At 43.9% G+C, this 556,631-nt stretch overlaps 6 protein-coding genes, 4 long non-coding RNA genes and 1 pseudogene across 42 annotated transcripts; 6 read left to right on the top strand and 5 right to left on the bottom strand.

Annotated features, from left to right (window-relative positions):
- Nucleotides 1–3,014: 3,014 nt before the first annotated feature.
- LOC144284610 (uncharacterized) lies at nucleotides 3,015–53,466 on the bottom strand. Of its 5 annotated transcripts, XR_013353078.1 has the most exons (7): nucleotides 53,220–53,466; nucleotides 30,859–30,978; nucleotides 27,606–27,766; nucleotides 21,798–21,926; nucleotides 14,487–14,720; nucleotides 7,256–7,495; nucleotides 3,015–3,755 (listed from the first exon to the last, which is right to left on the bottom strand). It is a non-coding gene; the product is annotated as an uncharacterized LOC144284610 (long non-coding RNA). The 5 variants fall into 5 exon arrangements; XR_013353074.1 differs by lacking the exon at nucleotides 14,487–14,720 and having other exon boundaries at nucleotides 3,024–3,755; nucleotides 53,220–53,464; XR_013353075.1 differs by lacking the exon at nucleotides 14,487–14,720 and having other exon boundaries at nucleotides 3,036–3,752; nucleotides 53,220–53,463.
- LOC144285109 (small ribosomal subunit protein uS8 pseudogene) lies at nucleotides 41,159–45,617 on the top strand (annotated as a pseudogene).
- On the top strand, nucleotides 53,157–166,579 carry KAT6A (lysine acetyltransferase 6A). 7 transcript variants are annotated; one of them, XM_077849341.1, is made up of 19 exons: nucleotides 54,047–54,071; nucleotides 55,639–55,726; nucleotides 55,991–56,906; nucleotides 109,239–109,304; nucleotides 112,211–112,319; nucleotides 115,994–116,109; nucleotides 116,900–116,981; nucleotides 119,422–119,557; nucleotides 120,906–121,222; nucleotides 126,947–127,065; nucleotides 142,766–142,881; nucleotides 148,593–148,734; nucleotides 149,780–149,941; nucleotides 151,017–151,110; nucleotides 152,859–153,090; nucleotides 153,826–154,033; nucleotides 155,227–155,829; nucleotides 158,655–158,967; nucleotides 161,115–166,579. In XM_077849341.1, exons 3-19 carry the CDS (start codon nucleotides 56,307–56,309, stop codon nucleotides 163,847–163,849), a joined length of 6,150 nt encoding a protein of 2,049 aa, XP_077705467.1. In that variant the 5' UTR covers nucleotides 54,047–54,071; nucleotides 55,639–55,726; nucleotides 55,991–56,306; the 3' UTR covers nucleotides 163,850–166,579. The 7 variants fall into 7 exon arrangements, with proteins under 7 accessions (XP_077705470.1, XP_077705466.1, XP_077705471.1 ...); XM_077849342.1 differs by lacking the exon at nucleotides 54,047–54,071 and adding an exon at nucleotides 54,961–54,975; XM_077849344.1 differs by lacking the exons at nucleotides 54,047–54,071; nucleotides 55,639–55,726 and adding an exon at nucleotides 53,157–53,304 and having other exon boundaries at nucleotides 119,422–119,536.
- A 32,333-nt stretch (nucleotides 166,580–198,912) lies between these two features.
- On the top strand, nucleotides 198,913–415,658 carry ANK1 (ankyrin 1). 17 transcript variants are annotated; one of them, XM_077849323.1, is made up of 45 exons: nucleotides 199,074–199,211; nucleotides 215,645–215,869; nucleotides 315,902–316,003; nucleotides 339,569–339,667; nucleotides 344,202–344,300; nucleotides 344,865–344,963; nucleotides 345,856–346,041; nucleotides 347,063–347,161; nucleotides 347,638–347,736; nucleotides 348,016–348,114; nucleotides 351,062–351,259; nucleotides 352,655–352,753; nucleotides 353,174–353,272; nucleotides 353,665–353,763; nucleotides 354,864–355,061; nucleotides 355,590–355,688; nucleotides 356,122–356,220; nucleotides 358,992–359,189; nucleotides 361,479–361,577; nucleotides 363,352–363,450; nucleotides 363,692–363,790; nucleotides 365,131–365,223; nucleotides 365,651–365,723; nucleotides 366,499–366,522; nucleotides 367,407–367,500; nucleotides 368,664–368,742; nucleotides 370,716–370,813; nucleotides 370,916–371,140; nucleotides 372,364–372,518; nucleotides 373,243–373,454; nucleotides 374,177–374,381; nucleotides 374,733–374,829; nucleotides 375,108–375,336; nucleotides 376,311–376,436; nucleotides 376,550–376,669; nucleotides 377,934–378,012; nucleotides 378,315–378,389; nucleotides 380,110–380,241; nucleotides 381,077–381,223; nucleotides 397,636–398,194; nucleotides 401,515–401,812; nucleotides 406,068–406,151; nucleotides 407,123–407,263; nucleotides 407,500–407,632; nucleotides 413,383–415,658. In XM_077849323.1, exons 2-44 carry the CDS (start codon nucleotides 215,786–215,788, stop codon nucleotides 407,596–407,598), a joined length of 5,796 nt encoding a protein of 1,931 aa, XP_077705449.1. In that variant the 5' UTR covers nucleotides 199,074–199,211; nucleotides 215,645–215,785; the 3' UTR covers nucleotides 407,599–407,632; nucleotides 413,383–415,658. The 17 variants fall into 17 exon arrangements, with proteins under 17 accessions (XP_077705459.1, XP_077705460.1, XP_077705457.1 ...); XM_077849333.1 differs by lacking the exon at nucleotides 215,645–215,869 and having other exon boundaries at nucleotides 198,913–199,211; nucleotides 398,122–398,194; XM_077849326.1 differs by lacking the exon at nucleotides 215,645–215,869 and having other exon boundaries at nucleotides 198,914–199,211; nucleotides 407,123–407,188.
- On the top strand, nucleotides 199,564–204,436 carry LOC144284608 (uncharacterized). The gene is made up of 3 exons (XR_013353073.1): nucleotides 199,564–199,862; nucleotides 203,697–203,771; nucleotides 203,984–204,436. It is a non-coding gene; the product is annotated as an uncharacterized LOC144284608 (long non-coding RNA).
- Nucleotides 304,140–307,850, bottom strand: LOC144284607 (uncharacterized). 2 transcript variants are annotated; one of them, XR_013353072.1, is made up of 5 exons: nucleotides 307,604–307,850; nucleotides 307,384–307,506; nucleotides 305,941–306,049; nucleotides 304,549–304,650; nucleotides 304,140–304,404 (listed from the first exon to the last, which is right to left on the bottom strand). It is a non-coding gene; the product is annotated as an uncharacterized LOC144284607 (long non-coding RNA). The 2 variants fall into 2 exon arrangements; XR_013353071.1 differs by having other exon boundaries at nucleotides 307,384–307,848.
- Nucleotides 415,659–416,625: 967 nt separating the features above from the next.
- NKX6-3 (NK6 homeobox 3) lies at nucleotides 416,626–422,230 on the top strand. Its single transcript, XM_077849320.1, has 3 exons — nucleotides 416,626–418,653; nucleotides 420,490–420,659; nucleotides 421,994–422,230. The coding sequence occupies exons 1-3, from the start codon at nucleotides 418,272–418,274 to the stop codon at nucleotides 422,228–422,230; spliced, it is 789 nt and encodes a 262-aa protein (XP_077705446.1). The 5' UTR covers nucleotides 416,626–418,271.
- Nucleotides 422,231–439,689: 17,459 nt separating this feature from the next.
- On the bottom strand, nucleotides 439,690–472,391 carry GPAT4 (glycerol-3-phosphate acyltransferase 4). 2 transcript variants are annotated; one of them, XM_077849318.1, is made up of 13 exons: nucleotides 472,256–472,391; nucleotides 458,974–459,976; nucleotides 450,911–450,980; nucleotides 450,441–450,741; nucleotides 449,589–449,663; nucleotides 448,728–448,817; nucleotides 448,499–448,592; nucleotides 447,791–447,906; nucleotides 446,705–446,760; nucleotides 446,108–446,193; nucleotides 442,753–442,881; nucleotides 442,586–442,665; nucleotides 439,690–440,719 (listed from the first exon to the last, which is right to left on the bottom strand). In XM_077849318.1, the coding sequence occupies exons 2-13, from the start codon at nucleotides 459,136–459,138 to the stop codon at nucleotides 440,611–440,613; spliced, it is 1,371 nt and encodes a 456-aa protein (XP_077705444.1). In that variant the 5' UTR covers nucleotides 459,139–459,976; nucleotides 472,256–472,391; the 3' UTR covers nucleotides 439,690–440,610. The 2 variants fall into 2 exon arrangements, with proteins under 2 accessions (XP_077705444.1, XP_077705445.1); XM_077849319.1 differs by lacking the exon at nucleotides 472,256–472,391 and adding an exon at nucleotides 456,512–456,589 and having other exon boundaries at nucleotides 458,974–459,113.
- Nucleotides 472,392–504,900: 32,509 nt separating this feature from the next.
- GINS4 (GINS complex subunit 4) lies at nucleotides 504,901–517,658 on the bottom strand. 3 transcript variants are annotated; one of them, XM_077849315.1, is made up of 8 exons: nucleotides 517,467–517,657; nucleotides 516,720–516,834; nucleotides 512,792–512,878; nucleotides 511,912–512,025; nucleotides 509,524–509,621; nucleotides 509,269–509,357; nucleotides 506,328–506,421; nucleotides 504,901–506,238 (listed from the first exon to the last, which is right to left on the bottom strand). In XM_077849315.1, the coding sequence occupies exons 1-8, from the start codon at nucleotides 517,649–517,651 to the stop codon at nucleotides 506,142–506,144; spliced, it is 879 nt and encodes a 292-aa protein (XP_077705441.1). In that variant the 5' UTR covers nucleotides 517,652–517,657; the 3' UTR covers nucleotides 504,901–506,141. The 3 variants fall into 3 exon arrangements, with proteins under 3 accessions (XP_077705441.1, XP_077705442.1, XP_077705443.1); XM_077849316.1 differs by having other exon boundaries at nucleotides 506,328–506,418; XM_077849317.1 differs by lacking the exon at nucleotides 512,792–512,878 and having other exon boundaries at nucleotides 517,467–517,658.
- A 63-nt stretch (nucleotides 517,659–517,721) lies between these two features.
- LOC144284602 (uncharacterized) lies at nucleotides 517,722–519,746 on the top strand. Its single transcript, XR_013353070.1, has 2 exons — nucleotides 517,722–518,303; nucleotides 519,470–519,746. It is a non-coding gene; the product is annotated as an uncharacterized LOC144284602 (long non-coding RNA).
- Nucleotides 519,747–532,652: 12,906 nt separating this feature from the next.
- On the bottom strand, nucleotides 532,653–551,152 carry GOLGA7 (golgin A7). Of its 3 annotated transcripts, none has more exons than XM_077849314.1 (6): nucleotides 551,053–551,152; nucleotides 550,652–550,783; nucleotides 544,919–545,071; nucleotides 537,613–537,714; nucleotides 536,547–536,609; nucleotides 532,653–534,061 (listed from the first exon to the last, which is right to left on the bottom strand). In XM_077849314.1, exons 2-5 carry the CDS (start codon nucleotides 550,760–550,762, stop codon nucleotides 536,562–536,564), a joined length of 414 nt encoding a protein of 137 aa, XP_077705440.1. In that variant the 5' UTR covers nucleotides 550,763–550,783; nucleotides 551,053–551,152; the 3' UTR covers nucleotides 532,653–534,061; nucleotides 536,547–536,561. The 3 variants fall into 3 exon arrangements, with proteins under 3 accessions (XP_077705440.1, XP_077705438.1, XP_077705439.1); XM_077849312.1 differs by having other exon boundaries at nucleotides 551,002–551,092; XM_077849313.1 differs by lacking the exon at nucleotides 551,053–551,152 and adding an exon at nucleotides 550,916–551,023.
- Nucleotides 551,153–556,631: the final 5,479 nt, after the last annotated feature.

The raw sequence follows: 556,631 nt of genomic DNA, 5'->3' as shown, positions 1-556,631 counted from the left end.
CCAACGTTCTTTGGCTTGGTTTAGCTTTGTATTGAAACTACTTTACACAACCTGGAATAAATCATCTTGACATCCCCCCCACACACCCCCTTATCGCATCTTTGCTTCAGCTAGGCCCATGTGGGATGTTGCCTATACATCTGCTGTCACCCGTCCTGGGGCTCTGCTCCCATCCTCCCTGCTCTCTGGAATGTTGTTCTCCCCTGGGCATCCAGTTCCTACTTAAAAGTCATTGTCTGAATTAATTGATATTTTATGCTCTGACATCTTTGCCACCCTTATCTTTCCCTGTTAAACCAAACCAGTAAAAATCTGCCCACTTTTAACCACACACAGCTGTGCTAAGGGCTACCATTTGCTAGTGTTTGCTTTATGCCACACACGGTGGGAATATACACAATCTAATTAATGATACAAAACCCCCAAAAGTAAGCATATTTGTTTTATATCTGAGAAAACTGAGGTTCAGAAAAATCAAATGATTTTTCAGAGTCACAAAATGAGTAAATGTTAGAGATAAAACTGAATCCCAGGACTAACCCAGAGCCCACACTGAATTTTTCTATCATTTTAATGTGTTACTACATAAGTGTTATGTGTTAACACATAAGTTAATATCTGTAAAATAAATTTTTGAATGTGGAATATAGTGTTTGATTTGTCTTTATGACTTGTAAAGATTAAAGACATTCTTTGAAGAAAAGTTGCTCAACTCTGACCACCTGTAACTGGATCTGAGGTTTCTCTTCTATGGACGTATGTCTTCTTTGACTTCTGGTTAGAAGCATATCCATTATATTGGGGTGAGGCTGGTCCCAGAGTCTCTGGGTGGACAGGGCTAGGGAATGTATATGTGTATGCATGTGTGCACATGTGCACATATATTCCATATCCACATTCATTTCATTTTCCATCTCTTTCTATATTGAGTTCTCATCATTACCTCTAGTTTATCTGATTTTTCCCCTTCCCATTTTGTAATCCCTTTTTCTGATCATGAGAAAGCTGATTCCCATTTTCCTCAATCTATTTACTTTCAGAATCACCCCCTCTGTGTTCATCTGTCTACTGTGACTAATGCCCCACCACGCACATGTGTTTCTGGCACCATGCATGCCTCAGCCCCAGCCCCAGCTACAGCTGCTATACAGGTACCTACTTTGTGTGGTCCCACTAATTGTTTGGACTGAATTATTCAGAAGGGAAAGAGGAAAAGAAAGCCAGTAAGTGTTTCTGTTTAATTTTTTGAACATCTGGAATAGAGTCGCATGCCCATTTTCGTGTCCTCATCTGCTGATTCTACCATCTGTGTCAATTCTGCATCGGTTTTGATTGATTTATCTCCTTATTATGGGTTATATTTTCCTTCTTCTTTGCATGATTGGTAATTTTTTTCATTGAATATCAGACATCATAAATTTCACCTTATTAGGTGCCAGAAAATTTTGTATTCTTGACTTTGTTCTGGAGTGTAGTTAGGTTTTTGGACACAGTTCGATCCTTTTGGGTCTTTTTTTTTTTTTTTTTTTTTTTTTTTGAGAAGCAGACTTCTCTCTGAGCAGGTTGCCCAATGCGGGGCTCTATTCCAGGACCCTGAGATCATGATGTGAGCCAAATGCAGACGCTTAACTAACTGAGCCACCCAGGTGTCCTCAGGTCTTGCTTTTTTATGATTCATTAGGAGGGTCTGGAGCACTCAGTCTAGAGCTAATTGTTCCCTACAACTGAGGCCAAGCCCTTCTGATGACCCCAGGCCTGTGACTCAGCAGGGTTCTGCTCTGGCTGGTGGAAGCAGAGTCCTGCTCTGGTGTGAGCACAGGGCACTGTTACCATCCATCCCCATGGATGGTTCTTTCCCTGACCTCAGGTAGTTTCCTTGTACATACGTGCTGCTCAGCAGTAGTCAGCTGACTCGGGGGGACCCTCTGCACATCCCTGGCCATCTCTCTGTGTAGCCATCTCCTCTTTGCTATCTCTCAGCACCTCAACCTGACCCTGGGAATCTCCTGGGTTCTTGAAGTTCCTCCTTCCTGTGCCTGGGAACTTTGACAAAGCAGTGACCTAAGGCAAATGCAGTGCTCACCTTGCTTGCTTTGGCTCTCACAGGGATCACTGTCTATTGTCTAATATCCAGGGTCCTGAAAACCACTGTTTCATCTATTTTGTCTGTTTCTGTTGCTGCTCTTGTTTCAGACAGAAAGGTAAATCTGGTCCCTGTTATCCCATGGTGGGTGGAAATGGTAACAGCAGTGAATATTTCAGTTGAGAAACATGGTTTTAATTCTTAAACTCTCAGCCTTCTATATATTTCTCAATTCAGATTCAGTGCCAACAACTGGTAGGTGAAAGTTCCCCTAATGTTTCAGTCATGAGATTAAGAAATGATCCTAAGAGATAAGAAAATAATCTAGGGTCTTGGCTAAAAAGTAGTGGTTAGAAATACCCCTGACTCGAGATGCCTGGGTGGCTCAGTGGTTGAGCGTCTGCCTTTGGCTCAGGACGTGATCCTGGGGTCCTGGAATCAAGTCCCATGCTGGGCTCCTTGTGGGGATCCTGCTTCTCCCTCTGCCTGTGTCTCTGCCTTTCTGGTGTCTCTCATGAATAAATAAATAGAATCCTTTAAAAAACTACTCCTGACTCTGTTTCTGAAAATGAGTTAAGCTGACTTTTAAAAAAATGCTTAGTGATTCTTACTGAATGTCCACAATATACCTATGATTATGTTCAAGCATTTGGGGGAGTACATAGTCCCAACCTTGAAGAACTTGCAGCTTCTCAGGGTGAAAAAACATACACATGTAAAATGAAATCACAGGGCAGTATTGTTCATGTTGGGATGAGTAAGACAATGAGAGATAAGATACTGTGTGCCAGAATTTATCTTCTTCCTAATAATGGACAATTTTAGAGTGTTCTCATACCTTTTTTAAAAAAATCCAGAACAACCATAAAACACTTCCACTCAAATAGATTAACATCTCATTTTATCTGGTTCCTTTGCCAAGAACAAAAAATTTACATGCTGTGGCACATACAGTAGACTGAATCTCTCACTACTTATTTCAGCTTCCTTCCAGGGAGCCTCCTGTTTGCAAAAGAGAAAGGCTCACATGGCATTCCCCAGACTCCCTTGCAACGCGGGGTCCAGTGCGACTTGGGTTCCATCAATCAGACACTTTTGTGCAAGAACTGAATCTGAAACTGAAGTCTTTTAAAAAGCCTTAAGTTCAGTGTTACTGTCTGCATTTTTAAGTATGTGCAACAAAAATTTAGCATTCTTTTTTTTTAAATTTTTATTTATTTATGATAGTCACACAAAGAGAGAGAGAAAGAGAGGCAGAGACATAGGCAGAGGGAGAAGCAGGCTCCATGCACCAGGAGCCCGACGTGGGACTCGATCCCGGGTCTCCAGGATTGCGCCCTGGGCCAAAGGCAGGCGCCAAACCGCTGCGCCACCCAGGGATCCCCTCGCATTCTTTTTGAGCCACCTACCCTGTGTCCAGCCCCACTGTTTGGCCTGGGCACACCTACCAGCCCCATCATCATAACCATGCAATGGCTTACATGTCTTCTGTACAATGATGTTTTTCAGATTTGGGGACTTTGTAGATATGCATATCCCTGATGGCCTGGGCAATTTCCCATGTATTCTTGAAGTGAACATGAAGATTTGAACCTCTTGACTTGCACAATTTTGGGGGCTGGTTTCCGGGTTAAGTGAGCAGTGAAGCATTTTCAGACATCATCTCAGGCTGCTTTCAAGGAAAACCAGAGGGTCACTTCAGCAGAGTCATTCTGAGAATTATCCCCAAAGGTCCAACCTAAAGCCTGCTTTTCTAGCCTCTTGAACAATCTTGCAAGCACCTAATTCCTTGAATTAAATTCCTTTCTTGCTTAATATACCCAGAGCAGTTTCTAATGTGTTATATTGAACTATGGTACACATGCTAGTGCATGAACTAATCCCCATATGATACCGCCATTGAAAAAATGCATAAAATGAAATATTGTGCTAACAAACTATGAGAAGCATTAAGCTCCTGTATATTTGTCTCTCTCCTTTTCTTTTACCAGAGATGTCTGATGACATGTCTATAGAATCATGTGTAATATGCTTGCTTGCAGGATTTTAAGATACAGCAGAGTGAAGATATGCCAAAAGTAAGAAGAGAATAAAAGGGCCTGTCATGATGTATCAGGATGTAAATACCAGAAAGTTATTTTATTTTATTTTATTTTATTTTATTTTATTTTATTTTATTTTATTTTATTTTATTTATTTTATTTTATTTTTAAGATTTATTTTTATTTGAGAGAGAGAGAGAGAGAGAATGAGTGTGTGTGTGAGCAGAGGGTAGGGCAGAGGGAGACAGGGGGAGAGTAATCTCAAGCAGACTCCCTGCTGAGGACAGAGCTCTACTTGGGGGCTCATCTCAGGATCCTGAGATATGACCAGAGCCAAAATCAAGAGTCAGATGAGCAACTGACTGAACCACCCAAGCCCCCAGAAGCAAGTCATTTTAAAATATAAGCAAACAAACAAGAATTCACTGTGGGCTGGACGGGGCATGGAAGGCTTAATAAGGGCAGCATGGTGTGGGGTTGAGAGTATGGACTCTGGTTTAGAGCAGATAGAGCAGGTATTTGGGCTCAAATGCTGGCTCTGTGCCTTTGCAAAAGTTGGTTAACTTCATCCATAAGTTGTCAATGGGTAATAGTCCTTCTGTTACAGGGATACTGTGCAGATTGAAGTAGTAAATACATAAATAGTAGTAAATAATGCTTATGCATAGTAATGTGTTTTTTTTTTTAAATGTATTTATTCATGAGAGACACAGGCAGAGGGAGAAGTAGGTTCCCTGCAGGGAGCCCGACATGGGACTCGATCCTGGGACTCCAGGATCATGCCCTGAGCCAAAGGCAGTTGCTCGACCGCTAAGCCACGCAGGTGCCCTATGCATAGTAATGTTATTTGTTTGTTAAATAAAATACAAGCGAAGGCAGAACGTCAGTTGGATGGGATGAGTACAGAGAAATGACTGAGACAATCGTGAAGTAGGTGCAGGAATGGCAATGCTGGGGGTGCCAGGGTAGCTCTGTTGGTTAAGCATCTGCTTTTGGCTCAGGTCATGATCCCCGGGTCCTGGGATTGAGCCTATAGGGGGCTCCCTGTTCAGTGAGGAGTCTGCTTCTCCTTCTCCCTCTGCTGCTCCCCCTGCTTGTGCTCTCTTGCTCTCTGTCAAATAAATACATAAAATCTTAAAAAAAAAAAAAAAAAAAAAAAAAAGGAATGGTAATGCTAAAGGACAGGAAAGAAATTGGCTCAACTGCTGTGCCAGCTGAGGACCAGGGGCATGAAATGTAGGAAGTAAGGTAAGATCATGGGTGGAGTTTTGAAGCTCTTCCTAAACAGGCTAGGCTTTCACCTGTAAAACTTCAGAACCCTACTGAAAGATGTTTGACAGACAGGTGATGTGGAGAAAGCAATATTTTAAAGAGCATTCTGAGGATGATTTTCTCTGTTGCCATTCTACAGCTTTATGCCAACTTGACACACCCATGAATCACTTGCCAACTGGCCCATAAAAGGACGCTTTAAACACCTACAAGTATTCATGGCAATCATCTTGCCTTTCTCTAAAATTTCTGCCCTGTCCTAGATGGCTTCAGGGGTCCCTACAGTTGGGAAAGGAAGTTTGGAAAGTGATTAATGTTGGTCTTAAAAAATCATAGCTATTCTATAAAGCTCTATTTTAGTTTAAACAGCATTGGTGTCCCTTGACTGAGTTCTTTTCTTTTTTAAATGTCTCATCTATATCCTTATAGATCCTAGATGCTCTCTGGTCACTGTATGCCTTTTAAACATTCATTAGTGTCCTTAGACAATATCTTCCACAGTCACCCCTCTGTGTCACGTCCGTAACAGTAGGCACCCCAAATGATGAACTAACCATGAACTTGTTTCTTTCTTATTGATGGGAAAAATAGTATCTTAGGCTTAATTAAAAATAGGATCATTTTAAATTTCTTTTACTTATCTGAACTAGTCCGTGGCATTTGAAAATGAGGATGCTAGAAATATCTAGAAAATAAACAACAGGGGATAGGAGGGAAAGAAAAGTCAAGGACAATTCTGGGATTTCTGGCTGGGGCGGCCAGATTGACGGCCTCCTCTGAAACAAGGAAAGAGGAGAAGCTACATAATTCACAGGGCTCACGGCAAAGTGAAATTGCAAGGCCCCTAAATGTCGAAATGTCAAAATTTTAATTTATATTTGAAAACCCAGTGAATGAAAGTATGGGCTTAAAGTATGAGCTTATAATACTCTGTATAAAAATTGAACAGTGTAAAAAAATTGAACAGTGTGTGGTGTGTGTGTGTGTGTGTGTGTGTGTGTGTAAACTTGAATACTGGGAACCAATAAAGCCATCAGCAGGTCTGAGACTCAAGGTCATGGTTAACTTCTGAACCAACTACTAGGCTACCCTGTCCTGTGTGGAACCAGATAGACTCCATAAGGGTAACGCTAATAGTGACATTCAGTGTGTTCTTTTCTTTCTTCTTTTTGTGTAATAATTTTAAGGACTTTGCTTCTTGAGTATGTGATTGTCATTATCGTGACAAACAGGAGGTGGGGGATATTGACCCAATACCCTAACCCAAATGTTCCCCATTTCAAGAATGTAAATAGACCTAACTCTCAACTTAGTGTCGAAGTTCAGGGAAACTCTTTTTCCTTTCTTTCACTATCTCATCTTGTCACGGTGAGCTTTATCTCCCCTACACAGGGTGGGTGGCCCTCACAGACTCCTGGGGCCCACCCTTTAAGACTGAGCACTGAGCTGCCAGGTGAGGCCTACTGCCAACCACGGACAAACACTGCTGCAACTCGAGCCAGGCATCTCCCTTCTCCATGAGGCCACAGTCCCAACCCACAGCAGATGGGTGACCCCCACCCCCACCCCCAAGAATATTGTTATTCCCGTGCCAGAGCACACTAGGGGCCTGGATAGGGATGGGCAAGCAACTTGCCTGCCCTGAATGTGCCACAGCACAGCAGCTGACCTGGGGCTGGAACAGCCATACAGCCATTGCTATGCCCTGTCCCGAAATGCCACAGTGAGAATATGCCTGATGCTCTCTGCATCCAGGCCATGGACCCCACTGGTGGGGACAGAAGGTGGCAGCAGTCACAGGAAATGGGGAAGAGAAGCCCTGGGTGCTAAGGGCAAGAGCAGGAGTCTGAGAACCTACCCCAGGATCTCAGGGAGGTAGTGTGAAGAGGATGGAATGTGAGCCAACCCACATGCTCTGCAGTCTCATAGGTCAGAGGCACCTGGGGGGTGCAGTCGGTTAATTATCGGACTCTTGGTTTCGGCTCAGCTTGTGATCTCAGGGTGGTGAGATCGAGTCCAATGTCTGGCTTGTGCTCAATGTGGAGTCTGCTTCAGATTTTCTCTTTCTTTTTCTGATCCTCCTGCTTGTGCTCTCTCTCTAAAATAAATAAATAAATAAATAAATCTTCGAAAAAACCCATACTTTCAAGGATAAAGTTATTAAAAATTTCAGAACAAGTACTGCAGAGCATTAAACTCCAAGCACAGGGCCCTTCTGAGTTTGAGGCCCTGGACTAGTTGTGGGTATGTTGTTATGGACAGAATGTTTTTATCCCTCCCCCCTCAGTCATACACTGAACCTCTAACCCCCAATGTGACCATATTTGGAGATAGGGCATTTAGGAGATCATTAAGGTTAAGTGAAGTCATAAGGGTGGGGCCCGAATCCAGGCCTTATAAGAGGAAAATACTCCCAAGCTGAGGAAAGGTCATGTGAAGACACAGTGAGAAGGCAGCTATCTCCATCTGCCAGCCAGGTAGAGAGCTCACTGGAACCCAACCCTTGGCACCCTGATCTCAGACTTTCAGCCTCCAGAGCTGTGAGAAAATAAATTTCTGTTGTTTAAGCCACCCAGTCTGTGGCATTTGTTATGGCAGTCTGGGCTGACTAATAATATACCTGTGAAGCCAGACCCAGGAGCAGGTTGTTTGAGAAAGAGCGTGAATTCCGTTATGGATCTGTTGAGTTCTAAGGGACCAAAGTGATATTTGACTGGCAGTCTCTCATTTATGGACTTACAGATCCGGCAGCCAAGAGCAAGGCTAGAAATACCAGTTTGGGAGTCATTAATACATAAACAGCAATCAGATCCATGGGAGTGGATGAGATCACCCAAACACAGTGTTTAGGGTGAAAAGAGGGTGAGGTTAAAACCAAGGTGGTTGTGCCAACATTTAAAAGGTGGCCAGAGGTGGGCAGATCACAGAGAAGACAGTGACAGAGAAAGAAAGATGAGAAAGAAGGAAGGAAATCCAAGAGTAGTGTATGGTATTTTGGAAGTGAGTGAAAGAAAGGTTAGAAATTTGTCAGCTTGTCACATTCTATTAAGAATTCAATTAAGAAGAACATTCGAGAGTGTCTAGTGGATCTAGCCACAAGGAGGTCTCTGGGAGCAATTGGATTTTAAATTGACAAGCCACCCAGGTGCCCCAAGAACTTATATTTTTTAAGTCTCTAGATGAGATGACTCTGATGCCCTGACAGGTTCAGAAGCTACCGATGGGAAGCAAAGAGCATGACTTGCATTCACATAGACCTGGGTTCCAATCCCGATTATGTCACATTTTAGTTGTTTGAGCCAGAAAAGATACTTAAATCTCTTTAGGTCTCAGGTATCTCATTCATAAAAAATGGGAGTGGTAGTCCTACTTTGTGGCAGCAAGTGCTATTTAGAAGTATAATAAATGTAAACTATTCTCTTAGGGTATTTCTTGGCTCTGAGGGGCTGGAGGAAGGGTCCATTGCTACAGGTGTACTAAGTAAGGGTCAAAGAGGAATAGCGTTTTGTTTTGTCTTGACTTTTTATAAGATGTCTGAGTTTGAGCATTTCTGTAAGCTGAGAGGCAAGAGAGCGAGGTGGGGGATGCGATGAACCCAGATCTCTGAACTGATGATATCCTCTCCAAATCACAGGTGAAAGGATCAGTTTCTGGAGGGAGAATAAACTCCATGGAAAGAAGTCTGGCATGGGGGTAGGAAATTCAGGGGTTTCACTCTTAATAATCCCAATTTTCTCTATAGAGTAGGAGGCGATACCGTATGCTGAGAGGGGTAGGGTTCTTGAGAAGAGTCACAGGTTTGGAAAGGATATATTGGAAGTTTGAGGAATGGCAGAGCTACATGAAAGATAAATAGGTTTCCAAAATATATAAAGAACTTTTACAGCTCAACACCAAAAAACCACAAATAATCCTATTAAAAGTGGGTAGAGGACCAGAATAGACATTTCTCCAAAGAAGACATACAGATGACCAACACATTCTCAAATGATGTTCAACATCGGTCCGCTTGGGTGGCTCAGTCGGTTAAGCATCTGCCTTCAGCTCAGGTCATGATCCCAGGGTCCCGAGATTAAGTTCCATAGCAGGCTCCCCGCTGAGTGTGGAGTCCCATATGGGACTGCTTCTCCCTCTCCCTGCTTCTCCCTCTGCCTCTTGCCCTGCTCATGCTTTCTCTCTCTCACTCTCTCTCAATAAATAAAATCTTAAAAAAAAAAAGATGCTCAACATCGCTAATCACCAGAGAAATGCAAATTTCCACAATGAGAACCACAATGAGATATCACTTTATACCTGTCAGAGTGGCTGAAATAAAAAAGACGAGAAACGATAACTGCTGGCAAAGATGTGGAGAGAAAGGAGCCCTTGTGGAGTGTTGGTAGGAATGCAAATTGGTGCAGCCACTGGGGAAAACAGTATGGAGGTTCCCAAAAAAATTAAAAAAAGAATTACCATAGAATCCAGTAATTATATTACTGAGTATTTACCCAAAGAAAATAAAAACATGAATTCAAAAACATGTACACCCTATGTTTATTGCAGCATTATTTGCAACAGCTAAATATGGAAACAACCCAGGTATCCATTGATTGATGAATGAATTAAGAAGATGCAGCATACACATTCAATGGAATATTGCTCAGCCATAAAAAAGAATGAAATCTTGCCATTTGCAATAAGATGGATGGACCTATAGAGTATAATGCTAAGTGAAATAAGTCAGAGAAAGACAAATACCATATAGTTTCACTCATATGTGAAATTTAAAAACAAAACAAATGAAAGAATTAAGAAAAAAAAGAAATTAAAAATCTACTTAAAAAAGATTTTATTTATTTATTTGAGAGAGGGAGTGCAAGAGAGAGAGCACAAGTGGACGGGAGGGCGATAGGGAGAAACAGCCCCCCCCCCCATTCATTGGTGGGCGAATGGATGAAATAGGTGAAGGAGATTAAGAATGCATTTATCTTAATGAGCACTGAGAAATGTACCGAACTGTTGAATCATTATATTACACACCTCGAATGAATATAACACTGTACGTTAATTATACTGCATTAATAAAAACAGTTTTTTTAAAGACACATAGAAGGATCAACAAGAAGTGCCAGCCTTAGCTTAGGTTGAAGACCACTGACTTTTTTTTAAAAAGATTTTATTTATTTATTAGAAACAGAGAGAGACAGACAGACAGACAGACAGAAGGAGAAGCAGGGTCCATGCAGGGAGTCTGACGCGGGACTCGATCCCGGGTCTCCAGGATCACACCCTGGGCTGGTGGCAGCGCTAAACTGCTGAGCCACCCGGGCTACCCGAAACCACTGATTTCTTCTTCACTTTCTCTCTGTCCTACACGTGGCTTGTTTTAATTGGCCTCTATAATTGTTTAGAAATAATAGATTATACTAGTGGCATTTGCAGAATAGTTAATGTGTGCCAGCAGTGTACTCAGAATTTTACACTATTATCTCATTTAATCTTCACAAAGACTCTGATGTGGGTACATCTCATCCATGACCCCCCACTTTGTAGATGATGAACGGGATTTAAAGAGGTTTAAGTGCCAGCATACTCAGCTAATTAATTGCAGAGTGGGGTTCTCAACTTCAGGTTGGGCAGATTCTAGAGCTTCTATTCTTAACGGTGGCACACCATGCTTTAATTAGAATTAGGTTCCGGTAGCATATGCAATGGAATGGTGAGGTAGGGGAAGGAACTGGGCAGATCTATCCAGTCTGGAAATCTGTCATTATTAACTGTATTATGCCATCTACCTAAATTTATTATTACTGATATCTTCAGATTTCTTTGTCTGTAAAAAAACAATCAGTTAAAAATCTATTTTTTGCTCTCTACTGGCTTTAAAGATATAAATTAAAATTCATTTCTTACAGTAGTTACCCTTGTAATATTAGCTTGCCTATCTACTTTTTAAAATCTAATGAAAGGGGCACCTAGATGGCTCAGTCAGTGGAGTGTGTGACTCTTGATCTCAGGGTTGTAAGGTTGAGCCCCAAATTAGGAGTAGAGATTTCTTAAATATAAAATCTTAAAAAATAGGTAAATAAAAAATTTAAAAATCTAAAGATAATTAATATCTTTAAACTTCAAATAATATTTTAACTCCAGGGACACTTAGGTGGCTCCTGGTACCCAGGGTTAAGTGTCTGCCTTTCGATCAGGCCATGATCTCAGGGTCCTGGGATTGAGCCCCATGTCAGGCTCCCTGCACAGTGGGGAGTCTGCTTCTCCCTCTCTCTCTGCACCTCTTCCCACTCATGCTCTCTCTCTATTTCAAATAAATAAATAAATAAATAAATAAATAAATAAATAAATAAATAAATAAAATATTAAAAAATATTTTAGGGGCACCTGGGTGGCTCAGCAGCTGAGCATCTGCCTTTGGCTCAAGGCATGATCCTGGGGTCCTGGGATAGTCCCGCATGGGGCTCCCAGCAGGGAGCCTGCTTCTCCCTCTGCCTCTGTCTCTGCCCCTCCCTGTGTGTCTCTTATAAATAAATAAATAAAATCTTAAAAAAATGTTTTAATTCCAATAACCCAGGCTTACATTGTTGTCGTGGGCCAACCACTTTGTTCTATCTTGCTGGCTTTTTTTAAAATCCCACACATTAAACATCATTATCATTGTTTTCTAGCCAACCAGTGTTTATTTATTCATGAGACACACACACACACACACACACACACACACACACACACAGAAGCTGAGACACAGGCAGAGGGAGAAGCAGACTGATCCCGGGACCCCAGGATCATACCCTGGGCTGAAGGCAGCCGCTCAACCGCTGAGCCACCCAGGTGCCCCAACACTGGTTATTTGTTTAGAATTTATCCACGTCTTATATATTCTTTCTAGGATTGTTTTTTGTTTTTTTGTGAGAAATAGTTTTTGGAAATTCCTTTAGTGCAAAATAAATTTTTTACTTATTCTTCTTGGAATTTACTGGAATTCCTGAATTCCAGTATATGACTGGATATGCGGATCACAGTCTTTCATCAGTTTTGAAAAATTCTCAGCCACTATTACTTTCAAATGTTGTCTCTTCCCCTTTATCTCCTTGTAGAACTCTGTTCGGACATGTGGCAATTTCTCATTTTACCAACATGTGCCTTAAGTAGCCTTTCATATCACTTTTGTTCCTAGGCTGCATTCTTTGAAATTCCTCCAGATTTATTCTCCAGGTCAGTCTTTAAATTTTGCCCACATTCTGCTTAACTTTTCAGATTTTTCTCCAATATTTTATTGTGATAATTTTCAAAATACAGGTAAGCTGAATTTTACACTAAACTCCCATATACTCACCACCCATATTCAACAATTAACATTTTACTATACTTGCTTTATCATGTATTTATCCCATCTACCCTGTTTGCATCCATCAATTCAAGTTTTTGTGTGTATCACAGTAAGTTGCAGCATCAGTAAATTTAATCCAAACTCTTAGGTGTTTTTTTTTTTCATTCTTTTATTTTCCATTTCTTAAAGATCCATTTGTTCCTTTTTTATATCTATGTGGTCACTTCTGATGTTCCCTTGTTTATCATTCACCTTTCCAGGTCCTTCTTTTACTTCTCAGACATATTAGACATATTTACTTTATAGGCAGTAAGGCTGTATTTTAACAATTAAAAATACAGAATGCTTAGTTAAGTTTGAATTTCAGGTAAACAACACATTTTTAGTGTAAGTATATCCCAAATATTTCATGAGATATATTTACACTTAAAATTTACTTATTATTTACCTGAAGTTCAAATTTAATTGGGTGCCCCTATGTTTTATCTGGCTATCACCTGATAATTCCCATATCTGATGTCTTTATAGGACTTGCTCATTTGTTTTGCTGAATCTTACCCATGATGGCTTATTTCCTCGTGTGTTTTGTGATTTGGGGTTGTTTTCTCATCTTCAAATTTCCATGTCTGATTTCCTCTAGGCTTCAACTTAGAGTACATTCCTCCCTGCTTCTGCCAGGTGTCTGGGACACTATAGATCTGGTCTACTTTAAGCTAAAATTTTCAGCTGATGGCTTTCTGAACCATGCAAAGAGTGAAAATTTGGGCCAGGAACTCTCAAAGGAAGCTAGTAGCCACAAAATGTCATTGGAGCCTTTTTCTTTCTTTTAAAAAAAACTTCTGTATCAAGAAAATGTGGAAACCATTTTTGCTGTCCTCTGCCTTTTCTAAGTGTATTCTCCTAGCTCAAAGTCTTACTGTTGCTGAGTTATGGCTTTTTCAGGTATGAGGGACTTACCATCCTGCATAGATCCAATGCTTCATTCCAGGTGCCCCCGAGCAGAGGTTTTGAATTATTATCCAGCATCTTCAGTGTTTATTTTTTATTTTATTTTTTTATCTTCAGTGTTTAGTTCCTTCCTCCCATGGACTTCTTGTGCTGGTTTGTTACTGGCATCAAAGGATTCCACCTAAATTCTTCATCCATTTATTTAAATGAGTGATATGAATAGTTTGGTTGGCTTTTTTTTTTTTTTAAGATTTTATTTATTTATTCATGAAAGACACAGGAAGAGAGAGAGAGAGGCAGAGACACAGGCAGAGGGAAAAGCAGGCTCCCTGCAGGGAGCCTGGCATGAGACTAGATCCGAGGTCTCCAGGATCACGCCCTGGGCTGAAGGCGGCTCTAAACCGCTGAGCCACCCGGGCTGCCCTGGATGGCTTTTTTTTTTTTTTTTAATTTTTATTTATTTATGATAGTCACAGAGGGAGAGAGAGAGAGAGAGGCAGAGACATAGGCAGAGGGAGAAGCAGGCTCCATGCACCGGGAGCCCGACGTGGGATTCGATCCTATGTCTCCAGGATCGCGCCCTGGGCCAAAGGCAGGCGCTAAACCACTGAGCCACCCAGGGCTCCCCTGGATGGCTTTTAAGACGTTTTGTAGACTCTCGGGTAAGCCTTATTGCTGGAAACCTGTGTTCTTTAGTCAGCAATTTTTGGATTTTATGACAGTAAAGAGTTGTTTCTCGTGTTAATATGGAGATCTAAGCCAGGCAGACCCTATCTGATTATATAAATGTGTGTAAAACAAAATAAGCAGAATTCCATCTTACTTTAAGAAGGTAGGGCAGCCCCAGTGGCTCAGCGGTTTAGCGCCGCCTTCAGCCCAAGGTGTGATCCTGGAGATCCGAGATCGAGTCGCACTTCAGGCTCCCTGCACGGAGCTTGCTTCTACCTCTGCCGGTGTCTCTGTCTCTGTCTCTGTCTCTGTCTCTCTCTCTCTCTCTCGGCGTCTCTGCCTCTCTTTCTCTGTGTGTGTGTATCTCTCATGAATAAATAAATAAAAGCTTTAAAAAAAATAAGAAGGTAATCTTTTTCTAGGTATGCCACATGATATAAAAGTAAATCAACTAAAGTAGCCACATTAAAACAAAACAAACAATGCAACTGGAATGACCAACTTCACCAGTTCAGTGCACAAATCACATCACTTTCCTTTAATATTCAAAGTAATCCATCTTATTGGAAGGAGAGCTACAGCCCCTGATTGTGATCAGTGATCATTATAGCCAGTATTGTGAACCCACGCTCCATGTTTGGGGTTCCCTAGGTACAGACTCTTTATTTCATATTCACATACTCTGCTTTCATTTCTCAAACTCCTCCACAGGGCCTGGATGGCTGGGTCAGAAGGAGAGTCCAGCCTCCCACCCTGTGACAGTGTTCCTGGTTACCCTGCCACCCTTATAATCTAGCCTGGGTTTTAGTTCAGATTTCCCTTCCCTCATAATAAGTGACTGTCTGGGGATACTTGGTATATTTTCCTGATGGAGGACGTCAGACAGACGTGACTCAATATTCTGACATTGTAGCTTGGGAGAGGAGGAATGAAGGTGTCAATTCTATAATACTCTGGAGGAATCTTGGCCTTTCTGCAAAATTTCTTTTCCCCTTGGCATCATAGCAAGGAATATTGAGATGGTAGCCTTTGTCAATTTATTAATGAATGCCCATGCTGCATACTTATCCTGGGGCAGTAAGTGCTTAATCAACAAAGCGCACACAGGGGTGTTTGGATGGCTCAGTCAGTTAGGAAACCCATTTTTGGTTTCGGCTCAGGTCATGATCTCAGGGTTGTGAGATCCAGCCCGGTGTAGGGCTCTGCACTTAGGGTGGAGTCAGCTTGGCATTTTTTCCCTCTTCCTCTCCCTCCCACCTTACCTCTCCAAAGCACATGTGCTCTCTCTCCCTTTAAAATAAATTAATAAATTAAATCTTAAAAATAAAAGATGCTTGCAGATGATTTGTTTTAGAAAAAAAATTACTCCCAAAATGAGGTGCCTTATGACCTCCAATACTAGACATCAAAGCAGATTGAACCTTTTTTTTTTTTAAGATTTATTTATTTATGATAGAGAGAGAGAGAGGCAGAGACACAGGAGGAGGGAGAAGCAGGCTCCATGCCGGGAGCCCGACATAGGACTCGATCCCGGGACTCCAGGATCGCGGCTTGGGCCAAAGGCAGGCGCCAAACCACCGAGCCACCCAGGGATCCCCCTAGATTGAACCTTTTAATTGCTAGTTATGCCTTAAAAGAATGTACAACTAGGGGCACCTGCCTGGCTCAGTTGGCAGAGCATGTGACTCTTGATCTCAAGGTCATGAGTTTGAGCCCTGCTTAGGGTGTACAGATTAATAAATGAAATAGAGAAAAGAAAACAATAGAGGAAATCAGACCAAAGTTTGGGTTTTTGTTTGTTTGCTTTTTTTTTTTTTTTTTTTTTAGATTTTACTTATTTGACAGAGAGAGAGAGAGCACAAGCAGAGAGAATGACAGGTAGAGGAAGAGAGAGAAGCAGGCTCCCCGCTGAGCAAGGAGTCCAATGCAGGGTTCAATTCCAGGACGCTGTATTGTGACCTGAGACAGCACTTAACCAACTGAGCCACCCAGATGCTCCCCAAAGTTTGGTTCTTAAAACAGATCAACAAAAGTGATTATCTTCTAGCTAGAACAAAGTATAAAAAAGAGAAAACTCAATTTCCTAAAATCAGAAATGATAAAGGGGGCATCACTCCAACTGCACAGTGGAAAAAGAAAATTAAAAGGGAATACTATGAGCAACCGTGTGTATCTAAATTAGATAACTACATGAAATGAACAAACTCCTAGAAAGACAAAACCACCAAAAATGGCTCAAGAAAAAAATAGAAAAATCTGAAGAGATCTATAAGTGGTTAAAGGATTAAATTAGTAATTTAAAAACTTCACACAATGAATAACCCAGGCCCAGATGACTGCATTGGTGAATTTTACCAAACATGTAAAGAATTATATCAATCCTTTACAAACTCATGCCTTTCCCTTTCTGAGACCAGAAATAAGACAAGGATGTCTGCTCTCACCACATTTATTTAACATTGTACTGGAGGTTCTCATCAGAGCAATCAGACAAGAAAGAAATGAAAGGCACCCAGAGTAGAGAAGAGGTAAAAAAAAAAAAAAATGACATGATCTTGCATATAGAAAATCCTAAGGAATTAGAAACTATTAGAACTAATAAGTGAGTTCAACAAGTTTGCAGGATACAAGATCAAAATACAAAGATCAATTGTATTTTTATACAATAGCAATGAACATGGCAAGCATGAAATTAAGAAAACAATTACATTTTACAATAACATCAAAAGAATAAAATATTAGGTATAAATTTAACAAGAGAGGTGTAAGATATATGCTACAAACCACAAAATACTGTTAAAAGAAATTTTTTTCAAGATTTTATTTCTTTATTTGAGAGAGAGAGAGAGAGAGATCCTATTTTAGTTAGAACATGCAAACCAAGGGAAGAACAGAGGGAGAGGGCAGGCAAGCAGCTCCCCCCTTCCATCCCCAGCAGGGGCTCCATCCCAGGACTCAGATCATGACCTGGGCCTGAACCAAGAGTTGGACACTTAACCAACTGGGCCATCCAGGTGCCCCAAAATATTATTGAAAGAAATTTAGTAAAATCTCAGTAAATGAAAAGATGTCCACAGATGGAAAGACTTAATACTGTTAAGGTGGCAATACTTCCCAAATTGCTCTACAGGTCCAACTCAATCCCTATCAAAATTCCAGCTGGCTTCTTTGCAGAAATGGGCAAACTGATACTAAAATTCAGTGGAAATCAAGAACCCCAGGAGGGCCAAAATCATCTTCAAAAAGAAGAACAAAGTTGGAGGACTCATAATTTCCAACATCAAACTTTATTATGAATAAAGTTTATTAATAATGAAGATGTTATAGTACTGGCATGCAGGCAGACATATAGAGCTATTGAATAGAACTGAGAATCCAGAAATAAACTCTTATATTTATGGCCAATTGAGGCTGGATGGAGATGGCAAAATAGTTTAATGGACAAAGAATAGGTTTTTCGACAAATGTTGTTGGGAAAACTGCATATCCACATGCAAAACAATGAAGCTGGACTGCTGTTTCACACTACACACTCAATAACTCAAGTAACTCAAAATGATTGAAGACATAAATGTAAAAACTAAAACTATAAAACTCTTAGGATGAAACGTAGGAATAAATCTTCATAACCTTGGGTTCAGCAGTGGTTTCTTTATTTTATTTTTTTATTTTTTTTAGCAGTGGTTTATTTAAAGACAATATCAAAGGTATCAGCAATAACAGGAAAAAAATGAAAATTTGGATTACATGAGAATAAAGACTTTCATGCTACAAACAATACCATAAGGAAAGTGAAAAGACTACTTGAAAGTTGCTAAAAGAGATCTTAAATGTTCTCACCACACACACACACACACACACACACACACACACACACACAGGATAACCAAATGAGGTAATAGATAACTAAATGGGTTAACTAATCTTAATGTGGTAACTATTCCACAATACAGACAAGTATCATCTAATTGTATACACCTTACATTTACACAGTGTTATATGTGACTTATATCTCAGTAAAGCTGGGGGTGGGAGGAAGAATGTAAAAAGACAACTCACAGAATGGGAGAAAATATTTGCAAATCGTATTATCTGATAATGGACTTGTATCTAGAATACATAAAAAACTCTTATAACTCAATAATGGAAAGACAACCCAATCTTAAAATGGACAAAGGATTCAAATAAACATTTCTCCAAGGAAGATACACAAATGGCCCTTAAGTACATACAGCTAAAGATGCTCAACATCATTACTTACCAGGGAAATCAAAACCACAATAAGATTCTGCTTTACACCCAGTAGGATAGATATAATTTTAAAAATGGAAATAACAAGTTTTGGTAGGGAGATGGAGAAATTACAAGCTTCATAGGTGACTGGTGAGAATGGAAATGGTGTAACCACTTTGAAAAACAGTTTTGCAGTTCCTAAAAAATTTAAACATAGGGTTACTACACAACCTAGGAGTTTCACTCTTGGGTATATATATGCAAGAAAATGAAGCCATGTCCACATAAAAACTTGTAAACACATGTTTTTTTTTTTTTTAAGATTTTATTTATTTGACAGAGAGCAAGCATATGTGGGCAGAGGGGCAGAGGAGCGGAGGGAGAAGCAGGCCCCCCGCTGAGCAGGGAGCCCCGCTGCCTAGCTAGATCCCAGGACCTCGGGATCATGACCCGAGCCAAAGGCAGACGCTTCACTGACTGAGCCACTCAGGCGCCCCTACACATGTGTTCTTAAGAGCATTATTCATGATAGCCAAAAAGTGGAAACAATCCAAATGCCCATCAACTTATGAATGGGTAAATAAAATGTGATATATCTATACAGTGGCATATTATTCAGCCATAAAAAGAAATCCAGTGCTGATACATGCTATAACATGAATGAACCATGAACTTTGAAAATATGATGCTAAGTGAAAGAAGCCAGTCACAAAAGATCACATATTGTATCATTCTCTTCATATGAAATGTCAAGATTAAGCAAAGTATAGAGATATTAAGCAGATTAGTAGCTATTTAGGGCTGATGGTAAAATGGAGGCAGGTAGTAGGGGTGGAAGGGAGATGGGGGATCACAAATAATGGGTAGGAGTTTTTAAAGAGGGAATGAAAATGTTCTAAAATTAGATTGTGGGTAATCGCACAACCCTGTAGATAAAGTAAAACCACTGAATTATACACTTTACTTTTTAAAAAAAAATACTTTATTTATTCGTTCATGAGAGAGAGAGAGAGAGTCAGAGACACAGGCAGAGGGAGAAGCAGGCTCCATGCAGGGAGCCCTTCGTGGGACTCGATCCTGGGTCTCCAGGATCACGCCCTGGGCCGAAGGCAGGTGCTAAACCTCTGAGCCACCCAGGGATCCCTGAATTGTACACTTTAAATGGGTGAATTTCATAGTATGTGAATTATATCTCAACAGTTGTTTTTTAAAAAAATTAACTTCATCACTGAGAGGCAAATAGAAGCCATGTAGCTCCAGAGATGATCTCCTGAGTAGGATCCATCACTTTCATAGTATTCTGGCTAAGGATGAGTAACTGAAATCTAATCCCAAGAAAACAGAATAGAAAGTGTGGACTGTTGCATACAATAATTCATCTGTATTCTTAAAAGTTGTTAGTGCCAGGGCACTTGGGTGGCTCAGTCAGTTAAGCATCTATCTGCCTTCGGCTCAGGTCATGATCCCAGGGTCCTGGGATGGAGCCCCACATTGGGCTCCCTGCAGTGGGGAAGCTGCTTCTCCCTCTCCCTCTGCCTGCTGCTCCACCTGCTTGTGCTCTCTCTCTCTTTCTTTGTCAAATAAATAAATAAAATCTTTAAAAAAAATTGTCAGTGTCATGAAGGACAAATGATGGCTGAGGCATTTATTTGATCAGAAACTCACAAGACCTACACTAAATGATCCTGAACTGGATCCTGGCCTAGAGGAAAAAATGCCCTAAAGAGCATATTCAGGAAAATTAACAAAATTGGAACTAGACTGCAGATTGAAACATTGTATCAAGGTTAAATTTCCTGAACTCCATAAATGCATGATGGTTAGGGAGAAGGACAAAAACCTACAAGTAAGAAGCATGGTACATGCAATCTACTCTCTCACGAAGAGATTAGAAATCAACATAAAAGAATACATATGAAGAAAAGCAAAAGAGTGATGATCACAAAAATCATGAGATTAGTGGGGAAGGAAGGAATATGGCTAGGGAAGGACATGAGGGTGGCCTTGCAGGGAGAGGTCAGGGGAATACTGTTCTATGTTTTAGCCACAGTGACAGAACACATGTATTTATATTATTATAATTTTCCTTGAAAATAAGCTCTTCTGTGTATTTGTTACATTTTACAGTTAGAAAATAATTTAAGAGGAATAAATCTAAATTCCTATACCAACATTTTAAAAGAAATCCAATACCAGAATAGTCTAATCACCCTGATGTTTTCTAGGACTTGCTTCTGTCACTCAGTGTTACGATTTTGATAAATTTTCCCCACTAAATACATCTTATTAAGGTCTGCCTATTAAATTTAATTCTGGATAGTGGGTAATAGACTAATAGTTAAGTTTTCTACATTTCTGAGGTTTTTTTTCTTACAAATTAAAATAAATTTAAAAACTAATGCCCTGGGCATCTAGATGGCTCAGTTGGTTAAACATATGACTCTTGTTTTTGGCTCAGGTAATCTCAGGGTCATGAGATTGAGCCCTGCATCCAGCTCTTCATCCAGCTCCACACTCAGTGGGCAGTCTGCTTGCTTGAGATGCTCTCTCTCCCTCTGTCCGCCCCCCCCCCCCCGACTCACCTCCTTCTCTAAAATAATAAATATATAAATCTTAAAAAAATAAAAATGCATGCCTGATTCTGCCTAAGAAAACATTTCCTAGGTTCATGGGTAATGGTGATTTGTCAGAGAGTGCCAGGCTGACAATTATGATTTTCTGGAGTTTTATACTTTTATGATCTGGAGCTACATCATGCATTCAGTTACCAGCTTTGTGATCCTGGGCCATCTACTTAAACATTTAAAAAAAAAATTTCCCTCTTTAATGTAGGAAATGGAATTTACCCAGTCATTCTGTTCAGATATAATGTTCTTTCAGGGAAGTTACTAATATTGGAAATCACTATGAAAAGAATGCCATATGTCCTAGGTTTAAAGAGCCTTCCAACTTAAAGATGTACCATTTATTTAAAGCTATAAGTTTTTTGAGGAAAAAGGAAAGAAAAGAATGAGGGGATGAAGAAAAAGAAAAGGAAAGAAGGAAAGAAAGAAAAGAAGGAAGGAAGGAAGGAAGGAAGGAAGGAAGGAAGGAAGGAAGGAAGGAAGGAAGGAAGGAAGGAACCAAGGAAGCAAGAAAGACAACCATGCTGAATTAACAAATCTTCCCAAAAGGTACATTATAGCATCAAGAAAATACAGAAATTAACCTCTTTTTGCCAGTATCATTTTACCTTTGTCTGACTGCCTTCCAACATGACAAAGGATTGATGAAACCCTCTTCCTGAGCAGGACTGTTTCCCCGCAGAGATCCTCAGTCTTGGTCCTATGTGACTCTCAAGAGTTGGCAGTTGCTAGTAACTCTATAAAGTGGCAGATACACAGTTATGCAAAGACATAGGAGTAATACAGCAGATTAAACACATGCATCCAATTTTGTTCCCTCCTAAAATTTGACTAGAACTAGAGTAGAAGGATGCTTTTTGAAAAGACGTAACAATGATCAGTGGAAAGGATAGAAAACTGTGGCACCTAGAATGCAGGTAGACTTGATACTGAAGGCCTCAGGAAACTGGATTGACAAGCCTACAGTGGGGGCCATCAGAAGGAGTTCAAATTACATCTAAGAATCCTGAAAAATTGGCTGCACCAGATACCTCTGGAATTTGGGGGTAAGGGCATGGCTGAAATAAGAAAAACTGGTAACAAGTGTTTGTGAAGCAGTGAAATACCTAGATCCTCCTCCCCAACTCTATACCACTGGGCAACTACTGACAAGAGTAATTCAGGTTTATCCTCTAGAGAGAATAAAACAGAAACTCTAGACTGGGAGGTCAGGTACATTTGAGGGTGTAGCAAACATTAAAAAACAGGAGGATTCAAAGATACTATGAGAGAATATCTTTGTTCTCAAGAAATACACACTTAAGTATTAGATCTCTATTCTCAGTTCAGAAAAATAATAATATGTGTGTATGCGGGGAGGGGGGTGGGTACCAAAATGTTAAATGTGGCAAAATACTAATAATTGCAACAATGTATAAAATGTATGTGGAAATCTTTAGTAGTATTTTTGCAACTTTTAGGTAAGTTTGAAATCAAAATAAAAAGTTTTAAATTTTGTTTTTGTTTTTTAAAGAGAGAGAACACAAGGAACATCCAGACCTTTCTGCCTCCACTCACTGGCTATTAAAATGCTGGTAGCCAGAATTTTACCCTACAGAGAGGGGGTTTCAATATCCCACTCCAGGGAGTTTGAGCAGCTCAAGAGGAAAGATAAATGAAGCTCCATAAAGATATACAGAGCCTTCTCTCCCCAACAGTCTACTGGCAATGACTCTATGAAGCTAAAGGTCAATGAGCCCCAACCACATGGTCAGACTTTCCAATCACCTTCTAGTACTCCACACTTCTGTATGAACAGACAGCTAAAGAAGCAAGACAGATAGATACAAAAGCAAACAGGAAAAACAAAGCCCAACTTAGAGAATCAGAGAGCAGGCAAGGAGAAAAAAACCTGGGTGGAGGGTGGGGAGGTAGGGTAGGGAGGACTAACATTAACATCCTCAGAGAGGTAAGACAATGTTCAAAAAACAAGAAGGGTATGCTTTTAAAAGAAACAGTAGGAGAATAAAAAACAGCCCTTAGTGGGGCACCTGGGTAGTCGGTTAAGTGTCTGCCTTTCACTTGGGTCATGTTCTCAGGGTCATGGGATCAAGTCCCACACTGGGATCCCTGCTCAGTGGGGAGTCTGCTTCTCCTTCAGCATCTCCCTCTCCCTCTGTGTGCTCTCTTTCAGATAGATAGATAGATAGATAGATAGATAGATAGATAGATAGATAATATATCTTTTTTAAAAAACAGCCCTTAGAAATTATTTTTTTTATTTTTAAAGATTTTATTTATTTATTCATGAGAGACACACACACACACACAGGCAGAGACATAGGCAGAGAGAGAAGCAGGCTCCATGCAGGGAGCCTGATGTGGGACTCCATCCCAGGTCTCCAGGATCATGCCCTGGGCCAAAGACAGGTGCTCAACTGCTAAGCCACCCAGGCGTCCCAGCCCTTAGAAATTAAAATCATGTTAGTGGAAATGAAAAACTCAATGAAATATTAGAAAAGTAAGTTTTCAAAATTTCCCAAAATGTAGAGAAAAAAGGCAAAATGAGAGAGAAAAAGTGAGAAAATAAGATCTGTCCAGTGGGTCTCAAAACTAAATAATAGAAAATCTAGAAAAAGAGAAAATGTAGAGGCAGAAATCAGAAATTAAAATAATTTGAGATAATTACTCAGAACTGAAGAACAAATTGTTCAGTTGAAAGCCCCACTGAGTGAATTTCAGAAATTTGGAAACCTGAAAATTTCAGTCATCACTAGTAGGTGGGAACAGTTGTCAATGGTGCAGAGTGGGGAGGGGTACAGAGTCTGGCAAAATTGATTAATAAGATTCATACTAAGATATATCACTGTGAAATTTCAGAACAATGGGAACAAAGAATTCTACAAGCTTCTAGAGTAGAAAACTAAGACTCTTTTGTTTTAAAAAGAAAAAGGGTAGAATTTTTAATATGATGTTTTGGTTTGTTTTCTAAAGTTACTTATGTTAGTTCTTTTCTACTCCACTCCCTTCAGTGTGCTTATGTTATTTATTCATAATACGTTTAGATTCTTTTTTTTTATCATCTATATTCCATTTTGGGTTTCCTTTGCAGTCTGGTTGAATTTTTAAAATTTACATTAAGGTGTGTTTTTATTTATTTCTTTCACCATGACAAGTGTACTCTTTAATCCCACCCCCTATTTCCCAGATGCTCCCAACCACCTTCCCTCTGATAACCATCAGTCTGTTCTCTAGAGTTAAGAGTGTTTCTTGGTTTGTCTCTCTTTTTTCTTCCATGTATTTGGTTTTTTTCTTAAATTCCACATATGAGTGTAATCACATGGTATTTATCTTTCTCTGATTGACTTATTTTGCTAGCATAATACTCTCTACTCCATCCATGTTGTTGCAAATGGCAAATTTCATTTTTTATGCCTGAATAATATTCCATTTTACACACACACACACACACACATATCATATCACATCACATCACATCTTCTTTATCCATTAATCAGTCGATGGACACTGGGCTGCTTCCATAGTTTGGCCAATGTAAATAATGCTGCTATATACCTAGAGGTGCATGTATCCCTTTGAATTAGTGTTTCTGTATTTATTATTATTTTTTTTTTGGTAAATACCCAGTACTATGATTCCTGAGTCATAGGGTAGTTCTATTTTAAATTTTTTGAGGAACCTCCATACTGTTTTCCACAGTAGCTGTACCAATTTGCATTCTCACCAACAGTTCAAGTGTTTCCCTTTCTCCACATCCTCACCAACACTTGTTGCTTCTTGTGTTTTTGATTTTAGCCATTCTGACAGATATATCTCATTGTAGTCTGATTTGCATATTCCTGATGATGAGTGATGCTGAGCATCTTTTTATGTGTCTGTTGGCCATCTGGATGTCTTCTTTGGAGATATGCCTGTTTGTGTTTTCTGCCCATTTTTAAATTGGATTATTTGTTTTTTGGGTATTGAGTTATATAAGTTCTTTTTAGATTTTGGATACTCTTTATCAGATATGTCATTTGCAAATATCTTTTCCCATTCCCAAGGTTGCCTTTTAGCTTTGTTGACTGTTTCCTTCTCTCTGCAGAAGCTTTTTATTTTGATGTATCCCAATAGTTCTTTTTGATTTTATTTCCTTTGCCTCAGGAGACATATCTAGAAAAATGTTGTTACAGCCAATGTCAGAGGGATTACTATCTGTGCTCTCTTCAAGGATTTTTATCCTTTCCAGTCCCACATTTAGGTCTTTAATCCATTTTGAGTTTATTTTTGTGTATGGTGAAAGAGGTCCCATTTCATTTTTTACATGTGGCTGTTCAGTTTTCCTAACACCATTTGTTGAAGAATGTCTTTTTTTTTTTTTTTAAGATTTTATTTATTTATTCATGAGAGACAGAGAAAGAGACAGAGACAGAGACACAGGCAGAGGGAGAAGCAGGCTCCATGTAGGGAGCTTGACATGAGACTCAATCTTGGGTCTCCAGGATCAGGCCCTGGGGCGAAGGCAGCGCTAAACTGCTGAGCCACACAGGTTGCCTTGAAGAATGTCTTTTTCTCATTGTATATTCATTTCTTCTTTGTTGAGGAGTAATTGGCCATATAATTGTGGGTTTATTTCTGGGTTTTCTGTCCTAGTCTATTGATCTACATCTCTATTATTATGCTGGTACCATACTATTTTAATTGCTGCCACTTTGACATATAACTTGAAATTTGGAACAAATCTGATACCTCCAGTTTTGTTTTCCTTTTCAAGATTGCTTTGGCTATTCAAGGTCTTTTGTGGTTTCATATATGTTTTAGGATCGTGTGTTCTAGTTCCGTGAAAAATGCTGTTGATATTTTGATAGGGATTGCATTAAATGTGTACATTGCTTTGAGTGACATTGACATTTTAACAATATTTATTCTTCCAACCCATGAGTATGGAACATCTTTCCATTTCTTTGCATTATCTTGAATTTCTTTCATCAGTGTTTTATAGTTTTCAGAGTACAGGTCTTTCACCTCTTTAGTTAAGTTTATTCCTAGATATTTCATTGGTTTTGGTGCAACTGGGATTCTTTTCTTATTTTCTCTTTCTGCTGCTCCATTATTAGCGTATAGGAGTGCAACAGATTTCTGCAGGTTGATTTTGTATCCTGAGACTTTACTGAATTATTTATCAGTTCATTTATTCATTTATCAATTCATCTATCATTTATCAGTTCTACTATATGTATTTTATATATAGTATCATGCCATCTGCATGTAGTGAGTTATATGTTTTTCTTACCAATTTGGATGCCTCATATTTCTTTATGTTGTCTAATTGTTTTGGCTAGGATTTCCAGGACTATGTTGAATAAAAGTGGATATCCTTTGTTCCTGGAAGGGTCTCCTCATGATCTTGGTTTCTCTGGACCCTGCTCTGAAATGAGAAAATTATTCTCCCTTCCATCTACCTCCAGCATTTTTTCAAACTGCTGGTTCTATGCTGTATCTACATGGGCTGTTTGCCATGCTGTCTCTTTAAATGGCAGGGCTCTGTTTCCTAATATCATCCAGGCTCTCCCAGAGCTGAGCTCTCTGACTTTTAAAGTTCCAGGCTTCGGGCACCTGCATTGCTCAGTCTGTTAAGTGTCTGCCTTGGCTCAGGTCATGATCCCAGGGTCCTGGGATCAAGCCCTGCATTGGGCTTCCTGCTCAGAGGGGAGCCTGCTTCTTAGTCTCCCTCTGCCTGCTGCTCCTCCTGCTTGCGCTCTCTCTCAATCTGTGTCGAATAAATAAATAAATAAAATCTTAAAAAAATAATAAAGTTCTAGGCTTTAAGTACCCCTGGTTTTCAGAACTCATGAAATCCAGCCCTTCTCATTTTCAAAGGCAAATATTATGGAGATTTGTCCTTCTGGTTCATGGACTCGCTGGTGTGAAAAAGTCTGTTTTCTACCCCTTCTCCACGCCTCTCCCTCTCTTCTGTTGAGAGTGTCTGTTTAGCTCCTAAACCATGTCTTCACCCTTCCTACCTTCTTTGATGCAGCCTCTTCCCTGAATTTAGTTGTGGAGTCTGTTCTGCCAGTCTTTGGGTCATTTTCTGGGTTATGTAAGATGCTGTGGATGCTATCTAGTTGTATTCATGGGATGAGGCGAGTTTAGAGTCCTCCTCTACCATCTTCCAGCCAACCGCCTGGATTCGGATGGTTTTGATTTCTTCCTAGAAACTGCGAGTGAAAAGACTACAGAGCATCGCCTTCAAGATTCTGAGAGAAAATTACTTTCTTATATTTTATTTTATACCCAGTTCATTTATCAATTATGTATGAAGATAGATTAAAATTATTTTCAGGCTTACAAAATCCCCCCAGATTTGCTTCCTATGCACTCTCTCCTTAAGAAGCTCTCAAGGAAAAAAAAAAAAAAGCTCTCAAGGAAAGGGGCACCTGGGTGGCTCAGTGGTTGAGCGGCTGCCTTCAGCTCAGGATGTGATCCTGGGGTCCTGGGATTGAGTTCCGTGTTGGGCTCCCTGCGTGGAGCCTGCTTCTCCTCTGCCTATGTCTCTGCTTCTCTCTCTCTCTGTCTCTCATGAATAAATACATAAAATCTTAAAAAAAAGAAAAAAAAAGATAAAGAAGAAGCTCTCCAGGAAAAAAGAGGATTTAGCTAAGAACCAGGAAAGATAAGAGAAAAAAGAAGATTCCATACAAGAGACATAAATGGAATCCAGAGAGGTACCATGAAAAGAGGTTCTAGGATAACAGCTACACACTAGATGTGAGGGCAAGCTATCCAGTGTATTCAAAAGAAACATATTGAAAGTTATAATTTCCAATATCCCTGTTGCCATTGTTCCATGTCTTTAACCTGAGGACAGAATAAGTCTGACACCGATTCCTACCCAACCTTGACTTAATGTAACCCTCTGCTAATGAATTGCTGCTGTTGTCTCTGTCCAGCTGCCTGAGTCTGATGAAGACACTTACTTCATTCCACATAAGTGGTCTGCTTTGATCTATTGATGAGCACTAGAGGTGGTTCATAAGCATAGAATCTGAAAATACATAGCAACATATTCTCTCTGACATATTTCTGCCATGCATCCTAACACTGACCCTTTCTTTACACTACTCAGTTTCTACCTGTTACTCCATTTTCCAAAACACTGTGTTGTTTAGTTTAGAAATAGATGGAATATTGTAAAGTAAGGAAATTATAAACACAGAAGAGCAGTTACTTGGAAGTTGGGGAGGAAGACACACAAAAAAAGTTAAAAATGCCAGTAATATTCTATTTATTAACCTGAACATGTTTAGGGGTGTGCATGTGTGAGAGAGAGAGAGAGAGAGAGAGATGTAGATGTTCATTGTAATATTTTTCTGCAAGTTATACACATATTATATTATTTATATATATTTTATATCTGGGTGTTTGCTATATTCACAACAAAAATTTCTTTTAAAAGAGAGCAAAATTACTGGCACTTTGCTCAAAAGTTCTTTTTACTTAATCAAGAATTTATAGAAACTGGCAGATAATTTAAAGCAATTTTTTTTCCACAAGGAATTTTAATGGTCCTTCTAAAATCCATTTTTAAATGCTCAACTAGTTCCATATGGCTGGAGGAAGGATGAATGTAATAGAGTACAGGAGATGAATTTCTAGAGGCAGACAATGCCAAATCATGAAGTGCTGTGTATGCTAAAACAATCCTGGCCTGCAGGGAGGTCTCTAACTAAACTTAGATAAGACTCACATATGTGACTTCTCCATCCCCCCAGCCTTTCTTCATCAGTGTGTTTGGAATAGATCAGGAGGTACTATGGAGCCCCAGTAACACGAAATGAGCACAGGGAAAATGTGCCAGGTTCTTAGAGCAGGTAAGTACTTTTTTTGAAAAAGAGCTCTTGGCTTGCCACTGGGCTTGGGTAGAGTTTGAACACCTGGTCATTAAACACCAAGATACCATGTAACCTAAGCTGCCTTACATGGACCAGGTGTTAGCTGGTCCAATTAGCTATTATACTGTGCCTGCCCAGAGGTACTACATCAAAAAAGGGAATTTGACCAGGTAGGGCAAACCCACATGATTCCAAACCCACTCTTATATCCCAATAAAAACAAATTCACAGGAAAAAAAAAAAGGGGGGGGATTTGTATGTATAATAAGGACCATGTCTGAACAGGTCCTGAAAGACAATTGTTTCAAGAGCAGATGGGTCATATTTGCTGTATGTGTACTTATGCTATATTCTGGCTCCTTGACTGTGGACACTACTGTGTCATCATGGGGAATTCCCTAAATCCAGCTGACTGAGAATGAACTATTTTGAGCCTTGTTTATTGATGGTGCTTGTGGTGTAGCCTCTCTTTCTCTCTCAGTTGTCCTAAAGCACAGCAAAGTAGAAAACTCTTCCCAGTGTGTAGAACATTAAGTAATATATGTCCTTGTCCACACCATCTAGAAGGAGAGATTACCCTGAATTAATAACCTATATCAAAGACTTGTGTCTTAAATGGATGATCAGTGACTTGGGATGACCATGATGCAGAGATTGGTAACTGTTGACAAAGAGCTTTGGGGAAGAGGTTCAAGGATAGACCTCTCAGAATGAGCCAAGAGTATGCAAGCATTTGGGTCTGGGGAAACTTTCAGAAAAACCCTCTACTATGGAGAAGGTTCATAATAATTAGTTTGGTAAGGTGACTCACTTTGTGGATGCCAGGCAACCTCCAATCATCCAGTGCTTGCTCATGAATAAAGTGGTAGTTGTGTCAAGACAGAAGCTATCAAAGCCTAATCAACATGGACTTCTTCTCACCAAAGCCAGACTTGTATAACATGGGCTAATTGCTATTGCTGAGTGGCCAACCTACCAGCAGCAACAGTCCTCAGCTCCCAGTGTGGGGGCTTCCCAGGGGAATCAGTTGTCACAGGGCAGTAGGTTAATTGCATACCATTGGACCTCTTTAGTTATGAAAGTGGCAGGAATACACCCTTGCAAGAATACTTATTCTAAATTTGGATTCATTTTCTCTGTTTGCTATCCTTCTAGCACCCCGTCAATGGACTTATGGAACACTACACTGTCATGGTACTCCCAAATATTACTTCTAAAAGAAAATCAATCTTCACCAAAAGAAGGAAAACAATGGGTTTATTTTCTCAGGATCCATTGATCTCACTATGTATGCTGTCACATAACAGTGGCTGTCTAGCTGCCCCCTAGAATGGTAGAATGGCCTATTGATGACAGGTGGGAACAAAATTGTAATTGCCTATGTGGGACAAAGTAAGAAAACAGCTTTGTAGTCAGAATGGAACTGCATATGCAAATGCATGTAGATATCAGAAAATGCAGCATTTCTAAAGTATTGCAGGTAGTTCAGGAAAGTGGAGAACAGGGAGGGCAAGACAATGGGTTCAGGAGGTAAACTTTATAGGTCTTCTGAGAAGTATGGGCTCTCTTCCATGGGTGATAAGGAGCCAAGGAAGGTTGCCATATGAGAGTGATAAGGACCAGCTCAATTTCCAGTACAATTTACAGTTTACAGGGAAACTCTCATAATCTCTTCCCCTCCACAAGCCTTACCACCATCCCCTCATCCTCTGGAGGATAATTCATTGCACAAGAGCTGGTGGTTTCAGCATGTTTGTAAATTCTTTAATACTCCTCCCTCTGGGATGTAGAGATTCACCTTCCCCTTGAGCACAGGTTGGAGTGAGTGACTGGCTTCTAACAGTACACCATAGAATGGAACAATAATAACTTTATGGTAGAGAAGTCCTCTTAACTAAGTCATTGAGTTTAACATCACCTGAAATACATCACATTAATATCACGTAGCCCCTTATATGATGCAATGAGAAGAGCACATAATCTCTAGGTTTTTCCCAAGAGCTGGATGAAGGGCATGTAGGAGCTTTCTGTAGTATCTTTGCAATCCTTACATAAATAAAAAATTACTTCAAAATAAAACATTTTTAAAAGTTATTGGGAAGTAAGAAGTAAAAAATAAAAAAGGGATAATGCCTTTGCTTCCAAAAGATTCTCACTAAGGAAAACTTTATTTTTTTTAAACTTTAAAGGATATATTTCAAGCAGGGTGAAATGATCATACATGGAAGGTCTGAGATTCAAGGAGGAATGAATGGTAAGCAAAGAAATTTTAAGTATTTGGGTAATTCCAAACAAATAGGGACACCTGGGTGGCTCAGTGGTTAAGCGTCTGCCTTTGGCTCAGGGCATGATCCCGATGTCCACGGACCAGGATGGAGACCCGCATACGGCTCCCCAGAGGGAGCCTGTTTCTCCCTCTGCCTATGCCTCTGCCTCTCTCTGTGTATCTCTCATGAATAAATAAAATCTTAAAAAGAAACCCGCACAAATAGCTGCTATATAAACAATTAATAATGTTTGGAGGGCTTAAAAAATAGACACAATATATCTGAAAACAATATCAAATATATCAAAAGGGGGTATCACAGTATAAATGTTCTAGGATTCTTGTCCATTCAAGAAGATGATAAGGATATTAACTTAGACATTGACAAGTATAGATATTAAAATTTTTGGCATTACCACTAAAAGAAGGATATTTAGCATTCAAATCAGTAAAGTTTTATAAAAATCTAAAAAAAATCCAAAATAAGGCAAGAAGGTTACTACAAATATAGAAAATATAGAATACATAGAAAGCACTAAATAAAATAGTAAAAGTAAACACAAACACAAATAAACAGACTAAATGCTCTAGTTAAAGACAAAATATTTTAAAATATTTTTTAAAGTTAAGATATATGGTGGCTTACAAGAGACATTTATGACATCAGGATACAGAAAGTTGAAGGAAAAGAGTAGGTAAAGATATAGCAGGCAAATAGTAACCAAAAGAAAGCCAGTATCAGACCCAATTAAGCTTTAAGGCGAAAAGTGCTGCCGGCCCTTACATTATCACAGTATGTATCAGGTTTAATTCCCTAGAATGATGTCACAATCTAAATGTGTATGCACCTAATATCATAGGCTCAAAATAACATAGCCTCAAAATACATTTGTATTTTTAAACTTGAGGGAGAATTTTAAGGGAAAATAGACAAACCATCATCATAGATTTTACAACATTATTTTCAATAAATCAAGCAAGAGAAAACACCATAAAGAAACAGATTTAAACAACAAAATTAAGAAGCCTGATCCAATAGTCCTATCCATATTATTGGTTTCCAAAATCACCTTTATCAAGCACAGTGAAATATTTATGAAAGTGATTCACATGTATGAGGTGATAAAAACAATCCTCAAATTTTAAGAGGATTAATAGCATGGGGCACTCAGCTAGCTCAATTGGAAGAGCATGCAACTCTTTTTTTTTCTTTTAAGATTGTATTTATTTGAGAGAGAGGGCATGCATGCAGGAGTGGGGAGAGGGGCAGAAGAAGGAGAAACAGATGCCCTGCTGAGCAGGGAGCCTAATAGGCACCTGGATCCCAGAACCCTGAGACCATGACCTGAGCCAAAGGTAGACACTCAATTTTCAACCAACTGAGCCACCCAGGTGCCCTGAGCATGGAACCCTTGAGCTCAGGGTTGTGGGTGTGAGCCCCGTGTTGGGTGTGGAAATTATTTAAAAATAAAATCTTTATAAAGATTAATATAATTGCGAGTTATGTTCTGTAATTACAGCTTAATTAAGTTAAGAATGGCTAATAAAAAGATAACCAGAAAAATTCCCTGTATTTGAAAAATAACAAACAGGATTTTAAGTAACTCAGAAAAATATTTGGAATTTAAATGATGAAAATACCACGTATCAAAACTTAGAGAAATGTTAAATTTTCTTTTTTTTAAGAAGATTCATCCATTTATTTGAGAGAGAGAAAGAGAGTGTGTGTATGCACACACATGCAGAGGGGAGCGACAGGAGAGGGCAAGAGAGAATCTCAAGCAGACTCCCTGATGAGTGAGGGGCCCTATGTAGGACTTTATCCCACAACCCCAAGATCACGACCTGAACTGAAATCACGAGTCAGCTGCTTTGCTGACTGAGCCCCTAGAAGTGTTAAATTTTTATATTAGAAAAGAAGAAAAGGTGAAAGTAAATGTGCCAAGTATCCACTCAGAGTTAAAAAACAAAAGAATAACTTTAAAGAAAATAGAAAATATTTGTGATAAGGATGAAAATCAAGGAAATCAAAAATAAACAAGAAAAATAGAAAAGATCAACAATCTAGAAGTTGTTTCTTTGAAAAGGTTTATAGTATTAATATACTTCTGCCAATACGATTCAAAGAAACAAAAATGAGAAGGCGAACATAAGTAATATTAAGAATAGTAAAGAAAACAGTTACAGATTCTATACAAATTACATGGATTATAAAAGGATATTATAAACAACACCTTGAAAATGAAAATGAAATGGACAAACTCTTAGAAAAATATATCAAAACTGGTTAAAGATTGGGACTCCTGGGTGGCTCAGCAGTTGAATATCTGCCTTTGGCTCAGGGTGTGATCCAGAATCCCGGGAATGAGTCCTGTATCAGCCTCCCTGAATGGAGCCTGCTTCTTCCTCTGCCTGTGTCTCTGCCTCTCTCTGTCTCTCATGAATAAATAAATAAAATCTTAAAAAAAAAAAACTAGTTAGGGATCCCTGGGTGGCGCAGCGGTTTAGCGCCTGCCTTTGGCCCAGGGCGCGATCCTGGAGACCCGGGATCGAATCCCACGTCAGGCTCCCGGTGCATGGAGCCTGCTTCTCCCTCTGCCTGTGTCTCTGCCTCTCTCTCTCTCTCTCTCTGTGACTGTCATAAATAATAAAAAAAATATATTAAAAAAAACTAGTTAAAGATAGAAAACCATAACAATTTTACAATCATTAAGAAACTGAATCAGTTTCAGAAGGTCTTCTGAAGGTCTTCAGAAACATTTTCCCACAAAGGAAATAATAGATCTGAATGGTTTTATAGGTGAATTTTCCCAAATGTTTAAAAAAAATAATTCTATTTTAGGAAACTATCTAGAGAATAGAAAAATGGCCTCATTTTATGAGGCCAGCATAACTCTGATGCCAAAACAAGCAAAAATAATCAAGACAGAAAAATTATAGAGCAGATTCACTCATGGACATAATCACACAAATCCTAAACGAATTATCAATGCACATATCCTGCTATTTATAAAATAATATGATATATTATGATCAAGTTGGGTTTTTCCCAGGAATGCCAAATTGATTTACCATTAGAAAAACAATCTTTGCTACTCACTACCTTCAGAGATTAAGGGAGAAAATCGACAATCATGTTATTAGTTGCAGGGAAAGAATTTGACAAAATCCAACATTTGGTAATATTAAAAACTCTTAGCAATGTGGAAATAGAAGTTTTTCATACTCATAAAGAACATTCTCAAAAACTACAGTAAATATCATCCTTAATTTGAAAGCATTCCTTTTGTAAGATCAGAAACAACACAAGGGTACCAACTCTCATCCCATAAGTGATTAAAGGTTTGATACATTTCTGTAAATTAATAATAGGAGCTTTTGTTCACTCATATGTATAAAGAACAAAGAAAAACACAAGCTATGCAATAGAGAAATAGGCAAAAGACTACAACAAGAACCTCACAGAAAAGAAAATTCAAGTGGGCCAATAACCATTTAAAAAAAAAAAGGTCTGTCTTATTAGTGATCAGGAAAATGCAAATAAGAATGCTATATAATAATACTAATAAGGGTTAATATCACAGACTATTTTAGTGTAATAATTATAAATGTTTAAATTCTCTCAACAATCCTATGTGATAGTATTTTAGTCATTAGTTGATATGCCCTGCACAAGAAAACTCAGGAAGTCAGACAATATAACTCCTACAACTTTGTTCTTTTCCAAAGCTGTATGACAATTCTACCTCTCTTATTTTGATAAGAATTTTAGAATCTGGGGACACTTGGGTGGTGCAGTTGGTTGAGTGACTCTTCGTTTGGGGTCATGATCTCAGGGTGGTGAGATCCAGCCCCACTCTGTGCCAAGTCTGTTTGAGTTTCTCTCTGCCCCTCCCCCTCATTCTCTCTCTCTCTCCCTGTCTCTCATAACTAAATATTTTTAATTTATTTTTTTTTAAGATTTATTTATTTATTCATTCAGAGAGAGCGAGAGAGAGGCAGAGACACAGGCAGAGGGAGAAGCAAGCTCCATGCAGGAAGCCCGATGTGGGACTCGATCCCGGGTCTCCAGGATCCCTCCCCCGGCTGCAGGCGGGGCTAAACCGCTGCGCCACCGGAGCTGCCCAACTAAATATTAAAAAAAAAAAAAAAAAAAAAGAATTTTAGAATCTGCTTTTAAGTCTCTACAAATGAATCCTGCTGGGATTATGATTGTGACTGCACTGAATCTATAAATTAATTTGGGAATAATTGACATCCTAATAATACTGAGTTTTCCAACCCAAGAACAAGGTATATCTTCCCATTTTCTTAGGTCTTTTAAAATTTCTCTATTGGGGTACCTGGGTGGCACAATAGGTTAAGCATCCAACTTTTGGCTTCCATTCAGGTCATGATTTCAGGATCATGAGATGAGCCTTTTGTTGGGCTCCAACTCAACTGGGTCTGCTTGAGATTCTCTCCCCCTCCCTCAGCCCCTCCTGCTCATGCTCTCTCTGAAATAAATAAATAAATCTTTAAAAATATTATCTCAGTAATATTTTTTAGTATCTAGTGAACATATCCTGCACATCTTTTGTTAGATTTACCACTGAATATTTCATATTTTTTTTGTAGAGTTTAAATTTAAGTGATTTCAGGGCACCTGGGTGGCTCGGTGGTTGAGTGTCTGCCTTTGGCTCAGGTCATGATCCCAGGGTCCTGGGATCCCACATCAGGCTCCCCGCCTGGAGCCTGCTTCTCACTCTGCCTGTGTCTATGACTCTCTGTGTCTTTCATGAAGGAAGGAAAGAAGGAAAGAAGGAAAGGAAGGACGGAAGGAAGGAAGGAAGGAAGGAAGGAAGGAAGGAAGGGAGGGAGGAAGGAATAAATTTAAGTAATCTCTACACCCAATGTAGGACTCAAACTCACAACTCCAAGATCAAAAGTCACAAACTCTTCTGACTGAGCCAGCCAGGCACCACTAAATATTTCATATTTTTGATGCTCTTGTAAAATATATTGTTCTTTAGATTTTCATCTCCAATTGTTTGTGCTGGTATATAGAAATACAGTTTATTTTTTAAAATTGTGGTAAACACACATAAAATTTATCATCTAAGCCATTTTTAAATGTTTAAGTTCTGTGCTGTTAAGTACATTCACAGTGTTGTGCAACTATAATCAGCATTTATCCACACACTCTTCATCTTGCAAGATTGGAACTCTGTACTCATTAAACAGCAGCTCCCATTTCTTCTCCCCCCTTACCCTTGGCACCCACCATTCTTTCTAAGTCTGACTACTCTTGGTTCCTCATCTAAGTGGTATCATACAGTTTTTGTCTTGGTGGCTGGCTTATTTCACTTAGCATAATTTTTCAAGTTTCATCCATGTTGTAGCATGTGTCAGAATTTCCTCCCCTTTTTAAGGGTAAATAATATTTCATTATATGTATACACGACATTTGGTTTATTCATTCATCCATCAGTGAACATTTAGGTTGCTTCTACCTCTTGGCTATTGTAAATATCACTGCTATGAATATAGACATGCAACTATCTCTTCAAGACTCTGTTTTCCATTATTTTGGCTATATCCCCAGAAGTAGGATTGCTAGCTCATGTGGTATTTTTATTTCTAATTTTTTGAGGAACCACCATACTACTTTTTACAGTGATGGCAACATTTTACCTTCCCACCAACAATGCACAAGGATTCCAATTTCTTCACACCCTGATCAACATGTGTTAGAGACATCCTAAGGGGTGTTAAGTTGTTCCTCATGGTTTTGATTTTGCATTTCTCTAATGATTGGTGATGTTGAACACCCTTTTTATATGCTTATTGGTCATTTGTATGTCTTCTTGGGAGAAATGTCAGTTAAAATCCTTTGTCCATTTTTTAACCAGACTGCTCTTGCACTTGATTTTTATATATTGATCTTATAATCTGCAAACTGGACAAACATTAATTATAGTAATTCTGGAAACTACTAGTAATTCTAGTAAATCTGTAGAATTTTCTAGATGGATAACTTGTTATTTACGTATAAAGACAGTTTTATTTCTTTCCTATCTGGATGTCTTTCTATTTCCTAGCCTTATTGACCTAACTAGAATCTAGAGCACAATGTTGAATAGAAGTAATGACAATGGATGACTTTGCTTTGACAATGTCTCAAAGAAAAAGCATTGGTCTTTATTCATTATCATGTTAATTGTAGATTTTTCATAAGTACCCTTTATTGGTGTGAGAAAGTTCCCTCCTATTCTAAATCTGCTGAGCGATTTTTACCAGGAATAGATGTGGGATTTTATCAAATGCTTTTTCTGTATCTATTGAGGTAACCATATGATTTTTCTTATTTAGTCTGCTAATGAGGTGAATTACATTGATTGAATTTCAAATGTTAAACTGGCTTGCACTCTGGGATAAATCCCAATATATTATCTGTTTTATGTACAGTCATCAAATTCAATTCACCAAAAATTTTAAGAGATTTTTTAAATCTATGCACCTGTGTTCGAGAAGGGAATTCCTTTTGTGGTCTTTGGCATTGGAATTAGAGTAATTGGATCTCAGAAAACAAATTTGAAAATATTCTGTTCCCTTCAATTTTCTGGAAGAATTTATGTGGAATTGATTTTATTTTTTAAATGTTTGGTAGAATTTACCAGTGAGGCCAGATATGCCTGATTTGTAGAAGGTTTATTTATTTATTTATTTATTTATTTATTTATTTATTTATTATTTATTTATTTGAGAGACCACACAAGTTGAGGGGGAGGGGCAGTGGGAGAGAGAGAGAGAGAGAGAGAGAAGCAGGCTTCCCATTGAGCAGGGAGCCTGACTTGGGGCCCCGATCTCAAGACTCCTGGGTCATGACCCAAGCTGAAGGCAGATGCTTAACTGACTGAGCAACCCAGACACCCCGTGTGGAAAGTTTTTAAACTATAAATTACATCCCTTAAATAGAGGTAGGGTTATTCAAATGGTCTCTTTCTTCTTGTGTGACCTTTAGTAGATCATGTCTTTCAATCCAAGCTATCAAATGTATTGGCAGTTATTTATAATATTCCTTATTGTTCTTTTAATGTGTGGAGGATGTGTGGTTGTGTCTCCCCTTTCATTTTTTTATGTTGTTAATTCAAGTCTTCTTTCTTTGTCTGGCTAATTAGTTTTCTTAGAATTTAATGGTTTTTAAAATCTTTTGATCAAGCTTTTAGTTTTATTTTTTTCTATTGTTTGTCTGCTTTCCATTTCATCAATTGCAGTTCTTTATTATTTCCTTCCTTCTGCTTACAATGGAGGTTATTTGCTCTTTTTCTAATTTCTTAATGTAGATAGCTTGTTAATTGATTTGAGACATTTCTTCTCTTCTAATAGAACCATTTAATGTTCTAAATTACCTTCTTAGCTGGACTCTACATGTGTTATGTTTCTTTTCATTTTCATTCAACAAAACATTTTCTAATTTCTCTTGTAATTTCTCGTTGGATCCACATGTTCGTTAATTGGCAAATGTTTGCTGATTTTCAAAATAAATTTCTGTATTAATATCTAGTTTAATTTTATTTTTATCAAAAATTATACTTTGTAAAAAAAATTATACTTTGTATATTTTTAATCCTCATTGACTTACTGAAACGTATTTTATGACTCAGAATATAATCAATTATGGGAATACTTTGCACCAGCAGAGAATGTGGATTCTTCTGTTGTTGGGTATGATATTCTATAAATTTCAATTAGTTAACAATGCTTTCTGAGAATTATATATCATTACTCATTTTCTTTTTACGGATTTTTATCAATTACAGATATAGGAATGTTGAAATTTTTAACTATAACTATAGATTTGTCTATTTGTCTTTTCATCTATCAGGTTTTACTTCAGTATTTTGAAGGTCTACTTGTGGTTTCATATACTGTTGACCCTCAACACAGTTTGAATTGCATGAGGTTTTTTTCTTTTAATTTTTTAATTCTTTTAAAAAGAGTTTTAAAATTTATTTATGTGAGACAGAGAGAGAGAGAGAGAGAGGCAAACACAGACAGAGGGAAAAGCAGGCTCCCCCACAGGGAACCCGATGTGGAACTCGATCCTGGGACTTTGGGATCATGCCCTGAGTGAAAAGCAGACACTCAACCACTGAGCCACCCAGTTTTTGTTTTTTTTTTTAAAGATTGTATTTATTTATTCATGAGGGGCAGAGACACAGGCAGAGGGGGAGCAGACAGAGGGAGAAGTAAGCTTCATGCAGGGAGCCCGATGTGGGACTTGATCCCTGGTCTCCAGGATCAGGCCCACGGCTAAAGGTGGCTCTAAATCGCTGAGCCACCCGGGCTGCCCTCTTAGATAAATGTTGGACAATTTTTTGGAGATTTGAGTTTTATGTAACTTAGAAATATAAAAAAAAAATAAGAAAAAGATATGTCATAAGTACATAAAATATATATTGATCTAGTCTATTTTATGATTTACTATCATAAAATATATATAAATTATAATAAGTTAGAATTCATCAAAACTTATGCATACCAAGATTTACAGACCAAACATGGTGCCATTCAGTTGAGAGAAATGTAAACAAACATGAAGATGCCTATTAAATCATAACTGTATAAAATTAGCTGTAGTACATACTGTACTATTGTAGTAATTTTATAGTCACCTCCTGTTGCTATTGTGAGCTCAAGTGTTGCAAGTATCTGCTTAAAAACACCATGGGATGCTAATCATCTCCGTGTGAACAGTTTGTCTTTCTAGTAAATTTTGTATAACAGTAAAAAAGTGATTTCTCATGGTTCTCGCGTATTTTTCAATGTGTTTAGTGCAATATGGTAAACTTTGAATAACACCATGGGACCTATACAAACTGCCACTTAGTAATGCTAGAAGTGCTCCCAAGAAGCAGAGATAAGTCATGACATTACAAGAAAAGGTTGAATTGCTTGATATGTATGGTAGATTGAGGTCTGCAGCTTCAATTGCTCACTATTTCAAGATAAATGAATCCAATGTAAGGACCATTGTACAAAATGAAAAGGGAATTTATGAAGCCATTGCTGCAGCTACTCCAGGAGGCATGAAATGCCTTTTCCTCTTATACTGAAAATGCAGCTTTTATGTGGGTGCAAAATTGCTGTCAGAAAGACAAACATACCAACTCTAATATGATTTGGGAAACAGTGAAGTTATTATATGACAACTCAAAGCAAAAGGAAGGTGAAGAATCTAAAGCTGGAGAATTTAATGCCAGCAAAGGATGGTTTGATATTTCAGAAAGAGGGCTGGCTAAAAACGCTAAACCTCTAAGCCTTGAAGGGCAAAGATAAATACCAGCTGCCAGTTTTCTGGTTGTACAAGAAGGGCTGGACAATGAGGACTTTTTTTCTTGATTGGTTCTATTAATTCTTTGTCCCTAAAGTTAGAAAGTACCCTGCTAGTAGGGGACTGCCTTTAAGGTTCTTTTGCTATTGGACAATGCCCGTGCCTACTAGAACCTCAAAGAATTCAACACCAAAGGCATAGTAGTGGTCTAGTTGCTCCAAAACACAACGTCTCCAATTTGGTCTGTAGATTAGGGAGCATAAAGACCAGTAAGGCTTATTATGCACAGAACTCTATGAAAAGGGTTGTCAATTCTGTGGAAGAGAATCTTGATGGACAGAATATCATGAAAGTCTGGAAGGATTACACCACTGAAGATGCCACTGTTGTAGAAAAAGCCGTGAAAGCCATAACCCTGAAACAAGAAGTTCCTGCTGGAGAAAACAGAGTCCAGATGTTGTGCACGACTTCACAGGATTTACAACAGAACCAATCAAGGAAATCATGAAAGAGATTATGGATATGACCAAAAATGTGGGAGTGCAAGGTGGGGATGGTGAAGTGTTTCAAGATATGGATCTTGGAGAAATCAAAGAGCTAATAGACACCAAACCAGAAGAATTAACAGAAGATGACTTGATAGAGATAAGTGCTTCCAGACCAGTGCCAGACGATAAGGAAGGAGACGTAGGAGAAGCCGGGCCAGAAAATAAATTGACATTAGACAATTTGGCAGAAGTGTTCTGATTATTCAAGACTGCTTTTAACTTCTTTATTTTTATTTTTTTTAAAGATTTTATTTATTCATGAGAGAGAGAGAGAGAGAGGCAGAGACACAGGCAGAGGGGGAAACAGGCTCCATGCAGGTAGCCTGATGTGGGATTCAATCCTAGGACTCCAAGATCACGCCCCGGGCTGAAGGCAGGCGCTAAACCGCTGCGCCACCCAGGGATCCCTGGTTTTAACTTCTTTTATGGCATGGACCCTGCTATGATACAGACACTGAAACTAAAGCAGACAGTGGAAGAAAGGTTGGTATTTTATAGAAACTTTTTATAGATGTAAAGAACAAAATACATCAGAAATTATGATGTATTTCTGGAAGTTACAATAAGCATGCCTTTCTCTCCTGCTTCCTTCCACGCCCTCCATGTCTTCCACCTCTGCAACCCTGAGACAGCAAAACCAAACCCTCCTCCTCTTCCTCAGCGTATTCAACAAAAGATGATGAAGATGAAGGTCTTATGATGATCTGATTTCACTTAATAGTAAATAAATAAATAGTAAATAACCACCATGCCATACAGTTAATAAACTTATCTGTTGTGTATCTTTGTGTAAAAATCTAGTAACTGAACAGCAAGAACTGTATGACACCTTTCTGTGTCATCATCACTTAAGTACTCATTTTGTAAAACATCAGGTGTAGGAGGCCTGGCTGGTTCAGTCAGCAGAGCATGTGACTCTTAATCTCAAGGTCATGAGTTCAATCGGCCATAGTAACTTCTTGCAAGATACATCCACGAAGGCAAAAGAAACAAAAGCAAAAATGAACTATTGGGACTTCATCAAGATAAGAAGCTTTTGCACAGCAAAGGATACAGTCAACAAAACTCAAAGACAACCTACAGAATGGGAGAAGATATTTGCAAATGACATATCAGATAAAGGGCTAGTTTCCAAGATCTATAAAGAACTTATTAAACTCAACACCAAAGAAACAAACAATCCAATCATGAAATGGGCAAAAGACATGAACAGAAATCTCACAGAGGAAGACATAGACATGGCCAACACGCACATGAGAAAATGCTCTGCATCACTTGCCATCAGGGAAATACAAATCAAAACCACAATGAGATACCACCTCACACCAGTGAGAATGGGGAAAATTAACAAGGCAGGAAACAACAAATGTTGGAGAGGATGCGGAGAAAAGGGAACCCTCTTACACTGTTGGGAATGTGAACTGGTGCAGCCACTCTGGAAAACTGTGTGGAGGTTCCTCAAACAGTTAAAAATAGACCTGCCCTACGACCCAGCAATTGCACTGTTGGGGATTTACCCCAAAGATACAAATGCAATGAAACGCCGGGACACCTGCACCCCAATGTTTATAGCAGCAATGGCCACGATAGCCAAACTGTGGAAGGAGCCTCGGTGTCCAACGAAAGATGAATGGATAAAGAAGATGTGGTTTATGTATACAATGGAATATTACTCAGCTATTAGAAATGACAAATACCCACCATTTGCTTCAACGTGGATGGAACTGGAGGGTATCATGCTGAGTGAAGTAAGCCAGTCGGAGAAGGACAAACATTATATGTTCTCATTCATTTGGGGAATATAAATAATAGTGAAAGGGAATATAAGGGAAGGGGGAAGAAATGTGTGGGAAATATCAGAAAGGGAGACAGAACGTAAAGACTCCTAACTCTGGGAAACGAACTAGGGGTGGTGGAAGGGGAGGAGGGCGGGGGGTGGGAGTGAATGGGTGACGGGCACTGGGGGTTATTCTGTATGTTAGTAAATTGAACACCAATAAAAAATAAATTAAAAAAAAAAAAAAAAAAAAAAAGGTCATGAGTTCAAGCCCCAAGGTGGGTGTGGAGTCTACTTAAATAAAAAAACAAAACAATACATCATGTGCAATGCTCATGGAAGTGGATAGCCTATCCCTATGTGGGCATAAAGTGAGTGATATTTAGTATAAAATTAACAATGTGGTGGTTTTCTGTTTTATAACTTTACATCAGTATTCAGTATACCTCTCTTCAGTAATTGAAGAAACTATTAGCCTATCATCACAGATAAGTGGTTTTTAAAAAACTGTTGTAACAATGTTCCCAATAGTGTATTATAAATATGATGGTAATACGATATGCCATAAAAATTGTATAATAATTCATTCATTAATGTATAGTCTAGGGTACTGTGAACCAATTGTATTGATTATAGTAGGCTACCATAAAGCAATCATGTTGTTGCTTCTTTATTATCAATGCATGAATCATTACCCCCTGTAAATAAATATGAATTTGTTTTTACATTATATTTTTATTATTGATGTCTAGTGTTAGTAATATTTATAACATCTACAGTGTTTTTTATAAGACAGTATTGATGTAGGTACTGATATAATCAGATGATGTAAAATTATCACGCCAATAAATATAGTACAGTATTATAAATGTATTTTATCTTTGTGAATTTCTAGTTTTCTTTATTGTAAGAATGCAGTATAAGACACATATACAAAATATGTGTAGTTAAGTATCTGGAGAGTCAAAAGTTATACATGGATTTTTGACTGTGTAGGGGTTGGCACACCTAGCCCTAGTTTACTCAGGAGTCAACTGTACATTTATGATTGTTATATCCTCTTGATGAGCCAACTCTTATCATTCTAAAATATCCTTTTTTATTCCTAAGAATATTCTGTTCTAAAATATACCTTTTTAAATATTAATATAGCAATTCCAGCATTCTTTCTATTAGTGTTTGCATTGTTTTAATTCTAACCTACTTGTGTCTTTTTATTTAAAATTTATTTTTTATTATTTTTTTATTTTTTTAAAATTTATTTCTTATAGATATTATATATTTGTTTTTTTTTTAAAGGTTTTATTTATTCATTCATGAGAAACAGAGAGAGAGGCAGAGAGACATAGGCAGAGGGAGAAGCAGGCTTCCCATAAGGAGCCAAATGTCGGACTTGATCCCAGGACTCCAGGATCACACCCTGAGCCCAAGGCAGACACTTAACCGCTGAGCCACCAGGCATCCCTAGACATACATTTGGTTCATGCTTTTATCCAATCTAATAATCTGTATTTAAAAAAATTTTTTAAAGTAATCTCTGTACCCAACATGGGGCTCAAACTTGTGACTGTGAGATCAAGAGTTGGCTACTTTACTGACTGAGACATCCAGGCCCCAATAATCTGTATCTTTTAATTGGATATTTATACCATTTATATCTAATATAACTAATGTGGTTGAACTTAACACCTATCATTTATATACCGTTCTATTTGTCTCATCTGTTCTTTCCTCCTTTTTGCTTATTTTTCTATCTTCTAGATTGCATAATGTTATGACTTTATTTCCAGTATTGGCCTAGTAGGTATGTCTTAGTTTTATTATTCTTATCATTACTTTTAGAGGTTGCTCTACAGTTTGCAATATGCATCTTTAGCTTACCTCAGTCTACCGTCAAATAGTATGCCACTGCATGTACATTGTAAAACCTTACAACAGTTCCTCCTATTTCCCCAGACAACTGTATCATCCATTTTACTTCTACATAAGTTTTAAACTTTACATACATTGTTATTAATTTGCCTTGAAAATCAGGTGGCTCAGTCAGTTAAGTATCTGCCTTTGGCTCAGGTCCTGATCCCAGCATACTGGGATTGAGCCTTGCATCAGACTCCCTGCTCAGCGGGGAGCCTGCTTCTCCCTCTCCTGCTCCCCCTGCTTGTCCTGTCAAATAAATAAATCTTTAAAAACAAAATCAATCCTCTTTCTGCCATCTCTCTGAGCTGCCGCAATGGTGCGCATGAAGTCCTGGCAGATGTTCTCAAGAGCATCAACAACGCTGAAAAGAGAGGCAAGTGCCAGGTTCTTATCAGGCTATCCATGCTCCAAAGTCATCGTCCGATTTCTCACTGTGATGATGAAGCATGGTTACATTGGTGAATTTGAAATCATTGATGATCACAGAGCTGGGAAAATTGTTGTGGACCTCACAGGCAGGTTAAACAGGTGTGGAGTGATCAGCCCCAGATTTGATGTACAACTGAAAGATCTAGAAAAATGGCAGAATAACCTGCTCCCATCCTGCCAGTTTGGTTTCATTGTACTGACAACCTCAGCTGGTATCATGGACCATGAAGAAGCAAGATGAAAACACACAGGAGGGAAAATCCTGGGATTCTTTTTCTAGGGATGTAATTCATACGTGCAAATAAAATGCTTCAATGGAAAAAAAAATCAATCAAGGCAGCCCAGGTGGCTCAGCAGTTTAGTGCCGCCTTCAGCCCAGGGCGTGATCCTGGAGACCCGGGATCGAGTCCCATGTCAGGCTTCCTGTGTGGATCCTGCTTCTCCCTCTGCCTGTGTTCTGCCTCTCTCTGTCTCTGTGTCTCTCATGAATAAATAAATAAAATCTTAAAAAAATAAAAAAAATCAAGCACATAAAGAGATTTAAATTAATATACATACCTATCCACACATTTCTCATTGCCAGTACATTTAAACTTTTCCGTAAATCTAAATTTCCATCTAATAAAGGATATATCTTTTCTTCTTCTCTCTGAAGAAAATTTCAACATTTCTGCCAGTTTAGGTCAGCTAGTGATAAATTAGTCTTAGCTTTTTTTGGGGGGGGAGGTATGAAAAAGGTCTCTATTTTTCCTCCATTTCTTTTTTTTTTTTTTTTAAGATTTATTTATTTATTCATTCAGAGAGAGTGAAGAGAGAGGCAGAGACACAGGCAGAGGGAGAAGCAGACTCCATGCAGGAAGCCCGATGTGGGACTCGATCCTGGGTCTCCAGGATCACATCCCGGGCTGCAGGCGGCGCTAAACCGCTGCACCACCGGGGCTGCCCTTTTCCTCCATTTCCGAAAGATATTTTTGCTGAATAAAGAATTATAGGTTGATCTTTTTATCTTTCAGAGATCCGAAGGTTTTTTTTTTTCTTTTTCTTTTTGGTTGTATAGTTTTTTTTTTTTTTTAAGATTTAATTTATTTATTCATGAGAGACACAGGGAGAGAGAGGCAGAGACACAGGCAGAGGGAGAAGCAGACTCCTTGCAGGGAGACTCCATCCTGGGTCTCCAGGATCACACCCTGGGCTGAAGGCAGTGCTACACCGCTGAGCCACCTGGGCTGCCCAAGTTGTATAGTTTCTGATGAGAAATCTGGTATAATTCTTTGTTGCTTTATATGTCATGTGTCTTTTTTTTCTTGGCAACCGTTGATTTTTCTCTTTATCATTGGTTTTCAGCAATTTTACTAAAATATGCGTTGGTGTGGCTATGATTTTGTTTATTCTGCTTGGTGGTCATTGAACTCCTTGAACTTGTGGGTTTATAGTTTTTATTCCACTTGGAAATATTGCAGCTATTATTTCTTCAAATCTCTCCCCTAGTCCCTAATATAAGAAAAATTCATTCTGAAGAATAATATTAAGTCCTCCTGAGGACTCTATCTAAGGCCTTAAGTGTTTAAAACTTTTTCTAGGGGTGCCGAGGTGGCTCAGTCAGTTGAGCATCTATCTGACTCTTGGTTTTGTCTGGGGTCGTGGTTTTAGAGTCATGAAATCAACCACAGCATTGAGATCTGCTTAGGATTCTTTCCTTCTCCCTCTGCCCCTCTCCTAAGTACTCTCTCTCTCGAGTAAAGTAAGTAAAATCTTTAAAAAAAAATAAATGTTCTTCTAACTTGGCTTTTGGAAACAGGCACTATTTCCATCCATAGGATTACCCTGGGAATTGTTTTACCTACCCTTTTTGGATGATTCTTTTCTCTGTTAGTTTCTTCTCAAAAATATACAAATCAATATTCATTCACAGAGGGGCATGGGTGGCTCAGTTGGTCGAGCATCTGCCTTTGGCTCAGTTCATGATCCCAGAGTCCTATGATCCAGTCTCACGTTGGGCTCCCTGCTCAGTGGGGAGTCTGCTTCTCCCTCTGCCCCTCCCCCTCCCTGTGCTCAAGCTCTCTCTTTCTCAAATAAATAAAATCTTTAAAAAAATATTCATTCACAGAATCAAAAGGACCCCTCTGTAGATATTGAGTCCTTGTACAAATGCATCTTCATCCTTTCTGGTTCTCTTCTTGCAAATGTTAGCTGTTTTGATTTCCCTTAGTTCTGATATCAGCCTCCTCAACTCAGCAATATTGCTGAGCTCTGAGGTTCCCACTCTCTGTCCTATGGCCTAGAAATCTTCTCAAAGCAGTAGGCTGGAACAATTACATGGTTCAACCTGTTCAATTCTCTTGTTTCAGTGATCACTTTTTAAAAAAGATTTTATTTATTTGAAAGAGAGAGAGAGCATGAGTGGAGTGGGAGAGATGTAGAGGGAGAGGGAGAAACAGACTCCCTGCCGACTGCAGAGCCAAAGCAGGGTTTGATCCCAGGATCCTGAGATCATGACCTGAGCCAAAGTCAGATACTTAACTTACTGAGCCACCCAGGCACTCCAGTGATCACTATTTTATACTGTCTATTGTCCAATGTCTGTAAACCATAGTTTCATACATTTTGGCCAGGTTTTCTAGTTTATGAGAAGACAAACCCAGTCCCCATTACTCAATCATAGTTAGAACCGACATTTCACCTGGAGAGTTTTTTAAAATACAGGGCCAAATTCATTTCTCTCTCAGAAACTCAGATTTAGTAGGTTTCGTGTGGAATCCTGGAATCTTTACTTATTAAAAAGTACTCAAGTGATCCTGATATTCACACAGTGTTGGAAACTATCTTGATATTTTCATAGATAGGTAGCCAAAGGCTTGTTCAGACATTCTTCTAACTGAAAGGAAGGCCAGACCTTTTCATTTTTAAAACTTTTCTTGGTTCTGAGTATGATGGGGTAGTTACAGCCAACCAATGATCTAATTTAAAACAATTATGTAAGCAGATACAACATAAAACATTAATTTGGAAGGATCAGTGAACAACTGAGGCAACCAGTACTTAAGAGGGCACAATATTAAAAAGAATGAGAAACTACACCCGGACGTGCCATGGTATTCTCCAGCACCTTTGTCTCTTTGGAAAATTCTGGGCATAGGACCAGTCTGAGTTTTGGAACAGAGCCAAAAAAAAGTGGCCCTAAGAGGCAAAGACACCAGAAGGGATTTTGGCAGTTAACCAAGGCTGGAGAGACAAAACATAAAGACCAGAGAGGCCAGATTCTCAGTGAGCGGGGAGAGGTGAATGAGCCCAATACTTTGCTAGTTTCCCACAGGTCACTTGCCAAATTCTGAAGATGAATAGGAAAGAAGGGTAAGCTACCAGGCAAAAAAACTGAAAAGTGGAGGGGAGTTTTTTTGCAGTCTCACAATTCTGAGGAAACAAGGATTAGATTTCAGTATCCATGGGAGTCAAGGGTTCCAGGGAACACACAAGATCCTTAGTTGGAACACCTGGAGGGCTGTGCTGTAGGAACAGCAGCAAAAAAAGGGGTAGATTAAGCCTTGCCAAAACCCAATCCCAAGCTAATTCAGTTTCTGATTGATTAAGGTGTTCAGCTCTCATTCTAACTACTTTGTAAAAGACAGAGTGAACCCTCGTTAAATGAAGATAATTTTATCCAGAGCCTCTGTAATTTTTCATACTTTTTTTTTTATTTTTTTTTTATTTATTTATGATAGTCACATAGAGAGAGAGAGAGAGAGGCAGAGACATAGGCAGAGGGAGAAGCAGGCTCCATGCACCGGGAGCCTGACGTGGGATTCGATCCGGGGTCTCCAGGATCGCGCCCTGGGCCAAAGGCAGGCGCCAAACCGCTGCGCCACCCAGGGATCCCTAATTTTTCATACTTAATGTGTGCCATTCTATTAGAAATTGTGAGGCAGGCCAAGAGCCAGTAAAATCCAAACGACCAAAAACAATGGAAAGAATATACAATAGAAATAGACCCACAGAACATCCAGCCATTATAATGATCAGAAAGAGATTTAAAATTGCTAGGATTGATATATCAGGAAAGTATAGGTAAAGGTGAAGAAAATAAATAAAATGAATTTCTCCAAATGCATTGGATTTTTTTAATATTATTTATTTATTTATTCATGAGATACACAGAGAGAGGGAGAGGGAGGCAGAGATATAGGCAGAGGGAGAAGCAGGCTCCACACAGGGAGTCCAACGTGGGGCTCGATCCTGGGATTCCATGATCATACCCTGGGCTAAAGGCAGGTGCTAAACCTCTGAGCAACCCAGGGATCCCCTGGATTTTATTTTTTTAAAAAACCACATGAGGCAATCCTTGTGGATCCCCTCCCTCTTTGGGAGCTTTGTGCTATCACTTTACTATTGCTTAATAAACTTGGCTGCCCACCACAAAAGAATTAAATAAAAATAAATTTAAAAAGATATGAAAATTCTAGAACTTAAAAATAAATGACCAAAATTAAGAACTCAAAAAACAGTTGGAAGAGAAAGTTTAGATAGATTGGTACAAAATATATAGACTCATGCACAAAGAGGCAAAAAAGATGACAGGAAATAGAGGTGGTAATGAGTGAAAAATTCTGACATATGTATAGCTGAAGTCCTCAAAGGAAAAGAGAGATAAGAAGAGATAGTGACCAAGGATTTTCTAAAAGATAAAAGATACCATGCTCCAGGCTGAAGGAACTCCATGAGAGGCACTCATCCCACTCAAGAACCCAAGGGGGATCAGTACAAAGAAAAAGCATAGCTAGACACATCGCAGGGAAACTGTTGAAAACTAAAGAAAAAAATACTAAGAGGAGCTAGGGCAAAAATACATGATTTTTCAAGGGTGACAAAGGAATGATGGAAACTAGGAGATATCTTTAAAATGCTGGAGGGAATAAGTTACTAAACTAGAATGCTAAACTAGAATTCCTATACCTTGCAAAAATATTAAGGATAAAATGAAGTTTTTAGGCAAACAAATGGAGAACTTATTTTATGAACTTAAATTATGCAGAGAACTTGTCACCAGCAGACCTCCTCTTACCAGAGGAACTATATAAATGGAAGGACAAAATTCAAGTTAGAAACACATAATTGCATATTGAGACAAAGTGTAACATAAGGGTAAATATAATGAGTAATGGCTGTACAGAACAATGATTATAAAATCTTGTATGGCTTAAAATATATGCACAATGCAAACCCATGACAAAAATAAACATAAAAGTGGAAAGGGTAAGTGGGAGCAAAGTATTTTAAGGTTTTGCACTCTTGGTGAAGTGGTAAAAGTAATCATTAATATTAGAGTGAAAAAGTCAAAGAGTCATGTTGTAATTTTTAAGGCTTCTAAAAGAATGTGTAATTGATAAGCTAATAGAAGAGGTTAATGGCATATGAAAATATTTTAGTTCAAAAGAAGGCAACAAAGAACAGAATGAGGGATGTGAATAAGTGGGCAAAAAGAAATAAGAAGGCATATATAAATCCAAATATAGCAGTAGTTATATTAAATATAAACGGACTAAAACTTTTCCTGTTGAAACAAGGATACAACAACCTTCCTATGTTAGGCTTAGCTGAACTCTGCATAAAATGTAATTAACAGATACAACTGAAAAGGCAGGGTTTTCTAAACCAAAATGTGGAAGGGATAAGTAACTTTCAGCTTCCAGCCCTCCAGGGCTGCATTCTGACTAAAATCTGAACAAAGAAAAGCTGTCCTTTTCAGTGCTAGGGATTGTTTTTTTTTTTTTTAACATGCAAAGGATGAGGGCTTTAATCTTTGTTGCAAACTTTTTATTTTGAGAAGACCTCTTGAATGTGCCATTAAATTATGCAAATATAAAGCAAAGACTCTCCATGGAAGTTATTTGAAAAGGTAAACTGTGCTTTGTTGTTGCAAATTGTTTTAAATTTTCTCTATTGCGTGCTTAAACTCCAGCTTCTTTTCACAGAAATGGCTATGGTTAGTTTTCTTCCAAATTTTCAAAAAGCAAACACAACTCATCTGTGTATTATTTTTCTTTTGAAGATCACATACTAGTCACACATGAAGAACTCATTTTCTATTAATACAGCTTCATCTGTCCTCTTTGGGAAATAAAAACCTTATTTTATTCTTCTAAGAGAATCCCCCCCCCCCCCAGATGTATTCCCATTACAAATAGCTCCCATTTTACCAAGGAATGCAACTGTCGATTCATCTAGGATGGAAAATATCCTTTCTAACAGATTATTTTATTTCCCCAAATTTCTCACATTTGAGGATGTGGTTTGGAAGTGATGAAGGGTGATTCAGTAAATCTCACCAAAGCACATTTATGCTATCAGTGTCAGTATTAGGATGTAGCGTTGGCTGGACCATCATCTAAAGATATAAATTTTTATTTTATTACTGAATGATGTAGACAGGCTAAAGAGTAGAATGGAGAAGAGCTATAGATAAACAAGGCGGGGCTAGTGTAGGGGGTAAAAATCCTATCTTTTTCTTAGCGGCTGAGAAAGTGTTCATCCTTGAGGAACTTTTTTTTTGGAGTCTATACTGCTTGTACAAGACTATGCTACTGGAGATGCACAGGCATCCCCAAAAAGCATATATTCATAAAATGCATACAAAAGCAACATACCAAGTGCCAAAGGAATAGGGCAAATGGTCAATACTACAAAAGTTCAGAAAGTAAATACCTAACAAAGTTAAGGCAGTGAGTGAAGGGGTGGTCTTTAAAAGGTAAAGCCGGCGTAAAATGAGGAGGCGCTGGGGAGGACAGTCTACCTGGGGGAAGGGCACCAAGGAGTTACAGGTCCAGCAATAGAAAAACAGTTCCACTAAAAATTATTTGGTATTTAATGTCTTTTCGTTTGTCACTTACTGCAGGAAAAAAAGAAAAGTATGACTCAACGTCTGCCTCAAGGAGTTTAAACTAGATGAGAGACGAGACAAAGAACCAAGTCGCCAGTAGAAGACAAGCCATGGGAATTGCCAGTTCCGTGGCTGGGCTACCAATTCGGAAAACAAGCCATTCTGCGTAGGGCACGGGCAGAAGGCCGGCGGTGGGACGAGAGCCGAAGGCTGCAGACTCGGGACGGGCGCCACCCGAGCGGTGTGACCTTGTGCGAGTCACGGGGCCTGGGCCGTGCCGCGGCTCTCGGCGGCCGTCGGTGGGGGCAGGATGCAGTCTCCGCGGAGGGCTCGCCGCCGCCAAGTTTCCGCCCCTTCCCTCCTCACCGCACCTCCTCTTTCCTACCGTAGGGTGAGGTGGGTGGGGGGCTGGTGCGAGCAGAAAGGGGACGACGACCGCAGGCAAGCGCCTGCCGCCCCGGCGCCCCCCTCCCCAGCTGCCGGCATCGGGTTCTGGAGTCACCGTGTTAGTGGGGTGAGGGCGCGGGGAGGGGAGGGAGGACCTGCTAACTGTAAACACCCTCAGGAGCGCAGCTCGCCGGGCCGCCGGATTTCCGTACCACAATGACGCCACCCCGCCCAGGCGCCTGCCCTCAGTTTCCCCAGCTGTGTAATGGGGATACGCCGTCCCCTTTTCCCGCTATCCGCCTGACCTAACCGCGTGAGAAAGGCGAGGAGGAACCCCCAGTTGTCGGCCTCCAGGCCCACCAGGTCCTCCTCCCACTTTGGCTTTGGCCTTTTGTACCGGCCCCACGTGACCCGCCCGGCCGGCTCTTCCCTCCTGTCCCGCCCCGCCCTCCGGCCTTTCCCGGCTCTCGGCGCCGCTCTTCCCGCTCCTCGCCCGCCCCCCCTTCGTGCCAGCCCGTCGCCCTCCCCCTCGCCTCCCTCCCAGGCTGTTCCCGCTCCCTCCCCCAGGCAGCCGTTCCCTCGCGACGCTTCCCCTCCCCCCGCGGCTGTTCCGCCGCCTCGCCTCCCCTCCCCCCGGCCGGAGCTCACTGTCTCCAAGATGGCGGCCGTGTCAGTTTGGGGCATCTCCGCGGTCCGGCCCGGGGCCCAGGGATCCCGGCTCTCTTCCCCCCCGGTAAGTAGCCTAGGACCCGCCGGCGGCCGTCCCCGGCCGTCGAGCCCGAGGCTGAGCCGCTCCGGGGCCCGCTCCGCCGCTTCGCGGGGCCGGCGGGCCGCTGCAGGCCCCGCCGCGGCCTGCGCCGCCTCCCGCTGCTCTGCGCCAGGCCTCGGGCTGGGGCGCCGAGGCCGCCCCCTCGCGCCCGGCCGGCGCCCGGCTCCCCCCGCCCGGGGCCCGCGCGCCGCCCTCCGGCCCGGCGCTCTCGGGCCCAACGCCCCCACCGCTCGCCCGCCCGCCCGCCGCCCGCAGCTCGCGCGGCTGGCCCAGCCCCAGGGAGCCGGCGGTGGGCGGGCGGCGAGCGGCCCAGGCCGCGGAGCCTCGGGCTGGGCAGTGCCGGCGAGCCCGGTCTCCCTCGGGGGCGCGCCCACCGCCCCGGCCCCACCTGCGCCTGGCGGCTCGCCGCCTCAGGCCGGGCGCGGCCCCTTCTGCCCGCGCTCCCGGGCGCTCGCTCTCTGGCGCCGGCCGGGTGCGCGGAGATCCGAGCGGGGCTGAGGCGGCCCGCGGGGGTGACAGGCTGGAGGTGTTGTGGTGCGGAGGAGGCAGCACGTGTGGTGTTGTGTCTGTCGGGCTGTCAGCCCCTGCGCCGGGAGGGGAGGCGGCGGGCTGCCTGTCAGCCTCGGCCGGCGTGGACGCGGGCAGCCGGACCTGTCAGGCTCCCCGCGCGCTCCTCCTCTGGACCGGCCTCTGTGGACCCGAGGATCTTGGAGGAGCCGGCGATGGGAGATGTATTGCTCTTAACTCTTTCACGTGATTTCATTGTTAACTTAGTCCTGGGGTTCTGCTTCAGTCTAATGGGAGCAGTGAAGCTACCCACTGGCAAGCTAAGCTGCAGGCTTGTGCAGTTTCAAGTTTTTAAAGTTTCTCGCTCTTTAAAAAGAGAGCGCGAAGATGCGTCTGGGGGTGGGGAGTGGAGACCGGGGAAGGACTGTCGGAAGCAAGTTGTACTTTCTCTCCAGCCGCTGGTGCGCTCTGAGAGCTAAAGTTCAGGTCTGCAGGCCCTTTACTTTCGAAAGACTTGGAGACCGGCGAAAACCCCGGCCGGAGAGACAATGAAGAGCTGTCATCCATTCTTTCACCTGCGAGCCAATCAATTAGGACGTGCCCAGCTTCTTAAACTCAGATCGTAGCCTCTTCTGTAGTTTAGCGTTAATGTCTGTATAATGAACGTTCTTGGAGTAATAATCCTATGATTCCTGTCCTCTCGAGGCTCTCACCAAAATGAAGCCTAGCTCTCTCAGGGGGGCTTCTTTTTAGTCAGCTAATTTAAAAATAAGTCTTGGCTCAGGTTTGAGTGTTTACTTCAGTCTTTTCTTTCCTATTAAAGATCGGACTGTAGCTTTCCTAATATCTGTTACTTTTCCTTTTAGTGTCAAACTTAAGAATATTTGCTGCGGGAGCCATTTTTCTATCATTGTTTATGTTGTAAATGCTGAGAATAAGAGCAGAAGTTCTAAAAACCAGTTACATTTTTTGGAAGCAAAGGAGTTAATTTGATTCAGAATTAATTCTGGTGATTTTCAAAAAAGATCTGTATCTGCCAGATTTTTTTGTTTGACAGAAGAATATTGACTTTGATCCTGGAGAGGCAATGTAATATGCCTGTGTTTTACTCATTAGTGTTCATTTCAGGTCAGCAATCTTGAACCTATGAGATCTTCTTTTTAGACTTGCCAGCAGGCAGTAACGTACATTTGATATATAGTGTATGCATTTGAACCCTGTGATTCTGGGTAGCTTGGCTATCAACATTTTGACAGTTGTTACTCCCTCCAGTCTATTGAATATTAGTATTTTAGTTTGTATTAATTGTTAGCATTTAGGAGAAGCTATCAGCGTGTAATTCTTAAAATTTGAATGAATTTAGATAATTTTAAAATTCTTTAAGCACTTTTCTCACTTGATGATTTTTTTTTTTTAAGATTTTATTTATTTATTCATGAGAGGCAGAGACATAGGCAGAGAGAGAAGCAGGCTCCATGCAGGGAGCCTGATGTGGGACTCCATCCAGGGTCTTCAGGATCATGCCGTGGGCCAAAGGCAGGCACTACACCACTGAGCCATCCAGGGATCCCCTCACTTGATGATTTTCAGTGTTGTTTTTGTTTCCGTTTAGAATGATTACAGTAATGTACTTAAAATACGAACTTCATCTGTGTAAATTGTGTTTTTGTTTCTTTTAATATGTGAAATAGTTAAAATTTTCTCCCTTTTTTTTTTTGTTGCATTATTGACTATTTTTATGCAGTCCGAATGTCTGGAATTTTGAAAGGTTCACTCTTACTTTCATTGCAGGATTCTTTCTACTAATCCAGATACTTGTTGAAGTGCTGAATAGGTTCTTGGGGAACGATGTCAAGGAAGACTTTCAGTTCATAGACTGGTGAGCAGAGATTGTGGAGTACAGAATAGTCAGCACCCCTCTGCGTAGTTGTAGCATAAGGTCCTTCATAGTATATCTCATCTTGTATCCCAATTATTTTTTTTTCTTTTTTGCCCCAATGGTTTACATACATAACTGTTTTTGGAATATTGATGAAAACTTGTTAAAACTCTACAGGTTCTCAGTAACACTTGATTTGGTTACTTTTAAAGACTAGGATGTGGGATTTGATAGAAAATTGACCTTGTTTTAATTGTTTTTCAGGCATAAGATGCACGTTTTCCTGCTGGGAATGAGATGTTCGTGAGTTCTTACAACTAGATGAAGAGACCCATGTGTGGTGCTATTGAGAAGTTTATTGGGAAGTTCAAAGACATTTCAAATAACAGGTTGTTTTGGTTTCTAAAGTAAAAGTGAGGAGGCACTCTGTTTTGTGAAGGAGAAAAGACTCAGGCCAGAAAACTTGTATGCTATGGTTAACTGGTTCCCAGCCTCCGAGAATGTTGTTTTCCATGGTGTAAAACTTACTCAGCATCAGGATAAGGGATAACGACTCTATGGATATACAGAATCCTTCACCATGGTAAAACTCGCTAACCCGCTATATACTGAGTGGATTTTGGAGGCCATCAAAAAAGTGAAGAAGCAAAAACAGCGTCCTTCAGAAGAAAGGATATGCAATGCAGTGTCTTCATCCCATGGCTTGGATCGTAAAACTGTTTTAGAACAATTGGAGTTGAGTGTTAAAGACGGAACAATTTTAAAAGTCTCCAATAAAGGACTCAATTCCTATAAAGATCCTGATAATCCTGGGCGAATAGCACTTCCTAAACCCCGAAACCATGGAAAATTGGATAATAAACAAAATGTAGATTGGAATAAACTGATCAAGCGGGCAGTTGAGGGCTTGGCGGAGTCCAGTGGCTCAACTTTGAAAAGCATTGAACGTTTTTTGAAAGGTCAGAAGGATGTGTCTGCATTATTTGGAGGCAGTGCTGCCTCTGGCTTTCACCAGCAGTTACGATTGGCTATTAAACGAGCCGTTGGCCATGGCAGACTCCTTAAAGATGGACCTCTTTATCGGCTCAACACTAAAGCAACCAGTGTGGATGGGAAAGAGAGTTGTGAGTCTCTTTCCTCTTTACCTCCAGTGTCACTCCTTCCACATGAAAAGGATAAGGTAAGAGTGACATACCCATCAGTGTTCATAGAACTGATGATATAGTATGCTTCAAAGTCACATTTCTAGGAGATTATTTAGAACTTATATTCAGGTTTTGTGTTTGGGGACTTTTGGAATGATCACCTCTGTTTTTTTATTGTTGAGTTGTTAGAATTCGGTAGCTACCAGTTGTCCTTATATTTTGGAATATTTGATGCCTGAGTTTCTTTCTTTCTTTTCTTTCTTTTTTCTTTCTTTCTTTTTTTTTTTTTATGCCTGAGTTTCAAAGTGTATTGAAATAGGTATTGATATACCTAAAAGAACCTATTCAGAATTTAAAAGTAGCATTCTACTTTAAGGCTGTTGTAAGTTCTTATAATATTTTACTGCTGGAAGTTGATGAACACTGCTAAAAATTGGAAGCTTGGATTTGAAATTAGCAAGTGACTCTAAGAACCTCTGTTTTTAAACCCCTTTTTCTTTTGTTGCACATCATCATTAGGTAGGAGTGAGACTGGTTCTCTTGACCCATAGTAGTAGCTAAGCAAATTTATCAGTACTTATTTCTGTTGTATTCTAACATTCATGTGTTCTTTGCATAGGATGAAGTCCTAAGTGTTATTGTTTATGACAGGTGTAACTACATAGGAATAAAGTATCCTATATTCCTAAAGTTCTGTGCAGTTTGGAGTTTTGATACACAGTGGTGTATCTTACTGTGCTGTTTTATGCCATTATTTTGTGCAGTTGAAAATACACTAAGAAACAGCTAATTTTGGCCCTTGACTAGATATTGGAGGATGGGGAGAATTTTGTTTGTAGTTTTTTACATTGACCTACTGTCTTGAGCTGTAAAATTATTTCGGGTGTTCTGAATTGTAGTTCTGGGGAGAGTTGTAGTACTGATGCACACTTTAGTATACAGTAGTAAAACAATCTTTATTTTGCCTAAGATATAGGTAGAAGCTACTCCCAGGATGAGAAGATTGTGAAGTTAATATTGAATGTATTTAAAAATGTTTGAGAGTCAAGTCTAAATTTATTGCAGTTAATAACCCACCTATAGATTTTTGTCTAAAGAGCAGTTGAAAATTAACAGTATTTTTCTTTGAGGAGGTTTTTAGAGATCTGTTTTAGGGTTCAGTTTTCCCAGTGAGCTTTGAAATAGAAACATCATCTTACTGTTACTACCTTTGAAATGATTCTGATAGAATGATTATCATTTGAGTATTTATTAAAAAGTGTGGTATTAAAAATTCAAGGTAGGCAAGTAACTAAAATGCTTTATTCTGTAGTTCAGTGCTGTAGAACTTACTGTAATAACTGTTTCTTGATCCCATATAGCTGAAGTTAAAAGAAGTATAATGATTGATTCCTGAAATTGTTACAAAATGATCCACAGGTTAACTACATGGAAACAGGAAATAATTTATAGTTTACAATGAATTCAGTGTTATATCTGTGAATTGAGTATTATAAATTCTTGTTAGAACACCAGAGTGCAAAAAAACAAACAAAAACCAGAGTGCTTGCTTTTATTATAGTTTCCCTTGCTTGAATTAGATATTTCAATTTTTAAAAATATTAGCCATACATAAAATGTCAATTGTCCATATTTTTTCCTTTCTTTTTAAAATTTTTATCTAAATTCAGTTGATTAATATATTATCGATTTCAGAGGTAGAGGTCAGTGATTCATTTAAGATTTTATTTATTTATTTCATGAGACACACAGAGAGAAAGAGAGGCAGAGACACAGGCAGAGGGAGAAGCAGGCTCCATGCAGAGGGAGCCTGATGTTGGGACTCCAGGATCCCGGGTCTTCAGGATCAGGCGCTGGGCTGAAGGTGGCACTAAATTGCTGAGCCACCTGGGCTGCCCCATCCGTGTTGTATAATACCCAGTGCTCATTACACCACATGCCCTCCCTAATGTCCATCACCTAGTTAACCTCATCCTCTCCGGTCCCCTCCAGTGACCCTCAGTGTATTTCCTATGATTAAGAGTCTCTTATCTCCCTCTCTGATTTTCATCTTGTTTTATTTTTTCCTCTCTTCCCCTGTGATTTTCTTAAATTCCACATATGAGTGAGATCATATGATAATTATCTTTCTCTGATTGACTTACTTTATTTCACTTAGCATAATATCCTCTAGTTCCATCCATGTCGTTGCAAATGGCAAGATTTCATTTTTTGATGGGTGAGTAGTATATACACATATATATATATACACACACGTATATATACACATACCACATCTTTATCCATTCATCTGTCGATGGATATTTGGGCTCTTTTCATAGTTTGGCTATTGTGGAATTTGTGCATATTTCTGAAAGGTAGCTGATATAGTACACTATGGGACAAATCTGAGTCCTATCTCCTTAGGACTTTACTTTTGAAAGGGATGTTAAGAACCATCTAATTTAACAATTCTTACTTTGCAGCTGAGCTGAGACCTCGACATTAAAAAAAAAGCTTAATCCAGTAGAGATTTGCTGATTTACTTTGGTTAGAAATATCTTTTTGGCTACATAATTGTAATAAATAGTGTTGTTAACCAAAGTAATAAAATTTGGAGTATACATTTAGGAGAATTGAGTTTCATTGAATAGACTTGTATGTATATATACTGGTCTGAATTGAATTGAAAACTAATTTTATGATATCTATGATATTAGAGTTGATGAAATCTGTTATATATTTTTAAAGTCTTATTTTCAGTAGTGAATTTCCTGGGTGACTTCTCCCAAAGATAGGAAGAGCTCACACTCAAGATCATAATACAGTGAGAAATTAATTATTCCTTCTCTGAACAGATTATATGTTTGCTCTTTATATTGCATTTTATCTTTCTTTCCTCTTTGTTGTAATGAACCTAGATATTCTCAAAAAAATTATCTGGAGTATATTTGAGAGTGATGGAGAAAGGAAAAGTGCAGGCCAGAAGTAGTTTCACTTTTACGCCTTGATTAATTCAGCAAATGGTTATTGAGCATCTACTGTAGGCCAGGCACTCTGCTTAGAACTGAAATGGCTTGGAACTGAAATGGCATTATTTCAAGTTCCTCTTTATTTTTTTCTAGATCAACGTTAGCTTTTATTTCTTTGGGATAGCAATCTTTGGAAGGAACTGTAGAACTAAGATTTTCAGCATCTTATGATGCTGAATGGTTTTTGCTACTTTTGTTGGGATCAGCTGCATAGAAATACTGTATTTTTAAGAGTTTTTGTGAATATGTTTGAACTTAAGTGTTTTTACATTGATAAATAGCGAGGAAAATCCATGGGATACTATGATTTAAAAGTTTTATCCAGGGGGTATCCCTGGTGGCTCAGCGGTTTGACACCTGCCTTTGGCCCAGGGCGCAGTCCTGGAGTCCCGAGATCGAGTTCCGCGTCGGGCTCCTGGCATGGAGCCTGCTTCTCCCTCTGCCTGTGCCTCTGCCTCTCTCTCTTTCACTCTCTGTGTCTATCATGAATAAATAAAATCTTTAAAAAAAAAATAAAAGTTTTATCCATGTTGTAAGGGAAATTTCTGAGTAGCTTTAGGGTTGTGGTAGTTTATGGTGAATTTGTTTAACTTCTGTTTACTGTGGGCCAGGCATTACTTTAAAGCTAATCATATATTAATTTATTTAATTCTCAAACATCTCAGTGAAGTAGGTACTGTTATCATACAGGTGAAGAAACTGAGGCATAAAAGAGATTTAGTAATTTCTCCAAGTCACAGAGATATTTAGTGGCAAAGCTAGGATTTGAACTTGGGCACTCTGGCTCTGGTCTTTGTAACAGCTATACCTATTTCCTCTTGGGAGTTGTTACATAAAATGTCACTGCAGTCAAGTACCCAATTGTTAATGTTCTTGGTGTCAACTTCATAGTACATTGTCTAATTATGAAAGGACACATTTCCCCCTACCTCCACCCCTTCACATTTTGTATCCCATTTTTTCTCTATCATTAGACTGGATTTTAAAACTGGCTTTGAACCAGTGATAAGAATGTATCAGGAACCAGAGATTATGAAGAATCTAGTTTTGTATCCCTGAGGTCCATAAAAAAAGTTTTTTGTCTGCATGATATTTTTTTCTTGATAATTTCTGTGCTTATTAATTTTCATTTTATCTTACTGAAGTTTTCTGATTTGCAGTCTGGGACTTGTTACCTGGCTGTTGATAGAGTGCCTTCATATGGGAATTCAAAATGTTGCTTTCCCATGCATGATGGCATATAAAGGAGGGTGATAGTGTGAAACTGGCTTAAGTAACAACTTATCCCTTTGCAAATTTCTTTGCTTTTGAAATACAGATTTTACTTACTGTAAGATAATTTGTTCATTTGCTTCATTTATTCATATTCAGCAAACATTTAGATGCCTATCATAACAATAAATTTAGGATTTAGATCTTGTTGAGGATTAAGGTAGAGAGATGTGAAATAAATATTTTCGGAATTCCTTTTTAGTTTATGAAATATAACTTTTTGTTTTTTATAGTCATTGCTGTTCATAACAATTAAGTGTTGTGAATCCTTGATAAATAATGTTTCTCGGGTGAGGCTGTATTATTTGAGATTGTGATGGTTTCTATCTTTCGACACTGAATCTTGGAAAGAACCTTTCTAGGAATAATTTTCACCTTGATTTCAAATTTCTGGGTTCATTTTTAACACAGAAAAATGCACTCGAAAAAATATATAGCTTATGTTCCATATTACTATACTAGCCCAGAAAACTACTCTTTTGTGACAATCAGCCACATCATTAAAGTTTTATTCTGTTGACTAGTATTGTGGAACAGAATTATAATTTGCTGAAGCATTACAGCTGGAAACGGAAAAGAAAGTACTGTCAACTAATTGTTCAAGTTATCACCCATCTAGATAGCTTGGGGGAGAAAAATCAAGAGATAAATTTATAACCTTCTAAACAAGTTCTACCTCTATACAGTAAACTCTTATTAGAATCCAAATTATCTTTGTTACTGGAATTTGACATTTTAAATTCACAGAATAAGTGGGGCTGTGATAGGAACTTAGATTTTGTTGTAGAGATGTGAATTTGAATGGAAACATGTTTTCAAGTTACTGAGTTAAGAATAATAAAGCTTTGATTAAGCTATTTGAAAACGGCCTTTATAGTAAAATCGATGCTACATCATTTTCTGGTGATTCTAAATGTTATGCACCTGGAGGAGAAGCTGGCTAGAAATAAAAATTTGTTACTAACAAGTCATTGAGGTAGATTAAATATAAATGTGTTTAGGAATTGACTTGTCTCAGCAGACTTGTTCTTATTTAAAAAAACCCAGAAATTTAAAAATAAGTCAGGCAGAGATATATTTGTAATGCACTATTTATTTAAACACAATAAACTGTACAGACAGTTTTTGGTCTTCTGGTTAGCATATGAGCTGTGTGTGTTTTGGTTAATTTTCAGCCTGTGACATAACCTGAAAGAAAATTTGAGCTACTAAAGCAACCTTTGGTTTAGCCATTGCTAATCAGACTTCTTCTTCTTCTTTTTTTTTTTTTTTGCTAATCAAACTTCTATATCCAGGCAGTGTACACCACCTAGACATTTTTCTTGTATTTAACTTTTCCTTGGACCAACTTCTAATAAATTGATGGAATAAAAGGAAGAAACTAATGAAGATGTCAGATACTATAAATTACTTAGGGAATAGGGATCTAGAGGATCTCACCATCTTGACCTTTCTTTGCCTTGTATCAGTAGGCCAAGGGAATGTAAGCAGTTGCTTATAGAAACCTATTAATAGCTAACATTTGTTGAGGGCTAACAGTGCGTCAAGTACTGTTCTGAGTGCTTTAACATGTTTTCTTACTGAAGTCTTAGAGAATTTTACATGGTTAAATTTTATAGGTGTAGTATTTTTATATAATAGCTATTTGATAACACTTAATACAGGCTTTCGTTATGGCTTCTCATAAAACACCAAATAGAAAATGTATGCAAAATGCATTATCTTCTTATCCATGCTCCCTGTTTTTTATTTAGTCCATCCTGAGTCATGGGCCAGTACTTTCTTACATTACGCTTAACCTTTAATACTATGAAAACAGATACTAGGAGTTTTTCTTCTATTTAGAATATTGGAGAAAGTATACTTTCTATATTGATTTGGATCTTAGCTATATAAGAGGACTGAATCTGGTTGCCAGGTTCACTGGTTAAAGTAGAATTAAGTTTTTTCTTTTTAGTGAACTGGGAAGTGTTAAAATTACAATAATGAATACTTTACATGTTCTGATTTAAACATTTTTAAAGAAACAAATGAATGTTACATATAGGAATTATTAGGAGCCTCCTCTGGTAAAGTTGTTTACCAATTGGCTACTCATGGGTGGAGTCCGCTCACAAAGGATCTGCAGCAGATGAATTAGACCTGTAGTGACTTCACCCTTCTGCTTTTCCCAGCTGGAGCAGGATTAGGACTCATTCAGCTGCAGCTGGTTCCCAGGAAAATCTAGGCTGTTTCTTCTGGTGTTTTCCTTTGACAGGAAAGTCATAGTTTGCAACAGATGGCTTTCATCAGCACTGTACATAACTGTAAATTCAAGTCCAAAGAATTACTTTCAACTTCATTAGGGAACAGGTGAAGAAACAGTTGTAGTAGGGCACTATTTGGTTAAGGGTTGAAATTAAGCATGGGGGATTATAGTAGTGTAGCATTTAGATTTGCAGAATGCCATTCTGGGTCAAGAGAGTTTTTAACTGCCAGCAATTAAACAAACAAACAAAAAACCCAAAAAGACCTAAGGAAAAATAAGTTTGGCTGTGGTGTTAAGGTATATTTTATAGTTGGAATATATTATGCTTACAAAGTACAGATAGATTCTTTGAAGAAAAGAATTGACTCTTCTGCATTTCATAGAATATTGAGCAAGTAGTAATCTTGGATAACAAAGTTTCTAATCTTATTTCACAAATAGAGAAATTGAAATTGAGGGCCCAAGAGATTTAAGTGTCTTGTTCCGCAAGTGCCACATAGCAAGTTAATCTGGGAGAAAGTGGTCTGGTCCTTCTCAGCTCTTTGCTTTTTTTCATTAGGCTGGAGTATTGCTTTAAAGTACTAGAGAGCAATGAATATAAAACAATGTATTGCTTAATGGAAACCATAGAATAAACCTTGGTCTAGAGAATTTTGGTGGTTTTTGTAAGCCACAAATATGTAAATAAGCTTATTTCAGTGTTTGAAGATAACTATACATTCTTGAAAGTTGAAACATTTTTTAATTTTTTGGAAGACTGCTTTCTTATGGCCCAAATAGAATACTTAGAAATTTGTCTTATTTTTTAAGCTAAATATTAGAAGAACATCTTGAGCTACCTTAATGCTAAAAGAGAAAGTACTCCTTGAATTTTGAAGGAAAAAAAAAAGGTCTGCTTATAGTTAGGTCTGATTTTTGTGAAGTCTATAACATATACTTCTGAGGGACTTGGGTAATTGGTTAAAACTTTAAAAATTTAGGACTGAGAAAGGTACAAGCCTTTCTATTAAATAATTAAGTAATTCTTATCAAAGGCATTAGGTATGGGGTTATTAGGATATTAGATTATTAGGATATAATATATATATTAGGTTCTGGGTAATTTGTGTAGTAAGAGAAGGCAGCAGACAACAGATTATGTTGGTCTTTTTTGGCCCTTGTGACAGTTCATCTCTGCATTACTTTTTCTTTGCGGTAGAATTTAGCAAATACTACCATTAGTATTTGGTACCATTAGTACCAAATAATTCCATGCTAATGGAATAATGGCAAATAAAGGTTAAGATTGGGGACAGTTATTTATAAAATAATTGGGTAGTTTTAAGATTATTGGTAGATGATATAGAAAGAAAATCTGGCAGCCAAAAAACTTAAAATCTTTGTGTGAAAGAAGACAGCTGATTCCTTTGCCATTTACCTTTTGTGCAGAAGAGTTAGATTCCTTGTGTGTTGGGGGAGTGGGGGTGGGAAGAGGGGTTATCATGCTTATATTATAGGCTGCTTATCCCTCCAGGGAATTGTGAACTGTAGTTGACCTGGAGAGCTGCTGTTAAGTGTTGGTTTTCAATTCTTTCTGCTTAGTAGAGTGCAGGTTTTTCTTTTTTCTTCATTGGCTACAGTGAAGCATTTAACTCCTGAGTTTTCTGGAACCTGTAACAGAACTCTTAGAAACATTATTACATTTTTTAGTGTGTGTTCAAGTGTGATACTATGCTTTAAGATGGTTTTCCAACTTTTCTATTGAAGACATTTTAAAATATCTGACTTAGGATTTAGATCCTCTTTTACCATTTTCCTGCTTTAGTTACTTCATTTCTTTGCCAATTTTTCTTTAAATTCATAACATAAATCTAAAGCCCTGTTCTTTCTAAAGCAGTGTTTCTTGACACTATATCCACTTTAGAACAACCCAAGGAGCCTCAAAAAGTAAATGCCAAACCAGCTAAATTAGACTCTAGAAGTGGGGCCCAGATTTTAAGTTTTTGTTTTGTTTTGAAGTCTCCATGTGCATCTAATGTATAGCCAGGCTTGAGAACTACTGTTCTAACAGAACTGGCTCAGGGAGTCAGGGGACAGAAGCAGCTGCTTTTTTATGTGATCATTGCAGTTCAGACAAATACATGAAATAACATACTTCATTCACATCCACTCCCATGAATATACTTTGCACACAGGACAGTGTACTTACAGAAACCTAAATTTTGTTTCATCCTGCTTCCTGATCATCACTGCCCTAATCTTCCACCTTTCTCTCCTGATGCACCTGCTCTTTTATCTCATCAGGGTCTCATATGGAATATATTTTGGAGAAGGTTCCATGTGTGAGTTTGATGGGTGCCTCCCTCTCACCACTCTAATGCTTTTCTTCTAATTGCTTGGCCTTATGGCTTATCACCTCAGTTACTTGCTTTGCTTCTCTAATTGGCAAACCCAACCTTGATGTTAAGCCAACCATTTTTCTTTCCCTGCCCCTTTATACGATTGTTTATCATTTTGAAGAAAATTGCACAAACCATGTGGTGGGATGCCACTAACAAATTTGTGGCCTTTAAATCAGTTCTGCTTTGGCATGTTTGTGTCTATAGTCTGTTCATTCTGCAGCAGTTCAGTATTCCTTCAGCCCCTTTGCTTTTCTCATTGCCAGCAGATACTCCCATATTCTACTTCACAGAATAGAATCTCTGGCCATATGAGCTCATTCAGTTTATACCCCTTCTACGCTAACCTAAATACGTCTGTACTTATTTTTACCCCCTTTGCCACCTTTTCAGAGGATATGAAAGAAGTGTCTTGTCTCAAGCTCATATCTCCATGTTCTCTCCTGTCTCAGGGGTCTTGCTCTATCAGTAATATTCCCAGTCTTTCCACTCTTTGCCCCTTAACATAGGAAGTCTCTCCCATCAAATTAGAAGAAAAACAAAAAAACTGCTCGAATTCCTTATGTACATCTCTACCCTATATCCTTTCCTTCATTTTGAAACTTCCTGGAAGAAAAAGTCTGTATTCATTCCATATCTATTCCAATATGCCCTTTGGCCCTTAGAGCACCATTTGAAATAGTTCTCCTGTACAGTTTTCAGTCTTCATGTTAATCTGACTTTTCAGCAGCACTTAGACTTGTTGACCATTCTCTCCCCCCTTGACCTTTGGGATAATTCTTTGCTAGGTGTCTTCCCTGTTCTCCGGTCTTTCTGGTAATTCATTTTAAGTTTACTGGCTTTTTATCTTTTGCCTGAATCTTGTATGCTGGATTTCCTAAGGTCCTGTTTTTTTTGTTTTTTGCTTTTTGTTTTTTGTTTTTTGTTTTTTGAAAGAGAGGGGGAGAGGGAGAGGGGAGGGGCAGAGGGATAATCTATTTTTTTTTTTTTAAAGATTATTTGAGAGAGCAAGAGAGCACACTCAGGGGGAAGGGCAGAGGAAGAGGAAGAGGGAGAGGAAGAAAGAGAATCTCAAGTAGACTGCAAGCCGAGCTTGGAGTGTAATGTGGGCCTTGATCCCACCATCCTGAGTTTATAACCTGAGCTGAAACCAAGAGTTGGATGTTCAGCTGACTGAGCCACCCAGGCATCTTGTATGCTGGATTCCCTAAGGTCTTGTTCTTTGCCTACTTTTTGTTTCAACTTTGAGTTATCTCAATACTTAATCTCCGCTATACTAATGACTAAATTCATGATCCAGATCTTTATTTTGAACTCTGATCTTGTATATCCAACAGTATAGTGTCTTCTCAGTCTCTTCAAATTCATGATGACCCAGATGGAATTCACCACCCTCCAACTTGCTCTTTTGATTTCTTACTGTGGTATGTGATGTTGCCATTGACTGATTCCTGAAAGAAACTTTGGTATCCTCTACACTTCACTTGCACTTCTTTTTAGATTCAGTTCTAGTTCATCCCCAATCTTTTCTACTTCTTCAACATCTCTTTTAATAAACTTCTCCATTCCCGCTGCTGCTCTTACTGCATGCAGATCCTCATCATTTCTCTTCTGATTTACCTTGGCAGTTTCCTTGCTGGTGTTCCTCCAATATCATCTCCTTGCAGTCCATATTATCTCCAAGAATGATTTTATTAAGAAGTGATTAAGAACACAGACTCAAGAACCAGACCATCTGGGTTTGCATCCCATATATGCACCACTTGGGTAATTTGCTTAATCTTTCTTAGCCACATTTCTTTCTGTAAAATGGAGATAATACAGTGTCCATCTCAAAATGAAGTTTCGAAGATTCAGTGAGTTGATATTCTATTACTGTTGTCTAACAGTGCTTTGTGTGATGATGGATTGAATGTTCTGTATCTGTGCTCAGTATAGTAGCCACCAGCCATATGTGGCTGTTGAGCTGTTGAAATGTGGCTAGTTGACTGAAGAACTTAATTTAATTGTAATTTAATTGAAATAGTTATAGTGGCTAATGATTACTGGATAGTAGAGAATACATAAAATCCAGTGCTCTATAAATGTTAGCAATTATTACTGTCTTTCTAAAATTAAACTTACCCTTCTGCTTAAAATCCTTCAGGGCCAAATTCTTGACATAGTACATGTAACTCTTAACTCCCTTTGTCCCATCATGTTTCTTCACACTTGTCTGCTGCTACTTTTTCATATGCCCTCTGCGTTCCACTATACTAGTGGTTTTCAGTGTTGCCCTGAGGACCAGAAATAGCAGTAGTGTCACCTGAAAAAATGTTTGAAATGCATATTCTTGGGCCATATTCCAGGTCTACTGAACCACAAACTGGGAGTGGGGGCCAGCAACTTGTATGTTTAATAAGCCTACCAGGTGAGTCTGATGCATGCTAAGCTTTGAGAACCATTGCACATTCCAAACTACTTGTAGCTCCTCAGATCCATCTTTCTCTTGCTTATGTTTTTCTCCTGTCTGGAATGATTATCCTTTCTCTTTTTTTTCACCAATTCATTCTTATTTAACCTTGCAGGCTTAGTTTAGGCATATTCTCTTTGCTTTCTTCATTGTTACTCACTCTGCTTCCAGGCTAACTTAACTTTCTTCATGCCCCTGGTATCTTGTACGTGCCTTCTTCACAGCCCATTTTATTTATTTATTTTTTTTAAAGATTTTATTTATTTATTCATGAGAGACAGACACACACACAGGTGGAGACATAGGCAGAGGGAGAAGCAGACTCCATGCAAGGAGCCCGATGCAGGACTCCATCCCGGGACTCCTGAGCTGAAGGCAGACGTCCAACTGCTGAGCGTCCCTCACAGCCCATTTTACATTGTGTTGTTGCTTTAGCCTCTTACTAGACAGTGAATTTAGGATTTTTGATTTTCATTTTTGAATCTCTGTTTATCTGGCACAATGTGGTATGCTTTGCAAGTATTTCTGGAACATTTTCAGGTGCCAGCACAGTGATTAAATCCTGAGTAAAGGAGGGAGATACAGTCTCTGCATTAACACAGTGATAATGGGGGTAAAACCTAGTGCTGTGGAAATGCAGAGAAGGGGGTGGGGAAAGTTAGGGAAGTCTTCTCAGAGGAAGTCACATGTGAAAGTTTAGTGGAAAGGTGGGGAAGCAAATGGGTGAGGTGGGAAAGAGTGGTTCCTGCAGAGGGAACAGCATGTACAAAGACCTAGTAGTAGCAAAACATTGTAGGCCCATAATAAATGTTTAATTGAATATGAATAAAGAACCAAATCATGTCTAACTTTTATTTTATTGCATATTTTTAAAATATTTATTTATTTACTCATGAGATACAGAAAGAGATACAGGCAGAGGGGAAGCAGGCTCCCTGCAGGGAACCTGACAAGGGACTCCATCCAGGATCCTGGGATCATGCCCTCAGCTGAAGGCACATGCTCAACCTCTGAGCCACCCAGGTGTTCCCATGTCTAACTTTTAGATCCTGCTTTTGGAGTCACTACCCTCCCCAGCAAACATTAATTAGGATTTTATAGGTTTCTGCATTTTGTTAGCAGCTTTTAAAAAAACATTTATTTATTTATTTATTTATTCATTCATTCATTCATTCATTCATTCATTCATTCATTCATTCATTCATTTGAGGGAGAGAAAGCACGAGTTGAGAAGTGGAAGGAGAAGCAGACTCTCTGCTGGGCAGGGAGCCCAGTGCAGGTCTCGGTCCTGGGACTCTGGGATCATGACCTGAGCCGAAGGCGGCTGCTTATAACTGAGCCACCCAGGCACCCCAGCAGCTTTTATTCTTGATATCATGCTTTCTTTGAACTGATGGTAAGGTGTGATAGGGTAAATTCCAAGCCAGCAGGATACATTTGTGTGTGTGTGTGTGTGTGTGTGTGTGTGTGTGTGTGTTCATTTGCTTGCCTTTTAATGGTAGAAGATAGGATTGGTTTTATCTGAATTATTTTGCAGGGCGAGTATACATCGGTGGTAGCAGAGGTAAACACATTCCACTGCGTAAGAATAGGCCGAGATTTTTTTAAAAAGTAACTTCAAACTTAGAGTATTGACAAAGCACATCATTAAGAAGGCTGACAGTTGGCCAGCATGACAACCACAGTTGCTATACAGAGGTACTTTAGTAATCTCACTCTGTATTGGCCCCTTTTTGCCTGTACTGCTGTCCTCCTAAAAGCTTCTTTTGCTATCATTCACCCTCCCTTTTAAGAGGAGGCCTTGGTTAATGTGCTATGTAAGTTCTAGTTTTGAGTTGCACTTGAATACCTACCTGCTTTTGTCCTTTTGCATTTTACGTATATAACTTCCAATAAAAACTTATCTTTATGTTCTTTGAATACTTTACAAGTGGGTTGGCTTTGTCATCTATTAAGTTTGAAAAAATAAAAACATACAGTTTTGTTTCTGATAACTTTAAACAGAACTCTTAAGCAAAGAAAACTAGATAAAGCAGAAGGGAAATAAAATATTTTTCTCTAAAAATTCATATGAGTGGTAATAAGTAGTTTCTGAAGTGTTTAACAGATTATAAAGAGTTTTGCCTTCGCATATAACACTTTTGTTATCGGCAGTAAGGTAGGCAGTCCAGGTGTTACGATTGTTAGATTTTATGTATGCAGAATTAGATGGTTGGTTAAGGGAATAAATGGAATTATAGTCCTGGTCTCTTTGAAGCCCAATACTTCTCCCACGTCAGGCTGCCTCTTGTTCATGAAAATGACAGGCATTGGGACGCCTGGGTGGCTCAGTGGTTGAGCGTCTGCCTTTGGCTCAGGGCATGATCCTGCAGTCCTGGGATCGAGTCCCACATTGGGCTCCCTGCATGGAGCCTGCTTCTCCTCTCTCTGCCTGTGTCTCTGCCTTTCTCTCTGTGTCCCTCATGAATAAATAAATAAAATCTTAAAAAAAAATGACAGGCATTAAAAAAAAGTGTCCTTTACCATTTATTACATACATCTGTTAAACCATTTGTCAGGTCATACATGTTATTAATCTTTGTATCTAGGTCCTGGCACTCTATAAGATGCTTTAGAGAGTGTTTGCTGACTTGAAACTGTCAGGTTTAAACTGGAAGGGGAAACAATAGAAATCAGGTTGATTTAAAAAAAACAAAAAACTAAAAACACAAACTCTCTAAGTAAACTTAGGGGCTAAGCCATTTATCCTCTCACAATTTATAACCTCTGTAGATTAAAAGGAGAGAAAGAGTTTCAGGTGTTTTCAGCAGATGTTTGATACCTCAGCTGAAAAGTACCATTTGCTACTTCCTTCAAGGTAATATTTGTTCTGTTACCCATAAGATATTTTTAAAAGTTTCAGAAATTGTGTTTGCCCTCCTCTTCCTAGGCGGCAGCCAGTGAGTTTAGTTAACACGCTCCAGAGAGATTCTCTGTGTATATAAAGTAATCACTTTTATGTATGCATTTTTCCCACAGTTGATAACATGCCTTCACATACTGTTGTGCACCTTGCCTTGTTTTTTCTCCCCACCTAACAGTATATCTTAAAGTGTGTTCCATGTCATTATTTAAGACTTGATGGTATTCTGTTTTATGGGTATACTATAATTTATATAACCTGTCCCTTGCCAATGGACATTTCTTTTCAGTTTGTTTTGTGATTACAAACAGTATTTAGTAATCTCCTTTGTGCATTATTTTGGACTTCTCAGTTCCTAGAAGTAGAATAATTGAGTCAAAGAATGTATATGCCTTTGTAATTTTGCTATTTCTAAATTTCTCTTCATAGAGATTTACCAGCAGCTTTTTTTTTTTTTTTTTGCCTACACCCTTTGCAACACAGTGTTATCAAACTTTTTGGTATCTGGCAGTCTGATAAATGAAAAATCATTATCCAATTTTGACTCTATTCTTTGACTCTCATTAGAGTTTCTTCTTCTATCCTAGTGCCCAGTGACAATCTCTGATCTGTATTTCTACTACTAGTCTCTCTTAAGTCTGATTACTTAAAAGCATACAATTCTTAGAGGTAATCAGAAATTTGTTGAGTTTTTTTTTTTTTTTAACTGTTCCATCACTTGAGAAATATATTTTTGCTGGGTCTCCCTTGTAAGCCTATAATGACTTCTTTCTTGTAGTGACCTATACTGTTAGATTTCTGTCTTGTAGAATGACCCTCCACCCACGTCCCTAAATATTAGCTTGTTGCTTTTGTACGGATAGTGGGGACACCCTATGTTAATAGATGATTTAATATGTTCTTGCTTGTCTTTTTAAATGCATGTTATGTAGTATTTGTATTTGAAAACTTACATAATTTAAAAAATATGTGCTAGATATCTATTACCCCTTTAAGGAAGGTTGTCTATTTTATAGATGAACTAAAGGTTCCTAGAGGTTAAGTGATTTGGTTAGAGAGCTAAAATATACATGCTAGGATGTAGAGGCTAGAGGAATAATCAAAAGGAACAAAACCACCATGAATTCAGACTTGGGATAAACTGAAATTCTGGTAAATTGGTACAGTAGTTTAAAGTTCTTGGTGAATTATTACAAAACGAATTCTGATTAGTTTGGGGTTTATATAAGAATATTTAAGAGCCACATCTCAGCCTCATCACTTACTTGTTTGATCTTTAAGTTACTTGATCTTCCATGAGTGTCAGTTTCCTTTTTTGTAAGAGGGGTAATAATAGTATCTAAATTACCAAATTCATCAAGTATCAGCCTTTTTGAAGATTATTTCTAGCCTGAGCTGGTCATAGCTGCAATGGTTTTTTGGCCTTTGCTTTTAGAAATAAACAGTAGGAAGATTCCTGCTGATTCCTTCTCCTTCCTCCAATGAAGCAACAGGTCAGTTTATTAACCCACAAAATACTGCCATCATATTTTGAAAAGTATTTGAAGTTTTCATGAACACATAACAATTTTAATAAGATCTAAAAACAGACATCGAGATAGTTTAAAAAGTGTTTTTCATATACTTTATAATCCACTTAAATTAGGATGGACATCCTCTGGTCTTATTCCTCTGGAATAGGCAAAATATTCGAACAGTCCCTGCATTTGGTATTTTTAGTAATGATGTTTCTCGCCCCGCCCTCCATAAAAGAAGAAGAAGAACAACAACAACAACAACACAAAGTATGCCCTTTGTTGAAGTTGTCAAATAGGCCTCCATTTTGTATATTGAAGGTCAGGATTAAGGTAAGGATGAAGTTTTAGGGCTGTTGTTTTTCCCATGCAAAATGTCCTAGCGCATACTGGGAATCAAACTAATGACTTTAATATATATACATACCTCGTTGTATAGTAGTTTCTCAAGTTTTCATCTGGGGATCTTGTTAGAATACAATGTTAGGTGTTTGGTGAGGCCTGAGATTTTGCATTTTGAACAGGCTCCTGAGTATTCCACTGCTGAACATTAAACACTTTGAGTAACATGTTACTGTAGGATTGAATCTTTCTTTTACTCTTGACTGATTGTCTTACATCATACGTTTATTTTCAGACATGCATTGAGCAGATTTCTACAGAATACCTATTCCCAGGTGCTACACCAAGCACTGGGATTATATAAAACAGGGACACTAGATAGATAACTCTGTTCTCAGTCAGGTGAGGGGGCCGAGGAAATAACAAGAAATTAGATGAAGTGGTGGTGCCTAAGCCCAGGGAGCTTTGGGAATCTAAGTACAAAAACTGTTTTTTTAAAACAGGAAAATGATGAAACTGATTTGTCTGATGTATTGACATGTAAGTTCCCAGTATAGTGGAGCTTTGATTGAATTGATTGTCAGACTAAGATAAATGTTGGCAAACATTTTCTGTAAAGTGCCAGAGGGTGAATATATTAGGTTCTACGGGCCATATAGTTTCTGATCTCACTTCTGAACTCTGTGAGGAGCAACTTTAGGCAATATGTAAACGAGTGTGTGTTCCAGTAGAGTTTACTACCTAACAGGTCTGTAGGCCACGTTTTTGCCCACCCCTGCTCTTAGAATGACAGTGTTTTATATTCGGTTTTGAGACATGTTGAAAATAAAGTAAGAAATTATTTAATTAAAAAATTAAAGTGGTTACCTTTAAAATAACACAACTGATTTATTTGCATTCAAATATGCTATCTGGGAACATGAGTTATTTATACAGGCATATCTTGGAGATATTGTGCATTCAGTTGCAGACCATTGCCATAAACCAAATATCGGAATAAAAGGGTCAAATGAGTTTTTTTGTTTCCCAGTATATATTAAAGTTATATTTACAGTATACTGTAGGCTGTAAGTGTACGATTATATTCTGTCTAAAAAAAAATACCTATCTTAATTAAAAGTTTATCAGTAAAAAATGCTGTCACCTGAGCTTGAGTTGTAATCACTGATCACAGGTCATCAAAATAAATATATGATAATAAAGAAAAAGTTTGAGATAGTGTGAGAATTGCCTAAATGTGACACACAGAAATGAAGTGAGCAGATACTGCTGGAAAAATGGCAGCAGTAGACTTACTTAATGTATTGTTGCCATAGATTTTCAATTTGTAAGAAACAGGATCTGTAAAGCACACAAAGCAAAAAGCCCGGTAAAACAAAGTATGCCTGTGTACTGGGGGTGTGGGGGGGGTGGGGGTGGGTTGTATTATACATGTGATTCTCATCATTTGTCATGTAAATCACTGGGAAAAGAAGGGTAAAGAGCTATTGCTTGAGAATTTTAGTTTATTCTCCTAAAGAGCAACACAAATGCCTATTTTTTTTTCCTTTTACTGTATGAGGAAAGGAGCCATGACAGGTAGAGGGGGTTAGGGGATCTCCACATAGCTATGCAGTTAAGCATTTCTGTAAGTTGCTTTTTCTGGTCAGATTGAAAAATATATAATACAGGACCAAAAGAAGACAGACATCCATGGACACTCAAATCAGTTATCATCATTTAGGGTAGTAAGTAGAATTTGGGATCTGGAGTTTGCTATCTGGTTTTACTACTTAATTAATTGTGTGGTCCTAGGCAAAGTATTTAATTCTTTGCCCCTCCATGTCTTCATGGAATCATGATACTGCACACACTTTATTTTTTTAAAAAAGATTTTATTTATTAGAAAGAGAGCGTGAGCACAGAGGAGAGGGAGAAGCAGACTCCCTGCTGAGCAGAGAACACTGATGGGGGCTCCATCCCAGGACTCTGAGATCATGACCTGAGTTGAAGGCAGACGTTTAAGGACTGAGACTGAACCACCAAGGCACCCCCTGCACACACTGTAGGACATGATAAGAAACACTCTATTTGATAGCACCTAGTACAGCACTGATACGTTGTAAATCCTTGGTAAATGTAGACTCAATTAATTTTCTGACCTTAACAGAGATGGGGAGTAAATATAGTCCTGACGTAAAGTAAGTAATTTTGACTTTAAGATTGCTACTAGGAACAATTTTCTATGACATTATTGTAGCTCTTCAGTAAACTAACTTGGATTTTTTTTGGAACTTGGAATTTAAAAAATTGTTAGTGTCTTTGAGCTGCATTAATAGAAGGGAGAAGTGACATTCACTACTGACAAGCTATATGTATATGGGTGTGTGTATGTACATGTGTATGTGTATATATATATATGTGTGTGTGTGTGTGTGTGTAAAGTAAGGGTGCCTGGCTGGCTCGGTTGGTAGAGCATGCAGCTCTTGATCTCAGGGTTGTGGGTATGAGCACCATGTTGTATAGCAATTACTTAAAAAATAAAATCTTCATAAAATAATTGCTGATTAGCAGCTTTAGTCATGCACCTATGTCTGTTTCCCATTGCCTTACTTCAGTTCTTCTTTTGGCTACTGCAGTTGTCTTTAGGCTGGTTTCCCTACATTCATCCAGTTTAATGCTACCTGACTTGTGGTAGATACTGTTGTAAGTGCTGGGGATTTAGCAGTGAACCAAATGGAGAAAAATTGGCTATTCTTATGGAGCTTAGATTATCTAGCAGACTCCAGTCTTGACTTCTGGAGCTCACTTCTATACTTTTGTCTGATTACTCTCTCTAAAATATCATGTCCTCCCTTTGTTTTTTTTTTTTAATTTTTATTTATTTATGATAGTCACAGAGAGAGAGAGAGAGAGAGGCAGAGACACAGGCAGAGGGAGAAGCAGGCTCCATGCACTGGGAGCCTGACGGGGGATTCGATCCCGGGTCTCCAGGATCGCGCCCTGGGCCAAAGGCAGGTGCTAACCCGCTGCGCCACCCAGGGATCCCAAGTGGTTGAGGATCCCAGAATCCTCAAGTGGTTGGATTTCTGTTGTCTCCTGATGACATTCTGGCTCCTTAGCCATTATGCATTGTCATCTGTTGCCACACTTTTTAACCCTCTCCCTTCCAACATACTGCGGTTCTTTGCAGGCACCACACACACTCTTGCCTTTCAGATTTTAAATGTATGTATCTCTGCTTGGAATGTTATTTCTTTAGACATTCCTCCAAACAAAAAAATAGCTGATGGTCATCTTTTAAATCTCTACTACCATTACTGGCTTGGTGAGATGACTTTCTTTATAAATAGAACAAACATATTCTCATGGCAATTAGGCATGCTGATGCTATGACATTTTCCCCTCTGTACTATGATAGTCTATTTATCTGTTCTCGTACTGGCATTAAAGGCAAGGGCTGCTCTTTCTTTCTTTCTTTTCTTTCTTTTCTTTCTTTTCTTTCTCAGTGTCTGTCAAGGGGCCTGGCTCTTAGTTTGAAATATTCAGTGAACAAATGAATGAAATGCCTGAACTTCTGCTATTGCAGCACCATCAAGCTGACTGAAGAATGTTGGGGGTTCATTCAATAAACTTTTGAATTTATAGAGTGTATACATTGTGCCAGATAATGGAGATAAATAGATAACCTGTTCTTAGATGAGTCAACAGTAAGGCTCACAACTTTCTTATTTTCAGAACAGACCCTCCTTTTTATTACACATATTACTAATAAGTAGTCTCCAATAAGTGTCCAAACAGTGCTGATGTTATTTTTTTAACAAAGCAGTTGAAGAGAGGCATAAAAACGTGGCACTCTGTACACCATTCTCCTTGCTCATCATATGAGCAAGGAATATGAATCTTGGTTTGTCAGAAAACCTTATGTGGTCACCTTCTGGTAGTCAAAAAGGTGTCAGCATCCAGAATTGCAGAGTAGGGCCAGTAGCTTGGAAGAAAATTCTGGAGACTACAGGGAAATAGTCTTTAAGAATTACTGCATCACTGATACTCTAGGTGGTTCAAAGATTGACACTCTAAAAACAAGTGAAAAAATGTCAACAAGAAATGAGTACTGATAGCATTTTTTTAATATTTATTTTTAAGATTTTATTTATTAGAGAGAGAGTAAGCACGAGTAGAGGGGAGCAGATGGAGAAGGAGAAGCAGACCTCCCTACTGAGCACAGAGGCCAATGTGGGGCTGATGTGGGGCTTGATCCCAGGGCCCTGAGATCATCACCCAAACCGCAAGGCAGATGCCCAACACCTGAGCCACCCAGGTGCCCTGAGCACTGACAACTTTGAATAGAAAGTGATTTAGAAAACAAAAAACAGAAAAAAAAAAAAAAAAAGAAAGTGATTTAGAAGAGGTGAACTCTGAATTTAAAAAAGATTTGAGGGATCCCTGGGTGGCGCAGTGGTTTAGCGCCTGCCTTTCGCCCAGGGCATGATCCTGGAGACCTGGGATCGAATCCCACATTGGGCTCCCGGTGTATGGAGCCTGCTTCTCCCTCTGCCTATGTCTCTGTGTGTGTGACTATCATAAATAAATAAAGATTAAAAAAAAAGATTAAAAAAGATTTGAGAATACTGAATTAATTTTGCTTACATTTTTCTTTTTTGTATGTACAGATTGATATATGATAAAAATATATCTATAAATAAGAACACTTTCAACAAGTTTATTTTAAAAATTTAATAAAAGAGTTTGGGTAAAAAACTGGGAGAAAATGAAAGTATAGAGGTGGCTGGGTGGCTCAGTCCAGTAAGCAGTTTGTCTTCAGCTCAAGTCATGATCAAGTCTTGGGATCAAGGCCCTGGTCAGGTTCCCTTCTCAGCAGGGAGTCTGCTTCTCCCTCTCCCTTTGTTCCTCTGCCCCTGCTCACATGGTGTCTCTCCTTTGCACTCTCTTTTATAAATAAATGAAATTTTTTAAAAAAGGAAAGAAAAAGTATAAGCAATGCTAATATTTTTTTGCACCTCCCAGAGATCCAGAGTCATTTGGATGGTTTAGTTACATACAATATATATATATATATATATTTTTTTTAATTTTTTATTTATTTATGATAGTCACAGAGAGAGAGAGAGAGAGAGAGAGAGAGAGGCAGAGACACAGGCAGAGGGAGAAGCAGTCTCCATGCACCGGGAGCCCGACGGGGGATTCGATCCCGGGTCTCCAGGATCGCGCCCTGGGCCAAAGGCAGGCGCCAAACCGCTGTGCCACCCAGGGATCCCCCAAAATATATTTTAAACAGCTGTATTTGTTCATTAAGTCATTGTATTTACTGTCTGTACAAATGTGAAGGCTTGTGTATGGAAGTGTTGAATCCCTATATTGTATACCCGAAACTAATGTTACACTGTATGTTAATTAACTGGAGTTTAAATAAAAACTTAAAAAAAAGAAATGTTCACACTAACAAAAAAAATTGTGAAGGCTTGTAAATGTTTTCTTTTCCCCTCCAAAGAGTAAAGCTTTGACTTTTTAATGCTACTCTTGGAGAAATTTTGTCTCCCTACCCCCACCTTTTTAGTAGACCGATTTACTTGTATATCTCCTGTTTCACCAACACTACTCTTTTTTAAAAATAGTATAGTATCATATTGCGGTTCTCTTTGACTCTTATTTTATGGATGTTATACTTTAAAATTGTATTTGTAACCATTAATCTGTTGTGTTATGTTTATAGAAATGTTAAAAGTGTTTTTGTGTATTCATGCTGGTGTTTTCAATTCAGAGGTATGCGCATGTGAAAAGGAGTTAAAATGTACCACGTGTGTGTATATTTGTTAAAAAGAAAAGGTTTAATTAATTTTTGACTAATGGTCCTTGATGTTAATTTAGTTTTTATTGCTCACTTTTATTTTTTAAATATTTTATTTATTTATTCATGAGAGACACACAGAAAGAGAGAGAGATTGAGAGGGAGAGAGAGATAGAGAGGCAGAGACATAGGTAGAGGGAGAAGCAGGCTCCATGCAGGGAGCCTGATGTGGGACTCGATCCCGGGACTCCAGGATCATGCCCTGGGTCAAAGGCAGGTGCTAAGCCGCTGAACCGCCCAGGGATCCCATATTGCTCACTTTTAAAGTATGTATGTATGTATGTATGTATTTAGATTTTATTTATTTATTAATGAGAGACACACACACACAGAGGCAGAGACTTAGGCAGAGAGAGAAGCAGGCTCCACGCAGAGAGCCTGATGTGGGACTTTGTGGAACTCCAGGATCATGCCCTGAACCGAAGGAAGACGTTCAACCTCTGAGCCACTCAGGCATCCCTTAATACTAATTTTAAAAGAGTAAGTAGGAGAGAATTGTTTCCTAAATTGCTTCCTTGGTACACCAGTTCCTGAATATGTGTTCAGAGAACAGAGGAATCCCTGTCACAATAAATTAAGGAAACAGTGCATTTTTATAGTTCACATAAGTGTATTAAAAGAACTGTGGAATCCTAAGCTCTATACCTTTTAACTTTTTGCTAACTGAACTTAATTTGTATAAGAGAAGACCCTTAACCCCTTCCTCTACCTCTTACCACCTTAGGACTTGTTTTGGAAGCACTGCTATTATGTTTTTTTTTGGGACTCTAATAGTCTTTCAGAACTTAGCCTTTTGGTTGTCAATGGCAGTTAAAGTCTTTGTGCTTTTCTGCATTTGCAGTGAAATATCTGTGGGAGTTAACTTCAAGAGGAAAAGAAAGAGCCTGTCTATTTCATTTGGAAAAGCTTATTTTTAGGGTCTGACTGTGTATATCCATGAGCAAACTTCTTTGCTATTTTTTTTTTATTAAAGATTTTATTTATTTTAGAGAGAGTGAGCAAGCAAGTGTGGGGAGGAGCAGAGGGAGAGGGATAAGCAGACCCTGTACTGAGCATGGAGCCCCATGTGGGGCTTGATCTCAACCCTGAGATCATGACCAGAGCTGAAATCAGGAGTCCAGTGCTGAAACGACTGAGCCACTCAGGTGCCCCTTTGCTATTTTTTAATTACTGCTTGAACATCAGACTTGTTGGTTGTTTGGATTATTGAAGTAGGAACATATACATGATGTCCACGTCAGTTGCTCATGGCATTGGAAGGACAGGATGCTTAAAACAAGTATGATTAAATTAAAATGCCATTTGTTTTTTTAAAAGAAAAACTTACAAAACGAAGCAAGATGCCCTTGAGCATTGTTATGCTTACCCTGTTTATTATTTCTCTGTTGAGAAGATGGGATAATATATATTCTAGAAATTACAGTGTGTCTATAAAACTATAGGAAGTTGTGAATTGGCATTGAAAGCTTTCTAGGGACGCCTGGGTGGCTCAGCGGTTGAGCGTCTGCCTTTGGCTCAGGGCGTCATTATGGAGTCCTGGGATTGAGTCCCACACCAGGCTCCCTGCATGGAATCTGCTTCTCCCTCTGCCTATGTCTCTGCCTCTCTCTCTGTGTTTCTCATGAATAAATAAATAAAATATATTTTTTCTTTTTTTAAAAAGAAAGCTTTCTAGATCTAATTTGTAAGCACCTCGAAGATAAAATATTTGTCTTTATATTGGTCACAGGCAAATATTGTTTTATGAGTGACAGTAATCTGTGAATTTAAGGGAAGAAGGGCTTTATATTCACTTACAAAGTGCCTACTGTATGTCTGACATTGTTAATCACTTGTAATTGGCCATTAAATGCTACTGTGGTGTCTGGAAAGTTGTGTAGTTGTCTCCTGAATCATCTGTCCTTGTTTTCCAACTCTGCTTTTCCCCAGTACACAGAGGCTGTGGATTATAGTCCTGCTTACGGAGTACACAGGCTGCCAGCTTGAGAGGATTCTCATTTGCACAGCAAAAATTTATCTGACCTCATTGGACAGATTATTTGTGGGTTTTGATATGCAAGTGATACATCAGTAGGTTTTTATATGTCTTTGTGATGACATTGGTGGAGAACCTCTAACTTTGACTTGGCATTTTCTAGCCTACTGTGTTATATTATATTATGTATCTACATTAATGTCTTCGCTCCTGTAGTGGTTAAACCATTTGAAATAGATTCTGGAGGCATACAGTTGAGGAGTAGTGGAAGAATTATGAACAGTGATTCATCAGCTAATTAAAGAGACCTGAACCTGTAGTCTAACCTAATCCTTAACCAGTAACTAAAAGTGAATTGCTGCACAGACCAAAGTATGTTATTGGATCACACTCCGTTCCAGCTTCTGCTTCAGTTTCTATCTCCCTTTTGTGTGAGGATGCTTATCTTCATGAGAACATCTCTGGATTTCTGTTTTTTTTTTTTTTTTTGGTAATGTATTGATAGATTGTTTTGCTAATCTGTTCTCTGTCCCACTTTATCCTTTTCTTCTTTCTTCCTTTCTTTGCTTCTCTTGTCCTCCCTCCCATCTGTCCTTGTATTATTGCTGTGATTTCTGCCCCACCCAAACAAAAACAAAAGCTGATTGTGCTTTGGATTTGAGGTATATTTGTTATTTACCTTTGTATTTCTTAAAAAGCTGGTATCTTGAGACTTGTCTCTGTGTATGTTTTAAGAAAGAGCATAGCCCCTAAATCTCAAGCCAAAAATCTGATTCTTTTTACTGGTATATTGCCTGGAATTGATTTTTCTATGGGATTTGGCCCTGGATACCTATAGCCTGGGTATAGGTAATTGTGAATAGTTTGTATTAACTGATTACCCAGTAATGGTATATGGGACAGTTTGGTAGGAAAACTAACTATAGCGAAGAGACTATATTAGCATGTTTGACATCTCTTTTTTCCTGCGCGTTACATGCAGTCCAGTAGCAAATCCTTATGGCTCTTCCCTTGGTAATTTACAGCTCCCAGCCACATCTGGCCCCCATCTTTTTGTGAGCTAAGTATGTTTTTTACATTTTTGAATGATTGAAAAAAAAAGAATATTTCATATATGTGAAAATTGAAATTTCAGTGCTCATGTAAAGTTTTATGGGAGCACAGCCACACTATTTATAGCTTCTTTAATGCTTTTAGCAAAGTTGAGTAGTTGCAACAGAGACCTGTGAAGCAAATATTTACTGTGGGACCCTTTGGAGAAAAAGTTGGCCAAACTCTGCTGTAGAGGAAATGCAGAATCCATCCACTACTCATTTCCTTTACTGCTGCTCCCTGGTTCAAACTTCTTGACCAAACTCTTGCTATTGCTTTCTAATTATCTTCTTCCTGTTTGTGTCCCCTACATCTGTACAGCTGGAGGAGTGGTCTTTGTAACAGATAAGCCAGCACTTGTCACTGCTTTGCTCAAAATCATTTAATGGTTTGCTGTCTTGTTCAGAGTAAGTGTGGAAGGTAAAAGATTATTTATAATGGCCTACAAAGCTCTAGATGAAGGATTGGAAAACTTTTTCTGTTGCAACAATGGAACTCTGCTGTTGTGTGAAAGCAGATATAGCAATATGGAAACAAATTGACATGATTGTGTTCCAGTAAAACCTTATTTACAAAAACAGATGGTAGATTAGATTTATCCTATAGGTTGTAGTTCTCTGACTTCTGCTCTAGATAGTATGAAATACTCCCCAAACCCTTTCCTTCCTATGTATATATATTTCCTCGTTTTATTTCCTACTATTCTGTCCCTCCTCTACTATCCATCAGCTACATTGATTTGTAAGAACATCCCCGCCTTAGTGCATTTTGCATTTGCTGTTCCTTCTACTTGGAACACCTTTCTCCCAAACAGTATCTATTGAGTACCTCTTATGTAGCAGGTGCTGTCCTCAACTTTTGGAATATATCTGTGAACAAAATATAAAATCCCACATGATACATAGTTTACATTCCTTTGTGTGTGTATGTAGACAGTAAAAAAAAAAAAAGGTAAACATACAAAATAGAAGATACAGTATTTTATGAGATAAGTGCAATGGAAAAAAATAGAATGTGCTGAGTGAGGTCTAGATAAAATGCTATGTATGCAAAGAGCTGGGTGGGGGTGGGGTGGGTGGGTGTCTCCAAAGGAAGTATTTGCAGGGCGGGTTTAAGCTAGCACATTGTGAGTGTTCAATAAGTATGAAATGAATGAATCTAGGTGAACTGATAATCCATTGACTTATTCTTTACCAGTGTATTTATAGCATGCTTATCACCATATTAATTTATTGTTTCTTAATAAGAAATAGGTTATTGGGCAATAAATTGCGAAGCAAAGGAAGAAGTTCATCATCACTAAGTACTCTTCAAGATGATTTTGTTTCTACTCAGACCAAAAGGATGGTTAAACTGTATTTAGGAAGATAGCCTGGAAGAAAAGTGATGTTGTGAAATGATTGAACAGGAGAGAAGAAAAATAGGCTGTACTTAAATATGCATCTAGTCAGTGACATGGATGTACAGTTTCTGTTGCCAGTAAGGGAGGCTACTCAAATGTTCCTCCCCTCATCTGTCACTCTTCTCTGTTTCCCAATTCAATATATTCTCAAAACAATTGATTTAGAGCAGGAGTCAGCAAACCTGACCCTGTTTGGGCGCCAAATCCTGCCTGAGACCTATTTTTTATATGGACCTTCAGCCAGTTTTATATTTTTAAGGAATTACTAAAAAAATAGTAATATGCTCTAACTGATACAGACCTGATGTGATTTGCAAAACTTAAAACATTTCCTTTTGAACTTCTACAAAAACAGTTTGCCATCCTCTGACTTACAGGAACCTTCTTGATTGTTTCCAGGGTAGAAAGATACTTCTCTATGGTGGTCTTCAGAAATAATAGAACTTTACAATTGGAACATGTGATCCATCTCACTTATTTTATAGGTTTCATTGAGACAAAGCTACATCAACTTTTTGGTGTCATACAGCTTTCTAGGTATAGAGCCTGAGTCTCCAGCTAAGTATTTTTTTATGTAACTTTTTTCACATCAGTGATGAGTGGTATTCCCTCTTCTGTGAGATCTTGGCTAGGCAAACTATCTTCTTTAAGCCTTAATTTTTTTAATCTGTAGGACAGAAATTGATAGTATAGGGTTTTTGTCGTGATTAAATGAACTAACACATATAAGGTACTAGCATACAGTTAAAAATACTTCACAAAAAAATGCTTCACAGATCAGAGTTCTGTTTTGTCGTGGTGTAGTGAATAGATTTCTGATGCTTAGGAGTCACTGGTCATTCCCATACACATAATATATTTTAAGGGATAGGACCAGGAAAGAAACATGTTTCTGTCATCTAGAATTATTATTTTATTTTTTATTTATTATTATTTTTAAAGATTTCATTTATTCATTCATGAGAGACACAGCGACATAGGCAGAGAGAGAAGCAGTCCCCTTTCAGGGAGCCCATTGCAGGGCTCGATTCCTGGACTGGAATCACACCCTGAGCTGAAGGCAGACTCTCAACTGCCGAGCCACCCAGGTGTCCCTTATTTTATTTTTTAAGGTTTTATTTATTTGATGGAGAGAGAGAACAAGCAGGGGGAGTGGCAGAGGGTGAGGGAGAAGCAGGCTCCCCACTGAGCAGGACCCTAAGATCATGACCTGAGCTGAAAGGCAGACGCTTAACCCTTAACCTGCCGAACCACCCAGGAACCCTTGTCACCTAGAATTTTAACTCAGACCTCTTTTGTATCTTGAAAAGTAGTTAAGAGATCTATTACAGTAACGTTGCACCTCATTGATTTTTGGGGGGCTTAAACAGTTTTTAGAACATCATTAAAATGGGACATTTTGTTCCAAGTTGTAAACAATTGATTTACAAACAGACTTTTGAACAAAATTGGATTTCAGATTGAAGATTACTTCCCTAAAGAGGTTAGGCAGGAGAGATTTTTGGTCATTTTTGTTCTGTGCATTTTTAGTGATAAAATTGTGGGGAAGCAGAAAGGGAAAGACCGAGGGAAGAAAATGGAGCCCCTCTGGGAATTCAATCTAGTGTTCCAAGGCAGTCTTATTTCTACGGCATGTTGATAGAAATGCTGGGCAGTTATTGAATGTTCAGAATGTTAGTTATGAATGGATTAGTGCCGTTTCAAAGTTTACCTAGGTCTGTGAGGGGTAAGTATGTTAGGAGATTGGGATGACCATCATAATGTCCACCTGTCTCCCCTTCCACCTGTCTAGATGAAATAGGGTTCGTAAATTAATATCAAAGACAATTTTGAAAGAAAGTCACAAAAGGACTAGCTAGCACCCTTGGTTAAGATAGGAGCAATGGATCATATACCTGTTGCTGTTTAAACGTTTATTGAATAAAAGAGTTATTGTGCATGTGTATATGAGCATTAAAAAAACAGTAAATGACAGTTTACTTCCCTTTATAATGCTACATTTATTTATTTATAAACTTATACACAGTGTGATGCCTTTTTTTTTTTTTTTTTTTTTTTTTTTTAGTTTGTTTATTTGTGCAATCTCTATACTGGGGCTCAAACTCTCGAGCTTGAGATCAAGAGCTGCATGCTCTACTTGACTGAGCCAGCAAGATGCCCCAGTGATGTATTCTTTTTGATGTATAGTATAATGAATTTTGACAAGTTGCATAGGGTTATATAACCACCACAGTTAAGATTATCTCTTCCCACCACTTTGCTTCTTGCTACCCTTTTGCAGTCATATCCAACTTCCCTCTTCCCCTCAAGCTGGCAAACTATTTAGCCGCTGTAGCCCTTATAGTTTTGCATTTTCCAGACTATCCTGTAAATGAAATAACATCTATAGCCTCTGGAGTCTGGTTTCTCTCATTTAGCATAATGCATCTGAGATTCATTTTTGCTGTGCAAATCAGTATTTTGTTCCTTTTTATGACTGAGTAGTATTCCATTGTATAAACAACCAGATTTTGTTTATCTGTTCCTCTGTTGAGGGATATTTGGGTTGATTTCAGTTTTTGGCAATTAGGAATAAGGCTGTAATATGTTAGTTTCTTGTGGTTGCTGTAATAAATTGCCAACCCAGGTGCCTTAAAGTGACAGACATTTATCCTCTCACATTGCTGGAGGCCAGAAGTCTGATTATCAGTATTCCTGGGCTGGAATCAAGAACCCCTCCAGGGGCTCTTCCAGCTTCTGATGGCTCCTGGCATTTCTTGACTTGTACTTCAGTCTTTGCCTTGGTCTTCATATCATGCCTTCTCAATCTCCCTTTGTCTCTTTCTTATGAGGATACTGTGATGGGGTTTAGGACTCACCTGGTAATACAGGATAATCTCTAATCTTAAAATCCTTCATTCAGTCACATCTTCGGAGGCTCTTTTCCAAATAAACATTTACATTTCTAAGGCTTAGGAGCTGATATCTTTGAGGGCTGTTATTCAGCCTACTACAGTAGGTTTTCATCTCACTTGGGTAAACACCCAGGAGGGGGATTGCTGGGTTATATACGGTAAGGATATATTTAATTTTATAAGAAGTTCCAGACTGTTTCCATACTGGTTATACTGTTTTGCATTCTTATCAGCAATGTGTGAGAGTTTCATTTGCTCTGCATCCTTACTAACACCTGGTGTTATTTATTTGAGAGAAAGAGCAGGAGTGGAGGGGAGAGGCAAAGGGAGAAGCACACCCCCTACTGAGCAGGGAGGTTGACTCAGGGGCTTAATCCCAGGACCCTGAGAGCATGACCTGAGCTGAAGGCAGATGCTTAACCATCTGAGCCTCCCAGGCGCCCCCTCCAATTTGATGTGAACAAAACAAATTCTTGATTCCTCTTCATTCTCCCCGCCCCCCATACCAGTAAATCCATCCCTTATCAAAGCCAGAAAACAAGGTGTCCTTTTTGATTCTTCCTTGATAATCCTTAAAGGAATTGCCAGCCCTTTTCCATATCTAGACCATCACCCCTGCTTACTGTATTGTAATCACACTGCTCTTCTCTTAATTTCTTAATATACTGAGCTCTTTCTCTTCTTGAGACCTTCACACATGCTGTTCCTTCTGCAAGAGGAGCAAAGTTTCTCTTGTATTAGGGCTTGGTTTCAGGGTTGCTTTACAAAGGTTCTTTTTCTAAAACAGGTGGCTCCTTGTTCATTTCCATCTCTTTACAAGCTTCTTATTGTTTCAGAGTACCACTTAAAACAACCAAGAGTCATTTTATCCTCCTTCTTACTTGGATTTTGTCTTTTGAACCACTAGACTATATAAAGTGCATTAAACATTAGCTTATTTACCTTTGTATCTATAGTTCTGGTACAGTATGGGGCAAGTGGTAGGCCTGTGAAGATTTTTGAATGAAGGAATCAAGAATGCATTTCTCCAGTTGGTCCAGTTTGGGTTTAGTGGCCTTGTGGGGGTGGGGGTTGGTGGATGGACAAACACAGTAGCCACTGTTAATAGGCTCCAACTGAACCTACATTAAGATGCCACACCTAATGTTTTTTGGAAATAATAATTCTGTTATTAATCATTATACTTGTTAATATTTTTATTTGAATAGAAATAATATAACTCTCTTGTTAAGAGTTATCTGTAAGCATAGGTCTAAACTCAGTTTAAGATTTTTATTGAAAACAATAGCACTCTTTTTTTCTAGCTATGTAATGCAGTGGATTGAGAGACATGCTATGGGCCAACCAGATGTTTTAAAGCATCAATAATGACATTTAATTTTCATGTTGCTCTCTTATGCTTACCCATGGAGGCTTCTGCTACTCTCTTAACCAGTTATGGGAAATTCATGACAGAGGGGTCTGGAGTCAAGAATGTTTGGAGACATAGTAGAGAACAAAAAGCTTATAAACTTGGGTGGAAATGACTGGTTAAGTAGTGAAGGTTAGGATGATTATATAATTTGTCATCTAAACCAGGTTGTTTTTGAAAGGGTGTGTCAGGAACAGGTATAAACCTGGTCTGGTTCCACAAATCTCATTGAGGGGGAGGTGATAATCAATTGTTGCAGGATAGGGCGGTCTGAGTCTGAGGGCTTTTGTATTGGAAGGAGACTTCTCTAAAAGTGTATAGGAGAAAGGCAAGTACACTCTAGGCTTTCATAAATCCTTTTGGGAACTAAATGTAAACAGAGCCAAGAGTAATATAGATCAGTCCTAATTAATAAATATAATTGCCTTATGGATAAGGTTAAAATCCTAGAATCAGAACCTAATTATCTTTTACTTTCCCATTGGAAACTAGTATTGTGTTTAGCTGTCATGTTCACTGAAAGAATATATGAGTTGTCTGATACACAAGCTTCTGGCCTACTGTCAATAAAATGTTATTGAGTGTGTTTTTGCACTAGTGTGGAAAGGTTTTCCCAGGTAAATTCATACTCTCTTGCCATTTTGTCCCATAGGTAGTTGTAGTATATACATTTGAGAATAGGTTGGAAAGATGGGCTTTAAGATTAGTTTCAAACACATTTGAACTCTTACATTAGGGAGATAGAGTTTTATGGTCAAGAACACACCACAGAATTTTGTCCTCCTTTTTTAAATTCCAGTCTTGGATTGTTAATGGGAGCATTGTGATTGAGATTAATAGCTGTGACAGGATGTAACAAGATTGACTCAATAAAGATAAACTTAACACTGCAGAATTGGGTTTATTATTTTTTTGTTAGGTAAATGTGTGCTTTTTAAAAATGAGACTGCTTTTGACAAGGATGCTAATTTCAGATGTTTTGAGAAAACCAGAAAAAAAAAACTTTAAAGATTTTACAAAGAAGGGAAAACACATATGTACACGTTAGTCATCTTAGGGCCACCTCATGTTACCTTTTCTATGAACACACTTGTTATACCTTTCCTGTATTTTTTTTTTTTAACTCTCTTGCTAGGTTATATACACATAGAATAGTGCTATGTATATGGTTGTTTGGAAAGAATCAGTTACTGTGAAGTTTCCTGAGATAATGGCATTATAAATAATATTTTAAAATTTTAGTCTTATGTAAACTAATAATGCTTTTTTATGTTTTAATTTAGAGTCCTTTATAGTCTCCATTTTATTTCATTTAATCAAGTCAGACAGATTTAGTTATTGTTATCTCCACTTTATGGAGGAGGAAAGAGAACCAGTATGGGTACCTGGTATATATGTTCAACAACCAATTAAACTAAACTCTGAGAGCATTATGTTAAAGGTGAGGGGTGATATGTGATTTGAGGCACTTGGTATAAAAAGCAGTCTTGCATGGGATAGTATGCATGCAGAGTCATACACTGTAGAGTTTATATTAAAAGTTATTTTTCAAGGTAAATTATTGTGTAGGTATTGCTTTATTCACTTTTCGTATTGCTTTATTCATAATTTTAAAACCTTAAGACCTTATTAATCAAATTTAAAATGCCTTCCCTTTGTATAGATTTTCTGGAATTGTACCAGTACAGTTGCCATTAGCCACATGTAGCTATTTCAATTAATTATAGTTTAAGAAAAATTAATGGTAGCTGCATTTCAAGTATCTGGTAACTCACGTGTGGCTAGTGGTTACCATATTGGACAGCACATATGTAGAACTTTTTTTTTTTTTTTTTTAGAACCTTTTTATCACCACAGTAAGTTCTCTTAAAATATCACTCTTCTTCTTCTTTTTTTCTTTTTTTTAAAGATTTTATTTATTTATTCGTGGGAGACAGAGAGGCAGAGACACAGGCAGAAGGAGAAGCAGGCTCCATGCAGGAAGCCTGATGTGGGACTCTATCCTGGGACTCATGGGATCACGCCCTGAGCCAAAGGCTGACTGACGATCAGCCGCTTAGCCACCCAGGCGTCCCAAATAGTGTTCTTAAGGACAGTATTAAAGAAAATACCACTTGAAGACAGGTTTTATTTTTATTTATTAGGCTTTAGAATTTTTGTAGTTAAAGATGTTAGCTTTAGATTATATATCCTAATGAGAAGAGCTTTGTGATTTACTCTCTGTGGAGTAAGCTTGTGTTCAAATTCAGCCTAATCTTTTATTAGTCTTTTTGGCTCTATTTAAATCAGTCATACTGGGTTGAGGAGTAATTTGGACCTAAGTAACACAAAATTTGCAAATACATATTTTAGATCGTTAATGCTTAATATCTTTTAACCTTAATGTTTAATATCATTTTCCTTATCAATGGAATGAAGATAATGAGATAATGACTACATGAAATTTCGATTAATTGACTGAGGTTTATGAAGTTAAAAAGTTGAATCCTGATGAACCTCCTAGTCCCAGCAGAACTCTTTGCTCTGTTTTGAAGTTATCTCAACTTTGGCTCTCCTTCTTTAGACTTAGCCCTTAAAGTCAGGACTCTTGAGTTTAGTGCCTCATGGAACAAGTGTGTACTTGTTAGGTAGTTGCTTTGGACCAATCACTGTGTTAACATTGTTTGCTAATTCTTTTATGACTATCCTTAAACTAGATTATGAGCTCCTTGAAAGTAGGAAATCCTGTTTTGTATGTAAAATACTTGTAGTTGTAGAAATTAAGAACAAAAGAGACTTTAGAGGTAAACATGTCATATTTTTAATTTACCAATGAAGAACCATGACAGGTTAAAGTTATTTGCCCATCATTGGATGCCCATCTAGTCCATCTAGGACTAGAAAACCTGGATAACCTTCTATCAAGCCATCTCAATTACTTGATTGTTAAATTTAATTTTAAGGAAGTCCTAAGCAATACTGTTGGTTGAAGACTGTATTTTGTGTTATAAACTATGTCAATGTAGAACAAAGTTATTTATAACTCCTGATTTCAACACATGATATTTCCTGTTTGTTTCTTATGACACATTCTTAGGGGCAGATTGTATGCTATTTTTGGAGATGGAGCATTTTGATATTGAAAAAGCATTTTTCGTTTTTAGACTAGAATAGATTGAGTGGTTTCTCAGGTTAAATAAATGCTCAGGGTCTGTATTTTCATGTATTGGACTTGGTAATAGTAACTTATATAATATGTCATGGGGTTGGAGTGTCCATTTATAGAAACAACTGTTTCTATGAGCTATGAATTTTAATCTCTATTTTTATATTCCATTTACAGTTTCAGTTTCAGTATTACTATTGTGTACATACACACTCACAGAGTACTAAGAATAGCAAACTATCCTGCTACAGACAAGATGTAATATTCTGAGGTACCTGAACTATTTCTTAAAATTCATTTTCGTTCCTTATAGTCATTGGCAAAGTGTCATCGGATATTCATAAGGTAGTTGTTATTCAACAGGATACTTTTGCTTCTCAGGAATATTATTGGTTTGCTTCTGTGGTAGCATATGCTTGTAGTTGGGATGGGCCAGACCAACTCAGGCTTTTTTGCAGAATACTGGTTGTTTCCCCATGGGGTTAGAATACTTTCCTGCCTCCTTCCTTCCCCTAAGAACTGAAATCAATTTCAGAAGGGAGTCTTTGCTTGTGAATCAAGACTTTAATTATAGGCTTTCTTCTTTTGAAAGGCAGTTTCCTTTTTCTGCAGTTCTTCTTTGGGTGGAGTGCTGTGTGTGTGTGTGTGCGCGCGCGCGCGCGCGCGCGTGCGCGTGTGTGTTTGTGTGTGTGTGTGTGTGGGGGGGTGTATGCGCACGCGCACGACCCTGCTTTTAGCATTTGGATCTGTGCAGCACGTTGGCTTTCTAGACATCCTTTGTATAGTAACAGCATGTGCGGAGGGGCTGGCAGCCTGTAAAACAGTTTTTTCTCCTCTTCCCCCTCCTCTCAACCTCCTTCCCTCCCTAGATTTGGTGACATTACATAGATAAATGTGCTGGCTAGGAAAACAGCAGAAGGAATTGAGTGTCTGCCAAAAATTTGCAGCATGAAACCAAACTGGCTGCTTCAGCCTCGCTTTCCTGATCTCTTATTGTGTGTGTGCAGTCTACACTTGTCAGGGCTTTCCTTGTTGAGTGTTACGTCACGATGTTCTCCACCCTCATTATACTGTCTTTTCTTTTGAAAAGCTACTGTCCTCAGGCTTCAAACTTCAGGCTTTATTTATAATACTGTTATGGTGGTAATATTGAAGATGAAATATATTTAAGTCTGAAAGAGAAATTTTAATTTGATGTAATATTGACATAGGATATGTGTATATACATGTGTGCACATGTGTTTCTGGGCAGTTATTAGGCTAGTGTAGAAAAGGTACTGGTAACAACCTGAAATTATTACATTGCTTTTAAAAAAATCTTTCTGTTCTTCAGGAAGAGAGACGTTTTTCTCAAAGGACTTTGAAGACAGCTTAGAGAAGTACTGATTTTTAACTGTTGATCAGGATTGCAAATAGACATTTCTAGAACAGAAGTGATTTTGTTTATTTACTGTATGTTGAGTTAAAGAGGATAATATGCGATCTTTAAATTTGGGATTCTTATTTTCAAGACTGCTGATAAAGTTGAGTATCTAGACTATTAATTATTTAAGAGGAAAAACTTACTTTTTATTCTGTTCTATGATTTGGTGAGACTGCTTAAATCCATGTCTAAAGAAAAAGTTTTAGTTATTAATTAAAGCTTTATATAGCCCTTAAAAAAATAAGATAAGGTCCTACTTCTTTTTTTCTGAATCCTTTAGATGCCTTGTAGTTTAGTGAAGCATAAATCTGAATAGGTTCATTTGGGTGCCTTTAACTACACTATTCTTATTGCATTTGTTCCTTATGTGCTACTCTGTATTGTAATGTATTTTACTTTTTTTTTTTAAAGATCTTATTTATTCATTAGAGACAGAGACAGAGAGACAGAGAGAGACAGGCAAAGACACAGGCAGAGGGAGAAGCAGGCTTCCCACAGGGAGCCTGATGTGGGACTCCAGGATCACGCCCTGTGCCAAAGGCAGATGCTTAACCATTGAGCCACCCAGGCGTCCCTGTAATGTATTTTTAATGCATATATTTTATTTTTACAATTAGGCTATAAGACCCAACAGCAGGAAACCAGTCTTGTTACATCTTGTTTCTCTAGCATCTAACTCATGTCCTTATATCTGAGATAGTATGGGTAATAGTACATGGAAATAATATTAAAAATGAGACTAGAGTGAGGTGATTTCATTAGGTGACTTAGTCATCTAGGGCTTCCAAAACAGAATACCATAGACTAGATGGCTTAAAAAACAAGAATTTTTTTTCTCATAGTTCTGGAGGCTAGAAGTCCAAGATCAGAGTGCTAGCATCCTTGTCTTGCAGATGGCCACCTTCTTGCTGTGTTTCATATGACCTTTTCTCTGGGCATGCAGTCCCTCCCCCCCCCCCCCCCCCAATGTCTCTTCTTCCTCTTGTAATATAACAGGCCTGTAGGATTAGGCCCCCCACTCTTGTGACCTCACTTAACTCATTTATTCCTTAACAGCATTATCTCTGGGGTGCCTGGGTGGCTCAGTCAGTGAAAGCGTATTGCTTTCAGCTCGGTTCATGATCTCAGGGTCCTGGGATTGAGCTCCACATCAGGCTCTCTGCTCAGTGGGGAGTCTGCTTCTCTCTCTCCCTCTCTCCCTGCTTATATGTGAGTGCTCTTTCTCTGTCTCTCTCTGTCAAATAAATAAAATCTAAAAAGAAAAAACAAAAAAAACCCCCTATCTTTGAATATAGGATTAGAATTAAAGATTAGGGCTTCAACATATGAATTTGGGGGCAGGGGAGGATACAGTTCAGTTCATAACACTGAAGATAGAGTTACTGAGCTATCAGATACCATATCAGTCATGTTACAGTAAGGTAAACAGAAACTGAGAGAGTGTAGCCCAATGAATTGATAAAGCAGATGTTGGGAGAAGTGATAAGCTAAATGGGAACATTGAAGTGACAGAGGTAATAACTTCATTAAGCAGCTACTACCTCTAGAGCTGGAGGAAAAAAGAAAGAGATTGGGGTTATTAGAATCTAGAGGCTTTGTGCATGGTGTAAGAGGATGGTCTAGTTTCATTCTTCTGCACGTAGCTGTCCAGTTTTCCCAACACCATTTATTGAAGAGACTGTCCTTTTTCCAGTGGATAGTCTTTCCTGCTTTGTAGAATATTAGTTGACCATAGAGTTGAGGGCCCATTTCTGGGTTCTCTATTCTGTTCCATTGATCTGTGTGTCTGTTTTTGTGCCAGTACCACACTGTCTTGATGATCACAGCTTTTTAGTACAACTTGAAACCCGGCATTGTGATGCCCCCAGCTCCGGTTTTCTTTTTTCAGTATTCTCCTGGCTATTTGGGGTCTTTTCTGATTCCACACAAATCTTAAGATGATTTGTTCCAGCTCTCTGAAGAAAGTCCATGATATTTTGATAGGGATTGCACTGAACGTGTAAATTGCCCCAGGTAGCGTAGACATTTTCACAATATTAATTCTTCCAATCCATGAACACGGAATATTTTTCCATCTCTTTGTGTCTTCCTCAAACTCAAAATGGATAAAATGTGAGACAAGAATTCATCAAAATCCTAGAGGAGAACACAGGCAACACCCTTTTTGAATTTGGCCACAGCAACTTCTTGCAAGATACATCCATGAAGGCAAGGGAAACAAGGGCAAAAATGAACTTGGGACTTAATCAGGATAAGAAGCTTCTGCACAGCAAAATAAACTGTCAACAAAACTAAAAGACAACCTACAGAATGGGAGAAGATATTTGCAAATGACCTATCAGATAAAGGGCTAGTATCCAAGATCTATAAACAGCTTATTAAACTCAACACCCAAGAAAGAAACAGCCTAGTCATGAAATGAGCAAAAGGCATGAACAGAAATTTCACCAAAGAAGGCATACACATGGCCAACAAGTGCATGAGAAAATGCTCTGCATCACTTGCCATCAGGGAAATACAAATCCAAACCACAATGAGATACCACCTCACACCAGTGAGAATGGAGAAAATTAACAAGACAGGAAACAACAAATGTTGGAGAGGATGTGGAGAAAGGGGAACCTTCCTCTTGCATTGCTGGTGGGAATGTGAACTGGTACAGCCACTCTGGAAAACCGTGTGGAGGTTCCTCAAAAGAATTAGAAATAGAGCTACCCTACGACCCAGCAATTGCACTGCTGGGGATTTACCCCAGAGATACAGATGTAGTGAAAAGCTGGACACCTGCACCCCAATGTTTCTAGCAGCAATGTCCACAATAGCCAAACTGTGGAAAGAGCCTCGGTGTCCATGGAAAGATGAATGGATAAAGAAGATGTGGTCTATATATGCGATGGAATATTACTTAGCCATTAGAAACGATGAATGCCCACCATTTACTTTGATGTGGATGGATCTGGAGTATATTATGCTGAGTGAAGTAAGTCAATCGGAGAAGGACAATCATTATATGGTTTCACTAATACGGGGAATATAAAAAATAGTGAAAGGGATTATAGGGGAAAGGAGAGAAAATGAGTGGGAATAATCAGAGAGAGTGACAAAACGTGAGAGACTCCTAACTCTGGGAAGTGAACAAAGGGGTAGTGGAAGGGGAGGTGGGCAGGGGGATGGGGTGACTGGGTGACGGGCACTGAGGGGGGGGTATTGATGGGATGAGTACTGGGTGTTATACTATATGTTGGCAAATTGAATTCCAATAAAAAATATACACTAAATAAAAGAACCTAGAGGCTTAGAGGAGGGGCCCCATGGAACTTGGATTCACACCTTTGAGGGGGTATCACTGCTTGGCTGCTTTTAAACCTTGTAGAGGGGCCCCACAAAGTTTGAGATGCAGGCCTCCAAAAGGATATGTTGCTCTGCTGCTGCTGCTGGTACTCCTGAGGGAGCATGTTGAGGCTGGTTCTGAGAGAAATCAGTCTTCTGTAGGAAGCTGAAGACTGTCAACAATCGCTTTTGCTGGGAGAAAGGACCCTTACTAGGTGACTCTGGCAAGAAGAGCAAAAGGGTCTGGAGGGAGCAATTCCATTCTTTTGTCATTTTTACCTTCTTGTTTCCTCCTAGTGTTCCCTATTGGTGGAGCCTAATGGAAAGGTGGCTGACAGAAGAAATGACATATGCATTCTGAGCCTAGAAACACAAAGCAGAGTAAGGGCGAGCTTGAAATTGAGAGACAGCAGCTTCATAGCTGGCACAGATACTATTGGGAGTACAGACTCTCTGAAATCAAGTTTGGCAATATGTATTAAACATCTTTGAGATGTGCGAATCTTTTAACCCAGCAATTCCAGTTCAAGAAATATATCCTAGGGAAATAATCCAAAAAGTGAGGAAAGATGTATGTTCAGGATGTATGATAAAAAAATTAGAAGTATTAAATGCTTATCAATATGGGATTGGTTAAGTTATCTTACAACATATAGTGAAATGTTATATAGCCATTAGAAAGATGATGCTGATTTGAATTTATTGATGTGGAAATAAATTTAACAAAAAACCAGATTATACAGTAACTTAATGTGGACCTATTTATGTGTTTTGTTTTTTTGAAAAAAAAATGTATATAAGAAAAGCTGAGAACAACCTATATAAAAAGAGAGCACAGTGCCAGGTTGAAGAATACAGGGTCTGGAGTCAGACAGCCTAGGGTTGGTATGTGGGGTCTGCCACTTTTTGGGTAAATTAGTCTTTCTGGGGATCTGTTTTCTCATCTGGAAAATGGTGATAATAGTACATACCCCATAGGGCAGTTGTTAGGTCTAAAAGTGTTAATATTTGTAAAGCATGTATAACTGCTTCAAAAGCTCACTAATGTTAGGAGTATTATAGGGGAGGAAGAGAAAGCTTAGGAGATAAGTTTACTGTCTTTTTTCCCTTTATTTATTTTTTTTAAGTGGCCTCCACACCCAGCATAGAGCCCAATGTATGGCTTAAACTCATGATCCTGAAATCTGGATCTGAGCTGAGAACAAGAGTCAGAACTCAACCTGCTGAGCCACCCAGACATCCTTAGTTACCTAATTTTTAAAGTGAGAATATCATGATTTTATAATTAGGATAAACAGTAAAGCTTTTCTTTTCTTTTCTTTTCTTTTCTTTTCTTTTCTTTTCTTTTCTTTTCTTTTCTTTTCTTTTCTTTTCTTTTCTTTTCTTTTCTTTCTTTTCTTTCTTTCATTCATTCATGAGAGACACAGAGAGAGGCAGAGACACAGGCAGAGGGAAAAGCAGGCTCCATGCAGGGAGCCCGACGTGGGACTTGATCCCGAGTCTCCAGGATCATGCCCTGGGCTGAAGCCGGTGCTAAACTGCTCAGCCACCCGGGCTGCCCAGCAGTAAAGCTTTTCTATTGCAGCTGAAAATGACAAAAAGCTGGCAAAGATTCTTCACTTCTGGAAATTCTAGAACTAACTCCAGGATGCTTTATTAGGTAGATTGGCATTTCCCACTGCAGCCTAGATGAAGATGACAACTGAGGCTTGTCTTTTGACAAGCTCCTATTCCTTGTGGGAAAACTTCATTCTTTCTCAGGTCCCTACAAATGCCCAGGGACATGCATTTTTATGGTGCTTCTGACTAGGTTCCTGATGCCGCCATCTTTTGCCTTGGTTCCTTGGGTAGGTTCCTTCTGTTCTGCTTAGAACCAAACTTACTGCTGTGAATAATGCTGCTCTTTGAAGAAGGCAGGAGAACATCTGGTCAATTATATAGATAGAAGTTTAAATCTTGCCACACCATATTGTTAATAAATAGTACCACTATTTACCAGTAATGGAAACTCAGCATTTTCCATCTGTAAAGTCAGTCAGTCTGTTCCGTCTTGTCTCTCCTCTCCTCTCCCCTCCCCTCCCCTCCAAAAAATGAATTGACCTGTAGGTTATTTACTTGAGTGACTAAGTTGAAACTATTTAGTACATTAGGCTTAGAATACCTGACCTGGAATAATTTCAATCACTTTTACTAGTCATTACAGCTTTTTTTTTTTTTTTTAAGATTATTTATTTATTTATTTATTCATGAGAGAGAGAGAGAGAGAGAGAGGGGCAGAGACACAGGCAGAGGGAGAAGCAGGCTCCATGCCGGGAGCCTGACGTGGGACTTGATTCTGGGACTCCAGGATCACGCCCTGGGCTGAAGGCAGGTGCTAAACCGCTGAACCACCCAGGGATCCCTCATTACAGCTTTTGATAATGATTTTTATCTTTGGTAGAATGATTATACAGTTGACCCTTGAACAACACAGGTTTTGAACTGTGCAGGTCCACTTATATGTGAATTTTCTTTTTGTTTATTTCAGTATGGTGGTATAAGCATATTTCCTCTTCTGATTTTCTTTTTCTTTTTAAGATTTTATTTTTAGGTAATATCTATATCCAACATGGGGCTCAAACTTAAACCCTGAGATCAAGAGTCACATGCTCTACTGACTGAGTCAGCCAGGTGTCCCCCCTTACCATTTTCTTAATAAGATTTTCTTTTCTTTAGCTTATTTTATTGGAAGAAGTATAAATATACAAAGTATGTGTTAATTGTTCATGTTATTGGTGAGGAGTCCAGTCAACAGTAAGCTCTTAGTAATTAAGGTTTTGGGGAATCAAAAGTTACACACAAATTTTTGACTGTGGCAAGAGGTGGGGTTGGAGGGCCAGAGCCCCTAATCCCTGCATTCAAGGGTCAAATGTATAATCTTTTTTGAAGATCTCTTCTAATTCCAAACACCATGATTCTGATAGTAGCAAAACACTGCACATACTATCAGATATGTATCAGTTACTGTTTTTGGTAGGTCTTGAAAAGAATAATGCTATTTGCCAATTTGTTCAAGCAGTTACTTGTTTTAGACCTTAGTTTGGCCAAAATAAATGCCTGCAGTTGCGGTTTCTTAAAAATGCAGTGAACAAGAAGGTCTTGTTGAACATCTTGCTTCTTCTAAACCATCACTTTTATACATTTTTAGCATAAAAAAATATTCCTGTGCTAATACTCCTGAACTCAAGTAGTACTAAAGACTTTTTTATAAGTAGGTAATGTACAGTGTGATTAATATGTCTTAATGCAGTCATGTAGACAACTACCATGTATAGAAAATAAATTAGTCCACACAAAATTTTCATCACCTTGCCTTTTTTGAGATGTTAAAATAAAACAAAATCTTGTCCTGACTTAAAAGGTGGCAGTGATTCCTTAACAAAGATAAGCTTTGAAGGATAGATACACTTTTGAAAGGGGATGTAAGAAATCAGTATTTATCAGATGCCTCTTATGTTTGAGTTACACTCCCATAACTTTATCCTGTTTAATCTTTATGATAACTTGAAAGGTAGATATGTAAATGGTACCATTTTACAGGAAGAGGCTAACTTGGGCAAACTGATGCCATAAATAGCAGAACTCGGTCTGTCTCTCTGAGCTCTGCTGAGCTGATTCCTAGTGGCAGGGATACAGTGGACTTTGAAGGACCAGGTAAAATAATCTGGAGAAAAAGCATAAAGTGAGATCTCTGGACACAAGTGAATGGATTGGGAGTAGAGAAAGGGGAGAAAAGTAGTTTGGTATATATGATGGAAGGAATTGAATACCAGGCTGTAGGAGTTGGCATTTAGGGTATGTTGTTTAAGTTTTGAGCCAGGATACTAGCTCAATTTTAAAAATAGTGTTTTTTGGAGATTAATCTGGATGCAATGTGCAGAAAAAAAAAAAATTAAAGACTACAGGGAGTCCATGTAGAAGATTGCATATGGTGATATGACTCCGAATTAGGGAAAAGCCATAGGTACATAAAACAAGCTAAAATAGAAAGTAAAGGACTGCAAAGGAAATGAGAAGCAGTAATAACTTAGCAGTATCTTATTTGGGTGAATGAAGAGAATGTTATATCACTGACAAAGAGAAAAGTGGTTTCGAAGAACCGATTAATATGGGAAAGAAAGATAACTCTCTACTGTTTCTTAGCATGGAATTTAAGCTCAGCAAACATGCACATTGTAATTTTTGAAGTCACCTCTGATTAGGAAAGAGAAAATTGTCATAGTATCTTGACAAATGGTTGCTTTCTCATTTAAATTTACATTAGTCTATACACATGGTAAAAGTGTAAGCTGAAATTGATCATTACTGATCTAATTATATCATTAACTTATTTCCCCAGTAATCTTCTTGTGTCTAATTGTACAAGTCATTGAATGAACTCATCAAAATCAAAATTCAATTTAGTACCTCTATTAAAATTTTGTAATGGCTACCGGGTTATGTTGGAACTGATTAAAATTATATAAGGTTAAAAAAATTATATAAGGTTACCTTACTGTAGACTATTAATAACAGAAAATAGACTTTTTTCCAGGCCATTCATATTGCTTTATTATTATATGTATTTTGCAAGTGTTTACTTTTGAGGAAAGGATGATCTAAAAAATGTTTAATAAGCCACCATGGAGTGCTTGATAGTATATGGGGTGCTGACAGATTTAAAGAGATTAAATCCTACCCAGGGACAGTGCCTATGAAGATATTGAATCTTGAAGAAGCTTTGAGTAAACCTTTTTTGGAGCTAAGCATGATTTTGCTGTATTTTAATTTCAATAAATGCTTATTTAGTACATACTGCGTGCAAGGCGCACTGAAGAGGTGAATTAAGAGATCCAGGGTGATTGCTTACCTAGCGCTGTCTTTTGGAAAAGATCAAGAAAAACTAAATTCTAAACTGTCAGAAAGGATTTGGGAGAAGCAGGAGTTCATCTCAGGCCATTAATAGTGAAAGCATGAAGAACTGGGTAAAACTGAGCCAGAAGGCTTGCCTGACAAGAAGAGATCACTGTATTAGAATGTTCAGCTTTCTCAACAAAGTACAAGCACTTTCTAACAAAGTATTAGTTTCCTAAAGTGAGTTCTCCATGCCTGTTTCCCTTATAATACCAGAAATAACTAATTGTGCAGATAATCCTCTCAAAAGACTTATTTTTGAATTTTTTGGTGTGTAAGTGGACAATGTGAATAGTATTTAATTGTTTTTAAATTATTGTATGTGGGTTTTGTTTTGTATTTACAGACATTTATAAGTGCTTTGAAAATATCAGTACTGCTGCTTTTTTATTGTATCACATTTTTATGTTCTATTACAGTTCTTATCAAACTAGTTAATATCTACCGGGCTTCTTATGCTTTGAATGGTATTTTGAAAACCTGGTAGCATTTGTTTTCCTTGTGCTTAACCATTGAGCATTATTTTGATTTCTTTCACTATACCATGCCTAAGAATTTTCTCCTTTCTAAGCTGAGACTTACCTCCTCTTTATCCTTTGGGTATTTGTTATGTACAACAGAGCCATTATTTTTGCTTTATTATGCGTAATCTCAGCTGAAAATTATTTGTTACAAGTTCTATGAAATAAATAGCCATTGAAGAAAATGAACTTGTAGTTAAATGTACTACACTTGATTGTAACAGTGTGAGAAGAAAAGGGAAGGATAAATAAAGACCTTGGAACCATTAGAAGAATTCACAGGTAGGCAAAGCTGTAGCTTGAAGGAAAGTAAGGAAATAAGTTAGGTAGATAGATATGAGAGGAGCTTATGGTATTTCATTCAGAGTATGCTGGCTGGATCAGATACATAGCAGTCAGAAAGAGATTTTAGTTTGTAACTGAGCAGTACTTGACAGATTTTAATTCTTAGACATGTCTTACTAGAAAAACACTAATGTATAAGGGTAAACTATTTTTATGTACTTAGATTAAAAGGTGAAACCAGCTTTGATGTGGGTACAGTGAGAATAAAATGATTAACATTTTTAATTCAGTAGCCAGAATTTGTGATTAGTAATTAAAACTTTTTTCATTTGAGAGGGGTTGAAACTGTATTTCTAAATCTAATTACTGCAGTCAAGATTAACATAATAAGGGATTCCACAGGAACAGTTAAAAGATACAGGCTTTTAAGATGAAGACAGATTAGAAATAGTTGCTTCTCACTGTGAGTTTTGACTTACTACTTAAATCATGCGATGTGAGACTAAAACATACCACTTAATTTTTTATATCATTTAATTTTTTAGTCCCAATTTTTATTACAGTACCAATTTACCATTTAAAACATTTTTTTTAGTGTATAATTCAGTGGCATTGAGTATATTCACAGAACTTTGAAACTATCACCACTATCCATTTATAGAACTTTTTCATCATCTCAGAGTCTACTCATTAAGCAGTAACTTCCCCATTCCCTTTCTTCCAGCTTCTGGTAACCTCTATCCTACATTCAGCCTTATGCGTTTAACTAGCTTCTTCATATAAGTGGAATTATATAGTATTTTTGTCTTTTGTGTTATGCTAGATTTTTTAAAAAATGAGTTGCAGTAATTATAGATGAACATAAGTTTTTAACAATGTTTTTATAATTCTTTATTGATATTTTGTATTTAAGGAAGAATGATGTGACCATTATTGCTTAGTTAAGCATCTTTAGGTATTATAGGGAATCTTATATGAATTACGTACTTTCATACTCTTAATATTAACTATGTTAATTTATCTCAATAATTGCCAGTGGCTATTAAACTTGAGAAAATTTGTAGCTTTTAAGAACTCATGTATCTTTATTGCCCGGTAGCTTATGAAATGATCTTTTAGAGGTTCCTGAAGTCATAAGTGTAAGTTTACATGTGCAGTTTTTTCCCTTGAAAATTCTGGTGGTCATAAATTCTAGAACTGATTATTCATTTAGTCTTGAGAGAACTAGAAATAATTACATAGAACAAAATAGATTCTTGACTATTCTTTATGTCAGTGTTTAAGAACAGAGACCAGAAGATAGATTTGAGTTCCTCAGAAAATATTAGAAAATGGAGACAGTGACAAGTGCATAATGGTTTCAAAAAAATTAAAGACAAGTCTTTGGGGAAAAATGAAAATTGGATTTTCAGATTGGAATGTCTCAGGTGGGGCAGCTCCGGTGGCTTAGCTGTTTAGTGCCACCTTCAGCCCTGGTTGTGATCCTCGAGACCCAGGATCGAGTCCCATGTCGGGCTCCCTGCATGGAGCCTGCTTCTCTCTCTGTCTGTGGCTCTGCCTCTCTCTCTCTCTCTCTCTGTGTCTCTCATGAATAAATAAATAAAACCTTAAAAAAGATTTTGGAATGTCTCAGATGATGTAGAAATATTTAAGATATTCTAAATGATTGTGTCTAAAAATTCATTTCTTTCATCGTATAAATTTCATGTAGCAGAGATCATTGGGCAAAATTTTTGCTATTTTTGTTAAGAGCTATTTCCTTTTTTTTTTTTTTTAAGAGCTATTTCCAAAAGCAAAAGTCAAAGTCAAATGCTACTCAGCTTGCCTATTTACTTATCAGAGCATCTACTTTGTATTTGCCTCAATGCTGCCATCTGGTGCTCCTTATGGAGATCTCCGCATGATGCTTAAGGCATCCTAAGGCAACAGATGACACAAGGTGCAGTTTAAGTGACTGCTGCCACAAATCTCCTCCTACTTTGGGAAAATTGAAGTGGGTTGCTGTGGCAAAAATCTTAATTTAGTTATTGAGCCCATGAAATTACTTTGTGAGATTACTTTGTAAACATTAGGGCATTTATATATTATTAAGATGTATATATCTTTCTCAGGCTCCTGCGAACTCATTTTTCTAAGATAGTATTTTTATTATAATTTATAGTTCTACAAGGTAATTTAATTAAGGTATTGAACACTTACTGGGTACATGCTATATATTAGACACTATTCTTACTAGGTCCTAGTCCTGTTCACAGTACCAGGAATACAGTCCTGAACAAACAGATAGAAATCAGAATCTTCTTAGAGTTTATATTTAATGAGGAATAAATAATAAGATACACACACACAATATGTATATTAGTGAAAAGAGTTAAGGGAAAGAAATAAATCAAGGAGGGATATAAATTATTATCGTTGATGAATTGTTTGATGCATGGTCAAGGAAAGCCTTACTGAGAAGGATTAAAGATTGAAAGGATCTAGGGAAGAACATTGCAGGTAAAGAGAAAGTAATTGCAAAGGCCCTGTGATTGGAGCATCTGACTGACTTGTAAAGAAAAAGCAAGCAAGGAAGCTGGAATAGAACGTAAGGGGGAGAAAGCAATAGAAGATGGGTCTGAGAGGTAATTTGTATTTATATCTGGGGGTGCAGATCACATTGGGCCTTGTAGTTCATTTGGCATTTAATCGAGAGTGAAAGCCACTGGATTGGATGGAGGGTTTGGCAGGCTGAGTGATGTGCTCTGATTTACGTTTTAACAGATTCACTCTGGCTGCTGTGTTTAATGAAATGTAAAGTTATTTGCTACAAACTTTTTTCTTGTTTTATTAGCTGTAGGAAAAGATTTATTTATATAGATAGGAAAACAGCAAACTATAAGACTACGCTTGGACAGGTCCAAGAACAGTGACTGTATGTTACGTTGCATATCTCTCCGTAGATCTTTAAAATTGTATTCATAGATTATCAGTTGTTAATTATATCTTTGTGATACAGTAAAATTGAAACCAGAGTTTCACTTGGAAAATGTTATAAATGTCTCTTCACTGTCCTAAAATCACCCCAGTACATTTCAGGTTCAAATCTTACAATAAGCCCAATGTAGTTTTAGCCCTTTCTCACTTATTTTCATGCTCATTAATATTTTGGGAATGAGAATGATCTGGAGCATGACTTTTTATGCTCTTAACAGTATTTAGGCATATTTTTAAATCACACAGTCACTAGTAAGTAGTGCTGTTTGATCAAAGAAAAACTCAGTTTTATATTGTAACCTAGATGATTTATTTAGCCACTTTTGGGGGCTTGTATTCTTAACAGCTAAAGTGACTAATGTTATTTTGTTCTGTTATTATTAGTTTTTGTTCATTTTGTTTGATAGCTGAAAAATTTATCATTTTTGTACTTGGTTATATGATGCCGAAGAGTAAACATCTTCAATGTGAAATGTTTAGATTAAGGAAATTATAGCTGCACTGCCCTGTGTTACTGAAAGCTTTCTATGTAATTTGAGTCTGTTTGGACCAAAGTCTGTATTTGACTTAGCCAATATCTTTTCAGCCTGTCTGGATTTTCATGCTGTAAGTATCAATACTGCATGATGAAGTTATGTACCTGAAACTAATATTACACTGTATGTTAACTAACTGAAATTTCAATAAAACTTTAAAAAATATCAATATTGTTTGAACTTAGGTAAGGTTGTCATTACTGAGAACAGTCAGCAAATTGTTTTATATAGTGAGTAGGCAAGGTCTAACACTGTGGTCATTTGATAAGTATCAGAATAATTGAGTTAGACTATCTACACAGCTCTAAGTAACCAAGCAGCCAGTTTATCTAAATTGCTACCCTCCTCCCCTCACCAAAATCAATGGGCAGATTTAAATGACCTTAGTTATTTTGTTTTGGGAGAGGAAGAAATCTAGTAATGTGAAGCATTGATTTTATATATATATATGTGTGTGTGTGTATAAAACAGCAGTAATGTTACAGGGAATATATAGTAAACTATAGGGACAGTTTTGCTAAGAATTTCTTAGGTAAGATTTTAAATAACACTTTCTGCCACTGGGAACTTTATTTTAGTTCTAGATGGTAAAGACATATTTGAAGGCAGATTGTTAAATAGTTTTAATTTTTGAAGACTGCATTTCCTATGCTGAAGAATAACTATTTTTCAGACTTTGTTTTTTCTTCATCCTGTATGTTTGTTTCCTTAAATGTGATGTAATCTAACTCTGAAAGTAGCAGCAGATTAAACTAGTATTTTGCTATTACTAATGTACATTATTTTTTTCTTTTTACTAATGTACATTATTTGTAGTAACTGAGTTTAAATTATAATCTGTTCCTGCTCTGCCCGTTAGCTTATTATAATGTAGGCTTCTCTATCTCAGCCACGAATGCAGGTTACATAGGATTCTTTATCTGAACACAACTTGTTCCTTTTTTTTTTTTAATTTATTTATTTAAGAGAGAGTGTGCACAGGTGGGGGAGGGGCAGAGGAGGAAAGGGAGAGAGAACCTTTTTAAAAAGATTTATTTATTTGTTTGTTTGTTTATTTATGATAGACATAGAGAGAGAGACAGAGACACAGGAGGAGAGAGAAGCAGGCTCCATGCCCCGGGAGCCTGATATGGGATCCTGGGACTCCAGGACCACACCCAGGCCAAAGGCAGGTGCTAAACCCCTGAGCCACCCAGGGACACCCCCCCCCCCCCCCCCAGAGAGAGAATCTTAAGCAGACTCCCCGCTGAGTACAGAGCCCAGGAACCCAGCGTGGGGCTTTATCTCATGACTCTGAGATCATGACCTGAGCTGAAATTAAGAGTCAGATGCTTAACTGGCTGAGCCATCCAGGTGTTCCTCAACTTAGACCTTTTTAAACCAGACTACTGAGGTAATATAATGTACTTTATGTGTGAAAATGGTATCACTAGTTTAGCACTAGTAGGTCATTACATTGATTTATGTCCATATCCTACTAGTAGACCTACTTTTCCATTTTCTTACCTTATTTTAAAAAGAGGATAGGGTGAGGAGAGACCCAAGAAGAGTTAACACATTCTTTGATCTTCACTGTCTCTAAGATGATTTTTGTTGCTTTATTGAACAAATTCTTCTGACCTGAAGTTCTTCCTATCTACTAATACCATATTTTTGCTTTTTTTTTTTTTTTTAAAGTGTTTTACTTTTTTTCTGTAGTCAGCTAGAGTGTAAACTCTATGAAAGTTGGGGCTTTGGCTGCCTTCTTCACCACTGTTCCCTCAAATGTCTCTGATAGTGCTTACTGAATATTAGAATTGAAGCACATTTGTGATTTGAGGTTTCCTTTATTAGCTAGGACTTTATACATAGGGAAATAAAAAATTCCACCCTGTGGACCCTGGTGTTCAATCCTTTTACTTCCTACTGGACCTTTATTTTCAGTTCATCAGGATTCCCTTGGTACCTTAACTTCAAATACTTTTTGTCAGCCCCCTTCTGCTTATGCTGCCCAGCCTTAACTTTGTGGCCCATCATTTTAGTTGACCCTTCTTGAACAGCTCAGCACTCTGACCACTGTGTAGTCGAAATTCCATATATAACTTTAGGCTCTACAGAACTTAACCTAAATTGCCTATTGTTGGCCTGAAGCTCTACCAAGAACATAACAATCAATCAGTATATATTTTGTATGTTATATGTATTATATACTATATTTTTTAAAGGATTTTATTTATTTATTAATGAGACACACACACACACACACACACACACAGAGGCAGAAACACAGGCAGAGAAAGAAGAAGCAGGCTTCTCATAGGGAGCCCGATGTGGAACTCGATCCCCGGACCCAGGATCACACCCTGAGCTGAAGGCAGGGCAACTGCTCAACCACTGAGCTACCCAGGCATCCCTATACTGTATTCTTATAATAATAAAGTAAGCTAGAGAAACAAAAATCTTAAGAAAATCATAAGGAAGATAAAATACACTTGTAGTAGTATACTGTAAAAAATCTGCTTATTATAAGTGGACCTGGGTAGTTCAAGCCTGTGTTGTTCAAAGGTCAAATCTATTTCTATTTGCATTCTAGTGGACTTCACCCTTTGGCTTATCTCCTCAATCTACAGCTCTCTGATTTTGTCAGTCCAAGGCTTCAGAAGTGTTAAGGAAAGTTGTATAAGCATTTTGATTGGAAATACTACAGATTGAACTTTCTGATCTTAGCTATGTGGTTAGGGCTGATTGACAGTTTTATTTTTCATCCTGAATTGATCCTCTTTCATCTTCCACATAGAGATTTCAAGACTTTTTTTGTAAATGCCCAAACCCATACCCATCTACTTCTGTTTAAGCAGGTAATATTGTCTTCTATTTTAGTGAAGAGATTGAGCCATTCTGTAGGGGCTCCATCAACTTTTCTCCCTTCTATTTTGAGTTTATTCTCTATGTTAATACATATTTTTCTGATTCTTTCTTGTCTGAAAAATATGTGTCCACTTTTCATTTTGATAGGAGGGTGTTTTCGTTATCTTTGTTCTTGGACCCAGCTAATCTTACCTGTCAGTTTTCTCAGTCAGCTTTCACTTTCTCATGCTGTATCTAGCCAATTCCTGCTCCACTTCTGACAGGCGATTTTTATTTCCTATTTTCCAGAAATAATGAGGCTGTCAGAAATGAGCACCCTCAACATCTCCCTTTTCCCACCATCAACCTACAAACAATACGTCTACACCATCTTATATTATAAAGTCCCTTTATCCTTGCTTTAAAATTCTTCCTTTTTTTTCTTTCCAAAACCAGTGTTATCCAGTAGAGCTTTCTGTAATGATGGAATTGTTTTATATTTATATTTGTGCTAATACCATAATCACTAGCCACGTGTGAAGGTTGAGTACTTGAAATGTAGCTAGTGTGATTGAGGAATAACATTTATTTTATTTCAAATTTCAAATAGCCATGTTTTAGTTTCACTGTATTGAACAGTGCAGCTTTAAACCTTACTATATAATATATTCCTATTATTTCTTGTTTCTTGAATGTCTTTGATCATGTGTGTCTTCCACATTGATATAGATTTAACCTTTCTCATCTTAAATACCTAGAGCACATCAAAACCCTTTAACATTTTTTAAAGCTATCTCCTGTCTGCTCTCTGCCCTTCATAGCAGTTTGTTGGTTTCCAGGAGTTTAGTTCTTATCCTATCACTGAAAAAGGTTCACTATTAGTGAGATCTCCAACCATTTATTAGTTTTATAATCCAGTAGATATTTTATTTTCCCAACATTGATTGTTGATTGCTCTCTGCTTCTTGTAATTCTTTTGTCATCACTTCCTGTCGGTTCTGTTTTACCTCAGACTGATGCTTTTTTGTCTCTCTCTCTTTTTTTCCCCTAGGATGCTTCTAAATGTTGATATTCTTCTGTCTGAGATTTTCTTTTTTTTTTTTTTTAATATTTTATTCCTTCCGTCTTAGATTTTATCTCACTTCTCCAGTGTCTTCCCTTTGTTCTCTCTCCTTTACTACAACTTCACTCCTCTTTCTCACTGGGTGCTGTCAGTTATCACCTGCATGTTGCTGTCTTTTATTTTTTATTTTTTTATTTTTTTTAAAGATTTTATTTATTTATTCATGAGAGAGAGAGGTAGAGACACAGGCAGTGGGAGAAGCAGGCTCCGTGCAAGGAGCCTGATGTGGGACTTGATCCCGGAACTCCAGGATCATGCCCTGGGCCAAAGGCAGGTGCTCAACCGCTGAGCCACCCAGGGATCCCATGTTGCTGTCTTTTAAATCTTTCTACCTTATTCTTCTAAGTTTCAAACTCCAGTGTCCAAATCACTGATGGTATTTCTTTCTGAATATTTCAAAGGTAACACTATCCTACTCTATAGATGTTCATTAGTTTAAGTTTAATAATTCTAATAAAACATATAGAAAAGTGCACAGCTTGTAAGAATATGCCTTAAATATTATTAACTTCATGACACCACCATCCAGGTCAAGAAAAAGAACATTACCAGTACCTCAGAAGCCAATTTACTACCTCTTCTTTCCTCTCTAAAGGTAACTGGTGTCTTGACTTACAACAATATAGAACTGTTTTTGAACTTTATATAAATAAAATAATACAGTATGTATTCTTCCATGTCTATTCTCTCATTCAGTATTGTTTGCGATAGTAATCCATGTTGTTGATTGTAATTTGTTTATTTTCATTACTGTTTATTACTCTACTGTATGGATATAGTACAGTTTATTTGTGCACCCATTACTGGTTATTTGGGAATTTTTGTTTGAGTAAATTTTGTTATGAATAATGCTGTTCTGATCATTTTTGTTTATGTTTAATTGTGTGTGTGTGTACTTCATTTAGTGGATATATAGTGAGGAGTGGAAATGCTGGGTCATATAATATGCTTGTGTTTAATTTTAGTAGATACTGCCAAATAGTTTTCAGAGTAGTTTTGTCAGTTTATATTCTTGCCAGCAGTGTAAGGGTTCTGTTGTACTTTCTTTTTTTTTTTTTAATTTTTATTTATTTATGATAGTCACACAGAGAGAGAGAGAGAGAGAGAGAGAGAGAGGCAGAGACACAGGCAGAGGGAGAAGCAGGCTCCATGCACTGGGAGCCCGACGTGGGATTCGATCCCAGGTCTCCAGGATCGCGCCCTGGGCCAAAGGCAAGCGCCAAACTGCTGCGCCACCCAGGGATCCCTCTGTTGTACTTTCTTATCAACACTTAACTATTGCTGGTCTTTAGAATTCTAGCCATTCTTTGATATCTGCTTCCTTGATGGCTAATGAGGTTGAGCATCTTTTCTTATGTTCTTTGGCCATTTATATATTATTCATATGTTTGCTGTTTTGAAGTGCCTGTTGAAGTTTTTTGCCTACTTTCTATTGAATTGTCTGTCTTCTCCATACTGACATGTACGAGTTCTGTATGTATTCTGGATAGAAGCCATTTGTTAGTTAAATATGCTGTTAGTAGCTTCCATTCTGTGACTGGCCTGGTAACTGAGAGCTTACTTCCAGTTTCTACTCCTCAGGGAAGTCTTTCCTGACTTTACTCTCTCTTCTTTATCATACTCCTTTTTTTCCTCCAAATATTTATTTAAGTTTTAATTGGGAAAGGATGTGGCAATCTTTACCACAGCCACAATTATTAAGACAACTTCTAGCTGTTCATCTCTCATTTTATCTCTTGGATGAGCAATACTGTTAACTTGCTTGTGTTGAACATTATTGACGTACCATCCAACTCTCTCAGTACTCCATTTCCTTTCCAGGTTGTTTCCTCTAACAGCCACTTTAATATTGGTGTTCTGACCTTAGGTCTCTTCTTTCTGACTGTTCTCCATGGGAGAACTCATCAACTTTGAGAATCCTAATGCCATTTTGAAGGTATTTGATTTCTAGATTTTAATTTCCAGGCCAACCTTTCTCTTGAACTCCAGATCCCTGTTTCGTAAAGTCCATGGGCATTGCTATATAGATGCTCCATAGGCATTTTAAGCTCAGTAAGTCCCAAGCTAAGCTCATCCCCCTCCTCCCAAGCCTGATTCTTTATTTTCTTTGAATACCCCGTTAAGGGGGCTTCGCTGTCAAATATCTCCAGAAGAACTAGAGTCTGGGAAGCCTTCCTTCCCCTGACGTTCCTTTCTCCTACTTGATTCCCTTCCTCTAGTACTGACAGACACTTTCTCTGTTGTCTCCAGTAGACTAAAAGAATCTTGAGGGCTTTATATCTCTGTCCCGTATAAATGGTTAAGATATGACAGGGAGTGCCTCCAACTAACTACATCTAACATCAAACTCAGCACCTGTTTTTCTCCTGATCTTCTTCTTTTAAAATGACTTAATGTTTCACACCATCTTTTCATTAGGTCAGTCATATTTAACTCATTTCTTTCTATCAACTTCCATAACTAGTTGATTTCCTAATCCCATAGCTTTTTTTTCTGTTCCCTTTTCTAAAAAAAAAAATTTCTTTTCGGGTTCATCTTGTCTTCAACAGACTATTGTGGTCATTGTTTAAATGTTCCACCTATCTTTGGGTTTTCCCCCATTTGTCTTTGATATTGCTACTGGATTTTTTCCCCCTCAAATACAGGTTGGTTCAATAGCCTTCTGTTACTCTTCTCTTCTTGCAGAATAAAGTCCAACGTCTTTATAAAACATTCAGTGGCAATCTTCACAAACTGTTGTACCCAGGCCCCTACACTTATCACAGAAACCATATTCTTTAAGCACTGGCTTTAGCAGACTGCACACCTAAGTTCATCTTGTTTATACTACTTATACTGTCTTTCTCTGCATCCTGTGGGCTGGAGGGCAGGGGCAGTGCTGTATAGGAACATAGAAACCTAGTTTTAAACTCGGTTTTAACAATTATTATCAATTGTCCTTGGACAAACTTCTTAGGATCTCATAGCACATGGTACTAATACTTACTACATGTTATCTTCCTCTTTCAACCTTTTTTCTCCAAACCACAACTGAAATTTATCTTTCTCATTTGTACAGAGCACTTACTGTTTGTCTCTTCTAGCACTTAATGTCTGCTGTCTTAATGTCTGCTTACTTCTGCACATTTTATCACTTCTCCTACATGACATACCTTTTAAGGGTTGATACTGTGATTTCTTATGCTTAATTCAGTTGAAATTTTAAAAATCTTAGGTGAAGGATTTGCTTTGTTTAATCCATACTGTGTCATTTAGTTTCAAGTGACCAGTGTGGTTGTGATCTTTTTTGGACCAAAGCTGTCACTCTAAGGACTAGTTATAACGGTCCAGCCAGAGCAGGTTTTGTAAAAACTCCCTTACTTAGTTGGGGATTTAGGAGAGTGATACAGTTATCTTAAAGTTACATAGAACTCTCATAGGAATTTAAGACTGTAATTTTAATGTCTTTGTATTCATACTAAAAAAAGTACTTGTACCTGAGTGAATTTTTTTTCTTTATAGCCCGTTGCTGAACCAATCCCCATCTGTAGTTTCTGTCTTGGTACAAAGGAACAAAATCGAGAAAAGAAGCCAGAGGAACTCATCTCCTGTGCCGACTGTGGCAACAGTGGTATGTAATCCCTTGGATTCCTTCTGACGTGTGCTGTCAGGCAAGAGGGAGGTGTATTTAACTGAGGTGGTATTCTTGATCCTTATAAAACTAAGACTTTAATTTGATTCTGGTTTAAGGTAATTGAGATGAACTTCTAGATTAGGGAGGGATTTATTTAAATGTATAGTTGAAATGTTTTATTTAGTTCATTTAAACCAGGTCTTAGTTTTGTTTTTTATAAAAATCTTTTCATAGACTTATTTTTTCCTGTTGGTCTTTATACTTGACTATCAAACATCTGTTCAAATCACAGCAATCAGTTTGAAATTATTGCTAGTTTCTTTAATAATCACTACTTATCTTTCTTAATTTATGCATCAGGCTTTATGAATAGAACCAGGATGATAACAGATTTGTTTTTCTTGATAGAAACTTACACATGTCACATTGGGAAATGGAATGTTGACACTGCAATTTAGTGAGCTGTATGAAATCGTGGGCTCTAAAAATGATTTTGCAAAGACTCTCCTAGTTTGTCAATTCCAGAGATATTCTTGGTTTACATTTTCAGAACTTACAAGTTTTTGTAGGATAGCCTTAGTAAATCAACATTATACATTATCTTTGATCATTGGCTTAATTTTCAGTATTTTATATTTGTAGCAATCATGATTTAGTCGAGAAACCAGAAACCACTCTAGATACTTCAAGAGGAAAGAAATTTAATACCAGGACCAGATGTTTGTGAAATTATTAGAAGGGCTGAAGAGGAAAGCTCTACGCTGGGCTTTAAGGACCGATTCTGGAATACTACAGAACTGATTCAACAAGGGAGTCACTTATATCTGCCTCCATTTGGAAGAAGTGGAAGCAGGAGGCTGCTGCAGGATTGTAGCTGGATATTGAAAGGCTGAATTTGGCCATCACCATAATTACCTCTGGATAGCCATTAAGGTGAAGAGTGGATGGGTACTGGCATTCCTATGACGTTATCATTAGAAAACAGTCAGTACCAGGAGAAGAGTGGTCTTTGTTTCATTTTTCTCTTTCAAAAAATCACTCAAACACATCCAGTTAGTAGAACTTAATTCATACTTAGACCCTAGCTGCAAAGGAGTCTAAGAAGTACAGTTTTTAGCTTTTTGTTTTTTATTTAATGTAATTAAATAAAAGAGAAGGCTTCAGAAGAAGGCAGGAAGAGATCTTGAGTGGTAGGTGACCATATCCAGCATAATATCACAAACCAAAATGAACTCTGGATGGATTTTTACAGTTAAATATAAACCATAAAATCACAAAATATTAGGTAAAAATATAGTGACATATCCCACAGTGCAGTGATTTCCAAACTATTTTTATAGTAGAATCCTTAAGAAATCATATGGGAATCTAAAATGGATCTGCTCAGGTGAGGTAGGAATAAAATGGGGGTGGGTGGGGGAGTTGTGTTATAGCCCTGCCTTCTAAGGCACATTATATTTGAGGTGGTCTCTGAGTTCTTTGCAATTTGAAAACAATAGAAGGAACTTATAAAGAACTATTAAAATAAACAACTATTGGTTATCTATTGCCTTAGATATAAACTGCTCCAAATGTAGCAACTAAAAGCAACAGCATTTTAAAATTCATGTTCCTGTTGGTCAGGAATTTGGGAATGGCTTGCCTGGGTGGTTTTGACTTGGGATCTTTCATGTGGATGCAATCAGGATTTTAACTGGTACTCAGTTATCTGTGGGCTCCCATTCCACGATGACTGACTTACTGGGCTGGCAAGTTAATGCTGCCTGTTCACAGAGAGCCTCAGTTCTTTGCCATTTGAACAACTTCTTCAGGCTGCATGTGTACCCACAATGGCTGCTGAATTCTCCTAAGCAGGTATTTGAGAGAGCAAGATGGAATCTGCAATATCTTTTATTACCTGGCCTAGCCTGTCGTTTCAGCACACAAATTGGCCCTATTCATTGTGGGAGGGAGCTACACAGTGTGTCATTTGGTATTCTTGCCAAAAGGCAAGAATATTTGGAGGGCAGCTTGGAGCCTGGCTATTACAGTCGTCAAGGAAGAGAACTGTGGACATAGTCATATGTATGACAGCTGATAATTTCCAAACTAAGAACTAAAATACCCAAAATTTTTAAAAGAATTATTTGGGTAAAATAATTGCATTAAATATGGTAAAGGGCCAAAAGCTATAAAGTGTGAAGAGCATATTTACATTTTGAGCATAAACTCCAAAGGTCAGAGCCTATGAAGAGGTAGTTTATATGAGAGAAAGTTAATTGTTGAACATATTAGGAAAACATTTAATCTAAGTAATGATAAGCATGCACACCAGCATAGCAGTGAAGTGTCATTTTATAACTTTTATAATAATAAAATTTGAAAGATAAGAGCCCAAATGTAGAGCTGATGAAATAGTAAAATATTTGTACATGTCGTAGCACTAGATATTATATCAGAGGGTTCAGAAACATGTTTTTGCAGTGCATATCTACGTCTTAAGCTATAGAAATGTTTCTTTCACTTCACTTACCAATCCCACTTTCAGGAATTTATTTTAAGGAATTAATCTAAAAGAAGGAAAGAATCTGTAAACATAAAGTAATTCATTGTAGTGAATTACAGGTAATAGTTTAAATAGTTAACAATAGGGAAATGGCCAGGTAGGTTATAGGGTATTGAGTGGAATTATTCAGTTTAAAGAATATAAAATAACGTTTACTTGACTAAAAGAATGAAGAAAAGCAAAATAAAACTGTATATACCCTGTAATTAAAACTGTGCAAGGGCTTTTAGCAAGTCTAAAAAGGAAAAGTAGAAGAGGGAATGGCTAATCTAGGAAGATGAGATTATGAATGAGATTTTTACATTTTCTCTCCCATTTTCCTTTAATATTAGTGATGTTTTAATAATAAACTTCATACCATCTCATAAAAGAAGTTTATTTAGGAATAGAAAGGAGAGGAGAGAAAATAATTTAGTCAGCCTTTTCTCTCACCAAAGGAAAATAAACAACTTTTAGGGGAATGGGGCAAATCTTTCCAGAGTAAGGGCAGATTTGGTTTCCTAAAATTTTGAGACTCAAATGGATACTAACTCTTAGAAGAGGAAACTTTTTTTTTCTGTTACTGTTAATTCTGATCACAATGGAGATATTGCTTGGGTTTTAGTTTTTAGCTAAAGTAACTTTAAATGATGGGTTTAATAAAAATATATTTTTAGTTATAAAAGTAACATGTTATTGTTTAAAAAATTGAGACCACAGAAGGGTGTTAAAGTAAAAGGTAAAATCCTTCTTCAAAATGTTTACAGCTTCATCTCTTAGGATATTACATTTGGAAACAGTTTTTGTGTATCCTTCCAGAAATGGCCTAGGCATGTTATGTACATAACATGTACATAAAGCATGTATACATACATTATCTTTAATGCAGGCTTAATAAAGGTTAAGAGTTTGTCAGGTTTTTTTATAATCACATCGGGGGGTGCATGGTGTACTAAGTACTGTTTAGCATCAGTAAAACTGAATTGGAATTCCAAGTCCTGATGAGACACTTCTGGCAAGCTTCCAAGAGCATCTTTTCTTTGATATATTTTGATTTAAGGTAATTGCCTTTTTCTACATCATTCCTTCAATATAATTAAAAAATGATTCTTGATTGTTTCATTTGAGAATTTTCCCCTCTTACTAGGTCATCCATCCTGTTTAAAGTTTTCCCCTGAACTAACGGTTAGAGTGAAGGCCTTACGGTGGCAGTGCATTGAGTGTAAAACGTGCAGCTCTTGTCGAGATCAAGGCAAAAATGCAGTGAGTATCTCTGCCTTACAATGTTAATATTTGTTATAGATGTAGAATGTGCAATTGGTATTTTCCTTTCAGTTACTTCATCCAGCAGAATTGAAACAGGAGTCTCTTTAAATTACACATCCTGGGACGCCTGGGTGGCTCAGCAGTTGGGCGCCTGCCTTCAGCTCTCGTGATCCTGAGATTGAGTCCCACATCGGGCTCCTTGCAAGGAGTCTGCTTCTCCCTCTGCCTCCATCTCTACCTCTCTCTCTCAGTCTGTGTCTCTCATGAATAAATAAATAAATCTTAAAAAAAATTTATACATCCTTAGTTTAGAATTCTTACTCTTTGAGACTTAGATTTTCTAGGTAGTTTCTAAAGCACCTTAATTTTATGTTTGCAGAGAGACTAAGCCACTTTAAAGAAATACTCCTGAAATTTGAGTAGTGTGGAGGCATTCACTTAGGAATGGTCAGTTAGTATATTAACCACAAATCATCCTTTTCTCCTTTCCATTAGAAAAACTAAAGTTAGCTTATGTCTGGTTACTGGGTAAACTTGAAAGTTATGAAACTAGTTCTTTATTAAAGATTGGTTGAAGCAAAACTTTTTGCTAACTCAGACTGTCCATTTACTCAGTTAATACAAATTAAGGAAACTTTTTTTTTTTCAATAAATTAAGGAAACTTTGACTATTATGGCAGCTCATTTCCTTTATGAGATCATTGAAACTTCTTAGGTTTTATGAAGTTGTGATCCTGACATGTTTTTGTTTCATAAGGTTAAGCAGAACTGTCCTTTCTTTTTTTAGGATAACATGCTCTTTTGTGATTCCTGTGACCGAGGTTTTCACATGGAGTGTTGTGACCCACCACTCACCCGGATGCCAAAAGGTGAAAAATACTTTCTGAAATCAGACTGGCAATATAAAGGGCATATTAGTGAAAGCACTTTTTATCTACTTTGTTAAAATGAAAGAATAATTTTCATCTTTCTGTGTAAGTAGGAAGAGAGCTGTCACTTTAAAGGTGGGGGTTAGGAAGCCTAATATTCTTATGTATATGGGCTTATTGTTTTCCTCTATTTTCAATTTAAGTATCCATGTACAGTGAAGTAGTTCCTTTATGAATGAATATTTGCCAGTTCTATAGCTAGAGGATAAAATACTCACATTATGTAATATTTTAAAATATCTCTTTTCTGTAAAGGAAGAAATGCAATTGTATTAGGTCATGTTGATTATATCAGTATTAATTATTTCACTGTTCATCACTTTTGAAAGGCCTAGAGCTATTAGTTTATTCAAAACTAAAAAAAAATGTTTTAGTAAAGTAATTTCCAAACAAATTGTTTTTGTGCCCTAACTCATAAGACTCCAGCTTCATGGTATTCTATTCTTTTGATTCCTTTTCTTTGAAAGGTATTTGGTTGGAATATAACCACCGGTTGAACTTCCATCTTATATGCTTATAGTTTCTTTAAAAAAAAAAATTCAGTTAGCCTCTCCTGCTTTGTCTTATCACAAATTCCATTTTTAATTCTGATTTTGTGACTTAATAGATTTCCTAAGTAAAGTGCGTAGAGGATATTTGGTAATTTCTTCTTGGAAAAACTTTTCCTATGGATGGAAAGGGACTCAGCCTTAGGTATAGTCAAAGTATTCCACTTAGAATCTTATTTGAGTCTGTCTTATGTCATTCTGTTGGTTGTTACCTTTTGAAAAGTCTTCGATTTGTATGTATTAGAAGAATAAATACCCCCTTTCCTACCTCTTCCATTTGAAGTCTCAGGAGTTACAAAAGGCTTTTTGAGAATCATTCAAGAGAAGAAAGATTTTCTTAGGACTACATTCCTGGGTATTTAGTGCCTACAAAAGAAGTTTTGTTGCAGCTTAAAACAGAAATAATTTTGAGTTAAATGTGGATTTACAGGAAAGTGGCAAAAATAGTATAGAGACTTCTTATTGCACCCATTACCTGTTTTCTTCTAATGTTAACATCTTATAAAATCATTGTACAGGGTTCCTGGGTGGCTCAGTTGGTTAAGTGTCCGCCTTCGGCTCAGGTCATGATCCCAAGGTCTTGGGATTGAGCCCTGTGTCAGGGTCCCTGCTCAGCAGGGAATCTGCTTCTCCCTCTCTCTCTACCTGCTGCTCCCCCTGCTTGTGCATGCTTTCTCTCAGTCAAATAAATAAAATCTTAAAAAAAGTAAAACCATTGTACAATTACTGAAATCAGGAAATTAACACTGATATGATACAGTTAACTAATCTGTAGATCTTATTTGAATTTGTGGTCCAGAATCCAGCGCTGGATTCACGTTGCATTTATCATATTTCCCTAGTCTCTTCCAGTCTGTGTTAATTCCTTAGACTGTCTTTCCTGACCTTGACAGTTTTGAAGAAACTGGTCAGCTATTTTGTAAAAAGTCCTTGGATTTGGTTTTGTCTTTTTCTTTATCATGATGAAATTAAGATTATAAAGTGGCAAGAATACCACAGAAGTGAAATTGTACCCTTCTTTAGTGCATTGTAAATGCAATTGTATAATGCTAATATGTCTTGTTACTGGTAATGTTAACTGTGATCACTTGATTACAGTAGAAACTTGACCTTAAAGTTACTTTTTCCTCTTTGTACTAACTTTAGTATCCATCAGTGATTCTTGCTTGCACCAATTTTACTTTGGTGTTTACATAGTGACGGTTTTTTTGCTTCCATCATCACTTCTACGTTTATTAATTGGAATTCTGTAAGGAAGAGCTATCCCTTTTCACATTTATTTGTTCAATTATTTATATTAGTAATGGACTTATGTATGTTTATTTTATTTAGTGAGTTGTAATCCACTGATGTGATTATTTTTTTGCTCAGAATGACCCTGATTTGGGGATTGGGAGCTCTTTCAAGTTAGCTTCTAGGTCCTTTTGACATGCCTTTCTCATCTTTTGAGTACTATAAGATGCTCCAGGTTATCAAGTATTTTCCTTGCTTCAGTCCTGGAATCAGTTATTATTCTATGGAAATCTGGCTTCTTTTCTTATAGAATGGTAATTAGAAACCTCTATCTGGGTGCCAGGGGTAGAGCAGGGGTTTTTAACCAAGGATCAGAGGACTTCAACCATATGTGGGTTTCAGGATATTTGTGCGTCTTTTCCAGTTGTTTGTAGAATTTTGTGTGTATATGTTTTCATGTTTATTTTTCTAAGGGGCTTTCATCAGATTTTTAAATGGGAGACTTTGACCTACAAGAGGTTAAGAATTCCTAGAGTATCTGAACTTTTTCCATGTATCTGTGTCTGTTGTGCCTAATGTAGAATCTTGTCTTTTTATAGGCATGTGGATATGTCAAATATGTCGACCTAGGAAAAAAGGACGAAAACTTCTACAGAAGAAGGCAGCACAGATAAAACGGCGCTATGCTAACCCAATAGGACGTCCGAAAAACAGGTTAAAGAAACAAAACACGGTGTAAGTTGTACTTGTGGCAAGGTGAGGGGAGAAAAGGATAGGGTCTTCTCTCTAGTGTAGGATATACTTATTTGCTTTATGAAAAAAATTCCAGTTGTTAAAATTGGCACTTTTATGTAATAATAATGGCTATGTTTACTGAGCTCTTAATAAAGTGCCAAGTTAGAATAAAGTTCTAAGTGTTTTACAGTGTTTTAATCATTTAATTTTCCCAAAAACCAAATGAAGCAGTATTGTTGTTACTCTTATTTTTCAAAGGAGGAAACTACAACACAGAAAGATTAACTTGCACAGTTTATAGTAAGTGTTGAACTGGGATTAAAATCCACAAGTAGTTTGGCACCTGTTTTGGACTCTTAACCACTGCCTAATATTGTTCCTCTTATGTAAACAAGAAAGAAAAACGTTATTATTAGTATTTCGCAGATTCCTCTCCTGATGTGGTCTCAGTAGTTTATTTATATTAGATGTATAAACTACTGGAAAACTTTTGCTATTGATGTCATACCCAAGTCCCATTTTTGTATCCTGATACAAAATAATATAATGTATTTTTCATCTATTAGCAGAAATCAGGGATATAATAGTCTCTTGTGGACTAGGAAACTGGGCTATGTGTGGAGGATGTGGGGCAAGATTCAGTATCTAATTCTTTTTGTTTTTTAAGTGTCTATAGTAATTCCCTTTTGATTTTGATGATATGTAAGATATGTTTAAGCCAGTAAACCTCTATTCTTAAAAATTTACCCACCCTTTTTATACTTTAAGATTGTCTTGAAGACAATAACTGAAAGGAATGGGTATTAGCAGCTTGAAATACACAGCATCAGTATTGTAGTTCATATTTTAAATCTTAAGCTTTAATTTTCCTGTAAGATGATCTTTTAATTCTTGACTTTCAGAGTAACCCATCCTTGTGTTTAGAGGAAAAAGGGTAACTCTGTGTTGGTGCAGAGATCATAGGACTTTATACCTGGAAGAGTCTTAATTGTCCTCTGGTCCAACTCTCATTTTATAGATGAAGACACTGTTGTATAGACGGAATGTAATTTCTCTAAAATATATAGCTATAAAGTGGCAGAATTCTGAGTTAAAAATACCTTCTGATTCCCGACCTACGATTCTTTTTGCTATAAAATACGACTTTCCAGAAATATTATTTCTAATAACAATATTACTTCTCATTTCTATAATATTTATGGCTTATGGAATATTCTTAATATAGTTTTTAAATAAAACCATAGGTTATTTACTAATGACATGTTCTATATTAAATAGAAACCTTATAAAGATTTATTTTTTAATAGTTACCCTTTTCCCTGTTTGATTTTTTTTTTTTTTTTTAAAGATCAAAAGGTCCCTTCAGCAAAGTTCGAACTGGTCCTGGACGGGGTCGGAAACGTAAAATCACTCTTTCCAGCCAATCAGCATCATCATCAGAAGAAGGATATTTAGAAAGAATAGATGGCTTGGACTTCTGCAGAGATAGCAGTGTCCCCTTGAAGTTTAACAAGAAAACCAAAGGGCTCATTGATGGCCTTACCAAATTCTTCACCCCTTCCCCCGATGGGCGGAAACCTCGAGGGGAAGTGGTAGACTATTCTGAGCAATATAGAATCAGGAAAAAGGGCAACAGAAAATCGAGCACTTCAGATTGGCCCACAGGTAAAAGTTCACTTAAGAAGCAAATGTATTCCCAAAGTGTATTATTTGGAATAACAGTAGTTATCTGGAATAGATTTACATTTGATTACTAAACATTGGTTATGGACAAAAGAACATATTAAAGATACATATTAGATGAAAGTAAGGTGGAAAAAAAAAGTAAGATGATAATTATAGCAGGAATTGAGACGCTGAACATGAAGTTATAAAAATGGGCAAATAGGAACTTGTAGGCAAAAGATGGTGCCTTTTTTTTTGGTAGAACCACAAAGAATCTTCTATAGAAATTTAAGGTATGACTTTAAATCAAGGATATCTTTACATTTCATAAATTACAAAACAAATCATGTGATGAGCATCATGGTGCTTACTTTAGTTACAGAAGGAAATCGGAAGAGTATGGGTGGATAAAATGCTGTTGATCTAAGCATAGAGAAAAGACCAAAATATATGCAGGTGTAAGATCACTGATTTTTCTACTTCAAATCTTGGCAAATTTAGTTGTAATATTTCATGGATTATACTTTAAAAGAGACAAAGAACTACAGCTTCAGACCATTTACTTATGTATCAGGCTAAGCTTCCTAGTTTTCATTTATTTATTTAAAATGTGATTTATTGAAACATTTATTGAAATGTTTCTTTCATTTATTGAAAATAATTCACCCTTTTCTCTTACCCTCTATTTCTCCCCCTTCTGGCAAACCACTCTGTATCTATGAGTTTTCTTTTCTTTTTTCTTTTCTTTTCTTTTCTTTTCTTTTCTTTTTTCTTTTCTTTTCTTTTCTTTTTTTCTTTTCTTTCTTATCTATTTTTAGATTCCACGTATAAAGAAGATATATATAGTATTTGTCTTTGACTTTATTTAGTATAAAAACTTTGAGGTCCATCCATATTGTCAGAAATGGCACAATTTCTTTTTAAATTTTTTTTTGGCTGAGGGATACCTGGGTGGCTCAGCGGTTGAGCATCTGGCTTCAGCTCAGGGCGTGATCCTGCGGTCCCGGGATCAAGTCCCACATTGGCTTCCCTGCATGGAGCCTGCTTCTCACTCTGTCTCTGTCTTTGTCTCTCTCTCTCTCTCTCATGAATAAATAAATAAAATCTTAAAAAAAAATTTTTTTTTTGCTGAATAATATTATACACATACACCACAGTTTTTTTAGTCTATGGTTGCATTAGGTTGTTTACATATCTTGACTATTGTAGATAATGCTGCATTGAACATGGGGTGTATATTTTTTCGAGTGAATATTTTTGTTTTCTTTGGATTCATACACAGAAATGGAATTGAATTGCTGGATTGTGTAGCAGTTCTGTTTAATTTTTTGAGGAGCCTCCATACTGTTCTCCCTAGTGGCTGCATGAGTATACACTCCCACCAACAATGCACAGTGGTCCCCTTTTCTCCATATTCTTACCAACATTTGTAATTTCTAGTCTTTTTGACAATAGCCATTCTGACAGGTGTGAGGTAATATCTCCGTGTGTTTTTGATTCGCATATTTACTGTTAATTAATGATGTAGAGCATATTTTCATGTACTTGTTGCCCATCTTTGTGTCTTTATTGAGCAAATGTTCAGATCTTCCGCCCATCTTTAAGTGGATTGTTTTTGTGTTTTTTTGTTTGTTTGTTTGTTTTGGAGAGATGGAGAGAGAGTACAGTTGAGCAGGAAGGTGGGGTCAGAGGGAGAGAGAGAGAATCTTAAGCAGGCTCCATGCCCAGCACAGAGCCCAATGTAGGGTTTGATCTCATGACCCTGAAATCTTGACCTGAGCAGAAATCAAGAGTCAGACACAACTGACTGAGCCACCTAAGCGCCCCATGGATTGTTTTTTGCTATTGAGTTGAATGAGTTCTTTGTATATTTTGGATTGACCCCTTATTGGATGTATGACTTGTAAATATCTTCTTACATTCAGTAGGTTGTTGATGGTTTCCTTTGCTATGCAAAAGCTTTTGAGTTTGATGTAGTCCCACTTATTTGTTGTTGCTTTTATTTTTGGTATCGCGTTTTAAAATGATTGTTAAAAACTATGTTGAGATTACCATCTATGTTTTCTTCTAGGAGTCTTACAGTTTCAGGTCTGAAATTCAAATCTTTAACCCATTTTGAGTTACTTTTTGTGTGTGGTGTAAGAGAGTTATGTAGTTTCATTCTTTGACATTTGAGTTGTCCAGTTTTCCCAATACTTTTTATTGAAAACCCTCTCTTTTTCTCCATTGTATATTCTTAGCTCCTTTGTTGTAAATTAATTGACCTGAGTTTATCTATAGGTGCTCCATTCTGTTGCATTGAACTCTGTTTTCATGCCAATACCATACTGTTTTTATTACTGTAGCTTTGTAGTATAGTTTGGAATCAGCTTTAATGCTTTGTCCTTTTTCTCAAGATTGCTTTGGCTATTTGGGGTCTTTTGTGGTTGCATATAAATTTTTTAGGATTCTTTTTTCCGTTTTTGTGAAAAACGTCATTAGAGTTTTAATGGGGATTGCATTGAAACTATAGATAGCTTTAGGAACTGTGGACATTTTGACAATATTCTTTCAATCCACAAGCATGGAGTATCTGTCCATTTATTTGTGTCTTTAATTTCTTTCATTAATGCCATATATGTATGTCTGGACACACACATACATATATTTATACATATACAGTGGTATGTCTTCAATGTACAGGTCTTTCACCTGCTTGGTTAAATTTATTCCCAGGTATTTTACTCTTTTTGGTACAATGGTAAATGGGATTGTTTTCTTAATTACGTTTTCTGGTACTTCATTATTAGTGTATAAAAACAATTCAGATTATTGTACTGATTTTGTATCCTTCAACTTTAATGAATTCATTTATTAATTCTAACAGTTTTTTGATAGCATCTTTAGGGTTTTCTCTATATATTATATCATCTGCAAATAGTGACAGTTTTCCTTGTTCTTTTCCAACTTGGATACCTTTTATTTTTTCCTTGCCTAATTGCTCTAAGCTAGAACTTTCAATCCTATGTTGAATAAAAGTAGTAAGGGTAGGTATCCTTGTCTTGTTCCTGATCTTAGAGGAAAAGCTCTCAGCTTTTCACTCTTGAGTATGATGTTAGCTGTAGACTTGTCATATATGACCTTTATTATGTTGAGGTATTTTCTCTCTATACCTGCTTTGTTGAGTGTTTTTATCCTAGATGTTGAATTTTGTCAAATTTTTGTCTGCATCTCCTGAAATGGTTATCTGATTTTTATCCTTTGTTTTGTTATTGTGGTATATTGACTGACTTTTTGGATATTGAACCATCCTTGAATCTCTGGAATAAATCCTACTTGATCAGGGTATATGACCCATTAATTGTATTGTTGAAATTGATTTGCTAATATTTTTTTGAGGATTTTTCATCTGTGTTCATTGGGGATATTGACCTGTAACTTTCTTTTCTTGTGGTATCTTTGGCTTAGGTAATGCTAGCCTCATAAAATGAGCTTGGAAGAGTTCCATCTTCTATTTTTGTAAGAGTTTGAGAAGGATTGGTATTAAGTGTTTTTGAATGTTCCATGGAATTCACCAGTGAAACTTTTTGTCAGGAAGTTTTTGATTATTGATTCAGTCTCCTTATAGAAATTGGTCTGTTCATATTTCCTATTTCATCATGATTCAATCTTGGTAGGTTGTATATTTCTAGAAATTTATGCATTTCTTCTAGACAGCCCAGTTTTTTTTGGGTATAAATTGTTCATAGTAGTCTCCTGTGATTTTTGTATTTCTGTGGTATTAGTTGTAACATTCCTTCTTTAATTCATTTCATACTTGTATATCAGGCTAAGTTCCCTAACTTTCAAAGTAGAAAAATTCTGTAGAGAAAACTTAGTAGTGTACCAGGTAATTCAAGTCAGAGGAAGGAAATTTTGATTAGCTGTCTTGGTAATTAAAGTTTAAACTAGTCTCATTGCTATTTAGTGCCTTGAGTTTACAGACCTAACCCTGTGAAGGAAGTAGAAAAGTCCTGAGGAAAATAGGAGAATGAGAATGGACTCTTTTTGGATCACAAGGGCCAAAAATGTAGTGTCTCATAGACTGCAAAAGAATTTCTTAATTTTGATTTCCTTCCACTGAATGTCCCATTGGTGATTGTATTCACTACGTCTTCTTTCCTGCTTATATAAATGGTTGATGGGTCCAGCACAGGAGAGGAAATTTCATCATTGCCAGGTTCCCCTTTTTATGCTGTATTGGTTGGCTTTTCACCAGTGTGGCAATCAACTAATTACTCTTTAAGTGTTCAAGTACTTTTCGTGTCTTTATCAGCCATGTACACTCTAGCTCCAGTCTGAGTATATTTATCTGAGAAAATATGCAATCCATTTAGGTTGGACTTAGGAGGAAAGAATCTAAAGCAGATCCTAGTGAAAGGCTTTTCTGAATTAACTACTTCACTGGGGATGGATAATTATAAGAATCTCCTGGAAAGTTTTAGAAACAAATTATTAGATGAAATATTGACTATTTTACATTGGTGTGAGTTTTTGCTGTAATTGACTTTTGTAAGTTTCTTTATGAATTGTTGAATTTAAGGAACAGTCTGCACCATCTGATAGAATGCTATTCAGTGCTTACTATAAATCTGTTCCTGCATCCATCTGTGTCATGCACTAGGGGGCATTAAAGTCACATAATATCTTCAGATACATGTTTTTCACTTTGGGAATAGTTCACCAGTGAGTCCTTGTCCTTATTCTTCTTATACTAAGTGAATAGCAGCCTCTATGTCTATTTAATTTGAAAAGAACTGTCACAAATTGGTCTTATCAGTCATACTTACACAAATAGGAAATTAGTCACCAGCAGAGTCATCTTCAAGTGCAGAGGATAGCCATCTACATAATCCCCCAGTAGTCCTTTCATGAATTTCCTTGCTCATGTGAGGAAGATGCATCATTTACTGAATGATTGTTATAATTTCTCATACTTACCCAGGGGATGATCATCTGTGATCCTCAAATTTGTGGAGTTTTGCTTTAAAAAGGTACCCAGAATGTGAGGGGAGTATGGTAGTTATTTTGGAGGTTATCTTAGTTATGCTGAGGTAGAATGTACTGGCCTTATGAAGATCACAGGATCATCAAAAGGAATAAATTTTCTGTGTTTTGGTCCCATGTGATGAAAATCCTGTCCTGATGTAACATAAACTTCATTCAAAGCACCAAAGAATTGAAAACAATATTTGAATGTTTATATATTAACTTCATACTAAAAATTTTATATTCATATCATTTCAAAGTTTCATATTCCTTAGATCTTTTTTCTGCTCTGCTTTTGTATGTAATTATTTTTTAAGTTTTTATTTAATTTCCAGTTATTTAACATACACAGTATAATATTGTATAATATTAGTTTTGGGTGTACAGTGTAGTGTTTCAACACTTCTGTATGTGACCTGGTGCTCATCAAACTTTTGTAATGTTATACTAAAATATAATGTCTTAATGAAGTTGAAATTTAGTTATGTAATAATTTTATGTTTTAGGACAGTTCAGGTTTTCATAATAAAGCGGATACAATATGTACATATTATTTACTCAGTCTTCTTTCTAGGTGTCAGTTTATTGCTATCCTCTTTTCTACTAAAAATAATATTAAGGTCTTCAAATTGAAATAAAAGCTTTTGAATTTTTTCGAGTTCATATATTAAACTAAGGATAATATTAATAACATCTGAGCCCTTTCTTTACGTGCAGACAATCAGGATGGCTGGGATGGCAAACAAGAAAGTGAGGAACGGCTTTTTGGGAGCCAGGAAATCATGACTGAGAAAGATATGGAATTATTTCGTGATATCCAAGAACAAGCACTGCAGGTAACGTTGAATATTCAGATTGGACAAATAATTTGTTCATGGATGAAAAGCAAAGGATTAATTGTACTGGGGTAAAGCAGTAACAGCAATTCATTTATCTCTCTGATCTGCAAATAGGTATGGTTTGTGCATATACATAGTTCTGCTTGTTAAGGTATTCCTTTTAAACCCATTATGACTGCTTTGGTTTTACAGAGAAACGGGTTTCTTTTGGCTACCAATCTTTCTTTTAAGATTTTATTTATTTATTTATTTGGGAGAGGAGAGAGCATGTGAGCATGAGCAGGGACAGGGGCAGAGGGAAAGGGAGAAGCGGACTCCCTGCTGAGCAAGTAGCCCCAATGCTGGGATGTAGGACTCTGTCCCAGGACTCTGGATCATGACCTGAGCCAAAGGCTCAGACTCAACCAACTGAGCCACCCGGGTGCCCCTTGACTACCAGTATTCAGGGAGTTTGGTTTATTTATTTTCTATCTTACGTATGAAGAAGAGTTGGGATTTGACCAAACAAAAAACAAAAACCAAGCTTTTTTCAAGTGGTAAAACAGCCATATTCATTACTGCAAGAAATATTTATTAAATGCTTCTGCCTTAATCCTTTGGGACATGTAGCAAGATATAAATGTATAGACAAAGAACCTACTTATGCTTCAGATGCTAAAGATGCCAAAGTGAATGACAAAATTCCTTTTTTCATGTATAGTCTAGGAGAGACTTGTAAATAAATAATTTTTTTCATGTGAAAAGTTTAATTATAGTGTACATGGTATTTCAGGAGAATAGGGAGCAAGCATCTACCTATGCCTGGGGAAGTCAGAGGAGGATTCATTGAGGGAAAATACTATTTGAGCTGGTCTTAAAGAATATGTAGGAGTTTATCAGGATGACATGGAATGGGGTCCCGTGTAATCAGAAGGAACAGTAATGCAAAGACTTAAAAATGGAGGAAAACATGCTTAATTGTGGGAATAAATTTTCACATAGGATAGAGGACATTAGATATAGATAATGACAAGAGATGAGATTGGAAAAGTGCAAGGGCTAGATCAATAAAGACTCTTCTAGATTATGTTCATTTATCCTGTATTGTTTCTTTCTTGCTACCAACTCAGTGTGTTAGCCAAGTTGAGTTCTATCTCTTATCTTTAAAGGAAGAACTTATAAGGCTGGTGCTGGGGGTTTCCGTTGTATAGGTGAAACTCTTTAGTTTAAGAAACCTATTTGTGAATAGATTGTTTATGTATATAATTATGTGAATATTTTTGAAAAATAAACACAATATAAATAGCAAACATTTGCTGAGCATTCTACCATCTTATGATTTAACAAAGTACTGGCTTTTAGCAGCTAGATCTTGGTTCAGTTTGTGGTTTGTCATTACTGACTTCTACTTTGGGTAATGTTTACCTCTGAAGGCACATTTCTTTTCCTACCAATAAGAAAAACAAAGTATTATACATACCATAGTAGAAACTTAACATGGAGTTCATGGGAAATCAAAGGAGGAAGTAGTTGTTCCTTTTTTGAAGAATTTTTTTTTCTAAGTTGCAGGCATAATGTCCTTTTACTCCTACTTATTTGTGTGTGTATTTCCTAAAAACAAGGATGTTCTTACACATGATCATAGTATGATTACTTGATAAAAGTAATAATAAAGTGCTTGTTCACTTTATCACAATTTGATTCAGATGATTCACTTTCGGCAGAAATACTATCAGGAGGTATGTAGTATTTATGTGTCTGATCACAAGTGATGTTAACTCTGATCACTTCATTAAGGTGGAATTTCTCTGTAAAATTATTTTTCTTCTGTAAGTATCTTATGGCAATACACTTTGAAACCACGTAAATACCAATTTCTCATCAGACTTTTACCCACTGGATTTAGCATCCAGTGGTGATTCTTGCCTGAAACTATTACTTTGTTGGTTGCTGAACAGGTGATTTTCTAATTCCATCATTTCTTTTATGAAGTTTATTAATTGGCATTCTACTGTAAGGAAGAGCCTTTTATCTTCCATTTATTTATTCATTTAGACTTGAAGATTCTTATTTTATAAATTATAGTTTGTTGCTATTGATACTTATTTTGATACTTACCTTGTTCCAGATTTGGGCAGGGAAGCCTCTTCAAACCATCTGCTGTGTCCTTCTGACATGTCTCTGTCATTTTATTTTATTTTATTTATTTTATTTTATTTTATTTTATTTTATTTTATTTTATTTTATTTTATTTTATTTTATTTTATTATTTTATTATTTTTTTAAAGATTTTATTTATTCATGAGAGACACAGAGAGAGAGAGAGAGAGAGAGAGAGAGAGAGGAACAGACACAGGCAGAGGGAGAAGCAGGCTCCATGCAGGGAGCCCGATGTGGGACTCGATCCCGGGACTCCAGGATCAGGCCCTGGGCTGAAGGCGGTGCTAAACGGCTGAGCCACCCGGGCTGCTCCGTCTCTGTCTTTTTTAAAACTTTGTACAATTTATTCAATTCTGGGATACCTGGTGGCTCAGTGGTTGAGCATCTGACTTTGGCTCAGGGCGTGATCCTAGAGTCCTGGGATCAAGTACCGCATCACGCTCCCTGCATGGAGCCTGCTCCTCCCTCTGCCTATGTCTCTGCCTCTCTCTCTCTGTGTCTTATGAATAAATCTTCAAAAAAAATTTATTCAATTCTTTCTTCATTTTCAGAATTGAAGTATAATTGACATATAACATTCTGTTATTCAAATATACAACATAATGATTTAGTATTTGTATATATCATCATCCTTACTTTTACCACAGTGATATGGTTCTAAGCTCTTACTGTCCTAGCTGTAAATTTAGCCATTTCTCTAAGAATCCTTGGTTTCTGTTAGTGGAGAGTGAGAATAAATGGTGGTTTTGTCCTTTTACTTGCTCAGATCCAAAGAGGTATTATTCTTGATTTTCTCTCTCTTTCATACTCCCTATTTATTTAATCCATCAACAAATCCCAATGGTTCCACCTTCAAAGTATATCCAGAATATGACTACTTCTTACCACTTCCACCTTTGCTACCTTAGTCTAAGCCACCATTATCTCTTGATTAGTATCCCTAGACTAATCTCCTTGCTTCTACTTTTATCTCTCACCCCAAACTCTAGTCTGTATTCCTTATATAGGGACCAGCATAAATATGGTCAAACTTAAGTTGGATCCTACCACTCCTCTGCACAGAAAACCTTTAATGTTTTTCAGTCTTGTTTAGAATTTTTAGTATATGTGCTAATGAAGCAAGCACTTGTTTAGAATTTTTAACAACCAAAGTGTTTATTCTCTTTAAGACTCAGTAGCATCTCATGGCTGCCTTTTTCTTTGGCTACTCCCCTTGTTCTGGCCCTTGTTCACTTGACTCCAGCCACAGGCCTCTTCTTTCTCAGACACATCAAGTACCACCCCCCCCCAAGTTGGAGCCTTTGTACTTACTGCTCCCTCTGTCTGGATTGCTTTTCCTCTAGTCTAGATGTCTAGTTGGCAGGAGTTGGAATAATAGCGGTGTGAAGAGAAAGATTGACTAGGAAGAGTTAAAAGGGATGCTGAGTCTTGCTGAAGTTTAGTGGAGACAATATAAATTTGTATCAACAGTAATCTACCTAACTGTGTGTTTCTTCCCGAATTTTATTAAACTCGTTATTGTCCATGGGTATACCTGGCACCAAGGAAATAAACAGCTAGATATTTGAATTCTGATTTGTGCTTATTTTCATTGGCAGTGAACTAAAATTCTTATGACGGTGGTATTTTTCCATGAGGTTCTTTCATTTAATATTCATGTGCCTGGCATGATATGAGAGCTATAGGGTGAACAGAGCACATAGACTCTACCTTTCACAAAGCTTTCAGTTTCATGAGCAAGACAGAGAATCAATTATAAAAATAAATCTTTAATTACAAACTGGTAGGTAATAGGAAAAAAAGAATGCAGCAAGAGATTACAGGGGCTTCCTGATCTAGGTTGCTGGAGGTTAGGATTCCTCTTTTAAGGAAGTAGTAATTTACACAGAGACTTAAAAGATGAGTAGAAGGTCAGCATGTCAAAGTGCTACAGAGAAGAATATTCCAGACATAAATACGGAGATTGCCTCTGTAAATATTTTGAGGCATATAAGAACTTCGTAAATTTGAGAAACTGTAAGAAGACCAGTATAACTTGAGTACAATGAATAAAAGTGTCACACAAGATGAAGCTGGAGAGAGAAGCTGAGGACATAAGTTAGGATTTGGGTTTTTATTGTAATTGTAGTAGGAAACCATTGAATGACTTTTAGCAAGGAGAATCGCAGGATCAGATTTTCATTAAATTTTTTTTTTCTGGTCACTGTATGAAGAATGGATTGAATTAGGCAAGAGTAGAAGCACAGAAACCCCAATTTAGAGGCTTTTTTAATGATCCAACTGGAAGAAGACCGTAACATAGACTTGGGATGTGGCAGTGGAAATAGAAGAGAAGTAGATGGGTTTAGAATATATTCTAGAGATGGAATCAGCAGATTTTGGTGGTAGATTTGATGTGTTGTTTGAAGGAGCAAGAGGACACCAGGGTTGACTCCCAGGTTCTCTGGCTTCATGGAATAGAGAAAGTGGGTTGAAGCCAATTAGAAAAGTTACCACTTTGGTTATATGACATTTTGTTTTGTTTTTGTTTTGGTTTTAAGATTTTATTTATTTGAGAGACAACGGGTGTGCATGCACAGAGGAGTTGGGGGCAGTGGGAGTGGGAAGAGCAGGTTCCCTGCTGAACAGAGAGCCCAGTGTGGGACTCTATCCCAGGACCATGAGATCATGACCGGAACCAAAGGCAGATGCTTAACTAAGTGAGCCACTCAGGCACCCCACATTATATGAGGTTTTGAAAAATAAAAACATTTACAAAGATACTGCATGAAGCAATTTTTGAGAGACTAGGTATGGTTTAGTAGCTCATTCAATATTTGTTTCAAAAATGTTGCAGGAGAATTACAGGGTCTTAGGTGATCTTACAGCTGTACCAATAAAAGATAAATGATACAGGAATTAATTTTGGAATTCTTCCAACCAACAACCTTTCATTTATTACATGCCAACTTGATTCCAGGAACTGTGCTAGGTATTGAGGCTATGAAAAAGTTTTTATTCTCATTGGGCTTACCATCTAGTAGGAAATGTGCCCCAAAAAAGCAAATCCAGTATTTGCTCATAGTGATTTTATTGAGTAATTAAGTTTTGTATGGTGCATTATGGTGAATTATTAAAATGTTTATAAAAAAGGACTATTAATTGGTTTTGATTTTTTTTTTTAATTTCAGGAGAAGTAAGAATGTCATTTACCTAGTACTATATTTTTTCATTAGCTATACAATGAATACATGAAAAAAAAAGCCACTTCTGAAAGGAAAAATAGAAGTATAAGAAATTAGTAGTATAGGCTTTTGTTCTGGAATTTTTTTTCAATGGTAATCTTATGGGCCTGGAAGAAATGGTTTTTCTTAAAACTTCTATCACAAGAAAGAAGCATTTGTATTCAGCTCATCTCATTGGAACATAACAGCCTTTTTGAAAAACATACAATGATTTTTACATAAAATATCACCAAATAGCATGTTATATTTCCATACTAATTTTAATGCATTCTCATTTTGAAGAATTTGATTGTTTCTTTGTATGTTGTATAAAGTTAACAGCATTTTTGAAATCTGTGTGGGCTGTTAAAATAATCTTTTTCTTTGCATAAAGAATTGGAACAGTTTTAGAAATGGAAATAATTAGGTTCAAAAACTCTCCTAATCCTGTGAGGTAAGGATTGTTATGGCCATTTTACGTATGAGGAAACCAATACTTTTAGTTGAGTGACTTTCGTGAAGTTATATAACTAATAATGGCAGAAGTGGAATTTGAACTCAGTCCTGTGTGGCTTCACATCTTGTGCCCTTAATCACAGTAACATCCTGCATTACACTTAAAAAAAAATGTTATTAAAGCATCAAAATCATAAAACATGTACTAAATACAAGTAGGGAAAGAGTACATAAAAGATAAACAGCAAACAGTGACATAAGAGTACTAATGAATGTAAGTCATTGCTGTATTAAATGATACAGATTGTTCCATATGGTCAGAGTATACTAAGATAATAAGAGTTGGTATGATTTGAGATAATGACAAAAGAAGCAGGCTTAAAGGATGATATGGATTTAGGTAAATGGAGAAAATGAGGGCTTACCAGGTAGGGTAAACAACATTAAGTAGAGCCTGGAGGAATAAATGACTACTATAAATGTAAGAGACATTGTAATTATTGGTCCATCAGATCAATAAATACTTAAGGGCCTAATATATATGCAAGTCACATTGTGGAGATGATATAGAAAACAATAGCTGCTCCTAAAGGTGTCATAGGGCAGATTGTCCTTGCTTTGCATAGCACTGTGTTATTGGAAACATGTGCCTATTAGAATCATGTCCATTCTTTATATGCTTCTCTGGTGACTAAGATTTAATCTCAGTTTAGGTTAGTTCATAAGTTTGAGTTAACATGGCACCATTTAAAGCAAGAACTGCTTGTATTTAGTCTGCTAGGTAAAACTGAATCTTTGTTGGACAGTGGTAAGAAATATATTGAATAACTTGTATAGGGCTGAATTTTAGAGAGCTTTAAAAGCTAGTAAGAGCGGAGGCACCTGGGTGTTGGTTGGTTAAGTGTCTGACTCTTGACTCAGGTTGATCTCAGGGTTGTGAGATTGAGCCTCACATTGGGCTCTGAGTGTGAAGCCTGTTTAAGATGCTCTCTCCCTTTCCCAACCACCCCCCTTCTCTCTCTCTGTCTCTCTCTCTCTTAAAAAACAAAACAAAACAAAACAAAAACAGCTGGTAACAGGACGTTAGTCTTGGCATGCCAGGATTTAAAGGTATCCTCGTGACTGCTTTGTTGTTGTTGGAATGATTTCTCTCTGGTACTGGTGAAATTAGAGATGGGGAGTGGGAGGTTGTTTTAGTATCTTACGGCATTTACCCATAATTATAAATCACATATTAAAGGCTAGTTAAATTTGAGTTCATTCATTTGGCAATTTAGCACAGTTTTATTGAGTATTTATTAAGATAGTGGTTAAGAGCATAAGTATTAGAAACAACCTGCAAAGATCCAAATCCTCCCTCTGCTGAGTGACTTTGGTCAAACAAGTTACTTAATAGGTTTGTTGAAAGGATTGAATGAGTTGATATTTGCAAAGTGCTTAGCGTGTCATTTGTATAGTGAGCACTAGATAAATGTGAGTTTCTGCTAGTTATCTTAGTAATAGGTGCTAGAAATACTTAGGTAAATAGAAAATGTGTCCCTGTTCTGTAGTTGAAGAGACATTTGTAAACAAAGCCATGTGGTTAGTAATAGACACCTTTTATTGTGTGCCAGGTACTACACGCCGCATTATATATCAGTTTTTTTCATTTAGTACAACTTTGTTACTTGTTCCTGTTTTACAGGTGAAGAAGTTGAAGCCTTAGAAGGATTGTCTTACTTAGAGTCATATAGTTGTTAGTATCAGAATCTATAGTGAACCCATGCAGTCTGACTCCAGATCCTTAACTCTTAATTTCTAGTTCATGGTATCATGCTACCATAAAGATATACATAAGATGAAATGAGAATGAACAGGAAGGCATCTGTCTAGGGATGTTAGGGGAATCTTCACAGAAGAGATGTTGAGGGAATGAGTAAGAATTTACCGTTGGGCAAGAGGCGGAAGGCATTTCAAAAAGAGGAGTTTGGGTATGAGAAAGCTTATTGAACCCTTGGAGCTATGTGCAACTTGTTTGGCTGGAGTTCAAGTAAGAGATGAGATTGAAATGGAAGTATGGACCAGATCACACAGGTCCTATGGTTCATGTTAGGAAGTTGTACTTTATTTTTTAGTTATAGCAGTTCTTTCAAGTAGTAAAATAACTCTTGAGGAACTACTGAAGACTTTTAAAAAGAGTGATGTGGTTGTATTTGTGTTTAGAAACTCAACTTTGGTGATACAGTGAACAGTAGATTGAAGAAAACCTGAACAGGGACATCAAGTCCAGTGATTAGAGTAGTCAGAATGAAATGTGACTAGGACCCAAATGAAAGAGGAGGAGATACAGTAGGTCAAGATTTTGAGGAAGATTTAGGATAGAATGAGAAAGATATGGTGTTGGGAATTGAGATTGAAATAGAAGGCAGAACCAGATAAGTCTCCCAGTGTCCTTCTTTTTTTTTTTTTTTTTTCCCCCCAGTGTCCTTCTATTTTGAGTAGGTGATGATACTAAACGTGGCAAGAGGAGCTTTTTTGGTAGAAGAGACCTTGCTTACATAAATTGGGAACTTGTGTGAAATCTAAAATGGAAAACTTCTGTAAACTATTGTATATACATGGATATGCAGGTCAGGAGGGTTTGGGGATAGGAGATATGCTGGGTTATCAGCACATAGGTGATAGATGAAACTACATATGTAGTAGCTGAAGTTGTTATCATAGATAACATATAACAATAAATATTACTGAGTACAGGTTACTGTCTGCTGAGTGTTAGAGATACAACAGTGAGCAAAAAAAAATTAGGAGCTTACAGTTGAGTTGAGGTGGGGCTATGTTAAAGTAAATGATACACCATGTGGCAGTGTTAGGGCGAAAAAGCAGGGGAGGGAGAGAGAATTTGGATGGATTTGTGCAGTTTTAAATTGTTGGGGTAGGGACTGTCTGACATTTAAGAGAAACCTGAAGGAGATAAGAGAATGAACCTTGTGAGTATCATCAGGGGGAACAATATTGCAGACAGGGGAGCAGAAATGTAAAGGTCCTGAATTGGGGTTTGTACTTGGCACACAGTCAAGGAAACACAAAGAAGGCCAGTGTGGTTAGAGCTGAGTAAGTGCAAGGTAGAAGAGAAATTAGGTGATGAGAGGACAGAAAGGTTCTGGGAGCTGGGAGATCAGATATGATAGGGTTTTCTAGGTCATCATAAGGCCTATGGCTTTTACTCTGATTGCGATAGCAACCCTTGGAGGATTTTGAGTAGAAGGACTTAAGTTGGAACAGGATTACTCTGGCTTCTGTATAGGTTGAGGGGGAAATACAAAAACCAGGAGAACTTAGGAGGCTATTAGAATTATCCAAGTAAGAGATACAGTGGTTTAGGACATAGTGGTAGTGGTAGAATTGGAATTCTGATTATGTTTCGAAGGTGGTAGACCATTAGGATATGCTGGTGGATTGGCTGTGAAAACAAGGAATTAAGGATGATGCCAGAACACAGTTGGAGGAGGGAGTTGCTTTTTTCTCCAAGATATAGAAGAATATGGGAGGAGCAGGTTTGAGGAAAAATAAAGATCAGGAGTTTGATTTTGAATACATTAACCTTGAGATTCCTATAAAGCAATCAGGAAAGGAAATGTCAAGTAGATAGTGGGTTATATGTGTCTGGAGTTCAAAGCGTAGGTCTGGGTTGAAATTTTAGATCTGGAACTTGTCAGTAAGTTGGTGGTACTAAAAGGAAGGAGACTAGATGAGGTCACCAAAGGAAAGGACAGAACTCTGAGGAGTTCTGTGAAGTACTCCAAGTTTTAGAGATTAGAGAAATGAGGAAAAATGGCCGGTGAAGAGGAAAAAACTTGGAAATACTGGTTTCTTACAAGCTAAGTGAAAAAAAAAATACTTCAAGAAAGAAGGAATGGAAAAATTTGCAGATAGGTCAAGTAAATTGAGGACTGAAAATTGACCATCAGATTTAGTAACATGAAAGTGAACTTGAGAAGCAGTTTCCATAATGAGTGAAGGGGAAGATGAAAATATAATTGGAGCTGGTTCAAGAAGGAATAGAAGAAGAGAAATTGGTTATAGAAGTAATATGGGGCTATTCTTCTGAAGTAGTTTGCAATGAAGAGGAACAGAGTGAATAGTTGGGTGAAGATGTGAGGACAAAAGAAAATATCCTTTTTTTTAAAATATGGGAGAAATAACAGTTGTTTATATGCTGATAGGAATGATCTAGTGGAGAGAAACCTGATGATGGAAAAGAGGGAAGGGAAATTGTCCAGTGTGCAAGTGGAGGCCCTGACTTTAGAGGAAGAGGGAGACAATGTAGCTATATATACTATACTATTAAGGAAGACAGGCTTTGGGCACAGAGGGTAGACATATAGATGTGGCTTTGGAAAGCGGTAGAAGTTCTCTTTTGATTGTTTCTTACTTTTCTAGTATAGTAGGAAGTAAAGGCATTGGTTGAAAATGAAGATGGGCTAAGAGGTGTTGGAGCCTTGAGGAGATAGGAGAAAGTATGAAATAATTTTTAAGGAGAGTGGGAGAGTGAATGGAGTTAGAGAAGCATCAAGGGTCCATTTGAAAGGTTAGTAGTTAAGAATTATAAATGGAGAATAGTCAGTGTGATTCTATGTTTTTCTTCTAACCGTATTCAGGTATTGGATTATGTGGAGACATGAGTTCAACCAGTTAGGATTTTGTTGTTGCATTGGGAGAAAAGTAGGGAAATTAAGGATATGTGCAAAGACGAGGTACAAAAAAGATCTTAGGATCTAAACTGAATGAGAAAGGAGGGCCATATGGAGAGTGAAAAACTGGTAGGATCACTGGATTATAGGTCTTATGGAAAGAAAGGATAATAGGGCTGAAGATAAAATCCTGAGCTTTATCAATATGTAGTGGGAAAGCAAAGAAGATATCTAAGTGTAGATGAACAAAAAAGACATAGGTGAAGAAAAAGACAGGAAGTAGTGTGTAATCACATCTATAATTCTTAGATCCAGAATCCTGAAAACTTAACAAAAAGTTACTGTTAAAGTATAAATAACATAAAATTTACCATCTTAACTATTTTTAAGAATACAGTTCAGTGACATGAAGGATGTGTATACATTGTTGTGCAACCATCACCACCATCCATCTCTAGAATTTTTTTTGTCTTTCCAAACTGAAACCCTGTACCCCTTATACCATAATTTCCCTTTTCTCCTTTCCCTAACCCTTGGCAATCACTAATCTAATTTTGTCTTTGAATTTAGCTGCTATAGGTAGGCCTCAGTGGAATAAAAAAATATTTGCCTTTTTGTGTCTGGCTTTTACTTTATTAGCATAACTTCTTTAAGGTTCATTCAGGTTCATTTAGAATTCCCTTACCAGAATTTTTATTTTTTAAAAATTGTATTTATTTATTCATGAGAGACACAAAGAGAGAGAGGCAGGGACATAGGCAGAGGGAGAAGCAGGCTCCATGCAGGGAGCCCGATGCGGGACTCAATCCCGGGACCCCAGGATCATGTCCTGGACTGAAGGCAGGCGCTAAACTGCTGAGCCACCCAGGCATCCACCCTTACCAGAATTTATATGTATATTTATCATTAGGTATATATGTCTTTACCATGAAAGTTTATCCATTCATCCAATGGACACTTGAGTTGCTTTTACCTTTTGGCTGTTGTGAATAATGCTGCTGTGAATGTGGGTGGACAAATACCTGTCTGAGTCTCTTTTTTCAGTTCTTTTATACATTGCTGGTTCATATGGAAATTGTTTAATTTTTTGAGGAACAGCCAAACTGATTTCCACAGTGCCTATGCACCATTTTATATTTTCACCAGCACTGTTCAAGAATTCCAATTTTTGCACATCCTCTCCAATGCTTGTTATTCTCTGTCCAGTATCCATCCTAGTAGGTGTGAAGTGGTGTATCTCATTGTGATTTGCATTTGCATTTCCCTAATGATTAATGATTTCTTTTCATGTGCTTACCAGCCATCTGTTTTATCTTCTTTGGAGATTGAAAAAAAAAAATATAACTCGTTTTACAGTAAGATCTCACTTACCTAAACAGAATTGTTGGCAAAACATGGTTTGAACTGATATGAGACTATACATATTCGTTACTTATTCCATTTAATATGGATATTCATATGCTTTCCTAAAGAAATATTAGTGTGTCTGATTATGGAGTGTTGCCCAAAATCCTGTCAGGGTTGTTGATTTCAGATATGTAATACTTCACTAACATCAAAAAAATTCAAGATTCTGAAGCACATTCTATTTGAAGGGTTTTGGATAAGAGTCTGTGACTTTGTAGCTTCACTTCCTTGGAAAACTAAGTTCCAGTTCCAAAAAACATGCACACAAACTTTTGGAATTCAGAACATTAATTAATTGAGGACAGTGAGTACTTCATATCTCACCCCTCCCATTTTGTTCTTTTCTGTCTTTATTCTTCACTGTTGATTTTCCTTCCCTGAAGTATTTCCCCTCTTAACTTCTCTGAGCCTTCCCCCCGCCCCCCCCCCCCCCCCCCCACCTATGAGGTGGGCATATTGTTTTCTACTTTGAGGAACCGACTGTGGCATTTAAATGAGATAACAATATAAGGCATAGAGTCTGCCACAGTATTGGCTTCATAAGTGCTGATTCTCTTTATTCTTTAAGTTCATGCTGCCTCTATTTTGGAGTGTATGAACTCATTCTTACATATCTCTTTCATCATGCAACTTCTAATCCCTAATGAACAGAATTATTTTTTATTACACTGTTTCTATAGGAAAATGTTCAAATACCAGAAAGACCTCTCCTTTCCCTACACTACACATTCTCATACTAATAATAAGGGTACATTCCTCCTCTCCACTCCCACTTCAAAATGCCAAATCCCCGTAGGGAATGGAAAGGGAAGATCAAGGTGGAGTTGTCCAGTGGAGGCATGAGGAAAGGAGCAGAACTGTATCCTTATCACTTCTAGATCAGTTGTAGTTTTCATGTTTGTACCAGATCTGGAATTGGAGAGTACTGTCAGAGTTGCTTCTGTATATTGGAAATTGGAATTAGGTGAGTCATTTGTGGATGTGGAGTTTTTGAAGAAGAGTAATAATCTTTTCTCATAAACTGCTAGTAATAACAGTTTTATTATCTAGAATAGGTTATTTAAAGTTATCTTTTGGGTTAGTCCAATTACTAGTGCATTTAGTTCCCCACCCCTTACTTAGATTGAAAGATCCATTCTGACCTGGAATATATGTCATCTTTTCAAGATGTTGGCATATTCAAATGAAAAGGTGGCACAAAGTGGCAGAATTCTAGTTAAAAGTTTAAAAAAATAATTTATTAAAAAATATTTTATGTGTTTATTTGAGAGAGCCTAAGCAAGAGAGAGAGAGAGAGCACGAGCAAGGAGAGGGGCAAAGGGATAGGGAAAAACAGACTCCCTACTGAGCATGGAACCCCAGCGTTGGATTCTGGGCTGGATCTCAGAACTCTGGAATCATGACCTGAGCCAAAGGCAGACAGACACTCAACTGACTGAGCCACCCAGTCCCTGCTGTGTTCTTGATTCTATTAGATAGCTGCTGCTTTAGAAAGCTGCATGTTTACTGAGAGTATTTTGGCTGAAATTTAAAAATAAAACCTAGCAGAATTGACCTTGTCATTCAGATTTGAGTTTGATTTTGGCAAGGACTGGGTTAATGAGTGGTTTGGATGCAGCTGTTGCTTCCTTACTGCAGTGAGTCTTTGTTAAGGTGTAAACCTTAGTAAACGGAAACACACAGGCTCTTGAGGCTTTCATAAGGGAGTTGGAGATGGTGGTGGAGGCCAGAAGTGGATGAGTGCATGTGCCAGCCATTTCACGGTGCAAACAGGTGAGGATAGGTAAAGGCAGTGGGGAAGTCTTCTGTGAGTCTAGTTTTAAACAGACCGTCTTAGTTGCGGTGATGTGTAAACAGTTATACTGGAACTGGATATCCACGTTTACATCGTGCATCCGCCTGGAGGAGCGCCGGGCAGCTGAGGGGAAGGCTCTCAAACAACAGGCAGTGCCTCAGCAGGTGCATATTTTCAACTCCTCTGCTTTCTGTTTGATCGTTGGCTCAGGAAGTTGTTTTCTGATATTTGGTTATTCTGATACCTCCTATACTCGTGTTGTTTTGAGTTGTGAAGATAGGTTAAAAGATGCTACTTTATGAATTAGAATACTTGCTTCTGGAATGTAGTTTAAAGAACATTGTTTTTAAAACCTTTTTACAAATTTTTATTTTGGTTTTGAGACATGAAAAAATATTATTTTAACCCTGTCTTGCGTATGTTTGTTTTTAATGATTTTTGCACTTGGAAGAACCCCCAGTACTCCTTGGTGTCCTAACATAATTGATCCAACTAATAGATGTTTATATTTTGTTTTGAAATGTCTAAGGAAGAGGTTGAGGTTTCACCTAGCTGTATTCCAGCATGAAACCTGAGATAAGTCCCTTGGCCTTTTTATAAAAGATAATGGTTAGAAAGGCCAGAGAGAGTTCTCAAATTAGTTGTTGTGAAGAGGTTTCTTCCTTCCTTAAATGAATTTACTAAAACTGAATAAAAATATCTGATCTTTTTTGTTTTGTTAGAAAGTGTGTAGGGGTTTGTGGGGGTGTGTCTGTCTCTCTATGGGCTCCAACAAGAGACTTTTAATAAATCTGTCTGATTTTTAAAGCATAAAGTTGAAGAATAATGTTAGTTATCCTTTTGTTGAGGAGTTATTAATACTTTGATTAGACTAAATTCTAACTTAAGTCAATTTTAATGTTAAGCCTTCAAAAAAAGAAGAATTTATTTATTTATTTTAGAATGAGCAGAGGAGGCAGGGGGGGGAGGAAGAGGGACAAGCAGATTCTGAGCTAAGCATGGAGCCCTAGGTGAGGCTTAGTCCTACGACTGGAGATCATGACCTGAGCTGAAACCAAGAGTGGACACTTAACTGACTGAGCCACCCAGGCGCCCTAATGTTAAGTCTTAAATGAATATTTATAGTGTCCATGATAAATATTATGTACATAATATATATGTATGTATGTGTCTATGTATGAATCTCTTCCTGTATTGGTTGTAGAGCACATCAAATTGCTCTTGAATTTGAAGTTTTAAAACCTGATCTTTGTAGTCCTCAGCAGTGGCTTATATTTAAATTGCTGGTGTGGAAGTCATAAAGGCTTTACAAATTACTCTTTTTTTAGATAATGTAGTTCAGGTTTTTGCAGAGATGGAGGCATAGAGATTGTTTTCATTATAAACAGAAGATAGATAAAAGGGATAATGATATGTGTATAACAGTTTTTTTTTTTTTTTTGGTTGGTTAAATCTATGAATAACTACTGATGAAGGGAATTTTAGGGGCAGTGTAAAATGAAGACTCTTTTGATACTTTTTTGTCATATTCTTTTAATATTATCTACTTTTCCAAACCAGAAAGTCACTCTATTCTCCCTGCTCACATGTTTAGTGGGTTGTTGCTGTAGTCAGGTGAGGCACTTGTGTAGTGACACTGGCAAGTATTCAGAGTTCCTTCTCCCTCCTTGTTAAAAGTTATTCTTTGTCTTATATCCCCAAATGTCAGCAGCTTCTCTTTAATAACTAAGTCATTAAGGGAGTGAATTTAATTGTGGAAAATATTCGCAGTCTTATTAAATGTGGAAAATACAATGACACCAATTGCATTTGGTTTTCAAAGATTAGCATTTTTGTTGTCCATTTGAATACCCTGTTTACAAAAAATAATACAGCTTATTTCAAAACTTGTTAGCTTATTCCTCGCTTTTTTTGTTCTTCTGTGGAACTCTGAGAAGACAACATCTAATTTCAGCTTTTTCATTATATCAATCTCAGTAGATTTAATTTAGCTAACTTTTGTGATGTATTTTTTGACTGCACAGAAAGTTGGAGTGACTGGTCCCCCTGATCCACAAGTCCGCTGTCCCTCTGTCATTGAGTTTGGGAAGTATGAAATTCACACCTGGTACTCCTCCCCATATCCTCAAGAATATTCAAGGTATGTTTTGAGAGACCCTTTACCTTTTGTTTGTAGTTTCTTAGAACTCCCAACACTAGATCTTGGGGACATTTTAGTCCGCTTATCTTTATACATTTGAGGAAACTGGTGGATTTTAAACATCCATAGTAGCAGCATATTCTGGTAGCCACTTAATCCCAGTTGGCTTTAGATTTTTCTTTTCTGTAACCTGTCCAAAAGCTATTATTTAAAATTGGGAACCTGACACATGGTCAGAACAAGAAGAGGAACATATTTCTTTAAGAGAAATTTGCCTTCATACTTCATGCTACTTAAGTACAAGTAAACTTTCATTGAGTAGACTTTTATCTAAAATTTTATAATTTAATGAACTTAGTGAATGTTTTTGCAGGAATAATTGGACAAATGGTATGTAGTAATACTACATGTAAATAGCTTGGATTTCCAGACATTAAAAGTAACCAGTCACCAGCTTTTTGGGATGAGGCAATATGTTTAGTGAAGCCAGATAGGTTTCATGACTCCGTTCTCCGTTCTGACATTTATAAGCTGTATAACCTTAGAAGTTGCCCAGCTAGCCTATACCTCAGTTTCTTCATCTGCAAAATGGGGTAAAACTAGTACTTACCTCATAGAGTTTGTTGTGATCATTAAAATGAGTTAAAACCTGTAAATCTCACCTTGACCCAAGGGTAGAGAGGAAATTGATGTAGAGATGGATTTAGAGAGCCAGCATCAGCACTTGCTTTTCAAGAGATTGATGAGAGTGGAACCACGAGGCTGTTGCTTATTAAGATATGAAAAGGCTTCTTTAGAAATGTGTTTTTTATTCTGGTAAGATTGTCAGTATCTGATCTCTTCGGTTTGATGGAATTGGTTTTCAATTTATTCTTAATAAACATTGCCTACAGAAAAATAAATAATAAATAGGAATCATAGTAGAAAGCAGCAATGGGATAGGAACTATAAAATTTACCAACTTTCTTAAGTAAAATTTTAGACATTTTTCTGGTACATTGCCTTATCTGTTGTGGAGTATTCCCTGAATTTTCCATCAAAAAATATTCTATAGGATAATAGATTCTTTAGTAATTGTGATTTTTTCTCTATTTGTAATTCTTTTAGTTACATTTATATATATATATAATTTTAAGTGAGTTTAGGCTTGTCCTATTAAACTTGAGTTGGCTAAAATGTTTAGAGATCTTATGTTTTCCAAATAAAAATCCTGTGTCCTTACTTGGTTAATAACTACTTATTATTTTATGCTGAATTATTTCTAAGTTATTTCTTATTACTAAAGGTTTTGAACACTTTTTTAAAAATTCAAAATCCCAAAGCATGCAAGAACAGAACAATTGCAGCAAATAAGAAAGAAGAAAGATCCCAAAAGGAAAATCTTTGGGAAGTGGGATTATGCATTATTTCCCATAATACCCAGATATTTGTGTGCATTGTATATTAAGTAATCTTGCATCCCTGACTTAAGAAACAAATCAAAATGAAACAACAATGAAGTCAGTAATGCTGCTTCATTTGGAGCAGTATGATTAAGTCTTAGACATTGAATTGTATAAACCAGAGTTTTAACCCTAAGTTTCTGTAATAGGCCATATGATGTTCATATCTGGCAGACAGTTTCATAGAGAACCCCCTAAAACATGGCATAGATGGGCTAAAGGCAAGAGTAACTGTGATGGTGGGAAATCCTTTACTCCTGAGCAGTTTAGCATTATTAACCTTTTTGCAAGGAAATCATACTGATATCCTAAAGAATGGGTTCTATGTAATTGAGTAGCTTGGGAAATTTCCTCTTCCTTTTGATCTTGTTCCTGACTTGATTTGATGCATAGATTATATACTACAGCCCCAGTTACAGAAGACCAGCATCCTTAAGGTCTTTGGGTGACCATTAAATGATGAAAAAAATGAATGAAAGGAGAATAAAACTATTAATCATAAATTAATAGTAGCTTTAGTTACCATCATTGAGCTGGTACTAGACTAAACATCTCTGGAATAATTTTGTGTGAGGTAGATAGTAATATCTTCATCTTCCAGACCAGAGCCCAGCAAACATATTCAAGACCACACAGTTTATAAATTGCAGGACCGGATTTAATCTCACTTTTCTCTTAATCACATAGCCATAACTTTTAATCACTGAGCTTGCCCTACTCCATATAGCATCTGTATCTAGATTGATCTCACATGGCTTTTACCATAATCTTTAATTTAAGTAATATTTGATAGAATTTTTTGTTGTATTAAAATTTTACCAAAAATGGACTTATTATAATAAGGCTACACAAATTGCTGCTACCTGGGGCAATGTTTAGAAGCCAAAAGGATACTGTAAGAGTTCCTGGGAAGAATATTTGCATCATCCTTCAAGTAAGAGAAGCAATGTAGCTGCAGCCCAGTTAAGAGTGTCAGCATAGTGGCTGGCTCTAGAATAAACTTTAGGTATGGAAGCTACACCCCATGATGCAGCTAATCAAAGTGACCTTTCACCTATTGGATAGTCAAGGCCTAGATGCTATCAGGAAGACAATGACAAAAAGTAGTACCCAACAGTATCCTTTATGGCTAAGAGTATTCATACTCTTCTATAATCACATCATGTGATTTGATGTTCTTTCTGGTTGATACATTTTTTCAATGAAAGAACTTTAGCCATATATACTGTTACTAAAACATTTTGTTTTCCAGGAGTTTTATCAGATGATTCCCTTTACACTAACAGTGTTATCCCAGTGGGCTTGGTTATAATAAAGTAAGAGCCTTTATTTTAAAATGTTTTCAGCAAGAACTAAATTGGAATCAAGTAGATTATGATGCTTGCTTTTACTTTATTTTTCAGATACTAAAATTTGCTGAAGTTTTTTTTTTAATCAAGAAAATGTCATGCATCTTGCTATTTATTCCAAGGGAATAGCATGAATTTATGATTTACCAGATAAGACTTGGCAGTAATTTTTTTATAGATTTCATTCCTCCTAGGTTTTCTTGAACAACTTGCTTACTGTGAGAGCTTTAAAAATTAGGCCTTCTTTCATAGACCTTAGAAAATAAGTTGTACTTTATTTTCATGTCTCTGTACCAAGACCTAAAAGTTGAATTGGATGCTTTTAAATTTGGCATTTATCTTTAGCATAATCTGGAAAGTGTAGTGTTCTGTCACTCTTCCCTCCCTTCCTTTTTCCCCAGGATTTTATGTTTCTCCAATTCACATTGTAGGGAATATTTAGTTGTAATATTTAGTTTTCAGAGTGAAACTGTATGCACAGATTCTTCTGTATCTTCATGTGGCAACAAGTTAAAATTGCTCATTGAGAATTTAGCACTGGTAAATAAAAGTAAGTGGTAGAGTAGTTGGAAGAAGGAGGATGCCATTAGTTACACAGGGAGAACCTCCTTCTGCCTTCCTTTTAAGAAGAAATTATTCAAAATCCACATATTGAGGAAAATAGTGTGGCAGTTGTGGGTCAGCTCTGAGACTCAGTTTGTATAGCTAGTGCCCACATTAGATGAAGTTTATAGTTGTGGCCATTTTGTTTTGAGACTTTTTTTAGTTCTGGTGGTAAAGAGGAAGAAAACTCTCTGTCTTATTGCCATTCCTTCTCTAAGTTGTGGGGTTTGAGGCAGCATGCAAAGGAAATAAGCATGGTCAGCCAGGAAACCTTTCTTTTCTATGCTCTTGGCTCCAGTTTTTTTACTTCAGTTTGTAATGTCAGTTATTATTTGTTATTCTCACTACTTTATTCTGGAATGACTTTTGTACTAATGATATAATATCAGGTTATATTGGTTTGTCTAATATGAGAGATTTTGGAAACTAGTATTAGGTATTGTAAATACTTAGAAATACTGTACCTCACCAGTTCCCTGGAAGCGTTTAGTGTGCTGTGAACAACAGTTTTAGAAGTAAGCTGTGAGACTGTTTTGGAAGAGTAAATGCACATTGTAAATCTCCAAGGTAGAAGGAAAAAAATCACATACCTTTTCCCACCCTTGTTTGAGTGTGAAACACTAACTGCATACAGGGCTAGTGCTCCATAAGTCTACCTTGACAAAGGCCTTTGTTGAATGTTAGATGTTTTCAGATAAGGTATAATTATGTTTTAAAAGTGGCTTCCAAAGTAGTACTTGAAAAAATAGTGTGGTCTTCACACTTTAGGAAATTAGAGATTTTTCTGTGTTAATCTATTTTTTTCTTTAATTCTGATGTAATAGTTTTAAAGCATAGCTATCCAAACTGGTACAACTAAATTTAATGAGGCTTATTAAAATTTCCTTTAGCTTATTACTTATGTATTACTTATTTATTTGAGAAAAAATGCAGTTATTTGTTTAGATTATAGTTCTTGTCATCATATCTAGTATTTTTGTATATCCAGTTTTTAGTGATGGTATCAGATCTCAGATTAGCAAGGCATGACCAGTTGTGGACACAGTTCAGGATACAGGGAAGTTTTTGTGCTGAGGATAAATGAGGTGTGTATTTTATATTAGAAGAGCCACGTGGTCTTCTGGATGAGACTGCAATAGGTGTAAAAGCCACTGGCTTTTAATTTAGACTCTTACTTCCATTACTTTATGAATTCATCCAGTAACTTTATTGCCTAGCTCCTCATAAAAGGGACATCGTAAAGATGTCCTATTAAATTACTGCTAAAATACTACTATTGTATAAATATAAATTAATAACAACATCTGAAAGAATAATTTGAACTTTTATTTCACTTGTTGACTTTTAAGCTTCAGGGTTTAATGTGATATTTAACCAGAGGGAAAGCCAGAATTTCAGGGGTAGAGGGAAGGAGGTAGTGTAGTATGTCCAAACCTGAAAAGACATATTATTACAGTTTTATACTTAAAAAGATATATAAAATCTGCTTTTATAATACCCATTTTATATCCATATTTCTCAGCACTCTATACCTAGTGCACCTAGCACAGGGCCTGACACACAGTAGTAGCACAGTTGACCCTTGAACAACACCATGGTGAGGGGCACCAACTCCACACAGTCAGAAATCCATGTATAACTTTTGACTTCCCAAAAACTTAACTAATAATCTGCTGTTGACCACAAGCCTTACCAATAGCATAAACAGTCAAGTGACACATACTTTTTATTACATGTACTATATATTATATTCTTAGAATAAAGTAAGCTAGAGAGAAGAAAATATTATTAACAAAATCTTAAAGAAGAGAAAATATATTTACATTACTGTATTTACCAAGAAAAATCCACATATAAGCGGACCCATGCTGTCCAAAGCCATGTTGTTCCAAAAAAAATGGATGAATGATCAAATAAAGGAAGAAAGAATATATAGCTGAGAAAATCTTCTTCACTTATTGGTGTGTTCTGAAGGTAGGCTTTATTTTCTACTTTATTAGAGATTATCAAGGAGGGGAAAATATGCGATTTGCATTGTCTGCCAAGTGGGTAACTTTTTAAAAAGTCTGGGAAGCATTTAGTCTAATAGGAAGAGCACTGAATTGAGTATCTTTACTTTTCACTCTTGCCCTCCTTGTTAACTAGTTAGATGCCGCTAACCAAATTAGTTTTATCTTTAGTTTGTTTTCTCTTTCATTAATGGGGATAACAATACATTCTCTACCTTTTTATTCGAGTAGTAATGAGATTCAAAAAACGATAGTTGTGAAAGTTTGCAGTCTTATAAAAAGCCCTGTCTTTTTTTAATTATTTACAGGCTCCCTAAATTGTATCTTTGTGAATTCTGTCTAAAATATATGAAAAGTAGAACTATTCTCCAGCAGCACATGAAGAAATGTGGTTGGTTCCATCCTCCTGCCAATGAGATTTACAGAAAAAATAATATTTCTGTCTTTGAGGTAAAGTAGATTTATAGTTTTATAGTTATCTTCCTATCATTTCAAATGTAGTGCCATCTGAACTGCATCTAATTGTACTTGGAGTTTTTTTTGAAATGTTATTTTACTCACTATTGAGTCCCAGTAATTCAGCTATATGAGAAGAAGAATTAGGCCAATCCAAATGGTACCAAGATCACACAAGCTTGATCTCAAAATAAATTATTCTGTTTCAGGATTCCATTTGATTATAAAAATGCCAACTGATTGGTTAATTGGTTATGTTTAGATGTGATAAAATTGTATGAAATGGTATTTAAATGAAAAAATTTCTCTTGCTTTACTTAAAGGAATATTTTGTAGAGGTATATTTAATAGCTGTAGTAAACCTTATTTTGTAAAGATATAAAAAAAATTTTTTTTCACTTTGTCATGATGATATGACTTTGTGTCTGGGAATATTGCATTTGCTGAGTTCCAACCTAGGAAACCTGCTTGGTGCCTCTGGCAATAGTTAATACTCCTGAAAATAGCTTTATTTGGGGGTAAATCTAATCGTGGCGGTCAGACTGTGTTGCTTCTAGCTGCTGGCAGAGATCAGACTATAATTATATCTTGTTTTACTTAACATATGTATTTTAGAAGAGGTTGCTTTTAGATCTTTTGTTGGATTACTTTTAAAAATGAATCACATCAGCTTGCCATCTAAGGGATTACTACAGCCAGTCTCGTTTATTTTATCTTTTTTTTTTTTTTTGATATTTTTTTTTATTGGAGTTCGATTTGCGCCAGTCCTGTTTAAAAGCAAAAAGTGCTGTTTTTAAAAGAGTCATCATTTCTTTGTCTAGCTATTCATACTTTGTCGAAGTACAGTATTTTATATGTTTAGTAGTCTTAAAACAGCAGGTGTTCTAATTCTACTGTTGAAAGGATAGCTTCCAGGTTCTGATTACTGACAGCTTCTCTGAGGCTGGACAATGTTACTCACAGGTATTTGTAAGTGATGTGTACTCTTGAACTAAAGAGCCACTTTTCCTGACCATTTTGTTCTATTATTTTCCTCTAGGTTGATGGGAATGTCAGTACCATTTATTGTCAGAACCTGTGTCTCTTGGCAAAGTTGTTTCTTGACCACAAAACGCTCTATTATGACGTGGAGCCATTTCTTTTTTATGTACTAACACAGAATGATGTCAAGGGCTGCCACCTTGTTGGCTACTTTTCTAAAGTAAGTATATTCAGCTTAAAATTTGTTTGAATTCACATGGAAATCTAAAACAATCTTTGTCACTTCCCCTGAGGAGAAACTACACTATCAGCACCTTCTAAGTACTATCTGGCTTTTTGGAAAGGAAAATAGAAGGAACATTCAGAATCATATCAAGTGCTAGAAGGTGCCTAATAACATTCAACAGACTCTACTCTCCTAGGAACATGAGCTGCCATTTATACTCTAGAGGAAAAGGTTTTAAATCACTTCTATTCCCATGGTAATAATAGCCAGAACTTGTGAAATAAACAGTCATTACCTCTGTGAGCTCTTTCTCAGTTTAAATCTTCTCTTCCTAGTTTAAATTTGAAGAATTTAAATAAGAATAAGAAGCCATTTTAATTCAAGGATATTTTTCTCTCCTAATAATCTTCCATTCTCTTGGGGAGAACAAAAGGTGTTTTTTTGTAGTCAAACCACATAAAAGATGTACTTATACTTAAGTTAGCCTATGATAAAATCTAAGTGTATGAAACAGGTAAGTGGAAAGCACCAGCTTTCTGTTAGTTGGCTATTTCAGAAGTTAAATGTAATTTTATAGATACTGCCTGATTTTTAAAGGAACTGTACCCAACATTTTCAGATTATTTTTTGTGAAGTTAGGTACAACCAGTGGAGAGATGGGACTGCCCTGTCTATCACCAGAGCAGGAAATAAGAGAATCTTTGAAATGGTTGATGAATTTTCCCATTTCTGGAGTACCACACTGACTCATCATTTGTAGCTTTGCAGATTGATTGGGACTCAGATTCCTCTGTTCATCTTAGGCAATGACATACTGTTTTGGAGTTGCAGATGGTGTTAGATGGCATAATTTTATTTTATATTTTTATTCTCCTGGGATGGTTGCTTTGTGGGTAATGGCAATGACTTAACATTGTCCTAGCTCCTCCCAGTGGGGTATTTTTTTCTTGATGAGCTTGCTATTCTCAAAGGACCAGGGCTGTGGTTTTGACTGTTAGTCTTTGTTTCTTGATAATTAGCATTACTATTCAGTCTTATCCACATGTTGTTTTACAATTTTCTTTACCAGGAAAAGCACTGCCAACAGAAGTACAACGTTTCCTGTATAATGATTCTTCCCCAATACCAGCGTAAGGGCTATGGCAGGTTTCTCATCGATTTCAGTAAGGATTATATAATACAGTTTTTCATTATCTCTTCTTGTGGACCTTCTGTGATATCTGTATTTTTAGAGATTTACAGATGATTTATTGGTTGCTAGTATCTTTTGTCATACTGCAGTGTGGGACTTTAAAACCTAAAGTCATGAATTTTTTTTTTCTTTTGATTGGACATGAAATATTTTAAAATAGCTTATACTGAATACTCACTTTTGTGTGACCTATTGCAAATACTTTTAATTATAAACTCTGAATTTACAGTGGAACTTAGTTTTATGATAATTCTGACAGTAATAATACTCAATACATTATATAACTACTTAAGTTAGTACAGTAGAGAAATACAGCGCTCGCCTTATTTTTTGTTACCCAATTACCTGAGAAAATGTGTACATCATTTTTTAGTTACGGGCTCTACCTAGTGGTTAAAATATGCAGTGCACCTTTAAAAAAACCCTAAAAGTAAATGGTGTAGGAAATAATTCAATCTGACTTAAAAATTAAAAGCTAACAGCTCTAAAAAAGTCAATGTAGATTTTGAATCTTGTTTTACATGTTGATAGTCTTGCTTAGAAAGTAAATATATGTTTACAATAAATTTTATATTGATTATAGAATAGCAAGTTTTGAGGAATATTTTTATATAGGCAGTCCTAAATATCAGATGATTATATCACTAGTGTTAAGGAGTTAATTCTCAGATGGACCAGTGCAGCTTATTCTAGTTGGCCTTAGACTGTACTCCTGAATATTTTATTGGAAATATGTGCCATTGATGATGATTTTGTACATTTTCTTGGCCTTTATAGATTGGTAGTAGTGCAACTCAGATTGTTTCCTTTAATATCAATATATTGTTCTGAAATAGGACTCATGTTTGGATGTTATGCCATTAAATAGGAAAGTTAAGGGAAAATATTTTATTATACTAATTAGTTATACTTTTGAGATACACAACAGTCTATGATTACAGTTTTTTTTTTCATTTGCTTTTCGTAACGTAATCTATTTTCCCATGTTACACTATTTACAGACTGCTTTTAGTAAAGCGTCCTTTGATAACAAAAAAACTGCATTTCTTCTGCCATCTCCATTGTCAGTGCTTTCTCTTAGTATTTATGCCTTTCTCTTCCTGTTCTTGAGAGTCCTGCTCTAAACAGGAGGACAAATCCCACCATACACTCACGGGGACATCCTCACGCTGACATCCTTGCTTACTAAGAATTAAGGTGAGGTAATTGTTAGGAGAGCTTTGGCTGAAGTGAGAAATTGTCATCTGATTCACTCGCAGAAGAACCACAATCTTAACAGATAGGATTACATAAAAATGAAGGCATTCTTTTGTATTGTTCAACAATTCAGGTATAGCTGTTGCCATCTGGTGGTCCAAATAAAACATGCAAGGGAGGTTCCCCCCATAAAATAAAAAGGATTATTGCCTTAATCTTGTTAATGCAGCCTGTTAATATGAAGTCCTATGATTTTTTAACAATTTGAATGTTTTAACGTGATTTATAGTAAGTATAGATAGAGTAATAATAACCTAATGTTCAGTATGTACAAATTACGTCATCTTGTGGAAATATGTGTTGGAGTAATTTTTCAATTTTGTTCTTTTTCTTGAAGGAATATATCTTTGACATTATTATTGCCTATTTTGCTTAGATTGATTGTGAAGAGGGGATTGCTGTTTTGGTGAATTAGCCTATTTTAGGCTCTCTGACATATTTGTGATTCGGGGGTTTCTTTAGGTTATTTGTTATCAAAGCGTGAAGGCCAAGCAGGGTCTCCAGAGAAACCATTATCCGATCTAGGTCGTCTTTCCTACATGGCTTATTGGAAAAGTGTAATATTGGAGTGCCTTTATCACCAAAATGACAAGCAAATCAGCATTAAGAAGTTAAGCAAGTTGACTGGAATCTGCCCTCAAGACATTACTTCCACACTCCACCACCTAAGAATGCTGGACTTCCGTAGTGACCAGTGAGTATCATACCCCTTGGCACACTCTCAAAAGATAATTATGTGGAAGTGTTTGGATCAGGCAGCCATATTATCAATAAAAAGGCATAAACTAATATAAGTGGTACATTTAGTGATCCTGAGAGACCATTTTTATTTCTGTGATATTTGATACTATTGACCATATTTTCTTTTTAACTGTTTTTTTCTAGTCTTCCTTCTAACTTTTGGACCTATGCTATTGAATCTTTTATTTTCTAATGTTGGGAGCTCCTTCACAATACAGGAAGTAAATAAAAACTCTAGAAATAACGTCTAATAGAATATACCCATGATTTTTTTCCATGTAAGTGATACAAAATAAAATATAGGACAGGGGAAGTTTAATTCCCCCTTATCTAGAGAGTATGGGAAAAGATCACAGAGAAAGGAAGGAGGCATTGGACTAGAAAGCTGGACAATAGAGATAGAGTACGAGAGAGTAGCAGAAGTTCCAGAGATGGGAAGTGTGAGACAGTGAATGGTTCAAATGACTTCATCCATTGCTCTTGTTGACTGTGAAGTATCTGTCCAATTCCGTATTTCTTAGCTATCTCGTATAGTGACATATTTCTATATTTTATCCTCCCAAGCAGGCCATTTTTGAAGCATTTGTCATCATCTCCAGGGTTCTGTGGGGGTTATAGCTCCATATTCATTGTCAGGCACTCCTTGTACACACACCATTGATTGCTGTAAACTTTGCTTTGGTTCCAGATTTGTGATAATCCGCCGGGAAAAACTTATCCAGGATCACATGGCAAAGCTTCAGCTGAATTTGCGACCTGTGGATGTAGATCCAGAATGCTTGCGCTGGACTCCTGTCATTGTCTCCAATTCTGTTGTCTCGGAGGAGGAAGAGGAGGAGGCTGAGGAAGGAGAAAACGAAGAGCCGCAGTGCCAGGAAAGAGAATTAGAGACAAGTGTAAGGGCATGAGTAGTCTCTATTTTTGATGACGGAAGGCTCTATTTTTGACTTGTTCATGAGTATTTGTGAAACATGTTACAATATCTTAAACCAATACAGTCAATTCACATTAGAATTTCATAGTTGATTTCAGTGATGGAGATTTCAGAAAGACTGGGTTTTGTTTACTTATTTGTGTATTTTTAAGCCGTGGATCATTAGGAGACCTTCAAATTTGTTATAATGTGTTACTTAGAACTAAGAATTTCTTACCAGAGTGCTGATAAATGGCTAAATTTTAAGCCGTGTAGTAGTAATTGAGGAATCTGAGTTTAATTCTGACTATTGTTAAAAAATGAAACAACGATCCCTTTTCCTTAAAATAAATTTAAGGAAATAATGTGAACATGTGTATGTTTTCTAGTAGAGCATTAAATAATTCAGTGGTTACCCAAATGTCTTTAGCCATTAAAGGGTTAATGAGGGAATGTTAACATTGTATAGTTTTCAGTATTTTTCTTCACATGATACATACCTTTCTCTGTTCTTTTTTTTAAGTTGTGCTTTCATCCTTTAAAAATCTATGTCCTCCTTTGAAAAACGTAAACAGTTTCACACCCCTGTTTAATGTAATTTAATTTTCAAAATGAAATTAAATATTTAGAATAAAAATAAATCAAAATAATTACATTTTCTTTCATTTTTTTCAAACACCCTCTTTCTCCTCATGCCCATGCCCCAGAGCCCATCTCCTCTCTGTTTATAAACTTTATTGCTGAGAAATTTGGTAAATTTTTATCATTTAATATTTATAAGAACAGTGCTATTCACTTTGTTTATTGAAGGTGGGATTGTATAGTGGCTAAGAGCACTAGCTCTTGGGTCAGACTGCCTGGGTTTATATCCCAGCTTCCATATTTGCTGTTGCATACCGTAGGGCAAGTTACTTGTATTTTTTGTGCCTCAGGTACCTTGTTTGTAAAATGAGGGTATAATAATAATACTTCATACAGTGGTTGTAAGGATTGAATGAATCTTAAAAATTATTTAAAGCAGTGCCTAAACCTGAGAAATATTCATGATAGCTATTAAATAATACTTTTATTTTTTAAAGCTCTGTTTTCTTATCTCTGTTTTTAAGAGGTCAAGTAGGAGGTATAACCAAATAAGACTGAAAAATTAACCAGCATGGTTTTATTTTCTAAAATCAGGTGGGAAAGTCTGCATCTCGAGAAAACAAAGAGCAAGATTCTTATTCTTCAGTAGAAAGTGAAAAGAAACCAGAAGTTACAGCACCAGCCAGTTCGACCCGTCTGAACAAACAAGTCCTTCCCCGTGATAGTCTTCCTGCAAATAATCAGCCATCCCGGAGAGGCCGCTGGGGGAGGAAGAACAGAAAAACCCAGGAACGTTTTAGTGATAAAGAATCTAAACTGCTCTTGGAAGAGACATCAACTCCTCAGGAACAATATGGAGAATGTGAGGAAAAATCCGAAACCTCCCAAGAACAATATACTGAAAGTGAGGAGCAGTTGGCAGCCTCTCAGGAGCAGTCGAGCCAGGATGGGAAGCCAGACATTCCCAAAAGAAGATTGAGTGAGGGGGTTGAGCTCTGGCGAGGACAGCTCAAGAAGAGCCCCGAGGCACTGAAGTGTAGGTTACCTGAAGGCAACGATAGGTTGCCCCGCCGCTATAGTGATGGTGACAGGGCCCTCCTCAGAGGCTTCAGTGAGAGTAGTGAGGAGGAGGAGGAGCCGGAAAGCCCTCGGTCCAGCTCCCCACCCATTCTGACAAAGCCCACATTGAAGAGAAAAGTAAGGCAATTTTCTTTGTTTGTTTGTTTGTTTTTTACTTGTCTGTTCTTTCCCCAGTTGCAGTTTATTGTATACATCTGTCTATGCTTGGATTCCAAAAAAGTAAATATAGAAACTGTTAGTGTGTTTTTTTTTTTTTTTAGACTTTATGCCTCAATATACTGTAGCTTATGATCTTCCCAGTGAACCTGTGAAATGTGGAGATGGCTTCTGTGGTTCACGAAAATGAACACAGACATCATAAGCTTATTGAAGAGCTGACAAACTTTTTCAACTTGGTGTCTTGATGTTGTAATCATGAATTTCAGAGATTTAAAAAATATTTTAAAGTATGCAGAGATTAGAAATGTTTATGTTAGAAAAGGAGGAAAGTATTTGATAGCTGGACGAGCAGTGGTGCCCTACGTTGGGGTGCTCAGAATGATGCCATTCATCTTGGATGGGACTTTTCCCCCTGTGTTCTCATCTTCCGTCTCCATCTCTCCCTTTTTTCTTCCAGTGGTTTGACTTAACCTGGTTTTAAAAATATTTTCTCAACTTTATTTCATCATCTTGCAAAGTTGGAACAATAGCCAGTTTATAAATACGTTGTGATGATGATAATGAGTTTTGGTAAATTGTATACCAGAACCATTGCAGGCTGTGGAGTGAATTTAAAGCATTGCCACAAGCCAGCCAGACTGAGCTCAGCCCCCTGGGTGGAGCCACCCTATAGTAGTGGGGTACCAGCTTTCATCCAAAGCAGTGAAATTGTTCCTTTCCTTAGCAGAACCTTATGGAAAAAACAAGTAGGACTTTATACAAAAAAAATAAGTTTTTAATTTTAGAACACTTTTAGATGTATGCAATTATTGCAAAGGAAGTACAGAGAGTTCTAAATTCCTTACACCCGGTTTCCCCTATTCTTATGTTGGTACAGCACATTTGTCACAAATAGTGAACCAGTGTTTTATTAACTGAAGTCCATACTTTATTTGGATCTCCTCAGTTTTCCCTTATGTCCTTTTTCTGTTCCAGGACCGCATCCAGCACACCACACTACACTTAGTAGCCATGCCTCTTTGGTTCTTCTTGGTCAGGACATTTTTTCAGACTCCTTGTTTTTGACTACCTTGACAGTTTCACGAGTTCTGGCTAGGTTTTTTAGAATGCCCCTCATGATAGTAGAATGGGGTAATATGTTTTTGGGAAGAAGACCACAGAGGTAAAGTGTCATTTTGTCACATCATATAAAGGCTATCTTGTTATATATGTATGTATACACACACCTATACACCAAACACAGAGTATTACTGCCATTATGACTTTTCACTATTGATGTCAGCCTTGATCCCCAGGTTTGAGGTTGTGTTTATCAGGTTTCTCCACTCCATTTTTCCCCCTTTCCCATACTGTACTCTTTGGAAGGTAGTCACTGACAACAGCCCACACTTCAGATATGTGGAGAGTTACACTCTATTCCTTAGGAGCAGAATATCTGTGTTAAATTTTTGGAATTCTACTTCGTTATTTATTCATTCCCACCCATCTGTTTGTTTCTTCAAGCATTTATTTATACCAGCATGGACTCAGATATTACTTGATACATTGAGTTATAACCCAGCAGTACCAACTTGATTTAATGTGTTGCTCAAATTGTTCTAGCTTTGGCCATGAGGAGTCTTTAACTTTAGTTTTAAAACTAAAAGTATCCCTTTAACTTAATATATACCCTCATCATTGTGAGGTTTTTTTGCTTTGTTTTGAGCATTTCCTTACTTTCTAGTACTATAGAGTATTCTCGGTTCATCTTGTATATTTCATGTTCCAATCAGCAGTTTTCCAAAGAGCAGAAACAGATATGATTAACCTAATTTGAAAGCTGTATTGTCAAGTAAAAGGAGTAGTAAATTTAAATTTAGAGAAAAACTGAACACTGGCTAACTCTGCCATTCATTACGTGATCATGAAGACTATAGCTTTGCCATTCCAGGCTTATATTGCTTATTTATAAGATAAAGTTATGCTATTTCCCTATGTAACCAACAGAATTTTATATAACACGCAGTGAGATCATGTACAAAATACTAGAAGTTCTTAAAGAAATTCTCTTGACTGGGAATCAGAGACTATGTTTTCCAGCCATTTCTATACTGACTGGATATGTGACCTTTAACAAGCCCTGTAGCCTTTCTCGCCTATATAGAATGAGGAGATTAGCTTAGATCATCTCTGGTGCATCATCTTTATCATTTTGTTGTATCTATTGTAGGGTTTAAGGTATTCAATCAATCCTAGTACAAGATTGTGCCTAATGTGCCAAATTCCAATAACAGATTTATTACTTTTGAAATGCTTCACTAGCATCAAGAAATACGTATCGGCTCCATATTTTTACATTCTACTATGACTCCTTATGGGTGGTTCATAGCTCATGAAAGTATCATACAGCTTTGCTGATGGTTCTGTTTAGAGCTATGAAACAAACTTTTTTTTTCTCTCTTGAAGTAAAGAGAAGTTAAAGGATCAGCTTCTGTGTCATTTCAGGATTGAAATAGGCATTTTCCTAGGGTGTTAAGTTTAACTGAACTGTTAATGGAATTATAGTATCTGCTCTTTGGGCATGCCTTTTGCAAAGTTGTATTCAATTATCCAACATCTTTCTGTGATGACTTTATGTATAGTATCTTACCATAGTATTTTGAAATAAATAAACTTAAAATCTCTCTTGGCAAACCATTTTATATTGCTAATTCTGTTAGGTTCAAAAACTATAAATTATGTTATTAATAGAAATTATAGTATTCGTTACTGTAAATAAAATACTTTCTTCCTCTTTTAAATAGAAACCAATTCTTCACCGAAGAAGGAGGGTCCGAAAACGCAAACACCACAATAGCAGTGTGGTCACAGAAACTATTTCAGAGACTACAGAGGTGTTAGATGAGCCTTTTGAAGACTCTGACTCCGAGAGGCCGATGCCAAGATTAGAACCCACATTTGAGATTGATGAAGAAGAAGAGGAAGAGGATGAAAATGAACTCTTCTCCAGAGGGTACTTCCATCGTTTGTCCTCACAGGATGTGCTCAGGTGTCGATCCTCTACTAAGAGGAAATCTAAAGATGAAGATGATGATGAAGAGTCAGATGATGCCGATGGTATGTTTTACAAAACTGTTGCTTTATGGAAGTTTTATTGTTTTTGAAGAAACAGGCTGTAAGTGATAGCTCCAAACCCTTCCAGCAAAAGGCTGAAAAAACGACACATGTCCCAAATGAAGGGCGGTCGACTTGGTAACCTCTCAAAATTTGTGTGAAGTATACTCACCCCCTTTTTCTCATTGAGCCCCCTATCTTTTTTTTTTTTTTTAAGTTTTTTTTTTTTCTAGTTTCCCCTTCCATATAGGACCTGTTTTTGCCTCTGTAGAGAATATCTTGCTGTTAGGAAGTTGTTCTTTTTTGTCTAATCCTTTCTTAGCCATTATGTGGATCTTTAGTTAATGGGTGGATTGAACTTTGCATCAGGAAGACATTGAAGTAATAACCCTTTATTAGAAAGTAAACTCTGTGGACTTACCTATTTTGCTAATTCTTGTATGCTGAGTGCTTAAAATAGGTACTTAGTAAATATTGCTATAAATGGATACATACTAAGATGATGGTTCTTAAGATCAGATTTGTGTAAATTGGACTTGCTTCACATCTGTTCAGGAATCCTTCTGAATCATATCTCTAATGTGCCTTTCTCTGCGAGTAGTAAGTTTCTAATAAAAATGCCTCAGGGTAGGTTAAATTTCATGGCATAGCAAAAAATCCAGTGATTTACTTTTAAAATAGTCTTGTCATTTAGCAATAAATTGGGGCTTGTATATGTGCGGGGTCACAGGCTAGTCATTTACATCCTACCCTAAGGTTTCTACCAGTGCATCATGCTGCCTGCATAAGCAGAGTTTGCCTTAATGGGTGGAGTGGGGCAGGGGCTGTCAAACTGAGCATTTTTACTTTGGCAGGTGAATTTGGAAGAATCTATTTGGCCATTTGTGATGGAGATACAGCTTTTATTTATTAACTAATTGAGCTTTTTATCCTTCTTTAAAAAAATAAATTTGCTCAATTTCATATCTAGTAGACACTTGTGTTTTCCCCACTCATATTTTTATATAAGAAGTACTTTTAATATAGTGGTAAGATGAGTGCTTTGCTTTATTGTAAATGATTTTCCACAGTTTTATTGTGTTACACTTTGAGTTTTATAACTAGGAAACTAAAGACTTAATAGTATAAATTTGGCTCTTCAGTAAAATTCTCTCTTGGATCATTGTAGACTAAAATAATATCCCCTATTTAAGTTCTTGTTGACTTGGACAAATATTCTCTGATGCGGCCATTTCCTTTCTTAATTTTCAAGTTATTATTGCTAACTGTGCCTTTTTAGCTCCCTCTTAGAAATCCTATTCTTGCCTTGGGTTCTTTCCTTTAAAAATTAATGGGAAATGTGAATATACTTAATGCCGCATTGTATTGGACACCTAAATGTGGTTAGAAGGGTACATTTTCTGCTATGCACAATTTACTACAATCTTTAAAAATAGAAAAAGGTAATGGAGAGAAAATAATGCTAATATCAAGTTTATTTCTAATAAATCATTGTCATTGGTGCTTTCACTTTTTCTTTAGGTCAGTATTTGTCTAGGACTAAATGCCTTGTGGCTATTCCTGTACAAACACAACATTGAGCAGTTTTTCATGTAGGATTGCTTAGTCATGGCCTGGGGTAATTAATTCATGATATTACCTGAAGTAATGATTGTATGGAAACCAAGAAAACCAGAGAGATGATATAAATTGCAAACAGGAGAGAGAAAAAAAAAAAAAAAGAGACGAGCTGATTTTTTACTTACACAGTAAATACCGCTTGTCTGAAGCAGTTGTAATAACTGCCGAGCATTTGCATCTTTACACCGCTTATCTCCATTTGCTAGAGGAGAAAACTGACATATAGACTAACTTCTTAAAGCCGTGCGATTGGTGATGATAAACCTGATTTTTAACTAGTGGGTGGCAGCAGAGCATTGACTGGGATTCTCATTGTTCAGCCAGGTCACTGTGTGACTTTAGAAGAGCTCATTGATTAGGTTTGTCCTTTCAATTCTTAACTTGAAAGTGAAGGTAATCAGGAGTTTGTGATGATTAGTAAAACCATTTCCGTTGCATGTATGATCTCAGAAAAAGGCACTAGTACAAACACAAAATCTTGTGATTTTTTTTTTTAATGTGATGTTTCTTTTTTTATCCCTCCTGTATAGACACTCCTATCCTAAAGCCAGTATCTCTCTTGAGAAAATGTGATGTGAAAGATTCTCAACTTGAGCCAGATACATCCACGCCTATGAAAAAGAAAAAGGGGTGGCCCAAAGGCAAAAGCCGCAAACCTATCCACTGGAAGAAAAGACCTGGTCGCAAACCAGGATTTAAGTTGAATCGGGAAATCATACCCATTTCTACTCAAGAATGCATTGTTGAGCCCATAGTCCCCATTCCCAAACAAGGACGTAAACCCAAACTTCAAGAGAATGAAGAAACTGTGGAACCAAAAGAAGACTTGCCTTTAACTGAAGAAGGAAAGGAAGAAGAGGAGATGCACGCGGAAGCAGAAGAGGTTGAAGAGGGAGAAGAAGAAGATACAACCAGCAGTGAAGTTAGAGCAGCTTCTCCAGTGGATAGCAACAGTCCTGAGACAGAAACAAAACAGCCTGAGATAGAAGAGGAAGAAGAGAAGCCCCGTGTCTCAGAGGAGCAGAGGCAATCAGAGGAGGAGCAACAAGAACTGGAAGAACAGGAGCAAGAGGAAGAGGATGAAGTGGCTATCGAGACAAACCAGAATGAGGACCATGATGCAGATGATGAAGATGATGGTCATCTGGAACCTACCAAGAAAAAAGAGCTAGAGGAACAACCCATTAGAGAAGACGTCAAGGAGGAGCCCGGTAGTCAGGAGTCTTTTTTAGATACTAATATTCAGAGCAGTAGGGAGAATATAAAGGATAAAGATGAAACAGAACCAGATTCTGAAGAGGAACAGACTTCCCATGAAACATCCATGGTATCAGAGCATATGCCAGGGTCTGAGGATGATCATGAAGAAGATTCAAACTCTAAGGAAGAATTAATTGAGCTGAAAGAGGAAGAAGAGATTCCTCACAGTGAACTGGATCTAGAAACTGTGCAAGCAGTGCAGTCTTTGACTCAAGAAGAAAGTAACGAGCACGAGGGAGCCTACCAGGACTGTGAAGAAACTCTGGCAGCATGTCAGACCCTGCAGAGTTATACCCAGGCTGATGAAGACCCTCAGATGTCAATGGTTGAAGACTGCCATGCTTCGGAACATAATAGTCCCATATCTTCCGTTCAGTCTCATCCCAGCCAGTCGGTCCGTTCAGTCAGTAGTCCCAACGTGCCTGCCCTCGAAAGTGGTTACACCCAGATCAGCCCGGAGCAAGGATCCCTGTCCGCACCCTCTATGCAGAACATGGAGACCAGCCCCATGATGGATGTGCCTTCCGTATCAGACCACTCTCAGCAGGTGGTGGACAGTGGCTTCAGTGACCTGGGCAGCATCGAGAGCACCACAGAAAACTACGAGAACCCCAGCAGTTACGATTCTACAATGGGCGGCAGCATCTGTGGGAATAACTCTTCGCAGAGCAGCTGCTCCTATGGTGGCTTGTCGTCCTCCAGCAGCCTCACCCAGAACAGTTGTGTCGTCACTCAGCAAATGGCAAACATGGGCAACAGCTGCAGCATGATGCAGCAGAACAGCGTCCAGCCTGCGGCAGCCAACTGCAACATCAAGTCACCTCAGAGCTGTGTGGTGGAGAGGCCCCCCAGTAACCAGCAGCAGCCGCCGCCCCCACCCCCACAGCAGCAGCAGCAGCAACAGCAGCAGCAGCAGCAGCAACAGCAACAGCAGCAGCAGCAGCAGCCGCCCCCACCGGCGCCACCGCCGCAACCAGCACCACAGCCTCCACCCCCCCAGCAGCCACAGCAGCCACCGCCGCCCGCCCCACCGCCACCACAGCCCCAGCCCCAGCAGCCACAGCCTCCGCCCCCACCGCAGCAGCAGCCCCCGCTGTCACAGTGCAGTATGAACAACAGTTTCACTCCAGCGCCCATGATCATGGAGATCCCTGAATCGGGAAGCACTGGGAACATAAGTATTTATGAGAGGATTCCAGGGGACTTTGGTGCTGGCAGCTACTCTCAACCATCAGCCACCTTCAGTTTAGCCAAGTTGCAGCAGCTGACAAACACCATTATGGACCCTCATGCCATGCCTTATAGCCATTCTCCTGCTGTGACTTCCTATGCAACCAGTGTTTCTTTGTCTAATACAGGACTGGCTCAGCTAGCTCCATCTCATCCATTAGCTGGAACCCCTCAAGCACAAGCCACCATGACGCCGCCCCCAAACTTGGCATCTACCACCATGAACCTCACGTCACCTCTGCTACAGTGCAACATGTCTGCCACCAACATTGGCATTCCTCACACCCAGAGGTTGCAAGGGCAGATGCCAGTCAAAGGGCACATTTCCATCCGCTCCAAATCCGCGCCACTGCCCTCTGCAGCTGCTCATCAGCAGCAGCTGTATGGCCGCAGCCCACCAGCGGTTGCCATGCAGGCCGGCCCTCGTGCGTTGGCTGTTCAGCGTGGCATGAACATGGGGGTTAATTTGATGCCGACCCCCGCTTATAATGTCAATTCCATGAATATGAACACCTTGAATGCCATGAACAGCTATCGGATGACACAGCCCATGATGAACAGCAGTTACCATAGTAACCCTGCCTACATGAACCAGACAGCACAGTATCCTATGCAGATGCAGATGGGGATGATGGGGAGCCAGGCCTATACCCAGCAGCCTATGCAGCCAAACCCTCATGGAAACATGATGTACACTGGCCCCTCCCATCACAGCTACATGAATGCTGCTGGCGTGCCCAAGCAGTCACTCAATGGACCTTACATGAGAAGATGAGCAAGATGAACTTGCAACTAAAAACTTAAATATATATAAATAAAGGAACCTTTTATACTGACAAACCAGAGAAAAATGGACCTTTTTCCAGTTAAAATATTGCTGTAGATTTAGAGGAATTTTTCTTTGGTTTATTTTATTTTTTAGAAAACCTGGTCTTCTCTTTTTTTTGGGTTCATTTTGTTCTGGGTTTTGGTTTTCTTCACAATCTTGAACATTTTACAATAGAACTCATCTAAAAATGGATTTGGGGATAGGGGAAACATGCACAAAAATCTTTTCATAATTAAAAAGAGCCTTACTTTCTTTACATACCACATGGACAGAATTTGTGTAAAAGCGAATTATCTTTATTTTATTTTAAAATGTGTGTTTCCCCTCACTGTTTGCAGCTCCCAATGTTGTCATTTTAAATGTTATATATACATCTCGGGGGTTAACCAGACCCTTTCCTCCAGACCCAACCTTTCATTTCCTACTTCATTCCAGCAGGAGGCACTTACGGGAGACTCGGATGGGGACATGGAGAACAACCCAAGCTCCTTAAACTTATTATTATTGTTAATATTATTATTATTATTATTATTAATAAAGCGAGGCAGGAAAATGCTTCTCCTTTTAAAATCCCCTCCACTCCCCCCACACACATACACACACACACGCACAAGCATACACACATACACACCACACACACACACCTCTTGAAACTTTTCCCCAAGAATGTTTCTTTATAGTTGGACTACATTGAAATGTTTGTTTTTCTTAAGTCAAGTGTAATATAATTTTTTTTCTGTTTTTATTTTGTTTTTGTTTTACTATTCCCACTCAGCACTCAGAGACACAAAAATACTGTAAGTCTCAGTTAACAGCAGAATCTCAGAGGAAAGCTGTTTGCAATCCTAATCCCGCCTTGGAGGAATAAAGATGGTCAATTAACAATCAAAAAGAGGAAATATACCTCTTGTTTTTTACCACCTGGTGAATTAGCCATAACACATATTCCATACAGCCTCTTGTTTTTAAGTATGTACTTTGAGATGCTAAGGGTCTTGATTCTTGAGCCTTCGACTCTGACTAAACCCAAACAGCAGTCCCCAGTGATTAGCCTCTTACTTAAAGTGTTGATGGATGACTGTACATTTCAGTGATTTGAAAAATACCTGACAAACATTTGACACTGTTTATGTCGGAAGAGATGACAGAAGGGAGATCATGGTGTGAGTTTTATAGCTACTTAAATGATACATACCTCTAGTTTTCATTTGTCTTGAGATCCTGAGTTCATTCCCTGTGAATCAGAGTGCACCAGCCCCTCTCCTGTGAGTGGTTAAAAGAGAAGAGGGATAAACCAACCACCAGCATAGTAGGGCAAATCTGGACAGCAGGGTTTTAGCAGGTTCCTATGTTGCTTCCAACTCCCATTATCTTTTCTCTCGTGCAGCCAGTTCGCCCATTCTCTTCCTATTACTTGCTCCAGGGATAGGTAAAAAATATATATATATATATATTATCTATATATATGTTCCATCATTAGAAGATGGAAACTATTATACCACTTGGTATGTGCAGTCAAATATCCAAAAGGGGGAAGTACTGCTTAAAGAAATACCTGTAAGCATTAAATTCTCTCCTTTATTTGTACATTTTATATAGATAAATTTTTGAAGTACTAATTAGGCATTAAATTTTTTCAGATGCACAGGTTTGTTGTTTTTTTTTATACACTTTAATTGACTTTCTCAATTATAAACGTGTTAGGTAGAAAAAGGCAGAATTCCACATCTTCCCACTATCGATTCTGAGCATGTGCAAGGCTGTGTAGGACCCAGTTTCTCTGTATATACTCTTCCAGTTCCCAGTCATCCTATGTAGAAAGTGCACTGTGCTGCCCTCTCCCTACATCTTCAGCTCTGTCATTGCTTCCTGGTTGGGGTGGGGACGGGGTGGGCCGGGAGGGAGGTATGTTGGGAGGAGGGTGGGTCAAGGCAGAAGGAGAAGCTGTTGAAAGGAGGGCCGTGAATTCAGTTTCAGTTGGTTTGCGGTTGTGTTTGGTTTCATTTGTTTCTTTAAAAAAAAAAAATTCAATCGGGCAGCTCCCTTTTCCACAAGCCTTTTTGTGACTGTAGAACTATTGTAGAGAAAATGTTCTTTTCTATATTATAAAAGAAATTATCCAACACAGTAATATTGGTACCTGTCATTTTTTCACTTCTGTTTAAAAAAAATGTATTTTTAGCAAGATAACTTGGGTAATCTTCTAAAAAAGAAATTTAAAAACTCACTGTTAGTGACTTTGATGCCTTTTAAAAATAAGAGCTTTTTCATTTCATTCCATCTTTAAAATTTTTTATCTTTGTTGTAGAATATTAAAAACTATTTTAAGAAAGATAAAAATTCTCTTTAAAGAGATCTCTAGAGTGTGTGAATAGAGCTCCAGATGCCTCTAAAAGCCGCATGTACAAATGAAGCTAAGTCTATTCCTGTCTGTTTATATTTGCTTTTCCTGTTTTGTAACCTCTTTGTACTTTGTTCATGGTGACTTGTAAGCTACGGGGAAGGGGTGCCTAGATGCCTTTGTATTTCTCCATGTCATGCGCTCCTGGGCCAGTCGGTCTCCCTTCCTCTCCTTGTATGTAATATCACTTTTTTTTCCCCTTTCTAGCAAGTACTTTCAAAAGAACTCTGTACATTTTAACATAAAAAAAATAAATTATGTTGAGCCATTTTGGATGTCTGTCTTGCATGTGCAGTTTTTCTCCCAAATATTTCAAACTCCAGTTCTTTTTCTACACAATAGAGACTTAAAAATATTAGCCTTTTTCACATTCCCCTTTATACACCAAGTATAAGTTCATGGTCTTTACTTTGAAATGCCAGTCTTTGCTCATATATATATTTAAATGCTGACAATATAGATCGTGTTTCCTTTTCCAGTGAAAATGGTACCATAACCACACTTTGGATTTTTGAGAGAAATCCATTTGAAAACTTAAAGGGACTGTAATTCAGTCAACCAAAGAGCAGAAATACAGTAATAAGTAGCTCCTAGAATTGGAACAAAGTTTTCTCATCTCAGCTTACCTGATCACATCACAGAGGAAGATTTGCCAGAAATCAAGGTCTTGAATATTAATGATCTTTTGATCTTTTCCGAGTTGTTGTACTTGCCTCTCTTCATTTAGAATTTTGGAATATGAGGCAGGCTCTAGAAAATTAGATTTAGCTTTGAGAGACTGACAGCTGGGAGTGGGGCAGTGAGCCAGGTACAAGTTTTAGCTGCCACTCTTCTGAGGAGTTCACGAAGTGTCCGCGAGGTACCCATAGCCAGGCATTTGTTCTCCGTCTCACACCATTCAAGGTTTAGGCCCTAGAGTCAGGTCCTCTCTGGGAAAGAGATTACCTGTTTCCCTTGTGTTTGCTTGCTGAAGTAACCATGATTTGGACCCAAGACTGACTTGTACCATGCAATCATTGGTGGACTGTCTGCAAAACAAGCTTCCTGTCTTTGCTACTGTTAAGTGAATTCAACATAATGCAGTTCTGATTTTGCTACAAAGGGAATGTGACCCAAAGAATATATTCTAGACTTTTTAAAGTGTTAATACCCCCCACTTCATTCATTCATTCATTCATCCATTCATTCATTCATTCATGAGAGACAGCGAGAGAGGCAGAGACATAGGCAGAGGGAGAAGCAGGCTCCATGCAGGGAGCCCGATGTGGGACTCGATCCTGGGACCCCAGGATTACGCCCTGGGCTGAAGGCAGACACTCAACCGCTGAGCCACCCAGGCATTCCCCCCACACTATATTTAAATTACATTTAAAATCTTCAAAATCGAAATTGAAAAAATCAAATTGGATAATTCCATGTATAGCCCAACCCATGAATAATCTCAGTTTCTTTACTTTCCGCCTTCTGGCCTTTTCACTCTATCAGAAGGTAGATGGTGGGAGGAAAATGATAATACACACACTGCATGTATGTTGCTGACAGCCTTGGCCTACCAGTGCTAGGATCTATTGCCCTGCACTCAGTAGCTAGGGTGCCAGGACATCTTACACCTCTTGAGCATCTTGCCTCTCTGAGCACCTCAGGTGGTGCCCCGTGTCCTCTGTAGCATGGTGACAACGGTGCGTGTTCCTTGAACGCTGGAGTCTGCCAGGTAGAGCACTCTGGGTCTTCAGGGTTCTCCATGTTTGGGCTGGGGCAGTGTATCGTGGCTTTAGTTCTTCCTCCTGGCTTTCCTTAATGTGCAAGATACAGCTCAACGGTGATGAAAATGGAAAGGCATAGTGGAAAAAAAACCTGGCAGAAGAGAGGAAGAAGTAAGATAATGACAGGTGGTGGGGACGCAAACTGCATTTTCTTGATGTGACTTTCAAGAAAACTAAAAATTGAAGTGACACATTTCTTACAATTAACTCAGAAGACCACATACAGTAACATTTCTTATGTTGGCAAATGTATGGAATTCTTGAGCATGGTCATCCAACTAAAAGCTGACAAGCCCCACAACAAAACTTATTTGTTAATAAATTTCTGTTAAGGGGCAGGATGGATTTGTGACCTAATGCAGCACAAACCCATGGCTTTTCCAAAGTGACAGCAATAAATCAGGTTTAATGAAACTCCTTGCTATATTAATGAGGAGCCTAAATATTGCTATGCCTATTACATAAGGCCTATTAAAAAAGGCGGCAGGTGTAATTTCTGCCTAAAATAAGGAAAACCCTGGGGTATGATGGGCTTTGGTTTTTGAGATCTTTTAAAACACTGAGCAGAGAAAGCCTCCGTGAATTGTTTTCCAGCGATTTCTGTGAATAAACTTCAAGTGTGAGATAATATATTCTTGTCATCAAGAAAAAAATGTTCTAGCATTTAACTCTACTACACAGACATCTCTGAAAGCCACATTTAAGCAACATTCAAAAAAAATTTAAACATTCTATGAGATGACATGTTTATTTTTAAACAACCATTTTTGGGTTTATACATGTACAAACATGAGCAAACAAAGACAAGTGGATGAACTGGCGTCAGCTGGTTGCCGGTACTTAATGCACAGAATTGCGCTCTGGGACAGCTCGCTGGTGTTTCTGTGAGTATGCATTGAAACACTGACATCTGGTTAATGTTGGGGGACACAAGCCATTCATATCACTTCTCAAGTTATTTAAGTTGGCCTTAGAGAACTTTTTGAGCCCCAGAATCTTCTATTTTTGGAAACTTCATATAAAACCTTTCTAATTGGATCCTAAGTTTAGAGAAAAATATACATAAAACTTCTTTGCTAGGTCTAGGGCTCTGCCCCATGTACAAGTTCTAATTTTTTTTTCTTTAAGATTTTATTTATTTATTCATGAGAGACACAGAGAGGCAGAGACACAAGCAGAGGGAGAAGCAGACTCCACGCAGAGAGCCTGATGCAGGACTCGATCCCAGGACCCTGGAACACAACCTGAGCCAAAGGCAGACGCTCAACCACTGAGCCACCTAGGCGTTTCTCTAATTGTTTAATTGATGTATTACTTTTTTTTTAATGTATTACTTTTAATAAAGTTGATTGCCTTAATTTTTAAAAATAAAAGCAGCTGTAGTCAATTATGTCAAAATGATTGAATCTGATCATAGTTTAACAGAAAATGAAAACATTAAGTAGGAGGCAGATATGGAAGTTTTACTAAGCACAAGGACCACTTGTAAAATTGAATAATTACACCGTTTTTAAAAAGTTTGTCTAGCTCCTATTTACAGGAAGTAACTAAAACTGACTAGGACTCCTAACTTGACAGGCCCAAAGGACTCTTGATTGAAAGTTGTAAATGTGAAAACTGAATAACACGGAATATTGCAAGAACAACTTTACAGGGCTAAGGAAGTAATTCTACTAAAAATTACAAAGGAAAACAAAGCAAAACAGACCCAAACCAGCCACTGTATATAGCTTATCTTTGTTGAGTTGCTTAGTTAGGGCTCCCAAGCTATTGGATGGCCTTCATCAATCTGATCCGTCCTCCTTGGTGCAGCAACTTGGTCTTCAGCGGGCTCCTCCCCAAGCTGCCTCCTCTGCCGTTCCAGACAGCCCCCCAAAATGTGAATATGCCCAGAGAAGAAGAGTGACTTGGTTCTCAGCATCTTTTTGTGTCTGTTATATTATGAAAATGGAATATATACATAAGAGTCCATAAGACATGTACAGCTTCATGAATCTGTTTAAAGTGAAGTGAATATCTCTGTACAACTACATCAGTTCAATAAATAGTACAGCAGCCCAGAAATCATTGCAATCCTCTTTTCTGACCAAAGATAATCACCAGACTTACGTGATAGGTAAGTCTGATAGGTACTTCCTTAATTTAAAAAAATATTTTACTACTTAGGTGTGCATTATTATTTTTTAAAGATTTTATTTACTTATTCATGAGAGACACAGAGAGAGGCAGAGATACAGGCAGAAGGAGAAGCAGGCTCCCTGCAGGGAGCCTGACATGGGACTCGATCCCAGGACCTTGGGATCACAACCTGAGCCAAAGGCAGATGCTGAACCACTGAGCCACCCAGGTGCCCCAGGTATGCATTCTTAAACACCATAGTTTCATTTTGCCTGGTTTTGAACTTTATAGAAATGGGATCATGACAACATAGGGAATATAGTCAATAATATTGTAATAATGTTCATATGGTGACATATGGTGACTACACTTACCATGGTAAGCACTGTGTAAGTTATAGAATTGTCCAATCACTATGTGGTATTCTTGAAACTAATATAACATTGTATATCAAACTATATTTCAATAATAAAATGTTTTAAAAGAATGCATTTTCACTCTTAAGTTTACAGTATCTAAAATTTTAATTCAGACCTCATAGCTATCTCCTGAAATTTAAAAATCTATTTTAGGAATAAAATCGGATCATGCATTTTAAAAATGCCTGTAACACAAATGGAATAATTTTCTAGAAGTTCAGTTGGTCTAAAAATATTTGACAATTTTACAAACCTAAAAAATACATGTACTAAATCTTTAAAAAAGTGTAATTCTGCATTTTGCATCTGGTTTGCCTCAACAAATTTGTTTCTGATGTTGCATGTCACTATGATTCCTTCCTCTTCGTGGCTGTGCAATATTCTATCATGGGGCTGTACAAAATGTATTAATACCTTCTAAAGTTGACATAGATTGAGGTATTTCTAGTTGGGATTATCATGACCATATGGCCATATTTAATCCTGTGTCAGTCTCCTGTACACATTTGCAGACATTGTCTTAGTACTGTCCTAGGAGGGGACCTGCTAGATGATAGGATGTAACTTCAGTTGTACTAGATACTGCCCGAGAGTTCTCAAAATAACCACATAATTCTTTTCCTCCCATCAGCAGCTCTATGAGAGCTCCTGTTACACATTTTCTTCAGTATTTGATATTTTCAATTATTTTAGTCTTTGTCAATCCAGTGAATGTGTAGTGGAATCTCTTTGTGGTTATATTTTGCATTTTACTGAATTATTAATTATGTCTCTCATGAAACACCTTTTCATGTGTTTATTGGATCTTTGAAAGTCTGATTTTGTGAAATGTCTGTTCAAGCCATTTCCCTGTATTACTGCTGAGTTCTCTTTTTCTTGCTGACTTCGGGGTGTACGTTATGCATTTTGGATGTGACTTCTGTCCGTTACATGTAGTACACATACCTTCTCTCATTCTGTAACTTGCCCTTTCCCTTTCTTAATGGTGCCTTTTGATGAACAGAGTTCTTAATGTGATTTAGTTCAATAATATTTTTCTTAATGGGTAGTGCTATTTCTGCCTGGATTAAGAAGTCTTTTCCTACCCTTAGATTATAATAGTATTCTCTGTAGAGTAATTTCTAACAGCTCCATTGTTTTTCTTACACGGTTAATTCTTTAATGTATCTGGAATGATGTTCATTTATAGCATGAGTTAGGGGAACAGTTTCATTTTCTTCCCACATAAATACACAATTTCAACACTATTTATCCCTCCACCACTTCTCTACATCATTTGTCTAGATGCATGGATGTATTTTTAGACTAGGTCTGTATATCTATCCTGGACTATTTATGCATCAGTCTGGATATCAACCCTGTATTAATTACTGTAGCTTTATGAGAAGTCTTGCTATTAAATGAAGCAAGTCCTCCTAAGTTACTTTTCTTCTTCAGGAGTGGTTAACCCTCTATTTTTAGAATTAGCCTACTAGATTCCTAAAAAGATTCTATTGACATTTTATTGTGATTGCATTGATCCTCAAAATCAATTTGGCAAAAATCGATAACAGTATTGATAGTCCCATTCATTGAACTTGATTTTGTATAAGAGTACTTTAATTTCTATCAACATTTTTTTATTGATTTCTGCACAGAGGTACTATTCATTTTAGAGAGAGAGAGAGAGAGCAGGGGGAGAGGCAGAGGAAGAGGATCTTCAAGCAGATTCCCCATTGAGTGTGGAGTCCCACTCAGAGCTCAGTCCCACAACTCATGAGATCATGACTTGAGCTGAAACCAAGAGCTGGATGATCAATTGAGCCACCCTGGTGGACCTAAAAATATTAACTTTTAAAACATTTACTTTCTGTTTATTTTTGGTGTACAGGAATATCAGTGACTTTTGTATTTTGACCTTGTATCCTATAACCTTATTAACTCAATAATAATAATTTACCTACAGATTGTTTGTTTGTTTGTTTATTTATTTATTTTTCTGGGATCAAGCCCTGCATTGGGTTGTCTGTTCAGCGGGGAGTCTGTTTCTCCCTCTCTCTCTCCCTTTGTTTGTTTTACATTTTTAAATTTAAATTCAATTTGCCAAAATACAGTATATCACTCAGTGCTCATCCCATCAAGTACCCCCCTCAGTGCCCGTCACTCAGTTACCCCAATCCCTCGCCCACCTCCCCTTCTGCAAACCTTTGTGTCCCAGATTTAGGAGTCTCTCATGGTTTGTCTCCTTCTCTAATTTTCCCCACTCAGTTCCCCTCCTTTCCCTTATAATCGCTTTCTCTATTTCTTATATTCCCTGTATGAGTGAAACCATATGATGATTGTCCTTCTCCGATTGACTTACTTCACTCAGCATAATACTCTCCAGTCCCATCCATGTCGAAGCAAACGGTGGGTATTCGTCCTTTCTGATGGTTGAGTAATACTCCATTGTATACATAGACCACATCTTTATCCACTCATCTTTCGATGGACACCAAAGCTCCTTCCACAGTGTGGCTATTGTGGACATTGCTGCTATAAACATTGGGGTGCAGATGTCCCAGCTTTTCACTGCATCTGTATCTTTGGAGTAAATACCCAGTAGTGCAATTAATGGCTCATAGGGTAGCTCTAGTTTTAACTCTTTGAGGAACCTCCACACAGTTTTCCAGAGTGGCTGCACCAGTTCACATTCCCACAAACAGTGCAAGAGGGTTCCCCCTTCTCCACATCCTCTCCAACATTTGTTGTTTCCTGTCTTGTTAATTTTCCCCATTCTCACTGGTGTGAGGTGGTATCTCATTGTGGTTTTGATTTGTATTTCCCTGATGGCAAGTGATGTGGAGCATTTTCTCATGTGCTTGTTGGCCATGTGTAGGTCTTCTTTGGAGAAATGTCTGTTCATGTCTTCTGCCCATTTCATGACTGGATTTTTTTTTTTAGGTGTTGAGTTTGATAAGTTCTCTATAGATCTTGGATACTAGCCCTTTATCTGATATGTCATTTGCAAATATCTTCTCCCATTCTGTAGGTTGTCTTTTAGTTTTGTTGACTGTTTCCTTTGCTCTGCAGAAGCTTTTTATCCTGATTGAGTCCCAGTAGTTCATTTTTGGTTGTTTCCCTTGCCTTCATAGATGTATCTTGCTAAGATACATTTTTAGCTTGTGGCCAAGTTCGAAAAAGATGTTGCCAGTGTTCTCCTCTAGGATTTTGATGGATTCTTTGGTTTATTTATCTATACTGTCACATGATCTTTTAAAAAATGTGAGTTTTCTTTCCCAATTTTTATACTTTCCCCCCTTTTTCATCGCTAGGTTGAACCTTCAGCACAATGTTGAAGAGAAGTGGTAAAAGCGGGCATACTCTTAAAAGACAAAAGAAGATTCACTTAATCCCTAGTTTTAAAAATAGTTTTATCATGAGTGGGTGCTGAATTTTATCAAATGCTTTTTCTGCAACTATTGAGAATTCTTATGATTTTTTTCTCCTATAATCTGTCAATGTGGCCAAATGTTGATTGCTATTCTAGTGTTAAACCAATATTTGGGAAAATATATGGGTAAATCTAAACAATTATACACACATATATGTATATATTTAAAATATAAGATGACAATTTCATATGAGTTAAAAGAGGATAAAGTGAGTTAAAGTGTTTTAATGTCCTTACATTGTCCTAATATTAGCTATTGATAAATTTAGGATGCATATTTTAATTTCCAGGGGAATCACAAAAGGAATAGAAACAGAGTGTATAACTTCCAAAATAGTATGTGGGAAAATGAGATGATAAAATATTATAATAAATCTCCAAGAAGGGAACAAAGGGGAGAGGAAAATATGACAGGTAGATTAAGTAGAAAACTCACAATAAATAGGCTTAAAACCCAAATGTGTCCACAATTAAGTGATTTCTAAATGGACTAAACATTCCATTAGGAAGACGAAGATTGTTAGGAAAAAAGAATCTAAAAATTTCATCATATGCTGCTTGTAAGTGAAACAGAAAAAACTTAAGAATATCAAAAATTGTTAAATAATAAAAAAAAACAAACAGAAAAAGGCATGTCAGGAAATTACAAACCGAAAGAAAGCTACTATAGCTATATTAATACGAGGCAAAATAGAACTTAAAGAAGAGGGATTAAGTAAGATAAAGAGGGCTACTTAATAGCAACGTTTTAACTGACCAGCAAGATATAAAATTTCTAAATTCATATACTTATTAACAATTCCAAAATATTTAAGCAAAAAGGGCAGAACTATAATAAGAAATTTTAAAAATCTATAGTCACACTGGCACATTTAAAAAAATTAATCAACTTTATTTATTAGAGCCATTTTAGGTTCACAGTAAAATTGAGCAAAACATACAGAAAGCTCCTATACAAGCCATCCCCATATGTGCACATCTTCTCCACAATGGACATCCTCTACCACAGTGGTAGTTTTTACAACTGATGCACCTACACTGACACATCAAAATCACCCACAGTTCCTAGTTCATGTTAGGGTTCACTCTTGGTGTTACACTTTCTATGGGTTTTGACATGTTCCACCTTTGTCATACTATACATAATAGTCTCACTATCCTAAAAATCCTGTGTTGTCCTGTTCATTTTCTCTCTTCTCTAACCTGCTTCAACCACTGATGTTTTTACTGTCTTCATAGTTTTGCCTTTTCCAGAATGTCATATAGTTAGGATCATACAATTTGCAGCCATTTCACAGGGGGTATTTTCACTTAGTAATAAAGATTTAAGTTTCCTCCATGTCTTTCCATGGCTTGAAAAAATTCATATGAACATTGAATAATATCCCATTGTCTGGATGTACCACAGTTTAACCATTCACCTACTGAAGGACATCTCTGTTCCTTTCAAGTTTGGCAACTATGAATAAAGCTATGTAAACATCCATGTATAGGTTTTTGTGTCAACATAAGTTGGGATGGTTTTTTTGAATTTTTATTTAAATTTCTGTTAGCTAACATATGGTGTAAAATTAGTATCTGGTGTACAGTACAGTGATTTGACAAGTTTTTAATTTGTTTGGGTAAATCTAGGCAGTGTGACTGCTGGCTCATATAAAAAGAGAATGTTTAATTTAATTTAGTTTAGTTTTTTTCCCCTGAATTTTTATTTAAATTCTAGTTAGTTAACATGTAGTGTAATACTGGTTTTAGGAGTAGAATTTAGTGATTCATCACTTACATATAACACCCAGTACTCATCACAAGTGCCCTCCTTAATCCCCATCATCCATCCAGCCCATCCTCCACCACTTTCTCCATCAGCCCTCAGTTTGTTTGCTATCATTAAGAGTCTCTTATGGTTTTTTTCCCTCTCTCTTCCCCCCACTTTTCCCCATATCATATGTTCATTTGTTTTGTTTCCTAAATTCCACATACAAGTGAGATCATATGGTATTTGTGTCTGACTGACTTATTTTGCTTAGGATCATACTCTCTAGCTCCATCTACATTACTGCAAATGTCAAGATTTCATTTTAGATGGCTGAGTAATATTCATTGTATATATACACCATATATACACCACCTCTTTATCCATTCATCTGTTGAAGGACATCTGGGCTCTTCCCACAGTTTGGCTATTGTAGACATTGGTGCTATGAACATTGGGGTTCAGGTGTCTCTACCAATCTATATTTTTATTTTTATATCCTTTGAGTAAATACCTAGTAGTGCAATTGCTGGGTTGAAAGGTAGTTCTATTTTTAACTTTTTGAGGAACGTCCACACTGTTTTCCAGAGTGGCTTCACCAGTTTGCATTCCCACCAACAGTGTAAGAGGGTTCCCCTTTCTCCTTGCCAGCATCTGCTTCCTGTCTTGTTAATTTTGGTCTGTCAGGTCTGAGGTGATATCTCATTGTAGTTTTGATTTGTATTGCCCTGAAGATGAGGGATGCTGAACACCTTTTCATGTGTCTGTTGGCCACCTGGATGTCTTCTTTGGGAAATGTCTGTTCATGTGTTCTGCCCATTTCTTAACTGGATTATTTGTTTTTTGGATGTTGAGTTTGAGAAGTTCTTTATAGATTTGGATACTAACCCTTAATATGATGTATCATTTGCAAATATTTTCCCCCATTCTGTTGGCTACCTTTTAGTTTTATTGTTTCCTTTGCGGTGCATAAGCTTTTAATCTTGATAAAGTCCCAATAGTCCATTTTCGCTTTTGTTTCCTTTGCCTTTGAAGACATGTCTAGCAAGAAGTTGCTGCAGCTGAGGTCAAAGAGGTTACTGCCTGTGTTCCCTTCTGGAATTTTGATGATTTCCTGTCTGACATTTAGCTCATTCATCCATTTTGAATTTTTTTTGTGTGTGGTGTAAGAAAGTGGTCCAGTTTCATTCTTCGGCATGTGGCTGTCCAGTTTTCCAAAAGCCAGTTGTTGACAAGACTGTCCTTTTTCCAGTGGATATTCTTTCCTGCTTTGTCAAAGATGAGTTGACCATAGAGTTGAAGGCCCATTTCTGGGTTTTCTCTTCTGTTCCATGGATCTATGTGCCGGTTTTTGTGCCAGTACCATACTGTCTTGATGATCACAGCTTTGTAATAAAGCTTGAAGTCTGAAATCGTGATGCCTCCAGGTTTGGTTTTCTTTTTTCAGGTTGCTTTGGATATTCAGGATCTTTTGTGGTTCCACACAAATTTTCCTGTATCTGTGAAAAACATGGGTGCTATTTTGATAGCAATTGCATTAAGAGAATGTTTAGTTTTGTAAGAAATTGCCTAACTGTAAGAATGTACCATTTTGCCTTCCCACCAGCAATGAATGAGAGTTCCTGTTGCTCCACATCCTCGCCAACATTTATTGTGATCAGTATTTTGAATTCTGGATATTCCAATAGTGTCTTGTATCAATTTGCAATTCCCTAATGACATGTTGAACATCTTTTCATATGCTTATTTGCCATCTATATGTTTCCTTTGGTGAGATGTCTGTTCAAGTCTTTTGCTTGTTTCTTAATTATTGTTCATTTTCTTATTGTTGAGTTTTAAGAGTTCCTTATATATTTTGGATAATAGTCCTTTCTCAGATACATCTTTTGTAAATATTATCTCCCAGTCTGGCTTGTTTTCTTATTCTTTTAATATTATCTTTCACAGAGCAGAATTTTTAATTTTTAACAAAGCCCAGCTTATCAATTATTTCTTTCACAGATTGTACCTTTTATTTTGTATCTAAAAACTCATAGCCATACCCAAGGTCATCTTGGCTTTCTTTTCTGTTATCTTCTGGGAGTCTTTAAGTTTTGCATCTTACATTTAGGTTTATGATCCATTTGGAGTTAATTTTTGGGAAAGGTATAAGATCTGTGCCCTGATTCATCTTTTTGGAATGTGAATCTCCAATTGTTCCAACATCATTTGTTGAAAAGATGATAATTTCTTTATTATATTGCCTTTGCTTCTTTGTCAAAGATCAGTTATTTATAGTTATGTGGTACTATTTCCATTCCATTAATCTATTTCTTTTGCTTATTTGTTTTGGGTTTTGTTTTTGCCAATAGCACACTGTGTTGATTACTTTGTAGTTTTATAGTAAGTCTTGAAACTAGGTAGTGTCGGTCCTCTGAGTTGTTCAATATTAAGTTGGTTTCTCTGGGTTTGTTTTGTTTTTGTTTTTTGCCTCTCCATATAAACTTTAGAATCATTTTGTGGATATTCACAAAATAGCTTGCTGAGATTTTGATTTTGATTGTACTGACTCTATAGACCAATTTGGGAAGAATAGACATGTTGAGTATACTGAGACTTCCTATCTATGAACATGGAATATCTCTTCGTTTATTTAGTTCTTTCATATCTCTCCTCAGAGTTTTATAGTTTTCCTCATACAGATCTTGTACATATTTTGTTGGATTTATACCTAAGTATTTAATTTTGAGGGCTGCTAATGTAAATGGTAGTGTGTTTTTAATGTTAAATTCTACTTGTTCGGGGATCCCTGGGTGGCTCAGCAGTTTGGCGCCTGCCTTTGGCCCAGGGTGTGATCCTGGAGTCCTGGGATTGAGTCCCGCATTGGGCTTCTGGCATGGGGCCTGCTTCTCCCTCCTCCTGTGTCTCTGCTTCTCTCTCTATGTCTATCATAAATAAATAAATAAATAAATAAATAAATAAATAAATAAATAAATCTTTAAAAAAATTCTACTTGTTCATTGCTGGTGTATAGGAAAGCTCAGAGTGGGAGATTTTAAAAGATTCTTTTAAGCAAATGACAGAACTAGTAGGCAGTTCTATCAGTCATAGAATAAAGACAGATCTATCAGTCATGATATAAAATAATTGAACAAGATTAACAAAATTCTCATAATGAACACATATAAAATGTAGCATGCAAAAATAGAATATACATTATCTTTAAAAATGGCACATGCTTGGAAATAAAGCATACTTCAACAAATACCAATGGATTGAAATCACACCAAGTAAGCCTTCTGGCTACTATGTGATTATTCTAGAAATCTGTAAAACTAGAAAACCCCCAGATGTCTAGAAGTTAAGAAATATGCTTTTATATAATTCATGGGCCAGGGAAAAATAAAAATTGGAAAGTATTTTGAGCTGAACTATTTGCAATCCATATGAAATAGTGGATCTAAACAAAGATCAAGGCACATGGAAGGCTCAGTCAGTTGTGTCTGACTCTTGACTGAGACCCAGTTCATGATCTCAGAGTCATGGGATTGAGCCACATGTCAGGCTCTGAGCTCAGCAGGGAGTCTACTTTTCTTCCTTTGGCTCTCCTTCTACCCCTCCACCCATGTGTGTGTGCTTTCTCAAATAAATAAATTGATTAAAAGAAAAAGATCACCAAATGCTGCTAGCTTCACAAAAAAGAGAGACATCAGGACATCATGTGTTATACTTTATGATACTTTATGATATAATATATAGTGCTTCCTTTAGAGTTCATTTTCTTCTAGGGTTAAATGCTCAAATATGTATAGATGAAAGGATATGCTGTCTAGGATTTGTTTCAAAATAATCCAGCACCAGTGTAAATAAAATAATATTAGCAATGAGCTAACAATTGTTGAAACTGGCTAATGAGTACATGGGAGTTCAGAATACTATTCTCTACACATTTGAATACATTTAATTTTTTTCATGATAAAAGTATTTTTAAAAATCACTACATGTGAAGAAGTATTTTGCAAAAAAATTGTGGCCTTAATTAAAATACATATATTTTGGGGCACCTGAGTGGCTCAGTTGGTTGGGCATCTGACACTTGATTTTGGCTCAGGTCATGATCTCAGGGTTGTGGGACTGAGCTCTGCACTTGATAGGGAGTCCGCTTGAGATTCTCTCTGTCACTCCCTCTCCACTGCCCCTCCTCCCTCTCAGGCTTTCTCTCTCTCTCTCTCTCTCAAATAAATAAGTCTTTTTAAAAAATTAAATAAAATACATATATTTGAAAAGAAGGACTGAGAAATGAATGACCACTATGCCACCACCAGATTAATAAACATGAAAAAGATTTTAAAAAGTTTGGTAAGAATGTGAAATACCTGGGATTTATAAACTACTGATGAGAGTATAAATTAGTTCAACTACTTTGGAAACATCTCAGTATTTCCTAGTACAGTTGAATGAATATATATATATATATATATGTATATATATATGTATATATATGTATATCTTATCCTATATATATATAAGATATATGTATATCATATATATATATATATATACATGATATATATATATATCTCCTATCACCCAGCAATTCCACTGAAATTGTAAACCTAGAGAAGTACATGCACATATGCCCTGGGATAATACATGTATCAGAATATTCACAGCTGTAAAATATGTAATAGCCAAAAACGGTCCACATTTCCTTAACAATAAAATGGACAAATAATTTGCTGTATATACATAGAAAGGAATTCTATATACTAGTGAAAATTCATTACATGCAATGAATGAATTTTAGGATTAATGATGAGTGAAAGAAGGTAAACAAAAAAATACATAGGACACCAAAGATATGAACCATAAAATAAAATAATTGATAAATTGGATTTTATCAAAATAAAAATCTTTTCTTCACCATTAAAACATGAGGAGTTTGCCACAGGCCAGGAGGTAAAACTATTTGCAATACATAATCTGACAAAGGACTTGTACTCAGAATATATAAATAATGTCTACAACATAATAAGGTAAACAGCCCAACTTTTAAAAACTAGGCAAGAGCCTTGAGCAGATACCTCAACAAAGAAGATATACAAATGACCAATAATGTGCGAATAGACATTCAACATTATTAGTCACCGAGGAAGTGTAAACTGAAACCACACTGAGATACCACCTCACACAACTAAAATGGAAGAGACTGAGCTAGTACATGTTGCTCAGGGTGTGGAGCAATCTGAACTCTCCTACACTACTAGTGGGAATGGAAAATGATACAACCACTTTGGAAAACAGTTTGACAATTTCTTATAAAGTCAAAAACAAGCTTACCATGTACTTCCCCACAAGCCCACTCGGAGGTATTTACCCAAGAGAAATGGAAGCATCTGTCCACCCAAAGATTTGTATACAACCATTCCTAGCAGCTTGAATCACAAATGCCCACACTGGAACCCAGTGTTCATCAACTGTTGAACGGAGGAACAAACGTCATATAGCCACACAATGGGATACGTGTTCTGCAATAAAGAGAAAATCTCAGACATGTTATTGACACCATAGATGAACCTCAAGAACATGATGCCAAGCAAAAGAAGCCAGATCCAAAAGAGTACTTTTTATATTATTCTATGTACACATAAAAGTAAAAAACTAATGGCACCTGGGTAGCTCAGTGGTTGAGTGTCAGCCTTTGGCTCAGGTCGTGATCCTGGGGTCCTCAGATTGAGTCCCACATTGGGCTCCTGCAGGGACCCTTCTTCTCCCTCTGCCTGTGTCTCTGCCTCTCTGTGTCTCTCATGAGTAAATAGATAAAATCTTAAAAAAAAAAAAAAAAAAGTAAAAATCTAAGCCCCAGTGAAAAGCAGATCAGTGATTACCTGGCACAGAGTGTGGGGAGGAATTGACTGTCCAGAGTCACAAGGGACTTCTTCCGGTGATGGTTTGTTTCATATCTATACAATACTGACCAAACTACATATGTAAAATGGGTAAATTTTGTGGTATGCAGATTATATCTGATTAAACCTGATTTAAAAACAAAACAAGAGATATCTGTACAGCTATGTTTATAGCAGCATTGTTCACAATAGCCAAAAGGCGGAAGCAGCCCAAGTGTCCACGAATGGGTGAATGGATAAATAAGGTGTTATGTGCATACAACAACGTGATTTGTTCAGCCTTAAAAGGGAAGAAAATGGTACAATAAAGATAAAACTTGAGGACATTATGCAAGATGAAATCAGCCCGACACAAAAGGACAAATATGGTATGATTCCAGTCATAAGAGGAGCTTAGTAGTCAGATTCATAGAGACAGAGTAGATGGAGACTAGCAAGGGCTGGGAGGAGTGGGGAGTTAGTGCTTCACCGTAAGATGAAAACACTCTGCAGACTGCAGACGGGTGGTGGGGATGGCCTCACGACAGCGTGAGTGCACTGGATGCCACGGCACACTTAAAATGCTTAACATGTAAAGTTCTGTTATGTATGTTATTACAATCTTAGAGAGAGAAAGGAAGGACCCAACAAAGGAGAGCTGGGGACAAATCTGGGTCTTCTGAGGGAGTGTCCTCGTTGCCAGTTGGGGCTGTGGCTGGGCCCTGAAGGCTGCCACCTGGCAGAGCGGCGCTAAAAGACTGTGGGAGAAGAGCTGGGGAGCTGCCGACAGGTTCTAGGGGAGGATAAATCTGGAACGAGAAAGAAACAGAGCCAGCCTAACCAGTTTACCCTGGCACAGACATGAGTCCTCCATCTCGGTTCTGTCAGGAGATGACTGAGACTCCAGGAGACAGACGCAGGGAAAACCCAGAGTGACCGAAGAAGAGCCTAAAAATGCTGGTCTTAGTAGCAATTAGCTAGTAATTAATAGTGAAGTAAGACATCCACACATTAAAAGATTCAAACTTATAAAAGGACATGCATGCAATGAAAAGCTAAGCCCCTCCGCCTTGCTGTCTCCTTGCTTCCTTCCCCGAGGGCAGCCTCCTTAGGAATGCCCTTGTGTCTTTCCAGACGTTTCCTCTGGCGTATCCAGGCATAGTTATATTTGTCTGCAACTAAGTGTGTGGCTCTCTCGAATAGCTCCACTCTCTTGTTTGATTACCAGGTGAAAGCCTACTGCCTGTACGGTCCTTATCTTCCTGGAACTTCACTGTCGGGGACAGCTTTTGTGCAGGTTGCACCACCTGGAGAGGCCTCCTTTTTAAGGGCTGCATGGTTTCCCACCATGTGACACCGTTTTGTCACACCTCTGGGCTAAATCATACCGCTCTTCACTTTTTCCTGTGGCCTGGGATTTTCCTGCTCAGTGTGCTAGCTCAGAGCCACCGAGATGCCCTGCCTCTGGGGCCGAGCCAGAGATGGGCTTGGGGGACAGCTGAGCGATGGAAGTGACCTCGGCCGTGAAATCTCGCAAATTCTTGGGCCCTGGAAACCTCCCTGCCCTTCACGTTTGTTTTCGTTCTGCTCCTTCTCCACTTGTGTTTTTCCTCTTGTTCATTTTCTCTTTGTTCCACCCTCCTCTGCTGTCTGCTCCCTCTTCTCAGAAATGCCTTGGAGGAGATGGCTGGCTTCCCACACCCGTACTTTCACTGGCCTTGACTCCTGTCCTGGCTCCGGGCAGCCTGTTCACTCCCAGGGGTGGGGGTCCCACTCACCTTTTGCTGGATTCGAAACAAAATCAAACCTATGTTTAAAGGTTAAACAGAACGCTCCACAGCTCATGTTTAGACACATTTGAAACTCTTCATGCTGGTCTGTAGATCTCTCTGGATATCTGCATTTAAAGTATCGAGCAACTGCATTTGGTTTTAGTAGAAATTGATTTTTATTTTGCACAACTTCATGGAATCCAAGCTTATATGAGGTGGAAGGGAGCTTGCAGAGCATCTTGTTTTAGAGATGAGGATGCTGAAGCCTAGAGAGGATGGGGGGGTGGGGAGCTCTCCTGTGCTCAAGTAACTTGATCATCATTTTGAGGCTGTAGAAATGTCTCATTCATTCGTTCACTCAACAAGCAAACTCTGGACTGAGTTCTATGCCAGATGCTGGATTAGGCTGAAGGCAGAGCCGAAGGGGACAGGAGAGACCCAAAGAGCTGCACTCCCTCCTGCTGAGGCTCAGTGAGTCATAGAGCAGACCCTCCTGGGCAGTGTGAGGAGAAAACAACTACTTGGTTGCTGCCTTGGCATCTGACAGTATGACAACCCTGTTAACATGCAGTCTGGACATTTTAAAAAAAGATTTTATTTATTTTGGAGAGGGGAAGAGAGCAGAGGAGCAGGGAAGAGCTGAGGGGGAGGGAGAGAGGGGCAAAGAATCCCAAACAGGGGACCACCCTGAGTGTGGAGCCCCATGCAATGCCTGGATTCGATCTCACGCCCCCGAGACCGTGACCTGAGCTGAAACCAAGAGTCCGGTGCTTAACCAACAGAGCCACCCAGGCGCCCCGAGAATCTGGACATTTAGATAGGAACCTGGGCTTAGATGTCTCACCCCAAAGTTCCCCCTTTGCTTTTCCGGGGGCACCTTTACAATAACCACTTCGAATCAAGTCCAAGAAAAGCTAGTGACTTGCACCCCAACCAGCTCATCAGGTAGTAGGTGTCCCTGGCTCGCTGGCGCCCTAGGATGGAGGACTGGCCTTCCTGCTGCTCATTGCCCATGCACCTGTGTGTCATAAATCTGTGAATTGATTTCCTTTATGAGGGAATCAAAACCAAAAGACCCCAGGGTTCTCCCTTCCTTGAAGTGGTTGCTCAGACGCTGAGGAAGCTATCTCCGGACCCCATGGGGGTGGTTCGTGCCCCCTCAGTCAGTGGCGCATAATCTGCATGTTCCTAATTTAATTCACCAGCTCTGGGCTCCCTTCGCAGAAGTCACTGCCTCCCCCTGGGGCTCTGCCCTGAGGCTGGGCAGAATGCTCCTGTCTGCTCACTCATGGTGCAGGTGCTTTCCCTCCTCGTTCCTCCCCTGTGCCCGGGCCTCCCCGTTGTCCAGGCCCTCCCCAGTCTGTGGCTCTTTTTCAGGCAGGACCTTGCACTGAGATGTCTGGTGGGGGCACCTCAGCTGAGCCAGAAGTGCCTGCAGCCCTCAAACCGAGAAGCCCCCTCGGCTGCATCCAGAGCTCTGTGCCCTCCCTCGAGCACCACTGTCTCTGGAGCTGCCATCCCAGGATGTTTCCAGGAACCTGGCTCCTCTACGCACCCCCTGTGGCCTTGGACAAGTCACACTCCCTCCCCATGCCTCGGTCTACTCCTTGGCAGGATGAGGGGGGAGGATCCTAGAGGTGACCTTCGGCTCTGACATCCTGTGATTCCATCAGGAGTCCTGGAGGCAGCCCTCCTTCACCACTTGGGAGTCCAGATGGATGAGGGGGACTATCTCTGAAATCTTTAAGTCCTATTCTGTGATTGCCTTTCCCCTGAGTCACAGGTGAAATCAGAGGATGCTGTGATGGACCACACCAGGCTGGGAGCAGAGGTGCGTGTGGCAGGCCTCCCTCCCTGGAATCCTCCAACGACACGCATCACTGCCCCACCACCCTGTTCTCACACAAGCCCTTGGTCCCAATGCTGGGGCTGGAGTAGCCATTTAGAAATTCCAGGGGCAAGAAATGAAAAAGTTAAGAGAAGGCCTTTACCCCAAAAATGCCGGGACACCTTATGCAAGTCGATACTCGAATCCAGTGCTCCAAGTAGTACTGTATACATGAAAGCATGTAAGTCTATCCACGTTTAGAAAGCACCAGAGGGAAGCCATTATTAAGGACATGCACACTAAATCCTTAAAAAGAAAAGGTTTTTAAAATAGATTTTACTTATTTATTCATGAGAGACACACAGAGAGAGGCAGAGACACAGGCAGAGGGAGAAGCAGGCTCCATGCAGGGAGCCCAATGCAGGACTTGATCCCAGTCCTGGGATCACTTCTTGAGCTGAAGGCAGACACTCAACAACTGAGCCTCCCAGGTGCCCCCAAACAATTTCTTTTGGAAAAAGGATCTTTTAGCAAAGCACTCCTCCTTCCCTCTGTGCACTCCCCTTTTGCTTGGTGTCTTTGGCATCCTCAACTTTTTGTACATCGAGTGTTTGTAAGGCAGGCCCCACATGACAGAAAATTCACTGAAGGGAAAAAAGCTGCACTTATGCATCTCAGAGTGCGTTTTTAAATACCAAACAGAAGGGCAAGAGGGGAAAAATATTACATGCTTTCTGGTTCCAAATAAAGGTTAAGAAACGAAAAAGCTTCTCACAGTTGGAGGGAGGGAAAAGGTACCAGGGAGAAAACAGCTTCTAATAAATGAGCAAAAGCATGTCATGAGTGATGGTGGCAAATGTTTTAGATGACAAGTCCATTTTCTTTTTTTTTTTTAAGATTTTATTTATTTATTAGAGACAGACAGAGAGAGAGAGAGAAGCAGAGACACAGGCAGAGGGAGAAGCAGGCTCCATGCAGGGAGCCTGACATGGGACTCGATCCCGGGTCTCCAGGATCACGCCCTGGGCTGAAGGTGGCACTAAACCGCTGAGCCACTGGGGCTGCCCAGACAAGTCCATTTTCAAAGCCCATTTAAAAATCTTTAATAGAAATGATCAAAGAAAAAAAAAAAAAAAAAAGAAATGATCAAAGAAAGATATATGTGCACTAGGATGCTCTATGTTTGCTTTTGCAAACATAGTCATGGCTTTAATGAATTAAATATATATTAATGACATATGTTAATTGTATTAGCACACTGCCTGCTATATACCAGGCTCTGTGAGAGGCACGGCGGATAATGCAGTGAAGAAAACAGACAAAAACCCCTGTCCTCGTGGGGCTCACACTGTAGTGGGGGTGACATAGAAGAGTGCAGGATGTTGTGACAATACCTCATGTGACAGATAAGTGATACGTGCTGCTGAGAAAATATACAGAGGAAAAGGGAGAAACGAAGTGTGTGGGGCAGAGGGAGATGGAATTTTAGGTAAAATGGTTAGGGAAGACTGGTACAGGCTGAATTTTATGCCCCGTCCCCCCATTCATACACTCCCCGGAGTGTGACTATATGTGGAGATTGGGTCTTTAAAGAGGTAAGTTAAAATGAGATCATTAGGATAGGCCTGACCTCATAGGGCTGGTGGCCTTCAGGAAGCGCAGATTAGGGCACAGACAGAGGAAAGACTACAGGAAGACCTGGAGACAATACGGCCATCTGCAAGCCCAGGAGACAGTCCTCGGAGGAAGCCAGCCCTGCAGATACCTTATCCTTGGACTTCAGCCTCGAGGACTGTGAAAAAATCAGTTTGTGCTGTTGGAGCCACCCGATGTTGGTACTTTGATACAGCGGCCCGAGCAAGCTAACAGAGATCTCACTGAGTGGAGATCAGATGCAAGTGGGTGTTTTGGGGGGAGTGGGGGTGGATAGCAGGTGCAGAGGCCCTGAGGCAGCGAGGTGCCCTGTGTGTCTGAAACAGAGCCGTGGGAGGACAGAGAGGGGACAGTGCATGCAGGGAAGTAGGGGATAGCGTCAGATTTTACTCTGAGATGGGAAACCGTTGGAGGGTTTTGAGCAGAGAAGTGTGACACGGTCTGACCTATATTTTGACAGAAGCATCCTGGCTGCTGACTTGAGATGTCAGACAAGGGAGTAGGAAAACCAGTGGAGAGACCGTTGGGTGCCTCAGAGGAGCACTGGCAGGGACTTGAACAGGGGAGGCAGAGGGGCTGGTGAAAAGTGCTTGTATTCCGGTGTATGTCGCAGGCAGAGCTGGTAGGAATGGCTGCGAGTCACAGGGAATGTCATAGGAAGAGGAATCAAGAACACTGCAGTGTTTTTGTTCTGAGCATCTGGAGGAATTGAGTGGGATGTGCAGGCCTGTGGGAGGAGCAGGGAGTGGGGGAGTGTGGGGACTCAGCTCTGGGCTTGTTGGGCCCTCTGGGCTTAGGGCAGCTGGTAGAAATCCTAAAGGACATGATGCTGGACCTGCATTCAGGAGGCAGTGCAGCCTGAGGAAGCGTGTGGGGGAGCCATCGGCGCACACATGGACCCAGACCCACGAGACCACTGGACACAGAGTGTGGGCAGAGGGAGGAGAGTGCTCCGTGGAGGGAGCCCGGGGCAGCCAATAAGTAAAAGCGGGGGGTGAGACGGAGCAGCCAGAAAGGCCCGGGGACGCTAGCTGGCAGGTGCCCCGGGACCCAAGGGCACCCCGTGTGCTCTGCTGTGTGGGATGCGGCTGAAGGGCCATGTCTGAGACAGGAGTGTGGTGGGGTGGGACGAAGGTCAAGAGTGTAAAGTGGGCAGGAGCTGTGGATGGCAAAGGTTGGACATTAGTGCAAGGTTTGTGGAAGAGATTTGAAAACAGGGTGGGGCCCTATTTTGAATCAGGAGATTGGAGCAGGCCATAAAGGGCCTCTTTGCTCCCTCCCTCCTCTGTCCTCATTCAGCAGACCTTAACGGACACATATTCCTGGCCTAACACTGTGCAAGGTGCCCAGGACGCATTCATGAATAAGGCCTGCTGGGAGCCCTCCAGACTCCCAGCCCAAAGCCTGTCCGCTGCAGCGGAGCCACCGGATGGGGTTCTGGTAACCGGATCCACCCCCCATCCTCAGGGCCACTGGTTCTCAACTCTATGGCTGACTCACCTCCCTCAACCCAGTAGAACCTTCTCCCTTAGAATTCCCTGCCATTGTGTGTAATGACATGGACAAACCACCAAGGTGGTGTCTATCACTCAGGGTGAAGCTGGGACCAGTCCCTTACCTGCACTTGTGCACCACAATGCCCTAGAACCCTGGGGAGGGGAGAGGGTGTGAAGACCCAATGAGACAGTGAACACAGCTCAGCACAGAGCCCGGTGCCCAGGGGGTGGTTAATCTTTGCTTGGTGGGTGAATAGGGTAGAGTGGAGGTGCATTGGAGCCGAACCCAGAGTGGCCAGGTAGATGAAGGGACGCAGATAGGCAGTGACTAAGCTTGTGATAGGTCTTAAGAGCAGTGCGCGTGGAACCTGATGGGTTCTGATGACTGGCACGTCTGGGAAGGTTCTTGCGTGCCTGCACCTGGATGGATGTTCGGAATTGCATGGATGGAGGGGGCTCCAGAAAGGAAGAGAAAGATAGGACCATCCAGACAGAGAGGACCAAGGTAGTGCCAACACCGTGCTGTGAGGGTGGGGGGATACGATCCTCTGCTGGGGCCAGAATGCAGGGATGTGGGAGAGAGGACTAGATGACCAAGCCAAGTGGAGCCCAGGAAGTCACCCTGAGGGAGCCTTTTCATCATTCAGCAGATGATAGAAGGAAGCTGTGGAAGGTTTTTTTTTTTTTTTAAGATTTATTTATTTATTTATTTATTTATTTACTTACTTACTTACTTATGATAGACACACACAGAGAGAGAGAGAGAGAGAGGCAGAAACACAGGCAGAGGGAGAAGCAGGCTCCATGCTGGGAGCCCAACACGGGACTCGATCCTGGGACTCCAGGATTGTGCCATAAGCCAAAGGCAGGTGCTAAACCGCTGAGCCACCTAGGGATCCCCTAGGTTTTGTTTTTTTAAAGATCTTATTTATTTATTTGTTTGTTTGTTTATTGATTGATTCATTCATTCATGAGAGACACAGAGAGAGGCAGAGACACAGGCAGAGGGAGAAGCAGGCTCCATGCAGGGAGCTTGATGTGGGACTCGATCCCAGGACTCCAGGATCACAACCTAAGCTAAAGGCAGACGCTCAACCACCAAACCACCCAAGTGCCCCTGGAAGGTTTTTTAATAAAGGAGATATGGGTTGAATTGGGTTGAGTGGTGTCCCCTAAAGGATGTTGCTGAACTGAGCCTCAGTATTCATGAATGAATGTGACCTTGGGACTAGTCACCCAACTGTGCGGGTAATCTGTGACTATATTATTTGGAAAAAAGGTCTTTGCCAATGGCCGAGTTCCTAAGTGCAGCACAGGAATTAGAGAGTCAATAATATTGTCATAGCATTGCATGGTGACAACTGGTGACGACACTTACCGTGGTGAGCCTGTGTAGTGTATAGACTTGTCAATCAGTATGTCGTACACCTGATCTAATACTACATGTTAGGTCAACTGTATTTGAATTAAAAAAAAAAAAAGAAAAGCAAGCTTTACTGTCAAGAAATGACATTTGATCTAATATCTGAAAGAGAAGCATGGGTTGAATGGCTAAAAGGAGAAGAAGATGGCACGATCTTTGACCTTCTAAACTGTTCTAAATAAATTTGTTCTCCGTTCTACATGAAAGCCCTTAAACAATATGCACATTTATAATCTAAAAAAAAAAATAGATGAGGAATGCCTGGGTGGCTCAGATGGTTGAGCTTCTGCTTTTGGCTCAGGTGGTGATTCCGGGGTCCTGGGATCAAGTCCCGCACACGTTGGGCTCCCTGCTGAGCAGGGGAGCTTCTCCTTCTCTCCCTCTCTTGCTTCCTGCTGCTCCCCCTGCTTGTGCACTCTCTCTCTGACAAATAAATAAATAAAATCTTAAAAAGATGAGGTCATTGGGGTGGGTCCTAATCTGATATGACTAATGTCTTCATGAAAAGGGGGAAATAGGGGCATAGGAACGGCGAGCACATGGGCGAGATAAGGAGAAGATGCGGGGACATTGCTGTCTCCAAGCCCAGGGATTCCCAAGTGACAAGAAGCCAGAAGAGCCGCCTGGAACAGTTCTCTCACACAGCCTGTGGGAAGGAGCAACCCTATGGACACCTCCACTGCAGGCCGCCAGCCCCCGAACTGGTGACCCACACGTTGTTGAAGCCACCCTGCCCGAGCACCTCGCTGCAGCAGCCCTCGGGTCACTACGGCGTGAGAGCAGCTGCTCTGCTCACTCACTGGAGAGGCTAAGCCCAAACCAATGACAATACCAAGTGCTGGTGAGGCTGGGAAACAACCCCGCTTCTCTTACATTGCGGGTGGGAGCACACATTGGTGTGTCCACTCTAGAAAAGCAAAATATACGGATGCCGGATGACCCAGAAACTTCCCTCTGTGTATACACCCACAGTAAGGAGGGCTTCTGTTTCATTTGCACGGAGGGCTGTGTGCACAGCAGCTTTATTCATGGTAGCTTCAAAGTATAAACAACCCGTGTCCATCGACTTGAGGATAGATAAATAAGTGGCCGCACAGTTATACCATGGAAGGCCAGGGAACAGAAAAGGGTAAACCGCCGAAACATGCAACCCCGTGGATAAGTCTCATAGACACAGTGTGAAGTGAAAGAAGCCCTGGATAAAGGGCTGCATGTTGTGTGATTCCATCCGTACGAAGTTAATCCAGGCAAAGTTAGTCTAAGGTGACGGAGGGCAAAAGAGTGCCTAGCTCTGTGGTGGGGGCTACTGACAGGGAGGAGGCAAGAGGGAGCTCACCACGGGCTGAAAACGTTCCCTGTCCTGACATGAGTGGTGTCACACGTTGTGTGTGCAGGTTGGGGCAGAGATTCGGGGTGCTGTTGCAAACCATCCGTACCTACTAAACCAGAATCTGCATTTTAGTAAGATCGCTAGATGACTTGAATGCACATTCAAATTTAGAACTAGTTCTGAAGAAAGACTCTGGACTCCAGCGGGCAGTGGGTTGGGTGTGAAAAGGAGAGGAAGTGGAGAGCACTTCCGGTTCCAGAGAATGGGTGAATGGTGATGCCATTAGCTGGGAATAGAGATGCCAGGAGGGGTGCTGACTGTGACATCTGATGGCGCTGTCCAGGTGGCCTTGTGTTCACTACTTGTCTGTCATAGGGGAGAGGTTAGGGTCACTGGGTTAGAGGTTCAGTGTCATTGGCAGGTGGGTGCTAGTTGAAGCAAGGCTGAGACCACAGAGGGAGAAGTGATCAACAAAAGTGATAGGAGAACAGGAGAGCAGTGTCTAAGAAACCAGGGAAGGATGCAACCAGGTCACATGCTCCAGGGAGTTACATTCATGACGGGAGTGTGATGATGGGTTCTGCAATGTGGGCACAGAGTTCAAGGTGAGGAGTGAGCAGGGAAGAGGCCCTGACCACTTCTTCTGGCAACTTGGCTATGGAGGGAAGAGAGTGGGTCATCCTGTATTCGTGGCTTATGGATAGTCCACAGGCTGTGCGGAAGGAGCTGGTGGAGAGCACGTAATGGAGATTTGAGAAGAAAGGGATCATTCATGGCCCTATTTTCTGAGGAGGTGAGAGGGGATGAGCTCCAGGGGATAAACCAGAGAAAAAGCATTGTCGAGAGGGTTGTGTAGACAAGTATGAATGGTAAGGATGGGGAGGAAGCTGCGGATGGTCAGCCTGGTCATTTCCATTTCTTCTGCGAAGAAGAAGACAATGGCCTCTGTGGGGAGTGACAAAGGAGAGAAGAGGGGGCAATGTTTGAGGCAGAGAAGACACAGGGGTTATCCAAGGACTCAGAGGGCCCAGTTCAGGTTGAGTGGATAAATGAATTTTATTCCAGCATTTTCTAAGAATCCAAATGTAAAACCTGTTCCTAGTTTTCTTTTCTCTGAACACCTTGGCTTAATATTGTGTGTGTCTCTCTCTCTTTTTTTTTTTTTTTTTTTTTTTTTTTGAGAGGAAGGCCAGCGTGCCAGCGTGGAGCCATCCAGAGGCTTGATCGCATAACCCTGAGAACTGGCACATAACCGACTGAGCCACCCAGGCACCCTGGCTTATGGGCTCTTTTATCTCTTCAAATTCAACCCTCGAAAATGCGATGATTAAAACAATATGTTGCCTTTATTTGTAAACCTTGGAGAGGAAATAGGAATTCTTGAGCTCAATATTCACCTTTGCTGTTAACTCCTGACATTTGGACGAGTATTAAAGGGGAGAGAAGTGAAAGCTCTCCTCAAATACTTGAAGGGATTCACACAGCAAAAGGTTTTAAATAATTTTTGCATTTCAACAGAGGGCAGAGCAGAGGCTAATGTTACCCACTCTGGGGACATGGCCTGTTCTCCACGTGGAGCAGAGAAGCGGCCCTGCGGGGCACGCTGTCTGGGGAGCCATGGGCCTGGGAATGTGAGGGTAGGCAGAGGAATCCAATTCACCCATTGGTTGGGCGATGGAAAGGAAACTCCTTCGGAGCCTAAGATTCTCTAACCTTCCATTTGCCTGCCTATTCTACCTTCCACATCCATACCTCATGGATGAACTTTCCTGGCTCAGACTTGGACACCTGCAAGATGTGGCACTGTGCTGGACAGTTCAGACACACGGGCGAATGGGACAGCCTCTGTCCTCAGAGGGCTCAGGCACTGGTGGACACTTGTTGGCTCCTTCTTTCCTAAAAGGGATTAACGGGGCAGACATGGAATAGGGGGCGCCTCTAGGGCTCAAGCTAGATCTGGGATGTTAGCTCTAGCATTGTGGTTAAAGCACAGACTCTAAAGATAGGCTTTTGGGTTCCATCCTATATGCGTTGGCTTACTGGACATGGGTCCTGAAGAAGTTATTTTTTCTGTCAGTGCCTCAGTATCCTCATCTGTAAAATGTTGATTGTGCCGATGGCACCTAACTCTGAGGTTGCTGTTAGGGTTCAATATACTCAGAAGAATGTCTGGGACATTCAGTGTATTTTAGCTATTTATATTATTTAGTGCAGGCGGCAGCTTTTATCTTGGGAAGCTTTATTAATTATTAATAATGTTTCTTTAAAGAACACAAATCAGTCTCGTTGCATAAACGCATAATAACAGAATGGGGTTGAGGGAACCAGTTGAAAATCTTAGGGAAGAAAGGAAAAATATAAAGATGGATCTCTCTCCCTTTTACTTAGCAGCTAAAGTGAGTAATAATCATCACCAGGGAAAAAGATAAAAGAGGGGCTTCTAGGGGCTAACTCCTGGGCTAGGGTTTCTGCTTGCTTCCAGAAGGCCCTCTGTCCCACGGCCACTTTCCCATACATCTGAGGAAGCAGCCGGACCTCAGTGTGAGTGCACACAGGACTCTGGGGTGCAAGAAGAAAAGACAAGAAGAGCCTGAGGAGGAGTCACAGCTCGGACACAGCCACCCTGTCAACAGATGTGTCTGTGGCAGCAGAGGAAGTGGCCCTGGGTGGCCACAGAGAGGCAGTCTCTGGATGCTGCCCAGAGCACTATGGGTTTTGTTTCTACAGTACCGGAGGAATAGGATGGCTCATTGGTTGCCAGCCTGGGAATATTATGGTACGCATCTAACTCACGTAATTACTATTACTTCTGCACTGCAGGGGTACCTGCTGAGTCACCGGCAAAACCAGGCACCTGATGGTTTTCTTAAGACCAGGTTTGGAGTTAGGCAAGTTGGGTCTGAATTCTGCCCTATTAGCTGTGTGACCTCAGGGAAAGTTAGGTAAACACACTCAGACTCAGTTGCCCCCTGTGGGAAGTCAGAGTAACAAGGCTTTTATTGTTAGAAATAATGTCATGTAAATGATTAGCAGTGCTTAGGGCATAGCAAACTGTCAGTAAGTAAATGATCATTATTATTATCGTTTTTGACATGAGGAGCATCTAGAACTCCTGTAGATGCCCCACATCATCTGTCCTCTTACCAGGAGGAAGGAAGCCCCTCCAGCTGCTCAAACGTTCTCTCCAGTGTTCTCAGCTGCTGTATGGGCTCAGGGGCTCCTCACCTCACTGCCCTCCTCCTATCACTCTGTGCGAGCAAATGCCTTCAGACAGCACAATCTCATTTTCTCCTTCTCAGCTCGATGAGATATATTTCTCTTAATATATCATAGGATCCAGGGGGATACCTTAGATGGTGAACCCTGACATAGGCAGGACTTTCATCTTTTCCCTCTATTGGGTTTTTGGAAATCCAGGGCCAGAGCTGCCACCTAATTGGGGGTGATTTGGGGCAAGGCCTCTATACTCACTGACCACTGTTCATTCATGATAATGTTCCCCTCTGTGTCTCAGAATTTTTTTTTAAAGATTTTATTTATTTATTCATGAAAGACACACAGAGAGAGAGGCAGGGACACAGGCAGAGGGAGAAGCAGGCTCCCTGTGGGGAGTCTGATGTGGGACTCAGTCCCAGGACCCCAGGATCATGCCCTGAGCCGAAGGCAGATGCTCAACCACTGAGCCACCCAGACGCCCCTCAGAATTTATTTTTTTTAATTATTAAAAAAAAATTTTTTTTAATCTTCAAAGGTTTCCTATGAGAATTTTGATACATAAGAGAAATCAGGATCCTGGAGATGAAAGATACCTTGAACACCAACTTACCCAATCTCTGTACTCTTTGCCTTCAGAAACTTAAGCTCACAAAAACTTAAAAATAAAAATACCATATGATCTAGTAACCTCACTACTGGTATTTACCCAAAGAAAATGCAAATATTAATTCAAAAAGACGTATGCACCCCCATGTTTATTGCAGCATTATTTACAAGAGCTAAGACATGGAAGCAACACAAGTGTCCATCCATAGACAAGTGGATGAAGATGTGGTGTATACATACAAGGGAATATTAGGCATAAAGAAGAATGAGATCTTAACATTTGTAACAATGTGGATGGACCGAGAGGTGTTATGCTAAGTGAAATAAGTCAGACAGAGAAAGACAAATACCATATGATTTCACTTATATGTGGAATCTAAAAATCAAAACAAATGAATAAACAAAAACAGTCTCATAAATGCAGAGAACAAACTGGTAGTTGGGGGGATGGACAAAATCGGTGAAGGGGAATGGGAAGTACAGGCTTGCAGATACGGCATGAATAAGTCACTGGGGATGAAAGGCACAGTGTAGGAAGTATAGCCAATGGTATTGGAAAGTATTGTATGATGACAGACAGTAGCTATACTTGTGGTGAGCACAGTGTAATGTATAGAGTTGTTGAATCACTGTGTTGTACACCTAAAACCAATGCAACATTGTGTGTCAGCTATACTTCAATTAAAAAATAAAAGGATGGGGCGCCTGGGTGACTCAGTTGGTTAAGCGCCTGCCTTAACCAACTCAGGTCATGATCTCAGGGTCCTGGGATCATGCCCCTCATCAGGTTCCCTGCTCAGTGGGGAGTCTGCTTCTCCCTCTCCCTCTGCCTCTCCTTGCTTGTGATCTCTCTCTCTCTCTCTCAAATAAAGAAAAAAAAATTTTAAATCTTAAAAAAAAGGAAAGTGAAGCTTGATACAGCACTTTATTTTTACTGAATCATTTCACATTTGCTCTCTCCTGATGGTGCTTCAAGAGAGATATTACCAGTGTTCTTGTTTATGGATAAGGAGATTGAGTAATTGAGTACAGCATCACGGTTAACAGTATGTGCTCTGGAGCCAACCAGCTAGGGCCAAATCCTGGCTCTACTATTTATGAGCTGAGACCTTGAGTAAGTGACTTAACTCCCTTCGCCCACTCCCTCTGTAAAGTGGTGACAATGCCCAGTGCAATGGAAATGCTGAATTAATGTCAGCTAGTCTTACTGTTATCCCTTAAGCCGGTATAGGGTAGACTCGTTGATTCTTCCACACATGGTTATGGAGCCCCTATTATGTGCCAGGCACCATGCAAGGTACTAAAGATCCAATGGTAGCCAAACCAGACTCTGTCCCTTCCTTTACCGAGTTTAAAGTTAGTGGGAAGACATGTGTCAATCAAAACCATCACACCAACTTAAAAGTGTACTTAACAGGTGTTCTGAAAGGAGGCACAGCTGGTGTCATAATGACATGGTAGAGCTAGTCGAGAGCCCCAGAAGGGCCTCCTTGACAAGTGAAGACCACCTTGGTGTGGATGAATGAGTTGGAGTTAGCCAGACTAGGGCCTGGTCCAGAGGACAGTTAGAATGGGACAGAGCAGTGCGGGCAGGGGCAGCAAGGACAAAGGCCCAGTGGAGGGACAGTGCTGACAAGTTGCAGCTGGAGCATGGTACCAGGTCACAGCTGGGGGAAGACCAGCCGGTGTTAGGAAGAGCCTGATCATTCAGGTCCCCGTAGGTCAGATGGAAGATCTTTGTCCTAGAAGTCAAAAAGGAGGATGGTAAGCTGAGAAGTGACAATAATCATATCTGTGCTTTGAAAAGATGAGTGTGACTATATTGTGTAGGATGGTTTGGCGGGTGACAAGAAGGGATGCAGGCACTGAGCAGTAGGAGGCCTTGGGTCACAAGTGCACAGGCCTGGCACTCAGATGTCTGTGCTGAAGATGAAATGAGGGCCTCCTTGGCAGGATGATTATAGCCACGGTCATGGGGGAACAGACCTGGGGAGATCGTCTAGAGCCGCGCTGTCCAATACAGTAACCACGAGTCACCTGTACCTCTTAAACAACTAAAATGTGTCTGATCTGAATTGAGATGGGCTCTAAATATAAAATACACACTGATTTTGAAGCATAAAATAATGTGAACTATCTCAGTACTTTTACGTCGGTTGCATGTTGAAATAATACTTCTGGATACCCTGAATAAAATAAAATAAATCATTAAAATTCATTTTAAGTTTCTTCAACGTGGCTACTTGAAAATGTAAATTACATAGGGAATTGGGATTTGTGTTTCTTATTTGGCTTCAGTCGAACAATGCTGATGTAGAGTGAGAAGAGAAGAGGGTCCAGAACCCAGCCTTGGGGAAGGACCATGGTCAGAGCCAAGGTTCAGCCAGCCCCTTAATTATTGACTCACACCTGGGTGGAGAGGATGGTGGAGGGAGTCTGCGGGGTGGGTGTGGGTCGGTGTGGAATGGGGACTTGGAGCGGCAGGGCAGGCACAGGGAGGTAAGGTTCCAGTAAGGAAAAAAGCATGAAGTCTGCAGAGCAAGTGGGGCGATTCCGCCCCTCCCCAAGTTTGTAGTGTGCAGGGGTGGCGCAGCTCAGAGCCCTCTGAGGCCTTTTGCTGTAGGACAGAAGAGATTCCCACTCGCCAGCCTCTGCTCTGTGCTTGGTTAAACGTCTGCATCTAGCCCTCAGTTTAGGGCCGAAGGAAGCGGACTATTTTTTCTTCTACCTTCACCAGTTCTTAAATATTATTTTCTACAAATCCACCGTTATCTTTTCGTGAGCTGAGAGCTCCGTCCCACCTGATGGGAAGGAGCGGGCGGGTTGGGAGCGGTCCTGACTGAAGGCCCAGTGGATGCCGGGTTGGGGCCTCAGTTTCCCTGCCTGTCGCCTGTCTCCCGAAGGAGGGGGTAGGTGAGCCTACGGCCCCTCCTCCTCCCGCAGCCCGCCTTTGCGGCTGCGTGAGCTCAGCAGCCAGGTGTGTGCTTCTTGACAGCGGGATGCGGGGAGGGCGGCGTTGCCGAGTGCGGGTGGGTGTGTGGGGGGGTCCCTGGTGCAAAACCTCGCTCCACTGCCGTCAAAAGGGAACTCAAGGGAGAACTGCTCACTTCATCTTGGACGCGTTTTCCAGCTAGAATTGGTAAATACGTAAACGAAAGGCCCACACGGTCTGAAAGGGGCACAGGGCGCTCCCAGCGAGCTTCCCGGGGAGCCTCGGCCCCGCGCGCCCCTCGGCGGGCGCCCCGGGCCAAACAGGCGCGGAGGCTCGGCGCTGCGGGCGCGGCCCGGCCCCACGGCGGCCGCCACCGGGGGGCGCCCCGAACCCCGAGCCGGCCCCGCCCCCACCCCCACCCCCACCCCGGCCGCCGCGACCGGGCCTCGGCGCCCCGAGCGTGTCGCTTCCGCCGCCGCCTCCCGGCGCGCTGGTCTGGGGGCGTCCGGGCCCGCCGCCCTGCCCTCGCTCCCCGGCGCGGTCCCCGTGGCGGCCCCGCGGCTCGGGCCGGGGCGGCGGGCTTTGTTCCCCGAGACCCGACGGCGCGGGGGCCCGAGCGTCCCGAGGCGCGGCGGCGGCACTGCGGAGCCGGGGGCCATGCGCCAGCGCGGCCGCCCCGCGCGCCCAGCCTCGTCGGGCCCGCCCGAGCCCCCGGCCGCTGGCGGCCCCCGCGCGCTCCCGCGCTGAGTGCCGGGGTCCGCCTCCTCCCGGCCCGCTCGCCGCCCCGCTCGCCGCAGTACGAGCCGCCTCCCTGCCCCCGCCCCCCGCGCCGCCGCCGCCGCCGCCGCCGCCGCCGCCGCCGCCGCCGCCGCCGCCGCAGGGAGGGAGGGAGGGAGGGAGGCCGGGGAGGGAGGCGGCGGGGCCGAGCCCAGAGCCCGTCCCGGCCGCCGGCGAGCGAGCTGGGGCCGCGGCGGGAGGCGCCATCCGGGGTCGCCGGGCGGCCGCGGCGCCCTCGCCCTCCGAGCGTCTGGCAGCCGCCTCCCGCCGCCCCGGCCGCGTTCGGCCCGCGGCGCCCAGAGAGGCTCCCGCTCCGCCGGGCACGGGCTCATTTTTCTTCCTCCTCGGGAGGGAGTCGCCACCTGGATTGCCAAGTGCGAGGGGTCCGGGAGGCGGGGACCGGGGCACCGTGACCCGCCATGGCTCAGGCGGCCAAACAGCTGAAGAAAATCAAAGACATCGAGGCGCAGGCCCTCCAGGAGCAGAAGGAGAAGGAGGAGTCCAGCAGGAAGCGGAGGAACCGCTCCCGTGACCGAAAGAAGAAGGTAAGGGGGGCGGCGGGCGGCGGAGGTGGCCTGCGAGGCAGGGGCTGCGCCGGCCCGCGAGCGCGCGGGGGCGCGGGCGGGAGGGCAGGCGGCGGCGGCTCGGGCGCGGCGGGCAGAGGACGGGCCCGGGGCCGCAAGGGCAGAGCGGGCGGCGGCAGGCGGGGCGCGGGGCGCGGGGCGCGGGGCGCGGGGCGCGGGGCGCGGGGCCGGGCGGCGCCGACCCCTCTCAGCACCCTGGACAGACGCCGGCGGGCTGCGCCGCGCGCGGACCAACTTTTCGGGCCTCGGGGCGGCCGGCGGGGGTGATGGGCTGCTCCGGGCTGGGTGAGGAAGCCGCTCGCGGAGACGTGACTGCTCTGCCCGCCGCCGCCCCGTGACCCGCGCTCCCACGAGAAGAGCTTCGTTCCCGCGTGTCTGAGCGGGGGGTCTCCCGTCCTTCCTCCCCCCTGCTCCAGCCCTCTGAGTGAGTGGCAGAAAGGCACGCCCCGGGGCATTTGGCAGCGTCTTAGGGTCGGGTCACCCAAGATGAGCGGCTGATGGCCAGGAGGGGAAGGAAGTTCCTTTGGAAGCCAGACACGGGTGCTGTCCAGCTTGGCCCAAGGACCTGGTCAGAGAGCAGGTCTGCCTTCTTGTGGACAGTGCGGAGACAAGGTACGCCCCTGCCTCCACCCGCGGCCCAGACCCAGACCCCTTGCGGCAGCTGTTCCAGTGCTGAGCACTCCCCTTCTGGGTCTGGGGTCTCCCGACCCACGACTTAATGACCACCAGCAACACCTTTGGTGAGAAGCACCGCGTAGCCTAAAATACCTTTGACTGTGAAGGGAGGGTGCAGTTAATTGGGCAGAGGACCCCCGCTGAGAGGTGTTTTAGAGCCCCCCCCCCCCCCCCCCACGAGGCCACTAGTACAGAGATGCGGTTCTGGAAAGTGGAGGTAGGGCTGAAAACTCCAGCGTCAGGAGAACCATTTTGACCTGAAGAAGCCGATGTGGGGCACAGCCTGCAAGCTTGCTCACCAGGGAATGGGGCCCCTCAGGGTTCCGGGCGGAAGGATGGGTCTTGTTTGAGAAGGAAACATCTTTGGTTTGGATTTATTTTTCTTCCCTGAAATTGTCTCACTCTGAGAAAGAAGTTTGGAGCCTTGGTTGACAGTAGAGCATGGAGAACAGACTACTTGCGGGTCACACTCCACTCACCAGAGTTGGTCAGCAGGACCAGCATCCGGCCTTTTCCTAGAGATGGGACACAGGGGCAGAGATGCTCTCTGATTGTGACCCAAGTAACTTACGTCCCACGCCAGGCCTTCCTGCACCCCACGGGAGCCAGCCCCTCCTCCCTCAAGGGATTTCCATGGTGTGTGTAAATAGTAGTTTCCCAAAGGCACCACCCCTTTAGCAGGACCAAAAAAGAGGCCTTCCCCAAACCTACGGTGAATCAGAGTTTGGGTTGGTGCCACTGGGAGAATCTTGAGTTCTTCTGCTAGGGTCTGAAATACCAGAGCCCATCCTGTGAGTCAGGCAGGGGGAAGTCTAGTTATATCTGACAGTGTTCACCCACTTTCTTGGCATGGATGTAAACTTCTCATTAGAAAAGCGTGCTCTCTATTTCCATTCCTGCCTATTGCTTTAGGAGCCAAGCCGATCCTCTCCCAAACTGCTCACTCAGTGTTTTGATCCCACTTCTTGCTCTGGAGCTTCCTCCTTGGTGCTCCTGATACCTTAAATAATTTTTCTGAGCAGTAGTCAAAACAGAACTCTCCCTTCTTCTCTTCTTTGGTTTCTTTCCATCCTACAAACTCCCTTCAATATAACTCTGCATCCCGACTCCATATAATACACACACATAAAAGTGGCAATCTCAGTATTATTTTTACCTCTTTGGTCTTAATCTTTACATTCTTGTAAACTTTATGTTCATCTTGAGTGCTAGATGAAATAGATTTCCCTTCCCCCCTCACTCCATGTTATTTTGTTTTATTGCTGGTTAGAAGCATACTGCGTCAGTAAGCATTCAGAAATCTTCCATACAGATATTCATTATTGTATGCAGTACTCTGGGTGCCAGGTCTAATACGACAGTAATAGGGAAATCTCAAGTCAGAGTGAGAGTGGTGACATAAACTCGTAGAGCCGATTCTCTGGGCGAGGAGGATATGGTACAGGGTAAGGCTTCGTCTGTATTTTGCAATGGTTGTGAGGTCTCTTAGCTATTGACATGGTCTCGAGGGCCATCTCGGAGGTGAGAGATAAAATTTATAGCAAAATGCAAAATCACGAGAAGGTGGAGGGCCCCGGAGGGAAAGGTGAGGAGGCAGAGCAATGCAGAAAGAGATATTTAGAGAAGGCAGAGGAAGCTCCTGTAGGGCTGGGGAAGCAGATGGCCAGGGTTGAAGGTTCATATCAGGTGAAGTCCAACTGGGGCCCAATTTTCTACAAATGCAGGAATGTTTTAAGGGAAAAGTGATGATTAAAATCAAGCAGGTGAGGACTTCATAGTTGGTTACCGCAGACTGTGGGGTGCTATGGAACCATCCTTGGAATCAGCACAAGGAAAGAACTTCATAAATACAAACGAACATTTTATTCCAGTGAATTAGTAATTCCTAGGAATGTATGGCTGAGCCAAGGGCACTCGGAATTTACAAAAAGGAAAGGTGTTTGTCCCATGGGTAACCTACTTAGCGGGCACTTGACTGAGCAGAACCGAATCCCTCCCGTTTGTAGAAAGAACCGTGGTTGTAACTTCAACACTGCTTGCAGTTTTTATGGCTGATGATATTGTGTGGGAAGGCGCTTGCTAAGGGGTGCTGTGCAATGGGGGATGGAGGCCGATGTTGTGACGCACTGACTGACACAGATAGAAACCACCTCGACACAAGGAATTGAGCTAAAACTCTGGAGCTCTAAAAATGCCTGCATTCTTCTGGGGCTTCATTCAGTTTTCTGTTTGTGTAGCATGCATCCTTGTCAGAGGCTCGCTGTGGGAGCTGCAGCTTTAAAGGAAAAAAAAAAATCAGAATTTATGACATTTACTGATAAGTCCCCCTGAATCTGAAGGTTGGGATGGAAATAAATAAATCACAAAGCATGTGTAAAGCAGGCATTTGCATTAAGAATGGAAGCTTTCTAAGGCCGAGGACGCCTTGGGCAAAGGAATATGTGTGCTTTTTATGTTTACCCAGAGCTTGAGGTGAGGAGGGGAGGACAGGAAGGTTGGAGACAAAGTGAGGCCCAGGATAGGAGGAGGGTCAGAAATGAATAAAGGAGGAGAGGATGAAGGCATGAGGGAGGTAGTTAAGGAGAGGAGGGGCTGGCAGTGCTGCCCTGCTTTAAGGGGTTACACTAATCCTGCTGCCTGCCATACCCTTTGGTGCCCTGGGACAGTGTTTACCGAGCTCTCTCCTTGTCCCTGCTTCTGTCCCCCTGCTTCATCCTCTGCTTTGGTGAAGATAGAGATCACGTCTTCTTCCTGGCTGTATACTCGGGGCCTCACACACAATGGGCATGCAGTAAATGTGGATGGGATGACTGAGTGGATTGGATGAGTGGATTAATATATTTGCCTGCTGAAACGTTGTCTTGGTCATAGGCATGGGCTCAGGTGAACAGTATCCTCTTTGTCTTTTGGGGGCATCTGAAGAAAGTCTGACATTTCTTGCTTTTCTAGTCATTTGCAAAGCAATAGAGATTCATAGGCAGGCAGTGGAGTGATCTAATTTTTTGGTGCAGTGAATTCCACCACTGAGCATGTAGTTAGTCCCTTGCAGGGTCTCTGCTGCACTAAATGTCAAGTGATTTTAGCTGTTTGGAACCACAGTGTTTGCACAGGGCCTCAAGGAGCCAAAAAGAAAAGAGCAGAGAAAAAAAACTAAGGGAGCAGAGGAGTGGAAGGTGGCTTTCACCGCTTTACTGTGCAGCAGTGCCAGACCGTCTTTCCAGACTAGGCAGGGCTCCCCGGAGAGGGCTCTGTCCCCCTCGCACAGCGGGCTGAGGCCTGGCGCCTGGACTGTGGAGGTGTCTTTGTGGGTCCTGTGATCGGACTCGCGAGGGAGACTTGGGGTGACCTGCATGAGTCTGGAGTGGTCGGTGCCAGGAGGGTGATGGTGGTGGGGTGGGGTGAGGGAGGGGTGTGCAGGTGTGGGATCCTTCAGGTGGGCCTGCGTCTCCTAACTGTAAAGGGTCTCAGATGGAAACTTCTGCTGTTGTCTGCGAATGAGTTTATAATTTCGATCTGAGAAACAGCAGACCGAGTCGAAAGAGAATGCTATTCATCATATGTGTTTAAATCTAGGTCCTGTGGCCACATCGCGTCACTAGTACATGTTGCAGTATGAACTGCTATTTGTATATAAAGCCTCTATTTGGCTTTTGAATAGCATGATTATGGTGCACTGCACATTAATTATTAAACGTGTTAATTTATTAGTTGCGAGGCTTTAAAATACACCACAACTTTGGTAACCTGCTTTGGCATCTCTTCTTATTTTAGTACCTTGGGACCCTCAGACACGGAAGCAGCCCTGCCCCTCTGGAGCTCGGGGAGGAACCGCCGGGGGTTGAGCTGGTAGGAACCTTCCCTGCCTGCTCTGTGTCCCTGTGCCAGCCCAGTGCTACCCTCGCTGCTGTGGGGATAGTGGCGGTGGGGGCTGTTCCCCAGATGCTCCTGTCATCCCCCCAACTATTTGCTAGACCAGGAGAGCAGGGTCTTGTGAGCACAGATATTACACCTTCAGTTGTGTCCAGCATTGTACCGTTGGCATATTTTTTGCTCCTCAGCCACTGCTCAAAGCAGAGGGGGCAGCAGCCGAAATTCAGAGCCTGAGGAAAATAGCCTCCCTGTGAAGGACCATGCACCAGTCCCTGTGGCCTGTCTCTCCTCTCGTTCACCCTAGCAAACTGCTGGCTCACCAATTCTGCTTATGTCCCCTCAATATGGCTTCTTCTTAACTCCAGCCTAAGGGTTCTTCCTCTTTCCTTCAACAGAAGTGAACAGGCAGTAGTGAATGGGGACTGCATGCCAGGCGCTCTTTTCCTGTGTTAGCTCAGCCCCATGCTTTGCCGCCAGGATGCCTTTGTGTAGGCAGACCCTCACCCATTTCTTCCTCCTTCAGTGTCAAACCCCATCACTTTGTTCTTCAAGAAACTCTCCTGAATGTCCCGTCCTCACCTGAGTCTTTGTACTTAAAAATTCAATAAATACTTATGACTTGAATTGATTCAGGAGCTGCATTTAACTGGTTTGGATTTTTTTCCATGGTCTTTCTATTTGAATTTGGAAGAGTTGGCCCTACAGAATTGGAACCAAGTACATAATTTTTTTTCCCTGAATTATTCTGACTAAAGCAAAGTCATCAATGTTTGGTTTTTGAAAAAAAGAAAATAAGCTTTTGCTTTGCTCTTTATCTCCATTTTCGATTCTTGAAAACCAGCTTAGAAGCCTCCCTCTTACAGCGTGCGAGGGTAGGAGTCAGACCTGGATCACAGTTTCAGCTATGTGTGTGTGAATAAGCCTCCGAATTTCTCTGCACCTCAGTTTGCTCATCTGTAAAATAGGGATGAGGATCAAATGAGTATGCTTTATAAACTTTAAAACTACATAATATTTCAAAGGCTATAGTTAATAACATAATGATTATTAATTAAATTATGCTTTCTAATGAATCTAATGCCAAAGTTCATGCCTGGCTTTCCAGTGGTGGTATGAAATTTTGATGTGTGCCTGGGAAGGCCAGCACATTATTATTTCAGTACTGGTAAATGAGAAAAGGGTGCTTTAAATCATATCTTCATTTCATTTTCAGGAAAGGAACGAATTTCCTATTTTACAAGATTTATTATTGCAGACTTAGTTATCTCCATGGGTCCAGTCTGAAACTTTGAGATGGGCTTTATTAACGTCCTGCATGGTGATCGTAGCTGTATATCAAAAGGGGAACATAAAAATGGTTCCTAAATTTTCTGAGAATACTATCACCATTAGAGCTGTGGCTGATAAATCCAGGGTGTGTAATATCACAGATAATGGAACACAGGGTGTTACGGGCAGACCAGACCCCTTCAGGGAGACTCTGTGCATCTTAAGAGTGAAAGCATAACACATCCACCAAGAAAGGAGAATTTGCATTATGTTCACTCAAAGCTAAAGCAAAGAAGATTTCATGGCCAGCCAATTAAAAACAACAACAACAACAACTTTTTTCGTTTGCTTCCAGTGTGACTGGATGGGTTCCCTTCAAAGAGAATCTTTCTGTGTCTTTGCTAAGGCGGTAATACATTTTCCGTTTCAGTTAACACATTTTTGTCCATTTCAGAGCATCATTGACAATGCTGCTGCAAAGCAAGCTGCTCTGTTTATCAAAGGAGGGGTCTGTATTTATTGAGAGCAGGTCCTACAGGCATTGTCTCCCTGGAGCCTCGCAGAGCAGGGTGCAGACCCAGCCTGGCTTCAGAGCTTATTCACAGACCTCGGCACTGGGCTGCCTCTTTAGGTACATGACACACCCTCAGGATAATCAAGGCTGTTGAGACAGCACTGATGGTATTTCCCCTGCCTTCACAGGAAGGACTTGCTTGTTCTTGGGAAAGCTGCCAGCGGAGGCAGTAACCCAGGGCAGAATGGAGGCAGGTGATTTGGGCTCAGGACAGAAGTGCTGGCATCTGGATTCTAGTTAGAACATGAATGTCCAGAGGCTCCTTTGTAAGGCTCAGGGACAGCCCGGGTGCTGGTAAGGAGTCTGCCCTATTTCAGGCTCTTCTGCTTCACAGAATGGTTATTTCCCCTTGACTTTCTGTCTCGGAGATTTCCCTACCTACCATACAGTCAGCATCTTGCCCTTATAATTGTTGAATTGTGTAGCTGCAGAGTACCTACATTTCTGCCATTACTCTCTGTTCTTTCCCCCTACCTGGGACTTTTGCTTGTTACAGGGAAGAATCCTAGGACCTCTAGGGTCCTGGGCCTTCACATGAAGTGCTTGCCGACAGCTGGACTTGGTGTTGGGGGTGGGAGGTGTGGCTGAAACAGGAGGCCAGCATGGCCCGGCCCGGCCAGCAAGCCAAACAGTGCTTGGATGCCTGGGTTTCATTTGCTGCCCCAAAGAAGTCAAGTGGTCTCAGTGAGGCTGAGGAGCAGAGTGCAGTCAGGGAGAAGACAGGCACCGGAGGTGAAAAGGCAGCAAATATCATTAAGGTAGCATCGAGAGAGCTGAGGTTGGAGTGAGAGGAAACATGACAGGAAAATGGAAGGAGGTGCGTGACCCCTAAACTCAGTTCTGAGATTGAAGGGGGACACACCCCAAACACTCAGGGTGAGACCCTTGGGAAAAGAGAGACGGGATAATGGGCCCAGCGACCTCTCACCTTTGTTTGTGTCACAACCAGCTTGGGGAGAGGGCTTGTTATATGCAGACCTGCCCCACCTGCACCTGCAGAGTCTGACACGGGGTGCAGGAGGGACCAGACACCTGCACATCCGTGCCCAGCAGGCTCCCCTCGGGTGAGGTTGGCATAGAGCACACCGGAGAACCTCTGTTCTAGCAGAGCAGTAGGCTTCCTTCTCCACAGGCCTGGCCAAATGAAAGTCAACCCTTCACTTGCCCACTTCCTTTGGGGAATTGGGTATGAAATAAAATAAGTAAATACAAATCCTCTATTCCTCACTTCTTTCCTTCATCTCCTGGTTGGATCTTCCCTCAGTCTGGTCACAACTCATCAGCTTGTTCCTGTAGCTCTGCTAGAACAGAGGCTCTCCGGTTTGCTCAATACCAGCCTCACCCAAGGGGAGCCTGCTGGACACACAGGTGCCTGCCCCCCCCCCCCCCCCCGCCCAGGAGTCAGACTCCCGATTCCCCACAGCAAGTGGGCAAATAAAGGGCTGGCTGTAGAACTGTGGCCAGATCTGTGGGTGGAAGAAGCCTGGCCAGGGCCAGGAGGGTGGGGGTGGCCTGAGGAGGTGCCTGGGAGCCTCCTGGGGGTCAAGGCTGGACCTTCAGTGGGGCAGGCCATTCAGTGGAGGCAATAGTGTTTTGGAGGGTGGGCGAGAGGGTCTGGAGGGGCTGGGCTGGGAACTGTGGGTCCAACACTGGGAGCAGGGAGCGCAGGATGGGGGAGCTCTGGAAGGGGTGGCAGAGAGAGCTGAGCCAGGGGCCCAGTGATGTCCAAAGGGCAGGGGAAGCCTTAGAAGCTCCAGGCAGAAGTCTGAAAGGTTCCCACTCCTTCACACAGAAACCCTGGGCTATGCTGGGGGATAATCCAGCTGAGGGGCAGGCTGGCTTGAGCTGGGGACAGCTCCTGGGGATGGAGAGCATGTGACAGATGTGCTATTTGGGTGGTAGAGAAAGTTGGTCTTTGTGAGTAATAGAGTGGGTACCAGTAAGCAGTCAGCGATGATCTGGAATAGGTTTCACTTTGACATCTGTTAACATATTTGCCTGTGTGTGTGTATGTGTGCGTGTGTGTGTGTGTGTGTGTGTGCGCGCGCATGATTAAATGTCCATAAGACCTCCTTTCTGACTTGGTGTTGGGCTAGTTAGTTGGTGATGCCTTTCATTGAGCTAGGAAAGAAGAGGGGAACAGGTTAAGAAGAAAATGATGAGTCCTTTTGGGGTAGAATGAGTCTTGTTACATACCTTCCTGGAGCTCTCAGCCGATACAGGGAGAGAGCTAATAGAAAAGGTTCTTAAATATCAGGGAGTCTGTTGGGCTGGTGGTGGAGAAGGGGGGTGTCAGCTCCAGTCTGCACATTCCAGCAAGGCCCTAGAGTGCAGATCTTCAGAGTGATTGCTTTAACTAGGGCACATGCATGTGACAAAGCCTACCAGCCATGTGAAACTGAGAAATCTGACTGGTGGACACTCCTGCCTGCGGGGAAAGCAAGTCCCTGGGGTTGAGGTGGGCTGCAGGGAGGCAGGAGTAACTTACTTCCCAATAAAGGACTTCAGCACCATCCCCCATTTGGCAAAATGCTCTGCATTCACTAAAAATGAGGCTTAAAAGAATTTGCTTTTAAGAATATGTTTCTAATAAAAAATAGGAATATGTTTAAGATGTAATGTAATTAAAAATACAATGTAATGTAATTAAAAGAAAAGACAGAGGATGCCCTGCTTGTCCGAAAGGGTAGCCAGCCTTCTCTGCCTCTTGTGTCTGGAGATGGAAGCTGGGAATTTATAGATGACGTCACACCCCCAGTAAAGAATTCCAAAGAATTCCAAGGTGATGTGGACTAGAGCCAAGTAGGTAACAGAATGTACTGGCTCAAAATGGAGCTGGAGTATGGTCCCAAAAGTCTGGGCAGTTGGGTCTTGGCATGTGAAGCCATCCTTTGTAAACCAACTTGAAAATGTGTGTGTGTTGGGTCTAAACCTCCATTCTGCAGCCAGAGTGATTTTCCAAAAATGCAAATCAGATTTCAACACTCCCTCCTTTAAATCCTTCAGTGGCTTCCTAATTGCCCTTAGAATATAGTCCAGGCTCATTACTCTGGGCTCGCTAGACAGCTCCCCCCCCCCCAATTTAGCCCATAACTGCCTCTCCAGTTTATCTCTTTCTTTTCTACATGCTGCGTTCAGCGGACTCTGAGCTTCTTCGAGTACTTTGGATACGTGTACTTTCTCTACCTTTAGATCTTGCTGTCTGTTGAGTCTTTTTTTTTTTTTCCTAAGTGCTACACCCAATGTGGGGTTTGAACTCATGGTCCCGAGATCAAGAATCATATGCTCTAAACCACTGAGTGAGCCAGGCACCTCTGTCTGCTGCATCTTTTGCCTCACACAGTAATGCCAACTCCTCTGTCAGAATTCAGTGTGAACATTGCCTCCCAAGTCCTAGATGAGGTTAAATCACCCTGCACCATATTCTTCCAGTATGCTCATGTGCAAGGTGACCAGAAAATTAAAAGGACTTCAGTGCATGTCAGGAGGTCATCTTTGATTGTGATGTTGGAGCAGCAATGAAGAGATGCGAGCTTTGGAAGGTGATGGATTCAGATGGTTGTGAGTTGACATCCTGGCTCAGAGGTTTGCTAGCTGGGAACTTTGAGCAAGTTGCTCAGTTACCCTTCCTGAGTCTCAGTTTTTTCCACTTATAAGGTGGAGAAAGTGATATGTGCTACTCAACCACGCAGGGATGTTGGAAGGATTGAATGTAAACCACCTGGGATACAGTAAGCACTCAATAAATGTTTGCTTCAGTATCTCCATCACCACACACACCTATCTCCCACAGAGCAACTGGTAAATCCAAGACATGAGTGTTAAGAAGCTGTGGTTGTGGGGGGTGGGATACGGCAGAGAGAAACACGTCTGCCCTTAGACCACCAAATGGATAAATAAATGAAGATTTTCTAAAAAACATGACCACTGGTCACATTTCCTCTTTGACTCTAAATAAAACTTAAAAGGTGAAAGTCTGGGGCAGCCTGGGTGGCTCGGTTGGTTAAGGGTCTAACTCTTCATTTCGGCTACAGTCATGATCTCGGGATTGAGAGATCCAGCCTCATGTTGGGCTCCACTCTCAGTATGGAGTTTGCTTAAGATTCTCCCTCTCCCTCTGCTCCTCCTCTACTCATCTCTCTTTCTCTCTCTTAAATTAATAAATCTTAAAAAAAAAAAAAAAGTGAAAGTCTGGTCTCACTTAGCAAGACTCTCACCTTGTATATGATTTAAATACGGTGATTTCCTTTGCAGAGCTGGTGATCAGGGTTTCATCCCAACGTTGGTAGTCATTGTCTAGCATTGCTGCCAATTTATTTTTTTTAAATATTTTTATTTATTTATGATAGTCACAGAGAGAGAGAGAGGCAGAGACACAGGCAGAGGGAGAAGCAGGCTCCATGTGCCGGGAGCCTAACGTGGGATTTGATCCCGGGTCTCCAGGATCGCGCCCTGGGCCAAAGGCAGGCGCCAAACCGCTGCGCCACCCAGGGATCCCCTGCTGCCAATTTCTTAAATGAATTAGGAGAGACTGTGAAGAAATGTGAACCCGATCTGAAACGCCAATTAGAGTGAAGAATCGGAAACAGCTCAAGTCAGAAAAGCTTCAAAGTCTGAAATGTCCATAGAACTGTTCCTGCATTTATGGAGGTGTGGGTTTCTCCTCTGGTGCAGAGATCTGGCAAATTCATTTGAATGCCATTGGGCAGAGCTGCTTTGGTCTCTGCACCCTGGAAAGCAGGACCCTGCCCTGTTGGTGTCTGGTCCAGAGAGGCTAGGGGCAGGCAGGCCCCTGGCTCAGCTCGCCCTGCCTGGGGCTGCCATGGCCGGGCTGGCGTGTGGCGGAATCAGCCCCGAGCCCTCTCTGCTTCGGGGGCAGCTGCAGCACCTCTGGGGGTGGGGGACCCAGTGCCGCCTGGCGACCTTGAGCAATGTGTTTGGAACCAGGACGCCACTGCGGGCTCCTTGAGCAGATGCGCCCCGCTCTCCACTTCAGCAGGGCAGACCGCTGTCAAAGTATGTCTTCTAACAATGTCCTCTGGCCGCTCACACAAGCCTCAACATTTTGACGTCGTTGTTGAGCAGACCTGCATTTGAGGGACATCTGGACGACAAGCTGTGTGGATGAGTCTTAGCACTGAGCTCTCAGGGCTAGCGGTGCTCCCCGCCCCTGAACCTTCACATGCCACCCGCCTCTGCACCTCCGCCTACCCCCTACTCTGTTAAGGCCCGGCTTTGCCTCGTCCAGGCAGCTCTCCTGAATCTAGGTCAGAGATGCTATGGGAGGGGTGCCAGCCCTGAAGGGAGGCTGGGGAGGTAGTGTTCAGGGCCCCTGACCACTCAGCCACTATGTGTGGGAGTTTTCCAAGCCTTTAAAAGCTAATGGCGCTTTCCACTAAGTCCGAGGACAACACAGGATTCTGGAGCCGGTCAGGAAATGAAACTAAATCATGACCTGGCATTTCTCAATTAATGGAACCTCTCCTGGGGCATCTGGGTGGTGCCGTTGGTTAAGCCTCCAACTCAGTTTCAGCTCAGGTCGTGATTACAGATTTGTGAGATCGAGCCTGGCAGTGGGCTCTGCGCTCTGTGCGGAGTCTGCTTCTCTCTTTTCCCCTGCCCGTCCCCCTCAAATAAATAAATAAATCTTAGAAAAAATAATGGAGCCTGTGCTTCCTTCCGTACCACCCTCTGATTTGTGAGCGTTAACCACTTGTGGTTGTGGATGACAAGAACAGAGCTTAGAGTTAAGAGAGCCGAGTCCTGCTCCTTCCCACCCTCTTGTGTAGCTTTGGAAACAAGGGAATCGATTTAGAGGGCTTCCAAGGCTCTTCTGGGTGGTACCCGTGAGTCTGAGCTTATGTGAACTTACAAGGCCACAGGACACAATGATTCCTAGAAGCCAGCTGGCTCACCCTGGCCTCCAGGGTGCTGGCAGAGAAATGTGGGTGGGGGCGGCTGTGTCGTGCTGTGGGCCCGCTCTCCTGGACACCAGACTGCAGGGCACAGGGATGTTGGCAGACATGCGAAAGACCATTCAGTATAGGCTTCTGCTTCAGCTGCTTGGTCCTCATCCCATCCATTTTGTTATTTCCACGATACCGACATGATTGGGAGCAGATCAAGGAGAGAAGGGTGTGCTTGCTGATAAAGTGTGGGAGCCACTTGGGCTGCTGGAAGGTCACCATGATCAAGGTTAGCTGATTCAGTCACCCAAAGGTGTATGTTTTTGGAGAGCCTGTATAATCAGACTCCCCTGTGACTCCATAAACCTCCTGCTGAGGCCAGTAAGGTGCCTCCTTCTATGTTTGCAACAAAACGTAACCTCTGGGAGGGCAGAGAGTACCTGCCGCAGGTGAGCATGAATTCAGGAGGCAGAGCGCCTTCTATTTTCAGTGCAAGGTGACTGGATCTGTCACATGCTGAGTTGCTTTCAAGGTCATGAGCAAAGCGAGGCTCCTCCCCACCATGGAGCTTGGGGGAGTCCTGGAGGCCCTGACTCCAATGGGGGAGGGGGCTCAAGCAGCTCTTGCTGCCTGCATTTTCCTGGAAAGCAGACTCAGGCAAACCCACTGCCCAAAGAACAGGCAATTTGCTGTTGGATACACGGTGTGGTTTGCCAGACAATCATGGCTTTTTAAAGACTCCCTTTTAGAGATGAATTGCACATTTTTAGAAAATCCCAGCTTCATCACTGACTGAGTTTCCAAGGAGTCAGTATTTTCAGGAGAGGTCAGTACTCCAGTACGCCAGCCCTAACTGAACTTCTTTTTTGATTTCAGACTGTGCCCCAGTGGCCCAGTCCTTCCCTCAGAAAGACAGGGCTCACTGGTTTTAATGGAAGCCCCAGGCACTTGAGAACCCGTCATGTTTTCTCCAGTGGCTGCTTGGCTGGGGTTGCAGAGAGGCAGGAGAGCACTGTCCCTGTACAGAGGCAGCCAGTCCAGGCTGTCGTTGAACTGGAACCTTCTCCAGGGGTCACGTCTTTTGGCAGATGAGCCCCTGAATATTCAAGCCTCAGAGAGCCCCAGGAGCAGGGTCACCAGTGGGTCATGGACAGTTGTTACACAGGGCACCGCCTGCATTATTTCACTTGTCCTTCTGACAGCCCTGCGAAGTGCAGAGCAACCTTCCCATTTCACACAGGAGGGCAGTGAGGCTCAGGAAGATTAAGTGCGTTCACAGCTCCGAGCGCTAGAGCTGGGGCTGGGATGTTGGACATGTCTCTCTAAAGTCCTGGCTTTTTATTTTTATTTATTTATTTTTTAAGTTTTTTTTTTTTTAAGACTTTATTTATTTATTCATGAAGACACACAGGGAGAGGCAGAGATACAGGCAGAGGGAGAAGCAGGCTCCCTGCAGGGACCCTGATGCAGAACTCCATCCCAGGATCCCAGGATCATGCCCTGAGCCAAAGGCAGATGCTCAACCACTGAACCACTCAGTTGCGGTGCCCCAAGTCCTGGTTTTTTATAACAAGCAGGCGGTGGCCGATGTGAGGGTTGCAGATCAGCTCATGTATTCTAATTTTCTCATCTGTCCATTGCCTGCCCGGCTTCCAGTAGAACAGTGGGGCCCAGCCTTTGTGGGGTACTCCCTCCACTGAAGCAGAGAGAAGAAGGCAAGGGGGTACATCTGGCCTGCACACACCCGAGGGGCTGGCCTGGCCAGTTGACAGGGGAAGACCTTGGAGGGCTCAGGAAGGTTAAGTAGCTTGCCCGAGGTCATACATCTGATCAGAGCGAGGGTGACGTTCACACCAGCTACCTAATTTGGAAACCACCTCCCTGCTCTGGAGCCACTCTGAGGATCAGGCCAGATGAAAGTAAGTGTGCCTCAGGGGAGGATGCGGGGCACTACTAACAGGGAGCCCAGAGACCCGCGTAGCCCTTCCTTTGATTCTAAGATAAAACACCCCCCCCGCCCCCCAGCCCTCCATAGTCCCCCAAAAGCTCTGGGGAAGAGAAGGCGGTCATTCCCCAGGACAGAGCCCACACAGCAGAAATGGGCCTGGTGATGGAGACATGGATATGAGGTAGAGAGAGGTGAGGATGCAGACGCAGGTGTAGACACAGACACAGATACAGGTGCAGAGAAAGACCTAGGGCTACAGATGGACACAGGGATACAGATGACAGACACACCAGGCAGTGCACAACTAGGGCCATAAAATGGTAACATGAGGATCTCAGGATGCCAGTCCTGACTCTGCCCCTCGAGAATTGGCTGGGTGACCTTGGGGAAATCACTTCACCTCTCTGGGCGTCTGTTCTCTCATCTGTAGAGTAGAGGGACAGAAGTGGGCTTGCTGATACAGCAGATTGGAAGGGACCTTGGAGATCTCACACTCCATCCCCTTCCCCGGGGGGAGCTGCACTGCAGAGAACGGAAATGACTTGTCCAGATCACGCAGCTGTCTTCACTGGCCAAGCAAATACCAGAACCAGCTCTCCAGGCCATGTCTTCTGTGCTTTGGTGAGAAATTACAAGCTATGATTCTTGGAGCACAGTATGGTAGGAGAAACCCAGAGAAGGAAAGGGGGACTGGGGTTCTTCTGTTCCATGTAGAAACAGCCCCACCAAGTAGAGGCGGCCCCACAAGAACACGCAGAAAGTGGATGTACTCCTCTGCGAGGAGGCGCTAAAGCCTGAGCCCCCTCCGGGCCTTGTGAAAAGCGATGTGCCCTGGATAGATTATTCCAAACTGGTCCTCGTCCCACTGCCCTAATTAACTCTCTTTGGTGGCACGCGCAGCCCCGGCTACGTTCAGGGCTTGATGCACTGCCATCCATGGTGTCATGTGTGTCTGTCTGGTGTGGACACACGTGGTGTCCCACACATCTCTGGCTTTGGAGGCATATTCATCAAATATGACCTGCTTGTTGCCCAGATGGAACCTGAGGCCTGGATGGGGGGGAGGGGTGACTTCCCCAAGGCTCCTGGCTGAGCAGGGCCTGAGCCTGACACCTGAGAACTATTTGGATGCAAAGTCTTATTGCCCTTTGAGTGAATGAGTCTGCTTGTCTGTCTGTCTGTCTGTCTCTCCTATCTAGCTATCTTGGTTACCTGCTATTATCAATCTTAGATTCCTACTGTTTCACTTTCTTGTGCTTTCTTGAGGAAAGAGGGCATAAGAAAAGCTCCTTTGCAGGTGCACTGCACTCTTCATAGTTGGCCTAAGTCTTCTTTTCAGCTTTACATTCTTCCATCCTTTTCCTCCTTCTCTTCATCTCCTGTAAATAATGTGCTGCTCATTTCTCAAGTACAGCTGCCATGCCCCCAGGCCTTGTTCATATGGGCTATGCTGTATGCGAAGTCTGAAGCACTTCTCCCCTAGGCTACAAAATGAACTCTTATTTATCTTTCAAATCCAGAAAAAAATCTCACCCCTTCCAGGAAGCCTTCCTTGACTATTAAGCAGAAATAACCTCTTTTGTGTTGCATTAGCACTGCTAATCTCAGTGTCACAGCTCTAATTGTTTTGTTAAAATCAGAGGTGGGTGAACCTTTACTATATAAGGCCAGAGAGTCAATATTTTTTAGTCTGTGTTGCAGGTACTCACTCACCTCTGCCCCTGTCACCACAGTAGCGGCCACAGAGTATACACAAACGAATGAGCATGGCTATATTCCAATAAAACTGTATTTATGGACACTGATATTTGAGTGGCATTTTATTTTCGTGTGTTACAAAATGTTATTCTTTTTCCCCCTCCATGACTCAAAAATGCAAAAATCATTCGTAGCTCGTGGAAGGTAACAAACACTGCAGCAGGCTGGATCTGACCCGTGGGTACTGCGTGCCAATGCCAGTGAAATGCTTGTTTTCCTTGTTAGATTGTGCAGAGTGTAGCTGGTCGTCTCTGCCTCCCCAAAACCTGTTGGTTAAATGAATGAATCTGATGATGTTCATGAAACAGATATACACGGAATAACAATTCTTAACTTTTTAAACAAGTCTTTGAGGGAGGGAGGCCGATCAGACACCGCTGTTCCTATTTTACAGGCAAGACAACTGAGGCTGTAGGACCCTGTGCCCTGGGAGAGCCTCAGGGCTGTCGGTGTGCCTTTGGTCCTAGAGGAGCTGCTCTGATGGCTGAGCCCTGCTTAGCTGCTGAGGGAAGCTCTGCGGAGCTGGGCCAGCAGGATGCTCAGCTGCTGGATGCAGCAGGAGCCAACCAGGAGCATGTCTGTCGGCTGTGAAGAGAGAAACAATCTGGTGCCTGGCTGGGTAAGAGGCCTGTGTCGGAATGGTTTGGTTTCCTTCTGCCTCTCTCAGGCACCGAGCTCCCGGAATGGGAGGCAGCAGTGTCTGTTCTGGTGAGGGGGAATTGTTACACAGAGCTGAAATTAGATGTTTTGTTTGAATTATGTTCATCTGACTTAATTTCTGGGGAATGTCACTGTTCTTCAGAAATCCAAGCACCCTGAGGGGCTTGGTGAGCACTCGCGATCCTTGGAGCTGTGCTATGCTTCCCCTTTCCCAGCACCTCCACCCTCCTGAGCCACTGGTCTCCCACAACAGACTCAGCAGGGCGGGGGTCCCAGGGGCACGATCCCTGATCCCCGATCCCCGTTGTTCTGGACGAGGCAGCCCAAGCTCAGGGTGGAGGCGTCCATTCCCCAGGTCACATCAGCTCACACCAGGTCACACAGGTCTGATCTAGGGGTTTCCGTTCTACTAGGGCTATTGCTTTAAAATGTTAGCCCCCCACCCCCCTTTATTGAGGCTGGCTTCTTGTGCAGACAACTAGTGCAGTGGCACAGGCCCTGTTCTTAGAAGGAACTTGTGCTTCTTTTAATGCTCTGCTATGACTATTGTGAAGTTGCTTATTTTGCTGGGGCTGCCTGGGTGGCTCGGTCAGTTAAGCATCTGACTCTTGGTTTCAGCTCAGGTCATGATCTCAGGGTCGTGGGATTGAGCCCCATGTCAAGCTCCATGCTCTGCAGGGAATCTGCTTAAGATTCTCTCTCTCCGTCTCCCTCTGCCCCTCCCCCTGCTCGCGCTTTCTAAATAATAAATGAATAAATAAAATCTTTTAAAAAATTATTCATCATTTTTTAATACTGCATTCTCATTTTGCACTGGGCTATGCAAATTGTGTAGCCAGGCCTGGCCATAAGATTGTCTTCATAGGCTAGCGCTTGTATTTTTCTATTTAATTAACCTTGGGTGTGAGTTGATCTTGGCCTTGGCAGCTGGGATATCCACAGGTGCTTTTTTTTTTATATATAAATAACTGCCCCTAAACCTGTCTGAAGGTGAGATTCCACATGGCCCCTGTTGAAAGGCCAGCAGGTCAGCCTTCAGCTCCTCTTCCTTTCACCTTTTCCTTTGGGCTGCAGGCAGCGGTGTGTCCAGGTGCATGCAGGGGTCGTTTCTCACGTCAGAGGCAAGGTTGAAGATGCCAGAAGTGCCCCTACCCTGTCTGTGGCTGAAGCACTACCCAATCTTTGGGTACCATCTTCCCAGCAGGATGAAGAATTCAGAGCTACTCCTACTCCCCAGGTCTGGTGCAGACTAAATTCTCTATTCATTTTTGTCTTTGCTGCAGATGGCATTCGGGATTATTTTATAGGTCTCAGAATGTGTTTAAAGGGAGTGGGGCTCTAGTACTGCTTTTGGACTCTGCACCTTCCAGAATGCTAGTTTATATGCTTTCTGTGGACCGTGTCTACCAGGGGTCCTGATATATGGGCCACCGACTGCTGTGGCACATGTGGGAAGGGCCTGGCCTATGTTCTGTTCCTCAGACACACCTAACATGTCCCACTTGGGGCTCTTGACCTCAAGTTTTCTCTGTCTTCACTGTTCTCTCCGGAGCTGGCGGGCTCCTTTTCATCTGTCTCAGCTTGCCCTTTGTCTACATAACCCCACACTAGCTGCCTACCCACTCTCTCTCTGTCACGTCATTGTTTTTGTCTTCATTATATAGAATTATCCTATTTCTGGTTTATTATCTGTCTCCCCCTGTCTGCATTAAAAAATAAATTCTATGAGAACAGGGAACTTGTCTGTTTCATTCACTACTCTATTTCCAGCATCTAGAAGAATCCATGGCACACAGTAGGTGCTTCGTAAGTATATATTGAACAAAATGATGAATTTTCACCACACTCTTATAAGTTAGGCACCATTAGCCTCACTTAATAGATGGGGACATTGAGATCCTAGAACAATTCAGTGACTTGCCCAAAGTCTCAACGTTTAGCAAGGAGGGTTTTTGCTGGGTCTGCAGCATAGTTGTGTCACCAGGACCAAGCTCTGCTGCCTCTTGTGACCCTGCTTTCTGCCCCAGCCTGGAGTCCAGGGGTCAGGAGGGTGTCTGTCAGCTTCTACAGCTGTCCCGTGCCTGCTAGTTGCTTTTCTGGGGTCCTTCTATGACAGTGTGGAAGCTCCAGACCATATTTCTATTTATCTAAAAAATCGGACACAGAAATGATTTTGATTTGCAAAATTTTAAACTTTGGAAATCTTTGGTGGAATCTTTCCACTAAATCACATTTAGTTTTACCTTGATCGAATGGTCTTTATTGAAAAGAAAAAAAAGCCTGTCTGAACCCTGATGGATCATTCCAGTAAACATGAGCTATCCTAAGCAAAACTGCTTGGAAAGGTTACAAATGTACAGCAATATGAGGGATTATCGCTACCCAACAGAAATGCTGTCTTTGTTTTCTCATAAAATCAATCAATCCAGTGAAGATCGGGTAAGGGGATTTTGGAGGCTTCCCTTTGCATTCTTCAGCATTGAGGATGAAAGTGAAGCCTTTTCATGGTGTAAAGGAAAGTGCAGAGGTTTGGTGTCACGCCTTGGCCCCAATACAAGCCTCAGTTTTCTTACCTGTAAAATAGGTCCTCAATCCCTCCTCAACATCTCTGTGTGGCAGCAGGGTTGAAAGGTGATATTAAATGCTCCCCCCCCCACCCATGTGCATGCTCAAGGCCAGCCCCTTTCCTCAGTGGGGCCAGGGCCATGGGCACGGCAGGTGGCACTGCAGGCAGAAATGGGGTATGAAGATGAGACAGCTGACTGGGGGACAGGGTGGAAGGGAAACAGAGGGTAGGCAGGTCAGAGGCACATCCTGGCTTTGGTCAGCAACACCGTTGGTGACCCTGATGGGCAAGCCTGCCAGCCATACAGTGCTGCACCCACCCCTCCCTTGCAGGTGAGAGCAGAATCCAGAATCTTCTCTGGGTGCCTGCAGACACTCTGAGGCCTGGGGGCCAGGTGGGGGCCGGTGGGTTGCTCGCAGCCCACAGGAAGATCGCTTCTGCGGTGGCCAGAGATGAGAGTGAGGCTCCTGCCAGGGCGGGAAGGACCCCCAAGGGCAGGAAGGACACCCAAGGGCATGAGGCTCAGCACATGTGTGCATGAGTGTGAGCTGGGCTCGATCCCCCAAGGGGAGCTCCGAGAAAAGGAGGTCCAGGAGGTGCCCTTGGGCCTCACTTCTCTCACCTGGGGGCCTCCCAGTCACTGAGACTTGCAACATCATGTCATCTGAGAGCACAGCAAACAGAACCAAGAAGGATGCTGCTGTAGCCCCCTGAAAGAAAGGGTGCCCGGGGCTGGGGGTGTGGGGGCATCCGTCCTGGTCCTGGCAGGTGTGTGTTTTCTGGCCTAAGGATCGTGCTGCCCAAGTGCTTTGGGAGTGAGGGCAGTGGCCTGATATTCGGTGGGCAGTTGTTGAAGTCCTGGCCCAGCAAAGTGAGGATGACATAGGAAGCGTCTATGGCTGTGTGTACAGATGTGTCTGCCTACTGAAGCCGAGTGGCCCCGTGGAAAGAGCGGGGATTTTGGAGCTGGATGGATCTGGGATCCAGTCTGGGCTCCACCTGGTCAAGTCTCCTGTAGCTTTTCTCTTCTCACCTTGTTGGTTCTCTAGTGTCAACATCTAGGCCGTGCATCTAAGGCATGGTGTTGAGAGACCAGTGGTCTGTGTCTCAAGGGCTTCCAGGCACCCAGAACACAGGATTCCTGTCTGCATCCTTGAGGACCCTTTCTGGGTGTTCCCCAAACCCCATTCTTTTTTTTTTTTTTAAGATTTTATTTATTTATTCATGACAGACACAGAGAGAGAGAGACACAGAGACATAGGCAGAGGGAGAAGCAGGCTCCATGCAGGGAGACTCAATTCTGGGTCTCCAGGATCACGCCTTGGGCTGAAGGTGGCGCTAAACTGCTGGGTCACCAGGGCTGCCTGCCTAACCCCCATTCTTAAGTGGAGGCCTCTTAGCTGGGACCTGACCCTGGGAGCCTGGCACGGTTGACACTGTGTGCCAGGGAGCTGCAGGGTCTGAGCTTCTGGGCAGCTGTGGCCTGGAGGGGCAGGAGAGGAGGGCTTGGTGTTAAGGAGAGGTGAGAGAAGAGGCAGGAAGAGAGGAGCCTGGTCATCCCCCTATCCCTTGTAGCCCAGTTCTGTGTCCCCCAAATCCACCATCCGAGGCTCCATACATAGACTGAAGTAGATTGTCCTGGGTCCCCTGGATGAAAGATGCCTCCTCTCTGGACCACTGTGGACTCCCACCAGCCTGGCCTAAGAGTCTTGTACCTGGGATGAAGCTTTTCATCTCATAGTTAGACATCTGTGGTTAAACTCCCCCCCAGAGGGTCCATCATACTGGAGAAACTGGAAGTTTAAAGGCAGGAAGTCATGACAGTGATGGGAAAGCAGAGGGAGATGAGGCCAGGGCCAGAAAACAAAAGTCTCAGTTTCTCTTTGCCAGGGCTGAAGAGTGGAGCAGCTATGACAGAGGTATTCTAGGGCCTTCTCCGTGCTAGGCTAGTCAGGGGGTGATAAAGGCCTTTGTTGTCATGGCCTGTGAGCCTGCCTGGAGATAAAAGGAGGTAAAGGGGGGAAGGCAGCAGGAGCCTGGTCTGTCATGCCCCCTCTGGGACAGTCTGGGAGAGACTCACTCAGGGGCACTGCACGGGGTGCGCTGAACTTTGGGAAACTCCTAGTTTGTCAAAAACTTCTTACCCTAACTCATTGGCATTTTCCTGGGCCTAGTGCAACCCTTGTAATTAAATTAATTTAGGAGAAACAAATAATGATGGCTGTGAGCAAAATAAGACCTGAAAGAATGGCCTTTCCAAGTGTCTGATCCTTAACAAGTGGCACCGGGCCTTTCTCTGAAAGCAACCACGGGCCACTCCATTTCTGCAGAAGCAGCAGTTTATTTATTTATTTATTTTTTTAAAGATTATTTATTTATTCATGAGAGATCAAGAGAGAGAGGCAGAGACACAGGCAGAGGGAGAAGCAGGATCCATGCAGGGAGCCTGACATGGGACTTGATCCTGGGTCTCCAGGATCACGCCCTGGGCTGAAGGCAGGCCCTAAACTGCTGAGCCACTGGGGGCTGCCCAGAAGCAGCAGTTTAATGAAAGGGTTCCCTGGACAGTTCAGGGTGCATTTCCTATGATTCGTCCTCCCCTACCTGCAGCTGCCCTACCCAAGAGATGTACCCAAACCTGAGCTGTTTCAGGCTCCACCCTCCCTGTTTTGTGTCAACGGGTGTCTTAGTACACGCACACTGTGTGTGTGTCTGTGTGTGTGTGTGTGTGTGTGTAGGCAGAAGGTGTTGATGTAGAGCTTGGCTGGATCTACTTGGCTCCTGTAGTAACACATCCAGCCAAGGTCTCTGGCCATGCTCTTCCTGCTACCCCTTGGCTCAGCATATGAAGCAAAGGCAGTGTCGCTGCTGAGCCGGTGACCTCTTTCCCTAAAAAGACATGAAGTGCTTCAGGAAGAGGTGAGTGCAGCGTCCAGGGCCCTGAGGTCTGGTTCTGCTCAGCTTGAATCGGGCAAGGCACAGGGCTCCACCCTAGAGCTGCCCACCTGGTAGGGGCACCTCCCATCCCTAGAACTACCAGTGAACCAACGGACGGACGTCCGCCCCTTTGCAGAAGTCTGAGCCATCTTAGTTAATCTAATCCCCTCTGGGGGGATCGTGATTCCCACATGCATTTTGGAATAAGGCCAGCTTGGAGGCAAACCTGGCCTCTACCACTTGTAACCGTGGGCCAGTTAACCTCTCTACATCTCAGTTTCTTATCTGCAAGATGGGGATGGGACTAATAATGCCTGTCTTGTCAGATCACTGTGGGGATTAAGTGAGACGGTGAATGTAAACCTGGCTGGTTCATGGAGAGTGTCAGGGTATAACTCCTGGACTTGGTGTTATCATCCTAATTTTACAAATTGGAAAATAAGCCCTGGAGAGAGAAATTATCCCAAAGAGAGAGTGGCATTGCCAGGATGTGGTGGATCAAATAGGACTTTAAAAAACCCTTCTTATGAGGAGGTGTTTAACGCATGATCAGAGACGACGGTATTAAATGAAACTTTAATAGGAGGCAGCGGGGAAGAAAAGTTAGTCATTTATTTTTTTACAGACAAAATCAATCAACTCTTTAAAATATGATGGTGATTTTTTTTCCCCAAAGGAAATAAACTACAATGGACCAAGGAAGTCCTTGGGTAGAAGGAACAGTTGCAGAACACAAAGCTCTTTTTGCATTGATGGTTCGGATCTCCCCGCCCCCCCCTCCCGTGCAAGTGTGCTCACTGGATAGATCTCTCTTCAGGAGAAGAGAACTGAGACTTTCATACTGTGTCTTCATATACCATGAAACCTGTGGTTCTTCCACAAAATCTCTGCCTTTGTCACCAGAGACGTGGGCCCTCAGGGTCCTCAGAGCTGAGGGTGGGTCACAGGGGAGGATGGGTTTTGAGATGTGGGGTCTTGGTGATCCTCAGGTCAGGGTAGTGGAGAGCCATGTGGGAAGGGAGAGCCCACTGGTGTCTTAAGGACATTGCAGAGGAAGACCTGGGCACGACTCCCATCTCTGAGAGGCTTTAGTAAGGCTTCCTACACGTAATTCACTTTGTTTTTAAATCTTGACCTCCCTTTATAATCCAGGTTGACGAGTTTGAAGTGAGCGTCTCCCACTACCCCCCCTCCCCCAGCTTGCACACCAAGTATGCTGATCACGATCACACATCTGCAGCTGGATGTGCCTCTGTGGCTCTCAGGCCTGTGACCCTGGGCCTTGGCTCTCACTGTTGTCTTTACCTAGAATGACTTCCAGAAGTATGGCTTCGTTAGTAGGGAAATAGGATTCAGAATCTGAGCTAGATTAGAATCCTGGCTTCTGATCACTCCCTGTGTGGCTTCTAGCACATCGTTGAACTTCTTTGGACCCATGTCTCTTTCTCTCCGCAGTATGGGGGGTAACAGCATTGGAGCAGTAGTGGGATAATGTGCATGGAGGGCTGGGTACATGCCTGGCATGCAGCAGTGATGGGCCGGGCAGTCTGTGGCCGGGAGGGGCCGTGCTCAGGCCCAAGGAGGACACGCTGCTTGGACTACAGTGTCCAGGCTGTGCTTGGGGAGCCCTGAAGCTCAGTTTCTTCATGCCCATGGAGATGTTTAACATGAAGTCATCTTGCAGTTTCCTTTTGGGGGAAGGGTTTTATGACTAAGACTACTGATCAGCCTGGGCAGTGCTAGGCTTGTCAGTTTCTGAAATATTAAAAACTCTTTTGAGTGAGTTAGACCGAAGTGATGATAGCAGCTTATAAATAATAAACCCAGCAGGGGCTGCTGAAGCCCTGTCATCTGGAGCATGGGGGCCTCTCCTCCAAGCCAGGGTCGTTGGAAGAGCCTTCCAGAGCTGCCTGCACTGGGCTTTCCCAGATCTGTGGATGCTGGGCAAGTGCAGCCTCCGCCCCCGGCTCCTTGGCAGCTGCCATGACTCCGTGAAGCCTCACAGATTTTGGACACAGGTGCTCGCAGATGCATGGCATACTACCTTCCTGGCGCTGCCCTAACTTGGAGCTACGACACGGGTGGTTTGACGACAGAAGACTGGTCATCTTGCAGTTCTGGAGGCTGAGAATCTGAGATCAAGGTGTCAGCAGGGTTGCTTTCTCAGGAGAGCTCTGAGGGAGACTCTGCTCCAGGCCTCTTTGCTGGTTTCTAGTGGCTTCCTCACCATCTTTTGTGTTCCTTGGTTTCTAGATGCCTCAGGGGAGATCAGGGGATCTCTGCCTTCAAGTTCACATGGTGTTTACATCTCTGAGTCTCTGGGTCTCTTAATTCCCCTTTGTAGAGGCCAGTGGTCTCATTAGATTAGAGCCCACCCTATTGACCTCATTTACCTTCATAATCCCTGTAAAGATCCTGTTTTGCAATAAGGTCACATTCTACTGTATTGGAGGGTATGACTTCAAGGTCTTGTTTTTTAGGTGACGGGGAGAAACAATTCAACCCATAACCTGTGGGTAGGCATGTGCCCAACGTGAGTGCCTGGAGGGTCCCAAGCTGTGGCCAGTGGCCCCCAGAAACCCTTGACTATCCTTGGAGAGGGGCTCTGCACTCTGGAATCTCCGGACTCTCAGAGCTGTTAGGGCCCCCTCTCATTTACCAAGGAGGAAACACTTTCTGAGAGGGGGAGCCCCTGTGGCAGAACACCGGCTGCCTGTTTCCCAGGCCAGGGATCCCAGGGTTCCCTGGGGAATGGTTAGGTACGAGCCCACATATTTCCCAGGCAGAGGAAGGGAAGAGAAGGTGGGAGGAAACATCCAGTTTGTTCCAGATACTTTCATATCTCATTTCATTTTTATGGGAACACCTGTGCTGGATATGAGCATTCCTATTTTTCCCTTTTCTTTTGTTGTGGGAAAATATACATAACATCAAAGTGACTGTCTTACCCATTTATAAGTGTACAGTTTAACTACTTTCTTGTTGTGTACCCATCACCACAACCATCCACAGAACTCTTCATCTTGCATACTGAACTCTGCCCCCATTAGACAATAATATGTCATTCTCCTCCCCCAAGTCCTCCGACAAGCACCATTCTACTGTCCATCTCTGTGGATTTACTACTCCAGTTACTTCTTAGAAGTGGCATCCTACAGTGAATTTGTCTTTTGTGTCTGCCTTATGCCTCCTAGTAGAATGTCCTCAAGGGCGTCCATGTTGTAGCATGTGTCAGACTTCCCTTCCTTTTCAAGACGGAGTAATAATCCATCACAAGTACGCACCACATCTTGCTTATTCATTCTTTCGTTGAAGGACGCATAGGTTTTTTCCACATTTTGGCTGTTGTGGACGCTGCTGTGTGATGGCATACAAACACCTGTTCAAGTCCTTGCTTTCAGTTCCTTTATGTACCCAGAAGTGAAATTGCTGGACCATATGGTATTTCTATTTTTAATTTTTGAAGAACTACTATACTGTTTTCCACACCATTCCCACCGGCAGTGCACAAGGGTTCTGTTTTTTCCACATCCTGGCCAACACTTGTTTTCTGCTTTTTTGACAGTAGCCATCTGAATGGGTGTGAGGTACTATCTGGTTGTACTTTTGATTTGCATTTCCCTAGTAATTAGTGAGGTTGAGCATCTTTTCATATGCTCATTGGCCATATTCATGTATCTTCTTTGGAGAAATGTCTCTTCAATTCTTTTGCCTATTTTTAAATTGGGCTCTTTGTTTTTTGTTATTGAGTTTCCATTCTTATTTTAATGACAAGAAAATCAAGGCTCTGAGAAGTCAGGAAACTGGTCAGAGATTGCACTGCCCAGCTAGTGGTAGAACTGGAGTCAGGACTCCAGGCAGTCCACATAAAGCTCTTTTTTTCACTTCCCGCTGTGTGCTGCCTCTGCAGTGACTGCTTGTACCCGATGATTGGTTGGAAAGAGGGGAAGATGAGCAAGTCAAATCAATAAGGATTTGCTGAAGTACCTACCCAACCCTACCTAGATTCCATGGGCAGGTCAGGAAAGCATATATAGGTCCCTCACTGTTTGCAACTTTGTTGGGGAGAGAAGATTCAGACTCAGAAATGGACCAGAGAAAAATATAAGAGTTATGTAAAGGTCCATATTGGTGTGAGTGGACAAGTAGGGATCTGGACTGAAGTTCCTGGAGAGAGAATGATGACTGCTGGGAGCCTTTTCCACTGGTGCCCCACCAGGCAGGAGGGGCTGGCTTTTATGGGTATGTGGTCTGGGAGGAGAAAGATGGACATGGAGACTGCAGAGAGGCCCACTTTTTGAGGACGGTGAGTAGATGGAGCATGAGTTTGCAGGACAGTGAGAGAATGGGATGGGAAGAGACAGATAAACCACATGATCACACAAGAGCTAGGAGGGCTGGGGAGCAGCCTGTCCTTGATTCTGGAAGGAGTTCTTACCAAGTGGAGGCATCGACCCACTGCCCCCAGCTGTGCCCTTCCCATGTGCACACTGGGATTCAGAAAGGGTGCTTATGTTAGAGAATCATCCATACGACCAAAAGCCGTGCAGGTGTGAGCGTGGGCCGCTGCTGCTGGCATCCAGTTCAGGTGTGTGGCCAGCTCACACCTGCCCCCCTTTTCCAGCTCAGCTCTGGAGGTAGGGGGGATCAGAACTTATTTCATTGGCTTTCTCTAGGACTTGTGTCTGTTCATCATCCCAAGAAATGGGCTAAAGGCCACATGCTTCTCTGGGCCCTGGCAGCCTTGCTGAAGACCTACAATTTCTCGTGTAGCTCTTTCCATGACCCATGCAACTAGGGGTTTGCGAGAGGCTAGTGATATTGTGGGGCTGAGAATCCCCAGGGAACAGCAGCGAAAGCACAAGGAACTCTTTAGGATGGGAGTGACACACATGTCCCCTGGGCCTAGCTCAGGGCAGGACACGTGGTTGGAACTCAGTCCATGTGGTTCAAGTGAATAAAGGTGAGTCAGTGATGGAGAAGGTGATTCTGACTTGTCTTTGGAAGGGACTGAGGGCAGATTCTCATAAAGAGTGGCCCGCCAAATCTCGACTTTGTCAGCAGCTGCTTTCTTCTTCCTCGTCCTCATGCATGTAATCTCAGGGTCATTTGGTAACCAGGCCTCAAAGGTTTGGGGTGACTCCCCTTGTCTGGCTAGATCTCTTGGCTTTCTCCTTTAATGCTGGCCATGAAGAGATGACCCTCTTGTGCCTGTGCTTGTGTTTCTTACAGTACACTCTTTGGACAACTGTACCCTCGTGGTCTAGACCTCTGTTAATAGAGTCCTGTCCTCCTCAGCCAATTGAGTTGGATTCTCTGGGGTTGGACTTCAAAAATCTTTTGTTTTTAAGATTTTATTTGTTTATTTGAGAGAGAGAGAGCACAAGTGAGAGTGAGTTCACTCGTGTGAGTGGGGGAGGGGCAGAAGGAGAGGGAGGAGCAGACCCCTCCCTCCAACCCCATTGAGTGGGGACCCTGATGCAGGGCTCCATCCCAGGACTCTGGAATCATGACCTGACTCAAAGGCAGACGCTTAACCCACCAAGCAGCCCAGATGCTCCAAGAACCCTTTTTTTGATCCTCTCTTCTTAGGTGAGTCTTCTGTACACTGAAGTTTGGGAGCTACTGCCCTCAGACCAACATTATTGAAAAATTATTGAATGTTTAGACTTGTAGCAATATGGAAAATACGTGTAACTCCTAGTTACGATGTTGACTGAATGTCAGCTTTTACGATGTGTAGTGTCACCAAATCAGAATCTTGTGTGAGCTGACTGGGGCCTACATAGCATCCATGTGTTAGAAGGCACCCCCAGGTTCTGTAGGTGCAGCTTCCACAAGTTCTGGGCTGCTCTTCCAACGTAGGGCAGCACTTCTGAGCAGGGTCCTTCTCTTCCTTCGGTCAATGCGCAGGGCCCATGGCGCCCGCCTCAGAACGACTGAATCAGGATCTTTAGGGGGAGGGATCCTCACATGTGCATTTTCAGCAAGATCCCTGGTGAGTCTTCTGCTTAGCAAAGTTCCAGAACAACAGCCTTCACCTCCCTGCCAGAGACCTCAAGGATGCCATCTGGGAGTTGGGGGGGCTCCTGCTGGGTCTTGAAATCTGGAGGGAGCTGGGGAATAGTCTTGTCCAACCACACAGTTTTCAAGATCAAGAAGAGCTTATTTCCTGGCATCTCCCACCGTGATCATGCGCTGCTTTCTCAGCACATGAAGACTCACAGGGAAGCCACCATGTATTTAGCATCTCTTGTGTTTGTGTCATACCTGTGCTGAGCACTTTGCTCCTGCCCCCTCATTTCTGTCTCTAAAGAACATGAAATGTGGAGCTCCCTGGGTGGCTCAGTGGTTGAGCATCTGCCTTTGGCTCAAGTCCTGATCCCTGGGTCCTGGGATTGAGTCTCGTCGGGCTCCCTGCTCAGTAGGGAGTCTGCTTCTTCTCCCTGCATCCCTCTCCCCAATTCATGCTCTTTCTCTCTGAAATAAATAAGTAAAATCTGAAAGAAAGAAAGAAAGAAAGAAAGAAAGAAAGAAAGAAAGAAGAAAAGAAAAGAAGAAAAGAAAGAAAAGAAAAGAAGAAAAGAAAGAAAAGAAAAGAAAAAAGAAAAGAAAGAAAAGAAAAGAAAAAAGAAAGAAAAGAAAAGAAAAGAAAAGAAAAGAAAAGAAAAGAAAAGAAAAGAAAAGAAAAGAAATGAAATGTTTTTGGTCAATATTTCCCTGCCCTTTAGATCAGGACATGATTCACTGGAGTGCTGAAGTCCCGGCCATTCCTGTTCTTTCTCCCCTGTCTGATCTGGAGCTGCCCGATCCCTTTGCCTTCTGTTAATAGGTCTTGGGTGAAATTCCTTCCATCTGAAGGTTTGAAGGGCCATCATCAGTTTTTGTTCTGGGGACTTCACTCTGCTCCCACCAAACTTTCTAAGCTCTTTAAAAATTATTTTGAACAGAACAGTTTTGATGCAGCATTTCCTCACTTCAGGCTTTAGTGAAGTTTGTAAATAGTCAGTCAGACCAGGCTCAATATCTTGGGGCCAATGATTAAAGATTCCTACCAGATGATGTGTTGGAAGAGATTCCCAGGTTTGTTTCTTAATTATTCACAAGATGTATAAAGTTATAAACCACCTACAAGATGATAATAAGTGTTGTGAATGTTTCTGATGAGGTTTTGTGCCTTGTCTGGAGCCCACATTCAGGCCTTGCACTTTTGGATGGTCCCCAAGAGGACAAACCCTGCCTAAGTAGTTGTCCATCATCTTGGGATGGTGGTTCTAAACAGCATTCTCCCTGCCTGCCCACCAGGGGCTGTTTGGCAAAGTCTAGATACATTTAGGTCATTGTGACTGGCAGGAAGCCTATTCCTGGCAGCCGTTGGGCAGAGGCCGGGTGCTGCTAAGCCTCCTCCTACCACGCACAGGCCAGCCCCCCATGGAAGACTTATCTGGCCCCAGTGTCAGCAGTGATGTGGTTAGGGAGCCCTCTTTTAGAACTCCCACCACTGCTGTGCTCATCAAAATCTGCTTTGAAATATCATTTGCCCATTCAGAAGTATCTGCAGAGCTTCAACTATGTGCCCAGTCCTGGGCTGGGAGTTGGGGATACCCGGATGAGAATCACTGGCATTTCAACAAAAACATACACAGTTGAGTGGGGTGATGAAAAAGAAAACCAAGTAGCATCATGATGGAGTTGTACCAAGCTTCTTGGGGCACAGAAGAGGCTGTCACCTAGCCTGGGAGTCAGGCAGGCTCCCCTGAGGAGGTGGTGCTTGCATAGAATCCTCCAGCAGAAGTAGGAGAGATGGATGGCTGCAGGGTGGAGGCAGGGCGCTCCAGGCAGGAGGAGCAGCATATGTAGAGGCCTGGAGAGAGGACAGGGCCTGTTTGGTCACTGCAAAGCATTTGCTGGAATGGAGAGCAGCAAGAGCTCATTGCCATGTCCAGAACCCCCTTTTCAGAAGCTTTTTCTTTAGGCCTGGCTTTTAGCATTTAAAGAGATTTTTGTTGATGTTATAATGTCAGCTGGATGCCACGGGAAACAGGCATCCACTTGGCTCTCAAGTGGCTTATTTATGGGAAAACATCTTCTCCCTCTGCAGTACTTCACGGCCTCCCCGAAACTGCGTCCTTCCATAGGACAAGCCTTTCACGAGACAAGAAGACAGAAGAGATGATCAGACTTGTGCCAGCTTCGCCCTTTTCTCAGAGATCCTTGTCCTCAGAGGTCTCTTTCTAGGGCCACTTAAGGAGTTCTCAGCAGCTGGCACTGAGGCTGCTTCTCCTGGGGCTGGGGTCTGTCCTCCCTCGTGCTAGGAATCCACTAGTAAGATGGATGCTGGAATGGACAACACTATGTGGTTTCACAAAAGCTTCAATAGAAATTACGGTATGACCCAGCGATCCCGCTTCTGGGTTCACACCCAAAAGAATCCAAAGGAGGGCTCCTATTCACCCATGTATGGTGAAAGTGTGGCCACGGCTCAAGGTCCATCGATGGGCGGGTGGATACACCAATTGTATTCAGCCTTAAAAAGGAAGGAAGATCTGACCCACGCTGCAGCTAGATGAACCTTGAGGATATTGTGCTGAGTCTAATAAGCCAGACACAACAGGACCAACCCCGTGTGATTCCACTTAGATGAGGTACCCAGAGCACTTACATTCAGAGAAGTGGGGTGCCGGGGCCAGGAGCCGGGGGGAAGGGGGACTAGGCACAAGTTCCCTTTCTGGCGAATCCAGCCTGAGGTGCCCGGGGTTCCTAGCTGTGGGAGCTGGGAGGGCCTGGATCTGGCCCCGAGGAGGAAGGCTGGGCCAGAGCCGTGATTTTGGGAGATGGGGATACGCCGATCATAGCCGGCAGTAAGGGAAGAAGCCATTCATTTATTTCTTCAGTCTGTGTTTGCTGAGTCCCAGCTCTGCATGGAACACATGGCAGGCATAGCAGAGTGCAGACTCTCACTTTGTGCGTGCTCACCTGAGATCTGCAGGGGGCCTTGCGTGGGCCAGCCCAGCCCATGCAAGGCCCCCCACTGGGAGTCAGGATGGAGGGGCCCCAGCTCAGCCCAGAACAGGCCCTGCAGACACAGATGCTTCAAGGGGATTGTCAGTTTTAGACAGTTACTCAAAGTCCCTCCTGAGACTCGCTCAGACGAGGTAGGCCTGGTGCACCCGCGGGGTCAGCAGAGCCCCTGAAAATGTGGGGTTTATGGCAACTCACTTAGCGGCTCCTTCATAATAATGAGATATTGTTCCTATAAAAGAGTAAAATCCTATGGGGCTCTTGGCCAAGTTTCTAATGTTTTAATCTATGGGAGTGAAATCTGCTAACCTTCCCAATCACGGTGTTCAGTTGCCTTGTGAGTTGGGTCTTTTTGCCAAGACTAAAATGGAACGTTTGCTGAAGCTAATGCTAACTCAGCCGTTTGAGCTCATGAAGCCACGCTGGATGCATCAGGCTGCCTGTGTTCATCGGGCTGGAGCTTGGGGGTTCCTGAGAGGCCAGATGATCTCAGGAACACAGCCCCAACCACAGATGCGGCTGCTCACATTCGGAGAGCTCACGGGCCTGCTGCAGGCAGGTGGGCAGCTCTGGGGATGATGTCCTGGGTCCCCGAGGGCGCACACCTTCCCGAAGGGCTTGCCCACTGAGGGAGGATTGTCTTCTTGTCATCTTGCTATCAAGTGGATCCACACTCCCCGCTAGAGACTCCCTTTCCTGCAGGGGGAGAGGCCAAGCTGCTCAGGCTGCAGAATATTCACTAGGAAACACTCCCCACATTGGGCTCCTGTGTAGGCAGCTGTGCTCTGGAGTCAGGGGACCCTGGGAGAAGACGGAGAGAGTGTGCACAGGTCTGCAGTCCTGGATCGCTCTGCATACACTTCTGCACCTGAGTGCTCCGTGACTGACCATCGTTCCATTGATGAGCTGGTCCCAGTGATTGTTTTCCCCTCAGGCTTCACCCTCTCTGTGCTAATATCTCTGCGGGGCTGAATGTTCCTTAAATTATTCCATTTATGTTATTTATGGTGCAATAACTTTGGCAGGAGCAGTTGCAGTTTGCCGTCGTGGACAACGCCGGCCGAGCATCACCAGCCAGGAAAGCCTGCCCTCCAATGCTGGCTGACTTTGTGGCAGCCAGGAGCTGTGGGTGGAGAGGCCACGGAGGATTAGGCGGGTGCCTTCGGAGCCACGGCAGCTGACTGGCCCCAACGGCTCTGTGCACACAGCTCGCCGCTGCTGCGGAGATGGGGCACCACCCCGTGTGACCGCTGACCAGTGTCCAGGCATTTAAAGAAGGAAACCCTAGCACAGGTTTTTCCATATATAACCCGATGGGAAAAATACTATTCCATTTGGCTTCTGTAGGAAATGGCATCTGAATTTAAAGCAAGCACTGAACATGGAGCCAATTCATTCTCTGTACCTAATGTTATGTAATCAGAGCCAACTATGACTGACCTCTCGAGGTTTTCAGTCCCTGAAAGAAAGAATGGCCTGAAAGAAAGAATGTTTGCTCTTCCAGGAGGCAGGAGACCTCAGCTCTGGGCTCCAGCTCACCGCTTACAACTCATATGACATTTGTCAGGCACTTTTCTGGGTCTCAGTTGCTCTACCTGCAAAAGGGTTAATAATCCCTCATTGACCGGGGTAATGCTCAGAATATTTATCAACTAGTCTGGCCAGGGCCTTAAGCCACCCAAAGCTAAGATTCTATGAATGTTATCAAAAGCAAATGATGTTAATGTTCATTTTATATATATATATATATATAAATATTTTATTTATTTATTCATGAGAGACACACACAGAGAGAGGCAGAGACACAGGCAGAGGGAGAAGCAGGCTCCATGCAGGGAGCCTGATGTGGGACTCGATCTGGGGTCTCCAGGTCTCCTGGGCTGAAGGTGGTGCTAAACCGCTAAGCCACTGGGGCTGCCCAATGTTCATTATATATTAATATGCATAGGGGTGTCTGGGTGGCTCAGTGGTTGAGCATCTGCCTTTGGCTCAGGTCGTGATCCCGGCATCCTGGGATCAAGTCCTGCATCAGGCTCCCTGCATGGAGCCTACTTCTCCCTCTGTCTATGTCTCTGCCTCTCTCTGTGTGTCTCTCATGAATAAATAAATAAAATCTTTTTAAAAACATGCCTAATAAAATATGTGTATTAATATGCATTAACATATCAAGTTACTAAGCAGTACATATTGTATTATTTCATTTTGATCAGAAAATAAATCTTTGCATACCAAAAATGCCTGGCAGGAGAGTCACCAAGTTGTATATACTTTTGAAATTACCTTTAGTTGGTGAGATTACGGTTTTTCTAAGAAGGTTTGCCAACAAAGTAAAATGTGAGTTTCTATTAAGATTTAGCAAGGAGGGATCCCTGGGTGGTGCAGTGGTTTGGCGCCTGCCTTTGGCCCAGGGCGCGATCCTGGAGACCCGGGATCGAATCCCACATCCCAGTGCATGGAGCCTGCTTCTCCCTCTGCCTATGTCTCTGCCTCTCTCTCTCTCAGTGACTATCATAAAATTAAAAAAAAAAAAAAAAAAAGATTTAGCAAGGAAAGCAGTACTCCAACCCAGGAAGAGGCTGAGAAACCCCCTTACCCTCCTGTCCTTCTAGATGCCAGTCCTTGAGCATATCCTCTGCATGACTGTCTGTCTGGAGGGTGTAGGCCTGGCTGTCTCTGATGGACTCATGGTAGACCATGAAGGTCCTGGTCCATGGTAGACCATGAACACAGAGTCCTGGAGATGAGAGAAGAAAGGCACCAATAAGAGCTAATGGCTGAGTCAGCTGCAGAGTAAAGACTCCCAACCAGGCTTCTTCTTCTATAGTGGAGCCCTAAAGTGATGTTACTAAAATGTGTTCCATGGTGTTCTACCAAAAAACAAAGCAGTCCGACACTCAAAACAAGTCTAGCATTACTTTTTAAAAAAGATTTTAAAAATTTTTATTTATTCATGAGATACACGGAGAGGCAGAGACACAGGTAGAAGGAGAATCAGGCTCCATGCAGGAAGCCCGATGTGGGACTCAATCCCAGGACCCCAGGATCATAACCTCAGCCAAAGGCAGACATGCAACCACTGTGCCACCCAGGTATCCCAAGTCTGGGATTTCTTTACTGCAGGACGTGGTGCCTTTACTCTGTGTGTTGCAAATGTACCATAGAGGTTATATTCTGCAGTGTTCCCAAACACTTTGACCATGAACCCTTTAACGGTGGAGCATGCGCTTGTACTAGTTTCCATGGAATACACTTTGGGAAATGCTACTTTCTAGGATTATGTGAAAGATTCCCATCAAACTCTGCATCCTGTAAAACATGATCTTCAGTCTCATCGGAAGGAGAGCTTTATCCAATGCACGTGATTGTTGGGCTGCTTGAGAAGTGACTCCAACCAAGGGTCGGTTTGTGTTTCCCAGGAATACACACCCCGGACTGCCCTCCTCCTCCGCTGTGCTCAAGACCCTGGCTCCTGTTGATGTTTTCCTCAGACTGTGGTTCGGGGGATCTTGCTAGTATTTCACTCACTCCTGCCAGGGTTTCCAGGATGAAGCATTCTGAAGTTGTTAAAATGGCAGAGGGTTTTCTGGAAGCAGCACTTGCTCTGTCCATTAACTCCTTGAGGATATTTGCCTCACTTCCAGAGCTTTTCTTGGCAGCATTGCAGCCTGGTTTCGGAGATCTGTTCATTTGATCTTGTTGTTACTCTAGGCACATCAGGAGAGGTACCCCAAGAGCCTGCTTCAGCCCTCCCAGCTTCTCATTTGGCCACCATGGCAACCCCAAGAGGGGCTCTCCACCTCCTGGAGGATGTTCTTACTTGTTCAGTGTCCCCCCCCCCCTTCTTTGAAAGATATGTCTACCTTAAGAGCCACAATTCCTCTCGAATGCTTTTTCAGTTCTAGACACTGTCCTGGGAATGTTCCCAGTATTAATCCACCCATCAGTCGTCTGAGGTACGTACTTTTCTTACTCCCATTTTGCAGGTGAGAAACCTGAGGATCGGAGAGGTTAAGTTACCTGCTCATGGCCCACAGCTAGAGTTTCCACCACAACCCAGGGCCTGAAGTAAGGTCCTAGCATCCGAGTGCCTCATGAACGCATTCTCAGGGTTCATTGTTTTGTACGGGCTACGCCCTTTTACAAAGGGTGTTTGATTTGTCCTAGACTATTCCTTGACTGTCCCATTTCCTTAGATAGGGCTGAGTTGGGCCCTTTATAAATCAGGGTGCTTTTTCCTGTGAACCCTAGCAATGGAGCTGATCTAAGCCCTGGTGAGATTGCACTGCTCTCTCAGAGGCAGCATTCAGGCAGAGCAGGACAATCCAACGTGGAGCATAAATCTTGAGCTATTCTTGGCCCACAAAGACAAGATTTTAATGATCTGGCTCCTCTGGGCTTTGGACTTAGCAGAATGTTAAAAGTGTCCATCTAGAATATAAGCTTCCCTCCGCCCTCCCCTGCCCTCGTTGTCTCCTCCCTCTTCTATATCATAAATGTTTGAGCAGATTCTGTCTGTCTCTGTCTTATTTGCTGATGGTAGGTGTTAGGAGGGAGGTGTCCTTGCTCCAGATCCTTCTCTCTGACCAACTGTACCTCCTCATTTTCCTTTGTTTGTGAGATGAAGTCCTTGGTGGCAGAGGTCAATCAGAGGCTTGGCAGTTTCCTAGAGAATCTGGACTGTGGACACCTCTATTCTTCTAGTTGTTTGGGATCAGAGTCACATGTGAAACTGCCTTTTTGTTGTTTTGGCAACCAACGAGCACCTGCTTGGACTTGTCATGCTCTAGGTCCTTAGAAGTAGGGAGAGAGGCAGTTTATAACCCTGTGCTTGAGACACTGCACAGTTTCATTCCTGGCAACATTAGCCAAGGAAGAGATCAATCAATCAATAAGCATTTATTGAGCACATCGTCTGTAGCTGTCAAAAAAAGTAGCCACTAAAGCAATATGGATTTAAGAAACTCAACTCTTGTCAGGCAGCCAAGCCCCAAGCAAATTCCTGTAGGTGCTGTTGGAACCCATTGCCTTCCTACTTTCCAGCTCAGGAGAGCTCACTTTCCCATTGTGTGCCCAGGTCTGCTCCGTGGTTCTAGGTTCTACTGACACATTTTGGGGCCTCAGAGACCCCTATGTGGGACCACCCAGGTCTGTCCTCTTTGAATGGATAACTGATTCCCTTGATTTCCGGTTCAGTGTCCTTCTCCTCTAGGGCCCTATCTTTGAACATGGTGGTGTCAGTAATGACAGTGGGCTAGGTTGATGGGACCCTCTCTGCTCCTATTCCTGTTCTCACTCCTTCCCTTCCTTCCTGTCCCAAATTCTCTCCATTCTTCAGTGCCCGTCATCCACCCTCCTCTGGAAGCCTCCTCCATTACCCCACATGAGTAATGAGGATGGCCTTAATTCATTAAATGCTCTGTAAATTGCTAGGCATTTTACATACACATGTCATTTCATCCACATAGCAACCTTATGAAGTAGGTTTTATTGTTGTTCTTTGCTTTTTCAAACAAAGAGACTAAGATGAACTTGCCCTGTTCTTCATAGATGATGAGTAGAAGGACCAGAATTCAAAGCCAGATCTGTCTGACATCTGAGCCCAGGTTCTTGATCACCAAACCCTCAGATGCTCCTCAACATCTACACTCATTGACTGGATGACTTACCTGGCATTCAGTATCCATGACCTGTGTCTTACTCTCTTTTTGTGGGATTTGCTCATTTCTCCAGGGGGACCCCAAACAACTTGAGGAACATCCCCCACTACCTCCCCTGTGGCTCACACGTAGGAAGATGTGCTAAACAAATGTTTCTTGCCAGACAATTTAGGTGTTACCTTCTTGGCTGGGTGGGTTTTTTTTTTTTTTTTTTAAGTGTGGGTTTTTAACAGAGCCCATCGATGTCTTAGCACAAAGGAGTGAGTCACAGAGGTGAATCAAAGTATCGTGGGATAAGAAGCTTTCTTGGGGAGTCTACCCATCTTTATTAAGGGAAAAGAAAAAAGAGGGAAGGACAATGAAATAATAGTTATTAAGCAGCAAAGCACAATGCATAGCAATCACTTTCACACATTGGCTGAGAACTCCATGAGGTAGTATCATCATTCCTGTTTCTCAAATGAAAAAATGATACTCAGAGAGATTGACTTTGTCAAGGGCACAGCTATTAAGTGAAGAACTGGGACAAACCCAGGTTCTTCTAATCATAACCTGTGTAGCTTCCAATCTGCATAAAGTCTCTCTTTTCTAATTTCTAAGGCACATTTAGGCAAAAGATTTAAAACAACTCTCATTGGTGGTAACATTAGAGGCACAGCCATGGTTAGAAGACTGGAACAAAAGGCTTAAAGCTGTCATTGCTATCAGGGATTATTAACCTAGAATTTCTGGACCCTAGAGATTCCACAAATAGCTCTCAAGAAGTTCCCTTGAAATTGAAAGCAAAAAGTGTGTTTATGTGTGTTTTTCCCTAGGAGAAGGGGAAGGACCGTAGCTTTCATCAGTTTCTCAAAGGTGTCCATTGACTCAGAGATTAGGGCTTCCAATTTAGAGAGACAGAAAAGAGATTCCTGTAGGAAATTTCATCCATAGACTTCTCATGGAGGAGGCTTTGTGCTGTGTTGTTGATGTTAGAATTTCACATACATTCAGGAGGGAATCAGAGTCAGAAGATGTCTCAAAGCCCTCTTGAAGGTCTAGATTTAGAATGACCCGGCTCTAAATCCATGGAGACTGCAGTATCTAGGCCTAGCCTATAGAAGATGATGAGTTGGTTGTGATAGGTGGATGGTATGGGAGCCAGAAGCTGTCGGACTTTTTTTAGTTGGCAAGGGCACGTTCTGAGTGAAGCTCTGCCCTCCTGGGTTAATGCATTTCGGCATTCTTGCTGATGCCAGGGGAAAGGAGGAGAAGGATGTGTCCAGGCTGCACAATGCACTCACAGCAAAGTGTAGATTCAGATAATCCAAAGTGTTGTCATGTTCACTTTCATAAAAATAGAGTCGGTTATCTTGGGTAGGCAGAGATATTCCCCCTGACTTCTTTACTCAGAATGATTTGATTTCCAACATGGTTGAAAAACAAACACATCGTAGTGAATCTTTTGGTTCCTCTATACATAAAGTGGCTTCTTTAATTGAATTGGACTGTGAAAAATACTCTTGAAACATGACCCAGTGATCTGAAATGTTGACCAAAGAAGGATGGATGGCTTCTGTGCAGGGCTTTGTTATGTATCTTCCTCCACTCAGGTACATTCTAAAAGGGAGGACTCCTATCAGGGTTTGCAGCCACTTTCTTTACCTTGAAATGTAAAAAAGGAAAGTGAATGAATCTAAAGATGACCTGGGTTCTAGTTGGTCCACATCTTTGTGACTTTGATCACTTAACAATTTGTGTTTTATCACAGTGCATCTTATTTATTTATTCAATTATTCATGCACCTATCTATCTACCTATTATCTATCTATCTATCTATCATTTATCTATCTATCATCTATCATCTGTTCAACTAACATTTCTTGAGTATCAGCTGGTAACCAGCACTGCAGTTTGGAAATACAGGGATGAACAACCCATAGCCCCTGAGCTGCGGATACTAGCGCAGAGTTCCTCAATGTTAACATGCACGCAGATGCCTGGGGATGTTGTTAAAATGCAGATTCAGACTTGCAGGTCTAAGGTAGGGCACAGAGTTCTGCATTTTTACAATGCCAGGCAGCGTTGATGCTGCTGGCCCAAAGACCACATTTTGAGAAGCAAGTGGCTCTGGGGTCCTTGCCGTGTCCCCTCATCTTCTCAGCATTGTTGTGAGGACCCAGTGGGTTAATGTAGATAAATGTACATTAGAAAAGCAGAAGGTACTTGTCAAACAGAATGCTTGTTTTTGCAATGTGTCCTTTCTGGGTCTCCAGACAATTAGGTAATATAGATGGTTTCTGCAGGGAGTGTTATTTGGCCTCCTGGATAGATCAGTGGAATTAGGGGCCAAGCTGAGTTAGATGGGTACCAGAAGAGTGAGAGTTAGATCAGGCAGTTATGTAAGCTAAGGCCCTCTTCTCTCCTTCCTCTCCTTCCATTTCATATGAGCTTTTCTATGAAAGGTATTTTCTTTCCCCTGAGATTGCCCAGAGCCTGGCATGGCCCAGCAGGAAGCAGTGACCCTCTCTGTAGGGAGACATGGTTCTGCCATTTAAGTAGTTGGCAAGATTGGAAGCCATAATAAATAGCCAAGTATTTAATTAAAGATAAAGTACTAAATAAATACTATGAGCCTGACAAGGGAAAAGCATTTCTCTCCTTCATGTGAAAATGGCCATGTTGTATATTATGCCTAGGTTGAGCATAGTGGCCTTTAGCTGGCCAGTACAACCCAAGGGAAGGTGCCCTTGCATTTCATGAACTCCCATCCTCTGCAGGTGTCTGTTACAGGATAGTAGGGTGAGAGGGGATTGAATTTAGGGAAGGCAAGAAGCAGTTTATTCTAGTCTCATCATTTGGCCATCTCTGAGAGATAAAAATGAAAATAAATTCGATTTTTAAAAGGAGTGGTACATCGATATAGCCTAGAACAAAATCAATAATAAAATTTCGAGTTGAAAAATGATCCAGAGGAAGAAAAACATTAAGTGTTCAGACCCCAGAAGAAGGCAAAGTCTAAAATATATTTCATTGATCTTGTCAGAGCATTTTTAAGTTTACTGGTTTTCCCTCTCTATTTTGCCTTCGCAATGCAGAAATTCCAAAAGTTTATTTGAACGTTGCGCTAAAGAGACATTGTAAGCAAAGTTGCCAGAACATTTTTGTAGAGTAAATCATTTTTAACAAACCCTGACTCTCTTTGGCATGTCAGTATCAGGAGGAAAGCCAGGAAAGAGAACTGTTTTGTTCTCTTATAAATTGACAATAGTCATGTTCCTGAAAAGTTGAGTGTCAAATGAATTTTGTAAATTGAGTCTTTTTTTTTTTTTTTTTTTTTTTTGAATGCTCTAGGGGAATCCCATAAAATCAAAGAAGATTTCTGGTTAAGTGTATGCTTTCTCTTTCTTGTTTTTTTCACAGTTTTTAAGATGGTTCTAAGTCTGGGTATATTTAGACTGCTTATAGCAGGGACGACCTGTGGACCAAGAAGGGAAAGAAGGATAATTTTTCCTGATCACAGACTGCAGCGCTCAGGCTGAGGGCTGGAGGAACATTTCTGAGAGTTGGGCCAAGCGCTGGGAGGCCTTAGCGCAGCCGCCATCTTGGAAGACCCTCAGGAGCGGGACAGATCCATGTGCTGTGGTGACCAGGGCAGGTGGAAGGGGGGGGATGGATGCATTGGGACCAGACCTATCAGTTTGGCTCCTGACTCCCTCTCCTACCATCATGTGCTCTGAGATAAGTCACTGAACCTCAGCGCACTGCCATTCCTCACTACCTGAGGAATGAAATGAGATGATGCCATGCAAATAGGAGATGCTCAGTATATAGCAGCCACATTCAGTGTGGGGCTAGGGGGCTTTTGATGAAGAGCCCCTTGACCACACTGGAATAGCTTGTCATTTTTCTGTGTTCTCCATTCTTGACCTTACTTTGGGCTGCTCTTATGGTCTACTACAGGTGATATTTTTTCCAATTAGCTGTAGAGAGAACCATGATCAATTAGCTGAGCCTCTCATGTGCAGGAGATGCAAGTGGTGACATTTAAATATTGCCACTACCATCTAGTTTTTATACCAAGCTACTGTCCCCATGGTCCCTGACACCAAATACCCAGATGGGCAGAATCGTGGGGTGGGGCAGTCCCTCGTCCTGGCCCATTATTTGTTTCTTGGCTAATGACTTCAACAGCCCCTGGTCTTCCTGTGTACATTCACCTCCTCCATTCCACCCTAGATGCCTTCCCAAGGAATCCTTGTGCTCTTCTGCTTCCCCTTTGAGGTATAGGACCCCTAACTTTGCTCTCCTTCCCCACGCCCAAATTTTCTCTCCCAGGTAGGTGGCGGGGCTCAACCATCTACTAGCTGTATGATCTTGATCCACTACTTTTCACCCTAAAGCCTCTGTTTCCTTAGCTATAGAATGGGGATGATATCTGGCTGAGGAAGTTCTGAAGATCAAGGATAATATACAGAAAGCCCCTTGTCCTGGGTTATTACTGCAAGCTTGTTCAAGTGAAGGACTGAGGTGGTGGGAGAATAGAAGAGCTGAGCCAGTTAACACATTTGCAATTTAGCACACAAAGGAGGTGTCTCCAGAGGCAGAGTGGTGCTCTAGAAAGCTCTGGCTGACAGGCAGGAGGGCCCAAGGGAGTGACCATCATCGAGTACCTGCTCTGTGCCAGGCACTATGTGAAGCCCTTCGTGTTGAGAACCCTTTCCTTGCCTCTAGGTCCCCTGGATCTAGATCTAGGAGATTTAGACCCAGCTGGTGGCATGGTGGGCTCTGGCTTCCCAGCTGACCCCACAGCATGCCATTGCTCCACTGCTCCCATGTTCTTTGCTGTTCTCAGGTCTGGTGAAACTTTGAGTGATAAAGAGAAAGCAACAGAGAGGGAGCTGGAGACAGAAAGAGAAGAAGCTGAGTAAGCTCTCCATGCCGTGCTGTTCATATTGATCAAGATTTAATCAATTTCTTTCAGTGAACTCTGCAGCCCTAGTATTGGTCTCTAAGCACTAAAATTGAATAGAAAGGCATCTTACTGTCGGGAGTCAGGTGTGCTGGCCAGCTCAAATACCAGAGTGCATTTAGAGTGAGAAGACACAGGTAAAATTTTTGTGGAGGGACTTCTTTTCCAGAGACCATTGAAATCTCTTCAAAGGAATTCCCGTCGGGTGGTGATTTCATTTCCCCTCCCCTAGAAAGAGGATAAGGCATCTTGGCATGGCCATAGGCACATGGGTTTTGGAGTGAGGCCCACCTGAGGCCCTCTTGCCTCAGCCACTGACTTTACTCACTGTGGGACCTTGGGCATACTGCATAGCCTCTTCATTCATTTGTTTTACATTCAATAATTATTGAACACCTACTGTACGTGGGGTCCTTGGGATGTACCTGTGAGTGAGTTAGAGTTGAGGGCTGTTTTGATAAAGTTCTTTTTTATTTTTTTTTGCTTGAAATAACTTTTTATTTTAAATGTTTATTAAGAAAAATGTCAGGGACACCTGGGTGGCTCAGCAATTTGGCACCTGCCTTCAGCTCAGGGCATGATCCTGGAGACCTGGGATCAAGTTCCGCGTCGAGCTCCCTGCATAGAGCCTGCTTCTCTCTCTCTGCCTCTCTCTCTGCCTGTGTCTCTGCCTCTCTCTGTAGGTCTCTCATGAATAAATGAATAAAATCTTAAAAAAATAAAAATGTCAAATATACATAGAAGAAGGGTTTTCACTAAGTCCCCACTTAACCATCACCCAGTTTCAATAATTACTAAGCATTCAGGGAAGTTGTTGTGAGATCTTCAATAAGTTACTAAATCTCTTTAAGTCCCGGTTTCTTCATCTGCAAAACGACAAAAATGCACTTACCTTGTAGGTCAGACTAGAGGATTAAATTATGTACTTCATGTCCTATGTGTTAGACAGTGCCTGTGGGATGGTGAGGACCTCAGATGTGAGCAGTCATAGGGCTGTTGGGAGGATTCAGTGAGAGAATGTCTGTGGAGCCACTGGTGTGGGGAATGATGGGGTGATGGAAACAGTGGGTTAACAGAACATGGGGATCATTGTTGTCACGCTGGCTGCTCATAGCAAGTGCCTGGCCAATAGCAAACACTTGCAAGATGATGATGATGGTGGTAATTATGGTGATGATATGATGATGATGATGATGATGTGTTGATGATGATGATGATGGTGGTGGTGGTCATGATGGTGATGAAAGTGATGATGGTGGTGGTGGTGGTGGTGATGATGGTTATTGTGGTGATGGTGGTGATGATGGTGATGAAGATGATGATGGTGATGAGATAAGCTTCTCAAATTTCAACATAGTTGATGAAAAGAGTTGAGAGTTAAGAGAGAAAATTGTAATTGACATGTTCTAATGAAAGGAAATGAAATCATTTAGAAACCTCATTATCCTGTTAGGTGAGCATAAGAAAATATTAAATGCAGAAGTATTAAAACACTGAAATAATGTACACCCCTAGTATATGTGGACACCTTCTGTGTGGAAGGCATTGGACTGATTTCTCTGGTCGTGGTCAGGAGAGCCTTTGCCTTCAAGGAGATTATCCTCTATTTGGGGAGATAGGATAGAAGCTTCTGATAAATTATGAAAGCAAATTATTTAAATAACAGCCCAGTACCAAAGAAGAGCTGGCACAAGGTGAAACTGATTGATTGATCCATTAATTGTACATACATTAAATGCTCAAGAGTTCAGATCACTTCAAATGAAGACATCAACGTGGCCTCACCTAGAAGATGGGGTTTCCATTAGGTCTTTGAGAATGGGTAGGAGATATAAAGCAGGTCCCTCTAAATGTGGTTGAGAGATCAATGGAATAATATTGAAGCTTGGTTCAAAGTTCACAGAGTTTGGTGATTTTTGAATCATTTTTAGGTTTGGTTCAAATCCCCAGGGCCCTGTATGGCACTAGAAAGTAGAAGCTTAATAAATAAAAACCCAGGTTTTAGGGGTTTAGAATGGGCCCCAACAGGGTGATGGTCCCAGACTCAGAAGGCAGGGACTGTGCAATTGAGGGAATGGCTTTGCATGCCAACCTTGATCAGTCTACCTCCCAACCTTGGACTTGGGTTATCCAACTATAAGATGAGGATAGCCAAACCAAACTTTCCTCACAGCAGGGATTGCTAGGATTACATGAGATAACCCTTAGGGTACAGTATATTTGGCTGTCCAGACTCAAGCTGTTTCTGAGTTAGTTTCTTATAGTCCCACTTTCAAAAAGGTTGAGTATTTTCTGCACCCTCAGAAATCCATTCCCTCAGTCCCCAATATCCTAGATGGCTTGATGAGAGATGATCCTCATCCAACAGAGTCTTAGGGTACAGATGAGCATGTCCTCAGACTGGGCGATGGTCCAAGGGCTGGCTGCTGGAGAAGAGAAGACATCAGCCTGTGAGTAGTCCTGCTGGATCTGGCTCTACAGAGACAAATGATGTTGTGCTAGGTGTAAATAACTGTTGGTGCTTCAGGATTTACACTGGCCTTGTGAGATATCTGCATTTTAGCCAAAACCTTCTGGAGACTATACCTTATTCCAAAGGAATTACTCTGTGGTGGAAATCTGGGAGGTTGTATGATCTGGTGGAAAAAGCACCAGATGTTTATCGGAGGTGTGTGTTTGATTTTGTGGCATTATTATGTATATAATATAGTTATTTTTAAAGAAAATGATAAATCAGTTGAATAATCACTGTATGTACATACATATAAATGCATGTACAAAAAGATCCAGAAGGGTACACATCAAACTGATACCAATGGTGCATTTGGGAAGGATCTGGAGTGGGAGATAGGATGGCGGAAGGGGCTTATGGTCTTCTTTATGTTCATCTTTGTCTAAGGAGAATGTATTCATATGTCAGAGCAGGAGATTTGGACATGTGAAAAAAGATGAATAATATTCATTGAGCTGTCCTGGGGATTGAATGAGATGATTATATAGCTGCTAGTGCAATGCTCACCCCATGGAACTCCATGGATAAAAGTTAAGGTCACTGTCCCCTCTGTGGCAGAGAGTGATTGGATACTTCCTGTACATTTCCTCTTCCCAGACCCATAGAAAGCTGATGTTTCCCAGGCTCCCCTGCAGTTACCAGTCCCATAACTAGTTCTGGCCAATGAATGGTGGCAGAAGTGATATATACCATTTCTGGCCTCGCCATAAATCCACCTGTGTCATCCTCCTCACATTTACCTCTCCAGGTAAACATTAGAGATAGTGGTGTTTCAGGATGGAAGGAGTCTCCAATCCCTGAGTGTCCCCTTAAGGAAAAGCCACCCAGAAAGCCACCTAGCCCACATTGACAGTGATAGGGACAAGAAATGAAGGGATAGTGTCAAGCTACTGAGATTGGGGGTTATTTGTTGTCATTGCTGGGTATCCTAAAATGGGATTCTGTTATACTCTCCAAGTCTCAGTCTCTCCACTATAAGATGGGGAAAGTCACTTTTGGAGGAGGGGTTGCTATTTTGCCTGCCTCTGAGGGTTGTGTATAAACATGTGATGAGAGATTGATGGTGAATACTCTGTGGCTGCAAAGGGTCAGGTGAGGTGGGAGGCCTGGGAACTGTGCCTTTGGAGCCTTTGGGCATGTGGTATATAAACTGGGCTAGGAAGGGAAGCCCCTGCGAAGGAGGGTCTGGCCTCAGACCATCTGAAGGTCTGGAGAAGGTGGGGCCTGGGCAAACAGGTGGGCAAAGGGCCTTGGGGCATCTTCCAGCTGCATAGAGGAGTCTGTGGCTGGGAGCAGGTGCTGCAGCTTCTCTAGTTACAGTAGAATCCCTGGGTCAGACAAGGATCAATTCCCAGGATCAGTTCACTGCGGGTTGATAAGAGACTCAATGTGTTTTGGGGGATTGGCCATTGTCCAGGCCAAAGCAAAAACTTGCACTGTAAGCAGTAATTAAGAAGCGATCTGCCCTTGGCCTCTGTTCCTGGGACAAATGCCAGTCCCTGTGAGCTGTCAGAGCTGCCGGCTTCGAGAGCAGCTCCGACGGGGACAGGTGACACACGCCTGTATGCACTGCAGCCCACGGAGGCCTTGGCAGGACTCTGTCCCAGCTCCAGACCTGACTCATCTTCCGGCTCCTCTTCCATGGGCGAAGACTGATGGGAAGGGGCTTTTAGGGCACAAAGATGAGTCTGTCCGTTGTGCCACTTTGCCAGGGTGCTGTGTTGGTGTGGTCCCATGGAAAGAGCTCTGGACCCTGGTTAGGGCTTTGTGGTGTCCACAGCAAGCTGCGTGAACCCAATCAGGCGACAGCCATGCTGTGAGCCTCCGTTTATTCCTTCCGACAGTGGTCAAGGGGGTCTTGTCTGTGCAGCCGTCAGCACTGGGGGACAGGGCAGCATGTAAGACACGCAACCCTCAGGAGCTTCCAATAGCTTCACCACCATGTGCCCTTTCAGCTCACGGATACTTCGCTTCTGTGGACAATGAACACAGAAATCTAACGCATTTCATGTTGCAGAGAAGACAGTGTAAATCAACTTGTGGACGAGGTAGTGGGAAAACGGGGAAGAAAGCAGACTTCTGGATGACTCCAATATGTAAGCATTCCATAATCTCTGTGTAATATATGCACTGACATGTACTTTTTGCTTATGGAAGCTTGAAACCATTTTGGTGTGTTTAAGAAAGTAGTGAGAGGGGAGGAAGAAAAGCAGATGGGGAAAGAGGAACAGAAAGGCACATTTCCTTTTTGCCTTTACTCGTGTTCAGATTATTTCGTAGGAAGGCATAATTTATGTACATCTATGCAAATGATCATGCAGATAAGCTTGTTTCCTAGAGTTAAACCTGTCTCCTTTCCCCACTCACGAAATGAGTGGGACCATAGCGGGAAGAGAGTGACTCAGTGTTTCACGACCGAAACACCCACAGGTCTCAAAGCCCTCTCCCCAAAGTCTCACTGCTTTCCATTAGCTTCCCCTCTGCCTCCCAGAGGGCAGGACTTCCCAGGCACAGGTGTCCAGCTGGGAGGCCGCTGAAGAAATGGGACAGGAACTGTATGTAGTGGGATGTGTCTGTGTGGAGGTGAGGCAGCGGGTATGCAGTGCTGATGCAGGTGTGGGACACTGTCACCTGTACTGGCTCATCCTGAACTGGCAGGTTCAGAGGCCTATGGACCTGTCCATTGACTGTCCTGATCTGGGTCTGCCTGTATAACCACAGCTCTGAGGCCATGCCTGTGTCTGACCATCCTTTTAGACTAGCTCACACCCACAGTTCACTAATGGATGTCCCTAGGTGGCACCAGCGTCTGGAAGGAGGAAGGCTTGACAAGATTGGGGTACAGCTGCCTTTCAGGACTTCGACTTCCAATGGCCAGGGACACTCCCAAGCCTCATGGGTTTCCTTTCAGGGACAAATATATGGTTTCATTATATGAGATTTATGGTAGCCCTTCCTGACCTCTATGATTTCTCGCTTGTACCATATCTTGAGTTAACAAGTCCCATAAACTTATAAGCTGCTATAAATTTGTTCTCAAATCACTTGCAAACTTCAAGATATACCCGCTTGCCATGGTGTGCTAACGTTTGGTAAAGCTAGTGTCTGTCAGTCCCACTAGTTGAGATTTTCTAGACTCCCGTCATCATCATCATCATCCCTTCAGCTTTTCCAGGAAGCCCCAGGGCATGCCTCAAGCAACGGAGAGAATCTTCTGACTCCCGGTGGCATAGTCTGTTCCATTTGCTGTAGTGCGTTTGCATTGTGTGCTGACAGGGCTGGGAGCTTTACATGCACAGTCTCCCTTTTAAACCTGCTTTTCATCATTCCATCCAAATAATGGACGTCCATGGTCAAATCAAAGCAACAATCCCTTCCCTCATCCTTTCCGGCCACCGGCCCTGATCCCAAACAGACCTACTTCAGCTGTTTCTCTGCTCAGGTCTTGGGTGGTTACCTTCATATCTAATCATTAACACATGTTCTCACTTCATCTCGACAGCAATCACATGAGGGTGGTGTCTTATTATCTCCATTTTTCAGATGAAGAAACTAAGTCATTAAAGGGATGTGTGGTTTGCCTGGGGCCACTTGAGCTGAGAAGTGGCCCAGCTGAGGCTTGACAACACACCTTTACTTGGAAGCTGCCGTGCTATGCTAGCAGCCACTTGGTGCTTGCCTTCTCTGCGCTCCAGCATCCCCTGGAGCCACCCCAATGTCATCCTCTGGCCTCCAGGGCAGTCTGGCCGCGGATCCACCCAGCACCTTCTAGTTTTCACCCAGCTTGGAGAATGGTTCGGAGGCTGCTCTGGCCCCTGGTACCCCAGTCCAGCACCATCCCAGGTTTGAACAACCCACTTGTAACCCCAGCTCTAGGCACACCAGTTATTTCTTCTGGAAAGGATGCTTCCAGTAAGACAGGGCTGGACTGGCTGAGGGGGCGTCCCAAGCCCAGTGACATGTGCTGCTCCTGACCCCAGGACAGGCCTCCCTATGCCTGTCGGGGTGAAGGGGTCCTGCTGTGTGGCAGGACAGATCATATTCTCTTTCTCCCTTTCTGTTTTCTTTCTTCCACAGTTTTATTGAAGCATAATTGAAATACACAACATGGCACATATTTGATGTCTATGATGAAATGAATTTGGGCTTAGGCATATATACCCAGGACAGCATTACCACAATCATGGCAAAGATCATATCCATCACCTCCAAAAAGTCCTTTGTGTCCCTTTTGGGGTTTTTTGTTGTTGTGGCTTTTGCTTTTGTTTTGTTTTGTTTTGGTTTGGTTTTGTGGTAAGAAGACTAACATGAGACCTACCCTCTTAACTCATTTTTTAGTGCACAGTACTGCATTGTTAACTATAGTCTCAAAGCTGTATTGCCGATCCCTTGGAACGTACTCATCTGGAATGATCCCAGCTTTAGAATCCATTGAACAACACTTGTCCCCTCCCCTGCCCCTGGTAACCACCCTTCTAGTGTCTGGTTCTGTAAGTTTGACTGTTTCAGAGACCTCATATGTGTAGAATCATGCAGTATTTGTCCTTCTGCAACTGACTTATTTCATTTGACACAGTGTCTTCTGGATCATCTGTGTTGTTGCAAGTGGCCAGGTATCCTTTTTTAAGGCTGAATATTTCATTGTATGTGTATACCACATTTTCTTTATCCATTCATCTGTTGATGGGTATTGGGTTGTTTTCATACGTGGCTATTTTGAATAATGCTGCAATGAACCAAGAAATGCCAGTATGTTTTTGAGATCTGGATTGCTGGACCATAGGGTAGTTTATTATCAATTTTTTTTGAGGAAATAGCACACTGTTCCAAAGCAGCCACACTATTTTATATGTGTACCAACTGTACACGGATTTCAGTTTCTCATATCCTCACCAATACTGTTGATGCTTTTGCCTTTGTGATAATAGCCTTCCTGACAAATGTCAGGTGATAGGAAGGATTTCTTTCATTTTAAGTGGACCACTTTGCAGGGTGGAGTGGGATGGGGAGGGTAGGGCGTTCATACATTCTTGTTGAATTCAACTGTTTGTTTTTCTTTTAAATATTTTATTTATTTATTTGAGAGAGAGAGAGCCAGCATGAATACAGGGAGGGGCAGAGGGAGAAACAGACTCCCCACTGAGCAGGGAGCCTCACATGGGGCTCAATCTCCAAACCCTGAGATTATGGCCTGAGCCAAAAGTAGATGCTTAACCGACTAAGCCACCCAGGTGCCCCAAATTCAACTCTGTTACGGACTGCATATGTCCTCCCAAAACCTATATGTTGAAGCCCTAATCCCCAACGTGATGGTATTAGGAAGTGAGGTTTTAGGTGGTGGTTAAGTTTGGATGAGGTCATGAGGGTGAAGCCTGCAGCATGATGGGATTGGAGGCCTTGTAAGAAGAGATTCAGCCATGTGAGGACATAAGAAGAAGGTAGCCATCTGAAGGCCAGGAAGAGGGCCTTCACCAAGAGTCAAATCTGCTGGCATCTTGATCTTGAACTTTCTACCCTTTAGAACTGGAAGAAATAAATGTCTGTTTTTTAAACCACCTGACCTATGGGATTTTGTTATAGCCCAAGCTGACCAAGACAGATTGAAATGTGAAAAAGTAGACACAGCTGTAAAATTACATAGTATCATTAATGAGTATATATTTTTTATAATACACTTTATTTTTAGAACAGTTTTAATTTACAGAGAAACTGCAGAGACAGTATAGAATTCCCAGATACTATATATATATCCAGTTTTCCCTATATTGACCATCTTATATGCTATATTTGTTAAAGTTAACAAATGTTAACAAATGTTAACAGTGTTGATAGTTTGATTAACTAAAAGTCTGTACTGTATTCAGATTTCCTTACTCTGTTTTTAGCATGCCATGCCACACTTTGTCCCCATATGTCCGTAGGCCCCTCCTGGCTGTGACAGGGTCCCAGACCTCCCTTGTTTCTGATGACCATGACAGCTTTGAGGAGTTCAGGTCACTCATGGTTTTCTAGGGTTTCATTTTGGCTAATTTGGTTGTGACCAGTTGTCGGCAAAGGCGAGGCCCAAGTCAGGGGCCAAATGTTAATGTTGGGGAGGTCCCACAGTAGATGAGAACTTGGGGCGAAATACACCGCTTTCCTGGGCAATATTTCAATCAGAGGAATTCTCACCCGCTAAGGGATCCTGTTTCCTCCAAGTGAGGTAACAGTAGTACCAATCTTAATTCACATCTGCAAAGTGCTGAGAGTGTGCCTGGCACAGAGTCAGCAATATGATTATTATATAAAGCACCAATTATAACTCTGGAAATCACTGGCACAGAGAAGACAGGTGAGTTCCTCTTCCCCAGCTGCATTCCTAGCTGATGCAGGTAATCATGGTTATTGTGAAATATATATATATATACATATATATATAATATATATATATCATATATATATGAGAGAGAGAGAGTGCATGCACGTGTGTGAGGGGCAAGGGACAGGGGCAGAGGGAGAGAGAGAATTTGAAGTAGGCTCTGTGCCAAGCATGGAGCCCATGGAAGGGCTGGATCTCACAACCCCTGAGATCATGACCTGAGCCCGTATCAAGAGTCAGATGCTGGGATCCCTGGGTGGCACAGTGGTTTAGTGCCTGCCTTTGGCCCGGCGCATGATCCTGGAGACCCAGGATCGAATCCCACGTCGGGCTCCCTGCATGGAGCCTGCTTCTCCCTCTGCCTGTGTCTCTGCCCCTCTCTCTCTCTCTGTGTGTGTGACTATCATGAATAAATAAATAAAATCTTTTTTTTTTTTTTTTTAAAGAGTCAGATGCTTAACCAACTGAGCTGCCCAGGTGTCCCGGTTGTTGTTATAATTTTAAGATCTCTTTAAGACAGTGAGGAGTGTGTGGCACACAGTCAGTGCTTAACAGACATCAGCTATTATTAGGATAGTATGTTGCACAGCACCATGGGCTCACCATGGCCACTACCCAGACCCACCCAAGCGATTCAGATGGTATAGCCCAGTGGTTAACCTGTGGGCTGCACAGTCAGATGGGGTGGGGTTCAAATCCTGAGTGCTCTCACCACCAGTGATGTGATCTCAGGCAATTTACCAAAAATTTCTGTGCCTCGCCTTTCCCATCTGTAAGATGGAAATGAAAATAGTGCCTCCTTCTAGGTGTGTAGTGAGAATTCAGTGAGGGGCTAGGTGTCAACACATAGTAAGTGCTCAACAAATGGGAGTGATTAATGTTATTAACATATGCATTGGTACTGCCTTTGTGGAGGGCATTGTTCAGTGGTCAGGGAGGACCAATGGCAGAAGGCTGTGGATGTGTGAAGGAGGCAACATCTGATTTCCCAGTCCCTCCCTCCCCAGACCCCTTCCCCAGGCTGCAGGGAAGCTTGGGACTCAGGTTACCAGAGCTTTCCCTACCGCCTCAGTCCTCAAGGTGAGTTGCTATACTTCCTCAAGTTGTTTATCAGGCTGTCATCTGATTAAATTCATATATTTAATAACGTCTACCATATGCCACAGACCACGCCAAGTGCTTTCTTTCATTCACATCATTTCATTTAATTTTCACCAATATTATTCCATTTTACGGGTGAGGAAATGAAGGCCCCAATAACTATTCTCAGGTCATGAGGCTACTAACAGTCGAATAGGAAGCCCATGGGTCAGCATGTTTGCTCCCCACCTCTCGAATACAAGGATCGTGGCCTCCGGTAATAAAAAGCACACCACCTTTATTTATGAAAAGTAGGCTTTAATCTCTATCAGCTCAAGGACTGTTTCTTGTCCACCTTCACCCCAGAACCAAGTCCAGGAAGTGGCACCTGGCAAGTCTTTAAGAAATGCTTGCTGAGGGATCCCTGGGTGGCGCAGCGGTTTGGCGCCTGCCTTTGGCCCAGGGCATGATCCTGGAGAACCAGGATCGAATCCCACGTCAGGCTCCTGGTGCATGGAGCCTGATTCTCCCTCTGCCTGTGTCTCTGCCTCTCTCTCTCTCTGTGTGTGACTATCATAAATGAATAATAATAAAAAAAAATTTAAAAAAAAAAAAAAGAAATGCTTGCTGAATGACTGAATGGCCATGGGGATTGACTGAATGGCCATGGGGATTGCCAGCTATACAGTTCCACTGCACCCTTATCTCAGCCAACCCTTAAAACTACCCTGTGAGAAAGGGGTTGATGATTTGATCTCCATTTGAGTGGTTAAGTAAATGTAAGGGAAATGAACATTTATTGAGGGCTTTCTATAGGGAGCCATTGTGCCCGGGTTATTTCACCGATTCCATGGACATGGTCTTTGAGGAGGTGTCCCATGGCTGTCCCAAGGCAGAACCAGGACAATGGCCTCGACAGGCTACCTATGGAGCCTGCTGCCCCAGGGCCCTTAGAGTAGGCTGAGTGATCTCCAGGCACTGAGGACAGAACTTTCCCTAGGATGCCATGATGCTCAGGCTCCCAAGACCACTGCTCTCCTGTGGAAGATGATCTTGGGAAAGGGCTGGCACAGTGTCTGACATGTGAGGCGTGCTCACAGCATAGAGACTCTTGTCATTAGGCATTCTTATTCATTAGTCACATGGTACCTGGTATTGGAGACAGGAGAGGGAGCAAGAAATTACTGGAGGGTGCAAATCTTGCTTCATTTATTTATGTTACAAATGACTTCCTCTCCTCTCAGAAGGAGCAAGAACTGAGGACTTTTTTTTTCTTCTTTATTTCTCTCTCTTTTTAAAAAATTTTGGATGTTAACAAAAGAACTGAACCGTCAGCAGGTTTTCCTTGTTGAGAAGGGACTTACACCATGAAAGGAGGTCATTTTGACAAGTCTTGTGAGTTGCTCTGGGCACAGGGGAACTTTCTGGCAAATCAGGGCCTACCAGAACTGCTGAAGTATTTTTCCGAGGCCTCAGAGAGTCGTGTAATCCCTGACAGAGTTCCAAGAGGGAGCATCGGCCCCCCAGTCAAACAGCTGTGTGGGGCCCAGGCCCAGAGGGAGCCTTGGGAATCAGCACATTTGAGCCGAGCTGCTGGCTCCTTCTGACTCTCTTTGACCCTTGTCACACGGTGGGTCCTGCCCCTTTCCCTGGCGGGGGCTGTGAGGACACCAGCTGGGTCTTGTGCTGGCTGTGAGGGTCCCGGGCGGGGGCAGGCAGGCCCTCTGTGCTGGAGGAGCCACAGACCTCTCAGGGAGCAGGCGGCAGAGCAGCGTGACCCCCACCCGCACCTCGGCGTGGAGAGACCTCAGCTGCCAGTTGGCAGACTTCTGCAAAAGGTCAGACAGGAGACGTTCTAGATCTTGCAGACCATATGGCTTCTGTCACAGCTATTATTCCTGTTTTGATTTTTGTCAACCCTTTAAAAATATTAAAAGCAGTTTGCTTGTGGGCTACACAGACTCAGCCAGAAGCTGGATTTGGCTTGTGGGCCAGAGCAGCCCGGCTTCTGGTCCAGCGTGGCTTCCTCCTCCCGCCTCCTCCGGCCTCCGAGCGGCAAGGTGGCCACCTGGCCTCAGCCTGAAGGGCTTTGCCACAGCGTGTCACCCATCCCTGCTGCCGCTGGGTGTGCGGACTCACCGGGAGCCGGCCTGCGCCCGGGGAGCACCTCCTTCCTCCCAGCTGTCCCCGTCGTTGCTCTCACCCAGTTGGCAGCCGCCTTCTCGCTGCCTGCGGTTCGGAGCTTGGGCTGCTGGGCATGAGCCCCGCAGCCCCGGGAGGCGACCTTCCTGGGTCACAGCCCTGCCCTGGGCCGGTCGGGGGCGCTGGGTGCCCTGGCAGGACGGGAACAGTAGGCGGCAGCCCGGAGCCACGCCCCCTCACTTTCGCCCTCCGCAGGGTCCTCAGGCCCCGCAGGACCGTGGCCCTTGCGGGCTCCTTACCCGACGCAAGCGGCAGGGCCTGAGGGCGGGCAGGCGCCGCGGGCTCCGCACTAGCCGCTCCGTCCCCGCACCGCTGCCACTGTGATTGGGCCACTCTTGGCTTTGGGTGACATCTTAGATGGCTTCACCATCGCCGTGGTGACCACCCTAAGTCCGGCGGGACCTGACAACCCGTTCTGCAGATAGATCCGGCCCCGCCGATGGTCGGGCGGAGGCTGGGGCGCGCCCCGGCTAGGAGAGCTGCTTCTGCTGCAACTTGCATGCTGGGTTGAGGACGGATTGGTGGTGGCAGGAGCCTGGACCTGTGCCTGCGGTTTGCTGGAACGAAACCACAGTGCTGCCCCCTGGTGTCCCCAGCCAGATTATCAGGTGGCCCGGAGGAACCCCGCGTGTAGAAAGGCGGGGTCCCCTTCCTGCGTCCCACCTCACCTCCCACACCCTGTTAACTGCCAGGTGGGCTGATGAATGGCCTCCTAAGTGCTTTTCAGATCTGACTCCTGCTCTCTACTCCCACTGCCATGGCCTGCGGCAGACGTTGTACCCTCACCTGGACATGCCTGGGTCGCCTTTCTGAGACGGACCTGGTACTTTGCCGTGTTAAAAGCCTTCGTGGCCGCGCATGATAGAGTGACAAACCCTCAGCTTGTCATGCCAGGCCCCCCAGGCCCTCCATTTCTACCACTTGCCCCTCTGGTTTCATGCTCCAGGGAACTGCTGACTACACCCTGCACGCTCTCAGCTTCTTGCCTCCATCCCTGTGTCCAGGCTGAGGCTTCTCCCTGGAGTGCCACCTCCTCTCCACTGGCCAAGCTGTGCTCATCCTCCTCCTTTGAGACTCAGCTCAGACATGGCCTTCCGGAAACCCAGCCCCCCTGCCCACTGCAGCCCCTCTGTGGCCCCCTTGTCCCCAGACTCAGCTCTGTTATCATTTTGGGCTGTCGTGGTGGTGTCTGTCCCCAGGATGGAGCTCCTTGAGTGCCAGCACTCTTTTGTAGGTATCTCTGTAACCACAGCACTAGCACGGTGCCTGGAAAACAGAGAGGCGCTTGAGAAATGTTGGGTAACTGTGTGAATGGTGAGCCATGGGACCACATGAGGACTTGAGACACCATCTGGCCCCCACTGAGAACTCTAACCCATGTTTTAGAAATCCAGGAACGGGGGATGATCTGATCGTCTGTAGTAACCATGCCCACGTTTGGCTACCTTTCTTCTCACAAGTCCCACCCTGATGTCCAATCTAACCCCAAGCCCTGAGCTTCAGTTTTACCTTGTTTTGTCAACCTCACATATGGAGAGCAGCTGCTTGGCATCTGCTGGCGCTTTTAATATGAATTCTGGAAAGATTTTCCCTTTGTCAGTGGCAAAATAAAAAGCCCTGGAAAGGAAGCACCACCCGCTTTCATATGTTGTGGGGGCCTGTGGGTGGCATCTTCCCCAGACACCTGTTGTAATCACTGGGCTTTGGAAAGTGTCAAGACCACTGTGAACTGGGCACCTGGGTGGCTCAGTCAGTTAAGCGTCTGGCTCTTGGTTTCAGCTCAGGTCATGATTGCAGGGTTGTGAGGTCGAGCCTCATGTCAGGTTCAGTGCTGGGCATGGAATCTGCTTAAGATTCTGTCTCTCTCTCTGCCCCTCTTTGTCCCCTCCCCCCAAAAGAGCACTATGTATCCACCTAGAGGTGGACTGGTTGCAGAGTCCATCTGTGGGAGTCTTCTAGGATACCATGTGACCCATGGTGTCCTTTGAGAGAATCTGATGTATCCTGGGGGAGGCCTGGGAGGGCTTGGGTGACCTCTCTGCAGCCTGCTAATGAATAGATTTTCAGGCTAGGTTGATGGACCTTTTCCCATGTACCCCATCCACAGCTGACCTTGGAGTTCAGCTTCTGGTAGGTAGTCGACATTGGAGAGGGAATGCTATTTGCATAACCTTACCTCCCCTGTCCTTGGCACCTTGGTCTGCTTTGGGGCCAGGTTTCTGGAGAAATTTGCCTGACAGAGCCGGTTCTTTAATCCCCAGGGGATGTGCTAGGATGAACAATATGGGTGTGTGAATCTCGATTGATGGTGGTGTAACAAAGTACCTTCTGATATGTGGTAGGTGAGGCCTCACCCCATGCGTGGAGGACAGGGTTGCCAGATTTAATAAATCAAAACACATGCAAATATTGCACGGGACATACTTATATCAAAACGTTGTCATTTACCTGAAATTCAGTCTTCTTGGGCATCCTGTATTTTCTTTGTCAACCAGGCTGGAGAAATCTCCCTTGAAGGGGGTGGGCATTCCTGGTGTTAATCAACCAAGAAGAAGGGGCTTCTCATTTAGGAGAAGGCCCCGGGAAACTGAGCCTCTGTACCAAGGTCACACCACTCTTGGTTTAGCTTTCTTGAGTCTATAGGTCTTTGGCCAGCCTGGTCATAGAGAAGGGCCTCTGCCTCACTGATGGAACTAGACAGGTAGCCAATGAATTGGGCATTACTCTCTGGGCTTATCTCCCCTTTGCTGGTCCTGAGCTTTCAGTCAAGTTACATGACACGTTCTGGCCTGGTGTCATGTAACTGGGAGCACTGGGAGCTCCATGGGCTGGGAGCACTGAAGCAGGGGCATGGTTGGTGTGTGGGCAGCAGTGCCCTGTGAGGCCACTGGGAAGTGGCAGTGAGTAGGTGGCTTCTGAGGAACTGGAGTTGACTTTGGGAACACTTCCCTCTCTCTCTCTCTCTCTTTATTAGGGAAACTCTCTCTCTTTTCAGTCTTGGAGGATCTGGTCTTGAGCTTTAAAATAATTTTTAATACTTATTTTTTAAATTTCATTACGGTAAAGTTCACTTTTCTTTTTCTTCAGTCCTGAGTTGTGACAAGTGCATAGAATCATGAACTGCCGCAGTCTAGATACAAAACAGTCCTATCACCTTCCCACTAAATTTTCTCAAGCTGCCCCTTCATAGTCAAGTTCTCCTCCACCCCCTCCCCGGCAACCACAATTCTGTTTTCCGGCCCTCTAGTTTCGCCTTTTTCAGAATGTCATTTAATGGGATCGTGCAATATGTGGCCTTTGCTTCTGGCTTCTTCTACTTAGCATAATGCATTTGAAATCCACTCATGTTGTTGTATCAATGGTTCGTTTCTGAGCGGTGATCCACTGTATACATCTCACCCAAGGATATTCGAGTTGATTCCAGTTTGGGGCAATTATAAATAAAGCTGCTGTAAACATTAGTGTACAGGTTTTTCTGTGCATGTGGATTTCCATGTATCTTGGATGCACACCCAGCAGCGGATTGCCAGGCCATGTGCTAAGTGTGTACGTTAAATATTGTAAGAAACTCTCTCGGCTTGATTGTTATCAGGGGAACTGATAGGTACCTGCAGCCTCCCACACTTCTCAGAGGATAGCTGTTTGGTTCTTTCACAGATGGGAAAGTGGAGATCCAGAGACGTCAAGTGACTAGTCCAGGCTTTCAAAGAGAGTCGATGTCAGGGTCCAAGCCACAACCTGGGTCCCCTACCTCTCAGGTCACTATTTTGTATCTTATAGTTTCCTTCACTGCCTTTTTTTTTTTTTTTAATTTTTATTTATTTATGATAGTCATACAGAGAGAGAGAGAGAGAGGCAGAGACATAGGCAGAGGGAGAAGCAGGCTCCATGCATCGGGAGCCTGACGTGGGATTCGATCCCAGGTCTCCAGGATCGCGCCCTGGACCAAAGGCAGGCGCCAAACCGCTGCGCCACCCAGGGATCCCTGCCTTTTTTTTCTAAGATTTTCCTTATTTATTCATGACACACACACACACACACATACACACAGAGGCAGAGACACAGGCAGAGGGAGAAGCAGGCTCCATGTAGGGAGCCCAAAGCAGGACTCGATCCTGGGACTCCAGGATCATGACCTGAGCCGAAGACACACGCTCAACCACTGAGCCACCCAGATGTCCCTCTTCACTGCCTTTTGATGCGACTTTATTTTCATGGAGGACCCTTTTTGGGACATAGTAGACACCACCACTGAGCTTCTACATCCACTGATAAAGAATGTGACCAAAAGATTAATCCATTTGGTGAAGAAAACCAAGTGGCCGTGTAAACGCAGCCATCTTGATGGGGTCAATTGCTCTTCAAGGGTTAGGAGGGTACTGCAGACACAGCCCTTGCCTTGGTTATTTGGCATGGTGGAGTCATTTACAACCTTATTCATCTAAAAAATTATTCTTTGGAGATCTTCTCAAGCAGAACCGACACACAGCTGGTTTCCTGTGTTTTTCCTTGGGCACCGGGTACTATTTGCTTTGTTCAGTCCCAACCACATCACACTTACACCTGCCATTTGGGAGTTGAGTCCTGTCCCTGAGAGTTCTGATCTCAGATAGCCCTTCCTTTATCTGCTCCAGGTTTACAATCAAGACACCAGGTCCTGATACTCCCTGGGAATCTTGGCTGTACCCCAATTCCAGCTTTTGAACATTTCAATGGAGGATTAATTATTATTCATGCGGTCATTGTTATATAGGTCACTTTTTCTTTGGAGCAAGTTGATGGGATTTTATTATCTGTGGAGAGCAGCCATTCCAGAATGGAGAATATTTTTGATTGATGATTTAGCTTTAAAATAGTTTCCTATTTTAATAAGCCTCATCAGGAGCAGATGACCCCAGAGAGGAACTGCATGCTTCTCTGGTAGCCTGTGTACTTTGTAGAAGTTTGTGTATTTTGAATAAAAGGAGAAGGGTCTTTTCTTGGGTCTAGATGCCTAGTGTGGGGGCATATGTTGGGCCGTCCCAGCTTGACAGGCAAATGGCTGGAGATTCATGCAGGCCCCCAATTGGATTCAACAAATAATTATTTAGTGCTTGCTGTGTGCCAAGCAAAATGTACTAGATCCTTTCATTTATATCGACTGGGGGAATCTCTAGGCAGAGATAGGGAAACCTCACTTATAAAAATGAAATAGGGGATCCCTGGGTGGCTCAATGGTTTAGCACCTGCCTTTGTCCCAGGGCGCAATCCTGGAGTCCCAGGATCGAGTCCCGCATCAGGCTCCTGGCATGGAGCCTGCTTCTCCCTCCTCCTGTGTCTCTGCCTCTCTCTCTCTCTATGTCTATCATAAATAATAAATAAATATATATTAAAAAAATAAAAATGAAATAACTTTCCAAGTCAGCTTTTTCTTGTACAAGACCAGTTAGGGAATGAGAGTCTCTCTCTCTCTCTTTTTTTTTTTTTTAAGATTTATTTATTTATTTGAGAGAGAGAGAGAACAGGAGGAGGGGCAGAAGGAGAGGGGAGAGAGAATCTCAAGCATGCTCCAGGCTGAGCGTGGAGCCCAATGTGGGGCTTCATCCCGTGACCCCAACATCATGACCCCAAGATCACGACCTGAGCCAGAACCAGGAGTCCAACACTTCACCAACTGTGCCACCCAGGCACCCCAGGGGATGAGAGTCTTTACATAATGAGGCCCTCTGGTGCACTTCAAATGGAGAATCCAAAGGAGAATCTGAATTTTGGAAGACTATTTACTCTATTCTAGGAACTACCCATTCCAGGTCTTATAGAATGGGTTAGACGAGAAGGAAATAGAGCCTCATGGTGAGGATGAGGGCTCCAGAGTCAGATTGCCTGGATTCAAATCCAGCTCTGGTCACTGAAGCGAAGCCTTAATCAAGTAGCACTTAGCCTCTCTGGGCCTCAGTTTCTGCATCTGCCAAGTGGAGGTAGTGATAGCTCCACTCACAAGGTCATAATGAGGATTTGGTGATGTAACTGTAGCCCCTCAGAAACATCAACTAAGATCACCAAGCCGCAAGAAGAAACCTCACATGTTTTTTTTTCTAGGAAATGCCACAGTGAGGTTTTCCCTCAAAGCCTTGGGGAGGAAGCTTCTGAAAACCGACTGACAGACCCAGGGAGGTGCTTCCCCAAATGCCCCCGATGTGTAAACAGTGATCCCCATTGAAGGGAGAGGAGGGTGGGGAAGGGCCTCAGCAGAATGGTGGTAGGCTGTGCAGGGAGCCAGGGACCCTCCCCACCCTGACCCCTCACTCACCATTCTAAAATTAGGTCAGAATAGGCTTTATTCTATTTAATTTTAAACAGTGAGTCACCCCAGGTTTGAGGTCACTGGGACCCAGATGGCCCAGCAGTCGCCAGGGGGCATTCTGGGGAGGACAGACGGCATTGGGGGGGCCCTGGGACCAGAGAAGGGAGGGAGTGGCCCCCTGGATCTCGGCTGGTAGCCATTGGTAGGAGCTTCTGCTGGAACCCGCCCTTGCCGCACTGTCTTCGAGGTTCCCCAGGGGATTAACAGCCTGCCAGCAGCTGCCCTCCCCTCACCCTTCTGATACTGTCCGCTACTGCTGGAACACATCATCTTCTTCAACCTTCTATGGAGCATCTTCAGAGAAATGAAGAGCAACTCCCCCAGCAAAGATATAAGAACTGTTGAAGCATGCAGAGGAACAGTACCTATTTTTGTTGCAAATGCCCTCTCCCCGGGCCTATCGCTGCAGCGGGAGCGGGAGTGATCCAATTGCCAGCAGCACCCAAGGGCATGTCTGTGCTACTGTTCCAAGGACAGGAGAGCCGTCTGTATCAGACTCACCACAGAGGAATAAACAAAACGTACTTGGAGCACAGAGCAGGAGACCCCCTCCATCTGGTGGTGGCGATGACAATGACGAGGAGAATTCCAAGGGAAGAAGGGCTTCATGGGAGGTGACACCTGAGGTGAACCAGGGCCACTGTCTAGGGGAAGGGGAGTCAGGCAGGAGATAGAGGCTCCCGGCCACCCCCATCACAAACTGCAGGCTGCACTTTCAGATGTGGAATACGGAGATGGGGAAGGTGCAGGCGTTTCACAGACTGTTGGGCCATGAGCTGGAAGGAACCCACAGCTCATGTACAAGGGAGGAAAGGCGGCCCACAGAGGTAAAGTGATTCGTCAGAGCCACACAGCTGTGCAAGTGCAGGGTCAGGGCTGGGGAGAACGGGGAGGGGTGGGGGTGGAAGGAACAGGGGGCAGCACCCAGACTGCCTATGTCCTTTCCTCCTCCTGCACGCGGCCTTTGATAGGCAGTGAAGAGCTAGATGTGAGGCGATGGAGGACTGGTGACCCCGGGTGGATGCTGAGCGGCTGGCATTAGAATGCCCGCGGCAGGGGTGCCCCGGTGGCTCCAGCGGGTTAAGTGTCTGCCTTCTGCTCAGGTCGTGATCCTAGGGTCCCGGGATTGAACCCCAAGTCAGGTTCCTGGCTCAGCGGGGAGTCTGCATCTCCCTCTCCCTACCCTTGCCCCCCTCACTCTCGTTCTCTCTCTCTCAAATAAATAAAATTAAAACAAACAAATAAATAAACAAATAAAACACCTCCAGCAAGCCAGAGAGAAAGTGTCCTTTCCAGTTTCTGTGGACTTGGAACTGAACTGGACTTGTGAGTGATCTCACTCTGTTACCAATAACAGGAGGTTACTCTCTCTTGCTCCAGCAGGGGTGTGAATGTGTGAGTGTGTGACAGTGTGTGTGTGTGTGTGTATTTATGTTTGGGAGCAGAGGGAATTACCTTTGTAAAATGGGTCAGAGAAATGCTACTTTCATGGTAGACAGTAAGTGTCATCAATTTGCAATTCTTTCTCACCTCAATTTTCTTTTACAGACCTTTTAATTTATTTATTTTTAAGTTATGAGGAGTGTGAGGTGAGTTGGCCTCTTATTACTGCTTTGCCTTGACACTCCAGTCATTCGGCTCCAGGGGGGCCCAGGTCCTGATGGTTCCAGCCTTCAGTCCGTGATCCTTAGGGAACTGTGCTCTCGCCACCACCAGCCAAGGGCAGGGTTGAGTTACGAAAAGACAAGACGTGAGTCTCATGCTTTTCTAGGATTAACTTGGAAAAAGTATTTCATCATGAGTTTGGTCCTTATTCCTGGCTTCTGGTGGTTTTATCTGAGAATCTCTGCTTTTGCATAGAAACACCAAAGGTGGGGGACGGGGTGGTCATAGAATCTGCAAAATAGGAAGTGATCTGTAAATCACCAAATACTGTGTGTGATGTGCTTACTGACCTTTAGGGGTTTCCATTAATTCCAGGAACCAAAGACCAATTCTCCAAGTTATTAGAAAAGACAAGACAATACATCAAGCGCCGAATTATGCAATCTGTATAACAAACGCTGAACATATTGATGAGGATGAAGTTAGTACAGACTGAGATTATTAGGCAAGGTTTTGCAGGACTGGGAATCGAGAAGAATAGCATGCCCGGGATACCGAGACAACAATGAGAGTGGTGTGTCTATTGTCATAGTGAGGCTTGGAAACATGACGGGATGCAAATTATTATACATGGTATAAAGCCAATTTGGAAAAAATATGTTTTATTCATAGGCAAAGAGAAAAGACTGTAAGCAAATGTATCAACATATAAATAATGTTTATCACATGGCAGAGGGATTTATGGGTAATTTTCAGTTTCTTTTTTTTCACTTGGTATCTTCGGTTTACAATGAAATGATTTATTGGTATAACCAGACCAAAAAAACAAAGCCATTGTTCCTTATTAAGAAAGGGGTGTGCTCTGGGGCTGGTGGCACACTGAGCTCATGGGCGCCCCAGGGGGATGCACAGACCTGCGCTGGGCCCCCTTGGAGGCCTGGAAAGACTGCTGGAGGTGGCAGGAGGAGAGGGCCAGGGGGGTGTGGGGGCTCTGCCGTGGGGCTCTGCCCTGCACGAGTGAGCAAGGGGATCTGGGGCCGAGGGGACTGGCGCCGAGGCTCTTACAAGAGTGAACGATTCGGATTCAAGGGAATGAGACCTCGGGCCCCCAGCAGGGTCACAGACAGTGAGATGGGCCTGAGAAACCTGTCCTGGAAAAAGAGGACGATCAGACAGGCGCAAAAGAGAGGACGGACATAGGGCTCATTGTGGGGGCCCTGAGAGGCCCTGGAGTGACCTTTCCTATTTCTAGGATAGGACATCGTGCTGAGAGTTTCGAATCTGACACGCCTCTTTGGAAGGGGGCTTGGGGGGGATCAGTTGGTGATCTCCCGTGCATGCTCACTGGCGGATAGGATCAGGAGTGACATGGGAGTGAGATCCCATTACCCTGTCCCAAATCTCCACCTGTGAAGGTAAGGCTGTTCTCCGGTGCTGAGCGTGTGACTGGTGGTTCTATATGAAGCTCACCTCGGCCAGTGGGACCCGGTTCTCAGAGGCAGCTGCCGCATGGGGCAGGGGGGCAGTGAGCATAGGGGGGCTGTGTCAAGAGGGGGCCCTCTTGAGCATTGTGTGGCTATTTCCAGGTCTGAAAGAGGAACCTCAGCCATATTTTGCTTAAAGCAGGATCAGTCCTAACACCACTGCTACCTGATTGGGGCACATTCCTCCGCAAAGGTGCACCCATTGAAAGACTTAAGGACACTGCATTTTCACTGGTAAAAATCACTCTGACTTATGTACAGTGGTTGTTGAAGAGTGGTTCTCCTTCCCCGGATGTAGACATGCAGTCAATGAGCATCATTGGCATGAGTGTGATCAACATGAAAGTGAAATCCAAAGGCCAGTTCTGGGGTGGGGGGCGGGGCAGAGGCTGGAGGAGCTTTGCAACCTACCAACAATTGTGATGACAGATTAATAGAGGATTGATCATTTGTATTCATAGAATTATTTTTGCTTATGTAATTCAAAGGGCAAGAACACCGTGACCTGGAAAATCTTTTTAGTCAGAAGCCTGGGGACGCCTGGGTGGCTCAGCGGTTGAGCGTCTTCCTTCGGCTCAGAGTGTGATCCTGGAGTCCCAGGATTGAGTCCCACACTGGGCTCTTTGAGGGGAGCCTGCTTCTCCCTCTGCCTGTGTCGCTGCCTGTCTCTCTGTGTCTCTCATGAATAAATAAATAAAATCTAAAAAAAAAAGTCAGAAGGCTGTGTGACAGAAAACTGGAATGGGTGAACTGTCACATTGGGTTACTCTGCTGGTAGTTTGTGAAATTGGCCTCACTTTCTTGCTGCACCCACTGTTGGCAGTGGGAGGAAAGAAGGGAGGCCCAAGAAGCCCTCAGTCTTGAGGAGACACACAGCTCATGAGGGGAACGCAGGCCCTAGAGCCAGATGGAAATGTCTGGAGCCAGCCTTCCACACCTACCAGCTGTGTGTGCATAGAACCGGGCAGGCTAGCAGTCTCTTTAGCATAAACTCCTACACAGATGCCTCTATAACTAAACTCCCTTGGATGGGATTCAAGAACTCTATTCTGAACACTGCTGTCTAGAAAATAAGCCCTGTGAAGGTGGTGTTGAATTTCCCGCCTTTCCCAGACATTCCACCCGTTTTCTCTGGTGGAGAAACTCAGGCATTCCTGACATGTCTTTTACGCCCCACACTCTGGAAAGAGTATCCATCTTTGCTTTGCCTGCTAACAGATCAGTGAGTTTTCTGTGGAAATAGTGAAATGAAAGCAGTAAGAATTTGCAAGTCTGAAAATGATTTTGCGAAGGAAGAATTTTTCATGTAGTTTGTACTGACATCTTTCTAGGACTGGGAAGTGAAGGGATTTTCTTTTATATTACAATTGATCATTACACAAAAAAACATAGTAGACACTTCATAAATATTTGTTGCATGGATGAGTTAATAAACCAAAGTGATAATAATAATGTAATAGTAAGATATAGTTTGTTGTTGTTTAAAAAAAGATTTGTTTGAGAGAGAGAGCATGAGAGAGAGGGACAGAGGGAGAGGGAGAGGCAGACCCCCTGCTGAGCAGGGACCAGCCTCCCCACCGCCCCCCCACCCCTGCTGAGGCTCAATCCCAGGACCTGGGATCCTGACCTGAGCTGAAGACAGATGCTTAACTGACTGAGCCACGCAAGTGCCCCAAGACATTCTTAAGTTTAAAAATACTCAAAATGATACTCTATTCTGCTTAGAGATATATATGTTTGTTATAAAAGTGTGTAGAAGTGTGTGGAGTGATAAATACCAAATTAATATAAATGGGCTGGGAGGGAGGTACAGAGGGTAGATTTAACTGTAATGTTTTATTTCTTGAGTAGAGTGTTAGATACATAGCTGTGTGTTGTATTTTTCTTTGTCCTTTTCCATATATCTTAAATATTGCATGATACATTTTAAATTTAAATAAAACTACATTAAAATTTTTTAAAATTTTATCTAAATTCATTAGATAATACATTAATTAACATATAAGGTATATTTGGTGTCAGAGGTAGAGTCAGTGACTCATCTGTCTGTATAACACCCAGTGCTCATTTTAATGTCCATCACCCAGTTACCCTATCCCTTCACCCTCCCCTCCAGTGACCCTCAGTTTGTTTCCTATGATTAAGAGTCTCTTATGGTTTGTCTCCCTCTCTGATTTCATCTTGTTTAATTTTTTTTCTCTCTTCCCCTATAATCCTCTGTTTTGTTTCTTAAATTCCACATATGAGTGAAATCATAGGATGATTGTCTTTCTCTGACTGACTTATTTCACTTAGCATAATATCCTCTAGTTCCATCCATGTCGTTGGAAATGGCAAGATTTTATTTTTGATGGCTGAGTAATATTCCATTGTATTATATTATATATATACCATTGTATATATATTCCATTGTATGTCTGTGTGTATATATATATATATATATATATGTATATATATATATATATTCTTTATCTATTCATCTTTCGAAGGACATTGAGGGTCCTTCCACAGTTTGGCTATTATGGACATTGCTGCTATAAACATTAAGGGTACAGGTGTCCCATCATTTCACTATATCTGAATCTTTTGGGGTAAATACCCAGTAGTGCAATTGCTGGGTCATAGGGTAGCTCTATTTTTAACTTCTTGAGGAACCTCCATGTTGTTTTCCAGAGTGGCTGCACCAGTTCACATTCCCACCAACAGTGCAAGAGGGTTCCCCCTTCTCCACATCCTCTCCAACTTCTGTTGTTTCCTGTCTTGTTAATTTTCACTATTCTCACCAGTGTGAGGTGGTATCTCATTGGGGTTTTGATTTCTATTTCCTTGATGGCAAGTGATGCAGAGCATTTTCTCATGTGTCTATTGGCCATTTGTATGTCTTCTTTGGAGAAATGTCTGTTCATGTCTTCTGCCCATTTCTTGACTGGAATTTTTGTTCTTTGGGTGTTGAGTTTCATAAGTTATTTACAGATTTTGGATACTAGCCCTTTATCTGATATGTCGTTTGCAAATATCTTCTCCCATTCTGTCAGTTGTCTTTTGGTTTTGTTGACTATTTCCTTTGCTGTACAGAAGCTTTTAATTTTGATAAAGTCCCAAGAGTTCATTTTTGCCTTTGTTTCCCGTGCCTTTGGAGACATGTCTAGTAAGAAATTACTGTGGCCCAGGTCAAAGAGGTTGCTGCCTGTGTTCTCCTCTAGGATTCTGATGGATTCCTATTTCACATTCAGATCTGTCATCCATTTTGAGTTTATTTTTGTGTATGGTGTGAGGAAATGGTCCATTTTCATTCTTCTGCATGTGGCTGTCCAGTTTTCTCAACACCATTTGTTGAAGAGGCTGTCTTTTTTCCATTGGATATTCTTTCCTGCTTTGTCAAAGATGAGTTGACCATAGAGTTGAAGGCCCATTTCTGGGTTCTCTATTTTGTTCCATTTATCTCTGTGTATGTTTTTGTGTCACTATCATACTGTCTTGATGCTCACAACTTTGTAATATAGCTTGAAATCCAGAACTGTGATGCTACCAGTTTTGATTTTCTTTTTCAACATTCCTCTGGATATTCATGGTCTTTCCTTTTGTATTCCATACAAATTTTAGGATTATTTGTTCCAACTCTGTGAGATAAGTTGGTAATATTTTGATAGGGATTGCACTAAATGTTTAGATTGCCCTGGGTAGCATAGACATTTTCACAATATTTATTCTTCCAATCCATGAGCATGGAATGTTTTTCCATTTCTTTTGTCTGCCTCAAATTCTTTCATGAGTGTTCTATGGTTTTCTGAGTACAGATCCTTTGCCTCTTTGGTTAGGTTTATTCCTAGGTATCTTATGGTTTGGGGTACAATTGTAAATGAGATTGATTCCTTAATTTCTCTTTCTTCAGTCTCATTGTCAGTGTATAGAAATGTCACTGATTTCTGTGCATTGATTTTATATCCTTCCATATAAATTCATACTCCTGTTGAGTTCTAGCAATTTTGGGGTGTAGTCCTTTGGGTTTTCCATACAGAGTATCAGGTCATCTGCAAAAAGTGAGAGTTTGATTTATTTGCTGATTCAGATGCCTTTTATTTATTTTTGTTGTCTGATTGCTGAGGCTAGGATTTCTACTACTTTGTTGAACAGCAGTGGTGATAGTGGATAACACTGCTATGTTCCTGACCTTAGGGAAAAGCTCTTGGTTATTCCACATTGAGAATGATATTTGCTGTGGGCTTTTTGTATATGGCTTTATGATATTGAGGTATGTTCCTGCTATACCTACACTGTGAAGACTTTAAAAAAATATTTTATTTATTTATTCATGAGAAACACGCGCAGAGAGAGAGAGAGAGAGAGAAGCAGAGACACAGGCAGAGGGAGAAGCAGGCTGCATGCAGGGAGCCTGACGTGGAACTCGATCCCAGGTCTCCAGGATCAGGCCCTGGACTGAAGGCGGCGCTAAACTGCTGAGCCACCCAGGCCACCCCATGAAGACTTTTAATAAAGGATGCTGTACTTTGCCAAATGCTTTTTCTGCATCTATTGAGAAGATCATATGATTCTTGTCCTTTCTTTTATTAATGTAGTGTATCACATTGATTGATTTTCAGATATTGAACCACCCTAGTAGCCCAGGAATAAATCCCACTTGGTCATGGTGAATAATCCTTTTAATGTACTGTTGGATCCTATTAGCTAGTATCTTGGTGAGAATTTTGGCATCAATGTTCATGAGGGATATTTGTCTATAATTCTCTTTTTTGGTGGGATCTTTGTCTGATTTTGGAATCAAGGTAATGCTGGCTTTATAGAAAGAGTTTGGACGTTTTCCTTCCATTTCTATTTTTTGAAACAGCTTCAGAAGACTAGGTATTAATTCTTCTTTAAATGCCTAGTAGAATTTTCTTAGGAACCCATCCAGTCCTGGACTCTTGTTTGTTGGGAGATTTTTGAATACTGCTTCAATTTCCTTGCTGGTTATGGGTCTATTCAGGTATAAAACTACATTTTAAAAATATCTCTAATGTAAAGATTGCTTCACTGGAGAAAAAAGTGGAGGGCGGAAAAGTTGAGTTAATATGTCTGTTTCCTTCTTAAGTTGGGCGCTTTTTTTCTCATGTTGCTCATTAACACCCACTCCCTTTCTTATCTACACCAACCATTCTCTCTCCCTAGATTGTCCCTTAGTGTTTCTAAGTAATTATATCTTCAACTACTGGCTAGAAGAAAAATACTTCCATGCATTAATATGGAGGCTCTTGATGAGCTCCAAGTTACTTTATTTCTTGTAGTCACTATCTTCCAAGTAAAAGAGCATGTACCCTACAGGTGAGGAGATAGACATCGGTTGGACACCAATTCTGTGCCCACATTCTACACATTCCACGTATCACGTCTTGTAATCCTCAGAACAGCCCGAAATGTAGGTAGTAGTTTTCCTATTTATTATGTGAGCAAAGAAGGCTCTGTGGTACTCAGCAATTTGCATAGGATTAGACGCCCATGGGAGGGGGATCCCCAATTGCAGTCTGTGGCAGAAAAGGGCTCACACTCAGATGGCTCTGTCCTGGTCATGCTCTTGCTCAGTGCTCCCAATCAACGTGTGACCAGTGGCATACATTTGGGAGGTGCTTGGAGAGCTAAGGATACAAACCCATGGTGGCTCCAGAGGGCAGTGCCCTGTGGGGGAGTTGGTTCATTACCTTGATGATAAGCTCTGGCCCTGTGGTCTCCAAAGTAGGGTCCAGTGCTGTGCAAGAAGATGTAGTGAGACAATATCTTATCTTTTAAAATTTTTCTATTTTGTTGTATATTTTATAATGTATATAATATGTTGTCATAGTATTACTTGTATATGAATTATAGATAAATAAATATCCATATATTGAAAGTTTATGCTCAAAAATATTTTTATTGATGAAAGTGTACAATTTAAAAAGTTTGGAGACTTTGGAGAGTAGGCTCAACTGAACTGATCCACCTTGTTTCAGACCAGTGTTAATGTTAGTATACAAGTGTCTAAGGGGCTTGGGTCTCCTTGTCTGGAGCAGGTCCTTCCTGGTGCCCAGTAAACTTGGGCATGTGGCCACAGAGACAGTCTTGGGAATATTGGTGAAGTCCTGAAGAACTGCAAAGGTAACTGGAAGTGAGTATATGTCTCACTTTTCAAGAAAGCAGATTTCACAATGCCAAATTCCTGAATTTGTCAGGAATACCATATTCCTGGTATATGGAGGAATATACCTCCATTCCTCCAGGTATATGAGGAGGTATATGACCAGTTAGGGGAAAATCATGGTCACTGGCAGCTAGCATGGGTTTACCAAGAATGAGTCCTGCCTAAATAAACTCATTTACTTTACAACAGTCAACAATAATTTATTGTGAGAAATCATTCATTCATTTTTTTCTTGCATGCATATATTCATGGTCCACTTGACAGGTAATCACTGAGCATCTATTATGTTTAAAACCCTGTGCTTGGATGACATCTAGCGATAGATACACTGCAATCTCTGTCCCCAAAGAGCTCTCCTTTTAATAAAGGAGACAAACATGTACACACATAACAACAACAAAATAAAGTATTTCTTAAATACCACGTGGTGGTTCTATCATAAGCAAAGTGATTATGTTGCCATAATCAACAAATGTGCCCAGCATTCAGCAAAAGGAGAATACTCTAAGGACTGTGACGCCTGACAGTAAGACCTGCCATTTCAGCAAGGAAAGAAAACGTTTGAGCTCTGTGCATATTTATTTTTTATTTGTTATTTTTATATTTTTATATATTTTGATATTCTACTCTGGATATGTTTTATATTGGCAGAGTCTCTCCTAATGTCGTTGAAGGCATTTGGGTCAGATGATAATAGGTGACTTGAACGATGTAACTGGTTGAACAACTCTACCCAGAATGGGCTACTGAATGGAGCAAGACCAGCCCACAGAGAGGGTTTCAGTGACCTGCTCTGGCCCCTCCTCAGCCATGGACTCTAACCTTCTAGTTTCTTCTTTCCTGACCTAGCAAGCACATTCACTGAACTCTGGGGCAGGTGGAGCATTAAACATATTTGGATGGAGATCACAACTGCTCTCTCAAGTGTTTTGCCAGGATGTCCAGATGAAAGACCCTGAGGAGCATGAACAGACTAAAAGTCAGCTTGGAGAAAACAAAGTCTCATCATAACAGCTACATTTACTGAGCACCTACTATGCGCAGGCCCCATGGGGAGCGCTGGCCATGCACAATCTTGTCTGGTCCTCACAGAAGTCCCATGAGGTAGACAGTGTTGTTATTCCCACCCTGTGCAGGACCTGGGCTTGTGGCCTGGAAGGGAGGCAGTCTGAGCGATGTGGGGCAGCCACTGCTCGATATGGGGATGAAAGCTGAGAGGATGGTGGTGGTGGGAACCAGGACTGAAGCAGTGAAGCCTCTGTGGGAGGAGGCACTTCTGAGCTCCTGGGACCTATTGTTCCAGAAGGTCAAGGAAAAGCGGCCCCAATCCCTGTCAGGGATGTCAGAAGAAGGATTATTTAGCACTAGGTGACCTTTAAGGTCTTTAAAGTCTGTTTCCACTTTGAGTTCTATGATCCTGTGTGAAATGAAGGACCTGTGGTCTGTTGCATGTACACAGGAGGTGTGTGAGCCACTAGAAGAGACATCGATCTGACTTTGGAGAACCTCCATGGAGATGCTGGAGATGGCTTCCCTTTGGAGACCCAGGTCCTTTCCAGACAGGCCAGATCCCTGACCTGAGGGAAGGGAGGAACAAGTCTGAGCTGTGAGGCCCGAGATTTGCCTTTCTCAGGAGAATAAAAAAGAGCCTTCTGCCTTTATACCTTTTAACATGAAACTTTAGATTCACTGATTATTCAGCTGAATTGTGAACATTCAGCATTTGTCAGGATGGCTGACTTCCTCCCCAAACACTGCCTAGTTTAGGAAATGCCAGACTATAAATAATCAGACCATCCGTGCCACATCTGAAAGCATAGGCTGAAGATTTTAGGAGTCTAAATGCCCTCCGGGTTGCAGAATGATCCTGAGACAGAATATTCAGCTTTTTTAAAAAAAGATTTATTTATTGGAGAGAGAGAAAGAGAGTGTGCATGTGCAAGAGGGAGGCGGCAGGCATAGCGGGAGAGGGAGACTCTCCGGCAGACTCCCCACCCAGGGCGTGGAGCCAGACACAGGGCTCTATCCCAGGACCCTGAGACCATGGACTGAACCAAAATCAAGAGTCTGGACTCTTAACCAACTGAGCCACCCAGGCACCCCCCAGAATAATCAACTTAAAACCTTATTATCATTAGAGGAGAGGTAAAGCTAGAATTTTAGGAAACCCAAAGCAAAATTCTCTCTCCCTCTCCTTCTCCCTCTCTTTCCCTTCTTCCTCACCTCTATCCACCCCTCCCACGACCATCCATTGGATACCCTGTAGGAGAATAACAGTGATCGACTAACCCTCAACAACACGATTAATTTATGTTCACAGAGTAGGAGAAGTAGTGTGGCATGAGAGCCTAGGACTTAATCAGAAAACAGATTCCAGCCTTAGTCACTAATTAGCTGTGGGGCCATGGGCAACTCAGTATGATTTTCTGAGTTGCAGTTTCTCCCTTTGTAAAACAGAAATAATAATAACTTTTAATGACAATAAAAGTCCCAGGATTGTTTTGAGTATTACACATCATAGTGTATGTTATTATGTTTGCAAACTGCAAATTGCTCTACAAATGTACATTATTACCATGATTATTATAAGATGGAAACCTCCTGCTGGTTTAGAGTTTTTTTTGTTTTTGTTTTTGTTTGTTTGTTTTTTTACAGAGGTGCGTATTTGGTGTAAATGCAGTGCATGTTTTATAGATCCTTAAAGGATTGGGATAATTAGGTAAATAAATCTCTGCTAAGCCAGCATAAGTAATGGCCAAACGAGGTGAGGTGGTCGTGTCTTTAACTGGCAACATATACAAAGAAGATACAGTATAAACTGTAAGGAATGAGATCATAGTGGGGATTAAGAACTACTCCCCAACTAAAGTCAGTTCTCCAAAGCATGTCACCAGGGAAGTGCAGGCTCTGGATGGAGCCACACTGGTATGGTCGCATGGGTCTGGCTGTCTGAGTCAGGCCCCCAGGCAAGACGAAGACAGGCATGCAGCAGGGTCAGTGGTGTAGGATGATAATCCTACTGTAAGAAGTCATTTTTCAGAGGTAAAAAGCAAATACACACAAATTCACAAAGTGTTCCTTATATTTTATGTCTCTGCCTCTCTTTCTGTGTTTCTCATGAATAACAAACAAATGCCCATGGCTAGCAGGATGCAGAAAGCAGTTACATTTTTCTGGAGAAACATTGACATAGCCCATCAAAGCCTCAAAAATGTTCACAACTTTTGACTCTAGCCTGTCTAGGAAAATATCTGGGAAGAATCCTAAGGAAATCACATTCAAGAGCACAAAGATATTAATTGTAACATTGTTTAAATTGGCAAAAACAAAAAGTTGGGAAGAGTCTAAGTGTTTAGCAATAGGGGGCGGGTTAAACGAGGTAGCGGACATCCTGAGGACATCTTACCCTGCCGGCATTAAAAGATGGCACAGAAAAGATGTGTATTTTTCTCACGTGAAAAAACATTTCCGATATGCTGTTAACAAAAACAGGTTATAAAACATCATGACTCCTATTTTTGAAACCATATATATGTTTATGTGTATTAGGTGTGCATTTTGAGAAGTCTGCAGAAATAATCACTAGAATAATAGCAGCAGCTAGCATTTCCTGAGCACTGGCTGTGGGTGGGCTGTACACACGTGGTACCCCCACTCCTCTGGGCAGCCCCCACACCCCACCAGAAGGAGCATCCCTATTCTTATCTCAGGGCAGAGGTAATTCAGGGACTGAGAGACCTTAGCAAGGTGCCCCCAAGGTCTTGCAGCTGCTGAGTGGGAGAACTCAGGTCTGTCTGAAGCCAAAGCCCAGGTTCATGACCCTGTTTCGATATGATCTTCCAGTTACAACAGTGGTTATATTCAGGCAGTGAGATGATAAGTTATTTTATCATTTTTCCAAACTAATTATTTAGGAAAAAAATCCTTTTATCTTATGATAAATTCCCATTGCTTGTGTATTTAAAGAAATAAGTGTGTTCCTCCCAATTAGTTAGGATGGAGAACCAACTTGGAGAAATCTATGGAAGCCCAAGGAGGTGAGTAGCTACTGGAATTTTCGATACTGCCAAAAAAAGCCCCCAGCTTGTTGAATTGTAAGGAACAGGGGAATGCATAAATTAGGTCATTTATTATTCTTGGCATATATTAATCTAGAAGCATGATTATTATTTCAGTTGATAATAAGAAAGCACTTTTAGATGGAACACTTATTGACATCCTCATAAATATCCTGTGAAGCAAGCAGAGAAAGTATTTTTGTAGTCATTTGATGGATGAAGAGAACTGAGGTCCAGAAAGAGTAAGTTGCAGGTTCCAGATTCCAAAGGGTGAGGTAACAAAGCCTCAATTCAAACTGACACAGTCTGACCCCTTGTCTAGTGCTTTTATTGTGACAAAGAGCTTTCAGGAAAAGTTGTTCTAGAGTTGAAATGAGCCCATGGGAGCTTGGGTGGAACTGGAAGTTGCAGGGTGGGTGGGCAGCAGAGATGTCTGAGCTGGTGCAGCAGATTGCCACAAAGTGCTGCCCTCACAGAGGAGGCACCGATCTCCTCCAGCAGAAGTCCCTTTATGGGTGTGACTTCAGAGCAGATGGCTGTTGACCTGGGGACAGGTCCAACAGGCTCCTCCTCCAGGAGAGGAGTCCTCCCCTTCCCCCTTCCTCCTCCTTCTCCCCGCACCTCACTTTCTCTGGTGCTCCCCTGTCTTCTCCCCCTTGTAGACACATATAGGGAAGGAAATTCAGTGATAGAAATCTGACTTTCTTCAGCTAGGGCCCCTGGAAGACTAGTATTTTACCCTCAAACTTAAAAATAAGAGGAAGTTAATGTCCTCAGATTTCCATCTCTTGCCTCAGAATCTTTTAGAGATGATCAGAGATGTTATTGGCACTTCCCTGCCCCATGGCTGTCATTGTCCTCATGACCACCACACCCTCACAGTGGTGTGACCCATCTAGTACACAGCTGGCTCTTAACCACCATTCCTGTCAACTTGATGTTGCCATGTCCCTGCTCTGGGATATAAGGTTACAGTGTTGGGTTAAATGTTGGGTGAAAGGAGGTGAGAGAGTCATAAGGTGAGAGAGTCATAAGTCATAAGTCATAAGGTGAGAGAGTCAATGATGACTGGATTTTCCACACTGGACTCCAGGGGAGCATAAATTCAGAAAAACTACCAGGGGCTCGCAGTCATTCTGGAGGCACTATGCTATTGTGGTTATTGGGCATCAGCTCCAGGGTAAGACCTAGATTCATTCAGTAGCTCTATGACTTTGGTAGTGCCTCTCCTCCCTAGATGATTTCATCACTAAATTGGTGGTTAGGACAGTGCCGACCCCAGCTAGTGTTAGATTAGTGAGTGATGGATCCAAGGTACTTAGACTGTGTCTATTTTCTTTACCATTGTATACCTGCTAACATGCCAGGCATGTAACAGGTACTTGGTGAGTAGTGAAGGAAACACGTGTGTGTGTGTGTGTGTGTGTGTGTGTGTGTGAGAGAGAGAGAGAGAGAGAGAGAGAAGGGAGAGACACTGAGAAGTGAGGGAGGAAAGAAGGAGGAAGGAAAGAAATGATGGGTGAATGAATGAATGAGCACATGGTAAGTGCTTAATTAATAAATGCTGTTATTATTATGGTCAAGTATTTAATTCTTTCCTCCCTCTTCTTAAAAGAGTAAGAAGTACAGGGACACCTGTGTGGCTCAGTCAGTTAAGTGTCCGATTCTTGATTTCAGCTCAGGTCATGATCTCGGGGTGGTAAGATCAAGCTCAGCAGGAAGTCTGCTTGAGATTCTCTCTCTGCAGCCAGCCCCAGTGGCACAGCGGTTTAGCAAGGCCTGCAGCCCAGGGTGTGATCCTGGAGGCCCCGGATCGAGTCCTGCATCAGGCTCCCTGCATGGAGCCTGCTTCTCCCTCTGCCTGTGTCTCTGCCTCTCTGTGTGTGTGTGTCTTTCATGAATAAATAAATAAAATCTTAAAAAAAAAAGATTCTCTCTCTCCCTCTTCCTGTGTCCCTCCCCCTGTTCCATGCACTCTCTCTCTCAAATAAATAAATAAATATTTTTTAAAAAGAAAAAAAAAGGGATAAGAAGTACAGTTTTATCACTTTGAATTTGATGACATTTTTCTCATGTCTCTTGATGATGACACTGTCCAACTAAGAGAATGGCCAAATGCAGGCATAAACAAGGGTCTTCAGAGGCAAAGAAAGGCCTGAAAGATCCATCAGTTGACTCATTAGCACATAAAACTATCAAAAATGGAATTGGTCATGATCTGCTACCTTGGAACATTGCCCTGCTGCTCTTCTTTCTTTTCTTGATCTTCCTCATCTTTTTTCACCCAGTAGTGGAAAGAGCAGGGGACTCCAGAGGACTCTGCTCTGCAAAAACCCTGGACAAATATTCTGTCTCGGGCTGCAGTTTCCTTTTCACAGTGAGAACACGGGAGTCCTTTTCCAGTCTCTCATTCTCTGGTGCTGTGAGTCTCAGCATCAGAGAATGTTTGAGTACCTCAGTCTGCAGCCTCAAAGGACTCAGGGAGCCCCCCAGCCCTTTCCAGAGGTCCTGAGGCCAAGGCTGTTCTTACCACACTACATGTCAGTTGGCCTTTCCCTCTCATTCTCTCACAAGAGGAGTTCATTGATATTTAGCAAGATTCACACAGCAACTAGCCTTTAAGAGAGGACTGCTTGCAGAGTTCTAGGGTACTGTCCAAGAGGAATGTACTCGATTAATGGAAGACATGTGAAAACACTCTACCCTCCCCGACTGAGGCCAGGTCTTCTGGTGCCTCAACCAAAACATATTGTAACACCGTGAATGTGGAAGCAGATATGATAATTCAGCTGTCTTTTCTTAAACCAGACATTACATAGATTTGCAACAATGTAAAGCAACAATCCCCTTCTCAGTAAATTTTTGTTTTATTTTGGAAAATAATTATTTTTCATGAAAATTTCATCTGCATTAATGGAAAATGGGCTTCTTATGCTATGTCCAGATAATTTGGTACCTCCTGGCTTTTAAAACTCTCAGTTTTAATTTCTAACACAGTAAATATCAATAAACATAATATTTAAGAATAAGCTCTATGGGGTCCTCAGTTATGTTTAAGGAGTAATGGGGTCCTAAGACCCAAAAGTTTGTAAACCACTATCTTAAATTTATCATAATAAGTGGGAGTCTACATTTGGATTATTATTTTTTTATTAATTAAGTACCTATGATTCAACCTCTTTAAGCATTTAATTCCTCTAACTTTTCATGGTGAAATGCTTTTTTTTTTTTTTTTAAAGAATGAGGTCATTTCTCAATTTTATGTTTTGCCTGAATGTAAGAATTTTGCAGTACTTTAGGCCACTGCTGAGTGGATAACGATGTGTAAAGTTTAAGAGAATGAGAGCAAAGTTCTCCAAATTTCCAAATATTGATCTCCTAACAAACTTGTAGCCTGGATATATGTATAGCATTTAATAAAGCAAATCAGTCACCTCCCTCCCCTGTAGTCACCATCTCTTTGAATAAGACATGAGGACTAGATGATTTTGTAGGCAATGATGAACACTCCTCATAGACAAGCCATTATAGAGACTAGAAAAGGAAGGAAAACTAACCTCTAGCTCATTTATGAGCTTAGTATAGCATGATAAGACAACCCAAAGACAATAAAAGAAAATAAAAGAATAGGCCAAGTCATAGTTTTAAAATAGGTCTACAAATTCTTTGATTCACTTCCTTTGACAATGCCCTCGCTCTCAAGTGTGGGGTGGATTTTAGTGATTTGCTTCTAGCATGTAGAATATGGTAGTGGGATCCCTGGGTGGCGCAGCGGTTTGGCGCCTGTCTTTGGCCCAGGGCGCGATCCTGGAGACCCGGGATCGAATCCCACGTCGGGCTCCTGGTGCATGGAGCCTGCCTCTCCCTCTGCCTATGTCTCTGCCTCTCTCTCTCTCTCTGTGACTATCATAAATAAATAAAAAATTAAAAAAAAAACATAGTTAGAATATGGTAGAAGTGATGAATGTGTGATGTCCAGACTAGGTCGTTATGAGGCTGTGGTTTCTATTGTGCTCTCTTGGATCACTCTGGGGGAAGCCAGCTGCCATGTGGTGAGGACACACAACGATAGGTCCCCAAGATGACGAATGAAGCTTTTTGCCAATAGCCATTTGAGGACTGTGGGTATGGAGTCTGCAGCCCCAGTGAAACCAGCAGGGCTGACATCCTGACTGCAACTTCATGAAAGACTCTGAGCCAGAATACTCAAATAAGCTGGTATCTGGTTAGCTGGTCAGCTGAGCTGCTAACCCTCAAAATCTGTGAAGCAAGATATTTGTGTGTATTTTAAATTCTTTTTTAAAATAATTTTTAAAAATATATTATTTATTTATAATAAATAATAGAGACACAAAGAGACATGAGAGACACAAAGAAAAAGGCAGAGAATAGGCAAAGGGAGAATGTATTTTAAATTCTTAAAAGTTTGGAGTAATGTATCATGTAGCAGTGCCAAATTAATACAAAATATGATTTATGAATGCAAAAATCCTACATGAAACCCCACAACTCTAATCCAGTGGTGCTATAATGAAAGTAATATAGTATGGCCGAGAAGAGTCTAACTCAGGAATGCAAGGGTAGTTTAGCATTGGAAAAATCTATTAATGTAAGGCAATACCTTCACAGCAAAGGAAAACAAAGACTTGAATTTCAACATTCATTCCTGATTAAAAACTTGTAATAAACTGGGACCAGAAGGTACCTTTCCTTAACTAATAAATGGTACCCACAAAAACTATGCAGCATCATACTTATGAAGCTTTAAAAGCAGCCTCATGTAAGTCAGCGACTAGATAAATATGCTGATATCATTGCTTCCATTCAACAGTGTACTGGATGTCTCGCCCAATGTAACAGGACAAGAAAAGAAAATAGGGAGTAAAAAACCTGCAAAAGAAATCAAAATGTCCTCATTTGTGAATAATAACTGTCTACAGAGAAAAATCAAAGAGAATTATGGACACAAACTATTAGAACTAATAAAAGAGCTCAACACAAATGCTGGTTATAAGCTCAAGATTCAAAAGTTACTAATATTCCCAACACTGCAATAACCAAACAAAAACATAATCAAATAAAAGATCTTGCTTTTAACAGTATTAAAATAATCAGATCCAAAGAAACGAACCAAAAAAAAATTGGGAAAGATCTCTTATGGATGGAGAAAATTATAATATTATAAAACATTAAAGATCTGAATGTATATATAGATATATGGTGCCATGTATATACAATTGAAAGATTCAATATCATAAAGTCAATTCTCTTGACATTGATAAATGAACTCTATGTAATTGCATTAAAAATCCCTAGAGTTTTTGTGTGTGTGTGGCATTTTCCTAAATGTACCTGGAAGAGCAAAGGGCCAAGAGAAGCTCTGATACTTTAAAGAGGACTAAAGTAAGGAGATATTAAGACTTATTACAAACAATATTAAACTTATGATAAAGCAACAGCAATGAAGACAGTGTGATATTGGCAGCAAGAGATACACAAGCCAATGGGTAATAGGAGAGAGCCCCCAACGGATTTCTGTACATGGAGACTGCCTAATAATGGGGATGGCACTGCACTTCAATGTAGAAAGGATGGACTATTCAATAAATGGTGCAAGAGTAATCAAGGATCTATACGGAAAAAGAACTCTTAATTCACACTACACATAAAAATAAGCCCTGTGGACTTAAAGATCTAAGTATAACAATTGAAACTATAAAAGATTTATAAAATAGGAAAATATTTATCAGCTCAAGTTAGGGATAGAGTTTTTTTTTTTTTTAAGATTTTACTTGTTTATTCATGAGAGACAGAGAGAGAGAGAGAGGCAGAGACATAGGCAAAGGGAGAAGCAGGCTCCCTGTAGGGAGCCTGATGTGGGACTCTATCCCAGGACCTCAGGATCACAACCTGAGCCAAAGGCAGACGCTCAACCACTGAGCCACCCAGGCGCCCCAAGGATGTTGTTCTTAAACATGACAGAGAGAGCACCAATCGCAAAGGAAATGATTGATATATTTAATTACATTAAAATTGGCAACTTCTGTCCATCAAAAGATCCTATTTTATTTTTTGTAAGATTTTATTTATTAAATTATTTGAGAGAGAGAGAGAGAGAAGAGAGCATGTGAGGGAAGGGAAAGGGACAAGTGGACTCTGGGCTGAGCTGAGCCCAACTCGGGGTTCTATCTCACCACCCTCAGATCAAGACCTTGAGCCGAAACCAAGAGCCAGATACTTAACTGACTGAGCCACCCAGGTGTTCCTGAAAGATACTATTTTAAAAAGTAAAAAGATGAGCCACACGCTGGAAGAAGACATTTGCAATGCGCATAATTGATAGATGATTCCTATCCAGACATATAAAGAATTCCAAATCATCAATAAGACAAACAACAAAATAGAAAAATGGGCAAAGCGCTTAACAGTAATTTTGCAGAAGATGAAAAATAAGTGGCCTGAAAACATGTGAAAAGATGCCCAACCCCTGAGTAATTAGGGCAATGCAAATTAACACTATAATGCTGTACCATTTTACACCTGCCAGTCTGACAAAAGTTTAAAAGTCTGACAAGCCTGAGGAGCAGCCGCATACCCTGTTATTGGGAGTACAAACTGAACAGTCAGTTTCAAAAACAATTTGGCGTTATCCAGTAAAGCTGAAGATGTATGTACAGTAAAGTAATTCTGCTCCCGCTAGTGTTCACACAAGACAAATCTTGCAATGTGCAGCATGAAGCTCTTAGAAGAATGCTCATAGTGGTAATGGTTTAATTCAGCAAAAAAAGCTGAAGACAGCTTAGATTCCATTAGCAGTAAAATGGATAAATAATTTGTGGTGTTTGCATACAATGGAATACCGTACAATGGTGAAAATTAATAAGCCACTCCTGGCTGAATCTTACGAACATCATGTTGCACAAAAAATGCAAATAAGCTGAAGAATCTCTGCAGCATAATTCTACTTACTCAAAGTTAGGAAACATGCGAAACTCAACAATACATACAGAAGTGGTGAAACTATAAAGAGAAGCAAGGGAATGTCAAACACAAAGTTCAGGATGGTGTTTACATCTGTCCCAGGAGGGGTGGGGACATGAGGTAGGAGGAATCAGAAGAAAGACTACATGCACTACCCTCCATTTTTCAAATGGTTTTTCAGTGAGGATGTCTTATTAGTTTATAATAATAAAAAACCTATTAAAAACTTCTCCTATTGACTTATTTATCATCTTTGGAAAATAGAACTCTTAAGCAAGAGTACTTGAAATATTCAACGGTGTTTAATTCCATGCTCATCAGGAATGGAATGAATAAGTTCATATTAAGGAAAATTAATTAATTGGCAATTAATACTAATATATTAATATTCATTAATATTAAGGAAAATGGATTGGCTAACTGTGAAAAATAGTTATCGATGCCAAAGCAAAATGACCAAGTCGGTCTCCAGACCGTAGATCCAGACCGCCTGGGCTGGAAACTGGTTCTCTGCCTGTTCTTCAGTAGGTTTTTTGATGGTTTCATGCCTCCATTTCCTCCTCTATAAACTGGGCCTAATGATAGTGAATCCCTTACAGAGGAATTATCAGGATTAAATGAGTGAACGTCAAGTGTCCGAATAGTGCCTGCCACACAGTAAGCACTGAGTAGAATGCTTGTATTAAATAAATAAACCAGGCAAAGAGAAGAGGGCCTTGTGAAGGACAAGGGTGGAGGGGGTGCTGAATTTTCAAGGCATCCTCACAATCCTGAAATAGTCTGGGCCTGCACTTCGCACACTGGGACAGCTTTGTGGCTCCCTGTTAGGACCTAAGAGACAGATGGGTATTGTGTGGCAGAGAACTTGTGAACACTCTGGAGAGTGGTCTGCTGACAAAGGAGTGACAAATATCACTTCAACTCACATGCCCCCTAGCCTGACTGCCCCTGGGAACCCCAGGGAATCCGGGGATCTCAAGCTGCTCGCATGGTGGTCCCATTCCCTTTACATTGCTTTTTTGGTTTGCCCCACACATGCCTGGCCTTTGCCCCCCTCAATGTATCCACAGGAGGGGAGCCTTACGTTGCCAGGGGGACTGGTTCCAGGGTTAAATTCTGAGGTGCCCCAGTTCCCGGAGCGGCTCAGCTGCTGGAGCGCAGGGCTCAGGGACCTGTGAGGGACTGTCTTGTGGCAGGAAGCAACAAGACACAAAAAATCAAGCCTGCCTGACGTCTATGCTTGCCAAAGATTTGAAATTAGTTCCTACCTACAGGGCCTTCCTAAATTGTGTTATGTGCCATATTTCCTTGCTGACATTTTCTCCTCAGAGACAGGAGACTCTGAAGAGAAAAACAGTGTCTTCTCTTCTCTGAATGGTGGTCTTCTCATGCTCTATGACAACCATGGATCCATTCCAGAAACCTTCACTGAGCGCTTGCTACATACCAATTCCCCTATGACTGATTCTAGACCCATTCCTCCACTCGAGTGGGGTGCAGGCTGGTCAGCATCACTGACCAGCCTAGCCCACCCCAAAATCCATTGCCAAGGGAGACCATTTGTCCTGTGGTAGAGTTGTTTGAAGTCATGCCTAACATGACCTGATTCTTGTGCATCTTTTAGCCTTCTGGGCTCCTTAAAAAAAAAAAAAAAAAGCCATTGTTTCGAATTATATGCTTCAATAGACATCTGTAAGGACTTGTGCTGTTATGATTGTGGTGGTTATTTTTAGTCTGGATGTGGCCTAGAACCGCTTTGCCCTCCCCAAGCCCTGTCAGGTGCTGGTCGGCTTGGAGAGAGCCTGAGCCTCTCCTAGGGTACTTTCCAGCTGCTGTGCAAAACAGAAGGTCATGGGGCGGCCCTCGGGGGCATCTTCCACAGCAGCTGTGCCCTCACAGCAGGCCCCGTGTGGATCTGCAGAAAGTCTCCGAAGCCAGATGGCTGCCTGTTAGGGGACCTGGACCAGTCTCAGGCTGCGAGGCATGTGAACCAGGCCGGAGGGACCCTTCTCAGGCAGGACTACCTCAGAGGTGTCGACGCCTCTAGAAAGAAAAACAAGGTTACATGGTACAGCAGTGGCAGCCCATCCACGTGATGCCTCTTCCCGGCGCGGGGGAGACCGTCACTCTCTGGGCCTTACAGTTGGGCTCCTTTGGGTCATCGGTCCCCTCTGCCGGCCACCGACTGCTGCTCCAGGGCACAGTGTCCTCACGGGATGAAGCCACTCTGGGCAGATGCCACCTCATGCCACTGCGTGACAGACAGATTCTGCGACAGGAGCCTTCCCAGGGCAGGCCTGCACCTGCTTGCCTGGGAGGGGCCCAGCCTGGACTCTGGGGGCAGTGGTGGCGAGAGGAGCTGCCTTGGCGCCCCCCTTCTGTCCTGGCCGGTTCGTGGTGACTCACCGCTGCTCCCCTGGAACGCTCCCGGTTTTGGCCCCGGTGTTATTAAGGTTGTGCCCAGATTCCCTGCAAATCAGTAATCAAGCAACGCAGCCCCCCCCCCCCCCCCCCCCCGCGAGTGAAAGCAGAGGCTCGGAGCTAGGCTGCCTGCGGCCCCAGGGCTGGGCGGCACAGGCCCGCGGCGACAGTCGGCTCGGCCGGGCACCTGGCGGCCCCTCGGGAAGCCCCTGCGGCCCGCGCCCGCCGCCCTGGGCGCCCCGGAGTCCCCGCGCCCGCAGCCGGCCCGCCGCGCTGTAATCTGCCGGCCCCAGGCGGGCGCCTCCCTCCGCCCGCCGAGCCGCCGCCCGATAGCGCGCCCGGGCGCAGATAAGGCCGTCGAGGCGCCCCGCCCCGCTCAGCCCAGGCCCGCGCGTCCCGCAGCCCAGCGGCTCCCCGCGACCGCGACGACCCCGGAGGGATCCTGCTCAGGCACCGGCATGCCCTTCCCCGGGGGCTTCCTCACCGTGAGTCCCGCGCGGCGCCGGAGGGGGGCGGGCGGGTGCCACGAGGGGCTGCGCGTCCGGGGGGGCGCGCCGGGCGGCTGGGCTTGGGCTTGGCGGGGGCGGCGCGGTCCCGTGGGCGCCCAGGGCGGCGGGGGCCTCCGCTGGACCCCGCCCAGCTCGCGGCTGCTCCGCCGCCCGAGGTTCGTCCGCTTGAGTCCCCTGGCCCGGTTCTCCCAGGTTCTGCCTGCGTGCGTTAGGGGTTGGCAGGAATGACCTCCTTCGGTCTGTTGAGATCCCAGCAGCTTTCCTCCGACTCCGCTGGGCCGCGTGTACAGCAGGTGTGTTTTCGCAGGCCAGTGGCCCCGACGGAGAATAAGGACAGCTGAGAAGGTGGGCTGCTCTGCTGGGGGTCTGGGTCACCCCCATGGGGAAGGGGCTCACCCGCTTACTCCCTGACTCACAAAAGTCAGTCACCTCATCGTCACACCTTCCCTGTTCTTGAAACACTGAACTTTGGGTTTATGTTGCTGACTTACTAGAGGGAGAAAAGTCTAAGAAAGAGGGGCGGAAAGCCCCAGAAGGGCTCTGGGAGCCAGGGTCTGATGGCTATTCTTCAAGTGGCAACATGACGGGGGGTGACCCCGTCCCACTCCCAATTCTCCTGTGATGATAAGACCTATCACCATCTAGCAGCATGGCTGGCTCTACTGTCTAAAAACAGTGCCCTGTGTCAGGTGTGGTGGTTGGTTTTGGTGGGGGACTCAGAGGCTGGAGTGGGACCCCAGGCCACATCCGCAGAGGGACCCCAGTGTAGTCATCTACCCATCTAACCTGTGTAAAAGTGTTTGGGTAGGGATCCCTGGGTGGCGCAGCGGTTTGACACCTGCCTTTGGCCCAGGGCGCGATCCTGGAGACCCGGGATCCAGTCCCGCGACGGGCTCCCGGTGCATGGAGCCTGCTTCTCCCTCTGCTTGTGTCTCTGCCTCTCTCTCTCTCTCTCTCTCTCTGTGACTATCATAAATAAATAAAAATTTCAAAAAAAGTGTTTGGGTATAAGGGAAACCATATTAAGTGGGAATTTCTTTTTGGTGGCTTAACATCGTCACAATTTGCCTTCCTGATGATGGATTTCTTCCCAGGAAGGGGAGGGTTTATGGAGGAACCTGGGGACTCCAGCTTTTAAGCCTCACAGGCAGCAAGCAGAAGCCAGGTTAAGTGCATCTGAGTCTTCTCCTTTCCCTGGGCAGCCGAGGCCATGGTTTCAAACTGAGTCTTGGAGGCTGTTCATACATAACAGACCTCAGAGGGTCTCTGAGGGAGTGGTGTGTGAGGCACAAGAACAGTCGCCAGATGCAAGTACAAGCCCAGCATCTTGCAGGAATAAGGAATAGGTTATGAACAAATGTTTAAAATGAGCATGAGAAAAATAAATAAAATAAAAAAAAATAAGCATGAGTACTTTCACCAACCACATAGCCTTGGGGGAACCACGTTTTCTCTGAGTGTCATTTTCTGGCTTCTGGGCCTGCTGTGCGGCTGAATATGAAAGTAGAAGAGAAGGAAGCACAAGCCTTGAGAGTTGTTTTCATAAGCAGGGTCCTATAAACCCCGACTTCAGGGGTCAATCATAATTAGTTTCTAAACCCAGGTTGCCACCCCTTACCCCAAAATGATTTGGCCGGTATCTGAAAAAAAATCTGCTGACTTACTCTGAATTTAAGTAAAGCATATTCGGAAAGTCTGTTTTGTTGTCATTGCTGTTGCTGTTGCCAAAAAAATAAGAGAAAGTAAGAAAGATAATAGGGTGCCTTCTAAAGGTTAAAGACACTGAAAATCTTTGTCCTCAAGGTCTATTCAACATGTAATAAACATCCGTCAAGTACCTGCTTCAGTCACATCCTGTTGTAGGCACTGAGAATACAGGCAGGGAACAGCGCAGGCACAAATCCCTGCCCTGTGGAGCTTATATTCCAGCGGGGCAAGGAGGTAGACTGAAATCCAAATAAATGAATACTCGTTTACTGAAAGACAAGAAGTGCCTGGGACAGGGAACATGCAAAAGGGGTGGGAAGCCTGGAGAATTTGTAGGGTCAGTACGGCGCTCAGAGAAAGCCTCAGTGAAGTTCCCTTTGGCTATTGTGTGTCAAACTTAGATTCCATGTGACCATTAATAAGGATTACAGTTTGATGTCAAGAATCTTACAATTGTTGATTATGAGAAGCTACAGATTTTTCAGTTACAGTCTCACCATTGAGATGGATTACCTGTAGAATCTGTGTTGGGTTCTTACAGAATTGATTTGGAGGCTTTTCTATCTGGCTGGCCCACTTGGTTCGATGACATTTTAATCAGGACTCTGCTATTTGTGTGGCTAGCATTTCTAATGTCAAACTGCTGATGCTTGTATTTATCCATTATGATTTTGGGGGGGAAACTTTTGTAAGATGGCCAGTTAAACGGGCACTGACAAACATGATGATCTTGGTTAGTAGCATTCTTAAAAATGAAGAATGTTGGTTTTGGTACCTCTCTTAAAAAAAAGAAAAAGCAGTTGAGCAAAGACTCGAGGAGGTGAGAGAGAGCATCATGCACAGCTCTGAAGGAAACAGCAAAGGTCCTGAGGGAGGTGTGAATTGTGGGAAGACCAGCGTGTCTGGGGCAGAGGGAGGAGAGCAGAGTCTAAAGGGGTGAGGTCAGAGACCTGGTGGGGGTGGGGAGACTGGGAGGGGACAGGGGTATAGGACATCTAGGGTCTTGTATACCATTATAAGAACACTATTTTTACCCTGAGGGAGACAAGGAGTATTACACAATCTTGGCATTAGACAAATGGTATGATTTGACTTCTTCCGTTACCTTTGACTTCCGAATGCCTTTGAAACCAAACTCTCAGGAATGGGTTACCAGGTAGAACCCCCTACTAGACTGTGGCAATGCAGTTGTCGCCGATCTCTAGCGCACTTGTTCTCAGCCTTTCTTCTCTAGGACTGGGGGCTGGTTGTTGACATAGATCCACATGATATATCTCATGGCCGGACCCGGGTATTGATAATCCTCTTCTCCCTTACATTTTCCAATTTAATGAGGAAATAAATAGTGCCACAGATGCTCTTTACTTAAAACATTGTCATGGGTAAGATTAAATAGAAAACAGAAGCCACTAGAAGATCACAATTCATATGCAGTACAGTAATGCGTAGTTCACAGCTGCTGATCCTTCGCTGCTTGCTTCCGACCTCTAAGTGGATAGAGCCGACTGTGGTTCTGGAACATGGCTGTCAGAGAAGCTTGTTGGGTATAAGCACGTGAAAGCAGAGTTGCCACAGGAGGGGAGCCATGCATTTGCTCTAAGTTTTAAAAAGTATGAATGGTTTTCCTACCATCCATGTCTTGGCCTCCAGGACGTGTCCCTTACACACACCAAGGTGATTGGGTAGAAAGTCAAGTCTCGCCTCATCTTCCCCTACAGATCTTCAGTGGCTTGGGACTTTGGGCCCCTCAGCTGCTTGAGTGTTGGACTCTGGATTTCAGCTCAGGTCATGATCTCAGGGTTATGAGATCCAGTTCTGCCTCTTAGTTGGGCTCTGTGCTCAGCGGGGAGTCTGCTGGAGAATCTCCCTCTCCTGCTGCCCCTCCGTCTCCACCCCCCTGCACACATTTTCTCTCTCTGACAAATAAATTAATCAAATCTTCAGTGGCTTCACATTCTTTAGGATAGAATCCAGACTCCTCCTGCCCTGGCCTGCCCACCTTTCCCAACCCGCTTCCTACTCCTGGCTTCATGAGAATTGCTTCGGGTACACCAAACAGGCCACACTTGGAAATTCCTCTGTTATATTTGTAAGTTCCACCTGGGGGTCCCTGTGCTTGTGTTGTTAATGGTTGTGTCCTTGGCACATCACATGGTGCCTGGCAAGTAGTAGGTGCTCATTAAATGTGGGTTGCATTCGTGAATGAGCAACAGACGACTTGCAAAAACACCTCATGACTGATTTCCCGCTCACTAGTTTGGTCACAAACTGCAAACCAAAATCACTGCCCTGGTGGTTTCTATGTTGACCTTTAAGATACTCTGTTGTTGGGATTTTTAAAAAATTCACAAGATCAGGGCAGCTCCGGTGGCTCAGCGGTTTAGCGCCACCTTCAGCCCAGGGCGTGATCCTAGGGAGCTGGGATGGAGTCCCATGTCGGGTTCCCCGCAGGGAGCCTGCTTCTCCCTCTGCCTGTGTCTCTGCCTCTCTCTGTGTGTCTCTCATGAATAAATAAAATCTTAAAAAAAAATTCACAAGATCACTTCTCCTTCATCAGAGCTCTCCTTGCACTTTCTTGGAGCCTTCCTTTAGATCCTTCCCATTGTCTCTCTCTTTACACTTATTTACACATCCGTCCTCTCCTACCGGCCGGGGGTGGCAGGAGAAGAGAAGCAGCCTCAGCTGACTCATGTGTGAGTCACTTCTCCTGTTTTCCCTAGCATCAGCCGTGGTCTGGTGCATGGGGCTGAACTTGTCCAAACCATGAGAATTCAGTGACAGGAATATGCTGGGTTGTTTACTAGGAAAATCAATCTCCAGCAGGCCCTGTGAGGAGTTGGCAGTTCACAGCCTAATCCCTGGGCTGGCTGAGCCACCCACTTTCTCTGACTTGCCCACTGTGGACGGAGGCCCGTGTGACTTCACTCAGGCCACATTCAAAGTTTGTCATCATTTTCTGACAGGCAGTGACAACCATTTAGAAATCTGGTGAGAAACAGAATTGTTTCCTTCCCTGCCTCCCACTCCCCCTGACCACACCGTCCCTCTGCGGCTGGCTCTCCCGAGTAGAGTAGAGGCTGATTAATCTCTGGAATATACTGTCAGGCCGCAGGAAGGAAGGCACATTAAGGGCGGGAGCGGTCCCTCCGCTCAGCTGCTGAAACCGCCTCGGAATGGAAGGTGAGACGGCAGTGGAGGCAGTGTCGTTGCTGCAAGGAGAGAGAACTGGCTTGAGGACAGATTAAGACCAACAAAGCAAGCAAACCAGCCCTGCTCTCCTACCCAGGAGCTGCAGCCTGAACTCCCTCCTGAGACAGCTGCAGGCACCAGTGGCCGCCAGGAGATAGAGGAGGCCCTGGGAAGCCTGTCTGGCCCTCCCCGGGACGGTATTGGTCAGAAAACTGCTCTGCCCTTTCCAGGAGTGGATTGCAAAGCATTGTTTTCAAAAAGAGAGCACCTGGTTTCGATTTCTTTGGGGAAGCTAGTGCCTAGAAAAGCTGAAAAGAAGCTGGCTTTGGTCCAGTCCTGTTCTCTGATGGCCGGGCCATTGATCAAGGGTGATGATGATTTACAGACAGTGGAACAGATTCCAGCTACTCAGAAAAGCCTTTCCAGGCCCCACCTCACTTGTCCATTCTGGTCAGCTCTCCTTCCAGTGGGGTGGGCTCAGTGGGGTGGGGGTCATGCCGTGGCTTTCCTTTGCTCCAAGGGTAGGGAGGGGTTAGGGGTGTGTCACCTGCCAGTCGCATCTTGGGGCAGGCTGACGTTTCTGTCTAGTAGTGGGACTCAAAAGTACCAGTAGAATCCTCATCCTCCAAAACCATCACCCCGAGTCTGCAGTGAAGCCTGAACTTACAACAGTAGAGATTATTCTTTAAGTTCTTAAAGGGGTTTTGATCTCTAAACATCTTCTATTAAGTGTATACACTTAAGCCTTTTTAATAGGATCTTGTACAGATGCAAGGAAATAATTCTTATTTGCATGGGATTAGTTTAGGATTTAGGCAGAAGCAAGGAGTGTGATTTAGGGCAGGTTCATGGAATGGGGGCATGGAGAGGGGTGAGGTGCTGGTACAATGGGGAAGAAGGAAGGAAAAGTGCACTCTCTTGCCTAGGACAGTGGCTGGGCCTGAGATCCCGTCTTAAATATTTGTCTCTCCCAAGATTTGGATCCCAGGCCATCCCTGGCACAGGGTGGAGTGTGAAAGTCGATGAATGATGCTGGGCTGAAAGTGGCATTGCTGGATTGTGAATAGCCTCCTTGTGCACACACCATCCTGGGGCTGTAGGGTCAGCCTGGGAATTTGCCGAGCTTCTTCGCTCCAGTGCCAGGGTTGATAACACCGTGCCCTTCCACTAGACTTCTGCAAATGCTGTGTGGAATTGATACCAAACCAGGCCGTTGGGCTCTCTCAGCAATAGAACTTGATGAGAGGCCAAGGGGGAATTCCAGGCGAGGCTTTACTGGGGTCTGTGCTCGAGCATAAGGGAGGTGACACAAAGTATCCTCAGGCTGACTCCCCAAGGCAAAATCAGGGAGGTGGGAGGTTCGCCTGGGTGGCTCAGTCAGTTGAGTGTCTGACTCTTGTTCAGCTCATGTCACCATCTCATGGGTCCTGAGATCCAGCCCTATCCTGGGCTCTGTGAGATCTCGCTCCGTGTTGGGCATCTGCTTGAGAATTCTCTCCTTCTTCCTGCCCTCCTCACCCACAGGCTCCCTCTAAAATGGATAAATAAATCTTTTTTTTTTTTAAAGGATACTTAGATGGGAAAAGGATGATTTTAAGCATGTAGAAGTGAGATTTTTCTTGGAGCTGCTGTACTTTAGAGATCATGCTTTTCCATACATTGCATGTCTCATTAGCATGTGAAATCTCCACCCCTGGGCATGATTTTTAGCATTTAAATGAGGGAAAGGTAACTTGACAGTACTTCCAGTGGTTGTTGCACATGCTCCCTTCTTTAAGTTGGTGTCCTGTTTTCTGCATTCCTGTAAGATCTATTGATCAAGAAACACAGACTCATGAGTTTCTTTTAGGGGGCTTTTTTTTCTTTATAGTACAGTTGCATTGCATTCAGGGCTGGGGAGGGGCCTCGAGTTCTGTCCCTATTCTGTCTCAGAATAATACAGTTTTATAGTACACCAAGTATAGCATCTTCTTTACATACTTTGTCTTAATGTGATATTGAAATCACCTTGCAAGGTCCATATTATTTTTTAAAAGATTTTATTTATTTATTCATGAGACACACAGAGAGAAAGAGAGAGGCAGAGACACAGGCAGAGGGAGAAGCAGGCTCCATGCAAGGAGCCTGATGTGGGACTCAATACCAGGTCTCCAGGATCAGGCCCTGGGCTGAAGCCGGTGCTAAACCACTGAGCCACCCGGATGCCCCGGTCCATATTATTATTGTCACTTTCGAGACGAGGAAAGAGGCTGAGCAGCGAATTAACTGGCCCAAGTCCCACAGCTGGGTTGCCAACTTCTCTCTGTCCCCTGACTCTCTATAGATGAATGCTGGCAGGTGCGCATCTTCCTCACCTCAAGGACTGGTCAGCACTGAAATTATTATTTTATGTGCTTGTCTCCCCACTAGTCTGCATCCCCAGTGCCCAAACTGCATGGTGCAGGTGGAGTCACCCAAGCAGCACCGAAGGCGGTTGGGCTCTGCAGCCAGACCACTGGGGTTTGAATCCCTGCTCTGCCACCTTCTAGCTGGTGCCCTTGAGCTGTACCTCTGTACCCCAACTCCCGCCTGTACCTCTGGTTCCCCATCTGTGCCCTGGAGGCAGGAGGGGTTGTCCTGGGGTTGTGGCGAGGAGTACATGAGATAGAGCCTGGCATGTCGGGAGATGTTGTTATAATTTTTTTTTTTTTTGAATCACAAGTTTGTGGATCAACAGTTCTCAACATGCTAAAACTCTGGAAATTTAAAAAATACCTTCCTACCTTCAACATAACTTCAATTCAGGTCAACAGAGTTTACAGAGTAGGAAACAAGGATAAATGACCCTCAGGAAGGGGGGAGTGCTCATTAGTGGAAGGCTGGAATGGGGAAGAATTAATTCTGCTTGTCAGTGAACAAGGGAGTTTGTCAGGGAAACTTCATAGAGGAGGAGAACTCTGAATGGCCTTGAAGAATCAGTAGAAGTGCACGAAGCAGGGATTGGGAGGATGCCTGCTGCAGAGAAAGCACAATCAAAAATCTGGAAGGTGGGGCAGCCTGAGTGGCTCAGTGGTTTAGCGCCACCTTCAGCCCAGGGTGTGATCCTGGAGACCATGGATCTAGTCCCATGTCGGGTTCCCAGCATGGAGCCTGCTTCTCCCTCTGCCTGTGTCTCTGCCTCTCTCTCTCTCTCTCTCTCTCTCTCTCTGTGTTTCTCATGAATAAATAAATATTTTTTAAAATCTGGAAGTGCCTCGTGTGTCTGGGAAAGGTGCGCAGTCCAGGTGTTCAGGGACAGGTAGGGGTTGGGGATGGGAGAGGAGGGTGAAGAGGTGGGCAAGGGCTAGATGGTGAGCTTCTGAACATTAGCCTAAGACTTTGGACTTTATCCTGCAGATGTTGGGGAGCCAGCAAAGAGTTTTGAGCAGGAAAGTGTCATGATCAGAATTTCACGGTGGCAGGGTCGAGGAAGAGGGTCATTGGAATGGCAGGGAGTGGAAACCAGGTGGGGAAATACTGCCGATCTCCAGGTGAGCATTGATGACACCCTAATGCGGAGGAGTGGCAGACAATGAACGTCACTGAGTAGCTGCTGTGTACCAACAGCGCGCTCTGGGGTTGACACACCTCCGCTCATTTGATGCTCACGGCAGATACCCATGTTACAGGGGAGGAAACTGGGTCTTGTTGCAGTCAGGAAAGGTGAAGAAGAGACGTAGTTGTCTGGGGGTGTCGACAAGCTGCTTGTATGGGTGCCCCGCTCCTGAGGGCCGGTCCTCAGCTTGTAGGTCAGGTAACTTGATTTTGAGGCAGTCAGGGCAGCAGGTGTGGGAACTGACTCACTGCTGGTCCGACTCAGGGGACTCTGGTGTTGACACTAGCCTCCCAACTTTGCAAGGAGAGGCATGACTTCTCTGGCCATCTGGTGTTCTTGTGCCCTTAATCCTGTGTTCTCTGGTCAGTGGATTCCATCCCATTAAGAGACCCTAACTGGCAAGTCAGTTATAACAGGGTTCTGGTAAGCATGCAATCAGGGGGATGGGGGCGGGGGTGGAAGTAATCTTGAAGAATATGTCATCAAGCCTATGCTAAGGCCTGATGAACCATTCATGCCCCGCAGCCGAGAGCATCACGTTTGTTATAAATTGCTGATTAAACAACATTGGAATAGAAAATAAGCCTTGTTGCCTGTGTCAACGCCAATCTGATTGGAAGCAGCTGCCTGAAATGCTGTGTTCAGAAAGATTCTGAAGCCACTTTTAGGCTGATGGGCAAGAGTTTGTGATAAATTAGCAGCCTCTGCCAGGGCACCAGGAGGGGGAGGGCTGGGGTATTGGTGGGAGTGTTATTTGGTTGCTCGGGTGTGTCAAGTGGATGGAGGGTGCCTGGCAGAGCATCCAGGTGAGAAGTACTGAATTCCAGTCCCAGGTGCTTGCATTAAAATGGAAAGTGGTAGATGGATGGGGGAGAGAGCAAACTAAGAGTCTCACTAACACCGCCTGAGCCCTGTGCCAGACCCTGTTCTAATTACCACACAAGGAATCGCTCATTTAATCCCTGTGATGCCTCTATGAAGTCATTGCATGGCACAGACCAGGAAACTGAGGCACAGAGAGATAATTTTCTCAAGGCTATGTAGCTAGGAAGCGTTGGAACTGTGATATGAATCCACGAAAGCTGGACCCAGAGCCTGACTCGTAAGCCTATGCCTTATTCTGCTTTCATATGAGTGGTAGAAACAGGAGACTCAGGAGGAGTGGGGCCTGGCCTCTCTCCTCCCTGACCACATGGTGACATTTCATGTGGGACTCCTGGGAGCCCATTCCCCACGTGCTCGACGCAGGGCTGGGAGTATCTAGCTCTGTGGCAGGATCACGGCCCACCTGCCTTTTGGATCCTTCGTATCTTACCACTCTGCCCATTCCTTCAGCAAAGCCTTACTGGACCCTGTACAGGCTTGCCCCTGCACTTTAAAAAATGAGGCAGAACTGCCTCAGTAAGTGTGTAGACATCTGAACTCCAAAACACGCGTGACAGGGTGTTTACTTAATTTGCAAAAGCTTCGCCATGGGGGTGTTTTAAGTAGCTGGCTCTCAATCACATAGCAATACTATTTAAACTTTAAAACTTTCACTGAAAGCAAAAGAAAAGTCACCTAAAAAAAATTCATGTAGTAGCTGGTAGCTTGAATCGTATTATAAAACTTACCGAAGAGGTGAAAATGCAATATACCAAAGTTCACATGTACAAAACAGGAAAATTAGGGAATTGGCTAATTCTATGCCATATGCTTGAAGAAGGAATTCACTAAATACACTCAGCTATTGGTTTAAGTTCTTCATGGGGTGAGCAAGAGTAAGGCAGAAAATTATGAGGCAGTCTGTAAGGCTGAGCTAGCTGGAGATCAAGTCCCAGTGAAAATGATTGGCCTCTTCTGACCTGTGTTGTGTGGGGGAGTAAAGAATTTTGGAGTCAACCACTGGGAACCAGTGGCTTACATGCCACTGCTCAGATTTCTCCAAGACTGCTCAGAGCTCTCACACACTCCCTTGATTCCAGAATCTCTGAGGATAGAGTTTGTCTCCCACACATCCTTGCCCATTGCATGGGGTGGATGGGGTGGGGTGCTATTTGCATAGGGCTGGTGGTCCAGGGAACACACTTTGGGAAATGCAATGTCAGGCTATATTGAGAGGGTCATGTTCGGATTTCCATTTTAGGAGAGACCCTGGTAATGGGAGGACAGATATAGGCAGGCAATCACTAAGGATAGGGTCTGGGATGGTGTCTGGGGGAAACCTTGAAGGAACAAGGAGCAGAGAAGAATAAAGAGACTGGAAGAAAGTCCCTAATTGTCACTAGGGTGCCACTGGCAAGAGCGGGGGTGGGGGTGGGGTCCCCCCATGGTGTTTGCAAGGTCCCACCAGGTGAAAGGTGGAGTGGAGGTCAGGAAAGCAGATTCCAATCTTACGTGAGGAAGACTTACCAACAAGTGGAATTCTCCAGAGAGGAAAGTGTTTGATCAGAGGCCTGTCGAAAATTTCCAAGGAAGGCCAGCAGTGTGGACCAGGAATAGGACTTAGATGTCCTTAGAAAGGAGAGCCTTGAATGATGTGATTATAAGATAAACAACACAAAAGAGGAAATGAGGTTGGGTGCCATATTCACTTTGCTGAGGTTGACTACCTAACGTTATCTAATTTCTTTCTTTCTCCTCCTGGGTCTGTGGGGCCTTGATGATTTGTATGGTTGGTTTAATAGCTCTCTGTGGAAATGAGAAAATCATTCAATCAGGGGAAATGGATTTGGGATGAGCAAAGGAGCTTTTTTCCCCGTGTGGATATTTTAGGAATGCCTATACCATCTAGTATATACAACAGTTAGAAATCTTGGGACTTTCTGATCAGCTGGTGTGTAATGATCAAGGCAATGAGATACTTGAAATTTTATAAGCTGAATAGGATGGAATTCTTTCATCTAATTTGGGACCCAGATTTGCATTTTGTCTATCTATATTTGCATAGGTGATTAGGCGGCCCAAACTCCAAATGTGTAAGACAGAATAAAAATTAATATATGCGGGGCGGCCCCGGTGGCTCAGTGGTTTAGCGACGCCTTCAGCCCGGATGTGATCCTGGAGACCCGGGATCGAGTCCCACGTTGGGCTCCCTGCATGGAGCCTGCTTCTCCCTCTGCCTGTGTCTCTGCCTCTCATGAATAAGTAAAATCTTTTAAAAAATTAATATATGCAATGTACTATCATTTGATTCAAAGAAAAGGCTTCCTGTTTGACTCACCAAGAGTCCCAGACCACCTGAGATGGTTCTCGTAGGTGTTAGGAAATCCCTGGGGGGTAGCTTTCCTGAGACAGGCCTACAGGATCCAGAGCTGACTCATTCAAGGTGATGCCCCCGCTGGAAATCCTATCTCATTTTGTGGAGGTGAAAACTGGGGAACGGGAGGTTAGGCTACTTGCTTGCAATCACTCATTGCTTAGTGGCAAACAGAGATTCATGGAGCAGGCCTGAGGGGTAGCAGCTTTTTTTCTTCCAGTTTGAAATAGCCACCCAAGAAATGGCAGGTCCATCTTCAGCCAGCACAGATGAGCTTCCCCTACAACATACCCAATATCTTTCTGGCCCTATGTCTTGGCTTTGAGAGTTTGTATGTTTGATTTAACAGCTGTCTATGGAAATATTCCCTCTTCCATTAGGTGGTCCCATGGCAGACGTAACCAGTCCCAGGATAGGGGTACGATGTCAGAAATGAGAAAGAGGTCATGACAGGCAGATGTCCTTGCAAAGGCACCTGCACCCACAGGCTGGTGCCAGGGGAAGGGTGGGGTGGGCAGCCATAGGAATGGCCCCAATCTCTCTAAATGAGGGACTCAGCAAGTGTGACCAGGCTGCTGTCTTGTACCTTGCCACTTAAAATCCCGTGATTTAAATCCATGGGTTTACCAACTATGTTCCCGGTTTGGCCAAGAGTTGTTTTGACTGTTCTGCCCTTGGCCTTAATTTAGATGGGGGCAGCCACCCAGCCCGCCGGCAGCTTTAGGCGGGGGAAATGAAAACAGCCATGGATCCCTCAGCCCCTACTGAGTTTGCTCCTTACCCCCAGCACTTGTTCTCATCTCCTTCCTCCTCGGCTCTGAGATCAGACCTGACCTTGACATCTGCCCCTAGCCCCTCATGGCCTTGGACACCTTCTGCCCTCCCTCTCCCTGCCCTCCACTCTTCTTGCACCATGGTTCTTATTGTCTGTGTCCTGTCCTAGTAAGGACAGGGAGAAGAGGGGAAGGCTGTGCAACCTGCTAGACTAGAAGACAGAGGACTCGGTTTCTGGTCCTACGCCTTCCGTGACCTGTGACCTTGAGCCAGTCATTTCATGCTTCCAGGCCTGGAGAGGAGGAGTTGTTCCCAGGCCCTGAAATCTAGGCCTTTTCAGCTGTCCTCAGGGCATGTAGTTCTGAGTTCAGGCTTTGATTTCAACTTCTGTTGGGTTTGGGAATGGCTGCCTGCTTATTCTTTGGCAGAAGACACCAGCAGCCTGTGAGGGGGAGATCAAGAGGGCAGAGAGTGGGGAGTGTGGTGAGACCGGAGCTGGAGCCAGGGCTCTGCAAGCCCGGGAAGGTGGGTCCGCAGAGTCCTCCACGCCTTTGGTGCCTGGGAGGCGGCCCCCATGCAGAACTGCTGGCTGGGGGGGCTTCATGTGGCTTCTGCCTGAAGAGTGTCTTTCCAATCACACAACTTGGGGCCTTTTCGAGTAGGGAGGAGTCTCAAGGCAGGGGCCTGGCCGGGGTCTGTGGCAGCGCAAGGCCGCGGGCTGGGAAGGCTGCAGAGGGCAGGGAAGGCTGAGGTGGTCCCAGCCTTTGGGGTGTGGTCCACTTTGGGGTGTGGGGCAAGGCTGCAGAGGAATCCCGCTCCTCACCACTGACAAAACCACTCTCTCAAGCCTTCCAAATAGAGCCCCCAGTTTAAGCAGAAAGCAGTGACTTTTTTTTCCCCAAAGAGGGAGATTTTCCACAAATGTAGAAGCAGAGGGTGGACACATTTCTCTTTAGCACTTCTGGTGAGGGATCTCACCAGTTTCCTCGTGAGCCACGATCGCAAGTTAAATGCCAAACAGCTCTTAAGTTTTCATATTGGCACGTTCTGTCCCCACCCCCAATGGCCTGTACTCAATTCATGTCAGTGCCACACCCCTGCCTAGGGAACAGACGTGCCCCCAGCTGCCCCTGCCCTCCTCACCAGCCTCCCCCTGCCCGGCCGCCAGCCCCAGGGTCTGCTGCCCTCGGACCCGCTGTTTGTCTCAACGTCTGAAGCTGCTGTGACAGGGACAGTCCACATGCACATGCCCACATACATACACAGAGACACAGACAGACACACACAGACGCACACAGATGCACACATAGACACACAGATGCACACAGACACACGCACACACATAGACATACAGACAGACACACACGGACACATATGCACACACAGACACATGCATACACACAGAGAGACACATACATAAACACACAGACACACATGGACACACACAGACACACATGTGGATGCACAGCACATATATAGACATACACGGACACACAGACACACACGGACACACAGACACACACATGGACACATACGCACACATAGACACACATATAGACCACACACACACACATGAACACACACATAGACACACACACACACACTCCCTCAAAGTGGCCTGGGCAGATTCCAGAGCCAGTCAGGCCTTGGGCTCCAGGAAGAGCTTTACCCTGTGGGCCCGACAAGCATCACCCCACTTGGGTGGTAAGAACTCAGTGAGGGAACAGCGTCTGCTCCCCCCACCTTCCTGGGAGGGTGTAGGAGGATGTCTCATCCCCCTAGGAGGAGAGAGGATAAGCTGAATGCTATATAATAATGAGTCACTCAGGTTAACTCAACAAACTCCTACAGGCATTTGAAAAATGTTAATGCTATTTATGAATTCAGCCAGAGTCCAAGAGGAAATAATTGAAAGTTCCTGGTTAAAAATCGAGAGGAGGTGAACTTGGGCCTCCTATCTGGTCTGATTAGCCAGCTGCATTCGGGTTGTCCCCGGGGAGGCTCCGGGGTCTGCTTCAGCTGTCTGTACTTCAGCCTCCCTGATTGGCCTCGGTACAGGGTAGGCACTTAGCAAATGCTAAATAATAATTAGAGTAAGTGGCCTGGACAAAGCAGTGCTGGAGAACACACCACGCTGCCGTTAGAAAACAGAGAACTTCCCTGGTGTTCTCTCATCACCCTCCCAGACAGAACTGATGTCCTGTATATTTCTGGCTTCCTCAGAGTTCCTGGGCCTTCTGCCCTTCCAGTATCGTTGTCCACTAGAGCAGAATGCTTGCAAGAGCGGGTTTAGCTCCAGGTTGCCCAGTTCAAATCCTGACTCTACCACTTCTGTGCTGTGTGACTTGGGGCAAGTGCGTTAACCTCCCTGTGCCTCTGTTTGCCACTCACAAAATAAGGACAATTAGAATACGTACCTTCTAAAGTTGCTGGGAGGATTAGTTGGCCCCTACAAGATGCTTAGAACAGTGCCTACCACATAGTAAGCACTGCTCCCCCCGCACCGCCCCCGTTACCTGTTACTGTCTCTTCCTCTCTTTTGGTTCCTCTTCCTTGGAGTGCTTCTGACTTCTTGGCCTATGGGCAACAAAAGATGCAGAGAATCTGTGGGTGTGCAGCAGGGCCCTCCAGACCTAGCAAGAGGCATGTCTTAGTGGTGGCAGGGAGGTGGGGTAGAGCATTTGAATGTTCCTTGACTATGTCAGGCATACCTCTCACAGCCTTTGCATTTCCAGATACTACATACTCCACCTCTGCCTGGATGCAGGCCTCTGCTCCAGCACCGCCTCCTCAGAGAGGAGATTTGGTTCAAATCTCACTGCTCACTAAAAGATTGCCCTGAATACTGTTGCTCCCTCTGACCCAGCCTTTCCTTTGAACTACTGGCACATGCTGTTGGAACCTTTCCTTCGGTTTTTAACTGTGCCATGGAGCATCTCTTACTCCATCTTTAACCTTTGTATTGTTCTATTTTTCATATAGCTCTATATTTACATCTACTAGATTGCAGTTTTTCCAAGGGTGACAACCATGGACTCTACTTATTTATGTCTTCCATTGGCTTCTTGGCCTACACATGGCAATTCAATAGTTCATGTCTGAATGGAAGAATAGATGAATGAGAAGCAGACCTGTCAGTACCACCAAGTCTTATAATTCATCTCTGTTATCATCACCCTAAAAGCATCTGAGGGACCAAAGATGGATATGGATATTGGCAATGATTTTCCTTTGGAAATGTTGATTGTCGTCTTTGTATCTTATTTCAGAAATCCTGGAAATGTCTCTCACACTCTCTCTGGAGGCAAGAACCAGCTCAGTCATTACAGAAACAATAATGGGTTTTTTAGTGATACTTGGTTCACTGCCCATTCCTTTTGTTCATTCTCCAATACTTAACGTACTTTTATTTAGGAGTTCAAGGTCAGGGTAGCTGAAAAAGGTCATTTTGAAAAACAGCATGTAGAAGTACTTATCAAGGTTGATTTTAGAGCACAAGGCGGATATTCATAAAGTCATAAAATTTTAGATATGGAAAGAATATCAATACTTCTATAACATTTTATTTCTTTAAAAAGATATGAAACCAAAGTTTTAAAAGGGGGCCATCTAGACATGCTTCATCATTGTACAGGTTAGAAATGTCCAAATGAGCAGCATACTTTAGGATTCACCCATTGTAGGTGAGAACAGAGAGAAATGCAGATGTGGTTGATGATTTATAACTTATTTCCTCACCTTTTATTTAAGTAATTATAAAAGGGGTGATATAAATACTGTATGAAATGATATCTCAAAGAGCAGCCAGCCAGAATTCACAAGAGGATTAAATAGGAAGATAATGGTCTCTATTCAATTATTAAGAATAATATGATGAGCCCCATGTGAAATATTATGTGTGGCACCTGCTCTTGTTGCCTTGATAGTAAAGAGAAAATAGGCCCAAGAAGTAGAAGGCAGATGCCAAGGTGTTCTTCAGTGGTAACTGCTAGGTATGCTGAAGGAGCTTAAGAGGATCTCAAAGGAAAGAGTCCGTCTTCCTGTCGTCAGGTGGTGAGGAATGGCAAAATTCAGGTCATGGTAGGTAGGCCAGGTACTGGTTTAATTGGACATAATTGCTTGGAAATGTTTTGGCTCTGGGAAGAGAGAAGGAACCTCTTCAGTCAGCATTTGGCCAGCTGGGTCTGTGCTGACTGTCAGGCCTCTAGTGAAGGAGAAGGAAGTCGGTTCTACAGCAGAGGGTCCCTGAGGACTCCATCAGCTCATTATCCCTCCCCAGGGTTGAGGACCCAGGGTCAGCTGCTGAGGCTCAGTGTCTGCTTTCTGGAGCTCCTTGCACCTGTCTCTGAAGGCGGTGTTATTGAAGTTACTGTGATAATTCTAGAGAACTTAGTTGGACTGGGATTAAAAGCAACCTTATTATTTCAAGACTCTCCATTTCCCTGGGGCTCCTGGGTGAGTCAGTTGGTTAAGCGTCTGCCTTTGGCTCAGCTCATGATCTCAGGGTCCTGGGATCAAGCCACGTGTGGGGTTCTATGCTTAGCAGGGAGTCTGCTTCTCCCTCTCCCTCTATGCTCCCCCACCTCAAATAAATAAAACCTTAAAAAAGAAAGAAAAAAACCTCTCCATTTCCCCAACCCTTTGGGAAGAGACAGTCTTGGCTCAGTTACCTCTCATTAAACCCTTTAGGGTATAGGGTCCTATAAATATTTCTGCCTCGAGCCTGCCTCTGACCCGTGGCTGGAGTCTTTTCTGACTAGCAGAAATCCCAAATTAGTAAAGAGGGCCTTAGTTGCACTCAGATTTCCAAGACTGAGCCATTCTTCCTGTATTCAGGAGAATACTGAATTTCACTTCTCTCGCCTGTCCCCCAAATACCTTAGCTCATATGATGAAGTGAAAACTAGAACAGCTCTCTTGTCTCTGCTTCATGCACTGCCCAGAGCACCGTCATGCTCTTGGGTGACTTTGGGCAAATTATGTCATGTTTTTGTGCTACAGCTTGTCTTCTGTGAGATGGGAATGCTAATGACAGCTACTTGCTAGGGTGGTTGTGAGGATCAAATGTGTTGACATCTAAAATGCTTAGGACAGCACCCAGTTCTTAAATCTTAGCTACTATTATTTTCAGCATCTTTCTCCTTCCTGCTCTTGTATCTGTACCTCATTGTCAATAGAGTGAAGTCTTATGGGCCAGAGGGCAGGGAAGGGGGTCACAAGGCACCATCTTCCCAAGTCCTAGTTCCTAATAGGTGTCTTAACACTGCCTTTCCTAAGCTGGGGAAACCTTGCTCCAGAGACTGGATGAACTTTGGGAAGAACAGGCTCCTCTGGAATTCTTTCAGCAGGTCAGGCTGGCCACGGCTTTCTCTCTTTAGGGAGAACTATTCAAATAAAGGAGAGGCCTGAGCAGATCTATGGTCAGCCGCATAGGGCTGTCTGAATGCATGCTTGAACATCCTTTAGAAAGTGAGCCATGGGGTTCACTGCCAATAGTCAAGCCCATTTGGCAGTTTGAAAATAAAGAAAAGTTTTCCATGTTAGCATGTACAAGTGTGAAATGAGTTTGATTTTGCAGCTTCTCCAATGTATACTCCTCTTCTTCCCATACCAACAGGCTGCAGACAAGGCTTCCATGATGTGTAGGAGCATTGGCCAGAGTGTAGTAAACTGGACCATTCTGGCAGTGTGTCTCCTACATGTTTCCGAAATGTGTGCAATTTCCTCCCCGAGTCTGGGCTCCCCAGTCAGCTACCAGGCAATATGTTCTGAAGTGTCGGTTCTGAATGTAGCCAGTCCTTCATACCATGGCGAGAATGGAACATGGCAATGGGACATGGGCCAGCACACTTGCTAAGGGGGTCCACCTTTAGACAGATGTTTACACACTCCATGACACATCACCATCCTCTCACCCGCAGCAGAGAGATAGGGACCATTAAGGACCTGTCTGCCTCATTGCCTTGGGGGTAAGGAAGCAGACTTCCTTTGTCGGGGCTGGGCTGGCAATGTCATGCTGACGGAGGATGTGGGGCCAGGGCTAGTGGTGTGCACTGGGGTGCAGGGTCCTTTCCTGCCACACAGCCCAGGGCCCTGCCCCACCAAGGAAATGACAGGGGTTTCCAGGCTGTTTCCACAGGGACCATCACAGCATGGGGAAATGAACAATTTGGCCAACCAGCTCAGAATATCTGATTTTTCTTTTTCATGAATGTGACTCATTTTAAAATCTGAATTGAATCAATTTCTTTGGATTCCACTTTACTTAACATTTGCTGAGCCTCTGGTGTGCGGTGTGTATGGTGCTCGCACTCATCTATGTTGTTCTGATCCCACCTGGCTGAAGCTCCCATTTGGCTGACTTGCAGAACATAATCCTGTTCAACTCCAGAGACACACATTCGTGCTGCTTCTATGCTGGGCTTGGAGATGCCGAGATGAAACAAATCTGGAAAGACCCCTCATCTCATACTTAGTTCCCTGCCTGAGTAGTTCTGAACTGCTCAGCAGGCAAAAGCTTTTGCTTATTCTCAAAGCATTGAGTTCTTTAGGAATTCCGGCTCTATTTCTTATCTAAAACCAGAAATGGATACTGCAGTTGAAATTTGTTATTGTACATAAAACATTCTGCTCTCTTCATCTGGTTATTGGATGAGAGTGACGTTTGGATGTTTCTTTGCGTTTCGCTGTTGGGAAAGTAATCCTGTCTCCTGCAGACTTGCCACTGGGTCTGCTCCACTGGGTCTGCTCCTCTCCTTTCTCTCCAGCACAGGGGCAGGATTTCTGGGATGCTGGGCACAGAGACACCTGGGGAGGTCAGGCTTTGTTAGTTCCTCCCATTGGCAAACTCTTGGCTGTGAGCTCAGCCATGCTGGAGGGGGGCGACAGTGTTCCAGAACACATGATTTGAAAATCGGAGAGGGAGATGATAAATATATTCAAAAGCACATTGACTTTTCACACCAGGCATGGGGGAAAAAAATCTCAATACTGAAAAATGGACCCAGATATACAACCCTTTTCCAAGTCAAGCTTGCTCATGAGGGGTCACATTCCACTGAGGTCGCGTCAGAGTGGGCTTAAAACCAAAAAGATCCCTTTGGGAGGAGAGTCATTATCTGGTCCCGGGAGTAGGGGGACCAGATGAGAAAATCTTAGATTCAGCTTTGGCCTCCCCAGCAGCCATCCCGGGTTTAATGCTGGTCCTCTCTCGATTCCATGTAGCACCTTTCTCATGGGTTTAAAAATAGACTCCAGGCCTGCCAACCCTCTTAAAAGGAACATGATAGAGATCAGTGCCAGCGCTATGGGACCTGATACCCAGCTCTGATCACCTCCCTAAATAGAGCCCACACTCGCGATCCCTCGTTTGGTGAGGCAGGGCACCCAGTGCTATGCAGTTGGCCACTGAGTGAGAGCTCACCACACAAAATTAAATAGCAACACCAGCAAGGCTACTTTCCTCCTTTCCCTTTCTTCTCTCACTATTGAAAAGCTTAAGAAGGAATTCCAAGGTCTGAAGGGAGTCAGAGTGTATTTCTTAGTTCATTCAGAGTAATAGCTACAGCATATATCCTACAAAGTGCCTTCCTAATTAACCACTGGGCAGGGGGGTGGGTGCAGTGCAGGAGGGCGCAGTGGTGTCTATATGAGAAATAACATTTTCCCAGCAGCGCTCCTCTCGATGGTTTACAAACTCCCGGGGTGGTTGATGGCTGGTTCCATTGGCGATAAAGAAGCCAGCCTTTCTCAGTAAAGGGTGGAGTTCCTGGTACCCACCCTTATCCACCGTGCCCAGGGGCTCCAGGCGCTGGGGCAACACCCTGTGTGCATGCGGAGCCAAACAGATAGAAGAGCGGCTGAGGGCAAAGCCGTGCTTGTCAGAAGGCCACACTGCAGCCAGGCAGGGATGCTGCGAGAACTGTCAGATGCGGGGCTCAGGAGCGGGGCTCGAGCTGTGCACACGACTTGAGAGTTGTTTCTTCACCACAGTGGAAATGGACACTGAGAGGTGCATGATGAGCCCACGGGGTCTAGTTGCGGTCGCAGCGCGCCCAGGGCTCTTGGGGGTCCTGTTCTCAGCCATGGGTGTTTGACCTTGGGGGATGCTGTCACTGGGCCCTAATTTTCACAACGGAAACAAGATCAGCAACACCCCATGCCTCCGGGGGTGGCGAGGGTTCACCTTGGACAAAAGCTTTAGTTAAGAAGAAAGAAGGAAGGGAAGAAGGGCAAGAGGGTGTCACTTGTCACTTTACTGAGTACCTGCTCCATGCCCATAATGGGGCTGGGCATTTTGATGTGATTTTCATACTACTGGGAGAAGTGAGTCGAGTTATTTTCATTTTCCTGATGAAGAATCCAACAGTCAGAAAAGTTATTTCCTTTCTCAAAAGTCATGCAGCTCAACTGGGACCCCTGACACCAAGTATTTTAGGGCCACTCAGAACAGCACACAGAGCTGTTGTCATTAGGTCAGTTCCGCATCTGAGTTGATCGCAAAGGATTAAACCAGGGGAGCAGGAGGGGCACATCTGCCCCTCAGGAAACTGCAGGGGGAGAGTAGTGGCTGCTGCCCAGGGCATGAGGCGCCGGGAGGCCCTTCTCTGGAATCCTAGGTCTGCGCCGAATGTCCCTTTAAGAGAGGAGCCAGCTAGTGTCCAGGTGGGCCACGGCCTGAAGCTGTCTGTTTCTGTTCCCCAAAAAAGGTTCTGGGGATGCATAGTCATCAGAGAATCCCATGCACCTGGGATTCTTTGCTTCAGGCTTTTGAGCAAAAAGAGGTGTTCTCCCAGTTGCTGGAAGAGCTAGATTCCTGGAGGAATTCGCGGCAGGAGCCCCATAAGCGGTGCTGGGCTCCCACTCTCCCCGGGGGGGCTTTCCGAGTCACATGGTGAATAGCTTCCCTTTCTTGACCCGGGCAGTCTCCTTCTGCTGAGGCTGCCTGTGGCCTGGGGACAGGTCTGCAAGGGACCCTCAGAGGTGGTAGCAAGATGAGAAAAAAACCTGTAGATGCCGTGAACCTATAGGGTAGAACAAGTAATCCTGTATCCTTCCTGAGAACCCCCGGTTTTTTCTTTAGCTCATCAATTGCTTTCTTTTGCTGTACTTTGGTTTCAGCCACGCACGCTGGCAGATCTCCTGGACGCACAAAATTCCTGTAGTAAAAAGTGCAGCCTTCAAGTTTGGGAAGGAAAGGAGAGGGACAAGGAGCAGGATGGTTATTTATTATCTAAGGGTGTGGTCGCAATGGACGGTGGAGGAGAGACAGTCAGTTCATGGGGAAAATAATAATCCCTTACCTTTCTGAGTGGCCAGAGCCCAGAGACACCGTGGTAAGTCATGTTGTTTATCCTGTTCTTCTGTATGCCTTATTGAATGGTGAGTGATCTGTGTCTGCTCTCCTGAAAGATTCCAGCAAAGATCCAGCTCTTTCTAAATAAGGAGTTCTAGTAAGTCACATCCCCAACAGCTGGAAAGTTCTTTCTGTCCCAGTGTCTCATATAAATCTTCTCTACATCAACTTAACCCCATGATTTACCATTTCCTTATGACAGTGGGTATGCCCTCATCAAACATCAGTCAGCAAGCATTTATTGGGCACCTGCACGTAGCACGGTGCTATTCCCGTAGGGGAGCAGGTGTGGAAGACGAGGGGGAAGGGTTGGGACTACAGAAAACTTGAACCGAATTGCTTCTGGCTGTGAGAAGCTTATAACGGAATCGTGGTGACCAGGCTACCACACCTGGGAAAGGCACCATATAATTAGGCCCGTCCTGGGGTTCCTGGCTCTGGTGCTAGAGGACTTTACATCTGAAGGGCCATATCCTTTAGCCTTCTCTTCTTTTATTTTATTTATTAATTCATGAGAGACACAGAAAGAGGCAGAGACAGAGGCAGAGGGAGAAGCAGCCTCCCTGCAGGGAGCCTGATGGGGGATTCAATCCCAGGACCCAGGCAGGGATCATGCCCTGAACTGAAGGCTGACGCTCAACCACTGAGCCCCCCAGGTGCCCCTAGCCTTCTCTTCTTTAGTGCGAATCATGTCAGCTCTCATACCTTCGGGTCTTACTAAGCAACATGTGTGAAATCTTTTCCTTTCTTCTCCTATTGGGCCTTGCCTCATTGCATATTTAAGTTGCAAAGCCTCAACCCTAAAGATGTCATGTCTAATGTCAAGAATTCTTGGCAGTCTTGAGTACTCAGGTCCTCTGATCGTGTCTTAGCATCTTTCCCATTACTGAGTGAGTACTCTCCTCTGATAATATTCTGCTTCTGGTCCACTATGACCATCTCATCCTTTTTCTTTGTGATTGTGTATAACCCACAGCATCATATGGTACAAAGGACACTGGGCTTGGGAGTTATAAGAGCTGGGTACCAAAATTAGACTGGGAATGTTTTAATATTTAACTTTGAATATTTCACTTTACTTGCAAGGTCTTAGTTTATCTCACCTTTAAAACAGTTATTCTGTATATAAAGAACTCTTAAAATTCAATAATAAGAAAACAAACCATCCAATTTAAAAACAGGCAAAAGATTTGAACAGATATATCACCAAAGAAGATATGTGGATGGTAAGTAATCGCCTGAAAAGATGTTTAACATCATTGGTTAATAGAGAAAGGCAAATGAAAGCCACAGTGAAATACTACTACACATCTATTAGGATGTCTAAATTAAGACTGACCATCCCGAGTATTGGCAGCCATGCGGACCAGCTGGCAGGAGGGAGGGATTACGATTCAGGAGGAAGCTTTCCGAGGTGATTTTAGAGGTTCATTATCTTGATTGTAGTGCTGGTTTTATGGGAATATACATAAACCAAAACTTACCAAATTGTTCATTTTAAATACGCAGTTTATGGTATGTCAATTAAACTTCAATATAGCAGTTAAAAAAATAGTCGATCTTTTATTGCGCGAGTCAATTATGTCAGTGTTTTTGAAAGTATTATGCATATTATTCATCTTCCATCTGAGTAGGGCGTTTTCTCTCTCTCTAAATATTAATGTTGGAACGGTGCTTTAGAATCCCTTGAGATATTTCACTGGGCTATGATCAGGGCTGTTCCAGTAACCATAATTTATTAATTGAAGCTCTCTATGTAGAGGATTTTAGCAAAATGAGAGGCAGTTTTAAGACGGACAGGGCAAGAGACCTGTAGGGAAGTGTGTTTTAACAACAGGCACAGGGGTAGAGGAGGGGCTGGGGTAACTTCTCACTTCCAGACACCTTGCCTTTTGGTGCTTTCCACCCCCTTGCAGAGATGGCCTGGCCTATAGTTCATCTTGTAATGGTGTTTGAGAGTCTAGGACCTGGAAAATTCTGATGCTGCAGTCTTAAAATACCAGTTTTTTCACCCCCATGGGGAGGAGTTAGTTGCATTACACACTTCAGATCACTCTTTTTATTGACAACATACTGACCTTTTCTCTTGATCTTTATTTATCTTATTAATTTGGGACTTTGCCTTAATTGTTGAATGGCTCTGAAGAGCTCTTCACCTTGGAAAACACCCAGAATTTTTTCCAACCTTCAGGAGCATGCTCCACATTATCTATTCCTGGCCCTGAGTACACTTTTGTTAGGAATCTTGCCAATGCTGTTAATGGAAGGGCTTTGGGTCAGCTGGACCCTCCATTTACTAGTGGTGACTCTTCACATCTCTGGGCTCAGTTTCTTTGTCCATACAACCATAATAGCATCGTCTACTTTATGGGGTAGCTGTGAGGATTAATTGAGGTAAGGCAATATGTCTATCACCAAACAGGTGCTCAGTGGATTAATTCCTCACCAATACGCACAGCTGTACCATACCTATATGTCAGGGCAGGAGGGCAAGAGAAAGAGCATTTGGTATTGTGTCTAGACTACTTTTTGAAGAGAAGGTAGAGCCAGGCTCATGGTATAAAACATCCATGGTCTGAACAAGCAATACTGCCAGCGGCCTAGTCACTCGACCTTGCTGTTGCTGACCACTCCTCATCACCTGTTCTTAATGTGGCATCACCTCCAAGGCTTGGCCACCTTGCTCCCTCCCCACCCCTGGCCCAACATGCTTTTGACATCTGTCCGAAATGACCTCAGAAAAAGATGAGGATGGTCCGAGGACAGAAAACTGAGCACTTACTCCAGCCTTGGGTGATGTTTCATTAACTCCGTCAGATTGGAGGGATGAGGGAGGTGGTAGTTACAGATCTGTGTCCTGCCTCTCAGCTTCATTTCGCATCACATCACTGCTCTCTGGCAGAATCTGGAATAGGCTGATTAGCTGGTATCTCAGGACACGATGTAAGAGCTCAAAACATGCAAATTGGTTATGGGGCATAAATAGACTCTGCTGAGCTCACCCTGGCCGTCTTTGCAGGCTCCGGGGCCCGTTCACTAGGGCAGTCGGGGTGGCAGGAGGCAGGGCGGGCGCGCCATGCAGCTTGGAGCTCCTCACCTCCATTGGACGTGTGTGCCTCCCTCCTGCAGCGGCAGGACGCGCGCTCCCCGCCTGGCCCGCCTGGCCCGCCGGCACCTGCAGCTCGGGCCGCACCCCCGCCCGCGCCCTCCGCGCACCCCCTCCTCCCGGCTTGGCAGCAGGTGCCTGCCCTCTGGAGATCGCTTCGCATTAACTTTCCCCTCTGACATAATAATGGAGAGAAAATGAAGAGATCCCCGTAGCGGCCGGCTAGCGGGCTGGAGGGCGAGCCCAGGTCCGGGCGCCGGAGCCCGAGCCAGCCGAGCCGGGCCGAGCGCAGGGAGCCTGTATTTTTAGCCAGATGCCGCGTAACTTGCTGGCGCTCCCCGCGCCGCCGAGCAGATAACGGGGGAGGGGGAGCAGGGAGCCGGGCTCGGATTTCAGCGCGGGCGCCGGACGATGGCAGCGAGACAGGGCAGGTCCGGCCCAGCCCCTGCGGTGAGTGCACGGCCTGCTCGCGGCGCGGCGGGGACTGGGCGCGCGCGGGGCCGCGGTGCGGGGTCCGGGCCGCAGCGCCCCCGGCCGCGGGCTGCGGTCCCTCGGGGCGCGGCGGCGCCAACTTTCCGGGCGGGTGCGGGGACGCGCCGGCGGCCCTTCTGCTGCCTCACGCCGGCCGGGCGCCGCGGCTTCTAGCAGGATCCAGAGGAAAATTCCTCTGGCCTGGAGGCGGCCGCGGCCAAGGGGCCCCTGGCGGGAGGCGGCCCGACCTGTGGCCGCCCGGAGAGACGGCGCGCGGGAGCGCGGGGAGGGGGCGGGCGCGCGGGGCCCTCGCCCCGGAGGACAGTCCAGCGGGGGGGGGGGGGGTCCTGCTGCTGCTGCTGGGGCGCCGGCGCCGGACCCACCCGCACCCGCGCCGGTGCCCCTGCCCCTGCCCCTGCCCCTGCCCCGGCCTGGGCCGCAGAAGGGCCCGCCTCGCCCGCCGCACGCAGCCCCGCAGCCTGGGACACACACCCCCGTGCCCCGAGGTCCGGAGCCAGCGGGAAATGAATGGGGACCCGCTGAAGGCAGACCTGTTGTACGCGGGGTAGCGGGGGCTTTCCCTGCACCCCGTCAGCCTCGCGGCCCCCCAGCCAGCTGTGGATCATCCCCGTGTGGGCAACGGGGAAATTGAGGTTTGGGAACTTGAGTGAGGCACAGCATCAAGTGGTAGAGCGGGGGTCATGCCAGGTCTTCCCGAGCCTGGGTGGACTCTGGCTCCCCGCACATCCCTATCACCCAGCCTCTGAGCCAGACACGGGAGGGCACAGGTATGGGCAGGGTTTCCCCCAAGGCCTGGCAGTCGTGCTGGGAGATTATAAGGGAACCCGGGACTCCGGCTTGCACGTTTTATTTCCTTAGCGACACCTTTAATATGTTCGTTCTACCTTTGCTAATGGGTAGTCTGATTGGGTGGCTGGAGACAGTTTGTGAAGCTTTACCCGCACAACTTTCTGGAGAGAAAAATGAAAAACTTCATGAAAACACATGCTGTGGCCCAGGTTTCACTTCTGTCTCTCTGCAGTCGGCGGGGTAAAGGCAGGGGCCACACAGGTGTGTGCACTGGCCGGTGCTGGCACTTCTTTCTGGGAGGCCTGACAGGGGCTCCCAGGAACAGCATGGTGCTGAGTAGGAAGGAACTGTCAGATGTGGCAGGCCACCCCCAAACACAAGCAGACAGCTCTGTGTCTGGGGCCCTGGCCTACCTTAGTCTTCTGCATGTGCTGCTGCCACACCCCCAGAGAAGGATCTAGAATCTCTTCCTTTGAATCCTGACAATTTGAGGAAACTGCATTTGGCTGCAACAAGACCCCTAGGGAAAGAAATATTACCTTATCTATCTTATCTTAGCACTGTTTACTGATGATTGCTGTTTTCCATTCGTCTATTTATTTTTTAACGATTTTATTTATTTATTCATGAGAGACACAGAGAGGCAGAGACACAGGCAGATGGAGGAGCAGGCCCCCTCAGGGAGCCCGATGCAGGACTCCATCCTAGGACCACAACCTGAGCCAAAGGCAGACGCTCAACCACTGAGCCACCCAGGCATCCCTCCATTTGCCTTTTTTAGACATGAATTTTGCACTAAAAGACCCTGAGAAAGCAATTCATGGTGTGTCCCAGGGAAGCTTAGACTGGCTCAAGCACCAGAGGAGGTAAAAGGGGCCCTGGGACTCTCTTACTCGGCCTGAAACTCAGCTGTGCTTGGCCTCCGGAGTTTAGGAAGCCCTCGGTGCTCGTATGTTCAGGCATGCTGACACTTCTTGCTGTGCTTCCGGCCTCTCCCTCCCAGGACACTGGAGCCCCCTCAGCTACGTATCTATTGCTATATTCGTATCACCCCACTCAGGAAGTACAAGTTTAATAATAGTCTGGGTGTCTCAGGTAACCAGCGGTTCACTTTTTCCAAGCAGTCCTGATGAGAACTGGAGGTCCTTCCTTTCCCCTCCATTACTTCCTCCTGAAGTCGGGGCCAAAGTGGGTGCAGCTTCTGAGCACAGGTGGAAGCCTTCCTCCCACCGAGCTGAACTTGAGAAGAAGACTAGGAGCACTAAAAATGATTGGCCCATGGGGCAGGATAGCACATGGGTGAAGAGAAAAACCCTGGAATTAGGCTTCTTGGACTCAAATCCTGGCCAAGCCATGTATTAGCTGTGTAACTTTGGATAAGTTACTTGATTTCTCTGTGACTCATTCGCTTCATCTATGCAGAAGAGACAATAATAAGTGCACCTGCCTCCTGAGATTATTGGGAGGAGCAAATGAGTTAGTCTATGTAAAGTGTCTAATACATAGTAAGGGCTTTAGAAAGACAAACTTGGGGCACTGGATGGTTCAGTCGGTTGAACTCCTGCCTATGGCACAGGTCATGATCTCAGGGCCCTGGGATGGAGTCCCACATCCAGCTCCCTGCTCAGGGGGAAGTCTACTTCACCCTCTCCCTCTCCCTCTGCCCCTACACCCTGCTTGTGCTCTCTAACTCTCTCTCTCAAATAAATAAAATCTTTTTTAAAAAAGGCAAACTTATTTTGTTATGAAGGGAAGTTCAGGGACATCACATGGATTAACCAGCTGGGATGCGAGCTGAGGACTTAACAAAATATGTATACACCTTCCTGCCCTCAATGCAGTTGTGAGCAATTTTCTCACAGGTAAAGCTAGATTAAAATGAAACTCAAGATGAGGAGGGGGCAAAGACACAAGCAGACAGCCTTGGTAGGGTACTCAGAGGGGAGGGCAGCTCCTTGGTGTATGCAGGGATCAGGGCCCTGTGGACCGGTTTTCTGGAACACAGTGAACAGCCTCCTTTAGGTCCTCTATCTAGTTTCCTCGAACAGAGAGGCCTCTCTGAGGCTGCCCCACATCCCAGAGACAGGTGAGACTTGGGGAGGGCCAGGAATTCTGCTCCAATTTATCAGAGCCTAGAGATAGTCTGGTTAGTGTTTTGTCATTATTGCCATTGTTGTTTTTCTGGTTAGTGTCTACTCGGGTAAACATTCTAAATGAAATGTGTTGGATTCATTCGGCTCTCTTTCTGCCCTATTGGATTACAGACTGTTCCTGGATTCACCAGGAAATTGCACCTGGGACAGGTTATTGACTTGAAGGTAATTGAATTAGATAGATGGGCAGCGTGGGCTCAGAAGAACAAGATGGTGAGAATGGGTCTCATATTCCAACCAAGGTCATTTGCTCCCTAGCTTAAATATTCCCTGGCACCTGGGAGATGCTCACTAAATGCTAGTGGACTGAATCAAGGAGTGTGTGCATGTACACATCCATGCACAAAAGACCCCTTTATAACTCCATCACTTTGTTTTTCAAGTCATGAGGGCAGGGACCTATATTCTGATTTTTTATTCTATTTCTCTTTGCCCTAGCAGAATCCTGGACTTGAAATAGGACCTCAGCAAATATATTGTACAATTAAACTGAGTGATACACAGTGGGAGTGACACCATTATCTATAATTCACCTGTAAGACACCCTGAGGATCCTGCTAATGTCCTGACTACTCTATACCAGAGAAGACCAAACAAAAATGAAAAGGCCTTAGCAATTGAACTTCACCTCTAACTATATAGGTGACTATAGCCGGTCACTTTATTCTTACCATTGGTTTTTTATCCCCAAAAGAAAGGACTGGGACAAGGCCTGTCTTGGGCTAAATGTGGCCCTCAGGGTTAGAGCTGGGACCTGCCTCGGACCTTTTCCCTGCCATGGATTAACTGTTTGATTGGCAAAGTCATGTGGCTCCTCTCAGCCCCCACACTCTGTCAGGGCTTCCTAGACACCTTCAGGTTTGAAATTGCTGGGGAAGCATCTCAGGGTCAAGGTCAGAGGAAGGGCATGGGCTTTCATCAGGGAGTCCTGGGCTGAATCCCTGAGTGTTAACTAGCTGCAGAACATGAGCAAGTTATTAACCTCTCCAGACCTCAGCTTCATCACCTCTAAAATGGGGATGATAATTGTGCCTACTTCATTGGTTGCAATAAGGATGGAAAGAGACCACTTTGGTAAGATACCTGCCTAATGACTGGTATTACTGTTGTAATTTCATTATTATAGCACACAAACCACACACACTATTTTGCCTTCCACATCCTAGTCTTGAATGGGCTTTCCTTACCCTCTGTTTATCTGCTTGTCTGTCTGTTGCGAATATTGTGCTTCACTTTCTGGAGTCAGTACTTCAAACAGTCGAGCTGTGTCACATTGCACTATTTTTACCTGCCATGCTCGGCTTTTCATCCTGAATCCTATTATTGTGCTATGGAAGGTACTTTGGGTAGGTGGGACAGATGGGAGACAGATCTCTCAAACACTCTCATTCTTGGTGAATAATTTAGTATTTTTTCCCAATAGTTGAATACAGACAGACTTTCTGATTCAGTAGGTACAGATAGACATTTCTCAGAGGGATTAAACCTTGAGTCTGATTTCTCTGGGAATCCAGCTCATGGAGAAACCAACAGGGCAATCCCCATTTCTAAGATATTTCCCCCACCACAGATGCCTTGCTGAGGAACCATGGGGATTTTAGGGACCTTGTGTTTTCAGCCAAGGGGGATGGTGGCCTAGCAGACATTTCATGCTTTGAAGGATTTCCAAAGAGGTAGATTTGGTCCCTGCCCTGAGAAGTAAACAATTTGACTGGGGAGACAGACAAACATGTATTTAAAGTACATTTTTAAAAGAAAAAAAATCAAGCTCCTGTTTCTAGATTTAAAGATGGTAAATATTGTGTATCCAAGGACAGCATCATAAGTGGAGATAGGAGCTGAGTGGACCTGGATTGGAATTAGCCATCTAGAGTGTCAGAGGGCTTCAGGGTCCCATGAATAGTCTAATAATCTGGGCGTGGGCCTGGAGGCAGACACCCTGGGAATGCCACAGGAGGACAAGGAAGAAAGAGGAAGGGGCTCTTCTGCCAGCTGTGTTGAGGGCAGTAAGTGTGTGTATGGGTTTTTTTGTTTTTAAAGATTTGTTTATTTATTTTAGGGGGGGCAAAGGGAGAGGGAGAGAGTCTTAAGCAGACTCCTTGCTGAGCACAGAGCCCCTGAGACCATGACCTGAGCAGAAACCAAAAGTCTGACACATAACCAAATGTGCCACCCAGACAACCCTCAGGTGCCCCCTGCAAGGTGTGTATCTTGCGAACAGGTGGACACAGAGCTTCGGTTTGAGCTCTCCAAAAGGTGGGGGCCTGGAGGGGCCTGGAATATGAGAGGGTTGGCAGAAAAGCAGAAAATTAGGAAGATCAGCAAGGCAGGGGTGGAGAGGGGTTAGCTGGTAAGTAGAGAAAGGAAGCAACTCTTGTAGTGCAGTACTGGAAGCCCGAGGTGGCAAGAGGGACAGGGACAGCCCTGAAGGGTGCAAGCAGTGTCTGTGAGGCTGCAAAGTCTTTTCTGCCATGGATTGAGTGTTTAATGGACAAAGGCATGCAGACCTGCTCTGGGGAAGGGATCAGGGTTTAATTCTGGACTACTGTTTGAGATTGTGTCTAGAGTGAGCATCAGCGGCATGTATATTAGTGCCCTGTGGATGCTGTAACAAATCACCACAAACTTGCTGACTGAAAGCAGACATTTATTCTCTGGAGGCCAGAGGTCTGAAATCCAGGTGACACAGGGCCATGCTCCTTCTGGAGGCTTTCGGGGAAAATCTGTTCTTTGCCTCTTCCAGCTTCTGCTGGTCTCTGGCTTCCTTGGCTTGTGGCTGCAGCGCTCTGTTTGCCTCCAGGTCTTTTCATCAAGTTTTCTTGTGAGCATGTGTATTTCATCTTGTATCTTTTATACGGGTGCTTGTCAGTGGACTTAGGACCAACCTTGGTAATCTAGATGGATCTTATCTCAAGATCCTAATTTAATTACATCTGCAAAAGACTCTTTTTCCAAATGAAGTAACACTGCCAGGTTCCAGGGATTAGGGCACAGACATAACTGTTGGGGCCACCATTCCGCCCACTCTGGCATGTTCTCTGAGGAGAGAGCCTAAAGAAAGGAGATAGAGTACCTGGAAGGGAGAAGAAACCACGAGGTATGGGTGGGTCTTCTGGAGGGCTGACATGTCACGTGACAGCTATTACCTATGAAACTCAACCCAGGTATGTGCCACATGTGAAGCACAGAGCTCAGCACTTGTGCTGATATGACCATTCTAATAGTCTATATTATTTCCTTTCAGCTTCTTTTTGTTAAGGTTTTATTTATTTATTCATGAGAGACACACAGAGAGGCAGAGACATAAGCAGAGGGAGAAGCAGGCTCCATGCAGGGAGCCCGATGCAGGACTCGATCCCAGGACCCTAGGATCATGTCCTGAGCCGAAGGCAAATGCTCAACCACTAAGCCACCCAGGTGACCCTCCTTTCAGCTTCACAGCAAGGGTATGAGAGAGGTCTTACCCCCCAGCTTACAGATCAGGGAAGAGGAATGAAGGTGCCCAAGAACCGTGGGGCTCCTGCTCCAAGGCAGCACCCACTCTGATAGTGTGGTTCTTTCTGCAGTGTAGACTTGGTTTTGCTGTCCTCGCCTCTCCCTCTGGCTGCCTTTAATGCGGACGCATGTTCTTGGTGGTGGGTCGGTGGTGGTGGCAGAGCAGCGGCTATGGAAAGGAACCTCTTTATTCTCACTCACGAGAGCTCACAAGGGGCATCTGCCAGCTAAGGCTCAGGTTCAGTTGGCAGCAGAGCAAGGAGGTCAAGCTCATGGATCTCAGAGGCGGCCTGTGTGTGTTTGAGTCCAGGCTGTGCTTCTTGCCTGCTGTGTGACTCTGCATGAGTCACTTCAGATGTTGGGGTCTTGGCTCCTCACTGTAAAAGAGGGACCACCATACCACTTCTTTCTTGGGGTTTTCAAAAATGAGGATTAAATGCGTACGTCTGTGGGTATGTAAACAGACCTTAAACGTGAAGTGCCAGTGGGAGCACTTTAGGGTAAAGAACAACAAAGTGAGCTAGTTGCTAATGGAAGCCATCTGCTTGTCATGGGGAAGAAGCTCCTACAAAGCACTCCATTAGAGACCTGAAGCTCTAGCTGTCACCTCAGCCTGGTCATACCATGCTCTCATACCTGGGGCTGCTCTCCTGAATATCTTCTTTGGTCAAATGCTAATCATGCCAAAATAATAAAAAAAAAAAAAAAAGAAAAGAAAAGAAAAGAAAATGGTTCTTAGTGCATAGTAAGTGCTGTGTGTTCTATACCTTAAAAAGCAAACCACAAAATAGCGCCCAAGTGCAGGTATTAGGTTGCTTTGATGCCTGCATCTGTGACTCCCTGGGGCCAGGGGCTATGTGATAAAGACTCATCTGTGAGAACAAGGAGCCCCTGGGAACATTGAAGCAGCAAGACCCCAGGTAGGACTGAGCATTTGCGCTTGGCATGGGGTCCCTCTCAAAGACTGGTCTATCCTGGGTCCTAGCCTAGAGTACTTGCTTATAAAGATCCTAAAAAGAAGGGAGGATGGGCTCAAAGCAGCCTCACATTACAGACCTGAGAGCCATCTAGTCAGAGACTCTAGGCCCATCCCAGGCCCAGGTGCCATGATGGGCATGAGTGGGAGTGGGGGGCACCAGGGTGCCTAACAGGAGGGTGCCATGGCTGCCATGGTGACTTGGCCCTTTACCGCAGCCCTGGGTTTGAATGGGATCTTGAAGTCATTACCAGAGCACACACTCACAGCCTGCCGTTTCTCCTCACAGGCCGATGCTGCTACCAGCTTTCTGAGGGCAGCAAGATCGGGGAACTTGGACAAAGCTTTGGATCACCTGCGGAATGGCGTAGACATTAACACCTGTAACCAGGTACGTGGGGTGGGGATGGGCACTCGGTCTCTGAAGAGAACCTCTTGCCTGTTGCCATTTCCTGACAGCTTTCATCCGCCTCTATTAACCTTTCCCCAGTGGCCTCAAAAATCCCCAAGGGCTTCTGCCTGCTGCAGGCCCTAACCTTGGTGTTTACATCGCAGACGCAGTCCAGGGCCCCACAGAGAGGGACTGATGCCTGAACAGTGTGGGCTGGGCCCAGGCCCCATCCCCTGCTGCCTCTTCCCTCAGAAGTTCCCTTGGTCCCTGCTGCGGTCTTAGAATTTGTGGCCTTTGAAAGAGGGCAGAAGGAGAAGCCTTTGAAGGATGTTGTGTCAGTGGTGACATTAAACCTCCTTTGTCCACAAGCAGCCTTTGTGAGTTCTCGCTGTGCTGAGAAAGAAATAGTGAGGACGCCTCCTTTGCTCTGTCAGGTGTTGATAAAAGCAAGTCTGGCTCGGGCAGAGAGCCACCGTGCCTTGCCTTGAATGTCTTCTCCGGAGGTTCCCGGGGCTAAGCGGTCGGTTTGGCTTCAGGTGGGGGTAGCAGGGAAACCTCGTATGTTCAGGACAGATTGGAGGGCAGAGAGTCAGGTTTGAGGCCAAAGATCTAGGACTTAACTCAACAGAAAGGAAAGTATCATCTAGAAAGAGAACAGGGCTGTATCTTGGGCTCATGGATTGGATGACTTTGGTCAGGTTTGTTTGGTTTGACCAGCCAGTTAAATTGTGCTAATTCCATTTCTAATTTAGAATACATTTACCAATTATAACTTTTTTTTTTTTACCATTTTAGCCACTAAATTATTTTTAATTGTGGTGAAATACATATAACATAGAATTTACCATCTTAATCATTTTTAAATGTCTAGTTGAGTGCGATAAAGTACGTTCATATTGTGGGAGAACTGTGACCACCATCCATCTCTAGAATTCTCTTCATCTGCAGAACTGAAACTCTGCATCTGTTAAACGGAAATTCCCGGGATCCCTGGGTGGCGCAGCGGTTTAGCGCCTGCCTTTGGCCCAGGGCACGATCCTGGAGACCCGGGATCGAATCCCACATCGGGCTCCCAGTGCATGGAGCCTGCTTCTTCCTCTGCCTGTGTCTCTGCCTCTCTCTGTGTATGTGTGTGACTATCATAAATAAATAAAAATTAAAAAAAAGGAAATTCCCCATCCCTGCCACCGCCAGCCCCTGGCCACCACAACTCTACACTCTGTCTGCATGAATCTGACTGCTCTGGGTCCCTCCTACAAGTGGAATCACACAGCATTTGTCCTTTTCATTTAGTGGAGTGTCTTCAGGGCTCGCTTGCATTGTAACGCACTAGAATGCTTTCCCAGGGCAGATTCCCAGAAGGAGAGTTAACTTTTCCAGGCAACGTGCCTCTGTCCCCCTGCCTTCTCACTACCCTGCCTTCTCACCACCCGTCCCCTCCACCTTGTCCCCTCCACCTTGCTTAAAATGCAACATACCACTTGCTCTCTCTCTCTCTCAGGGAAAGACCCCATTTGGACTCAGTTGGTCCTCCATGGTGTAAATCCATAGCTAAGAGATCAGAGTGGTTGGAGCAGGTGATGTGAGATAGGACATCAAAGCAGGTGTGGTATGAAGCCCATGGCAGCGAACTTCAGGGGAGACTAGCATGTGGCCTGTGCTTGTGTCACAGACAGGGTAGGGGCAGCAAACCCTCCTCCTCTCCCCCCTCCACCCAAGTATACCCACACACAGTGAGGACATCTTCAGTGACTCTAACCAAACACAGAGCCCAGGTATGGCCTTTGGAAAACAGATTGAAACTATGAACCCATTTCTTTCAAGGGAAGAGGATATAGGAGCAAAGTATGGAGGCAGGGAGTGAGTTCGGGGATCGGAGGGGCTCCGGAGGGGCTCCTGGCTTTCACACTGCACCTGGCAAACAGCTGGAGTTGTGTTGTCCTAGCTGGCGACAGGCGGGGGGATTGCTCTCTCTGTCTACCTGGAAAGTTCTGAGGCTTCTACAGCTTAAATGCAGAGGAGGGCCTCTCTGCAGTGCAGCTCTGCCTGAGGAGCACCGAACCTTCAGAGGCCTTCCAAGGGTTAAGATGCCAGCTCTCAGAGGAATCCATTTAGCAGAAATGGGGACAACTGGATGCTCATAAGCCTTGAGCCAGGGCTTATTTTCAGTGCGAAATTGGAAGATTTTGATGACACCTGGGAAATGGCTTTGTCCTGATTGGTCTCCTGTTGGTGAGGCCCTGGGTGTAACTGGCTCGTCCCCCTGCTGTCTCTCCTCAAGGCACCCCCAGGGTTCAGCTTGGGCTCAGAGAGCAGCAGGCACCGAGGCATTTTTGCCCTGTATGACACTGTTTCCGATGGGCTCAGTGCCCGGGACAGGTCGCACTTAACCCTTTGAGGACCAGAGGGATGCTCCTGTCTCAGGCTGGCCTGCAGTGCCGGCTAAGCCTGGCCTCCTTTTTGAGAGAACACAGCTTCAAGCACAGAAATGAATGTCAGAGTGGAGGAAAGGGAAGGATTCAGGGGCCTGCAAAGCCAGTTGGGGCTGGCTTATCCCCAGAGCTCCCGGCAGGTCTCCCACTCTGCAGCTGCAGACAGCACCCTGGGAGGTGCTCTGTGCTGCCAGCCTCATGCTGGCTCTGGAGGGTGGCTGGCCTTGTGCTCTGGAGTGAAGAAGGGCAGGGAGGGAAGGACAATAGTAGCCGAACTGACGCCCTCATTAAACCCATTAGTGCAGCCACGGAGACAGTGCTGTTGCTTTACAACGCTCACAGGGCTGGCATCATAATGGACTAGAACTTGCTTCTCCCCAGAACATGTGTTCATTGTTTTGAGATGATAAAAACAGGCTCCTGTCCCAGGGCCATGGCTTGAGGATGTGCTGCTTGAATCTTTGGAGCTGGTGGACTATAAGAACAGTAATATAGCAAATGCTAATCCTTATATAAGTAACACACTTTCAAATAGTATGTTTTATGGAAAGAAGAAGTGCTGCTTGCCATAATAGGAAGTCATTACTCTAAGCAGTGTGAAAAGAGGAACTCTTGGCTTATGTAAGAGACATCTGAATATTCAGGGCAGTCTCCTTAATGCATGGATTATGTCTACTAATTTTTATCGTCATCATTCTTATATTTATAGAAAATAACAAATTCACACATAAGGACACGCATCATCTGTGCACCAGTATCTTTGCATGAATGCCTGATACTTTCATTTATCTAAGCAGTATGCAGGCCTTAGATCCACGTAGCTAGTCTTCCCATATATTTCTGCATGTGGATGGATTTGACAGTATAAAGAAGAGTCCCAGTCCTCATCTTCTCTGAACTGTAGTCTATGGGTAGGGAGAGCATTAAATAATCACGTGACTAGAGAGGCAAACCAAAGTGGGTTCAGAACTGTGAAGGAAAGGTGTAGGATTTTTTGAGAATATATGAGACTTGCCCTAAAGTTGGAAGTCAGAGAAAGCTACCATGAGGAAGAGATAGTTGAGGTAAGGGATGAATAGAAGTTAACACTGTAAAGGAAGGAAAGAACATGAAAGAACATTCCCATCATCGGGGCATCTGGGCAGCTCGGTTGGTTAGGTGTCCAACTCTTGATTTCAGCTCTGGTCATGATCTCAAGTCATGAGACTTAGCTGGGAGTCTGCTGAAGATTCTCTCCCTCTGTCCCTTCCCCTGCTCTTGTGTGTGCATGCTCTTTCTCTCAAATAAATACTAAAAAAAAATCTTAAAAAAAAAAAAAACATTCCAGTCATAGAGAACAGCCTGTGCACAGTTCCTAAGGCAGGACAAAGCACAGATAGTTTAAGGAAGGCCAGAGTGGCTGCAGTGCAGAGGCAAGAGGCTCCAGATGAGGCTGGAGAAGTGAATTTGGGATTGTGCTGGGCCCTGTAGGCAGGGGTGGTAGTCACTACAGTCAGCTGAGATAGCCTGTCCCAGGGCCAGAGCAGTATGCACACCGGTGTGCACACATCGTGTGTGTGTGTGTGTTTGTGTGAGGGTATGTTCACCTGCTGTGCCACACTGTAGTTGCTGATTGAGGGGAAGAAGCCAGGGGAAGGGACAGAGTAATGGCTCTTGGAGGTATTCCAGGGATCTCGGAGGAATGGAGGTAGTTCAGCTTTTAGCTACCTGAGCAGCTGTTTCTGTGTGTCTACCCTGCTTACAGAAGCTGTGTTAAGGATTCTGATCTTTATCCCAAGAGCAGAGGGAAGCCAACCACAGATTCAAGCTCAGGAGTGACGTGATCAGAGGTGTGTTTTAGAGGATCATTTTGGCTACTGTGTAGATGGAAGGCCCCGGGGGTCGAAATGGGGAGGCCAGTTCTGGACAGTCACATTAGCCTGGGAGAGAAATGTCGGGGGTTTAGATAAGGGTTGTGGCTGTGGCGATGAAACAAGGGGAACAGACCTGGGTGGTGAATGGCATGGGAGAAGGTCGGGGAGGAGACTTGGAGAACAACCCTCAGACATCTGCCTTGTGCAGGGGGTGGAGGGTGGCACCACTCACTGAGATGAGGAACGCTGTGGTGGACTCTGAAAGAGTGAGGACTCGAGATCAGAGCTGTGCAGAGATCCTGCTAGGAGACTTTCAGGAATCTAAGGGAAGATATATAGTAAGCAATTGGATATTTATGCCTGTAACTCAGATAAGAGGTCCAAACCAAAGATAGATATTTGGAAGTAACTCAGCATTCGAGGAAGTCAGATGCTGGCACCGGCTCATGAAAACAGGGAGAGAGACATGTTGAATATAATCCCACCAGTGTCTTTGTGGGGGTTAGTCCACATGTATTCATTAAATACCTACTTTGTGCCAGGTGCTATTTTGGGCACTAAACAAGATAGACAAAATAGACAAAGTCTGTGCTCCTGTGGCATTTATATGCTGGTAGAAAAAACAGTCTAAGGACACCTGGATGGCTCAGTCAGTTAAGCATCTGCCTTTGGCTCAGGTCATGATCTCAGGGCCCTGGGATGGAGCCCCACATTGGGCTCTCTGCTCAATGGGGAGTCTGCTTCTCCCTCTGTCTGCCACTCCCCCTGCTTGTGCTGTCTCTCTCTCCACCCCCTGCCCCAACAAATAAATAAAATCTTAAAAAAAAAGGCAGTCTATAACCAAGAAAATGAGCAAATGTGTAAGGTCAGCTAATGAAAGGTAGCATGGAGGAGAAAAGTAAAGGTGCCTATTTCCCATGGGGTAGTTAAGGAAAGCCTCTCTTTAGAGAGGCCTTCTGAGAGACTCACAAGAAGTAAGGGAGAACCATGTGGTTTCTGAGGAAGAGCAATCCTGGGAGGGGGGGAAACAGGTACAAAGGCCCTGGGGCAAGAGTAAGCTTGCTGCTTGGGGAACAGCAAGGACAGTGTAAAATGCACTATAAAATGCTGCAGTAAAATGATCAAAGGGAAAAGTGCTAAGCAAGGAGGTGGGTGAAATTGCTGAGGCCAAATTGTGAAAGGCTTGCAGGCCTTTCACATGGTGAGGACTCGGGTTTTTACTACAAAGATGGTGAGAAGTCATTGAAAGGTATTACATGACAGATGCTCAATCTGATTAAGGTTTTTGTTTTTTGTTTTTTTAATTTTTATTTTTTATGATTTTATTTATTTAAGAGAGAGAACACACACACACACACACACACACACACACACACACACGAGAGAGGGAGGGGCAGAGGGAGAAGCAGATTCCCCACTGAGCAGGGAGCCGGATGCGGAACTTGATCCAAGGCAGGCCCCTGGGATCATGACCTGAGCCAAAGGCAGATGCCCAACTGACTGAGCCACCCAGGTGCCCCGGGTTTTTCCTTTTTTTTAAAAAAAAGGTGTTTTTTTGTTTGTTTGTTTGTTTGTTTGTTTGTTTGTTTTTTGAGAGAGAGAGAGCGCAAGCTGGGGGCACTGCAGAGGCAGAGGGAGAAGCAGACTCTCCGCTGAGCAGGGAGCTGGACATGGTGCTCAATCCCAGGACCCTGGCATCATGATATGAGCTGAAGGCAGATGCTTAACCAACTGAGCCACCCAGGTGCCCCTCAGTTTAGGTTTTTAAAGGATCGCTCTGGCTTCTGGGTAGAGAATCGACTGGAGGCACAGAGATGGAAGCAGGGAGGCTGAGGCAGTGGACCGGGTAGATCCAAACCATCCATGGTGGCTTGGAGTAATGGGAAGACAGTGGAGGTGGTGAAGCCAGAGGACTCGCCTCCCTAGGCTTTGGGAGTGTTGTTGCCCTGGCTTGTGGCCTCAGCACACACCTCACAGGGCCGTGTAGGAGCCAGGGTCCACCTGCTCAGCCCAGGACTGGGGCACATGGCACATAAGCTTCATATGTCCGATTTCCAGAATTCTGACTTATATCAAATCAAAATATTTTATTATGGAGGCTGTAAGCAATAAAAAACATATTTTCTGGGATGAACCAATTGACTTTACATATTTGCCAGTTAGCCAAATAAAAAGAACAAAAGAAGAGAGCAAGTTAGGGAATCTGTTTTCCTGAATTCCTAGAATTGTCAGGTGCTTGGGGAACACAATACTCCACTGGAAACCACAAGCTATAATTCCATGGGCAAAAACCCTGTTTTGAGTTTTCTATTTTTTTATTTTTAAAAAAGATTTTATTTATTTATTTATTTATTTATTTATTTATTTGAGAGGGAGTGCTCATGAGAGAGCACAGGGGGAGGGGCAGAGAGAGAGGAAAAAGCAAACTCTGCACTGAGCAGGGAGCAGGGCTTAATCCCATGACCCTGAGATCGTGACTTGAACCAAAACCAAGAGTCAGAGGCTTAACTGACTGAGCCCCTCAGGCCTCCCTCTCTTCTGTTCTTATAACTTTACCAAACACTGGCTCAGCTGGCCTTCCTAATAGGAAATAAAGTTACTTACGACCCCAGAAGAAAATGTCATGCCCAAAAGAGAAGCCAAATTGTCCACAGTACTGGCATAAGGCAAAGAGTTAGGAGAGGTTTCCAGGAGCGTCCCAGGGATCCTCTGTCCCCTTGGCCTATCTTATTTATCTCCACAGTACTGAGAGCCACCAGACTTATTATGCATCTATGTGTACGTGTCTCCTCATCCATCCCTGTTTCCTCCACTAAAATGTAGGCACTCAAGGAGAGAGGACTTTATTTTATTTGGTGCTCCTCATCAAGATTCATCGACATATAGTATATCCTCTATAAATTCAGTCAGTAGATGCTAAGCCTGTTGTTCCCACCAATGAGTCAAGTGATGTATTTGACACTTCACCCATCTGAGTGCCGTCACTGTTTTAAAAACTTAAATTAGGGCGGGGGGTGGGGGTGACTGGGTGACGGGCACTGAGGGGGGCAGTTGATGAGATGATCACTGGGTGTTATTCTATATGTTGGCAAATTGAACACCAATAAAAAATAAATTTATTAAAAAAATAAAAATAAAGACTTTAATTTTTTTTGAGAGGGGGAGAGAGAGAAAGAGAAGGAGCAGTGAGAGAGAATCTTATTCAGGCTCCGTGCCCAGTGCAGAGCCTGCTTGCCTGATGTGAGGCTCGATCTCACAACCCTGAGATCATAGACCTGGGCTGAAATCAAGAGTAAGGTGCTTACCCGACTGAGCCACCCAGGCGCCCCTGTCTGTTGTCACTTTTCAGAGCTTTGTGAAATAGTCATTTTTAGGAATAATGACACTCTTGCATGCTGGGGATTCTGATTCTGGCACAAGCCCCAGCAGTCAAGTATGTGGCAGTATTTACTGAAGTATCAGAAACTTGACCATCTGAATGATCACAAAAACGTAAATGATTTCCAGTGCTAAAACACAACCAACAAAAGCATGTGAAACCATTCTAGTTTTACTGATGTTCTCTGGGTTTCCACATGTATGTTCCATATGAATGCCATTACTGCTGGGTACTGGTTTATCCTGAAGGCAAAAGATTTTAGGCATTTTGAATAAATGGAGCCCCGGTACAAGTAGTTTTGGCTACAGAGTAATCTTTTCTATGGTGGCCGCATGCCAAATCTTCTGATTAGTATTTGTTGGGCTTTGGCAATTGTGATGATTGCTACCTTTCTAAATTAAAGAGCCTTAGAGCCAGGAGGAGGTCATGACATTCAGCTTTCACTTTATAACTCAGAAAGCTGAGGTCTAGAGGTTACTTGGAATATCTTCTGAGCTTTATGAGTTTGGATTCGATCAGCTGGTGGTAGGAAGATCATCTTAAGTTTCTCTGCAAACTCATTTATTCCACAAACGTGTATTATGACCACTTCCAACGAATGCCCAAGCTCCTTGTTAGAGACTAAATTCATTCATCCCCTTCTCTTGAAGAATTCAGAGGCAGGGAAAGGAAGTCCATCTTGTAAATAGAAGGTTACAAATTGAGTGAATGAGTACAGGATATTTTCATTCAGCTGTGCATTTCCTGAACAAATGTTTATTGAGCTGCTGCAGTATGCCATGTGCCGGCTTCTCAAAGGGGAGTAAGTCTGAGTGCCTGCTCTCACTTTACTTCTTGGTCTGGGGAGTGGCTAAAATGCCAATGAGTCAAAGATGCTTTGAAGGAAGAGTAAGAGTTTGTCAGGTAGAGAAATGGAAATGGAAATGGGGTAGAGAAATTGCAGTGGGAAAGAAGAGCCAGGCAAAGGCAGGATGGAGGGCATGGGGCAGCGGGAGATGGGTGATGAGGATGGTGGTTGATCAGGCCAAGGGACTACTTCTATCTAGATCAGTGTGGATATGGAGTCTGTTACTTTCCTCTGTCATCTTTTCCTTAGGAACTGTTGACAGAGATGGTATTCAGCTACACAGTTCCCTGACTCTGCCTGTAGCCACCCCCAACTCACCCAGACAGCCTCCCCACGTGATCAGAGGAGACTATCAAGCCTCTTAAAACTTGCTGCCATGGTGCAGCTTTGGATACCAATGAAGGAAGGAAAAGGATGTATGATTGCAGCCCCAGCATGGGAAAGTGCTGTTCAGTCAGAAAGACTGCCATTGCAGTCGAACAAGAGAAGCAACCACATTCCCCTGTGCCTGGTACCATGGATCCTTCTGGTTCCTGTTAGAGAAGGCAGTCAGTGAGAAAGATGGGACTTGGAAAGCCCCACCCCCTGGATTAATTTAAATAGGTAAATTGCCTTTGCATCTCAGCAGAAATAAGCTATTTGATGTTTATCTGGGTAATGATCATGACTAATTTGTAGTTTTAAAGTAAGTTGATTACTTGTCATGAGTCAGACTGACCCATGGTGTTTAATGAGATCCCAGCTCCGCAGTGGGATCCTTGCCCTTCCCAGCCATTCCCCAGTGACCTCACTTCACCTCCTGACATTGGTGGAGAGGCAAAGAGGGGAAGAGTCTTCCAGAACAAAGGCCAGGGGCTCCCAGCTCTCAGCCCGGGTCTCAGCACTCTGCATGTCACTCATGGAGCTGAGCCCATTACTCCTCCGGGAAGGCCCTCCCTGAGCTGTTTTCATTTCCAGTTTGCATTTCTCCTCCATTAAGGAAGAGTTGACCAACCGGCTCAGTGACATGAACAAGGAGGCTTCTGGGATCCTAGGGACCAGGAAAAGGGTGAATGGCATCATTAAGAATGATCTGGAACACATTTTAAGGAGAGTCCGCCCTCCACACTCCACTTTAGGATTTGACTGCTATGGATGTACAATATGAAGAACAGATGTGATATCCTTAGTCTTGAGAGCCTGAGAAAACAAGATAGCCCTGTGTGTGTGTCAGGTTCCACGAGCCCTTACGGAGTGTGTGCTATGTGCCAGGCCCCGTGCTAGGACCTAGGATCTGATGGTGAGGAACACCTAGGACCTCAGAAAGTTCCACTCTGAGACACACAGACACAAGAGCAGATAAAAGCCATTCCACAGGATGAGGGCCCTGAGAGATTATCAGTGAATGCCCTGGGGACGAGGTTAAGACAACAGTTCACTTTGGGGAAGCTGGAAACAGGACGTCATGGTGTGGCAAAGACCAAGGGACAGGAAAACTCATGGAGCAAAATGACATTTGATCTGGGCCTTAAAGGAAGATTTGCCTCTCTGGTTATTATGGGAAATGCTAAACACAATTCCAGTTCTTTCTCATTGGAATAGACTAAACCTGTGAATTTGCCTGGGATAATTCCTCATTTGATTTTGAATTTTTTTGCCATAAGTGTCTTTGTTGTTTTTGACTACAGTGTCCCTGATTTTAACCGTTTTGTGATTTTTAATTTAGCAACAAAATGACTTCACGGTAGTTGTTTAAAAATGTAAATTATAGAAATATGTAAAGTCCTCTGTAAGTTTCCCCACATACCCCTCACTCCCCCAAATCACTGTGAACAGCTTGGTGTGAATCTTGTTGTGTCTTTTCCTGCGCAGCTCTCCACGCACATCTTAACTGTTTGCTGAGAGCTGTTGCATAGCTTTCCTGTGGAATTAGGAGAAAGCCAGGGGATCAAGACAATTCTATCATTTTGAAAATACAGAGACTGAGGCCTGGGAGGTGAGGGGACACATCAGGAAGACAGCATAGAGGCCTCACCTCCTTCTCCAGTGTCCTGGCCTCTGACCCCCTCCCTCACTGCCCTTCTTCTGAAGGTCTGGCTCTTCTAATCTTTTTAAAGGAATGCCAAGGTCTCGGACATAGAAACTCTTTCTAGTCCACAGGAGATATTCTTAGCTGCTGAGCTGAATTTGAGAGTCCCTGTCTCTCATTAAGTTGAGCTCACACTTCCTGCTCTGGGCTCCCAGGGGGCCTTCAGCCCCTGCAGTGGATTGGATCTGCAGCAGGACCAGGGTGCTGCTCAGTGCAGGTGTGTGCACCTTGCGTCCGGGGAGTAGAGAGAGGTGATCCGAGTTGACTCATCTCTCAGGGCTCTGATTAGTGTGGGTTTCTTTCTATTTCTTTTCTTTCCAATTTTTTTAAGATAGTAAAAACCATTTAAGTGTTTTCCCTCCCATGAATACCTAGTACACGGGATCTTAGCTACCTGGGTAGGAGAGCTAAATCTAGGTTGTAATGAAGCAGAGGAGGGCCAAGGGCTCAGAGCTGGTCTTGGTCCTTTCCATCTGCACCACCCATTTCTGAATTTGGGCTGATGCTCAGTTTCTGCTCCCGTTCTACCTTCTGGGTCCTAGGACAAGTGCAGGCTGACAAAGGAGATTGGGGTGATTTTCTACCAGGATTCTGGTCATTACTTCAGCTCTTCTTGGCTTCTGGTTGATTGGATTCCAGGATCCTAGATTTTTAGCAGACCTTTCCCACCAAGCAGACTCTGGGGAGCTATTCGATAGCTGGGTGAGACAGAGGAAGCAGGTGGGATGGCCTGGGGTGGTTGCATTCCGGGGCTTCCATCTTGGAATAATCTCCGACCTCTGGAGAAACTCATACCTCACGGGTCCTTCAGAAATAGGAGGATCTGCATGCTCAGCTCCTTTCTGGCACTGAGTCGGTAGGCATGCAGGAACCCTAACGGGCCCCTCATGTTCTCCCACCATAGCCAGAGCCCAGAGTTCCCCACCACACTGGTCCCTCCTCCCAAAGCCTCTTCTCTTCTACCACTACCTTTCTTTGCTAACATTTTAAATACTTTTGAACCTGTAAAAGAGTTGTAAGAACAATACAAGGAATTCTTACATCTCTGTCACCTAAACTTTTTATTACCATTTTACTGTCTGCTCTTCCTATTTATCTAGAATATATACTATGTATGACATAACTCCCCATCTGCCCCAAACATTCCAGTGAGTACCACTCAAAAGTAAGGGCACTTTCCCACAGAACCACCCTGTAGGCCTCCAAAGCAGGGAATCAGCACTGATGCAAAAAACCATCCACAGACTCCATTAAAAATTTTGCTGAATGTCCAAATAATGAGAAATTGTTCTCCTTTTCACCCTCTCCTTCCTTTCCTGCCTACCCCCAAGCATCTCCCTTCTCTCTCTCTCTCTCCCTCCCTCCCACCCGCCCTTTCCTAAGAGTCTATTCAGACTACATTTAGTTGTCATTTCTCATCCCTCCTTCAGTATGGAATGCTTCCTCAAGTCTTTGCCTGTCTCACATGTTTTTGACAGTTTCCATTCTATAGTTTGAACCTCAGCTGTGTGTCTGTCTGCTCATGTTTCCTTAAGACTAGACCAAGCAGTGCATTCTTGGCAGGATACCCTAGAAATCATGCTCCCTTTCCACCCTTGGTGATGTTCATTTTGGTCATCTGTTGGTATCATTGATTTTTCCCTTGATCATTGATTAGTAATTTGTGTGTGATGGTATGGGGAGCATATTCTGATTCTGATAGAATGCCCAATATCCTGTTCTTCATCAAACTTCCAGCCACCAGCCTTGGCATATGTTGATAACTTCTACCCATATCAGCTGCTACTATGATTGTTCCAGAGAGTGATTCTCCATCTCTGTCTTTTCTATGACATTCATTAGCTGGCATCCCACTGAAGGATGAGCTTTTCCTCCTCCCTCAATGATTTATTTTTTTCATTCTTTGTTTATACCAGTTCAGACTCATCATGGGTCCTATTTTATTTGATGGGTCATAAGCTGTTACTCTCATGATTTGTTTGATGTGCAGTCCAAGTGAGGCCAGTAGAAGTGCTCTCAATAGGCTGGCTTCTTTCGTCTTTAATGTGCCCTTTAATGTACCTTGAGCATTTCTTTCCTTTCTGGCACCTGCTATCCAGGTGGTTTTGTGCTTTGCCTGCCTCAGCTGTGGATCAGCCATTTTTTCAAGGTCTGTTTTAGTGAAAAATGGTATTTAGATACCAAAATCTGGTCACTCGATGTGTTCATTGCTACTTCTCGTCATGTGTGTGTCCATACATCTCTCTAGTTCTGCATTTATCTATGTATATATATTTTTTAAATCCATGTGATCATGCCAGTACTTACAGGTCTACTCCAACACCTCAGAGTTCCTTTTTGAGGCCTTCCTCTTTCTATGTTTGTAAATCCCTGTAGATAGTAAGGAGCCTGATTCTCACTGACTCCCATCATCCTCAGTGTATTGACCTGTTTGCTCATGTAACAGTCTCCCAACCACTGGAGCAGCCCCCTTCTCTTTCTCAGAGCAGACACACTGCCACCAGCACCTCTGCAGGGCACCCCTTCTGGTTCACTGCCCTGCTTTTTCAGATGCTGACACCTCTGAGCTAGAAGGGGGAGGGAAGGGGAACAGAGGGGAAGGTGGGAAGACTCCCATTCACTTTTGATCTCTTTTCTGTTTGGGCTAAAGATTTAATGCAGGCAATTTGGGCAAAGGAACCAAGATTTATAGCATTCCAGTGCTGTTTTTGGCCAGGAGCTTCATTCACTTCCTCATATAGTCAGACCATAGTGATAGTCACCCTCTCTTTCCTTTTCTACCATCTCATTTTGGTCCTCATCCTCTCTGCCTCTGATCTCCATAGTCTGCCTTTCTTTCTTCTCTTTCTCTTTCTTTCTCATCAGTCTTAGGATTTGGAGTAGGAATGGTGACCCCCCCTTTTTTTCTTATCTCCACAAGCCCTGTTTATTTTTTCTATTATTTTTAAAAGATTTTATTTATTTATTCGTGAGAGACACACAGAGAGAGAGAGGCAGACACAGGCAGAGGGAGAAGCAGGCTCCCCGAGGAGAGCCCAATGCAGGACTCGATCCCAGGACCCCAGGATCACGACCTGAGCTGACTGCAGATGCTTAACCACTGAGCCACCCAAGTGCCCCTCCACAAACCTTGTTTATTTTTTTATAATAAATTTATTTTTTATTGGTGTTCAATTTACCAACATACAGAATAACACCCGGTGCTCATCCTATCAAGTGCCCCCCTCAGTGCCCATCACCCATTCACCCCCACCCCCCGCCCTCCTCCCCTTCCACCACCCCTAGTTTGTTTCCCAGAGTTAGGAGTCTTTATGTTCTGTCTCCCTTTCTGATATTTCCCACACATTTCTTCTCCCTTCCCTTATATTCCCTTTCACTATTATTTATATTCCCCAAATGAATGAGAACATATAATGTTTGTCCTTCTCCGATTGACTTATTCCACTCAGCATAATACCCTCCAGTTCCATCCACGTTGAAGCAAATGGTGGGTATTTGTCGTTTCTAATGGCTGAGTAATATTCCATTGTATACATAAACCACATCTTCTTTCTCCATTCATCTTTCGATGGACACCAAGGCTCCTTCCACAGTTTGGCTATTGTGGACATTGCTGCTAGAAACATTGGGGTGCAGGTGTCCCGGCGTTTCATTGCATCTGTATCTTTGGGATAAATCCCCAACAGTGCAATTGCTGGGTCGTAGGGCAGGTCTATTTTTAACTCTTTGAGGAACCTCCACACAGTTTTCCAGAGTGGCTGCACCAGTTCACATTCCCACCAACAGTGTAAGAGGGTTCCCCTTTCTCCACATCCTCTCCAACATTTGTGGTTTTCTGCCTTGTTAATTTTCCCCATTCTCACTGGTGTGAGGTGGTATCTCATTGTGGTTTTGATTTGTATTTCCCTGATTGCAAGTGATGCAGAGCATTTTCTCATGTGCGTGTTGGCCATGTCTATGTCTTCCTCTGTGAGATTTCTCATGTCTTTTGCCCATTTCATGATTGGATTGTTTGTTTCTTTGGTGTTGAGTTTAATAAGTTCTTTATAGATCTTAGAAATTAGCCCTTTATCTGATACGTCATTTGCAAATATCTTCTCCCATTCTGTAGATTGCTAGAACTCACACAGCAATTTGGTAGCGTGGCAGGATACAAAATCAATGCCCAGAAATCAGTAGCATTTCTATACACTAACAATGAGACTGAAGAAAGAGAAATTAAGGAGTCAATCCCATTTACAATTGCACCCAAAAGCATAGGATACCTAGGAATAAACCTAACCAAAGAGGTAAAGGATCTATACCCTAAAAACTATAGAACACTTCTGAAAGACATTGAGGAAGACACAAACAGATGGAAAAATATTCCATGCTCATGGATTGGCAGAATTAATATTGTGAAAATGTCAATGTTACCCAGGGCAATATACACGTTTAATGCAATCCCTATCAAAATACCATGGACTTTCTTCAGAGAGTTAGACCAAATTATTTTAAGACTTGTGTGGAATCAGAAAAGACCCTGAATAGCCAGGGGAATTTTAAAAAAGAAAACCATATCTGGGGGCATCACAATGCCAGATTTCAGGTTGTACTACAAAGCTGTGGTCATCAAGACAGTGTGGTACTGGCACAAAAACAGACACATAGATCAGTGGAACAGAATAGAGAACCCAGAAGTGGATCCTGAACTTTATGGTCAACTAATATTCGATAAAGGAGGAAAGACTATCCATTGGAAGAAAGACAGTCTCTTCAATAAATGGTGCTGGGAAAATTGGACATCCACATGCAGAAGAATGGAACTAGACCACTCTCTTGCACCATACACAAAGATAAACTCAAAATGGATGAAAGATCTAAATGTGAGACAAGATTCCATCAAAATCCTAGAGGAGAACACAGGCAACACCCTTTTTGAACTCAGCCACAGTAACTTCTTGCAAGATACATCCACGAAGGCAAAAGAAACAAAAGCAAAAATGAACTATTGTGACTTCATCAAGATAAGGAGCTTTTGCACAGCAAAGGATACAGTCAACAAAACTAAAAGACAACCCACAAACCTTGTTTAGATTCTTATTTCCTGTTCTGTTTCAGGGCTGCAGACTTCCAAATACATAATGTCAGTGATCTTGTTTCACAAATATGGATCAGTAATAGAGCAGTTAGAAGTCACAGGTGTACAGGCTGGATGTTATTTGGAGAATTAAACTTCTGTAACATAGAGTCAAATCTTTATCTTCTCTGAACAGATATAGCAAACTAATAAAGAACCTGGATTGAATAGGAAAGTAGAACATCAAATGTAAAAGCCTAGAGGTATAGCCCTTTATGTGTATATCCTTGTCCTTATTATGGGCAAGATCTTCTGATTAACCAATTGACCAATTGACCAATTAACCATTAACTTTTACTGACCACATGAAGGCAATGTTACTTAGAAGCCCCTCTCCCCCACCTCTCTTTTTGTTCATTCTGGGGCCTTCAGACTTCTTTCCTATCCTACCACTGCTCTTGGCTTATTCCTCCCAAGATTCCAGTCCTTTCCTTCTCCATAAAAGCCTCCCCTGGCCAGTGCTCCATTGCCTCTGGGTCTGGCTGATGGCAGCTAACTAATCTAATGAGCTAAACCAGTAGGTGTTCATGAATTTAAAAAGTTATGGTTCCTGGATACTACCTAGGCATGTTAGCTTAAGTCCTCTAGAAACACACTGCTTGGCTCAAAGAAAGAGGATGAAAAAGTGAGTTTCAGAACACATGGTGGGGGTGGGGGAAGGAGGTGAGCCTCAAGGTCCCAACCTGGGGGCTGCCTGCTCTGCGGGCGTGGGGGCCAGCCATGTTTGTGGGTAAAATAAACAGCCATGAGAAAAGGAGGTAGAAGGGTTTGTGTCCACATGGGAAGGGAAGCAGCAGCTTTTGAGATGTTCTTACAGTTTTCAGAGATATAACATCTCAGGGCACCATAGCTTTTCTATTTGAAACCATCCTCTGCATTGGACAGGAGGAGTTAAATTCCTTGTGACATGTCTACTGTATTTGTACATTTAGAAATCAATTAGTGTAATTGGGGCAATCAGAGATGCTAAACAGAGGAACAATTTACTGAGAACAAATGTCTGGAATTGTGTATTTTGCCAATGGAATTTCTCACAGTTGGTACAAGAAAATACTCCAAATTAAATCATTCAGGCTGAATGTGACTTTTTTCCCTCTTCTTAAAAATGTTAAAAGAAACACAGCCTGGCTGAGGTCTCCTCCTCCTCCTGTTGGACAGATTGCCTCTCACAAAAATCCTCTAGGTTGACATTATACCTGAAAAAGAGCAAAGGCAGATGAAAAACTCCAGGTGTGTGTGCTCAGCATGGACATTTTTGTCATACAAGATCATAAAACGGTTGTCTGCTCTAGTGGGACCATGTGAAATGAGATCATATGGGGCCAGGTGTCCCTAGAGACTTAATATAGGGAGTATGTAGGATGCAAAAAGCTTCTAAGAACATTATTCCTATCCTGACAATGAGTAAGGCCTTGAATACCTACAAAATTATAATTTATCCTGAGCCTTTCACAGGGCTTAGATCACATTGTGCAACCAAGTTAACTGAATTCCAAAGAGGGGTAAACCCCTCCAAAGAGAGGGTCACCATTTTAGCTGTGGCAGAGTATGGGAGAAAGAAACAGCTATGGTAAATCTTAACAAATTCTTAAAGGTCAGTATGAAGTGCAATGTGTCTGGAACCACAGGCCGCCATTGAGTGTTCATGAGAAATGTTGGGATAAGTCAAGGGACCAGAGAGAATCTCCCAGGATGGCAAAGGAATACAGGAGGCACTTGGTGGCTTTGGAGGTAGAGGTCGAGGCAGGAACAGAAAAAGCCTTGCCTGTTTCCCCAGATTCTTCCCTCATGTGAAGCAAAAAAACAAACTCTCTCACCTTCAGACCATAGGCAAAAATCCATTCTTCGTGGGGAGGAACAGGGACAAACTACCTCTGCCCCAGGACACAGCAGAGACCCAGTGGTGCTATAAGAAAGGTAGAGACAAAACTACTGTTCACCTGGGGGAGGGCAGGAAACTGTCCTGGCTCAATAATTGTTTTGTACCAGTAATGAACAGAGGTCTGCTACTGCTGGAGGAAGAGGAAGAAACTCCCACTCAAGACCAAGTAGAAAGATAAGCTAGGTCTTGCTGCCTACAGAGACAAGAGGAAAAAGTGCTCAAAACCAGAATCCTCGGGCACCTGGATGGCTCAGTAGTTGAGCATCTGCCTTTGGCTCAGGTCATGATCCCGGGGTCCTGGGATTGAGTCCTGCATTGGGCTCCCTGCAGGGAACCTGCTTCCCCCTCTGCCTTTGTCTCTGCCTCTCTCTGTGTGTCTCTCATGAATAAATAAATAAAATATTTAAAAACAAAAAATAAAAAACAAAACAAGAATCCTCCTTTGAGAGCCAGGTGCAAGACCTTTTGAGGTATTGGTTGTAAGACTAAGTCTGGGCCAAGACAAGGAGAACTTCCCAGATTCCCCCCTGCTCCATGACAAGGAAGCACATATTACTGCTGAGAGGGGGGCAGAAGCATGGAGAAAGATGCCAGTTGACGTACAGGCATGCAGGGCTGGATGAGAGCTGGGGGGAGGTCAGGAACACAGGAATCCCTCTGTGCGCCCCTGCTCCTAGTCTAAGCTCAAGGTAACAGCAGCCTCCATCTGGAGGAATTTGAAAGTAACAAAACTCAGACCCAAGTCAACTAACCTAAGTCAGCACACACACACACACACACACACACACATGCACGCACGCACGCAACTAACCTAAGTCAGCACACACACACACACACACACACACACGCACGCATGCACACATAACAAAACCACTGTCAGGAGGCAAAGCAATCAACAGAAGCAGACTCAGAGATGACCTGGATATTGGAACTATCAGAGGGTCTTTGCAATAACTGTGAGTAATGTGTTAAAGGATCTAGTAGAAGAAGTGGACAACATTCATGAACAGATGAGGAATTTTAGCAGAGAGATGGAAAATAGAAGAAAGGATCAAATGAAATGCTAGAAAGTTTTGAAAACCAGTGTTTTGGTGATAAGGAATTTCTTTAATAGGTTCACCAGTAAATTGGACAAAGATGAGGAAGGAATCAAAGAACTTGGAGATATGTCCATACAAATGATCAAAACTGACACAACAGGGCACCCCGGGTGGCTCAGCAGTTTAGCGCCGCCTTCAGCCCAGGGTGTGATCCTGGAGACCCAGGATCGAGTCCCACGTTGGGCTCCCTGCAGGGAGTCTGCTTCTCCCTCTGCCTGTGTCTCTGCCTCTCTCTCTCTCTCTCTCTGTCTCATGAATAAATAAATAAAATCTATTAAAAAAAAACAAAACCGACACAATAGAGAGAAAAGAATAGACCAAGAGAAAACAGAACCGAGCAGCCACAAGCTGCGGGACTGGTTAACCAGATGTACCTGTAACTGGAGATGCAGAAGGAGGAATCTTTAGGAGGTATCTGGCAAGCTGGTGTTTTCCCAAGGAAGTCATGTGGTTCAAAAATGGCCACAAGTAGTTGTTGCTTTGCTCTCTAGCTTCTAATTTAACTGAAGCATTTACTCTCATATCCCCCCACCTCCTCTTCATCCCCCTCAACAGTATGTCTGCCATTCGGCGTCATGAATTGGGGCTGGGAAGGGTAGCTGGAGTAGTGAAAACACGCTTGCCTTTTCCTTTCAGCAAACAAGTTAAACTTGAGTTAACTGAAATAAAACACATGGGTCCTGGTTTTGAAGAGGTGGTATATTATGGTTCATTTCTGTCCATAGTTATAGCTAAACACAAATAGCTCACAACATTTGTACCCCTACCCCTTTCTTATTTGAGCAATAAAAATAAATCTGTTTAAAGAAAAAGAAAGTATTAAATATAGTGTTTTTCCAGGGAACACTCTTGAAATACTGGAAGTGATTTCCTGTACTGGCTAGTAATGCACTTTTTAAAAAAGATTTTACTTATATTTATATGAGAGAGAGAACACACATGAGCAGGGGGAGGGGCAGAGGGAAAGGAAGAAGGAAAGAATCTCAAGCAGACTCCACGTGGAGCCCAATATAGGCTTGGTCTTACAACCCTAAGACCATGACCTGCGCTAAAACCAAGAGTTCAATGCTTAACTGACAGAGCCACTCAGGTGCCCCTAGTAATGCATTTAATAAGACAGCTGTACAAGTTCCTTACTGTATATGTGCTGTCAATTAGTGTTCAGGCATCCAGCGACTTCAGCTGCTAGATGGTGACCAGCTGTCCACCTGCTGAGGCCAGTTGCTGGAGAAAACTTGCTGGTGGTCTGGGTGTTTGTGCATCTCGTGAATTCAGATGCTTCCTGGACAGGAGGGGAGGGCACTTAATGAGAAGGGCTGGGGGCATAGTCTCTCCAATTTTAGCTTATGGGTTTAGAATTTAAACTCAGACACACACACACAAAAATAAAATAAAATAAAATAAACTCAGACACAGATTCTCATCTTGCCATTGTTAATGAACTTGTAACCCTGCCTATGCACAGGCTGCCTTGAGAAGGCCTCTGGGAAGGTTTCCTGACCCTCTTGGCAGAGCAGCTCCTTTCTCCTCTGTGCTAATCTCATGTGTGCCATTTGGGGTATTTTCACATTATCTTGCATTTGTTTCTTATGCATCTGTTGCCTCTACTAGATTGAGATCTTCAAAGGTAAGAGTCTGTCTTATTCATCATCTCTAGTGTGGTGCCAGGTACAGAATAGGTTCTCAGTAAAGTTTGTCTGAATTGGATTAAGGAAATGGCTTGCATTAGGTAACTGCTGTGACTCTAAGTATAGCTGAGACAAGTGTTTGGTCCAGCTGTATTCCATGGGTGATCTGGTTCTGTGAGGATTTCGGGGCCTTCTTGTGTATCTCCTGTGCACATCATAAACACCTTACATCTGAGAGCTACCAAATGGGGCTCACTTCCATGGTTCTGATGAGGACATTGGATTCAGATCACCATAGTAATAGACTTGGAAGCAACTTAGGGTGACTATGTTGAAAGCAAACAAACAAAATAAAAATAGAGTCAGAAAAATACAAAGTCATAAAGAAGAAAGAGAATGTTGAACCAGGGTCTGGGATGGAAGCTTTAACAATTCAAGATATAGGTCCATTCAGGTGGTCCCTTTTATGTGGTCACCTTCTGCAAGAGGGTAGCCTTGGGAGGGAGGCCTATGATGCAGGGAGAGAAGCAGAGGGGCTCTCTGTGGACCAAGGCAAGGAATAAAACCCCGAATATCAAACTAGAGTTGCCTTGACCAGACCCACATGGCTGATTGTGACTGAGGGTTTGCTCTAAGCTGCCTGGTGAACAAACCAAGAAGAAATGTGCTTTTACCCTCTGATAGAGACATACTAGTTCCTATGTGCAACAACGACAACAACAAAACCCAAAAACTACAAAAAAAAAAAAAAAAAAACCACTCACGCCCCTTTTTTCCTTGGGAAATCAGATTGGCTCTGTATGTGGCTGTGCCCTGGTAAGGATGCATGACCTCAGCTAGTCATTGGACTCCTCTGGACCCTGACTTCCTTGGCACTCAGGCATCTCTGACATTGCATTGCACTCCATTCTCTGGGCACACAGGAAGTCTAGAATCCCTCTGGATTGAGATGCTGGCACTGGCTCCAAAGAGCAGGGACAGACACCCTGGAGCATCTGCGGTCAACTTAGATGTTTTCCTTGTAGGCTTGCCAGCTTCCCAGCTTTGAGGCGTTCCAGAGCAGTGAATGCTCACGGAGGGGGCCATGCTGCCCGAGTAAGCACAGAAAGCACAGCAGTCAACAGCATGCCCCTCCGGCTGCTGCCACCACCGAGTCCCCCGCGGGAGGCACGCTGTAGCTGCTGCCGCAAGCAGCAGCCCTGATCCTCCTGAGAGAGCACGGGGAACCTTCCAGAACACTGCTGGGTTTAGGGGGCGATGGCAGAACTCAGTGTTCTGGAGGGAGAAGGGGCTGCCTGGCAGACCTGCCCCAGCTCCCTAGAGCTGAGGATGCAAAGCTGAAGGGACAGTCACTGGACAGATTGCTTTTCAGTGAATTTTTGTTTTGTACTTTAGTTTGAGGGGAACGGGTTTACTGCCACCCAGTGTTCTTCCCTCTCCCCCCGCCCCAGATGTTCTCACAGATTGCTGTCTCCCTTTCTGTTATCAAAACTGACTGGGACCCAGCCTTTATTGGATAAGCCCATTCATACCACAGTGTAATTCATACCGCTTTGGATTCCCTGTTTTATGGTGTACAAAATCTGCAGGAGGAAAGCATCGAAGGGTGACTTCAAGGCATTTGCATGAAGAAATGTTGGGTGAGAGGGCCCTCCCACCGCCCCCTGAAGCTGCCCCCAACCCCTGCCAGGCTGGCTGTGAGGATGTGCAGAGATATGGCCCCCTGTGCTCTGTGTGTTTGGGGGTGCAGGAAAGGCCTGGCTGAGTGGGAATTAGCTGCAGTTCCCTTTGGAGCCTACTTCCTCTTTCTTCTGACACCCCAGGGCCTTGATGTGTTTTCCCTGTTCAAGGCCCTTGATGTGTTTTCCCTGTTCAAGGCCCCCCTGTAAAGAGAGTTTTAGTTCCCTTCCATTCTCCTGTCCTGGGGTGCCTATCTCTGTCTCCTCATTCCTTCCTCTGCGGGTTTTAGCAAAGCCACAGACCTCACCCATTAAGGATTAATGCACTGCCCTTCCCAAACAGAACACCTGTGTTTTATCAGGAACCTCCCGAAGCTGACTACTGGGGGTTCCGGTGCCCACATGGGCAGGAAGGTCCCTGGCCGTGAGATTCATTGGTCCTGAATGCTCTGATGCAAAGGGAGAGTGGGGTTTTTGGGGACCGTGGGAGGGGTGGAGCCGTGGAGATGTGTGAGGAGAGGTGAGTCAGGCAAGGGTCACCCCATCAGGAGGAAGCTTCCACTGCCAGGGTCTTTCTTAGCCAGAGCTGCAGTGGCTCCGGGGCAACCCCTGGAAGGGAGCAGGCTGGCACCGCATTGACTGGAACCAAAGATGGGAAGGAATGGGAGAAGAGGGGGGAATCACTGGTGGGTGACGAGGAGGAGGAGGAAGAAAACACACAGGCAGGGCCCAGGGAGTGCTCATCGAGTAAAATCATTTGGAGCCAAGATCTACTCATCACTGGAAGTGAGATGAGTTCCATTGTATTGTCAGAATTATTTGTGGCTCTAGGTCGCCCTCTTGGAAGTCAGCTTTTGCCAGGAAGTTTCCAAGCATCTTAAGTGCAAGGATCAGAAGACAGGACATGTGAGAGTGTGAAGTAAAACCAGAGTGAGGCTGCTTTCCCCTGAACACTGGGCACGGACAGTGCTGGTCCTCCCCCACCTCACCCCCCATTGAACAGTCAGACGAGCTTTGGCTGCATTTGAAATGGCGAGGTGGCAAAGGGGCTATTTTAATACTGATTTCTTCTGTTGAGGAAATCTTATAGTGGCCTGGTGGTGGTATTTAATTCTCAAAAGACCTTATTTCAGATTTTTTTTTTTTTTTTTTTTTTTTTTTTGCTAAATATGCACCTATCTCTACAAATGTTTAGGATGCACTGGTGTTGCCCTTTGCATGGACTGTTTGATGCCATGAGGGGGTTGAAGCTATAGCACTTCCATGAGGTGATCACCAAAAGCCTGGCCAAGATCTGAATTTCGAGGTCACCCACTGCCTTTGTGAGAGCTGCCCCATGCTTTAGGTGGACACAAAGCCGGGGAGTGGTGATCTTGTTATTGCCCTTCTTATTCTGGCGTTTCTGCAAAAAAGAGCTCAGAGAGGCTGGGCCAGCAGCTCTCAGGCCCACTCCCATTCCTCTCTCCTGGCCCCTCTCACATCTCATCCCAGGGATACACACGGCCTCATCCCAACCGCTGGAACAGCAGAATGCAGAGTCCCCTAACCATACTCTTCCTGCCTCTCTGCTCTTTACAGAATGGGCTGAACGGCTTACACCTGGCCTCTAAAGAAGGCCACGTGAAGATGGTGGTTGAACTTCTGCACAAAGAAATCATTCTAGAAACGACAACCAAGGTACGTCTCTTGGGGGATGGTGAGCTTTTCATTGATAATCCAAGCATGTGGGTCCCTCCTGTGTCATCCCAAACCCTGGCATAGAAACCAGCCCTTCGTGGGAGAAACCCAGGTGCGCTTCTGAATTTCTCTTGTCCTTCCCGTCGCTTCCTAGTTCTATATCTCCCTAAAGTCACCTGAAGAGCGCAGAAGCCTGTTTCCACAAAGTCGGTGGGCTTTTACTTTTGGTTTTCTTGGGGTCTTTGCCTCCAGCACAGGGCTGAGCACCTAGAAGTCCCATGGTCAGGTGCCTTGGGTCCAAATCCCAGCAGAGATGATTCTTCTCACTCTGTGACTTTGAGCAGGTTAGCTAGTGAGAAGCCTCAGTTCCTCTTCTAGCAAATGGGGATGAGAATACTTGGTTTCAGGATCAAGATGAAAAACAAACAAGAATCAGCAAACATTGGTGGCTGTGTTGCTGCTGAAGCCTGGAGAAGAGAATCAGACCCCTCCAGCGTGTCCTCCCGCGAGTCTCCTTGGTCAGCTCTGCACTTACTAACCCCCCTCACCCATGACCTTGAAGGGCAGCCTGTGGCATGTCCCCCACCCCAACACACAACCCCCAATGGCAAAAGTCCAGAAACCACAGTCATGAAATTAGGCACCTCCAGGTTGCAGACTTGTTTTTATCTCGTACATGCCTCCTTCTTATTTGCGGAGTGAGCGAGATGCCACCAGCATTTCGAAACAGAACCACACCAATCACCTCGCTCTCTGGACTTGAGGGCTGCTTCCTCTTCTCTTCCTTCCTGCTTACTTCCCATGGTTTTCCTCTTGGCTTCATCCATCTGGCCTCTTTCTTTTCATTTGCTATTTATCACATGTGTGCTCCCACCCAGCCCCAAGTTCGGTTCCACGCAACAAGCACTGTGCCACCTCTGGAGCAGAGAACCAGAAGTGCAACACATAGAGAACAGGTATAATGTGTGGTTATGAAGCGCTTCACCAAAATATTATGAAGCTCCCATCATCTATTGAGGTAAAATTCTGTAATTTTCATGTCACTTCCCAAGGTGAAAAGATCTCACCGGTGAAATAGACAAGACTTGTTCTTTCTGAACATTCGGCATTTTTTTTCCCCTGATCCCCTGACAAGTACCAATTGTTTCCATTCCTCCTCTGTGGACGGAGGGATGCAGTTAGCCTTCCTTCTGGCGCTCCCACGTACCTGGCTGCAAGCAGTGCGCCATCTGCGGGCCCCATGCGGGCCAGGGTGGCTTCTCTTCCCCTGGCGCGGCCCCAAGAGCCGCACAAACATTATGCTTCAGTATTTTCGCTCTTTCCAAATTTCCCCCTTTGATTGTTATTTTGCAAGCGAACACTTGGTGTGTCTTTGTTATTTATAGACATTTTATAAGCCAATGTGGTTTCTGAATGCTACACAGAGGGAGGAAAAAAGGTGAAGCAGAAACCGTGGGCTGAGCAAGAGTCATAGCAGATTGGGGAATTCTAATGGGTCTCGCAAGCAGGAGAAAGATTAAAAAAAGCAAATAGTAAAAAGCCAAAATGAATATAGTTTCCTAAATTGTGCTTAGAAATTTGAAAAGCACAAAACGAAAGCATTCTTGTCCCCATCCTCCCATCTCTGCGTCTCAGAGGCCTGTGTTCAGCTTCTAGGCTGGTGGTGAGGGAGAGAGCCCTAATCTCTCCACTCCATCTACCTGGCAACTGCTGGCACGTGCAGGCACCTGCCACAACTGCCTCCCTTCTCGGAGTTCTGGGACTCCCTGCAAATGGACACCATGGGTCTTTGTGGATCAAATGTAGCTAAGAAATTGTTCTCTTTTTTTGATGGCATGTTTCTTGATGCAGAGGGAGAGGTGGAGGAAACAGAGGCCCCAATTCCTTGCCCTGAGACCCTGAACCCAGGCCAGGGGACTTCTTGCACCTTCTTGCAACGTGTGCACACATGTGTAGGTGGGAAGTGTGTGTGGGGGGGACCCACGGTCCCCCTTTGCTCTCACCCATCACCAGGGCTGCCCTCAGCCCAGATCCAGAAGGCGGGCCAGGATCCACGGGCCAGGATCCACAGCCAGGGTTCCCCATGGCCCAGCTGCCCACGCCACCTCCCATCCCCCTAAATGGGTTTCTATGGGGAGAGCTCTGATGTAGTGTGATTTCAGGCAGAAACGCACAGATGGAAAGGCACTGCTTCTTGAGAGCAAGGAGCCTGGGTCTCAGTCACCTCTCCTCCTCCCACGCCTGGGCCAGCACAAACACACATGTGCTCAGTGTGTAACAGACGCATGAATGGGCACAGCATACTTCCTTCCAAATGGGGAGACTTGGAGTTCTGAGTCCTGATTTCTAGAGAAGGTTCTGGTGCCAACAGCCGTGTTCCACTTGGTACAGTGAGTGAGTCGGACCCAGGTGCCAAGACCTCTAAATGCTTACTCTTTGGACTTCTATGAAAAATGATTAATTAGCATCTATACATTTGTTTCTGGCACTCACTCTCTGACAGATACTGGAGGAAGAACTCTTTGGTTTATCAAATGGAACTTAAGGAGAAATCAAAAAGACAACTTTGGGAAGCAACAAGCAGGACCCTCCTGCGTGATACAGGCCACATGTTAGAAACAGAGACCGGAGGGCCTCCCCCCAGTCCCCAGGTGTCTCCAGTGGGGCCATATCACCCACCTGCAGGCACCTGGGGCTGTGGAGGCTGGGGGGCTGCAATGCTTGGTGCCCTGCTACTCAGTTCTGCCGGGGTGAGGGCACGTTTCTCCCAGTGATGATGGCCCCCTTGCGTTGACTGAGTTTGAAATCCCTGCTAGTTGGGGCTTGAGTTGCCTGAGATGGATTAGCAAGTGTTTATGTAGTTGAGGTCAATTATATACCATCTGAGCTACAAAAAAAAAAAATGAGTTTGTTTGAGATCTCTGCTCCTTAAGTAGCAGAGGGACAGATGGACCCAGATGGAGTTTTCTCTGCTTTCTCCCATTTGCCCTATTTGACGGAAGCTGTCAGGTGGGGCCTGTCCTGCCAGCTTCTCACTTGGGGCGTGGGGGGGGGGACAGGAAGGGGTGCCAGTGGGGTCACGTGGGTGAGTCAGAGACTGTGCCTATGTTCCGGCCCCAGGACATCCGGGAGGAAGGAAGGAGACTGGCAGGGAGGCTGGCATCCTGAACAGAAGAAGCTTGAGAGACCTGAACCCAGTCTACCAATTGTCAAATACCCATAATAAATCTGGACAAGAAAATCTTGAAGTTCCAGTCACCTCTTCAGCACCTGCCTTGTTTCTTAGGCTCTGGGTTTTAGCTTTTTAAAAGTTTTCTTTCTTTCTTTCTTTCTTTCTTTCTTTCTTTCTTTCTTTCTTTCTTTCTTTCTTTCTTTCTTTCTTTCTTTCCTTCCTTCCTTCCTTCCTTCCTTCCTTCCTTCCTTCCTTCCTTTCTTCCTTCTTTCTCTCTAGACAGGGATGCAGTGAGGGGCAGAGGGAGAAGGAAAGCGAGAATCTTAGGCAGCTCCACGCCCACCTCTGAGCCTGACACAAGATTTGATGAACCCAAGATTGTGACCTGAGCCAAAACCAAGACTTGGATGCTTGACTGACTGAGCCACACAGGCACCCCTAAAAAATTGACTTTAAAACACTTGTGTACTTCCTTTTCTTCTAGTGTTTATTCTCTCTGGCTTTTGTCTCCTCTCTTATTTGAGGACATCCTTGCTCTTTATATTTTACTGATGGATATTTCAAATGTTCTTTTCTCATTGCTTCCTCTGCCAGATTTCCTTCTTATGTTCCCCCATTTACTTCCATATTTGTCTTCCCTCCCCTGCATGCATTATATAGTTCGTTGTATTGCCTCCAGCCTCCTTACATATTTCTGCCCTTCCCTCTCTGCCTCTCATTCCTCTGTCCCCCATGGCCCAGCTTTGAGTGAAGGGCACTGAGCCCGTGACCTCTGTGAGCCTCCTTCCCCAGCGCCCCCCGCCCCATGTCACCCTGCCAAGTGACAGCTGGAAGTCCAGGGAAGGCCGGCTTGCGTGGCAGACCTTTCCATGTGTGTCCTGAGGAATGCTGCCTGTCTGTCAGCCGATGATAGAATGCTATGTCTGCAGGCAGCAGATTAGGTGTTGAGAAGTGGCTTCTTTATTCTTTTTCATGGTTTTTTTTTTAAAGATTTTATTTGTGTATTCATGAGAGACAGAGAGAGAGGTAGAGACATAAGCAGAGGGAGAAGCAGGCTCCCTGTAGGGAGCCCGATACGGGACTCGATCCCGGGACTCCAGGATCATGATCTGAGCCAATAGATTTTTTTTTGTATGGAGAACCAGAAGGATTTTCCTCCTTGGGGTTTCGGATTATTTCAAGGCGTATAATGGGTCAGGCACACTCATGTGTGTTGTCTACCCCTTTGGGCTGTAAAGAAAGCCCACCCCAACCCGCACCCTTGTTAGTGTATGTTTAATGGTGACTTTACCTTTGACGGTCATGGTACTGTTGACAGCCTGGCAGGAAACCTCCTCTACTTCCTTTCCCTGTGTGTTTCAGAAAGGGAATACGGCTCTGCACATCGCTGCCCTAGCTGGTCAGGATGAGGTGGTCCGGGAGCTGGTCAACTATGGCGCCAATGTCAATGCCCAGTCACAGGTAATGGCCCTCCCGGGTCCTGGGCCAGAGGGCATTGGCCTTCTTCTCCACCTGCATTTCTGTTATATTGTGAGCACAAATCTAGATTAATCAGCATTGTGTCTCTAAGCAGCAATGGAGGCATCCTTTACTAGTTTTCCTGCTTCTAGTACACATTCTAGAATAATGGAGTTCATTATGGACCTCATCTTTGTTCAGTTAAACCAGCCATACAATGTATCTAGCTGTGGCTTACTTGAGGAGAGAAACTGTGTTTCAGGGTGGGTGGGACATGAGGCGTTCAGGAGGGAGGAAGTGAGAATAGAGGGTGTGTGTGTTCAAGAGGCTGATTTCCACAGAGTGTCACCCTCACCTGGTTGCCTTTTGTAATAATCCCACTAAAGCCATTTCAAAGCTTTAGTGAGTTTTTATGATGGGAGATATTGGTGGGAATATGACCCTGTGGGGAGCTCAGTGAAAATAGGATGAAGAGAAGGTTGTCCTCAAGTTTAGAGGATTTTGTACCAGGTTTAACATCTCTAATTTTGTGGGTGAATGTTAATGACTTTTGCTCTTGGTTTACAGAAAGGATTTACACCCCTGTACATGGCGGCACAAGAGAATCACTTGGAAGTGGTTAAGTTTTTACTGGAAAATGGAGCTAATCAGAATGTAGCCACAGAAGTAAGTGCCTTGGGCAAATGGCCTCACACTACTGTAGGTCCCTGGGTGCAGGATGCTGTTGGGGGCATGCATTGCCAGATGTGGCTTCAGCTACTTCCATGGAGTGCTCTCTGCCTTCTGGTCACAGCACTAATCCTGGGGCTGCCGGGCTCTGCAAGGGAGGAAGAGACAAAGTCATGGGTCTTGAGGAATGCCCAGATGCATACCAGAGAAATGACATCAGACTCAGTCTTGTCCTTCCCACGTTAAAGCAAAGGATCCTGCCATAATCCATGAGTCACTTCAGCTCTCATCCTGAGTTTTGTCATTGATGAAATGATGAAATTGAATGAGATAGAGCCAGAGCCTCTCTCGACAACTAACATCATCATACTGAGCAGTTATTGGACTTTGTTCTCATTCTGCTCCGCCAGTTCATGGGGTCCTGGGCCCCTCAGCACACAACCGAGATTAATGACTATAGCTCACAATCGAATTCTCAATGCCTGGCATAGTTTCTAGCATTTGGTAGGTGTTAATAATACTCATGAAACAAATGATGAATGGTCCTCTGCCATGTTGAAGGGGGAGAAGGAGGGTAGGACAAAAAACAGAAGGTAGCAAAAATCTCTCGGAGCACTCAGACGGGAAACTAGCTCCAAAGGAAAATTAATGGCTATAGGCCCTGTGAGATTGCGGAGAAAGGAAGCAGATCCAAGGAAGGCTATAGGGAGGAGGTGGCATTTAAATAGAGCTTGACAGACAAGGAAGTCTTTGAATTGTAAGAAAGTCGTTTCGGGCTGCGGGCCAGTCATAGATCCCTGAGGTGTGAAAGCAAGTGTCCTGCCCTAAGGATGGTGAGTGGTCGGATGGGGTGGAAGCTGATGGATCTTCCCTCCTCTCCTGTGGCCAGGACGGCTTCACCCCTCTGGCCGTGGCTCTGCAGCAGGGCCATGAGAACGTGGTGGCGCACCTCATCAACTACGGGACGAAGGGCAAGGTGCGCCTGCCTGCCCTGCACATCGCGGCACGCAACGATGACACCCGGACAGCTGCCGTGCTGCTGCAGAATGACCCCAACCCCGACGTGCTTTCCAAGGTGAGGGAGCCACGCTAACACCTGGGTTGCGGAGCCGTGTGGGTGGGGTGACCCCGACCATGCCCCAAGAACAGACCGAGATCAGAGATGGTATCAGCCATGCACATGGAGCGTCCCCAGCTCCCACGGTGCCTTCCAATTCCTGCCAGTGACCAGGGGCCGCCACCGTGAACAGACCCGCTTTGAGCCCCTCATGAATGCCAAGGGGAATGTGCTTGGTGTGGAGCAGGAGGTATTCTTGTTTCTCCTGGTAATCCAGAAAAGTATCTAGGGCAGGCTGGGTCTCGGGTCAGAGTGACACTTTGGAACCCAGCAGGTTGTATTCTAGAATGCATCCCCCTCTTTCTCTGGCCAGCCCCTGGTGAAGGACGGGAGGTGTCCCCCATGGGGAGATGAGAATGGAGAGGGTGCCCCAGGGCCTGGACTGATGAATTGAGGCACTGCTCATCCACTCTGTTAAGTTTGGGCTGGTAATTACTGCTCCTATAGTAAGAGTGGATCAGACTGAGCTGCTTACCTGGTCCCTCCACCCAATGGTTGCTGGGTTTCATCTGGAAGGCTGCCAACTGGATTGGGCACTGTCTCAGGTTATAGGACAGAATGATGACAGTGACGCACAAAGGGGTGAAAAGGGCCGCCTTTGGCCAGCCAGCTGAGTCCCATGCCCTTATAGGGAGCTGAAACAATCACTAGCATTAAGACCATGGACCTCATAACACTTTTCATTCATTGATTAATACCTCTTCATGAAGAACCATTCGCATGAGCAGGCCTTGCAGAATGTGAGGTAATGCTTGTCCACAGTTTGACCACATGAACCTCAAAACAAAGAACGGGGGCCCCTCAGAGGTGGCACCCAGCTTTAAACAAGACTGGCCACAAAGCTTTTCTTGACTCCATCAGCAGACCTTCCCGTATCGCGTCCTTGGGCCCTGCTGACATTTCCACAATCCCTGTTCTTCTGAGGTGGAAATGGCAGTGTGCAGCTTCTGACATGTTGTCCCCTTCTGTTGTCCTGCAGACGGGATTCACCCCCCTCCACATCGCAGCTCACTATGAGAACCTCAATGTGGCCCAGCTACTCCTCAACAGGGGCGCCAGCGTTAACTTCACGCCACAGGTAAGGCACTTGGGCAGGTTCTGCTCTCAGGCGGGGCTGGGGGCTTGTCTGGTCTCTAGGGGCTTCTGCCTCTCACGGGGACACCACCGATTTCCTCCTTATGACACCAGTGCCCGGGGTGAGACAGCCCTGCTGTCTGTCAAGTCTCCTCATTGATGGGTTTCTAATCACCTGCCCATCAGTGTCCATTTGCCCATCCTCACTCGAGGAGGGAAGCCCGGAGGGCAGTCTGTTATGATGACTCAGGGAGACGGAGCTTGGACAGATTGCTGAGATTAACCATGATGCAGTCACGTCCTCACAGGTTTTGAAATCTTTCTTGAATGAGAAATGTCCTAACAGTAGGCTTAAAGTGGCTTCTTGTATTGCTGCCTCTGTAGGGCTGGGGCAGGGGGATCACAGGGCAGGGAGTGCATAGCAGCTGCATTTGAAAGCAAGATGCCACCGCCTGACTGGTTCCTGTTCCTTCCCTGCAGAACGGCATCACGCCACTGCACATCGCCTCCCGCAGGGGGAACGTGATCATGGTGCGGCTCCTGCTGGACCGCGGGGCCCAGATAGAAACAAGGACCAAGGTGGGTACTGGTGAGCTCTGGGGCGAGGCCCGGGGAGGGAGTTCTGCCCTCCCGAACCCCTGAGGGGTCGGGGGCTCTCCATGACTGGCTAGTGACAGGCCTCCAGCATCATGGTGGGAGCCAGGAGGCAACAGGAGACAATCAGATATGCTGGAGTCGGGCTGGTGCTTAGGGAAGCATCCGCGCTTCTGTGGCTGCAATGATACTGTGAGCAGTCTTCCCTCCAGTGGCTCTAATAGCCGCCTTTGGGGCTTCTCGTTTGGACTCTGTCTTTTAAAGGATGAATTGACACCTCTCCACTGTGCAGCTCGGAATGGGCATGTGCGAATCTCCGAGATCCTGCTGGACCACGGGGCACCCATCCAAGCCAAAACCAAGGTTTGTGCTTCCCTTCTGTGAAGAGCATCCTTTCCGCAGGCTTCAGGCCAGGCCAACCCAGGATTACATCCCATCCCTGAAAAACAGAGGTGCTGATACTACTAGCTGAATCAGTGTGCTGTGTACCCCAGTGCTTGTCACCCGGAAGACACTCAGTATAGCTCGAAATATCAGCTAGATCAGGCATGGTGAACCTTTTCCCTAAAGGGCCAGGTAGTAAATATTTTTAGACTTCAAAAGCCATGATCTCTGTTGCAATGATTCAACTCTGCCATTGTAAGTAGGAAAGCAGCCATGGATAATATGCACACTAGCAGTCGTGTTCCAATAAAACTTTATTTACAAATGCAAGCAACAGGCCAGATTTGACCCACAGTCCATCATTTGCCTGCTACAGTTCTACATTGACCCTCATGTCTTTTATCCTGACCCCAGAAGAGAGACCATCCAAGCACTCTGAGAAATCCTCAGACCCTGGGCCAGCCTAGAAAAGAAAACAGAATAGTTCTTCTCAAGGCCCATGAGGGGCTATAGCACAAAGGCCCCTCCTTCAGTTCTCGAGTCTTCCTGAGGCTGAAGCTATCAGACCGCCTGGTGCTGCCTGTATCTTGTCCAGGATTTGTGCCCACTTCTTTGGGGTGAATTTAGAAGGGTGGCAAAATAGAGCAAGGGAGAAAGCAGGCCCCTTTCCAGGCACTCCAGAAGTTTTGTGTGAGTGATTGCAGATTGTTCATAACCATGAAAGCCAGTTTATTCCCTGATAAATTATCACGTGTATCTTCTAGAGAGCTATCTGTAATTTGGATCAGGAGTCACAGCACCAAGCAGGCCTCTGTATGTGTGTGTGTACGTGCACACGCGTGTGTGGTGGTTGGGGTAAAGGTGGAGGTATTCTCTCTTCAACCTGCTTGTTTCTCATTTAAACCTCCATCCGTGGTGAGTTTCTGTGTGGCTTTGAGCATGTTCCTTATTCTTCTTGACACCTCTGTGTCCTCATCTGGACAGCTCTACCCCTCTCCCCTAGGGTTGTCCGGATAATCACATGAGATAGTATCATTGAAAGTACATTATAAAAGTAAAAAATCCTCAGATAAGTGAAGGTAGGATTGCTACTACAGATTACATTGTTCGATCAGGAAATTCTCAGCACAGGGGTCCTATATTTAAACTTACGTAAATGTTCCTAAGTTGGTAATGATTTTATGTTATCCAGATTATTAGAATGGAGCTTAAAAAGATGGCCATGAAAATTCTTCACTGAAAACTTCCATCTTTTCAGTTGGGAAGTATGGTTTGAGCTTTGTAAAATTCTCCAAATGGCAACTGGCTACTAGTTTGCTAGGGCTTCTGTAGCAAAAGGCCACACACTGGGTGGCTTGAAGCGCAGAGGCCCTCGTTCTGCAGTTTTGGAGGCTGGAAACCTGAGATCAGTGTGAGCCAGGTCGGTACCTTTGGAGGCTGTGAGGGGGAATCTGCTCCAGGCCACTCTCTGGCTTCCGGGGTTGCCCACAATCGCTGGCATTCCTTGGCTTGTAGATGCATCAGCCTGACCTCTGCCTTTGTGGTCACACAGTACGGTCTCTGTGTCCAAACTTCCCCTTTCTATGAGGACAGCAGTGGTATTGGCTTAGGGCTCCCACTGAAGACCTCACTGTACCTAACTACGTCTGTAGTGACCTGATTTCCAAATAAGGTCAATGTTCCGAGTTCTTGGGGTTGGGACTTGAACTTGTAAATTTTCAAATGACACAATTCAACCCATAGCATGAATGCTGGCTGTCAGGCAGCCTTGATTGTGTGTCTCCCTTCCTGAAAATCTTCTTTTCATGGTCACTTTCTATAAGCTAACCCTCCCGGTCCTGAGCTCACAGACTATCATGATGCAGCTCTTGTATGCCAGGAGCCCATCACACCTGGGCCTCCTGCAGCTTTCACTGCAGAGATGAGCTCCCTGAGTTCCCGAGTGCTGGCTGCCTCTGTGCTACAGCACACACTGCTCCCTTCGCTGGGAGATTCTTCCCCTTTTGTCTTCCTAGAGAAGTCCCAGCTCCGGACCTCCTCTTAAAAGCCTTCTCTCCTCATCCTCCCTCCTGGAAACTCCACCCTCTCTGGACCTCTATGCTTAGGTCTTGCTTTTCCTGATGTTACCATGCTGCAAGGCAACAATGTTTCTATTTCCACCTCTTTGGCCCATCTGTCTAGAAGCTTCCTTCTACCAGGGATTAGGTCTGTTCTCCTTTGTTTCCCTAGAGCTTAGCCCATACCTGGTGCTCTTTAATTGCTTAATAAATATTTGTTGAATTAATGTGTGAACTACTGAGTGAAGAATCTTCTGTTTTTAATGTTTGTTCATTTTTTAAGAAAATCTATTCTAGCTACCTAGGAAGCAGTGAGGGTCCTTAACAAAGTTGTCTAAGATAATTCATTTTTGTTAGGGGCAAAGAACAGTAGGGTTTAGATCTGAGTTCCATGTTGTCATTCATTTGTTCAAAACCGCATGAATTAAGAACCACTGGGCATGTGATGTGCACATATGGAGATTATGAGGCATCTAAGAGCTATGAGGCACAGTCACTGACCTTAAGACGCTGACAAGGAGAGAGGATACATGCACCTGACAAGTTAACTACAGATACAATCCAGCAAATCTATGAGTAAGGTCTGAGTGAGTGGGACAGGTAAGAAAAGCCGACAGAAGTCTAGGGTGGTCAGGGAAGGCTTCTCGGAAGAGGTGGGCCTGGCTGGAGCTGGCTTAGAGGATTTGATGAGATGGAAAGGAAAGTGTAGTCAGAGACCAGCATGAGCACGGGCCAGAGTGAACCAGGCTCACTCAGGAGCCATGTGGAAGCATCGTGCAGGGAAGAAGCAGGAAATGAGGCTGGAATCATCGCCTTGAATGTCCGTGTTCATTTCTTTTGCAACTGCTTGTTTTTCCCTCTCCTCCCAGAATGGCTTATCCCCAATTCACATGGCGGCTCAGGGAGACCACCTTGACTGTGTCCGACTTCTATTGCAATACAACGCAGAGATAGATGATATTACGCTGGACCATCTGACACCGCTCCACGTGGCAGCCCACTGTGGCCATCACAGAGTAGCCAAGGTTCTTTTGGATAAAGGAGCCAAACCAAATTCCAGAGCCCTGGTGAGTGAAAGGCTACCAGAGAAGGTGCCAGAGGGGCAGAGGCTAAGGGAAGTAGGACCAAAGCTGCGTGGCTGAGCCTGTTGGGAAGGACACCACTCAGTGCCTGGGAGGACCCTCGAGACTCGGCCTGGAGAGTGGTGGGGCCTGCTAGGGCTGGGGGGCATGGCGGCCCACAGGCAGAGTGGTGGCCTTCGCACTCCCCACCACATCTAGCTGGGTGTCACCCTCTGTACTCCGATGGCAGGCTAAGTGAGGTCAGGGGTGGTCTGGGTGCAGGAGACCTCCATAAAAAGCAGTGTCCGTGGTATGTATGTGGGTTGGGACTGCTGCTCTGTCTAAGCCAACCCAGAGCTGAGGAACAATGATTTCTGGATTTTTTTATCTGCTTTGGGGTGGGGAAGGGGGGCAGTGAGTGAAATAGCTAAGCTAAGAAGCATTCTTCCTCTGCTCATGGGCTTAGAGCTTTCATAGTGCTGGTGTAGAAGTGAGTTCTCACCTGAAGCAAATTCCCTCCCAGGAAGATGGCTCCTCTCTCTCTTGCCTCAGGCCAGGCAGTCCCAGGCAGTGCCGGGGATCTGGTGCAGCCCTTGACCCCCATCTCCTCTCTCTCCACTCCCAGATGGGAGAATTTAAAAGGCAAGACAGCTTCCAGGTCTTGCAAGGATGGCTTCTTCATTCATTGAGAAGGCTTTCCTTGAGCTCTTGCCACGTGCCAGGGACCACTCTGGGCTAGCTGGGGGATTTCTTGATGTCAACACTGTTGACATTCTGGGTCTGATATTCCTTGTTGTGGGGGCCTGGCTTGTACCCAGTACGATGTTTAGCAGCATCGTTGCCACCGTCCCGCCCCTCCCCGCCCCCTCCGCCTGTTAATATCCTCGCCCCCTGGTTGTGACAATCAACAGTGTCTCCAGACACTGCCAACTGTCCCTGGGTTGGGGTTGGACAAAATCCTGTCACCCCATTGTGAGATCCACTGCCTCCTGGAAAGACAGACAAAAACAAACCCTTGTAGAGTTTACATATACAGCAGAATTGCTAAACCGAAATCTACTTTACTAAAAACGTCACATGGTTTCAAGGGAGCAGGAACATGACTCGCTTCACTAAAGTCCTCCTTATTGTCAATTTCCCCCTCAGGAAACTTGAAACTGCAGGCCCTTTTTGTGCGTCCAAAATATGATTAAATTTTTAAAAAAGGTTTATAAATAGCTTGTTCAGGGACACTCTTGGTGCCCAAAGTGAGAGCCACCTGCCTCTCGGGTGCTTCACTATAACCCTCGTTGCTCCCAGGCTGTGGCGGAGGCCGCCTTCGCATCAGCAGGGTGGGCCGGGCGCCCCTCGGCTAGTGTGGTAAGTTCCTGCTTATCTGTCTCTTTATGTGTGGGGCTGCAGAACGGCTTTACTCCCTTACATATCGCCTGCAAGAAGAACCACATCCGAGTCATGGAGCTGCTACTGAAGACAGGAGCCTCCATTGACGCCGTCACAGAGGTAGGAGCACCCTGCAGGTGGGCTGATGGGCTCTGCCCGTGGACTTCATCTGAAAGCTCTCTGGAGAGGTGTCCTATATAGCTAAGTGAGGCTGCAGGGCTGTGTGTGTGGTATGCACATCCAGACTGCTTGAAGGAAGGAATTGGGTGACCAAGGTGAGGGAACACATGTGGAGTTTCAGGGAGCTCTCCAAGATCAGATGGAAGTTGTTGAGTTGTAAAGCACACAGAATCACCCTGCGGTGATTTTTTTTCCTCCACCCATTTTCCTGGGTGAAAACCCATCTCATTTAACAACCTTTGCTTGGAAAACCATTCTGGCACCCCTAGAAGCAAGAAAGCATTAGATTCATCTGACTCTCTCTTCCTTATAGGAGCAGGAAAGGCTCTTATGTTCTCATTCCTCTCTTGTGTGTTCCAGTCTGGCTTGACACCCCTCCACGTGGCCTCCTTCATGGGGCACCTGCCCATCGTGAAGAACCTTCTGCAGCGGGGGGCATCACCCAATGTCTCCAATGTGGTAAGACAGTGGGAAGAGCCAGGACTCTTTCCTCTGGATGCAGAGCTCAGAGGGGAGATGAGCTGCTGATCCTAAGGTCACCTCTCTGGGGATAGAGCTAGAATTCTCAGAATGGGAGAACTTCATATTTGGGGAGATTGAGGGCATATATTGACTCTTTCCCAATTAAATTCACACATCTGCTCTGAGGTTTACTTTTAAGTATGCACGCGCGCGCACACACACACACACACACACACACAGATGTCAGGCTAAAGGCTTCGTGCTGGGACAGCTCCACCTCTTGGATGAAAACCCACCAAGTCTCTCCAGGCTGGCACTTTGGAGCTCTGTGTGTGTCCTTTTAGAAACTCAGCATATATTAACATTTCTATAATTCTGTTGTTTTACAGAAAGTGGAGACCCCGCTACACATGGCAGCCAGAGCAGGGCACACGGAAGTGGCCAAATATTTGCTCCAGAACAAAGCCAAAGTCAATGCCAAAGCCAAAGTGAGTTCTGGAGGCAGGAGGGATCCTGAGATGTAAGCAATTCAAGTGCAGTGAGGAGAAATCCATCTTTATTAGAAGCCCTGCTACAGTGCTGGTGGCACAGAGCTTCCTTGTCATTCCCATGGTGGTTGTACCAAACACTCAGATTCTGCTGTGCAGGGGCTGTGAGAAGGCCAGAGATATGTTTGCATCAGAGCCATGCTACTCATTAGGATAGCGGAAGTCCAAAGAACATGGCTCGCTGGCAGGAGTTCTTTGGGCTGAAAGGGTTTCTTCATAGTGGTTACAGTCGTGGTGTGAGAGGCAACATTTTGGAGAATATGCTGCCAGTGAAAAGCAGTCAGGAATTACTTGATCTAAAACATAGAAGATTCCCCCTTGTTGTAAAAGTTATCCTAGAGGGATTGGATGAGTGAACAGTGAGAATTGCTACTGAATTTGCACTGTGATTGGCTCTGACCAAGCTTGGGCTCTTCTACCCTGCAGGTGACAGAAGCTCTGTTTAGAGTTAGAACTGTGGTTTGCATTTGGGCCACACGGGGAGGCTGCCAGCTGGGCCCAGTAGCACAGAGACCCTTGCCTTGAACCCCTTCAGTATCAGGGGAGGAGGACCAAGGGTGAGAAGAAAAGTCATCTTTCCCCTTCAGCCGTTTGGACTTCCCCATGACCCCATCCCCAGACAGAAAGGCAGGCATCTGCTCAGACGTGACCTGGGAGATGAGAGCAAGCAGAGAGCACACTGAGTGCCTGTTACGTGCCGAACATAGTGTGAAACATTCTGTGCACATTGCCTGCTTGACCCTAACCAGAGCCCCATGAGGTGGATTATTGTCCCTGTTTTACAGATGGGAAGGCTGAGCCTTGAGGCAATTTAGTAGAAATAGCAGTAACTTGAAGTGTAGTTGTGGGGATTAAATGAGAGAGCATATTTGTTTCTGTAACTCAGAAACTTGATCTGAATCCCAGCTCTTTATCTTACTAGCTGCGTGACCTTGAGAAAGTCACTTACCCTCTCTGGGCCTCACCCTTCTCTGTGAAGTGAAGAGTTGAATTAAGAGCCCTTAGTATTCCCTGTTTTTTGTTTCCACCTTGGGTTCCAGGATGACCAGACCCCGCTGCACTGTGCAGCCCGCATCGGCCACACAAACATGGTGAAGCTACTGCTAGAAAATAATGCGAATCCCAACCTGGCCACCACTGCTGGGCACACCCCCCTGCACATTGCAGCCCGAGAGGGCCAGGTGGAGACAGCCCTGGCCCTTCTGGAAAAGGAAGCATCGCAGGCATGCATGACCAAGGTACAGCCTTCTTCCATCGCTGGGCCTGGGGTGTGGGATGGCTGTTCCTGCCCAGTGCTCTGTGTTGCCTTGATGATGCTGAAAGCAGTGAGGAGGGCCAGCCCTCCCAGACCAGCCACATCTATGAGTTCGATGTGTCATCCTTTCCCCAGAGAACGGTAGTTTCTCATCCACCCACCTGGCCTTCAGCCCTTTATCATGGAATGGCTATTAGCTCCGGACAAGTCAGGTTCTAGAACACAAGAAGGAGTAAGACTCAACCCTTGCCGTCAAACTAGCTGGTAGTCGAAGTGACCCTACAGGATGGCATCATGCCCTGTCACCAGAGGCGTGGTGGGCAAGTGGCAGAGGAATCCTGTTGATCCCCGGGGGTCTGGGGCTCTTGGAGGAATCAGAGATTGTGGTGTCCTTTATCGATTGGTGTCTCCCTGCCAGTTAAGGTGGGACACCGCCTTTGCCATGGGCCCATTCCCTGGGGGAGGACAGCCCTGATGACCCACGGTTCTGATGGCCTGTGTTTCTCCTCAGAAAGGATTTACCCCTCTCCATGTGGCAGCTAAGTATGGGAAGGTCAGGGTGGCAGAGCTGCTGCTGGGACGGGACGCGCATCCAAATGCTGCTGGAAAAGTGAGTTTGAACTTCCCTCCATCTCTCAGTTTAGAGGCCAGAGCAAGGGATGTGCTTTGCCATCTGTGGATGGCATCCTTGCCTAGGCCTACTGTGTTCATCTCTCAGATGATGGGCAGCCATCCAGGGGAAGGGGCTCTGGGAAGACTCTGACAAAGGCCTTGTCCTCTTAGAAAAACCTGGTGGCCTTCTTGGAGCATGTGTGCATTGAGCTGCCCCACCGGGCCCTGCAGGAGGTGCCCTGGGGTCTGGCTTTGTTATGCTCTTGAGTGACTTCAGATCGAAATTGGGTTTGGAAGGACTTCTAACCAGATCGTGCCTGTATAAAAGAAGGGTTGCAGATCCCAAAGTGGTGCTGCTGCCAGCCAAAGGGGTGGCTCATATAAAGCTGGTCAAGTGAAGGCTGCTGTCTTTATCCACCTTGCCCCTGCAGAACGGCTTGACCCCCCTGCACGTGGCCGTCCATCACAACCACCTGGACATCGTCAGGCTGCTGCTGCCCCGGGGTGGCTCCCCACACAGCCCCGCTTGGGTAAGCCTGCCTCACTCCACACACCGGGGCTCCGGCCCCAGACCCATGCAGTGCAGGCCGAGGCCCCTGCAAGGCGGCCAGCTCCTGCAGGAAGCTCCTGGCTGTGCCAAGAGCAGCGAAAGGGTTTTCATGTTTTGCTTTTATTTTTACCTCAGAAATCTCGCCTCACTTACACAAATGTTCCCTGCAGTAATTGCTACTATTTGGAGACCAGGAGTAGGGTGGGAAGTGGTAACACATCTCAGCAACAGGTCACCTCACAGAGCAGGAATGATTGGGTTTACACGACAAATGTGTTCCCCACACTACTGTTCTGTCAGTTGGCTTGTCAAAGGTCAATGTGTCCGGGAGCCTCCGGAAGCAGTGAGCCTCGTTCTCAGTTCTGACTCCACACGTTGCTGGTGGCATAAGGGCCGCACTTCTGAGAAATATTCAGGGTCGAGGGTGAACCTGCCATAACCTTGAAGCAAGGGGTCTGTTTCAAATGTGAGTAGTCACCCCCAAATGTATTTCTTTTACGAGTTCAGAGTTTTAAATCATGGTGTGGTTTGGGTTTTTTTTTTAAGATTTTTATTTATTTATTTGAGAGGGGGGTGAGAGCATGAGTGTGTTCACAAGTGAGAGGAGGGGCAGAGGCAGAGGGAGAAGCAGGGTCCCCGCTGAGCAGGGAACCCCACGCAGGGCTCTGTCCCAGGACCCTGGACCATGACCTGAGCCAAAGGCAGATGCTTCACTGACTGAGCCACCCAGGGGCCCCACACATCGTGGGGTTATTTAACAGGGTGCACCCATATAAATTACATGGGGGACATCGCAGTCCAGTAGGGCAGCCCCTGAAATACGCTGCTCTGCGTAGCAGATTCGCTGCCTCTCAAGTTGACCAGGCAAAGGGAGTTGACAGGGCTGCTTATATAAGATCAGACTTTGGGAGTGAAGGGAACTAGGACAAGGTGTAGGGATAAAGCTGGACACGAGGATCGTTTGGGGGTACAGCCTACCTCATGTGAGGCCAGAGGGTGTGCAGTGTTTGTCTGTGAGGGAGGGGACTGATGGCCACGCAGGAGAGGGCGAGGAGGCAGGGGGCAATGCTCTGATGCAAGGACACACGAGTCAGGGAAAATCAGAGCAGGCCTTGGGTGCCTCTTCCCTCCTCAGAGTGGATGCTCATCTGACTTTCCCAGCATCACTGCCATAGACACGCCGCATCTCCCAGACACCTCTGTCTCCTTGGGCTCCTGTGCCCGCTGTTGTAGCAAGCCCACGTCACTGTGTCGATGAGCATGCAGTCCTGCTAAGATGTGACTTACTCCTGCCTCTAAAAATAAAAAGCTGGACTCCCCACCTCCTCACTCCCCTCCTTATATAAAAGAAATCGGAGCCAGGTTCATGGTATTTAAAGAGAGCCTTATCCAAGTACAAACCTTGTACAGATGGGGTTTGTTTCCATGGCAAAAATAGTTTCCCAAGTCGTCTGGCAATTTTGTAGAATTTCACATGTAAATCTCTCAGCATCCAAACCAAACCCTCCCCCTTCTAATTTTGATGCTAATGTTGTTTTAACATTTAGGCAGATTTCTCTCCAGCATCCATCCTTTTGGATGAGCTCATCTCCCTGGGGAAAAAGACCTTCTCTGTGGCCCCCAGCCCTCCCTAACCTTTCTGCCTAGCTGTCCCCTGTCCTTATCACCTACAACAGGTCATTCGTTCCCTTGGATGCCCCTCTTTGCAAAGCGCGGAGGGGTAGTCTCTGTTCTGAGACCGCCAGCTGCTCCTGTATGTCAGTTTTAACCAAGGGTCACCTGACCTGAGCTGCCTCCGAAGCAACTGTGCCCTTTGCCAGGACAGGGTGCTGATTTTGCCAGTGTGCACATCCACTGCTGCCCAAATGACCCAGACTCCTGATCGTACTTCCATGGGTATACTTCAGCTTGCTCCGGTTACTGCCGTTGTCTATTAAAAGAAGTCCTAATAATCATTGCTTTCATGCTGTGAATACCTACCTGCTCCAGGCACGGGCTAGGGGTGCAAGTGCCTCATCCCAGTTCCTCTCATGCATGTCCTCAGATACTCATCTCATGGAGAGTGAGTTCCTTTGCAGAAGCCTCCAGATCGTAGGCTTTACCTAGAAAGCCACACCTCTTTCTTTGCTTTCCGTTGATATGGTACAAACACTATTTTGTTTAGTGAATTATTATAATCAAAACATTGATCTCGTTACAGAGGCAGAGGACTGACTCCATGTCCCCCATTCCGGGCAGGGCACGTGTCCCCTTATATCACCTGCCCTGGCCTGCCAGCCCAGGGGGAGCCCCAGACCCATTGCACAGGGAAAGAAGTGGCCTCTGATACTCTTCCTTCATGAAATGTTGGGGTGGGGAGAGTGGTTCTTACTGCAGATAAGAGCCTTCCAGTTCTGTGAGCTGCCTGCTTGAATCCTAGCTTTTGTGGTAACAGAGCACCTCCTACAGAGTGGTCTGTTAATGCTCAAACACAGAGAACAGGGGTGAGGAGAGGCACAGGACATTTGCTAGCTCTGTGGATCCTTGAGAACTGTCTCCAAATGGACAGATTTGGTTGGTTGGTTGGTTGGTTTGTTGACTTTAATGGCTCTCCTAGGTAATGCCAGCTTTGCTTAGTGGGTGCCCAGCAGGCCAAGAACCAGGCCTCACCCTCCCTTTGTTCCCTCCAAAGACTTAATATTTAAGGCGTATGCTCATACTGTCCACTCAGCATTCTTATAACCAGGCTCCTGGCGGTGTCTTCTGTTTCAGAATGGCTACACCCCTTTGCACATTGCTGCCAAGCAGAACCAGATGGAGGTGGCCCGCAGTCTGCTGCAGTATGGGGGCTCAGCAAATGCAGAGTCGGTGCAAGGTGTGACACCCCTTCACCTGGCTGCCCAGGAGGGTCATGCAGAGATGGTGGCTCTGCTACTTTCGAAACAAGCCAATGGCAATCTGGGGAACAAGGTAAACGTGGCTTGCTTCTCCAGCTTTGCCCTGTGGTCTTGGAATGTTTTAGTAGTAGCTAACTAGATATTCTATCTGAATATTGAGGTGCTCAGTTTCTGAGTCGAGTGGTGTGTGTGTGTGTGTGTGTGTGTGTGTGTGTGTGTATAATCCTTACAACAGTCTTGCATCGATTTTATCTCAGTTTTATGAATGAATAAACAGGATCAGAAAGGTTGCTTATTCCCAGGTTGTGTGGCCCTGACCTTATCTGATGCCTTTTCTAAATAGATTGTCTCAAGGATCTGCAAAAAGATCAATATTAATATCCATAGTACACTTCCTCAAATATAGGCCAGTGTCTACTTTCAGGAATGTAGTAAGTAACTTGGTACCGAATATACTTTTTCTGTGGGAGAGTATTTTTAAACTCCCACCCATATGCTAAACTAGCAGTTCCCAATCCTGGGACTATTGGTGGAGGAGTATGGGTCCTTCCAAGACCGTACACCACGTTTCAGAGGGATAGGCACATGGACATTTTTCTAGGTGAGGTCTTCATCATTTTTCTCAGTTTCTCAAAGGAATGCATGACCCAAGAAAGACTAAGAATCACTTATTTTTTAAATAATAGTTTTATTGAAATATAATTGACATACAATAAAATTCATCCTTTGAACTGTACTATTTGGCGGTTTTTAGGACATTTCATTTTTTAAATAATAGTTTTATTGAAATGTAATTGACATACAATAAAATTCATACCTTTGAACTGTACTATTTGGATGTTTTTAGGATATTTCAGAATCAGGCCACCATCACCACTGTTGAATTACAGAATATTTTCATCACCCCACAAAGAAGCCCTATCCCATTAGCAGCCACTCCCCATTTCCCTTAAACCTCCCAGTCCCTACCAACCATTAATCTACTATCTCTTGGAATTGGCCTATTCAGGACATTTCAGATAATAGAAGCAATACAAAGAGCCACTTCTTTAGATGATAAAGGAACTGTTTCTGAAAGGCAAGTATTTGAAGAGTAACCAGATCTGTTAAAAGCCTGTAGCTCCGTTGGTTCTTTTTTGCCCAGGTTTGAGCAGGTGACCCCCAGAGGGAACCGTTAGGGCAGGGTCGTTCTATTGGATTGGATTCTTGGTTTCTTCTCTGGGCCATGTCAAGCAGGCTCTATGAGGAACGGTGGGGATGACGGTGATTCTCTGTACTGGAGACATCCTCACTCGTCCACCACCTCAGAGGACGAGTTACCGTGTTCTCCCAAGAATCAGGCATGGCACCCAGAGGCTGGCAACTGCGGTAGGACTGTCCAGCCCTACCTGCCCACCCCACCTGCTCAGGCCTGGCCAGGAGGCCTGCTGCTCATGGGCCTCTGGGCAGCCGCCAGGAGAGTGCAGAAGGCCAAGGAGGGAGAGTGGCATCCCTGGAGAGGGGACAGGCCCTGCCCCTGCCTCTGACCACAGATGGTCATGGCTCTGTCTATCCCATAGGGGATAGGGAGTGTATTGAGTAGGGTACTTGGGAGAGAAGACTTCTCTGACATTTTGGTGCGAGTGGGCACATATCATCAGACCACACCTCTGGGGCATCTTCCCCTCCTGAGGAAGGGGTGCTGAGAACTCCCGGAAGATGATGTTTTCATTCCTAGCAGGATCGTCCATCCCCTGACAGTGTGGCATGGGCTGCGAGGTGCTAGTCATGTGCTACATTTAAATGACATGTGGTGCTTTCCAGAGTGTTTTCCTCTGTTATCTCAAGTGAACCTTACTTTACAAGATAGGTCAGCGATAACCTCTTTTTCTGGATAAGGAAAGCAGGGTCTGAAAGCTCATCTCGCATCAGGGAAGTTGGGAATGTCATAAATGGAAAGTTCCATAAAATTTATCTAGTTCAGAGATCAGCAGACTAGGGCCCGTGGGCCAAAACCGGCCCCCCACTTGTCGGTGCCAGTAAAGTTTTATTGGAACATAGCTGTGCCTGTTTGTTTCCACGCTGGCCACAGCTGCTTTCTCACTCTAACAGGCAGAGTTGGGTAGTTGTGACAGAGACACAAGTCTCAAGTATTGACCATTTGGTCCTTCGTAGAAAACGTTGCTGACCTCTAGTTTAGCTAACCCACCTCGTTTTTTTAGATAAGGATATAGAGGCCCAGGGCCAGAAGCACTGTGTCCAAGGTCACACAGCTCTTGGGTAGCTGTACAGCCGGGTCGGTCTCCCTAAACCTCAGTGCTCTTGCACTGTGGCCTGGGATTCTTTACTGGATACAAGGTGATGAACTTCTTTTTCTTTCCAGAGTGGACTCACCCCCCTCCATCTGGTAGCACAAGAAGGCCACGTTCCAGTGGCAGACGTGCTTATCAAACATGGTGTCACAGTGGACGCCACCACGCGGGTAAGGCAGGCAGCTGACGCTTGTGTCCACGTGGGCTTGTCCTCCTTCCTCCCCCTTCTCCTCTGTGTGTGTGTGTGTGTACCCCTCATCCCACCCAAGACCTGCTTTCCTCATGCTTCAGAGGCAGGCTCGTCCATGGAGCTTTGAAACCCCAAGGGCTTGGCAGGGCATTCTTCTCTGCCACTTCCTGGGGGTGGCGATGGGGATTGAAGACACCAATCTCATTATCTTACTTTCTAGGGAGAACTTGGAAAAGTTTGCTAGACCTTTGAACCTCTATAGTGAGAAATGAGGAGGAACATTTAATCATGATTCTATCCATCAGATATGTCAAAAGGTCAGGCTTGCATGGATTCACTTGAAGATCCAGCCCCTTTTATTCCAGCAATTAGCTAAATTCAGTTCAACTTTCTTTGAACCACTTCTGTGTGCAGGGAGCTCCATGGGGTTGTTGAGGGGCACAGCACATGGGGTGGGATGTGCCCAGAGGAGGGGAGGGGACAGAAGGAGACTGGGAGGGAACGTGAGGTGAAAGAAAGGTGCCGCTGCCCCCACAGAGTGCAAAGCAGGGAGAGGGTGTTTCCATTTGGTGAAAGGAGGAAGCTTCATGGCACAACTGGCATTTCATGCCTTTTACCACTTAGCAGTTGTATTAAAAGGAATAGACAAAGTGACACCCCTCCAGCCCCCACCCATTCCAGAGTTCCACAGGAACACCAGTCAACCATGTCATGTTAAAGTGTCTTTGAGAAAAATCTAGCAACTGTTTTATCCCCAACTGTCTGCAGCTTCACCAGGAATCTACTTAAAACCTAACAACATTCTGGATCTGTGAGGCTTTCGGGGACCCACTTAGATCTTTTGGGGTCCTGTGTGAGGGAGACCCTAGACTGAATTAGAATTCAGGGTCCCAGAGCCATACTGTTGCTTGAGGTACAGCCTGCAGGGTCTGTCTCAAGATGGTTTCTGGGACCTGGCATCAGCTCCCCCGAGGACATTCAGGACCAAAGTGCCCAGGGAACCTGGCCTTGTCTGTCTGCAGGGAAGCACCCAACCATTTAGCAGAACGGATTCCTTGAAAATGAGCTCCCTTGCACCCAAACTCCAATCAATCTGTAAATACCCCAAACCTGATTGTTTCAGGCAATGACTAGTTCATATGAATTCTATTCCATCACAACTCAGTAACCTGGATGGATTTTGTGGGGTTTTTAGACAGTGGAGTTTCCCCTTTCTAGTGGAAGTAAGTGTGCTCTTGCCAGGTGGGCGGCCACCTCCATGCAGCTGGGTGTCCCCGTCGGAGCTCCCTTCCCAGCGGATGTACGGATGGTGGCTCTCTTCCTGTGGACTGGTCTCCCCTGGCTTCTGTTACCTGTGGCTGCCCAGCTTTGCCTGCCACCTGCTCACACCTCTTCTTCTCTGCCCCTCCCTCTATGTGCTGTCTCCAAATGTGGATCTGCCCACTTAGACCTCTTCATGGGGCTCAGTGTCAGTTTTCCCATCACCTCCTTGACCTCATCTCCTCTTGGACCTCACAGGCATCTCAAACTTCATTTGTCTGAAACCTGGCCCTGTTCCTTCCCAGGCCAGTGGTGTCCAGCGGCAGCAGCAGCACAGCTCACACCTTGTAGCCACTGCCAGCCTTCCAAAGGGCTTCCCAGGCCGTCCTCCCACTTAGGCAGCCGTTGTAAGGATCACAGTCAGGCCCAGCCATCATGGCTCTGGGGATGCCCGGCAGCCCTCCTCTCACTTGTTCTCACTTCTTGCTTTCCAGATGGGTTACACTCCGCTCCATGTGGCCAGTCATTATGGAAATATCAAGCTGGTGAAGTTTCTGCTACAGCACCAGGCAGATGTCAATGCCAAGACTAAGGTGTGGGAGCACTTCAGAGCTGACCTGTATACTTCTTAAGTACCAAATTAGGGTGCAGTCAGGGTTACTCTGGGTGTGCCTCAGGCTCTACCAGTTTTAAGCTTTGATCCCAGGGGAGGAAATGGGTAAACTACATTACTTTGTGTGTTGTGCATAGAAGGCAGACAGGCCTTCGTGTAATTGTGGGGAGTTGTTTCTCTCGTAGCTAGCTAATCTGCCAAAATGTCACTTCACTTTACAGCAAGGATACAGTCCCTTGCACCAGGCGGCCCAACAAGGACATACAGATATTGTGACCCTGCTTCTCAAAAATGGTGCTTCCCCAAATGAAGTCAGCTCGGTAAGTACCCATCAGAAAACCACTCTCATGGGCAGCCCTGGGAGACCCTCATTAACCAGGAGGCTCCATCTCTCCTTGCTGCTCATCTGGGGCCTGGACAGACTGTAGGGACCTTAAAGTCACAGCTGCATCAGCATTATGGGTGTATGATGATCAGTTTTTCTTTCTGGTAAACTGTAAGTTAGCCTTTTAAAAAAAAAAAGATTTTATTTATTTATTTAAGAGAGAGAGCTCATGCATGAGCAGTGTCAAGGGCAGAATCAGAGGGAGAGGGAGAAGCAGACTCCCTGCTGAGCAGGAGCCCAATGCGGGCTAAATCCCAGGACCCAAGGATCATGACCTGAGCCAAAGGCAGACGCTTAACCAACTGAGCCACCCAGGCGCCCCTGTAGGTTATCCTTTTAAGTACCATTTACTCTCTCCCTTTTATCTTTGTTTAAACGTCACCTTTGAAACTCTTTCTATATATGTGAAGCTTTCAATATAGTGCAAGTGAGCACAAGCAAACGTCTCAAGTGGTTCATGCTATTTCAGGGCTTCAGGGTTGTCTTTAGCAACGTAATCATTATTGAGTGGGGTGTCCTCATCTGACAATGAGCAGGTTTTACTAGATCTTCTCCATGGCCACTTCCAGCTCTGAAAGCATGTGAACCTTTGCCTATATACGTGGCTGCTACACTTACAACTGTGGTTGGAGCTGAATCTGTCCAGGGCTCAGGGCACATCCTGGACCTGGAGAACGTAAAAGAAAAATAAAGCCTCAATATCCATTTACTTGCTCATAGCTCTGTCTTTTCAATTCGGAGCAGAAAATATGCTCATCCCCTGTTTCTGCTGATTGTGATTGCTGATTGGCCTAAACAGTTCACTGAAGTGTGTATGGATTATTTTAACTGTTTTAACCCTAAGTAATCAGCAGCCAAAGAACTGGTGTTGGGAGCAGTGAGCAGCACTTGCTTGCTACTTTCACCTTCCAGAATTGCATATGGTGCCTTCCTGACCCATTCCTTCCAGTTGGTCTGGTTCCCTCTTGGTGGTTCTTGATGTGTCCTGGCAAGATTCCCCCGTTCTCATTTCAAAACTCCCGCACTCAGTGCTACAGATTTAAAGCATCACTGCCTTCTTCTCTCCCATGCCCCATCTTTATAAGCTTCCTTTGCTAACACCTGTCTGGGTTTACACAGGTGGAGAGGTCTTGCTCTGGGTCCTGAGGTGCAGCATGTCCACCAAGAGCCTTCTAAACCATTAGAATGTGAGCTTGGTCTGTGTGAAAGGGGCAGTGCTTTCTCCCAGAGTCCATTCTCCTGTCTGATCTCACCCTCTGCCTGCTGTTTTTCCAGAATGGAACCACACCTCTGGCAATAGCCAAGCGCTTAGGCTACATTTCTGTAACAGACGTGCTCAAGGTTGTCACAGATGAGCCCAGTTTTGTGGTAAGTCAGCTTCTGCGCTACACCCGCGATCCCAGACATACACAGCCTGACAGCCAGGGCATCCCTCTGGGTTACTGCGGGGTGAGGAGCGCATTCTGGGGTGCCTGGAAGGAAGCACCACCCAGTGCAGAGCCGGCCCCGGGACAGTGCCGGTTCCTCAGTCACGCGGAGCTGCACTGCCACCTACTGGCAAGACGAGTTTAGGGCTGTGCTCAGACCCAAGGGGGCAGAGACCGCCGCCTATTTCTTCCCTTGCCAGACATCAGCTCTCAGGTGGAGGGCCTCTCAGCTTTGATTCTCTTCCTGTAAGACAAACCTCCTTTCTCACCTCCTTCCTGTCTCCACAGTCATAGCTAGGTAACCTCCAGATCAGTGGAAGGGCCCACCAATCTATTTGGGTTGAATTATCTGCTTTTTCTCAATGTAGTTAACCAGTGACAAGCATCGACTGAGTTTCCCTGAGACAGTTGATGAGATCCTGGATGTCTCGGAAGATGAAGGTAAAGCCTGGGATTCACAAAAACTTGGGGGCAGGTCAGACAGCAGGGAGCACACGGGGCCTTGAGCCCTCCCTCCTGGGGGCTTCCTGCTACCTGCCGCACCAACCAACCATCCTTGCATGCCCACGGTCTGCGGGTCTGTATCAAAGCCAGAGAGAACCACTTTTTAACGACATTGTCTGTTACCAAAAAGACACCTTTGGTGTAATTTTCAGAGAAGGAAAAATCTACGTCTCTGAGATTAAAATACAATATTCCGTGAGGTTCTGTAAACATATGTGTGTTTGCACATATTACACAGTATGGAATATGATTCTACTCACATCAACTCTCAGACTAAAGAACTGCAAAAACATTTGGCCTGAAAAAAAAACATTTGGCCTGATATTTTCCTTGTGCTTTGATCAAATAACAAGCTGTTTAAATTCTGTACAGATTTTTTGTTAAGCTACTCTGCTGACCACATAATGGGTCAGTAGACCTTAGAGTGTCTCCATTATTATGAAATCACTGTTGTTTCAGCTTCTGTGAACCGCAGAGTACTAGGAGAATTTATTCCTGCCCCACAAAAGCCCAGCTCCTCACGGAAGTCTGCAGGGAGCCCTTGTGATGTAAAATGTTGGGGCTGGTCTGGATCATCTCTCCGGCCCCTGGTGGTAGAACTGTGTCAGGGAGATGATTAAAGCTCCTTTTGTGTCTCCTTTAATGATATGCCTCTTGCTTTAACTGACTTCCATCCCGTCCTTTCTTAAACTTGGCTCTCTTTGCTTTCCAGGAACTGCTCATATAACTATAATGGGTATGAAATCCTTTCTGTTCCCTGTGGTCCTTTCTCACGAGTGCATTCCACCCTAAGCAATCCCAGCTCTCACTAATCCATTTCTGCTTTCAACCCTCCCCTGATAGCTAACACTCTGGAGGCAGGAGCTTGACAGCTATAAGATCCACGCAGGGCGGGGAACTCCTGTCTGTCCATTTCTGTGTCTGTACCCATGCTACTGTGTTCGTGATCATAACTGCATGAGCTGTTGTTATTTCATTCTGTCAGCTCCAGATCACAGAGCCAGGGCACTCACTGCTGAGTGACAGTAAATGACCCTGCAAGGTCGAGGGCTCCCACTCCAGGGCAAGCAAGGAGAGAGAAACAAAGAGGCGGTCTGGCTAGTGGATGTAGTTTAAACCTCTTTGGAATGGACTTAGGAAAGGATGAGGTTTCAGCTGCCCAGTGATTGCCAAAAACCCTAGAGTCCTCCAGAATGAATGGGTTTGGTCCCGCTGTAGTTCACCCCTCTGTCGAGTGTGGTGTGCAAAAGACAGAAACTACTCTTTCCTTGGCGTCTGCCTACCCTGCAAAGGCTGTTTTGAGGTGGAACTTGTCAAGCCAAGAGAGCCCTTTCTGGGCTCTATTTTTTGATCTTCTACAAAGTCTGGTCAGGAGCGGTCAGGAGCAGCTGCCTTGCTCTATGGACCAGGGCTGGTGGAGGAGGACTGGCCCAAGACTAACTCACTGTTAGTGGTCCCCTTGGAGCAGCAGAGCAGCAGGGACACCCCCGCCACCGACCACACCCAACTCCACTCCTGGGGGGGGGGGGGGCGGCATTGAGAGGAGGAGCAGGAAAGCAATTTTTATAGAGAAAGAGGAAATCTCTCTGCCATCACTCACATCACCTTGTGTGGTTTCAGGGGAAGAACTCGTCTCCAAGGCGGAGAAACCAGATTCCAGGGATATAGATGAAGAGAAGGAGTTGCTGGATTTTGTGCCGAAGCTGGACCAAGTGTAAGGAGCACACACGCCCAGCCCTGGGACACAGGAGAGAGGGCCTCCCAAACAGGGAAATGTCACCAGAAGGCCAGGCCCTTCGTGTGCCCCTGGCAGGGACAGGGTGGTTGCACTGTGGGTCCCAGCACCTCAGGATCCTTGAGTTCTGTGCCTAGTGGAGTGGGGATGCAGAGGCCTCCCTTGTAGTGGGTGGTCCTGGCAGTGCCTCTCTTCCTCTTTGGTGTCCCTGCTCCCAGCTTTCTGACTACCCCCCCCCCACCTCCTCATTCACAACCCGTCCCTCTCATGCATTCCCTGTTCTCACCAGAAAAGTCCACTGAAGAAGATTCACATTAACAGCTGTTGCCCAGCTGGACTCACACCCTGACCACATCCCTCTATCCACACAGCACCTTAGGGAGACTGCCCCCCCCTCCCGCCACCGGAGGGTTTGTGTCTGTCTGAAACACACTCCTCCCCACCCCTCACTGCAGGATTCCCTGACTTACTCCCTGGCAGGCGCATCAGCACACAAGAAGATCTGGTGAATAAATCTAGACAGAGCAACTCTGTAGAAACACTGAGTCCTCAGTGTTGTCTGAGAAGATAGACGCGTGCCAGCTTAGCTCCATGGTGTATACAAAACAGGAAGTGAAACCCCAAGTGTGTTTCATCAATGTAGTATTTACTGTAGAAAACCTGAATCTCAAAACTCAAAATCATTAGTATTTACTACACATCAGTTAGGAAGAAATACGAGACTTGGCCCCTCATAAAGAACCACCTGGGATATTTGGTGGGGTCACAACCCTGCCACCCGAGGTCACAGAGCAGTGCAGATGATGTGTTGGGGCCAGAGCAAGGAGCCTACTAACAAGGGCTCTGAGGCTGAGAAGCAGGTGAGAAGCGCGAGGGAAGGCTTCGTGCAGGAGGCAGCCCCTGCAGCCAGACTTGTGAAGGACAGTTGGGCCCCCTGAATGGCTCTGAGGCGAGGGAAGAGGCTGGTCCCCATGAAAGGCTAAGTTGTATTGCATGTGTGGTGGGCACTTTGGGTTGTGGCAAAGGGGCAGGTGGGATAGGTTCTCACAGGGGTACAGAGCTGTTTCGTTAGGCCTCCCACAGCAGGTAGGGGCCACTCAGAAGGATCATCCATTTGATTTTCCCGTGTTCTGGGCATACAGGGTAGAATCTCCAGCCATTCCGAGGATCCCTTGTGTCACACCTGAGACAGTGGTGATCAGATCAGAAGAGCCAGAGCAGGTAAGAAGCACTTTTTCTCTTTTTTTCCCCATCTGTAGAGAGCAGGTACCCTGGGACAGTGATGGTTTGGAGATAACCAGCAGTAGGACAGGAACCACGAATTTAAAAGCTCGTAGCATTCACCAGGCCCCTAGACCCATACTTCCACATGTCCTTTGCAGTCTCCCTGGCTGCCAGAGTTTTTCCCATCCCGGATATTAAGGACAGGAGCCTCAGAGAACCCAAGAGAGTGCAAGATATGCTGGGTCCAGTCACGAGCAAGAAATGACGCCAGAAAATCTGGCTCCAAGGCGTGTGTTATCCCAGTCACACTTCCCGTGCACAGGCCCGCCCCTTGGGGCAGCGGGTCACAGTGCTGGAGAGGCCGCTGATGCCAAGCTACTCCTTTCTTTCACGTCCATTAGGAAGGGGAACTGTTCCTGCCTCCCCTTCCTCAAGGGATTATTGGAAGCTGAAAATACCAATACAGTGATGAAGGGGTGTCGGGTGTGCTCTTGGGAGGACTGTTAGTCATCACAGTCTCCTACCCAGCAGTTTCCCTGCATGCCACCTGAATTTGTCCCCAAAAAACAGTGAGATGATTTCAAACAATTTAATTTCCCTTGATTTAGTATTGTGCTGTTTGGCACTTTTTTTCCCCATCCACGGCCAGGAGGTTTCAAACCTAGGATAAAAAGCAGTGTGGTGTTTGGAAGTTGGAGATGATTGTTTTGAGGCCTGATAACTGAGTTGGGCATGGCCTGTTTCCTGGCCAAGGCTGGTCTTGTCCTTGCCACCCAAGGGCTATATGTCTGAGAGCAGCAGCCATGGCCCCAGACCCAAAGGGGATGTGCGGGGACAAGCCAGCTATGAAGCTGTCCCCTCAGCCATTCCGTGCTCAAGTCTGTCATAGCACTGTGATGCTGTTGTCAGTCACTGAGAGGCATTAGCAGCTAGGGTCAGATATGGCCCTGGCACAGCCGGGGCATGTTCCCTGGATGCCATCAAAGACAACAATGAGAAAGTAACCGAGTCAACCTGTGTCCTGTTGTTCTGTGACCAACCCACTGAGTCACGACCTCAAGCCAGTGGGTATTCCTGGACTCGTACTATGTGCCCTGCTCAGGGCTTGGTGTAGGAGCACTGTGAGACCCAAGCCCACCCCCAGGAGCAGATTGGGCCAATCGGGAAGGGTGGGCTCGGATCCATGAAGCCAGTTAGTGCAGGATGCAATAAGAATCAATGTCCAGGTGCTCAATGGTGCTGTGTGAAGCCTTCTGGATTGGAGTGATGGTAAAGCTTCGTGGAGGAGGCGAGGTGTGAGGGTGGGTAGACAGGGCCAGCAAAGGAGAGGGACAAGGGCATCAGGACCCATGGGAATGAGAGCGGAGGTGAGAATAAACCGGGAAGGGACCAGCCCCAGATGCAGCCCCTGCTGGCTTTCGTGAGTTCCTTGTGATGTGCAAGGCCCCATGCATGGCAGCCCCATGTCTGTGCCGCTGCAGTGTCACCGAGGGGCAGGGACCATCCCGTTTGGTAAGGCCATAGGAAGCCCCCCAAGGGTAGGGTCTGCTCTGCTTCCCTGTACCTCACAAGCCTGCAGGACAAGTTGCTTGCCCAGAGTTAATCAGTGAGGAGGTGATGGTGCCCGGCTCCAGTAGCAGGTCTGCGCAAACTGAGCTCTCTAGGACCGGGGCTTCAGGTTGTGGCTGGAGGAAAGGGGGAGCTGCAGTTTGTGCAGTGGATGTAGGACCTGAAAGGAGCCAAAGAAAAGCCATGGTGGTAGGAAGAGGTTTGTGTTTCCTTTCAGACCCCAGGAAAGCCTGTTACAAAGGGTCAGTGGTGAGTGGGCAGGACTACTTATAATGCGTCACTCGCTTTCTGGTGACAAGAGGCTCCCGAGCCTCCGTAGCCCAGAGCTACAGCAGCTGGGCCGAGACTAGCGCCTGTAGCCCTGGAAGTGATGGGACAATTGGCCTCTCTCTCCTCTTCAGGCGTCTAAGGAGTATGATGAGGACTCGCTTATCCCCAGCAGCCCAGCCACGGAGACTTCCGACAACATCAGCCCAGTAGCCAGCCCCGTCCACACAGGGTAAGTGACCCCGTGGCAGGGACTCACGGGCTCTGGGCCCTCCTCTCCCCGTCTTAGAGCAGGTGCACAGAGAAGCCCAACATGGATCTGCCCGTGCCCTAGGTTTCTGGTGAGCTTCATGGTGGATGCCCGAGGAGGCTCCATGAGGGGTAGTCGTCACAATGGCCTGAGGGTGGTGATCCCGCCCCGGACCTGTGCTGCACCAACGCGGATCACCTGCCGCCTGGTCAAGCCCCAGAAGCTGAGCACGCCACCCCCACTGGCTGAGGAGGAGGGCCTGGCCAGCAGGATCATTGCCCTGGGACCCACAGGGGCCCAGTTCTTAAGGTGAGAGGTCCCTCGCGTGGGACATGCGTGTGCAACACGTGTCTCTAACCTGCCGCCACCCCGCCGCAGGGCACAGGGAGGGCCAGCTCTGGAGCCCCACACCATCTTATTCCTTTACTGTCCCCACAGAGTCACAGGATCAGGAGCTTTGACTCCTGTTCTCCCAGACACACTAAAAAGTCCATAGCCCAGTGGGAGCTTATTCCTCTCGAATCTCCTATGACTCTAAGGAAGGGAACTGAGAAGATAGGGCTACTTTGGGCCCCCCAGGGTTTAATTATTTAAGATCTAAAATGGTATTTCTAGGGGCAGCCCCTGTGGCTCAGCGGTTTAGCGCCACCTTCAGCCCAGGGCGTAATCCTGGAGACCTGGGATTGAGTCCCACGTTGGGCTCCCTGCAAGGAGCCTGCTTCTCCCTCTGCCTGTGTCTCTGCCTCTGTCTCTGTGTCTTTCATGAATAAATAAATAAAATCTTAAAAAAAAAAAATAAAATGGTATTTCTAGAAGACAGCCCTACTGTATTGCCCCCAACGAAAAGATTAATGGGCTTCAGAGGTTTATTCCTCTCCTTTGCTGAAGCAGAGTGGGGCTCTGCTTAAGCCCTGCCATCCGTCAGGCACCATGGGCAGTGGTGTGGGACATTGCCTGGGAGGCCCTGCCTTGCCATCTGAGTCCCTGCCGTCCCCACCTCCGAGCAGCCACCCAGCACTCCTGACGCAGCCCACAGACTGCTTTTGTGTTGCTCTTCCATTCCCCGGGGTATTCCTCGCCGCCTCCCTCCTGAGGAAAGGTCATTAACACCAGTTGAAAGAGGAGGCAGCTGGGGCTGGGAGGGGTTTGGTTCCCACTCTGCGGATATCTAGGCACATCTGGCAGGTTCTTGGCATCAGGTCCGAGGGCTGGGTTATTTGGCTGAGCCTCCGCTGCATGGCCATGGCAGGACAGCCCCGTGTGAAGGGAGGTGGAATCCTGTGCTAGCTGTCACTCGGGGGCCCTGACAGTGAGTGAGGTGCCCTCGGAGCATCTCAGGAGCCCAGCGCAGGTCTGTTCCCCTGTCTGGACCTACCCCAGGATGGGCCTCACTCTGGCTGCAGGATCCCTCCTTCATCTAGATGGGGACCTGGGCCTCAGCCTGGCCTTTCCTCCCTGGGCCCAACCACCTGCCTGCAGGCATGCACACCCACGTCCATGCCCCTTGCCCCCCACCCACTCTGTCTCCTCAGCCCCGTGATCGTGGAGATCCCCCACTTTGCCTCCCATGGCCGTGGGGACCGCGAGCTCGTGGTGCTGCGCAGTGAGAACGGCTCCGTGTGGAAGGAACACAAGAGCCGCTATGGAGAGAGCTACTTGGATCAGATCCTCAACGGGATGGACGAAGGTAACTGAGCTCCATGCCCTCCTCTTTACAGAAGGTGGGATTTGAGCTTGCGCATTTGGGGTGGGAGAGACTGGGGATAGCCCCATCAGGTTCGTTCTGGGTCTCTGGGGCACCTAAGGGGGTGCACACCCCCAGTGGTAGGTACCCGGGGAGAAGGCTCGCAGCCCCACAACTGGGTTTCTGGAGCACCTAAGGGGGCATGCAGCCCCACTGCTCGGTGCCCGGGGAGGGGTCGTGCAGCCCCACTGCTGGCTGCCTGGGAAGGGGGCTCCCAGCCCCACAGCTGGTCCCTGGGACACCTAAGGGGGTGCATAGCCCCACTACTCAGTGCCTGTGGAGGGGGCTTGCAGCCCCACAGCTAGGTGCCCGGAGAGCATCCGCGCAGCCCTGCTGCTGGGTCCCTGGGACTCCTAAGGAGGCGCACATCCCCATTGCTGGGTCCCTGGGGCTCCTAAGGAGGCGCACACCCCCAATGTTGGGTCCTGGGAGGGACGGTGCAGCCCCACTGCTGGGTGCCTGGGGAGGGGCTGCACAGTTTCACTGCTGGGTGCCTGGGGAGGGGCCTCACAGCCTCATTGCCAGGTGCCCAGGGAGGGGCCAAGCAGCCCCACTGCTGGGTGCCCAGGGCATGGATCAGGAGCCAGGGAGGAGGAGGTTCTGGGAGGAGGTGACTGAGCCTGCACCCAGCGTGACTGATAGGTGGTCCCGTGCCATGTGATTGCAGAGCTGGGGAGTCTGGAGGAGCTGGAGAAGAAGAGGGTGTGCCGCATTATCACCACCGACTTTCCCTTGTACTTTGTCATCATGTCCCGGCTCTGCCAGGACTTTGACACCATTGGCCCTGAGGGGGGCTTTTTGAAGAGCAAGCTGGTCCCACTGGTGATGGCAACGTTCCCCGAAAATGCTGTCACCAAAAGAGTGAAGCTGGCTCTGCAGGTGACAGGGCCTTACTCCTCGCCACCTGGGACTTCTCCCCCAACTCAGAATTCATGGAGGGTGGGAGGGGTTCAAGGCCCCCAGAAGAAAGGCCCCTTTCCCCAGGACATCCCCCTACTTTTGCCTAATGCATTAAAATTCCAGTTAGACGGGGATCCCTGGGTGGCTCAGCAGTTTGGCGCCCGCCTTTGGCCTAGGGCGTAATCCTGGAGTCCTGGGATTGAGTCCTGTGTCGGGCTCCCGGCCTGGAGCCTGCTTCTCTCCCTGCCTGTGTCTCTGCCTCTCTCTCTCTCTCTCTATCATAAATAAATAAATATTTTAAAAAAATAAATTAATTAATAAATTAATTAATTAATTAAAATTCCAGTTAGAGGCATGACCTTAAAGCTCAAAAGAAAGTTGGGCAGGTGGGCTCAGGCAGGCGCTCGGTGCTGGGTGCTCGGTGTGTTCCGCCAAGGGCTCAGCACTCAGGGCTTCGTGCAGAGGAATGACTGGTGCCCAGCGGGCTCCTGCGAATGAGGGGCATCAGGGAAAGGGAGAGAGAGCTCAGCAGTGACATTGGCCTGGCAGGCCCTGTGCTCAGCAAACAGAGCTGCACCATCCAGCAGGGGAGGCCCCCATGCCCTGGCATGAACGGCCCTCCCTCCCTTTGGGGACCTGCTGCCCTCCCGAAGCAGCCCCTGTGTTCTCGAGGCTGAGGGTGCACCTTTGATGCCTCGCAGGCTCAGCCTGTGCCAGACGAGCTGGTCACCAAGCTGCTGGGCAACCAGGCCACATTCAGCCCCATTGTCACTGTGGAGCCACGGCGCCGGAAGTTCTACCGCCCCATCGGGCTTCGCATCCCGCTCCCTCCTTCTTGGACAGACAACCCGAGAGACAGTGGGGAGGGCGACACCACCAGCCTGCGGCTGCTCTGCAGTGTCACTGGTAAGAGGTGTCCCTCTGGCCTCTGTTCCATCTCCTGAGCAGCAGTGGCTCCTTCTGACCGCATCTGGTGGTGGTGCGGGGGGTGATGGTGGCAAGACGGCAGACGGTGGAGGCACCACCAGCTTGCTTGGGCTTCCCCGGCTAATGTGCTCCCTGGAGGGACCGAGGGAGGGGTGATCCATCTGGGTAGAGCCCCCTCTGTGGAATAGCGCTTGGAGCCCTAGAGGAGGGGTCACCAGGAGGAGGAGAGTATGAGAGCACAGGTGTGCCCCGGGCCACCCTCAGCATTTTGCCAGGCTCCGTGTCTGCCATCCGAACACTGTCCCCCAGCCCAGCTCTGCTCTGTTGCAGGAGGAACAGACCAGGCTCAGTGGGAAGACATAACAGGGACGACCAAGCTCGTGTATGCCAACGAGTGTGCTGCCTTCACCACCAATGTCTCTGCCAGGTGAGCCTCAGCCCTGGCCAGCCTGGAGAAATCCCTGGCCCTACATGGCGGGTTCAGCGCTGCCCCCACTCGGGCCCCATCCTCACACCCGGGCTCACCCATCCTGGGCTCGGACCCGAGGATGCTTCTGCTCCCCTTTGCACATGGAAGCCCCTTGCTGACCACCGGGCACGTTCAAGCGGCCATCCCCATGGTTTACGAGCTCCTTCCGTCTGCATGGAGATGAAGCTTGCCATTGGGCTTGCAAGAACCTGCTGTGATCAGCCCTCTCTTTGTAGGTTTTGGCTGTCCGACTGTCCTCGGACTGCTGAAGCTGTGAACTTCGCCACCTTGTTGTACAAGGAGCTCACCGCAGTGCCCTATATGGCCAAGTTTGTCATTTTTGCTAAGATGAATGACTCCCGGGAAGGGCGTTTGCGCTGCTACTGCATGACAGATGATAAAGTGGACAAGACCCTGGAGCAGCACGAGAACTTCATCGAGGTGGCTCGGAGCAGGGACATAGAGGTACCACACTGGGTGTTCGACGCGGAGCGCCTGACTAGCGCAGCCTCCCCCGACTCTCAGAGCTGCCTGTGCTTTTATTATCAGCTAGACAAGGGCACCGGGGCCAGGAGAGGTAAAGTAACCCTCCCAGGGTCACACAAGTAAGCGTAGGTAGAGAAAGGATCTGTCTGAGGAGTCAGACCCCGGAGCCCACACATTTACCTGCTATGCCAGAGTTCTGGTAGTGGCCCCATGATGCAAGGAGGGCAGCTGGACAAATGAGGTGAGAAGAAAGGAACAGGGACTGGATTTGAACTTATTCCCAGGAGACTCATCACATCAAGACATGTAGGGGGCCGGGATCTTTCCCAAACTCTGGCCACAGGCTCTCTTCTGAGCCTTCCTAGGGAGCTGAGGACACAGGGCTGGCGCTCCAGAACTAGGCCTACCTCTAGTCCTGATGCAGGAACTAACTAGACAGAGCATTTCTTCTCTTGGGGCCTCAGTTTCCTCAACTGTCAAATGGCTTCATGATAACCCCTCAGCCAAACACATTATATGCACAGTAGGGATCCTTATATCCATGGGTGAGATTATAACAGCATTTCTGGACAGGTGTGAAAAGAGATCCAGCTTTTCTGGGGAAGGCCTCTTTGATACTTTAGTGGCGTTCTAGAGTACTCTGATCGCGATCCTGATCAACCACCCAGGGATGTATAAAGATTCCTGCCTATTATGAAATTCTTTGAAGTGAGGAAGCATGCCTTACTCATTGTAACTTTGGAAACAAAACCTTTTTCAATATATGTGCTGCCGAAACGAGCACAGCAAAACCTTTTTCAAAACAAGCAGTGGGGCTTCCCGGAGGATGGCCCCTGTGTCTCATGCCATAGAAGGGGCATGAGCTGGCAAGAGGAGGACCAGAGCTTGCAGGCAGGACAGGGCGTGCAGGCGTTTCTCCCGACAAAGCTGAATTTGCTTTTCTCCTCCTGCAGGTTTTGGAAGGAATGCCTCTTTTTGCGGAGCTCTTTGGGAACCTGGTACCTGTCAAAAAAGCTGCCCAGCAGCGGAGTTTCCACTTCCAGTCATTTCGGGAGAACCGTTTGGCCATACCTGTAAAGGTGCTGACCCCTCTGGGTCGAGGAGGTTCGGGAGGCAGAAATCTCTAAGCCAGCCAGCCCAGTGGCCTTGTGGAACAGCCCCCTGAATCTTGCCTTCGTGTGATTGAATTTAGGTGAGGGACAACAGTCGAGAACCAGCAGGGTCCTTATCATTTCTACGCAAAGCCATGAAGTATGAGGACACCCAGCACATTCTCTGCCACTTGAACATCACCATGCCTGCCTTCGTGAAGGTGAGCTGATGGGGGCCCTGGCCAGAGGCGGTCCCAGCACAGACTCAAGGGCAAGTGCTTTTCTGAAGGGCTTCTTCCTGTTGAAGAGCTGCCTTCGGATGCCCTGAGGTACGGGAAGGCTGCTGGCTGTCTTCTGGACAGCTGGCTGTGGCCTGGCAGGGACAGTGTGCCCTGGCCCTTCCCGCAAAGCAAGGAACAAATGCCAGGGACAGACGATGGTATGCATCTTCTCACTGTAGGCCTTGAGCCCTCTAGGATGTTCTTTCTCAAAGGTTAGAAGGATTCCCCAAAACATCCACCTTGGCACTTCCTGGCTGACCGAGGCCTCTGAGGCATAGAACCCAGTGTCAGATTGCTCCAGGTTCTTGGCCGTTTGCTAGGTTTCTTCCAAGCCTCTTTTTCATGTACTTGCTTATCTTCCCCAGGGTGCCAGACCCTCAGAGAAGGGAGCCCTGGGGTCTTAGCCACTGCAGACATCCAAAGTTTTGAGCTCAGAAAAGGCAGCTTGATCAAGTGTGTTGATCTATCCAACCCTGTAAGAGCATCAGAGTCCACACTACTCGAAGGACCTCAGAAGGCCCATATATATCTCTATGTTCTTGTTGGTGTCATTGTGCCACTGCTGTTACTGTCAGCTTTCTATGCCCAACTAGGGAAAAAGCAAGGCTATGTCTATATGTCTGTGGCTCAGTTTCTCTTTACTGTCTGGGAAGAGCGTGAACCCACTTCTCTTTCAAAAGAGGATTTCCCACAACCTTGAGCAAGCATCTGGGTGCCTCTCTGTAGGGCTGGGGGGCTAGGCCTCAGACCAGTACCAAAAACAAATCTTTTGAGTATAAAGGAACCCAGAAAGAGCCTTAGTTTTTAGGTTCAAACCCCAGCTCCACCACTTATTAGCTGAGCAACCTCGGGCAAGTTATTTAACCCCTCTATGTCTCTGTACCCTCATCAATGAGACAGAAATAATAATAGTACCCACCTAGAGGCTATTGTGAGCACACAGGGCCTGGCACATGGTAAGGGCCATGTGAGCCTGCCATCACTATTGTTCTCAATGAAGTGTGTGCAGCTCATCACTCCCTCTCACCCCTGCCTCTTTGCACACATCTGTTCTCTACGTGGTGGCTCCAGAGAAGCAAAGCTACATACTGTTTGCTGGGATGGGGGTCATGTCCCACCCCACAGCCCACAGGCTTGATGCACCTTCTCCAAGCAGGGGGACACCCCAGACCCAAAGGACCCTTTCTTTGTCTTTCTCCTTCAGACGATCATGACTGATGAAAGGAGGAGGACTTTGACACCACTGGCCCTGAGATACAGCATTCTCAGCGAATCCTCACTGGGTATGAACCTCTTTGTGGTGCATGCTTGCTGCCTTTCCAGAAGGTTATATGTGACATTGCTCCCCCTCACTCCTTAAAGAGCTCCACACTGACGCTCTTTGCTTAGCCTATTTTGAGCATGAAATATGAAGCCTTTGGCCCTGGTCTGTACTTACCCCTTACAGGCTTGATCACCAGGCCAGCCTACCGACCCCAGTGGGGTCAGCCTGTGAACTGAGCCTCCATATGAGGTTATTTACTCATGCCCTGCTGACTATGTGTCCCACCAAGACTACTGAATGCAACCCAATGCTTCTCTCTAGGTTTCCTCAGTGGGACAGATCGAGCAGATATGAAGATGGCTATCATATCAGAACACCTTGGCCTCAGCTGGGCGGGTGAGTCCAGGACCTGGGGGCAGAAAGGCACTTTGCCAGTCTACACACTCCCTTCCAGCTCCTTCCCTTCACGAGCAGCCTCTTTTTACCATCCTTGGTACATCTGATGTGTGATTGTCTTGGATGAGTCTGTTGCCCAAGCAATGCCTTTGGGTGCCTCCTCCATTTCTGCCTAGTTTTTCTTTATAAGAAAGAATTAACTTTTTAAAAGACTTTATATATTAAAGAGAGAGAGGGAGAGAGAGAATGGGCAGGAGGGAGAAGGAGAGAGAATCTGAAGCAGATTCCACACTGAGCACTGAGCCCAATGTGGGGCTTGATCCCATGACCGCAAGATCATGACCTGAGCCAAAACCAAAAGTCGGACACTCAACTGACTGAGCCATCCAGGTTCCCCAGAAAGAATCAACTTTTGAAGTTATAAGAGACCTTAGAATCAATCTAGCTCACCTCATTTTACAAATGGGAAAACTGAGATCCAGCTAAATGGAATGACTCTAGTTCTATACCTAGTTAGTGACCAAACCCTGCCACTGCTCCACGTGCTAACATTGCCCTTCCTGAAGGGCTGGCTTTGTTGAGGGAAGGAAAGGAAGAAAAGGAGAAGTCTCAAAATCTTTCACTTATAATCTTGAGCAGTTACTGAGGTCTACCAGAAGTCCCATCAGTGATCGGGGCAGGTCTCATTTGAAATGAGGCTGTGTGTGGGGGGAAATATGGTGTAAGCTCAAAATGTGTTTTACTCAGTCACAGGCCCTATAACTTAGTCTCTCCCTCTTTTTTGTTAACTTTCATAGGACTGAACTTCTTTGCTCAGCCACCCTATAGAGAAGGCTTCAGACAAACTCAGAAACCTTAGCAATAACTTGCCAAAAGGCTCTGTGACAAAAATTTATAACAGAAGTTCATTCCTAAGCCTATTCATTCTTAAGGATAGGACTATTCATTCTAGAGCCAAAAAAGAATGTCTGCTGCTCCTCTGTGTGCGTGTGTGTGTGTGTGTGTTTGTGGGGGGGGGGCGGTTCATGCACATTCTGTCTCTTACTGTCACCAACCCTCTGGTCTCCCTCATCCTTGAAATTAGACTCCGAGGCTGTTCTCCCTTCCAAAGCACCTGTGAGAAATAACAATCAAAATAATGGGAGGGGAAAAGCTAACATTCTGCGTTATTGCCTTGCATTTAGATGGGAACTTGTATTTTCATTTTAAATGTAAATAATGCCTTTCCCTAAAGAAACATAAGTACAAGAACTGCATTTCTGTTATAATTGCTTCTTCATGGAAAGCTAAATGGCATCCTGGTGTCATACTGGCAGCCCTGCAGTGGCCTTCTGTGGGCTCTGCCCACGCCTGGCTCTGGCATTAGCTTGTCCTGTGACCTGGGATGAGCATTAACCTTGTTGAGAGGCTCAGTGTTGTCATCTAATATTTGAAGTGATGAAACAAAGAAAGGACATTCATTCATTCATTCACTCACTCATTCCATACCTTTTTTTGAGCACTCCTATTCCTGCCCCATTTTCTGGAGATACAAAGATATGGGTGCTTGTTTTTCATGAGGTGCTTTTGGGTAAGAAGGAACCCCAGCTCCAGTGGGGAGGTTGTTGTGTAACTCCTGGCACTCCCCGCCAGGCACCCCTCCCACCCCCGCACAGCGCCCCTCAGGGAGCCGGAGCCAGGCGGCGGCCAGCTCACACCAGGCCTGGTTGCTTGCTTGCAGAGCTGGCTCGGGAGCTGCAGTTCAGTGTGGAAGACATCAACAGGATCCGCGTGGAAAATCCCAACTCCTTGCTGGAGCAGAGCGCAGCCTTGCTGAACCTCTGGGTCCTTCGAGAAGGCAAAAACGCCAACAGTCAGTACCGTTAAGCTGTGGGAGGCTTCTCCTTCCTAAGCCCTTGCAGGACCTCTTCACCCCAGCAGTTCTTCCTTCTCATTCCCATTGTGATCGTTGCCCTTTTTGCATCCTCTGTCTCTGTCTCTGTCTCTGTCACTCACACACACACCTCTCAGGGTCACGGGGTCCTCCAGACGGTCCTGTCATTGGAAGACAGGAGCGTCTTGGCCTCTGCCTTTCCCCATGTGACTAAGGTAACAGTCACACGTGGACGAGATGACAGCCTAGGTGCAGGGCATGTGACTTCCTGTTGAGTTTCTTAAACAATGATGACCATCCTCTCAGGACAGAGCACCCTGCCTGATGCAGTACTATCTTTTCCTCCAGTGGGGAGGGAAGATCTGTCTCACTCATTTCAGCTCTTCCTCAACTCAATTCCCAATCCTCAGAAACACTAGAGAGGAAATTGAGTGTCTGCATTTGCATCTCAAATCAACTGGCAGGGACCAAGGATTTCCAAAGGACAGTATCCATTTCTCCTCACTCTCATTCCCTGTGGAATTCCCCTTAGAAGACAAAAAAACAGTCTTTCCATGCTCTGAAATTGGCCACTGTTAGGGTTCAGAAAAGATCCGTGGAAGGATAACAAAGCATCCCCCCAAGAGGCAGGCAGTTTTGATTCTGACAAACAAGAGTTGCCTCTGCGTTCTGAGAAGATAATTCCACCATATTCCCCCACTTCCAACCTGCCTGCTTCCCGAGCCCCAGAGCCCGAGCCCCACACCCTTTCCACCCTGCCCACGGTCGTGAGAATCCCCTTGGCAAGCGCCCCTTCCCTTCTCCCCCCACGCAGTGGAGAATCTGTACGCAGCCCTGCGCAACATTGACCGGAGTGAGATTGTGAACATGCTGGAGGGCTCTGGCAGACAAAGCCGCAATCTGAAGCCTGAGCGGCGGCACACCGACCGGGACTACTCTTCATCACCCTCCCAGATGAATGGTGAGTGTCTCCCGGGAGGAGATGGGGCTGAGCTGAGTGCCACTTTCCAGGCAGCAGCGCGTGACAATTCATGAAACCATCTCCCCCTTGAGTAGGAGGTCAGTTCCATGGAGCCCCTCCCTGGTGGTGGTGAGAGCAGAAGCCAGCAAGAGAGACAGGTGTGCACACCTGTGCAGAGAGGCTCCCTGATGCTCTGGGCAGCAGCAGGCTCCTGGTCCGGTTCCAGAGAAGGGCTGGAGTCCGGGCAGCGGCTGGACTCCTGCCCCTCTCTACAGTTCTGTGCCAGGAGTGGACCCTCTTTGGGCTTGTGTCCCCATCTGTGAAACAGTCAGTGGTAGAGATGTAAGGGGCATAGGAGATTCTGGCCCAAGATCTGAGAAGCTGGCTGGTGTTTTCAGAGACCTGCTGCCGTCCTTCTGTGAGGCTAAGTGGGCTACTGTTCTTTGAGTCTGGTCTCTCCTTTTCTCTCTGTCCCTTTTCCCATCTCTTTCATCTCTCTCTTTTTAATATGCTTCAAGCATGGCATAGACACTCAGTGTGACCAGTCCTCAGGGGAGGCAACCCAGAGGCCCCTGACCTTTGTCCCTAAGGCCCTGCTGGGGGGGGGAGGGCGCCCCTGTACACCTCTTTCCTTACAGTAGCAGTGAACTTGGCCAGCTGCAGTAAGGAGGGGGGGCTAGGTGTCCTCCCCTCATTCTCCCTCACTTGCCCTCTCTCCAACCACTGGGCACACAAACAGCCCTACTCTTTGGTAGGAGCCAGGAAGCTAGGGTTCCAGTTCCTTCTTTCCCTTGATTCCATGAGCTACTGAGCTGTCTTCTCTTCTTTAAAGTTAGCAAGTTAGACTAGACTCTGAAGAGTCTTAATAGACCTTGAAGAAACCATTGAATTCAATGGTGCCTCATCTGTGAACCTGGGCAGCTACATGATGCTGTGCTCCCCAAGCTGCCATGTCCTGGCCGTCCCTGGTCACACACCCATGTGCTCCATGTGCCATGAGCGGACACGTTCTCTGCTGGTCTGGGCACAGGGCCTCCTTCAGCCAGTGGAGCCTTCATATGCCGAGCCCATCACCCGTTTCTCTCTCCTATGTCCTGTGTCTCCTGAAACCTGCCATCTCGCACCACCGCTGGGTGCAGGGCTCATCTGCTAATCACGTCCTGTCACCTTTCTCTTCTGCCTCTGACCTCACTTGGACATCTAGTCCACTCATTCTCTCACACTGCCTGTCTCTACTGCCTCCACCTCAGCCAGATGGTTCAGGGGCCAGCCACCTCCACAGATGCATGTCCAGAAAGACGTCAGCCCTTCCTCCCCACGTGTCTCAGGGCTGTGTGCGAGGGCATGTGTGCACGTGTGCACTGCGAGGCGGGCTTGTCTCTGGCTCCAGGGGAGGCTGCAGACAGCACTCTGCTTGCTCTCATACCTGGCATAATAAAGCTCCAGGATGATGGTCCGCTGCCACATCCCTCAGGGGACCCGGCAGAGCATTGCAGGGACTGCTAGGTGGCCCAGCTCTCTTTCACAGGGAGGAATGCTGAGGAATGCTGAAAACTTCTGGAAATCCACATGGCAAAACGCTTTCCCTTTTCTCTTTGCTATCTGATCACTTGGTTGGGTTTCTTAACATTCCCGGTGCTGTTTCAGTCAAGTCAAATCAGCAGAGGTTTTGTTTCTTTGTGCCCCAATTATGTACCTAGAGAACAACAAGCACCTAGAATTATGCGTATACACAAGGCAGTATGGCAGCCAAAAATATGTTAGGAGGGTGGATCCCATGTTAAGTGTTCTTATCACAATAAAAAAAAAAAAAGAGCCCCAAACTCAGAAACTTAGGAGTCTCCCATTGGCCTCAAGACTTGCAGCCCCAGTCAGGCCTAGAGAGTCCAACGCCTAAACAGAGTCGGAAATCCCTCTGTGGGACTGGGTGCTCTGTGACTGGTGGGTGGAAAAGGCTCTGTTGTAGTTAGTCTGCTGGAAAATACTTATTGAAATGCCCGCCGCATGCCAGGCACCAGTCTGGGCAGGGGAGATAAATCAGTTTTCAGATAGACATGCACAAAAATCCCCTAAGACTCTGCCTCCATAGAGCTTACCTGCCATTTGGAGTTTCATGCAACTATGTAATATGCAAGTGAATGATATAATGAGGGAGGGAGGAAGAAAGGGCAGGAGCAGAGCTCAGAGGGCAACAGGAGGCCAGCTCTTACAGACTACCCTAAGGACATTGTGTTTCCTGGCAGTGAGACAGAGTGCCACTGGAGGCTTTGGAGTGAAAGACTAGCATGATCTCACCTAAGTGTTCAAAGGGTTCATCTCCCTGCTTGGCTGATTTTAGACAATCATAAACCAAATGCTTCTATGCATCCTGGCTTCCCTGTCCAGCCCTGTCACACCTTCAACCCCTCCTCCGGCAGGCCTCCTGATGGACACAATGCTCCTTACTGTGGCCCATGCAGACACTCATTAATAGACAGACACCTGTCTTGGTCTACTGTGCCCTCTGGCACGAGAATTGGCTTCTATATGTTTATCCTGCCCTCTTCCCTGTCCCAGGAAGACCATCCCATATCTGAGTACCATTCTGGCCTGAAAAGAAGGAGCAGGAGGGAGGAGAGGTAGAAAGGTGGGGAGAGAGCAGCCTCTTGTGGCTCCTCTAGCACTCTCCAGGGTAGGGACCCATGATGACTTGTCCTGGTTCTAGCTCAGCCCTCCACACTGATGTCACTGTTGTCCCTTGCCTCCTTTGCACTTATCTTCTTTCTTTGCTGTCTGAGCCTCCCTATGAAGCCATGGGGATGAAGGGCAGTGTTTCAATGCTCTGTGGTGTCAGGGAAACAAATCTGAGGCCTGTTTTCCTTCCTTCCTGGTTCCTCTTGCCATATATACCTGGCCTGGTCAGAGCAGAAGGGAGCTTAAGTTCAAACGCCACTTTTCTTCCCCTATACAAGAGGGTAATGTGTTGGGCTCTTGGGTAATAAACATAAAGGAAAAAAATGCCTATGAAACAAAACAAAAAGCATGTTTTAAAAAACAAATCAGATTTCTCATATAAAAGGGAAAAAATGGACATCTCACATCCATACTTGTTAGGTCCATTTGCTTGATAAATTGGATGTAGTAATGTCTACTTAGAAATAAAATGTGTTTTACCTCTATCAACTCCTAAATACAACTGGTGAATGTGGCTCTTGTCTGAAGCAAGGTTGGCTGCCCACTCCTTGTCTAGTTTGCTACTAACATTGAACTATGAGAGTGATCATTACATCTTGGTTAGCAGAGACCCAGGAGGCTAACCTGAGATGAGGAGAGACTTGGGGAAGGACTACTGTCCTGTGCTCTGCCCCAAAGTAGTAGGTATAGTTGCGTCTTGCCTGACTTCCCCAAAATGCAACCCCAGAGCAGGGAGCTCTAAACTGAGGGATGGGCTGGTGACTTAGGTGTGGCAGAGTCACACAAGACTCTTAGAAAGATAGATAATACTTCTGAAACTCAGCCAAGGGGATTCAGCAGACCTTATTATGGTCTGGCCCACCCCAGATTTTGTGAGATAATCCTCATGAGAATGTGCTTAGGCCTTATGAGCATTGCTCTGACTTAATAGTCATGGTCACTGACACTGTATATGGCCACCCACAGACCCAGATCTAAGCTTATGGGGATGTGGATAGATCAGTGGAGCCTGATCTTCCTCTCTGGAGCCTGAGAGGGAACAGCAAGGCATATGCCCTAAACACTATTTCTAGAGGAGGGGCTCCAGGATAAAGAAAAAGCAGGAAAAAAAAAAAAAAAAAAGAAAAGAAAAAGCAGGAAGTCCTAGTAGAGGGTGTGTGTGAGTTCTTTTTATTTTTTAAAGATTTTATTTATTTATTCATGAGAGACAAAGAGAGAGAGAGGCAGAGACATAGGCAGAGAGAGAAGCAGGCTCCTTTCAGGGATCCCGATGTGGGACTCGATTCCAGGACTCTGGGATCATGCCCTGAGCTGAAGGCAGACTCTCAACCGCTGAGCCACCCAGGTGTCCTTGTGTGTGAGTTCTCTTCATGGACACATCCCATTGGGTTGAAATTCCATTAAAGTAAAGACCATGGAAATTTTAAGGAGGGAAGATCCCAAAAGATGCCCAAGAATGAGCCTCAGGTATGCTGTGGCCAGTATAGCTACCCTCTTCCTGTCCTTATCAGGTCTTACAGAGGTTCCCAAAAGTGACAGAATATTCACTTGGCTATATCCAAGGGGATTTTTAAGGAGCATTCCACTTCTGGCCAAAATGAGGTAAATAAATAAGGACTGAATATAACCTCCCGCTTAAAACAATCCCCACCTCCCCACCCCTGCTCCCCAAACCGGGCCAAATATATGAAACAACAATTCTTACAACTTTGGACATTAGTCAACAAGAGACAGTGATCTATGCGACATGGGAAATAATTGAGGAAACTCTATAATTGCTAGTTTCCAGGTCATGACAGGGGAGAAAAATCCCAGAATTTTCCCTGGGTTGAAGAGAAGTTGTTGAAAATCCAGAGAGAATGGGGCAGCTAGAGTTCCTGAGTTATATAGTACTAGGGAAGACATAGCTGCTTAGAGAATTCTGTAGATCTTCAGAGGGTCCCCTGCAAGTTTTGATTGAGTGGTAATTGTCTATTCCCAACAGTCAGACTGAGCATTCAGAGATATTGCATAGTGGACAAAAAAGAAATGGAAAAAAAAAAACCTAGCCCTAGTTGATCAATACTCCAGTCCTTTCAACCTTGAAAGTAAACCTCAAAAGGATCAGATCATTTCCAAGTTACCTAACTGCATAACAGAACAAAGCTCAAGATTATTCATAGGAATACAGAAATATCTAGCACTCACCAAGATAAAATTTATAATGTCTGACATCCAGCTAAAGATTACTCGACATTAAGAGAGATAGAAAAATGTGAACCATAAGAGAGAAAAATTAAAAATTAATCAATTAAAATTGACTCTAGGGCAGCCCCGGTGGCCCAGCAATTTGGTGCTGCCTTTAGCCTGGATACCCAGGATCAAGTCCCACGTTGGGCTCCCTGCATGGAGCCTGCTTATCCCTCTGCCCGTGTCTCTTCCTCTCTCTCTCTGTGTATCTCATGAATAAATTTTTAAAAAGTCTTAAAAAAACTGACTCTAAACTGAAACAGATGTTAGAATTAGCAGACAAGAATGGTAAAGCAGTTATTATAACTGTAGTTCAGCTGTTAAAAAAGTTAAGTAGAGATATAGAAAACATTTTAAAAGACTCAAACCAATCTCTGAGAGATTAAACTATAATGTGTAGGATGAAAAATACATTGAAAGGGATTCAACATTACAGAAGAAAAGATTAATGAATATGGCAACATAGTAATAGAAACTCTTCAAACCCCAGAGGAAAATAAATTTAAAAAGCATCAGTGAGGTATGGGGCAATTTCAAGTGACCTTATCTTTGTGAAAATAGAGTTCCCAACAGAGAATGGGTGAAAAAGCATTGGAAGAAATAAGGGCTGAAAAATGTCCAAATTTGATGAAAACTATAAATATACAGATCCAAGAAGTTCAGTGAACCACATGCCCAAGAAACATGAGAACAACTATGGCAAGGCATATTTTAAACAAACTGGTCAAAAGCAGTGATAGAGAAAGTCTTCAAAGTAGCCAAAGAAAAAAGGACATGTTATGTACAAAAGAACAAAGATAAGGAAGACATCAAACTTCTTGTTAGAAACAATGCAATTCAGGAGACAGTGAAGCAACACCTTTAAAGTAGATCACAAAAGAAAAATAAAAAGTAGATCACATATTTAAAGAACATCTCCAAAGTAACCTAGAATTCTATACCTAGCAAAAATAGCTTTCAAAAATGAAGGCAAATAAAGACTTTTCAAAACATACAAAAACTGAAAGAATTCATTATCAGGAGACTCCTGCTTCAAGCAACATTGAAAAATAAATAAATAAAGTCTTTCAGGCCAAAGTAAAATGATTCCAGCCAGAAATATGGATCTACAAGAAGGAATTAACAGTGCCAAAAATGTTAACTGTGAGGATAAATACATAATTTTCTAGTTAGCTACATTATTTCCTCATTATTTAAATCTCTTTAAAAGATAACTAACAGCATAAACAAAAATAACAACAATGGAATGTTGGATTTATGACACATATAAAAGTAAATGTATGACAATAGCAGAAAAGTCAAAGTCAAGAGGGAAAAATTGAAGTGTACTATTATAAGGTGCTTATACTATATACCAGGTATTATAATTTCACTTCAAAGTAGACTATGATGGGGTACATGGGTGACTCAGTTGGTTACACATCTGACTCTTGGTTTCTGCTCAAGTCATGGACTCAGGGTCATGGGACAGGCCCTGCCTCAGGCTACATACTTAGTGGGGAATGTGCTTCTCCCCTCCCTCTTGCCCTCACCCCACTCACATACTCTGTTTCTCTAAGATAAATAAATAAATATATATTTTTTTATTAAAAAAAAAGAGTAGGCTGTGGTAGTTCAAGGATGTATATTATGAACCTTAAAGCAACTACTGAAATAATAAAGCAAAGACTTATACCCAATAATCTATCAAAATAGATCAAATGGAATCATAATAAATTTTAATTAATCCAAAAGAAGACATATAAAGAAGAAAAAGAGAAGAACAGATGGGATAAAGAGAAAAGTAGAAATTAGGAAGTGATTTAAACCTAATCATGTAAACAATCTCATTAAATGGAAATGGTCTAAATACTACAATTGAGGGATGCCTGGGTGGTTCAGTGGTTGAGCATCTGCCTTGGCTCAGGGCATGATCCCAGAATCCAGGGAGAGTCCCACAAGGGGCTCCCTGCATGGAGCCTACTTCTTCTCCCTCTGCCTATGTCTCTGCCTCTCTCTCTCTCTCTCTCTCTCTGCGCTTCATGAATAAATAAATAAAATCTTTTTTAAAAATAAAATAAATACTCTAGTTAAAAGGCAGAGATAGGGGATCCCTGGGTGGCTCAGCAGTTTGGTGCCTACCTTTGGCCTGGGGCATCGGGACTCCTTGCATGGAGCCTGCTTCTCCCTCTGCCTGTGTCTCTGCCTGCCCCTCTCTGTGTCTGTCATAAATAAATAAATAAAATCTTTAAAAAATAATTTAAAAAAAAAATTTTTTTCAAGGCAGAGATTGTCATACTGAATATACAGGTAGATCTCAACTATGCCCTTCAAATATCATAGCATAGATTCCTTATAAATAAAAGGATGAGAAAGGATCAACTGTGCTAACATTAATCAAAAGACAACTAACATGCCTATATTAATATCAAACAAGTAGATTTCAGAACAAAGAATATTACCAGTGATGAAAAAAATTTTCATAAGTAGTTCATCAAAAGGGCATAACAATTCTAAATGTTTATGCACTTAGTAATATAGCTTTAAAATACATGAAGCAAAAACAGAAAACTGCAGTGAGAAATACACAAAACTGAAGTTGAGTGGGAGATTTCAGTATGTCTGTCTTGAAAATTGATAGAACAAGTAGAAAAATCAGTAAGCATATAGAAAATTTGAACAACACTATCATCCAGCTTGACCTAATTGACATTTATAAACATTCCATCCCATAACAGCAGCATGCACATTCTTTTCAGTTGCATCTGGGACTTATACCAATATGGACCATATTCTAGATTATAAAGTGAGTCTCAGGTTTAGAGAATTTGAGATATACAAAGCATGTTCTCTGACCAGAGTGAAACTAAATTAGAAAACAAAAACAGAAAATCTGGAAAATCTCAAACATTTGGAAACTAAATAATACACTTCTAAATAATCCATGGGTCAAACAGGAGAATAAAAGGGAAATTAGAATATATTCTGAGTTGAATGTAAGTAAAAATAGAAGACATCAAAATTTATAGAATGCCAGGTGTGTGTCGGGCCCAGCTTATCAATAGCTAATATTGTGGCTGGACCAACTCTTGTGTTTATTATGATTACAAGGTGCCTGGTAGCAATAACCACCAGGAGGCTTTGGAAGTTAAAAGTTTATTGCTTACAGAACTGAAAATTACATAACATTTTTAGGGCCACATAGCAAGGTTGTGAGAATAGAGAGAGAGCAAGCTTGGGGCTGGGGTTCTGCTTTTTGGGGGGTTGAGAGTGGGGGCCTAGGGTTTTATGGGCTCACTTTTTTTTTTTTTAAGATTTTATTTTTTTATTTTTTGAGATAGAGAAAGAGCACTACAAGCAGGGAGAGTGAGAGGGAGAACCAAACTCCCCACTGAGCAGGGGAGCCTGAAACAGGGCTCAATCCCAGGACCCTGAGATCATGACCAGAGTCAAAGGCAGACACTTAGCCAACTGAGCCACCCAGGCTCCTCTCATGGGCCAACTCTTCATTGGTAAATATAAAACATAAAAGTGGGAGTTTAAAGCGTGAGAAAAGAAAAATCAATATTGAAATCAGCCAAGATCTCCATAACAAAGGAGCCTCAGTCAGGAGAGGTGGTCTGGCCCTTTATCTAGTCATGTGGCTGGTAAAGTGTTTGAGATAGCCATCTTTGGGTTTTGTTTTGTTTTTTTTCTATTGGAGTTCAATTTGCCAACATATAGCATATGACCCAGTGCTCATCCCGTCAAATGCCCCGCTCAGTGCCCGTCTTTGAAGTGGATACCTGGGCAATCAAAGCGTCGGTCATTAACTTGCATTACAAAAAGTCAAAAAGAAAAAAAGAAAGAGAGAAAGAAAGAGAGAAAGAGAGAAAGAGAAAGAGAGAGAAAGAGAGAAGAAAGAGAGAAAGAGAGAAAGAAGAAAGAAAGAAAAAGAAAGAAAGAAAGAAAGAAAGAAAGAAAGAAAGAAAGAAAGAAAGAAAGAAAGAAAGAAAACCCAACAGCCAGGGCTTACACTATACTGATAAGTACTTTGGGGGGGGGGGGAGTACCCACATGTGATAAGAGAAACATTCTCAAATTTTAAAAATTAACCACATGGGAGAAAGGACATATAGCCAGCCTATGCTAGCTATCTTTTCCCACCTAAGATAGAGGGAAAATATTGTTAATACTTGTGAAGTTCATAGTCCAGAGGCAGAGAGGCTCACTAGAAGACTGAAACCTAATCCTGGGACTGTAGAATGCTTCTCCTCCCCCCACATCTCACCACTGCATTACTAAAGGCTTATTCACAGCAGTTCCTTTTATCTAGTACATCACCTCTGGGTATCAGGAAAAATTTATAAAACATACCAAAAGGCAAAAACCACAGTTTGAAGAGACAGAGCAAATGTTAGAACCAGACATGGCAAGGGATGTTGGAATTATCAGACTGGGAATTTAAAACAACTATGATCAATATGCTAAGAGTTCTAATGGAAAAGTAGACAGCATGTAAGAACAGATGGGCAATATGAGCAGAGAAATGGAAATCCTAAGAAAAAAAAAACAAATACTAGAGATAACACTGACAGAAATGAAGAATGCCTTTGATGGGCTTACTAGTATACTGAACACAGCTGAGGAAAGAATCTCTGAGTGTGAGGATATGTCAACAGGAATCTCCAAAACCAAAATGTAAAGAAAACAAAGACCGAAAGAAACAGAATAGATTATCCAAGGAGTGTGGGGCAACTACAGAAGGTGTAACATACACATAATGGCAATACCAGATGGAGAAGAAAGAAAGGAACAGAAGAAATATTTGAAAAAATAATGACAGAATTTACTCAAATTAATGTCAGATACCAACCTCCAGATCAGAAAGCTTAGAGAACACAGTAGTATAAATGCCAAGAGCTACACCTAGGCATATCATTTTCAAATCATAGAAAGTCAAACATAAAGAAAAAAATCCTGAAAAAATAAAAACCCAAGGGGAAAACACACCATTCCTATAGAGGGGCAAAGATAATACTACATATGACTTCTCTTAGAAACCCTACAGATAAGAAGGAAGTGGAGTAAAACATTTAAAGTGTTGAGAAAAGAAAACATCAACATGGAATTCCATATCCTATAAAATTCTATGCTTCAAAAGTGAAAGAGGAATAAAGACTTCTCAGATAACCAAAAATTGAGGGAATTTGTTGCCAGCAGACATACCTTGCAAAAAGTATTAAGAGATGTTCTTTTGAGAGAAAGAAAACAATATGGGTGAGAAACCTGGATATACATAAAGTAAGGAAGAGCATCAAAGAAAGATTAAGGGAAAATAGAAGCCTATATTTTCTTACTCTCAGTTGATCTATGGTTTGTTCAAAACAATAATAGCAATAATGTATTCAATTATGTATGCTTATGTATGTATCTTATGCATGCACATATGTGTGTATATGCTTGTATACAAGTGAAATGAATGAAGAGAGACAGGACAGCAATGGTAGAAGGAATGGGAAGGAGGAATTAAGATTACTTTGTAATAAGGTACTCACACTACTTGTGCTATAGTGTTATTTGAAAGTGGACTACATAAGTAAATATTGCAAACTCTAGGGCAACCACTAAAAACTTTTTTTCAAAGAAGCATAACTAATATGCTAAAAAAGGAGAAAACATAGAATCATATAAAATACTCAATTAAAATGACAAAAGGCAAAAAAAGAATAGAAGATAAAATAGGAACTAAGAACAAGGGTAACCAGTGGAAAACAGTAACAAATTTATGATACCTATTAAGCTAACTATATCAAGAATTACTTTGAGTGTCAATGATCTAAATGTACCAATCGAAAGACACAGAATGCATCAAAAAGCACATCTTGTCTACATGAAACCCATATTAAACACAAAGACATGTAGATTAAAAGTAAATTGGTGGACAAAAGTATAATGTGTTAACACTAATCAAAAGAATGCATGAGAAGCTACATTAATTTCAGACAGAAAGAGGGGCATGACCTAATGATAAAGAGGTCATTCTCCAAGAAGGCATAATAATCCTTAATGTGTATGTGCCTAATAACAGAGCATTAGACTATGGGAGGTAAAAACTGAGAGAACTGCAAGAAGAAATAGATGAATTCACTATCAGAGTTGGAAGCCTCTGCACCCCTGTATCAGAAATGGACAGACCTAGTAGGCAGAAAATGGGTGAGGATACACTTGAACTCAACCACACCATCATAAACTGGATATGACTGATGGCTATAGCCTACTTCATCCAACAACAGCAGAATACAGATTCTTCTCAAGTTCACATGGAACATTCACCAAGATAGACCATGTTCTGGGCCATAAAACACACCTTAACAAATTTAAAAGGATAGAAATAACAAATCAATGTAATTCATCAGATTAACAAACTGAAAAAGAAAAACCATATGAGGGATCCCTGGGTGGCGCAGCAGTTTGGCGCCTGCCTTTGGCCCAGGGCGCGATCCTGGAGACCCGGGATCGAATCCCACGTCGGGCTCCCGGTGCATGGAGCCTGCTTCTCCCTCTACCTATGTCTCTGCCTCTCTCTCTCTCTGGGTGACTATCATAAATAAATAAAATTTAAAAAAAAAAAAAGAAAAACCATATGATTGTCACAATAGATGCAGAAAAAAGTATTTGACAAATCCAGCATCCATTACTGATAAAAACAACAACAACAACAACAAAAACTCCTAGCAAAGTAAGAATAGAAAGGAATTCATCCAACCTGATAAGGGGCATCTACAAAAAACCTGAAGCTAGCGTTACACTTAATGGTAAAATACTGAATGCTTTCCCTCTGAGTTCAGTAACAAGACAATGATGCCTACTTTCGCTGCTTCTGTTCAGCATTAGAGATGCTCGCCAATACAGTAAGGCAAGCAAGAGAAATATAAGACAACCAGATTGGAAAGATAGAAGTAAACTCTTTAATCACAGATAGTAAGATCAACTATATAAAAAATCTCATGGAATCTACAAAAGAGTGATTCATAGGTGAGTTTAGTGAGGTTGCAGAATACAATTTCAATATATAAAAATTAATTGCATTTCAACGTTTTTTATCCTAGCAGTAAACAATTGTAAATTGAGGTTTTAAAAAGTATATCATTTACAGTCACATTGAAAACATTGAAATACTTTGAGATTAATCTGGTAAAAGATGTGAAAGACTTACATGTTGAAAATTACAAAATATTACTGAAAGCAGTTGGAGAAGACCTAAATAAATGTAGAGATGCACCTTGTTAATGGGTCAGAAGACTTGATATTGTCACTTCTCCTTTAAACGATCCATATATTTGATGCAATCCCAATCAAAATCCCAGCAGGCATGTTAAAAAAAAAATCCCAGTAGGCTTTTTTTGTAGACAGAGTGCTTCTAAAATTCATATGTAAAGGACTTAGAATATCCACAACAACTTTGAAAATAAGCAAAGTTGGAGGATTTACACTACCTGACTTCAAGATGTATTACAAAGCTACAGTAATCATTACAGTGTGGCATTGTCATAAAGATGAATAAATCAGTGGAACAGAATGGAGTTCAGAAATAGAACCACATATATATGAACAACTGATTTTCAACAAAAGTGCAAAGGCATTTTGGTGTAGAAAGGATAATTTTTACAAATGGGGCTGGAACAATTGGAAATTCATAAGCAAAAATGAACTTGGATTCATACCTTGCATCAGCATATACAAAAATTAATGCAAAGTGGATGGTAGATTAAATGTAAAACCCAACACAAAAGCTTCTAGAAATAAACATAAAACTGTAAAACTTCTAGAAGAAAACATAAAAGAAAACCTTAGAAATCTTAGGTAAGGCAAAGATTTCCAAGACAACACTGAAAGTGCAATCTATAAGAAAAGTGATAAATTGGGCTTCATCAAATTTAAAATTTTGTGATTCAAAATACGCTGTTAAGAAAGTAAAAACATAAGCCACAGATTGGGAGAAACTATTGGAAATGACCATCTGATGTAGGACCTGTATCCAGAATATACAAAGAACTCTCAAAATTCAATATTAAGAAAACAACCCAGTTTTTAGAACAGAAGATTTGAACAGACAGTTAACCCAAAAGAGATACAGATGGCAAATTAGCACCTAAAAAGATGCTTCATAGTCATTAAGGAAATAACATGTTAAAACTATAAGGAGATACCACTAACCACCTGTAAGAATGGCTAAAATGCAAAAGGCTGATCATACCAGGTATCATTGAGGATATGGGGAACTGGCACTCTCATACACTGCTGGTGGAACATAAATGGGACAACCAATTCGGAAAATACTTTGCTTCTTAAGAGGTTAAAATACACCTATCATATGAGCCAGCCACTCTGTTCCTAGATGTGTACCCAAATGAAAAAGCATGTGTTCACACAGACAAGCAGCTTTATTTGTAACAGCCCCAAACTAGACTGGAAGCAACTCAAATGTGCATGAACAGGTAAATGGATGAACCAACTGTGGTATATCCATCTAATGGAGTACAGCTCAGCAGGAATAATGGATATTTCATCAATACGTTCCACAGCCGTGGATGACCAAATAACGAGGTCTAGTGAAAGAACAGACAGGAAAGAGTATACACTGTCTAAGTCCATTTATATAAAGTTCTGGGAAATGCAACTCAATGCGTAGTGATAGAAGCCCATCAGTGGTTACCTGGGAATGGGGACGCAGAAGCAAGGATTACAAAGAAGCGTGAGGACACCTCTCAAGGGCGATGAATATCCCTCTTTTCATTGTGGTGATTGTTTCTTGGAGCTTATAAAATTATCTCTTTCAAATATGTGCACTTACTGTATGTCAACTATACCTCAATAAAGCAATTTTTAAAGATGCTAATAGCAGAATCCAGTGACAAGACCACTCTCACCAACTGTGTGCCCTGCGCCACCTGCTGAACCTCTAGTTTCCTAATCTGGGAAGTAAGAGTAATATTGCTTTCCTTGTAGAGTTTTTGTGACAATTAAAAATGACATATTAGGTATTTTTTAAATAAAATAGATGCTTGATTAGTAATAGAAATGATATAATAATGTCTTCAAGAATAAGAAAAGGGGCACGTGGGTGGCTCAGTCAGTTAAGCGTCTGCCTTTGGCTCAGGTCATGATCCCAGGGTTTGAGTCCTGCATTGGGCTCCCTGCTCAGTGAGGAACCTGCTTCTCCCCCTCCATCTGCCCCTTTCCCAGCTCATGTGCTCTCTCGCTCTGCTCTTTCTCTCAAGTAAATGAATAAAATCTTTAAAAAAAAAAAAAAAGAAAAAAGAAAAGTGATCACTTGAATAAAATGTTCTGCTCACATATATTCCAAAGAGATTTCCATGGAGGGTTTGAAGGCCATCGGCCCTGGTTTTTCAGTTTGTAGGTCATGGTTCCATATACAATGGCTTGGATTTAACGGGAAGTTTCGGCCCACCCATTTCTCCTACTCTCCCACCTCCTCTTTGGTCCTCCTCGTTTGGCCAGAGCTGTTAGTCTCCACAAGCACAGCCCCATGCTGCCAGCCACCCAGCACCTGATGGTCTCTTTCTCTTCCTTCTCATCTTGGGACTTGAAAGCACAGAGATTTGTACAGATGGGTCAAGGAAGACAGCTCTCCGGGGTAGATTATGAGAGAGTGTAGGTCAATCACACAGCATGGTTCTTGGCACCCAGAGCACACATGTAAATCAGCAATTGTAGTTTTACTACACGTGACTGAGGTCATCTGTTCTGGCTCCTGTGTCCTCCTCACACATCTGGAGAGCTCTCTGCATGAGTCGCCAGGGCCAATGGATTCCCAGTCCTGTTCTAGGAAAGTGAGAGGAAGAGGGAGACAGCATCTCTGCCTTTGAAGAGTGGACAGTCCCACGAACCAGCTTAGTGAGGGAGCACAGGATGGGTTCAAAGATGGGGGAAGCAAGGTGAGCTGAAGTCACTGGGAAAACATCAGGAGAACAGAGGATAAAGACAACCCGTCTTTGTGTGCATTTGTGTGTTTGCAGTCCTCTGCCCTTTAGCACAGTAACTGGCACATAAGCGGACCTCGGTTAGTACCTTCTGGTTGAACAAGTGGGTGAATGAGGATAGCTGCAGATGTCTCAAGTAGAGAAGACGTGGGAGAGCTGGAGCCAAGTTCCAGCCTTCGCATGAGGAGGGTCCATTTGGCTATGAGAAGGGCCAAGCCCAGGGAAGAACTGCATGCAGGACGGTGAGGGGTAAATGGCAGGATGCAGAGTCTAGACGCTAGATTAGGGGCCTCTTTGGGCACAGGAAGGTCCCTAGAGACTGTAGAGGCAGCCTCGTCTGTGCCCCACAGGGTCCTGGTTTGGTTCTACTGGGTCTTTAGACTCCGGTTCCTCAGATAAGCTGAGCTGAATGAAGAAGCTTGTCTTCCAGTCCCTTCTGCCACCCACACACTGGCACCAGCTCTGAAGGGGAGTCAGAGGCCTTGGCTTCTCCATGGACCCCACGCCTGCCTGGAGAAGAGCAGAGGAGCCTCCTGACAGAACAGTGCCCATTCGGCTTGCACTCATTCCTCCTGCACTTACATGTGTTGCTTACTCAGGCTCCAAGTCCCTCCTGAACAGGAGGAAGCCAATGCCAGAACCAACAGAAGACTAGCAGAAACTCCTAGCTGAGCCAGCCACAAGGAACAGATGTCTGAGCGGCCTATGGTGACCACCAGGCCACGCATTTAGGGCCCGAGCTAGCCGGCTGCAGTGCGCGGGTCCCTGCCCACCTGGAGCTGGCGTGAGCAGTGCAGGGCCAGCAGGCAAGGAGCTGCAGGGCAGGCGTGCCAGGTGCCTCTGCTGCCCTCTGACCTGACTCCCTATGCTGAACCCTTAGTACTCCCACTTGTACGACCTTAGATCGTTCAGGGTTTTCCAGAACCAGTCTGCAACTTGAGGAAAAGTTGCTTCATCTGGAACCAAGTGGTTTCCCATTTGGCCACCCTGCTGAGAGTGGGTGTTCAGTGGACCCCATTAGGCCCCTCCAGCTTGGTGACTGCCCCCAGATCAGGAGGTGCTGTTCCCTCCCTTTAAGACACATCCCTGACTGATACCCCAAGGACTGTGCTAAGGGGATATTTTGAGCAAAGAAAGAGCAACATTTCTTTCTGCTTAGACATCAAGAAGTGGGCTTTCATCGGTTGGAGACAAATTGGAGCCCAAATCCTTTGGGTCAAAGCTTCTTGATCTGGCGCTCGGAACTGGATAAGAAAGAATTCCAGTCTCTTGTCTTTGCCATTCAGCAAAGGAGCCCTTTTCTCCGCCACCACCTCCTGGCTGTCCCCTGCCCATCCCAGAGCCTTGTCTCTCCTGCCCGGGTGCCCTGGGCAGCAGCCACAGGCCTGAGCATTGGCCACTGAGCTTGGAAAGCCTCCTCCCCGGAATGTGCATGCCTCTCTGTGGCTGTGCCTATGTGTGCGTGTGCATATGCATGAATTTGCACATGAGTATGTGTGACAAAAATCGCTTCTGGAGCATGTTGCCCTCTGTCTGCCCATCCAGGTTACTCCTCGCTGCAGGACGAGCTGCTGTCCCCTGCCTCCCTGCACTACGCGCTTCCCTCTCCGCTGCGTGCAGACCAGTACTGGAACGAGGTGTCGGTCATAGATGCCATCCCCTTGGCGGCCACGGAGCATGATGCCATGCTGGAGATGTCTGACATGCAGGTGTGGTCTGCGGGCCTCACGCCCTCCCTGGTCACTGCTGAGGACTCCTCTCTGGAGTGCAGCAAGGCCGAGGACTCTGATGCCACCGGCCACGAGTGGAAGCCAGAGGGGGTGCTCTCCGAGGAACCCCAGGGCCCCACACTGGGCTCGCTGGACCTTGTGGAGGACGATACAGTGGATTCAGATGCCACAAATGGCCTTATTGATTTGCTTGACCAGGAAGAAGGTCAGAGGTCAGAAGAGAAGCTGCCAGGTCCTAAGAGGCAGGAGGACTCCACAGGTGCAGGGCAGGACTCAGAGAATGAAGTGTCTCTTGTTTCAGGCCAGCAGAGGGTGCAAGCCCACATCACAGAATCCCCCAGCGTGAGTCGGGTGATGGAGCCAAGCCAGGAGAGGTAAGGGCTGGGCTGCTGTGGCAGGATGCTTGTCGTCTTCCTGGGCTTTGGGTGAGATCGTGCCCAACAGGGAGCACAGAGGGAATTTAGGTACTGCTGTCCTCCTGCCCCCCTTCCACCGCCTCCTAACTGCCCGGGAGTAAGCAGTTCTATGTGGTGCTGGCTTGCTCAGGCCTCTGTCCTGTATGGGTGGAGCTGTGATCTGTGAGGGCCAGATGCCCCAGAGGCCCCCGGAGATCCTGTGGCACGCAGGAGAGAGGCTGGGTGGGGGGTTGGCATAGGGGAGGGCATGAGGAGGGCTTGGTATGGCCGCCTCTCCAAAGTGCAGCTGAGGATAGGTGCTCGGGGCCCCTGTCGCTATTGGGTGCTTATCATTGAAGACCATATTTAGAAACGTAGAAGCACCGGGACCGGGGATGTTATTCAGCCAGTCACACAGCCTGCGTGTGACAGAGCTGATAATGGTGCCCTTCTGCTTTACCCCTTTGAAGGTGTGAGCCTGGTGGGCTTAGTAGGGGCACAACAGAGCTTTCACCTGGGGAGGGACTGGTGATTCTCCCGGGTGGCGCCTGGGCCTGCAGCAGGGCAGCAGTGGGCAGGCAGTTCAGGCAGGAGGGCCTGGGGCAGACACGGAGGGTCTCAGGCCACAGGCCCGACTCACATCCATGGCAGTGGGCCCGCCCTGCCCCTGGGGCTGGCGGAGTGTGGAGGGCCACCTGGCCTGGCTGGACAGGCGCAGGAACTGAGTCACAGTGGCCCTTCCCCCGAGTCACTTCCTAAACCCTCCCTAAAGCACGGAGATAGCCCGTGTGCCCCTGAAGACTGTGCACACCACCATAGCCAGGTGGCTCAGGTTTGGCCAGGATGTGGAAAACCTGTCCTCATTTCTTTCCTCTTCCCACCCACCTGGCTCCTCGGGTCTGCTCAGAAGCCCAGGCTTCCCGGGCCCTTCCCTGGGGTCCACTCAGGGTGGCCCGAATACTGCAGGCAGAGGGAAAAGAAAGCCGTTTACAAAGATGAGACGACAAGGATTTATTTCCTCTCATTTTCCTTTCCCACTCGAATCCTTTGATGAGCAGGGAGAATTGGATGATGGGGCCGTGAGGATTCAGAGTGAAGCAGTGGCATCCCCCAGCGTAGGCCACCACCCCCTCCAGCACCCCACGGCACAGGCCATTGAGCTGCACTGACTGGGCGTGTGCTGCGCACACTGTGTGCAAGCTGCCCACTGCACCACTGTGGGGAACCAGAGGGCCTGGTGCTAGGTCTCGGGATGAACAGTTCGGTTCTCTGACCTTGGCCAGCCCTCCCATGGGGACAGGTGAATTTCGTTCACTCACCCAACAGTAGGTATTGAGTGTGCCCAGCGCCTGTAAAATGTGCCTACGTGCTGGGAATGTGGCATTGAACACCACAGACAAAGTCTCCACCTGCCAGAAGTTTATGTTCTGGTGGGGAAACGACAGTAAATGAGATAAAACCAATGAAATGGAAAGCATTAATAAAAGGGAAAAGTAATAAATAAATAAATAAATAAATAAATAAATAAATGGGAAAAGTTAGAGGCACCTGGGTGGCTCAGTAGGTTTATTTATAAATAAATAAATAAATAAATAAATAAAATAAATAAATAAATAAATAAATAAATAAATAAATAAATAAATAAATAAATAAAAGGGAAAAGTTAGAGGCACCTGGGTGGCTCAGTAGGTTAAGCACTCAGTTTTGGCTCAGGTCATGATCTCAGGGTCGTGAGGTCAAGCCCCACATCAGGCTCTGTGCTGGGCATAGAGCCTGCTTGGGATTCTCTCTCTCCTTTTCTCTCCGCACTGCCCCCCCAAAAGGGAAAAGTTAGATGATAGTGCTAAAAAGGAAAATAAAGGAGGGTAGTGGGTAGGTCGTATGTATGTTTGTGGAGAGCAGATGGCCTAAATGAGGGCTAGTGTAGCTGCAGAAGCCTGAAACCATGACATTGGAGTAAAGACCAGAAGGAATTAAGGGGTGAGCCTTGAGAATACAGGAGGGCAGCTCTCTAACAGGAGGCCTGGCCAGTGCAAAGGCTTGCAGTGGGCATAGTCGAGGAACAGTGAGAAGATCACTGATCCCAGCACGGCGATTGAGGAGGGTTATGGGGCTAGACATGGCAGGCCTTGAAGTCCTAGAAAGACGAAAGACTTTGACATTTACTAGATGAGGCATGGAGCCACCAGAGGGTTTTGAGCAGAGGAATGAGGTGATGTGACACCTACCTTGAGAGCAGCCTGATGTGTCCAGGCCTCGAGGCGGGGAGATTAGCCAGGAGGTGAGCGTTGCTGGTGGTATGGACCAAGATGGGAGCTGTGCTGGTGGCAACAAGTGATTGTGTTCAGGATATATATTTGAAGGTTGAACCGAAAGGGTTGCCGGCAAGTAGGATGTGGAGTGGGAGAGAAAGAAAGAAGTCAGAGTTTACTGGATCCTCGATCTGACCCTTGGAGGCATGGAGATAATGTTTGCTGCGGTGTGGAGGAATGGGTTGGGGAGAAAGTCACAGGATTGGACTTGACCGTGCTATCCTGAGACGCCCATTAGACCCCCAAAGAAGAGATGTGCAGAGGCAGTCGGGGGGTATACACATCTGTAAGTGAAGGAGGAGATGCTGTGTGTGCACGCCTGGGTGTGATGAGCACACAGATGGGCTGTGAAGCCACAGATTGAACGAGCTCACTTAGGAAGTGGATGTAGGTAGAGAATGAGATCTGGGAACTGAGCCCTGGGGTGCTCCCGTGTTCAGAAGCCAGGGAAATTAGGAGAAATCAACAAACAACAACAAGAAGTGGTAACCGGGGGTGGAGGGGAGAGGGGGTAGCAGAAACCAGTAAAATGTGATGTTTTGGAAGCCATAGAAGAGTGTGCTTCCAGGGGGGTGGCCACTTATTGGATGAGCACTTATTGAATCAGGACTGTGGAGTGCAGGTGGCCTGAAGGGCTGGAGGGGAGGCAGGTGAGGTGATAGGTGTGGAGACCTGGTGACGCCCAGCAGTGTGAGCCAAGTGCTTCAGGAGCCCGGGGTAGAGAGCCATCCACTTAAAGTGATGGGACCAGTAGTACCGGTACCCATGGCCCCCTCCACCTGGACGACATGGATGGACCACTGTGCCTCTCTGGACAGGACAAGGAGCCGTATGCAGCACATGCTGGCTGTGTGTGATTTGCTCATGCAGCCTTATTCCTCGGGTGTATAGTACAGGATGGGGGGCCAGGGCTCTGAGCGGGAGGGTGTCTGAGCAGCCAGAGACTGAAGGATAACCAGGTGTCCTTTCTCTCTCCCTGGACCCCAGGCTGCAGGACTGCAATGAGGAAGGCTCCATTGTCTCATACCTGCAAGATGCTGCACAAGGTTTCTGGCAAGAAGAGGTCACCCAAGGCCCACCCTCATTCCAGAGTACGGTCACCACCATCCAAGAGCTGGAGCCCAGTGGGTCTCAGGAGCATAAGAAGGTCCTGGTGTCTGCAAGTGAGCACTTTTGGGAAGAGCAGCCAGAGGCTGAAAGCACCCCGGCTGACAGGGAACGGAGACGACAAAGCCACCTCGAGTGGGTGCAGGAGGCTCAGAGCACTTTCTCCCAGATGGCAGAGGTGAGAGTCTGCACAGAGGCACCTGCTGATGCCCACACCGGTGCTCGAGGGGCCTGAGGCCAAGGGCAGCCTCTCTTTCAGGCAAGCCCCAGGCAAAGCATGATTCGCTTCTTTAGGAATTGTGGCAGTGACTTCAGTTTCTCTAGAAGTAAGGATACAGAGTCACTGTCTCTGCTGAGACAAGAGAAGAGCTAACATTCTCGGAGCACCTGAGGATCCCAGGCAGGGCCTGTGTGGTTGTCATGCTTATGCTGCATTGGCTCTCAGCTCTTATTCCCATGTGGCAGCTGAGGGTTGAGCAGCTTGCCCAAGGTCACAGGGTCAGAGATGGGCTTTGGAGTTCCGTCTGGCTGATTCCAAAGCCATGGGTTTTGTTTCTTTTTCCACCGTGTTTTAGGAAGGGTGTAGAGCAGAGAGGCTTGGGCATTAGGCTAACTCTGGTCCTACCATGGTCTTCGTGGCCACAGACCATCCCCTCTCTTCTCAGCACCTTGGTTTGCTCATTGGTAAATGAGGAGTGAATGGATTATGGCAAGGGTTCGCTGGCTTGGGAATTCTGTAATCCTCTGGGTGGGGCTCGGCACATGGACCTGGAGAGGTGCCCCACCTCATTCTGACTTAGGTCTCTGCCTCCCTCAGACCCCCCTCCCCACTTTGGGTCTGCCCTGCTGTATTGATTTTATCTATTTGCTTTTACTTCACTCCCCAGTCCTATTCCCATGGACACCCATTTTAATGTGGGGAATTTTTTTTATTATGAAAAATTGCAAATAAATGCAAAAACGGATGGAATAGCATATTCATTTCCGTGCACACACCACCCAGGCTCTGCGGTTACCCAGTTGTGGCCAATCCTGTTTCATCTATACCTACCCCCTCTTCTCTCCCCCACCGTATTTTTTGGAAACAAATCCCAGGCATCTTACTAAGGTGTGCCTTTTTAATGTATGCGTTCTTTAAGAAATTTGCATCGCTGTCCCATGCCTGTGTATTTTTAGTGCATGCATAAACAATGCGTTCTGCATTTCTTTCTTCTGATTCAGTCCTTACCACTTCCTCACCCAGGAGCTCTTCCTCCCCTGCCTCCTGCTGCTTCCTCTTCTCTCTCCGCCCTGCTGGAAGCCAAGGCCTAGTGGGCACCTGGGGGGGGAGGTGGGGGGCATGGCTAGGCTAGGTTAGCTTCACCGCAGTCCTGGGTTACAGGCTACAAAGAACTGTGAGGAATCTTTTTTTTTTTTTTTTTTTTTTGAACTGTGAGGAATCTAATAAGGTTTTATTTAGACTACTTCCCGCCAAGTACGTGCCTCCAACAGAACAGGTGGCCAGGTCCATCTTGGTCCCCAGACCACTCCGTGCACTCTTGGCCAGCACACTATTCTTTGGCACTTGTCCTGCTCCTAATAGCAGGCACTTGGCTGAGAGCACAGGTGCTATGAACTGGGTCTGTGCTCCTGATTCCTGGGGATAGACAAGGATTCCAGGGGCCTTCTTATCCACGGCCCCTCTTCAGTCAGCCTCTGGTGAAGGGAGAACTGGGGAGAAAAGAGGAGCACTCCTGGAACTCACAGGACAAGCTTTCTGGGTCACAGGGTCCAACTGCCTTGTTTATAAGGAAGGAGGCCAAAGGGTCCCAGAGAGGCTGAGGGATTCTCCAGGGTCACACAGCAAACCAGTGTGAGGGCCAGGAGTGTCTGGATCTCTTGCTTCCCAGTCAGAGCGAGTGAGCGTGCAGGGCCACCAGACTAATGCCTTCCAGGTCAGGGTTAAGATGGCATACATGAGCCAGGGTCCTGATCATCTGAGAGGACCTGGGGGGCGATCATGAGGCCCACTTAAAGCAGGGGTTTGCAGAGCACTTCCGGTGAATCTCTGAAAACACTGATGGAGAGAGAGAGAGATGCCCTATAATTTGGAGCTAGGGAGGCAAGCCCGAAACATCTGTAAGACATTCTTCTCTGAGGCCACAGATGGAAATACCTGAAGTTGGACACTTCTTGGCTGGGCCCAAATCGAATCCTTGCCAGTGCCCAGCTCCTTTGCATGTGCGATGGGCTTGTATTTCTCTGGGTGCTTCCCTGTCAAAATGCGGCAGAATTGCGGAGTGACAGGAGTTGGAGTCCGACCCTTTGGATTACTCACTCTGACTCTGCGCCTCCACTTCCTTTGAGTCAAGTGGGAAAATCATAGAACCTGCACTTGGCAGGGTTGTCGGGAAGCCTCACCTAGTGGGTATGTGCACACACACGCCGCACCTACAGAACGGTACCCACCGCCAGAAGGCTCCTCCCGTGACCCCCACCACCCGAGGGCTCGCTCCCGTGACACGTTACTCATGGTGGTGGGAACGCCCACGCCCTGCGCTCCTCTCCAGAGGCGGCACAGAGGCAGTCCAGGGCGTCCCTGGTTCCAGAAGGAAGTGCCCAGATTCCCCAAATCCCCCAACGAGTGAGTTGCAGGGTCACTGGGCTGTGCCCCAGATCTCTGTTCCCCCTGCCATGCGGCCTGTTACTCAGAAGAGGCACAGCCTGATCCGGAAAGTGAGATTCCTGGGGCCCCAAGCTGCCACCGCTGCGTTTGTGAATCAGCTCTGCAAAGGCGAGCCTCGGGCCTGTCGGCCTGCTCCTGGGTGCTGACACCCAGCCTGGGAAGAGCCTTTGAGGACAGGCCTTAAATAGACACAGCAATTGCACACTTACGTTTAGGGCCGCTGTCCCCTGGAAGGGGGTTGGAGCCCTGCCTAGGGCCCTCGGGCAGAGGGGAACTGGACGGGCTTCCAGGTGGCGTCACCACCTGTGCTGGACCCCGCTGAGCTAACGTGGCTAGGCCTGAGCAAATCACTCATCCCCGGGCTATTTTTGAAATAAACCCTGAAGTCTGTCTCCAGGGTATTAGCTGGTCCCATCCCAGCGGGTGCGGGTGAACTCCGTTCTAGTCACGGCAGTAACAGCCCAGAGAAACACGCAAGTGGCCACAGTCTCTGGATGCGTTATTTCCTGGAGTCCCAGAGAGAGAATCTTTCCCTGGGCAGAACTGCTTCTAGTCCGCATAGGAGGGCACAGGCCTGGGGCGGGGGCGAGAGGCTGGGATGGGGCGTGTCACCCACAGAGTGATTTTGACGAGTGCTCTTGGTGTCCGGGACACACGCACCTGCCCGCTCCCTTCTAGCCCAGTTGGACAGCCCCAGCAGCTGGTCTGAGGAGCTAAAATTATCGAAGCCTGATGTCACCCAGGCGGGAGGGCAGAGCCTGGGGCGTCTCGGCAGGAGGGCACTGAGTGGGCCATACCAGTGAGGGGCCGCCCAGTGTCCTGTGGAGAGAGAATGAAAGGGGTTCTTGGGGCACTCGGGAGCCTGAGAGGAGAATGAGAGAGCTGGGGCCTCACAGCCGCTCCTCCAGGCCCCAGAGGAGGTGAGGATGTGGACTTTCATCACCCAGCTTCTGGTCACCCTGGTGCTCCTGGGCTTCTTTCTGGTCAGCTGTCAGAACGTGATGCACATTGTCAAGGGCTCCCTGTGCTTTGTGCTGAAGCACATCCATCAGGAGCTGGACAAGGAGCTGGGGGAGAGCGAGGGCGTGAGTGACGATGAGGAGACCATCTCCACCAGGGTGGTCCGGCGTCGGGTTTTCCTGAAGGTAACAGCCAGGCAGGAGGCAGGAGGCAGGGCTGAGGGCACGGCGGTGTACAGGGTCAGTGGCTGGGGGAAGCAGAGGACCCCGAATCTGAGTCCAGGGCTAGCCACTGCCCTGGAGCCCGAGCAGGTGTGCGGCACTTGCTCCCACGGCCGTGCTGGGGTGGCGTGGGAAACTCGGCTCAGGGACCTGGGAGGCCTGTTCTGGTCCTTCTCATGTCCCCAGCAGCTTTGGGAAGCCCGCAAGGCACACTCGGGGCATCGGTATCTGTGGAAGGGCCTTCCACACTGTAAAGGGCTGTTGAAAGATAAATCAGGTGCTTTGCTTCCTCTCTCAGAGCCTCTCTTTGTAAAACTTGCGTAACTGCCTCTGCTCCCTGGTGCTGTTGAGGGATCAGGCACGCAGGGCTCTTGCAAGCTTGGGGCTCAGGCCCCACCACCCCCAGGGGTGCCTCTCACCCTCAGAGCCCTCTGGCTGCTGCGACTAGCTGTGTTGGAGTTTCTTGCCGTGCCGGGGATTTGTCCGACAGCAGTGGTTGGCTGTGCTCTTTCATTTCCTCAGCCTCCACCTTATGCCCAGACCACCCACTTACTAATCTTGAGTTTTCTCCTTTGCTGCAATTCTAGGGGAATGAGTTTCAGAATATTCCAGGGGAGCAGGTGACAGAGGAAGAATTCACAGATGAGCAGGGCAACATCGTCACCAAGAAGGTAGGTGCACAGAGTCCCCCTGAGCTGGGGAGGGGCAGCAGGGCCAGAAGCCAACGGGTGCTGGGCTCACCTTCTTGCTCCTCATGGATGCCCTCATAGAGAGTCAGCAGAGCTCAGAAGGGATGGTTCAGGTGTGGGGAGTTCTGGGCATCTGGGGTCCAGCATGACAGTCCTCGTAGCCACTCTACCTGACTGCACCTGAATTCAGCTCCTGCTGTTCTGTTCCAGAAGAACCAGGCTCCATGGAACAACCGAAATCTAGTCCAGTGGTGGCTAGCCCCAGAAACAGCTGTTGAAACAGCTGGCTGGTAGTCCCTGAGCTACCACGGGCCTCTGCATACAAAAAGGCTGTGGAAATGCATTAAGTTGCAGCAGATTTTATTTTAATTCACTAGACCTGACTTTGCCTGCCAAGGATTGGGAACCGTGCTAGGTCTGGGCAGAGGGAGAAGAAGGAGCCTAGGGAGACCACGTATGTGCTCCCACTGTGGTGCTGCTCCCACTAAATGGAAGCAAGATGCCCATCTTTCCTCTTGCAAAGTGTGCTGCACATAGGCAGGAGTGGTGTCTGTGTCTTAACCTCCCAGTCCGAGTATGTGGCAGGCGCAGAGTAGACAGTGTTAGAATATTTGGGTGAGTGAATAAGGGAACCTGATTGTCTGGAATCCCTATAGCTGAAAAGGAGCTCCTCTGCCCTCAGGAGACCTTCCAACAGTATGCAGAGGCAAAAAGCTTGATCCTTGGTGAAATGTGCTAAGACCCGTCTATAAATTCTAGGCCCCAGGAGGCTGCCCAGAGCTAGTTTTCCACATCATGGGGTGGGGGCGGGAGAGCAGTCCCTGTTCTTGGCCACTGGAGGAAGGGAGCCCTAGACAAAGGCTGCCTCCCCCTATCTCATTGTCACGGACCTGGTCTTCAACTGCTGTCTCAATGGCTTCATGGGCCTTTCGTCCCTTCTTCCTCTTTTCCAGATCATTCGCAAAGTTGTTCGGCAGATAGACTCGTCCGGTGCCGATGACACCCAGGAGCACGAAGAGGTGATTGCTGAGGGGCCCCTGGAGGACCCCAGTGAGGTGGACGCTGATACTGATTCCTTTATGAAACTCGCCCAGGTACTGCGGTGGCTGCAGCCTCTGGGATGCTCTGTGTGTCAGGGCGCCTGGCCCCAGCCGGCTGCTCACCTGTGCGCCTGCCCTGGGCATCTACACTGTGCTCCCTCCCTCTGGCCTCCCCATTGTAGGGTTTTCACGGCCGGGCCCATGTACAGTGCCGTTCCTTTCGCGCCTATTTCTTGTCTCTCTCTCTCTGTGTCATCTGTCCTGCGTTCTGTCTCTGCTGCTGTCTCTAGGTGGAGCTGAGAGGGAGTAGCCTGCAGCCGGATCTCATAGAGAGCAGGAAGGGGGCTCAAATAGTGAAGCGGGCCAGCCTGAAAAGGGGGAAGCAGTGATCTCTAGCCCTCCCCTCAAATGGCCTCTCTGGAGGTAACTGTCTTTCTGCATCCTCTCTGCATGGCCTGGTCCTCGTGGAGTGGCTGGTGCTGGGAATGGCTGCGCACGTCCTCAGGTCTCCCCTCCTCCAGTGGGCTCTACCACCCCCAGCATGATGCAGGAGGCCCTGTGGTGCTGTGGCCTCTCGAGGCACAGATTCTGGTTTCCCAACCTACTAACTATATCTCTGAGTGTTGATTTACTCCTCTTCAAGGAAACAGTCAACAATTTCTGCTGCTTGACTTCTCCGGGAGTGCAAAAATACAAATTTGAGAAAATGCTTTGATGAGTGAAAGCAGTCAATAAATCTCAGTGGTGATACTGTCCTGAAAGCCAAGCAATGGGGTTGGAGGAGGGGGGAGGGGCCTGGTAGAGCACTGTAGAGTCCGTCTAGGCTGAGCCATTTCAACGCAACTCTCCAGAGAGCTCCAACAGTGACTTGGAACAGCATTGTCTCTTGAACCTAGAACCCTTCGAGAAGCCTGATGACCCCAAGGCACCAATTCTCCTTGGTGTTTCTGGAGACACATGGCCCTGTTGCTTTCTAGGAAAGGGTGGAGTGAACAGGCCCACGGGGTGGATGGCATTCTCCCAGCAAGTTAGGAGGGTTGTCAGGGCCTGGTGCCGGCCGTGGGGGCTGCATGGCCGAGAAGCAGGGATGTGCAGTGATTGAGATGAGGAGGGCCATGAAGATGCAGCAGCTGAGGCTCTCCAGCAGGCCCCCCCGCAGTGCTGGGGGCTGCAGCGGCCAGCTCTGACCTCCATCCTCCCTGAGGGATCCTGTACTGAGCTGCCCCGAGGCCATTCACTGCGCTCAGCTCGGGGCAGCTCAGTACAGGATGCGTCGGGGTGGGAGTCAGCAGGAAGCAAGGAAGCCTGGCGGCCCCAGCACAGCACTCACTAGGTTCTTGCCCATCCTACACCCCTCTGCCCCGCCCCCGCCCCAGGGCCTGGCTCCCGGCCAGGAGGAAAGTGGCTCTGGCTTTCTGCATTCAGCAAAAAGCAGGGCCCCTGCCTCCCAAGCCACCAGAAGTGCTGGCTCTGGGCTTCCCAACATACCTCCGCACTTGGGCAAAAAAAGGACTGCGGATCCAGTTATAGGATAAAATTAGACCTGACTCTTCAGCAGCTTAAGGAGGTCACCGTGTTAACCCCAGCACTGCCAGGGGTCCCATCGGGCTGCTGGTTTAGGAGATCAGCCGGGATGCATCCTGGACAGAATCCAAAGGTGCCAGTAATTTGGAGAAGCAGAGAGTGGAAGGAAAACTGCACTCTTCTGCCTCATTTTTCTTATGGCAGCAGCAGCAGCAGCAATTTCTACCTCTGTTGGCTCCGGTTCCTTCTACTAATGTTCCTGAACAGGAAGGAGTCAGCCAGGAGCCAGGCCGGGAGGCAGGGAGGGAGGAGCCCAGTTTTGTTTTGTTTTTTAAATTTTCTATAGATGATCCGCAAGGTGGCTGAAACCCCCAAAGGAGACACAGTTCTAGAGCCTGAGCACAGGCGTGGGGAACACTGATGGCTGGGCTTCGGCACGGTGCTAGGGCCCCTGCCAGGAAGAGGCAGGGCACCGTGCAATGGGGACAGTGATGAGGGAGCCAGTGTGGAAGCAGGCTCCAGCCCACGTCCTACAGGGCCTGGTGGGCAGCCTGCAGTGCTCCACCCTCCCAACCAGACACCCACCCAGCGTACACAGTGAAGGCCTGATGGCTCTCATGTCCTCAGGACTTCCTACCACCCACCTGCAAGCCCATACAGTCAACCGTCAGTATTCACGTCAGTATTCACGGTCCCGCGCTTGCCAATTTGCCTACCGGCTAGAATGTTCTTTAACCCCGAAATCCACACTCACGGTGCTTTCATGCTCATTCACAGGCATACACGCCATGGTGAGAAATTTGAGGCGCCCCTGAGCCGGCTCCCAGCTGAGGGCAAACAAGATGGCAGTCTGCCCCCTGGCTTGAGCTTGCAGGCCATCAGCAAATGCCCTTTTTATAGTCTGTTTGGTGCTTTTTTTTTTTTTTTTTTTTTTTGCATTTTTGTGCTTTTTGCTGGTTTTGCTGTTTAAAATGGCTTCTCGTGCCATGGTGCTGTCTGGTGTTCCTCAGGGCAAGAAGGCTGTGGGGTGCCCCATGGGGACAAATATGTGTGTTAGATAAGATTTACCAGCATGAGTTAGGGGGGTCAAGGACTCAACAATGAATTTAATAAGGTGTCTTTATAGGGAAACACACATAAACATTCATTCATTGTCTGACAAACATGTAGTAAACAGAGGCTCACAAGACCCTAACTGGGCCTTTTCCTTGAGAACAATGGTTCAGTGTTGGCTAATTCAGCTTCCCTGACAATGTTATCGAACGTGACCCCTGCGCATGGTGAGAATTTACTGTGTTTCAGAGAGACCCAAAGCTGGGGCTTGGGAGTCTAGAGCCGAGGCCTGGCTCCTCCTATTTCCAAGGTTGTGTGGTCTTGCACTAGTCATTGCACTGCCCTGAGCTTCTGTCCCCTCGAGGGAGAGCACAGATAGTCCCTTCCACTTCAGTAGAGAGGTTTAGAAATAGTCATGGTAATGGACAAACGATGGTGAGGAGGCGGGACAGCTGTGTTCAGTGCAGAGGAGACCATAGTGTGACCCGCGGCTGGTCACCGGCCTCACTGCGCCTCCGGTTCCTTAACCACGAAATCGCAGGGAGGCCGCTTCTCCCTTGAGGGCTGGTTATGATGACGGAGGAGGTACATTTGAGAAAGGCTGGAGAACTTGTTAAGTTCTCACCCACTGTTTCTCAAAGTGTCACCCACCCACCTCCTGTGTCACCAGCCCCCCAGGGTCAGGTTCAAATGCAGATTCCTGCTCCTTGCCCCTGACCGACTGAATCAAAATTCTGGAACTCAGGATTCCACAGCAAGCTCCTCAAGTGATTTTTATGTGTTTTGAAGAGTTAGTTCTCCGGACCAATTTTGATTTTCCTTCCAATCCTCCTAGAGCTGATGTTGTAGACTTGATATTTAAAAAGTGGCCCAAAAGGAACGATGGTCAGAAGTTTGTTCAGAGAAGACAAGATGCCCCCGTCCCAGGGGAGGAATGACTAGACCCCCTCACCCATCTGATTGCCCCCAGTCACCCCCACCTTGGGAAGGACTCTGTATCCAAGGCCTGGCAAATCGGGGAATGGTGCTTCCTGGTGGTGTTGAAGGAGCCACACAATGCTGTTTAGTCAAGGCCTGACCACTAGAGACAGTAGCAGCTGCTGGGTTTTGCTTGGTGCCCCAAGGATGTGGTCGGAGACTTCAGGCATGAGCTATGCCAGCGCGCCGGTGGGGAGTGGCATCGGCAGGCTCCCTGCGATCCCGGGCAGGTGCTGGGTCTTGGCATTCCTCTGTGTGTCCGTGGGCCGGCTTCTGGGACGTTCAGGAAGCTGTGGCCCCACAAGGCTGCTGCTTTTTTCTTGTTTTCCTTTTTAAGAGACTCTTTGTGAGCTCCGACGATGGGATGTTTTAGTGAGTTTCAAAGTTAAGCAATTGGTAATCTCGTTGGGAAGGGGCAGCGAGGCAAGGGGTGATGTTTTATGTTGCTGTTTTAAGTTACAGGCCACCCTCCTTCCCAGACCATCGCAGGGGCACGACTCTGGGCCGAGGGCCAGGGGAGAGGGCCACAAGCACAGGGTAGGGCAGGAATAGGAGGGACCACACAGAGAGATGGGATGGGACCAGGCCCTGAGCGGCACGGCCACTAGAGTGGGCAGGGGCTGGTCTCCCCGCTCGTTACAGTGTGAGCCCTTTCTCCCCGGACACCCAGGACAAGAGCTGCAGGGCGGTGGAAGGGTCCAGGTCACAGCCAGGAGACTTGCCTTCCAGTCCTACCCCTGCCACTGCTGGGGCCTCCCCCTAGACGTGTAACCAAAGTGGTTACCGTACAATAATTGCTAAGCCTTGATCTCTCTCCTCTGCGCTGTGTCTGGGCAGAAAAGTGGAAGATGGTGGGCTGTTTTCCCCGGGCTCAAGACTTGGGGAGGTTCTTGTTTGAGGCGTGCTTAGTGCTGGGATGGGCATTGTGGGGATGGACCACTGGGAAGGGTAAGGCCAGGCCCTTGCCCTCAGGGTGTTTCTGCTCCAGCTGGGGAGACAGTGCAGGTGTGAGCCCTGAGAGAGAGGCCAGTCAGGGTTCACGCCCAGACACCAGCCCAAGCTCTTTGTAGCTCTTTGAAACATCACTGCGATCTAATGAGGTACATCCTATTATTGCCCTCATTTTACGGCGGCAGAAACTGAGTCACAGGGAGTGTAAGTAACATGGCCAGGGAAATTGGCAGAGACAGAGTATGAACTCAGGCAACCTAGCTGGCTTCAGGGTTCCTGCTCTTACCCACCGCGCTCTACGATGGCTCTGAATAAAAGGGAGTAGAGGGAGTGGGAGCTTCCCGAGCCGCAAGGAGAGAAATGACAAGCAGCCAGAGTTATCAGGGAGGCTTCCTGGAGGAGAGGTCTTGAGGTGGTGAGCAGAGCTTCAGCAGAGACTAGACGGCCTCTGTGAGGGGAGGGCCATGAACAAGGCGGGCAGCTGGTGGGCACTGTGGGTTGGGAAGGCTTGGAGGAGACCAGCTTGGCCGACAGAGAAGCCCAGGCAGTGCTGGAAGAGTCCTGCCCTCCAGGGTGATGGCTCTTCGCGCCACAGCAGCAGAAGGCCTGATGTTTCATTTTGTGGCAGCCTCTGGCAAGGAACCTAGCACGACCCTCCCATCCCTGGAGACCCACTCAGAGTTGAGTTCACCTCGACCCCTCCAGCCCCCTCTCTGTCACCCTTACGGCGAGGACAGCTCCCTGTCTGGGGACAGCTCTGCGGCAGAATACATCTCTGCCTTTCTGGGTCACTTCCTACCCCACCCTGGAGACTGTCGGCTCCTCTTTATTTAAATGTGCTCGCTTTGCCCATCCATCCCAAAGTCCTGCAGACAGAATCCCAGAGTGGCTGGTCTCAGAAACATGGAGTTCTCACCCCAGGGTGGACGAGGAGGCACCATCAGGTGGCAGGTGTGGTGTCCCCCTGTGAACCCCAGGCTACAGAATGTGGACTCTTCACTCTGCAGGCAAAGCTCATGTTCTCCAGCCTGATATACATGATATCCTGGGGAGAATGAACTTGTTTTTTTCAGAGATCTCTTAAAAAAAAAAAAAAATGCCACAGCAGAGGCTGTCCATCCACGGGGGATGGGGAGAGGAGCCAGAGGCAGTTGACAGTAAGACTTGTAGACCAGAGCCAAGGAGGGCCATGAGCTCCTGAGGCTGCCTGTGATCATGTCTGCTCCATCTCCGGGTCCCCAAGGCTGGCACTTACAGACATCAATGTATGTTGGCCGAACTGAAAAAGTGGAGGGCACCACTACCTTCTTTAGCACAAGCCCTGGGTTCGAGGATCTACTCATGGGGATCTCTCCCCAGGTGACTGCAGGCATGGGAGAGTTTTCTGGGGAGCTCATCTACCTGGCAGGGGACCAGTGCAGGGTTGGGCCACCCCCCACCCCCAAGAGGCAGCCTCTGGGCTGGGGAGTGGGAGGAGAATGGCTAGAAGTTCAGGAAGGTCAGGGGCTCTAAGCTCAATGCCTTTCGCCTCGTGGCCTTGCTTGGGGAAGCTGCTTTTCCTGAATCAGACCCTGCCTGAGCGGCCAGCACAAAACTCAGCCTTTGGGTTTTAGGCTGCGAGCCACACCTTCTGATTCTAAGTAATTCCTTGTCTTTGTGCCCCTCAGGATCACACCTCGACACCCAAACCCTGAACTCCACACACTCTGCCATGCACACCGGAGGAGAGCTGGAGCGGAGGGCTGCGGAAGTGGCACACCTGTCCTCTAGGCCAATGGCATGATCTCTGTAAGGGACTTCCTGTAGTCTCCTATTCGCATGAACGACTGACTGTAGACGCATGACCTACAGTCCTCAATCCTGCCTCTAGCGACGATGGATCTCTATTGGGAATCAGGACAAACGCCTCAAGAAGGGGGGTGGGGAGAGAGAGAGGGATAGAAAACAAGCGCAAGAGAGTGCGTGAACGCAAAAGTCAACAAGGGCTCTTTTGTGCTTGGGGAATGATCTATTTTTAAAAATCATTTTAATTTTGACTTGTTACAGGGTACTTTTTTTTCCAACCTCATCTGTAGGAAATCCATGTGGGCTTCCTGGAGAGAAAAAAAAAAAAAAAAAGAAAACTAGGCACAAAATCAGTTTGGCACCTTAGTCCTATGTCCTCATCTGCCAGCCTTCCCGGCAGCGGACACACACCTCCATTCCATTTGTGACCTCCCTGCCCACTCCCCAGGGGGCTGCTCCTCCCAGAACCTTCTACATGACATTCAGGACACACGCACAGGCACACATACACACAAGCACCTCTCCCCTCTCCTCAGTGTACACACAGATTTTACTGTGACATCCCAAGCTGTATAGAATCTCCTGTGGATAAACTGGAATTTTTTTATGTTGTCTTTCTCTCTCTCTCTCTCTCTGCCAGTTTCAGTATTAATCATCTTCCAATGGAAAATCATTACCTTTAGAGTGCATTCGGGGTTCCTTGTGTTAGGGACATAAGAATCTGAGGCGAGGACCCCCCAGGCTCAGCTGTAGGGCTCAGAGGGCGCCAGTGCCCCATCTGAAGGGGTATTCTGGCTCAGCTGGGGGGGCCGGGTGGCTGTCCCAGGATTGCACCAGCATGTTCAATAGACAAGAGGTTTCCTATATCTTCAAGCACTTATATCATAGTCTGTGTTCAAAGTGTAAACTGTACAGTAATCAGCCTTGTGTATATGAAAAACAATAAATACTATGCAAACCAATAGAAACACTTTAGCAGTATGTACAAAGCACTAACAGCTCAGCTCCTGAGGACTTCTCCGGGCTGCGGGAGAAGGAGCTACAGCCTGTCTTTCAGTGAAAGAGGAAGGAAGGGAGTAGGGCTAGTGAATGGACCTGCCCGTTCTTAGAAGTCAGGCCCCCCAGGTCTCCCAGAGCCGACTCGGTGCTCTAAGTCCAGGCAGCGCACAGGCTGGGGGCCGAGGCGGCGCAGCCTCAGTGTCCCGCTCTGACCGAGCCCCCGCCCGGCCCGAAGAGGGGGCGACCCCGGCCCGGGAGAGGAGGGAGCGCCGCTGGGCCAGGCCCCCGGAGCAGGAGCAGGAGCAGGAGCAGGACGGAGACAGACGGCTGGCTGTTCCTCGCCTCGGTGCCACCAGGGAAGAGCCTTAACGTCCCACTGGAGCCTCCGGCGAGGGAGGCCCGAATCAGCACAATGCGCCGCGCCCGGCCCGGCCGCCCGGGGGCGCCCTCCAGGGCCAGGAGGGACCTGGCCGGCTCTGCTCGCTCCCGGGGGCCCGTGTGCGGACGCCCGCCCCGTCCCGCTCCTCGGGCTGTCCGCACACACGTCGATCCTTCCAGTAGCACAGACGCCCCCCCACCCCCCCAGCCCCGCGGCCCTGGTGCCCGTCACCGGCGCACAGGTCGGCGGCGGAGGCCTCGGGACCCCGCGCCGGGGCTGCGCGCTGAGTCCGGGACGGGCGGCCCGCGGAGGGGCTTCCGAGCTGCGCCCCCCGCCCCCAGGGCTCGGCCGGGGACCCGGACGGGACGGGACGGGGACGGGGGAGGGGAGCGCGGCGGCCGCCCCCGCCCCCGCCCCGCACGGCCCCGCTTGGCTCGCTCCGCTGCGCCCGGCATGGCTGCTTGGCCCTCCGGCCCCAGGCCCCCCGCGGCTTGGCTGCGCGCTCCGCTGCTAGTAGGAGCTCTTAGGGGAGGACTTTGGGGTCTCCACACGATGCCTAGAGAATGCTGCAGTCTGCACCTTAGATGCTTTTTAGAAGTTTTGGGATAACCTTGATTTTTTTAATTGTTATGAAAATGACTCTTTTCTTGACTCTCTCCCAAATGCTCTGTTATCCGGAGAGAACCCCCCACCCCTGCCCACTGCCCCACTCTGATGTATAGACCATTCTCCCTACACCAGCTGAACAAATGTCAAAATTAATAAAGAAATTGACTCATGGCAGGGGACTCCATCTCTCCTTCCTGGCTGGGCCTGGGGGCATCTGAGGGGCTGGGGCAGGAGTGAAGCGGGTGCTGGGCCCTGATGGAGTCTGGGGGTGAGATCAGTCAGGTGCCTACTTCCAGGAAACCTACACAGCCCCTTATCCTCCCACCAAATCCCACCAAACCCTTGGAGTGGATAGAACAGATTTGTCTAAGGGTGACCATGAGATGGGGGCAGGTCCATGGTGGGGGGAGGGGGACACTGCACGCACTGGGGGGCGGGGGGCATGTGCATGGCTGAACCCACAGTACACGCTAAGTAAGGGAGATGGCCCAGTGCCCCCCCATGATGGTATCTGGCCCCTGCACCCAATGCCATTCAAAGTTCGAGAACTTTTGAGAAAATTGCCCTGTTCCTCACTAGTTCTGAACACTTCATGAGGCTGGTCACCAAGCTGGCCACAGTTTTCCCATCTGTCAGATGAGGGAATGGATTAAACAACTGCTAAAGTCTCTATAGTTTGTCATCCTGGGATTCCCAAACATGAACGCCTTTGTCAAGCCTGACATTTATTAGAATCACATTATTTGCTGCAGCTTTCTTCCTCATAAGTTCCCATCAGGGGGTGACAAAGTCACAGTCGCAGGGGCTGAGGAGCACTGCCAGCCCTCAAACAGTCTGTAGCTTCTCCCTCAATATCAGAAAAGACCCCCAAGACAAGGCACCAGTCCAGGCAGTGCAGCCGTCTCACCCAGAGAGGTTTGAAAAACAGTTTCAGGATCACAGCCGCCTGGGTGGGCTCAGGCAGCAACAACATGAGGATCGGAATTAAGTGTCCCAAATGGTTGTGATGGGCAGCCCGGTAGCACAGCCAACTCCGGTAAAGTCCTTTTTTTCTTGTTTCTAGCCTAAATTCCTAGGGAAATAATCTCCACAGCCTGTGTGAGGTCTTTCTCGTATTAAGCTGCATCATGCACACCTCAGAGAACACGGCTGGGAGCAGCCAGTTCCACAAGGAACAGGTAACAGCAGCGTGGGGAGAGGCGGGCTCTGGGTGAGAGGGGAGCTCTCCTCGGGTCCTGCGTCCAGACTTGCAGCTGGAAGCCCTGGAGAAGGCCAGCGAAGAGCACCTCTTTCCTCCACCTGCCGAAGCGGGAGCACGGAGTGTTGAGATAGCCAAGGAACCCACAGCCTGATCAGGAAAGGCTTCAGAACTGCCCAGCAGAGGGGGACAGAAGTCTCTCTGCCTGACAGTCACTATTTTCTTGTCATTTTACATGTTCAGTGGCATGCTGCTTTCCACTTTAAAAACAAAAAGAAAAACAACAATAACTGCAAGAAAAGATGCCACCCCATATGGAAATAACCGGGTATTCACCATGGTTTCTCTTTGTAAAATGGAAGACAGCCCCCAGTAGAGCCTTGTAGGTTATAAAAAATTCATTAGAAAAAAAGGCATATGGGTGCTCTGCAACTCAGTTTAGTCCCATCCATCAAGTAATGACTGAGCACCAACCAAGTGCCTGCCAGGAGGACCCATCACTGAATCCACAGCCATCTCAGCCATCAGAGCTTTCCAACCCAGGTGCCAAGCCAGACAGAACATGGCAATGACTCCAGCAGAGGCACAGACGACTCCTCGGAGGAGGGAGATGGGAGAACGGAGGGAATCAGGAAAGGCTCCTCCAAGGCAGAGGGGGGAAGAGCACACGCCCAGCACGTGCAGAGCTGCTCCAGTCCCACCTCCTGCCCCGGTCAGCCTGGCAGGCTCCCACTCCCAGGCTCTGAGGCCGCTCATGAGATGCACATCCCCACCCCCCAGTACCCCAGCCAAAGCCCGGCCTCCCCACTTACCCATCCCAGCTTGGAGGAAGGAGGAGCTGCACCCACACTCAGATTCCACACTCTGGCTTGGACATCTGCTCAGAAGGAGGCCTGGGCACCCCAGGACAGCGACCCCTGAGCCTGGCCTCCTCACCCTCAGGGAGCAGGTGCAGGCACTGTAATTTCTAGCTGCCTCGGGAGCTTCTGGGGCCCCAGGTACCCTCCTCTTCGTAGATGCTGGACTTGGGAACCCGGAGAGGTAGACCCTCTGAGAACGAACAGCTTCCAGAGCTCATTCTCTGTTCTCTCTCTCTCTCTCTCACTCACACACACACACACACACACACACCCTGGCTGATTTTACAGTCAATCTTTCAAAGTGCAATTTGTCTTGGAAAAGCCAATGTGAGGCCCGTGTGGGTTTCGACCAATGGCGCCGCGCCTCTGGCCGCTCAGCCAGTCTCGGGTCTGTATTCTAATGGGCCATATCTTTATCAGGGAAATGTTGCTTCTCCGAACTTAAAACTTCTCATGAAGGGTCCCCAGATCCAGAGGCAGAGGAGGGGTCTGAGCTGAGGCGCGGGGCGCTGCCTTTCTCCGGGCTGGACCGGGAGAGAGCCAAGGGGCGCCGGGGAGGCCGCGCACCTGCCCCAGGAGCACCTGACTTCTGAGGCGCTGCCGTAGGCGCGGGGCCGCCCGGGACCCTCCGGACCTGCCATGGGCTCCTGGCTCCGAGCTCGGGGTCTCCGGCTGTAGGGGCCTGGATTCGGGCGTCCCACCTCGCCTGGCCCCGACCCGAGGATCATGGAGTCCAACCTGCAGGGGACGTTCCTGCTGAACAACACGCCGCTGGCTCAGTTCTCGGAGGTGAAGGCCCCCGTGTGCCAGTACTCCGTGCAGAACTCCTTCTACAAGCTCAGCCCCCCGGGGCTGGGCCCCCCGCTGGCCGCCGGGACCCCCCACGGGATCACGGACATCCTGAGCAGGCCTGCGGCAGCCCCGAACGGCAGCCTCCTCTCCGGCTACCCCCACGTGGCGGGCTTCGGCGGACTGGGCTCCCAGGGCGTCTACTACGGACCCCAGGTGGGGAACTTCCCCAAGGCCGCCAGCGAGTACCCGCCCCGGCCCCGGAACTGCTGGGCGGACACGGGCCAGGACTGGCGAGCCGGGCGGCAGTGCAGCGACAGTGAGTACGGCGGCCCCAGCCGGCGCCATCGGGGCAGGTCGGGAGGGGCCCTCTCGGTGGGCCGGACCGCCCTCCCCCCGTCCTCGCCCCGCGGCCCAGGGGCACGGGGGTGAATCCCCCCGCCCGTCCCGGCAACCCCCCAGCTCTGCTCGGCCCCTCGCCCCCTCCCTTACCAGCTGCTGCCTCAGCTGCCCTCCCAGAAAGCCCGGGGGTCTCCAGGTCTGGAGAAGACCACGTGGCACACCCAGAAGCCCGTGGCAGGTCCGGAGGGTCCCAAGTGGCCCGTAGGATCTGGCTGGCAGCTCACCTTCCTCCCCAAACTCCGAGCCCATGTCACTTCTTCATCCAGAGCAGGCAAACGCTGTCCCCGGTGAGAGGTTGCCAGAGCACCCCTTCCTGGATAGCCCCCCTCCCGGGCCCCAACACGACACCATTCAGGGACCCCATCTGGATCCCGCCTGTGATCCGGGGGGTGGTTTCCCCTGCCCTCCTCAGGGCTTATGTCAACAGTAGTGGCGACAACTGCTCAGCCTCTAGGAGCAGCAGCCAAGTCAAGTCAGACTTGGCCCAGTAGTAGTGGGGGGTGTCTCCCCACCCTACCATGCCCAACCCTGTATTTGGAGAACTGGTACGGGGTCCCCATGAACCAGTCAGGGCCCGGAGGTAATGGCAAGACCTGCACTGGCAGGTGAGGCTCACCCAGGAAGCAGGGAGGTAACAGTGGCTGCAGGAGCCATCCTTGTGCCACCGAGGCCTGGCCGGGACCTGGCAGGGGTGGAGGTGGAGGGAACCTGCACCTCTCTGCCATAGGGGCTTGGGGCCCACCAAGGAAACCCCAAACACATCGGCCCCTCCATCTGCTACACTGTCCCATAGCACACCCCTCACTCTACCCAAAACATGGCAAGTTCCATGTGAGCGAAGACCTCATCTCTTGGAACTGGTTTGGGGGGTGCTCTAGAGGCCTCGGTCTCTGGAACATCCATCGTCCCCTCCCCACCCCGCACTCTCTCCCCTACTCTTCAATCCCAAGTGCATAGCCACACACAGGAAAATACCTCAGTTGGTAGCTGAATCAACACACAGGGAGAGAGGACTGCAGAGGATAGTCTCTTGGGAAGTTTCTTCCCCTTCTAGTGCCTCAGTTTCCTTACCTCTAATATGTGGAGATGGGACATGAGCTATGGGGCCGCCCACCAAGGCCCGACAGGTGGGTCTTCTGCCTCCCCAAGCCCTGCGGCCCTCCAGCCCGAGCGGCTGCCCCAGTGGTACAGGAGCAGGGCCTGGACCTCTGCGTGCAGACTCTCCAGGGGGCTGAGGCCACAGGACTTCTAGGCCTGGTGACAAGGGCAAGCAGTAACTTGAGGCTGAAAGCTCTGGTTTTCTCAGAAACCTGGAAAGTGAGATCCCAGGAACAACGAATTAGGGAGAGAAGGAATCCCCAGACCCTCTGAGGCCTTGGCTATTGGTGGAAGGTGCGTGGTGTGTGCCTTGGTGAGAAAACCAAGAAGATCCAGAAAAAAGTCCTGTTGCCCCTGGAGGGAAGGCAGCAGAACTGAGTAGTGAACATGACGCAGAGAAGAAGGAGACCAGGGCAGGTTGTAAGCTCCCTCTGCCCCTAAGGAGCTCTCACCTGAGGCAGGTGCCCTCTCGGGGTCCCTGACTGTCCGGACAGGGCAGAGGTCACAGTCACTATTGTCTCTTGATTAGCGGCGTCACGATGCCCTCACAACTCAGTGGCTTCTCCAGAGGAGGGAGCTCGCCCAGTGGGAGAGGCAGGACAGGGCTGGCACCCCCACTCATCCTGCTAAGCACACACCTTCTTCCTCTCACCAGCCCCGGATCCCCTGAGCGACAGCATCCACAAGAAAAAGCACACCCGGCCCACCTTCACGGGACACCAGATCTTTGCCCTGGAGAAGACCTTTGAGCAGACCAAGTACTTGGCCGGCCCTGAGAGGGCACGGCTGGCCTACTCGCTGGGGATGACGGAGTCGCAGGTCAAGGTGAGTCTGTGTGGGAGAAGGGCTCTGCCTTCGCGGGCGCGCCCTGCCAGGACGGGATACCGCTGCGCCGGAGAAAAGCACTTTGCTCTCCCAGCAACTCTGGCACTCGGCCGAGGCCGTCCTGCTGTCTGGGCGCTGCCTGCCCAGCGAGCCCTGGAGAGGGCGATAATCACCATAACCAGATGTCAATACTCTATTTGGAGAGCGATGAGTGTAGGAGTTCATTAAGCCTCACGGCAACCTGGAGGTGGGGATTCTTACCCACTTTACGTCTGAAGAAACCATCTCAGCTGAGCCTGTGGCTCAAGGTTGACTGGCTGTTACCAGGTGCAGAGCTGGGGCCCAATTCCAGACCTGCGGGGCACCAGCCTAATGCTTTCCCCTCCTCTGCACAGTGATGGCCAGAAATATCAAGAGCTCATGGCAGCCTCTGGCCCAGATCAGGAGCCAGTCTCTGGGCTGGCTCAGAACCATCAGCCTTGTAGGGTTGTTGCATCAGCTGGCAGGAGAAGCCTGCCTTGGTTTGCCAATAAGGCGAAGAAAACCCCTCCTTCCAGGTCCACCCAAATGAAGCCCGGGTGGGAAACTGGGGCAGGGAGCCTCCAAGCCGGAGGCAAGGGTCATGCTCACATCACTGGCCACCAAGCCTGAAATCAGTAAATGGGCTTCTGCCTCCAGGCTCCCAGAGAGAGCCGTGATGCTAGAGCTCTCCCAAGGGTTGTTGCCCAGGGCGGGGGGGGGGGGGGGGGGGGGGGGCGGCAGAAAGAAAGCTTTGAGGTGTTGAGGCAAGCCGGGAGCTGCCCAGCTCTGTGACACTACGATGGGTTTAAAAGCATAAGAGGGAAGGACAGGGGCTGTCACCTACGTCCACAGCCTCCCGGCCTGCTGACGGCAAGAGCTCTCTTTCCGACCATTCAGTTTCTTTAGGCACTTGTCTGCCTTCTTCAGCTCTGCTAAGCAATGAAAATGTTACTTTTATAATTAGGAAGAAATGATTCACGAAGTTCAGTGAAGGCCTATGAAGCACCTGCTGAATGCCCTCACCTGCGCATTCCAGCGTCTCCGTCCAAGTGCCCCAGGTGGCAAAGGAGCAGACCCATCGCAGGGAGGAGGGCTCAGCAGAAGGGCTGCTGCACTTACACACGCATTTGTTTCTATTTTACCCCAAACGGTGTGACTGTTACCAGTTGGTCTTACTGAGCTATTTGTTATACTAGGACAATCAGGACCACGGGTCCCTGCCGCCGAGTGGGGTCACCCTCCTGGGGGCTGGTCCCCGTGCGTGCTGTGCGTGCACGACCCTCAGCCCCCCCCCCGCCCCCCCCCCGCCCCAGGTGTGGTTCCAGAACCGAAGGACCAAGTGGCGCAAGAAGAGCGCCCTGGAGCCGTCGTCCTCCACGCCTCGGGCGGCGGGCGGCGGCGGCGGCGGGGAGCGCGCGGCCTCGGAGACCGAGGACGACGAGTACAACAAGCCGCTCGACCCCGACTCGGACGACGAGAAGATCCGCCTGCTGCTCCGCAAGCACCGCGCCGCCTTCTCGGTGCTCAGCCTGGGCGCGCACAGCGTCTGACGCCCCCGCCCCGTCCCGGTCCCGGGCGCCCCTGCTCAGCCCCGCCCCGCCCCGCCAGGGGGGCCGCGGCGCCCGGGGGGAGGGGGGCAGAAGGAGGGAGGGGGGCGGGGGGCGGAGGCGGCGGCGGAGGGGGGTCCGTGCGCCCCCGGACCGGCACCCTGGGGCCGTCCTGCACCCCTGGGGCCCAGGCCTGCCCTGCCCGCTCCACAAACTCACCAGGGCACAGGTAGATGAAAACGACCGGGCTCTGCGGCCAGGAAAGTGGCTGTGGGCTCGTGGACTTGCCACTGTGATCTAGCTGGGGGCGGGGGGGGGGGGGGCATCCCCAGGAGACAGCTGGCGGGAGCAGAGGTCTGCTGCCTTCTGCTGTGGGAGTTGGGAGGCCAGGGTGCTGTTGGCTGACTGCAGAAGAAAAGATGACATGTCCGGGTGCCACCCTCCGACCTTGGCACGGGAAGGGTACCACTGGAGACCCCCAACTGGAGGAAGTGCACCTCAGAGAGGGCGAGTGGGTCCCGGTGAAGGAGAAACACTCCTGACACCCCAATCAAGGATCACGTCCCTGGAGGGACACCTCCTCCTGGCCTCCTTCCTCCGACCTCCTCTGGGATTCCCCCAGAATAGGAAAAGACAAGACACCCCCTCCCTCTGCTGGGAAGGAAGGAGGTTGGAGGCAGAGGCAGAAAAAAACATGAGAGAATCCGAGGAGCTGATGCTGCACCCCAGAGCCTCTCACCTGGGCTTCCCTCAGTGCTGATACAAGGACCAGATCACTTGGGGGACAGGGGAGCTTGGCAGGGCTGGAAGTGGCCTAGAACCCCTGCTTCCCCAGCTGGGGTGCCCACGCTGGAAGGGAGAGGCCCCTGCAGGGACCGCCGCACCAAGGGCCTGCATGGATCCCCTGGCACTTCCTTAGACTGCCCTGCAGCCTGCTGCTGGAGGTGGTGTAGTGCAGGGCAGTAGCCTGGCGGGCAGGTGGGCGGGGCTCGGGAGGTGGGTGGGGGCTGGCCAGAGGAATGCAACCCCAGGGGACAGAGCATTTGCCCATCTTTACTGGCTTTTAAAATATAAAGAATAAAAATAAAAGTCCCAGAAACATCCCCATGGCTCATGTGCTTCTGTGAAACTGGCTGTGGAATCCCAGCCAAGCCTCTGTGGGGGGCATTCCCAAGGGCAGGCCTCTTCTCCCAGGGTGGGGGATCTGTGCTCTGGGGGTCTGGAAACTTTGCATAGCACTGGTCAATTTGGAATTTCACTGGTCAATGCCAGGCACTGTCATAGGTGCTAAGAAACTGAAGACTTTAATGGGGCTCCTGACCTTCAGGAATTCACAGCCTCATGGGGGGAATGGTCCATTTGGGGAACTAGGTACTGTAAAGAAAAGATTGAAGGGGTGGAGAGAATAGAAGCACTGACATTAACTGCACACCCGCCCTACTAAATTCTCCCATGTGGAAGGCCTGGATGACCTCACTTGACCTCACAAGGAACCTAAGAGGTAGGTATTATGCTTGTTGCATGGATGAGGGAACTGGGGCTCAGAAGGTACCTAAGCCAAGTCACAGAAGGGGGATGGGGCAAGCCAAAAGTGGATTCCAAGGATCTCGTGTCCACTTGCCCCAGGCATAGCCCCTCAAAGCCTTTTCTGTGAAATGAGAGGCCAAAACAAGGTGTGCTTTCAGGACCCTTCCAACCTGAATGATCTGTGCAAACACCAACAGGGTCTGAGAAGTGAGGCAGCTGCCCCTTTGCTGTCCCAAGTCCTTTGTTGGTCCCTTGGGCCCCCAGAATGGGAGACTCTGGCCAGGGGAATCAGCCTGGAGTGAGAACAAGGGAAGGAGGAAGACCCCAGCTGGGCCTCTTGGCAACGGAGGCACCAAGCTTTCATAATAACCCCAGTGGAGGGATCTCTGGGTGGCGCAGCGGTTTGGCACCTGCCTTTGGCCCAGGGCGCGATCCTGGAGACCCGGATCGAATCCCACGTCGGGCTCCCGGTGCATGGAGCCTGCTTCTCCATCTGCCTGTGTCTCTGCCTCTCTCTCTCTCTCTCTCTCTCTCTCTCTATCATAAATACATAAAAATTAAAAAAAAAATAACCCCAGTGGACCCAGAGGACAGGAGCGACTGACAAGAAAACATAGAATGCGTTTAAGTTCTAACCTTCAATCCAAAATGGTGCCCGCATCAGTGTTTATGGAGGTACAGTGGGAAGGAGACGAGAAGGCAGCTTATAGGAACCGAGTGCCATCTCTGTATGCAGCTGGCCACGGGCTGCATTGAGGAACCCTCCACTGACTCGTGGGGCCTGAGTGCGGCCCCACAGCCATGCTGCAGCAGGTGGGACAGCAGCCTGGGGGCACCCCAGGATTCACTCAGCACGGCCCCCAAAACAAAAAACCTCTGTGGGCTCTGGGGAGCCAAGTGCCGCACAGCGTCTCTGGAGCACTTTGAGGAGGGCATGCGGCCTGAGGGCCCGGAGGAGGCTGCTGACGTAATCCATGGGCAAAGTTATTAAGCCGGTACAGAGGAAGAGGCCAGCGGTCCCCAACATTGAGCTCGTTTGCTTCTTTTGTAAGCATGTTATAATCCCAACTGCTCTCTTACAGTTGTAATTCTTGCGTGTTGATTCAGGTCCTCGGGGTCAGTATTAAATCAAGCCTGGGGGAGGTTTTTTTCCTGGGGAGATATTTGCTGAGCTAAACAAAATCTTCTCCAGTCTCAAAATTCCAGGACACCTGCCGTTGGAACCTCTGGCTCAAAGACTCCATCCTCCCAGACATCTCCTCTATCTCTCTCCTACTCTCACGGGCAGCCTGAACACAGGTACCCAGCGAGGCACAGCTACTGCCTCACGCTGCACTCGGACGGAGGAGAAGAACCCAAGGTGAACGGCCCAGATGCCCAAGGGCAATCTGGAATAAGGCTTGTTCTCTGCAGATATGCACCTGCATGGTGTGTGAGTGTGTGTATGTGTGTGTTTATGTGTGTTGCTGGGGAGAACTCAAGGCTACGTCCGTTCATCTATCATAAAGAAATAATAAGCCATAGGCATTTTTTAAAAGACTGCATTTATTTGAGAGCTCAAGAGAGTGGGAGCAAGAGAGCATGCATGAACAGGGTGGAGGGGTAGAAGGAGAGGGGTAGAGGGAAGAGGGAGAAGCAGATTCCCTGCTGAGCACGGAACCCGATGTGGGGCTCAGCCCAGGACCCTGGGATCATGACCTGAGCTGAAGGCAGACACTTAACCAACTGAACCACCCAGGCATCCCGGCCATAGGCATTTTATGCCTGGTTATAAAAGGGATTTCTTGTATGTCCTGAGTTTAACAAAAATCCAAAGTTATTTTGGAATTTCACACTTCTTGCAAGTCCTCTCCTACCACATCACAAACTTTTCAGGGGTGAGACAAGGGGGAAGAAATGAAATCCTGGGTTTCCAGTAGACAGAGTCGTGCTCTGATGGGCAGCCCAGGAGGCTCTAAGAGACAGATTCTCCCAAAGCCTCCCATCGTGGCTGCCAACGAGAGAAGGACACAGGACACATCCTGCCAGGCTGGGTGCAAGTACGGGGATGGCAGTGTCTTACCGAGTTGGGAATGGCCACATCCTGATCTCAACAGTTAAAAAGGAGATGGGGTCATGGAATTCCACTTCTGGCAACCCCCCCTCATACTCAGGCCCCTCCAGGGGTTGGGGCTGGGCGCCGCTGACCCGAGGCTTCTCCTGCAGCATAGCATAGAGGACTGTGTTCAGTTCCATCCTGGCTCTGCCCTGGGCCCTGGGCCGGTTACTCAGTCACCGAGCCTCAATATATTCATCTGGGACACAGCCCTTGCAGCGGCTCTGTGAGGTCAGAGCCAAAGACTGTGCCCGGCATATGCAGACCCTCGACAGGACCTGCTGCATTTTCCAAAGAGGGCTTTGAGGCTCCAGTCCTGTGTCACCAACTAGTAGCTGGGTCATGTGACTGAGTTAGTTAACCTCTTGAAATCCAGTTTCCTCATCTGTAAAATGAGGCTGACAACCCACTCCGCATGGGCAGAGAGATAAAGGCAATTGCAGACCATGCATAGAGCAGCATGAGCACATAAACATGAGCATGCTCGTGCTCTCTCCGCTATCCACAAGCTCATGCCTCCAGGGAGCGGCAGAGCCAGTGCTAAACAGTTCTCCACGACGGAGGGACCAGGGACCAGCAACCTGTTCCTGCCAGCCGTTTAGCCCCGGCAGGCCACCTGCTACCTGGGCCATTATGGAAGGATTTGTGTGTGACCAGGCTCGTTGACCTGCAAACTGCCTGAGATTTTGGCCTTCTGGGAGGGGCTGAATTCAGCTTGCAGATGTGTTTCTTCAGGGGCAGACTGTGCTTTTATAGAAATGTGATAGGCCTAGCAGCAGGGCATGCCTGGTGCAGTAAGGGGTTCCCGGGCACTTCTGGGTGCCTGGGCTCCACATGGTTACCTGGCCTGCCTGGCCCCTGAAACCCCTGGGTCTGTATAGTCTGCCCTGAAGCCTTGCTACTCTAAGACATGATCTGGGCACCAGCAGCGGCCTCACCTGGGACTTGTTATAACACAGACCTGCAGGCCCCAATCCAGAATCTGCCTTTTAACCGGATTCTCCCATGCACACCAGGCACGCTATAGTGTGAGAGGATCCAGAGTGGGTACGGCTGTGTGAATGTGTGTGGCTAACACTTCTCTTCTCAGAGCATGGAATCTGGCCCAAATTGGGTGCTCAATAAAAAGTGGTTCAACGGATACAGATGAGCATAGGTACACTCATAGCATTTGCGACCATGGAAAACATAGTCAGGACCCGACTGTGGGCAAAAATTTTAAGATTTTTTTTAATATATTTATTTTTTATTGGTGTTCAATTTGCCAACATATAGAATAACACCCAGTGCTCATCCCATCAAGTGCCCCCCTCAGTGCCTGTCACCCAGTCACCCCCACCCCCCTGCCCACCTCCCTTTCTATCACCCCTAGTTCGTTTTAAGATTTTATTTATTTATTCATGAGAGACACCAAGAGAGGCAGAGACATAGGCAGAGGGAGAAGCAGATGGGGGACTCGATCCCAAGACCCCAGGATCACCACCTGAGCCAAAGGCAGACGCTCAACCACTGAGACAACCAGGCACCCTGTGTGTGAGCAAAATTTTTAAAAGTCTCGAGGACAAGAAAGTAGCAACCGCAAGGAACACCCTGCTCTCCCAGGCACAGCCGAGCCCCTCGGCTGCGAGACTAGCGGCAGAGGCCCAGAGTCTAGAGGCAGGGAGGAAACTGTGCGCGTGCAGCAGCCCAGCAGGAGAAAGAGGAATTTCAGAGCATGGCCCTCTGGGGCATTAAGTAATAGAAAACCCATGGGATCCCTGGGTGGCTCAGCGGTTTGGCGCCTGCCTTTGGCCCAGGGCGCGATCCTGGAGTCCCGGGATTGAGTCCCACATTGGGCTCCTGGCATGGAGCCTGCTTTTCTCCCTCTGCCTGTGTCTCTGCCTCTGTGTGTGTGTCTCTCATGAATAAATAAATAAAATCTTTAAAAAAAAAGTAATAGAAAACCTGACTTACATCAGCAGTCCTTAAAGACGGCTCTGTGGCTCGTGTTCATAACAATGTCCACATGGTTACCTGGCCTGCCTGGCCCCTGAGAGCCATCAGATTCAACCGTGTCCTTCGTCCTTTGCATAAGATGGTGGAAGAGAATGATATTTTAGAAGGATTTTCACTGGAAAATTATTTTGCTTAGAATAATTCACTCTGATGATGCTCAGATCAACAAAATGGTACCAAATAAAGAAATGTGCTGTTCTGACTATCGGATCATGTTATTTCGACTTGGTTCTGAGGGTGGGTTGGGAGGTTATGGAGGAATTTGGTACAAACCTGTGGAGAGAAAGACCTCTGTCATTTGGGAGGAAGAGGTCCTGGGAATGAGGCTAAGGGAACCCTTGTGGTCACTTTGTACCCAGGCCAAGAGCTGTGGCTTCGGGTCAGGATGCCAAAGAGGTGTTCTTCTGTTCCCTGTACCACAGAAGAAGACTCCAGCACCTTCTGTGAAAGAGACTCCTTCCAAATGCTTTACTCACACCCACTCACTTGTCTGCCAACAGCCGTGTATGATTTAGTAACCCTGTTTTCCAGATGAAGAAACTGAGGATCACATCTACTACTGCTCCTGTGGTTGTTTCCTGCACAAATTTATTAAACACTCATGGTGCCATGACCTGTTCCAGGGGCGTCTCTCATTTCATTAAAAAAAAATCAAATGAAATAAGCACCGTATTATACCTATTTTATAGCCACTGGGACACAGTAACTTGCCCTGTGTCACACAGCTTAACCCAGTCTGACTCTGAAGCTCCCACTTTAAACTACCACAGAAGGGGAGAGAGAGGGGCCAGGTGAATTAGGGGGCTGTGAACTGTTTAAAAAGAAAATTAGGATTATTTGTGTTAATAAATTAAAATCCACATGGTCTGCTTTTTGCTGTCACTGCGCTTGTTGCCGGGCTCCCTGACTCTGTTAGCTGCCTCCCGTCCTGATGCTCAGAACTTAGAAGGAGGAGACCAGCGGGCAAGAAAAGAACGGGAACACGGTGCTATCAGTGCTGTGAGGAAGGGCTTCACAGAGAAGATAGGGAACCCCAGGAGGCAGGGGGTAAGGAATTTAATTAATGGCAATGTACATTAACAAAAATGCAATTCCCTGTTGATCCATGCGACACCATATCTCATCAAAAGCATTATTTCCTTTATTATAGGAGAAGGGGCACCAGAATAAAGGTGATTTTCATTGGTAAGAATCACGGTATTTATATGACCTCACCATTGGAATTTATAGAGTTTGAATGAAAAGCAATGATTGAATCCTCATTTGAAATAATAGCACCATACTCACTACAGCGTTCTGTACACTTCCACCCACATTCTTGGATTTGCTTCTCTGATAGAGTAGTCTTCAGACTTTATCCCCAATCTGCATATGAGGAAACTGTGATCTGTGCAGGATCAAAACTCCGTGTCTCCTCAGTCCAGGCTGTGTCTCCTCTGTGGATGTTAACGACATGGAAGCTACAGAGGACACAAGAGGACCAGACGAAGTCCTCTAGCAAAAGACACTCTCATCAAATGCGTGGCAGTGCGTGGCTACAGAAAACACCATTTTTCTTGGAGTGGCTTCTGCTGCTTTGCAGCCGCGGGCCAGCATCCGTGAAAGGAGATCTGCCCCAGCCAGGGAAGATGTTCACCGAGGTTGTTTCCCAAGCTCATCAGACAGATGGTTTGTCAGGCATAGGGATTCCCTGGGCCCTTCTGGATCTTCCCTCCGTTGGGTGAGGGGTGTCCCTGGAATGTGTCTGAGGAACAAGTGCCCAGGGCACTGAAGTGGACATATTTGGCAAATAGTGATTTTAGAAGCCCAAATTGATTTAAACCCACATTTTGGTTCTCCCTGTAGCTTCAGGGTTGTTCGCAATGATGTACACTGGGTTCTGTAGGGTTTCCTTCTTCCCCAGTGACAAAGGGTTCAAGTAGAGAAGGCAGCAAGGATGGTCTGGATCTTCCTCCTGAGGAAGACGGATGGACAGAGGGCAGAGTATCCTGCTGCTGAATCAGCTCTGTGGCTGTAGGTACTTGTGAGAAATTCTATTAGAGTCAAACCTTCCAGGGCTCCTGGGAGAGACCCTGCTCCAAGAGATTTGCTAAACCACTGTCACTGTGTTCTGAAAAAGAATGCAATCTGCAGTTTCTAATACCATTTAGCTGGGACCACCAGGAGCCATGGTGGTAAGAGCCAGAGCAAGAGGGTCTGTGGGCAAGGTGCAGGATAACTGTAAAGTGCAGTCCCTGGCTCAGTGAATGGCAGCTTCTACACTCACGGCATGGGGGCTTCCCTGGCACTGACCCTTGCCTTTTCCTGCTAAGGCCACCTTGATCTCTCCACCCAACAATCCTCCCTCCTCTTTGATTGATGTAGTGTGGGCGAGCCTGACAGACATGGGCCTAAGCCAATCAGCAAGTGCCACCTCTCTGGTTGTGTGATGATCCCTCCTGGGAGGGGCCTGGGCTCAGCTGTAGCCAATGAGCAAGGACCGAGGTTGTTCCCCAGACACCGCCCCCCCCCACCCCCACACACACCTCTTACCTGTCTGACACCTGACACTCCTTCTGGCTGCTGCTCCCTGTCTCACTTCTGTGGGGGTGTGCTCACCAGAGAAGGGAGCCAGCCCCGGGGGACAAGTAGGGCTGAGAGGTGGAGGGACAGCGGGGACTGCAGGGGTAATGCTGTTTCAGGCCTAATCTCAGCCAGGCCTCAACTACTCGTAGCCTTTTCTGGAGATAATACCCTTTTGGCTTGATGCTGGTTGGATTGGGTTTCTTTCTTTTTAAAAAGATTTATTTATATTTGCATGCACACACGGTGGTCCTTCAAGCCTCACAACTGTGACACCACACCCATCTTTGGGAATCAAGGATCCCATCCCAAATTACAGATGGAAGACCAAGGCTCACAGGCAGAGTGCCCAGTCCAATGTTACCGTGGCAATGCAAGGACACCGTGTGTGGGCATGAGGTCACTATTTGGGGTGAGGGAGAGGTTCTAACATTGCATTGTGGGGATGGTTGTACAACTCTGTAAGTCTACTTTAAAAATTGATCCCTTAAGGTAGGTGTATTTTACAGGATAATTACACTTCAGTGGACACTTTAAAATAACATAAGAAAAAAAATTACCCATGGAATCACTGGCAGCTGTCCGCTCCAAATCTCTTTTCTCATACTCAGAGAGACTTCGGCTTGAGGACCTCAAAAATCCTTCTAAAAACCTCAGACTGGGATGCCTGGGTGGCTCAGCGATTGAGCATCTGCCCTTGACTCAGGGTGTGATCCCAGGGTCCCTGCATGGAGCCTGCTTCTCCCTCTGCCTCTGTCTCTGCCTCTCTGTGTCTCTCATGAATAAATAAATAAAATCTTTAAAAATTGTTTATTTATTTGAGAGAGAGAGAGAGCACGCGCGAGCACAAGAGGGTGAGGGGCAGAGGGAGAAACAGGCTCCATCCCAGGACCCTGGGATCATGCATGACCTGGGCCGAAGGCAGACGCTTATCCAACTGAGCCCCCCAGGCCCCTAACCCTGAATTAGGTTTCTATGGTTTATAATGAAAGAACAGGAAGAGTACAAATAAATCAGAATCCTCAATGTTTGCTTATAGGCTGGCCCTTCAGGGCCGGTGGACTGTGGGGAGCCACCCTGGGCTAGAATTCCCCAGCGCCTTTCCCTCGCACCGGGGACCTGAGAGCTGGCCTACCCTCTTCCTGTCTTTACGCCCCCCTTCCCCCTCGGCTCAGGTGGCCAGCTTGTCACGAACGGCCCCATACTTGGTGACAGAACGGGACTGGACTCAGCGATCATTCCCCCCTCGGGGTCATTAGTTCCGAGTCCCGTTCAGATTCCTGAAGAGAGCAGCGCCTCGAGCTCAGGCCGGCTGGCTGACCAGGCTGCCTTGGCAGAGGTGGGCCGGGTTACCTGCCCCCCGGCCCAGCGACGCCGTCAGCAGAGCCCCCGACAGTGTGGGGACCCGCAGCAGCCCCGACCCCAGGGGCTTCCTACTCCTGGGGCGCAGTACCCCCTCCCTGCCCCGTCTGCTGGGCTGCCCTACCCAGAAGGATCGAGCTGTTGGGCTCCTCCTTGCTCTGCTTCGGTTGCGCTGAGCCTGCAGAGTCACAAACGGAAGTTGCCCGCAGCCCGTCCGGCTACCCCGCCACTGCTTCCCTGGTGGTGTCGGGCACCCCCTCCTCCTCCCCCACCCCCGCCCGCCCATCCTGATGCTCCTGGGCCGCCCCACCGCTGCAGAAGCCCTGGCCTGGCCAAAACTCGTTGTTGCTCTTCAGAACGATGAACCGAAGGCTGACCCGACCTTTGACAACCCCTGTGGGTGCAAATGGGGCCAGGACCCATGTGGGAAGAGAGCTCCAGGTATAGGGGACCCGTGAGCAGGGCTGTTGAGAAGGCCGCCCTGTCGGTTACGACCCCACAGGGCAGGACACACGAGCTCATGTTCGTGAACCAAAATGCGTATGTCCCTGTCTCTTCCAGGGGAAGGCACCAGTGTCTGAATAGGGACGGGGACGTCGGAGGCGAGCGAAGAGGCCGGCTCTCCTCCGTGGATCCCGTGCCAGCCTCTTCCCCCACGGCCGACCCGGAAGGCTTGCGTCCAGAAGCCCCTCTTGAGGGCCTCCGTGAGCCGGCAAACAAACATCATTAATCTTGGCAAAGTGAGTGAAAGCACATTCACCTGTCCAAGCAAGAGAATTAATGTTGTGTCAATAGGAAATTCGTGTTTACCTCTGGCCTTTACATCTTTCCTTTGCTACAAAAAGCCCAGAGTGGACCAGGCCCGGCGCGGGAGGACTGGCCCAGAGTCAGAAGGAAGCCAAGCGAAGCCGCGCAGCCCAGGCGCGCCGGCGGGCCCGGGCTGGATGGGGCGCAGGGGCCGGGCGGGGGTTCTGCGGCGCGGGGAGCCGGGCGAGAGTGGGCAGCCTCCCAGCCTGCGGGCCTTGGGGGACGCGCTCCCCTCACCCTGCACGGGCTAATGCGGCCTCAGGTGCCTCTGTTTTCTCTCCGGTGCACAGCGTTGTCGTCTCTCACACCAGGCCGTCAGCGCGTGTAGCTCCCCAGGCCACGAGGGGCAACGTTACTGGTCAAGGAGCAAAGTGCCAGGTCCCCTGCCTGCTGATTGACAGCGATTCTCTAATTCGGCCTTTTTCTCAAATGGAGAGGATAGATACCACAGGGCAGAGAATCCAACGGTTAGCCTCCAGGCCGCATACAGGCAAGAGGTGGATCTGAACTCGGGTCCGACCCCGAAGTCAGCGGTGCCCCAGTCACGGTCGCACACAGTTCCCACCAGGAAGGATCAGCCCACCGCACATGAGGTCAAGTGTAAGGCAGGAAGGCTCTGAGGAAGCCTCCTGGGTCGCCCTGGGTGCCTCCTGTCGCCCAGGAATGCCTCGCTGCTGGGGGGTGGGGCCGGGAGGGGCCGGGAGGGTGTGTGCGTGCCTGTGTGCCCCAGGAAAAGAAACCAAACGGGCCGATAAGATCTCTCGTTTCCAGAGCAAAGCACCAATTAAACACAAGGCAGATGTGAGCAAATAAAGCTGTGGCGTCCGGAGAGAAAATCAATACTAGATTATGTGCCCCGGCCCAATCATATACCAATTAATACAGAGCGGGTGGGGCTGGTGCCGAGGGAAGATAAGTCTGGCTGGCCAGCACGCGGGGGCTGCCGCCTGCCCCCAGAGCGCCCCAACCGGGGCTCATGCCCCGTGCTCCTCGGGGCGGGGCGCCGCTAGCCCTGCTTCTAAAGGGCCAAGCCTGAGGTCTCCGGGGGGAACTTGGGTGAGTGGTGCCGGGGGCGGGGGCGGGGGCAGAGGAGCTGCCCGGTAGTCACAGGGCAGCAGGAAGGAGGACAGCACCCACTGGGAGGGCATGGACCCTTCAGAGCACAAACATGGGCTGTTTGATGTTCAGTATGCCACAGAAAGAACAAGGCACTTGCTTTTGGAAAGTGATAGAAAATTGGGCAAAAAGGGAAAACAAGAAACCAAATTTCTATCCCTACGAAATGATGTTGAAGCCGCTGTTATTCTGTCCCTGTTTTTATTTAATTCAGAAAGTGCAGCCAAGCAGTTAATAAATAATTTTCAAGAGGGGTGATAAAAGATAAATGGCAAAGGGCTGGCAGCACAGGACCAGGTGACTGTGGGGGTGGGGCTGTCCAGAATGTTCTGTGGAAAGGCTTCAGGCTCATCACCAGGGTGCCAGCGACAAGGCAGTGTGACACCCAGCTGCTGCCAGCAGAGAGTTTACCAAGTTTGGCAGACCCCCTGTCCCAGGGAGGTGGCTTTGGCAACGTCAGAAGGACAAATCAAAGGTGCTGACGTCCCAGAGAGAGGAAATCTGGCTGTGGGCTTGGTGCCCGGCTGCAAGGACATCTAGAGACCATGAATTCCTGCCCTCATGAGGGCCAGGACACACAGTCACAGAGCAAGTACATCCTTCCACAAAAGTTCCCAGCACTCCTGGGGGAAGGAGACCCAACGCAACATGGAAGGCAAAAAACAAGTGTGGAAGGAGAGGGGGCAAATCGGTGCTGAAAGGGGCCCCTGCTTCTGTTTCCCCCACAGGAAGCCTCTCTGGCCAGGCCCCTCCTGCACCCCGAATACTCCCAGACACAAGCTCCGGAGGCAGAGATCCTCTGCAAGTGGGAGTTCTGGGGGCCAAGGACTGTTGAGTGCCAAAGAAAAACGAAATTTGCTAGCCGAATATTTTTTAGACATTTTGCAAGATGCACGGCCTCCCTGACAATTTTTAATGTACTAACTGCCTGGTCCAGTGAGCTGATTAATTGGTGCTGGAGAGATCAATAAAAAACAGAAAATTAAAACAATTTTAAAGTGATTAAGTAGTTTAACACCTGTCTCCCGTCACGTCAGCGCAGGAAGAAAAATAAAGCAGGTGTCGAAGGGGCCTCCTGAAGCAAGAGAAAGCAGCGCCTGCCTCAGAGAAATGACAAATCACAGCCGGTGGATCAATCTGAGCGCAGGCAGCCTTCCCTGAGCCCACTGCTGCAGCGGCGGGACCAGAGACCCCAGGAGGCCGGGCACCTCCCCGGTCGCTCGCTCCTGCAGGGCCGCTCTGCAACCAGGGAGGAGCATGTGTCTGTCCAGACCCTGAGAACAGGGCCAGAGGGAGCAAGGGGAGCCCAGGGTTCTGGGTGCAGTGAGATAGGAAGGTACCAGCTAACCTTCTCCTGACCTCATTTCCAGCCAGAGTTGAGTCTATGCTATGCAAAGGCGGTGAATATACATTTGGGGAGCTGTGGGGTCAAGGGAGGGAAACCCACTGTCTGTCCTAGCTCTCTAGGGCCACCAAATCCTCTATTCTGGGAGCTTCAGGTCTCCACCCTCCCTCCCTCCCTTCTCCTGGCCCCTACTGGCTGCCTTCTCCTGGCCCCTACTGCTTGGCTGTATGTACAGGTGGGCAGGTACCTGCCATGATGGCCCAAATGTCCCTTGTGACTCCTCTGGGCCAGCCTTACACCCCTTACCCCCAACCAACAGCTGTAATGGAAGCTGCCCAGCAGCAAGAGTCACCTCTGTCCCAAAGTTTAATGTATTTGATTCTGAATCACCGGAAGCAAACTCTTGGAGCTCAAGAAATCCTAAGATGATTCTTCTCCAACAACACACCCCGCCCCCCATAGTCCTAACAACAGAGTGAAGAGAACATGGACAGGGGAAGTGAAGTGAAGGGCAATTAACAAAAGCTAGAGGTACCACCCCCCCACAGGAAACATTTCATGTCTCCTGTTTCACTTTGAAAGTGGATGTGAGTTTTGCACATACAAAGTACAGAATATACTTAATGTCACCCGTGTTCTAGAAAGCTAGGTGCATGTTGCCCTGGGGCTTCCCTGCCTGCGCACACCACTGCACCCCTGGGGTGGGGATAGGGGTGGGGGTGAGGCTCAAGCCTTAGGCATAGGTTCTGAGCTTCTTGGAAGGGGGAGCTGGGCTCTGTGGGGCAGAAGGGGCCATGCAAACCCACAGTCATACTCACCTGCCAGGTAGCGGCGAGACAAGTCATATGTTTGTTTTCTGCTCTCCAGCTTCCTGTTCACCTTTGAGGTTCCCTTGAAGCTTTCCCCGCCAAGACCAGAACGGAAAAGGAACTCCAAGCAACAAGAGAGAAACCTGGCAGAGGGTTTAAAATGTTACATTTTAAAAATATTTTAAAATATGATTTAAACATTAACCTAAAATGTTTAAAAACACAAGAGCCCTCACCTGAACTTCTTACCAGCAGCCCCCACTTTGTAAGTCTTCCTCTTAACACCAGTCACACTACACAGGAATGGAAAAGGAGTCTCAGCGGTGGCCTGCAGAGGCCAGAGTCAAGGAGCTCCAGCTGCGAGCTTTAGTAGCAGCATTTTACCAGCCACATTCTCCCCCTTTCTCCTGCTTTTGTCTGGGCCAGGAGTTCTGCTTCTATGTTCAATGTTTGGGCCTCTGTAGACATGACCATCCGTTTGGGGCCATATTAGTCTCAATGGAGACTTGTCAACCCTTTACGGCAAATTTTATGGCAACGATGATCATATCCACAAAAAAGACCTCAAAAAGACCTCAGCTACTGGCCCACTTTTTAAAATTATCCACACAGCCAGATCTCTACGTAACATAAAAACTATCTCTTGGCATTTTCTGCCACAAGATGTGACCTGAGAGATTTGGCCAGGATGGAAGCTAAAAGGTCCTGCAGTCTAACTCTTCTCATAGATTCCAGATGCCTGCTTGCCAAGGGTGCTTACTCTGGGGCGCAGCTCTCCCCCGACAGGGCTGCCAGGCAGGGTGGTCCGTGGCACCGCGCAGGCTCTGTGCTGCCCAGTGTGTGTGTGCATGCATGTGTGCATGTGCGTGAGTGCATGCGTGTGTGCATGTGCATGTGTGCATGTGCGTGAGCGGGGGCTCAAGGTACCTCACTGCTCTCCGAAGCAAACAAAGTTCTTGACACGGCGCCCTCCGGCCTGCGGCTGCTCCCTGTAGAGTAAGGATCAGACTGACGAAGATAAAGTTTCCCCGGGCCCAAGTTCCAAACTCAGGCTGTTTTGTTTCTGTTAAAATGCAATTGTTTTTCTCTAGAGTGTGCGGTGACTGCTCGGCGTCAGGAAGATGTATGAAAGCTTCCACTTCAATTCAGCATCCCTTTTCTCCCAGACAAACACGGTCGGATTTTAATAAATCAAAGAGCCACACTGTTTAATAAAAATTTATTGACTTACAAGTGATTATTTATCAAAAGACCATTAATAGCAGGTACTGAAATGATGTGTTACTGGGTGGTGCTGGGGAGACTAATAGGGAATCAATGCAGCTGGCCGGCTGGAATGCATATGAGAAGCCCAGCCCCCCGATGGCTGGCGCAATTGCTCCGGCAAAATACACCAGACGCTACCCCTGCTGCAATGAAAAGTTCCCCCTTTTTATTTATCGTTTACAAATGAAATGATCAATACTTTTAATCTAGAGCAAAATTTATTAACTTTCCCATCGGAGAGAGACATATTGACTGAGGGGAGAAGGGGTGTTAGCGCAACGGAAGATGGATGGCCAGATGGTCATCTCTGAGCCTGTCCGAGAGCCGGCGTGCATGCAGCTGCCCTTTTGGCCCACAGGTCCCAGGCCACACAGGGCGAGTACGACGGGAGAAATCGAGTCTGGCCACCCAGGAGGCACAGCGGGCCCATGTGACCTGCAGCACGGCGGACTGGCCCAGGTGTCACGGACGTCGGAAGCACGCATCCCACAGACCATCGGGCTCCGGGCAATTCCAGGAGGGTGGGCGGACGATAGGCCCAGAACCTGTCTGAGGGACGACGGGGCAAGCGCCTGCTGCTGCAGGTGCTGTGCGGGGCGGCCCCCCTGCCACCTCTCAGCCAGCCCTTCAAGACCTCCGAGGGGCAGCAAGGGGGAGCGGGGGCTGACGCGGTGAAGAATCAAGTTCTAAGGTTGGTTCTCCTGTCATCTCAAACCACTCTGTCAAGCTGGGCTTGCACAGCTCTAGCCTGGCTGACGGCCTTCTACCAAGCTTCCTCTGACGGGGGGATTTCACTAGCGTTTTTAGAAAACCCCTTCTCTAACGCTCACGGTTGAGTGGAAACAGCTTTCCAAGATCCACATTCAAATCCACCCAGCCCCACCCAGGTCCACTTCCCCTAGAACACGGAGGCCTCTCCTTTACACCTGGGGCAACCTCTGGTGCAGCTTCACCAGCCCTGTGTTCTAGGAGAACCAAGATGGATACAGACTGACTGACTGATCTCTGAACCCAGATGACTGGAGAACCTAGAGCTAAAGTTCGAACCATGGTTTTAAAAATTATAGACACTTGCGGTACAAAGAGCTTGGAAGGCCTTCTAGCCCAAGTCCTTAATTGTGGGTTAGGAAATCGAGAAATAAACTCAAAACAGCAAATGAGTAGCAGGTCTGTAAGTGGGATTAGAAGCTGGCCAGTGCTCACCCCACCAACTGATGCCACTGGTTCTATCCAGGATCCTCCTCATTGTTGCTAGGATCCTGAGAGTGAGTATTCGGTACTTGACACTGCTTTATGTGATCCTGTCGTCGTTCCCATGTGTTGGAAAGCTTTACCACCCAAAACCTGTCCAGTTATCCCAGACCAAGCATTTGACTTACGGGTAACACGGGGCCTGCAGGTCCTCAATTCAAAAGGATGTAGCAGGAGTGTCTCCATGCTTGTGACAAAGCACCAAATAAAAATGTTAGAAATTACTTTTCTACGGGTATAATTCACAGCTCTTCTTAGTAAAACAGTAAAGTAAAATAATTCTTGCTTTGTTTCCACAAGTATTTACCAGCAGTGATTCTAACCCAGGCTCTTGTAACGTTCTACTAGGTCATCGACAGGCATTTTTTTTTTTAATATTCTGTTTTGAGGTTTTCGCACAATCTTTCCAGTGCACCTAAGAAAATCATCATGTAAATTTACTAACAACAGAGTTTTATAAAGAACTTTTAAGAGGGAACTTGATCTTCAAAACCGACTTTAAAGATCATTCCAGAAGGTTTTTAAGCACTGTAAATACTGCCTCCTCTAAAGACTAAAAACCACTGTTTACTCCTTGGAAAATAGTTCATAAGAGGCTGTTCCTTACAGTCAAAAGGGGGATTTTACTTGAGAGAATAGTTGTTTTACTGGTTAGCGACAGGGTAGGTAAGGGGAAATGGGCGGCCAGTCAGAGATATAAAGGAACAGGGAGCAGTCGGGGCAGGAGTCAGATGGAGGGCGGGAAGACAAAGCGCTACCCAAGTCAGTGCTCCTGGGGCAGGGCTGTCTTCCCACATCATCCCCCCAGCACAGGCTTGAGGCCAGCCTAGGAGAGGTGACACGTACCACAGCTGTGCCATGCTGGAGCTGGTGGGGTTACCTGGCTGTGCATCTGCCTTCACAGTGAGCGCAGGTGGGCAGAGGAGACCCGTGAAGGCCACAGTGCATTCCAGAGCCTCCTGCCCGCCCTGTCCCCTCACTAACCCTTCCAGTACCTCTGCTCCTACCTGGCTCGGTACTCCCCGGCTGCTTCCACTGCCCTTACACCCAGACAGCCCTGCCCTCCTCACAGGCCTCAGATCCCAGGCACCCAACAGTGGAGAAGCCCATGTCTGTCTGTGCTGGAAGCTCTCAGTTAATCAAGGGAAGTGCAAATATCTGATAGGAGTAGTGGCTCCTTCTGAATAATACTATTCATCATTCCAGAAGTCAGTGGATTCCCCGCAGTCTGGGGTTAGTGTCAAGTCAGAGAACAGTAACTGCTATAAGAAACATGTTGCTTAGGGCCACATCCAGGGGACAAAGAGTGAAGGGAAAAACCCCTCAATTAATTGACCATCAAAGACAATTTTATTTACTCACAAAAACAAACCCAGAGCCCTTTGCGGTAGCTCTAAGCTCAGACCTTTTCCTGCCATATTTCATGGACCTATATTTGTAACACTGGGCAACATGTCCTTCAAAGTAGCACTTCAATCCCCACAACAACCCTGTGAGGTAGGTATCACCACCCTTCCCCTCCTGATCCAGGTTACAGATGGGGAAACTGAGGCACGAGTTAACAAAGAGCAAGTCACGCAGGAGTCGGGGGCGAGCAGTGGAGTTGGAGTTTGAACAGAAAACGACTCTCGGTTCCCGCCACGCACTAGTCACTGGCCCACCTTGCTTCTTGCCATCCCCTGGGGTGACTACCCGTGGGCAGTGGCACAAGAATTAAAACCTCATTTTGCCAAAGGCACCCACAGATGACAGTTTCCTTTTATCGGGTCTGCGGAGCTCCAAGGCTTGGGGATGGGGGCGGGGGTGATATTTTAGCTGAAGCAAGCCACACAGCCTCAGCAGTGCGTCTCCTCATGGACGGGTAGGCCCTGTCCCCAGCCGAGTCCCTGGTGTGTGGCATCCGTAACAGACTGACATCCTGGTGTCCCGAACACGGGAAAACACGGCCGACCTCCCCACCACTCAGCCCCACGCATGTACGGGTGGAGAGGTGACTTTAATGGCATTCCTCCAACGGACTTAGTGTAAAAGAAACAAGAAGGCATCTCATCCTGGGCAGCGACCCCCAGCAGGGTCCACCTCAGCTGCTCGCCCAGGGGGCCCGGGCCAGTTCTGAAGAGGCTGGAGTCCTGGGATCCAGAGCGGCCTGAGGAGGATGCAGCAGTGGGGGCGGGGGGGCGGCGGCGGTGCCAGCTGGCTCGCGAGGCAGGATCTGCAGTGGCAGCTCTGGGCAGCGCGAGGCGCGGGCTCAGGACCGGCTCCTGTCCTCGTGGTTGCCGACGATCATCTTGCTGTACAGCTTCTGCTGCTCCTCTTTGAACGTGTCCTTCACCTTCTCCCTCTTCAGTCCCCCATCCCTGATGAGAGAAAGTCGGGCGTCACAGCAGAGAAGGCCTCCTATCCGCCTCATGGCACAGCCGGCGTGCTGCGCGGTTCAAACCCCAGGACAGCCCATCTGAGCAACGGTGCACCCCGGCTCTGTCCCTGCTGAGGGTGACCTCAGACACGGACCCCGCACTACAACTCCACTGTGTCTGCCTAAACCTCTCACGTGTGCCCAAGGGTCAGAACTCACTGCTTGTCTTCAAGGTACCTAGTGACGGCTCAAACCTACCTACCAAGGAGCTGCCAGCGCTGCCTGCTGCTCACACAACTCACCCTCACCCTACCAGAGATAAAGACGTATTCTGGCATCATGGAAGGCAAGCCAAGCTGTAAACCTGATCTGTGAAATAAAATCTGCAGAATTCAGACCCAGGGATTCAGGCCAACAACGAATATGAGGGGAACTACAAGTCCTCACTCCTTCCAGGCTTGATGGCTGGTGCGGGAGAAGTTCTAAGTCACTCTCAGAGTCCCCAGCACCTCCCTTGGCTACCCCCAAATCGATCCCCGAGATCTGGATGTGCTTCCCCAAAGCCCCAGTCCCACCCGTCATCCCAACTGCTCACCTGCATCCTAGAATTAGCACCACCTACCTTCAATGACTAACGGAAACCCCAGTCCACCTTCAGGATTTCTGCTACACCTTTATTTCCCCTCTGAGTCATGGAAGTAGTAGTGACAGAAAAAGTCTGATGAACTCTATCGCTAGACAGACCTTACACTGTGCACCCTTATATGTCCAACACCCTTTACAATCCACAGCAAAGGCCTTTTAAAAGGTAGCCATGCTCGTCTTTCTAAGGCTCCGCCAACAAGGAGTGTGGAGCAGTGGTTAAACATTCCAGCCCTAGCAGTCTGTCACACCTGAGTTCAAAATCTGACTCCACTGATTACTCCATGACTCTGAAAAACAGTTACCTGACCTCTCTGAGCTAGTGTGTCATCTGTGAAACAGGAGTCACAATTCTTACATGACACAGGTTTACTGGGAGGATGGAGTGAGGTCATCACCTCCACAGCCAGCAGCACAATGCATGGCTCACAGTGAGGGATCAGTAAATGAGCACTTTTTAAAACGCGATACCTGAGTACCATGCCATTACCTAAGAATCCACTTCAGTGTAAAAATGTGCATTTCTACATTTTCCCCATATCCTATAGAACTGACCCTTGTGCTTCAAACAAAGGGTCCTAGAGGGTGGAGTGACTTTCCTGAACCAGCATTCCTCCCACTCAGCTCCTGTTATTTGGAGTCTAACTATCTCACACTCTAGCCCATGGGCCAAACCTAGCCTGATACCTGTTATGGGAACACAGGCATGCCCATTTGTTTATCTAGAGAGACAAGGACCACCTGGGGGCCCTGGGAGACTGAAGGTACAGTCAACTGCTTCAGTCCAAGCACGCTGCGCTCTCTGTCCCCAAGATCAAGGGACCAGGGGCACTACTGAGTTGGAACTAGGAGAAAGGAGTTAAACTGCTCACTCTCCAAGGCCGGTGAGCTTAATTCTCCACACCAGGGTGAGATGGATTCTTTGTAAGTGGAGTCAACAATTCAGCATCTGCTTTAGAAAGTCACATTCTGGACAGCCTGGATGGCTCAGTGGTTTAGTACCTGCCTTCAGCCCAGGGCATGATCCTAGAGTCCCGAGATCAAGTCCCACATCAGGCTCCCTGCATGGAGCCTGCTTCTTTCTCCCTCTGCCTGTGTCTCTGCCTCTCTCTCTCTCTCTCTCTCTCATGAATAAATAAAAATCTTAAAAAAAGAAAAAAAAGAAAAAAAAAAAAGAAAGTCACATCCTGCTAGACTCAGCTGATAAAACCTGGCTCTGACTCACCACAGCAGGTCCACGAGCCCCCCCTGCCTGGCAATGGCAGATTTCACCCTATTTGCAAACTGGACGGCATCTTCATCTGTCTGTAAGAAAGAATAAATAAGACCACTCAACCCCGGCTGGTGTCACACAGCAGAAAGTGAAGACTTCTACACAGTGGGAGTACTCACCTCTCTGGTCATGGGAGGCAGGTACCAAACGCTGCAGACAATGGCCCAGCTGGTCATCATTCTCAGTAGGTACGTCACCATCCCATATTTGCTGCTATTCCAGAAGGCATCACCAAATTGAGGGTCATACTGAAACACAGTGGAAAACGGGATGGTAAGAAGTCAGTAGTTCTAAGAGAACGTGGGTGTCCACAGCAACTCTCATGACTTATCACCTGGGGTGTTATCAGTCCCAGAAGGCCACTCTCAGACCCCCTCTACCAACACTTCTGAAGTAATCCTACACCCGGGCAGCTCTGACCTCCAACAATATGAGTCCCCCGATGGACTCAAGATTCTGCTGCAGACCATTAGGGAGGCCTCTCCAAGCTGCTTTCCTCAAACAAATGTCCTCCCTCTTTGACCCATCTTCATGTCTTCCTCACTCCTAGATGTACGGAACTCTCGACATACTCAAGGACACCCCAAACCAGAAAGAACAGGATAAGTTACCCCAGATTTAACCATGAGAACATTCCACCGTGCGTGCTTCACCTCTCCCCACACAAACCCGATCTCCAGCACTGTGTCATTCACTCATCAATACTTCTCCACACATCTCACCCAAACAAAGATACCAACTCTTTAATATCATTTCTGCTCCCCCTGACCAAGGACATGCTTCTGTAAGGACACGTCAAACAAGGCCAACCGTGTGAGCAGGAGGCCCCGCTGTGCCAGCACTGCCGGCATTCCTCAGGGAACGGGCACCCACTGACTGCACACGAGGCCTCTGCCCCGCATGCGCTGCGCTTCCTACCAAGCAGCAGGCTCACCAGGTACTTTCTTTGCCAATGACTCTCAGGAAGCAAAGGCTGTACTTTGGTGACACGTTGTGGGAAAGGTGGCTGCTGCCATGACCCATAGTCCCACAAACAGAAGAAAGATTTAAGTGGCAGGTAAGCAGGGTGGAAGAGGTGTGGGAGGAAGTCCCATAAGGAGCAATAGAAGGAACAGTGTGTCCTGCAGCTGCTGGCTATCACACACCAGACCCCAAGCCGTGATTATAAGGCAAAGACGAGAACCAGAGTGCAGAGAGAGAAACGGAGACGGAACTGCAAGAGTTCTCCCACAGGACCAAGCTGCCACTGTTGTCGGAAATGCCCGCTTCCGGGGAGAAGCTCCAGAGGGAACACTGGCAGGGATGCTGTGGGCAGTCTGCCCTTGATTGGGTGCGGCGGATTTCGAACAATGTAATCTCTTAGGCTTTTCAGGCCTAGATTTTATGATTCTCAGAACAGATATTGGATAATTATGCCCAGCGGTAGACCTGACTACAGGAAAGAAGACATTTAGATTAAATCACAGACTAAACCAAAAAATTTAGATTTAACTATAGAAAGCTTTGCGAGTTTACAAGAAGAACGAGTTTTAAATAGAAGCTAATGCTTATGTTTTGAAGAAACTGGCATTATATTTTACAAAGCACTCTATGGATAAAACAGTTAACATTGTATCAGAGAGCCCTTTGTTTACAGAGTTGATTCTCTAGTCCATACAGGGCTGACAATGCAGAGAGAAAACCAAAGAAGAAACTCAAAATAACAATAAATTTCTCAAAATCAAATAACTTACTTTTGGTGGAATTATAACAGCCTTGAAACTGTTAAGGTTACCCAAATTTGGTTACCAATGAAGAATTTATAACAACTAGCAAAGTTGTCAGAGAAGAGTTCTTAGTCATAATTTATTGGGCTTTAATAATAAATCTGTGGCTAAAATGAAATTATATGTAAAATTACATGCTTTTTTCTTTTAAGAGGAGCCATAACTGTCCTAGGGGTCTATGGCTCAAAACTGTAAGAACCACAGCTCTGGGATGCGTGGGGGAACTCAGTGGTTGAGCGTCTGCCTTTGGCTCAGGTCATGATCCTGGTCATGGAATCGAGTCCCACATTAGGCTCCCCACAGGGAGCCTTCCTCTCCCTCTGCCTGTGTCTCTGCCTCTCTCTATCTCTCTCATGAATAAATAAAATCTTAAAACAAAACAAAAAAACCCACTGCTCCACAGTAGGTCTCCCAAAGCAGGTTCTCAACCAGCCCATCAGGAGCACCCAGGAGCGTGTTAGAAATGCACGTTCAGAATCTTCATTTTCCCAGTCCCTCCAGGTGATGCTGATACAGCTACAAAGAACCGATGTTCTGAGCAATAAAGAAGGGCCACAGAGACGTACAGGGAAGCACTGGGCCCCGCATACTGCGATGCAGGATGGGATGCACGCACAGCCGCCACTCCCCAGGTCCTCATCCATGGCAGACACTGCTAACAGACCGTTTCCTTCCTCTCTGTTCTCAGAGATGGCACTGTCAACAGGGGGCTTGGGCAGCCCTAACCCGTGGATCAGTCAGTTACCCTACAGCCACTATTCACCTACCATCCTGCCCTAGTGCTCTGCCTCCCTGGTCAAGGGGAGTGCTAGTAAGCCAAAGAAATACTTCTTCCTCAACTGCACCAGCGGGGCTGACCTTTGCAAAAGTATGGAGACTGAATTCTAAGTATAACAGGCACAAATTTACCTGATGTTCTACCCTGATCTGAGATTTCAACTGCAACACTATAAACATACTGACAACAGCCTATGGTATTTAGAAACAATAATGTGAATAGTAACATTCTCTTACAAATGGTACAATGTATGGATTTATAAAACAAGACCGATGTGAAGGCGGAGAGAGGATGGAGAGAAAGGGGGAAACTGCCTCACTGAATCCCATCTCCCCAGTGAGTTTGAACAGTTAGAGGTACAAGATCCTAAAAGGTGGGGGACCCTAGACAAGCTCTTTAAGATGCATTTCATTTTTATAAACAGTTCTTGGTATTTAAGATGGTACCACAGCCCAAAGTAGTGGAGCTGCTTCTTCCTTCAGTATTAAGGAAACACCCATAGCCATCCGTGCTCGCCTCTCCAACTGCAGTACAAATCTAGCTGGGCCAATCCCCCCACTCCCTGCAGTAAACCTCCTCAGCAAGTGGAGTACCTTCCACTCCTGGGAGGTTTATGAAGAGGTCCTAAGTTGCGGACAACATGCAGAGCTTGTGAAGTTTGCAATTTCCTGAAAGCTGTGGTGGCAGCGAGGTGTGGGCAAGGAACCAGCTGTTCATTATGACCCTCCCCTGCCCGTCCAGTGGGTTTTCAACTATCAACAATTCAACTCTCCTCCTCTACCACACTCTACTCACTCTACCCCAGCTCACGCTGCTCCACTGGAGACCAACCCACTGCTGGTGACACCAGCTTCCTCTTCCCCTTACTCTTGCTGTATCCCGTTCACCGTAGTGCAACAGTGACCACATGTGCCCTCAGGGGTCTTGTACCTTGATAGCAACAGGGTAAACCGTGGCTCCAATCTCAAAACTCCCCTTTTTGAACATCATCACTGATGTATTATTGATGCAGGTTCCTAAAATGCACAAGACAGTCAAATGTGATTTCTTTTGATCCTTTACCTCAGAGATTAGGAATTTAAGAACTAAATATAATAGTAAAAATTCTAATGGCTCTTCAAACAGGATAAATCTGTCATCTCCCGAGCTTACGAATGAACAAGTGAAAAGGATAAGGAAAACACTGTACTGTTTACTACTCTGCTAATACAGGGTCACTTTCCCCAATTAACACACGCAGCAGCCAACTTGGGAAGTCTCCGTATAAATCCTACAGGAAGCTGAGACCCTGCCGGCAATATTACGGGAGAGATGCCTGCATTGGGAAAGTGGCATCCTCAGTTCACACGCTGAACTTCCCCGAGTTTTTAATCCCATCACCAATTTAGTGGAGGACTGAACGTCATTCAGTGAAAACAGATAACCCCAGCCAGAGTTGAGGGACTTGGTTCTGAGGAAACACCGGAGTCACCACCCTGCATGGCTTCCCCACCCAGCAGCTCTCTATAGTGATCGACCCCTTCTTACCCTCTGGGAAGATGAGAATGGGTAGCTTGCTTTTATCCTGCACATGCTCAGTCAGTCTTTAGAAAAAGAAAATAAAACAAAGGTTCAGATAGCCTTACATTCGTCATCATTGAAATGCACTTATAAATAATCTATGCGATGTCACACTGGATGTCGCATAAAAGCAAGTTAACAAATAGGACTATCTTTTATAAACCCACAGTCTAAGTCTCATAAAGACAAAACTTATAAAGACAGGGAAAATTGGGGGTCCCTGGGTGGTTCAGTTGAACGTCTGCCTTTGGCTCAGGGCGTGATCCCTAATCCTGGGTTCGAGTCCCGCAACAGGATCCCTGCAGGGAGCCTGCTTCTCCCTCTGCCTGTGTCTCTGCCTCTCTCTCTGTCTCTCATGAATAAATAAAATCTTTAAAAAAGAAAAGAAAAGAAAAAAAAGGGAAAACCAGAAGACTACTATTTAATTCCTACAACTGTTCAGTTAAGAACTAAGGTCTATGTAGAGGACAGTGCTCAGACCTGAAGAACATGCCTGCTACAGAGCCTGCAAACAGCACCCTCAACAACATGTGTTACTAGACTTCTGGACTTCCTAAGAGCCATGTTGGGTTGAACCTGCTGTCCACCTGACTTAACACTGTCCCTAAGAGATGCAGTAATGGGAATCCACTGGCAGCTTCATCTGTCCCTGTAGAAGATGGTCTCAGCTGAGTCTTCATTCCCCTCAGTTTCCTGCAAAGCTCTGGTATCTGCATGACTTGTACCAGCTCTACATTTTTTCCATTGCCTGAACTTTGTCTTTGTTTGTGATAGTGAATTCACTTTGAGATTTCAAACAGCATTTAAAGTTCATATGCTGTTTATTACAATGAGTACAAGTAATAAGAAAGGGAAGAGTTACCAAGTTGGCAAATACTTCCAAGGTTTCTATACGTTTTATATTCCATGCTTTAAGGAAAAATGTTTCCTTATGAACACAGCATGGGCTTGGTGTAGAAGACACCGGGATTTCACTGTGGAGGGATAACTACCTCTACAACGCACAGGTTTCTGTCTAGGGGCATACAGAGCAACAGCATCATGGGGATTTACCTTTTAGCCACCAGGTGGCGATCTTTCACTTCAGAACGCTCAAACCAGACGTGCGGGCAGGCCTTCACCATGGCTCTCTGAATCACACCCATAAGTCCCCCGTGCACTTGACCCACCTAATCTCACACAAAGGAATAACAGGGAGTGAAGCCAACCTCATGCAAATCCCCACTCTTTGGAAGAAGCCTCCAATCCCAAAAGAAAAGTAACCCAACCTCTCACCCTAGAACATTTAATTGATAAGCATAGGTTTTTCACTATTAAGAAACCATGACTCGACTCTCTGAATCTAAAGTTTTGCCTTTTATTCAGCGATATCAGGATATATGATTAAAAACACAGCCAAAAACCCAAAAAAGAAATAATGAAGCTGAATAATCCCTTATGTACAAATGCTTTTCCTGGACAGGTTCTCCAATGCTCTTGAGCCCACTCCCTTCAAACCCTCATTCCCTGTCTGCCTATACATCCAAAGTTCAATCTCCAATCACCCTCTTACTCTGCTCAGAATAGCTATCAAGGTTCCAAGGAGTTATCAAGGCAATAGAGACAAAGGCAACTATCTAAGCTGGGGCCCGAGTGTAAAAACATGTTTCCGTGTTTACACTCATAAGCAAGAGCTCTGTGAACGGTCCAGATGCACCCCAGCCCTGAACATTCATTCTAAAGCCCTTACTTGCCCAGGAAAGCGACAGAAAAAGGTCTTACCATGGCATAATAGCCATCACTGGCCAAAATGATGACGTCAATAGGAGAAGTGTGATTGGCCACGCAGATGCCACCATTCCTAGGCCTATTTTCCCTGTGTATGCAAAGCAACAAAAATTCATGTAAAACAACTCGTCTAGAACTCAGTCCTTACCTCACCCACCGGCCAGCTACAGATGGGTTGTTTTGCCAGTGCCATTTCCCCCTGTGCCACAGAGAGTGACCTTACCTGTCGTGGTAGGTAATGATGGCTGTCAGGGCTCGCACGCATATCCGGTAACACATTAAGTGAACATGTTTACTCAGGAACTCCTTAAACCTGGTAAGACAGGACAAAGATTTCTGTTTTTACTTTACACATACGAAGTCAGGAAGTTATGGATTCTAACAATGTAACCATCACTGCTACAACCCTTTATGATTGCAAAGTCTTTTTATAAATATCAGTGCATATGGTAAAACTCTACAATGTGGTAATGCCATTATGCCTACATATGAGGAAACAAATGAGAACTGCATCAATTCACCAAAGTTACTGGGTTTAGAATTTACAGCCCTCGAATTTCCAGTACAAGGGGAGTCTCCTCGATTACTTTCCTTCCCAGTCAATGCCTAGAGGCAGGGCAAACGACAGAGACTCTAGCCTCATCAGGGTTTAGCTAGCCCTATACTTCCAGAAGGAACAAATTTCTCCTTAAAAAACAAAATACAAAAAAAAAAAAAACAAAAAACAAAAAACAAAAAACAAAAACACACACACACACAAAAGCCCTACCTACATTCTTATCTTTTTACCAATTTATCAACACAGCAGAATGCTCAAAACTAAACAACATGCTGTAAAATCTGCTGGCCCTGGACTCCACGGTTGTGAGGTTGCTCCTTCATCTTCAAAATGGGAGGAATATGAGTGTTAGAGGGAAAAGAACAGTAACTCATCAAGATAAATGCCGATGTCATTGTTCCCACTGGGTTGTTTTATCTCTGTGAGATGCCATGGGTCTGGCTGTCCCCAAAGGAGCGGCCTGGCTAGAGCCACCGTTTGCAGAACTAAGTACCCTGCAGACGTGGACTCTCACACTCCACTTACCTCCCGTTCGGCAGGTATCCCACCACGGTCGTGCCTATCACCAGAAGGCTAATCCCAGTGAAGGCAAGAGCTATCCTGTAAGAATAAGACACGTGAAAACACAGCAAACAAATGCTACAGACAGAATGTAACATATGAAGATGAAAGTGGGCGTCATGAAAACCACCAAGGCCTCATCACCTAGGATCCAGATAAGAGTTCCATCTAGAAATGAGAGCAGGCCTAGCATAGCCAGAGATCATTTTAATTCCAAGCTGACAGTGAGCTATGGAGCTGACTCTCCACTGACACAATCTCCTTAAGCATGCAGCAGCCAGAACTATGGAAATGCCTACTGGCTGCTCTGCCCCCAGGCACCTGCTGTCCTGCTGTCTGACCCTTCCCTTTGGCTCTACACCCTAGCAGAAGCATAGCTTCTCTGTGGAGCAACAGGAAGTAGAGCCTCAAGGTACCAGCAGCCGGCACACCATACTCAGAACTGCACTTGGTACAAACACCTAAGAGATCAATATTGCCTCTGTATTAGAGAGGCAGGCTTGTGGGAAAGCACCAGCCACACCCGGAGACAAGTGGCCAGAAAGTACACCACGTTCCCTGTCCATGTTCAGGCCACTGAGGTAAGCAGCCTGATTTTAAGAAACCCAACTATTTCTGTCTAATGTGCAGAGAATCCAATGGCCTTCAAAAGATGACCATCAGTGTACCCTTCCAAGGTTGGATGCCAGTGACAGAATCATACTCATGCTCCTTCCTAATGCAGGAAAGCAAAGCAGGGTGGCACAGGTAGGTCAACCCCTCCTTGGGCGCAGGCCAGCAGCTCAGGCCTTTTATCCCCATGGGGCCTGACCTCACCTGAGTGGCAGAAGGAAGCAATAGCGAATCAGCACTCCTAAGCCCCATAAGACAGTGAGCCGAAGGCTGATGTACTGGAAGTTATAGTTGGTTCTGCTCAGCAGGTTCCAGGACTCCAATTCCTCTGCTGAGAATCTCTTTGTCACCTCATCATCCATAATGGTTTCCATTCCTTTCCGGCAAAAGTAGAAAATGTCAGAGAGCTCAAACTCTGGAGTATTATCCAGAGCCTTACTACTACCACTTCGACGAATTTCTTTGATCTCTTCTTCTAGCGAAGTGGGATCTTTTGCAATGATTCCTGCCAAAGAGAACACCCATGTCAAGCAGCCTGCTGCGATGGAGCACGTTAAAAATATTCAGAGTCCATTTCCTCCCTCTGATATAGTGAAGAGTATGTGTGGAATTAAAGCACTCAGGAATCTGTGTCAGAGGGATGGTCTGGGGCCAGGAGCACCAGCCAGTCTTACCATTGGTGTAGGGCTTGTAAAGTTGATGGTTCTTCTCCTTGGCTCCCCTCTCCATCCTCAACGTGGCCCACTGTGGGGAGAAGCCGCAACACACAAAATGAGATCCTTCTTCGTACACTGAATGCCTCTGTTTCCATCCTGGGAAAGTCTCAATCCCAGTCACCTGAGATCGGACTGTAGCTGAGAAAGCACCCACTAGAGAAGGAAAGCCAAAAGCTTCTCTTCTAGAGCAGTTCCCTCCTTGATGACAAGGAACACAAGATGAGTCACCTATAGTAAATGCCTGGGGACTCAGGAAGTTTGGGGAGATCTCTTGGGCCTAGGTTCTCTCTGCCTAAATCTCTGTCTTCAGGGTACTCACAGAATCCACTAGTGCTTCTTCACTGCTACACAGCAGCTATTCACCAACGGCAAAATCCCACACCCTCTAAGCAACTGCCTACCACTGAAGCTGCCTACTTCCCGAATTACTCCAAAAGCAACAATTTTAGTTTTTGAGTATTTAAATAATATATATGCCTAGACTGTCCATCCACCTCTGCATTTAACTCTCCACCTGTTTTCTTTTTAAAGATTTTATTTATTTATTCATGAGAGACACAGAGAGAGGCAGAGACATAGGCAGAGGGAGAAGCAGGCTCCATGCAGGGAGCCCGACGTGGGACTCGATACGGATCCCAGGATCGTGACCTGTGCCGAGGTAGACACTCAACCACTGAGACACCCAGGGGTCGCTCTGAGTAGCCTTTTTAACAGGAGGACCCCACAACCTGACTTAGAAGCGTTCAGTGTTAAAGAAAAACACACAAAAACACCTTTTGGAGATTTAAAAAAAATCTTATTTGATAGTCCCTCAAGCAACTCATCCCAACACTCTTTCCCATCTACAGAATAGGACTAATAGTCCATCAACCTCCTAGTTCATGGGGTCACTTGGGAGCAAATGAGATCACATGACAGAACCTGGACACTGCAAAACGCCCTCATGTCCTCACTGTGACTGGACTAACAATGGACTCTGGAAGAGATCTAGAAAAGAAGCTTCTTCCGAGAGCCTCCTTTCTTTGACATCCATCTAACTCACTCTCCCACTATCCCACAACAAGAGAGCCTGTCTCTACCACTATCCCACAAGAGGTAAAAACGAGCTCGCTAATCCCTAACTAGAATGTTACCACTGCATAGAAGGTTATATCCATGGCAAGTCAGAGAAATAGAACAGATATTTTAAAAGGTACCTTTTCAAACTTGTTTCCACAGTTATGTAGGGTGGGAGAGAAGCCTACATTCTGTGACACAGCAAAACCCACAGTCCAAAGCATTTGGTGTAGATTCTGCTGGCAGAGCCTCAAGTATCAGCAAGATGCTCTGGATGGTTTAGAAGAGCCAAAAAGCAGGACATGAGTTTAATCAGTGATCTGACCTCATCTGGAAATGAGAAAATTTCTTCAAACACAACTGTCTAGAAAAAGACAGCTTAGAGTCATCCACTCAAAGAGAGGTCTAAGGCAAGAAAAGCCACATAGCCCATTTTCTATACTTCGGACATTTAGTGTTTTGTTTTGGCTCTATGCATGGATGATCATTTCTAGAAGAAAATGTAAATGAAACTCCTACAATGGAGGAAGGTAGATTCAACCTGGGAATTCTATCTAGGGAAGAGGTGAAAAGGGCAAGACAGTTTACAGCAAGCCTGACATACAGACACAGGCCACTCTACCAGAGTTTAGGGTTTTCTATCTTGGCCAAGACTGCATTATACAGCAAGCAGAGTGAGAATCAGAAAAACTTGGTTCTGTACTGACAATTCTGACACTCAGAAGAGGTAGCAACAGGCAGGTTAATATATGACACTGAGGCTCTTGAGGACTAGCATTTAAGTCTGTGAGGACTGCTTCACTCTGCAAAATTCAAGATGGTGGTGGCGTTTTACTTGGAAGGGTACAAGTTAGATGAGACCCTGTATCTCCTAGCTCTTACCACAGAGCTGTCGTAAACATCACCTTGCCCTCGTGCCATGTCCATCCAGCTTCACTCGTTCACACCTCAGGTATGTTGTAAGATGCTTCTGTCTGGTCACAAGAGTTGAGGGGCAGGAGGGCAGGGTTGGAGGAAGCTGACAGTTAGCTGGAAGAATCGGTTCAGGAGGAGAGACTGATCCGTGAATTGGATTGTTTCAGCCTGGTGCAGAAGACTGAATGAAAGGGCCCTGCACATGACTCATGTCTGATAACTCCACAGCTGGTTTCTTGGAGCTGTCATTTTCAGAAACATAGTGTTCAGAAATCCAGAATAAAATTAAGAATCCTAGGCCCAGAGCTCTTTCCTATAAACCTCCTCTCCTTCCCCTGACGTGAGATGCCATTTACCGTGCGATCCAGCATCAGATTATTAAACGATTTCCTTCTTAGCTTCCCCCAGACAGAAGAGACCATTTAAGGGCATTAACAATGCTGCACTCTTAGGTAACATTAAACCCAAGGCAAACCTTGGCAGATGAAAGGCAGGCCCAGCTCCTCGAAAGGCGGATGGTTCAATGGTGTACTTGTGCTATTCATTCTATTGAACACTACAATTTAGGAATTATTCACAAGTAACATCCAAAAGACTTTGCGAGACCAATCTTAGCAGAAACCTCTCCTATTTTTCAGTGAGTCCCCACTGCACTGTCCCATACCAACCATATATGCCCATAGAATGAGACCCTTAGGAAATTCAGGCTCCCATCATCTAGCACCTCTATTCCCCTGCAAACACTATCTCTTGTACCAGCTCTCTTTTCTCCCCCTGCTTTAGCTATAACCTCTAAGTAGCTCCTAGCAAATCTGTAGATCTTTACTTCACTCAAGTGTCAACCTCACATTCCCAATCACCTGCTGGTCACTTCCATATGCAAGTTCAACTAGCCCTCACCAGCATGTTGCAAATAAAAGACAACATACCTCCTCCCAACCCCGAAAGTGCTCCCTTTCCTCTGACCCTCCTCTTGTGGCCCTGGGATCCCTCTGTTCATCCAAGCTTTCCAGCCTCCCATTGCTCACCAAGTCCTATTGATCCTCCCCTGAAACGGCACTCTTTCACAGCTGCCTCTTGTGATGTCATTACCTTTGCTCCCTAGATCATTCTCTTGCCTATTTTAACGACAACAGCAATTCAGTTGCTCTTTCCTCCCTTCAAATCACCCACCTGCTGCCAGTCTGATGTCACTTCCCTGATCAAAAACCTTCAATGCCTAAAGAAGCATTTGGTTTTATAATCTACCTCACACCCACCACTAAACTATGTACAGTCTCTAAACAAGACCGTACCTTCTCATCTGCACTTCTAGAATGCCTTTTCCTTTTTGAGATGCAGGTCAAATGCCAACTCGTATATGAAATGTTACCTACCCAATTCCAGCAGATTTCATCTTTCCCTGTGTATCTGAAATAGCATCCAATTGTGAATTGATTGCGTATGCATACACTTGTCTTTCTTACTAGACTCTAAATACCCTGAGGGGCAGGAGATAGAACCCACCCATGTTCTCATTCCAGCAGAGTCTGACAGAGGGTTCTGCGCCTAGTAGGCAGTCACTAATGGCTGCATTTAACTCCCCGTATTTCTCTTCATCAAGGTCTCCACGTGAAAAGATAGAGCTGAGACGATACAACCTACAACTACTCTCCATCACCTGCCCTGCCAGAGTCAACATCTCACCTTCTTCAGTTCATTCTTTCAGCTATTCAGGGTTACGTTAAACTCATCTTTCTCAATGTGATAGAGAGGACATGCCTGACATGACCTCTTTCACTACAAGTACATGAAGCAGGTGTTATGACTTCCACTCTATAGATGAGGAAGCACGTGGTAAAATCTGACAACTTAGGTCAAGTTTCAAAACTTGTCAAAGAGACCTAGATTTGAACTTAAGGCCCACTGGCTCAAAAACCCATGCCCATCCCCCTATAATCCCACCGTACAGCCTCTTCAACAACCACTACTGGCTTTCTAGGACACTCCATTGGCCACTCCTACTTTGGAATTTAATGTTTACAATTGTAACCTTTACAACCATCTCTGACTGACCTGATCAAGCCCTTGCCCGTGCGGCAAAATCACCTAGGCCATTTCTTTCCAACTCTCTATTTCCAGCTTTCTACTTTTTCTTTTTCCAAATCATTCATCCTAAACTCAGTGGAAAGCCACTCTCAGGACTTCTACTCCAAAGAATACCATCATCACTGTATTGAGAGAAAATCTAAAGCACAAACATTAAGAAAACAAAGGCACTTTTATTTATTTTTTAAGATTTTATTTATTTACTCATGACAGACACAGAGAGGCAGAGACACAGGCAGAGGGAGAAGCAGGCTCCACGCAGGGTCTCCAGGATCATGCCTCTGGGCTGAAGGTGGTGCTAAACCACTGGGCCACCAGGGCTGCTAAAAACACTTTTAAAGAACATTGCTCAGGATGCCTGGTGGCTCAGAGTTGAGTGTCTGCTTTGGCTCAGGTTATGATTCTGGAGTCCTGCAACTGAGTCCTGTATCAGGCTCCCCGCAGGGAGTCTGCTTTTCCCTCTGCCTGTGTCTCTGCTTCTCTCACTGTGTCTCTAATGAATAAAATCTTAAAAAAAAAAAAAAAAAAAAAAAGTAAAATAAAGAACACTGCTGCCCTCTACACACAAAAATCTACAATTCAGCATTCATAGGACCTCCACTTCAGTTAAGTCTTCCAGGACAGGGGACTGGGAAGACACTGACCCACCCACATTCTCCCCCTGGCAGGTATAATGAGGTTCTTTTATATAGAGGGATGTGCTGATTATGCGTAACTAGTTGTTAAGCTAGCACTTGCTTAGTTCTGCCAAAAGCACAGGTATAGGTACTGAATGAACCAATCTAAAAATGGTGGATAAAATCCCAAAGAAAACACATATACAAAATTATATATACATGTTATTACACAACACATGAACGCAGCTGCCAAAGACTGAAGAGTAATACATGTACAAAAATGTTAAGGTATTATAAGCTGTGGAAAGATGAATGATTAACATTATTTGTCTGGTTATCTACTGCTACATAACAAGCCACTCCCTAGCTTAGAAGCTTAAAACACCACCACCACTGACTTTGCTCATGAATCTGCAAACTGCACCAAGTTTGACACTGGCTGGGGGGCTGGAAGCTAAGGACTGGATCCCCTGCATATCTGCTCATGCCTGTGTGTGGTAGCTGATGCTGGTTGTCAGGGCTTCCCTGGGGCTGTGAACTGGAATACCTAACACATGGCCTGCCTCACAACATGCAGAAGCATCCCAAGAATCAGAAGTTACACTGCCATTTCTAGCCTGATCTCACATGTTACACAGTGTAATTAATGTCCACCACATCCTGCTTATCAGAAACACAGTCGTAAAGCAGGCCAGTACCCACGAGGAAGTCAACCAGCCTCCAACTTTTGGTGACAGGCATCAGAATCACTTAGAGAGTTTTAAAAACATACCCATACAGAACCATTAAAATCAGAATCTCTGGGGGAGATTCTAGTGCTCCCAAACGAGCACTTTTAAAATGCTCCCCAGGTAATTCAAATGTGTAGTTGGGGGAGACTCACAGAATTAAGATGATCTCTGAGCTTTCTTCCAGCTCCAAAATTATACATTATCAGCCGGATTCAGGAAGGATGAAGAGGCTTAAAAAGGTAAAAAATAAAAGTCGATTAAAAAACACCCACAAGCGGGGCGTCTGGGTGGCTCAGTCAGTTGAGCGTCCAACTCTTGATTTGGCTCAGGTCATGACCTCAGGGTGGTGAAATCGAGCCCCACACTGGGCTCTACTCTGTGCTGAGCAGGGTGCTTAAAATTCTCTCTCTCTCCCCGTCTCATCCACCCCCTATCTGTGCTCTCTTTAAAAAAAGGAAAAAACAAACAAAAATGCCCACAAACATAAATTTATTTTAGATGTATACATGGATACACACATGTATACTTTCCAAGCTCTAAAACCAGTTTGGCCAAATCCAACTTGTGTCTAATACTAATGCTGATGTATAGAGCATTCAGTTCTTACTATCCATTGAGGTCAACTCAGAACAGTAGGAGAGAGTCAGAGAAGACCAGACATTCCTGCAGTGTCACCTATAACCATACTAGAATGGTATGAGTCCTTTCTAGCCCATCCCTAACTCTAGCTTCTAGCCAGGATGTAATCATCCATGCAGCTCAGCAGGACAGCACCCAGGGTATCCAGAACCCCTTCCGTGCCTAATATACACATCTCTAGGAATAACACGTGCAAATCCAGTTCTTGAAATCTTAAATCTTGAGGTCAAAAATGGGTACACAGAAATATACACACAGATACAGACATTATTTCATAACCACTTCTAAATCACTGTACCTCAAACTAGTGATTTTCAAGATGTGGTCAGCAAGCAAGTCTCTGAAGGCCCAAGACTACCTATCCCATGGAATGGCCCAACAATATATATTTAATGAATTTCAGTTATGTAATTATGATCTACGTTAAGTCACAAGAATATACATTTAAAAATACAGTCACAATTAGAAGGATTTTAATTGACTGTGAACTTTAAAATATTAATTTGGGGGGACACATTCAAAATGGAATAGAGAATATACAGGGATTCTAGGTCTTTTGTGGCCCAAAGTGATCCAAGTTAAAAAATCTTAGCTACTACAGAATAACCCTAGGCTGATAACTCCACGATTTTTATGTTTTAAAAGCAAAAATTGCCATACATCTATGAGTTGACCACTTGCTTATAAACTTGAATGAAAGCTAGGCACCATTCAATGTTGTCTCCTAAAAGTTTACCAGATGTTCTACTGACTCTCTACTGGTTTTCCACAGTTGGAAACAGTTGCAAACAGTTGTGGAAAAAGTTCCACAGTTGCAAGAGAGCATGAATAGTAAGTTATATGGTCCACAAGAATATGGGGCTCTAATGAAGAATTACTTAGCCTGAAATTTAAGAAAATTACATTTCCTGATGAATTAAAATACTACACATAAGCAAAATAGCTGGTCCAAAGGCTGACTAGATCACCACTTCTCAAACAGATTCTAATTTAGTAGGTGTGGAGGGGACCTGAGACTTCCACCTCTAATCAGCTCTTAGGTGACACTCATGCTGCTGGCATCCCTACCATTCTGAGTAGCAAGTAACTAGATAACCCCAGAGACCATCCGTAGGGCTCAAAAATCCTATTACTGAAAACACTGCTATAGCAACAGTACTGACAACAGGCAAAAGGTGGAACCAGCTCAGCCATATCCACCAGTGGATGAATGGATAAGCAAATTATGACACAGATACACAATGGAATATTATTCAGCCATTAAAAAAAAAATAAAAATACTGCAATATGTCATAATGCAACCGAATCTCAAAAATGTTATGTTAAATGAAAGAAGGCAGTCATAAGAGAGCACATTTTTTTTATGATTCCATAAATACGGAATATCCAGCATGGGTAAATCCAGAGCTAGAACATAAACTCATGGTGGCCGGGGAAGGAGAATATGCAGGGTAACTGCTTCATGAGTGGGGGATTCCTTGTGGAGTGATGAAAGTGTTAATGAAGTAGGCAGAAGTGATGGCTATACAACACTGTGAATACAGTAAATGCCACTCTAATTGATATTTTTATGTGAAAAAAATCCTATTCTTATAGGAGTATTAAATATTGAAACCCAATATTCAATAATACATGTAAAAAATATTTCCCATTATAAAGTAACATTTCATACAGCTCACTTAATCTTTCAGACTCTTTAAAATAAATAAGCAAGGTGTGGACTTATAGAATAGGTTCCTTTGCTCACAAGAATCAAATATCCAAGTACCTTAGCTCGAAAAGAAAGTTTGCTAGAGGCTTTCACAAGTACACACCTAGGGAAATTGTTTACTCAAGACGCCACTTCCCATTCTCCCAACTTTCTCTGTATGCAATCAAGAGATAATAACCTGCCAGATAAGAAAAAGTCTTTACTAATATAGCAGCATTTCTTCCCTCCTTGGTGAAGCAACCATTTGTAAACAGCACAACTTACCGCAAAGATTTTTAACAAAGTTTTCATGTAGAGCTTTCGGATACCAAAGGAGACTCCAAAAATGGCCGGGACTATGATGAAAACAAGAAGGAGGGTGAAGAGGACAGTCAGGGAGATGCCCAGAAGGTTGACAATCAGGCTATCAAAAGGCAGCAACAGGAACATGGTGGAGGATCCAGGCAAGGCCAGTGCCCCCCCACCTCAAGAACAAACCACCGTCTTCAGATGGTCCTGTCAGACAGCACCAGCCTGGGAAAGAAAGTGAGTCCCCATAGGACAGCAAACCCCATTCCAGGTTCACAACATTTGACTGCCTGGGGGCAGGAGGACGTAAAAAGGGCCACAGGAGGCAGTCCCAAAATGCCAGCGCTCCCCAGAATAGATGGACTTTGGAGGTGAATGAGGCGGGACCAATCTTCCATACAAGCATCCGAGTCCAGGTGCAGTTTCTGTGAAAGTGAGTACTCAGCGAGGGAGGGATCTCTGCTCTGCTACCCTTCTGCTCCTTCCAGTTTTCCTTTTTCTTTCCTGCTCCAGAGCATTTAGCAGATCAATGTGTCCTGAAGATCTGTCATTGCCAGAAGTACCAAGAAGAGTTCCAAGTTGGTGCCAGAACAATCTTGATAACTTCTGTGGAGGGGGGTGACTGCTGGCACTTCACACAGAAGGCTACTGAACTTGAATATGTGGAAATTAAATAATTGTTTTACTTAAAACTCCTTCATAAGCTGAAAACTGTGTTCATCATAGAGTTCATATCTGGCCCCATTCTTCCTCTGGAGAGGTTCCTGGTGCGTGCTGCTTCCAGGACCCTCCAACGTGGAGAGCTACAGTCTTTGCCAGCAGGATACAGATGCTGGCACACAATGTCTCATGCTGCCTGTGTTGAGTGTCACTCCAGACGCATCCAGCATTGGTTTCCTCTGGATATTCTTCTCCCTAAGGCCCCCTTCTCAGCAGTGACCTGGGTTCTTGGCAAGAAGTTGCTTACATGCTGCCAAAGCTGGGGGTGGAAACAGAAACACCATCAGTCACACAAGTCAAGAGGAGAAACATCAATATGCTTTGGGGGTGGGGGGCGGTTTTAGAGGAAGCCTAGATTCAGTGCCAGCTTCTCAAGTCATCAAGGTCAAAGGGGAGAGGCAAACAACAGGTGGCAGGCGCAGATGTGGAAGGAAAATGGTGAAGTTTCATACAGCTTCAATTCCAATGATATGATCTGTGGCCAAATTTCTGAAGAGAAAATACATGGATAGAAGCGACATTTCATTTATATTACGAAAAGTCTCCCTCCTACTTGTCCCCAACTACCCAGAGTTCTGTCTGCAGATGCAACCATGTTACCACAGCTTCATATTCTTCCAAGGTATTCTGTGCTTAGATGAGAAAATCATAATTGATGTTTTCTACTCACCCCCCCTCACCCTGATAACAGTAACGATGCCATACTCTGTATACTGTTCTTCAACTTGCATTTTGTTTTGGTTCTTTAGCTTACCATATCTTGGAAAAGTGCTCCATCAACACATGCAGGGCCCCCTCACTCTTTACAGGTGCACAGTTTTCAACCTAAGAGTATACCATCGGGGCTCCTGGATGGCTCAGTTGGTTAAGCGGCCACTCCTGGTTTTGGCTCAGGTTGTGATCTCAGGGTCATGAGATTGAACTCTGCATCAGGCTCATCATGCTCAGTGGGGAGTCTGCTTGAGATTCTTTCCCCTCTCCCATTGCCCCCCTCCCCCGTGTTTGCATGCACACACTCTCAAATACATAAATCTTAAAAACGACAACAAAAAAATGTACCATAAGTTAGTTAACTGGTTTCCTAAAGTTGGACACCAATGCTTCCACTTTTTTGTTATAAATAATTGAATTAGTAACCAAATGCATACATGATTTAGCATACAAAATGCAAGGCAAATATAAATATACTTTCAGGATAAATTCCTAGAAATGGAATTGGAGGAGAAAAGGAAATAGTTTTAACTTTACAAGATACTGTTGCATTTTCTACATGGAGATTAAACTCCCTCAGTTGTCTATCTCCTCACACTGGTCACTCTTTTTTGTTTTAAAGACTATTCTACTTAGGACAGTTTTGGGTTCACAGCAAAACTGAAAGGAAGATACAGAGGTTTCCCACATAGCCCTGTCCCTACATATGGACAGCTACCCCCATTTTCAACAGTCCCACCAGAAAGGGACATTTGTTCCAAGTGGCTGATGAACCTACAATGACACAGCATAGTCACCCACAGCTTACATCAGGGGTTCACCCTTGGTGCTGTCCATTTTAGATGTCTGGACAAATGTATGACATGTATCCATCATCACAGTATCATACAGTATTTTCATTGTCCTAAAAATTCCCTGTGCTCTGATTATTCATTCTTCCCTTCCCAAAGCCCTGGCTACCACTGATCTTTTACAGTCTGGATAGTTTTGCCTCTTCCAAAATGTCTTATAATTGAAATCGTATTTTCAGATTGGCTTCTTCCACTTAACATAGTCACTCATGAACACCACTATTTTAAATGCCTTACAAAAGTACTTCAATTTTATATTACTTATCCCTAACCACAAGTTACCAATGCCAAGTCCTGCACATGGGAACATCCTTTCAAATCTCTGGCAAACACACTGGGGCTTCACACCAATCACCTTCTGTTCCGTTCCTATACATTAGGAAGTTCAAGAAATTGAACAAATAAGCAGGTTACTACCTTTATCTTAAATTTTGTCTGGTGCCTTTATAGAACTCTCAGATACCTTTCACAGGTTCTTTTGTAACATGTCAACATTACTTCCTTTTCACCAATTAGGAAATAAAGGAATACAGAGACAGATCCAGTTCTTCTGACTCCTAACCCAGTAATGCTCCCATTACAGTCTCACACATTTAGTGATTAAATTAAAAGAACATGCTATTTTGTGGCACTGAGTCACAAACACTAGCTCCTAATTTGATCACCATCACTGCTAGCATTTATTGAATGCTAACAACACGACAGATCTTGAGCTAACGTAACAAACATTTTACATCACTGACCCTCACAGAGGTCTCACAACCCTGTTACGGTGGAGTTCTTGCTACCACTGCTATTTTACACAGGACAAACATCGAGGTTTAGAGGATTAAGTAAATTTCCCAGAATGACACGCCTACTCAGTAGGAGAGTAGGAATTTAGACCAGGGTATCTGTCTTATAGCCCATGCTCTTTGCCTTCCTAGCTCCCAAACCACCCTGAAATAAATTAACACTTCCCTCATGCCAGGCCTGCTCTACAGAACTTCTTGTGGTCATAGAAAAACCACAAGGCAAATCTGGATTCATGTATTAGAATTTGGTGTTCTCAGAATCCAAGGTACAAACCTGCTCTTTCATTTTTATAAACTGGCCAAACTGACTCTATATGCCAGATTTCTCACAACAGCCCAGCAGAGGTTGAGGAAATTAGATATATTTCTGAGACTTAATTTAATTCGCTGAGTCACTGTATTCTTTAAGCCTGTCTAATTCCAGCCTAATTCTAGGGCCAAATCTCTGTTCTACTCTCCCATTCCTGTCCCCTTGTCCAGAATTCCCATGGGAAATAAGCAGCAAAATCTCTCTCACTGGCCAAGGTTACCCTGAGTTCTATGGACCCAAGATGATAGACACTATGGTCACTGTGACTTCCCATGACAGAGTTTAGATCTCTTTTCTTTGAATCACAATCAACTGAGAATTCCCAAGGTTATTCTGGGTTCATGTCCCCAAAACATTAAACACATTTAGCAATAAACTAATTTCTTCACTTAGCTCAGGGGTTGACAAACCACAGCCCATGGGCCAAATCAGGCTTTGGTCTGTTTTTCTAAGACTCATGAGCTAGGATTGGCTTTTACATCTTTAAAGAGCTATAAAAAACAGAATAATTTGTGACTGAGACCACCACCAGCAAACCCTAAAATACTTACTATCCAACCCTACACAGTTTGCCAACCCATGACCTAGCCACTACTTTCTCCCCCAAGAGGCATTAAACTCCTCTATGGTCCTGCCCCACCCCTTGAGTTCATGTTGATGAGTGCCAGACTTTAGAACAGAGAACAGTAACCTAGCCAAACAAGTTATCTGGCCAATGCTAAACAATCCTCACATAAATTCTTAGAAGAGAAAAAGCAGCAAACTACAGCTATCAAACAGAGTTCCAAACATCTTGCTGGATTAGCAGAGTAGCCACTGAAGCCAGAAGACTGGTGCCTTAGGCCCCCTTAACACAAACACACCACAATGCCCAGATAACTGCTCATTTAGGAGAGGATATCACTTTGCTTCAAGTAAATAGAACCATGATTCCATAAACATGAGGTAGTATCTGCACATTCTCTTAATTTCCATAGCTTTCAGCCAAACTCATAGTTATCTGACCAAAGTTCTCCCAAGGGGCCAGAGAGAAACATAAGAAACAAGTAGTTCTGAGTCTTTTAGAAAGAAAGGTGGCTACATCCTAGGAACATGACAGAGCTCATCCCTAAGCTAACTAAACTTTTCAATCTGGACCTTTAAGCTCCCCCTCCCCCCAAAATGACCCAATTTCCAGTGCTCCTCAGTTCTCAGAGTGACAAGTTCACAGTCAACAAATATTCACTGGGCACATAGTATGTGCCACACATTATGTCAGGTGGAATATAGTGGTGAATATGCCTAGAAACAAGTGTTCAGCAAATAAATATATACAGAGTCATAATTTCACACTTTAATGATTGTTAGCAAGAAAAAGAGGATCCAAGAAGAGAAAATAACAGAGGAAACTTCATTTAAATCAGGTCATCGAAACCAATTCTGACCCAATCACTAGATAGGGACTACTATGACTCCCAACTGCAGAATCAAATATAGCCGACCCTTGAACAGCAAACAGGTTTGAACTGTGCAAGTCCACTTATATAAGGATTCTTTTCTAATACAGTGCTGTATTTTCTCTTCCTTATGATTTTTTAAATTATTTATTTATTTATTTTGAAAGAGAGGGAGCAGAGGGACAGACGAGGAAGGAGAGGCAAAGGGGGAGAATCTCAAGCAGACTCCACACTCCACGCAGAGCCCAATGCAGGGCTCAATCTCACAACCCTGAGATCATGACCTGAGCTGAAACCAACAGCTGGATGCTTAACTAACCAAATGAGCCACCCAGGTGCCCCTTGTTATGATTTTCTTAAGAACATTTTCTTGTTCTAGCTTACTTTTTTGTAATACAGCATGTGATAAGTATACAAAATATGTATTAATTGTATCAATAAGGCTTCCAGGCAACAGTAGGCTTTGAGAAGTTTTAGGAGGGTCAGAAATTACACAGAGGTTTTCAACAGTGCAGGGAGTCAAGGTGTCTAACACCCATGTTGTTCAAGGGCCAGTTGCATTCCCTTTCAGCTAGCTCTCTGTGACACAGCCTACTTCAGGAGATCATTACTACCAGAATATGTCCAGAGAGAGGCCACCTACCAACTCAAAGGAAGAAAACGTACCATTTTATTAAACATCAACACTTAGGTTACACAGGGATAATGCATTTTTTAAGCACACCAAGCACAATGTCTGTCATGTATTAGATCTCAATAAATGGTATGTGCATCATTCCATTAGGATCAGAAGAAAACCAGGGTACTGTCTTCAGTTTCTGTTCTTTAGAGATAGATTTATTTATTTATTTATTTATTTATTTATTTATTCATTCATTCATTCATTCATTTAAAAGAGAGAGTGCACACACATCATTCATTCATTTAAAAGAGAGAGTACGGGATCCCTGGGTGGCGCAGCGGTTTGGCGCCTGCCTTTGGCCCAGGGCACGATCCTGGAGACCTGGGATCGAATCCCACGTCAGGCTCCTGGTGCATGGAGCCTGCTTCTCCCTCTGCCTGTGTCTCTGCCTCTCTCTCCCTCTCTCTGTGTGACTATCATAAATAAATAAAAATTAAAAAAAAATAAAATAAAATAAAAAAATAAAAGAGAGAGTGCACACACATGCACCTGAGAGTACATGAGGATGTGTGTTTGAGTGAGGTGCAGGATGGAAGGAGGAGAGAGAATCCCAAGCAGACTCCCAACTGAGAACTGAGCCCCCAACATGGGGGCTCGATCCCAGGACCCTGAGATCATGATCTGAGCTGAAATCAGGAGCCTGCTGCTCAACTGACTGAGCCACTCAGGTACCCCTATCTTCATTTCTAAATACCAAACTAAATACCAAACTTTAAGAGAGCAAGATAGAGAGGAAGGCATTTCAAAGTAAGTCACAAAACCCAAAGACCAAAAAATACTACATACTACATGTAGCATATTACATGCCTAGCAAGCACTAGGTGCTCAATAAAAAGGTTAGTTGTAAAACACAGAATTGTGAATTAAAACTAGTGAGACAGCAAAAAAAAAAAAAAAAAAAAAAAAAAAAATCCCTTCTTTTATAAACCACCATACTGGTGAAAATGAGAAAATATCCTCAAATACTGCTAGTTGGAGTGTAAAAATGGTACAACATCTATAGAGAATAATTCAGTAAACACCATTAGAATTTTAAGTGTACATAACCTTAGTGCCAGCAGTTCTACCTCTAAAAATTTACCCTAAAGACAAATTAGAGGGGTGCCTGGGTGGCTCAGTCAATTGAGCATCCAACTCTTGACTTCAGCTTAGGACATGACCTTAGGGTCCTGGGATGGAGTCCTCTGTCAGACTCTACACTGGGTGTGGAGCCTGCTTTAGATTCTCTCTCTCCTCCTCCCTCTCCCCACTTGTGCACTCTCTCTCCCTAAAAGGGAAAAAAAAAAAAAAGATAAATTAGAACAGCAGTTTTCAACCAGGGGGTATCTCACCCCAGCAACCTCTCCTCCAACACCCCCCAACATTTGGTAATGTCTGCAGACCTTTTTAGTTGTCACAACTTGGTATAGGAGCTACTGACCAGTACAAAAAAGACTGGGATACTGCTAAACATCCTGTAATGCGTAGGTCTCCTCCAGCAAAGAATTATCCAGCCCCAAATGACATTGGTGCTGAGGCTGAGAAACCCTGTATTGATGTATATACAAGATGATGTGTGTGCACGGTTATTGACTGCAGCACTGTTGGTAATATCCAAAGAACATCAACATCCACAACTAACAGAAGATACAATGGAATACTATTCATCTGTTAAACCAAAAAAGACATTTACTTGTGCACTGATAAGAAACAATCTACCAGTTAGATGCAGAACAATGTCCACAGTAAATACCAACTGTGCGAGGAGGAGGAAAAGAAAAATATATACAGTTTATATGTATTTGCAAAGATACAGATCTCTGGAGAGATACAAGAATGACTCTAGTTCTGCCTCTAGGAGTGTGCGGGAGAGGTCACTTTCTCCTTTTGCTATCTTTAAAATTGTATTTATCATTTTGAATAGGTGATAATGCTGGGTGAATTGAATGTCAAGTGTATCAGAGTGGTGAAGTATAAAAAATTTGCTTCAATACAACGCTGATGCTTAGGAGGAAGTATGTTTTCCAAGGAAACAAGGCAGCACTCAGAGCTACTAGGTTGAAATGAACCTAAAGTGCTAAAAACCCAAAACTATACATAAAGTTGACATCAATCCTGGATAAATAAATGGTTCAAGACAAAGGCAAGATATAGTAAGCCAAAGGATAACTCAACTCACTAGAAAGAAGACAGTAATACTGTCAGTTGCAGTCTGACAAGACTGGTTCTTGGTCTTAACTAAGATCATTTTGACCTTAAGTACTTTCCCCTTGCCTACAAAGGACTAATGTGAGTTGGAACTGGGTAATAAGGAACCTGGTACCAACTTCCCCCAAAGCAACACGAAGTCTTCCAAGCTGTGAAAGCAAAAAAGGACAAAGGACACAGGATATGTTGATATTCGTGGGCAATCAGCCTAAGAAAGGACACGTGCATTAGACATTACATTACCCAACCTGAATGCTGCTCTGAGAGCTCCATTTCAGAAACGGTGCTTTTATATTCGAGTATTGTATACGTAACTGGAAGCAACTTCCTGGCCTTTTTTTAAATCTTTTTTGTCTGGCTTATTTCACTCAGCATAATCATTTTGAGAATCATTCATGTTGCTACACATGTCAAGAGTTCATTCCTTTTTAGTGCCGAGCTGTAGTCCAATGTATGGATATACCACTTTCGTTTATGCATTCATCTACTGATGGACAACTGGGTTGTTCCAGTTTGGGACTGTTACAAATAAAGCTGCTATCTTCAAGTCTTTGTATGGACATACATTTTATTTTTTTTTTATTTTTTTTGGACATACATTTTAATTCCTCTTGGATGAATACCTAGGAATGTAACGAGTGAGTCTACAGTAGGTGTATGTTTACCTGCCAAACTGCTGTCTAAGTTGGTTGTATCATCTTGCATCCTCACCAGCAGTGTATGAAAGTTCCATTTGCTCTACAACTTTACCAATACTTGACAGGATCAGTCTTTTTAATTTTAGACACACTAATGGATGTGAAGTGGTATCAAATAGTTTCAATTTGCATTTCCCTGGTGACAAAAGATATTAAGCATCTTTTGTACTTATTCAACATCCAACTACCTTCTTTGGTGAAGTGTTCAAATCTTTAGCCTATTTTCTTTTAGGTTATTTTATGACTTAGTTTTGCTACTGGCTATTTTTTAAAAATCAAGCTTTCTCCCCCCAAAGACTAGACAGTGTTATTTAAAATGAGAAAGCATTATTACTGGAGTACACACTTTAAAAAAATTTTAAACCACTTACCAAGGATTTTTAAAAAAGAAAAAGAGAGAAGATTAATTCCACAGACAAAAAAAAAGAGAGACAGAGAGGACCTCATCACAAAGGTACAAAATTCGTGGACCATCAGATTTCTTTGTTCAACTTGCTACAAACTTGAAACGCTAATTACACAAAGAAAATCACTAAGACATGAGACAAAAAAAAACAATGGTCCCAACCACAGCTCTATTTTAACCTCGGCACTATGTACTACTAAGGACCTAAAATCCTCCTTTATCTTTATGCTCAGCTGACAGTGATTCTGTGCTGTCCAACGCAGCAGCCACTAACCACATGTAACTCTTGAGCACTTGAAATGTGGGTAGTCCACACTGAAATAGGCTGTAAATGTAAATAAAATACACACTAGATTTAAATGACCCATGAAAAAATGAATGTAAAAGACGTGATTAAAAATCTGTATACAGATTACATGTTAAAGTGATATTTTGGATAATTTGGGTTTAAATAAAATACATGAGTAAAATTATTTTCATGTGTTTCTTTGTACTTTTTAAAAGTGGCTATTATGAAATGTAAAATTATATACACGGTGTGTATATCGTATTTCTATTGGATAGCACTGATCAAAAACTTATTTATTAATTTCATTTCATTTAACTTAAGTAGGCTCCACACCCAGCATGGAGCCCAAGAGGGCTCGAACACACGATCCTAAGATCAAGACCTGAGCTGAGATCAAGAATTGGATGCTTAACTGAGTGAGACACCCAGGTGCCCCTGACCAAAAATTTCTAAAGCAGACCCTGAAAATAAAATTCATGTAACTAGTAAAGGAAAAAAAAAAAGTAAATATTTTTTTCCCTCCTCATTCCTCTGCTATGAGAAGAAAACTGCTATGGAGGAGCTTAGAATTGGAACTCAGGAGTCTTCTTAGCTAAGGGTTCAAGCACAGCTCTGTAAAGTCATTCAGCTTCCCTGGATTTCAATTTCCTCACCGTTTTTTTGGTAGTTTAATTCAAAAGGTCAACAAAAATTCATTACGCTCCTACTTTTTACAAAGTATTATTATGATATTGCAGGTCTTGGGCTTACAGTTTAAAAGGAGGTACAATCCAAACAAGAGTGCCCAAAGAAAGGACACAAGGTTCTGTGACTTGTGTCAGACGTGTGGGTGTTTTAAAAGAGAGTACCTTTAAAGAAGTTAGGAAAAACTGCAAGCTTTATAACATTCCTACTAACTAAAATTCAGTGCTCTGAAAAAAGCATTCATCATTCTAACCTAAGTATTTTGTAGTTTAGTGATACATGGAATTGATATTTGGTTCAAGTCCTCCTTTGAGCATAAAGATACAGAAAGAAGTAAATGCCACACCCTAATGAGGTTCTACTTTACTTGAAGAAACAATTTTGCAGTAGAGTTCAATGAGGATCAAATAATCTCTAGCTTCTATGTCCAGAAAGCAAGAGATTTTTAATAAAAGGTAACATTCTGTGGTGTGCACACAGATAAGAGGTTTATTCTTCAGCAGAAACTAGTTACCGGGTTAGAATCCTAGCTAACCACTGCACTCCTTCTGATACCACAGATACACACACACAGAAATAACAAAAAACAAAAAAACAAAACCCAGACAAGGGGCGCCTGGGTGACTCAATCGATTAGTTGCTGAGTCTTGATTTTAGCTTGAGTCATGACATCAGCTCAGGTCCTGATCTGAGGGTCGTAAGTGTAAGGCTCTACACTTGGTGTGTACCCTGGTTAAGGTTCTCCCTCTCCCCCTTCTGCTTCCCACTCCCCCCCCACAAAAAAAACAAACAAAAACCCAAAAAACAAAACCCACACAAAACACAGAAGTTCTCCTCCACACCCATGTTTTTAAGGTAATGATTTACCCAGAAACCCTGATGTTATTACCTCAACAGTTGTTTCCACAAACTAGATGCAGGTGACAACCACTGTAAGTCACAAACTAACAAAAGTATATCTTGAAAATAACTTATAAACAACTATGTCACATCACATTAACCAAACTTAGAAGCAAATTCGATGAACTCTATATACGATGATTCCTTAGCTCACAGCATTCGTTGGAATTTTAAGGGCAAAGACTGAGGTACAAGTACTGAATTTACCTGTTTTTCCTGATAGGGAACTGAACAGCAACAAAGTGTGCTAAGGAAGAAGAAAAAAAAAAAAAAAAAAAAAAAAACCAAGAAAAGCAAACACCTAATCCATGTTACATCCAGCCTAGGATTCTTAATCTGTTAACGGCAAGTAAAGATGTTTTATGGAAGGGTACTCTTGTTCTTTCTGCCATCAAGAGCAGAACTTCAGGAGTGCATGCCAAATCATCCCAGTTTCCCTCACTCTTTCTTAAATAGTGGTGAATGTTATCTACATCTTTTAAAGTTTGCTCTTATTCTCAATTTGGTATTTTCCTTCTAAAGTCACAACTTTCCCATGCTTACTGAAAGCTGTGATTCAGATTTCTCGTTTGTCCAATATCTGGTTTAAGAAGTATTTTAAGACATATCCCCCCTAGTTTTATTATTCCAGAATTTGATGGAAAAGTTCCTTATTATTCCATCCAAACCTTTCATTGTAAAAATCTTCTGTTAGAGTGCTTCCACACATTTCCCCTTCCTGTAAGAAACAACTTAAAGGCAGGTACTATGGTAGAGAAGAAAAAAGACAGGGATGCCTGGGTGGCTCAGTGGTTGAGTGTCTGTCTTTGGCTCAGGGCATGATCCCGGAGTCCTGGGATCGAGTCCTGCATTGGGCTCCCCACAGGGAGCCTGCTTCTCCTGCCTCTCTGTGTCTCTCGTGAATAAATAAATACAATTTTTAAAAAAGAGAGAGAGGGGATCCCTGGATGGCTCAGCGGTTTAGCACCTGCCTTTGGCCCAGGGCATGATCCTGGAGTCCTGGGATCAAGTCCCACATCGGGCTCCCTGCGTGGAGACTGCTTCTACCTCTGCCTATGTCTCTGCCTCTGTCTTTCATGAATAAATAAATAAGTAAAATCTTTAATAAATAAATAAATAAATAAATAAATAAATAAAGAGAGAGAGAGAGAGAGAGAGAGAGAAGAAAGAAGACCGAATGTAGAGTTAGGAGAGGTTTCCAGCCTCAGCTGGACTCTTATTCCCTGTTGATCTGGACATGCCACTGAACCTCCATGGACCTTGAGGGTACAACAAAATGAAAAAAATTAGACAAGATGATCTGGAAGTTCTCATCCACACCTGAAAGACTTTTGTATGAACTTGCCCTCCAGCACCTTGATCATTTTAGGTGCCCTTTTCTGGCCTTTCTCCAATGCAAGAATCTGATGTTCCGCTCCAGAGCTTAGGGGAGGGGGGGACATGGATGGGACAGGCTTAACTTGAAGATCGTGTTGAGGCTGGATGATGGCCGCGAGCCGGCTCACTATTTTATTTTATCAGACATTTTTGTATGTCTGAAATTCTCCATAATACAAGGTTGTTAAAAACAAAAAAAAACACTATCAAAGTGAGAATAAAGAATACCAGACTGGCATTACTATAGGACTCGTTTCTACAGTCTCTGGCAGAAGAATAACTGCTTTCACACCGTTTCTCTTGAGTTGAGATAAAATCTACAGGAGATGAAAACTAAGCAGAGGCACTCAAAGTTCAGTCAAAATTAAGGAACATGAACCAGAAAGGAAGTGCTCTCAGGAAGGTTATCACTGAGAAGACCCACGGCACCGAGGGCATGAGCAGTAAGGCACTGATTATCTATCTAGCACAGTATGGAACTTATTTCCACCGAGGTATACCATACAATGGTTTCATACGGTATATTTTCCCTAAGTTTTAAAATGCCAAAGTTAAAAACCCCACGTGAAATGGGAGTAAATACACAAGACCCTCTGGGAGGAGGATGCCTTGCAGGGTGTGAAATCAAAACGGGAAGGTAAGGGATTTCTGGGGTTAAGAAATTCTAAAAGAATGGGTTCCTGCGGAGAACAAGCGAGGAAAACGTACGGCCCAGGGACGCCGAGGGACAGAAGAAAAGGAAGGCGCCTCCTCGCCATCCCCTGCGCGCTCGGCGCGGGCGGGCCGCGGAGCACCTGGGGCGGCCGGCGCGGTTAACCCCCGAAGCGGGGCCGGGCGGGGCCGGGCGGGGCCGGCGGGCTGCAGGAGCGCCAGGGACGCGGGCGGAGGCCGGGGAGCCCCCCCGGGGGGTCGCAGCCGCCGAGGACACAGGTCCCGGGAGGGCGGGGCGCGGGCTCGGGGCGCCGCAGCGGGAGCCGGGGACGGCGCGGACTGTTCCACTGCGGCCAAGGGGGCGGCACGTTCCGAGCGGCCGGGAAACCCCAGGAAGCGGCAATGGTGCCTCCTGACGCCGGAGCGGCGGAGGGAGGGAGGGAGGGGGGGTCCCCGGGCCGCAGGCCGCCCGCGGGGCGCCTGCCCCGCCCCACCCCCCGGCCCGCCGCCGGCGCCCCTGGGGCCAGCGACCTTGGGGACGGGGGATCGCGGTCTTACTCACCGGCCGCGAGGCTCCGGGCCGCCCAGGCCCTCCGCAGACGCCGCCGCCCGCCCTGGGCCGCCGCCGCCGGCCGAGGCGTGCGTAAAGACGTGCGCGCGCCCGCCCTTTGTCTACGCCGCTTTGACGTGACCCCTCGCGGCCCCTCCCGCCCCTCCCGCCCCTCCCGCCCCTCCCGCCGGGTAATCTCCCGCCGCACCCGCGCGCCGGGCGCGCGCCGGGCGGGGACCCCGAGGGGCGGGGCGCCGCGTCACCTGCGCGGGTCGGTCTGACCGCGGCGCCCCCTGGCGGGCGAGGAGCCGCTGGCTCGGGCCGCCGGGCCCTGGTGGCCGGGGCGCGCGGCCCCGGGACTCCGGCCTCGGGGAGTGAGCGCTTCCTGAAGACCCGGCTCCGCGTTTCTGGGCTGTGCGCGGCCCGGGAGGCCGGCCGCTTCCCTCAAGGTGCGCTCGCGTAGGGTGTAGGGAGGGTGGAGTGAGCCCCGATCGGCCAGAAGGGCGGAGTCGCTAGACGGTGCTGTCGTCTTTGGACTCTGGTGCGTGTGCGGTGAGATACAGCTCTGTATGCAAAGAACCTGGCTCCAGGCCGGCACACCTGCCTCACTCCGCCGCCACCGTCACCGTCACCATCACCGTCACCATCACCATCATCAGCACCATCATCCCTGAGTCCCATTTGTCTTACTGATGAAGCCAAGGGGTGCAAAGGGTTTGTGCGGGGGATCTCCGTGTTCCCTCGCGGCTGGGACTTTCCAACGTCTACCTCAACTCGGAGGGGACCTCTGCTAAAGTCTAGCTGGTGCCTGCTGGACTTTGTGTATTTCTTACCAGCCCTTCAGACTTCAAATGCCTAACCCAACTTTATCATCTTCCCTAAAATGAATTCTCCCTAGGAAAAAAATTAGCCCTTCTCCTTGTTCTTAAAAGACATTTTTGCCTCCAAGCCCAAGCCCACCCACCCCCCAGTTTATTCTGCACGCTAGTGTCAGATTGCCATTCCATGCTGAATAACCCGATGATAAACCTTCTAGGTAAAGTCCACATTCTTAGACCTCAAAATCTGACTATAAAGGCAGCCCGGGTGGCGCAGCGGTTTAGCGCCACCTTCAGTCCAGGGCGTGATCCTGGAGACCCGGGATCGAGTCCCACGTCGGGCTCCCTGCATGGCGCCTGCTTCTCCCTCTGCCTCTCTCTCTCCTGTGTGTCTCTCATGGGTAAATAAATAAAATCTTAAAAAAAAAAATCTGACTATAAGAATGACGCTCTGCTCCAAAACGCTGGACCACTCATCCCCACTCATCACCACACCTGTTTGGGACTTACCAGTTGTGAACTCAATCATTTATCATTTAACAAATCTTCACTGAGCGCTTCCCACGTGGCCAGTTTTTGCGAGGGTCCCTATGATATAAAGTTGAATAATGCATGGCCATGTCAAATCTTCAACCAGATTAAATTCCATTAAAAAAAAAAAAAACCTAAAACCTGGACATCGTACATTTTTGTGTCCTCTTCAGCGCTAGCGCTAGAGCTTTAAAGTGGTCACCAACATCTTAAATGCTTTTTGGATTCTTTTTTTTTTTTTTAAGATTTTTTTATTCATTCATGAGAGACACAGACAGAGGAAGAAGCAGGCTCCACGCAGGGAGCCTGATGCAGGACTCGATCCTGGAACTCTGGCATCACGCCCTGAGACTAAGGTAGACGCTCAACCACTGAACTACCCAGGCGTCCTGCTGTTTGGATTCTTATATCTGGTCTCCTTTCCTGCCCCTAGAACAGGTCAAAACTTGGAAGTAGTCTGTGCTCTGCTTTTGTGTTTACGTTTTCTTATAATTCTCACCATATATTATTATATGATAATTTTGAAATTAAAAAGTGTTAAAAAAATAAAAAGTGTTTCACACATTTTAGAGACTCAACACGAATGACATCGATTGATTCTTTGTCTAGCCAAATGGTAGACTCAGTTATTGAGTATTAAAGCACACACACACACACAAGAACATGCACATACTCCCTGGCATACTATCTAAACTTCTTAGTGCAGGAAAGCAATCAAACTTCCTTTAGAAGAGGGAACCAATAAGAACTGGGTTAATATGGTTCTCTCAGGCTCCAGAATTTTGTTTGCAAAGGTCAATGATCAGAGCACATTTCTGTCATACCCATTTCAAGGCAGAGGAATACAAATGGGAGAGATAAGATGAGCAAGAAATGTTTGAAAAGTCAGACACAAAGTAGGTTTATCTATAGTGAAAGGCCCCCTGCCTATATAGCATGGCTACGCTTACATTCAACACTACATTCTTTGTCACTATGAATTTGGACTGTCTTCAGATTATTGTTGAGGTATTTGTACATTCTAGAATGAAAATACTCTTTTAATACAAAAACTATGTGAGTCATCTTAAAAACCTGATGGAGGATAGTCCATTAAGAAAGGGGGATCTTGGGCAGCCCTGGTGGCTCAGCGATTTAGTGCTGCCTTCAGCCCAGGGCATGACCCTGGAGACCCTGGATCGAGTCCCACATCAGGCTTCCTGTGGGGAGCCTCCTTCTCCCTCTGCCTGTGTCTCTGCCTCTCTTTCTCTCTGTGTTTCTCATGAATAAATAAGGTTTCAGTGAGAGGTTTAACAACCCCCACATCATTCTGACTTTGAGCTAATTCCCCAAAATGTGCCTCTATAATCATTGTGTTTGCTGCATGTATGGCACATGGTGCTATGAACCTGGGAAGATACTCCTTTTAAAAGATCCTCCTTCTCCCAGTAGGATAATCCCATAAAGTGTGCTGCATAACATCTCTCCCTTCCACAGATACCTTTTCTTTTTTTTTTTTTCCCACAGATACCTTTTCATGTATAAAGCCTTTGACATTCATTAAGAGGTGAAGCACAACTGTTTACTAAACAACTGGCAATACCAATGCTCATTTCCAAGCACCCAGAGAAAAAGACAAATTACACAAAAAGGGTGTTCTTTTTTATCTTATTTTTATTTTTTAAAGATGTTATTTATTTGGGGATCCCTGGGTGGCGCAGCGGTTTGGCGCCTGCCTTTGGCCCAGGGCGCGATCCTGGAGACCTGGGATCGAGTCCCATGTCGGGCTCCCGGTGCATGGAGCCTGCTGCCTCTGCCTGTGTCTCTGCCTCTCTCTTTCTCTCTCTGTGACTATCATAAATAAATAAAAAAATTAAAAAAAAAAAGATGTTATTTATTTGACAGAGAGAGAGCGCGAGCATTCATAAGTAGAGGGAGGGGCACAGGAGAGGGAGAAGCAGGCTCCCCACTGACGGGGAGCCCAAGGCTTGCTTAATCCCAGGACCCTGAGATCATGACTCGACCCAAGTGGAAGGCAGAAGTTTAACCAACAGCCACCCAGGCACACCAAGGTGTGTTCTTTACAAAAACAAATTTAATTGTGGTAAAATAGCACACAAAATTTACCATTTTAATCTAAGTGTACAGTTCAGTAGTGTTAAGTATATTCACATTATTGTGCAATCTTTACAGATTTTTCATCTTGAAAACCCAAAACTTATATCCATTAAGCAAAAATTCCCCATTCCCTCTCCCCACAGGCTGAAGCAACCACCATTGTACTTCTGCTTCTGAGTTTAATTACTCATGTCTAAGTGAAATCATATAATATTTGTCTTTTTGTAACTGGCATATTTCACTTAGCTTAATGCCTTCCAGGTTCATCCATGTTGTAACATTTCTTTCCTTTTGAAAGCCGAATAATGATGTGTTATAGGTCTATGCTGATAGGAAAGGACATTAGGGTTCGAAGCCAAGGGTTAAGAAAGATTTCTCGAGACAGGTTTGGTTCAAAAAGGTGATTTTATGAAAGCATGGGGAGAGGACCTGTCGGCAGAAAGAACTGCATCAGGGTTATGAGGAGTGGCCTATTATATACTTTCAAGTTGGGAGGGGGTTAGGAATCTCTGAGGAATTTTGGAAGCAAGGTTTCCAGGACCTTGAGGAGGCTAGCTATTGTTGGGAAAAGGTCATTTATTACCATCTAATAAAACCTTTGTCATGAGACCCTTCAGATGTATATCAGTGGGCCATATGCTTGGGGGATGATTGCCAACATGTATCTCGAGGGGTTTCAGAGATAAAGGAAATCTCTAAAGGAATCTTTATATGGTAAAGTAGACCTACAGGATCTGGGGATTGGGCTAAGATTTCCTTTAGCCTTTAGCAAAGTATTAACATCAAGGCAGTTGAGTCTCTAGAGGAATGTCACTCTGCCTGTTTTAAGGACTTGTCAATGTGCTGTATAGGTAGTAAGGACCATTTAATAATTTTTCTTCTGCCTTTGTTTTCCCACATCATATGCCACATTTACTTTACCCACTCATCCACTGATGGGCATTTGAGTTACTTCCACTTTTGGCTGTTATGAATAATGCTGCTGTGAACATGAATGTACAAATATCTGGGATGCTGCCTTCAATTCTTTTGGATCTATTCCCCACAGGGGAATTGCCAGATCATGTTGTAATTCTGTCTTTAATTTTTGGGAGAACCACCATTTGTGGTGCTCTTCTTTGATATAGGAGTCTGGAGTTGGAAGGAGAGAATCTAGTAATTTAAATCTGAGAGTCATCAGAATATGGCTGATACACATGTTGGATCAGATCAATACAAGAACACTCTGACTTAAGAAGTAGAAACTTTGTAGTTTCAGGCAAAATAAAGAAGACAAGTTTTTCAGTCTGGATCCACCCTGTGGTCCTCAACTTAAAAATTCACAGACCCAACTTTGCCAACTCACAGCAAAATAATCTGATTCTGGGGACTGATTTAAAGTAATCAAATCTATAGGAGACACTGGTAAAGGGGGTTAATTTATTAAATTAGGTGGATAATTAAATGCAAAATCAACTGCAATAATAGAATCCATAAGGTCAATTCATACCCGTATAGCCATGCCTACTTGGGAGACCAAATCAACATCAACAGGTTGATGATAAAGTTTTTTTAGAGAAGAAAAGGGAAGTTTCCAATTAGTGTTACCAATAATTAAAAAGTCACATCTATAAATAAGGCCACTTAAGCTAACTGAAGTATAATTTTTGGCAAGCATTTACTCATCTTTTAGGCACTCATTTTAGGGGTCAACTCCAACAAGATGTTTTCTCTGATTTCTTCCTAGGTGTTCACTCTTCATGTTTGTTTGTTTCTTCTTTTATTTCTTTTTTTTCCCCCTCCATGTGTTTCTAACACTACCTGGTGCCTCTAGCATTATTTTAACTGATCAAGATGAATTTTGTTCTATTCATCTTTCTATCCCCAATAGTTAAAATGATGTCTGGCACATTGTAGTTTCTCAGTAAACGTTTGTTGAATGACTCAGAACTACATGATGACTACCAGAAGCTTGACAAACTATGCGTGTATTTAATAATATCATGAAATGAACTAGTACTTAATGCATGAAATTTGGTAGACAATACAGAGTGTGTGCGGGAAAGACAGTAAAAGGGATCACTGAATGGAAAAATTACCTACATAGGAAATGTCATAAATTAGACCAGTTTATCTTAGTCTGGATGTTTGAGAGGTCACAAGTCCTGGGCCACTTTTGTTTTTCTGAGATTATCACTATAAAAGAAAAGAATTACAGGATTACAACTGTGGCATATAGTACATGTGCGTAGTTCCAAAATTAGCAATTAAACACTATTACACTATTTGTAAGATAAGGCTCTATAAAAAAAATATCAAATTTTAATTTAATAGTGTACTTTGTGAATGAAACATGTGAAATTCAAAGATGACTAATGAGGAGCATCTCTTTTCAATCCTGTTAGCTGTCTCTCTGATCGTAGGAGTAACGTCATTGGAGATAATAGCCTAAGTCTCGATTCCTCAGCTCCCCTAAACTGAGACCTGACCCACATGGTCTTCCAGGACTTCTTTTCTTCAGTGGCAAGCCTTGACCTCAACTGTATTTTCTTAGAGGCTCATCAATGAGGTTTTGGAAACCCTAGTTTCATGAGAATTATAACACATTCTAGGGGTAAGTCAGCCTTAGAGCTGACTACTCATTTTTTCTGTTGATTCTTACCAGCTTTAATTTCAGAGATCGACTCTCAAACCTGTCAGCATACCCTGTGGGGACCGCCCACCCTTTTCGTGATCATCTCTTCAATGAGTCAGGATTAGAAGCTTGGAGTAGGGGGTGGAGAGGAAACAGTAATGATACAGTAGCATCCCTTATCAGACAAGGAAGCTGTAGCTGTGTTCTCTCTGTCCCTGGAGGCTTGTATGTATGGATCCTTCAATCTTTACCCTGTTAGCCACCTGGCTGATTCATACACAGAGGGTGTCAGCTGGGGGGCCGCCTTCTAGGGACAAGAATAAATAAAGCAGATGTTGCTTGCTCAACCATTATGATTACATGTACTAGTCTGTCACTGGCACAAACAAATGTAGCCTAAGTCAAGGATAAGAGGAGATAGAGGTTTTTTTAGTAACACTTTTGTTTTAAACTTTATCATCTATGAATGAGAGCATGAACAATCTTTGAAAAGAGGTTAAATCTTCCAGAGACTAAGCATCTCAGAAGATAATAAATTGAAGCTGGGGGCATACTTAACATGAATACTCATACACTCTTTCAACCCATATGTCTTGAATGTCTCAGGAGTGGCCAGCCTATGGGACCAGTGCTGTACACGGTGGGCCTGTCCCAGCCTTCCCAGGCCCTGGGAAGGGGTTTCAATACAGGGGATAAATATAACAGGGAAAGTGTGTGTTTTGGGGGAAAGGGGGGCAAACAGGACAAAAGATCTGGCTTCTGGATCTAGGTAAACTACACTCAAAAGAATGTGCTAAACAGTTAAAAAATGTTTGTTTTTTAAGTACATTTATTTTGAGGGAGACAGAGTTTTCCCAGACTCTTACCTGCTGAAAAAGGAGGAAAGGTCAGAAGTTTACAAGGTGAACTACTGAAGATGCTTTAACTTTTTTTTTTTTTGGCAAAAGTTGACACAGGAGATTTTAAGTTATCAAAAAACTAGCCCTTTCTAAACAGGAAAGTAAAAGAGCACATTTCTGTGTGGCATCTCTATCTTCAATGTAAAGAATGTCTCCCGCCCTCTCCCATACACCCCTTATAGACACTCTCTGCCAGGCCTTTTTTTTTTCCTTTAAATATTTTATTTATTTATTTATTTGAGTGAGAGGGAGATCGACATAGAGCACAGAGACAGGGAGAAGCCGACTCCGCCTTGAGCAGAGAGCCTGAGGCAGGGCTCCATCCCAGGACCCTGAGATCATGACCAGAGAGCTGAAGGCAGCCGCCCGGCCAACTGAGCCACCCAGGTTCTCCACTGCCAGGCCTTTAAAGAATTAAATGTAAAAACTTTATTTATGTTTCTTCTGTTTTACACTCCAAAGGCTTCCTAACCTGCAAAGGGTAAAGTGTGGCATTCCCAGCATCTTCCTGAAGGAACTGTCTTCCCGTTGGTCAGAAAGTGAGCCTGCCCGCCTGAGACAAGAATGCGAGGCATTCCAGGCCTGGGGGGCTCGGGCGGGGGGGGGGGGGCGCAGGAGGGGGACGCGGCTAGGAGTCACCTCGGTTCCGGTTCCCCTACGAATCCAGGAGCGAAAGTAGTCTGGGTAGAGGGAGGAAACACGCGCCACCACCCCGGCAAGAAAATCAAGCTTTGCCTGTGCAGAAAAAGTAACCCCGGAGGGCTCAGCCTGCAGGCCGCGAGGGTTCAATTTTCAGATTCCTGAGCAGGACTGTCAACTGGGCACCAAGCAATAGTTTTATCCTTGATTGATGTCCCCCCAAAGCTGCTGAGCACAGTCTAAAGAGAAGCAGAACCGGATGGTGACCTCGGGGCGCGGGGGCTCTAGTTGCCGAGCCCACCTGGAAGCCGCAGCTGTCAGTGCCGCCTCTGCAAGGACCGGGGGCTGAACGCACGGCGCTTCTCGGGACGCGTCTCCGGCCTCAGAGGCGGTGCGCACCTGCTTTCCAGAGTAGCCGGCTCCAGGGTGAAGCGCCTCGGCACCGCCTTCTCGAAAGGCCGGTGCGCGCCGCATCTTGCCCTGCGGGCGCCCTCCCGCGCCGCGCTGTTCCCGGGCCCCCCCCCCCGGGCGGCGGGCGCCCCCGAGGCTCCCGAGGGCCGCGCAGGTGCGGGGAGGCCGGGGGCGCGGCGGGCGGGGGCGGCGCCGGGCGCGGGGGCGCGGACGCGCGACGCGGGCCCTCCCGGGAGGCTCCGCCCACGGCGTCCTGCAACCAGCGCACGGACGTCGGCGAGAGCCTCGGGGGTCTGCAAACTCCACCTGCTTCCCGGGGCTCTGGGCGTAGGAGGCCGCGCCAGGCAGGAGCGTCAGGGCCGCGGGGCTCGCGGGGGCTGCAGCTGCGCCGCGCTGCGCTTGAGGCACAGGCGCGTGGGGCGGCGCGAGGACCTTCGCTCTGACCACGCGGCGGGAGGGCCCGGCCTTCTGCCCGCGCCCGGCCCGCGGAGGCCCGAGGAAACGGGGCAAACGGAGGCGCAGGCGAGCGCTGGCCGTGGGCCGCACGCCGAGGGAGAGCCGAGGGCCCCGGCCGCAGGAGCCTCGCGGAAGCTCGCCCCGGCTCCGGCCGCGGTCCCGGGCGGGCAGCGTTGTGCGCCAGCCCCCCAGCCGCGAGCTGTCCCGGGGCGCTGCCCCCCTCCCGGGGCTGGAGCGGGGAGGATGTGACCCCGTGTGACTCGGACACGTTGCCCCGGGCCCCCGCCCTGCACCCCTGACAGCCTGGGGGTCACTGTGGGGTTCCCTGCGGTTGTGGTCTGGGGGGGCAGGGCCGTGAACCAGACACAGGCTTCGGGGGAGCTGAGGGTTCCCACCACACTGCACGTCTCCCCTGGGGAGACAGACTTTCTCGGCCTCTCCCGGACGGAGCCCGCTGGGCTGCTCTTCCCCTGGGCAGTTAGTTACGTGCTGCCGCTTCGGGCTTCTCCTCGCTCCACCCCAGGGGTTCTTCCCCGTCACTCTTCGTCACTCTTCGGCCACTGCGTTCTTTCTGTCTTTCTGTCTCTGTGTGGACGTAGTACTCTGCAGCCTTGTGGGCTGGGGTGGGGGGGGGGCTGCGACCCAGAGAGGAGGCCGCAGGGTGAGGCACTCCCTGGCCCAGACAGCTCCTCTAGGGCCTGGGCTTGCATCTCTGCTTCGGTCAGTTGTGGCCATGCCAAGGTCACAGGATACAAAGTACCTCCACAAGGAATCCCCCCGCCCTGCGTGCAGGCACCCCTGTGCTGGACGCCGTCAGGCCGCCTCAGGGGCTGCACAGCTGCCCTTAGTTCTTCCCTCGGGCAGCCTGCTCAAGTCTCCTTCACAGACCACTTAGTTCTCTCTTTCCCTTCAATCTTAGCACCCCAAGTCCTCAGCCCTCTGCATTTTTCACTGGAGACCTTTTTCTCCGAGATCCTGATCCAATTTTGACAATTATTCAATTACTTACCTACGCTAACTCCCGCATCTGGATCTAGCTGAGACCTTTCTCTCTGGCACTCCAGACTCCTAGATAATGGTTCTACTTCTTGATCTTGGGGGGATGGTGCCACAGGTGAGTTCCCTGTGTAATTTTCTGGATGTATGTTTTACCTCAATCAATCAAAGATTCATTTAAAGGTGGAAAAAAAAACCAGCAAGAAGGCAAAATTGTTAATTATATGGTGGCTTGGAGATTGTATTCTTAGAAAAATGGCCTCAGAATGAATATATATAAAGGCAAATGTATTTTTCACTTATATACCACAGTGAACATCTTTTCATATTATAGATGTGGCTCATTTTTCACCCATGGTGCGTGGTATTCTATCTTATGGGTGTACTATGCTCTACTACACACATTTAGGTGATTCTCAATTTTTAGAAAAAGATTAGAGAGAGAGAGTGAGGACAAGCAGGGGAAGGGGCAGAGGGACAGGGAGAGAAGCTGACTCCCTGCTGAGTGCAGAGCCTGAGGCAAGGCTCAATCTCAGGACTCTGAGATCATGACCCAAGCCTAGCCGAAACCAATAGTTGGATGCTTAACCAACTGAGCCACCTAGGTGCTTTGTAGGTGATTCTCAAATTTTTGCTTATAAAATAGTGCAACTAGGGATCCCTGGGTGGCGCAGCGGTTTGGCGCCTGCCTTTGGCCCAGGGCACCATCCTGGAGACCCGGGATCGAATCCCATGTCGGGCTCCCGGTGCATGGAGCCTGCTTCTCCCTCTGCCTGTGTCTCTGCCTCTCTCTCTCTCTGTGTGACTATCATAAAAAAAAAAAAAAAAAATAGTGCAACTAAAACTCTTGCATACCTACATTCGTGTACATGTGTGAGAATTTCTCCATGACAGATATTTAGAATGAGGACTATTAGTTCAGAGGGTACCCACATTTAAAACTTTGATAGGTACCACCATATTGCCTCCAGAAATGCTGTGTAAGTTTACAATTTCACCAATAACCTTCAAGAGTTACCCTATTTCCATAGCTTCACCATCATGAAAATGATCACACTTCACGATATTTTCCCATAGATGAAAAACAGTTATCTCATGACTATTTTGATTCTATTTCTTTTTAAAATATTTATTTATTTATTTATTTAATTATTTATTTATTTATTAGAGAGAGAGAGAGAGACAGAAAACTGGGGGAGGGGGCTGGAGAGAGAGGAGGAGAGAGAATCTTAAGCAGACTCCATGCCCAGCATGCAGCTGGATGTGGGGCTCAGTGTCACCACACTATCATGACCTCAGCAGAAATCAAGATTTGGACACTTAACTGACTGAGCAGCCCAAGTGCCCGTGCTTATATTTTTATTTTTATTATTTATTTTATCATTTATTTTTTAAATTTATAATGAAAAAAATTTATAATGATTATTCTTTTTTAATTTTTTTAAACGAGTTTATTTATTCATGAGAGATGCAGAGAGGCAGAGACATAGTCAGAGGGAGAAGCAGGCTCCATGCAGGGAGCCCGACGTGGGACCCGATCCCGGGACCTCAGGACTACGCCCTGGGCCAAAGGCAGGTGCTAAACCACTGAGCCACCCAGGGATCCCCTGATTATATTTTTAAAGGAAAATGATATGTATATTTTTTCATATATTTTCTGCCATTTCCATTTTCTTATCAGTGAAATGCAGTCAGATCTGTTGCCAATTTTTACAGTAAGCCATTTGTATATTTTATTTATTTATTTATTTATTTATTTATTTATTTATTTATTTATTTATAAAAGGTTTTTGTTTATTTGAGAGAGAAAGAAAGCACGAGTTGGGGGAGAGGCAGAGGGAGAGGAAGAAGCAGTCTCTTTACTAAGCAGGAAGCCCCCTCGGTGCCTCAATCCAGGACTCGGGGATCATGACCTGAGCCAAAGGCAGATAGATGCTTAACTGACTGAGCCATCCAGGCACTCCAGCCATTTGTATATTTTTAAACGAAGTAGTAGTTCTTGGGTTAATAAATAACAGCACAGTGGGCTATCTATCTGGATATTTCACACCAAAGATAACTGAAGACTTTGATTTAGAAGAGCTATAAATTATAAGGAAGAGTTACAGGTGAGTATAATTCCGGGTAAGAGAAATGCTGCATGGCTAAAAACACAATAAACAAAGGCAACAAACCAAAGACTGGGAAAATGTGTTTGTAAATATTTGACCAACCAAGGTCATGTTACTCCTTGAGTCAGTTTTGATCCTTTGCATTTGCTTTAAAAATCAGCCATTTCCTCTAAACTTTAAATTTTACAAGAAGTTAAGCACTGTGTTTTCTTAATTTTTAAAAAGCTCCATGTTCTCTACGGTTCTTTTATTATTCCCAATATACTTTGGTTGTGTTCTTTTTTTTTTTCATGGTCAGACTTGAGGTTTTCTTATCTAATTTACTTGGCATGCTGGTTTTCTTGATGTCTAGTCCATTTTTTCTGTTTTCACTGTATGATTTCCCCCTTTTATTTTTCTACTTTCTGTTTCTGCCTTTTTCAGTGGAATGCTTTATTTCATTTATTTTCAATCTTCTGTGTTTTCCAAGAAATGGATTTTCAAAAAGAAAATCCATGGGGATCCCTGGGTGGCGCAGTGGTTTAGCGCCTGCCTTTGGCCCAGGGCGCGATCCTGGAGACCCGGGATCGAATCCCACGTCAGGTTCCCGGTGCATGGAGCCTGCTTCTCCCTCTGCCTGTGTCTCTGCCTTTCTCTCTCTCTCTCTGTGACTATCATAAATAAATAAAAATTAAAAAAAAAAAAAAAAGAAAAAGCTTTAAAAAAAAAAAAATCCATGGACTTTTATACAAAGTACTCTGGTTGCATTTATTTTTAAACGCGTTCTAGTTTTCTTTCTTTCTTTCTTTCTTTCTTTCTTTCTTTCTTTCTTTCTTTCTTTCTTTCTTTCTTTCTTTCCTTCCTTCCTTCTTTCTTTCTTTTAAGATTTTATATATTTATTCATGAGAGACAGAGAGAGGCAGAAACACAGGCAGAGGGAGAAGCAGGCTCCATGCAGGGAGCCTGATGTGGGACTCGATCCCAGGACCCTGGGATCACACCCTGGGCTGAAGGCAGATGCTTGGCCACTGAGCCACCCAGGCGTCCCCTAGTTTTCATTTTAGCTTTTCTCTTTGACGCCATTATTATTTTTAAAAATATTTTATTTTTAAGCAATCTCTGTATCCAATGTGGGGCTCAAACCCACACCCCAAGATCACATGTTTTACCTACTGAACAAGCCAGGTGCCTCTGTTGTGAGAATTATTCTTAAGCATGTTATTGAAATTTCTAGGGACAATCCTGGGGGAGGATGGATATATTTTTCATGTTGATTTTGAGTTGTATTATAGGTCACCTTTCCTTGCTTCCTTATGCAATGAATACTCTGAATCCCTACAATATGGTAAACGATGTGTAGGTGCTAAGGTACAAAGGTGAACAGAAATGGCAAGGTTGCTGACCACATGGGGTTTAATTTCTACCATTTAGAAAATGTGGTCTTTATTACCTTTATTTTAGGGAATTTATTGGGATTTTCCTTGTTGGCTAATAACAAAGTTTCTTTAAAAAAAAAAAGTGTTTTCTTATTTTGTTCAAATAAATTTTCCTACCTAGGATTTCAAATTCTGAGAAATAAGTGTTCAAGTCTTCTGTAATGATTGTATTTTTCTCAAATTCATATATTCTCTGAAAACTATGCTTTATATTATTGCAATACTATCTTGTTTGGTATATTAAAGCTCAGCACTTCTTAGTGAGTTTATCTTATATCAATGGATGATAACTCTTTTTCCTATTTAATTTTTTTGCCTTGCAGTCTATGTTGATAGTTCTATTGATACCCCTATTTTGCTTCATCAATATGTCTATTATAGCTGTATTTAGTACTTATTATCCACTTTTCTATTATTTTAAGTGTGAAGTTATTTGGGGAGAACAGAAATAGCTGAGCTGTTTTTCTAGATTTCTCTTCTTTTCCTCATACTCTTGGTCCTTTCAATAACCTCTAGATTTTCAATTGACCTACATTGCATTAAGAGTTGGTTTTTCTCCATCCTCATTGTCTAATGCCAAACATCTAGTTCAACGAGATCCTAGCATTGCTATCAAAGCTACTGTGGACAGAAAGAGGAGTTTCTGGCTATTATCGAGGCCTTCTTTTATCAGGATTGTGTGCATTTATCCTGTATATCTAAACTTCCCAAATCTAGTAAACACAGAAATACACACGTATGTGCAGGCATGCAAAAAGTTTCAAAGATTCTAAAAACCTTTCACCCACAAAGAGATCTTGAGTTGGAAGAACATACTGAACCAAAGTAAGAAGTGTAAAAGATTTACCACGAGATAAGCAACATTGCTACTTAACACAGAACATGGGAATTGGGTAGTTGGTAGGCATTGCATGTGTGAGTGCTATCTGAAGAGCACAAGGATGGAACATTTTCCTGCTGGACAAACAGTATGGACAAACAGTATAGACTTCTGAGTCAGAAGTGCTAGGTTTTTTTTGTTTTTGTTTTTTTTTAAGATTTTATTTATTTATTCATGATAGACATAGAGAGAGAGACAGAGAGGCAGAGACACAGCCAGAGGGAGAAGCAGGCTCCATGCTGGGAGCCTGACGCGGGAATCGATCCTGGGACTCCAGGATCACGCCCTGGGCCAAAGGCAGGCGCTGAACCGCTGAGCCACCCAGGGATCCCAGAAGTGCTAGGTTTTAATCTTCACCAAACCACTTACTGGTAATTATGAATAGCCATGACAGTCTACAGATGGGATAGAGATCTCTGTCTACATCAATGTATTGTAGAAGACAGTGATAAATGAACACATTATATACGAATTCAATTTTTAGAATTTTCAAAAACCCTTTAACACCTCATCTCACTTTTTCCTTACGACAACTCTATTACATTGGTGTTACTATCCTCCTATTTTACAGATAAGGAAATGATTTTCCCTAGGATCCTGAGTTGATAAAAATGCAGATTCAGGACTTGTGCCTGGTTTTGACTCCAAATCTCAGCATCATTTCATGGTAACTTGTTCCTTGTGAAAGTATGTTGAAAAACAAAAAGCACCTTGCAAATGTAAGCTAACTTTCTGAAAGAGGCGTGTGTGGGTCTGTGCATCAAGCTGCAGAAGACTGCAGGGCAGACTGAAGACTGGGAGGGAACTTGGGAGATTTTTCTGGTTTAATCCTTTGCAAGCATTAGGCAGGCAAGTGTTGAAATCTTTCAGGAACAAAAAAGAATGACTCTTTTGTTTTTGTTTTTGTTTTTGTTTGCATCTCCAAGACTATAGCTTCTATAGCCTTTTCTGGTAGACCAATCCAGTGTTTTGTTATCTGGATGACAAAAGCCTTTTTCTTTGTGATACCATATAGGTCTGTCTCTTTCCTCTTTGTGAAAAGTTCTAGGTTTGGATTTGTCACTTGTCACTTTTCTGATTCTTTTGTTCTTTATATATGTTTCTGAGTGTGCTGACTTCAGAAAAGCACTTTGATTTTTTAGATTGTTTCTTTTTTTTTCTTTCCTCTTTTTTTTTCTTTTCCCTTTTTTTAAAAAAAGATTTTATTTATCTATTTGAGGCAGAGAATGAGTGAGACAGAGAGAGAGAGAGAGAGAACAAGCCAGGGAAGAGGCAGAGGGAGGAGAAGCAGGCTCCCCATTGAGCAAGGTGCCCCATGGAGGCAGGGTTCCATCCCAGGACCCTGGGATCATGACCTGAGCAGAAAGCAGACACTTAACTGACTGAGCCACCCAGGTGCCCCAAGACTCCATTTCTTTTCCATTGTTTTCCTCTTACTAATCATAGTATTAGGGAATTTTAGCCTTTTAACTTTCTTTTTTATTTTTTATTTATTTTTTAAAGATTTTATTTATTCATGAGAGACAGAGAGAGAGAGAGAGAGAGGCAGAGACACAGGCAGAGGGAGAAGCAGGCTCCATGCAGGGAGCCCGACGAGGGACTCCATCCCGGGTCTCCAGGATCAGGCCCTGGGCTCAAGGCGGCACTAAACTGCTGAGCCACCCAGGCTGCCCCTCTTTTTTATTTATTATTATTATTATTTTTTGTCTTTTTTAAAAATTTATTTATTCATGAGAGACACAGAGAGAGAGAGGCAGAGACACAGTCAGAGGAAGAAGCAGGCTCCATGCAGAAGCCCGAGGTAGGACTCGATCCCGGGACTCCAGGATCATGACCTGAGCCAAAGGCAGACGCTTAACCGGTGAGCCACCCAGGTGTCCCCCCTCTTTTTTATTTTTAAAGCTGCTTAATTCCTTCCTTCTTTCTTTCAGTTAAATAACTTGCCAACCATTTCCTCCTGCATTTTTTATCCCATAAAACTAATTTGCTCCTTAAAAACCAAGATCAAATTGGCCATCAGATCTAGTTTATGCTTCTAATGACCATGTACAAATTGATGGTTTTATCATTGGTCATCATGTCCAGACTCCTATTTAGTTTTATTCACTAAAATTAAGCAGTTTCATTTTTTAAAAATTTTAATTCCAGTATAATTAGCATGCTGTTATATTAATTTCAGGTGGTACAATATAGTGATTCAATGATTCTATATATTGCTCAGTGCTTATTATCATAGGTGTTCTCTTAATCCCCATCACCTAGTTCACCCATCCCCCCAACCACCTCCCCTCTGGTGACCATCAGTTTGTTCCCTATAGTTAAAAGTCTGTTTTTTTGTTTGTCTCTTTTTTTCTTAAATTCCACATATGAGTGAAAGCATATGATATTTGTCTTTATATGACTAACTCATTTTACTTAGCATGGTATAATGCTGTAGGTCTATCCATGTTGTCACAAATGGCAAGATTTCACTCTTTTTTATGGCTGAGTAATATTCCATTGTGTATATATACCGCATCTTCTTCATCCATTCATCTATAGATGGACCTTGGATTGCTTCCATCATTTGCCTATTGTAAATAATGCTGCATATATCTTTTCAAATTAGTGTCCTTGTATTCTTTGCAGAAATACCAAAGATCATAGGGTAGTTTTATTTTCAATGTCTTGAGGTACCTCAAAACTGTTTTCCACAACGGTTATACCAGTTTGTATTCCAACCAACAGTGCACAAGCATTCCTTTTTTTCCACATCTTTGTCAACATTTGTTTCTTGTGGTCTTGACTTTAGCCATTCTAACATGTGTGAGGTCATATCTCATTGTGGTTTTGATTTGCATTTCCCTGAAAATGAGTGATGTGCAACATCTTTTCATGTACCCATAGCCCATTTTATGTCTTTTTAAAAAAGATTTTATTTATTCATTCATGAGACGCACAGAAAGGCAGACAGAGGCAGAGGGAGAAGCAAGCTCCATGCAGGGAGCCCGATGTGGGACTTGATCCCAGGACTGCAGGATCACGCCCTGAGCCAAAGGCAGATGCTCAACCCCTGAGCCACCCAGGTGTCCCACCACTTTATGTCTTTATTGGAAAAATATCTATTCATGTCTTCTGGCCATTTTTTAATTGGATTATTTGGGGTTTTTTGGTGTTGAGTTGTACAAGTTCCTTATACATTTTGGATACTAACCCTTTGTTGGAGATGTCATTTGCAAATGTCTTCTCCCATTCAGTATGGTGTGTTTTAGTTTTGATTGTTTCCTTTGCTATGCAGAAATTTTTTATTATGATGTAGTCCCAATAGTTTAACTTAAAGCTATTTCATTTTAAAAGTCACTGGAGTCTAAAGCATCTTGGTTGGTTGCAAATCACAAGCAGTAAGGAAGTACAACTTTCCCATTGACAGAGCTACATCTTTCTCAGAGACTCCTAGGATGGAAATTCCATGGAGCTTTTTGCTTGCTGTCTTCGTTCAGGCTATCAAAACAAAAACCATAATCTGAGTGGCTTAAAAAACAGACAACTATTTCTTATTGGTCTGGAGGCTGGAAGTCTGAGATCAAGATGCCAGCACGACTAGATTCTCATGAGAGATCACTTCCTGGCTTGTAGTTGGTTACCTCCTCCTCCTCCCATAGTGGAAAAGGAGGGATCTCTGATTTCCTTCTCTTTTTATAAGGGCATTCATCCCTATCATTGAAGCCTCATGCTCATGACCTCATGTATACTTTATTACCTCTCAAAGACCCCATCCCCAAATAGCATCACCTTGGAGGAGTGGGACTTTGATATGCAAATTTACTAAGCAGGAATGGAGTAACCATGAAGCTGCCTGCAACTCTATTTCCTGCTCAGGAGAAACCTCATCTGCAGGAGAGAATAAGGCCAAAGGACATGGAGAGGCAGGAGAAAAGATAGAGACTGGGACACACACACACACACACACACACACACACACACATGCACCCTTCTCAAAGTAGTGTTGGAATCTGTGGACCTAGTTGGTCATTGGAGGCTAGCTGCTGTTTTTGGTAGCTAGATTTTAGCCAGTAGGTTCCTCTTCCCAAAGCTAACTCAGATTGAGTTTCAGCACTTGTAAGCAGAATTCCTGATCTATGAAACTTTCTTCACACCCTCTACTCTATACTTGTCCTTTGGTTATTTCATCTGCTACTAGGACTTCAACTTCACTTGAATACTGACTTCCATGTTCTATTCTATACCAGACCTCCTTTCTGAGCTCTGGCCAGTAAGATTCCTGCAGGAATTTCCACTTTCATGTCCCATGATGCATTAAGCTTCATACATCTATGACATCATCATTTTCTTCACTCTACTTCCAACTAACAAAGTTTTTCTACATTCTCCTATACCAATTAATATAATTATTGTTTTCACAATTAATGTAATCATTGTTTTCACAGTTCCCCAGATTGGGTGTCATTCTAGACTTCTCTTCTACTATAATTTCCACCCACATCCAATCTCAAAGGTCATCTCCTTCTTTTAGACTTGCTCATTGTTAATCTTTTTTTTTTTTCAAATTTGCAATGTTATTTTGTATTGTTTCTAGTTCTTCACTGAAATTTTTGAATTCATCCTTTATCCTCATGAATATGGATGTTTTACAGCCTGTGCCTATTAATTCCATCATTTGGAATACCTGACTTTCTGTTATCTGTTGCTTCTGTTGATTCTCTCTCATATTATCTTTTTTCCTTATATGCCTAGTTAACTTTGTATTAGAAGTTGTATTTGAAAAATTGTTTATAGAAATCATTTGAGGCCTAGAATGTTCTCTTTGCTCAGAGGTGATTTTAGTTCTATTCACCAGCAATCTGGATTGCTTTAATTCAATTTACAAGTTTGAAATTTTCAGACCATCCACATGATTCAAAGCTGACCTAAAATCTGTGTGTAGGGGCTTGGTTTACTTCTAATTCTCTTTTGCTCTCTGAGTCTTGATCCCAAAGGAGGGTAGTTTACCAGAACTCTCAACCTTTACAGGCACTGCAGTCTAACTCTTGTGCCACTGGTTCCATTAGGCAAGACGTGCTCAACCTCTTTTGTCCTTTGACAATCCGATGGACCTATAGACTCCTCAGATGTTTTGTTTTTTAAAAAGTTTTTAAAGTAGGCATGGAGCCCAACGTGGAGCCTGAGCTCATGACCCTGAGATCAAGACCCAAGCTGAGATCAAGAGTTAGATGCCTGGGGATCCCTGGGTGTCTCAGCAGTTTAGTGCCTGCCTTCGGCTCAGGGCATGATCCTGGAGTCCCGGGATCAAGTCCCACATCAGGCTCCCTGCGTGGAGCCTGCTTCTCCCTCTGCCTGTGTCTCTGCTTCTCTCTCTCTCTCTCTCTCTCTGTCTCTCATGAATAAATAAATAAAACCTTAAAAAAAAAAAAGAGATGCCTGACTAAGCCAGCCAGGTGCCCCTAAAATCAATATAAATAGTATTACAAAGGAAACCTATTATATTGAAATAAAGTTATCAAAATGCTGATTAAAATTTGTGATACAGTAATACATGTGCTTCTTTATTAAAGTATTAAATAGCAAGTTCTAGCAGCAGGTCAAATACCAACTGTAATATAGAACAGTGATGAATGTAAATGACATTTTGAGATATCTACAACTATAAATATTGTATGAAAATATCTGATTTCCTGCTGATGACAAAGTCACAATTCCTTTGAATATTAATATGGCTTGCAGCCTAGATTAGTAATAAAACAAAAGTGTAAGCTTCATTTAGTGGTTAAGGAAAAGAGAGATGTAATTTTTTTCTTAACCAAGGTCATAGGCCCTTGAATTGAATGGTCTGTGAACCTCAAATTTAGGATCCCTGCATTGGCTGTTGGCAGTGCTATTCAGTCTCTTGGCTAACACTTGGCCTGGGTGATTGCTGAATTCACTTCTCTGGACTTCTGTTTTCTCCTAGATCTTAGTGCAACAATTCCTCACTAGCTCATTAGCAATTTGATGTCTTTGGAAAAATGTTTTTGTATTTTTTCCAATGTTTATTATTTTTTATTTTTTTAAAGATTTTATGTATTTATTCATGAGAGACACAGAGAGAGAGGCAGAGACATAGGAGAGGGAGAGGCAGGCTTCCTGCAGGGAGCTCCAAGTAGGACTCGATCCCAGGACCCCAGGATTATGACCTGAGCCAAAGGCAGATGCTCAACCACTGAGCCACCTAGGTGCCCCTATTTTGTCCAATTTTTAAGTTGTGTTAAGTTACCTAGTCTGCTATTACAGGAGGCAGAGTTGCCTGCCCATTGCCATGTTATCCCCACCTTTATGTGCTATAGGGGCCTTATTTCTTCTCACTTGGACTGCCAGCATAGCCACTGATTTCTAACTCTGTGGTGTGGCCTCCATTCTCCATAGTTGCCAGAAGGATTTTTCTAAATGCAAATCAAAATTTAAATATAATTCTAATCATTTCAGATCTTAGCTTCAAGTCTTCAGAGGCTTCCAGATGTCTCCTAGGGGACTCTATAAGTCGGGAAACTGTCCTCCTCCCACACCCCACTCTCGTCCTATGCTATTGCCATGCCCGGCTTCTTGGATTGCCTACAATACTTTATGTGCCCTATGGCTCTGTCCCTCGCCATGGTGTTTCTACCTAAAATAGTCATATTCTCTTCCCTCCTCAGCCTGTCTAACTGCTTTAGTGTCCTAAGTCTTGGCTTATGCCACCTTTTCCAGGGAGCTTTTGGGATTTCTTGTCTTTGGAGTCCTTCCTGTGTTCTTTTCTACCACTCATTCCTACTTTTCCATTCCTACTTTCATGAAAGCATATTATTCTGTGATTTGTGTTCCTGTTGGTCTCCCTTGCTGGGCAATACATTTTCTTCCTCTGATGCCAGGTTACATGCAGGTTACATACCACAGTGTCTGACCTTATGTTTGTTTACCAAATTGAGAGGAGTTATACTTGGCATACTACTATTTTTTTATTTAATTTTTTAACCTTCACTCTTTTTTACTATTGAATTTTAGATGAAGCCCAGCACATCACTGTTTTTATTTTACACAATCTATTCACTCTTTGTAAAGTTCTAGAGTGACAGGACACTACAACTCTTGCCTTCATTACTTTTGCTTATGTTCCTCACCTAGGAAATTGTATTCATGAAATTGCTCATTCCTACACTTTTTAAAAACTGGGAACACCAGGTTACTAATATACCCAAATTGCTACTATGTACCTATTTATTTTTAATATTTGGGAGTAGCTTTTAAATTAAGACAAAGTAGTAAGATATTATAAAAAGATCAGAAACTATTTTAGGAAAGACCCAGGGCAATGTGATAGCAAGCTGTGGTGAAGCAGTGAACACAATACTTGGCTCTGAGCTCCCTGGTAGGAAGGCTAAAAACTAGAACCAGTAGGACTCCTCTATCTGATACAATGAATCATCAAAGTTTGAAGAGACAAATTTTTACTTGTACTAAATTCTGAGAAAAATTTCTTACATCGATCCTTATAAAGATAACCAAAGGTTACATAATTGAGAATGTCTTCGACTATAATTTTTGGAAGACACAGATTTTATTCACATGGTAGCTATTTCTCTGCTAAAATCAAGGAACTAATACAGTCCCATTAGTTTAGGGGAACTGCTTTCTGTTTTTTCTGGTTTTCAAGTTTGGTATGAAGTAAAAGTGGATGAACCAATTGAAAAAGACTGATGATATGGCCCTTAGCACCTCACTTGTTCTGTTGATTAACCTGTTGATGTGCCATGGTTTGTGGTCTATTCCTCATAACAGAGTTCACTCAAATATAGATATGTGATATTGTTGATTGTAGATCAGAAAGGCTTAAATACTAGGAGATGGCAAAGTTAATGATCTATTATAAAAATGATGGAGGTGGACTGTGGTCTCACTCAGCTTGAAGGCCAGTTGCCACTTCTGGAGGTTGAGGGCAGCGATGCCTGCAAACACAGCAAGTGCACACATGTCATGTTTGCAAACAAATGAAATTAGATGAGGCATATGTCATTTCTCATTATATTATTTTCATGATCTATTCAGGAAATTAGATTGCAGCCATGCTTAAATCATCTTGTTTGTTCCAAGTATTCCTAATATAAAATTATTTATACCTTACTTAATTCTTCAAAGGATTTTGGTGGAATTTTAATAAATATAAAATAGTAAAACTAAGTATAAAAAGATTAGAAACCATTTAGGGAAAGAGAAAGAGTGATTTAACCAGGAAGTTGGGAGACAATGGTGAGATGAGTGCTCATCTCATAGGGTTGTTATGAGGATTAAACAAGGTAATTTGTGGAAAGCAATTCATACATTGTCCTGGACACAGGTGCACAGAAAATATTAACCTCCTTTACACAATTACTTTTTGTAGGCAGTGGGTAGCCACTGAAGCTTTTTAAGAGAGGCAATGAAATGGGCAGAATTATACTTGAGGAAAATTGCAGCTTCAGAGATAACAGAAACAGAAACTTGAAGTTTAAAAAAAATTACATTTGAGCTGGGAATACTTTTGGGTCCCAAGGAATACCCCACTTAATAGGCTTAATATAAGCCTATACATATAGCCTCTCATATACAAAGCTTTGAACCCAAGCAGATCATTTCCTTTCAAACACTGTAGTCCTGGCTTTTGAGACAATTTTTTTTTTCCTGAGTCAAATGACCTCATATTTTCAGATTTACACTTGGGAGTTCTCTTAGGATTCATTATAAACTTCTTGGGGGCTGAAATTGTCATTACTTTTATTCCCATAGAACTGGGACAAAAAGCAAGGTAATTGTGTGAATTTATTCTGAGTAGTTAGTTTTCCTTAACAAGCTAGAAGAATTTATAAGCATTGTGGTATGTAGAACAAGATCTGCTTAAAGCAGAGAGTACTCCTATGTTAAGAAAAATGACATTTCCTTTAAAATAATGTAAATGGTAATGATTATTCCCTCAAGGGAGTCTTTTTGGAAGATGTGAACTTCAGTGCAGATATCATTACAAAAAACATTTTTGGATCTGTTTTCATTTTTTGGAGAGAGGACTCCAAAAGGTAAGGTAATTAAGAGGCTGGACTCTGGTGCTCTAGGTTCACTGGGGTTTGAATCCATCTTCTCTGGTAGTCATGTGGTCTTCACAGATTAGTCTGTTTTCTTATCTATCAATTGGGAATATAAATGGTACCTACCTTATAAATACATTAAAAGTTTCAAAATTTGGGGGCACCTGGGTGGCTCAGTCAGGTAAGCATATGACTCTTGATCTCAGCTCAGGTCTTGATTTCAGGGTCATGAGTTCAAGCCCTACATTGGGCTCCACAGTGGGTGTGGAACCTACTTAAAAAAAATTAAAATTTGTTAACATCTAAAGTCTTGCCTCTCAGACAGATATAAAATGAATATCTGTCAAAGATTTTATTTAACTATTTATTTTTAAAGATTTTATTTATTTATTTGATATATACATAGAGAGCAAGGACTCGTGCACAAGCAGGGAGAGCAGCAGGCAGAGGGAGAGGGGGAAGTAGCTCCCCTGCAGAGCATGGAGCCTGACATGGGGCTCAATCCTCATGGGGTGCCATCCTGGCACCATGACCTGAGCCAAAGGCAGATGCTTAACTGACTGAGCCACACAGGCACCCCTTAACTCACTATATAATGAAAGAAGCAGGAAAATGTTAAAATCAGTTCAAGTGAGGATTTGACTTTATACTCTGTAGGACAAAATTCACCTGCATTGCCATGGACAGGAATTATTTGCATACCACAGTCAGGAAAATTCACATTAACATCAGTTTTCTATAAATTAGCTTCTACCTCTATAGAGTTGTACAATAGTCCATTGAAAGACATGGGTGCACGTCCTACATACATCAAACGTCTCATTGACAGAATATCCAGTAATGCCTTTTGCTCATTCCAAAAATCTCAAGTTTTTCACTTCATAAAGTTGCTGTGAAGATTTACAAGTTTATTCTACTTAAGGCATAGAATAGACTGACTCATAGTAAATACTTGATCAACATTACTGCTTTCAGAAACTGTAGTACATTCCTTTGAATACTCTTTTAACCTTAAAAAATGAAAACAGTTATTTTACCAGCAAAAATGGGCTTACTCAGGAATAACAGAGAATTGCAATTTGGGAACATTCAAGCTATGGTAAAACCATAGGCATATCCAACAAAGAAAGGAGAGGAATCTTATATTATGGAGAGGGAGAAAGCTGGGAGTGGTTGTTTTGAAAAAAAGTCTATTAAAGAAAAGTAAGAATTTAGAGTGATGACAGTTTCTCATTTGCTGAGTTACAGAGGTAGAAGAGTTCTTGTAGGAGATGCAATGTACAACTTTCCCTATTGGGACTTGGAGTCGATGATTCTTTCCTGTTGGGGACTCTTCTGTTGGTGTCTGTATTTGATGTTGCATGGTACTGCTCACTCTTCTGGCTTCCCAACTCCAGGGAGGTCTTACTTTATTAATTTTTGCAACACTCAGGAATTGTTTTTCAGCCAGGGAAAGGATGTTCAAGTTTTTAGAAACAGCTACAGTATTTGAAGCCAAGCTGTAAATAAAGGATACTGATTTTGCTTTTTAAAAAATAAAGTTGTTTTGACAAGTGAGAGTTTTTCAGAGCTAGTTTATTAGATACATTAAAAAAATCAATTCTCAGAGGATTCTGGGAAGATGGTAGAGTAGGAAGCACCAGGAATTTGTCTCTCTGCCTAGACAATAATTACACTGACAGACTCTGTCTTTTGTAACTATTTTGTAACTCTGGAGTCTGTTGAAGGCTTACAACTTCTAGGGGGAAGACTAGGATGTTAAATTAAAGTTAGTTTTGGTCAGTTTCAGCTCTTATCTAAATAGCAGCTACTCATCCTTCACTCCTAGTCATGTGGTAGGCAGCTGTACAAGTGTTTCTGGAGCAGCTTGCACTTAGCTTATGGGAGCTAGGGTGGGTAAAAAGGACCCTGTCCTCTAAATATAGGGGTTCTGTGCTCTTATTGCTGCTTGGTGCTTCTGCTTCAATGCAGCCGTTATTGAACCTCCCTCATTGTTGCAAGCCCCTTTCCCTCTGGTTGAGGTGACTTCCAAGGGATTTAAAAGGCTGGTACCTTTTCTTTCTGCTTTTATTTTTTATTTTTTTTCCCTATTCAGGAGCCTAATTAAAGACTAGGACATTAAAAAATAATTGCATATGCAGGGAAAATTAGAAAGTGACTGTGCATACCTCTGGGAAAAGCTCAGAAAAGACCTGAGATGACATTAAGTTTATACCTCAGGCTGCTCCTTGGCACTGAGACAGCCTACAACAAACAAAAAGCCAAAACCAATACACACAAATAACAAAAAACCAGCAAATATTGGGGAAAATGGAGTGTCTGATTTGGTTTGAACCAAATTATTAGTTTCAAAGGTCCAGTGTTCAACAGAAAGTCACAAGATATATAAGGAAACAGGAAAGTATGACCTATTCTTTTTTTTTCTTTCAAGATTTTATTTATGTATTTGTTAGAGAAAGAGAGAGAGAGAGAGAGAGAGAGAGCACAAGTGGGGAGAGTGGCAGGTAGAGGGAGAGGGAGAAGTAGGACTTGATCCCAGGACTCTGGGATCATAACCTGAGCCAAAGGCAAGATGCTTAACCAACTGAGCCACCCAGGTGCCCCAAGTATGATCTATTCAAAAGAAAAAATAAATCAATAGAAATTACTGAAAAAGACATAGTAGTAATCTGGATTTTAAAACTGTCTTAAAGGTGCTCAAAGAACTAACAGAAGGTGTGCAGAAAATCAAGAAAATGATCTGTGAACAGCATGGAAATATCAAAGATACAAAAACTTAAAAAGAAACCAAAAAGAAACTCGAGCTGAAAAATTCAATAACCAAAATGAAAAATTAACTGGCCAATTCAAAGGCAGATTTGAACAGCAGAAGAAAGATTCTATGAACTGAAGATAGGTCAATGTAAATTACTGAGGCTGAAGAACAGAAAAAAAAAAAAATTGAAAAGCGATCAAGGGATCCCTGGGTGGCGCAGCGGTTTGGCGCCTGCCTTTGGCCCAGGGCGCGATCCTGGAGACCCGGGATCGAATCCCACATCGGGCTCCCAGTGCATGGAGCCTCCTTCTCCCTCTGCCTGTGTCTCTGCCTCGCAATCTGTGTGACTATCACAAAAAAAAAAAAAAAAAAAAAAAAAGGAAAGCGATCAAAACCTAAGTGACCTATGGGACATGACACCATCAAGAGGACCAATGTATGCGTCATGGGAGTCCCAGAAAGAAAAGAGACACAGAAATGGACAGAGAGAACATTTGAAGAAATAATGGCTGAAAACTTCCCAAATTTGATAAAAGACATGAATATAAATATCCAAGGAGGTCAACAAACTTCAAGTGAGATGAACTCTTATCCACATTAAGATTCATTATAATCAAATTTTCAAAAGCCAAAGACAGAGAATCTTGAGAGCTGCAAAAGAGAAGTGAATTATCACATAACAAGGGATTTTCCATAAGATTATGAGTAGATTTCTCATTAGAAACTTTGGAGGCCAGAAGACAGTGGGTCAATATATTCAAAGTGCTAAAAGGAAAAAAAAAAAAAACTGTCAACCAAGAATCCTATACCCAACAAAATTGTTTTTCAGAAGTGAGAAAGAAATTATGACACTCCCAGATAAATAAAAGCTAAAGAAGTCTGTGACTGTAATCTGCTCTGCAAGAAATGCTGAAGGGAGTCCAGCAAGGTAAAATGAAAAGACACTAGGCAATAAATCAAAACCATATGAAGAGATAAAAATCTAATAAAGATAGATTTATGGGCAATTATAAAAGCTAGTATTATTGCAACTGTGTCTTTTGTTTTCTACATGATTTGAGAGACATGTATTTTAAGGAAAAAAACCTCAATTTTATAGTGTCAAAGCTAGTCTTACTATAACTTTGGTTTGTAACTACAAATCTTGCTTTCTACATAATTTAAGAAACAAAATGAACTTAGATGAATAATGAGTTTATGTTTTTAGGAACACATCAACAACTGAAAGAGGTGGGATGGAGTTGCAAATAAGCAAACTTTTTATGTTACTGAAGTTAAGCTGCTATGAATTAAAATTAGAGTGTTATAACTTTAGGATATTAAATGTAATCCACATGGTGATCACAAAGTAGCTATAGAGTATACAGAAAAGGAAATAATAAAAGAGTTTAAACATTTCACTGCAAAAAAAAATCAACTCAATACAAAGGAAGAACAGAAATGCAGGAAATAAAGGACAAAATGGCTATAGGGCATATGGAAAACAGAGAGCACAATGACAGAATTAAGTCTCTCCTAATTAGTAAGTACTTTAAGTTTATACATAGATTAAATTCTTCAAACAAAAGATTGGCAGAGTGGATAAAAACACATGATCCAACTATCTGCTGTCCACAGGAAGCTCACTTGGGGTCCAAGGACACAAACAGGTTGAAAGGATAAGAATGGGAAACAGTATTCCATGTAAATAGTAACCAAAGGAAAGCATGGGTGGCTATGCTAGTATCATACAAAATAGACTTTAAATCAAAAAAAGTTTAGAAGAGAGAAAGAACATTATATATAAGCAAAAGGTTTAACACAGCAAGAACATATAGTAATTATAAATATTCACCATCAAAAACATATGAAGCAAAAACTGATAGAATTGAAGGGAGAAACAGACTGTTTTACAGTGACTGAAGACTTCAATATCCACTCCTCACAACAATGAATGGAACAAATAGAAGTTAAGTAAGGAAACAGAAGACTGAAACAACACAATAAAGCAACTGGATTAACAGACGTATAGAGAACACTCTACCCAACAGCAGCATATACCCTCTCAAATGCACATGGATCATTTTCCAGGATAGACTACATTATAGGCCACAAATGAAGTCTCAACAGATTTAAAAAGATAGATATAATACAAGGCATTTTCTCTGACCACAATAGGATAAAGTTAGAAATCCATAAAAAAGCTGAAAAGTCATAAAACTGTGTAAGTTTTTCTTTTTTTTTTAAAAACCAATGGCTCAAAAAAAGAAATCACAAAGGAAATTAGAGAACAGATACAAATGAAAATGAAAACACAACATACCAAAACTTGTGAGATGTAGCACGAGTAGTGCTGATGGGAAAATTTATAGCCATGTTTTATATTAAAAAATAAGAAAAATCTCAAATCAACAACCTAACTTTACAACTTTGGAGACTAGGAAAAGAAGAACAAACTAAACCCAAAACTAGTAAAAGGAAGGAAATAGTAAGGATTGGAGAGAGATAAATGAAATATAGAGTAGAAAAACAACAGAGGAAATCAATAAAGCCAAAAGCTGGTTTTTCAAGAAAAAAATATACAAAATTGACAAACCTTTGCCTAGACTTAAAAAAAAAAAGAAGACTCAGATTACTAAAATCATAAATAAAAGTGGGGGACATTATTACTGATTCTAGAGAAATAAAAGGATTATAAAAAAGTACATAAACAGTTGTACATCAAAATTGGATAACCCATATGAAATGGATATACACTTAGAAACACAGAACCTATCAAGACTAAATCACAAAAAAAATGGAAAATCTGAACAGACTTATAACTAGTAAGGTGACTGAATATGTAATAAAAAAATGTTTTACCCCCAAAAAGCCCTGAACTTGATGGCGTCACTGGTGAATCCTACCAAACAATTGAAGAAGTGATACCAATCCTTATCAAAGTTTTTCAAAATATGGAAAGGGAGAGAACACTTCCTTACTCATTCAAAAAGGCCGGTATAACTCTGATACCAAAGCCAGACAAAGACACTACAAGAAAAATACAGACCAATACCCCTTATGAACACCAATGCAGAAAAGGATTATACACAATGCCCAAGTGGGATTTATTCCTGGGATGCAAGGATGGGCCAATATACAAACTTGATTAATTTAATATGCCACATCAACAAAATGAAGGAAAAAAACTCCCACAAGATCATTTCAGTTGATGTAGAAAATGCATTTTATTTATTTATTTATTTATTTATTTATTTATTTATTTATTTATGAATGATAGTCACACACAGAGAGAGAGAGAGAGGCAGAGACACAGGCAGAAGGAGAAGCAGGCCCCATGCACCGGGAATCCCACGTGGGAACCCGACGTGGGATTCGATCCCGGGTCTCCAGGATCGCGCCAAAGGCAGGCGCTAAACCGCTGCGCCACCCAGGGATCCCTGTAGAAAAAGCATTTGACAAAATTCAACACCCTTTCACGATAAAAACACTCAATAAAATAGGAAGAGAAGTAAACCACCTCCGCATAATAAGAGCCACAGCAAACACCATACTCAATGGTGAAAGGCTGAAAACTTTTCCTTTAAGATCAGGAGTTAGACAAGGACACCTGCTCCTACCACTTGTATTTAACACAGTACGGAAGTTCTGGTCAGAGGAATTGGGCAAGAAAAAGAAAGAAAAGGTGGCCAAATTGGAAAGGAAGAAATCAAATTATCTCTGCTTGCACATGATATAATCTTATACATAGAAAACTTTAGACTTCACAAGAGAGCTGTTAGAACTAATACATAAATGTAGTGAAGTAGCAAGATACAAAGTCAAACACCCAAAAACCAGTTCCATTTCTATACACAAACAATGAGAAGTTATAAAGATGGTTCCAATTACAACACCATCAGAAAGAAGAAAATACTTAGGAATTACCAAGGAGGTGAAAGCTTTGTACAATGAAAACTACATAGTATTGCTGTAAGAAATTAAAACCATAAGTAAATGAAAACACAATCCATGTTCATGGACTAGAAGACAATATTGTTAAAATGTCAATACTACCTAAAGTGATCTAACGATTCAGTGCAACCTCTATCGAGATGTCAACATTTTTTACAAAAATAGAAAAAAAAATCCTAAAACCTATATCTAATCTCAAGAAAACCCTGAATAACCAAAACAGTCTTGAAACAGAACAAAACTGAAGGATTCACATTTCTTGATGATAAACTTACTGTGAAGTTACAGTATTCAAAATATTGTGATGGCTAGGTTGTCAAGACCATACAATGGGAAAAGGACAATCCTTTCAACGAATGATGTGTGTGTGGAATGGGGTGGGGAGAAACTGGATATCCACAGCAAAAAAAAAAAAAAAAAAAAGGTTGAACCCTTACCTAACACCATATATAAAAATTAACTCAAAATAAATCAAAGACCTGAATGAAAGACCTAAAACAATAAAGCTCTGAGAAGAAAACATACAACAAAGGCTTCATGACATTGGGTTTCATGATATTTTGTTGGTTATGACACCAAAGGCACAAGTAACAAAAGAAAAAAAATTTATAAATTGGACTTCATGAAAATGTAAAAATTGTATGCATCAAAAGACACTATTTACAGAGTAAAAAGGCAACCCACAGAATGGGAGAAAATGTTTTCAAATTATATATCTGATAATGGGTTCATATCTAGAATGTATAGAGCACTCCTACAACTCAACAACAAAAAACCCCAACAATTAAAAAATAGGTAAAGAACTTGAATAGACATTTTTCCAAAAAAACAAAAACAAAAAAACAACAACAAAAAAAAAACAGGAATGGTCAGAAAGCACATGAAAAGATGCTCTACATCACCAATAATTTGGGAAATGCAAATCAAAACTAGGAGATACCACCTCACACATATCTGAATGGCCATTATAAAACAAAAGTAGAAAATAGTGTGAGGATGTAGAGAAACTGGAAACTGGTACTCTTCTGCACTGTTGGTGGAAACATAAAATGGTACAGTTGCTGTGGATAACAGTAGACAGTTCCAAAATGTTAAACAGAATTAGCATAGGATCTGGCAATTCCACTTATGGCTATATAGAATTGAAAGAAGGGTCTCAAAGAGATATTTGTACATCCACGTTGATAGTATTATTCTTAATAGCTGAAATGCGGAGGCAACTATGTTCAATGATGGATGAATAAACAAATGTGGTCTATACATATACAATGAGATTATTTTTTGCCTCAAAAAAGAAAGAAATCCTGACACATAGTACAACATGGACAAACCTCAAGGATACAATATAAGTGAAATAAGCTGGTCACAATAAGAGAAATACTGTCTGATTCTACTTATATTAAGTACTTAAGAGTAGTCAAAACCATAAAGATGGAAGGAGAATGGTGGTTTTCAGGAGCTTTGGAGGGCAGTTAAAGGGGAGAGACTGTTAAGTAGGTCTAGAGTTCCAGTTTTACAAGATGAGAAGTTATGGAGATGGATGGTGCACAATGTCAATGTCTTTAATACACTGAAAGGTACACTTAGAAATGGTTAAGATGGTTAACTTTATGTGTACTTTGTCACAGTATATAAAAAAATCAATGCTTGAAGAATTTGAAATGTTTGGAATTTTAGCTTCCCATGAAAAATTAAAGAAATTAAGAATTGATATCTAATGTGTCTGCTTGACAATTTGCTCTGAAAGCTCTATGGTTGGCCCCTGTACATCACAGAAAGAAGTTTGATGCATACGAGGATGACACTAAAGTCACATTGTCTGCCGGAGCCTGAGCACAGAATAAATACAGCTGACCTTGTTGTAAGGTCACAGCTGAATCATGATTGCTGTGACTGGAAAAACCCAGAAACAGAGCTGCAGTGCTTCTCAGGAATAGCCATTTTGCTAGCAACAAGCTTATGATGAAATATGATGCAATTATTTGAAAATAACAAACATCCATCATGCTTCCACGATGAGTTTTTATCAATAGAACAAAATACCACAAACTGGAAGAGCTGAAGTCAATGTCACACTAAGCTACTTCATTTCTTTTACTACTTGGTTTTGAAATTGAACTTCCCCTTTATCCTAAAATGACTGATCTAGTCTTCTTTTAAAGAGGTGGCCCAGGAAATGGAGCATTCACTCTGTGACCTTTGCAGAGAACTTTAACTCTTCTGTGTGGGCTGGCATGTACACAACAGGAGCTGGTGGCAACGTAAAGCTCCACCACTCACAGTGTGGTTCCAGGGTAAGGATCAACTGAACAGCCTGGGAGCTCCTCAGAAACAGGTTGCTGGGCCCCATCCCAGTATTCCTGAATCAGAATCAGCCTCCTAACAGATCTCTGGGAAGTCAGTGTTCATTATCAAGGCTCTTGAGGCACTGTTCTGGTAGCAGCATAATAACTCACATCCCTCTCCAGGCGGCTCGCAAGGGGGGAGAACAGGAGGGAGATCATGTTAAGTGTGAATAGGAGGGAGTTGTGGGTTCTAGTCGCAGACTTCCCACTAAACCTCCACTTCTCACTTATTACTCCTAGCCCTGCCCTCTTCTCAAGACTGTTAGGAGGACCAAACCCTGCATGATCTGGGCCGACTGCCTCTCAGACCCTACCATGCAACACTTTTGCCCACTGTTTCATGACTGCAGGCAGAGCTGGTTTCTGCTTCAGGGCCTCTGTATAAGCTGTCTTCTCTGTCTGGAACAACCTTCCTTTTGATCTGTGTGTCTGGCTACTTGGTATTAAGATCTTGGCCCAATTCACTGAGTTAGGTGAGAACCTCTCAATCCCCCAATCTAGTTACTCTTCGGTGAGTCACCCTGTTCCAATTCTCGGCAGAGCACATATCCCATGTGAATAGGGACAGTGATGGTCTTATTCTGGGTTGGGCCTCAGTCTTGAACTGTGCCTGGCACCCTATATGCTCAATGCATATTTGTTTTATAAGTAGCTGAAGAGGTTAAAAACACTGGATAAAATAAAGCACTGCATGAAATATAAAATGCTTTTATTAACAAATAAAACCCTCCTGGCTTTCACTTAGTGATTTCTCTTGGACAGGAGAACCATATTGATTACTCTAACAGCCTGAAAAATACAAGTGAAAATCTGCTGCCCTCTCATTAGCAAGAAAGACTGGAATGCAGATTCCTTTTTATCAGGAAAGGAAGATGATTCATTTACTGTCTCTACATCCTTCCTCCAGTTATCACTGTGATGCTCTCTGCCCATGTTAATTTCATTCACTTCCTCTGAGAAAGGAGAGCTAAAAACAGAAACGCTGCTACTGAGGTCACAAGATAGGATAGGTGATGTTGCTGTTAGCAGATCCCTGGCCAAGAACGGCCAGATGGTCTGGAGGCTGGGTTGGCAAAGCTGCCTGGGATTCAGGGAAGGCTGCAGGTTAGCAGCAGGAAGCACATACTTCATTAGGTTACAAACTGAGAACTGGCCAGAGGGTCCTTCTGGCACAAAACTGAAACTCAGCAATGGTTTCTTGGTTTAGTTGTGATTCTCAGTTAATCAGGGCAAATTGGTTTAAAGTCCAATACTAGCCTTAGGTTAGTTCACACAATCCAGGGAGATAACCTAGAAAATATTTCATCTTCTGTTTTTCTAATGCATATTTATGCATTTCTTATTAGGGAAGTGAAAGGACTGTCCAGTCACTCTCAGGGCAGGGCTAACTACTATCCCCTCATCATAGGCAGCAATGCTGTTTTATGAACTGTGGTTGCTTCACTTTCCTTAGCTCAAGAAATACCACAAAGGGAAAAGGCACAGAGGGAGTCTCCAAGGGCTTGCCCAGCATGTGGGATCGACAGAGCAATAGCTCCATCTGCCGACTGTGGCTAACACAGCAGTCAGGATGGGTGACAAGTTAGCAATCATGCCTGGAGCTCCTTCTCAGCGCCCCAGTGATTCACCCCACTGCTGAGTCTGTTGTCCTTAGGCACAAAGTGGTCAGAAGTTCCTAAACATTTGAAGGTTCTGTGCTGTCACTATGAATTTATCTTTTTATTTTATTATTTTTATTTTATTTATTTTTTAAAAGATTTTATTTATTTATGATAGACATAGAGAGAGAGGCAGAGACACAGGCAGAGAGAGAGGCAGGCTCCATGCTGGGAGCCCGACGCGGGACTCGATGCCGGGACTATAGGATTGCACCCTGGGCCAAAGGCAGATGCTAAACCACTGAGCCACCCAGGGATCCCCCTATCTTTTTATTTTAAATCAGCTGAACTGCTCCAGAAGCGACCAGGGGTGCAATGGTTTTGTATCGGATCAAGTGCTGCGAGCCTTCTTCCAAGTCAATCACATAGTCCCTGAAAAAGGAGGAAAAAATGTATGCAGAGCTGAGCTGGTGCCCCCAGTGGATGAACATTTCCCACCATCAAGGTCACAAGTCACTCACCTTTGCTCATCTGTTTCTGGTTCTACCAGTATGTTTTCCTGTCGTTCTTTCACTCTCAGAAACACGTATGAATCCAGATCTGGTTTGGGAACTGCTAGAAAGATGATAATACTTAGCCAACAAGATCAACATAGGGAAGTTGCTGGGGCTCACTGTACTGAGTACTAAGGGACCCCTGATGTGACAGCATTTTGTGGGGAGGGTGACTTGAGGAAAGATCTGGGTCCTTATAGAAACAGCACACTTCCTATTCAGGGTCTCACACAGCAACAGCTCATCCAACGGATGCTGAGTACATAAAATATGCACATTGTGTAAGATACAAGCAAGCATGACCCTAGTCACTCTGTGGGGCTACCGGTAGCATCTGAGAAAGTGTCACACTGGTGGCACAGTCACTCTGGGAAGTGAGGAGAAAGAAGTCAATGCAGACTTAATGAGGGAGTGAGCCAGGGAGTAACAGGAAGGGCCAAGCAGAAATATGCATGACGTTCTGGGAGGACAAAAGTGCATAAATCTAGTGAGAAAATATTTTTATATAAAGCAGTAGTAGGAGAGCATAAGAAAGATTGGGTCACATGGGGATAGTCTTGAGAGTCAGACAACTGAATATAGGTTTTCTCTGTAAATGATCCTTCACTGGTTGATTCCAGGGTGAGAGGCTGCTCATCTTCTATCACTAGCCAACACTGCATGTGAGGAGGTGCCCAGAGCTGGGCTGCTCTACAGCTCTTCATTTCTTGGAGCCCTGTGTACCCAGAGGACTCCATCAACCGTAGGTTCTGAGAAGCTACTGGATAACTCTCAGTTCTAAGAGCCTAACTCATTCATATTGCCCTTTATTCCCTCATCCACAGGTTGGGGGTGGGGAGGGAGTAGAATTCAGGGTAATAGGCTCCAAAGGTCTAAGGGGTTCAGGGTTTGGGGCCTGCCACAGAGACTCCAACTTCACAGGATCTGCTGACCCGGCTGGGCAGTTACTGATTTTAGGAAACCCAGCTGAGATTTCAACATGCCTTCCCCCATTCCGCCAGCGGGGTATACACTGCTTCAGAGGCCTGAAGGGGATGCAGGGCACCTGGTCTAATTAAGCAAGACTGATTTCACTGGGGCAGGCTGATGGCCTCTGCGATCTTCCAATTCCAGGGGCCTGGCACCAGTCCTTGGAAGGGATTTGAGACAAGTGACATGTTTTAGGAGGTGTCTACCAGCATCAACTAGAATCCAGTTAGATTCAGTTTTAGGAATTTAGATTCCTGATGTCCATGCCTGCTTCAATCAGCCAGATGCACTAGCACTGGGCCATGTTTAGGGGATGCGGTCCTTGCTTCATTCCTATTTTTCCAAGGTGTAGACAACAGTGGCAGACCAGGGCCAGGCCTTTTGTTTCCCTCAGGCAGGTTCACCAAAACAACCAGTTCAGAGTTCCATAAGTCTGCTAGGGGCTTGCCTTGTCCCTGGTGTTGTAGACTGCACTGTGTCCCCCTCCTCACAATGCATATGCTGATGTGCTCACCTGCAGTACTTCAGAATGGAGATGTACTTGAAGATAGGGCCTTTAAGGAAGTAACTAAGTTGAAATGAGACTATTAGGGTAGGGTCTGGTCCAATCTGACTGGTGTCCTTATAAAGAAAAGTACACATGCAGAGGGGCAACCATGGGAGAGGCCCCAGAGGAAGCCAACCCTGCCAGCACTCTGGTCAGACTTCTGGCCTCCAGAAAAATCAATGTATGCTCTGCAGTACTTCATTACAGCAGCCTGAACTGACTGACACACCCGGGGAGCTATGTCTCCACCTGTCCTGTTCTAATGCTTCTACTGGCCACAGGGGTCACAGTGCAGCCCCCAGCACAGGCCAGGTGGGAGATGAATTCCCAGGGCTCAGTTGTACTGGACTTGTGGCCTCAGCACATTACATTTAGGTTGTGAACAAGGTGGAACCCAGTCCCCAAAACTGTTTGATTTGGTCTGGCAACTTTGCCTGATGAGATCCTGCTGGGATCCAGCAAGCTGTGAAGGCCTGAGGGGCATGGACTTTAACCTGTGTGTCAATGGTCCCCCACTGGTCCATCCAAGGTTAAGAGTGACTACCATCCAGGACTCCCTTTCCTCAGCTCAGCAGAGTGGTAAGGGGGCATTGCCAGGTGAGCACAAAGGTGGCTTTGGCAGTGCCCCCTCCCCCACTTTCCCTTCCTCCTCCTGCTCAGCCTGAACCCCTTTCCCGTGAGGCGCCCTGGACAATAAAAATATTGGGAACCCTTCCTCTAGGAAGCTGGGAAGTGACTGAAAATCACTGAAGATTTCTTAGCCTCCTATTTAACCCCTTCTGGATAGGTAGGCAGTCCCTGCATGGGCTGGAATCCATGAGGAAAAGCATGCTAGCCCCTGGAGAACAGAGACCTTTGCCTCCTCAATGCTCAAAAGGGCCTAGCCCAGTGTGGATGCCAGAACATACCAGCTGAAGGAATGAATGCCTGCAGATGTGAATGAATCTGCATTTTTAATGCTAGTCATAAGAATTTCAACCTAAAGACCACAAAAATAATGCTGAAAAGGCTACCCTTATATCTTCTCTTAATTATTTTTTTTAATGATTTTTTTGAAAAGACTTTATTTATTTGAGAGAGAAAGAGCATGAGTGGCAGGGAGTTGGGGCGGGGGCAGAGAGAGAAGTTAACTCCCCGCTGAGCAGGGAGCCCAACGTGGGGCTCAATCCCAGGACCCCAGGATCATGACGTGAGCCCAAGGCAGACACTTAACGGAGTGAACCACCCAGGTGCCTCAATGACTTTTTTTTTTGTCTGTTTTCAAACCACAACACTTCCTCTCTTCTTTTTTCTGTTCATCTACATACTTATTTTTTCAGGCTTGAGAGTAAAGAGGAAGACCTTATTCTAAGGCACCCGAAGATATGTCTGAAAAGGGAGTGCTCCGCTCACCTGACCTCAGGAGGTCCACCACCTGTAAATTAGGAGGCATATGCTTTAAGGCAACATTCTTGAGGTAGGTCTCTGTGTTAGCCATGTATCTGAAAGAGAGGAATTCAAATTGCTGCGACCACACAACTGGCAGGAGCCACCAGGTTGTCAGACACATGACGGCGGCCCAGCCATCAGTTTCACAGAGACAACCACCAACACCCATACTCACGAGCCAGGGAAAGAAAGCCATCTCTATGCATCCTGCTTACTCACTGTTTGGCAAAGATCAGCTCCTCTGGAGAAAGACTAGACAGCTCCCCCTCACGGGGTGTTTTCTCCTTTTCAAGGATATGAGGGAAAAACTTCTCTATCTGAGGATAAATAAAAATCATCGTGTAAATGTGTCAGGATTTGAGAGTCAAATATACTAGTTTCCTGAAATAGGTTGAGGTTAAACTAGAATTGATTTAAAAAATGACAAGTCTTCATAGTCAAGACCTTTTCTAGACTTTCAAGATTTCAAGAAGGCAGGTTTCAAGGAATTCAGAGCAAACATAAGAGCTATAAAAAGGAAGACCATTTAAAAAGGATGAAAAGCTTTCATAAAAGAAAATCTGAATATACACCTGTAAATGGTATGTATGAGGGAGAAAAGGGCATATCATCTAACATTTCTAGTCAACTGCATTGGTTGTTCTTCTATGAGACGAACCATGTACAGAAGCTGGAAAGACACAAATAGAGGGAAGAGTGACTCTTAATTATAAGAATATAACCAGCAAGGACGAAGCCCACAGTGAGGGGAGGCTTGGAAAAAAATGGTAAGAACTCTAGGAAAACACAAAACAAAACAAAACAAAAAAGCTAAAAGTTAAAGATATATGGTCAGGAACTGCATATGGATTAGCACACTGCTCAAGTCAGTGCTGTTAGGCTTCTCTGTGGAGGGAAGTGCAAGCAGAAAAATGACAATGGGAAGGAGGATCTGAGGCCAGGACAAAGGAGCACTTATCTGTTTAAAGGAGTTTAAGTCTCTTGCCTTGGATCAGTTATATTCTGCTCATATACGGAGTTTCAGCGCATAAGGCCTTCTGTGCTAGAGTCTGTAAATGGCTGTGGCCCTCCATCACTTAGTGCTCTGCAGACACAGGTAGTCTCATGATCTTAGGATCACGTGCTCAGATGAGGTAAGAAATACTGGAGATGGGCCAATTTCCCAATTTTCAAAAATACAAAGAAGGTGGGGAAACCTTAAAATACAGATTAGTGTCCTCCACATTGGTATGTGGCATTATATTGGAACAGGTCACTTAAGAGATGGTTTGTGAACTCAAAGAAAATTCAGTGGTTAACACAAAGAGGATTTATTCAACTTAAGAAGAAAAAAAGTGAGTGCCCTGGTAGTTGAGGATGGGGAAAGGCATATTTTTTACATCTCTATTTTTTCAAAACACACGACACCATTGTTATGACATCCTTGGGGGCAAGCTGTAAAGCCGGGGCTGTGACAGCATAGAAAGGGAGAGCAAGAAGCAATTGTAACAAACAACACCGATTCAACACAGAGATGTCAACCTGTAGGGAAGTCTCTGGTGGAATACTCTATTGCTGGCCCAGTCTTGTTAATGAATCAGATAAGATCTTATCAACATACTTACCAAACCTGACATAAAGTGAAGACATAGAATGTTGAGATAGCTAATATATTAAATGACAAGATCAGGATCCAGAGAACAGGGAAATGACCCAATTTAATAAGATAAAGTACAAGAGGGATAAGTACTAAGTGATATACTTATGGGTTGAAAAATCAAACCATTCAAATACAGGCTAGTCACAGGATGGGAAAATAGTAACTCAGAAACTTCAAAGAGGTTAAACTTCATGGCAAGTGCAGAATGAATGGGTGATATGTCTGTGTAATATGGAAGTAATCCTCCTATTTTTCACAAGTGACCAAACTACAACTGGAATATCATACTCAGTCGTAGGTGGTATGATTTAAGGATACCCAGGAACTGGAACCTTTGTCAGAACCAGAACCAGTGAGTAAATGGAAATACATAATTGAAATGTTTGGCTGAGAGCACTCTCATGTAGGAGAAAGGATGTATTCATTTTGTAGTAACTAAGGGAACAAGTGGAACCAAATGAGAAGAGGCTTCAAGGAGGTAAGAACTTCCCAAGGTTAAAATAGACATCATACAGAGAAAGAATGTTTTGTGATTTCATTTTTGTAAGTTAGATAGCCTCAGAACTATAGCTGAATATTAAGTCATCATGGTCAATTTGACACCTGCTATATGATGGGTACAAAGAAATTTCTGAAACTAATTCTCTGCTGGTCAGTATTCCCTAGTCAACCATGCAAAGGACTCTGCCATACAGCACTGCCATGCTGTAATTCCAGGGGGCACCTTTCACAAAGCAGATTAATAGACTACAAATGTGTCCCCAGACATGTGCAACACATGTTCCAGCTAGGCTTCTCCAGAATAATCTTTTGCCCTCCTTACTCTTTAGCTACCCTAATACTGGGCTTCATGGCATCTTCATGCCCTGGACTCTCCTAGGCAGGCTCCAGCCCAACTTCTCCCCAGGATGCTCCATCTATATTACAAACACATTGCCTTAATGCCTACAGATATCTCCATGTCAAACCTTCATAAGCCGACACCGCAAGTAGCTGCTAAGGACATAGCGGATCCTCTCCATCTCCATTCGATGGATACTGACTTTCAGATCCCCCTTCTTGGCTCTTCTGAGATTTTCTTCCTATTAAAAGAGAAAATGAAGTATATTCAGACTGAGAACCTTTTTCATTTAATCTGCAGAACTGCATAGGGACTATAATCACTGGCAAGTTTGAGGACTCAAAGACTACATTTAGGTCAAAGGAGAACCAAACAACTCCTAAGAGTTCTGATTTTCTTACACAAATAATATAAGACTACAGTCTCATAAAAAGTTCAAACAATACTCATTTACTTTTAGAAAACAATCATCTGAATAGAATCTGAATATGGTCAGTGAGAAAGGCGTAGCACTCAAATCCAATTGTAAAGGAGATTATAGCAGACAAAAGAAATGTCTAAAGGCAGTGTTAAATCACCAGTTGAGACTGCAAAATACCAATGCTTTAAAGCTAGTCTGAAGCTGATAATGCCTTAAGACCCGCTCATCTAAGCCAAGTGTCTCTGGAGGCCAGGCAGGCAAGTGATCTGAGAAGGGTGGGTAGGCAAGGACCATGGGGAATGGACAGCATATGAAAGCGGGTGGCCCTGACCCTGCTCTGGTCACCTGTTCTCATACATAAACGTGGGCCCAGTATTGACAGGGTTTTAGACTTTTCAGGGGAAGCTGACATCCAGACATTCACAAGAACGTTTGTGCTTTATAAATGTAGGTAACTAATTCACTATTAGAAAAACCCATTAGGCTGGGCCAAATAAGACAGATTTAGCATCAGACTTCAACCTCTCGCTATGCTGACAAACCCTTTTAAAGTTCTCTTTGTAACTCTGAGATAAGCAACTCTTACCATGTGATCGAGCTGTTCCATGACGCATTCTACAATTTCAGACTTGCTTTCCAGCAGCTCAGGGGCAAACTTTTCATTCATCCAGGCCTAAAAAACAATGCCCCCACCGCCAAATATTCGTATCAGTATCACTCACAATGGAGCAAAATAACCATGTGAGTCCTATATATTCCAAGAAAATCACAGCTATTTCTGGCAAAGACAACTGTCTGCCTATGAATTGGAAGTAATCGAAATGCTTTGTAAACAAGCTATGTTTTTGATGGCTTTTCTATTTATTTTAGTGGGAAGGCTGTGCTTACAATCTTTTATCTAACCAATGTTGCAAAAAATCACTGTTCATGTCAAAAATGTCAGTTTGCCTCTGAAGTTCCCTAATATCATTTATTAAAAAAAAAAAAAAGTCGGTATGATGCCCACCAGTAAGAGCAACACCATCTGGTGTTCAAACAGTACCTTTAACCAAATAGCATCAACACTTTCCTCCTCCTTCCTGCGCTACTTCCCACCAGGGGGGGCCAGCCAGCATCCTTCTATTTTGAGGGACCAGGTGACCTAACCCTACACATCTCATTGGGGAAGCTTAGAGCACTTTACAAAAATTCTTTCATTCATCATTATAATATCTGAGAGGAAATGGATACAGTTATCCTTATCTTAATTATTAATGAGAAAACACGTTATTTACTAACCACTTAAGAGTACAAAGGATCACAATATAAAAGGATATTCATCTATTAAACAATTTTGGAACAAAAGGTTAAATCCTTAGTTTATGACTCTGCCCCAGATGTTTGGTACATTTCAGCAATAACCGCGGCTTAGAGAACTGAAATATCCACAGGTGATTGAGGAAAACTAATCCTATCTTTCAATTACAGGAAATTTAGTTTCAGCATAGTTCAGAATTATATGCTAATCACACTCACTTTATTCCTTTCTTTCTGCATATCCAATTCTCATCATGAAGACACATTACTAAACACTGGGTACTCCTGCTACCATACAAATTTTTTTTTTTTTTTTTCCACATGCTCAAGCTCCTGTAATAGTGCTATAAAAGTTAACCAGAAAGAGTCTGTATTTTCAAGGAACATTATGAATGAGAAAAGACCGAATTGTCACAGAGGACTTATAAAAGCAGGAGATTTTCTTTTTAACTGATTTTATTAAATACTGCATTGGTACGGAAATTATGAAATATAACATGAATAGAGATATAAACACCTGTGTGCACATAACTTCATTAACAAGTATTATTATTTTAAAAGTCCCTGTGTCTTCCTCCCTCTTCAAAGGTAATCATTAGCCTGACCTCAGTATTTAATTTTCTGTAGTTTCACTACATTTGTTTGTATCTCTACATAAGGATTCCCAATGATTTCAAGGAAAATGATAACACTTGTTGGGTACAATAGGGGTAAAATGGGGGTAGATTTGAAGGGGATTTCTTACTGACATTATGAAATTATTTTTATAAAAATATTTAAAACATTAACAGAAATTTTATATTAGTATAAAATTGTCAAATAAAATGATTTCAAAATATTTAGTGAGAAACTTGCATTTAAATCCATGGTCTTTTTTTAAATAATCAGGTTCTATGTTTGAAATAGCTACATTTGATTCCTGATCAAAATTTTAATGACAATCTGTTCATTATGGGCTAAACTGTGTTCCTCTCCACTCTCAATTCATGTGTTTAAGTCCTAACTCCTAACATCTCAGAATGTGCCTGCATTTGGAAACAGGGTCTTTAAAGAGGTAATAAAGTTAAAATGAATTAGGTGGGCTTTAATTCTGTGACTAAGAGAATCTAAGAGGAGGAAATTTGAAAACAGACACATATGGAAGACCATGTGAAGACATATGGAGAAGATGGCCATCTATAAGCCCAGGAGAGAGGCCTGAGAAGAAATCTCTGGTGTCAGCACCTTGATTTCAGACTCCTGGCCTCCAGCATTGAGAAAATACACATCTGTTGTTTAATCTACCCAGTCTGTGATGCTTTGTTTTACAGCCTTAGCAAATTAATACAATCATTAAAAATGAGGAACTTTGCACTGTAATAACTTTTAAATCTTTTTTTTTTTTTCCCCCAACAGGCATTCATGAGTATCCTATATATGCTCCTGGAGCTGTGTTTTTCAGTGGCCTGGTGAGGTTTCTCTGTAGGCCATGCTATGCAGCCTACAAGTCTGTGTCCAGGTACAGCAGCTGTCCAGGTGGTAGACCAACTCTTTGGCTGCACTCAGGGCACTGCAATGGAGCTTTGGGCCAGAGATGTAACTCATGCTCACCCACTGCTAAGCTGAGGTTGAGCTGCCGTCCAAGGAGCCCCTCGTACCCACAAGAGGGAACCAGCCTGGGGGCTCTGGCTGTCCCAGAGGGTAGATGGTCAATACTGTGATACAGTATAGCATACCAGTGTGTGCCATGAACTCTGCCTCAAACAATTTTGCAAGTGTCTGAGGTTAACCTAAATGGTTTCTTCAAAAACGTATTTTTTATTGTTCCACACTATGTTCTTGAGTCAACCATGTTGTTGCAGGAGCTATCTTTCACTTATTTTATTGCTGCTTTTTTTCTCCCATTGTGCATATAGATAACTTTTATTCATTCTATTGTTGATGGATATTTAGGTTATTTTCAGTTTTTAATCATTGCAAGCAATACTATGAACATTTTGTGATGTCTCCTGGAAGTTTTCTCTAGGGTAAGTACCTGGGAGTAGAATGACTGGGACACAAGATATGTGTGCCTTCAACTTGACAAGACAATAACAAGTTATTTTCCAAAGTGCACCAATTCACCAAAGTAAACAAGTATGCAAATACTCCACAAACCTTTATACTGTTTTATTTACTGTTTTATTTACATGTTGCATTATATTGTTCATCTTCTTCATTTCTAATCTGATGGGTATGAAGTAGCATCTCCTAAGGATTTAAATTTTTATGTTACTGATTACTAAAAAGATCAAACATCTTTTCCATATGACTACTGACCACCTTGGTTTCCAATTCTGAAAGATGCCAGGGGCATCCCGGGTGGCTCAGCGGTTTAGCGCCGCCTTCAGCCCAGGGCCTGATTCTGGAGACCTGGGATAGAGTCCCACGTCGGGCTCCCTGCATGGAGCCTGCTTCTCCCTCTGCTTGTGTCTCTGCCTCTCTCTCTCTCTGTGTCTCTCATGAATAAATAAATAAAATCTTAAAAAAAAAAAGAAAGATGCCTTCATTTTTTCTATTGGATAGTTTTTGAAGTCTGTTTATATACTGTGGATACTAATACTGCACATATTTTCTGCCTGTTTTGCAGCATGTCTTTTTATTGTCATGAAAGTGTAAAAACAAAAGTTCTCAATTTTACTGTAGAACTTTGTGTTTTTGGATTTTTGTTTCACGAATCCTTTAATAATAAGGCAGGGGCTCTTTCACTAGGCGGGCAGATTTTAAAGGTGTCTGTGAATCTCCTGAAATTATATGCATAATTTCTGGATGTGTGTGTATCCATATATTATTCTGCGAAACAGGGCCAGTTTTCACCAGATTTTCAGAAAGGTCTGTGATATAAAAATAAATGAAGAATTACTCTTATACAGTAAGGATTATCTTCCTTTTGTCACTCATGATTACAACACATGGTAGAAAATAGTCAAGAATATTAAAATAATTCCAGGAAGGGACTGTTAAAGAGAGAAGACAACAGGTGTAGTAGATTAAGAGCACATATTCTGGAGTCAAAGAGACTTGGTTCATATTAGGCAGTAATAGTTGCCTCACTGGGTGGGTAGTTGTATGGATTATCACTACTCACAGCTAACTGAGTACTCATCATGTGTCAAACAATATGCTAAGCATTTCACATATATTATCTCATTTAATCCTCAGAACGGCTCTGTGAAATAACTGCTATTATTAATGCTTACCTGCTCCAGCTTTTCAATGAGCTCTGCAGGAGTTAGGACCACCTCTTCACTATCTGCATCAGAGTCCTGTCCTGTGTGGTCCAGTTCCTCTGTCATCTTCTCTGAAACCAGGTACCTAATGAAAATAAGAACCAATACCTTGCAGTGCAGTTTCTATTTATTTGCAAGAATAGGCAACTGTATATCTAAAATTGGTGTTGCAGAGGCTCACTGGCAGTAGCGCCAGTCAGTTCACAGGCTTTGATTCTTTTCAACTCTTCCTTCAAACCTTAGGTCAGGGATCAGTTTCTCCAAGAGGTCACCTCTTAAAAGTATTTCCACATATGCCTGGAACTGAGCGTCTGTCACACCACATAGTAACTGTCTTCCTGGTGGAAGTGCTTTCCTTAGGGACCGTGATCACTTCAGTTCAAATATGCATCAGCATCTGCTTTGTTCCAGCACTGTAAGTCCTAGGACCTAATCACCTGCGCACTCCCCGGGCTCTAGCACAGTGCTGAGCAGGCACTTACACTCGTTGCAAGAACTCATCAACCCGGAGGCACAGGGCCCAGCACCACCAGACCAGAGATCATCCCAGATGCTAAGACGGTAGGTGGCAGGGACCGGAGGACGTCCTCGGAGTACCGGGGAAGCTGAGCGGACTCCCCCAGCTCCTCTCCCGCCTGGGCGCCCCGGGCACAGGCAGCCCTCCCCCCCAGCACACACAGACACACACGCCGCCAGACGTCCCGCTCGGATGCTCACCTGGGCACGAGGGCGGCAGAGGCGCACCCCAAGGGGCAGGCGGCTAGTCTGGGAAGGGTGAGGAAGCACCTGAGCTTTGGGAGCAGCACCCGGCCGCGGAACAACCTCCCCCACGGCTCTCCCGGATGTGCCGACCCTCGACGGCTCCGCTCCCGCGCTCTTCTCACAAGGTTTCCGCCCCCCATACGTCACCGCGCTCGGGCGGCGTTGACCAATCACAGCGCGGGGGCGGGGACTCGGCTCGCCGCGGCCCGATCACCCCGCGGCCCCACGCAGGGAGTTGGCCCCGCCCCCTGGGCCGGCTGCGGGAGGCGCGGGCACGGCGGGCAGCAGCCGGGACGGCCGGGAGGGGGCGCCTCGGCACCGCGGCTGCGGGGAGCGGACGGCAGAGCTGGCCAGTTCCGCCTCGTGGGTCCTCGCTCTTGTGGGCCTGCGGGTCCCTGCGTCCTCGCCGGGGCTTCTGCTGTGGCAGCTGTGTGCGGGTCTGAGCACCTTAGGCCAGCGGTTCTGAGAGCGTGGTTCCAGCCCAGCAGCATCGGTGCCCCGAACCCGCGAGAAATGCAGATTCTCAGGCCCCACCCAGACCCGCTTAGTCAGCAATCTGGGGGCGTTGGGACGGGCTCTCCCCTGGTGATTCTGATGCCGGTGAGCTTGCAGAGCACCGCTTTAGGCTGTGCTTCCCCCCGGCTGCTTCACTTTGCAGATTAGACCTTGACGGTGCTGCTGGGCCTTCTCCCCTTAATGTAGGACAAGCATCTATCTATCTATCTATCTATCTATCTATCTATCTATCTATCCATCCTAACTCCTGCAGAGCTCATTGAAAGCCTGGAACAGGTAAGCATTAGTAATAACGGTTTTTTAAAAAAAGATTTTATTTACTTATTCATGAGAGATACAGAGACAGGCAGAGAGAGAAGCAGGCTCCATGCACCGGCAGCCCGACGTGGGACTCGATCCCGGGTCTCCAGGATCACGTCCTGGGCTGAAGGCGGCGCTGAACCTCTGAGCCACCCGGGCTGCCCTAACGGTTCTTTCACAGAGCCATTGCAAGGATTAAATGAGATAATCTATGTAAAATGCTTAGCATATTGTCTGATACCAGTTTTTTTTCTCAGAATTGTGGGTGCTTTCTCTGTTTTCTGTGCAAAGTACCACATGTGGCTTCCCTAAAGTGTCTCTTCCCCATCAGTCTGCAGACTCTTCTCCTTGTGATGTTTCCTATGCGATACTCATTGATTTGAATAGGAAGTTTGGCTAATTGACAGGTTGATAGTACCTGCCTGATTGCAGTCATGTTTTGAAAATAGAATATCCTGAGTGGTAGCATAGGCACGTTCACAAAGGGCCGTGGGAGCTGGGGGACATCGAGGAGGGATTCCAAAAGGGACAATTTCGTTTGAGCTCAACTTGCAGAGTGAGTTTTTGGTGACAAATGGATGGCCCTTTCAAGGACCGTTTCAATTCTGTGTTTCAGTGGTTTTGTAATCCCAAGGTTTTCACACTTGTGGCAGATTGTGTTTTCCAAAGACAGCTGCTCTGGTATAGATCTCATCCCACGGACTCTTCTTGCAATATGATGCTGACACTCCTCCATCAAGGGGGATGGTCTGTGTTGTTGCCTCTGGGAAGACCTCCCGACACTGCTATAGAAGCGTAAAGATGGCTGGAAATCAAGATGGTCACACCAGTGCCTCAGCAAGGCTTGACTTCAAACTGAAGACATTTTTCTCTTCCTAATTCTCAAAGTCCCCTCCTCCCTTTCACTTGTTTTTCTGTACAATCCTTTGTTCCGTGTCAATATTGACATCTTGTTGATCTCAATGTACACTTAGTAACAGGACTGGGATGGCCAGTGCCAGCACTAGTCTTGAGACCAGCTTGAAGACAGACTGGAACGCGGCCGGCAGCAAGTACCAGATTCCTGCTGAAACCATCCAGATCGTGTATTTTCTTTTTCTATCTATCTTTTTTTAAAAGGATTTTATTTATTTATTTGACAGAGAGCTAGCAAGAGAGTACAAGCAGGCAGAGGAAGAGGGAGAAGCAGACTCCCCGAGAAACAGGGAGCTGGATGCAGAGCTCGATCCCAGGACCCTGAGATCATGACCTAAGCCAAAAGAAGATGCTTAACCAACAGAGCCACCCAGGCACCCCAGATCCTGTATTTTCTTATAAAACTCCTCAGCCTTTTCCTGGGAGTGGGTGGGCAGTCCTGGAGGCATTAGCCTGCCTCCTTTGCCTGGCAAAGTAATAAACTATCTTCCTTCTTTATGCCCAGACTCTGTCTTCGTGTTACATACTTTGTCTGGAGAACACAGAGGTTGGTTTTCTTTCTTTTTTTTTTTAAGATTTTATTTATTTATTCATGAGAGACACACAGAGAGAGAGAGAGAGAGGCAGGCTCCATGCAGGGAGCCTGGTCTGGGACTCGATCCCGGGTGTCCAAGATCATGCCCTGGGCCGCAGGCAGGAGCTAAACCGCTGAGCCACCCAGGGATCCCAGAGGTTGGTTTTCTTTTCTTTTTTAAATTTATTTATTTATTTATTTATTTATTTATTTATTTATTTATGATAGTCACACACACAGAGAGAGAGAGAGGCAGAGACAGGCAGAGGGAGAAGCAGGCTCCATGCACCGGGAGCCCGACGTGGGATTCGATCCCGGGTCTCCAGGATTGCACCCTGGGCCAAAGGCAGGCGCCAAACCGCTGCGCCACCCAGGGATCCCCCAGAGGTTGGTTTTCAATAGCACTTTGTAATCGCCTTGATCAGGAGAATGTAGCAGAAGTGATTTTATATAATTCCTGGAGTTAAGTCATAAAAGGTGGTGCAGCTTCCACCTAACTCTCTTGAGCTACGTCCTTTGGGAGCAGTGAGCTGCTATGTAAGAAGTTTGGCTATCCTGCAGCTGCCATGCTGAAAGGTCCATATGGAAAGGTCACATGGAGATAGAGGGTCATGCCTTAGGAGCCCCAACAGCCCCATATTCTCTCCAGATGTCTGAGTTGAGTGAGCCTACAGATGATTCAAGCTCTCAGGCTGTGAGCAATCCCTGCTAACATGGAGAGAGCAGAGATGAGCTGTCCCTGCAGAACTCTGCCTGGATTGCAGATTTGTGAGCAAAATATTGTTTTAAACCCCTAAATTTTGGGATGTCTGGGTGGATCAGTGGCTGAGCATCTGCCTTTGGCTCAGGGCGTGATCCTGGGGTCCTGGATCAAGGACTCCCTGTGGGGAGCCTGCTTCTCCCTCTGCCTGTGTCTCTGCTTTTCTCTCTGTGTCTCTCATGAATAAATAAATAAAGTCTTAAAAAAAAAAGCCCCTAAGTTTAGCAGCGTTGTGCAGTAATAGATGATCAGAACATCAGATGATTGGAGCATCAGTTGTTGAGCACAATCCCATTCTTCCATAATCTTCATTCCTAGATAGCTCTTCAGTGGTTGCTATTAATATTCCTTAAGTGTTACAGATTTGAGTCCAAGCACTGGTAATTTTTCCACCCATGTACCAGTTGATTAATTTACTGATTCAGAGACTTCCCTTCTCTAGCACCAGCTGCCTTTTCCAATTGCCCACTGCTCCTCAACTGGAGAGTGGGCATCCAGCTTCTGCTTTCCTTTTTTTAAAAAAAATTTCTTTAAAAGGTTTTATTTATGAGAGACACACAGAGAGAGAGAGAGACAGAGACACAGGCAGAGGGAGAAGCAGGCTCCATGCAGGGAGCCTGATGTAGGACTCGATCCCAGGACTCCAGGATCACACCCTGGGCTGAAGGCAGCGCTAAACCGCTGAGCCACCCAGGCTGCCCAGCTTCTGCTCTTTTACTTAGTAGAGACGTGGCCATAAACAAGTCTCTTCTCTGGACTTAGGTGGTGCCACCTGTTCAGTGAGAATAATATGTGTCTTCCTGAATGCAGAACGATAGATTAACTTCTAAGATCTTTGATTCCAACTAGTATGCATCAGACAAAACCACTTTAGAGTAAAATGAGTTTTTTTTTTAAATTTTTATTTATTTATGATAGTCACACAGAGAGAGAGAGAGGCAGAGACACAGGCAGAGGGAGAAGCAGGCTCCATGCACCGGGAGCCTGACATGGGACTCGATCCCGGGTCTCCAGGATCGCGCCCTGGGCCAAAGGCAGGCGCCAAACCGCTGTGCCACCCAGCGATCCCAAAATGAGTTTTTAGATAAAGTTTTCTGTTATGTAAAAAAAGGGGGACTTAAGGAGATGTCCAAAAATAATATATAGAACTATCTGGGGAGAAACCTATGATGGAACTGTTGGTCACATGACACTGTCAAGTTTAGGAAGGTGGGAGAGAAGATGTGACTTAAGTTACATTATGGAGAATGAAGAATAAAATTAGGTTGATGTGCACCTATTGTCAAGAAATTTAAAAAAAGACAACATAGCCATGTAGATGGAATGCCTTTCATTAAAATAGTCACATAAGGAGGAATCACAGATGTTATGATAGCAGGAGGGTCCAGTTTGATGGTGGTAAAAGGAACGGCGGGGCAGAGTTTGTAGGCAAGTTCTGATGATTGAAAGGGCGAGATGAACACGCTAACCTGGACTCAGACAAGTACAACACAGCCACAAACATGGCAAAAGAATGGAAAAGCTAACCGATGTTACAGAAAACAGCACCCCATACAACTGAAGAAACTGAGAATTTAATGTGATTTCCCGATACTGCCCAATGAAGAAATTAATTGCAGTTATAGACACAGCAAACAGAAACAGCCCAAATATTTGTGGATAGCATGTTAATAAGAATGCATCTAATTTTATTTTTCAATCACCAAGGAAAAGAGATAAAATCTACAGCACTGTGAGCCTTTTGGAGAAAGGTGCTTTTAAAATACAAGGTAATACTGTCATTATTGTTCCCATATCATCACTACCCTTGCTCATTTGGTCAACAGCTGTTCCTCACCGTTTCCTTCCTTTAAATTCCATCACATTCTTGTTCTCATTACCCTGAGAAGCAAAACATTACATTTTGTGGGAGCATATTACGCAAAGTTCAGTTCCCAGTTGTTCGGAGTGAATGATAATTTGGACCAAGGATAGAGTAGGCATTTTTAGGCAGGATTATCAAGGAAGAGGATAGAAAAGTGCTCGTAGGATGTTTCCTTAGCCTCCCAAGGAAAGCTATTGACCAGTGAACTTGCAAGTATTTTTCTGGCCAATGGTATAACTCTGTATGTGCTTGTATGGGGAGGAGCTGGAAAACTGAGGAGACCAAGGTCTGGTTGGATCTCCCTGACAAATGCAAAATCTGGGCAGTTCATAGTAATCTGAATTCCTTTTTCCCCTCAGACTTATTTCCTCATCCCAAACCCATCTTGATTTCAAGCACATTAAATTAACCCAGCACATTAAATTATCCCCAACAAAGATAGAAACTTTTCAGATCTCTTCTGAGTTCTTCTTTTTCTAAGTTTTGAGATCATGGTTTCAAGAGTCTTAACAGGTAAAGGCAAATTATAGGATTTGTAATAAACGATTTGTAGTATTATTGAAGCATGCCCAACCTTCAGTGCTACATTCTCTGTCCTTTTTGTGCCCTCCCTTGTAGCAACCTGGTATGACTCTCTTCCTTTAGTTGGTCCCTAATGTATTCCTAGTTTCTGGCACAGACACATAACTCCTACCTTCACCTCTGTACTTTGTTTTCTCATGGTTGATGGGAGAATGCCTTTTCCATGATGTCGGATAGAATAAGCCTCAGAATATCAAAGAAGAGTCTGTTTGCTATGGAGGGGGTACTCATGTTCTGGAGGGAGAATTGGCCCAGGAAAGAGATCATGTGGCTCCAAATTTCAGCTTGAACAAAGGCTTCCCAAGCCTGGTCAAAGACCTGAAAATGCCACCTCCCTTCTATGCTCCCTGCCTCAACTTTGTCACTAAGGTGGCAGAGGCGTTGATGCTGGTCAGAGGCCGCTGCCTCCTCCAGCAGAGCATAAGATGATGACCTTTCATTTCAGTATTCCTAGTGTACACTCTTTTTCAGTATTCATTGAAATTCCAGTTAGTTAAGATACAGTGTGATATTAGTTTCAGGTGTACAGTATAGTGATTCAGCACCTCCACACATCATCCTGTGCTCAGCACGCCAAGCACCCTCCATAATCCCCATCACCTGTTCTCCCATCCTCCCGCCACCTCCCCTCTAGCAACTATCAGTGTGTTCTCTACAGTTAAGTCTTTCTTGGTTTGTCTCTATTTTCCCTTTGTTCATTTGTTTTGTTTCTTAAATTCCACTTATGACTGAAATCATATGGTATTTGTCCTTCCCTGACTGATTTATTTCACTGAGCATTATATTCTCTAGCTCTATCCATGTCATATAAATGGCAATATTCCATTCTTTTTTATGGCTGAATAGTATTCCATTGTATATATATATATATATATTATATATGTATCATATCTTATACTGTTTCATTGTAGTTTTGATTTGTATTGCCCTGTTGATCAGTGGTGATGGACATCTTTTCAAGTGTCTGTTGGACTCTGCATATCTTTTTTGGAAAAATGTCTGTTCACATTTGCCCATTTTAAAATTGGATTAATTGGTGGTTTTGTTTTTGTGTGTGTGTGTTGAATTGTCTCAGTTCTCTATATATTTGGATACTAGCACTTTATCAGATGTCATTTGCAAATATCTTCTCTCATTCTGTAGGTTTCCTTTTAGTTTTGTTGACTGTTTCCTTCACTTTGAAAAAGCTTTTTATTTTGATGTTGTCCCAATAATTGATTTTTGCTTTTGCTTCCTTTGTCCCAGGAGAAGGCATATCTTGAAAGAAGTTGCTCTGGCCAATATCAAAGAAGTTATTGCCTGTGCTCTCTTCTAGGATTTTGATGGTTTCCTCACATTTAGATCTTTCATTCATTTTAAATGTATTTTTGTATATGATGTAAGAAAGTGGTCCAATTTCATTCTTTTGCACATAGCTGTTCAGTTTTCCCAACAGCATTTGTTGAAGAGCCTGTCTTTTCCCCAATGGATGTTCTTTCCTGCTTTGTCGAAGATTAATTGACCATAGAGTTGTGGGTTTATTTCTGGGGTTTCTATTCAGCTATTTTGCACTCAGCATTTTCCATAGATGAGAATGAACAGAACACCTGTAGGCTAGCAGCTCATTGCTCTTAGGCCTAGACACCTGCACTGGGGCTGCTGGAGGACAAAGTCGATTCCCTTGAGAGAAGTAGGGTGGCCAGCAGGCACTGGCGTGATTTCAGTTACACTCCTGGAGAACAGTGCTGGTGACTTTCTTGTTGTATAGGTCTTCCTCCCTTGCACCCTCTTTGCTCTAGTCCTGTTGCTCTAGTCCTGTTGCTCTAGTCCTACTCAAGGACACGAGGGATTTTGTCTCTTTTCTTTGCACATGCTGTTCCCTCTTTCTAGGCTTCCCATCATTTAACTTTTCCTGATGAACTCTCTGCATCCTTCAAGACTCAGCTGAAGTAATTCTTTCTCTGTGATGGCATTCCTAATCTATCTACCTCTTCTGTAGGTTACCAGTATTCCTTATAATATTCTAACATTTAGCATGCTGTATTGCTGATTTTGTATGTCTGTTTCTTCTAGGAGGTTGTGAATTCCCTGAAGGTAGCCCTCATATCTAGCACAGCGCCCATCGTTGATGCTCGCATTCATTTCTTCTTTCAACAAATATTTCTTGAGCACCTAGTGATATTTAGTTACTACTGCCAGGCTCTGTGTCAGCGCTAAAGAAAAAGCAGAAGAAAAAAAAAAGAAAAAGCATCAAATAGAAAACAGATTCTGTGATGAGAGATAGACAATAAACAAATAATTATTTGTCAGGTGGTATATAATAAAGATGGGTGACAGAACGTCGCAGGTGGGGACATTTTAGAAGGTTGGAACAGGTACCTGGCTGCTGTGATAACATACCATAGAGTATGTGGCTTATAAAGCAGAAATTTATATTTCACAGTTATGAGGGCTGGCATCTCCCAGGTCATGGTGCCAGCAGAGTCAGTGTCTGGGGAGGGTCTTTTCATGTAAGCTCATGAAAGAGGCAAAGGAGCTTTCTGAGCTGCTTTAATAAGGGCACTAATCTCATTCATGAGGGCTCTGAATTAGAGGTTAGGGGGCCAGGATTTTAAAATATGAATTTTGAGGGGACAATCCTTAAGCCTATAGCAGCTTTCCCTGCTATAGGAGGTGACATAGTTTGCAAGAAGGATGAATAAAATTCCAGGAGAGATAAACAAGAAACTCTGTGATGAGATACAAAAACTGTATTGTCATTTTGTCATTGTGGACTACACAATAACCACACCTTTTCCTTTTAAAAAAAAATGCAGTTTATCTTCTGAAAAACTATGGCCAATATAGCATTTAGCAGGTTACAGAAAACTATTTTCTTAATGATTTTCTGGATAAGAGTCAGCAAAGAGAAATATGTTTTTTTCCATCAAGAAATTCATGTGACTTTATGTAGGGGGCATCTGTCTTAAGTGCTGGCAGGTCTTCATGTTTATTAGGGTCCATGTAATTTAGGGAATTGTCTTTTGGTCTAAGTGAAAAGCAGGCTAAACTCAATAGTTCTAAGCACTTACAGTTTAGAGCAATGCTCTTTTTTAAGTATGTAGCCACAGGTACAGGTTTGATTATAGTCATAGGAAGAGGCAGAGAGCATAGCCTTGCTCGAGTCCACCCTGTATTGAAATTCCATTCATTCGTTTTCATTTTAATGCTTTACCTGTTTTTGTATTAATGGATCATAGACATGGCACCATGTCGAGAACTTGATATAACTAATGAAATGGGTCATTCCACTTTAGAGTGAATTTTATTGAAATAATTTTTCTGTGTAGGAACAACTCTTATGATACAATTGAGACTCATCTGTATATGGGTAAGGGTTTCCCTGAACTGACAAGATACATGAAGATTTATTTTAAAACTTTTTTTAAGTCCCAAATATTCTAGTTTGAGTTACAGAGATGGAATTATATTGCCATTATTACCATTCCCTTTTATTTTCACACAGAACATATATAAATTTTATATCTCTCAAGATGTCAGTGCTTGAAATAATAAGGAATAAGAGGACTGAATTAATATAAAAATGTGAAATTAAAAAAATTTGTGATATCTTTAAAAATTCTGGCATTATTTCTAGGTTTGTTCATTTAAACTTTTTTTTAAAGATTTTATTTATTTATTCATGAGAGACAGAGAGAGGTAGAGACATAGGCAGAAGGGGAAGTAGTCTCCCTTTGGGGAGCCTAATGCAGAACTCGATCCCAGGACCCCGGGATCATTATCTGAGCAGACGCTGAACCACTGAGTCACCCAGACGTCCCCATTTAAACACTTCTTACACGTTTCTTGTTGGTGAACTAAACATTTTAATGGAGTTCAGTATTCATCCTCTATCAGAAAGCTGGAAAATGGATGATTAGGTGGGTTCCATGTTACAGAACATTATTTGGGTATTTTACCACTAAATTAGCTAGAGCAGATAATGTAATAATTCAAACTTTAGAGTAAAAAAAAAACATTGAAGTTTTCATTTTCTGTTATGTCCAGTTCAATTATGAAAATATTTTCAGCTGAAAATACTGAAACCTGGTCATGAAATTGTGTTAACTGTTGATATTTAGAGACAAGAACCAGAAGCTTTGGGTCACTTGGCCTTTCATAGCTGGTCTTGCTGTGAACATTCTACACATTGCCAACTTGTTAGGGTCAGTAAGCTTTGGACGTGACCCATCGGGCTCTGGGAAGGCTGAGATGACTTTGAACTTGTCCCTGTTTACGGGGAAGTGAGATAATAACTTTCCTAGTCAACTTCTTTCTTTCATCTTAGACATGTTTACAGGAGAAATTTAGCTTGACCCTGAACTTTACCCTTGGCTATATGCTGCTTCGAGGCTGGGAAGTTTAATTCATTTATTTTAAAGTGCTACTCACATATCTGTAAGCAGGAAAAAGTCATTTCTCCATATTTTTTTACTTTTTTTGGGTATAATTAGAAGTAGCAGGATTCAGAGGCTAGTGCTTCCTGACAATGAGACCAACAAGACAAATAGGCCTGGACGCTTGGAGGAAGTTGAAAACAGAGAACCGAGTAAAATCCCAGGGGGTGCAGGTATTGTGCCCAAATTATCAAAGCCCATGATGACACTGAAGGTGCTAAATGGGATGTATAATACTTAGATATAGTATTGACATATTCAGGTGGTTGTTTTTGTAATAAAATTTTTTAAAATTTGAAAACGTATAGAAAATAATCAGCTGTTTAACATTACAAATTTGTTGTAAGCCCTGTGCCCCTCTTTCTGACCCCATTCTCTTTCCTCCCTCTCTACAGGTAACCAGCAGCTTCAGCCAACTTACTGTTCATTGTTTCCAGGTAAATGGATGTATTTTAGTGTCCAAAAATAATACGGAAATAATATATAAATTTTGTGTGTAGGGCAGCCCCAGTGGTGCAGCGGTTTAGTGCAGCCTGCAGCCCAGGGCGTGATCCTGGAGACCCGGGATTGAGTCCCACGTCGGGCTCCCTGCATGGAGCCTGCTTCTCCTCTGCCTGTGTCTCTGCCTCTCTCTCTCTCGCTCTGTGTCTCACATGAATAAATAAAATAAAATCTTTAAAAAAAAAAATAAATAAATTTTGTGTGTATGTTTATCAATTAGGATAACTCATGGAACGTAATTGTAAAGCAACTTTATTTTTGTCTCTAATATTATTTTTGTTCCTTTACATTGATGTGTTCGGTGGGTATAGCTCTTCCCCTGTCCCTGCATGAAAACTGAGGAAGTTCTATTATTATTACTCTTGTCACTCTTCTGTTGAAAAAAAAAAAAGTCCCTTTTTGATCTTTATAAGTCACAAAACACAGTCCCAATTCAAGAATGAAAATGTCCAGTTTGTTATAGTCAAAACCCCCTCTGGAGAATAGTACCACGCTGGGGGCTTAGCATTGGCCTCTGTGTGCCATTTGGGCCTCAGCAGTGGCAGTAGCCAGATGGGTCATAATGAGAGGAAGTCTATGCTGTTGAGTCACATGTAGCCACCATCCCTGCTGCCATGACCATGTTACATGGTCCCAATGAGCAAGCACCAGGGGGGCTGGGAAGGGGCTGACTGACATCAAAGGGCTTTCCACTTCCACACTGAGAGCCTCTCTGCCAGGGGTGCTATCTGGTGGGTATTTACATGGTATATGAATTGCTTCGCATGCTGAGACCATTCCCAGGGGTTCTTGCACGGAGTGTTCCTCTACTCTTCTGCCTTCCACGTTTGTCCTCCCTGGTTCCTGAGCAGTGGGCCAGCTAGCCACTCCCATGAATCTGTGTACCATGCTCAGATTTCCTGCTCATTGATTTCTCCCATTGGCTCAATCCTACTGGAAACCATGGGCCACGGTAACATGGTTGATGCCGTCCACAGGGATCAGTTTTCTAGAACCTAAAGGATCACACAGAGGAGAAAGGATCTGGAGGGGCAAAAGGAGACTATCCAGCCCCCTGTACAAGCTTGAGTCTGCATCTGGGTCTCTATTCTGTTCTGTTATTCTGTGAGCTTGTCCTTGTATCAGTACCACACGTTAAGCACTACGACTCAATATATCTAGTTATAGGGCAGGTCTCTTCACTTTTTCTAGAATCAGCATGTCAAGTTCCATAAAAAAACCTTATTAGGACTTTGTCAGGCAAATAATTTTTTAAGTTCTTAATAAGCCTGTCTGTAGAATAAATTGATTAGACTAAATTTTACCCTAAATGCTTCCTCCAGTCCCAGAGGCATTTTTAATTTCTGCCTTTAACTGTTACATATAGTTAGTATGAAGCTGCAGTATTATCCTGACACTACACATTACCTTGATAAATAGAAAAATTGTGGTCACTTCAAAATCTACATAGTATTTGAGAATAGAAATCAATGTACACAAGCAACTTTCTTTCCTCCTCAGAGTTTTCTCACAGAGTCTCTATCAAGGATCTGATTATTTTTAAAATGTAGCTCTTGCCGGCAGGGGTTGGTAACATTTCTGTCAATATGGTTTCTGTTGGGAATTCTGGTTACTTAAAAAGGTGATTTTTATCCCATCTTGATGTAGTTCCTTCATATCATTAGACGTGAAGTGAAGATCTTCTTCTGCAATATTAAAAATGCCCACAATATGCTGTTAGGCTTTTTCTTTCCTAATTAACTGAAGCATCACTCATTGTAAAAATAGACAGTCACATCTATAATAATGTCGGTTTTTCAAGCACACCGTCCTTCAAACGTCTAAGAAATTAGGAACTGGACTAAATAAAACATTTGTATGTTGTATGAGATACACAAAAATATGCAAATGTGCACACCAATCCTTTAATTGGGAGAAAAAGGGTCACATTACATTTGAGTCCTTGTATATCACAGCATCTAAGCTTCTGTGGTTATGTTGTTTGGCATTTAGTTGTTTCCAGAAGACTAGTTGCCAAAACATTTTGAGTACAAATTATTATGTTTATTTCCTAGCAATAAATTGGTCTGTGAAAAAAAAATTGGCCTATGAAAATATGATGTAAGAAAATATATACATGAACTGGGATCCCTGGGTGGCGCAGCGGTTTGGCGTCTGCCTTTGGCCCAGGGCGCGATCCTGGAGACCCGGGATCGAATCCCACGTCGGGCTCCCGGTGCATGGAGCCTGCTTCTCCCACTGCCTGTGTCTCTGCCTCTCTCTCTTTCTCTCTCTGTGACTATCATAAATAAATAAAAATTAAAAAAAAAAAAGAAAATATATACATGAACAGAAACACTAAATAAAATCCAGAGCAACAGACCTGGCAGCCAACAGACTGATTTTTAGCCCCTCCCCTTTTTAAAAAGACTTTCTTTTTTTTTATTTTTTATTTATTTATGATAGTCACAGAGAGAGAGAGAGAGGCAGAGACACAGGCAGAGGGAGAAGCAGGCTCCATGCACCGGGAGCCCGATGTGGGACTCGATCCCGGGTCTACCGGGATCGCGCCCTGGGCCAAAGGCAGGCGCCAAAGCGCTGCACCACCCAGGGATCCCAAAAATACTTATTTTAGAGACAGTGCAAGAGAGCACATGAGTGGAAGGGGCAGAGGAAGGAGAGTCTCAAGCAGACTCCCCCTGAGCATGAAGCCCAACACGAGGGCTTGATCTCACAACCCTGAGATTACGACCCAAGCCTAAACCAAGAGCAGATATTTAACGGATGTTAAACCACGCAGCAGCCCCCCCCACTTCTTTTTTTTTTTTTTCCAAAAAAAGCTCTGTGTAACTGAAACAACAACAACAAAAATTCTCCAAAGACAAGGTGATTTATGATTCTCAAGATTAAAGATTTCACATAAAAAGTGACAGTTCTGCTGGCATAAACTCGTTTTGACAATGACTCTCAACCAAAATCTTTGTGCCTGATTTATAAAATTACCTTTTTTTGTGAAACGGAGGCTTAATTTTTTTTTAAGTAGGCATTCAGTTTGTACAGGGCTTCCTGTTTGTAGGCAGTATTTCAAGGAACCTTGTATCTGCACCATTTGAGATATTCGGGAAGAACTTAGGATATAAGACAGAAGACCTAAAACCTTTATAACAGTCATAAAATTCTGTATTTACTCATTTTGAAGCAAATTATTCTAGAATTTAGGTGGTACAGAATCATTTTGGCATTCACGGGTCACTGTCCTTATTTGCTATCTTATACACATTTCCAAGTTTTGAGTACTGTGGAGTACTGCTGTAAACTACTCCCTACAGCTTTGGTGGGAGGAATAACATCTTTCAACCTTACACATATGCAGGTTAAAGTTGGTCACTGTGTAATGATTCTATGTATTGGTCTATCCTCTAACCAAGCACAGATGAAGATGGGGATCACTTATTGGCAATGTCAGGGATACACAGAATAAAAAAACGACAGAGTTGGAGGCTTACTCATTATTTACAGATCTACATATTTCAGATTTTTTTTTTTAATGCAATTACTTTTCCTGAGAATTCCTATCTGCAGGGGAAAGATCACTGGAATCCTCAAGAGTAGTTATCTCTGTGCAAAAGTGTATTCTAATGGAGTTTGAGCCACAGATACCTTTCCAGTCTTAGAACTTTACAAGGGGAGTATACAAGACACTATCTTATGAAGTCAAACACCTTAGATGTAGGGAAGTAACTCTGCTAATGACTGATCAACCTATATCTTATTCACTTAACAAATATGAGTATTAAGTATATGTATCACCCTGAATAATGGTGCTTCAGAGTTAGGGGTAGATGCAAGGTAACTAGAAACTCCTGCCCTCGTGGAACTAGAAAGATTAGGGTAGGGTAGGAGACACACAGCAAGGGGAAGGGAGATCAATATATACATCAAAGATAGCACTAATACTCTGACCCCCTGTATATGGACTTAACAACAAAATAAAAAAGAAAGCATGCTATTCTTGAGAAATGATGGTTTTATGCTAAGAGCCAGGGTCCAGTGGAATATGGAAGGAACTTATTAATTCAAGTCTTATGATGTTCTTTATAAGTACCATTTACTAGTATAATTGGGTAGAGAAGAAAAGCTGAAAATTTTATAAAGAAAATAATCTCGGGACACCTGGGTGGCTCAGTGGTTGAGTGTCTGCCTTTGGCTCAGGGCATGATCCTGGGGTCCCAGAGGGAGTCCCATGTCAGGCTTCTTGTGGGGAGCCTACTTCTCCCTTTGCCTGTGTCTCTGCCTCTCTATCTCTCTCCCATGAATGAATAAAAAAACAAAATTCTCACAAAAGTCAGAATATGGACTATATATAATTTTTGGACTATATTTTTATATGTGGTTTTCTCTACAAATGCACTTCATCTTAAAAAAGAGTCATCAGATGATCCAATATAGTAACAATAACTGATATTTTTTTCCTAATGAAACATCCTAATCCTTAACTTTAGTTGAATATATTTTTTACTATCAGGAAATATTTTTTAGTTTATTAGGAAATATTTTTTGGTTTTTATCTATTTGGCTAACATATCTGCCCCTTTTGTAAAATACTGAAAAGTGTGATGAGTGTTAAGATGTTTGTTGAGAAATATTAAGTTGCAGTGATTCTAGCTGTATTGTTTATCTGAAAAATTTAATGCCGTATCTTTTTACCAAACCACACCAAATATGACACAGACAATTTGTTTAAGAAAAGTTTTACTAATGAGTTATTTCAGCAAAGTTATTGCAACAGGTTTAAAAGGCAGACAGACACATTATTACAGGCTATAAAGTAACAAAGGAGTTTTATACAATTAAAATATTACACAGACCGATGGGATTTACTGAATAAAAGATCCATAAAAGAAACTAAATCTGAAAGATTTAAATCCAGTATTAGCACCTACAGTATCTCTGCAAGTAAAACTTTTAACGGTTTCATTCTTTCCTAATATATTTCTGAACTTTTTCCCAAAAACAGTGCTCTCAAACCCCAAAGATGAATGAAGGGCATAAGACACCCTGATACTAAGAACATACAGCCAAAAGAACTAGAAACACTGACTCAGATGTGAGAATTTTAGTTGGAAATCACTGAACTTACTGTACTTGAACCAATCATAAGATTTCTGTGCACTGAATACTGTATATGAGGAAAGTCTATGAATCATAAGGTTTGCCAGTAGGGATAGTTAAAAATTAGCAATATACAGTATTATTCCTATCAAATTTTTTTCTCATAAGTTATATTTATAACAAAACTATAATTAAAATATTTATTATACTTGCTTATTACACATTCAGGGACACAGCAGGGACATTTATGTTTGATGGTTTAGCATCCACTTTATTGTGCTTACTTATTTTTTGTAAGGAACACGCAACACATACTACATCTTCCCAACATTCAAGGTAATGCAATAATAAAATTCTCCAAAGAAAAATAACTGGAAATTGCATTAAATACTGCTTTAATTAGGAATAATTGCTATAATAAAACAAATAACATTATACATTATTTTTCCAATGAGTTTCAGTTTGAGAAACTGAACAGCAGAAACAGATCTTTAAGAGTTTAGCCATGGCAAAACTGGTAGTTCTTTGAAATGTGGGAGATGCATTAGCAAAACCATAGACACAGCCTACCTTTTGCCAAAATCTGGGAGGAAAGCATTTTATTAATTTGGGGGAAAGAAGAGTGAACACTGGCTAAGATATGACTTGTTGAAGTCTAGAGCTACCTGGGAAGCTGGCCCAAGGAATGAAGAGAACCACTGGTACTGGTTGGCAGATAAGAAATAAACTTTGTGTTGGGCTAACCAACGGCATCTTTTATTAATGGCTTTGAATAAAAAAAGTGACACACTTCATTGTGTTTTCTCAGAAATGAATCAAAAGATTACAGAGTCCTAAACAATTTGGAGACACAAAGTGGATGCTGAGCGACTAGAGGTCACTCCACGTGTGGAATTTTAGAAAGTTAGTCCTTGGAGTATATGGCACCGTGGCTCTGGCAGCAGATACAAAGGAATGATGCTCTGGAGAGGAGGTAGGGGACACTCTGCGATTGGCCAGTGGATAGATGAGGGTCCCAGCTGGAGGTGGGATCTGCAGTTAGATACAAAAAGTAGAAGTTTTAGAAAGGGATGCTAAAATAACCTCTAAAACATCGCTCCTACACCAACTTAGAATACTTAGACCTGTACTGACTAAGGACATCGCTCAACAGTCTAGAAATGCAAGCTCTGCCTGTTTCAGTCTCTGGACAATGTCACAAGAGGTATAGCAGAACACAGGCTGAAGTGGCAAATCTGGGGCCAGGCTGCCTGGACTACTACTACCTATTAGTCTTCAGCCTTAGACAAGTAACTTAGGTTCTCTGCACCTGATTTTCCTCATCTGAGAAAACTGGGGTAACAGTACGTACCTTGTAGGGCCGCTGTGATAATCAGGAGTAAGCATTTAGAACAGTGCAGGCACATAATGAGCACCCACAAAAGGTAGCTATTTTCGTCAGTGCTCATTTACTGTGACCCGGTACTGATATGTTCTGATTTTTATTTTTATTTTTTATAACTTTATAATAAATTTATTTTTAAATTTTATTTATTTATTTTTATTTGCCAACTTACAGAATAACACCCAGTGCTCATCCCATCAAGTGCCCCCCTCAGTGCCCGTCACCCATTCACCCCCCCAAAAAAACCACCATCAGTCTTTAATAGAGATATTTTAAACACTTTTAATAAAGGCCATCTCCATGATTTGTGTATTTTTTGGTTAAATCATTAACTCTCATGTTAATACTTCCATTTGCAGAAAACATGGAGACTTAAGAAAAACCACAGAACTGAATTGAGTATTCTTACAGTTTCTCCCTCTCCTCCAAGACCTCCACCCACACTAGATCCTGGGCCTGAAAAACACACAGCTCTAAATTGAACAGAAATATTTGCATTCATGAAACTATCCAGGAGTTCCTAATATAAATCTTTCCCATTTCAAAATTTCACAGTTGCCTGACTATTGATAGATTAGTCTCTGGTGTGTAATTGCTCAAAACCCCATGCCACCTCAGAAAAACATTACATCTAGCAGTAATAGCTGCAAAGTGAGTCATGACAAATGCGTTGTGCCAAGCCAACGCAGCTGCAATTGATAAAACAAACTTACTCCAATGGCACATAACAAAAACCACACATTAAGGTTCCTGGTTGCACAACTGAGAAGTGTCAGTTTGGAAATTGTACACGAGCAATTCTTTGAACAAGTAACACTAAGTGTTCCCAAATAAGGCCTTTTTAAAGAAATAAAACACATGGCAGAGGATATCATTATTTAGATTTTTGGCTTTCAAAGTCAAAGAATTCAGGTGACACTTTCACTAGTGCTAAGAGAAGGCAGCTTTGGAATTTGGTTGGTTTATAGGATTTGATAAGTTGTACAGGGCAGACAAAATGTATTTTTAAAGAAAGTCTTGAAAAAGAAAAGGGGAAGATAAGCACTTAGAATAATCTGATGAACTCTTCCCTCTCCCTGTTTCTGCTGCTGCAAGTACTTATAGGATGTATGGTGTAAAAAACAGGGGTTTTATGGTCAGTCGAACTTGGGTTCATATCCCACAGTGTGTTAAACTGTATAATTTTGAGAACACCATTTACTCTATTTGTACCTCGGTTTGCTCATCTGTAACATGGAGGAAATGCTCTGCACACTTCTTGTAAGGATGAGAAATACCATTTGTATGACACTTGGCACAGTGCAGGTGCCCTTGAAATGGCAGTTATTATTTCTGTTGCCCTGGGAAGGAGAAGGATGTCTGCTTTGGCAGATCTGTTTCTGTGCTGCCTGTTAGTGACAAACACCTGCACACAATTAGGAAAATACAGCAGCAGAACACTCTCTGTAGAAAGCATATGAAATCAGCAGAAATAGTGAAGTATGATTTTCTGTTACTTAGAAGACTGTGCTCCTGTATTAATAAGGCTTCCACATGATTCTTCTACCCTCCTATCAGTATTAGCTAACTTGTTTCTCACTTCTTCAAGGTCATTATATGGATATCTAAGAACATAAATATTCTAAACAAAAGAATCAGATTTATGGTTTTAACCACCAGGGGTAAGTTTTCTCCTACAGGGCAATGAAACCACTTAAATGGATGAAATATTCAGAATCTCCCCCTCCAACTCTGAAATGTTTCTTTGGTTATTAAAGCCATTCATCATATAGGCAGGGCAATTGCTTAAACAATTTTTATATGCAAAATCCAACTATTTAAATGTCTAGGATTGCTTTGAAATATTAAAGCAACACCTCCCCCACCAAAACAAACAAACAAACAAAAACAAACAAAAAGAAAACACCACTAAAGCAAAGTAACAACAAAACCAGTCTGAAAACAATACAAAGAGGAAAAATCAGGCTTAAATTCTAAATCACCAAATAGAATTTAGGTTATAGACACATTTTAAATATCAAGCCAAAACAGAGAATATGCCATTATCTAATGTTTTATTTACCATTCAGGGAAGAAAATTCATGCATGCTACAAATTACATAAACTGCATATAAGTCACATGATTTTTTTTACCTTTAATTCTACGGTTTATCTTCCACTGCTCATGCCTCTGTCTTCATAAATGGTGATTTCAATCTAACAGCATGGCTGTTAAGAAAACACACTGTAGGATGGAACATATAAAGGGGACGATGGCAAGAGCATGTATATGATCTACATAGACTTTGCTTTCAATTTCCTTTGCTCTCTCTTACTTAAGTTAAACATGATGCTTTCTCCACCTTAGAGAAAACTTTGAGAAATGTAATTCTCCCCAAAGCATTATTTATTTTTTGGAAAAAAAAATTCTGAAAAAAGATGCTATGCTGGAGAACTAGAGGGTTTTTAGCTGAGAATTGAAGAAGGTAATGAATTCAGTGGTTCAAAATGTCCTGAAATTATTTGCGAACTTTTTCTTGGGAGAGTGTTCATGACCTCTGAAAGTTTAAGCATCACTGCTGCAGAGTAAAATAAAACTGCTGAAATTATTATCAGCTGGAAGGCCTGGGATAATCTGACCTAGGTTTTAAAAAAAATTTATTTTACTCATTACTCTAGTTATCAAGCTAAATTAGTTTTTTTTTTTGCAATTTTATTTACCAAATTTACTTGGTGAGTTTCAAAGCTTACTGCCTCTAAAAATATGCACAGTATGTCAAAGGTAATGAAATTATACATCTGGCAGCTGTAACTGATTTCAACTAGTCAGATGAACCCACGGAACTGCAATTCATTTAGATGACAAGTCTCACCACACATTATGAGTTTATGCATTTCAAAGAGGCTTTAGGGTCCGAGTTTTTGCAGCTGAAATGCATTACTCATGCCACCCCCATTATTACTACAAGATGCCCTCAGAACCACCAAGAAAGACGGTAACCAGAATATCAAACAATCCAGAGACCATGCAAAGGAAGGAAACCTGCTTTAGGAAAAATGTTGGAGACAGGAGACTTGTGGTAGGTATGCGATTCACACATAAGATTCTTAGGGCAAATACAAGAGAAGGGAGTTAAATTTTCTCTATCTAGTAGATGCCAAATAGTACCATCAAACTTTTATAGATATTTAGACCTTATGATCTGGGCAAAAAAGATACAACTCGAAGTCCTCTCTCAATGGGATCTGTCAGGAGGAGGCCTTGGGGAGCATAGATCTTCTCATTCTGCTCTTGAATGTATTTGGACACTTTCTTCAGAACCTGAGGGAAAGAAACACCATAGCTTTTTACAAATGTCATCGGATTTCCCATTAAGTATCAGCTGGATCTCAAAATACTCAGGCAGTGGAATTAGTTTTTAAAACAAGAAATGGATATTTGTATGAAGGGACACACTTTGAGTATCTGGCACACACTGGCTGTATGTGACACATGGCACAGCCTAATGGACTCTGCATGTCAGGCTCTTCAGTGTGGTATGAGCACTGATGCACACAAAAGCAAGAGCGCCAGCCCCTGCTCCTTACCTGCTGTCCTCTCAGCCCTGGAGATAGAGAAATAAGTAGCTGATTATAGACACAAAAGTTGGTTGTACTTTGCTCCTTCCCGCGCATCAAGTGTGGTCAATGCGACACCTCCTCATACCAAGGGTAGTTCTTAGCCTTTCCCATTAACACTTAAGAACCGGCCTCTCTCCTTTGTATGTTTCTGTCAACTTTAAGTAATGATACAAAGTTGGCCCGTAACAAGAGATTGCCTAGTTCGATTAAAACTGAAAAGTTTCCTTCCTTTGAAAAGCATGTGACAGCAGGCATGGAGGTTCTGATGACAAGTGTCTTGTATCAATTTCACCATTGCATATAATGCTACTCCGCAGTCTGCCCTTGTGTCCTTGATGGGAACTTCAGTTTATAAGTTTAGCATTAAGGTTGTAAAAGTCAAAGCAAATGCAGACAAAAACCAGATAGGATACAGAGGAACTTCTGGAAATTGCCAAATCTCTAGGCTTTAATAAGGGCAGTTTTGAGGCAGATAAGCTAGAAGAAAATAAATCTTAATAGCTATATACAAAATCAAAGAGTTACATGTGTTTTTTCAGATTCAAAGTCATCATAACCCTCTTTTGGCTCTAATGTTCAAAAAGGCTCTAATCCAGTTCTTTAATTACTATGTGTTTTCTTAAATTCATACTACCAGCATATGCTAAAGTCCCGGATAAATGTGATCACATCATAAGTGAAAAAAGAACTGTCTGAGAATACAGTTAGAGATTAAGAAACCATTTAAGTGTGTGTCTACAATGAACCAGGGCAAACTAACAAAATGAGGACGCTGCAATTTAGGTGCCATGGGATAAGATGATTTAGAATTTAAACCACTAGGTAGTTTGTCTAATGACTTATCTAATTTAAGGAAAACAAAATTTATGTTTATTCATGTTACATCTTTGGGAATACTATAATTTCATGTTCTAAAAGAGCACAATGTTATTAAGAGAGCCGTCTGCAGGGTTCTTTAGGGAGTGAATTAAGAATACCACTTCTAAAGAAAACATTTTTTTTTTTTTTTTACCTAATTACCTGAAGTAATACAAGTATCATTCTCCTATTTTCAACTTGAAAGAACTTGAATGATGCTTGGTCTTTATGGGCAAAAAAAAAAGCCATCTTAGGCTCTAGCTTTCTTTTTTTTTTTTTTTTTTTTTTTTAGGCTCTAGCTTTCTATCAGTTTGTCAGTCATGCTAAAATGACAAACAGAAGGAAGAAGCCCATGGAGGTGCCCAACTCAGGACCCTCAATCTTCTCTCCAATTCCTTTCTCGGCTCACCTGCCAGAACTGGAAATTGGAGAATGGGTCTACCTTACTCTAGTCCATTTCCACTAGAGGGGGCAGTCAGAAAAGTCAAAGAAAGGATTCTGTCAGAACAGCTTTCTTCCCTCTCTCCTTGGGTACAGGTTACCAGCAGAGAAAGAGCATGCTTTTGTTTGACTGAAGCATAACTCTGTTGTGCAAGGTTTTTATTTAAACTTTAATAACATTCATGTGCACTTAGGTATAAGTTCAGAAAGAAAACTGTTGAAATTTTAGTCAGCTTATTATTTTTGGTAAATCAGAGTCAAAACAATCTACAATATTGAAGAAAATTATCTCTGTTATCCTCATACCTAACAAAACCTCAATCTGTGTTTTAATATTTACAAAGCTAAACACGATCAAACCTCAATAAAGACTATTATCCTCCTTGAGAATATTAAACTGGAGAAATCCTGAAGAAAAAATACAGATGTTCAAGAAAAAATATCCTAAGAGAAGCTAAGTGAGAACAGTATTTTCAGAAAATATAGAAGTTCCTTCTAATTTGTTCCTTTTATAGACGATATAGCACACAGGCAGAAGGGATGTTATGAACAAGGCAGATAGCTACTGAAAGGAGAAGCTTCTACAAGCCCATTTGTTCCCTAATTATAATGGGCAGCAACAATAGAGAAATAACACTGAAGTCTTTATCTTCATTTTAAATCAATAAATAGCACATTATAGGAAAAAAAAAGCATGATTGTTCTAGGGAGTTTTAAAAGGCTTATTTACAATTTCAAAAAATTTAACCCACATGACAAAGTATAAGCACTATTATATTTGGCTTACTGTTTGTAGACTAAAATTTTAGTGTTTAAAACAATACAGACTAAATGACTCAATCCTGTCCTTTCATAAAGTAGTAAATAATAGCCTAGAAATTCCTAATGTACAAATTGATAGATGGAGAGGGCAGCTGTTCTTATATGATTTTTATCAAAACTACAAAAATATATTTAAAGTTTTCTTTTAAAAGTATAAGTAAAAAAAAAGTAAAAAAAAGTAAAAGAAAAAAAAGTAAAAAAAAGTAAAAAAAAAAAGTATAAGTACACATCTTAATTATGATCAATCCAGTTAATCACTTTGCATGATCTAGTTATTCATGTCCAGTTTCTAAAATAAAATTACCTATTTAAAAATATGGACATGCCTTAAATTTTGGTTTCTTTTTTTTTTTTTTTTTTTAAAGATTTTACTTATATATTCACAAGAGACACAGAGAGAGAGAGAGGCAGAGACACAGGCAGAGGGAGAAGTAGGCTTCATGAAGGGAGCCTGATGTGGGACTCGATCCCGGATCTCCAGGATCACACCCTGGGCTGAAGGTGGCGCTAAACTGCTGAGCCACCAGGGCTGCCCTAAATTTTGGTTTCTTAAAACTAATCTTATTTGTTTTTTAACAAAATACTTTATTTTTTTATTTATTTGAGAGAGAGAGGAGAGCAAAGAGAGAGAGAGAGAGAGAGAGAGAGAAAGCATGAGTGGGGAGGGAGGCGCATAGGAAGAGGGAGAAACAGACTTCTCATTGAGCAGGGAGCAGATGCAGGACTCAATCCCTGGACCCTGGGATTATGACCTGAGCCAAAGGTGGACACTTAATCAACTGAGCCACCCAGGCACCCCTAATTTTATTTGGTCTTTACTTGCTTTATAATACTCCATAAAAAGAAAGAAACCTTGATTAGACTTATAAAGTAATACCTTCCATGTTGCCTATGATCCCAAGTTAAAACATATATTAGGATCAATTTCCACTCTATTTCTGATATAGAGAACTGCCTGTCAAGATTAATAATCAAAGGGATTTTTATTTATTTATTTTTAGTAGCCTCCGCACCCAATGTGGGGCTTGAACTTATAACCCTGAGATCAGGAGTCCCATGCTCTACTGAGCCAGCCAGGCAACCCAATAGCCAAAGGGATTTTAATTAAAAGCTGCTAAATGTTTTAAGCAGTTAAATAAGCTAGCAGATGCTAAAAAAGATTACTTATATCTGAAAAAAAAAAAACAAAACAAAACTATTCACAAATATCTAATTAAAACATGTATGTGTGTGTATATATATATAAACACATAAGTTAGCATGTGTATATATGTATATACACTAATTTAATTTTTAAATTTATCTTAAGAGAATACTATTAAGCATCTACCATATGTGAGGAAATGCATTACATTCTAGCATCCATTTTATTTTTTTTAATTTTTTATTCTTTTAAAGATTTTATTTATTTATTCATAGAGACACAGAGAGAGAGAGGCAGAGACACAGGCAGAGGGAGAAGCAGGCTCCATGCAGGGAGCCTGACGTGGGACTCGATCCAGGGTCTCCAGGATCATGCCCTGGGCTGCAGGCGGCGCTAAACCGCTGTGCCACCGGGGCTGCCCTAGCACCCATTTTATAGGTGTGAGAACTCAGAGATTAATTTGTCCATGATTCCATAATTAATGCAATTGACTTGGCTGGCACCCAATTACCATTTTTTTTTTTTACAACTGACATTAGAAGGGGGTATCTATTTCAGCAAATGCACATTGATTAAAAGTTAGTTAAAATCTTATCAACAAATGTAAAACTATAGTGTGATGACAACTCAATTATCTACTACTCCACTAAGTATGAACAAAATACTCTAGAGGACATAATTACACCTCAAATTGGCAGTACCATGTGCTTCTGTAAATGACCACGCCCGGATGGCCTAGTTTCTATCCATTTGGATTCAGCCTTACCCTCCTCTCCTACATGGCCTCCGGTTCAAATCTGTATTTCACTATCAACATATTCCTTGAATTTGTTCACTTCTTTCCATCTCTATTGCTCCAGTCCCTGCTCAAGCTATAATCATCTCCTGCTTGGATTTCTATGGAGCATGCTACCTGGTTTCTACTTCCACTTTTATCTTTTTTCCCCCTAGGTTAAAGAGATTGCTTTAAAATGAAAACTATGGGGATCCCTGGGTGGCTCAGCGGTTTAGCACCTGCCTTTGGCTCAGAGCGCGGTCCTGGAGTCCCGGGATCGATGTCTATTATAAATAAATAAATCTTTAAAAAAATAAAAATAAAAAATAAAATAAAATGAAAACCTAATTGTATCACTCTCCTGCTTAAAACCTTTCAGTAGCTTCCCCTTGGCACTGAAAATAAAATCTAAACATCTTTTCATGGACTACACACAAGATACAGCTCCTCCTTACCTCTCCAAATTCATCTTTGGCCCCTCTCTCCACTTCTCTCCTTCCACACTGGCCTTCTTATAGTTCCCAGAACCCATTATGCTCTCTGGGCCTTTGCACACACTCATCTCTCTATCTGAACGGTCCTGGATTTGCATCCTTCCCATAGCAGCTCATATGTTACTACTTCAGAGGCCTTTTCTGGCCATACAATTTAAATTAGGTCTCTCCTATTATATTTAATAGGAAACAAACAGGAAAGTTTGTTTCCTTAAGACACTTACCACCATTTATAATTGAGTTGGTCTTGTTTCTTTTGCATCTGTTGTTACTACTAAATTATAAACACCACATGTCAGCAATCATATTTGCCCTGTTATATCCCCTGCACACTGTTTAGTACATAGTAGGTGTTTTTTTTTTTTTTTTTGTAAGATTTTATTTATTTATTCATGAGAGAGAGAGAGAGAGGCAGAGACACAGGCAGAGGGAGAAGCAGGCTCCATGCAGGGAGCCCAACGCGGGACTCGATCCTGGGTCTCCAGGATCATACCCTGGGCTGAAGGCGGCGCTAAACCGCTGAGCCACCCCCTGGGCTGCCCCATAGTAGGTTTTCAATAAATATTTATGAAATGAATGAATCTCTTGTCCCTTCACTCAGCAAATGTACTATTAAAGAGAAACTGCTAAGACAAATACCGATCCTTTAAAACTTCTGATTTTGAATGTTAAAAGAGGAATGAAAGTTAGCTACTTCTCTATAAGGTATAGAAAAAATATAAACTACTAATTTAGTTATTAAATACATTCTTTTAGTAAAACTAAGACAATTCATGTCAGGATGCTAATGAAGCATCTGGCAGCAGCAGCATTTTCAGCCAATAACTCCAAAAATACTTTAGCTGCAACTGTATCTGCTCTCCAGAGTCTAGGACATCACAGGCACACTTGTATTAGGTGGAGTATTATAGAGTTATCTTTATAGCATTTCAGCTGCTAAAAATGCTCAAAATTAAATGATATATTAGGAGTGTACTGTGATTAACTTAAATTCATTCAACACACATTCAATGAGTGCCTAACACACCCTGGGCTTGGTATTTGGCATGAAGAGGGACATAAAATGGTTAAGGCAATGTCCTTGACCTCAAGAAAAATACATACTTGAAGGGCAAATAAAAATGCAAACTGCTTCACTCCAAAGTCAAGAGAGGTTAAGTGCCAGGAAAAGAGACATAAGTACAGTATTGTGGGGATACAAAGGCAAGAAAAAATTCCAATTAGAAGCATAAGGAAAAGTTAGATGGCAGCAGGACATAAAGGGCTGGTGAGATTTGAACACAGAAGGAATGGAACTGTAGGTAAAGGAAAATCTCAGAGGGTGTGCTTGGTGAGTGAATGAGTTTGGCTGAAAGACAAAGTGAGGAAGGGCTGGGAGACAGAGCTGGAAATGTAAGCTGGAGGTCCGTTGGAGAAAGGGCTTGAACATCACTCACTGGCAATAAATGGAAGCCAGGGAAGGCCTCTGACTTTGTAAGAGTGCTAGAGAAAGTAACGCAGTGTTTGTTAAGATTTTATTTTATTTATTCTAGCGACAGAGAGAGAGAGAGAGAGAGAGAGAGAGAACAGGTGAGTGTGGAGAGGGGCAGAGGAGGGAGAAAATCTCAAGTGGACTCCAGGATCATGACCTGAGCTGAAGTCAAGAGTTGGAAGCTCAACTGACTGAGCCATCCAGGAGCCACAGCAATGCAGTGTTTTATGAAGGCAGAAGCAAATGGTTTAGAAAAATAAAAGAATGAAAGAAATAAAACTCATCAGACTATTTCAATAGTCTAAGAGACAGGTAATCAGGGAATATATTAGAACGGTGGCAGAGGAAATCATGAAAAGTTAATAATGAGAAAATGGAATATATTTCAGTCTTTGACAACTGAAAATATTTCCCTTCTTTTTCATCCTCCATACCTTAAGATGGTACTGAGAAAGGTAGGGTGCTATTAAACAAAATGGGGAGGTGGGAAGTTTGCCTTTTGGACATCTAAGTTGAGAAACTGGCAACTCCATGTCTAGCAGGTTAGAAAGAGAAGAAAAAAAAGCAAGTGGCAGGATAAGTAAAAAGGATTCTGAGAAAGCTAGACAGAATGAAAATATAGATTTTCCACAGTTTTCTTAAGTGTAAGCCCATTTGAACACTGGTATGTTAACTCCATGTTGACACATCAGTTTTGACCAGTTTCTGAAAAACTCGGGACTCTTTACTATGTGCTCCAGACACAGAAGCAACAGCAGAATTTGAATTATTATTATTACTATACATGCCCCTTTAAGTTTTTTTTTTTGCCCCTTTAAGTTTTATGGCAACTGTCACCAGTAAACATAAATGTCAATTAATATGATTTTAAGAGATTTTGTGAGAACAAAGTTACCTTACCTTCTCGTAATGAGTCTCCATGCATAAGAAGATGGTATAAGCCGTTAAACAAGCCAAACAGCCTTCAAGATACGACTGGCCTCCAAGCTTCTCTGCTTCTGCATAAAGGTTATTTAGAGTTCGAACTGTTTCTTCAAACTGCTGCCTATCAATCTGTGTTGAAAAAAGAAGTTAAAAGTAAGTTTTGGAAAAAAAGATCAATCACTCAGTTATGCCTGCTATCATTAATTCATTCTGCTATTTCATCAACATTCTTATCCAATAGTTGGCAAACATTTTAAGTGATTAAAATGGGACCTATGTTACTGAAACTGCTTAGTCTTTGTTTCATCTTATCCTTCTTATGGACACTGGATATCTTCAAGATTCAATATCTTGTCTCTTTATTCTTTATACTGAGTACCAAGTAATAATAAAATTATACAATCCTGGGGCACCTGGGTAGCTCAGCTGGTAGAGCATCCGACTCTTGGTTGTGGCTTAGGTTATGATCTCATAGGTTATGGGATTAAGTCCAGTCCCATGCTGGGCTCTGTGCTCAGCACTGAGTCTGCTTGATACTCTCTGTCTCTCTCCTTCTCCCCTGCTGGCATGTGCTCTCTCTCTCTCTCTAAAATAAATAAATCTTTAAAAAAATTATACAATCCTGCCATCTTTGCTTCCACTTATATTCACATTTATTGAGCATCTATCATCAGATGTTAGGACAGGCCTTAGAGAAAGATGAATAAGACATTGTCTCAGTCCTCTAGGAGTTGACAGTCATGCAAATAGAACATGTATGTAAATATAAATAGGTAATAAATTGACAAGGCATATTTAAAGTATGGCAGGGGTATGAAAGGAAGGAGACATTCTCTTTAACTGGAAAGAGCAGGTAATCTCATTACTTTTTTAAGTTTTTATCTAAATTCCAGTTAGCTAGCAGTGTAATATTAGTTTTGGGTATATAAAAGTGTTATTCAACACTTTCATGCCACACCTGGTGCTCATCACAAGAAGTGCACTTTTTTTTTTTTTCCTAAAGATTTTATTTATTTACTCATGAGAGAGAGAGGCAGAAACACAGGCAGAGGGAGAAGCAAGCTCCATTCAGGGAGCCTGACGTGGGACTCCATCCGGGTCTCTGGGATTGTGCCCTGCTGAAAGCAGTACTAAACCGCTGAGCCATAAAGGCAGCATAAAGTGCTGCCCAGAAGTGCACTTCTTAAACCCCATCACCTATTTCCCTCACCGCCCCCCAACAACCTCCCCTCTGGTAACTATCGGTTTGTTCTCCACAGTTAAGCATCTGTCTCTTGGTTTGCCTCTCTTGCTTTTAAGAGCAGGTAATCTTAAATTGAGTCCCTAAACACTGGAATCTACTGAAAGCTCACACTAAACAAGGCAAAATCTCAAACTATCACACAACTCTCTTTGTATCAAATCATTCCTATTACCCTTCTATTCAGTGACACCATTATCTCACATTTACACTAATACTACCACTGTCATCCATTTTCACTCTAACCTCCTCTCCTGCTTTCACGTTTTTCTCCTAACAGTACTTTGTAGATTTCAAATCTCAGTGCTCTACCCTAGGACTTTCACTCAATTAGTAGAGCTTTTCACGCAAAACTATCGTTCTTGGCAACAAAGGACAGTTTATCTGTCCTTACTCTATGCCTCCTCTCACACATCTACCTTATTCCTGAAAAGAGTAACTCCTTACATACGAATTCCCTCCTTTATAAAGTCCTTTTTTGAGAGAGAGAGAATCTTAAGCCTCTCTCTGCCCAACACAGAGCCTGACAGAGTTCAATCTCCTGACCCTGAGATCATGACCTGAACTGAAATCAAGAGGCTTAACTGACTGAAGCACCCAGGTGCCCCACTTTTGTGAAGTCTTATACAAAGACTCAAAAGAAAGTCAAAGAACTTCAAAATACTGTTGGAGACAAAATAGTCCCAAGAACATAATTTTTTAAAATGTAAAACAATTTATGATCATCACTTTTAAACAATTAAAATCCTTTAGGTTAGAAGCAGTTGCAATCATTGTTTTGTCTGTTGTGTGGAAAAACTATGAGGACTCAATGAGCCAATGGCACGAAAAACTTTAATGTGAACTTTAAGTGGTGGCGGCTCTCCTGTTTTTTCCAAAGGAGCTACTTTTAATTTCCAGAATATTCAGAGTTTCTGACAGGGGTTGGGTGGGTGGAGATGATGCTGAGAACCAGGGCAGCATTCCCGCACTGAGCCACCACTTGAATGGTCATCTAGGGAATCTATGTCAGAGTTCTCATTCCCCGAAAACGGACTCTGTTCACTCTGTGAAAAAATATTTATAATAAATTGTTATCTTCACTAACTATGCCTAAGTTAACAACTTCCATCTGTCGCATCAGCAAATCCTAAAAGTCTAAATAATTTCAAACTCTCACGTTTGACCTATCTGAAATGTCATGATCTGATAAGGAAAGTTCTCTGAATTATTTACATATCTTTGGATATAGTGTGATTTGAAACTATGGGATCCAACCCATAAACATTTTATTTCTTTCAGATCAGAATTACTGATCATACCAGAATCATGAATTCTTAAAAAAGTTATCCCAATACTGTAATGCTTTATAATGGAGGTAAATCATAGATCATTTAAAAAAAAAAAAATCCAAGGTGAAGGACTAAAAAAAAAGTTTAATAAAAAAGAAATGTAAAAAGTCAAGCATTTCTTTGAAAGGTTATTTTAAAAAAGGGAGGAAAGGTAAAAAACGTGGTAGTCAGCAGTAAAGGCAAAGGACCTAACATACAAGGGCTCACGAGAACAAATGTGGGCATTTTTCTGTCACTCCCTTCACTATGAAGACCACCTGTCAGTGTTCTCCCCTGGGTACTTGAAGACTGATACTGAAGCTATTTCAAAATTGGGAGATTTGTGAAGTGGGAGCCAAATACAAATTTGAGTAAAAAACACTGAAAATCAGAATGGAAATAGGAATCTGACTCGTTTTCCCAGAATTTTTGTTTCCTGTTGAACTATGTGGTAGAAAGCATGGTGCTGAAGCGTAAAGTGATCACAAATCAAAGCTTACAAGTCAAAGGTAATTTCTACCAACTGGATATAGACACAAATTTTTAAAGGTATGTAGGGGAACAAATGCTTCAAATTATATAGTTCACTTATTTCTCTCCCACCCAGACCAAGGGTACCTAACATGCCTGTAGTTTGGCTAAAGTGAGAATAAAGTGTCAAGACACTTCTCTTTAAGAAGTGTCCTGACAACAAAGTTAAGCATCAAAGTATTACATTTACCAGGCAGCAGCAGAAGTAAACTTGTTAGCAGGCAGAACTTGTCCTCCCTCCCAGATTAAAGGGTACAAATGTAAGTGTATCTAATACTTTAAAGTAATACAAAACATTTGTATATTAGTTTCTTCCTCTATTAAATTACCAAGTGTGATGTTCTCCCCAGAGGAAAATCAGCCCAGTGGCAGAGCAATCAGTACAATTTCTAGGGTAAGTAGTATAGAAACAAAGACAGAAACCTTTTAATTTTCCATCAAACAAAGCAAGGAAAATTTAAACCTGTAATTTAAATTTGATTTCAATACATTAAAAGAAAAATCAAAGCTCTCCCAAGCAGTTTAAAGCATAAACTAGTGTTTTAACCCAAACACTGAAAAAAAAAAAAAAAAGGAAGAAAAAAAAAAAAAAAAAACACCCTCAAAGACACAATTGAATAGCACCAAGTAACACTCCCTATAGTTAGTACTCAGAGTCACATTATAGCCTAGCAGTTCTAGGCTATAATCTGAAGTCAAAGAAGTAAAAGGACTCCAGAATTTAGAAACATCAATTTCCTGTAAGAATCCGTGGAGATTCTCAGAATCCAGACTATAAAGTAAAGGCTCTACCACACATGGAGTAGAAGGCTAATGTCTGGTCCTGCATATCTGCATATATATATTTGGCTCAGTTATGAGTTGGAAGTTTGACTTTAAAACCTTTAAACAAACGAACAAACAAACAAACAATAAATAAAACCTTTAAACAAAGGAATCGGGATCCCTGGGTGGTGCAGCGGTTTGGCGCCTGCCTTTGGCCCAGGGAGTGATCTTGGAGACCTGGGATCGAATCCCACATTGGGCTCCCGGTGCATGGAGCCTTCTTCTCCCTCTGCCTATGTCTCTGCCTCTCTTTCTCTCTCTCTCTCTGTGACTATCATAAAACAAAACAAAACAAAACAAAACAAACAAAAAAAAAACAAAGGAATCTTATAACATCCAAGTAAGTGTGGTAGAAAGAAGAGTTTACACTCTGATTTGAAAGTACATAAATAGTCAGAGTTTCCATAACAGGCTTACAAATAAAACATTTGATCCATTTCATACAAGTCCTAACACGTAAAACATGTTAACTAGGATGTTAAGTTATTTTAAAAATAACGTTCAGTAGCGGTAGACAACAGACAACTTGCTCAATTTCTATCTCTTGAAACCATGATGGAAATGTCCACCCAGTGTCAAGCTGAGTTAACTCAACATCTAGACGGCAAAGTGCAGCATTTAATACAGCATCTCACAGACAAGCTCATCCACACACCATCCCTGTAAAGCATACCTGATCTTTCATTTGCACTTAAAGAAACATACTCGGGTCACTAACCTGACCACAATTATAAATTAAGTCGAAGGACACTAGGATTGATACACATTGATTTTCCAAACTTGGCATTCAGGTAGAGCAATCTACCTGTTACAAGCTGATTTTAAAGGACTGCTACACATTTCTCTTGTACAGACTCCTCTATACCCACTTATCCCATGACCAGTATTTCTTACTCCCACACCCACAACACACCTAATCACCTCAGTCCCTCACCCTCCCCATCAAGCAGAAAAGAGCAGAAAACCTGCTCCCCTTTAACCAGAAACTGATCTCTAAAAAGAAAACAGAATGCAAGATAACATGGCTCAAGACCAAAAGCTCTTTCTTTGGGTGGGTGAGCACATTCAGATACAAGAGAAAACAAACTCACACATGCTCACTTCGTTGTATTTTTAAAATAAAATACAAATAATTTCTCCCCGAGTCTGAAGAAAGAGGAAACACAGCTCCATCTTCCATTTCTAGGTGCAGGGCTGCCTATGGGACCTATATCCTGACGCCAATTCTGATATGCAAGCCAACAAAACACAGGTGGCTCCCGGGGATCATAACCGGGAATTGCAAGTGTCAGGCCTTGTTCTGAGATCCTTCCCTGTCCAGGCCGATCTAATGCTCCACGTTGCTCAGGTTCCCAGCAGGCCTGTCCGTACTGCCTGGTACAGCAATTTAATAAACCCCTTCTGCCGAGCAGGGCGACCAGCACCGTGGCCAGGAACCCCAATCACGAGAACGATGATGATTACTCTCCTGGCGAGGTGGGAGGATATAGTTTACAACGTGCTGAGCTAGGTGGCTGGAACCTCAGGAATTAGTTCCTCATCACTGTTGTCAATAACCCGGGGTGGGGGTGGGGGTGGGGCGGGGCGGAGGCGCGGGGGGAAGAAGGCGGCTGGTTGGTTCGGCACCACAGAGTTCTGTAAGGTCACCACACCCGGGGGTCGGTCTTATTCGTCCTCCTCCAAACGCCGCGTCCGGGCCTCGCCTCCCCTCCCCTCGCCGCCAGGCACACCGCGGGCCCGGTGTCTGCCCTGAGGAGGCCCGCCCCCATCGCCCCAGAGCAGGTGCGGGGACAGGGTGCGTACCCGGTTCTCCAGCTCCGCGGGGAACTTGGTCTGGAACTGGCACCGTGTGCCGCTGCTGTAGTCTCGCTGAATGAACACCTTCCCGGACACCGGCGCCTGCTGCGGCCTCATGGCGAGGACAGGACCGGCGCGCTGCGGGTTCGGGGGGACAACAGCCTCGGGTCAGATCCCCGGCCTGGACCCGAGACTCCAGCCCGCCCGCCCCCCAGCCCCTCCCCACGGGCCCAGGTGGCGCGAGGCGTGCCCCGCCCCACTCCCCCTCACCCATACTGGCCCCGCGGGACTTGAGCTATAGCCCGGGGCCAGGCCCCGCACCCCCCGCAGCCCGGTTCGGCCCGGGAAACACGAACCCGCCTCCTCTGCCCTCCAGCTGCAGTCGCACCGCCCACAGCGCCACTTACGTCCTGCCGCAAAAGAGCTTGTTTCCCCGCCCCTCCGCTCAGCCTCTATCGCAAGGAGAGGACTCACCTTCGCCCCGGCCGTAAAGCGACCCTGGTGAGGCTGCGCGCTGCGGTGAGGAGGCGCAGTGGGCGGGGTCCGGGCCGACTCCGCCCCTCGCCCCGCCCCGCCCCGCCCCGCCCGGGGGCGTCAATACGGAAGGAAGAGGCCGGGCCTGGCCGGGCCGGGGCGGGGCGAGGCCGGGGAAGCTACGGCTGCTGCACGCTCCCCTCGTTTGCCCCGGTCCAATACTCGGGATTTCCCTGTTGTGTCATATCCGTGTCGTGTCATTTCCCTAGTGATCGACGTAGTTTTTGACGTCCTGGCTTACCTGTGGGTGCCGCCCGACTCGGGACAAAACGAACTGCTCACACAAAATTGGAAGCAGAAAGCAGACGCCTGGGGATCCTCTTGGCAAGGGGGCGGGAGAAGGAGGGGACGGAGACCCTGCTTGGGCTTTATTACCGAGCATCCGTCCTCCGGTCTCTGCGGGTCACCGTTCCTCCTCCCGCAGAGATGTCCATCCAGCGCCCAGTCTGTACATCCCTCGGGCGGCTGGGAGGACAGGTTCCCCTCCGTGACCTCTGGGGCTCCACCTGACTCAGCACACACTTTTGCAGAGCAGCCAAAGGAACTCCGCCTTGCCCTCAGCTGCTGGAGCCTGCCTGATACAGCCTGTTGGCACCGATGCCTTACCCTGCCTTTTATATATCTTAAAATTTTTCTCTTACTGTATTTTAAAAAGTTTTATGGAAATATAAACAGCATACAATGAGCGGAGCATACTTGAACTGAACAGTGTAATAAGTTCTGACATACGTGTGCAACCATGAAATCCTCTCAATCAAGACTGTGAACATTGATCATCCTCAGCATGTCCTACAAGCTCCTCTGTAATCCCTCTCTCCTGCCCTTACCCAGCTCCTTTTCTCCAGGCGCTGACCTGCTTTCTGCTATTATATGTTAGTTTGTACTTCTTTGAATGTTGTATAAAATGAATCACAGTGTGTACTTCTTGCTTGTTTGTTTGGCTTCTTTCACATAGGCATCATTTGAGATTCATCTGTTGTTGTTTTATCAAGAATTCATTCATTTTTGTTGCTGGGTAGTATTCCATTGAATTGAGTATCCTGTCATTCGTTTATTCTGTGGACAGATTTAGGACTGCTTTCCAGTTTGGGGCTATTACAGATTAAACTGCTATCGGACATTCATCTACAAGTCTTTGTATGGACATATGATTTCATTTCTCTCGGGTAAATATCTAGTGTTTAACTTTTTAGGAAACTGCCAAACTGTTTCCCAAAGTGGTTGTACCATTTTACGTTCCCACCAGTAGCATATGAGGGATGCTCCACATCTTTGCCAACACTTGTATAGAGGTATCTTATTTGTGGTTATAAATTTTATTTTTCTATGACTAGAAAATTAGAACATCTTTTCATATACTTATTTGCCATTCCTATATCTTCTTGAAGTATCTGTTAAAGTCTTTTGCAATGTATTTGTGTTTGTTTTCCTATCATTGAGTTTTAAGAGTTTTTTTTAATGTATTCTAGGGAAAAGTCCTATGTCATATATACGATTTACACTCTTTTTTTCCCCCATATTCTGTGGCTTGCCTTTTCACTCTCTTAACATATCCTTGGGTTTGGGGGCATTAGGTAAGGACATCTTGGGAAGAGCATTATTCTGCCTACCACACGTATGGATTTAAGTTAGTTTTTTCTCTTCATATGATTATCCAGTTATTCCAGCACAATTTGTTGAGAAGACTCTCTCCACGTTATTGCCTTTGTAGCTGTGTCAAGAATCAGTTGTTTCTATGTGTATGTGTGGCTATTTCCGGATTTTCTATCCTGTTCCATCATCTGATCCTGTTTTTTCATTAAATGTCTACTAGTGTTTATCTCTGCAGTTGATGCTTCTTTACTGATTCATAAGACCTCCTAAGAGTTGTTTTCCTAAATATTCAGTATTTGCAGTTAGGAACATTCTCAAATGGTAAAACAGTGTCAACCTCTGAACTATTAGTCTAGGGGAGTAGACAAATTAAACAGTTTTCATACATTGTGTAAAAGGGTAGTGCTTAGGAAATATTTCTCTCTGTACTTTGTCTTTATTATCTTTTTTTTTAAGATTTATTTATTTATTCATGATAGACATAGAGAGAAAGAGGCAGAGACACAGGAGGAGGGAGAAGCAGGCTCCATGCACCGGGAGCCTGACGTGGGATTCGATCCTGGGTCTCCAGGATCGCGCCCTGGGCCAAAGGCAGGCGCCAAACCGCTGCGCCACCCAGGGATCCCTTTATTATCTTTTTAAATATTTTATTTATTTTTTCATGAGACACAGAGAGAGAGGCAGAGACACAGGCAGAGGAAGAAGGCTCCCTGTGGGGAGCCCAATGCGGGACTCGATCCCAGGACCCAGGATCATGCTGTGGGCCGAAGGCAGATGCTCAACCACTGAGCCACCCAGGCATCCCTGTACTTTGTCTTTAACTTGAGGTTTTCCCTATAGTTCTTGACCAGTAAGGCTAGGTGGTGAAACAGTTCATTCATTCATTCATTCATTCATTCATTCATTCATTTTTGCCCTGGGAAACAGGAGGGAAAGTACAAGTAACTGTTGATACTTGAGAAGAAGAACCTGGGTAAAATAGGAATTTAAAGACAATAAACCATATTAATGTCATTGCATATATGTCTACTCCCCCCTCCTTACACATCCATATGTTGATATTCTTTCGGGAAGAACCTGGTAGTGAGGGATAGTGAACACATCCAGAATGCTAGGGCAGGGTAGTTTGCTCAATGCTTCTCAAGATAGAGACCACAAGTCCCTCTTTTAGCATAGAACTGGGAACCAGAGCAACAGAGATGCCATGCAGGTGGCAGATGAGAGAGCCAAGGCTGTTGGGCCATGGATGGTGCCTCCAAATATCCTGTTCTGCAGTCTATACCTGTGACTTAGGAAGCCAGAGCACCCTATGTGGGAGGGCCAAGAGATCCAGTGACATGGAAGGAGCCTGGGGTGGGAGTGATGAGGCTGCAGAATGGAAGGACCTATGGCTGGGCATGCAGATTTCTACTTTGTTGCCACCATGGTGTCCAAAAGGACCAGGTGGGTCTTGCCACACCTCACTGAATACCAGCACAAGATGCCCAGAGACTAGGCAGCCCAAGCTAGACCCAGGAGGATGCCAGATAGGAACCCAGTTCTCCTTCACATAAATCAAATGCTATACAAACTCTTCCAAGACTTGGATTTCTGCTTAGAACCTAACCCAGACTTTTAAAATGCTTGGAAGTCTTTTTTTTTTTTTTTTTTGAATGGACAAATTTAAGAGTTTTTTTATTTTTTTTTGGCCCCTCTTGCTACAAAATAGGAATAAAGAAAATAAAGTTCTATTTTTTTAGCCCACCTGTCCCAGCCTATAAATTTCATGTCTTACAACCCACACCTGGAAAGCTATCCCCCAAAGATGTGAAATCTGATCTTCAATATAAATAGGTGTTAGCTGGGTTAGGTGGGTTCTCTACTGACTTATGTTCGTTTTGGGCTGGTGATTGGGATTGAGGTTCTATCCTACCTAATCACCGAGGGTGGTAGAATCGTGTATATGAAACTGGTTTTCCTTCAATCAAAATTGGTTAAGATTAGATCAGTGATATACTTTTACCTAGTGGCCCCCAAACTGCCTTTCTGCCTGACACACCTGATAGATGCCAATCACATTGATGAAACACTTTCTTAGGCATGCTTAGATGAAGGACCATGGGATAGATAAAATATTTCCATTTCTATCAATCCTCATTTTCCTCCTCCTTCTTCTCTTCCATCTTCCTTTCGTCCCTCTCTTCTCCTTCAGTTGATTGAAAGGCCTAGAGTGGTTCCAACCTGTTTAATGCAGTTGAACACATTTTGGAATTCTGTACTAGTAATTCAAATTTAGTTAGCATATTCAGTTTTCATTATCAGAGAAACCTATAACCACGGCGTGAAACTGCCGTTGAAAAAAGTATCTGAATATTCCCTTGCCTCATAGCAGAAGCTTCATTGATAGATTTCAAGGATTTCATCACTCTGTGAAAGATTTCATAAACTTCTCACATAATTGACCTTTTATTTATTTATTATTTATTTATATTTTTTGGTATTTTTTTATTGGAGTTCGATTTGCCGACATATAGCATAACACCCAGTGCTCATCCCGTCAAGTGCCCCCCTCAGTGCCCATCACCCAGTCACCCCATCCCCCCCGCCTACCTCCCCCATAACTGACCTTTTTTTTTTTTTAATTTTTATTTATTTATGATAGTCACAGAGAGAGAGAGAGAGGCAGAGACACAGGCAGAGGGAGAAGCAGGCTCCATGCACTGGGAGCCTGATGTGGGATTCGATCGTGGGTCTCCAGGATCGCGCCCTGGGCCAAAGGCAGGCGCCAAACCGCTGCGCCACCCAGGGATCCCCCATAACTGACCTTTTAATCCAAATCTAGTTTTCCTTCTCTGGTTTAAACCATTTCCCTTGGCCCAACTTTAATTGGGAGCTTCAGTTGTTTAACTCTGAAGATTAGTCCTTCTACACTGCAGTCATAGACTCGCTCCTCTGCTTGGAAAACTAGAACATCTTCCTTTTTTTTTTTTTTTTTTTTAAATTTTTATTTATTTATTTATTTATGATAGGCACACAGTGAGAGAGAGAGAGGCAGAGACACAGGCAGAGGGAGAAGCAGGCTCCATGCACCGGGAGCCCGATGTGGGATTCGATCCCGGGTCTCCAGGATCGTGCCCTGGGCCAAAGGCAGGCGCCAAACCGCTGCGCCACCCAGGGATCCCTAGAACATCTTCCTAACATCCACCGAATCTAACTCTGGTGTTAAATCAACTGATTTTACTTAATAGTCACATGGCTCTCTTTCTCTTACACAGCCCCCTCATTTCTAGTCAGGCTTCTGTGTTTACTAACTTGCTGAGATCCTCTCCTATTCCCACTGCCGTATCTTCACTTCTCTGCTCTGTCTCCTGGAGTGAACTTTGACATTTTCTTGGCCTAAACTAACTTATTCTTTCCATACTCACTTCACATTCATTATATTGTTCATTCATTCATTAACTCATTCACTTACCAGGTTTCTCCCCTTTTTATTGGAGCTTTATTGAGATGTAATTGTATATACTTTGTATGTATTTATTTGCATATACTTATTTAAAAAATATTTTATTTATTTATTTGAGAGAGAGAAAGAGTGAGTAAGAGAGAAGGAGCAGGAGAAGGGGCAGAGGGAGACGTAGCCTCCCTGTGAGCAGGGAGCCGGATGTGGGGATCCCAGGACTCTGGGATCATGACCTGAGCAGAAGCAGATACTTAACTGACCCAGGCATCCTATTTGCATGTACTTAAAGTGTACAATGTGATGATTTGACATAAGTGTACCTTGTGAAATGATTACCACAATTGGGTCAATATATTTATTTCCTCACATAGTAACCCTGTGTGTGTGTGTGTGTGTGTGTGTGTGTGTGTGTGTTGAGAA

This window comes from Canis aureus, chromosome 15 (genome assembly GCF_053574225.1).
Source record: "Canis aureus isolate CA01 chromosome 15, VMU_Caureus_v.1.0, whole genome shotgun sequence".
Taxonomy (NCBI): domain Eukaryota; kingdom Metazoa; phylum Chordata; class Mammalia; order Carnivora; family Canidae; genus Canis; species Canis aureus.
Note: the sequence above shows the minus strand (reverse complement) of the source record. Positions and strands in the feature narration are given on the sequence as shown.

Coding starts and splice junctions, on each gene's coding strand:
- GOLGA7 (XM_077849314.1), bottom strand. CDS start 550,762: ATGAGGCCGCAGCAGGCGCCGGTGTCCGGGAAGGTGTTCATTCAGCGA. Junction 537,715..544,918: donor TGGAGACTCATTACGAGAAG/GTAAGGTAACTT, acceptor TCTTTCCCTCAG/GTTCTGAAGAAAGTGTCCAA. Junction 536,610..537,612: donor TTGAGAGAGGACTTCGAGTT/GTATCTTTTTTG, acceptor CCATGCTGTTAG/ATTGAAATCACCATTTATGA.
- GINS4 (XM_077849315.1), bottom strand. CDS start 517,651: ATGGGGGGCGGAAACCTTGTGAGAAGAGCGCGGGAGCGGAGCCGTCGA. Junction 509,622..511,911: donor TGCGGTGTCGGCTTATGAAG/GTTTGACATGGA, acceptor ATTTATCCTCAG/ATAGAGAAGTTTTTCCCTCA. Junction 506,422..509,268: donor GGTGGACCTCCTGAGGTCAG/GTGAGCGGAGCA, acceptor TCATCTTTCTAG/CAGTTCCCAAACCAGATCTG.
- GPAT4 (XM_077849318.1), bottom strand. CDS start 459,138: ATGTTCCTGTTGCTGCCTTTTGATAGCCTGATTGTCAACCTTCTGGGC. Junction 448,593..448,727: donor ATCATTACCTACCACGACAG/GTAAGGTCACTC, acceptor TTGCATACACAG/GGAAAATAGGCCTAGGAATG. Junction 446,761..447,790: donor CGCCACCTGGTGGCTAAAAG/GTAAATCCCCAT, acceptor CTTTTTCTAAAG/ACTGACTGAGCATGTGCAGG.
- NKX6-3 (XM_077849320.1), top strand. CDS start 418,272: ATGGAGTCCAACCTGCAGGGGACGTTCCTGCTGAACAACACGCCGCTG. Junction 418,654..420,489: donor CGGGCGGCAGTGCAGCGACA/GTGAGTACGGCG, acceptor TCCTCTCACCAG/CCCCGGATCCCCTGAGCGAC. Junction 420,660..421,993: donor TGACGGAGTCGCAGGTCAAG/GTGAGTCTGTGT, acceptor CCCCCGCCCCAG/GTGTGGTTCCAGAACCGAAG.
- ANK1 (XM_077849321.1), top strand. CDS start 199,086: ATGGCTCAGGCGGCCAAACAGCTGAAGAAAATCAAAGACATCGAGGCG. Junction 398,195..401,514: donor ATGGAGCCAAGCCAGGAGAG/GTAAGGGCTGGG, acceptor CCTGGACCCCAG/GCTGCAGGACTGCAATGAGG. Junction 406,152..407,122: donor GCAACATCGTCACCAAGAAG/GTAGGTGCACAG, acceptor CCTCTTTTCCAG/ATCATTCGCAAAGTTGTTCG.
- KAT6A (XM_077849340.1), top strand. CDS start 56,307: ATGGTAAAACTCGCTAACCCGCTATATACTGAGTGGATTTTGGAGGCC. Junction 56,907..109,238: donor TTCCACATGAAAAGGATAAG/GTAAGAGTGACA, acceptor ACCACCATCCAG/GTCAAGAAAAAGAACATTAC. Junction 151,111..152,858: donor CAGGTTTCTCATCGATTTCA/GTAAGGATTATA, acceptor GGGTTTCTTTAG/GTTATTTGTTATCAAAGCGT.